This window comes from Melanotaenia boesemani, chromosome 13, assembly GCF_017639745.1.
Source record: "Melanotaenia boesemani isolate fMelBoe1 chromosome 13, fMelBoe1.pri, whole genome shotgun sequence".
Classification (NCBI taxonomy): Eukaryota; Metazoa; Chordata; class Actinopteri; order Atheriniformes; family Melanotaeniidae; genus Melanotaenia; species Melanotaenia boesemani.
In genome coordinates this window covers 33,700,649-34,233,456 of record NC_055694.1, presented here as the reverse complement: position 1 = coordinate 34,233,456, position 532,808 = coordinate 33,700,649, and the positions used below count along the sequence as shown (strand labels likewise).

Sequence of the window (532,808 nt, the reverse complement as noted above, 5' to 3'; positions counted from 1 at the left end):
GGACATATGCTGGTTATGTGGCTCTATAGCGCCCCCTATAAATATTTAATCTATCAGCTCCAACCACATGCTTTGAACGACATTGATAAAATGTGGCATATTTATAGTAACATGCCAGGACAATACAAAAAAGCTTCTTCATGTCCTGATGTTCTCAACACCATAGCCCCGCCCCCTGGGAACAGGGAGTCCCACCATTTTAACCCTTTATCCTCTGTATAACTAATTCTAACTCATTAATATCATCCTTCATGAACTCATGGTTGAAAATATCACTGACTTCTTACAGCAGCTTGATTAAAATGGCTCCTTGTGATGGTTTAAATCATTCGCCATTATACAGGAAGTGGCACTAACCCTGCTGTCAGTTGACCAATTGAGCTAATATTTTCCTGTTCTCAACAGAGTTCCAACCTGAACATGGTTCTACATTAAAACAACTTTACCACCACCTACTGGCCACGTGGAATTTTCCTCTTGATGAAATCATGCTCCAGTTTGTGGGAATTCAACACAGGTTGTAAGAAACAAGGTAATGAATGCTTCAGATGTCATGACTGGACAGGCTGAGTTGCAAGTTGATCCTCTCATGCCGAAAATCGCCTCTTGATGGAGATAAACTCTGCAAGAATGGGTTTATGGCTGTGGGCGAGAGCGGCCGCGCCGCTGGAGGGAGGCTGCTAGGTGATGGGGCGGTGCAATAGGCCGAAGCGGCGCCAGAGGTGCGAGGGCCTCCAACGCTGCTTGCAGCTTTAATTAGGCCCGAGCACCGAAGGCGGTGCGAAGGCCTGTTGTAATTGCTCCGTTTCTTCCTTATTCTTCTTCTTCTTCTTAAACATTGGAGGCATTTTTGGGGACCTGAACATGCGCGAAAACGCGCCTAATTTTGCGCACCCCCCCAAAGGAATGTGAAAAATTCGATATTTTGGGGTGCTCGGGACTGTTTGGGCAAAATTGCACGAGAGCGCCACCTATTTATGGTGCCCCGCCACTGCACATCATCGATCTTTATGGAATTTGCAACACTTATTCTAAATGTTGGGGCAAACAAAAAATTCTCTGGGAGCGACATCCTAAAACCAACAGGAAGTCGGCCATTTTGGGTCAAAGTCGCCATTTTGGCGTTTTACTGACGTTTTCAAAATCTATCTCCTCCTAGAGATTTTATCGTACCGCTACCAAAATAGCTCAGGATGTTCAGAAGGCATGTGTCTTTAAAAGTTATTGAAAGTTTTCTAATAGGAGAAAGGGCATGGAGGGGGCGGGGCCTCAAAGTTTGACATCTCGCCGTGAAGAACGAAAGTGATATAACTTCCACATAAAACAATATATCTGAACCAAAATGGTCATGTATGATGCCAGTCGGATCCTGAACACATCTACATGTCAATATTTGGGTTATGAATTGGCCACGCCCCCTGGTGACAGGAAGTCATGGTTTTTACTTGGAAACCCATTTCTCTGTCTTTTTGGACACAACCAGGTCCAAACTGGGTCAGACAGCAGAAAACAAGTTGGTGATGATATCCAGTGAAAACTGTTGCTCTACGCTGAAGGGCGAAACCGTGGCGCCATGGCGAACTTCGATAAGACGCCATGACATCATAAATCACTATAAATCCCTCAATTCTGATTCAATCCCCATCAGACTTGCAGAGATTAATCAGGGTCTGGCCCTGAACAGATCCATATGACCAATTCCAGACTAGCCCTAAGCCCCGCCCACTTCCAACAGGAAGTGTTTTTTTTCAGACGCCGGGGTCCATCTCCTCAGGAATGAAACTTACACACTTGAAAGTGCTTCACAACAGGTCAAACCCTTTCATGATACCACAATAAAAATCTCTAGTTCCTTCGCCAAACGTAACCATGGCGAATATTGGTCCAACGCCACCAAACAGGAAGTACTTGTAACTCACCCGGTGTACCCTCGATCTCCACCAAACTTGGTAGGAAGGATCGTAGTCAGATGTGGAACTGAGCCAAACTGACATATGCTGGAATAGTTGCAATATGGCTCTATAGCGCCCCCTACAATATTTTAATCAACCAGCACACCCACTATGCTGACCAACAAGCAACCTATCTACACCAAAATGGCCACATATGATGTCATTTCCATGCTGACCACATCTACATGTCCAGATGTTGTCAACGCCGTAGCCCCACCCCCTGGAAACAGGAAGTACCCCATTTTTTCCCATTGAAAACCTTAAAAACCTACTCAAACTCATCAATATCATCCATGATGAACTCATGACTCACAATATAACAAACTCTTTACACCATCATGATTAAAATGGCTGCCTGTGAGTTTTCTGTCCCTCGCCATCAACCAGGAAGTGGCTATAACTCTGGACTCGGTTGACCCAAGGACGTGATACTTGGCAGTTGTCATTGAAGTCCGAACCTCAACATGTTAGTACATGATAAAACACTATAACGCCACCTACTGGCCATGTTGATATCTGCAGATCTTAAAAGCATGATTTTGTTTGGATTTGTTTCACACTATTGGTCAGAACATGGTCATGAACACTTCTGATGTCATTATTAGGCCCATTGATGTACAAGATGATGGTCAGAGAGAGACAATGACCACACGAGGCAGAAACATGGGGACGACTGAGCGTACGGCTACCAGCCAGAGGGAGCTTGCTTGGGGAGGGAGGTTGCAGGCCGAGGGGGCGGTGCAATAGGCCGGAGCGGCGCCAGAGGTGCGAGGGCCTTCATCGCTGCTTGCAGCTTTAATTATTATTATTACTCTTACTCTTATTATTATTACTACTACTATTATTATTATTACTATTATTGTGATTATTATTATTGTTACTATTATCAACTAGTTGTGTAATGACCTACTGGCCAGGATGATCTTAGCTATATATGTTGCAAGTAGTATGGATTACATGGTCTTCTGTATGATGTTTTAAGTCCCCACCCGCACTCCCCACACCCTTTCTGTCCCTCTCTCTCCCCTCCCTCTTCTCTCTACTTTCTTTTCTATCTCTCTCTCTCTCTGTCCCCTCCGGTCGAGTCCAGCATTAAGAGTCTGATTTAATAAAGTTTTTCATGTCATCAAGAGGGACTTTATACATGTAGTATAAATCCCTGCTTGATAGAGTAAAATTGCCCAGCACCAGACAGCAGCCAGACAATCATTCTGTTTGCAACGATGCTGGACAAGACAGGTTAGAAGAAAAAAAAAAAAAAAAAAAAAACGATGGGACTGGCATCATACATGGCCATTTTGGTACAGATACATTGTTTTATGTGGAAGTTATATCACTTTCGTTCTTCACGGCGAGACGTCAAACTTTGAGGCCCCACCCCCTCCATGCCCTTTCTCCTATTAGAAAACTTTCAATAACTTTTAAAGAGACATGTCTTCTGGACATCCTGAGCTATTTTGGTAGCGGTACGAAGAAATCTCTGGGAGGAGATAGATTTTGAAAATGTCAGTAAAACGCCAAAATGGCGACTTTGACCCAAAATGCCCGACTTCCTGTTGGTTTTAGGCTGTTACTCCAAGAGGATTTTTTGTTCGCCCAAACATTTGGAATACATGTAGCGATTTTCATAAAGATTGATGAGGTGCAGTGGCGGGGCATCATAAATAGGTGGCGCTCTCATTCAATTTTGCCCGAACAGTCCCGAGCACCACAAAATGCGTAAATTTACACATTCCCTTGGGGGGGTACGCAAAATTAGGCGCGTTTTCGCGCATGTTCAGGTCCCCTAAAATGCAATTTACTTTTGACAAGAAGAAGAAGAATTAAAGCCGCAAGCGGCATCCATCGGGTCCGAGCGGCCTGGACCCCGCCACCCGATGTCGCCATGACAACAGGTGGTGTAATGCGTTAAGGACCCAACCTGTATGAATCCTGTGAAGTTTGGTACAGTTCCCATGTATTCCTATGGAGATATGAGCAAACCGTGTGTCATGGCGAGAAGGCGTTTTTCCGTCGGTTGCCACGGTAACACGCTTTCTGCTATTAGAAAGATTTGAATAGCGTTTGGTCCCCAACTTGTCAGGAAGCTTCCCACCAAGTTTGGAGTCAGTCGCACGAATCCCCTCAGACTAGTTCGTTCAAATACGATGTGTGTAATGTGCAAAAAAATGGCCGCACACGCCAAGATGGCGGGCACACCGTTGCCATGGCAACAGGTGTTTGATTGACTTTTTTGCTCGACTCGGGGTGTTACACGTGTGTGCCGAGTTTCATCTTCCTATGTCGAAGTAGACTTTTGGGACCCCATTCATTTGGGGATTTTTGGGGTGTCTAGGTGGCGCTGTTGAGCCACTTTTGCATTGAAGTGTATGCGGACCTTATAATATCCGAGTTACACCGGGCTTGAGGTCTGTGCCAAGTTTCACAACTTTTCATGGGTGTTTAGGGGGTCAAATTTGGCGTCGAAATGCTTAGAAAAATAATAAACATTTCAGGAACAATAGGGTCCTTCCATACTTCGTATGGCTCGGACCCTAATAAGGAAGAAACGGAGCAATTACAATAGGCCTTCGCACCGCCTTCGGTGCTCGGGCCTAATAAATGCTGCAGTTAGACATTTAGTCATTTTTCAAGGTTATTGTACAAAGCAGCTGAATTTGACAACAACTATGTTTATATATATATATGTGTGTGTGTGTGTGTGTGTGTGTGTGTGTGTGTGTGTGTGTTTGTGTGTGTGTATGTAATATTTTAATGATGTATTTTGTCTCTTTTTATTTGATTGTAATTAAATGAAGCGTTGGACAACATTAGCCACCTCTCACATTAGTTTTCATCACAGATGAGTATAATTTATTTCCATCTTTCTGAGCTAAAGAATAAATAAATCAGATAAACATAAAACCAGAACTATCTGAAAATGTACACGTGTTCTTTTTATAAGACTTTTAGAGAGAGTCTCTAGAGTGCTGCTGTAGTTTATTTCTGTATTACCAACCCTCATGAAGCACATCTGTGCTATCATTACATCCTACACCTGCAGGCCTTTTTAACACATTTAAAAAGTTTTCACATCTCGTTATCTTATTATTGAAATCTGGTTTTTCTACATCAATGCTGACTGTTAGAAAACATTTTACTGAGTTTATAGACCCTCTGGATAAGTAGATTAACACACTAAGACTGAAAAGAAAAGCTAGTCTCAGAGGTAAACCTGAAAGAAGCAAATACAAAATTCCCCTTAGTAACAAGCCAACTTCTTGTGGGAGGGTTTACATCAGAAGACTGAAAAGATTTGAAAAAAAAACTCTTAGAAAACTATCAGCTCACATTATGGCGTTTATTCGGTTCCAGAAGCAGCGCACTTGAAAACCGCCCGCGCACATAAAAACAATGCACGCGCACGGGGATCACCGCGCGCGAGTACGTGATATGAGGGAGTTAATTAGTACCCGCGAGTTAAAACACACTTCGCGAGGAGGCATTTCTGCATTGCGAGGGAATAACACAGTTTTTGCAAGCAGAGAATCACCCTCGTGAGAGCTCATCAATCCACTGTGTTCACACATGTGGACCTGCTCGCTCTCAGTTCTGTCACTGCACGCTCGGCTTAACAGTCCTCCCTCGCTCGATTGCTGGAGTTTGGAGACTCTGGAGGCAGAGACTTTGGTTGATATGCCTTACCTCTGATTGGTCAGTTTAAATGCTCACACATTGCCCAGTCAAGCTAGTGCATTTGGGGACTTTGTCCACCATATTGTTTACATGCTAATTTAGTGGACAGAGAAATACGGCGAAAAAGATATTGAATAAGAGTACACATAGAATGCTCATTAACCGTAAAAACAATATGGCAGAACAAGTACACTTCTAGAGACTATGTTTAAAAGTTTCAAGCTATTGTTTTTCATTGCGATACCGCTGTAAAAGTCTTCTCTCCAAAAGGCAGCCAAACATAGTTGGAACTGTGTGCGTATATCACTCAGACTTCATTTTATTGCCACTTGGCGAATCTAACTAGCTGCCCCTCAATAAAAACTCATAGTCCAATGTGATAAACTCTGAATCACCTAAAAGGAACACTGACATCTATCAGTTTGTCATTTTTCCTTCCCCAAGGTTTATTTTTATCATTTCATTATGCACACTGGAACTAATTTATTTACTTTATTGCGATGCCCTGTTGTCTTGTGTCATTAAAAAGTTTGTTTTTTGAAAGGTTTCACTTGTTTTCTTGTCCTGTGGTGCCAGTCCCACCAGTAGATCAGGTGAGTTTTTAGTTAAACCAAGTTCTTACTCAGTGAAACATTTCATTTTACATTCAAAGCAAAGCAACTTTATTTGTAAAGCACAATTCAACAACATGGTGATTCAAAGGGCTTTACAAAGACATTAAACACATAAGATTATATAAAGCATAATTTAAAAAAAAGATGAAAAGGTAAGACCATAAACTAAGCATGATCACGTTTTATTATTATTTTTTATTTTTTTATCCATCTTAAGAGAGACGGTGCAAATTTGGTCTTTTAAGTACAAACCATTGAAAAGCAGCTGAGAGACAGTCCTCTCTGAAGGGGATCTTTGGTGGTGTCTGCATTGTCTTTGACTTTAAATCCATACTGCTGGGACATTACATGCTACCACACGGCTGGCTTTAAAAGATGAAAGTAAGCCGTATCAACCTAATCATTTAACCTTATAAAAGTGAATTGTAAGGATGGTTATCAGTAAGAAATATAGAGGCTAATGAGGACCATGTCTGATCTTTAATAAATGCTAGGTGGTTGAGATGAATATTTCCCTCCAAAAAAATATGAAATTATTGTGCTGGTTTCACTTATTTAATCTATAGTCAAACATGACTTGATCATCACTTAAATCAACATTAACTTAATAATGTATTAAGTGACAAACGTGTATGTGCAGCAATAATATGTTTATTTAGTTTCCACCCTCAGTAATCAGATCGCTGCTGTCTGTTCCGTAGTAGAGTCCAGGAGCGCGGGGTTTGTTTGGGACTACTGGAGGCTCCATGACCCACGTGACCGCTCTCACAGTCCGAAAACTGACCAATCAGAGGATATAACATATCAGCCAAAGTCTCCGCCTCCAGAGTCTCCAAACTCCAGCAATCGAGCGAGGGAGAACTGTTGAGCCGAGCGTCCAGTGACAGAATTGAGAGCGAGCGGGTCGCTGCTGCGAGGACATTGGTCCACATGTGTGAACACAGTGGATTGATGAGCTCTCACGAGGGTGATTCTCTGCTTGCAAAAACTGTGTTATTCCCTCGCAATGCAGAAATGCCTCCTCGCGAAGTGTGTTTTAACTCGCGGGTACTAATACTAATACTAATACTCGCGCGCGGTGATCCCCGTGCGCGTGCATTGTTTTTATGCGCGCGGGCGGTTTTCAAGTGCGCTGCTTCTGGAACCGAATAAACACCATAATGTGAGCTGATAGTTTTCTAAGAGTCTTTTTCCAAACCTTTTCAGTCTTCTGATGTAAACCCAGCATTTTACTTATCTTCCTCCTCCAACCCCTCCCACAAGAAGTTGGCTTGTTACTAAGGGGAATTTTGTATTTGCTTCTTTCAGGTTTACCTCTGAGACTAGCTTTTCTTTTCAGTATTGTGCATCGTTGCTGTTTGTGAAGCTGAAATATCTCCCTTATCACTGGCACTTGGGTCAGTCTGATCTATGAGCAGTGAGCGAACGCTGCGTCTTTTTGACATATACGCCGGGACACCGGCACATAAGTAATGCGGCCCACTGGGAATCCTCTAGAACCTCTCCGTTAGCCGGCATTGCTCTTAAAGTGTATCCCAGCGTGAGAAATCAGAGGTTTAGCGTGAGAGCGTAAGAAGCCACTCAAATGCATGAGTCTAACGGCCGATGCGTGAGAGTAGCCCTGTAAACAAACGCAGCGTACCGGCTCGCACAGGTTATGGTTCACCACAGTCTCGTGCTGCTACATGCTGCTGTCAAACATGACATGAGAGAGATCACTCCACAAGAGCGTTCAGTCGCGATACTAAATAGTGAAACCTGTTGTCATACACAGTCTATGGTGCAGTAAGATGGGGGGCTAATGAAAACTATCGCGGCGGCAAACTTGTTGCGCTCATTTTTTCGTTACCGTGCAATATTGACTTATTGCTTATCGACAGGCATATGTGGGACGTAATGTACGAATTTTGCATGCCATTAAAATTAATCGTGTGTGCTGGTATACGCTCTTTTCTCTGTGGCTTTTTTTTTATTTATTTATTTTTTTTTGTGCGAGTGTGTGTTGTCCTGCACCTCAAGAAAGCGTGATGTGCATAGAAACACTTGCTTTCTCATATAGAACAGGAAATTTTTCATACCCCTCCGTTTCAAGTGTGCCTCTGAAAAATCTTCGTTTGAAAGGGTATATAGCCCTACTCCTTACCCTACCCCTCTGTCCTAATAGGAATTGGGACACCCCTACCCCTTCACGTGAACGCGCAAAACAAAGGGGAAGGGCTAAGGGGTGAAATGGGATTCACCCTTAGTGTTCATCTACTTAATCTACTTATCCAGGAACCGAATAAACGCCATAAATGTTCTTCCTGTGGGTGGATCGTTGGTGGACAGACTGAATTCTTTCACTTCTTCTCGTTGCCTGGATCTGGACTTATGTTGCTCGTCTGAAAAAGGTTTAAGTTATTTAGGATTTTTCTTGCAGTCCTTCATGTTTCCGAGTCGCCTTGAACGTGACGCAGAAATCTAACATGGTGGAACATCGTTTAAACTATCAGCAGTAAGTACCGACACATTTATTCTGTTTGTTCGTACATGTTCAGTTCCAGAAAGGTTAACATGATATTATGATCAAGATGAGAACTGGTTGTTTTATCAACAGCAGCTGTGTTTTTTTGGGGTTTTTTTTTTAAACATGAACGTTCAATTTTAAATGGGAAGGAAAGCGGCGGTTAAAACGTTAAAACAGAAAGTAAAAAAGAAAAGGTTAAATCCTGCGGTTGTTTAAAATTTAGACGTTACACTTACATAAAAGAATAAATAAATGAAATAATATACATATATGTTTTTAAGATAAGCCGTATTTGTTTAGTTTTAGTTTTAGTTGGAAACTGGAGAGATTATTTGCCCTGGAGCTTCCAGCTCTGGTGTTAGGAACAGTCAGCAAGACTGGTTTTCTCTAAAATGGAAAGCCCCATGAAGAACGTAAATCAATATATATATATATATATATATATATATATATATATATATATATATATAAAGCTTTAGTCTTCACATAAAATCTGTGAAGTGAAAAAAAACATGTTATTTACATTATTATGTTTGATATAAGATTTGTTCTTCATGTCTATAAGTTGGATTTCCAGTAGGTAGTCACGTAAGAACTTCACAACTTACCATTTTTAATGTTACTCAATAACAACTCAAGCCAAGGCTAATTTATTTGTACATCACATTTCATGTAGAAAACAATTCAAAGTGCTTTACATAAAACATTAATAGCATCACAGCGGGGAGCGGGAAGTAATAACAAGTAGATTAAAAACAAACTTTAAAAGACATAAATTAAATAAAAACAAAAAGAAAAAAGCTTAAATAAAATAGATAAAAAGCCAGAAATAAAGTTCCAGTGTGGAAAAATGTTCTGATAAAAGGCAGCAAATAGAAAAGTTTTTAATCCTGATGTAAAACTGCTGAGTCAGCAGACCTGCGGTTTTCTAGGAGTTTGTTCCACATGTGAGGAGCATAAAAGCTGAACGCTGCCTCTCCACGTTTAGTTCTGACTCCGGGAACAGAAAGTAGACCTGACCCTGATGACCTGAGGGATCTGGTTGTTTCATAACCAACCAGAAGATCCTGAATGGATTCTGGTCCCAAACCATTCAGGTCTTTGTAAACTAACAGCAAGAAGCCAGTGTAAAGATCTGAGGACTGGAGTTCTAGGATCTAGTCTCCTGGTCTTAAGGAGGACTGGAGTTCTAGGATCTACTTTCCTGGTCTTAGTGAGGACTGGAGTTCTAGGATCTAATTTCCTGGTCTTAGTGAGGACTGGAGTTCTAGGATCTACTTTCCTGGTCTTAGTGAGGACTGGAGCAGCAGTGTTCCGGACTAACTGCAGGTGTCTGATGGACTTTTTAGGGAGACCTGTGAGGACAGCATTACAGTAGTCCAGTCTACTAAAGATAAATGTGGACCAGTTTCTCAAAATCCTGCTGAGTCATCCGTCCTTTAATCCTCCAGATGTTCTTTAAGTGCTAACAGGCCGACTTCACAGCTGTCTTAATATGACTGCTAAAATCCAGGTCTAAGTCCAGGACTATTAGCAGGTCTGAGTCCAGGACTACTCCTAGGTTTCTTGCTTGGTTGGTAGTTTTTAACTTTGCTGTTTGAAGCTGAGAACTGACTTTTAATCTTTCTTCCTTGTTGCGAGCTGGTGTGGCTCAGTGGGTAGATCATCTTGTAGCCTGAAGGTTGCTGGTTCGATCCTCGGCCTGTCGAGATCATGTCGAGGTGTCCCTGAGCAAGACATCGAACCCCAAATTGCTTCTGATGGGTCGTGGTTAGCACCTTGCATGGCAGCTTCCACCATCAGTGTGTGAATGTGTGTGTGAATGGGTGAATGTGACGTATAATGTAAAGCGCTTTGGGTATTCAAGGATTCAAGGAACTTTATTGTCATACCAGCTCACATTTACATGTTTATGGTACGAAATTAGAACTGAGGTCCCGGTTTGAGCCATAAGAAGGAGGGCAATAAGTGAAATAAAATAAGACATGAAGAGAAAAAAAAAAAAAAAAAAAATAGAAATATAGGCTAAATATAAATAGAATATAAGCTAAATACAATAGAATATAAACAGCACAATTTTAAATAAAATAAAAATAAAAATAACAGTAAACACTAAAGAGCCCAGTTTGCATGTGCAGCCTAGATAAATATGTGCAAGTATGTATGTGCATGAGGTAGTGGTAGTCCAAAGTATAACATTTCTGATATTAATATTAATGATATTGCACTTATATGGACAGCAGGTAAACATGTAAACATGTGGACAGGAACTTCCCTGGGGGGGGGTAAAGTGTTTGCAGTGCAGGTCTGTTTGTCGGAGTGGGGGGGTGGATTCAGTTTAGGATGGGGATGGGGGCAGGGCAGCAGGGTTTGGGCTGGTGTTCAGAGGTGGGGAAGTAGGGTGGGGAAGGGTGGGGTAGGGTGGGGAGGAGTCTACAAGGCATGGCAAGAGTTCAGCAGTCTGACAGCTTCGGGGAAGAAGCTGTTCCTGAACCTGGTGGTCTTGCTCCTTATGCATCTCAGCCGCCTGCCTGAGGGGAGGGGTTGGAAAAGTCCATGTGCTGGATGGGTGGAGTCCTTCATGATGCGGAGGGCCCTCCCCCTGCATCGTGCTGTGTAGAGGTCTGAGGTGGTGGGAAGGCTGCTCCCCATAATCCTCTGTGCAGCCTTTACCACCCTCTGCAGAGCCCTCCTCTCAGCAGCGGTGCAGTTGCCGTGCCACACGGTGATGCAGGTGCAGAGGACGTTCTCCACCGCGCAGCGGTAGAAGCTCCTCAGGACAGCGCTCCCTAGTCCGGCTCGCCGCAGCTTCCTAAGGAAGTAGAGGCGCTGGTGTGCTTTCCTGACCAGCTGGGAAGTGTTGGTGTTCCAGGTGAGGTCCTTGGTTATGTGCACACCCAGGTACCTGTAGCTGGAGACCACCTCCACAGCTACTCCGCCGATGTGCAGGGGAGGAGTAGGGCGCTTATCCTTCCTGAAGTCCACCACCATCTCCTTGGTCTTCTTCACATTGATGCAGAGGTTGTTTTCTCTGCACCACTGCACCAGGTGTTCCACCTCCTCTCTGTATTCCGACTCATCGTTGTTGTTGATGCGTCCCACAACCGCTGTATCATCTGCAAACTTCACTATATGACAGCTGGGATGTCTCGCCGAGCAGTCATATGTCAGCAGAGTGAACAGGAGGGGGCTCAGCACACAGCCCTGAGGAGAGCCGGTGCTGAGGGTGATGGAGGAGGAGGTGGCATTATGGATCCTGACAGTCTGAGGTCTGTTGGTCAGAAAGTCCAGGACCCAGTTCCCCAGTGTGTTACTCAGACCAAGGGTGGAGAGCTTCTGGACCAGTGTCTGTGGGATGATGGTGTTGAAGGCAGAGGAGAAGTCCAGGAAGAGCAGGTGGGCGTATGAGTTTCTGCTCTCCAGGTGGGTGAGGGTTGTGTGGACCACTGATGAGATGGCGTCATCAGTGGAGCGGTTCTTTCTGTATGCATACTGATGTGGGTCCACTGTGACGTTGATGGAGTCTTTGATGTGGGCCATAACCAGCCTCTCAAAGCACTTCATGACTACCGGGGTCAGGGCTATGGGTCGGTAGTCATTCAGGCCTGTCACTGTGGGACACTTTGGGACGGGGACAATGGTTGCAGTCTTTAGACAGGTGGGAACGGATGCCAGTGATAGTGAGGTGTTGAAGATGTCCGTCAGCACCTCAGCCAGCTGGTGTGCGCAGTCTTTCAGTACACGCCCTGGGATGTTGTCTGGGCCAGCAGCTTTGCGGGGGTTAATTCCTTTAAGGGTCTTTCTCACATCAGCAGTGAACACACAGAGGGGCGTGTCACCAGGTGGTGGTGTTAGTCTATTGCAGGGAGGGGGGAGTCAGGGTCCTCAAAGCGAGCGTAAAACCTGTTTAGTTCGTCTGGCAGGGAGGGGTCCTTTGGACATTGTGCATCCTTGGTGTCGTAGTCTGTGATGCACTTTATGCCCATCCACATGCTCCGGGGGTCGTTGGAGGTGAGGTGACCCTGGATCTTCTGAGCGTATGTGGCTTTGGCCCTCTTGACACCCACCGTCAGATCTTTTCTCGCCGTTCTCAGTGCTGATGCCTCACCTGCCCTGAACGCAGCATCCCTGGTTTTCAGCAGAGCTCTCACCTCAGCATTCAACCAGGGTTTCTGGTTTGGATAGCAGGTAACTGTCCTGGTGGTGGTGACATCATCAGTACACTTGGAGATGAAGCCGAGGACAGAGGAGGTGTAGTCCTCCAGGTCCACCTCTCCCTCACACATAGCTGCCTCTCTGAAGACCTGCCAGTCTGTGCACTGGAAGCAGTCCTGGAGCACAGAGGCTGCATCACTGGGCCACACAGTGACAGTCTTCTTTGTTGGCCTGATCCGTCTCAGCAGGGGGCGGTAAGCTGGCGCCAGCAGGATGGAGATGTGGTCAGAGAGGCCAAGATGGGGCCGAGGAAGAGCTCTGTATGCACCACGTATGTTTGTGTACACACAGTCCAGAGTGTTGTCCCCTCGTGTGGGAATGGTGACGTGCTGGTAAAACCTGGGCAGAGTGTCCGTCAGTTTCACGTGGTTAAAGTCTTCCGCAACCACGTAAAGTGCCTCCGGGTGCGCAGTCTGCAGCGAGCTGATGGTGTCATGGAGCTCCTGTAGTGCTTCGTTAGCATTAGCACCCGGTGAGATGTAAACAATGGTGACGAACACCGCGGTGAACTCTCGAGGCAGATAGTGCGGCCGACATTTCACCGTCATAAGTTCTATCACCTCAGAGCAGTGGCTTTTTACCAGTCCACAGTTTGTACACCAACCTTCGTTTATGTACACACATAGTCCTCCTCCTCTCGACTTCCCCGACCGGTGGTCGCGGTCCGCACGGAACAGCTGCAGGCCGTCGATCTGGAAGGCTGAGTCCGGCATGTTGTGGTTCAGCCAAGTTTCCGTGAGACAGAAAACAGCACAGTTCCTCATCTCTGTGTGAACACTCAGCCTCAGACGCAACAGGTCCACTTTGTTGTCCAGGGAGCGGACGTTGGCCAGGAAGAGAGTTGGAATTGGAGGCCTCCTCGCCTTCAGCTGGGCAAGCACACCCGCCCGCGTTCCTCTCTTTTGTCTCCGGGCACAACGCTTCCTTTTGCCCGCAGCGCCCCGTACTCTGCTGCGCCACGTTGTTGTCCTCAGGAGCCCCTGTCTCCCAAGTGCGGATTTCAGCCCTGGGGTTATGGTCGTGGTAACCAAACTATCTCTGATGAGTATCATTCTAGGTACAGTAAAGCGCTATATAAATAGGGACCATTTACCATTTCCTTGGCTCCAAAAACTAATGTGTCAGTTTAGTCTTCATTTAACTAAAGGACGTTCTGGCACATCTGATCTTTAATCTGATCCATGCAGGTGATCAGAGTCTGGATCGGACTGTAGTCTCCTGGTGAGATGGTTATGTAGATGTGTGTGTCATCAGCAAAACTGTGGTTACATGTTTAGTTGTTTCCATAATGTGAGCGAGTGGCAGCATGTAGATGTTGAACAGCAGTGGCTCCAGGATGGAGCCTTGGGGAACTCCATTGGTTATTTTGGTTCACTCAGATTTATAGTTACAGACACAAAGTAATTCCTGTCTTTTAAACAGGACTCAAACCAGTTAATTACAGAGCCAGAAAGTCCAACCCAGTTTAGACATCAGAACAGTTATTTAGTGTCGGGAAGTTGTGTAGCTGCTGGAAGACAGTTTTTTCTAGAATCTGACTAAGAAAGGGGAGGTTTGATATCAGCCTGTAGCTGCTCATGAGGGACGAGTCCAGGTTTTTCTTTTTCAGTAGTGGCTTGATGACGTCTGTTTTTAGGTCTGAGGGAAGACGCCTGAAAGCAGAGACGTGTTTACAACCTGGAAGATATCTAAGGCCATGCATCCTGAAACATTCTTAAAAACCCGGTTGGCAGGGCGTCAAGACAGCAAGTGGTGGTTTTCAGATGGTCGATGATCTCATCCAGGTTTTTAGAACTGACTGGAGAAAAGTGTATCCTGGTGTTCATGTCTCTGAATGGACACAGGGACATATGTCCTATTATTAATATTTTCTGACAAGTTTAGCCTGTAAGGAAAACAATTACTGTAAATAAAACATGTAAAATGCTTAAATACAGACTTTATGTGAAAATGTTGCTCATTCAAACTATTATTTTATTAACCAAACATCACATTTGCAACTAATCATGTTACTTCGTCTTTACAGCAGTAAAAGAAAAGTTTTCTTTTTTGTTTCTGGTTTCATTTTAAACATCATTAAACATGTTCCTGTCTACACCAAAGTTAAACAGTTTTATGTTTTGTATTTGTTCCATTAAAAGTAACGTACGTTATGACGTACCTTTACAGCCCTACATACGATATAAACAGCAAATACCCAGAGCTCTGCTGTCCTGGTGTTAAATTACAACGAGTCTTTTGTTTGAGATAAAATGTCAGACGTGTGTGTGTGTGTTTGACTTGATTTAGTTTATGTGTTTTTAAAATGGGAGGGCTCTCTCAATTTCAGCCTGTTCAGCTTTGTAAAACTTTCAGTTCATGTATTTAATGACCTGGTTTTCCAGATAATTCTCCAGTCTTGTGATCTGTCGTGTTGGAACATGAAAATCTGCTCAGCAGGTTTTTTCCTCCATGATAACAAACCTGACTTGATAAGGGGTTTTCCAGAGGTCAGACTTGTTAAAATAATGTATGGTAACAAGAACTAACACAACTCAAACTCATGTCTTAGAGTTTGTTGATGATGTAGGAAACTAGAATGAAAAGAAGCAGATTGTGTGAAATGAATGTGAACTGTGAACAGGTCAGTTAGTTACAACCTTCATGGCTGAATGATTTTCTAAAGAAAGCAAGTCAAAGGTAAAAAGCTGCTGCTGCATGTTTTCACTTTAAACTGCTCTCAGAAATCTGACTGTAAACCAGATTATTTTACTTTTACTTGCAGTAATAGAACCTCTGCTGGTTTATGTAGTTTGTGTATAATTTCTAATGGTGAACAAAGTAGGGCTGCTCGAGTATGGGAAAAATGATAATCACGATTATTTAACACGATTAGAGAAAAAGAGAGTGGGGGGGGGTCATTAAGACATTTTAAGTGTTTACTGTGGTAATAAAGACTAGTTTCTTTCTACCAGGTCCCCGTTGCTATTGTTTGTCTCAGACCAGCAGCTATGTTCTGCCCGGTGTGATCTGGAAAAAAAATAGTCTGAAGACATTTCGTTTTCACGTTGAAATCCGCGTCAATAAAACGTAGCGAGACATTTCTATACGGCTTGACCACAGGTCCGTCTTTCACAACACCCTCACCACACTCATCATACAGGGCAGGAGAGACACTCCACTAAAATGGTGGTGAGATGGCAGTGATGCCGTTTGTCAAAGTGTTGATGAGTTTCTTAAATCCTAGATTGTTTGCTGTGTTAAACGAGAAAAACATTCTGTTTGTTTATAACGTTTGTCTCTCTGTGACTCTGGGAGCTGGTGGATTATTTAGTCGCGACTTACAAAAATAGAAAATTTTTCTATTTTCTTGTGTCGCATCGCAAGCTTCCGTGTGCACGTCTGCGTGCACGAGCGCAACATTTCACATGCACGACAGGTGCCTGTCGCTTGGCTGGAGGAGGGCAGCGATTTCCGCCTCATCGCGCAAGTTCGATAGAAAATGAAGGAGAAGGAGCGACGTCGCCCCCCTTGTGTCCAGCCCATAACTGGCGCGGTGTTTGCAACTGGCGCTGAATAAAACTAAAGCAGTCGGGGCTGTGGGAGGAGTCTGCAGCAGAGCGCTTCAATGCCTGCGGCACTCGATTAGCAACTGAGAACAGCACGGGAGGAAACTGTGAAGGACAAAAATAATCGGACCATTTCATTTTTATGATCGTTGAAAACCCATATCGTAATTACGATTAAAATTCGATTAATCGCCCAGCCCTAGAACAAAGTACACAAGTTCATTACTTACAACAGTAAATACAAGGCCAAAGGTTTTATTTTGTTCTGAAGACCTTTTACTTTAATGCTGGGAAAGAACAAACCAGAGAAGAAGAAGAGGAAGAGGAACGAAATAAAAAGCAGAAGAAGAATGAAGACGAGGACAACATCTGTAGAATTTACACACTTTTTAAGAAAGACTATATGTGAGTATTTAGGGCGTGTTGGGCTGTTGGAAACAACTTTACTGCCGTCAACCAGGGTCAAAACGTGGAAATGAACCCTGAACTCGACACTGCCCCCTTGTGGATGAACTGACTTATTACCCATAGAAACATAAAGACACATAGAAGTATGAGGGCGGTGACGTACGACACAACTGTCTGTCTGCTGTGTCGAGTATAAATGAGCCTTAATGCTGTTGGATAAAGAACACGGTGGTCTGAGGAAACAAGTATTTTAAAGTAGCATCAGAATCTCTCTACCAGCCACACAGGGAGTCAAATCAGGAATAAAACAAACCTCCACTCTTTCTTAGCTACGTGCACAGCAAATATTTAAAACACAACTAATCACTCTTCATTAAAAAGGCTCAAACATGGTGTTAAGATGACCACCAGTGATGGAGAACGTTATCTTTCTCTGTTATAAACATGATGCTTGTACAGCAGCTCTTCATGAACTACCTGATCTGAGAGATGTTTCCTCTGCATTCAGCCTGGTGGACATGACGTTCACGTACGACAGCATCACTGTCACATGAACCAAAACAAGCAGAAACTGCACAGAAAGACAAACACCGGCTGTTTTTGGGTTTAAAAAAGAAAAATAATCAGTAGTGATGATAAAAAACTGGCAGTCAAAAGTACTATATTGTATTTCATATGTAGTAGAGTAAAAGTACTTTCCCAAACATAACACTGAAGTGAAGTACTGGTACTGAAGTAGATTTACTGTGACCGTCTTCCTCTGATCATTTCTGTGTGTTTGCAGACATCGACCAGCAACGTTGGATTTTACATTTATCTCGTCCCAAATCTCCGTGACCTTCCAGCTGCTTTACAACATGATTTTAAGAGGAAAACTTCAGGCGGCTGCATCTGTGCTGGTAAAAGATCTGTTGTAGTAAATAAACCTCCTCACAGCAACACTCACTGACCATGTTATTAATACAAGCCGAGCTTTTCCTGCTCTGATGAGTCAAATATTTAGTATACACAAAGTTTGTATTTGGCAGACTGTGGCATTTATTTACCAAATACTTCTGATTTAATCTTCCCTCTGATTCTCTCATATATAAAAGTTTCTGTTTTCGTATAAAGATCCTTTAGTTCATGAAAAAAGAGAAATAGAAGCTACTGTCATGTTTAAAGGTCTGGCCAAAGGAAGGCAATTTTATTTCTAAACTAGTTTTATTTTACCCCAAAAGATACGAAATAAAATACAAATGAAAGAATCCAGAATGTGTCTCTAATGATTCTACATGAAGGATTTAAATTCAGGTTTTTAGGAGGGAGATGTTAGGCCCCTATCTGAGGGTGTCAAAATGACCTGGAAAATACATCCAGTATCTGACCTTGTGTAGTAAAGACAAAACACCACTGCTGTGGGTATAATAAATGATCCTGGAACACCTCCACTCCATGGTGGGACTCTCCATGGATCCTACAGTTCTCCTACCGGCCTGGCATCAGAGTGGAAGACTCGGTTATCTTCCTGCTACACTGTGCTCTGGCTCACCTGGAGAAGCCCAGCAGCACTGTGAGAGTCATGTTCATTTCCTTCAACACCATCCAGCCGGTGCTCCTGAAAGCCAAACTGGAGAGGGCTGGGGTGGACCTTCATGTGGCAGAGTGGATTCTGGACTATCTCACAAACCGGCCCCAGTTTGTGAGACCCGGGCTGGACTGCAGTGTAGGTTCCCCCAGGGGGACAGTGTTAGTCCTGTTTCTCTTCAGCCTCTACGCTGCAGACTTCAGACACAACACGGACAGCTGTGTTCTGCAGAAGTTCTCAGAGGACTCTGAGGTTGTTGGACTGATCACTGAGGACCACGACTTGGACTACAGAGGACTGATGCAGGACTGGTTACAGCAAAACCACCTCCTGATCAATGCAGGGAAAACTAAGGAGATGGTGGTAGATTTTCATAGATGCCGGTCTGCTGTCCCATCACCGGTGAACATCCAGGGAACGGACAGTAAGAACGTGGACTCTTATAAGTACCTGGGTGTTCACCTAAACAAGAAACTGGACTGGACCCACAACACGGACGCGGGTCTATCTTCTTCACAGTGGTCTTCTGGAGTGAAGGAGACTCCTGAGGACCTTCTAGGGCTCTGTGGTGGCATCAGCCATCCTGTACGGTGTGGTCTGCTGGAGCAGCAGCATCCCAGAGGGAAAAGAAGAAGCTAGACAAAGTCATCATGAAGTCCAGCTCTGTCCTGGGACCAGGGTCCTGGTAAACCTTCCCTCCATGCTGGACTATGAGTCCCCCCTGCAGGACCCCTGTCTGGTCTGGAGAGCAGCTTCAGGGACAGACTGATCCATCCTCGCTGTGTGAAGGAGATGCTGCAGGTGTTTCCTCCTGCTGCCATCACACTTTACAATAAAACATGGGAACTGTGTTTACATGTTTGTATACTGTACATACTCACCCTGTCAGACCAGATACTGGACATGTTATTTATTGTATGTTTGTTTGTGTGTGTGTGTGTGTGTGTGTTCTTGTTTAATATCACCTGTGTGCTTCTGCTTACTGCACCTGGAGTGTTACAGTAAAGCAGTTTGCCCACTGAGGGACTAATAAAGCTTTTCTTGTTCTTATTGTTAAAAGGAGAAAAACTGATGGTGTGGCCACCATCATCTCCTGACCTCAACCTTGTTGACAACCTGGAGCATCTTTAGTAGACCTCCAGACAGCCACTATTGGAGGCATAGATTAATAGATTATAATAGAAATTAACATATGAAACAACAAATAACATAACATCATAACAACATATGAAATAATTTATATACATTTTTTATTCTAGAGGGAAATTTTAATGTAGCTTTATTTCAAAGGATAATAATTCTAATTGACAGTCAGTGTCTTGTATTGAAGGGTTATGGCTGCTGGCAGGAAAGACCTCCTGTACCCATGCTTAATAATCTATATGTATTATAATCTATATGCATAATAATTTGGAGCACAGTGGAGGACTAACTACCAAATAACTGGCTCTTAGTAGAGGTCCACTCCAGAAAGTCCAGAAGACACTGACTGACATAAAAACAGACAGGAGGAAACATACATGGTGTTTTTCTGTCGTCTGTAGAATATTCTGGTTTCATTAATAGAAATTCTGTCATTTTGAGGAATTTTCTTTTCTTACTTTTACAGGTTATTGTGACGAGAGCCTTTTCTGTCCATACTCTAACCTGCTATCCATCTGAGTATAAAATAGGGAATGAATGCTGTCCCATGTGTCCCCCTGGTAAGAGTCCATTAACCAGCTCTTTCACTGTGGATGGTGCATGTATGCTCCATCTCTCACACTCCTGCTGCTGCTGCTGCTTATGTACAGCTGGGTTTTAGAAACTGTATTTGAACTTGAAATGATAAAGTTAGAAATAAACATGATTGTATGTTGGACAGTGGAGCTTGTGAACCAAGACTTTAATACTACATATTTACCTTCAGTAAAATAAGACTGTCTGGAATTAAATAGTTGTTTTTTCAACAGGAACTCGAGTTAAAAGTGACTGTGCAGAGTTCAGAAGTACGTCATGTCTGCCCTGCACAGATGGATCATATACAGACAAACCCAATGGACTTAAACAATGTTCTCCATGTCGTATCTGTGATTCAGGTACATTTTACTTGATACTTTACTTTTTCTAGTTCATTTAAATTCCCTTTTCTCACAAAAAAAAATCAAATGTAAATTTAGTGAAATACAAAAGTAAGTTTAAATCCGTCGTTGTTAAAAATGTTTAAAGTTAAATAAAATGATGTTGTTCTGCATCATATAACAGAATAAAGTGTAACCTCTGGTGCTGACAGGTGGTGGTCTGAAGGTGGAGCAGCCGTGTACAGCAGCATCAGATACTGTGTGTGAACCAGTAGAGGGATTCTTCTGTATCCACTCTACAAAGAGCAGCTGTGCAGCAGCACAGAAACACAGCAGCTGTGAACCAGGACAGTACATCAGTACAAACGGTTACGCTACTAGGACTTCTAGACAAAGTAAAGGTGGCTAAAGCATCTCACAGCAGCAGAGCAATGTAGGTTCCACAGAAAGATGGCGACCCAGTCTCCTACGGCCTTTAATGGTTCAGCAGATGTTTTGAGAACATTCACACAGTTAGAAAATGTCCCAGAGACCAGAGAGAAAAAACTACAGGCTGTAAAAACTGTTTGGTAAAAGCATGACATGCAACGTGCTCCAAGACCCAGACGGAGAGACAAAAGACCACAGACTGCTTGGTATGAAGAGAAAAGACCAACCTGGACATCAGGAGGGACACGCATTACAGCTGCATTTAAAATGATGTCGATCTGTTGACCTCTGGACATGATTCAAGCATTTAAAATAATATTTGTATAAATGTATAAAGAATTTCATGACTAAGCAGATTTTATGGACTGAATGGGATGTTTTCATGTGAGGTTTGTATGTTTTGTCTCTGACGTTGTCCCGTGTGCGTATGAAGTATGTATAGTTTGTATATCTTGCTTCCTGCAGCTCTGAGAACAACTGAACACGACCGTAGACTGGACATTTTTACAGGATGTTTTGGTTCACAATATTTTCATCAGTGGATGGTTTGTTTTATTTTAACTACCAATGAGGAGCTGATTTAAAGTCAGCAACCATCAGGAAGTTTGTTCGTTCCTGTTTCCACTGATCTGTGTGTGTGCTAGGGGATGATTTTATAATTGTTTACTGAGGTGATATGTATAATTTGTGTGTAACCTTCATTTTTGTGTAAATGTGTTACTTTTACTATAGTTTTCAAATGGCTGTGTATAGTGCTGTCATGAGCATTTTCAGGTATTGTTACAAAGATCTGACTTTTTATATTGAAAAACACTTAATGAATGTAATAAAACAAGACAAAGCCATTAGTGTTGTTACGCTCATGAACATTTAGTTCAGTATGAACTAATCTTTTATCTTGTACACTATTCTGTGTTTTCTTTTTTTCCCCATCCAGTGGTAAATGCTTTCCCCATGTCCAGCCCAGACAGGTTCAGGGCAAGTCCAGCTGATCAGGGGAGAGAGCCAGACCAACACAGGCAGCCCAAAGACTGAGAGGGAAAGGCTGTAGAGAGAATCTGTCAAATCTGTTAAAGAAAATAAAAAGCAACTGGACAAACACAGAAATCCAACAGACAGATGACATGGAAGTGGAGGCCACCCTGCCACAAAAGAGGAAGAGGATGAAGAAAGTCTTGCCTGGAGAGATGGCTCAGGATGAGACCCTGGATGATGCAGAGAAATCCTATGAGGTGAATGTCCATCACCGGATCATGGACACAGCAGTTTGAGCCATTCATAGACGCTTTTTAACATGAATGTGTGAAAGGTTTGATCAAGTTATATTAAACAAACAGAACAATAGTCAGCAACAGTAAGCATGAGGAAGAACTGACCAATTTATTATTAACCATTTACTGCTGCTGGAAGGAATTACTGAAAGAGAATCCAGTGGAACCAACTGCTTATATCTGAGATTTTTTATGCAGTCTGATATAATCTGATACTGGTTTTTTGGCAGAAGTCTGACCTATTTTCGATTTCAGGACACCCCTAGTTTGATTATGTTTATATCCTGGTTGAAGATTTTCATATTGATGATTTTAATTTCAAACATCTGCATATCTTTTAAGTTCAGCTAACAGTTACGTAGGTAGGCCTTAGGGCTGTTTTAAGACTTAAGTCAGCCTTCATGACAGATAAATCAAAACATCACAAAAAGGCTACATGGCTACATATACTTGTCAGTACACAGACACTTAAGTACAAGTTCTGTTTGCTGTTTCTTGCAGGTGATGAATTTGGTGAGGAGTGGAACTGGCTGGCTGCAGACAAGGAAGTAGGGCAATGTATGTGTGCACATACACGTATATGAGAATTCTTTCTACTCAGACTAATTCATGTCTTAGACTCTTTCACACAGCTGTAGATTTTTTTCTTCAATTCTCAGTTTATGGTTTCATAATGACTGAGTCACCGTAGAAATAAATGAGTTTCAGCTCTAATGCTGCTACTGTCTGTGATGTGTTTCTATTAAGATTATTTGTCAGGATATTTTGTTATTATTGTCTGAGTCTGGTTTTAACTAATGCTGGACTTACACCAAAAGATTTTCACAGTGACAGACTAAAACCTGAAAGGGTAGCATGACGGTTCTTCCCATTAGTCTCGTCTCACCCCATGACATAACTTCTGTTGTGATTTGACACTATAATGAATAAAGACTGATTGTCAGTCTTAGTCCTTGAGTAGTTACATGCTTTATTTGTTGACTGCTATCAAGGAATATGACTCTCCTTTGTAGTATGCATGAGAGGAGATGCTGTGAGAGTTGTGGACTTCTTTGTAGTGTCTGCTGATAATGTATTGGGCAGGTCTGGACAGAAAATGCCAGGACTGAATATTTGCCCCAGTCCACCCGATGAGAACCTCTTCTCAATGGAAGCTGTACATAAAACTGAAGTTTGTTTTCGGGAACCTTTTTTCTTTAACCCCGTCTCGGATACAGATAAAGGAGGATATTTACATCTTGCAGACCAATAAGTGCATCACTTTTTGCAGGTGTACATGCATGACTTATTTGAAAGTGTGGATGATGCAAGAAGAAATACATGCTTGATTTCTACATTTCAACATAAAAGGCCTGCCATTTAAACTCCTCTCTGAAGGTAGGTGACAAATGAGCAAACATCCCTATTTCTTTTGTTTGTTTGTTGTTTGGCATTTCTATGTAGTTTTGTGTTCCTGTTGTTGGACAGGAGCACAAACCATGGTCCAGATTTGGTGTTCTTGGCTTTAGTGCAGTCCCAGGCCTGCACTAGGTCATTTGTGCAAGTAGACCCTCAGAGAAGTCAATGCAGACCTTCTTGGTCATGGGTAGACGAACAGTGAATAACAGTCAAAGCATCGTCTGGCTTTTGCATTGAGAATAATAAAATTCTGGTAAAGCACAAAGCAAACAAAACTTTTTATCCGCTCTACAAACAGTTTTAGGCAGATTATGACTGAATGGTTTTAATTGCTAAATTATCTAAGCCTCCGTTTTGCTGGATGTGACAGCTGACCGGGCAGATCTATCTCCGCCTCCTCTATCTGCCATGTAACTGATCTGTCCCCTCACATGCAGTAAAATCCTGGAGAGCCAGCAGTACCAGAACCAGACTCTCTGCTGGGGTGAGGACATTCAAGGCGCTGTTGAGGAATTATATGTATAAGTTCTTGCAGCGCCTGGATGTCTCCACAAATGCACTTGTGGTGGCTCTCTCAGATCCCCTCCAGAGTTGTGCCCGTTACTCATCCAGTTTAAGGATGAAATGTCTGTATGTAGTTTAGGTGATCTGTGTTTTTTATGTACTTAGTTATTTACTAGTTGTGTGTTTTATATGTATTTTATTTGTGAATCATATGGACTTGAGTCTGCTAATAAACTTTACAGTTACAGTTACATGGACTCGTGGGTTTATGCGCCTAAAACAGAAGTGACTAAAGTTTAATTATCGCTGTGGCTTTAATCTTTAATGCTTATAATTTAACTTAGCACACTACACATTACCCATATTTCAGTAATGTCTGAGTACAAATCATGCTGTTTAACGACTCGAAAGTCGTCCAGGTGATACTTTCAGGTGTAGCTGTAAAATTGCTCCACTTTATGTATAAATTAAAATGTTCCAAAGGTTCCTGTTGTTTCTGTTAAAGGCTATCGTTACTTTGTCAGCGTTGTGTTTATTCGTTTATTTATTCGTTTCTTTAACTACTGATGGATTGTTAATCCGCCTTTATTCCGTACTACGCACCAACACTTGCTACCTATGCATTCTGCGCAACCGCACAACACAACAATGTCATTTCAAGGTGCATTGAGGTAAACTCAGCCATTTACTCAGCTACCTTCAACGAGGCACTGTATTCTGCTCTGATCGGGTAAACAGATGAACCTATAAATTCAGCCTGCCCTGCGGCATCGCATTTTGACAGAACACCGGTCCAACCAGCACCGGGGACAGCAAACCGACAGCCGTTCATACAGCGACCATCGGTATTACTGACTTGTGTCTTTCTGTCTCTGTGCGAGATGTTTCTGGTGGTATTTCTACGCCAAAACCATGTTCAGACGGAGCTACCCAGCACTAGAGTGTTTCATTGAGGGTGGCGACACCCAAAGAAAGTATGTGTGTCGTAGCTCTAATTTAATGGCTCTGCCCTGCGGTATTATGTATGCGCATGCGCCCTGCACGCCCCGTGCTTTTCACTTCCTATACTTAACAAGGTTGCCAGTTTTGTGCTTTATCAGTAGGTATGGGTTTGTTTTTACTGTTTTTTTGTCCACCAAACTATATTCCAATTAGGTCCATGTTTGGGGTTCAAATGTAAAATTACAAGACCAAATGCAGAGATTCACATAAAGGATGCAATTTTTTTTAAAGTCTTTTTAGTTATTTGAGTCTTATTGACTGTATAAGTTTTTCTATGTCTTTAGGAAAGTGATGGTAACATGATATTTTACTGGTAAATTAACATATAATATATCCATATATATATATATATATATATATATATATATATAAATATATATATATATATATATATCCATATATATATTATTATTATAATATATATATATATATATATATATATATATTATAATAATAATAATAATACATTGTATTTAAAGCGCCTTTCAGGGCACCCAAGGACGCTGTACAAACAAATAATAAAACATATATATTATATATATATATATATATATATATATTAAAAGTTTCTATATAACTAAAAGATTGTGTCTTGTAATCAGGAAGAAAAACAGGCACCAGCAGATCTTCATCACACTTATTTCCGGTCAAATTTAAGTTACTTAACCTAAAGTGTTGCCAGACTGGGGCTTCTGTAAATAGAGCTCATATGGGAGTTTTAGCAAATTGCAACCCTGGGATGATTTAAATCGCTATAACGGCACAGAAATATTTCCTGACCCATAACACATTAAATAAGGCATTTTAATTAAAAATACAAGCTACATTTGTGCACAAGTTGCACATGTTACATCACTGTTGCACAACAGCAGATCTCAGCTTGAAACACAAGCGGAGGTCTGCAGGTTTTATAGCAGGCAGCACGATTTCAGACAGGATGCCTGAGGTTCAGGTTGAGATGAGAAACGTGATAGAGGACAAGTGTTTGCAGACCTGCCTCTAAACTGACTGATGTGAGTCATTCAGCTAAACGCTAGCAGACTCTATCCTGTTCTGATAGGTGGGCTTTACTGTATTTTATCTACAAACTAGATGGTTAGATGGAAGTTCTGTAAATATCTGTTTGTTAGGTTAGATGTACATATAAGAGTTTTTATTTTTAGTAATACATTTAATATTTTTTAACAACTTCCTGTAAGAGACGAAGATCTGGCTTCTTGTGATAAATGAGCGTGGATTAGTTTACATCTCTGATTAAACGATGGATGTTCTGTTTTTAATGGGAAAGCAGGGAAGGAACCAACTGAGAAGATGAACAGATGGATTGTTAAGCTCCACAGTCTCTGCCTCAAACTAAGCAGCATGTTAGGAAAAGGTAAGTTGTATGAACTGGTGGAGGCTTTAGTTGGTAAGATCATGCAAACATGAGTTATGATAAGGAGGGAGGAGGACCAAAGAGCAGTCAGACCCCAGAGATAATCCTCAGCTATTTCACTGTAACTTCTTTTATTTTAAGTAAACACTGATGTCTTCTGAGGTGTTTATCTCACCTGGTTGAGTAGCTGCATTGTAGGCAGAGGTTAAAATTCCTGGGTGTAGCTGGCCCAGGTTCCTGGACCTGCTCCATGTTGCTCCCTTTCCTGATTTTTATTAGCTAAAGCAGAGGATGTGTATCTGCTTGCCGGTCAGCAACAGAACTCAAAAAGTTAGGGAGAGATTTTGATTAAATTTTCAGGAAATCTGATTGATTTGAGTGATTAGATTTTGGGATGGTCCAGATCCCTGCCTGGATCCAGGATTCTTTACTAGATGGGGATAATTTTACTGTTAGAGCTTAAGTCATTGGTAAGAAGCAGCTATGACAGCTTGGGAGCAGTCTGCACTCTCTGAGTGCTTCTAGATTTAATTGTTTTGTTTTTTAAGATTAGCTTTAGCATGAAGTTGAACCTTTTAACCCATCATGTAGCAGCTCTGTGGCAGCAGTAATTGTGGTTTTGCAAAGGAAGTTTATGTAAGAAACTGCAGACCTTCAAGATAAAAAGATGTAAAGAAAACCTGCACCCCAGTCAAGCTATGTGTAGCAATGTCTGCTTTACATCTAATTCTACTAAAACAGAAATAAATCACTTATCAAACGTTGTCCAGCAGCTTCTGTTGCTACGTTGCAGGAGTATTCTGGTGTGGTGTGTGTGTGCTGTTAGAGCGTATTTTATATAAGATGCCTTTATTAGTCCCTCTGTGGGCAAATTCCAATGCAAACATGATTGTAGGTAATAAAAATAATGTTTATAATGATCAGCATGTACAGTAATGGATTTTATCAGCCCATTATATTGGCTTCATACTGTGTGTGTGTGTGTGTGTGTGTGTGTGTGTGTGTGTGTGTGTGTGTGTGTGTGTGTGTGTGTGTGTGTGTGTGTGTGTGTGTGTTAACTACAGGGAGAAGTACTGGTTGTTCAGTCCCACGCCTGCAGGATGGAGGGACCGATGATAGCAGTACTTCTCATGGCAAAAATAAAGTGGTAAAAATATCTCAACCATAAATAAAATGAAGCAGGACCTGGATTACAATCTATTCTTTATTATTCATTAATACTACCTTACTTCACATCCTGTATTATTATTATTATTATTATTATTATTATTGTTATTATTATTATTATTATTATTATTATTATTATTATTGTTATTATTATTGTTATTATTATTATTATTATTATTATTGTTATTATTATTATTATTATTATTATTATTATTGTTATTATTATTATTATTATTATTATTATTGTTATTATTATTATTATTATTTGTAGGAGACATACACGCAGAGGTGAAATAGATAATGTGTGTGTGTGTGTTGCAGAGGTGAATCACGTGGGAGTGGGCATGTATAGGCACGGAAGTGTATAAAGGTGCACACCCACCGGTGATACGGATGGAAAGAGTCGGGGTTAGGGTAGCCGGTAATTTTTGTTGACCGCACGCCTTTTTGCATATCTTCCACACCACAAGCACTGTTCTATCATCATCTGGAGTTTGTTCGATTCTCTGGGTTTTCATTAATTAATAACTCATCTTGAATACGCTGAAATAGCTCTGTGCAGCACGAAAATAAATCATCTGAAAGCATTCTGGATCTCAGCGTATATCTCTCAGCAACTTTTAAGCGCGTCATCAATCTTACAACCCAAGGACCCAACCTCATACTCTTCGCGGCTAAGGTTTTCGTTTGGTAGCCGCAATATTATTATTGTTATTATTATTATTATTGTTATTATTATTATTATTATTATTATTATTATTGTTATTATTATTGTTATTATTATTATTATTATTATTGTTATTATTATTATTATTATTATTATTATTATTGTTATTATTATTATTATGTATAACTCCATGACAAAAATGTTTTCTTTAGGGAGAGATTGATTGTGTATACCAAGTATTGTTATTATTACTTCTGATGGTATAATACTTAGTAGTTAATGATGATTGTGATGATGACTAGAAGGGTTGTTACCGGGGTGGGATTAGATAAGTTTACGCTTTTTAAACTATCCTATTAAACTTTAGTGTTTGCTTTTTTTACTTTTCTTTTTAAATCTCTTTTTGTTTTTATGTTTGTCATTATTTAAATAAACTTTTCCAGTCAATCAATCAATACTTGGTAGTGAAGCAGTTTGTCTGCAGTTGTGTCAGGGTGTTGTGGACGGGGTTGTACTCCAACATGGATCACAGCTTCTCCATCCAGGGTACATTCTGTACAGAGATTCCTTCCTTATCAGTCTGTTCCCAGCTGATAAGCTGCCCAGCAAACAAGCCCATAAACAAAGCTGATGCCACCACAGAGGCGTAAACAGCCTTCAGAAGCTCCAAAAACCAGTTTTATCAGCATTTTCCAGTAATTATAGAGTTGTGTACGTGTACATATCCTGTTATGTGCACTGTGTTTGTGTGTTGAAGCAGTGTTTTCTAAAAAAAGACATGGCCTGCCTTCTGAGTCGGTGTAAGTAGGTCAGGTTGATTATTTTCAGATTCTTGCAGCAGCAAAACATGTGACGGTATCTAAATAATGCTGAAAATGGTGGATTTTCTCCTCAATCTGGCAACATTTTCTGCCATCTTATGACCGCGTTGATGAATAAGGCTGATAAATAAAGTTCACGTTATTAACGATTAAACAGAAAAACTATGAATACGTGATGTCTGCCAACGTCCACGTGATGCCCTGATGTCTTGATGTAAGATGGGTGGCAGGTTGCTGGTCTTCGGTAAGTGAGGAGGACGTCTGCTCAGGCTTCTCCTGAGATGGAGGCTGAGAACGGGTGGTGTCTAACGGCTGTCGTGGTGTTGTTCTGTGTGTTTCAGTGTGTGTGTTTGGTACCATCGTGGCATCAGGTTTCTGCTGCGGAGCCAAAGAGTTCACATCTAGTGACGGACAGTGCTGCCCGATGTGCAACGAAGGTACGAAGTAAACAAATAAACAAAAACATCAAAACCGAAACTAACTCCCCTCCCCCTCCCTCTTCAATGCCATGAATGTCTGTCACACGAGACACTAGAAACGCCTCATATACATTTGATGTTTTTATTTATTGACCTGTACCGCTCCCCAACCTTCCCCCCTTTCCCCCCTTTCCTTCCTCCCATCCTGTCTACTGTAAAATTGCGTTTAAGTGCCGTCGGAATTTTCTCAATCCGGTTTTCTTAGCGGTACCACAGTGGCCTGTTGTATCCTCTGGTGTCAGAAAGTAATAATAAAGTTTTTGCCCAATCTATCCTCACAGTGTTGATTTTTAAAGCTCGTATTGCTGTAATAATCAAGTTATGTTTAATTTTTCCCACACAAGTTTCCAGACTACACTGAATGCCTCGTCTAGTCTGGATTAGGTTTGCGTTTATAAGTTTTAAACTTTGGAGGAAACTGTAAAATTTCCCCTTTAGCTAAAGCATCCAGCTCTTAAACCACATTATAAACATTTAGGCCACTTTTTAAAATAACTTATGTAATAATTCCTTCATAAACTGAAACTCACCTCAAACTGTTTGGTGCTCCTTAAATGCATATATATATACATACATATATATATATATATATATATATATAAAGGGGCACATAAACATTCACAATACGTAAAAAACAAAAGAGAGTAAGTTGTGGTTGCGTCGCTGATTCTGCACACTGCAGGGTAATACTTTCGAGCTGTAACAAACACATAAAAACCAAAACTGGTTTCTTACCTCATCTTGCTTTAGGTTGCTAAATTACTCATATTGAAAACACACTTCTTGTTTAGTTTTCCACATCTCACTGTTCATAGCCCGGTACGAAATTTGCGGTTCATCATAGGCATGTGCTGAGAGCACGTGCTGCAGAGGCGAAACCCATCGAGTGTTTCTAGTAAAACAAGCTCTTTAAAAGAAAAGGTCACATGATTTTACCCAGACTTCATATATAATACAAGAAAAACGATGTTCCAGCCACCTTTGCTGAGCGATGCAGCAGCCATGTCGCTCTAATGGTAAGCTACCATGCAGCCATGGTTGCTCCACCAGCGCCATGAAGGAAAGAGGCGTGATAGTCGTCGTCTTGTGGTTACATAATGCTGGCGGTGGGGAGGAACTGGTGATGACAGGCTGGTCCTGTTAACACGTGATCTTTAATATTTTTTAAAGTTTGATCTCAAAACATAGAAAATATTAACAAAGAAAAAACCTGCAGAATAGTTTAATTGCAGTTTAATGGAGTCAAACTTTTAGCTGTGGTGGTGTTTCTTTGTGCGGGTCATGATGGGGTCCTGCACGTGTGCACGGTTAATCTGTTTCTGATCCATGGCTGCTGTTTGCAGCGTCTCGGTGTGAACTGTACTGACATGAACTTTGTGCTGTGGTGAACAGGAACGACTGTTCGCAGAGAGTGCACGATAGAGTCGGGAACGCAGTGCAGTCCCTGTGCGACAGGGACATTCATGAACCAGCCTAATGGACTGAGAGCATGTTTCCCCTGCGTCTTCTGTGACACAGGTACAGTCATGTGGAGAGTCGAGTCACGTTAAGCAAAACGTGAGCTGTAATTTCAACAGTTGTGGTTTTTCTGTTTTAGGCCAAGGCCTGTTTGCCAAGCAGGAGTGCACAGCGAAGTCAGACGCAGTTTGTGATGCTTTACGTGGATATTTCTGCAGAAGTTTGACGGCTAATGGAGGATGCAGCTGGGCAGAGAAACATTCATCCTGTGTACCCGGACAGAGCATAAAAGAGGCTGGTGAGGAAGTTAAATCAGTCTGTTCGGAGTCTGAAAACTGGGCCTGTGAAAGAATGACCCTGTTTTCCTTTTTCAGGAACGACCAGAAGTGATACAGTTTGTGAAGACTGTGAAGACGGCCATTTTTCCCCTCATGGTGTCAGCTGTACTGTCTGGACTAAGTAAGCTGTTACCTTCTGATCAATACTTCCTTTCATGTAGATATCAGGTTTCCTCCATATTTGACTCAAAATGACCTTTTCAGTCATTAAGTAAACCTTGTTTTTATTTCCATTATTTCACCTCCTGTGTGTCGGGCCTGCTCCCTTCCAGCTTACTGTTATGTTATTGTCAGTCTGTTTAACCTGAGGGGTGCACCGCGAAGCTAGATTAATGACTTCGGTAGATGCAGATGTAACCACTGCAGCAGCTGACAAGGTTTGGGCCGGGTCAGGTGGACTAGTCCCGTCTCATCCTGCCATCTGGGAGCCGGTTCCCGTCATCCATCGTTTGTTTATTCTTAGCTTTCCAAATATCAGCTTCAGGAGACCTTGGTCTGCTAGAACGCCGTAATAGTCACAACACAGATCACAGCTTCACAGGTCACAGTGGCCCTTTAAGCAGCGACAAGCAGTGTTCACCACCACAGATCCCAAAACTGGGAATTCTTTCATTTCAGCAGCAAAAAGGACTGAAAACTTTATAAAACAATAAATAAATATATAAATATAATAGAATAACCAGTTTACTAAAAAGTAAATAGATGAAAAGACAAATTACCAAGAACAACTCAACATGTACACAGTGTGGTAGGAGAGAGAGGGATGAAAGAAATAACCAAATTACAAAGAGAGAGAGAGAGTTGTATGTGGATGAGTCTGCAGGCCTGGTGAGCGGCGGTGGAAGGAGGCGTTTCCTGGAACGGGAGTGACCTCCTGTATCTGAGTCAGTCTGGTGGAGGAGGAGCTCCGCAGCCGGCTCAGGATGTGGAGGAGAGGCTGGGAAGAGTCATCCAAGATGGATACCAGCTCGAATCCTCCTCCCCACCACCACCTCTGTGGTGTTTGCACACGATGACAGAACCAGAGGGGTATTGCACGAAACCAGAATAAAGAAATCCAGGATAATTAAGCAAGCCCAGCTTGACCTAGCTTGCGCGGCCTATCCTGGCTTAATTGGTTGCACGTTTGCTGAGCCAGGATGAGAAGGTGCGGCTAGGTTAAGCCAGGTGAAGATAGTTGGGATAAGTGCGTGTGCACGGCATACTGAAGCAGACCTCGCGATCACTCACAGAATCACCGATGGGGAAATGGATAAAAGTCGCGCGTCCTACGTCACGGCCGCTGAACAACAGCTGCTGACGGAGTTCTCTGACGAAGTTAAGGATATTATAAGGAAAAAAGGCAAAACCAATGCCATAAGTAAAGAACGCGAGAGAGCCTGGCAGACAATAGCCGACCGGCTCAATGCGTAAGTGGTCAAAAACTGTACAATTAATAAACAGTGCTCCACTGGAACTGTCATAATTAGGCTACAATTAAAGGAGTTACTTTTCAAATCCACTAACTGTTGTATACTTTAAGAGTGACAAGCAGGTGCATGTTACTCAGGAAATGTAGAGTATGATTAGGTGCAAACAATCATCCACAATGTGTCATTTAATCTATTTTCCTCATGTAACGTTTTTATCTATTTTATCTTTCTGTCCTTCATAAAGGACAAACCTGTCTGGCCATAAAAGGACCTGGCAGCAAGAAAAAATTAAATATAAGAACATTTTGCAGGCTGGTAAGTGACTCCAAAGTAGATAACTGTCCGCTTCATACAAGGTACACAAAGTACTGCAATTCTACTGCACATGACATTTCCTTTACAGACTTCACAAACTGTCAGAACGCTTTATTCAGGGCACCTGGAGAGAGAGAGAGAGCTGGCAGATGTTAAAAGCTAACTCAAAAAGAGAAAGCTCCAAGGAATGGAGCTGGATCTTGAGATTAAACACCGGACACTCAGAAAACTGGACCTGGAAATCCAGAAACCGAAAATCTGTATCTCTCAATGACATAGTCATCTCCAAAGGCCAGGGGATGTGAGCTGTCCCTCAAGACTCGTTCACGTCTGAATGCTCTTCTGAGGATGCGGGCTTCCTCGTCCAGCACATCCTCCGAAAAAGGGCAAGCCATTATGAAGAGGGAACAGGTGAAGGGGAGTTGGACCTGAATATTCTACGTTGCCCTCGTCACGGATTTCTTTGAATACACCTTTGTAACCTCATCCGCTGTGTTTTGTAATCTCAATTAATGCAATAAAACATATTTATAAAACCTCTGACAGCAATTTGACGAGCAGTCTTCATTAGCATAGCAATATAACACTTGGCCTGATGAAATCATGCACTTATGACCAAGTTGATGTTGTGTGATGAAATCGTGATCCTGTATTTAAATAAAATGACTAAAAAAAAAATAAAATAAATTATATGCACTGCACTAGCACTACACGACAGCACCTGGGTCTAACTGGACTCAAAAGCGGTCTGACTAACACTTAATTATGACGTCCCATCTTGTTTGAATTCATGCTTGTGTTGTTCTTACTCTCAAATGTAAGTCGCTTTGGATAAAAGCGTCTGCTAAATGACTGTAGAATAGAATAGAATAATAATACTGCAACTGGAATCCATATAAAAACGCTGTTGCGATTACGAACAGATTTGGATTAAATGTACAGTGACTGTATATGTAATATTTTAAAGGTCCCATATTATGCAAAATTCACTTTTTAATGGTTTTGGAACAGTCATACTGGTCCCCCCGCATGTGTAGGAGACCCGTAAGTGTGAAACTCTTTCAGGCGCTCTCTCTCCCCCCTGCTCCACCTCTAGGGAAGTAAGCGCTGAAATGAGCTTGTTTGAAAGCGTGTACGTTATGACGTCATAAGGGACAATAACCACTCCCCACAGAGCGATGGACCCGTCTACCGGCTCTCAAAGCCCGCCCTCTAAAAATCACCTAGCGCCCAGTGTTTTTCCCTCTTTGGCAACCCTCGTTAGCGGACATGGCTAAGCGACAGAAGCACTGTTCTGTTTGTGGCTGCATAAATTAACACGAAAACGTTTTTTTACTTCCATCCACTGAACCCACGAGGACTGAGTGGATTAATTTTATTTTTGGAGGAAATGTACCCGGAAAACTTCCTAAGGTTTTGCATGTCTGTGGCCAGCATTTCAAAGAGGACTGTTTCCACAACATGGGGGCATGGAAAGCAGGCTTCGCCAACCGTTTGAAGCTGAAGCCAGGTTCAATACCAACTGTCCGTGACACAGCTGGAGAGGTAAGAGCTGGCAGTTATTTTATCGTTTCGGCCTTATTAGTCTGATAGCTTGAAAATATATTAACCTGTCAATCACCTCATGACGGGCGATGCGATGGGCGGAGCCAACAGCTGAGCTGCTCCACCAGGGTTCCGCCCACCATAAACGGCACATTTCTGAAGCTGCTAAAAAGAGGGAGGTGAAGAGAAGCCGCTGCACTCAAACTGAGGGTCGATTTGTCCATACCATGGCGGAAATATTTCATTTAGATATTAATGAATGGTCTCAGATTGGGAATAAAGTGTATAATATGGGACCTTTAATACTGGATGATTAAAATGACGCGCCATACTTAGGAAGACCATGGACATGCTGTAAAACACATTAATTCCTCATAGAATTGACGTTGGACATGCAGGTGACTCGCTAGGATTAATCTTAGCCTGAGCAGTTAGCCTGGTCTGGAGCAGGCTAGCTGCAGCGGATAAATCACCACAGTAACTTGGCCGGGTTTAGTTTGAGCTGCTTTCATGCAACCGACTTGGGGCTAAATTCAGCCAGGATAACCAACATATCCCGGCTTAATCCCTTATCTTGGTTTCGTGCAATACCCCTCAGATGTCTGGACCCGTTTGTGGATCCTGTTTCTGTTTAAGGATTAAAACATCTAAAAAAAAACATTTAAAAAAAAAAACAGTTTTCTTTCACTGGTTCCTCCTGATGACATCCCAGGCATCTAAATCAGGCTGAAACAACAACTAATGTATGTAGAGCTGCGTATGCTATGCTAACACATGCTCCTGATTCATGCTAGAGTTTGGAAGTCATTCATTCATTCATTCATTCATTCATTCATTCATTCATTCATTCATTCATTCATTCAGCCAGCCAGCCAGCCAGCCAGCCAGCCAGCCAGCTGTCTCTAAGATGCAGGTTTAATCTGAACACTCTGTAGCCTGCTGTTCAGTCTGCTGTTCTTCTAAATGTTCTTCTCTGTTTCCTAAATGTCCTGTAAATCTGCATCAATGAGCTGCCATTAGAACAAATGAAAGTAAAAATCTTCTTTTCCTTCGTTACCAGATGCTCTGAAACCCAAATGAAGAAGGAAGAAGGAACCTCGAGCAGCGACGTTGTCTGTGGGAGTGCACCCAGACACCATTTTACTTTGTTAGCACCTACCATTGGTTGGTGTTTTACAGTGTTTGGGATTCTTAAAAAAAGTTTGTGTTCATAGGACTGACTCATTTGTTTACCTTTAATAGTAGTCTAATGTTTGCTGCCTACATTTAATGAATCCACTGCATATATTTATAATGTTTTTTACTTGCTTTTATAATAATTCATAACAAAGAAAAACTTTGCACTTAATTAAGCAACAAAGCAAACTGGAAGTCCTGCCATGTCGTACATGGTGGTTTGCTGCCATCTAGTGTTCATTCAGGTTTATATTCTCTGAACATATAACAGATGTATTCTGGGCCTGAACCGTTCTGGGATGTAAACCATCAGAAGGTTTTTAAATCTATTCTGTGACTGACAGGAAACCAGTATAAACTGGAAACCAGTGTAGAGATTTAAAAACTGGTGTGATGTGTTCAGATCTCTTAGTCCTGGTTAAAACTCTAGCAGCAGCATCTGGATGAGCTGCAGATGTTTAATGTTCTTTTTAGGAAGTCCTGTTAAAAGACCATTACAGTAATCCAGCCTACTGGAGATGAATGCATGGATGAGTTTCTACTGGTCTTTCTGGGAGACTAGACTAAATAACTTCGGCCTTCTAAATAAGACCTGAACCAGTTAAGAACAGCTCCAGAAAGTCCAACCCAGTTTTCCAGCCTGTGTAACAGGATTCTGTGATCTACAATATCAAACACAGCACTGAGATCCAACAGAACCAGGACTGATACTAGACCAGAACCAGGACTGATACTAGACCAGAACCAGGACTGACACTAGACCAGAACCAGGACTGATACTAGACCAGAACCAGGACTGACACTAGACCAGAACCAGGACTGACAGTAGACCAGAACCAGGACTGACACTAGACCAGAACCAGAACTGATACTAGACCAGAACCAGGACTGACACTACACCAGAACCAGGACTGACACTAGACCAGAACCAGGACTGATACTAGACCAGAACCAGGACTGACAGTAGACCAGAACCAGGACTGACACTAGACCAGAACCAGAACTGATACTAGACCAGAACCAGGACTGACACTAGACCAGAACCAGGACTGATACTAGACCAGAACCAGGACTGACACTAGACCAGAACCAGAACTGATACTAGACCAGAACCAGGACTGACACTAGACCAGAACCAGGACTGACACTAGACCAGAACCAGAACTGATACTAGACCAGAACCAGGACTGACACTAGACCAGAACCAGAACTGATACTAGACCAGAACCAGGACTGATACTAGACCAGAACCAGGACTGACACTAGACCAGAACCAGGACTGACACTAGACCAGAACCAGAACTGATACTAGACCAGAACCAGGACTGACACTAGACCAGAACCAGGACTGATACTAGACCAGAACCAGGACTGACACTAGACCAGAACCAGGACTGACACTAGACCAGAACCAGGACTGATACTAGACCAGAACCAGTGTTTTACCACTGTGACCAGAGCTGGTTCAGGGCTGTGATGAGGTCGGAAGCCGGACTGAAATTTATCCAGATTTCCACTTTCATTTAAAAAGTCATGAAGCTGGTGAAATACAACTTTCTCAATAATCTTGTAAATAAAAGGTTAGAGACGGTCTATAGTTGTTCGTTATAAAGGCGTCTAAAGTCTTTTTCTTTAGGAGGCTGTAATGGAAAATTTATATACATAACCCTTGTATTCTGTAGACTATACTTTGTATTATTAAAAACCTTGACTTATGATTCACTGAGGAGGAGAACGACTTGTACCCAGATAATTTTTAGTGAGCTCTCCTCTCCCATCACACCACTGATAACATTCTTTAGAAACTGTGTACCAGGCTGTGCAGGGTCTGAAGACAGTGTACTGAGGATTTGCACCAACGACCTTGATGCCATCACGTCATGCGAGTCTATATTAACCAAGCCCATGTGTATCTCTGCGGACTCGCTCAGCCAAAGCTGTTTGACTGTGTGATTCCCATTGCTGATCAGCTCTTAATAAAAATACTTTTTTTGGTTCTCACTCAGTGTGTGATCTTTGATAATAAAATTCCACAACAATCTTGGCGTCACGAACAGGATATCTTGAGTAACTGACCAGAGGACCAGAACCCGTGATTGCTCATCCTGAAGGATTCTTCAGCCCCTGGGTCAGCCTTAACCGACAGGGGACGGCGGAGGAACTCCTTTCAGGCACCACTGATATCCAGAACAAAGTCTGCGTGTGGAGCAGCACCCAATCACACGGTGAGAATTTTTCATATCGGAGTCTCATTTACCACCCTTCTCTCACTACCTTATGAAAATAGGGTAGGATCCCACTATCTTAATACTTAATACACACAAGGACACTTTCGGGTTGTAAAAGATGGCTGTCTGTTTGGAAAGAAAAATAGAACATTTTATCCATAAGTCTATCTGAAAAACTATAGTTTTTGAGTCTTAGCTGACTTGTATTTGCATTATAAAATATTTTTATAAGAATCTCATTCTTTTCTTATGGACACCTTCATCACGATGCTTTAATTTTATTGCGTTCTTTCTACTTATTTTGTGTGTTCTTTTAAACTTGTCAAACATGAACAATTTTTACCTTAAAGGAAATGAGATCTGTCAAATCTGAACAACACTTTGCTTACAATGAAGAATGCTTTTGCTTATACATACACATACATGGGAGAATTTATTTTTAGCACTATCAAATCTCTGAGAGAACACATTTGCAGCTTCCCTCAGACACAAACACACACACTGTGTAGGATAAATATTAACCCTATTTTCCTTTTTCTTCTTTTCCTCCTCCCTCCGTCTCTGTCGGAGACACCCTCTGCTGAAGCTCACAGGCTGCATACCTGACCCGACTCAGTTCTTCCACCAGGATAAAAGTCAGCAGAGACCCACTGATATATATATATATATATATGTATATGTATATAAACTTTCTATCACCACCATGTCCTACGAACTGATACTGATGCCCACCCCTACCAGCTCCACCTGATGCTCTATATATGATTCAAGAAACAAAGGCAGAAGATACTCCAGCATTTCCTCTGCTTCGAGTTTCAAAGTGACTGAAACCAGAGGGGTATTGCACGAAACCAGAATAAAGAAATCCAGGATAATTAAGCAAGCCCAGCTTGACCTAGCTTGCGCGGCCTATCCTGGCTTAATTGGTTGCACGTTTGCTGAGCCAGGATGAGAAGGTGCGGCTAGGTAAGCCAGGTGAAGATAGTTGGGATAAGTGCGTGTGCACGGCATACTGAATCAGACCTCGCGATCGCTCACAGAATCACCGATGGGGAAATGGATAAAAGTCGCGCGTCCTACGTCAAGGCCGCTGAATAACAGCTGCTGACGGAGTTCTCTGACGAAGTTAAGGATATTATAAGGAAAAAAGGCAATACCAATGCCATAAGTAAAGAACGCGAGAGAGCCTGGCAGACAATAGCCGACCGGCTCAATGCGTAAGTAGTCAAAAACTGTACAATTAATAAACAGTGCTCCACTGGAACTGTCATAATTAGGCTACAATTAAAGGATTACTTTTCAAATCCACTAACTGTTGTATACTTTAAGAGTGACAAGCAGGTGCATGTTACTCAGGAAATGTAGAGTATGATTAGGTTCAAACAATCATCCACAATGTGTCATTTAATCTATTTTCCTCATGTAACGTTTTATCTATTTTATCTTTCTGTCCTTCATAAAGGACAAACCTGTCTGGCCATAAAAGGACCTGGCAGCAAGAAAAAATTAAATATAAGAACATTTTGCAGGCTGGTAAGTGACTCCAAAGTAGATAACTGTCCGCTTCATACAAGGTACACAAAGTACTGCAATTCTACTGCACATGACATTTCCTTTACAGACTTCACAAACTGTCAGAACGCTTTATTCAGGGCACCTGGAGAGAGAGAGAGAGCTGGCAGATGTTAAAAGCTGACTCAAAAAGAGAAAGCTCCAAGGAATGGAGCTGGATCTTGAGATTAAACGCCGGACACTCAGAAAACTGGACCTGGAAATCCAGTAACCGAAAATCCAGTAACCGAAAATCTGTATCTCTCAATGACATAGTCATCTCCAAAGGCCAGGGGATGTGAGCTGTCCCTCAAGACTCGTTCACGTCTGAATGCTCTTCTGAGGATGCGGGCTTCCTCGTCCAGCACATCCTCCGAAAAAGGGCAAGCCATTATGAAGAGGGAACAGGTGAAGGGGAGTTGGACCTGAATATTCTACGTTGCCCTCGTCACGGATTTCTTTGAATACACCTTTGTAACCTCATCCGCTGTGTTTTGTAATCTCAATTAATGCAATAAAACATATTTATAAAACCTCTGACAGCAATTTGAAGAGCAGTCTTCATTAGCATAGCAATATAACACCTGGCCTGATGAAATCATGCACTTATGACCAAGTTGATATTGTGTGATGAAATCGTGATCCTGTATTTAAATAAAATGACTAAAAAAAAAAAAAAAAAAAAAAAACTTTAAAAAAAAAAAATTTATATATATGCACTGCACTAGCACTACACGACAGAACCTGGGTCTAACTGGACTCAAAGCGGTCTGACTAACACTTAATTATGACGTCCCATCTTGTTTGAATTCATGCTTGTGTTGTTCTTACTCTCAAATGTAAGTCGCTTTGGATAAAAGCGTCTGCTAAATGACTGTAGAATAGAATAGAGTAATAATACTACAACTCGAATCCATATAAAAAGACTGTTGCGATTACGAACAGATTTGGATTAAATGTACAGTGACTGTAATATTTTAATACTGGATGATTAAAATGATGCGCCATACTTAGGAAGACCATGGACATGCTGTAAAACACATTAATTCCTCATAGAATTGACGTTGGACATGCAGGTGACTCGCTAGGATTAATCTTAGCCTGAGCAGTTAGCCTGGTCTGGAGCAGGCTAGCTGCAGCGGATAAATCACCACAGTAACTTGGCCGGGTTTAGTTTGAGCTGCTTTCATGCAACCGACTTAGGGCTAAATTCAGCCAGGATAACCAACATATCCCGGCTTAATCCCTTATCTTGGTTTCGTGCAATACCCCTCAGATGTCTGATGGACATGTAAACATCTGCCTTTGGATGGTAGAACACCATCCTCCACAACGCTCCTGATCATGTGTTTATTCAGAGGACAAACCAGGACAAGAGCTCTTCGACCAGCTCCGAGGTGGCGTGGCCGCTGGGCTCTGAGGGGCGAACAGAGAGGTGGGTGCTGGGGGCCCGAGGTTGGAAAACCATCCGGTTCTACTGACCAGAGAGAGAACATCCATGTGGTGAAAAGGGTCATTGGCCATAAAATCAAAAGGCGGTTTGCCACCTGACTGGTCCACGGCAGAGCTGACTCGGAGATGGAAGCAGTCATGTGACCAGTTAACACAATGATGGTGAGATTGTTCTTTTTTCATATCACAAATAATTAATGATTTGATTCAAAGTCTTATATTGAAGTTAAACAGATCTACATCTTTTTATGGAAAGAAAGTGCTAAAGAGTAAACAGAAGAAAGCTTCATTTCTAGACATTTCCCACACATAAGACTAGTTCACAGCTGGAACAAGACACACATACATGTATACACACATTTACATGAACAAACACACGCACGCTCACTGCAATGAAGTACCTGCTTGCTACTGACGACATGACAACATGACATGATGAGCTACTAACCCTGTCTTGTTTTGTTTTCATGATTTAGAAAGAACAGAACATGTTTAGTGAGCTGGTGGCAACAACCCTTCCTCAGTTCTCCAACACTGATCGGCTCATTGTTTTTATAAAGGAGAGAAATGAGTAAAACCAGATGAAAATAATGTTTTATTTAATCCCTTCAGACCATCCTAATTGTTACTCACTGACACATGAATTTATATTTCCTCCAGATTACCGTCTAACCGTTGACCCAGGATCTGATAAGATGGTATCTCTCTCATTCCTACAGCTGAAGTAGTGAGAGTGAGTGAAACCTTCCTGCCAGAGGTGGAAATGCCAAAATACTGATCCTTATGTGCATTTCTGTAAATACCGAACGGCAGTTTCCCTGCTTGGTTCTCTGTGGTGATGCAAACTGCAAGTCCCCTGATTTCCTGAGAACTTTAAGTGTGTGCGTGATTTGCACCAAAACTGTTCGTGTGTCTCTGGGTCCTAACTTTTTTTTTATACAAATGGCTTAAGTTAAGGTTTTAATACTCTTGGTACTGTATCTATAATTTATATTGAACAAGAACTGAGTCTGAAAGAGTTTTAAAGATACAAACTGAAGGCATAATAATTTTATTTTTCAGTCAAGCAAACTAAGAATCTGAAATCTGTCTGAAAACAGATTAATCAATAAATAAATTGCTTAGAGGGAATTTCCTAAGACCTAAAGAAAATGCTGATGTATAAATGAAATTTAAATTAAATTAAAGGAGCTCCTGTTTTAACTGTCATCACACCTAACTGTGTGCAATTACTTTTAGTAAAAGAAAGAAAACCTTAAACACTAAAACAACAAATGCTAAGGCATAAAAAATGACCTTTTAGGTCATTGTTAGCTCTGCATTAAAACAACAAAATGCACTATAAAATGACCATTGAGAACCAGAAGAAAATAAAACCTATTTCATATTGGTCTGATATCCATGGATATTTTAAACTGATTCTCGTATAAAAATAATGATAATGAAAAAAGGGTTTTGTAAAAGACTAAAAGAGAAAAGAGCTGCTCGAGCAAATTTGGCTGATGCTGGACACATTAAAAGAAATTTAAATTGGGTTCGAGTCCATACCATCTTGGAGTTGGAAGCATTAATAAACATCTCCAAAATAATTAATGTTTTCCAAACAATTTTAGAATGAACTTTAAGGATCCTCACGAATGCAGGAAAATTGACCTGCTCTGATTCGGCCTTTCTGCGCAGAACTACTGACGTGACTTTGACAAAGTTTTCTGACTCTGACCTGAAGACAGACGACTGATGGACTGATATTAAATGAACTTTTCTTCCAGCAGGATTTTATCCAGGATTGCTTCCACAAAAGGCTGATTGCTGTGTTTTATAACGCTGTTAATTCTGCTGCCATTAACAGTTACACACATTTATTTTCCTGAAAAGCAGGACTGATAATCTGTTTACAGGAAGAGGAGACGTCTACACTGAATCTCTTTTGTAAATTATGTGTATGTGCATTTTAAAATCAAACATGACTTTGACCCATATGACATTTTGGGATAAACTCTTACAGGTGGAGAAAATTATCACCATGTACACATGTACTTGTGCTGATGAAGATTGTTTTCACAGGGGGAAGCCAGAAACAGGCAACTTCAGGATTCAAGCATACAAGATGTTTAATGTTTATGAATAATTTTACTCTTTCCTGGGATAATGTCAGATATTTCAATACATAGGGAAAATATGTCCTTTTGTTGATAAATTACGTATTCCATTATGCACCTGTTGATTATAGACTTTTAAGTAAAGGGAATAAGGGAGAAATGGAGTTCATGATGAAGGAACAGGAGGATGACCTTGATCTGAACGCAGTGCTCTATCCTCCCCCAGCAGGTTCCCACGGCAGCCCAGGTTTACAGCCTCCTTCATCTGAACCTCCTCCTTTTCACAAAGTTAGCTGCCAATTTCATCCTATAGCACTGCTTAACTTTCTTTTTACAATGGTCACAAATGTCAGCAATATTGAGCCATGGGCCTCGCCATGTCTCAACAAGGGGGATGATGGATAAAATACGAAATAAATTCACTGCATATGGTTTCACAAATTATTCAAACAATTTTTGTGCAGCATGATACACGTAAGTAAAAATGAACGAAGTGCTGTTTTACCCCAGGAAATGATGCACTTAACCTTAGAGTGACAAACCTACTTCAAAGTATAACAATTAAATGGACTCGTACAATAGACTGGACTAATATAATTAAGACCACAAAAGGAGGACAGAGAGGACGGGGTGGATGGCAAAATAGCAAGAGAAAGACTGAAGAGGGAGAAAGGTGTTAAACTTGTGGAAATTTAGGACACGGATTATGATATTGTCATGGTTTAGAGCAAACATGACTACAGGAAGTGATGAAGGACTGAGGGAAGTAGAAGAAGATTTTACACTTAGAAGAGATCCTTTTTACAGCAAATAAGGACCCACAAATAACATTGTTGGTTTATCTTTGTTCACTATGCTAATGGAGACCTGCAAAAGGAGAAACTAACGCAGTCACTCCAAATAACTGACTCCTTCAGAAGCTCTCACAGGTACACTGTGGTTAAGGCAGGCCTGCCATGCCCAGCATCGGGTCCTTCCGTTCCCTGGTTCCTGGGGACTGGGTCCTGGTCAGAGAGACGAGGAGGAAGCACATGCGGTCTAAAAGGTGGCTGGGTCCCTTCCAGGTCCTGTTGGTCACTCACACAGTGGTGAAGGTTGCTGAAAGGTCCACGTGGATCCACGCATCCCACTGTAGGAGGTTCCAAGATCCACCAACCCCAGCTCCACCAGCTGACCTCTCAACCACAGGGCAGAATAATCCCTGAGGTCAGCCCCGTGTGAGGTAGTCTACCCCCATGTGGCGACATGAAGTGCACCATCTTTCTTATCACACTCCTCTTCTGGTACCTGGATCCAACCGGTCCTCGCCCAACACAACGCACCCCAGCTCCGTCCCAACCCGCCAGACGACTGCAGGGGACAGAAGCACCCTCCTTAGGGAGGCACCGCCGAGACGACCACACCCTTCAGCATCATGATCACACTGATAATCTTTGGTGGCAGGTTGCAAACATGTCAGCTCATAAATTGACAAATGACAGCTGCTATGTTAGTGGACAAGTGCCACATGCCACCCCGTATTAGACAGTTTTCATTAACAGAAAGTTCAAGTTCTATTTTCATCATTATGTTCCAGTGGATACTTCTCCATATGATGACTCAGGTGATTTGGAGTTCTTTGAGTAAATTTTTTCTTTATGTGTGATTAATATGTTTCATTTTAATCAAAGGGGTGGATTGTAATGGAAAAATTTATATACATAACCCTTGTATTCTGTAGACTATACTTTGTATTATTAAAAACCTTGACTTATGATTCACTGAGGAGGAGAACGACTTGTACCCAGATAATTTTTAGTGAGCTCTCCTCTCCCATCACACCACTGATAACATTCTTTAGAAACTGTGTACCAGGCTGTGCAGGGTCTGAAGACAGTGTACTGAGGATTTGCACCAACGACCTTGATGCCATCACGTCATGCGAGTCTATATTAACCAAGCCCATGTGTATCTCTGCAGACTTGCTCAGCCAAAGCTGTTTGACTGTGATTCCCATTGCTGATCAGCTCTTAATAAAAATACTTTGTTTGGTTCTCACTCAGTGTGTGATCTTTGATAATAAAATTCCACAACAAGGCTTAATAGCAGCTATCTTTAGGGACTTGGGAAAAATGCCTGATGCCAGTGAGCTGTTAACTATCAGTAGGAGACCACTTTCTACTGAGGTAAAAACTGGTTTTAAAAAGTCGGATGGTATCATGTCCAGAGTGCATGTTGTTGATTTCAAATGCCAAACTGTTTCTTGTAGGACTTTTAAATCAAACATTTTAAATTGCGACATAACATCAGAATTATTTCCGGGTTTTAGACACAGACTAGTTTTCTTGTTTGACTGTGTGGAATTAATATTTTGCCTGATTGTTTTAATTTTTTGGCTAAAAAAGTTGGTAAATTGGTTGCATTTCTCAGTGGAAAGGAGCTCAGGGCTTATCTGTTTAGGAGGATTAGTAAGTTTTTCAATCATAGCAAACAGAGAGAATTGTTGACGTTCTTGTTAATCATTTCAGATAAATGCAGCTCTCTGGCCTTCACAGCTCATTGTTATAGTTACACAGGCTTTGTTTGTACAGCTCAGAGTGAATTTGAAGTTTATTTTTCTGCCATTTCCGCTCAGTTTTTCTGCTTTCTCTTCCATGGTGTTTTCTGTTTGATCAAAGTGCTCTTGATTCTTATCGGTGCAACAGCATCTATTACATTCAAGACTTTCAGATTAAAATGATCCAGGAGTCCATCAACTGACTCTGCTCTGGTTGCTGATTGTTGGAACGCATCATGGTGTGTTTTCTTTGTTATTAACTCTGCTGCTGCTCTCTGAACCTCCTGCACACCCTCCTGGGCCCTGCTCTACCAGATAATCAGCAGGAGGGGGACCCCTGTATTTCTTGGTAGATGGTGGTCTCTGGGGTTCAGGCCTGAATAGAGACATCCTTTGAAGACCTTGTGTGATGTGGAGAAGAGGGTCTGTTGAGGGGGGAGAGCTGGGAGTTGATCTCCTCTCTGCTGTGTCCTTCGCTCTTATCTGTACATCATGTTTGGGTTTGTCGTCCCAACAGCATGACGCAAGTGTGCTCCAAGTAATCTGCATCCAGTTAGATTTGGATGCAGACCATCAGGTCTGAATCGCTCCTTACAGTTCAAAAAGAAGTTATCAATGAACTTCATCCCATGGGTGATACATGCGTTTGATAACCACGTGTTCAGGCCAAGAAGTCTACAGAAAAGTTCAGTTCCTTTACCCGCTGTAGGAATGGGTCCTGAGATGTAAACATGGTGCTCCAAACTGACACAGTCCAACAGCATAGAAAAGTATTTCTTCAGGATCTCTGAGACAGTTTTCCTCCTTTATATCAAAACACCCCATGTGGTGGGTCGTGTGGCAGAAAGATGGCAGCAGGCTGACGTCTTCCAAAATGACAAGAATTTATTTGTTAAGGTGCATGTTTCAACAAAAACATATATGGAAAAATGCAAAGAAACATAATGTAACTTAACAGTTAACTTAACCAACTAAACATAACTGAAATCTAACAAACCAAACTTAAATTTCCCATGCACACTGCTACCTTATCATGGACCCCCACACAGACAACAGGCCACCCTTGAGTTCCACTAACAAAATGGCTTCCCTGGGCTCCTTCCACTTAACAGGCGAGTCTTTCTACATAAAATCAACATACAATTTAAGATACTCATTCAGAGTCAGCTTAAATAAAGACTAAAGCAATTATTAATAAATGAATCCTGGTACCATGCACACAAGAAAGCAATAAAAAAAATCAAACATTTCCTAAAACAAAACATAATCACCCTCCTCACCCACTTTGTCACCCCCCGTGTGAACAATAATCTTCATACCATCTGGATGTGAAGACAGAATTGTCGACAAAGTTTCTCTTTCACTTCCCTGACTGATGTATAAAAAAGTTAGATTTCCCGTCTTTGCCATCCTCACATGCTGTTATAGAGTCTCCAATCAGACCTGAGTTCTTTTCTTTTTGTGTGGCGGCGCCGATAGCTTCTCTAGTCCTCCTGTCAGTGGGATTTTGGCCTCTCCTCCTGGTTTGATTAGCCCTGGGCTGAGTTTTATAGTTTTTATAGATAAAAAGCCCCTTCAGGATCAGGTAGGACCAGATCGTGTAGCTGTATCACTTTCTACTGTTTACTCTGACACACACATAATAATTCTGACACTTCTGTAGTAATCTACAGGTCTCAGCTTTCTTTGAAGGTTACAGGCCCCTGTAGTTGTGAAGATATACTCAGTCTGTTTGGGGTACGTCATTTTGGACAGGAGGCAGAAAAATAGGTCTCATGATGAAGAAGTTCCACAGCATCAACACCGTCCAGACAACCACACGATCCACATTAAGAACTGTATAAATCTAATTTCCCTCAGACCCTAACTCCATCATTTCACAGTGATCGAGCCAGAACACAACCAGAACGTGATAGAAGAGAATATTGTGCTCCAGCCAACGGCCTTTTACACCTGAGTTTCACTAATCTCTCCGCTCTGCGGCTGGAATGGTTGTCTAACTGAAATCTAGTAAACTGGTTTGTTGATTGATGAATGAATGGTCTGCTAGTGACCAGCAGATGGCGCTAAAAGACTGAATTACAGTGTTTGTTATGCTCAGTTAGGCATGATTTCAGGGCCTTGGGGCTCATATTTAAAGGAAGTCAGGAACACAGTGATGTGGAAGCAGATGTCTCAGAGTATGAGGACGAGATAAAAATCTATTCAGGGTGTTCTGATTATGAGTGAATTTGAAGATGGGCCTCACCACAAGGAGCGCCACGATGACTGCTGCAGCCCTGCACACATTTTTCTTTAAGAATGGATGTCGTACAGATTGGTTGCAAACATTAATCATGTGTATTTGGTTTTAAACTGAGATCAAAATAATATATATAATATATGAAGCAAAACTTTATTTACGAATAGTTTTTAAAACTTCTAATGTTTCCTCAGATTAATTGACGAAAATGAAGACAATGCAATGATTTGTTTAGGACAAGTTTTAAGCAAGAGAAGTGTTTTTATTGTTAAAAAACGACTTCTGGAGTTGCTGTTTGTGGCCAGCAGATGGCGCTGAAAGACTGAAATAAGTTCATTTCTTTACTTGTGCTTATGGAGAAATTTTCCTCTGAATTTTTGTTTTACGGGTGTTACAAAATAAAGCTTCATGGAAAAAAATTTAAAAAGCAGAAAATAAATAAACAAATAAAATTACACACACACATACACACGGAAGAATAATTATTATATATATATATATATATATATATATATATATATAGTAATTATTAGAGAGAGAGTAATTATTCTTTTAATCGTGAAAAACCTCTTGTGCTGTTGGAAAAGGAGGAAAAAGAGGAAAAAGAGGGGGACAGCCTGGAGTCGGAGTTAGAAAAAGCCTCTCTGTGAATAATTAACACTTAAACCGTAAATGATCCTACAGAGAATAATTGATTTTTTGATTAACTGCTACTTTCTCTTGTTTATCCCTGAAATTATATGAGACTTATTTCGTGTTGGGACAGTCATGGACAGAAAACGGGGACAGGTGAATTTAGATTACGGTAACCATAGTGAGCCAGAGGAAAAGTTGTCAAGTTAAATCACACTTCCTGTTAGCAGCTGAGACTGGTCCTTTCAAAACAAAAGACCGGACCGAATAAATTTTAAAGTGAGTTTTATTCTGGAATGAAACAACCGGAACCTACAATTATATGGATGAAACATTGATCACTGTTCCGTCATCGAAGCATTTAATGTTCACCAAACGAGAGAAACTTCAAACTAGACCCCACAAGTATTATTTGGGAAACTTCAGCTAAACGTTGGTCCTGGTTTTGTTATATAAAACGTGATATTTCCGCTTTAACCGGGATATCCAGCTGAGTTCGGGGCTATAAACTTTGGGCCTGTCCGGCAAACGTTGGGCTGCTAGTAGGGGAGTTTCACCAGACTGTACGATGCACATGCTAGCGTCAAACGGGTCCATCATGGACCTGGACCTGGAGCTGGTGAAGATTAAAGCGCACTACTGCGGGTAAGCCACTCTGCTGGGGATGGAGCTGAAGTTGGCATTAGTTCTCTGGATGGGGGTGTCCAGGGGAAACACCTGTGGAAGGAGCCCACCAGGTGATGGTGGGTCAGTATGTAGCCTTGTCATCTCGGGTCCAGCTAGGTGGGTCAGGGCGGCCCTTCCGCACACCTGGCCACCCTCACACACTCTGGCCTAAATGATCATTTAAGGAAAATTACATTTTAATTTTTAACTCTGAAACTCAACCTAAACTTTATTTTAAGTAGTTATTATTATTATTATTATTATTATTATTATTATTATTATACAATTTTATTATTGTTATAAAATATTTTAAGGTGTGTTCTCTATTGCCTGAGAGAGCATGATGATGGAAACGTGGCTCAAACAGTGAGGAAACTGGTGTTTGGTGGGTTAGTTCTTAGCAGTGAATCTAAATGGTGCTACAGCTGTAATGAAGATGCATTTGTGTGATGATGATGATGATGATGATGATGATGATGGTAGACTGGAGAATGGTTTGTGGTCCATGGGTGGGGTAAAAAGATGGTCTGGTACTGCTAATAATAATTGCATTATTTAACTGAAATATTTCTGGTACTGGTGTGTGGTATCAGAGAAACAGTCACTTGTTCTGACGTGTATCATGTAGATGATGATACACAGCGGTCCTTACGATCACATCAGAACTAATTTTTTAAATTATTTGGTCAGAGTGGCCTGAAAGGTTGACAGAAATGATGGAATAATTAATTTTCCTTCTGGTGTGTGGTTGTTGCTCAGTGGGTAACCGTATGAAAACTAGCTTTGACTGAAAACTTAAAATCCGATGCCCTACCTCCTGGTTTGACCCTGCCGTGTCCCAGGAATGCAGCATACATGTTGTATTGTTTTCTGGAGTTTACAAAGCAGCGGTGTTTTACACGAGGATCTCTGTGGTTTGATCACAGGAAAGTACTTTTCACTTCAGCCGCTCTGACTAAAAGACCGAGCTGCACGCTAGCTACACATCTACACATCCTAGAGAGACACTGGTTTGTTGCCATGAGTTACACAAGGATGCCAGTTTGTTATAAAAGGTCACCGTAGAAATCATAGAGGGAGGGGCTAAAATCACAGAGGGAGGGGCTAATATAATAGAGGGAGGGGCTAAAACAATAGAGGGAGGGGCTAATATAATAGAGGGAGGGGCTAAAACAATAGAGGGAGGGGCTAAAAGGGGGAAAATTTCTGGAGAGAAATGGGAAACTACAGGTTAAATCTTTTACACTTTGGTTTAAAGCAGCGGGTCTACATGGACCAGTTCCCTAGTTCAGAAACTTTCCTCTGTTCTGAGCTGCAGGATCCTCCATCACCATCATTTTTTTACTCGGTTCTCTCACAGAAGTCGACTGATGTAGAAATCTGCTCCTTATTTCTCTAATTACCACCAAGAAAACCGTTCTTCAGAACTGGAAATCTAAAAACTCGTTAGATATGAGTCTCTGGGCCTCAGAATACCCCCGACTGGAAAAATATTTGCAGCAATAATTCCTCTTCAGAGGCGTCTGGAAGACGTTCCTGCTTCATCTAAAACCACAAGCCTAGCTGGTGTAGAAAAGCAGAAAATAACCATTGTTATTATAACCACTATTATTCTTATCAGTATCGTTACTGTGTTCACTGTTTGTATCACTATTAGTAACTGTGCTCATCACCATTTAGAAGATAAAAAACAAAGTAATGGGGTGAAAATGCCTTTAAATCATTCTACGGTGGAAATGTTGTCGTATGAGGAGCAGCAAACACCGTCAGCACACTGTGGACGTGGATAAAAGTCAAGAATGACAGAATTAACTGAGGGAATGTTTCATGGCTGGAGACAGTCACAGCAAACAGATGCTCCTCTACACGTATGTGCTAGTGGTGTGTAAGGGGTGTGTGTGGTGGGTTGTGTGTTCTGTCCTGAGGTGGTGTTAGTAGGTGGAGCTCCACAGTTATTGCTTCTGCTGGGAATAACGTGAGCTTTAGATTTTAAATGAATATGATTGATGAACATGTTTCTATTTTTGAGCTTCGTGGTGTTTGGCTCACCACGGTAAATGTTTAGTGCTCTCACCTTTAAAACCTGGGCTTCAGCGCTGCTGACTGTGGACAGTCAGACTTCTTGGTGTTCTTTCTTGCAGAGATGCAGAGGGGGATGTGGATCATGTCTCTGAAGAGGGAGGCCTACAGGATGCAGGTGTCTAACGTTAAATAGACCAAACACCTGACAGAAGTGTGAGAATCCCATCATGTACGCAGAGAAATGTTTGTCCTCTTCTGTTACTGCCACTAATCTCCTGGAACACGGATTTATTATTAAACTGGAAGATGCTGAATATGTTTAATGTTTGCTTTTATCAGAGAGGTGAACTTTACTAACGTTAACGTGGTTTGAGCATTTGATCAGGAACTAATCACAGTTTTTCGATTTATTATTTTATTTCTATCTTTAATGTGAACATAACGAACCAAATGGTCCCATTCCAGCTAAACTGGGTTCTCTCAGAGAAAACAGATGGAGAGGCTGTAGGACCCTACCTGGACCAGGGAGGCTTCTTTTTGGAAACCACATTATAAAATACTTTTAAACATTTCTTTTCAGACTGGGTAACAAATGTTGAAGCACAGGGAAAAACATCCGGCCTGTTTGACACATAATTAATCCTGGAACGGTAGAAATAAATAAAGAAACAAGACTTTAAATCTGCTTCTTCTACGGGCCGAGACACTGACCTCACACACAGACACTAACAAGAACTGAGAGGTTTTTGGTTCTATGTAACGTAGCGTCGCTCGTCACGCTGCTCTGGAAGCACAGCTAGTCCAGCGGGGGGTTGAGGCCCGTCCCAGCAGCTGCACCCCGGACAGGTCGCCAGTCCACCACCGAGCTGTGGTGAAACATTTAAGGTAATTTCTCCTTTATTGTGGCTGCTTTACCGGCTGACCAGCTGTTCTCCACAACGACACCTAGATCATTTCCTTCTATGACCAAAGAAATCCCACAAGCATGACCTGATCCATTAATCTGGAGGGAAAAACTCCTCCTCTGCCAAACTTTCCCCCTGAACCAGCACACCACCTCTAACTGCAAACGAAGCAACACGAGCGTCGACACGAGCGTCGACACGAGCGGCAACACGCGATGATGTCATTCTGCTGAAACGATCCTTTCTGGAAGAGAACGATGCTGAGGGATCTTCACCATGATTAATCAGTGCGTTTGATTCCAAAATGAGCCGAAGTGACATCCCTACCTGGGAGTGTCAAACTCTGGTCCTGCAGGTTTTAGATGTTCCCCTGCTCCAACACACCTGATTCAACAGCTCCAACAACTTGTTGAATCTGTGCGGTAGATTAGTTTTCTGTGGGTTTGATCCTCTTTATAAAGTCCTGATGTCACCTTTAAAAATAACCTGGAAAATATCATTTAGACACATTTTTTTTATTCTTGACTCATGTTATTCTCTGTCTGTTAGTTAAAAGTCTTGTTAACCAGCTAGTTAACAACGCTGGCATTAGCATTAATTGTCTGGTTCCAGGTTTGGTGTTTCTGAGTTTAAAAACTTACCTCAAAGCTCACACCTTCACCTTTCTGTTCATTCTCCTTCTGGATATTCTTGCTAGTGCCCGACATAGCTGTGTGCTGTGTTACAGGGGTGTTTGTCTGTGCTGTGAGCGGATCATTTTTTATCTTATGTTATCAGTTTTTCCTAGAATTACTAACTAATCATCGTAGGACTAGCTAGATGATATTAGCATGCATGCATCAGTGAATAAATGATGATGGGCCGGATCTCATGGGTCATGTGCTTTATAGACCAAAGTAAGCTACACTTTTACTCACGCTGGCATTTTAGTATTAAGGGATCAGAAAAGGTCCAAAGGAATGAAGGCTGAAAAAGTAAAGCTAACTACTGCTATGGTTTATTAATCCACTTAGTATCTTAAAGGGCCACATAACTAAAAATAACCTTCTGGTCAGTGGTGTAATAATGATGATTGGTACAAAAGCCTTAAAATCAAAGAGTGGAAAGTTTCTGTATGAATGGAGACTTGATGAGGTGGATGATGGACACGGTGATGAGCTGGGAGAGCTGGATGGTTTATTGGTGGCTGACATGTTTCTGTGATAGTCTGAGTTAGCAGCGAACTGACCAGATGACCAGATGTGTTTCACAACGAGTACTTTTGAAGGAGAGTGTGTGTACAGGGAGGTGATGTCGCCTGGTTAGAGTTAAGTTAATCCTACCAGTTTTACACACATGCACAGCAACTCAGTGCGACTCGTACGACTGATTATGCCATGGTTAACGGGTTGGGACAAATCTTCACCACACTTATAAAGACTTTAAACTGTGTTTACTCTATAAACATGCAGGCACTTGCTTTGGCATCGTATTGATCAGCTTACACGTTTATTCTGTCGAGCTGATTAACTTTTCGCTAAGAACATGTCCGATGGCAGGACAGGTGGACCATTGTGTTAAGGTTGTCTTCAGTAGATGTAAAAGACATCTTGGAATATGCATGTACCACCAGGAAAGAAAAAACCTGTTAACTGGATAACTAGTCAGTTTAATCAGGTATTCACCTGATTTATATAATCATTGATTGTCATTCGTTCTGTCGTTTTCTAAAATCCCTGATCCCCAAACAGGTGGTTTGCTCTGTGAATTGGTTTGGGGCGCGTGGCTCAGTGGATATAGTGGTCGTCTTGTAACCTGAGGGTTGCCGGTTCGATCCTCGGCCTGTCAAGCTCATGTCGAGGTGTCCCTGAGCAAGACACCGAACCCCAAATTGCTCCTGATGGGGCGTGTTTAGCACCTTGCATGGCAGCTTCCACCATCAGTGTGTGAATGTGAAGTATGATGTAAAGCTATATAAATACAGAGCATTTAAATTGTGGGAAGTGGTAGCCTGGTGGTTACAGAGGTGGGCTTGTGTCTGGTGAACCTGGGTTTAAGTCCCTGATAGGTTCCTGTAGGCCCCAAACCACTGCTCCTAGCAACTAGGATAGTTAAATGCTGAGAAAGAACTTCCCCACAGTGTTTTATTCACAGCAGAATATTTGGATAATAGAAACTTTTTCCTCATCTTGAGTTAGATCGCAGCAACGTCCCTCCCAAACGTTGGGACTGGATCTTACGCTAGAGGTGCTTTACAGGAACAGATGGAGGAGCATGTTGCTGTTCATTAGACTGATTATTACATGACTGTTAATAAGTAGTAGTAGTAGTAGTAGTAGTAGTAGTAGTAGTAGTAGTAGTAGTAGTAAATAGATGTGACCTTAGCGAGGGAAAGTCTTTAATAAAGAAAGACTGTCAAAAAAAACGTCTGCAGGAGATGGAGTAGTTTTAGAAAATTATTCCCTAACATAAACAACTAAGGTGTCCCCAAGGCCCACTGTCCTGCAGACATTCCATGTTTCCCTGCTGCAACACACCTGACTCAGATTACTGGCTCATTAGCAGACTTGTACAGAGCTTGTCAGAGAGCCGTTTAAGTGAATCCGGTGTGTTGCAGCAGGGAGGCATCTAAGGCCTGCAGGGTAGTGGGCCTGGAGGACCAGGGTTGGGGACCACTGCTCTACAGAACTAAATCTCATGAAAAGATTGAGAGAATCTGGAAACTTCTTTCTGCATGAACGGCTGAAAACATGAACGTGAGGCCTGTGATCATACGTTAGCGGTAGACGTCCGCTTGTTTCTGAAGACAAGGTCCCACTTTTCATGGCATGGCTACATGTTTACCTTTTAGCACGGGATGTCTTTTCTATTCTCTTTGGTAAATAAAATATTTTTTATTCCAGATCATTGCATTCTGTTTCTATTTACATTTTACAGTGTGCACATTTGGATTGTTCCTCTAGATGCTACTAAGGTCCGTTTGTTTACATCCAAACCAACAAATGACGACAGCAGGATGAGATGTTCAGTGTTTTTCATGAGCACAACCCACATACCCAACTCTGCTGCTCGTCCCTCCAACGCATTTTCCTTACAAATGTGACACCATTTATGAGGAAATAAAGAGGCTTTTTACTGATTTAAGATTCATTGTTACTAAGAAATAATCCAACAAACATGAATTTCCTTCGTTTTTGGCTACAAGAAACAGTAAGCAAGTTCAGCCACAATAATAATAATAATAATAATAATAATATTAATAATAATAATAATAAAATCTAAGGTAAGTTTTTACATATTCTTTAATATTGCAAAGAGAAAAATTTAAAAGTTAGGTTCGGGTGATTGAGGGTCGCCTGGATGGAAATGAAATTAATGGTAGTCCTCCAAAGGTTTGTTCATGGTTGTTTAATAAAGAAAAATATTTGCATGTTTACACCGTGCAAAGCTGACTGGATCACAACACAGTTACTCCACCAGCGGGAGGTGGACTGGCGATCCCCACCGCTCCACCAGCGGGAGGTGGACTGGCGGACCCCACCGCTCCACCAGCGGGAGGTGGACTGGCAGATCCCACCGCTCCATGGACCTGGACCTGTGTGTGTTTGACTCTCATCGCTCCTCCTCCACTCCTGTGGGTGTTGGCTGTGTGGTGGAAGCCTGCAGAGAGGCAAGCTGTCTCTGCTCCACATTGTCAGAGTCCAGCTACACACCCAGAAACCTGTCCGACACCCGGGCCAGCTCGCAGTCCACGGTGAAACCGAACAGCCCCCCTGATTTAAGATGGTCCACAAAGATAAGGGAGGTAGTGGAGGTCAGGGCCAGTATGAAATTGTTTCCTGCCTGATGTCAGCTTTCAGCAACAGAGATAAGAAATGTTTCTATGACCTTTGATTTCAACAACGGACTGGCAGTTGTCTATTTTACAACCTCAGTATTCAGACGAGGCTAAAGTCACTTTTCCTGAGATTCTGTTAAAGGAAACCTGCTGACTGGTTGGAGTAAAAAGGTTACTGGTGTTTCTCCAGCATGTAGGCCTCCTGTGTGTAGCTTTGTAGTGGTTGATGGAGCCAGGCCTGTAAATGTGGACACAAACGGTCTCTTATTTCCTGCTGCTGAGTTCACATCTCAGCCTCAAGTAGGAGAGAGTCTGAAGTTAGCTGTGTAGATGTATAAGCTGCTCTGGCTTAGAGTCAGGAAGCTGGCCTGGAAATAAATGATGTGATCTGGGAGCTCAGTGGTAACACCTCATCAGCCCAGTTTCTCCTGTTGGGCTGAGTGAGTAATATTAGGTTTTATGTGGTGTGAAAAATGCACAACAAATTTTTATTACTACTTTACTAATGTCCCAAAAAACTGAAATATACCTTCTGAAAACTGGGAACGGTTGCTCAAGAGCACTGTAAAAGATTACTAGAAGCCCTGTTTGCCTCGAGGTAAAATAAAGATAAATGAGGAGTGGCTTAAGCTGGTGTGATAACAGATGTTTATGGTCCAGCTCTTAATAAGTAGAAACTGGGGTGTGAGTATTAGATAATGTCTTGTTTGGAAGTCTCATGTTTAATATAATGTCTGTCATCTGATGTCTGTATCAAAAGTTACCTTCAGTCCACCAGAGACAGACCTGAGCCACTAACTTTACCCGGCTTTTAGCTTCGTCCTGTCCTGTCAGACATGTTAACGTGTCCCTTCCTGTAGACACCTGTCAGATAACAGCCGGGTGAAGCAGATTTAAGCGTGTCTCATCAGCACATGAGGAAGCGTTAACGATGAATGAAACTGCTGTTTTGTTGTTGACTCCTGGGAACCGTCTCAGGGATCTGTGTCAGTGACTCAGTCTTGACATTTTTTGTGAATTTGTGTGCTTTCAGGGACATGTTGATCACTGACTTGGCTGCCACAGTAACCTTTGTGGAGCTGTGTGAGGAGGTGAAAACAATGTGCAGCGTTGCCAGGCAGCAGCCCATCACGCTGAAGTGGATCGATGATGAAGGTAAATATACCTCACGAGCAGATACTTCTTGTCCTGACAGCTCAGAGACGAAGCTGCAATGTGACCAGAGAGCTCCAGTCTGAGCTCCTGGTGAGTTCAGAAGTCTCTGCTGGGTTGAATTAGGCTGGTGAGATGAGGTTAACTCTGATGTTAGATTCTGTGACAGGTTCAGTACTGGATCCCACGAGAGCTTCGGGCCATGAGAGAGCTATGTGTGTCCTCAGGAAACTGATATTAACTTCAGTAATTAGTATTTCTACTGGTCAGTGAAGCTAGCTGACGTTACCTAAAGATGCCTGGACTCAACCAATACATGTATTTGAGGAGACACTAAAGACTGTGGAGTAAACATAACGAGGAGTTGGAATTTTTCTAATAAATACTGGAGCAGTAAGTCAGTGCTCATCAAAGAGAGACCTATAAAATAATTTTTAATGATTTTTTTTTCTTCTAAATTTCAGGTTTTCCGTTTTTCTATCCTGAATTCTGTGTTTTACCAACATCACTTTTACAGAAGGAATGTGTCTAATCGTGTGGTGCATAGAGATGGATTAAAAAAAGATCAATTAAATCAATTGAAATTTAATTAATCAAATATCATTAATAAAATTTGGAGACTGATTTTTTTTTTTTTTTTATATATATTTTCTTTTCGTGGTCACCACTGACCCTACTCTGGCAGGACTTACCGATACTCAGCTAGAACTTATGTACACAGCTGGAAGGTTTCCTGTGAATCAGCTTCTCTCTCAAAGATGTTTCTATTCACCTCTGGATTACACTCAGCTGTAAACTTTTTAGCAGCTTATTACCGCCCATATTAGCGGCTAACTCTAAGACCATGGGCTCTCACATTAGCAGCTAACGCTTAGACTGCAGGCACCCACATTAACAGTTAATGCTAAGACCACAGGCTCCCACATTAGCAGCTAACGCTTAGACCACGGGCTCCCACATTAGCAGCTAACGCTTAGACCGCAGGCACCCACATTAACAGTTAATGCTAAGACCACTGCTCCCACATTAGCAGCTAACGCTTAGACTGCAGGCACCCACATTAACAGTTAATGCTAAGACCACTGCTCCCACATTAGCAGCTAACGCTTAGACCGCAGGCACCCACATTAACAGTTAATGCTAAGACCACGGGCTCCCACATTAGCAGCTAACGCTTAGACCACGGGCTCCCACATTAGCAGCTAACGCTTAGACCACGGGCTCCCACATTAGCAGCTAACGCTTAGACCACGGGCTCCCACATTAGCAGCTAATGCTTAGACCATTTACTCCCACATTAGCAGCTAATGCTAAGACCATGGGTTCCCACTTTAGCAGCTAATGCTAAGACCATGGGCTCTCACATTAGCAACTAACGCTTAGACAGCAGGCTCTCACATTAGCAGCTAATGCTAAGACCATGGGCTCTCACATTAGCTGCTAACACTTAGACTGCAGGCTCCCACATTAGCAGCTAATGCTTAGACCGCAGGCACCCACATTAACAGCTAATGCTATGACCATGGGCTCCCACGTTAGCAGCCAACACTAAAGACAGATAAATGGTTGCACAGCGTTTGCTTCTACATAACCACCGTAAGCTTCGGCGTAGCTCCGCAGAGGCTTGACGTCCACCTCTTCCAGACCTGACGTGAACCCCTGCTTCACAGACGGTTACGCTGAGGTACTCCCTTGTGATTGGTCTGTTTAGGATCACTTGTTGCCGGATATCAGGATCTTCTCGCTGAATTTGTGTGGTAACCATCATTTTCAAAAACAATAACCAGTGGATCAAGTTGATGAGAGGCTGATCGAATCATTTTTTCATTATCTTCCACAAGCTAATAAAACACTGAACCAAACTGGACGCCATTGTTGTTTTAAAACAGGAAATACGTACCGAACTGAAGTTAACCATCAAAAGAACTCCAACCTGGTGAGTTTACCGGCCAATACCACCCCTGCTGCCACCTTCAGATTAGGAGGAGAAACTGCAACACAACACCAAAACTGCGTGTACCCCCTACGCTCGAGTGCAAAAGCAAACTCACCATCATCAGCTACACCGTAGCCGACCGCACTCAGATGTCACTCCGCGTATAAATCTGGCTAAATCTAGTGGACTAAATAATGGACTGGTAAATGTGGACAATTATCTTTCGTATATCGTATTTGAGGAGTGCATGTCATATCAGATAATTACAGTTATCTGATTACTGTCAGATATCTGAGTTGATGGTCATGTAAACATCTCAGTGTTTTATAAAAATAGTTTTCTGAGAATGTTTTTAACAGTCAAAAAAACTGGTGTTACACAAATATCTGGGAATGAACGAATGATCTTTACTTCAAACAAGTGGTTAAAATTGTGAATCAGATATAAAGACCAAACAATAGAGGCAAACATATTTAAAAAAAAAGCTCCAGGCCAGGAATCGAACCTGCAGCATGGAGGAGCTGTGGTCTTCGTATATGAGCCAGCTGCTTAACCAGTTGAGCTAAGCTCCAAAAATATCCTTTTTCAACTGCTACTTGCATAACAGTATCTCCTAGGGTAGTTTAGTTGACATGGACTGATATTTAATCCCAACAGATCTTCTCCAGAGTATCCTCCACCTCAAACATTCGGGTGGATGAGTCCGATGGAGGCTGCTCTGGTTTTCTGGCTCTTCCTTGTTTGTAATGCTTCACCAAAAATGGAGGCAGCTGATTCATATTTCTAGAGCTACTTAGGACAGCGAGTCTTTATTTCTTGGACAGCTTTGGTGTTTCTGTTGGTCGCTCAGCCGTCGCTGACTTCCTGAGGGAGGCTTGAACCCCGTCGTCGCAGGTGACGGAAGCTGCAGTGGTCAGAAACAGCAGATCACAGCCTCATGAAAGCAAATTCCACCATATTCTGCTCTTTACAACGGATTTGTTAAATTCTGTGACTCCATCTGCGTTTTCCAGGTCGCAGACATGGCAGGTTCCTAATCACATCCTTAGATTTAAACTCTCTTTGTCATAAAAAGTGACATGGTGAAGATGTGTTGTGCAGCCACACATGGCTCCTCTAGACTTCCTGACATGAAGTCGGTCATATGTGTGATGTAATGAGTAAACTGGACCCTGAGCTGATGGGTGGGCCAAGACAGGGCGCTCATGGATCAGTTTTTATGGCCATTTTTTGACTGGTTTTAAACCTGTTTTTAAAGCTGAAAACAAAAGAGACTGGAAGTTATGAAGCAGAGTTTCTACATAAACGTGCATCATAAGAGCCTCACGTTTCCTGGATGGAGACCTGTGTTTGTGTGTGCGTGTTTGCAGGGGATCCCTGTACCATCTCCTCTCAAATGGAGCTGGAGGAGGCGATCCGGATTTATAATCGAACCAAGAGTTCTGGACTGCTGCTGCATGGTGAGTCAGCTCCTCCTCCTCTAAACCGGATCTCTCACACATGATTCCTAGTCTGTATTTTTCTCTTATTGATCATAAAGTGAGATTAACATGATTTAAATGACAGACCTGTGTTAGTCTCATTTTAAAGTGCCTCATACAACCTGTTTTTGTGTGCAGGACTAATCTGTTTGGGTCTGTTAGTCTGACTTTGCACAGTTCTGTCTAGTGCAGTTTCAGTCAGACTAATATGTTTACATGTACTGTACAAGTCTAGTTCCAGCTGATGTCCTCTTTTTACCTTTTTATTTTAATCTTTTACAGTCTTCCCCAGCATCCCAGAGCGTCCTGGCATGCCCTGCCCCGGAGAAGACAGTAAGCGAATCACCTCTCCCTTCATTTTCTGAACTTCTAACTTTTCCAGAACCCTTGTATCCATGCACTAATTCAATATTCACATAGGTGCAGGTGCTTTTTGAACAGTGTGTGAACATAGCAGCTCAGTGAGTGTGCATGCTGGCGTTTTATGGTTTTCTCTGTGGGACTGTACGTCGCTTTCTGCTTACTCGTTGGTGTTGTAAATGCATTCTAATACATGTGTTATGGAGACTGACTCAAAAGTTTTAATAGAGGAGTTTTTATCGGATTGAAAGCACCAGAACCAAAACATCCTGACCTTTCAGAGCCACTACAATAACCTAAACAACTAACACAGTGTACGTTATAAATAAAATGCAGACACAGAGACTCCTTCCTAATACTGGAGAAACCTTCAGCTTTGTATTGTAGAGAACAAAAAGCGGATCAGTGCATCATCCTGGATCCCCTCTTTGACCGGTCAGATTTTCATGAAATCTGCCTGATTTTTGGGTGATCCTGCTAACACACAGACAGCAAGATGAACCCAAACACATGATCTTTGGCTAAAGTACTAAAACAACTGGGACTCGGGTTCAGAGCAGACATTCAGCTGTTATTGTAATTCCCCTCTAACACTGCACATTTAAATGACTTGGAAGAGGAAAGGACATTCTTATTAACGTAAGACGCTGGGCTCTGTGGGACATGACGGTGCTCAGCCAATTTCATGGCAGCACTCTTATCAGAGGATTTGATTCTTTTGCAAATTGGAGAATTTGCCACCAAGACCTGGTCCCACCAGCAAGGGGCTTGAGTATTAACTGGGTTCTCTGACGGGGGTGTGTGCTGTGGTGAGCTTCGATGTGGAAGAGAAAGGAAATAAAGTATTAAAGTGTGGAGTGGAGTAAATAGTTTATTGTACCAGTACCTGAATAAATGTTTTGTTTAGTCTCTTTACCGACAGAACTTGATTGTCTGCTACCTCAAATCCTACCATCTGTTCAGGTAGCATACATAAAGCTTTCACAAATTTACCAAAGTTTACTTTAAAGGTGCTTTAAATGAGCTAGAAACTAAGGCCCCGTTTTCCACAGATGTGTTTATTAAGTATCTTCTGCAGCTGGATGGGCTCCAGCCAGCTCTGCAACCCTGAAATAGATTATATACGATGGGAACTTATGCTCAATTTTCTTATGCTAGTACCTGCTAGACCAAGTACTTTGGTGTCATTCCAGGTGGTTGTACCCAGTCCTGTTCGGTGTTTGAAGAACAGGAAGAGCTGCACGAATAGTGTGCAAACAGGTCTGTGTCTGCAGGCAGGTGTATGAGCCATTATAACCCAAGATACAAGTACCATCAGTGATATAAAACATCAAATACGTCATTAAAACTTGAACAGAGAAGCTGAATTCAAACCGCTGTCTTTGTTTCTGAATAATCTGTTTCCTGTGTGACTTCTGAGCTGTTTCTCAGAGGGAAAATAAACACTGAGCATCTCTGCCAGTTCTGTACAGTTTAGGATCCCGGTTTTACACGGATGCCTCATTCACGACTTCTTCAGCTGTTTCCAGTTTATTCTTAAGCTTTAAGGACTCACTGGTAACATCGGGGCTCCTGAGATAATCTGTTGGTTCCCAAACACAAGCATGAAAAACCCATTTAACTGGCAGCTATGAGAAAAGACAGTGTGCAGTGGTCCTGCTGGCACCAGTAGCTACCAGTCACACGCAGTTCTGGCTTCAGGATCCCGGCCATCAGGTCTGCAGATTTTTGTTGCTGGACTTGCCTCCTCAAAGCCGGCCGGCCAGCTAACTTAGTTAGGTGAAGAAGACTTTGGACTCTGTCTGAAAAGGCTGGACTGTGTGCAACTTGCACAAACGCAGTGAGTCACCACGATGCAGGAACACTGTTAACATACTCATTATTTTTCCAGGAGTTTTATGTGTTATAAGTGCTTTGAAATCAAACATGAACTTTTCTAGCAAACAGTCATGAAAGTATATTTGATGAAATGCTGTTTAAACGAATGACCTGAGGATTGTCTGTTGGCTCCTGAAAATGCATCACTGAGGATTGTTTTGCTCAGAAAGTGCGGAAAAGCTCTGAAGCATGCGAACCGGGAGCACCTGCAGTAAATTTCTCCCAAGCCCGGCCTGTAAATGTTTACAGCTGTTGTGCTGACTGACGTGTCGTGTTTTTTCTTCTGCATTGTGTACATGTGAGCAGTCACTGCGGCTGCATTCCTGCCTCCTCAGACCCATGTGTGCTGCACTCCCTCACGTCTGTTTGCTGTGACAGCACCATTCAGCAGCGTGTGTGTGTGTGTGTGTGTGTGTGTGTGTGTGTGCGTTTTAACGGGAGGGCGTCCTGAGCTGGTGATATGTGTGATGAGCAGAGTTTCATTACCTACCATTTTGCAGGTAGATAATGAAAGATAAACATGTACATATTCACACGTTGGCTGTTTGTGGGTGTGTAATATGGAATATGTAGCAGCAACATGGAGGTTACTGCTGTGTGCTTCTATTTAAACCTCATTTACTCACTGCTGATAAAGGAAAGAGGAGGAGGACGGTGTACTCTTCACAGAGGAGCAAGAGGGTGGAAAGAATGAGGATGGAGGGAGGATGTTTTTCATTTTTAGGACATGTTTTCACAGTTAACTCATATCTCCTGAGAAAGTAAACAGTAGCTGATACAGTCAGGTTAAAAAGTACATTTATTTTCATTTAAAGATATTTATACCATTATATGATTAAAAATCACCTGATCATTACTAGTTCTTAAAGTTAGATGAATATTAACGTATACTGTTATGATGCTGCGTCATTATTTACTTAACTAAGCCCAAATGTAGAATCAGCGCATATTTATTATTATTATTATTATTATTATTATTATTATTGTTATTATTATTATTGTTATTGTTATTGTTATTATTATTATTATTATTATTGTTATTGTTATTATTATTATTATTATTATTATTTTGGTACTTTTACTTTGTAGGAAGTTTGTGGTTAGTTTTACTTCTCTTGCTGTTCTTCTTTCATTTCCGGTTCAAACCGTATGGTTAACGTTTCCAACCTCACGATGTGTGTCAGAGCAGGTTTACAGCTGGAGGCTGCAAGCCGCAGAGCTCAACTCATTGCTAATTTACATACTCACAGCCCTGAATACTAAATATGGTGCAGGTACAGAGTTTGATTTAAGCCTGTTTTAAGGGATTATTTTCATGGGGAAAATACAAAAAGTAAATAATTTAGGAGAATAGGGACTTTTTAAATTTAAAGTAAAGCCTGGAACTTATTAAAGGATAAAATAGTCTAATTTATCAACAGCTTTAAAATGTGAATGCTCAGGTTGGTCCTTTTAGATTAATGCCTCGTCTAAATCGTTCATTCCTTCCACTTACATGAAACATTTCACTCTGATTTTCCTCATGATGCTGCTAAAATTAGCAGAGTCACAAAATTCATTTGAATTTTTCCTGGAAACCTTGGAAACGGATGCTTCAGAGGATCCTCCAACGTGGAATCCCCTCCCTGCAAACAGTCTGGCGGTGATAGAAAGTCCGTCTCTGTCCCGGTAACCGCCGAGCAGCCTGATATCTCGGCCTGCTGGAGCAGCTCTCGCTGCTTAGTGCCAGACAGGAATCCGTCTTTGTCCTGTACTGCAGCACGAAGCCTTTTCTGTCACATCAGACCTGATCAGAGGCAGTTTTAGCTACCGATTCCTTACCTGTGGTTTAGGTATCCGCCGATACCGAGTACCGATCCGATACGGTTTAATTTTTATTAGTTTAAATAAATTATATTTATTATAGACTTTGATATGTGATACTTTTATATTGTTACTATCATTCAGTGGCCTAACTAAACAACTAGAAAACATGGATTAATGCGTGAAAACAATGATTTGCTACAGAACTTTTTAAACTATTTAGCAGAGTTTCTGTTAAAAGAAATCTTTAAATTGGACTTAACAGGGAACGTTTTCCTGACCGACTGGAACTAAATTTTAAAACTTTGTTTTTGTGGTTGTCTGGCTTTCTTTTGCAAATTTCTCACGTGTTTGTTGTTGCAATAGTTGCTTTTTTCTTTAAGGCAGCAAACTCCTCGAGCTTCCAAGGTGATGGCGACCCAGGTGCTTCGTCTGGTGGTAAACCTGCCAGCATTCGTGTCGCCTCTGGAAACATCAGCCCTGCATATGAGGCATGTCGCTGCTTAGCTAGCAGGATCTTCTGAGTAATGAGCCCAAATTGCTAACATAACGCTAATGCTACATGTTTGCACAATAGTGTCTCATGTGCAGCCGCTTCTACGCCTACCAACACAAAACAAATGTCACGCAAGATTGCGTAACTTCCTGTGTCTGTGTGGTGGTGTTGGGGGTTGGGTATCAGATGGTGTTCAGACAGAAATACCAGCCAATCAGGTCCAGAATTCTCCAGATGGGTTTGGTCATTTTCACTGTAAAAATCTCACCGAAAAACGGATGCTGACAAAGATAGAAAAGCTCTCATTGGACGCAGTTTACTTAGCTTGATGTGTGTGTGTGTGTGTGTGTGTGTGTGTGTGTGTGTGTGTGTGTGTGTGTGTGTGTGTGTGTGTGTGTGTGTGTGTGAGAGAGAGAGAGAGAACAGACCCCCCTCTATGTAGGGATAATGATGGAGGATGGGAGGAGGTGGAAATGCTAAAATCCTGGATGATGCACTTGGAGGCTGCCCTGCCTTGCACTGGATTCTCCACCAACACCAAGCCCTGCCCATCTTCCCCCACACACACAAACACATCTCCACCTTCGAAACTCCTCCTCTTCCTCCCCACTGACACCTCTTTTTCCCAGCATCCCCCTCTCCGTCGCTCAGCTGTGTGGCACCACTGTCTCTCCAGGGAGGAGCCTCCAGCTCTGCTGCATCGCACAAGAAACAGAGGTGGGCGAGCGAGATGGAGAGCGTTGCAGCGTGCACGCTCATCAGTGCGTAATAAACAAGGACGACTCTGTTTATTCCTATTTTTAACTATTCTCTGGGTTGGCCAGCCATGCCAGAAAAACCCAAACAAACCAAAAAAAACAAACAGACAACCGATCGGAGAGAGGGAGAGAAAGAGAGGGAGAGAGAGACAGAGAGGAAATAATTAAATAAATCTCAGGGAGGAGAGAGAGAGAGGGAGAGGGAGAGAGAGACAGAGAGGAAATAATTAAATAAATCCCGGGGAGGAGAGAGAGAGAGAGAGAGGGAGGGGTCACCAGAGAGAGGGAGAGGAGGGGATGTAGCGGTGTGTCTCCTCGCCGGCTCACCACACATGCACACACACATGTACACACATGCACACTTAGCCTGGATAATGTGCTAACAGAGGAGGAGAGAAAGGAGAAAGAGAAACCGGTGAGCTACCTATTCTGCATCCTTCCATCCATCCATCTTTTCATCTGTTCATCGCTCCGTCTTTGTTTGCTTCCCAAACCCAGAGACAATGGGATGAGTGTGTCCTTGGATTGTTTCTCATGTGTGCGTGGCAGAGATCTACCTTCCTCCGTGGTTAGCGTGTGTGTGATAGATTTATGGCTGATCATGCCACACACTGCTGGCAGACACTGTGTACATGCAGCTTGCTAGCAGCATTAGCATGGCTGCTGCCCGGCTTCCTTCGCTGTGTGGTAGTCCTGAAAGGATGTCTGTCTGGCAGCACACTCGCAGGCTGCACCTGCCAACCAGTCGACATGGTGGTGTGCATACGTGGGTGTAAAGGTTGCGTTGTTATTGTGATGCCTGATTGAAGGATTACCCGTCTGGCTCGTGCTAGTACATTCTGATGTGTTGCAGTGAGTGGCATCCACCTGACATAATGGCTGATTGCACATCAGAGCTCCACTAGCTGTACCCGATGCCCCTAATCTAAAGACTTTTAACAGTTTAAATCCTTTTTCTAGGGCTTATCCGTCCTGATGAGGATGCATTCCTTTAGGAGAGTGGGTTACTTTTCGTATTTATGTGGTGTAAAAATGGTTGAAAGGTTAAATAAAATGGTAATCTGAAATGTCAGTGTTAGAAATGACCTGATGAAGGTAAACTGCATCTGTGTAAATCAAGGTGTTGCTTTGTCTCTGTCAGTCACGATACAGATATGTGTCAGCGTGTGTGTGAGTGTGTGTTTATGGAAACATTCCAGAAGATTGCTCATTAGTCATGATCACAGCTACAGAGGAGACTTGTTGAAGAGATGGTTAACCCCTCATAAATATTCTCTCCCCATCATGCAGCGTGCACGTATGTATTCCATGAAAGCACCGAGGACAACAAGAGATCAAGATGAATTTCTTTTCCTCGGGTAGGATACAAACCTCCTAAAGCGACTGTCTCCAGGCCTCTAGAGGAGCCTTATCAAATCAGAGATAATAACCCTGGTGATGTCATCCGGGTTATCTCAGGCTGGACTGAGCAGAAAAACACATTTTTAATACATTTAGCAGGATTGGAAGAAATCGGCGTTTACCAGACAAACACGTTTTAAAATGCTATAAATTACATAAGAGGAAGGTTAGATTCAGTGATGGTGTAGTTTGGACCAGCACTCTTTCCTCTGGTTTCCTGCTCTAGTTTTCTATGACCATATGTTACAGGTTTTACTTTGCACTGTGGACGGTTTAAGTACAACATTTCTACAGGTGCAAACTGATCTGCAGGTGCATTTTTTACCTTTGCCAAGGCTCATGTTTTCAGCTGCGTACGTTTATCTGGACGTCTGTTAGCAACAGAACTAAAAGTTATGGGTAGTTGATTGGAGTGGTGTCCGGACCTCTGTCTGGATCAGGGATAATTTTGCCGTTACAGCCTCTAACCCACCAGATGCTGGGTGGGCTGTTGGGGTTTTTCTCAGGTGAGGGACCCTCTGGCTTGGTGGAGGTCTGCGCTGAGTGCTTCATGTTTAGGTTCAGCTGTGGGTCGTACCCTGTAGAGGTGTGGATAAGGGTTTTTCTCCTGTGAAGGCTCTGTTCTATGTGTTTCCTTTAGTCTGATGTTACTTGTCTTTGTCAACTTATAAACTTGTATGAGAAGCACTACAGCCATATATGACAACAAGTACATGTTATCCTGAACAGGATGCTAGTGAGTCACCAATACTAGTAAAAATAAGCCATTTAAAGATTGGTTTGTGTTCATTAAGGAAATCAGCTAGAAGACGAGGTAATAATAAGCTAATAAATAAACTATTAGAATCCATTACGCCTGTTATAGTGAACTTTAGTGTTGGATTGCGTCTGTTTTGGATGAATGTGTGTGGTGTATATCCAACCAAGACACATAATAAAGCTCCGTTCCAAGCTTCAGAAAAGTCTCCTGATGTCCGGTGAGGAGAGTGTGATGCTGAACGGTCGCCCTGGTGGCGATCTCTGTCTTACAGGCATGAAAAATGATTGACGTTGTGTAAAATGATTTATTTCTTTAAGCAGTGGATTTTCTGACTTGAAACCGTGGAGAGTTTTGCTGCTAGCTGGATTGAGACTGTATATTGTAGTATGTAGAGCGATCAGTCCGATGATAAGAATGAATCACCATCCATGTGTGCTGGTAGATCCTGCTCTTCAAAGGACTGTATTATGTTTTGTTTTTGGTTAAAAATAAATGTTAGATTAGTTCTAATGATAGAGATACAGAGGAAACTGTAGCTAGGAGCTGTAAGCTTAACACTTATGACTTAGATTTAGGGATGAAACAATAAGATAATACACAGAGCCTTCAGATATACCTACAGGTTTACAGAGGAATTCATTCCAAGTGAACTTTAAAGGAAAACTCAGAGGGCTGTGCCATCTGTTGTTCAGGAGAAGATGGTTTATAGTGCTCATCCATCAAGGGGGTGGGTGACATGTTTTAATAGCTGAGTTTGACTCTGATGTTAGACTGGTGCTAGCGGCTCATCCCTTTTTACTTTAATGACGGGACGCTTTGGCTGCAGTCTGTCTGACCTTGGCTTGCTCTCTGCTGTGAACATTAACTGGAGTATTACATCTCAGAGGCTTCGTCTGGTTTGGGGGTATTCGGGGCTGCTTCAAGCCGTGCAGCTCAGTGCAATCTGAGTCATCCTGTGTATTGATCCTCAACGCTGTTTCCAACTATTTGAGTCTGGGAAAACTGTGGTCGTGTGTGTGTGTGTGTGTGTGTGTGTATGGAGGGGTAGATGTTTTTCCTCCCGTATTCCATTTTTGCTGACTGGACACTGACCTGTTATTAGCCGTTAATGGATAATACTCGGTTGAGCGGCTCAGTCTGCAATGCAGTTGTTGATATGTAATGCTACAGAAAAAAAGATCTGATCCCATTTCCTCTAGTTAGCAGGTGGTGCTGTTTAACGGTGCACATAAGCTACTGCAGTTCCCATCATCCTGTAAGTAGCTGAACTAGTTAACTAGAGGCCGTCAACCTCAATGGACTGCTGGCTTCAATGCTAGCCTGACTGTAGAAGAGGAAACCTGTTTACCAGCATGAGTCACAAATTAAAGAAGCATCTGTTTTTCTATTTGGTTCTTGTACGGCTCCATAAAACCCGACATGTTATCATCTTACCTCCCTACAGCACACAGTCCTTCAGATGCAGAGAAAACGAAGTATAAGAGGATATCAAGCAGCACCAGGCTCTGTATTTGTCACTGTCAGGCTTTTCTTACTTATTACTTAACCTTGGAGCAAAGAGTTGCTCAGAATGGCCTCCCGTCATTGCTGGAGGGCTTTCTCGCCAGCAGCACCGTCCAGCCACTGAGAGGCTTTTCATCCTGATCGCATCAGATAACGCTCCAGTTTTTAAATGGGCTTGTGGACACATCAGCGCCAGCCTCCAGGGATTAATACGGACCTGACACAGTTTGTATTGTGGATAAGTGGTGAGGGTGGTTTTCCTTTTTAAGGGTGTTTGGACCACACATTGATTAGCGTGTTTCTGAGTAAACATTTAGCTTTGTTAGCTGGAGAAACCAGAGAAGGGAATGTGACGGTCTTCGTACGGGTGCTGTGCACACAGACCTTCAGCTGCCATCTTGCTTCAGCGTTTTGTTTACATCAGAACAGTGAACAGATTTGGGCTGGTTCAGTACCGGCTAACAGCAGGATTACATAAACTCATCAGCCTGGACGTAGAACCAGGGAGAGGGGGCTACTTTCTAAATCTAATTTCAGCATACTCACTGCTTGCTCTAAGTTGTAGGCAGTGATGTAATCCTCCGCTAGATTTAATCTGATTGCTTCTCCACAAGACCACAAAACCGATGAACTGCACTCACTTCCTCACGATGCAGGGTTTGGTTATCCACGGGGAAATTTCATTCAGCCAATATTTAGTCTCATTTTGGGAGTTTGATTCAAACTTGGAACCAAACTCCTGCTTTTTCAGCCGCTGCTCAGAACTGAAGCTCATCGTTTGTTAAAAATATATTTGGGTGAGAAAAAAAAATCTATTTTAGATATCCATGGAGGATAACTAGTTTAGATTCAGTACCTGAGCTGTTGTTTCAGATCGTCTGTGTGCTCCATGAAGCTGTGCTGTGCAGTAGCACCATGGTCCTAGAAGTTCAGGAATAACTCTTATTGTCATGGCAACTAAAAAATAAGTCCAGCCTTGCAGATGGTCTTAGGTCAGAGGAAGAAGGCTGATTCTGGCAGTGGAGACTGAAGTCAGTGCTTCTTTTATCAGCAGCAGTAAACACAAGAACCTTGGAGGAACAGCATAAAACACACATGCTAACGGCCCCTTCGCTCATCGACCTGAGCTCTCTGTTCAGAGAAATGGGTGGGCTTCTTTAAAAAAAACAAAGAGATTTTGATGGTTTGTGTCACACCAGCTGGATGGATTTCATCCCAGCGAGGCTGTAACCACCACAGCAGAGCTTTAGAGCTCGGAGCCAGCAGGTGTATCTCAGGTGCTTTCTGTCTCTACTTCCTCTCTCCATCCAGTGATGACCCTGTGGGCCACGGCGCAGACTTTAAAGTGTGCAGTGGGTTGTTGTCCCGTTGCTGGCGAGGCCCGTGAAGCAAACCTTGGCTAATGTGATGCTCCCGGCTCGGCTGTGAAAGCCGTGAAGTGTGCTTTCTCAGCCTTGGGACGATCCTGGAATGAACATAATGAATGAAAGCTGCCAATAAAACGAGTCAGAAACGCAGTTTTAACGTTTCATAGTGCTGCTTTAATGTGAGTAAGTGTCAACGTCCTTAAATTATTGGTCCGTGTTGATCAAACTATTCTACGTCGTGGTCAGGGCCCCTCGCATTCACCGTGATGTGTGGGAAAGTATTAATTACCACTGATGTTTATGGACGTCACATCAAATTCTTTAACATCCTATACAGTGGTTCTCGAGCACGGTACCAGCTTTAGAAAAACTTTTACCCCGTAAACCAGGCGTGTCCATTAAAAGTTTAGTTCAGGGCCACATTCAGCGCAACCTGATCTCCAGTAAAATAACAGCATTATAAGCTATAAATAAAGAAAACGCCACATTTCACCCTTTGTTTTATTTAAAGACAAGATATTTACATTTAAGAAAACATGATAAACAACCTGAAACTTCTGAAGAAAAATTCCTGAAGTTTCAACAGTAGTTTGCCTGGTACAAAAATTTAATTTAAATTACTTACATGTCTAATGTTTATCTATTTTATTTAAAATTATTATCATTATTATTTTTACTATAGATATTTTATATCTAAAATATAAAACAAACTATATGTCTGTTTTATAAAATATATATTAAAATATTATATAGATATATTTACATTTTATATTTATTCATAAAATTGATCAGGCCTATTTTTATAATAAATAAATGAACTTTTATGAAAACACTTTGCAAACAGGTCTTACTGATGAAATGTTGGTTACTTGATGGGAACTTCAGTGACACAGAAATAAGACATAACCTTAAAAAAGAAGAAGAAATAAAATTATACCTGAAGTCATTTTCATGAATCTTATAACCTCGTTCCGGCTGAAAGTTTAGGTCATGATAGAAGATGACCGTCTACCAGTAAAACCAGTCTGTAGGTAAAGTTTTCAGTGAGGGAGACGAGGTGGGTGAAGCCGGGGGAGACGAAGATTTCTAACCAGCTTCAAACGCGATGCATCAGGTTAAATCAGTGCTGTGAAAACCACCTCTCGTTGCAGTGCAATGCATTCTGGGGAATCACTGCTGCATTCAAGCAGACCAGGTGTGGTCGTTTTACACGATGTTTACTCGGTTTAACAGTGTTCGCCGTTTGAAGGAAGGAAGGAGCAAACACAAAGCGACTCATGACCCAGATGGCTTAACTTTTTATCGATGTACTTTATGTACTTTGATGTAAGTTTTCAGATATGCAACCTTTAACCATCTTAAACAGCTGGACAGTGACGCAGTGTGGCATCAGTTGAGGTTAATGGTGCATTATGGGTAATGTTGGCAGTGCAGCGTTAGATTTTTGTTGCATCAACGCATCTCCAACTATAGCATTCTGTCATGTACTCTAAGTATTAAAACCTCCTAACAACACCGCTTCTGGTCTTCTTGACGTCACTCTTCTGTTCAGCAGCTTCTTTATAAGCTGTGATGTCACAGCTAGAGACTAGTAATTCTATTGGCTGATATTAGATAATTTCATTGGGTGATATTGATCACAGACATCAGTGTAATGAGACAAACAGAAGATGTGACAGCTGAGAGAAATCTATCCTAAAATAAAACGATCACTTTTAAGAGCCTGTAAGCCCTGAGCTGCTGGGCCTATTATTTACTACTACTATTTACTGTTTACTACTTATTTCCTGGTTGTTGGACCTGAGAGTGACATCAGTGGTCAGGAGTCCTTCTGTTTGCTTGTTTGCTCAACACAACAGAAAGTACCGTAGCTGCTGGACCTAATCCCAGTTCTTCCTCCTGGTCCCTGAGGCCTGGACAAAGGTTAAAATACCACTAAATCTCCAAATAAAAACTGGGACAGGGCCGAGTGATAGGGCCAAGGGTGAAAGGGGTTGGACCTTAAACATATTCTAGAAAACAGCCTCTGATGGTGGATAGGTGGGTACCAGAGTGAAGTTGGGGACCAGAAACAGGGTGCCAGTATAATCCGGCTCTTACTGGCTGCCCAGCACCCTGTTCTGACTTTAAATGCCTTTTAATTCATGAGATTTCAACACAAGATTTGCACTGTGTAAACAGCCATCTGTGTTACTGATATTATTTTGTGGTTGAAGGTTTATCCTTGTGTTACAGACATTTACCCTGAAACACAGAAATGTTAGTATGTGTGTAGCAGAGCAGCGATCCAGAGAGAGAGCGATGGTTTAAATCCCGTGTGTGGCGCTGGTCCAGCTCAGGAAGGGTTAAACATAAGCTAGGGATTGGTCCAATTACTCCATCATAGCAGCAGCAACTTCCATTTTTTCAGTCCCTCTTAATGGCTGTTGGCCGTCTCCTGTAAATAACATTAAACAAGCCCTTAAAGTCGGTTCAGTAGCTTGCCAGCAGTGCAGCGACTGGTTAACGAGTTGGAAAGACTTTGCTCTACTTTAAGGAAACCACGCTGCACTCATGCTGACGTCTGAAAATACTCCAAGGAACATGTTCACATTCTACCATAAAGAGAAGGGAAATGAATGACCTCGTGTTGAGCCTGGTAGGTTTGTGATGATAGACGGGTAGAGCCGTGAAAATCCCATAAATGACGTGGTTGTTGCTCTGATGGTAAATGGATCCCAGAGTTCAGAGCTTCTCAGGGCAGCAGAGTTCAGGAACAGAAGGGTGATTGCGTTGCGTCACACGGGGTATGACGTCTCTTTAGATTAGGTTTGGAGCTCTGTTTAAATGTTGTAGAAATGGCTGCTCCGTCAGTATGCCTGTTCTGTTTGTGTCATCATATGTTGTTTTGTCTAGTCTTGGATGGGTTGTACTGAAAACATGAATTTCCCTGCAAAGGGATTAATAAAGTATTTTTCATTTCATTCATTTCATTTAAGCGTGAACAGACTTGTTACAGATTTGTGGTCGTATATCATGAAACAGATAGAAAACATTCTCAGTGTTGTAATGTTACGATCATTTTAAGTGAAGAAACTCCTGACGTGGGTTAACTGATGGCGGTGAGATGGCGTTTTCAAACCTTGATGGTGAGGCATGACACAGTGGAGGGAATCCTTCGGGATTCTCCATGAAAGGGAAGTCTGGGCTTCTCTGTGACCTGACCTCAGACAGGCAGCAGAAGATGGATGGATGAAGTTTAAACCAAGACCTTTGTTGTTTTTTAGTAATCGGGAGAGACATGAAAAGAAACTAGGGTAAAAGAATACATGTAGACATCGTTTCTAAATCAGTTTAATATTTATGATAAACTGATGCTTCTGGTATTAAACTAACCCAAACCCTGAAAGAAAACTAGAATCACTCAGTCAGCACAGACCTCCGCAAGCCATGGTCACTTTTTAAAAAAATGTTTTTTGCCAATGATCGCATTAGTCTTTGAGTTAGAAGCTCTGAAGGTAAAATGATCCCTACCTCCCCACAGACAGGCGCAAACCTACATCACAAGCTGGTCACGTGACCATGAACAGCCTGCGGGTGAAACCAAACCCTGCGTTATACCAGCGCACGTGGTGATATGTACAACTTGATAGTTTTAAGTTTTCTCCATCAGTTTTGATAGAAAATGATCCATGATGTCATCCGGTTCTACTGATCCTCTCAGTGTCGAGGCTGTACATGTACTCATGCATATGTCTGTTCTTTGTTGATTTTATTACCTTACTTTACTGTGTGCTGTTCAGCACTTTGTAAACCTTGTTTTTTAAAAGTGCTATTCAGTGTCGAGGCTTGAAAAAGATGGAGGTGAAGCTCATGGCCGTAGAACTGGACGGATGTCCGGATGTCTGCCCAGCGTCACGTTGAGAAGGAACATGGAGAACTTCTTAAATGAATGATGTTATTATTGCTGTAACCAGGCAGTTTCTTCATCAAAACCAACCATAAGGTTTAAACATTGATATAATAAATGTTTTACTCACCAGTCACTAGATGATCTGAACAAACAAATCGGCTTTAACACGCTAGATAGCCGCTAGCCAGTTAGCACGTCTTTCTGGGCTTTTGTCTTGCAGTCTGTGGAACTGCTACGTTTATGGCAGCCAACCACAACTTTTCAGCATATTTAAGGAAACTTTACGTCTTATTACGCCTTGGTGAAGGTAATAAAAAGGTTTAGATTTTCTGCATAACTCATACATGCATGGCTAATGGACTAGTGGATTGGTCAGAATGGTGCTCATAGGCTACTATTTGTAAGAGTTTGGGGCAGGTGGAGAACTGCTGTTTTGCTGGAGTTCAGACTGGAGCACATTCTGCAGGATGAATCTAGCTTATACGGTTCTATCAACGCTAGGCCTGTCGTTATAAGCAATAAGTCAATTAATTGCACAGTAAAAAACAAAAATGAGCGCGAAAAGCCGGCCACAATAATTTTCATCGTTGCGTCGCAGCAGTGATGAGCGGAGATATTTCAGCTTCATAAACAGCAATAATGCACAGTTTTTTCTTTTTTTTAAATACAATGGTACCAACTGGCAGTTTTACTGGTTTTCCCTGTCTGAACCCATGTTTCATTTTTGTTTTATATATTTTTTGAAGAGCAGTTTTGTTTACAGAACAGAGACTTTATTTTACTTCTTGTTTTTGGTTGTATTTGGTGTTCATTCGTTGTTAAGGAGATTGAGAGTCCGTTCTATTCATTCTTTTGTTTTGTTTAATAAAGTTTCTTCCAGTTCCAGTGTAAAATGTTCTTTAGAAATGAAAGTTTATTGATCTTTGAAAGGGTGTACTTGCATTGTTATGGCATTGTCATTATATTAGTTGAAAATGGTCTCAAAATGACAACAAGCACAATATTATCGCTTATCACGATAATTTCTGAGAAAATTTATCGCACAGCAAAATTTGTTATCGCGACAGGTCTAATCAACACGATGGGGACTACTGACCGCTACAAAAAGATAAGTAGTAAAGGTTTAGTTGGAGCTAAAGGCTCGAGTATGGTGGGATTAAGGTGAGCAGCCACCCCACAGACCGGGGCTACAGCCGACCCAGGTCTGACTCCTGGCCTGGGACCCCCCGACCCTCTTTACTGTGACCTACTGTACAGTAAAGTTCAGTAGAGCCCACACTTGATGCTTAGATGTGTGAAGGGCCACGTTAATAATGCCGTCATGACTAATCTACTAATTAGTTTTAATTGGCCTGACTAGTAGTTTATTAACCTGGTCAATGATAATAAAATAAATCTTCTCTTTGCATCACTGGAGCATTTTTTCTGTGTTTCTAATGAAAAAAAAGTTTATAAATGTGGGAAGCTGCCACCACAGGCCATTCTTTAGTTAATCTCATTTGCTCGGGTTTACCGAGATCTTCCTGTTTCAAGACTTTTTCATATTGTTTTAAACATGTGGGATTTTTTTATGTTTCAGATGTTCTGGACATCCTGAATATCAGTAGCCTTAAAAAATGCAATCGTTTGACATCAAAGCAAGTCTGTCTTCTGTATTTAATCACCTTCCAGATCTGACATGAACAGGCTTTAAAGGGATGAAAACTCAGCTGTGTGCAGCCAGGCAGATGTCCCAGTTACAGACATCTGCTTTCAGGTTACGTTTCAGTATTTCTATTTTCTGCACTTCTCTCCCAGAAAATCTCCTTCACGTGAAGCGTCTCACACACTCTGAGGGAAACAACAGCTTCTTTTCATGAAGTGTACTTGATGATTTTAGGAATTGTGTCTGCTGTTGGATTTCTTGCATTTGGTTGAGATTTTCTGATGTTTTCTGTCTTAAAACCAGCCGACTGAAGCTGAACAGGCTGGTGCACATGCAAATAAATGAAACAGAATATATGAAAGTTTGACAATAAGTGGAGCAGAGAAAAGGTGTAACAGTGACCTGTAACGGGGTTTCCACCAGCGCTGCTTGTGTGTGTGTGTGTAGCATCGCTGGTGGCTTGTAGGCCGTCAGTGTCAGTTACTGGTGGGACTCCAGCTGTCAGAGCTTAGCTCATACACAGACAAAGAGGAGGGGCAGTAAAACACAGAGAAGGGTCTTAAAAGTCATGCTCTGCTCTGCCAGTGCAACCGTCTGCAGGGATGAAAGCATCTGTCTGACCTCAGGTCAGTGGAAACGTGTCACGCCCGTCATATATGTTTATTAATGAGTTTGTGTATGTTGTTTTAACCTGATTAAACTCTTCCTGCCGAGCTGTGCTGTCTTCTAGCTTCAATGTCCAGGATGGGATTCCTGCTGGGGAGTCAGTAAGAACATATACTGGTTAAACTGGTTAGTCTATAACCATCTGCTTCTGGGCTGTAGGCAGGCAAGGCATGTTTATCTGTTTACCACATGCCATGTACAGGACATCAACAAAAAGCATTACAGCGAGGTGCAGAATAAACCTTAAATAGGAGAATTAAAACAAACTAAAAACAGAAAGAAATGAAATAGAAACAGAACAAGATAAATAATTTTAATCCATGCACTGATTTCTAAACACAGAACAAGTCGTGCTGGCTCGCTTGTGAGGATGTTTGTGTACTGTATGAATATCTCAGAGTCAAATACAGGAAAGATAAATGTAGGACTAAAAAGTCATGGATTCACAGCAAGACTTGATCAAAGTACTAAACGAGGCCAAAGTGGATTTACAGTGCTCAAAATGAGATCTCTGAACCACAAAGAAGAATGTGAGGACAGAGAGGATTTCACATCTACGAGGATTTTTTCTCCACATGCAGTTTTTTCTGACATGCAACAAGGATCATGGACTGAGACTTGAACCTGGGCTGCATACCCAGGATACCCCGAGCCCCCAATAATCATCCTTTAATCTTAATCTAGAAACAGAACATCTCTTGTCTGTGTCAACAATAACACACACGTAGATATGATTTAACATGAGCATTATAAGACCAAGAATCAATGATCAGTACTAATATTTGCAGCGTGATATCAGTATCACGGTTTGGACACGCGTGTGTGTGTGTTTAAACTTCTGACTGGTCCAGTTTGCTTCCAGCTGGCCTGCATCAGTACTGCCACGGTGTCTGTCTCTACATTCACTGTAAAACATCCTGATTATTACCCCACCACCCCTCAGGGTTCAGGTCTGCTCGGTTCTTATTTCTCATTCTGCTATAACTTTAATATTCTTTCCATAGTAATTGTCTGGTATCAGATTTATGAGCATTTCACTGTTATTTACAGTTTTTAGTCTCTCTTCTACTTCATCACACGTGTCTTCTTCCTTCTTTTTAGCTCTAGTAAGTTACACAGTGTTGTGTAAATAAAGTTGTATAAGTGTTAGTCTCTAACAGGTGTGTGTTTGCCAAGTCCACAATGTTTTAAAGCCCACGTGGTGGCTGTAAATAAGGGGTGGCCAAACTTTTTGCATCCATGGGCCAAAGAGAAAATGTACCAGTGAGCCGCGGGCCAAACACAGCGATTTTAGGGGTGAAGCACAAATAAATGTAAATCGTGGTTCTTTTAATTATTGTCAATGCATGCAAATGCATTCTTGTCCTCACTGCAAATAACACACTACAAACATCAATATGGCAAAATAACAATAAAGGCATAGTTAGAAGGACAACAAACAAAAATTGCAGACAGTAAATTGTAACCAAATATAGTGAAAAATGTCCTCAACAAAAAGAAAAACACTGCATGTACACCAAATCAAACTGCTAACAGTGACTGACAAGGTGAGTATGTCATTGAGATGTGAGCCAATCTTTCAAGTCTGACATACTCAAATAGTTTTGATATTTCGGTGGTGGGCCAGATGTAATGAGCTGGCGGGCCAAATTTGGCCCGCGGGCCCTACTTTTTGCACCACTGCTGTAAATGGTCAGGTGGACGCCTATGATACATGTTCATCACATCATTCGCATTATGGCTCAGAAGGGGAAAAGTTTTTCGGGGTGTGAGACAGAGATCCTGATGGACCATGTTGACAAACGTAGAAATGTTTAACTGGTGGGCACGGCGTGGGCATTACTGTGTCAGAGAGGCAGAATAGTGGCAGCAGGAGGAGATGCTGTCATCAGTCAGAAGGGAAGACACACCAGAGGGATCGAAACGTGGCTGGATATCTCAGTCGCTCTGGAAAAAATGACAGTAATGATGTCGGTAATTTAGTCATGTTTTAATTCATGAAATAAATATGTACAGATACATCTGAGATTAGTGTTAAATAATATTTCTTTCTAGGTGCTGGGTGTTCCAGCTGGGTGGGCGGGGCTGCAGCTGGGTGGGCGGGGCTGCAGCTGGGTGGACGGTGCAGAGCGACACCATCACCGTTATTAACCAGGTGTACAAGGAGTTGCGGGAAATAAAGACTGCTGGACAGAAATGAGGACAACAATAAAAAACATTGTGTAAGAATAAATAAGTAAAAGGAAATCCTCCTCTTGTGTGTTTCATTAGCGTAGCATCACTTCTAGACCTCCAGCCTGAACAGGTGGGTCTTTAACCTGGATTTGAATAAACTGATGTTTTCAGCAGATCTGAGGCGTTCTGGGCGATTAAGAGTCTGTACGGGGCCTCGGCCTCCTGGTGGCATTGTGATATCTGCGTAGCTATGGTAACTCATTTTGTTCTTCTTTATGACCAGCAATTAAGACCATGGCCACACAGAGACGAGTCAAGGTTTTGTTTTTTATATATATTTTTTTTATTTTGGACGTTTGTTGATACAGAACCGGCATTTTGGGCAAGTTAGGGTGGTGGTGGCATTGAGGATCCACTGGCGTCAAAATAATGTAAATCAGGGGGGCCCAAGTCCGGTCCTGGAGCTCTACCATCCTGCAACTTTTAGATGCAACCCAGCCATGCCAGGTGGAAGAATGAAAGAAAGCAGTCTGTGTGCTGCACCTGCTTCAGGACTCAGCGGTTGGAGTGTGGAAGCTGGTGTCCCAATGATAACTTACTTTGCTCTGACATGTGGACAACTAGACTAAAGGAGGGGATCACAGGGGAGGAGGACAAGATCCGACTGGATCAAACCAGTCAGGCATTCACCTTCAGGTCAATCTGAGGAAGAAGGATGTTGTTTAAAAGGAAATGGAACATATATCACATTAATTTTGGGATTGTTGCACAACCTTTTGTCCCACGAGCAGCTTTGTAGGGTGAAGCCTTGTCGTAGACGTTCATTCTGTTATTCATCGACAATTTTCACCCCAAACTTGAACTCGGATTGAGACCCAGACTACTTCCTGGCCATGCCATTCACTTAGTTCTGTCCAAAAGAAAATTTTAAAAGATTTTTGCTCTGTGACAACAGATCAAATCATCCTGGAAAATGAGCTCAGTATCACCAACCTGACCTCTGAGTGAAAGAGAAAAACGCCAGTTTACTGTGGAGGTAATGACGGTTATCTCCCCTGGTCCTTTCCCTGACATCAGCCACGTCTTCGATCGTTGTAGAAGTTTCCTTTCCCAGGAAAGACAACGCTCTCCATCTTCCCTTGGTTGACTTGTATGTTTCACTTTTACAACCTTCCCATTTTATTTGCTTCAAGTTCTAGACACAACTGACTGGAGACAACTGCAAATTAAATGACCTTCTGGAAAGTTTTCTAATCCCTTCCAGTCTGTTTGGGCCTTGTTTCCTGATAACAAGCTGGCTTTTCTTTTAATGAGCAGGTGCAACAGCTCATTAAGGTCTGAGATTACTCTCTTACTTCCACACTAATGTGAATACTCAGGCTTGTGCAGGTATTTGTTTTAGAAATAGAAATCAGAAGGTGGTTCCATTTTTTCCTCTGTTCTGAAAAAAGGGAAATTGCCTTTAATTATAGTATTTATTTTTTATATCACAGCTATGAGAGTAAAACGGCTGAATGGACCTCCAGAGGAAATATTTTTGTTAAATAGGGTTTCCTTTAAAATAAGGATTGCAATGTTCTGTCATCACCTTCATGTGTGTATGTATAAATAATTTTGGGCTGCCATTCAGCTGGTTTAAGCAAAGTGCAGCTTTTCTTCACACCTACAAGCCAATCCACCTGTTGGTATTTCCTGTGGTGGCACCATTTTAAAGTGTTTGCAGGACTCGGGTCTTAACCTGTTGGGCTGGACAGAAATTTATTTAAACATTACCTGATGAGGAAAGATGTGCTGTATGAGTCTTGCTGAAGGCCACGGTCTGTGCCAGCATCAGGAAACACGTGTAAATATTTAGCAGACATGTCCCACATCATTTTCCTCTCCTTGCCTAATTGGCTGTCCCTCTCAGCTGCTCGTCTAGAAGGAGTGAGGATGTCATATGTCAGATGTCGTTTGTGGTTACAGCTAATGAGAGCAGCTGGACATTCACCCGTAATACGCAGCACACCTCTTGACTTGGAAGCTTATGGCGGTCCAGAAATAGCAGCAGTGGTTTTGTGATGTGTCAGGCCTCCCTGCTGCAGTGCAGCACACCCACATGTTCTCACTGCTGCTGCAGCCGGGAAGCTTTTACTTCGATGTCTTTGATTTGCAGATAACTGAGGTTGTTTTCTATCACTTTGTAGCAGCGTGAACAGGTTGTAAAACATTCGTGGAAGATTCAGCTCGTCCTCACTCAGTTCTGAGTCTAAACTGGTCACGCTCTCCTCCGTCACTCGTGGCTGTAAAGTCATTTGGACTTGGAAAGGTGTGCTTTTAAAACGCGTAGCTACCATCGCAGCCTGCTGCAGCTCTGGACCTCTCAATGGCAGCCTTGTGAGGGAGTGCTGGCTGTGGCACAGCAGAGCGCCTTTGTTCTGCCGGTTACACACTGTGGTTTCTATGCTGACCAGAATGATGCATTGTGACACAGCTCTGGGTTTGTCAGACGTCTTATCGTACACTGGAGCCAGTTTCTGTCTTACCTAAAATGATAACGCAAATAATACAACATAACTGAATAAAAAGGTGCATTTGAAGCTTTTATTTATGTCTGTGAATCTCATCCATTCCTTTTAATGCCATCGTTGTTTTAGTCTAAAGTCTAAATGTGGCACATTTATATGGGCTCATGCTGTCATGTGACAGTTATGGTAAATGGTCCGTATTTATATAGCGCTTTTCTGTACCAGGATACCCAAAGCGCTTTACAGTACACAGCACATTCACCCATTCACACACACATTCACACACTGATGGCGGAAGCTGCCATGCAAGGTGCTCGACCACGACCCATCAGGAGCAACTAGGGGTTCTGTGTCTTGCCCAAGGACACCTCGACATGAACACGACTTGGCCGAGGATCGAACCGGCAACCCTCGGGTTACGAGACGACCGCTCTACCTTGCTGAGCCACGCCGCCAGTTATCAGTTATCTGATAGAAAGGGACTAAAAAGATGGAATATTCTTGATGACAAGATGACTAATGACGTTGTTGTGTTGTCCTTTAAGGTTTACTTGAACGTGGAGTTGCCGGCATGGCAGCAGATGATGTATAACCTCAGAAATGAGACACAACCGTGCACGTACGTTATGAATAAGCTCTGATGCTGGAACAGTTCAGACAGTATGTATGTATCTGCCTTTTAGGCCTTGAAAGTTGGTTTTTAACATTCATTTTTTAAGATGCACACTGTTTTTATTACTCTAAATAGTAGAATAGTTGCCAAAGCATTAAACAGTTTACTAAAAATCACGTTTAGCCACTCAGGTGTTTTTTTCATGTGGTTTATGAAGACAGAAAATGTTGAAACGTTCGTCCCTTGTTTGCTGTAAAGCTGTAAATTCATTAGTTAGCTCCAACTTTATCACCTTTTCACAGGTTTGATTTAATATTTATAGTTGGAAATGAGCTAGAAATTAAGATTTTTGTGATGACTCTTCTGTTTTTGCACATACTGTTACCCTCCGAGTCACCTTTGCTGCCAACATGCCGTCATGGATGCGTCTTTTAAACTGTGTTGATAAGAAAGGAACAAACTGTGTTCACTAACTGTGGTTTATATGCAGCGCTGCTTCGGACTGCAGGGCTTACAGCTGGTTTTCAGCATTGTACCTGGGGTCTGAGATTTTCTAGATTATCTCAATCCTTCTGACCAGCTGCAGCCTGGGTCCAGCTTGCTCTAACACTCTTTCTACCCCACCTCCCTCTGGTTTGTTTAGCAGAGACCACATTTCAGTGCCGTGCTTGAAAACTGTAGCTGTCTGCCTTTGAGTTTCTTTTTATTTCCCATCCTCATCATTCGGCCATTTCTCCTGCTAAGAATGAATTTCATGCTTTTAATAGTCAATTGACAAACCATTATTGTGGGTCAATAACTTTAAAGAGATATTTGAACCATTGATTTCTGTCATGATGGAGCTGAAGAAGCATGAATCACTGCTGATGGATACTTCTATGGGCTGAGTAGAGACTGATGAGTGTGGGGGGGGGGGGTGGATGGAGGCCTGAGATGCTGAACCTGAGGCCTGTTACCGCTTCTGTGGCTGAACTGGAGCACAATTACTCATTTCTCCTGCAGTAAGATGACTTTACAACAGGCTCAGTAATATTCTTATTAATCTGAAGACTTTATAAAATCACCTGGTAAATCCAACCTCAGATGAACAGCAGCGTGACATATCACACCGTCATTACCCATTTAATATCAGCTACACCCGAATGTAGAAGCAGTGTGTGAAAAACTTAGTAAACCTCATGATTCAGTATCTTGTAAATCACCTGAAGCATCATAGCTAAAGTAATGGTTGTCTATGTGATGTTATCAGTCTCTCACAGGGTTGTGGAGGAGTTTTGCTCCAGGATTGAGGTTTACAGGAGCTTTCTGAAGGTCCCACCACAGCCTTTCAGTTGGGTCGAGGTCTGGACTTTGACTAGACCATGTAAACACCTCGATTCTTTTCTTTTTCAGCCATTCATTTCAGCCAGCTCACATCTGACTCTAGAGTTTTCAGAGGAGTTCATAGTCCACTCAAAACAAGCCCAGATCATCGTCCCTCCACCGCCGTGCTGACAGATGTTTTTAGAAGATTATCACAGGTCCTCACAGATTTCTGATGTCTTTCCTCCTTAGCATGTTGGTAACACATCTAAATGCTCCAGACCAGCAAACTGCCCGAACTTCTGTTTTATAGAGTACAGTGTTGGTACTAACACTGATTATCATCAGTTAATCAAGTAGATCTGATTCCTGCTACATGCCCTGTTGATTCCCATGGAAGCAGTTGGTGTGTATGTACTTTTTCACACACTGCCTAATTTTCATTTTTATATAGGACGACAACAACATGTCTCATTCCAGCCTTGTGATGGGGACAGAAAGACACGTGTCTCAGTATTTAAGATTCTGTTATGCTAAGAGCTCAAGGTTGTTCATTTTGCCCTCCAGTCAGCAGCGACTGAATTTGGGGATGTTTTTTCTAGTAGAAAGAAGGGCTTCAAGCATTTCAAACAGTCAGTAGCCGGTAGCCTCTGTCCAACACATCCTGCAGTGCTGGCACAAACCTCAATAATATTAAAGTACCTTGAATAACTGGAGCTGTCCTACCTTGAAAATGTCCCTGGCAGTCGGGTAGTCTCCCGGGTCCTGGGCGGATAATGTGGTGAAAATGCACCAGTGTGTCTAATAAAAGCTTCTCTTCCTATACAAGGATGGATGGTTTTATATATATTTAGAGATTTCTTCTCAGTCAGACACGCTGTAGCTCCTACAACAATATCAGATGTTTAGCACATGACTGGATGTTCAGTCCATGTTGACATACTGCATCACTGACAGCAGCTTTGTGCTTCCCTTGTTGTACAAGCTGGTGTTAACCGTCTTGTTTGTGTTGTTGGGCACTAAGCTGAGTCCCACCTCCTCAGCCCACTCCCAGCATCTCTGATGCTGTGTTGCTTGGGTTGTTTGTGCTCAGATGATCCAGTTGCCCTGCAGATGAGTCTGATTTATTCATTCATTTATGTTTAAGCAGTTACAGTCTTGTGTAAAGACACGAAAGGGACGCGCAGGCAGTGAGACAGCGTCTGAAGTACTGACTAACCCAGTCATAAATCAGAAAAGCCTCAGTTAAGCCTGAGTCATTAGAGTACACAGATGTGGCCTGTGCAACCCAGAGAGGTAATGCAGGTTTGATTACGATGCATCACCCCTGACACCTGCTCTCTGGGCTGAGCTGACGCCACAGTTCACTGTCTCCGTGGGTTACACCAACCAGTGCTGCTGCTGGGTTTGCTAACTTCTGTGGAGAGTTTGTGTTGTATGTGCTGGCATGTCAGCTCCGATAAGATAAGATGATAATGATCTTCTTACCTTCTACCTGCAAGAGCATTATAAAGAATGGGAGAAATTAAACCATGGTTCAGCTGTTGGAGCAGCTGTCTTGCAGCCTGTAGGTCAGTTATAGATTTATTATTTATTATAGAGGCTTTAAGCAAGACAGACATCTACGTATTCCCACAAAACGCACTGTATGTGTGTACGGTTGAGAAAAGCTCCATATATAAAGGATGTGTTTAGACATAGGATATCACTGCGTGGCGTTCAATGACTGGTTTCTACTCCGGTCATGTAGGGTTCGTAGATTTAAGTTAAGTTGTATCCTTGTTAAGACAAAGGGGTTTAGTAAATGGAAAAAAGATAAACTTGTGGTATCTTTAGAAAAAACTTTAGACACCATATGCTTACCTACCAATTGGCAGTGGATGAAGCACGCAAATTGTATTTCTCAGAGTTAATCTCAAACAGCAACAACTCTAGAATATTGTTTAAAGCAATAAGCTCAGTTACTTGCTCTCCTACCCCTCCTATCGATGCTTCTGCTGCAAAATGTGAGCAGTTTCTCATTCATTTTGTTAATAAAATTGCCAACATTAGGAATAACATTCCACCTGCCCCTGGCAACTTTCCCGAACCAAACTGGGTCCTCACTGACACATTTTAAACAAATTTCTTTATCCAACTTAAAGGATCTTATTCAGCATGCAAATCCTACTACCTGCAAATTAGACATTCTGCCCACTAGATTTTTGAGGGGCATCTTCGACACCGTGGGTCCCCACATCCTCTCTATTATTAACAGTTCATTGTCGTCTGGTTGTGTCCCCCCTGGTCTCAAGAGTGCCGTAGTTCAACCGATTCTAAAAAAAACCCTCACTTAATCCTCTAGACCTGAACAATTTCAGACCTATATCAAATCTGCCTTTTTTAGCCAAACTTTTAGAAAAGACTGTTGCCACCCAGCTGACCGAGCACATGAAAAATAACAACATGTTTGAAAAGTTTCAATCCGGCTTTCGCTCACACCACAGTACCAAAACTGCACTTATAAAAGTCACCAATGACCTGCTCTTAGCCGCTGATACTGGTCTATGTTCAATTTTAATTTTACTTGATTTAAGTTCAGCATTCGATACAGTTGACCACGCCACTCTGTTAAAGCGTCTCAGAAATTTTATTGGCATTACTGACTCTGCATTATCTTGGTTTTCCTCTTACCTCTCATCTCGGTCATTCTCTGTAGTACTTGGAGAGTTTTCATCTCCCTCTGCCCCCCTATCATATGGTGTTCCACAAGGTTCCATCCTTGGACCTATTTTATTTTCCATTTACATGCTTCCCATAGGTCAAATCATTCAAAACCACAATATAAATTTCCATCTATATGCAGACGACACACAACTATATGTCCCGCTGGCTATGAACGACCCTGAATCATTCACTCGCATTTTTAACTGTCTTTCTGACATAAAGGTCTGGATGTCCCAAAATTTTTTAGAACTCAATGAATCAAAAACAGAAATAATTCTATTCGGTCCACCTCAAGTCACTCAAAATCTCTCTTCTCTTGATAGTTTATCCAATCTGGTAAAACCATCTGCCCGTAACCTGGGGGTTATTTTAGATTCACAATTTGATTTTAGCCCTCAGATTACAAAGGTTGTCCAATCTTGTTTTTATCAGATTCGTAACATAGCCAAGATCAAACATTTTATTTCCCAGTCTGACCTGGAAAAGGTGATACACGCACTAATTTCTTCCCGGTTGGACTATTGCAATGCACTATACGCAGGTATAGGTCTGAAGTTGCTCAGTCGTCTCCAGCTGGTCCAAAACTCTGCAGCAAGACTTTTAACAGGCACTAAAAAACATGAACACATCACCCCTATCTTAGCTTCCCTACACTGGTTACCAGTCAATTTTAGAATTGATTTTAAAATCTTATTAATTATTTTTAAAGCCCTCCATGGTGTAGCCCCCACCTATATTTGTGACATGCTCTCCCCCTATGTCCCGGGTCGGTGCCTGCGCTCCTCAGGTCAGAGCCTCCTGACTGTGCCCCCTTCCCGTCTCCTCACTAGAGGAGACCGGGCCTTCTCAGTCAGAGCTCCTAAACTGTGGAACTCTCTGCCTGAGGAGCTCAGGGCAGCCAAAACTGTTAGCACTTTTAAAACTAAATTAAAAACTTACTTTTATAGAATGGCTTTCTTATTGTGAATTTGTTTTTATTAATTTTATTGTCTCTTTTGAATTCATGTTTTATTGTTTTACCTTTGTGTATGTGTTCTTAAATGCTGTGAAGCACTTTGTAACTTTGTTTCGAAAAGTGCTATACAAATAAAGTTATTATTATTATTATTATTATTATTATTATTTATTGCACTCAGAAAGCAGATGGCTACTTATTACGGTTACAGCACACACACACACACACACACACACCAGATGAAAAATGACATGGCTTGATAACTGATAGGTGGCTACTTGACAGCCGTTTACACTGATAGTTTGTTTTACGTCCCTGATGAAACACGTGGTGCTAACAGCTTTATGACAACAACAAATACTTAAAAATTGAAATGCATGTGAGCTAACTTTGACCTTTAGTCTGCATCTTTTTTGCATGATGATGCACAGAAACATCCTTAAAATGTTTCCAAAGGACTAAGTCCTCCCAAAATTCCTTCACATCAAGCTTTTATCAGAAGACGTGTGAAAAATGTGGCCGTCAGGGACTGAGAAGAACTACTGGCTGGGCCTGAAGTTTTTATGCTTCTCATTTGTATAAAAACAGATAAACCATCACTTTGAGACTAGAAAGTGTTTTTTTGTCAGAGAAACTCAGATAAGTTCATATATTCTACTCACAGTGGCTACTGGGGAAGGTTGGGGGTGGGAATTTGGGGATAGGCATCATTTTAATAGAAAATCTACTTTCATGTTGACTCAACTGGTTTAGAATAGAAATACTTTATTAATCCCTTTGGAGAGTCCTCAGGGAAATTTGGGTTTCTAAACATTTTTCTGGTGTTTGCGTGTCTGAATGCAAATGTCTGCTTCAGATGAGCCGAACGGTTCTCATCAGGTCTCCAGGATTAAGTTAAATCTCTGAATGAGGCTGGATGGGGCTGGAACAGAAGAGCAGCAGGTATGAAGGTACGAGTCTGTCCCTGGTTAAAGCAGGCATCCCCTGCTTCATCTCTATGCTGTCTGCCTGCTGTTTGGTGCGACGCAGGTTCACAGTTGAGCTTTTTTTTAGAGCTGAGCTTCTGAAACATTAGTAAACTAAAATTCACCCAACTAAAAGCTTCACAGAGCTGAAATGAGTTCTGTACATCTTAGCTTCCAGATTACATGCAGCCATTTGTTCCATTTTTAATAATAGAGAATGGCTCTGGATGAGTTAATGTACCTTGAACACCTGCTTGCTAAGTCTGGCTTTTATTAAATGATAAGTCATTTAAATAATGTAGTAGTATACTGGCCTTGGGCACATGCAGCATTCCTCAGAATCCCAGTGAATATGATCAGCATACTAGAAACAGTGTTTTGGGTTATAGTAAACGGAGCATAATGTGATGTATTATCAGGACCTTGCGTGGAAACGGTGCATGTCAGAGCAGCACATAAACATACTGGGATGTAATCAAGACATCAGCTGTAGAAACTGTTGACCTCTCTACAGACTCAGTCTTTCTGTCCATCTGGTTAACAGCCTCTCTTTTGTCTTATTAGCGCTCTGATTACATAAAGTTAAAGGTTGTACGAGCAGCCAGAGGCAGCCCTAACCCTCAGCGGCAGGACATCATCTTCAGCTCTCCAAGCCTCCTGATTTCCCAGGAGTAATTGCTCTTAGCTGCCAGCTTCAGAACTCGTTAACCCTCTGGTGAGCTGTAGGTGCTCTGCAGGCCTGAGCAGCCTTGTGCCATCTTGTTTCAGACGCACTCATGTGTCTATTACTCGCGTTAGCTTGATGTTTTCACCTCTTGTTGCTAATGCAGCGTTCTTGTGTTCAGTCTCTCTCTGGGGAACACTGTGCTAAACAGCACCTGAGCTCCGTTTGATCTGAATCTAAAGCCTGGTACACACATAACGATTTTTGGGCTGTTTTTGTCCTGATTTTGCCTCTTCACTGATCATCGTGACATTTCCCTGTCCGATCATCATTTGGTCTGAGGTTACGAGCCGATTTGTCCCGATAATCCACTCTGAAACGGGTTGGAGCCGACCATTGGGAATGTTGGACATGTTCAATATTTCAGAGCCGATTTCTGAGGAACGTCGACTACTCGTGCAATGTGACTGCGTGGATGGTGATGTGGTACAGAATGTAGCCAATCAGAGAGCGAGCTGGCTGGGGAACAAGGAAGTAAATAAAGTCCGTGTTCACGCCGTCTCCAGTCTGTTATTTTTTTCATTTCTGTATTTGTCTGTTAACAATAGTCTACTATGTTTCTTCTTCTACATTTTCTGTCGGTTGTTACGATGTTTTTTCTTCTTCTTTGTTTTCCGGTTGTTGCTATGGTTCTTCTTCTACGTTTCAACGTTTGTCTCGCTCGGAGGACTAGATTGTAGATGAGTTGTGGGACAGCTTCATCATGTGTGTGTTGTTCTGCGATTACATTTTCAGAGTCACTACACACAATACGGTCAAAACGGATTATTTATCTTCACACGTGAGGTCTCGACCAGATAAAAAATCTGACAAGATAAACAGAATCGTTATGTGTACCAGGCCTAAAAGGCTGAGGAGCTGACATTGTAGTTTGAGTCCTGGAGCCGGCTGTCCCGAGAGCAACAGATTGCATCACAACATGCCACACCCACACACTCCTCATATCCCTGCTTTTAATCTGAAGGGCAGCACCAGATTTTTGCCCTTCAAATGTTTTTGTGTGTTTTTCTGGTTTGGGCTCAGCTGGACCGACGCTGACTGTTGATGTGCATCGTGGTTACTGATACGCCAGCAGGGTTGGGATGGGGTCCGCCGCCTCCACAACAATCAGAAGTATAAAGGCCATCCAGAGAGATGAAGAGTCCGTCTCTCAACACTGAGCCAAAACTATGCTGCTAATATTTTATTTTTAAAGTAATAACTGCTGTTTGTGCTGCTGTTAGTTGTAAAAACTACACCTCCTTTTTCACTGCAGTACTGATTGGCCTCCACCTCAGAGACTGGTTGGTCCAATATTTGAGGTCAGCAGATGCTTCTGTTAGTGGTGGATATCAGTGCTGGATCATATCTCTGGTGTTTAATTGTATTGATACAGTTTTACAGGAAATATTGGATAATCTATTCCTACATAGAGTTCATATCATCACTATATCACCTTGAGTTGTCCACTTGTCCTCCTTTCCTGCTCCATTCACTCCTGTGAAACATGGACCCGACGTGAGGCGAGCAGCTAAAGAAGAGCTGCTGGTTATTTGCAGCTGTTTGGATTCAGAGCTGCAGACGAGCAGCAGAATGTTTTGTGTGGAGAATATTTAGATTAAAGGTTCAAACACGACTGGTCTGTTCACCATTTATAGCAGCGTCATAAAGTTTAGCATAACGAGCTGAAACTGTGGACAGCAACCAGGCCGCGAAGCTGCCCCGCCTCTAAATAAACCACGTATAAAACTCATTTACACGTGCTAAGCCTGACGAAAGAGTGAGAGATTATGCTATATTACTGAAGCAGCAGACTACCATGTTGCTGAGGACATCATCTTTATCTCAGCCTGTAGAACAGGACGGCTTATACAGCTGCTAAAAACACTTAAACCATCAGTAACCCAGTCAGAATAACGTCAATCAGCAGATGTCTACAGATGTGAAAGAACCTTGCTGCCCGTTCGGCTGAAGGTTCGGAGGAAACGGCTCAGATTCTGTCCTATTCTTAAATAGCATGTTTGAATTGCATCACTAAAACTTTCTATAATATTTTTGGCTCATTTAACAATTGAATTATTGTAGGTAGTGTTTTATTTTCAATATATTTAGTTAAAAATGTCATCACATGAGATCAGTTGTCCATCTGATGCAGTTATAATGACATTCCTGTGTAATATTAGTTTTGTTTCGATGCAAAGTTGGAGTAGCTAGCTAAGGAACGTCCTCTGTCTCTCCAACCTCAGCCTGTAGATGAAGCAGCAGCTCTCTAGTATTTCATTTGCTGCTTCGTATCCACAACACACAACTCTCTCTGTCGGGAAGGATAGAAACCAAAACACACCCTGCTTGCTATCAGCTGCAGCCCTGGAAGCTTTGGCCAAACAACGCTGGTGCTTTCTAGTTCATGACGATAAACCTGTCTGTATCTGTCAGGGAGCATGGATGTAACAGCAGCAGCAGCTTGTGCAGAGGAGGAGAGTGGGTGCACCACACGTGTCGTCTGGGATGGAAATCCACCAGTGCTGCTGAGTTTCAGTGCATTCATCCTGCTTTCTGCAGCACCGCACGTGCCTGAACATTAATAAGTGATATCACTGGAAATGTGTCAAAGGATTTCCCCAGAAGCACTAAATCAGCTGGATACATCAGGGTGATGATGGGCGGACCAGTCAAGTGCTTTAGTAGCAATAGCTGCTAGTATCTGGTATGTTTGAGAGGAAACGCAGCCCAGATGTGGAAACACTGGGATGGAACTGGTTGGATATAAACATGAGGACAAATTTTATTCATTTCATGTTCTGCATAGTTACAGTTCAATATGTCACGTTCACAGGTCAGCTGCATTGTTTCTAATGAGTAAATCACAGATATATCTCCCACTGAGCACACACACACACACACACCCGCCCATCACAGCGGTCACTGAAATAAAACCTGTGATTTTTCACTCAAGCTATTTTGTTTAATGGTGGTTGTTATCTGAGTATATGTTGGAGTTACTGTTCAGATAATGAGCAAATGACTCGAGCCCCACCCATATGGATTTTTTAAGGCCGATGACCATTCCGATATTTGCCAGAAAAAATTAGCGATTACTGATTAATAAGCTGATTAATTAAAAAAAAATTTTTTTTAAATCCGCATTGTGAATTTTTCTGTCTATGCAGCATGCAGTAATGTATAAGCAAGCGATGGATTCTGATTCTGGCAGTCCGGTGAAGGCAGCTAGCCAAAGTGAAGACGATTATTCGGAAGCAGCGTTCTGCCTTCACCCACTTGGCTGGACTGCTGTAACGGACTGTATCTGGGAGCTTGTGGGTCTTCCACGTCTTTTAACCTGCACACGTGAACATGAACACGTTTCTCCAGTTTGAGCGTCGCTCCACTGGCTGCCTGTTTATTTTAGAATCCAGTTTCTAATCTATTTATTTTGTTTTTAAATCTCTCCCTGGTCCTGCACCACCCTACCTCGCTGAGCTCCTTCCCTTTTACACACCTATATGATGTTTAAGATCAGCTGATCAGCTGCTCCTGGTGAAGCCGAGAACAAAGCGTGAGCTCCGAGGAGGTCCGGTCTTTGCTGGTGCTGGTCCCAGATTGTGGAACGATCTGCCTCTGCATATCAGACGGTCTCTTCTTAAAACTCACATTTTCCTTTACTTTTTCTACACTCTTAAAATGCTGACATTTTGCTTGTTTTTATATTTTAACTTATTTATTTTTGTCTTTGTGCTTTTAGTCCTCTGTGATTGTTTTACAAGTGCTTTATAAATAAAGTTGGATAAGCACACTAATGAGTGAAGTTACCAGTAGAACATGATTCATGCAGCCCTCTGACACCCTTTAATTTTAAATCATATATTTTCTACTCCATTATTTTCTTGGCCATGAAGTCATGATTCATTTGAACCAAAATGAAAGTCAGAGACTGTTCTCAGATGGTAAAACACGTCGTCTTTAACAGAGCTGCATTTTCAACATTTAATGGTCCCAGATAGTCTGGAACTCATGTTCCTCCACAACATCACAGCAAGCTGCTGCTGCAGCCTGAGTCCCGTTCTAGGATTTTCTGACAAAGTAAAACTAGGCGGGACATCATGACGGTAGCTGAAGACGGAGTAATGTTCATCATTTTAACTTCCCTTCTCTCTGCTTCACATCGCTTCTCCTAAAATGTGTCTCAACACGCAGCTGATGGAGAGATGAACCTCGTTCTGGACTCTCAGATATTTTCTACACTTACCTTATTTCTGCAGTTACTTACTGGCTTTTAAGCTGTTAGCTAACGCTATGCTAGGTTGGGATAACAACAGCGATGTGATTGCTAACATAAACGGACAGGAAGTAACTTAAGCTAGGTTAGCACAACTTTAGCAATTCATTCATACCTACCTACCTACCTACCTACCTACCTGGTGATGCTAAGCTACAGTTTCCCTGGGGCAGACTGATAGAAACATGGCAGCCAATCCACGTCTACGACCAACATTCATACACCAGCGATGCCAACACTGGAGGCAAGGAGGGTGAAGTGTTTTTCGCAAGGACACAACAACAGACCAACTGGGGAAGCATGACACAGCATTTACTGTTTTATGAGAAATTAAGTATATATTGTTTAATCTGCAAAACCCCAACCGATTATGTTCATTATAAAAGGTCTATAATCAGCTGATTTAATCGGCCGGCCGATCACTCGGTCGGGCTCCACATATGACCATAAATCTTAGTCAACCTCTCTGATAATAATGGCAGTTTGAGATAAAGATAGTTAGTATGAAAAGAAAACATTTCCTGTGGTATAAACATCATTATTACAGCTGCAGGCTGGAAACTGGCATCATGATGCTGCCGCAAATCAGGCAAACATGTCCCTGCTTTCTTTACTAAAGCAGCACGACAACAGCTCGCAGTGTGTCCTCAGGTACCAGCTCATCCTCTGAACTCGAAGTTTATCTGACTTCACATGTACTCTGTTTCTACTGCAGACCTCTGCTTCTCATCTAACAAGCTGCAGAAATGGGTCAGTAAGTCCACACGTTTCCTTTTCAATCCACTGTCAATACAGGCTCATATGAGGTCCATATGTGCAGTTATCACACAGCTGCCTATTTTAAAGACAGGTATTTGTTTAATGGAGGGAGTCCGAGGTCCTAGATTTAGTTTCACTCTTCTGTGTTGTAACAATCTGCCTGCACAAAAAATGTTCTTGGGCTAAAAAGCCTCAAAGAGAGGTATGAAAGCAGGATCCACATCACAGGGTTTGATCTAAAGGTAGAAACGACTGAGTGAAAGTGAACAAGTTAAGTTCCAGTTTAGTTTGCTTTGATTCTCACAGTTGCAGAGAAATTTTTAAAAAAGTTTTTAATAAATTTTAACTCTGGTTAATTTATCTATTTTATTTTAGCTTTTTTTTTCTTTCTGTTTTTATTTATCCATCCATCCATTGTCTGTCGTTTGTCTGGAATCGGGTCGCAGGGAAACAGCAGGGAAGCAGGGAAGCAGGGAAACCCAGATTTCCTTCTGCCCGGCCACATTCGCCAGCTCATCCGAGGGGAGCACTGCTTTCCCCTCCTGAGCCGCTGGATGGTGGACCAGAACCTCCTTGAAACCGTCTGGAAGTCATTCTCCATGGCCTCTCCAAACTCCTCCCATGCCCGAGTTTTTTCCTTAGCGACCGCCGAAGCTGCGCTCCGCTTAGATCGCCGATACCCATTGGCTGCCTCTAGAGTCCCACAGGACAAAAAGGCCTGATAGGTCTTCTTCTTCAGCTTGACGGCATCCCTTACTGATGGTGTCCACCAACTAGTTCGGGGGTTACCCCCACGACAGGCACCGACGACCTTACGGCCACAGCTATGGCTGGCTGCCTCGACAATAGAGGCACGGAACACAGCCCACTCGGACTCAATGTCCCCCGCCTCACACGGGACATGGTTGAAGCTCTGCCGGAGACGGGAGTTGAAACTCTTTCTGACAGGGGACTCTGCCAGACGTTCCCAGCAGACCCTCACAACACGCTTGGGTCTGCCAGGCCTGACTGGCATCCTCCCCCACCATCTGAGCCAACTCACCACCAGGTGGTCAGTTGACAGCTCCGCCCCTCTCATTATTCGAGTGTCCAGGACATGCGACCGCAAGTCTGATGATACAACTACAAAGTCGATCATCAAACTGCAGCCTAAAGTGCACAAGTGCGCGTGTGGACACTCTTATGCCTGAACAAGGTGTTTGTTATGGACAATTAATGACAAGCACAGAAGTCCAACAACAAAACACCACTTTGATTCAGATCAGGGGGCTGTTCCTCCCAATCACGCCCCTCCAGGTCTCGCTGTCATTGTCCCTGTAAGAATTGAAGTCCCCAAGCAGAAGGAGGGAGTTCCCAGCAGGAGTGCTCTCCAACACCCCCTCCAAGGACTCCAAAAAGGGTGGGTACGCTGAACTTCTGCTTGGTGCAAAAGCACAAACAACAGTCAGCCCCTCTCGAGGACAGTGGTTCCAGATCCCAAGCCGTGTGTCGAGGTGAGTCCAACTATATCTAGCCGGAACCGCTCAACCTTGCGCACCAGCTCAGGCTCCTTCCCCACCAGATAGGTGATATTCCACATCCCTAGAGCTAGCTTCTGCAGCCGAGGATCAGACCACCACTGCACCCGACCCCTATGGCCCCTCCTGCAGGTGGTGAGCCCACTTGAGGGGAGGCCCACGATACCCTTTCGGGCTGAGCCCGACTGAGCCCCATGGGCAAAGGCCCGGCCACCAAGCACTCGCTTCTGTGCCCCACCTCCAGGCCTGGCTCCAGAGGGGGGCCCCAGTGACCGCATCAGGGGAAGGGAAACCTGGGTCCATGATTTGTCGTCATGGTTTGCCCCTAGACACGTGTTTGCCATTGGTGACCCTACCAGGCATAAAGCCCAGACAACATAGCCACTAGGGTCATCAGGACATGCAAACTCCTCCACCATGGTAAGGTGGCGGCTCAGGGAGGAATGTTTTTTATTTAATTTTATTTCTTTTAAAGTTTGTTTTTATAGCACTCGTTATTGCTGCCTGCACCCTGCTGTAATGCTTTTACTGTTTTATGTAAAGCTGTGCTATACAAATAAACTTAAACACAGTATACGTTCGGTGTAAACATGGTATAATAGTAGATGCTGTCACTTATCTACCAGCAAGTCAACTGTTAAATCTGAGCTTAAAATGACTTTAAATCTACTGATTATCTCAAACTGGAAAGGTTTCTGTGCAGAATTTAACCATGTTTGTTCAGGTGTGAGTGGCTTTGATTTTCTAGAATGCACTTACCCGACGGTGGTAGTTGGAACAGGTTTTCTGCAGCACATTTTGGGTTTCAGTCAGTACTGAAAACCAAATACCAGCATCTAAATGTCTTTAGGCAAGACATGAACAGAAGTTCACCGTTGCTGCTGTGATCTTGTGTGGTGGCTCATTACTCCTGTCTAATAACAGCATTATATAAGAACATCCACATGAGAGGACCTGGTCAAGTCACGGTTACACAGAGTGGTGTCAGCTGGCGGGATATTTATGCATTTTTCTTCTGGCCAGTGCAAGACTTATTCCATGCCAGCAGATTTGTTAGATAGTCTGAACTAAGAAGTGGCAGACTGTGTTCTGGTAGTTTCCAGCACAAATTCCCCCTGCTGTTCATGATCCTAAATGTAGATCAGAATGTAAGCTTCTGCTGCTCAGGATTTATTTTTTGTTATTATTTACAGCCTCCATTTTATTTTTTTATTTTTACTGGAAAAGCAGAGCCTCACAGTCTTCAGTGCTTTTTTTCTTCTCTTTCTGCATATTTTTACTAACTGGGTTGGAAGTAAACCTTTAAGTAACATGGCAGTTGTCTTATCCGGCTTGAATTTAGGTCATACCACCCTTCAGATAAAGAAATGTTTGACTTAAGAGCTGATGATAGCAACTCTCTTCAACCTCCATCAAATCTCTTTCTTACAAATCCTCCGGAAAGAAATGATTAGAGCTCTGAGAACTGGGGCATTTTATAAAAGTAAACCCTCTGCTTGGTTGTGGTCGGCTTTATGGATTTCATGTCATTCATATCTCGGGCCCCCCGTCATGCATCTGATAGGCTGGCTGTGCTGCAGAGGCCTCTCAGGGAAGAGTGCATGAGCTTATAGTGCGTTGGATGGTTCATATAAAACTGAACAAGAACAGTAGTTCTCATTTTCTTTTAAATGACTATGTCGTAGTATATGTATTTCTTTAAAGGGACATTGTCACATTTTCTGTTGTTTTCTGGCCAGAATCCATGTCTGTGTGTATATGTGTTATCACTGGTGAATTATGACCTCCGCTAATGATCTCACACATTCTCGTAAGCGAAGAATTTTAGATTTGTTCATACATATGACGGGTAAGCCGGTAGGGCAGCGCCATGACGGTCTGCTATCTTGAAACTACAGCTGAGGGCAAAGAACAGATAGCATCAACTCTGAAGCCAGTGCACAGTGAGACGCAGCAGGAGAAGATAAACGAGAGGATTACTACCCCGGCAAGTTGTAAAATCTGTTAAATTGTGATTCACTAAAATGCAGGACCATGCATATGCAGTAACAGCGTGGGAACTGTTTTCCCCGTTGCCAAGAAAGCAAAAAAAAAAGTGCACTTAAACGGCATCGTGACCAAACGATACAACAAGGAGGATCAGCAACGCGCTAGCCTTCACCAGGTGAAGTAGCTCAAGAAGAAGAAAGATTTTAAAAGGGATGCTGAAGCTGCAGCTTTCTCCTCAACAAGTCAACGGTGCTGGCTACGATTAACGCCGGCTTTCAGTCTTGCTAAAGCCGGAAAACCAGCTTTATAAGCTGGTTTTACTGGGACTAAAAGCCGGTAGTAAGGCTTTATAAGCTGGTTTTACTGGGCCTAAAAGCCAGTAGGAAGGCTTTATAAGCTGGTTTTACTGGGACTAAAAGCCGGTAGTAAGGCTTTATAAGCTGGTTTTACTGGGCCTAAAAGCCAGTAGGAAGGCTTTATAAGCTGGTTTTACTGGGACTAAAAGCCGGTAGGACGGCTTTATAAGCTGGTTTTACTGGGACTAAAAGCCGGTAGTAAGGCTTTATAAGCTGGTTTTACTGGGCCTAAAAGCCAGTAGGAAGGCTTTATAAGCTGGTTTTACTGGGACTAAAAGCCAGTAGTAAGGCTTTATAAGCTGGTTTTACTGGGCCTAAAAGCCAGTAGGAAGGCTTTATAAGCTGGTTTTACTGGGTCTAAAAGCCAGTAGGAAGGCTTTATAAGCTGCTTTTACTGGGCCTAAAAGCCAGTAGGACGGCTTTATAAGCTGGTTTTACTGGGACTAAAAGCCGGTAGTAAGGCTTTATAAGCTGGTTTTACTGGGCCTAAAAGCCAGTAGGAAGGCTTTATAAGCTGCTTTTACTGGGCCTAAAAGCCAGTAGGACGGCTTTATAAGCTGGTTTTACTGGGACTAAAAGCCGGTAGTAAGGCTTTATAAGCTGGTTTTACTGGGCCTAAAAGCCAGTAGGAAGGCTTTATAAGCTGGTTTTACTGGGACTAAAAGCCGGTAGGAAGGCTTTATAAGCTGGTTTTACTGGGACTAAAAGCCGGTAGTAAGGCTTTATAAGCTGGTTTTACTGGGCCTAAAAGCCAGTAGGACGGCTTTATAAGCTGGTTTTACTGGGACTAAAAGTCAGAAGAAAGGCTTTATAAGCTGGTTTTACTGGGCCTAAAAGCCAGTAGGACGGCTTTATAAGCTGGTTTTACTGGGACTAAAAGCCGGTAGTAAGGCTTTATAAGCTGGTTTTACTGGGCCTAAAAGCCAGTAGTAAGGCTTTATAAGCTGGTTTTACTGGGCCTAAAAGCCAGTAGGAAGGCTTTATAAGCTGGTTTTACTGGGACTAAAAGCCAGTAGTAAGGCTTTATAAGCTGGTTTTACTGGGCCTAAAAGTCAGTAGGAAGGCTTTATAAGCTGGTTTTACTGGGTCTAAAAGCCAGTAGGAAGGCTTTATAAGCTGGTTTTACTGGGACTAAAAGTCAGAAGAAAGGCTTTATAAGCTGGTTTTACTGGGCCTAAAAGCCAGTAGGAAGGCTTTATAAGCTGGTTTTACTGGGACTAAAAGCCGGTAGTAAGGCTTTATAAGCTGGTTTTACTGGGACTAAAAGCCAGTAGGACGGCTTTATAAGCTGGTTTTACTGGGCCTAAAAGCCGGTAGGAAGGCTTTATAAGCTGGTTTTACTGGGACTAAAAGCTGGTAGGAAGGCATTATAAGCTGGTTTTACTGGGACTAAAAGCCGGTAGGAAGGCTTTATAAGCTGGTTTTACTGGGACTAAAAGCCGGTAGTAAGGCTTTAAAAGCTGGTTTTTATGGGCCTAAAAGCTGGTAGGAAGGCTTTATAAGCTGGTTTTTCTGGGACAAGAAGCCGGTAGGACGGCTTTATAAGCTGGTTTTACTGGGCCTAAAAGCCGATAGGACGGCTTTATAAGCTGGTTTTACTGAGACTAAAAGCCGATAGGACGGCTTTATAAGCTGGTTTTACTGGGACTAAAAGCCGATAGGACGGCTTTATAAGCTGGTTTTACTGGGACTAAAAGCCGGTAGGAAGACTTTGTGCAGAGGGTTAAACCCTTTTGTGTTTTGGCCTTTAAAGACTGCTTCCTGGCTGTGCACATCAGATTGGAGCAGTTTTCCTGCAGGACTTACAGATCCTGTGATGAAATGTTTCATCTCCGTTTCTTCTTGTTGCATCAAACTGTTTCCTTCAGCAACACTGAAATAAAGTAATACTGTCCAAAACTGATCAAGACATAAGGGTCATCATCGTAGAAAGTAGTATTTTCCGTGCTAGCCATCACGTCGACTTATGATGACCATCGAGCTGTGAATGTTGAAGACGTCATGCAGCAGATCACTAGTTTACTCCTCTTTCAGTGTCCTTCTGTCGCTTCTCTACCTCTCCTCTCACTCATGATTCTTTACTTTTCTACATTGAGCTAACCCACACGCTTTGGGTTGAGAATTAAAAGTTGTGGTTTAGGTTTTTAAATCCAAGGGTTCGTGACATTTGGATGCTGTCCACATTTGCACAAATGCATTAAAGTACATGTTTTCTTGTCTGACTGGGCTGCCTCTAGGACTTAAAGGTAGGGTAGGAGATCCTGGAAAAAAATATTCGAGCAAGCTACATTTTGAAAACACACACTTCAAAAGTCCAAACCCCTTTCTTCAGACTTCCCCCAGAAGCTACACCCCACAGAAACCTGCACTGCTTGTTCACGAGGGTGGATGAGCTCTGGGTGCATCGATTTGCTCCGCTCGCTTTCTCCAAAACAGTTTTTCTTTTCCGACTCGATACAGGCACCTTTTCTGCCATAATGTCCCTCACGTTTAAGTGTTTACCAGGGGCAAAAAACCCAGGTCTCTCTTGTAAACGAGACTGCGTGTCTCAATGGGACTGCCTGAAAAAATAAAGGTTGATTTTAAATAATAATGATACACCTTTATGGCCAAATCTAACTTTCTTTGCACCTCTAATTTCCATTATAGTCCATCAGAGTAGCTTCACAAGAAATTGAAGCTCAAGATAAGTTCCAAAACTGTAAATCCCTTCTAGAATAATCCAATCACATCAAGTTACTTTTCAAAAATATGAATTTATTGTTGTCAACAAACAAAATTACAAGATATTACAACTATGCCACAAAACATGGCAACTTCAAAATGCAGCACAGCCCTAATACGTTTAAATTATAACTTGTAACTGTAGGTCTATAAATAAACGTTTTAACCATCCACTTATCTGCTGCATGCTCTCTGATCATCTGTATGTCTATCTGTGGAAAATCTGACAAGCTGGCTTGACTTTGTTTAATAAAACCATTATGAAACATTTTCATACGAACATTATTCCTTTCTTACGAACATTTTTATCACAACGCCTGGATTTTACTGGGCTCTTTCTACTTACTTTGTGTTTTGGAGCGCTACAAACTGATCTCTCATTTCTATTAAAGCCTGAACATCTGAGTCATGGTGATAAATCCTGGTCTGCAGAAATAATAAAAATCTGTCATCAAACTTAAATTTTAAAGTACTTTTATAAATTTCAAATCTGGATATCTCTCTAGCAACTAATGGTGATCTTGTTTAAATTCTTGCTTGTGTTGTTCTTACTCTCAAATGTAAGTCGCTTTGGATAAAAGCGTCTGCTAAATGACAGTAAAATAGAATAGAATAGAATAGAATAGAACGTTACGTTACTTTATTTTAAACTTCCTAACTCTTGGACTGTTTATGCAATCTGTGTAATTCCACCAGATGCTGAAAGCTGAGAAGCGCAGATTTGCGCTGATATACTAAACATTACCGTACCGTATCAATCAATCAAACTTTATTTATATAGCACCTTTCATACATAAAAATAGCAACTCAAGGTGCTTTACAGAGAGTAAAATCCCCCAGAACCCCAACCCAAGAGCAGCAGGCCCACCCCCCACCCCTTCCCATCAAACACACACACATCACAGAGGGTAAAAGCAAGTTAAAAGGACCAAGGAAACGCTGTCATAAATTCTGGGATCTTGTGGTCTGGGGAAACACTGAGATAAAACACTGTAAAACCAAATCTAAAACAATTTAAAAACCAACCCTGGGTATAAAAGTAATATTGCTAAGACCCATAAAATAAGAGAACCCGTGAAATAATAGAATACAAAATGATAAAACAAATACATAAATGATAAATAAAAAGAAGCTGAATACAGCCTGTGTGTTAAGAATAAATAAATGAATAAATACAATAGTAATAATAAAAGTAATTATTAAAATGCTAAACTAAAAAGGTGGGTCTTGAGTCTGTTTTTAAAAATATCCACACTATATGACACATTACAACACCGTAATGTGTCATACGGTACTGTAATATGCTGTACAGTAATGTTTCATACGGTACTGTAATATGCTGTACGGTAATGTTTCATACGGTACTGTAATATGCTGTACGGTAATGTGCCGTACAGTACTGTAATATGCTGTACGGTAATGTGCCGTACAGTACAGTAATGTACAGTACGTATTGGATGCAATCGGGTGTGAATGGGAATTTAAGCAATATAGTGAAGAAATATTCATTGATTTTCTCTGATCCGCCTAGTCCATTAAGGGTCGCAGTAAGCAGGAGCCTATCCCAGCAGTAAAGGTGAGAGGCAGGATGACCCTGGACAGGTCACCAGTCCATCACAGGGCCAACACATAGGGGACAAACAACCATTCACACTCGCACACACTCCTAGGGAGAATTTAGAGTCACCAGTTAACCTAACATGCATGTCTTTGGACGGTGGGAGGAAGCCAAAGAACCCGGAGAGAACCCACGCATACACGGGGAGAACATGCAAACTCCACACAGAAAGACCACCACCCTCAAGGTTCGAACCTCCCCCCAGTCGAGATTCGAACCAGCTACCTTCTTGCTCTGAGGCTGCGGTGCTAACCACCACACCGCCCTAGTAGAGAAATATGCCTGGAAAACATCTCCTACCCTACCTTTCATTTACTCAGGTGGTGGTCCCTGGAGATACAGGTGTTCATTTTAAATCTACACATCTTCAATTTATATCTAGTTTTTTCTCCAAAAGCCTCAGAAAACTCCTGACAGGAAAGTGATTTGAGGTTTTATGTTTGCAGTGGTGGAACTTTGAAGCGTTCTCCTCTGCAGCCACTCGTCTCGCTTCTACTTCTGCCTCTGACCTCATTCTGTATTGCAGCTGGATTTGGAGTGGATGGCATGTCGTACTACTGAACCCCTGCAGTGAATAGCGTTAGCCTGGAGCACATCTGTTCAGAAGGCTAATCCACAAAAGGCTGGTCTCTTGCATAATGCTCCCACTGGGCAACCACTTCAGCTGGCACAAACAAGCCATACAACAATGGCGCGGCTGCAGCTAGCCATAGCCGGCTATGTGCCGAGCAGGAAAGGAGCTAAACTGCTAAAGTGAGCCAGCTTTGAGTCCTGTTAACAGAGTTGGCCTCATTTCAGAGCCCTCCCCTGTGGCATTCCCTCTTTATCTAATTCTCCCCTCTTTCTTATGTTACACCCCATCTCCATCTTCCCAATCAAACTCAATCAAATCAAAGCAGAAGAATTAAAATCTCCTTCTTCTGTTTTTTGTTTTATTTTTAAACTCCGGTTCTGGTTTTAGTCTGCATTTCTGTGCTCAGTGACCATCATGCGTGACCAGGTCACCTTGCTGTTCTGTTTTTCATCATTTGAGGTGAAAGCATTTTAAACAAGTCCTTCCATCTTATGTGATCCAGCTGCAGAGCCAGTGCGATGACCTGTCAGGGTTTGGAGCATCAGAGATTTGAAACAAACAGCTGCTGTTATTTATTAAGGCGAGTGTGAGCTTACCTCGCTGCTCCTGTGTTGTGACCGCAGTTCAGCGTAGTTGCATAGTAGATGGTTTATGTTCACAGTTGTCTTTCCTCCCACATAAACAGACACAACTCCTAATCATTACCATGTTTTTAAAGCCAGGCTGTGATGTGATGATCATTTCCATTTTTTTCCCCATTTCTTCTGATAGTCGTGACCAGTGTGTCAGAGTTCATTCATACTTTGTCCCCTCTCACAAAATGACATCAAAAATAGAAATAAATACGATACCTCGGCATTCCAGTTGTTTTAGTGACTGAATATGACATAAATAATTTACATAGACACAGAAATCCACCCATCTATTTCAGTTTTCAGACCCAGTTTGCAACACTGGTCCTAGATCTGATACGGGAATATCGGATCTGATATGTGAGTGAAGATGCTTATTCAGGTTCCAACTCGAGCGCCTAGTCATGTTGTTATACCCTACAGCACTGGTAGCAACAGCCAGAAAAACAACTCAGTCTTTTACTTCTTTCTCCATCTTTCCCGTATAAATGAACAATTGTTTACCTTCTTCCAGAGCTACATATCATCCACCAGTTTGCTCCCATAGCTTCCACTTCAGACTTGTTATTCTGTCTCAGAAAACGGATGTTTTTAGTCTTGTTGATATAAAGACTAATGAAGTAAATGTATTCAGTGCACCTGTAGGCGGTTGTGTTCATATAAAAATGACACGTACATTACTGGTAGTGCTGCAGGTGAAGCGTTAAATCTGATCTGTATTGAAATTAAATGGGTCAACGAGATGCAGGACAAGATGCAGGACGAGATGCGGGATGCAGGATGAGATGCGAGATGAGATGCAGGGCGAGATGCAGGATGAGATGCGGGGCGAGATGCGGGGCGAGATGCAGGAAGAGATGCAGGGCGAGATGCAGGGCGAGATGCAGGAAGAGATGCAGGGAGAGATGCAGGATGAGATGCAAGAAGAGATGCAGGGCGAGATGCAGGGCGAGATGCAGGAAGAGATGCGGGAAGAGATGCAGGGCGAGATGCAGGAAGAGATGCAGGGAGAGATGCGGGAAGAGATGCAGGACGAGATGCAGGATGAGATGCAGGGAGAGATGCAAGAAGAGATGCAGGGCGAGATGCAGAAAGAGATGCAGGGAGAGATGCGGGAAGAGATGCGGGAAGAGATGCAGGGCGAGATGCAGGAAGAGATGCAGGACGAGATGCAGGAAGAGATGCAGGGCGAGATGCAGGAAGAGATGCAGGAAGAGATGCAGGGAGAGATGCAGGAAGAGATGCAGGAAGAGATGCAGGGAGAGATGCAGGACGAGATGCAGGAAGAGATGCAGGGAGAGATGCAGGACGATATGCAGAAAGAGATGCAGGGAGAGATGCAGGATGAGATGCAAGAAGAGATGCAAGATGAGATGCAGGAAGAGATGCAGGAATAGATGCAGGATGAGATGCAGGAAGAGATGCAGGAATAGATGCAGGATGAGATGCAAGAAGAGATGCAGGGCGAGATGCAGGAAGAGATGTGGGCGAGATGCAGGAAGAGATGCAGGATGAGATGCAAGAAGAGATGCAGGATGAGATGCAGGATGAGATGCAGGAAGAGTTGCAGGGAGAGATGCAGGACGAGATGCAAGAAGAGATGCAGGACGAGATGCAGGGAGAGATGCAGGAAGAGATGCAGGATGAGCTGCAGGAAGAGATGCAGGAATCGATGCAGGATGAGATGCAGGAAGAGATGCAGGAAGAGATGCAGGATGAGATGCAGGACGAGATGCAGGGAGAGATGCAGGATGAGCTGCAGGAAGAGATGCAGGAAGAGATGCAGGAATAGATGCAGGAAGAGATGCAGGATGAGATGCAGGGCGAGATGAAGGATGAGATGCAGGAATAGATGCAGGAAGAGATGCAGGATGAGATGCAGGAAGAGATGCAGGAATCGATGCAGGAAGAGATGCAGGGAGAGATGCAGGGCGAGATGCAGGAAGAGATGCAGGGAGAGATGCAGGAAGAGATGCAGGATGAGATGCAAGAAGAGATGCAGGGCGAGATGCAGGGCGAGATGCAGGAAGAGATGCGGGAAGAGATGCAGGGCGAGATGCAGGAAGAGATGCAGGGAGAGATGCGGGAAGAGATGCAGGACGAGATGCAGGATGAGATGCAGGGAGAGATGCAGGAAGAGATGCAGGACGAAATGCGGGAAGAGATGCAGGGCGAGATGCAGAAAGAGATGCAGGGAGAGATGCGGGAAGAGATGCAGGGCGAGATGCAGAAAGAGATGCAGGGAGAGATGCGGGAAGAGATGCAGGGCGAGATGCAGAAAGAGATGCAGGGAGAGATGTGGGAAGAGATGCAGGAAGAGATGCAGGAAGAGATGCAGGAAGAGCTGCAGGGCGAGATGCAGGAAGAGATGTAGGACGAGATGCAGGGCGAGATGCAGGAAGAGATGCAGGGAGAGATGCAGGACGAGATGCAGGAAGAGATGCAGGGCGAGATGCAGGAAGAGATGCAGGGAGAGATGCAGGAAGAGATGCAGGGAGAGATGCAGGACGAGATGCAGGAAGAGATGCAGGGAGAGATGCAGGACGAGATGCAGGAAGAGATGCAGGAAGAGATGCAGGAAGAGATGCAGGACGATATGCAGAAAGAGATGCAAGGAGAGATGCAGGATGAGATGCAAGAAGAGATGCAGGATGAGATGCAGGAAGAGATGCAGGGAGAGATGCAGGAAGAGATGCAGGATGAGATGCAAGAAGAGATGCAGGGCGAGATGCAGGAAGAGATGCAGGAAGAGATGCGGGCAGAGATGCAGGAAGAGATGCAGGATGAGATGCAGGAATAGATGCAGGGAGAGATGCAGGACGAGATGCAAGAAGAGATGCAGGACGAGATGCAGGGAGAGATACAGGAAGAGATGCAGGATGAGCTGCAGGAAGAGATGCAGGAAGAGATGCAGGATGAGATGCAGGAAGAGATGCAGGAAGAGATGCAGGATGAGATGCAGGACGAGATGCAGGGAGAGATACAGGAAGAGATGCAGGATGAGCTGCAGGAAGAGATGCAGGAAGAGATGCAGGATGAGATGCAGGAATAGATGCAGGAAGAGATGCAGGATGAGATGCAGGGCGAGATGAAGGATGAGATGCAGGAATAGATGCAGGAAGAGATGCAGGGAGAGATGCAGGGCGAGATGCAGGATGAGATGCAGGATGAGATGCAGGATGAGATGCAGGGCGAGATGAAGGATGAGATACAGGAATAGATGCAGGAAGAGATGCAGGATGAGATGCAGGGCGAGATGAAGGATGAGATGCAGGAAGAGATGCAGGAAGAGATGCAGGATGAGATGCAGGAATAGATTCAGAATGAGATGCAGGAAGAGATGCAGGGCGAGATGAAGGATGAGATACAGGAAGAGATGCAGGAAGAGATGCAGGATGAGATGCAGGAATAGATTCAGAATGAGATGCAGGAAGAGATGCAGGGCGAGATGAAGGATGAGATACAGGAAGAGATGCAGGGCGAGATGCAGGATGAGATGCAGGAATAGATTCAGAATGAGATGCAGGAAGAGATGCAGGGCGAGATGAAGGATGAGATACAGGAATAGATGCAGGAAGAGATGCAGGATGAGATGCAGGGCGAGATGCAGGAATAGATTCAGGAAGAGATGCAGGGATTGATGCAGGATGAGATGCAGGAATAGATTCAGGAAGAGATGCAGGATGAGATGCAGGAATAGATTCAGGAAGAGATGCAGGAAGAGATGCAGGATGAGATGCAGGAATAGATTCAGAATGAGATGCAGGAAGAGATGCAGGATGAGATGCAGGATGGGATGCAGGAAGAGATGCAGGAAGAGATGCAGGAAGGCCTGCAAACCCAGAACAACGTGGAGCCAGACGAGCAGCAACTCATTGTTCTCTGGAAAACCTGCTGCTCTGTTCACTGTGTCACCTGTTGATCTTCTGGACATTTCACTTGCTGCAGGGTCAGAAAAACTGAATCCAGAATATATGCTGCTGACATTTGCATTCTCCTGTGCCACCTCTTGACAACCTCTCTAGAACACTTACCGGACTGGGGTGCATGTGCAAACATGGCTTCACAATAAAATCCCACAAACCTTCACGATGAAGTAACTAGAAAAGCCAAACATTTCTAAGTCTGTGAAAACATGTTGCATCTGTTTAAAGCTAAGCTGGCCACGCTGTGAGTGTCACTTCCAAGGGAGAAATTAGTCTTTTCTATCTCAGCTTTCACTCCCCAGTATCATCAGAATGAGCCAGTTCCTCCACACTGATCTCCACTAACACTTTCAGACAACTGATGGCTTTTTCATCATAGCTTCACCTCAGCAGACATAACAAATTATGTCTTAGGCTCTGGATTCTGAATATACTGCAGTTGCAACGTGGTATCACAGGGAGCCTCAGATTCAGATTACAAGAGCAACTGCTGAACAGAGCCTACTCCTGGCGAGGCTGATAAAGTAAAAATGTCTTCAAGGTTGCTTTGATACCGCTGTGTCCAGCCTGGAGAGTAATCTTTTCCTTCGTCACCGTGAAAGAATGCAGAAAATGCTCACACAGTCTCCCTGCTGTTTGCAACACTGGCTGGCAAGAAAGGACGTACATGTTTCCAAGCCTGTGTTTAGCTGAAAGAGGGAGGTTTCAGTCCTAAATCAAACTGTTCATGGTGGACTTTATAGGGTTAAATCATCACGCAGACAGAGGGCTTTGCTTTTTCTTACCAAAACACTTGAGTACCAAGTAAAACTTGGTTTGGTTTCAGTGACTTGTTGGGGTGGGCTCGTTCCGGTGCGTACCATGGAGGCTTGATCAGATTGGGACTTGGGGGACTGGAGACAAGGTCTTAGGCTTTTAGTCACGTTTCTGGATAATTTCTCGAGCGGTTTGGTGACGTGATGGGAACATTGTTCTGATGGCGGGGCTGGTGTGGGGGGAGTGTTAGCATCCACACAGCAGAACGCTGCATTGGAACAGATCTGGCATTTCATCAGCCTGCACTGACTACGCTGCATAAACCGAGATTAAATATCTTTTGGTTTTTCTTTGTTTTCAGGACATTTTTAATGTATTTCACTTCAATCATGTTTTTGGTTATTTATCTTATTCTGTGGGATCTCTGTGTCTAGAAAAGCTTGTTTTAAAACATTTATTATGGACTCAGATGTTCTTTTATAGTTGGCAGATAATTGAGGTCATACAGGTGTTTGGTTTAGAAAGTTTTTCTATTGTGTGAATGAGATGTAGTTCAGGGAAGATCTGAAAAGTTTTCAGGTTTTTTAACAAGTTTATTGTGAATGATGAAACGTAACAGCTGCTCATTTACGTTAAAGTGAATAAAATCGTTCTGAGCTTCACATACTGGATGTTTGTTTGCAGCTGTGGTGAAAATGTAAAAGTTATTTCTAGTTCATGTGTTTTACTGTTTAAACACAGAAAAGACACATTTTTTATTCTTATACTAGAAGGAAATCCTAATCAGCCTCTGAAATAAAAAGCATCAGAAATCAGAGAAGGACAACAAACTTCCAGTCGATGTTCTTCTACTTTCTCTTTTTAGCCGTTTTTTCTTGCGTAGCTTTACTGCAGAGGGACCCGAGCTGGACGCCTGCTTTACTGCTTCTCCCTACTCATGTGATAATTCTTAATTATTCCTTTTACCTTCTAGTGGAGAGATGTGATTTAAACCCAATGATGTATATTGGCCAATATTCCTTTACCTGTATTTGGTACGCAGTTCTGCATGTTGGCATTATATTTAAGTGAGAATACAACAAGGCTAACTAGTTAAATTAGTTATCCCTCTCTGTACATTCCCAGTAATATCCAGCCTCAGGATGCACTACCTCAGGCTTAAATAGGGCAGCATGACAAACAGTCACATGCTGTCTTTAGGTCTGAAAAGTGCTATAAATGCATCTTTACACTTGTTTCTGGGAAAGTGAAGCTGTCATCCAGGACATGTTCCAACAGCACAGCAACCAAAAATAGTCCACGAGGTTTGTATTTGGGTTAGAAGTGAAGTGTGCAGAGGATGCAGCTGTTGCATCCTAACCACTTACGCCATCTTGTGGGCAAGAAGCTGCAACTGCAGCCTGGATGCAGACTGTAGGGACATCTTATCCTCAGTGCAGAGCAACTGATGCACAACCATTAAAGAAGTAGACAAGAAAAAATATTTTGGAATGGAAGCTTATGTAACCCTCCTTCGATGTGTTTTACTGGGCTGTGTCACAGGAAGATGGAGAAGAGCAGCCTTGAGGAGGTTAAATGCAAATAAGAAGGAAAGGGAGGGAGGAGAGAGCAGGAGGAGGAGGAGGAGGAGGAAGGCAGGATCAGCAGAAGAGTAGCAGAGGAGGATGAGTAGTTGATCCAGAGTATGAAGGAGCTGGACTTGTTTAGAAGGAGGGATGCTGCTCACGCTGCTGTTCTACTTTCGAGTCAAAGGTAGGATGTCATGATCTGAGTTTTTGGTTTGGGTTTTACAGGCTTGTCATGTTTAGTTCTGTTGTTCTTGTCTGATTTTGTAGTTCTTGTGTATTTTGTTTTGCTTTGAAGATTAGTTCTCATAAATGAAACCTCCTGTCTCGTCTGCCTGCGTTGGGGTCCTCACCTCCGCCTTGCACCCTGACAGCAGGGCTCTCCGGGTGAAGGTGGAAGATCCTGTAAATGTAGTTTCTGATGGTGTTGGGTCATCACAGGTCTGAGCAGAGCTGCACGAGGCTCCGGGGAAACGTAGCACCAGGACTGAGTTAAACTCAGTCCGTTAAACACTTCACAACTGATTAGTAAGTGGAGGGAAATATAGTGAGATTTAATGTGAAATTATTCTAAATGAATTAAAATGGCTGTCTTTGGTTGGGAGCATTTGTTCCTGTAAGACAGCGAGTCAGTGACACGCCGGCCATGCTGGAGCAGAACCAGAACCAGAGGAGCTGCTGATCCATGAAACCTCAGCCTGTCTGCATCCAGGTTACCTCGTAGATTTAGTGACATAATCATGAATAACATGTTTGAAAACTCACTTTCAGAAGCCTCTCTTAAACAAAGCATGTGCATTTTTCTTTCTTTCCAGACTTTAAACTTGTACATAAAAACCCTTTTACTACTCAGTTGAACCAAAAGTGGAGGTTCATTTTTCGACTGTAATGTTTATGAATAAAATGTAGATAATGTTTATGTTGCCAGACGATGGAGAAAGTCTGTCCTGAAACACAGAGCTGTGCATCAGCTGCTCTGAACACGTGTTGTACTTGCTGCAAACAGCTGATCAGTTAAAAACAGATTCCTCCAAAAGTCTTTGGAGGAGAAGATTTAATCCACAGCAGCTGAAATTCATGGTGAAAAACTCATTCTGCTGCTGTGATACTGGACAGGAGGTCAGGAGGTTAGAAAAAGTGTAAAAATCAAGCAAAGTATCACCATAACTAAAGGTTTAAGAAAATTTGAGATTGAAAAAAAAAATTTTTTCTTTATTCGTTCAGCGGCTGATGTTTACGAAGTTAAAATTTTCCACAAACACCTCGAAAACCATCAGAAACCATTTATTTTCTAATATTTGGCTGTAATATTTAGGATCAATACCAACCATGTTCACCAAATATATCAAATATATGATATTTAACTTTTTTGTCTGTTTTAGGTTTAATTTAAATAAAAAAATCCAAACGAAGGCATCTGTTTATAATGTGATAATCAGTCTCTGTGAGATTTTGTAGATTAAACAGCCTGTTAGTAAAGGCTTGTAACACATCTGTAATAAAACAAATATCCACAGTCTGAAGACAGAAATATGAGAGTTGTCTGTTAAACATGACGCATCACATTTGCAGCCATCATATGCAACATTTCCTCGCTTACTAGTAAACTTGATGGTAATTTAAAGCATTGGTTCCCAAACTTTCTCAGCCAGGATAACACATCATGTTCACTAGCCCCCCAGTATTATTTAGAAACATCAGAATCTTCAAAAATAAGGAGGATAAAATGTTTTTGGTGGATTCGGTTCACAGCTTTAGCAAAACACCTACATGTCCAGAATCTGCTTCTTTGGTCGAGATGATGCTAAATCCAGATTTTTCCTGTGGCCGGGGTCATTTAGTCATTCATGCTTTACTGTGTAAAAACATTAAAGTGTTAATTTCAGATTAATCTCTTTGCATTCATTGTAGCAGCCCCAGTAAAAATGTTTTTGATAAATGTCGGCTACTTTTTTCTCACAATGCTGTGGCGTCCTCCTGGAAGTATCCTGGGACCAGAGCATGTCAACTAAACAAGGACATGAGCCAGAAATGGTCCAGATTCTTCTGCAACATGGAGACATCTACCCTGCAGTTACTGCAGGATTCTGACCCTGGTCAGGATATGATCTCAGATGTTTCAGACGTGACCTCAGGTCATATTCCCAACTCGTGTAGAACAAAAATAAGATGCTGGTGTCGGGACACAGTATATGTCCCCATGCAGCATCTCGTATATCACCAGATGTGCTGCCTGGGTGCAGATGCAGCAGAAATGATTCTTCTGATGTTCGGGGAAGGTCTGTGGATTCGGGCGGGTTTAAAGCAGGACCATTTTATCACGGGACATGCGGAGGAGGACAAGCAGAAAGCAGCAACTAGTAGTTACTACGTCTGATCAGGGCACAAATCATCCTGAGACTGACTCATTTCAGGTGACTGAGCAGACTCACTCGCTCGGATGCTGAAGTCTTTCTGATTTTCAACCACAGTCACATTTAGGGATGAGGTGGGTGTGCTGAAGTGTCCTTGAGCAGGACGCTGAGGACAAGTTTCATGTCAGGGATCAGTCTGGTCAGACTGGTGCTCCAGCTGCTGGTATAATCCAGAGATGACCTGGAGGCCTCATGTTTATTTCTCCTGTTTATTTAGACTCCAGCGGCACCTGCTGTTCAACTCAAGCAAAAAACACACTTCTGTTAGTACACACCCACAAGACATTACAGGTGGACTCAAAGTGGGTAGGGAGCCTTCAGTTCTTGGCCTGGATGTGTGGAAACATTTCATTTAGTTTACTTAACTACCAAAAGCCTCATCTAAATGCATCAGTGTCCCACTTTTCAGTCTAGATTTCCATCAGGTTTCACCATGCCGAAACCAGGATTCACTACGAAACCACCGGCCTGCTCTGTTCCAGAATCCAGCTGTTTCTGTAAATAACCAAAAATCAGGTTTTAACACGGTGATCAGGAAGCTTCAGGATGAATCACTAGCTCATCAGTAATCACTCATACAGGATCTAAACAGTCGAGGCGGGTGTAAAACCTCGGGCTCCTGTTAAAAGCCGACGGTTCAGAACGTAACCGGGTGTTACACTCCTCATGTAGTTACCTCTCGTTTACTGTAGGAACTTTTAAAGCAGATGATCAGCTTGTTCATGAAGAAGTCGGCTATAGTGTTGATGTCTGAAGATGATGATGCTGCTTGTGAGGATGGATGGTCATATACAACCTGTGTGAGGTGTTACGGTTTGTTTATGATGGCTAACTGGTGTTGGCTGTGGAGTGGTACTGTGTGATGGTACAGCCCATGACGACAGGTACAGGTGCGTCTGTACCTGTCTGTAAATGATGAACTTCACGGCACATGAAGAATTTTGTAGACTTTCAGCTGCCTGATTGTGTTTGTTATGCAGACACGTCCTTGTTCTCTGTGAGACGTGATGTGGGGGTACCACGGTGATAGATCTGTTACCACGGTGATACCTGTTGGCTCTGACTAGTGATGCGCGGGCCGCCTCCTAACCCGCGGGTCCCGCGGGTTACCCGCGGGTCGGGTTGGGGCGGGTCAAAGAATTTTCGCTTCACTGCGGGGCGGGTTGGTGTGGTTTACTATTCTGAAATATCTAGTTCTATCTATTAATTTTATTTTTTGTCAAACTGAAAATAAAGACCTTAATCAGTGTCTACATTTTGTTACTATAATATGTAAGACAAAATATTTATCAGTTATTTAAACACAGGTCACGTTTTATAACGTAATGTCCACGTAGGCGCGTAGTAGGCTACGCAGGCTACGTGCAGAAAGCGCCAAGCAGACAAGCAACAAAAGATGGAAGAAGTGTTGAATAACATTCGTTCGGGAGTTTACGTCCTTAAAAAGAAGAAAGAGGGTCAAATGGCTAAATCACAGGTTTGGCATAGGTTCAATGAGGTAATCAGTGCAGACAACAGCAGCAGCATTGGCTTTATAACACTTAAACGCTTTAAAACACTTTTTTTGTTTGCCTATTTATGTTTATAGACTTAACGTTCAAAAGAAAATACATTTTGTGTTGCCAGGTTCCAGTGCCAATTTAGGAGACCATATGCACCTTTCTCAGACTAAATAAAAGCATTCGTCAATATCATAACATGTGTTTTAATGGGGCGGGGCGGGGCGGGGCGGGTTAAAAAAATAGAAGCGGAGGTGCGGGGCGGGTTGGTGCGGTCCAATTTTTTTTAAAAGAGCGGGACCCGCGGGTCGGAAAAAAACCCGACCCGCGCATCACTAGCTCTGACTCATCAGCATGGGACGCCGACTCGTCTGCAGTCCGGAGGAACCCCCCCACACATTTGGCTGCTTTCTTACAGTTTAACCCCTGACGGCCCTCACAGGCCTTCACAGAGTCCTAAATGCAGATCAGATGAGCACTTTTTTAATTAGATGTCTTTTGTAATTTCAGCCTTGTCTGTGTCCATCCTCTACATTTTTATCTGGAACATTATAATTAAAATGAATTAATGGTCAAGCATGCCTCTTATCTGGCAGGTCTGGTTGTGTCTACAACGCCTCAGGGCTGCTGCCCTGATCCTTTCAGCTTCTGAAGTGGAGGCCACTAATAACCTTTCTTTATATAATCATCCTCAATATAAAGTTACTGGAAGTAACTTTGTCAGAGTTCCTTGTATCCTGATGAGAGCGAGTCTAGATTCTTCTGACTCATGAGAACTCATGAGAACAGTGAGGTCCGTTCTCCCTCGTGAAGCTTTGTGCTTTACCTCTTGGTTTTTTGGGGGAGGGTGTTGGCAGCAGCTTGTAGCTGCTACTTTCCTGTGAGTGAGAGGAACAATGTCTGGAAGTGAGTCAAGCCCCTATAAATGTCCTGTTCTGGATAGATATGGTAGTACCACCCTGTTCTCCCACCCCAGCTCCCTACCTAACCTCCAGAACATCACGGCAGGCTGCATGCTCTTCTTTATACCGTCACCGGAGAAAATGGCAGGACTCTGCTCGCTGGCTTTTGCATCTGGAGGTGGGTCAGTGAGAAGCGCTCTGACTGTTCTGCTTTGTTCCATCACTCTGCGTCTTTTACTTATTCTCATTTCGGGAGAAAAATAGGACAATGAGTTGTGTTCTCCTGAGGGAGATGGTGTAATAGGTCAGCTCTTTGCAGCCGGTGTGTCGCAGCGTTTCTGACCTGGTTCTCCTCTTCAGGCTGGGAGGGATCCACGCTCCCAGTCTGCCCCATCAGCTAGAAACTGGTTGTAGTAGTGGATCCACTTAATAACAGAGGATGTTATCTGTCTTACATGTTATGAGCAGTATGTGTTGATGAGGCTGAGTGTTTTCACCTTCATGGTCAAGGTAATGAGCAGCAAACCAGTCGTGTGGAAGGGTAAGTTGTGCTGTTGTCTGTGGTATTCCATGGGTATAAAACATGATTTGATGCTTGTTCACATTTACAGACTGAGAAGGTTTAAACATTTTGGAACTGTCTGGACATCTCTGCAGATGCATACAGAGATCTGTGGAAGTGTAGCTGCATACGCACTGTGGGTGCCTATAGTTAAAAAGTCTGTATTTTGTCTGTAGCCTGCATAACACCAGCGTGGTAACAGAATAATGTCAAGCCTTACACCCCCACCCCTCCTTCAATAACTTATACAAATCAATCCGAGCCAGCTTGCTGCAGGATCAATTTGTGCTTATAAATAACAAGCCGGCCTCACAGAATGTGTTCAGAGGCGGCGGGTTGTTGGCTGGATGTGAGCTGTGTCCACCCACTTCTCTCAGACACCCCAGCTTGTCTGACTGGTCTGGGAGCGTAGTCCTGCTCTGAACAGGCTGTGAAAAGGTCTGTGTGGCCGTTGTTGCTGAAATTGTATTGATGCAGACTGGGAATTAATTTCATGATTATGTTGCATTTTTTAGTTGACTGAGAATTTTCTGCTGCATGAGTAGCTGGGAGTTTCAGGGTCTGGGAGGGAGCTGACAAACCTGCTCTCGTCTGTTTTTCTGACAGTCCTGTGAGCCTGAACTCAGGGTAAATTTAACCCTGTTTGTGCTCATGTGGAGCCACCATGAAAGAACGTTGACCGGGAGGACCGTCTGACTCGTAACTGATGACTATAAACCATTAATATCTGTCTTTAATAGTAAGTCCCACATCGACAGATTTAAGTTTCATTTATTTATGGATTTTTCTGTAAATCTGTCAAAGATGTGTTATTCACTGCTGATGTAATTTCCTACAGATTGATATAGAAACGCAGCTTTTTTACACATATTTCCATGTAATTCTTCATCCAGATGGAGTTCTAGTCATGAGCTCTGCTTTGTCTTCCTTTCTTCTTCATTCACACATAAAAGAAAACTCAGGCAGTCATACGATATTCATGGTCACCAGTCAGATCAAAATCTTTTTTTTTTTTTTTTTACTAAGCTGATTTTTAATAATCCCCAGCTGCAGCTGATGTTTTGATCCAAAGTTCAATCATTTGAGACACAAACTAAGTCAGACCAGGGAAAGCTTCATTAAAACCCACAAGGACTCTGGTTTTAATGAGCTAGAAATGCTCAGACCTAAAGTAACTAAGTTTAATTTACTAAATCTTTATGGCAGTGATCTTTCCCCACATGATGAGAGTACAAGTATCACCAGATATGTTATGTACTTTTACTATGTACCATTATTATAATGGCCATTCCCGTTGGGAAGGTTGCATGAGGCTGCTGGAAACTATAAAGCACTTCTTATTATTAGGAGGGGAGAAACTGAACGAAAACTCCAGTTATTCATCTGAAACTTGTTTAAGGTTTTCAGTGCAAATATAGTGTAGAAACATGTGACTAAAACCTAAACTGGACCTGGGTCACATTTTTAGACGGTGGGGTTTAAAACCTCCAGCTCCTGATAGTTCTACACTCTGCTCCAGGAACCAGCATGGTTCTGGTTTTCCTTCATGCTAGCTGTGCTTCAGTGGCAGAAACTAGTTCTAAGTTAGGTTCTGGCTCTAAACCCACACTGGAACTGATTTGGGTGGGAACCCTCCAGTACATCCAGTGTGCAGTGGGACAAGAGAGATGGGCTCAGATCCAAGGTCTAAATATCAACTGGAGAACCAACAGATTTGGCATCTTTTACAGGAATTATCCCGGCACCGTGCTGGATCTCTGGTGAAAAAGAAAAGAGGATTTATTAACTTGATGTGCTCTAATGTTGTCATGTTTATCTACCAATCGTATGAGAGGAACGCCGCTCTGCTCTCCACACTCGACTAACCAATCAGAAGCTGAGCGGGTCCTTGGTAAAGGTGTAGTTTAGATCTTCGATGGAGCAGAGAGTGAAACTGGAGCTTGAAACGTCGGTGCCTCAGTGCTGCTGCTGGGTGGAGGGAAATCTTGTGTATTTATGCCACATTTTCGACCACATGCTCTCTGTCTGTCGGCCGGTGGGAGTGGCTCACCTGCATGAGCACACACACCTGTCCGCCCATCAGGGTGGTGGACACTTGTGACACATGTAGAGTCTGAAATGACGTAATTTAAAAAAGGTAAATAACATCAGTTTTCAAACTCCATGAAGAAATGTTGGTGAAGTTAGCTTCTGATCTGTGGTGTACAAACAGAGTGAATACACTCCTGTGTGGGGACCCAGACCACATTAGCCCAGGTCCTGCTGAAAAACTACCACTTAGGATGTCCAGACCGAGACCGACTTGTGTCCAGACAACAATAGCCCCCCCGCCTGCGGTGGTCATTTGTACAGTGATCTCAGATTTGTATTTCTTGGAGGGTAAATCAGAACTTGTGGTCTGAAGGAAAAAATCCCATCCTGGAGCAGATTGTCTGTAACCTCTGTAGCTCAGACTGAAGTTTCTACTGCTCTGAATCCATCAGTGAATACCTGCTTGGTCACTGTGTTACAGCACAAGTTAATATTTATTCTATTCTACAGTCATTTAGCAGACGCTTTTATCCAAAACGACTTACATTTGAGAGTAAGAACAACACAAGCATGAATTCAAACAAGATGGGACGTCATAATTAGGTGATAGTCAGACCACTTTGAGTCCAGTTAGACCAGGTGCTGTCATGTGTATTTAGCTTTGTTCCAACCAACCAAATGTTTTTTTATCATCACTGAGCCTCCCAAACAAGTTTTTATTGTTATTAGTTCTTCAGACTTCTAAAAGGACCATTATTAATGTTCTCAATATGATTATGTTAAAAAAAATAATCATGATTATTATAATTATTATTGGTTAATTAATTTCACGACACTGTAAATGTGTAAAATCACATTTACTCTCCTTGTAGGTCTTTAAGTTTTATTTATTTCCATCTTTTGATGCAAACATAACAGAATATTAAAGAAAGTAAAGTAAATGTGGTGTCTGTAATAGTGATGCGCGGGCCGCCTCCTAACCCGCGGGTCCCGCGGGTTACCCGCGGGTCGGGTTGGGGCGGGTCAAAGAATTTTCGCTTCACTGCGGGGCGGGTTGGTGTGGTTTACTATTCTGAAATATCTAGTTCTATCTATTAATTTTATTTTTTGTCAAACTGAAAATAAAGACCTTAATCAGTGTCTACATTTTGTTACTATAATATGTAAGACAAAATATTTATCAGTTATTTAAACACAGGTCACGTTTTATAACGTAATGTCCACGTAGGCGCGTAGTAGGCTACGCAGGCTACGTGCAGAAAGCGCCAAGCAGACAAGCAACAAAAGATGGAAGAAGTGTTGAATAACATTCGTTCGGGAGTTTACGTCCTTAAAAAGAAGAAAGAGGGTCAAATGGCTAAATCACAGGTTTGGCACAGGTTCAATGAGGTAATCAGTGCAGACAACAGCAGCAGCATTGGCTTTATAACACTTAAACGCTTTAAAACACTTTTTTTGTTTGCCTATTTATGTTTATAGACTTAACGTTCAAAAGAAAATACATTTTGTGTTGCCAGGTTCCAGTGCCAATTTAGGAGACCATATGCACCTTTCTCAGACTAAATAAAAGCATTCGTCAATATCATAACATGTGTTTTAATGGGGCGGGGCGGGGCGGGGCGGGTTAAAAAAATAGAAGCGGAGGTGCGGGGCGGGTTGGTGCGGTCCAATTTTTTTTAAAAGAGCGGGACCCGCGGGTCGGAAAAAAACCCGACCCGCGCATCACTAGTCTGTAACCAGATGTGAAAGCTTGCTCTCATCACACTACTTCATAGTGGTACATGGTGTCTCCCCCAGTTCTCCCAGTCACCCACCAGCACAAGCAGGGGGAGAAATATGGGGTAACTATGGAAACACACAGCAGAGATTTTGTGAGGCAGCGACACTTTTTTCTTTAACAGGCTTGACTTAACAGGATTAGGAGGAGACATAGAGGAGAGCCTAAAATCAGGCTCTTTGTGTCTCGCTTTCACTCTGATATCAGCAGCACCAAGTCAGAAGCAGACAGAATCCAGATTCACAGGATATTCACCACAAAATCCTACAAATCCTACAGTCCTGCATGTCTGCTCTTACACTTCCATTCAGCCAAATGTCGGCTAGTGTGTTTAAATCCCCAGAGACCTGCCTTTGGCTGGGACAAGACTCAATCCGCTTTCAGTATAGCTTGCCCAAAATGATAATATTTATATAAAATCTTCAGCTTGAAAAGATTTCAGTGTTGCACTTGTAGACAAACGCTAGAGAGTGTGGCAGAGAAAGAAGAGAAAATTGTTGGCTCAGGGATGATAGGCCCCCTGATAACCCCATCTGGAGTTCACCTCGGGGTATGAACATTCAGAGGCACCCATTGCTCATGAGATAAAAACGGCGCATGTGACGCTCAGCCTGATCCTGCACCACACTGGAGCCAGTTTAACAGAAGATGAGAGCGGGGGTTTGTTAAGATGCACTTTTTACATGCAGACGGTGTCATCCTGACATCCCCACAGCAAACTAATAATAGCTGGTACAGTATATGGTGGGCTGAGGCTACCATAGCAACAGAGGCAAAAAAATGAGTGGAGGAGGAGGATATGGCTACCACACCCATCCCTGGAGCAGCCGAGCAGACAGGGAGAGGCACTGGGAAAGCAGCTGGTGGATAATTGGAGTCAGAGGGGCTGAGTCTGATGTGGTCTCTTGTTTTTGCACAAAAATGACACAACCGCTGTGGAAAAAATGGAGGTGAGCATTGTGTCCTTGAAGTTGATGTGTTGAAAGCAGGAAAAATGAATCAAGCTGGAGGATTAAAGCGAGATGTAATGGCTAGATGGTCGGGTCTCCTCTCCTGCAGGCCATGCAGCGTGGCTGAAGGGAGGGAAACTGGTGACGGGCGGTCCTACGCTGGCTTGTGTTATTATCTTTAATATGAAAGTTACTGCTGAAAAGATTGATGCAGGTCCTGATAAAAGGCGTCACAGTTAAACCTGAACTAGTGAAGCTTCAGTCGCTGCTGTGAATCCTTATCATACAGTTAGATTTAGTTGTAGTTCATATACATACTGAGAGAAGTTGCTGGTAGAGAGGATTTTCCCTTTTCTATCTTTGGAAAGCTGTGGTGTACTTTTATTTGATGAAAAGTGAATGATTTGACATCGTTTGGCTCATGAATCAGTAGCATTTGTTGAACCCAGCTGTGCTGTATGGGTGTCTGTTTGAGATGAAACAGGCAGTGTAGAGGTTTGGTGAAGAGCAGCTGGTCCAAACAAAAAGCCAGGCTGGAGCAGAGACTGGAGAGCAGTGTGCAAACCTGTCCTGACTTCTGCACATGTGGCTGATGTCAGCAGATTTTAATGGGATCCATCTCTGGTGCTGAATAAAAGCTGTAGGTCAGTAACACAAACGATGAGGAAAACAGCTGTGATCATACGACTGACTGTCCCCATCATAAGCATGAAAAGCATACAAGCATATATAATCCTCAGCATATGAAGACATTTAACATCTACACCTGGATTTAGTCTCCCCCCGTCTTCACAACCAGGAAGTTTTCTTGACTAAGAGATTAAAAGTCGTCCACTTAGCTGCCAAATCTTCTGTACTTCCAACTGGTTTGTTTCTCTTACCTTAAAGGTGTAGTGTGTAACAAAATCAAAGGTCAATGACAGAAAAAAACATTAAAACCTGTTTCCATTGGTATCTAATCACTTTAGTAAAACAACTTGTGTTTTTATTGACTTAGAAGGAGCCATTTTTATCTACTTGGGTCCACTCACATGGCAGCTGCTCACTGGTTTTACTACGGTGTCTCTGAATGGACAAACAACTCTGTGTGAAGCTGTAACGCTACATTACCGGCTTTGTTTGATAAGTGCTAGAGCACCCTAACGCCTTAAACGCACCATAGAAGAAGACAGTTACCTGTGGTGCAGTCATCAGTGCACCTGACGCCACTGGATCCACTCACACATGAAAACGTCTTTGTCTGGAAGAGGTTTGGCCACCGTGTATTTACTACATGCTATGCCCATGTTTACCACCAGATGTCTGTGATTCGTACACACTTTACCTTTAACAGAGTGTTAGAGCTAGCGGCTTGGCTTGATCCATTTTTTTTATATTTCTAATGAAATTTCTTATAAGTCAGTTTTAAATGAAGCGACTTCAAGTTGTCTTTGTAGACCAGATGCATAGCAAAGCTGATATGTTTCTGTTCCTTCTATCGTCCCCAAAAAAGCTGCTGTCCTCCCCCGATGGACTGTGTAGGCCTGCTGCATATGCACGCCTCTGCTCAGTTCTTGGTTCTCTGGACAATGTGCACCACGGTGCTTTAAGGTTTGTGACGGGCTGCAAGGCTCTCACCCACCACTGCAGCCTTTATGAGTCCAGTGGCTTCTCTATCCATACGCAGACTTTCACATTGGTATTATTTTATCTATAAATCCATTCTTGGCCTGCTTCTCTCTCAACCTTTGTGATTTTTATATATTCCACTTAAGTGGAGTAACTTTTGTCTGCACTGTGATGCTTTTTCTTTACTGAAAGTCCCCAAAGCTCACACTGAACTTAGAGCTTTAAAAATGTCTTAAAGAGCTGGGAAGCTGACTATATGTGTCTGGAGCTGCTTGTCCAGCTAACCATGCTTTCTCTATTCTTTTACCCTCTCAGATTGGTATATTTATATGTTTTATACTTATGTGTTATGTTGTTCTTTGGGTGTTTTACTGTTTGTGGTGGAATTTGGGCTGCTGCTGTCTTGTTAATCTCAGAGGGACTTTCCTGATAAAATAAAGGTTAAATAAAAAAAATCACGTCTGGTTGGATGTAGAAGGATTTTAGGGCAGAATCTGCCAGTTTAGGACACTTCTAGACTAATGTTAAAGTGCTGAAGTTCATTAATAGCTGACAATACAGATCCATTTTAGAAAGCTCTGCCTCCATAGTCTCATCTGAATAAAAAGCCTTATGAAGCGTTGATAATCTGATTCATCACACAAGGTAAGAAGGAGAGGAGGGAGGAAGTGAAGAAGCAAGAATAAAAGGAAAGAAGGGTGGAAGGGGGAGGCAGGCGCTTCGTCAGGGTGTGTGGAGCCTGTTGACAAACCCGATGGTTGAACTCTTAACACAATAGAAGAGCCTCTGGATCTTTACATCAGCCTCCATTTACTTGTGTCGCTCCACCTGAGCGTACCTCCGCCCCCTCCCCATCAGCCCTCATCATGCTGCTGCTCTACAACTGTTTGGTTTCTCTCCTAGAATCGATCTATCGTCGCGGGGCCAGAAGATGGAGGAAGCTCTACCGAGTCAACGGACACCTCTTCCAGGCCAAACGCTTTAACAGGGTGAGTGTCTCCAGATGTGACTGAGAACATGTGGTTATGGCTGAATGATGCTCTGGGATTTATCCAGAAGCAACATGAATCCACTAGATGATTCCAGATGTTTTAAAAGCAACCTTCACTTTGTTATAAAGCTTTTGAAGATGTCTTCACTCTTTGTAATTCAGTGTTTAGAGTGAACATGCAGCTAGAAACCAGGATACTACAGAGAAACATTAGTCTGCTTACGGCTGGTTAAGATGAGAAGAAGTTCTGTTTGTTTGAAGGCTTTTATTCCAGCTGATAGTGTGTACAGCTGTTCTGATCTCATCCACATGCAGAACAGATTCTGCAAGGCTGTCATTGATCCGATGACTGAGCCAAAACAAAAACAGATCTGAGTTGACTGGCTTCAGCCCAAGAGTCGGGATTCTAGAGGATTCAGAAATGGACCATGGAAGTACCACCAGAACCGCCGCCATGACAGCTATCAGCTGTTCAGGAAGACTAGTTATATAAACTGACTTCTTGAGCGGGAGGTTGACGTGGGAGCTTTGACCTTAGCGCTCTGTAACGTCACAGGTTGGGTTTTCCTTAACGCACTACAAACATCATGGACTGGCGTTTCCTTGCCAGAAGGTACATAAAACAAACCTACCACAAAGCACATGGACCTTCATGCCCCCTAATGTGCATCAAGTCTTCTGTAAAACAGCCACCTCTAGCAAAACCTTTTAGTGCTTTAGTGGAAGTCTTTTCCATTTTCCATTCACTGTTTCTCATTTAAATCGACCCAAGTCACAAAGCTGTGTGAAGTTCAAGCAGCTCGGCCGCACAACTAAAAGCACTTTTCACTGTTTAAAGCACATGTAAGAGAAAGAAATATTACATTCTGTATGTATTTATCATGATTATCAGACGAGTTCAACACAACAAAACTTGTCTCAGATTAAAAATCAAGCAATCGTTATTTTTTATTCATATTCTGAGCACAAAATCAGGTTTTAGAAAAGAAATTATTGTGGTTTCATATTTCATTTTGAAGAAAAAACTGCATGAAAAACAGTGGATTGTGTCAAAGATTAAAATGATGGGACTTACCAGCTGTTTCCATTCAAGATCAAAAATCTGAGAAGTGACTCCCCGACATCTTCCCAGCGCAAGGGATGGACCAGGGTGGATATTTTAGGCCCGATACGAGCTGCCAATATTTGGAGCTGGAACTGCTTTCCCTCAATTTACATCATAAAAATAACAAAAATGTTATGAGTCTCCTCATTTTTTCTTTTTTTTTTTTTTAAAGAAACATTTACTTAAAATGAAAGTTTTGGACATTCTTAATCCTCCCAGTTTAGGAGCTGCTGGTTATAATGGAGGAAACGGAGACTCTGCAGGTTCCGGTACCGGCTGGATTTTACATCATACGGGGCCGTGCAGGAATTAACGTCCATAGAATCAAGAAGTGCACTGAAAGCAGCTCAGTGGGGTTTCTGCAGTTGGCTGGCTGAAGAAGGTCCAGAAATATTCTTTCCTTGTCTCCGCATCGCTGTCGTACCAACCACATGCACGCTGCCGTCGTACCTGAAGCAGCACGTGGAACGAAGGCAAGAAAAATGCTGTCATGACAATTTGCACTTTTTACTCTGAGGCTAAAACAAGAATTTAGACGTCCCGGCCAGAACAGATCAGGTCTCTGCTGCAGGCTTCTGCTTATGCAGCCATTTCTAGACTTCATAGAATAAAACAAGACGGTTTAGAACTCACTGGAGTTCTTACTCTACTGAAACTCCTTTATTTGACTGTATAGATCAGTGGACGGTAACTTTTTAATAAGTTGATCACTCTGATCGATCAGCTGCTGTGTGAAGTCGTTCCGCTGTCAGAGATCTGAAAACGTTAATGGTGCACAAGATTATGTCATAACAAATATAGTTTCTTTTGTGCATGCAGTAAAGAGCATTAAGTTTAAAACTTACTGTAGTTTTGGAGCTGGAGCAGCAGGAGTTCCTCCAGCCCTCTGCTGGTGGGGGAGGGGTACTGCAGGCTCAGAGCTGCCCGTGGACGCCTGTCTGGAAATCACACCCATATCCACCGTACTAGTAAAAACACAAATATTAGCCAGTCCTTACACAGTTCCAGAAACTCCAAAGTATGAAAGTAATTCCTGAATAAGACACAATCCAGCTAGGAATCAACTCCCTCTAATTTGAGGCTGGTAAAGTTTAACCAGTACTAGTCATTTATGTATTCACTAAATACTGAGGGAAGACATTGCATCAAAGCCAGTTTAAGGCATGGAGGAGTTATTTTATGGGAGAAATATCAACAATCAAATATGCAAAAATGTGCCTGAAATAGTGAGAAAAGTTGATTTTAATCTAATCTAAGAATGGAAAGAAAGAGATTTAATAACACTGCTCTGAGCCTCATCTTCACCATATCTGTGTTTGTTCCTCTGAATCTGAGCAGAACACGAACGTCTTCCCGTCTCTGCGTTTAGGATCTAGTCAGGAACGTGCTGCAGGGAAATTATAAATGGAAGGTAATCAAGTCACATCTCCCGCTAAGCTTTCTGGATAAAGATGCATAATTCATGGCGTCCTAGTTGTGGCTTGTTTAGCCTCATCTCAGACCTGAGAGCACATGTGGGCTTTAATCACTTCCCTGCCAAGATGTTAGAGGGCTCCACCGGCCCATCCGGCTTTTATCAGGGTTTGGTGCCCGATGCAGTGGCTCTCTGACGGGCAGGAGAAGAAATGCATTAATGTGCATTAAGTAGGTAATGGGATTTCTCTGTGGGGAAGAAAGGAGCTTTTACTGCTGCCGGAACCAGACCTCACCTCTGTCTTATGAGCTTTAATGATGCTAAATGTGTTTGATTTAGCTGGAACGACGCATTCCTGCATCAAATACTTTGCCGTTTGTTTAAACTGAGACTCTATGTTCGCTTTCCATGAACATGCAAAATGTTAAGAGGAATTCAGAGCTGGAGGGTTTTGGCCCATGGGTGGCGTCGTCCTAATGTCTGAGCCTGAACCTCTACAGGCTGAGTGCGCCGCCATCACGCTGACTCAGCACCTGCCCAACATCCACAGGTTGTCGTGGTCTTTCCTGTTGATGCACGGTGGAACCGGTGGAAATCCTAAACTAAGTCAGGTCTGAGCTGCTCCTCTGTTACTTTAGACCATCAAGACGTTTGAGTTCTGTGGAATTTTTACTCTGTTACCTCTAGAATGAGTCTGAAAAGCTAATTTGCCTTGAAAACCCTGCCTTGGCTGCAGTCTTGGAATAATCGTAGTTTTCTTCTGTTTGCGTGTTTTTAGCTCTCAGAGATGTGTTAGTTGCAGAGACATGACGGTGTGAAGATTGGATTCACATGTGTGCTCGGGACATATCCCTCCATCCCTCCAAAGTGGTCTCAGGATGGAAGTCAGCTGTGTGTTAATACACGAGGGGACTGAAGACTGGCCTGTGTTATCCGATGTGTTGAAGCTGAAGCTTAAACTCCACACCAGACGACATCTTTGTTGCATTTAGTGCTGTGGAACCTCAGACCATCCTGTAGGCCGGTTTCCTCCATCACCCCTACACGCAGCAGTGGAAGGAGGAGGCCTGGTGTGATTGGTCTCTGAGGGAAGACGTGGCACCAGGATGCTGTGTGGGAAGAAGACCAGCTGGTGGGGCAGCGTGAGGTCATTCACGTTGACGCCATCCACCAAAACCTTGCAGCTTTCACAGAAATGGCCTCCTCTGCTGGCAGAGGTGTGTTCATATATTACTTTACAGGATTCATCCAGCACATGACGACTGGGACACGACACACTGATTCAGAGCATAAATCTGCTTTCTGTCATGGCTTCATGTGGACTTTACAGACATGCTGAAACTTGGACTGCACAGTGGCTGCACCAAGCTGCTGTTCTCCGCCTCACACTGAACCGGCTCTTTAACTTCACATCTAACAACAAACAGAGACTTTCTGCTTCTCCTGAACGCAGGTCTTTGTTCACAGCATCTCATCTGTGAGACATGAGATTGATTTCTGCTTCATTTTACCCCAAAAAATGAAAGAAAGAAGGTTGTTGCCTCAAACAAGATTAAAAACAAAAAGAACTTGGCGGTGGGAGCTGAGGGGAAACCAGTTAGTTGTTTTGAAGACTGGATTTCTCTGGCCGTTGTTGCTAGGCCAGCTTCCAGGCTTCTGGTTGGTTCACTAGGCTGTCCTCAGCATTTAAATAAGCCAAGGAGAAGTAGGTCAGATTCCTCACTCAATCCCTCTTCTTCCTCTCAGACTCCGCACCTTCATCATCCCTCCCCTCCACCCCTCTCCATCTCCCCCTGATGCTGCAGTTTAGAGAGCTCCTTTGTGGACGTCTCCTCTAAAACATAATGGAGTTGACAGAATTCAGTGGTCCCCCCACTCGCTGTTCCTTCCTGAGGCGCCCACTGTGGAAAACTGACAAAAGAGATGCGCCTGAAGCTGAAAATCTCTCAAACAAAAAACACAAAATGCTGCAACATAAGAGGATTGGTTAGAGATTTGTTATCAGAATAAGCTCAGATGATGATGTTACAGTGCACAACTTTAGACTTTGTTGTTTCTCTGGATCTCATGAGGCTCATGATGAGGCTGAAGGAAGCAGCTTCACCCTCTCCATCAGAGCTGGACAGTGTTCACCTTTCAGTCCTCAGCGGGAGTGCAGCCGGCAGACTGCAGGGTTCAACTACTTGATGGAAAAACCTTTATTTATTTATTTATCTATTAGATTAATTATTTATTCACCCTCCTGCTCACTGCTGCACCCACACAAGTAAAAGCTGACATGCTCCGGTCTGGACCAAAATGTCTCAACTAGGTTCTGACGGATGAAAGAAATTTAATACAAACATGAGCCTGAGGAACCAGAAGGCCTTGCTTTCTGACTAAAAATGGTACGTGTGATGAAGAAAACAGCGTTGTGTTTGTCTGGGCAACCAATGAATAAACCTCAGACTCAGAAGAAGTGATTTATATCCAAAACAGGCAGATTCACCTGCAAAAGCATCAAGTTTAATGTTTTAAAACTAGACATTTAAATTTGGTGTGAAAAGTTGTAAGTTTTATTCTTTGCCGTGTTGTCCAGGCCGGTAAGTAAATATGTTTTATAATATGTGTCAAACTTACTAAATGTTTATTTTTTTCCTGTCTGTCGCACTATGATTACACTCATATTGCGCTCATGTTTACGATGTTAGGGGCCAGAAAAGTTTACTTTGAGGAGAAAAAAGTTTCAGATCTGTTGATCAGGTATGACTGGTCATAGCAGCAGCTTAATGCTGAGGAGTTTTAGAGATGTGAAGTGTTCTGATCTCTGTTATGGATGCTGCAGTAGGGGAAGTATTAGGGGAAAAGCGTTTCTGGGACATATTTATTGTGTCCTGTCTGATGTTGTAACCTGACTTCACTGCGCTGTGGTGAGCCATGAGTTCATGCGGCCTGAGCTGAACCCGATTATTCCTCAGCATATTCGGCCCGTCGGTTTCCAGGCACTCACACGATCGTAATAATGTCTGCTGGGATGAAGGGAGGACTGTCAATCAATAAAAGCCTTTCTCATCCTTCGTTACGAAGCAGCAGGCAGCTGCAGGACTTTGGACGTCTGCAATCAATGCTTCCACATGATGACCAGCAGCTCAACCAGGGACACACTCCTCCCAGTCTGCTGGACGCCGTGTAATGGGGCTTGATGCATTACCTGAAAACATGTCGGGCGGGGGGGTAATTAGGGGACCGGACAGCACACCTGCAGAGGAAGACCACACGGTTCTGATAGTGGATTAAAGACCAGTCCCTTGTTTTCTGGGATTCAGCTGATCTGTGGCTTTAATTGGTGCTGGGAATATGAGCAGTTTCTCCTGGAAAGAAAAATGGAATTTCATTAAATATCAGTAAGACTATTTATATATTTTTTTCTTTTCTTAATTAAAAACTGCCTCATGTTCAGGTCAAGTTCGCTTCATGAGATGTGAAAAAGCAGCAGGTGAAAAACTGACCGTCTCTTAGTAATTTCTAACCCTGCTGCTTCTCTGACTCCTCTTTTATGATAACAGACTGAACAAAAGAAACAAAACTGCAGTTTGTCTTGATCTTAAACCTTTGAGCGTCTAGAACAGCACTTTGTTTCAACTGTGGTTGTTTTAAAGGGCTTTATAAATAAAGTTGAGTTGAGTCTGTCAGAGCTGAAGTTTGAGGCCAGTAAAATGCTGGTGATGCAATAATTCACAGCAAAGCTGAAAACAGCTCATTAGACTTGATTTTCCAGCACATGTAAAATTATATCTAACAGCAAACACGTTGCCAGCTTCAAACTGCCGGAACTTCTTCTGATTAGTGAGCTGGTTGAAGGAAAACACGTTTACTAATACTAACGTTTACTTCTGGCTCCAGAAAGACGGCGATGGTGACATCATCTGATGGATGCCTCATGTTCTGGGTGCCGACTGGTAAATGGTGGCAGGTTAACTGGTTAAACATAGAAATCAACGTGCTAACCTTTACCAGCTAAAAAGTGCTGTTCTAAGGACTTTGCACATCAAATCTGTATTTTTCATGAGTCTCTTCGATCCACAGTTCAGTTCAGTTTAATTTGTACTAAACAAATTCGCAAAGTCATCTATTATTAAAGAAAAAACCCAGTTCAGTCCAGTTTGATCCCATAATCCAATTAAACCACATGAATTTTAATCCTAATTAGTCCAGCTGGTTGTAATTGTGTGTACAGAACCAGTTCATGAGAAGATGTGTGTGTAATGAAAGCAACAAACAATCTGTGTTCAGGAAGTTTTTCCAGAGTCTGATGAAGACTGGATGAAGATCCTGTCCAACAGAGCGGTGTCGATGGTTCTGTAGGACAGGAGAAAGTTAACAAGTCAGCAAAGGAAGCAGGGACAGTTTTCCGGGTCGGGATGAGACCTGAGGAAAATTCAGGAGTGTTTCAGTGTGACGTGCTGCAGTTTAACCCTAACCCTGCTGGAAGTGCTGGACGCACTCATCAAGACGAGGACCAGCAGTTTCAGGATGCTGAGAATCAGGATCAGTCCAGATGAAGATGTCTGCATCTACGGTGGCTCAGAGTGGCTAAACATCTCTCAAACGCATCGGATTGATGCAAAAGATGTAGGAAGTGAAACTTGGTCCAGAACCTAACCGACAGATAGAATCAGAGTTGGTTTGTAAAGATGTTTCACATTATTTAACATTAATATTGTTATTAATTAATATTGCAGACGTGGTGTTTGAGGCCTCAGGCGACGCTTTTTAAGCAGGTTTGCTTCCTGATGTTTGCTTGTGTGGTAAAAATTCTCTATTGACGTCACGTCTGTGATGAATTCTGATCATATTCCGACTCTAAGGTGTGATGTTTCTAAAAGGCTGAAAAGACAAAGACATGATTGATTTTCTAGTTGTTTTTTATGAACAGATGATAAAGGAGTATCCATAGTTCCCCATGTTTGTTTTTTTTATGTTGTCTTATGTCTGTTTTAATACTTAGGGAAGCCTTGTTGTCATGTATTAGTATAAATGATCACATTTCTCACAAAGTTTCTTTTTATGTAATAGATGTGAATTTCGTATGCAGAATGACTTTATGTAGCTCAGGACCACACATGCACCTGAAGAACCTGAAGGCCGTAGACCTTCTCCTTCCAGCTCCCTGGCGGGACACGGTGATGACCACTCTTCCTCCCACTGCTGATTACCGTCAGGTTATTGGTGCTGAGTATTAAAGGAAACAGGACTGATGTAGAAGTTTGGAATTAGCTCATACATTTGTGCCTTAACCTCTGTGTTGGCTTTGAAGACTGAAAGGAACGTTTGAAGTCTAGCTGAGGCATTTCCATAGCAACGGAGCGCTGGCTGGGACTCGTTGTTCTTTAAACAGTCGGCGCACACACCATGAGCGCCGCTGAAACAGCCCGGTACGCACATGGCATCTTAAGTGCTGGGTCTCCTGGGAGGCGTTTTGGTGACAGGTTTACTGATGTACGCTGAGCAGCAGACGTAACATCCTGTGGTACAAATATAGCACAAGCTAAAAAAGTAAGCAGATAAAAGAGCAAACCCTCCGGGGACCAGGTTATGTAACAGAGAGTGAACTTGTTTTAGCTTTGCAGCAGTGTGAGAGCCTGATCCCTGCACCGGACACAACAAACTGCACACAAGACAAAGGCAGAGACGGGATAAGGCTGAAGGAGTGCGAGCCAGGCAGAGGACTTCAATGTTTGCATGTAAAAGTGTATATTTTAGGTTTGGTGTGGCCTGTCATGACTGCTGTAGCTTTTTTTTAACTGAAAACTCCTACCTGAAATAAATCAGCTGATAAAATCTCTGCAGCTCTTTGATAGTCATCGTCTCATTGTCTACATCACCAAGCCACACTGAAACATAAAAATCCCAAAGTCTCTTTTATAAGCATGGCCGAGGCGTGGCCCAGGGTTAGCGTTAGCTACCTTCATGGGACAGGTTGGGTGGATTAGACACTAGACATGACGGTCTGTTAAAGTTAAGTTAAAGATTCAGCCAATGGCAGGCTGAATAGAGATGGTCATGCCCTCCAAACGCCCTCACGGTTTCCCCACAGCACAACAAAACAGCCTGAGGAGTATTTTATAAATGAAACTTACTGGAAAGGTGAACAAATGAAACTATTTGAGGCTGAACTAAATATTCAGTAAAACAGGCAGTTAATCATCTGCTGTTAATGATTAATAATAATTATAAAAAATATGGGATCTAAATCATGAATAACCAAAGACATCCTGAAAGAGGAAAGTTTGAGGGAGTGATTTGGAAGTAGTTTGAGACGTAGTGTGTCTGAGTTCAGTGGGTAGTTTTCCATAAGGTGGGGGCTCTAATGGAAAAAGGTCTGATCATCCGTCCGTCCGTCCGTCCGTCCGTCCGTCCATCCAGCTTCCACTTACCAGCAGCTCCAGCAGAGAAGCCCAGCTCTCCCTCATCCCGGCAACCATTTCCAGCTCCTCCTGGGGAATCCTGAGGCGTTCCCAGGCCAGCTGAGAGACACAGTAGTCCCTCCACCGTGTCCTGGGTCTACCCCGGGGCCTCCTCCTGGTAGAATGTACCTAGAAGGCACCTTAACCAGAGCCAGCTCATCTAGCAGCTCTGAGCTTCTCTCGTCCCTCCCAGATGTCCTGGGGAAGAAACTCATTTCAGCCACTGTATCCACAATCTCCTTCTTTTAGTCACTACCTACCTTGAGGCCGTAGGTGAGGGCAGGAACGTAGATCGATCGGTTAGTTTTCACCATGACAAATTGATGCCGAATCCACATCACTGACTCCTGCTCCATCCTTCCCTCACCGGTGACCTCAGGATACTGGAACTCCTCCACTTCCCGACCCGGAGAGGACACCTTCTCTGGCTGAGGACCATGGTCTCTGATCCTCATCCCTGCCACCTCAAGCCCATGTGTGAACACCCCCAATGACATTATTTACACTTTAATCCTGGAACAAATCATTAAACAGTCCAAACAAACCAAAAAAAGCCTGTTTTAATCTGCTGACAAACCAGGACAGGGTCTGCAGTAAACTGGAGTAAACCTGATGCGTTATCTGGTCTGGGACGGGACTCTTCCACCATCATATTGTTTCCCTTGTTGCTTGTTGTGAATGAATTCCTGTTAAGAGCCGTCATGTTGGTTCTGTTCTGTCCGTCTTTCAGAAAGCCTACTGTGGCCGCTGTAGTGAAAGGATATGGGGGCTGGGCCGGCAGGGCTACAAGTGTGTCAACTGCAAACTGCTGGTCCATAAGCGCTGTCACAGACTCATTCCTCAGACCTGCCAAAGGCTTATGGTGAGTACTTCATCATGTCCCAAGCAGCAGACGGCTCCTTGCCAGCCTGGCATAGCCAGCACCGCCACGTTAGCTTAGCGTTGTGCTGACGTCTGACATGCTGTCCACACGAATGCTGAAGATTACATCCCCTCTGCAGGAAAGCGTGTTACGACTAACACGCTTAAAGACAACTTTCTGTTAAAATCAGAAGCACAAATAGATAGAAGATAAAAGAAGTAGAGATGTTGTTTTATTATTCTGTCTACAAGGAATAACCTGTGTATCATCACATGCTCGGTTTGCATGTGCTTCTTGCTCGACCCCCACCCCCGTTTTAGTTTGCTTGTATTAATCAATGTGACGCGTGTTGTACAGAACAAGTACTTTGGACTGTAAAAATGTAGAAATGTTTCCTTTAAACGCTGAGAAGCTTTCAGTCTTTCTGGAGCTGCTCTTCCTTCCCATTCTTATAAAGTGAGCCATCAGGTTAAGTGACAACAGAACAGTGTTTTCCACGTTATCAATCCCTTTGACCACAGAGCAAAACACAACAAACCTAAATTCAGCCCCTGAAAACACAGTCCTGATTAGAAAATCCATAAAACCAACGACGCAGTGTGTGCTCCAGTACTGAGCTCCTTTCTGCTGTCAGCTGATCGATCACGGCTTCAGCCGGCTATCTCCAGCAGCAGATAAGAGACTTGTGGTCCCAGTAGATTAAATGCTTTTCTAGTGAAACCCCCACATTATCATCCCGTCTCTGAGCGACAGCGTTTCTGCACATTCGCTGGAAGCAACTCTCCAAATGCAGTTTTCTACCAGCGTCCTTGCAAACATGGTTCATCACAGACTCTGTGAGGAGTGTAGAAGCATGAGCGGATACCTGGGCGTGTATTTGGGAGACTGCGTTGAGGAATATTTAGGTGAAGTTTTGAAACTATTGTTCCAGGATCCAGTCATGCCGTCACAGGAACCCCCTTCAGATGCCCAGAGTGAGGAGGTGGACCTTCCACCAGAGGACCCGGATGAGAGTAAGAGACTCTTTATTCTCTGTGATCAGCTGATTATTTACCTTCCAGCTTCAGACGGAGGTGAAGAGAAACTCCTTTAAGCTGGAAAACTGCTAAAATAAGCTAATCATTTAGTTCTTTTGTAAAAATAAATAAACATTTGCTGTTTATTTAATGAATTTCTCTGGATTTTGGCCTTTTTTTCAGACTTTGACAAAACCTCGAGTTGTGAGTTTTTCCTCATGTTTATTACAATTTTCTGAGTTAATTGCAGATTAATCAGTTAAGTTATAAGAACATTATCAATAATTCCCACAGCTGTAAGTTCTAAATTTAATTCTGGTTAATCACAGTTACAGCAGCGCAGATTTAAACTGTTGGCATCAGAAAAGGTTCGAGTTAAGAAAACTTCATGCTCCGTATGTTTTAGATTTATGAAGTAAAGAAGCAAGTAATTGTTTTTACTGTTGCGTCGTATCCTGTCCACCTGCAAGACTGATCAATTAGCTCATCTAACTCCAGCTGGGTTGTTCATGCATGAAGACATCTGGCTTTAAACCACATAAATGTGAGTGAACAGAGTAAAACCTGCAGGAAAATGAATGTATGTGTTGATAAAGCAGTAAAGTCCAGCCAGTAAAAACTCACTTGTCTTCATTCAGTATGAACTATTGGAGAATTGCTCAACCCTCTCTGTGTAAACGCTCATTTGCTTCCTGTGAGTTGATTTGTGATGACAAACAAATGAAGACTGCAAAGTTAAAAACAAGAATAATTCTTCCAAATAGCTCAAAGAAATCCAAACATTTAACTTCCACACTCGTTTCCACAGAGGGATGCTGCTGACTCCTGAGGAGAACTGCTAAATCCTTAACCGAGGACAATAATCTCTGTCCAGCAGGAAATGTTGTCCCTCTGTGGGAGTTGAATGATTTAATGTTAATAGTTGTTTTAACTCCTCTATAAGTCCTGAATGTACGCTGTGTTAGTAATGAACCTAAGAAGCTGGATCCTCTGGGCTGAACTTCTCTTTCATCGTGATTCTACAAACGTTATGAAACTGACCTCTGGTGATGATAATGTTTATTATCCTGCTGAATCCACCTCCTCCTCCCTCTGGAGTGAGAACACAGGAGCAAAACACTGACAGCTCCCAGTGACAGATTTCTCCTTTTCTTCCAACCCAAGACTTTATTTGTACTTTCTATAAAGCTAGAAATAAGTTATGTAAGTGAGTAGGATAAAGGGATCCTCTAGATGTAAGTCCAGGAGTCCCTTAACAAATCACCAGTAACAGAACATGAATGCTTTGTTAGAAAGGCTGCTCTCGACCGTGGTCCCTTCATCTCCCATCACCACTTACATAACTCTCCTCTTATCTAACCACAATCCTGCCCTGTGATGGAACCCGCTCCACAGACTCTTTAATCCTGTTGAAAGGAGACTGGTGGGCTGTCACGGACTATTTGGGGGTCGTGTGATGCTCTGGGGCCCCTCACGGATTAACTCGGCTTGACTTTTCCTACACTTCACTGTATAAAGGCCTCGGTCAAACTTCTTTTACTCGGTTTCTTCCCAGCAGCCAGACTTTGTTCTGGTCTTTTAAAGTGGTCCTGAGTGATACCTCTCCAGGCTTTCTGGATGTTAGTTTGGACATTTTTCTTTCTCACATTTTTAGTCCACTCCTCATACCCGACCATTTTTAGAAGAAACTTGTTTTTGTTTGTTAAGCCACATAATACTGAGCTATAAAAAAACGTCTAACTCAAGGGATGAACCAGCTGTGGCTCTTTGTTTCCAGAAGCCAGTCACAACTTTTGTCCAGTTTCTTTAGTTTAATCTCTGAAAAGCAGCGAAGATCAGATAGTCTGACAGACAGAAACCAGGATTTTAGCAGCAACAAGGTGATTCCCAAACATCTGGTAGCTGGAAACTTGGCTTATCTCAGTATGGAGGCAGAAACTGGACACGTAGAGGACAAAAGAAGAAGAGTCTGGACTAAAACCTCTACAGCACATGAACAGGATCTGAAAGGGATGTCCTGGACTGTAGATCAGTGGAAAAGGTCTGATGGAGGGATGGATCTTCTCCAGAACCTGGACCTCAACATTAGCGAAGCAGTGTGGGATCATCTGGACAGAGAACAGAACAAAAGGCAGAAACTCTGGAAAGTCCTTCAAGGATCCTGGAAAACTGTTCCTGAAGACTAAAAGAAAACTGTGACGAAGAAGCTGTTCAGTTTTTTTTATATTTACATTTATGTTTAATCAGATTTTAACAGATTGCTGCATCTGTTTTCTAGATTTCCTGGAAATGTTTAAAGACATAATGAGCGGACCAAAACGTGTCCTCAGTGATGTAGACTGTAGATTATTGTTTGTACTCTGTCTCCCTCTGCTGGACCAAAACAGAACAACATGTCAAATTCAATGCACATTCACGTCTGTCCCATTGCATCTGTTTCTGTTGCAGTACCGTTGCTGCCGCACAACTGTGCAGTGGATAAAACCGAAGATGCAGATCCAGAGGTGAGAGGTTCGTTCTTCTGCCTGACGCCAACGCTTTTACATGCATCGTCTCACTAACAGCTCTCTCATCAATCCCCGGCAGGACATCAAAGCAGTCGTTGACGGCATCGATGGCATTAAGTTGTCTCAGGAACTGACTCTTGGGCTGAGTGACTTCGACCTGGTCCGAGTGATCGGGCGTGGGAGCTACGCCAAGGTCCTGCTGGTTCGGCTAAAGAAGAACGAGCAGGTGTACGCCATGAAAGTGGTGAAGAAGGAGCTGGTTCACGATGACGAGGTGAGAGATGAAGAGCATGTGGGATGTCAGAGATGAGGGATAGTCTCAGTCTTCTAGCTAATCATGACAAACTATTTAAGATGTGATTAATGAAACAGTGATGCAGCTGCAAACCTCTGCCTGCTCTTTGTTCATTAAGTTTTAAGGATAACTCTGTTGGACCATACTCTCTCAACTTCGAGGTTTACAAAAAAGCTTGGGACGGTGGACATTAACCCAACCACCGAAACTTCTTTACTTCTTTACCTGGAAATAAACCTGCAGGTTGATCTGTGCCCCAGCATAGAAAAAACACCAAACATTAAATGTTGTAACTTAAATCTTCAACTAAAAAGAGATGTTTCCAAATAAAGAGAGTGTTTTTGTTTAGACGCCTTTAATTCTGCACATCCACAACAATCTGCTGCAGAGCCCTCCACCGTGACGAAGCTTTCCGGATTTCTGCAACTTTTTTAGAAAAACTTTGGGAAGGTAAAGAAAATGCCCAACAGAAAAAGAGCAGTGAAGCATACATTTTTACATTACATCTGTATTTAACTGCAAACAGAATGAAGTGAAGATAAGTAATGTTTCTATCTTCGGCACCTCTTTGCTCCTGAAAGTTTGAACCCTTTCATGGAGGCTGCTGACGGGACCAGGCAAGTAACTTTGCATTTTCCACACTTTCTTTCTGATTGTCTGTAAGGTTTCTACATGTTCTAGAGAGGAGGCGTTTCATTTCAAATATTTCTTGCATGACATCCTCAGATGTTCTCACGATACTCTTGAGGGCTTCGGGTTTTGTGAGGAAATAGATCCCCAGAGCCCTGAGTCCTGATGAGGTGGGGAGTAAAAACTGCTGAAATATGCTTCAGATCCAACAGCAGCAACCAGTGAGGAGAGCAGGATTAAATGTAGATGCTGTTGGATCGCTCACGTATGTGTGGGATTAGATGTATGGAGCTTCTGAGAGGAAGGAAGGAAACAGGAGAGATGAAGTGAGGGTGTAAATGGAGTGGAAGAAAGGAGGACGGAGGAGTCAGGAGGTGGGCGGCTTACAGGGAAAAAAATCAGGGAGCTTTCTTCATCAGAAACTGCCTAATTCATAAGACCCAAGACAAGGCAGTTTATTTGTACAACACATTTCATGTACAGGACAATTCAAAGTGCTTTACATAAAACAAAAGTATTACAGATATTAAGAAATAGAAAAAAGCAGCAACAAATAATCACAGTAAAATAATAAATTACATTAAAATGATTAAAAGCAAGATAAGTTAAAAATGTTAACATGCAGATTTCATGCATAGACATGCGAAAAGAAATGTTTTTAACCTGGATCTAAAAATGTCTACATTTGGTAAAAGTTTAATCTCCACTGGAAGTTTGTTCCACTTGTTTGCAGCATAACAGCTTAATGCTGCTTCTCCATGTTTAGTCTGGACTCTGGTCTGGACTCTAGTCCGGACTCTGGTCTAGACCCTGGTCTGGACTCTGGTCTGGACTCTGGTCTGGCCTCTGGTCTGGCCTCTGGTCTGGACTCTGGTCTGGACTCTGACCTGGACTCTGGTCTGGACTCTGGTTTGGACTAGTTGACCAGAGTCTTTGGATCTAAGAGCTCTGCTTTATATTCTCTGAACATATAACAGATGGATTCTGGGCCTGAACCGTTCTGGGATGTAAACAATCAGAAGGGTTTAAATCTATTCTGTGACTGACTGGAAACCAGTATAAACTGGAAACCAGTGTAAAGATTTAAAAACTGGTGTGATGTGTTCAGATCTCTTCGTCCTGGTTAAAACTCTAGCAGCAGCATCTGGATGAGCTGCAGATGTTTAATGGTCTTTTTAGGAAGTCCTGTTAAAAGACCATTACAGTAATCCAGCCTACTGGAGATGAATGCATGGATGAGTTTCTCTTGGTCTTTCTGGGAGACTAAACTTTTAATTCTGTTGATGTTTCTGAGCTGATAAAAAGCTTCTTAGTGAAGCTTTGATGTGGCTGCTGAAAGTCAGGACTGAGTCTATCAACACTCCAAGGTTACTGGTTTTATACATGACGAGTCTGCACAAGCAGGAAACGAACTTCCTGAACACAATAGACCATTTCTGATGAAGGTCCAGATGCATCTCCCAGGTCCTGGTCCTGGTATTTGCTGGATTTGTTCAGATCCTGTTCATCTGCTATAGATCTGCTGACTCTTCGTTTTTTATCCTCCATGTGTCCAGTTTCCTCATTTTTTGTGAAACCTCGTCCTTGCAGAGGTTTGCTAGTTTCCAGCTCTTTGTGGAGAAGTACTGCCCAGCTGATCTGGGATACTTCATCTACTCATAGGTTTGTATTAATTAGCCCAACAAACCAAACAAGAAGAAAATGAAAGAAACAAACTACAAAACCTCCAGAAAACCTGGAGAACTGCAGATAAAAACCAGTTTAAAAGATTACAGGAATGTTTTGCTGCTCAGAAACATATTAGAAGGTGAGACTGGATTCAACCTGTTCTCTGTAAATCTTTCTGAGCTTTTTGTTTAGTTTTTTTCTCCTTAGAGGTTCTGCTGGATCACTAATGTTATGTTTCTATGGCGTCTTAACAGCTGTGCATGTTAAGTTGGGGAATATTTGTGATATGAGAGCACAAGACGGTGTCCACGAGCACCAAAGTGTTCCTGTGGGGAGGAGTTCTGCTCCACAACAACTAAACAAACACAGCTTCACTCGACCCTGCAAACACACTCAGCTACACATCACTCGCTCGCTGGACAGGTGGAGGTGGAGACAGCGTCCAACTGCTTTTCACTCTGAATAATCAGTCCTGGTTCTGGTCCTTTATCAGTCCAGGTTCTGGACCTGTATCAGTCCTGGTTCTGGTCCTGTATCAGTCCTGGTTCTGCATGGTTTCAGCATGGGGTGGGGCAGGTGGGCCGTGGCTTTTTAGTACATGGATGAAGGGGGTCCCCGATGAAAGTAGGTTGGGAGCCACTGCTGTAGATCACAGAATCCTGCTGCAGAGACTGGAAAACTGGGTTGGACTTTCTGTGGCGGTTCTTAACTGGTTCAGGTCTTATTTAGAAGGCCAGAGTTATTTAGTTCCGATCGGCAGCTATGAATCCGAGCGAGTGGCCATGACTTGTGGAGTCCCCCAGGAGTCAGTCCTTGGACCTCCTCTGTTCAACTTGTATCTGCTCCCTTTGGGTCAAATATTACAGAACTATAGCATTAGTTATCAAAGTTATGCTGATGATACACAACTTTATGTCTCTGTCACCAGACAACTGCAGCCCAGCAGACTTACTGTGTCAGAGTCTGGAGCAAATAAACACCTGGATGAAGGAGAATTTTCTACAATTACATGAAGACAAAACTGAGATTATTCTGTTTGGTAGCAAAGAGAAGAGGGTCAGCGTTGGTAAACACCTGGAGACTCGGGCTCTTAAAACCACCGACCAAGTTCGTAACCTTGGAGTGTTGTAGAGATGTGATGTTAATGAACGAATCGATTCTTTTTAAAGATTCTTTTAAATGAACGATGGGAACTGATTCACAGCTGTGAGCCATTCATTTGTGAGCCATTCTTTTCATATACAAATTTTTGACACTGCCTTCATCAAATCAAATAAAACTTTATTTATAAAGCGCTTTTCATGCCATAGGCAACACAGTTCTTTACATTATTAAAAACATAAGAATAAAAACACTCAATGAAATCTTTCATACAGTCACACACACACACGTACACACACACACACGCCAAGCCCAATCCCCCCCACCCCCTTTCCAGCTAAAAATGACTGAATGAATAAAAAAATTAATAAATAAGTAAATACGAAGTAGTACAGTTGAGTAAAATGAAAATAAAATAATTAACATGTGACATCATAGAAGTCTGATGTCCAACACACTCCATTCATGTGAAGCATCTATGGGCAGAGATTATTGTTTGGAAACAAATACTGTGAGTTATATCCAAAACATTTACTAAAATTTGCACAGACTGCTCAGCTTTATCTTTTTTATCTATATTTGTCCTATAATTATTTAATCTTGTATAGTAGATTTTATATAGGTACATGTTTTGATTGTTTGTCATTCTTACATATTGTGAAATTTTTTAAGATATTGTGAGAACGAGTCAGTCTTTTGAATGGCTCTTTGAAAGGAACGGGTCCTCAAGATCCGGCTCCCTTCAAAGAGCCATAAATCCCATCTCTAGAGTGTTGATAGACTCAGATCTGACTTTCAGCAGCCACATCAAAGCTTAAGAAGCTTTTTACCAGCTCAGAAACATCAGCAGAATTCAAAGTTTAGTCTCCCAGTAAGACCAGGAGAAACTCCTCCATGCATCTATCTCCAGTAGGCTGGATTACTGTAATGGTCTTTAACAGCCTAATTTATCAGTCGGGATTAATAAAGTAAAAACTGATCATTTGTCTAAATAAACTTGCCTTACATGAGGAAAATAATAGGAGCTGCAGTTAAGGAAATATTTAAAAGATGTCTGTAGAAGCAGCAGTGATGCTGTAACTACTATTAATTTTAGTAGTGTTTACAGTAACAATGGAGTGAAAATGAAAAGAAACATGAGTAATTCTGGTTGTAGTAAAGTTTAAAATACGATATTTTTGCTGCGTCAGCAACACAGCCAAACCACTTCCTGTTTTTTATCAGCCATGTTAATAACAAACATCAGAAATTCTTCCACGTGGTGGGAGGATTGAACTGGTTTCAGTTCTGCCCTCGTCAGACCACGTTTCTGCCACAGAGCAGTCACGATCCCACATCATCTGCTTCTCAGCTCATGGATGCTGCCCTGCGTGCTCGTGTCATATGCCCTGTGTGTGGTTAGCCCAGTGGTTCGAAGCCAAGCAGGGGAGAATCACACCAACTTCAGACTTCCTGAGTCCTGCATGACTAACCATCCATCACACATGATCCTAAACTGTTCTTTAAGGTTTTAAAATGAGCAGAAACAACTAAAAATCTCTGGTTAATAAAATTAGAAATGTCTTGAAATGTAATCTCTCAGGTCTCCGTTTGTGTTTTCATTCTGGTTCCTTGTGTTTAAGGTGTTTATGGCGTTTAACTAACTAACCCTGAACTTAAAAAGAAAGAGTGCAGCATCCACCAGATGGCAGTGTTTACCAGCCAGACTACACATCAGGGTCCAGATGCTCTGCACCATCTTCACAGCTTCAAGCCTCTGAAAAGCTGTAAAACAAAACTAATTTGACTCCATGCTAGAATTTCTGTTTTTAAAAAGGATTTAAGGAAATCATCAAGTCCTTCCATTGTTTTGGCTGGACGTCCACTTTCCATTTGCTTTACTGGTCTACAACAGTTTAATAATTCTTTTCAACATCAGTGTAACGTCTGTCCTCAAAGGAAACACGAAGAGCTTTCCACCAACTCACTGAAAACTACTGAAATCACTAATATGAGATGCTTTGTGATCGCATATTCTGCATAATTATAAATTCTTTAAGTAAAAACGAGCTGACCAGAGGGAATTTTGTATCATGTGCACAGTATGTGGTCTCTATTGTGACTTTATGAATTAACCATTTACCATATCAGAGCACAGCATGGGAAGCTCAAAATGTAGACGCACTCTATTGTAGCTCACATAAAACATTAACTATCATCCATTTAATGACACTTGAAGTCAACATAAAACACCCGCGCCTCAGGCTAAACACTCACAGCTCTCTATTACTGAAGTAGGAACGATTAAAACCCCATTTGACTGATAACAGGATTAAACTCCGACCAGTCCAGACAACTGATTTAGTAGGTTTTAGTTGTCCGTTTCAGTTATTACTGTTAGTCTTTTATAACAGCGTGGCTCAGTGGGTAGAGCGGTCATCTTCTAGCCTGAGGGTTGTCGGTTCGATCCTCGGCCTGTCGAGGTGTCCCTGAGCCAGACACCGAACCCCAAATTGCTCCTGATGGGTCGTGGTTAGCGCCTTGCATGGCAGCTTCCACCATCTGTGTGTGAATGTGTGGATGTGATGTGTGATATAAAGCGCTTTGGGTAAAAGTGCTATATAAATACAGACCATTTACCATAATGAAGTCGCAACAACATATCAGCACAAACAGCTCATAGCAACTGTCAAGCATGGTGGTGGAGGGATGGTGATCTGGGCCAGTAGATACAGGACCTGGACATCTTGCAGTCAAATTCTAGAGTCAAGTGTGAGGACTTCATCTGACAACTAAAGCTCGTCTCATGCAACAGGACGATGATCCCAAACACAGCAGATCTACAACAGGACCAAGATGTTGACCTGGTCCAGCCAAAGTCCAGACCTGAGCCTGATTGAGATGCTGTGGTGGGACCTTCAGAAACCTGCAGAAACCAAAGCTGAAAACCTCAAAGCACTGAAGCAACGTTGGGAAGAAGAGAGGCCCTAAATTCCTCCACAACCACTGAGAACGTCGTTCAGGAAATCATTACGTCACGTTACTGCTGCTGAAGCTACTCAGTCATGTGGAGGAGACAGTTTTACTTAGTGTTTCTACATTGTGGCTTCATTTTTATTTTATAATAAATACTGACCCAGAGTAACATGTCAGGCATTGTTGTTCATCTGGTGAGGAAGAGTTGTTACGAGTCTCTGCTATGTAAAACCTTCGCTAACTTACCTTCTGTGCCAACAGGTGGAAAGTTTCATCTTTTTATTCACTTTTATCCTCCTATGCACTTAGAACGCCTGTCAGAGGACAGTTCCTGTCAAAATGTCGTCATCAAAAGGTTGTTTGACCTGTGGTTTATGTAAATAAGTAGCTGATGGGTTTTCCATACATGTTTGGTATTTATATTGACCCGTTTTACCTCGCCGTGCCAGGTCCAGAACTTTAACTGGGGCAGCTCAAAGAACCAAATGGTCTCTGAACGAGTGTGGGGATTGTTTCTGAAAAAACTATTGATCAGACATATTGACTGTAGTTATATTATCTTCCCTTCATGCCATCTCTTCGTGTCTGTCTCCCCTCATCCCTGCAGGATATCGACTGGGTGCAAACGGAGAAGCATGTGTTTGAGCAGGCGTCCACAAATCCTTTCTTAGTCGGCCTTCACTCCTGTTTCCAGACAGAAAGTCGGTAAGAGCTCGATGAGGCCGACGCTCTGAACAACATTAGCAACATGAAATTTACATGCTGATGGAGATCTTCGCTGAAGGATGACAGTCGTACCCTTTATTTCCTACAAAAGCAGAACATTTTCTGCTCTGTGTTGTTGAACTCAGCTGTAACAGAAAGGTGTTTGTAATCATAGTTTGTTCTTTTTTTAAGTTTTCCTGACAGCTGTGCTTCATTCCAAGTCCTTTACTTGTCTGTCAGATGTTTGTGCAGAGCATCCCCCTCCATATTAGATCTTTTATGGTTCCACATTAATGGAGGCTTGTCTGTCCATCTGCTCAGTTTTCCTCAGATCCAGTCATGTTGGAGTGCACATGTGGGCCTATCTGGAGGAGGTCATTGCTTTTAGTACACAACATCATGCTCAACGCAGCTAAAACAGCTGGTGATGAATAGATTTTAAACTAATCAGATGCTCTGCTTTTAGTTTACTCTCTCTTGTTGCTGTCCTCTTATGTGTTTTACTTCCAGGTCAAAGTTTGAAAGGACTGTTGAGCAGGTTAAGAGTGTCCAGGCCATTTTTAATCTTATTTAACATGCAGGGAGAATGTGACTTTAACTTGGTGTTGTCAAACTTAAACTATATATTTGGGTTTTTTAATGTCATGTAAACACTCGGATTATAGGCACACTAACATGTTAAGGGTTTTAACATTTTGGGTGATTTAGTGGCAGAAATGCAAACTAACACTGATAACTTGTTATCACCGTAGGTTCTTTGAAAGATGAATATGTTTTAATTACCTTTAAACCTTGGACACTCAGCAGCAGCACAACATGGCCGCCCTCCTGAGCCGGGTTCTGCAGCTCAGGGTGGGGGACTGGGTCGGAGTCAGGATTCGATGCAGTCTGTTGGTTTTCCTTAACTAGGCTGTTATTTATTATATATCTGCTCCAACTGATTTGTCTGCAGAGCGCTGTGAGATGACGTTGTGAGATGGTGCAACTTTTAGAAATATCAGTTATTTTCATTCAAGTGAAACTAAAGGTTCATGTGGCCACAAAGACCATGTTTGTTAAAAGAAAACTGTTTATTTTTGTCTTTTTAATGACAGGTAACTAGAAAATGCAAGTGGTTTGTAATTTGCCACATATGTTAATACTCTGCAGTCTCAACCAGTGTGATGAATTTTCCCTCCATGTCTTCCAGGTTATTTCTGGTGATTGAATATGTGAATGGTGGGGACTTGATGTTTCATATGCAAAGACAGAGGAAGCTCCCTGAAGAACATGCGAGGTAAACATCCAGATGTACAACATCTGTTGCAACACATGACTCCAGTCCAGAGTTTAACTATCTATACACACAGTGACGGTACACAGTCTGTACAGAGAGGTTGTTATTAAAAGGTGCTGCATGTTTTCGTAGCATTTTTTCTTCATTGACCTTTTTTAAACGCTGTAATGAAGATGTTTCTGAAGCAGGGTGAGTTTGCACAGCCAGACATCCAGAAATAGGCTGCCTGATCAGAGGATGACAGAGAAATTGATGCATTCGTGATTAGATTTTGGTTAAGCTGACATGGCACAGCTGCACGTGGCAGAACTGACTAACACTGTATTTCACATGACTGTATATTATGGGACACAGTGTGTGTGTGTGTGGTTGTTTTCTATTGTTTGGACTGAAAATCTTTGGTTTCATGAACAGATCTGGAGTGTTGCGGTTCAGGGCAGCTGTAGTGGAAGAGCCTGCTTGAAGATGCTTTTTTAAATGTTCCTGATCAGCATGCATTGCTCTCCAAACATATGCTGAAAGGGATGCTTTAACAGCTCTTCATGGATGCAGCATCTCCGCCAAAACCCAACTTAACACTTTTTCCATCCCAGAGAAATATAATGAGCACCCATAATTCATTGTGCCTGTCTGCTCGCGGGGCACTCCAACTGCGGCTCTGATAAATGCTGGATCAAAGGCTGGGTAATTTAGAAAGGCACCGTTGGGCCCCTATCGGCCTCTACAATCTGGATCCTGCAGACAGTGGCTGTACATATGCAAAGCAGCATGTTAATCACTCATAATGATTGTACATATTCATGAGTAGCGCTCTTAGAAGGAGCCCTGCTGCATTCCCCCGCGCGGTGGGGGAGGAGGGCTGGTGGGCGATGGATGGTGCTGCTGATAGGACTTGTCTTCCAGCAGTCTGATGGCAGCCATGAAACAACGGTGTACAATGGAGGCTGTCAGAGCGAAGACATGGGGGAGCAGTGTGGGATTTGTGATTCTTCTGTCAAACATCGCTGCGATGCAGTCTCTCCCCTCACTGTTTGACAATCAGCGGTCTTCAGCAGGCAGACAGAGAGGGCCTCGTCAGTTTTAATGAAAGCTTATCTCCTGGAGACAGAAAATACACTACCTACACATGGAGAGAAAACATGCCTCTGACTCACTGAAGAAGCACACAGTACATCTAATTATGACCAAAACTATAAAGGGTTTAAAGGGTCTCAGCATGAAAAAGTCTGACTCACAGTGCCAGACTTGGGGATTTGTCGCTGACGTCTGCAGTGCTGTGCACAGCTTTAGTCACTCCGAGTGCTAGGCTCATCCTCCATTAAGATTAGCTCCCAGAGTCTTTCTGACATGTGGCATTGAGTGCAAATTTCCAGTCAATCAGAAGCTACACTCCCCATCCAAAAACAAAGTCACCACCTGGATTTAACTACACAAATAGGTAACAGCCTCTCGTTGGATGATTCCTGCAGGGTGATCATCTTTCATCTTTCAAAGAGTTATTTAACTCCAACTGATGCAATGAGCAGCTTCTCATTTCTGAAACAACCATGTGGAAAGACACATCTGTGGTCGTAGAACAGATGTTAGTCTGGCTAAGAAGGGTCAGATCATCGGCTTAAAGCATAGAAAACATCTCAGAAGAAGCAGAAACTACTAGAACTGGGTTAGAGCTGTCCAACACATTATTAAAAACTGGAAGGATGGCGGGAAACCATCGTCTTCCAGGAAGAAATGTGTTCAGAAAAATATCCTGAATGTTGGTGATCGGTGATCACTTAAACGTTTGGTGGAACCAGATGGAAGAAAAACAGCAGTAGAACTCAGGACCATGTTTAATAGTTAAAGTTAGAACATTTCCACATGAACAATGTGAAGGAACTCCAGGGACCGAACAGCTGTGGAGCCAAAAGAAAACCATTATTCAGTGAGGCTAACCGGAGAAAAAGACTTCAGGTTGCTTGGGAGCATAAAGACTGGACTCTGATACCTGGATATCCTGAATGAGCAGGTTATTCCATCTTTCCTGATGGCTCAGTGCAGGATTCATGGGGCTCAGACTGTGAAAGAGTGGTTCAGGGAACAGGAGACATCATGTTCACACATGGATCGGCCACCACAGAGTCTAGACCTGAACCCCATGGAGGATCTTTGGGATGTTCTGGAGAAGACTTTGTGCAGTGGTCGGACTCTCCATCATCAAGATCTTTGTGAAAAATTAATGCAACCCTAGATGGAAATAAATCTTGTGACGTTGTAGAAGCTTCTAGAGACGACACAGAAAAGTTGCTGGAATCAGAGAGAAAGGAGGTCCAACCAAATATTAGCGTTACTTTCGTTAGTGTCTCCTAAACCACAGGAAGAACAATCAGTCCTGCAGCAGATGCTCCGTTTTCAGCATCAGTTTGAGATTTCAGAAAGAGTGGGATAAAAAAAAAAAGTACTACTAAACAAAGTACCTTAAAAAAACTAAGTTTTTGTACCTGGAAATGGGAACTTTTCCATCAAAGTGGTTCCAGTTCCAGTTTGGAGCCAGTCAGGAGCCCTGCTGTGGCTGGGAGACCAGGACTGACGGTTTTGTGGCAAAAAGCTTTCACAATAACAATAATACTGTAATATCAATAAAGAACAACTTGATTTTTGGAGGTTTTCGTCTCTTTCTTTTATTTTTTTTACAAAATCACACTAACAGTGTGATGTAAGAGACTTAAATAAAGACCTACATTCAATTATATATATTTTTTAAATTTATTAGCTAAAATCATCCCCACCTTAAGCCATCAAACTGTTAATATCATGATTAAACCCCTTCCACCCTTTCTTCTGCCCGACCCTGGACTGTCTCATCTCCGCTGGATTATCATCTCATTGTTAGCATACTGTGCAGTACACATACTGTATGCGCAGTACTGTTATTTAAAATATATACACATTATACATTGTAGGGCTGTGACCAAAATATGATATTATACCAAATCAGTGGATAACAAAAGTGGATAACAAATGAATTCTCCCACTCTAGGAATAAATCTATATTTGTTGCCCCTCTTTCACCCTCTGGACTTCACATAAAACCAGACTTTTGTGTACAGGTGGAAATCTTTAACCTGCTGCTGGTCAAACACATCCTGTTATTCTGCTTCCTCATTTTCAGATTTTATGCTGCTGAAATCTGTATCGCTCTGAACTTCCTTCATGAAAAGGGTATCATCTATCGTGATTTGAAGCTGGACAACGTACTCTTGGACCACGAGGGACACATCAAGCTCACAGACTATGGAATGTGCAAGGTACCGCACTTACTGATTATTTTATTCATGTTTTTAGTTGGGCTGTCAAATGATTACAGTTTTTATCAGATTAATCACAACTTACAAATGAATTAATCGTGATTAATCACTGTTCTAAAATATGCCAGTTTTTAATGTGTTGCATCAACAGACTCAAAAGAGCCGATGCTACAAATATTTACTGTTAACTTCCCTTCTCTTGGGTAAACATCAGATATCCAAGGGTCAGTAAATGCAGCCTGTACTGTACTTTTATACGTTGTTCTGCATCATCTCTACCATGTTCTAGATCAGGGATACTCAATTCGGTCCTACGAGGGCCGCAATCCAGCAGGTTTTCCATGTATCCCTGCACCAACACACCTGAGTCAAATTAGGTGGCTCTAACAGCCAATCAGGTTCTACACAATGACTCATTAATTTGACTTAGGTGTGTTGGTGCAGGGATACATGGAAAACCTGCTGGATTGCGGCCCTCGTAGGACCGAATTGAGTAGCCCTGTTCTAGATCATAATTCAATGTCATTTATTCTTAAATCCATCCTAAGAGCCGACCGGCTCATCTTGCTCCATCTTGCCTCTCCACGTCGTAACGGAGAAATGATGGATGTATGGGCTTGTCATGCCGTGCATGCATTAATTGCAATAAAAATATTATGAAATTAATTATATAAATTAGTTACCGCCGTTAACACGCTATTTTTGACAGCCTTAGTTTTTAGTGGTCTGTATGGATGATCAGTAATCCAGCAAACCTGGACCGAGTGGAAACCATAACTGGGCCTGTGTTCTATTTTTTCTTCTTCTCTTCCACCACTCAGGAGGGAATCAGACCAGGAGACACCACCAGTACTTTCTGTGGAACTCCCAACTACATTGCACCTGAGATCCTGAGAGGAGAGGACTACGGTGAGTCCAGAGACGTTAAGCAGTAAAACGTTACTGTAAGGGTCCGGCTATATCCAGGGGTGAAAGTAAGCCGGTACGGCCTGGTATGGTCCAGTACGGTCTGGTATGGTCTGGTACGGCCCGGTATGGTCTGGTACTGAGTAGCACAAAGATCCAGTGGTGGTACACAGTAGCAGGAAGCAGGAAGGAAAGGAGAGCTTCTGCGTGCTATAAAACCCGCATTCAGAACCATTCACGACCACTTTCAGGGTCAGAAAATAGATCTGCTTGCAATACGCAGTCTTGAAAACTACTTTGTCTGTTTGAAAATTCATTTTAAGTTTGATTGTTTCTGAACTGTCTGTGCTGTGTGTAGTCCATGCTGGACAGAGCCTTGGCATCTCCATCTCTTCCTCAAGGCTCTTGCCCTGCTTCTCTCCTCCTCCTCGGGGAGAGCCCGGTGGTCTCCTCTGTGCCCAGCCTTCGAAACGTGTACCACACGTTTAATGTCTTTATGTTCGCTGCAACATGCCCCAGTTAAAATCAGTAGGAGAGTAAGCAGATGTGTTTTGTGGTATTCTTTTTCAATTTTAACGAAAACAGCTCGGAGAAGAAGCTGCTGAAAAGCTAACGATGCATGAAGTGAGAGAGAAATAAAGGTTTTGGCAATAGTACCGGCGAGAATTTGAAACCACTTTCACCCCTGGCTATATGTGACGAGTGTAAGAGAAAATGGTCTGGTGGTATGGGCTCAATACAGTCATAAAGATTTTGTGGATGTAAATGAATGAATGTAGATAGTTTCTGTTAATGTTTACATCCACGGAGTAAAGTTCTTCAGCTTTGGTTCTGGTTAAACTGGTTTGAATGCAGGCCAGGTCCCCAGATGGTACCAAGTTTCTGAGACCCCACAACGGAGGCTGAGCCAGAACCAGAACTGTGTGAAAACAGAGACATGGTTCTAGTTACTCCTCTTTAAGAACCTTCAGCAGTGCTGGAGGACAGGAAGCCATCTGCTCTCTGATTGGACAGTTTGATTTGTCACCATCCAGTCAGATGGTGGTGTAAAGACAGGGACAAAAATCTGCAACTTCAGAGTCTTCCATCCATGAACAAATGTTTGTAAAAGAACTTTCACAAGCTTGAATTTCTCAGGCAGATTTTGTTCAGAAGGTGGCAAAGCTTGATTTAGAAACATTCATTTATAACCACTGTGTATTGAGCCCATATGCTGGCTGCTTGATAAACAAACTATAGTGTCCACACGTTGAATACAGCATGTGGGAGGAGAGTTTTTTAAAGAGTCCTTTGGCTGAGCTGACTGAGCTTAAGATGTTAATCAGTGCTGTATAATGATGAGATTTCTCAGTTTGTGATTTATTGATTTGATGCATCTTTTCTTGTCACACTCACATCTGAATCATCGTCTGTTGTTCTGTCAGGCTTCAGTGTGGACTGGTGGGCTCTGGGCGTGCTGATGTTTGAGATGATGGCTGGGAGGTCTCCATTTGACATCATCACCGACAATCCTGACATGAACACAGAGGAATACCTCTTTCAAGGTGAGATAGAGGAACTTCTAAAGTAAGTAAGGGTTAAACCGTCCTGTGAAACAGTCCTCATTTCTTTACATACTGTCTGTAAAGCAGGAAATAAGTGCAGTGATTTATTTAAACAAGCAAAAATAAGTTACATTACCTTAAAGGGTAATGTAACTGGGCAGCAGTGGCTCAGGTGGTAGAGCAGGTCGTCCACTCTCCCCAGTCATCTGTCATTGTGTCCTTGGGCAAGACTCTTCACCCTGCTTGCCTCCAGTGTTGGCATCACTGGTGTAAGGAGTCAGTCTTCTCCAGGGCAGCTGTGGGTGCACGCAGCTTACCATCACCAGGTATGAGTGAATGAATAATGGATTCAGTGTAAGCGCTTTGAGTTCCCTGAAAAGCGCTACATAAATCTAATCCATTATCATTATTAAAGGCAGAAACAAAAATGTCTTTCTTCTTCTTTCCCTTCCTTAAGAACGGCTTCTTGCCAACCACGTTTCTATGGAGACCATTTCTGATGAGGCTTCAGCCAACAATCAGCTGAAGGTCCAAATGCATCTCTCAGGTCCTGGTTCAGGTCTTTGCTGGACTTCAGGTCCTGTTGATCTGCTGTAGATAGTTTTTAGTCCTGATTCTTCTTCTTCTGTCCTCCATGTGTCCAGTTTCCGCCTCCATGCTGAGATAAGCCAAGTTTCCAGCTAACAGCTGTTTGGGAATCACCTCGTCTTACAGAGATTTTCACCTCAACTCGGACTGACTTCTGTCTCATAATGCCACATCTGGCTCTTCAACCTTTTCCCCCATAAAAATAAATTATGTTTCATGGTTCTTGTACAATATGTCTTGAGCTCTGTTTAAAGTCTCTGTTTAACCGTTTTTCAGCTAAATTGAATTAGTTGAAAAACACATTGTATTGAGGCTTATCAAGAGTTTGTTTTGATGTTTGGCTGCGCAGCTCCATCACATGCTCTGCAACCCTCATGAACAGAGGAATATTTGGCTGTGCTTCATGGCCTCTGTTACAGATGAGATCGTGTTGCAGCTGTGGGACAGTCAAGTGTTTTCTTCATTAGTTTGCTTCATTTGGTTGTTGATGACATTTTTATTTGAAGAAAAATGGTGCCAAATAATCACGCTGAGGCACCTTAACACAGCTCTGTTCTTTTAACGTGTTGGACTCGGCGGTGTGGTGAGCAGGCAGACAGGTTCCAGTTGAGGCAGCTTTGGATCCCATGCAGGGAAACTTAGTGACAGAACATGAATTTACTTGAAGCCGGTGTACCACATATATGTAGCAACGATCCAGCGTTGAATGGCAGTCAGCCTGGGGTGTATAAGCAGGTGAGCTGCAATAAGCCTGATTCCACTCAGCTGTGCTGATTAACCACCAGACACACCTCCTGTACACACCAGCAGAAGACAGTACAATCCACACAGGGGAAAGGTTAAGACAACACAAGGGGAAAAACACATCAGAGCCAGACCCCATTTACTGGGGAATGTGCACCAGTATAAATGCTACGATTCATTTTCAACAATATTTATCATACATTAATTCAGATAATTCAGGAGAGAGAAGATTTATATTTCAACTCAAACCCGTAGCAAGAGCGTTAACTCCAAATAGAGGAAACATCTCAGGGGCTCATTCTGTCCCTGCACATCACCGTGCACGAGCAGCAGGTGGACCACATACATGTCACGCATCTCTTTGTGTGTCGGGTGAGCGCACGGCGCAGTTTGAGGTCTCGTAATGTCACAAAAAGTCAACTTTATATTATTTTTATAAATGAAACCAGATGAGATGAGAAAGAGGGAGTTAAGACCGCGGTGAAATCAGTTTTAGGTTTTTCACCAGGAGCACAGCAGCCCCTATCTTAACTTTTTAGGAGCGCCGGCAGAACATTTAGGGGCGCACACTGAAATCGCCTTGCATAGCAAATATTCACATTTCCTCTCATTTTCACTGTATTAGTGAAACAATAAATTCAGAAATTACAATGTTTATATTCACATCTTATTTGTGCAGCAGTTGACATAACATTAAAAAATGATCAGTAATTAGCATAACCAGCCTGGTACATATAGTTATACAGTGTGTGCAGGATTATTAGGCAAGTTGTATTTTTGAGGATTAATTTTATTGTAAAACAACAACTATGTTCGCAATGAACACAAAAGACTCATAAATATCAAAGCTGAATATTTTTGGAAGTTGGAGTGGGGATTTTTTAGTTTTAGTATCTTAGGAGGATATCTGTGTGTACAGGTGACTATTACTGTGCATAATTATTAGGCAACTTAACAAAAACCAAATATAAACCCATTTCACTTATTTATTTTCACCAGGGAAACCAATATAACAACTCAAAATTTACAAATATACATTTCTGGCATTCAAAAACAAAACAAAAACAAATCAGTGACCAATATAACCACCTTTCTTTGTGAGGACACTCAAAAGCCTGCCATCCATAGATTCTGTCAGTGTCTTGATCTGTTCACGATCAACATTTCGTGCAGCAGCAACCACAGCCTCCCAGACCCTGTTCAGAGAGGTGTACTGTTTTCCCTCCCTGTAGATCTCACATTTGATGAGGGACCACAGGTTCTCTATGGGGTTAAGATCAGGTGAACAAGGAGGCCATGTCATTATTTTTTCTTCTTTTAGACCTTTTCTGGCCAGCCACGCAGTGGAGTACTTGGATGCGTGTGATGGAGCATTGTCCTGCATGAAAATCATGTTTTTCTTGAACGATGCTGACTTCTTCCTGTACCACTGCTTGAAGAAGGTGTCTTCCAGAAACTGGCAGTAGGACTGGGAGTTGAGCTTGACTCCATCCTCAACCCGAAAAGGTCCCACAAGCTCATCTTTGATGATACCAGCCCATACCAGTATCCCACCTCCACCTTGCTGGCGTCTGAGTCGGAGTGGAGCTCTCTGCCCTGTACTGATCCAGCCACGGGCCCATCCATCTGGCCCATCAAGACTCACTCTCATTTCATCAGTCCATAAAACCTTAGAAAAATCAGTCTTATGATATTTCTTGGCCCAGTCTTGACGTTTTATCTTGTGTGTCTTGTTCAGTGGTGGTCGTTTTTCAGTCTTCCTTACCTTGGCCATGTCCCTGAGTATTGCACACCTTGTGCTTCTTGGCACTCCAGTGATGTTGCAGCTCTGAAATATGGCAAAACTGGTGGCCAATGGCATCTTGGCAGCTTCACGCTTGATTTTCCTCAGTTCATGGGCAGTTATTTTGCGCCTTGTTTTTTCAACACGCTTCTTGCGACCCTGTTGACTATTTTGAATGAAACGCTTGATTGTTCGATGATCACGCCTCAAAAGCTTGGCAATTTTAAGAGTGCTGCATCCCTCTGCAAGACATCTCACTATTTTTTACTTTTCAGAGTCCGTCAAATCTCTCTTCTGACCCATTTTACCAAAGGAATGGAAGCTGCCTAATAATTATGCACACCTGATATAGGGTGTTGATGTCATTAGACCACACCCCTTCTCATTACAGAGATGCACATCACCTGATATGCTTAATTGGTAGTAGGCTTTCAAGCCTGTACCGGTTGGAGTAGAACAACATGCATAAAGAGGATGATGTGGTCAAAATACTCATTTGCCTAATAATTCTGCACACACTGTAATGGATGCTGCCATAAAGAGGGATGTCGTAACGGCATGAATTTATAAAAACACAAACTAAAAATGTTTAGAACAGCAAAAAATAAATTAATTAAATAATTAATTAAATTAAATAATTCTGTCAATATTTTCTTTTTCGTTTTTTTTAAGAGTAATTTGTTTTTTAATTAGGAGTCTGGAACATGTCACAACACTTTTAACTTTTTAAATATTTTGTCCACACTCTTCATTAACAGACATGACTCTGACGGTAAGCCAGCGCAGGATCCTCCAGCAGCAGCTTTTACGTTTCATTTCCAGCCTGGTCATGAAACAAAGTCGCTAAGTTGGCAACACAACTAGCTGCCGACTGCAAAAGGTGTGCATCCTTGTTATTTAGGCAGCTTAATGAAGCCTTGGCCTCGAGTTCGCCCCCTGGTGGTTGGCAGACTGGTTGAGAATGGCGTGATCAGAGATGCAGCAGAGATGCATTTTAAATGTAAATATTGTTGACGATCAGCTTCATTTAATTGTGGCCACCAATCTTGATCGTGATCACGATCAAAATCCGATTAATTGTGCAGCCCTAGCTGTAACCCATCAGACTTCACACCCTGCGTTGTCCAGTTTAAGCACATAAAAGTCACAACATCATCACGATGACATTCAGCCTTAACGCTCACTGAGACGAGCTACAAAGCATGTCCCACTAACCTGCATCACTTGCACTGAAACTTTTCTCGTCGGTCTTTCAAAGCAGCAAAGTGATCAGTAACTGTCTCATTGAAGTTTGGCTGCTCCTGAATTGTTCCCTCTCCATGAAGAGCATGGATAGAGAGCATGGATAGAGAGCATGGATGGAGAGCATGAATGGAGAGCATGGATGGAGAGCATGAATGGAGAGCATGGATGGAGAGCATGGATGGAGAAGATGGATGGAGAGCATGGATACAGAGCATGGATGGAGAGCGGATAGAGAGCATGGATAGAGAGCATGGATGGAGAGCATGGATGGAGAGCATGGATAGAGAGCATGGATGGAGAGCATGGCCGGTGCATTTAGACTCTCCGGGCCCGTTGCAGAAACAATTTTAGCTTCAGCTGTTGTCAGCCTGGTTCAGTGCCCTAGCCCTACCCCACAGCAGCCTCTACACCCAGGGTTCTCATAAAGAAGAGACAGTTGGCTAGTCTCGCTTGAGCTTTGGCTTGTTGAACATGGGGAATGTCCTGGTAGCTGCAGCCTCACCGGGACTGTGCAGCAATCGGTGCTTCCAGCAGCGCGACGCTTACACGGTGGTTGGTGAAGGAGATGCTCTCTCTGGTCTGACTCAGGATTGTGTCCCAGACTTTTTTACAGTCTCTGCTTCTCCTGGTCTCCCAAGACTCTCCTTGGTCTCCCCTGTAGCTTCCTGCTGATGTTGAGATGAGTCTCTGAGAGCAGACCAAAAATTTCTGTTAGTACATCTAAATATCAAAGTGCTGGTATCAGAAATAGAAACGTGGCTGTTTTTTTTTCTAATAAAGTTATTTTTCAACAAGACTATTATAGCTGTACAACTTATATGATCTGATCTCACCTTATTGCCTCACTCTGCTGGTGAAGCTCTGGAGGCCATATTTGATAAAGACTGCATCATTGTCCTTCTGCAGGTTCTGGTACAGCTTGTCAACATGAGGCATGATTTTGTGAAACAGCTGCAGAAAAATCTGGAAATCTTGATCCGTGATTAGTGTGTTGCTGTCGAAAGAATCAGATGTCCTGATGGTCTCACATGGTCTCTACACAGTGTGCTCTGGTCTGCTGCTGAAGGTCCATCTTGTGGCTGAAGCTCTTGCTAACCTTTGTGCAACAGCCTGGCCAAGAATGCTGGTGCATTTGAGTGGTCGGGTAAAAAATTGGTAATACTGTCAGATCAGAAAAACAACTCACTGCTGGGATGTGAGAAGCAGCTTGCTGCAGCTGATGTGCATAACAGCTGCACATACAAACGCACCTTCTGCTGCACACCAGCCTGCTCTCCTCTCATCACACCATCATATGCTTGTTCTGAGTTTCTCCTTCACCACCGGAGAACAGTCCCGTCAGTCTGTCCAGCAGTCAACTGTAATCGTAGTAGATGCTGCACATCGACTACGTCACCACGAGCACCAGCTGTGTCTGTGTGGAAACGTTGGTGGTTTCATCAGCTTGGATGGCTACAAACTTGGCAGACTTCACCTCCTCTGTAATGCAACTCCTGGTGACAGCTAGCATGCTCGGTCTGGAGCTCGGTCTGCAGGGTCTTTGACGTTCCTTTGAAAACAGTCACGGATTTCTGGTGCTCCTCGAACACCACATCCAACGATGCCACCAAGTCGACTAATCCACGGTTAATGCCAGGGTTGTTTCAGCCCTCACTGTCATCTTTACCCTACACGGCTAACTCAAACACTCAGCAAAACTTCAGTCAGTGAGTCGAACCAGGATGTGTCGTTTTCTGCTCACCTCAGCGTTGTGACGGCGAACTGCTACCGGTAGCTCTCGTTCAGTTCAGTAGCCATGTTCACACGGCTAAAGATTGAAAAATTTAAACAACTGTCCACATGAATTGTGGATGACTCACGTTTCTTTACAGTTCAGACAGCTGGTGCATGTCAGTAACTCCTGTAGTTGTCCATGAGATGGAGGCCACCGTACCGCCTTCAGGGTGGAACAGAACACAGGCAAAAGAACGCACCAGCTAGCTCACAGCCCGCTAGCTCACAGCCCGCTAGCCAGTTTTTCTGTTCATACCACCGCCATGAAAATCCTCCATTATAAGAGTCCCCACCTTAAATTTCCTTATGGAAATTTGCTTCATGTTCAGATTGGTCTTTTTTTTTTTTTAGTTAGCCATCTTTGTCCTTGGATGCAGCTAGCTTCGCCCACGCAGTTGGGCAGGCAGTTTCTACAAGTGCTAATGTAAACCAGTGGAAAGCTCAGATTATCGGTGTGAAGTTGTTTTTCTTTTCTCAGGATGAGCGTCTCTACGACGTTTGCTCCTCTCTTCCAGGCCCAAACTTCATTGTTATAGACACCGACCCACAGTGAGTCTTTTTCACTCGGACTCAATGGGAATCATAATTCCAGTTTTTAGTTCCCAGAACCCGGCTATGTGGGTCATGAGGATAAACAAACTGTGAAGTCAACACAACAGATACAAAAGCAGCAAGGACAGGAGGCTGAAGGAGTCAACTCAGGACAAGCTTCCCAGAAAATACTCCGTCGTACCAGCAGCATTAATTTAATTTAGAATTTAAACCAGTTTTAATATTTGCAGAGTTAATCAGAGAGTACGAGTACAGCTTCACAGCTTGGTGCAGCATTTTCTGCTCCAGCACTGGATTTTCACAATAATACAGCTAATAAATGAATTAATGACAAATAAAAAACACACATCATCCAGGGCAACTGATCACTCAAACCATCAACTAAGCAGGTTTAACTTCACCAACTAAGCACACATTTGAAGACGAGAAAAAATAGTTTGACTAACTTTTGTTAATATGTACATTTTTCTGTATAAAAAGTAAAGTAAAGACAACTGCAGGCTAATCTGGGAAACATGTTCAAACCTACCAGCAGCGAGATGCGTCATCATCCGGCGATGCTCTCAACCAGCCAGTCTGATTCCTGACACAAACATCGCTGGCAGAGTTCGGGCAGAGATTCATTAATTTGCTTTTCCTGGTGTGTGTCAGGATGAAAGATGGAGGAAGACCTCAGTCCTTGTATTATTGTGAATCTGAACGGTCTGGATCTGTTTCTCTAATTGGACTGCTTCAGGGATTGTAAAATATAATGAAATCACCATGTTGCTGTAAACAATTTGATTCTTCAGTCCCCAGTTTGTCCTTCTTTGAAAGCAAAAAATGCTTCAGTGTGAGAGGAACAGTCGTACAAGCTGTCCATGTAGAGCCTGTTCCAGCCGTGACGAGGGGAAACTGCACCAAAACACACCAGAGATGTTTGATTATGTTAAGATTAGTTGATTTGGGGGAAAAACCAAGTTTTACATTTGCTGTGCTCCTGGTGCCAGTTTCAGCTACTTGAGATGTTTGAATTTGCACATTGTCGTCATGGAAGATGGAATCATCACAGGAAACAGTTACTCATCCAAAATGGACCAAAAGTATTAGAAGCAACCTGAAAGCAGCCTGTCAGACCAGAACAGAGCCGCCTTCGTGCTTCGTGGTGAAATTCTAGTAAACTGCACTCATTTCAGTAGCTGCAATTCTGCAACTTCTACATATCTGCATCTACGTTTTCACATTGAATCAATATATCGCTGTGGATCAGTGTGTTGTTACACACCTAATAAACACAGACATAAACACAGATGATGAATAAAAAATGTCTTGGCTGTGATCTGTAATGCATATATGTGATGTATGTACCTCTGGGATTCATATTCATGGTAAAACCTCTGCAGAAGCACACACTCGCTCACACACCCCGTGCAGGTTTAGTGTGAACATTGTACAGCGAGCATCTAGCGCTCGTTTGAAGAACTAAGCACACTGACAGCAGTCAAAACAACCACTGTGAATTACTCAAGGATAGATGCATACATTTCTATTTATGCTTTCAGGTTGTCAGAGAAATCCCGCTAGCTAAGCAATCCTCAGTCCTCTGTGTGACATTTGTTTCTTGGATTTTCTGCAGCTTCTTTTTTGATTGTGTTTCCTGTTTCTGAATGATGCATTACAGGTGTGAAATGATGAGGACGTACCATGAATAAACTTTGTGCAGCTTTTCAGTGTGTTGCTTTTAAAATGATGGCACCCATGAATTACAGTAAGCTATCTGCAGCTCTCAAATTGTTCACACCAGAAATCACACCCTCTACATAGAGGATCCTCAAATACTTCTCTCCTATTTGCATTTTGTGTTTCCCTGAGCCATATGGTTGCTTACATAGCACACCTCCTCCCTCCCTCACACAGTCATCTTCAACAGAAATTCCTTCGTACTCCAGTGTGACGCATTTCGTCTCAGCTGTGAATGTCAGGAGCATATAGCGCGACACCACGGCTAGCATCTGCCACCAGTACCATCCTCCTGGCGGTCTTACCGGTAGACCAGCAGGTTTCTGGATGAACGCCTGCCAACGGAAACCAACCCTTTCACTATATGAGCCACCCAGCCATATGCCACGATGCTAGACCCGGTGCCAGGGTCCTTCTGGGGTGTTGGTGCACCACATGTCATCCCCAGAGCTTTAGACAGACACCCGGAGACTGGCAAACATTTGATTCACCTGGAAAATCAGCCACAAGGAGGCATGTGCATAAAAGCACATAGAAGAGCTGAAATATAAAGAGAGAAACTTAAACTGCACTGGAAAGTAAGTTAATGCCATAATATAAATAATAAAACCCTTTACAGAGCAGCTACTGCTGTTTGTTTTTGTAGTTTATGCCTTCATATTGAATCACAGTTACAGCAGCCCTCATTTATCACACACACGTACGATGGAAATCTGCACACGACCATTTCCACACAAGGTTTAGCATTTACTAATCTGGACATGAGCGCAGGATACGATCAAATCTCACGACACGCCTGGGATCGTGTGGATCAGCGTTGCAGCAGCAGACCCTGGAAATAATTATTAAATGTCAAACCGTCATATTAGCATAAGCAGCCACATGTTCAGGTAGAATCAACCCATTTTCAGAAAGAAAAGCAGATTTAAATGAATTCTCAAAACGAATAAAGTAAAATCTCTTAATGATGTGCTTGGAGTGCACACCGACGCGCTTTAAATGATAAATAATAAATATGATAAACAGCCTAAGCCCACACATGACAATTAAACAGCTCAGATTTAATAGACCCACAAATAATTAAACACAACAACAACGATACAAACTGAGATCTGTTTGCAAACAAACTCATACCTAAATACAGCGTCCCATCACCCCGCATCAAACCCTGCCACAGAGCAGCAGCTTCAACAGTACGCACATGTGCACGGTGGAGGCTGCTTCGGGTTGCTGGAGGGAGGGTAGATGGACGTGTCTCTGACCAGCGAGGGGACGCTGCTGTAGTCTCCGGAGAAAGTCTGCCACATAATCCTGTCCTGTGCAGGCCTGCACACCATGCAGGCTGACGGAGCCTGTTGATGCCCCGGCGCAGCCAGAGGACGATGTCCAGGGTGTCCAGGGGGCCGAGCCCAGCCAGAGGAGGGTGTCCAAGGTGTCCAGGGGACCGAGCCCAGCCAGAGGAGGATGTCCAGCATGTCCCAGGGACCGAGCCCAGCCAGAGGAGGGTGTCCAGCATGTCCAGTGGACCAAGCCCAGCCAGAGGAGGGTGTCCAGGGGACCGAGCCCAGCCAGAGGAGGGTGTCCAGGGTGTCCAGGGGACCGAGCCCAGCCAGAGGAGGGTGTCCAGGGGACCGAGCCCAGCCAGAGGAGGGTGTCCAGGGGGCCGAGCCCAGCCAGAGGAGGGTGTTCAGGGGACTGAGCCCAGCCAGAGGAGGGTGTCCAAGATGTCCAGGGGACCGAGCCCAGCCAGAGGAGGGTGTCCACCATGTCCCGGGGACCGAGCCCAGCCAGAGGAGGGTGTCCAGGGGACCGAGCCCAGCCAAAGGAGGGTGTCTAGGGTGTCCAGGGGACCGAACCCAGCCAGAGGAGGGTGTCTAGCATGTCCAGGGGACAGAGCCCAGCCAGAGGAGGGTGTCCAGCATGTCCAGGGGACCGAGCCCAGCCAGAGGAGGGTGTCCAGCGGACCGAGCCCAGCACGGCCTCTACTGGGGCTATATGGAGGAGACAGGAGCCGATCCGTCTTTTCGAACAAGTAAAGTAGTCTAGACCTTTAGTTGTAGAACTCCTCTATTTGATCAGTAGGTTACTGTCTCCCATGCTGTGCACTAAAACGTGCCGTTCTCTACTGAACAGGTGGAAAACTGGAGGCCACCAGTTTTCTCCTCTGGAGGCTGTAAAAAGTGGCTCCATATAACAGAACCTTGAACACAGCCGTGCTAAGCTAATGCAGGCAAACACAGACGTTCAGCGGTTTGAAACAGTTTTATTCTGTTTTTTATCTTTTCATTGATTTCTTTGCATCGTTCATATTTTTTATCTCCGCAAAGTAAAGAATCGTGACTTTCAGTGACCATATTATCCAAATTAAAAACCAATAAAAGGTTGATCATGGACATATCTGCTACTTATTGAGAATTTTATTTATTCCTCAGCTGGAGTCGGATCAGCAACAATGAGGTTATTAACGGCCTCCATGATCCTCTTCCACGTAGCGTTTATGTTTCCGCCTTTGACTCTGGTTTTTAAGCTGCCAAACAGCTCCTCTTTATTCTGTTCCACCTCACAAGGGAGGCTTTCCATCTTCTCTCCATGGTTTGACCTCACTGGCCGTGACCTCTGGACTACGAATAATTAGGGCGTAACATGTAGATGGATTTCAGCCGCCGCATCAATCAGGACCCGATCCTTCCCACGCTGGATCGGTCAGATACCAGCGTTTCGTGGATCCAGTCTTAAGATCACATGCGCTCGTTTCCACGTTCGTGTTGAGGTGAAAATTGTCTTTGCTGATAAATTTTATTTTTCAGTCCAACTTTAAATGACATGATTTTAAATAAATTTGATATCATTTTGTAAATCTAATGTAAATGAAAAAAAACATGATTCATTTTTTATTTTTCTCTAATATTTCTCAGGATTTAGCTAAAACTGGCCTGTCATGTACTAGTGTTGCTACCAGATTCAGGGCGCCAATGCTCAGCCCTTTTTCTCTAAATAAATGTATTCATTTATATTTGATTATTAGTGTGTTCTCATTTCAACTTGAATATTCATGTATTAATTAAATATACCATTTAACATTATATAACTATTTTTATTATGAATTTAATTTTATTCTAGTTTCCCTCACTGATGGTGTCATGTCTTTAATCTTACGTTTGCTGGTGTCTGTTGTTGTTTTCTTTGCTTCATCATAATAAACCAACTAAAGTAAACACTGATAATTCAGATGTGAAATTTTGACCATTCTGTTTCCTTTTCTTAGTTTCCCAGAAGTCAGTTTTAATTTTCAGCTGCTGTTAACAGATTTTTTCTCTGAAACATTTCATCTTGAATAACTAAGTCTGTGGAAGAACACAAACTGGTCACATGACCTTGATCGGTAATTGGAAAAAAAAAATCTAATAAAAATTTCAGTGCAAACTCCTTGTACATCCTTGGATTGGGTTTTTAGGGAGAAAAAAAGAGTTTAGTGCATTTTTCTTTTCACTTGTAAGACCTTGTTTAGTAGTGGGAGTTTCAAGGCTTTTAGTAGACCAGGAAACGTGAGAAGGAACAGCGCGGTGTCCTTTATATCTCCTCCCTCTACACAGCAGACATGGTCACCCACGGCCAGGTTGGCCTGTGAATCATCCGCCTCCCTACTCACGATTGCCCTTTTATTGTCTCTCCCTCTCTTTCTTTTCTCTTTCTTTCTTTTGTTGCTGTCCTCCTCTTTTTTTGTCAACAGTTATTCTGGAGAAGCCTATTCGCATCCCAAGGTCTCTATCGGTGAAAGCTGCCAGCGTGCTCAAGGGCTTTCTAAACAAGGTGAGAGCAGTCCACTCCCATCAGCCCTTTATCTGTCTCGGTGTGTATCTGCACACTCTGCTGCACACTCAGATCACCATGAGTGGGAACATGGCCAAGAGCTCGGGCAGGGAAGACCTCGGTGTATTTCTGTTCCAGTGTTTTAGCTAGAAAGAAAGCAAAAATAAGAAATGTAACCTGCAGTACATGCTGCTCTTTCGATTGAGTTTTTACTCCTGAAAATTTGAAGATAAACAACTATTTTGATGACAAGATTGTCGCTCATTGGTTCTAAAAATAAAATACGTACTAACAGCTTAGTTTTGGTCAAGCAACGAGCTTTAGATTTAAACTGATGAGGAGATTTAACTCGAACACAAAACAACAGTGATCCAGTGTCAACACAGACGTGTTTGTCTTTTACTGTCAGTTCTTTCTCAACATGCTTTAAAAAGTGACAGGAAAACATAACAAAATTAATGATAAAAGAATCATGAAATGGGTAGAGATGAGAGCAGGAAACTGGTAGCAGTAAACACTGAGGACAGGGACTTAAGATTTTCAAACACCTGTAAGACATGAAGCTCCTAAATCAAACAACATGCAGTCAGGAAAATTAAACAGCACTGTTCCTAGTTGATAAAAACTGTTTCCATGGAAACCATAGAAAGCCATCATCATCAAATATGCTGTTAATGTCTTAACTTTGCTTAACTAAGGAAAACTTTTAAGAGACTTTGTGTTCGACCCTTTAGTGATGAGCTGGGGAGCAAAGGGAAAAATTAACAGCAGATATCCTGCAAATATTTATTTGTGTATTTAATGTAGATTATTGAAGAAACAACAAACTGTGTTTGTGTGGTGATTAGACGACATGACCCTTTAAAAATGATTCTTCTTAAATGTTTGTGTGTTAAAAGCTTTTTCTTTTTTTTACCAAACTGAATATTTATGCATTTCATTCCCTGGTGTCATGTTTTTTGCAACAAGGTTTTGTGTGTGTGTGTGTGTGTGTTTATGCAAACAGCTGTAAAGCTCTTCACTTGTACTTTTCCACAATGAGCCACCACTATAATTGTTCAGGTCAAGCAGTTACTGGGAGTTTGTACCCGTGTCTGCGATGCATGATGAGACCTGAAGGGCCAGGATGGTTTTAATGAGGAAATGTTTCACTCTCATGCATAATTAGTGAATTATAATCAGACAAATGCTACTGACATGTTGCCCCTGGACTTTATTAGTGTAAGTGTAAAGTAGAATGAATTTGACACAGACCTTTTTTTTAGAATATTGTTATGTTTGAATGAAATGCAGCCCTCTCGTTTACACCCCTGACCAGCTGTCTGATCCCTGCAGGATCCTAAGGAGCGGCTGGGTTGCCAGGTCCAGACAGGCTTCACCGACATCAAGTCCCACACATTTTTCCGCAGTATAGACTGGGACCAGGTAAGAAGTGGCTGAATGAGGACTGGAGAGAATCATGTCCAGCTCTGTGTTTATGGGAGCAGGGAGAGAAACGAGCTGTGTGATAGAAACTATGAAGCACAACTTTACTCTCTCATCCTAGACTGAACCTTCCTGCTTGACTTTTGGTGATGTTTATAGCTGATGTCTTTTCCCGGCCAGTAGAGCTATCCTCATTCACTGACTCAACCTTTTAGAGTAGAAGATGTGTTGTATGATAAGAGGAATAAACTTATCTCCATGGCTCCTGTTAAATAGATGAACTGTGAGGAGGAAGGCAACACACTACAGATTCCAGTCATCATCATCATCATGAGGAATCCGTCTGTGTGCTGCCTCCTGACAGACAGCTGATCTGGGGTTTGACTGAACAACCTGTCAGTTTACTCAGAGCTGGTGTAAAAACAACAAAGAGTAAACGCTGCACGCCCACATTTAATGTTTGTCAGCTCAGACAGGGAGAGCAGGGCACAGCTGCCATCATGCATTCTGCAGAGCCTTCATCACAGGCTCAGTGTGTGTTTACTGTATGAGCCTAAACAACACACAGGACACACCCCCCTACTTCTGATCTGAGCAGGCACAGCAGTGAGGTGGGGCCTGTTGTTTGAGCATGTATTAAAAATGAATGATGCAGTTCTAAACACTGTGTGTAGACTCCTGCTGCAAACCTCCCCGTGTGTGGCAGGGCAAGGCAAATAAAAGTGAATTCCTAATCGCTGTCATATTTACACTATCTGAATCACGCAGGACGTGTGTTGAAGTGGTATGATTGATGGTGTAGATGCACAAACTTTGCTTTAAATGGGTATAGAAGACGGGTGGAAGTCACCCCCAACCCACAACGGATGTCTGCAGCGTTGATCAGAGCTGGTGAGTACGGAGATAGTTTTGACTTTTACTTTGTGACTGGATGATTTTCTGGATCCTGCCGACATGCAGGTGCAAAATTTTCCCAACAAGTCACTGATGCTCCATCTGATTATTTTTATTTGAAATAAATTAGCCTGGTGTTGGACCCCCTCTTTAATCCTGGTGTGATAGATGAAGCAGGTGGTGGAAACCTTCCTCAGAGGTTTTCTCCATGTTGACATGACAGCATCACACAGTTGCTGCAGGTTTGTCGGCTGCATCCATGATGAGAATTCCACCACATCCCAAAGCTGCTCTACTGGACTGAGATCTGGTGGCTGTGGAGGCCGTTGGAGTCCAGTGAACTCATCGTCATGTTCTAGAAAGCAGGTGGAGATGATCTGAGCTTTGTGACATGGTGCATTATCCTGCTGGAAGTAGCATCAGAAGATGCTCCACTGTGCTCATAAAGGGATGGACATGGTCAGCAACAATACTCAGGTAGGCTGTGCTGGTTAAACCAGGTCACGTTGGTACTAAGGGGCCCAAAGTGGACCAAGAAAACCTCCCCCCCCATTACACCAGCAGCAGCCTGAAGCATTGATCCAAGGCAGGATGGATCCATGTTTTCATGATGTTTCCAGCAGATTCTGAGCCGAGCATCTGAATGTGGAGCTGAAATGGAGACTCATCAGACCAGCAACGTTTCTCCATCTTCTATTGTCCAGTGTTGGTGAGATGCACTGAATTGCTGCCACGTGATTGGCTGTTCGACAAACAGTTGACCAGGTGGACCTAATAAAGTGGCCAGTCAGTGTTTTTTTTTCTGTTATATTGAAGATTGAGCAGAACACCAGTGGTGGATGAACGCAGCTGGAAATATGACTTTTCTACATGTGTGACCTCATTCAGCAGTTCATTGACTAATTAACATCTGATTCATGAGGGTTTGCCTTCACAAGAAAGAGCCTGACTATCAGCAGCTCTACAAAACCATCTTTTTCTCACTTTGAAATACAACAAACCGTAGTAAAGTTCAGTTTCTATATTTTAGCTCAGGGTCTGGAGAAACAGCAGAGAGCTGTTTTAGTTATTTACTGTCCAATCCCTCCGATGCACACAGCTGCCTTCAGTGGCTATGTCCATACATTCATCCTGTCCATGTAAACCTCATCATATAACACAACGGACCTTGATTGTGCATTATGGGTGATACTCAACTCGGTTCGTTGGCACGCTGCCCGTCACGAAGCATAATCTGTAGAATGTGTAAATCATATCACAGGGCTGCTGGTCTTTTAAACGACCGTTTACATTTATCCTAACTTAGAAATTTTACCTGAACAGAGCAGCTGTTTGCGCCTGTCGTCTCTTTCAGGAGATGCTTGGTTGATATTTCTCTGATGATTTCTGACTTAATGGTTTTTGTCTCTGAAATTAAAATTTTTTTTCCCCTCTTGGGTGACATTTTAGTGAATGAAAATGAGTAAAATAAAGCAGAACATTTAAATTTATTTGATCCTGAACCACTGAAGGCTAGCGTCAACCAACCCGGCTCTGCCATGAACACAGCAGGCGTACGATACCTCATCAGACAACAGCACAAACGCTCATTTAAGATGAATTAAGACCATTTTCTACCCTCATTGTTACAGCGTCTCTCAAGGGACAGTTAAGTGGGGTGCCAGGTAGTGTGGTGCATACAAGATGGTCGGTGTGTTAATGAGCGCTGCCTCAGAGCCTGTGAAGTACACACCAAAGGGAAGCTCGGGAGAGAAATCAAAGCGGCTTGAACTCCTCGTTCTGGCGACGAAGCTCCCACGTAGTGCAGAAACAACAAGCTGACAGAGCTGTGAGAGGTGGAGGAGTGACGCTCTCTGCCCTCAAACTAGCAACCTGTCTCCAGTCCTGACAGGCCTGGCACGCCGCTACTGTTGTTACCACATTTTAATATTCATCAGACATCTCCTGAGAGAGCGCCAAGCTTTCTCTCTGAAAAGATGACACTTTGAATATCATTTACCTGCCGCCCTCCTTCATTCCCCTCCAGATGCACCACGTACTGCCAGAGAACCGCCAGACTGGTGAGTGCTGGGAAGAAACCGCTCATTTGGATTTTTTTAATGGCACTGAGATTAAATGTGAGCAGGAAACATGCTATCCTTCCCTCATGCTGCATGTTGTATAACTCAGTCTACCTTGTAGAGCAGTTCTACCCCAAAACGTTCGAAGTAAACAAAAATCTGCATTTCATCGAAGGTTTGAGCCCAAAAATAACTGTAGCATTCATCTTTGATAGTGTTTACAGACTTTAGCATCCCTAAAACACACACCTGGGTTTGTCATGTGACCAGTTTGATCTTTGTTTTTCTTCCTTTCATTGTAGTACTTAGACCAGTCCCAGATGTGGCCCCCTGCGTACCAGTCACATGTAAAGCCAAAACATCTTACTTTGGTTCTTCTTTTCATCATGCTACAGCCATCCAGCGCGGCAGTTGTATCGTGACTATAAACTAGGGCTGTCAAAAATATCTAATACATGTAATTAATTTCACAGCATAACAAGCCCCATACATCATCATTTCTGACGACGAGGAGGCGTCTAGAGGCGAGATGGAAAAGATGAGCTGGCTGGCTCTGTGGATGGATTTGAACATAAAAACATTGATGGAACAACACATGGGCGTCGCCCCCGTGGAGGATGATGGTGTTCAACACTTTTCATGTTGAGAGGGTTCCACACCCACACTTCTTTTCCTGTACTGTGCACCAACATGGCCGGTCTAGAGACCTTCTTCTAGAGGTCTTCTCTGTGTCTGCTCCTCCTTTCTGTCTTCTGTTGATCCATGAGTCATGGCGACAGATCATCAGTTTTATCTGCTGGTTTTATGACAGAAATCATCACCATGTGATCATGTGTAGACGGTTGGTGAGATGATGCTGGATGAATTCTGCTTTATGATCTAGAACATGGTAGAGATGATGCAGAACAACATTTAGAAGTACATTACATGCTGCATTTACTGACCCTTGGATATCTGACATTTACCCAAGGGAAGGTCAGTAAATATTTGTAGCATCAGTTTGCAGTAAAAACGGGAAAATTTCAGGCATAGTCAAGAATGGTGATTAATCATGATTAATTCATTTGTAAGCTGTGATTAATCTCTAACTTAAAGCCCCGCTACTGAACTTTGTTCTCATTGTGCCAACCCTAACGACGGCTAATCTGGCATCATCTTCATCCCATCTGTTATCTGAGATCTCTCCAGACAGTAAAAGTCAGTCCAGTATTGACTATTGTCTTTTCTATTGCTCTGTCCCTTTCTTTCTTTCTTGTCCTCTCGTCCTCCAATGATGTCCTCTTGCGTTTCTTTTCTGAATCAGCCATGATGTGCGTTGCACAGCCAGTGTGTGTTGATATCCAGTTGCTGGTGTGTGATGCGGTGTCGTAAAGCAAAACGTAGCTGTAAGGTAATGCTCCAAGCTGGAAAAAGGACGTTTTGAGGTCCAGCATCTCAGCCTCACGACGCTGCAGGGCATCAATCAAAAACACGGGTTATTTAGTGTTAATTTAACACCTTAACTTAACTATCTAGATTCCACATATTAGCAGTTGGTAGCCACAACATAGCAACACATGGCCAGGGATTTTTAGATGACCAGATAACAGGTCTAACACAGCAACTTTGTGTTATATGTACAATCTGAACTAGCTGCTAACATTCAATAACATCTTCAAATAGGCCTAAACAGCTACTAAACGTCTTTTGGCCCAAACTTAGTTCAGTTTTAACTAAAACATCTAAAAAGCATTATTTAGACATCTTTCTAACCGAATACTGCTCAGTGAGTACCATTTAGTTTACAACACTGAGTTGGCTCCATTAACTGCTGTTCATTAACCTGAAGTTGCCAGAAAGTTGGGGTTTTATAAACTGAAGTGTTAGAAATCTGGGACGGGTTTGCACAGCAGCAGCGAAGCGACGGGTCTCGGCCTCTCTGATGTTAATCTCCTTGTTGGTGTGGAGATGTGCTTGTAGACTGCAGGAGCACCACTCAGTGTTTGATCAAGTGGCGCTGTGTTTGTGTGTGTGTGTGTGTTGAGGGGTGATTGACTGTAGTATAAACTGTCAGATCAGCCTGTTGCATCGATGCTACTGGAATAAACACACACTGAGGCAGGTGCTAACATCTGAGAGTCCATGGCTTCACCATATAGCCTGGCGCTTTCGTACCTCTTTCATGTGCATCTCTGGCTTCAGGGACGCTGTCCGTCTGCTTGTGTGGAGGTGCTGTGCTTGTTCCAGGCCATCAGTGTGCTTCATTACCACCACACAGCTCCTGCCTGCCCGACAACACATCAGAGAGACCGGGGAGAGTAGGAGGAGAGAGGAGAGGGATGTGGAAAGATAAAAGAATTAAAAATGAGTAGGACAGACAGAGAGGAGAAAGATGGAGACGGATGTGAGGGGGTGAAACTGACTGGAGTGTAGGTACGTGCGGAAAAGCTGAAAAAGAAATTAGCAAATCAATGGGAAGACGGAGAAACTGAGGGAAGATGGGGCAATTTGTTCGAGGGAAGAAGGAGATGCAAAGAGAGGAAAGAGCTGGTTTATTTTGTTTGTTGAAGCTGTTCTCAGAAAGTACTTTGAACCAATAACACTAATGAAGCACAGAAACCACAGCCAGAAGCTTTTTTACAAACTAAACACATAGACTACACACTCAGGAAATAAAAGGTTCCTGCACAGCAGTGATCCAAACACCATATGATTCTGTTCGTAGCTTCCAAACTCACCCAAATGGGCATAACAACAGTCATTTAGAGGCTTTGCTTCAAGTTAAGACAACAAAACCTGGTTAGAGAGCTCCAGGTTCACGCACCGAAGGGAAATATGATTGGGAATAACTTTACTCGCTGCCCTGCTTCTGCTTCCATCAAGGTTTGTTCATGCACTTTCTTAAATCAGAAAATATTAACAGAGAGAACGAAACTTTAATAAGGTCTTTGCAGCTTCTTGAGGTGGGTTGTGCTTGAACCATCAGTTCTGTTTCCGGAGAAGGAACATCACTAACATTTATTCTTTATGAGGGATAATGAGAGTACCAGCAACCACTGCTTTTTCATGACATTTGCACTTTATTGGCTTATTTAACTAGGTTTAAAAAGACAGTTCCAGTTTGAGAACTGGATAAAAACACAGCTGGACTCCTCTGAATATTCTTGGACCAGTTGTTCTTGCACATTTCACATGAAGGAACAGAGATGCTCTGCTGACTAAGTTTACTTTGCTTGTATTAAACTGTACTGGAGACATGTTTTCTTGTTTAAGTGTTTTGTTTTGAACATGACAAGTCTTTGTGCCCCTACATTATCTGTCCTCACTTCTTTTAAATGTCAGTACAATCGGCCTCGTAGCACAACTGCTGTCAGTAAGAGCAAAATAAAGCCGCTTTGTCTGCAGCTGTCCAGCATCAGAAACTATAATAAGTTGGTCTTCATTCAAACAAGAAGTTGGATTTTAAACTATTATTTACACATGCTAAAGATTGGATGCCAATGATGCTAACACGCTAACAGATGTTTACAACGAGCCGTCAGCAGATAATCAGGAAACATGAGGAGATAAAAACTATCTGCACAAATGTGGGCTGGAAAACAAGAAGTTTGCTTCTCTGGATGTTTCCTGAATCGGGTCAGATTCTGGGACTCTGTTCCAGCTCATGTGGAAATATGGGTCACTGAGTATAAAACTAAAGGATCTAATTTTCCTGTTCTTCACACAGTACATCATTGAATTCACTGATAACATCTCAATAATGCATTTTTCTCCACCTGTTAATCATTTCGCATCAGCTTCTTCTGCTCTGTGTTGTAGTGCAGCCTCCTCACTCTCACTGGTTTTCTTTTTAATGAAGCTCATTCTGTTTTAACTGTTACGTCTCTGTTGGAAATGTATATTTAAAACATGAACAACTCCTCCTCTGCTCTAAGCTTACTTCCAGCCAGGTTTTCTGTAGATTTTGCTCGATTCCTCCATCAAACGTGCGTACCTGTGGTGCTTCATTGTGTTCTCAGAAAATGTCCTCAGCGCACATTTTACCAGGATGAGGGGCTGATGTGAAACCATGGAAACGCACCAGACAAAAACTCTCCTGGCTGAATCACTCAGGCACAATTATTCTGCTGCCTCAACATCCACCATTCTGTTTTCTCTCCTTTCTACAAATCTGAAAAGTGTGGACACAAGTAGCCACCTTTCCCCGCAGCACACCCGACCGTACGGAAAAAAGCTGCAGTGATAAAACCAGATGGACTGCGTCAATATTTCTTCCTTTTTCACCTGTGTTGTTACAGGATCTTCTGTAGGGAAGTGGTCTGTGCTCACACATCCAGACCAGTGATGTTAGTCCTTCTCGCTGTAAAAGACCACACTGGAAATCTGTCCAGACGAGGAAAAAAAGCAAAAATATTTCACATCAGGAGGTAAATTAGTGCAACTTTTCTACAGAAGCTCAGATTTCCTCTAGTTTTATCCAAGCCCTGTTCGATCTTTGGATGCTTATATTAAATCACTGGTTCGTTCTTGTTTTTATTATTTAAAATATATTACAGAGCTGAGTCCACTTGTGTCCTGATCTGAGATGGAAATGAACATTCGAGCCTTCATTTTTTCATATCTTGGCTGTTTAACGATTTTCACGTTTAAGTAAAAACCCTCTCAAACCCCTTCAGGTCGTCCAGAACGCTGCTGCCCCGTTCATTACAGGGAGCTGCAACACAGCTGGCTGGGTAATAAGAAGACTTGTGCAGAGCTTAAAGTCAAAGAGAGCAAACGTTGACAACTTGAAGCTTTGTTTAGATATAGGAACTGTATTTCTTCCCAGCTTGGTACGGGTGTTGGAAACACCATTTTCTGGCAGCATATTAATTCAGTGCAGAAACTCCTGAGGCTGTTTTGATTCCTTATATATTTCAAAAGCTCTTTATCACATCTCGACTGGTAAATATGCCGTCTGTAAATCTCACAGGTGCAGTTATGCTGACAAGCAGCATTGCTTTAGAAGTTTCGAAGTTCCTTCAACAAAATTTATCCCAAACAAGTGCTCCAGCTGGGCTGTGACTTCACCTTTAAGTCTTTTATCAGGCACCAGATGGTTTGATAGTCACTTCTCTGTAAGTGAAACAAGCCAAACACTAGCAGTTTGCTTTTTACTGATGGATTCAAGTACCTGTACTTCTAACTGTAAAGGTTTTTTTGTGATGCTCAGAAGTTGGGTTTCTCTTTGTGCCATTTTTTTCATGCGCTGCTGTTTTGGGGCTAAAACTTAATAAATTTAGATTTATTGGATAAAACTTAAAAGTTGCATGTAAGGAAACAGAGAACAGAGAAAAAAAACCACAGAGTCAAACCCATGATGAGAATATGCAGGAGAATATTCCCGAACATGCCAAGAGCTGTGAAGGAGTGCAAACTGTCCTGAACTTATCTCCAAATAACACAAACCATGTAAACTTTTTACTTTTACTTTGCTGTTTGAGTCAAAAATGACTTTTAAGTTCATTACATGATGTTTACTTCATTTTAATCATTAAAAACTTTTCAGTTTGATCTATTTAGCACATCTGCTACAGCCCCAGTTGCCTCAAGTGTTGTACAATTAATAAAAAACATACACGTTACACATGGTGACGCATCTTGGTTTGTTTGTTTCTCCTCAGCTGGAAAAGAAGGAGATGACGCCACCTTTCAAACCTCAAATCTCTGATGAGTACGGTCTGGAAAACTTCGACACGCAGTTTACTAACGAACCAGTGCAGCTAACGCCAGACGATGAGTAAGTACTGCTATATGTGAAGCATCAGAGTTCCTTTTACAGGTTCATTTAGCCGACCCACAACAGTAGCCATCATATCAGCGCTTCTTTCACTGACATCGAGTCATCTTTTCATTTCCGGGGCCTGTTTTCGGCAGTTTTGCTCCATACGCAGGTGCTGCTGATAGGTAGGTGCACATGCCACATATGAGCCATCATCCAATCAGATAGAGGTGTCAAAAAATCTGCATCTGCAACTTCAGAGCTGCACAGCAAGTTGCCCTCATGGGATGGTAAAGAGTCCTTGAACCTTCAGTGATGTTTTGTTACTTTGCATCTGTGAACAGAAGAACTTCTATTTTTCTTTCACCCATGTCCACAGAGGCCGCCGCCATGGCAACCACCCAGATCAGGGCAGGCTGGGGTCTACACCACAGCCATAAGGCTGCAGTGCAGGAGCCCAGCCACCCAGAAAAGGGCGATCACCGCGGCAACAACCCCCAGGCCGAGCAGGCAAATCCTGCTCCTGTCATTTAATGGTTATGAAAATAGCTGTTTTTCAACATTTACGATTGTAACTGAATCGGAGCATGCTGCGTCGCCATGAATCGGCCCGCCCCTAGGCAGCACACCGAGTGCAGGTGGTCTACTAACAGCTTGTCACTTTTCTAATATTTCAATCTAACAAAGTCAAAAATTGAACACTAGCTTTTGTAAAGGTAATTATTGTTGGTACATAGTCATAGTTTAGGTTTAGGCTTCAGCTGTTTGATTCTTTCAATAAGAAGTTAATTCAGCAAGACTTAAGGGTGAATTCACACCAGCCTTTTTGATTCGACTCCTTATACAGGAAGCGGACTACAAAACAAACTACTTTGTGGGTTTAGCACACGGCCCCATGGGTAAACACAACCAAAACAATAGGCGACCCTGGACGGCAGAAATGTCTCGCGGTCAGACGTGGAAAACCTGATACAGCTCAATCTGTATCTGCTATGTTCTAGAAACCAGAGTTGTCCTGCATCAACCAAAGCGAGTTTTCTTTTTTCTGTGTCCCGTCTACTTCTTGAGTAATTCTTGGTGCAGCGCCATCTCTGGCAGGGAGTGGAACATGTTGTGTAAAACGTCCGATGTAGCATGAACACAATCTCGGCCCTGAAGAATGTTGCACCCACTGACTGAACCGAGCCCCCAATCGGACCAAGTCTAGTATACTATACTGGTGTGAATGCAGCCTAAAACTCAGCTTCATAACTTTAACCCAACATGTGAAAGGCTGAAGGCGGATTTATGGTCGCGCGGCGTCTGCGTAACCACCGTAGGCGCTGCGTAGGTCCGCAGAGGCTTGATGCACACCTCTTCCAGACCTAATGCACGAGCATAAATCCGCCTTGAGGTCATAGATGAGGATAACAACACACTAAACCAGTCATAGAAAAGCAGCGAACAACGAACAAAAATGAATCCCAGGTTTTCTTTTACTGCAGACTAATGTAGATACTGATGTATTAAAGCTGCATCTGATTTCAGGGGGTCGTCCTCTGACAGATTTACTTGTTTTTCCTGTGTTGCTTTTATTTTCCAACTTGAAAATGACATCATGTGAACTGTCACTGTGGTGAAACCTGTGGCGTTTCATATGACACACATCACAGTTAAACGTCGACCTGACAGGTGTGCATCTGCAGAGCTGTAAAGATGAAGTCATTTAAAAAGAAGACTCTATCCAGTCAAACAGAGGTAGAAAAACAGCCTCTTCCTAAATGTGTTTCCTCACAAACACTGCACGCTGCGCCATCTACCCAGAGGACTTTCTCATCAAATAAAGCAAAACATCCCCCCTGCAAGTTCCCAGTGTTGACGTCTTTATCCATCAGGGACTTTGTCTTGATTAATGCCAACATGTAGCCTTCAGGATCTGACAGAAGCCCTTGTTTGAAATTTACTTTTGGAGAGAAAAGGCTGAAAATATCTGGCACAACAACAGACACGACGCTGAAGATTGTCTGCAGACGCAGCATGAAGACACAAGCATGGCTTGTTTTGCTCTGTGCCATCAGAAAATAGATTCCATAAGGCTTTGGTGAGCTTTGCCCATAGATATTACCAGGCTTTTGTTAGACAACATTTTGATTTAAATCCATGCTGGATTGATTGTTCAGGCTCCAACATTTATATTTCTCCTGCAAAGCATTTATTGGACGGGCTTAAGCCAAACGTTTCTAAACAAAGCTGAAAAACAGACGTTGAAAATGAAATATAACATGCATCTAACCCGTTTTAAAAAAACTGGCTCCTCATTAGCATGAATGAATGACAACATGCATTAAGAGGCTTGTGGAAAAACAACTGCATGTTAAACAGCAGTACGACTCACATACAGCAGAAATATCTGACTGAATGTGATGTTACACACTGAGGAGTCCGGGTGCTTCCAGCAGCTCCAGAATGTAAAAACTGCAGATGAAATTTAAGCCCAAATCATTTAAGGTGCAACTGGTGCCCTAAATGTCATGGTCTGGTAGTCTTACTATCTGCTTAGTATATGAGTAAGAGCTGATATTTGCATCATGTATTCCACTTTAACCCGGTTCACTGCAGACCTTAAAGCATCAAGTGTCTCAGGAGCCTTATATATTAAAAAGTCATGATTTTCTTTTCTTAATGATGACCTGTGTCAATAAATTTAAACAATGTGAATCTCAGTCAGGGATTTTTCTGATGGCCGATTGTACTGCTGGAAGCTGCTGCAAAACTGTTAATATACAGAGGAAAATATCAACAATGTAGATAAATAAAAGACTGGCACCTTATCTGGTCCCTTTGGATCCTGTTTTATTTGTTAAAGGGGATTGAATTACCTCCTAAATGTAGTTCATCCACCCAGTGGCTATACTTACTTTATCCAATGCAGGTTTACCAGGAGGCTGGAGCCTGTCCCAGCTGTTATCAGGTGGGAAACAGGGTTCACCTGGACAGGTTGCCAGTCCTCTGCAGGGCCAACACAGACACCACGCATACCCACATGTACTCCAGGGGAGAATTTAGAAACAGTTAACCTAACATGCAAGTTTTTGGACTGTGGGAGTCAAAGTGCCCGGAGAGAAGGTCTATTTTCAGTTTATAATAAGAAGAATCTGTAACAGACTTTTTGGCAGCAGTTACAGTGTAAAAAAGAAAAAAAGAAAACTGGTCAAAACCCCTGAATTCAGCAAGCTCTGCAAGATTCCACCTAATGTTTTAGCACCAGTGATGTGAGTAGAGAGCTCCAAATCAGTGCAAGTTGCACCCTCATTTGAATAAATGAACATGGAGACACAATTCTAGTTTGTAAACATACACATTGTCCAGCTGCTGTCAAACTGATGGACATCTGTCTGTCAGCACTTGTAGGAGACCAAAACCTTGAACACCCTCAACTTCTCTGAAAGCAGAATTCAGATTCCCTCTGCCGAATAAACATGCCATGGAAGCTGTCAGTAATTGGTATCATCACCAGCTGACTCCCCCGTTCTCGGTGGCCTTATTAAATGCCCATCATGTTCTGCAGCCATGACAGATGTCTTTGGGTAGCAACCATATTTCTCCCCGAGTCTGAGGAGCTGTACGCCTCTGCTGCTCAGCAAACGTTGAACTTCAAACCAGCCCCGCAGCTCATTAAGGGGGCTGCAGTGGGACGACTCCCGAGCTCTTCCTTTCTTATTTGAGACTAGGTTTGATGACGGGAGACTGTGACAGACTTCTGGAGGTGGGGAGACTGTTGTAAAGGAAGCTGAGATGGTGGGAGGAGTGAGATGAGAAGGAGAGGGGGGTGGGGAGTAGTGGAGTTATCATCGTGACATCAAACACCTTGGCACATCAGAAGATGTTGTACACCAGAGTAACCTGTCAGCACAGTCGAGGGGAAAGCTGATGGACGGGAGTCCTCTACCTGATTCCCATCCAGCTGGACCTTCCTGCAGGTCACCGTTCCCCCGTCTTTACTGCCTGTCTCTGCTGTTCCTACCTAATAAAAGCAAATTACCAAAAGAAAAAAAACTCATGCCTTCTGCTTTCATCTCACACTTTTGTCTCCACATCCTTTTCTCTTTCCTCTGTTACCAAGGAGAGGGGTTGACGTCGCCCACTCCTGCTAGGAGGGGGTGATGCAAAAAGCTCTCCAGTCTCCCCTCTCTCCCACTCATGATGGGCTTGGCACAAGAAGAAAGAGAAGTGAAAGCAGTGTAGGGAGAGAGAAGGGTAAACCCTCCATGTTTGAGATTTACATTACAGCATTAGAAGCCAGGATTGCTGGGGGCTCTTGCCAGCATGGTGATGGGAGGAAGAAGGAGGCTCGAGGTTTTCTATGCCAGTTCTCAGTCTTAGAAAACGGCAGCTCCAGCCAGGGACAAGTGAAGCACACTTTTATGTCCTCTGGCCTTGAAGGTTGAATATAGTCATTTTTTTTTCGAGCCACAATACCTGTTGCTTCTACTCATACAGAGGAGGTTGTATCTGTTCATCAGCCATTAATGTGAGAGATTTGTATTTACAAGTTAAAAAAATTAAGCCTTTCAATCAAACATGTTAAGTTTTCTGTTGTGTAAGCATAGGGTACGACTCAGGCATTGACCTGTGCAGCAGCTTGCAGTGGTTGGAAATCTGATCCAACATCAGGACTCCAGACTTTTTTACCAGGACCACAGCGGCCCCTAACTTAAATCTTTAGGAGAGCGAGCAGAACATTTAGGGGTGCACACTGAAATCACCTTGCATAGCAAACATTCACATTTCCTCTCATTGTCACTGTATTAGTGATACAATAAATTCAGAAATTACAATGTTTACAATTCACTTTTTTTTTGGTTGACATACCATAAAAAACATCTTACTGGCTGCACTAGTACAAAACAAATAGACATAGAACTAATTTTCACTGTCTAGTCGAAGCAGAACGGCAACTTTGTCCCCATCATCCCCCACAGGACATGGTACGACTCATAGATATATATAGAACGCTAGATGCCTCGTCCGCGTTGCCAGCCAACAAAGTCGAACGTCCGTGCCTGGCGGCCATCTTACCACAGGTAGCTCTCTCACCCATAACGCTGTTGGTAGTGTAAAAGTACTTTTCAGAGGACCATAACTTGATCAAATTTCAACAGATTTTCAAACGGTTTGGTTTGTTATAAACATGGGTGGATGTAATAATTATACTCAATTGTTATTAATGATTATGTTGTCCTAAAAATAATGTTATGAAACAGGTAGATTAATATTTCCTATTACAAATAGGCTATAAGAAAGGCTCTATGTTGAAATCCTTTAATGATTATGTTGTCCTAAAAATAATTTTCTGAAACAGGTAGATTAATATTTCCTATTACAAATAGGCTATAAGAAAGGCTCTATGTTGAAATCCCCACCCTGTACACAGATGTATATACTGTAGACACTGCATACTTGAATAATTGAGGCCTTGAGACCATACATGTAGGGGATAAACTTAACTGAACATTTTACCCACCTCTGACAATACTTCATCCGCCTCTCAATATAATGCATGCTCATAATGTACCATAATCACAGAATACACAATATAAATTTACCCCTTTCATGCGTAGCATCCACTACGGTGGACACCTATTTGACAGCTGTTTTCTAGTATATTCTTGGGTGGATATTTGTAATTTTGCCACTTCAGGGGACATCAGTGAGTCATGCAATACACTGTCACTTACTCTAGAATGAATATTTATATATGTAAATTCATACATTGTAATAACCAAACTTTCTTTAGTGATAAACAGGAAAATAAAAATGATAGCCATATTTTTATAGAATAGCCAGATAATATAAATATGAAAAGCTTATCTAATTAATAATTTTGAATAAACTGTCAAAATACATTTAAAAAATAAGGTAAAATATGATCAAGAAATAAAAAAGCATCACTGTATGTGTCTCTGGAAGTAAAATACTGTATGCAAAAAACATGTGGCACTGTTTCTTATAATTCATGCTTGAAAGGGTTAATACCACTAATATTGGTATAAACAGTAAACGGTAACCTTCAGCATTATCAAATGTCCTCAGTGTACAGTATAATTTACATTTACATATATGAAATCATAGAAAACCAGTCTGAAACACATTGTTTAGAAATATTTAATTAGGAGCTGAAACTCGGTGTCCGAAGACCCAACATCCACATTGCGCTAATGCCCTTTGAAAAGCACCGTTTTGTTGAGCTTCTGTCTCATACTGTTGCTCTGTAGGGTTATTGTCGTCATCCTAGCGACGTGGTGTAGCCTCAACTTAAAAAACAGGGACACAACTAATGTCAGCAGTGCATGGTGGTGGCTGTCTATGCCATACTGTGTATCATTGATGTGCTCCCCAAGCTCAAACACATCCTCTGACCCAATCCTCTTCTGTACAATGTAAATGACCTCCAGCAGTTTGATGGGCCTTGATTGTCTGCAACCAGCTGAGGCCTGGCGAATGACACATTCTGCTGCCCTGACGACCTTTACTGTTCCCTGTGATGGAATCACCAGGCCTCCATTGTTTTTTAGAGAGAGTAGGTGGTAGCTCTGGTCCTTGATGGCAGATGCAGGATCTGTCACCAGGCTGGCACGGCAGACATCACAGGCCAGCTTCTTCAGAGCCCGTCGCACAACAAATCCTAAAAAAGGGTTAGTATAACAATAGCATGACTAGAAGTAATGATAATAAATAAATAAAGATGGGAAACCGTGAGACAGTTCTCCTTTTTTGACAATCATCATATCGTTTTCCCATGGATTTGAATACTGGCACTATTGGTTACCGGCAAAATCGGCTTTCAGTCAGCCTTTACCTGAAATGTACACAAATAAGAATGGAAGATGTTTTAAACAAACCAAACCCAAATTGAAAATCATGTGCAACTTTAGTTATATTGAAAAGAAACACCAATTCTGCCTCTGACTTCGACGTAAAATTACTAGGTGCTAGCTAGCAGCCTAGCCATACACAACGTTGACTAAACCGTTTTCTGAAGAGAAAATCTGCGATTTCAACATGTTCAAGCATCCAGGATTATAACCACGTTAATACTGTTTCTAATAAATCCAACCATTTGTAAATCCATCAAAATTTCATCGAGATAAGAATAATAATGTTTCAGCATATCACTGACCTTACCTTGGTTTACCTCAGGTTCGACAGATTCTGCCAGGAAGCGAACCTGTGGTAAGATGGCCGACCTGTGATGCCGTTTAAGACTCCGCCATATGGCATCTAGCGTTCTATATATATCTATGGTACGACTGGTCCATGTAGTTCCTGGTGATAAACAGCTTCTTCAGCCACTGTTCCCACTCCTCAGTAAGAACAGCAGCTATTGGCTGTCCTACAAGTCGCTAGTTAGCATCATCAGCCTGGTACATATAGTTGTAATGGATGCTGCCATAAAGAGGGAAGGGCAAAAATTTAATTAAAAAAAAAGGACAACCTAAAATGTTTAGAACAGCATAAATAAATAAATAAAATAAAGTAATTTTTAAATTTTTTTCCTTATTTTTAGTTTAGTTTTTTAAGTGTATTTTGTTTTTTTAATTGGGAATCTGGAATATGTCACAACACTTTTAACTTTTTAAATATTTTGTCCACACTCTTGATTAACAGACGTTACTGTGACGGTAAACTAGCGCAGGATCCTCCAGCAGCAGCTTTTACGTTTAGTTTCCAGCCTGGTCATGAAACAGAGGTGAACGTCGTCTGAATGCAGCTGCTGCTGCTGCGAGAAGACCAAGCCTCGTATGAGAGGGTCTGCACAGCACCGCTCCTCGTTGACAAGATAAACTACCTTCATTCATGTCAGTTTTAAAAGTCTCCAAAAATACCAGAAAAAAAGTAGCTAGATTTGTTGGTAGTCGCTTTAAAAAAAAGGAAAGCCGCTAGAGGGTCTGAAAAAAAAGCTAAATACAGCCACAAAGTCGCTAAGTTGGCAGCACTGAGGAATAATAAATTTGCTCGAAGACCCGCCTCTTTTTTTTTTTTTTAACCTGTTTTGTCCAGCATCGTTGCAAACAGAATGATTGTCTGGCTGCCGTCTGGTGCTGGGCAATTTTACTCTATCAAGCAGGGATTTATACTACATGTATAAAGTCCCTCTTGATGAAAAACTTTATTAAATCAGACTCTTAATGCTGGACTCGACCGGAGGGGACAGAGAGAGAGAGAGAGAAAAGAAAGTAGAGAGAAGAGGGAGGGGAGAGAGAGGGACAGAAAGGGTGTGGGGAGTGCGGGTGGGGACTTGAAACATCATACAGAAGACCATGTAATCCATACTACTTACAACATATATAGCTAAGATAATAATAATAATAATAATGGATTAGATTTATATAGCGCTTTTCAAGGCACCCAAAGCGCTTTACATTGTGTGAATCCATTATTCATCCACTCCTCACTCATACCTGGTGATGGTAAGCTACGTGTGTAGCCACAGCTGCCCTGGGGCAAGCTGACGGAAACGTGGCTGCCAGTCTGCGCCTACGGCCTCTCCGACCATCACCAAACATTCGTCCTAGCCAGTAGGTCATTACACAACTAGTTGATAATAGTAACAATAATAATAATAAGAGTAAGAGTAATAATAATAATAATAATAAGAACAGAAATAATAAAATAAAAAAAAAAGAAAAAAAATATGATAATAGATATAAGTGAAACTGCTGTATTCAAGAACACACGCAGAGAAACCTGTGTGGATGTGTTAGAGAACTCGGCCACACGGCGACGCAAAGACTGTGTGGAGACGTTCAGGAAGGAGTGACCATGCAGAGTGATCATGCAGATGCCACCTCACTTGAACAGAGGCCAGAGTCAGGCCAGCGGTCCCGAGACCCAGGCCACCAGCCCCCCCGCAGGCAACAGATCCCGACCGGTCCACAGAGACGACCACTCGCCCGCCCAGGAAGGCAGCAGCAGGAGACCCCAGCAGGAGCCGCTGGCCGAGGCCAGCAGTCCCCGACCCCCCCGGGCACCGGCCGCCCGGGACAGACGGGGCAGAGGGCCCGGGCCCAGGAGCGCAGGGACACTCCCCTGAGTGGGAGGGGGGCGAGGCAAAGGAAGGGAACCCCAGGCCCACGCCCCCAACACCCGGCCAGGGCGCCCCCCAGAGGACACGTCCTAACCCCCTGCACACACACTTTTTTTTTTTTTTTTTTTTTTTTTTCCCCCCAGCCACTCACACACCCTCTCACACACCTCTATACACCAACACCTCAATACGTGCACATACCTCCACACACACACTTCACGCACATACCTATAAACACACACACCGGTGCCCACATACACACACACTCTCATACCCCTCCATACACATACACCACTACACACGCACTCACATACATACCTGCATATACACACAAGCACCTCCATACATACTCACGCCTCCACCCACTCCTTCACTCCTCCACACACACCTCGACCTCCACGTGCACACACTCATATATACACACCTTCACACACACCCACACACACATCCCACATAGACCTCCACACACACACCCGCACACCACTCACACACACATACACGCACACACCTAGACCTTCATACACACCCACACACACATACAGCACACACATCCCTCTACACCCACCCACACACCAGCATACCTACAGACACACACACACACACACCCACCTATATACAAACACACCCCCACCCAGGTTCCGGGGCTGCGACCAAGCACCAGGGCACGGACCAACCCCCGGCACGGCACATCCGGACGGGCCCAGCCCCCCCCAGCAGCGGCAGACCCCCCACCCCCAGGAGCGGGGGGAGACCCGACACCCCAGAGCCCGGGGCCCCCACCCGGCCCACCCCGGGCCCGACCGGCCACCCGGCCAGGGGCCGACGGACACCGACCCAGGCACCCCGGCAGCCCCACCCCGGGGCCCACCCAATGCCGCCCGCCCAGACCGGAACCCCCAGCCGACCCAGCAGCGGAGCAGCCGAGATCCCCACCCAGGAGACAACCGGAGACCCGAAGCCACCAGGGACCCCCCACCCATATCCACCCCCATCCCAGCGAAGCCGCAATCCTCCACCTACATTAGGTGATGTAGCCAGTCACAGGGGACCAGAGGGAATGAAAGTCATCTGATTGGTTCCTGGAGGAGGCAGACATTGTCTCAATGCTGATGTGATCTAACAGGAGATTTCTAAACTGCTGGATAGACAAATTATTCTTATTTTTCCAGTTCACAAGAATAGTTTTCTTTGCGATGCATAAGACTGCGAGGACCAAGTTTATGGAGTGTATTCCTATGTTAGTGTCACCCAGGTCGCCCAGTAGGCAAAGTGTGGGGTTTGCAGAAAAACTGGTTTTAAACCATTTTGAGAGATCTTCACACACCTTAATCCAGAACCTTTGGACAGGTGTGCAGGACCACAGCGCATGGATGTAGCTATCAGAAGTGTTCTCAGAGCAGTGTGGGCAGATATCTGATGGTGAAAGGCCCATCCTGAACATCCTGTGTCCTGTATAATGAGTTCTATGGAGAATTTTGAATTGTATTAGTTGTATATTTGAATTCTGAGTCATTTTAAACGTGTTTAAACATATTTGTGACCATCTTTTCTGATCAAAGTTATTAGATAAATCATCTTCCCATTTTGAAGTTGGGAGAGATATCCTGTCTTCTAGCTTTGCAAGTAATCTATATATTTTTGATAATAATTTTGGAGTATTAAGATTCAAGAATTCTGCTATTCTGACAGGAAGCTGCAAGTCTAACTGTACAGGGGTATACTTCTTATATATAATTGATTTTAGTTGGTGGTACTCTAAGAATTTATTGCTGTTGATTCCATACTGTGAGACAATTGTGTTGAAAGATACAAAGTTTCCATTTTCTATTATCTGTCCTAACTGTTGTATTCCTTTAGTCTTCCATTGAGTGAAGTTTATCATCTTTTTGTTCTGCAGGGTGTCAGGGTTGTTCCAGATGGGTGTAAGTCTACATGGAAAGAGGGAAGATCTGGTTATCTTACAGAATTCCCACCAAGCCATTAAGGAAAAACGGATGTTAAGGCTTTTAAAGCACTTATATGGTTTAATGGTTGAGCTGATGAATGAATGAATGAATGAAAAATACTTTATTAATCCCAAAGGGAAATTCAATCGGCAGGTCAGAGATGACTAAGTCCTCACACAAAGCCTGCTCCACATCTAGCCACGGCTCATCCAGATAACTGGGTTTGAGCCACTTGGAGATGTACTGCAGCCTGTTAGCTATAAAGTAGTGATTAAAGTTTGGTAGGTCCAGTCCTCCTCTATCTTTAGTCTGCTGTAAGGTTTTAAGACTGATACGTGACAGCTTGTTTTTCCAAAGAAACTTGGATATGAAAGAGTCCAGAGATTTAAACCAACTGGTGGAGGGTTTAGTGGGTATCAATGAAAATAAATAATTAACTTTAGGTAGAATCATCATCTTAATGGTGGCAACTCTCCCCATTAGTGAGATGGGTAAGCGCCTCCACCGTAAGAGATCATCTTCTATTGTTTTTAGTAGCTGAACATAGTTTAATTTTGTTAAATCTGATAATCTGGGGGAAATATTTATACCTAAATATCTAATGTTTCCTGTCTGTATTTTGATATTAGGGATGTTTTGTAGGTCACAGTTGATGGACATGGCTGTAGTCTTAGACCAGTTAATAGAATAATCAGATATTGATGAGAACTTATTAATAACTGTGATTGTCTCAGAGAGTGATGTTTGTGAGTTCTGAAGGAAGAGTAATACATCATCTGCATAAAGACTTATTTTATGTTCTATATTTTTGCCCTGGATTCCTTTAATTTCTATATTTTGTCTAATAGCAGCTGCTAACGGCTCTATGAAAATGGCAAAAAGTGAGGGGGAGAGTGGACAGCCCTGTCTGGTGCCTCTCTGTAAGCGGAAGCTTGGAGAAGTTTGATCGTTGGTTTTCACACATGCATTTGGGTTATTATATAATATTTTAATCCACTCTATGAAAGCAGGTCCAAACCCAAATTTGTCTAGTGTTGCAAATAGAAACTTCCAGTTTACCCTGTCGAAGGCTTTTTCTGCATCTAGAGAAATGATTGTGGATTCTAGATTATGTAAAGTAGAGTAATCTATGAGGTTAATTAGTCTACGCGTGTTAGTAGATGAATGTCGACCTTTTATAAAACCTGTCTGGTCCGGATGTATTATAAGAGGGGTTATTTTTTCTATCCTTCTGGCAAGAGCTTTACTAATTATTTTCAGGTCTACATTTATTAAAGATATGGGACGGTAACTGGATGGAAGTGTGGGGTCTTTGCCTGGTTTCAGCAATAGTGTTATATTAGCTAAGTTCATATTTTGCGGTGTCTTTTGTTTTTCCTGTATTTCTAACAACATATTATAAAATGTAGGAGCTAGCGTTGTCCAGAATTCCTTGTAAAATTCTGCTGAGTAACCATCTGGACCCGGGGCTTTATTGTTGGGCATATGTTGGAGAGCTTCGTGGAGTTCATCTACAGTAATAGGTGCATCTAAATTTATTTTATTTTCATTTTTTAGTTTTGGTAGATTAATGTTGTTTAAAAATTGTTCAATATGTTCATCTGTTGGATTAATCTGTGATTCATATAATGTTTTATAGAAGCTTCTAAACGTGTCATTTATCTTGTCTGGGTCATGGCTGATGTTTCCGTCTTGATCTTTAACAGAGGAGATTGTTGTTTTCTCCTTGTTTGTTTTTAGTTGATTTGCTAAAAACTTTCCAGATTTGTTACTATGTTCAAAGTTCTCCAAGCGAAGTCTTTGCACTAAAAACTGTGTTTTTTTTATCTATAATTTCTTTAAGCTGCAATTTAGTTTTCCTTATATTATTCATTGTGTGCTCTTCAGGGGAAATGCGGTAAGCCTCCTCCAATGATTTAATCCTGAGTTCTAATTCTAAAACTCTTGCTGTTTCCTTCTTCTTCTTATGTGAGGAGAAGGAAATTATTTTCCCTCGCATTACTGCTTTTCCTGCTTCCCAAAGGAGACACGCTGAAGTTTCAGGCATGTCATTTTTTTCTATATAAATTGACCATTCTTTTTTAAAATAATCAATAAACTCAGGATCTTTCAATAAAGAGGTGTTAAATCTCCAGCTTTGACCAATCGGTTTATTATTTTTGATTCTCAGACTGAATGAAACTGGTGCGTGATCGCTGATGCTGATTGGATGTATCTGAGTCTCTGAAATGTCGCCCATTAGTGAGTTACTATTTAAAATATAATCTATTCTAGAGAAGGAGTGGTGAACTGAAGAGAAGAAGGTGTATTCTCTTAGTTTAGGATGGTGAGAGCGCCAAGCATCGCAAAGACCAAAATCCTTCATGTACTGTTTGATAGTTTCTGACGACTGCCAGACTCGATGACTACCTGATGTGCTGCAGCGATCTTGTTCAGTCAAGACTACATTAAAATCACCAGCTAGCACTATTCTGTTATCTGAATAATTCTGGAGTGTAGTAAACAGGGAGTGGAAAAAGGAGGGATCATCTGCATTGGGGCCGTACACATTGGTAATACATAATTTGATATTACAAATAGATAATAAAGTTATCAGAAATCTGCCTTCCGGATCCACTACTGTGCTATCTATGTCAAAATTTAGTCTCTTATTAATAAGAGTAGCTACTCCTCTCTGCCTAGAATTGTAACAAGCTGAGTAAACATGAGGAAACTGAGCTGTTTGAAGAAGATCTATGGTTGAGTTTGTTAAATGAGTCTCTTGTAGTAAGACAATGTCAGCCTGCAGCTCCTGTAATTTATTAAAGATCTTCAACCTCTTCTCCCTGGAACCGGCTCCATGTACATTCCAACAGACGATTTTTAACATGGTTATTGTGAACGGTTTAATGCTTCATGCGTGTTACTGACGCGTGTGTCTTTGTGCACCCCTCTGCGTGTTCGCGCGTGTTTGCATGCAGCCTGATTGCGCGCGTTTGTCCGTATGTTAAATGTCCGTATATGTACCTTAATGCGTGTTCTCTCATACATAAAACGCGAGTGTTTATATGTATCATGTATGGTGCGGCTGTGCGTCCTGACGGTGTTGCGTGCGCTGCTGATATTACGAGCTGGATTACAATTAACAGTGAAGACGTGAAATAGAAAGATAGTGAAAAGTGAAAAGTGAGAAGAGTGGTGAAACAGAAAAAAATACATCGATCTAGGTGTAGAGGCTGTGGTGAGATGAGCAGTGTGTTCTACTGTCAGTGATCTATAATGGCGAGTTAAGAGTGATCATTTGGAGAGATTGACTTACAGTACCTGGGATCAGAAGAGCCACGGAGTGATGTCCGGGTCGCGGTACAGTTGTCCATTAATAAACAGTTTATCCACCGCGATGACAGCGCGAGCGCCATCGGCGATCGATTTCCTCCTGATGGGAAACAGGACTCTCCGTTGGTCCAGAATCTCTCTCGGATATTGGTCGTTTACTCCGAAGTTGGTCCCCTTCAGTTCGCGGCCCTGGTTCTTCACCTGCTCCTTCTGTTTGAAGCTGACGAACTTCGCTACTATGGGTCTTGGTCTGCTGGACCCGGGTTTCCTCCCGCCGAGCCGATGGACTCTGTGAAAGGAGATGTTTTTCACCGTTTCCTCCGGGAGCTTCAGGTGGGTTTTGATGAAGTTTTTCACCGTGGTCTCGGGGTCCTCCTCCGTCTGCTCTGGAATCCCTGCAAATACCAGGTTCTCGCTCATGCTCCGCGCCTGCAGATCGATCACCGTTTCCTTAATCTTCTTATTTTCATCTGAGAGACGGGTCAAGCCCTCGGTGAGGGATTTTACCGTCTCTCTGAGACCGGCATTTTCTGCAGCCAGACTTTCCACCTGCTTCTGGCTGAATTCTAATGATTCACGTAGCGCCTGGTACTCCTTTTGGAGAATTTCTACCAGACTCAAACGCGCATCAAAACTACTGAGTTTCTTATGGAGATCAGAACATCTGTTGAGTCGTTCCCCGTTGGTGAAATAGCTCCAGGTGAATCCTCATTTCGCTGTCTCTTGGACTTGGATGAGGTGGAGGGGGTGGAGGTGTAGCTTGGTTTCCCCATGACGATTCTGTCGTAACAACGATCTATAAAATCTGTCAGGCTGGCCAAATCCTCCCCGCTGTGCTCCAGAGTGTACCTTTTAAAGACACTATAGTCCTACTTTAAAGAATATTTTGATTAAGTTGGCACAAAATACAATCGAATGAAAGTATAAATGTTTGGGCGCGCCTAGTTTGAATCTGCCGTCTCCCCCGGAACTACGTCACCTACAGCATTAGCGTCAGACCCGCCTCTTTTCACACATAAGCCAATCACAGAGCTCGTTCGTCCCCGCTCACACACACACACATTGGCTGTCGTCTTATTCGTTGGTGTTCGTCTCCTTTTCTCGTACTGAAGTTAGTTTGAGTCGGCAAACCAGCAGCTAATGTACATTACTGTGAACTACTGGGCTGAAGAGGGGAGCAGAAGTTTGTTAGCGACAAAATAAATTTAGTTATAACTACTACAAGAAAAAGACCTGAAAATGTATCGGTCGCCGTTGTAGAGAAGATGAAAAATTCACTCGCACTGTCTCACAGTTTAGTCCTAAAATGCGACCAGTCTGGAGCCCTGAACATGACACTTTCAGGTTCGATCTTTATCATCAGAGTAAAATAATCCAGCTTACTGAATCTCTTAGCTTTTTTGTTGTTAGTTGTTTTCCTTAGTGAAAAGTTCACTTGAGAAAGAAATGAGAAGATGACGCTCCATCAGGTCTCTGTTTTATAAACTAATGAGGAAATCTTTGTTTATTTTTGCTCAGGAAATTCAGCTTTTTCATTTTGTTCCATCAGTGGCTCCATGGTTACTGAGAAAATGGCTTCTTTTTCTTAAAAGTGATCCATATTAGCAACAGATTCTAACAGGAGAGCACTTTTTTCCATTGACAACAACTGAAACATCAAAGATTGTGGTTCATGTTATGCCCAGAAAGTCTGAGTTAGTGTCGTAGCTTTCTTCTGCCACATGGGGGCAGCACTCAACATCTGGAACAGCTTGAACCGTTGGTTCTTCTTGGTTTTGCTGGTCATTAGCTTTTCTGGAGAAAGTTCAAATTGGATAACAAAGTACTTAAAAGTATGAATCGCCGTCAGTCGGTGTTGTTACAGCTGGTACTTTGTCCCGAAGAGTCTCATTTCTGGTTGTTTATTCTGTTTATCTCAGCATTGTTAGCTTTTTGGAGGACTGCGTTAAAAAGTTTCCCAAAATCTTTCAATCTATGGGCGCTAAGAGCTGCGCAGATTAATACATATTGTAGGGTGAAAACCTGTGTTGCGACATGGTATTCCTGCTCAGACTGGACCCCGACAGATCAGATATTTTGCAGATGACAGAGTCAGTCATAAGCTCACTGATGCAGAACTGACGTTTGTAAGTTAGCTTGTCTGTCAGGCACATTCACAGCAGGATAGTCTGGGGGATTCGGTCCGATTGGGGGGAAGAATTATGAAAGTTTTATTTGGTTTCGTTTACAAAACTGCCTGGACGACATCATGAAGTTACAGCTGCTCGCTAGGAGGCAGTATTCTCCGAACAGCTGACCATAAGGAAGAAGAAAATGGGCTCAAATGGCCAGGACTGAACGCGTCTCGTTAGTAAACAATGCAGCGACAATACATTCATTCAGTCCTGATGTTTCTGGCTTTACTTTGGTTTTCAAACCTGATCTGGTTTTTACAAGAATCTTTCCAGCATGAGTAGCAGCCAGATATCCAGCATGTTCCTGTTCCTCCAGGTTCCCTGGATGCTCCGTTCACACTGCAAGCGAACCAGACCAGAGTTCACTTGCAACTGACCCGAAACCCTGGTTTGGTCTGAGGGTGAATGTACTTCACACTGCTCCAAACGAGGTTTGGTTTAATGTGAACCAAACAGTGTGAATGTGCCCAAAGAGCACAACCCATAACTACTGCACACACCCCCAGAGCCACTCTGAAAAGGGTCGTAGCCGACAGTCGGAAATATTGAACATGTTCAATATTAGTGACGCATAGTGACTGCGTGGATGGTGATGTGGTACAGAATGTAACCAATCAGAGAGCGAGCTGGCCGGGGAACAAGGAAATAAATAAAGTCCGTATTCTCGCCGTCTCCAGTCTGGTATTTTTTTCAGTTCTGGCTTTTTCTGTTAACAATAGTCCCAAGACCACCACGATTCCCTGGTCCTATATATCCTCTTCCATGCTGGGTGTTGTGTTTTCCAGTTGTTACTAAATTTCTTCTTCTGCGTTTTTGTTAAATCACGTTTGATAGAGATATCGTCCTCAGAGGACTAGATTGTGGATGATTTGTGGGACAGCATCGCCGTGTGTGTGTGTTCTGTGATTACATTTTCGGAGTCACCACACACAGTATGATCAAAACTGACTTTTTATCTTCACGTGTGAGGTCTCCACCAGATAAAAAATCTCACAGGATTAAAAGAATCGTTATGTGTGTACCAGGCTTTAGACAAATCAGACTTTCAGTTTTGCCTCACCAGGACTTAATACATCGTTAGTTATCCAACCAATCATGTGGACCCTTGTGTGTCCTGTAGGAGGCTCTTCGATGCAGCCTCTTTGGTTCCTTTACAGCCAAAGTGACATCTTGCTTTTAGCTGAGGCAAGCTAGCAGTCTAATCTGTTCTAACTTTTCCCTTAACCCTAGCTGAAATGTTTCCAGCTCCTGACCTCACTTCACACCTCCAAACCCAGCTCTGGGTCGTCATATCTGTGCTGCCACTGTCAGAAGCTTTAATACCAAAACCCAGAAGAGTTGCTCCTGCGGTTTTTCTTCCTTACCCTTGTTTCATCTCACGTACTTCACTCTCTTCTCTGTCCTTTCCTTGTTCTCTTCTCTCTGCATCTGGTAATACTTTCAAATCATCCAAGCCTGGAAAAAAGGCACCATTACATCGGCTGAACACGCTGTTTGTTTTGGTCATCTCCCAACGCCTCTCCCCTCCGTTTGGCGTGTTCCTCCATGCAGTCTTTCTTCCTGCTTCCCTGAAACTCCAAAATAGAAAAACTCCATTTTCTAAATCTAATTGTTGTCTTCTTGGTTGACCTCCTCCTACAGCAGGAGAACTTCCCATGAGATCAGAGGGAAGGAAAATATTTGCTTCATCAATATTCCAGTCAGCTCTCTCAAAGCAAGAATTGTAGCATTTCATTCACTTTTCCTGGTGCTCTGTGTGGGTGGGATCAACAACCTGTTCCACACCACGATGGCCCTTAAAGTGAGACTCCCACCCACCTGGTAGACCACCTTTTGTTTTAACTTCAAAGCCCCTCGCTCAGCGCCTGCAGGGAGAAAGTCTCTCGGCCTTTCCCAGTGAGAGGCCTCTTTCTTGGACTTCATCTCACCATCACCACACAAAAACACACGCACACACACACAGATGAGTAAACAGCCTGTTGCTGCAGGAGAAGAAAGCAGCAGTGTTGCTAAGGGAGTCCATTATTTATGGAGTTCCACTCCATTTACCTGTGATTATGCTTTTGTTAGCAAAAGAAAAACATGCTCAGAAAAACAAAACAAAACAATCAGGACACGTTTTTCCACTGATTACCCCAAACCTTGTTTTTCTGTCTCATCTGACACTGCATTTCTACACAGTTTTACTCAGAGGAGAGAAAGACGCGTCAGCTCATCAAGTAGCTTCCAGCAGCAGATAGAAACTACAACGATTTCATTATTAAACGTGCTGCAGCTTTTAACCACATACGGTTTAGTTGAGGCTACGAAGAAAAGGCAGCAAGCAGTTTAAATATGGAGCCGCAGTGAGTACAAGCAACTCATTAACCAGTCAGGGATGGACATGGTCAGCAGCAACACTCAGGTAGGCTGTGCTGGTTAAACCAGACCACGTTGGTACTAAGGGGTCGAAAGTGGACCAAGAAAATCTCCCCCCACCATTACACCAGCAGCAGCCTGAAGCGTTGATCCAAGGCAGGATGGATCCATGTTTTATATTTCTTTTTTTATATATATTTATTGTTTTTACTTTTACAAAACATTTTTAAGGAATAAACACAACATGAACTTGTGGTGTTTTCTGTCATAGTTTTACAGGGAATTAACCAGGCAATCCAATTTGGATCCATGTTTTCATGATGTTTCCAGCAGATTCTGAGCCGAGCATCTGAATGTGGAGCACTTTTACATCATACATCACATTCACACACACACTCACACACTGATGGCGGACGGTGCCATGCAAGGCGCTCAACCATGACCCATCAGGAGCAATCTGGGGTTCGGTGTCTTGCTCAGGGACACTTCGGCATGAGCTCGACGGACCGAGGATTGAACCAGCAACCCTCAGGCTACAAGATGCCCAAAGATGGTTGTGTGTGAACATCCCAGTACATGCCACGTTCAAAGTCACTTAAATCCCTTTTCCCTCATTCTGATGGTCAGTTTGAACTTCAGCAAGTCGTCTTCACCACGTCTACATGAGTACATGCTGCCGTGTGATTGGCTGGTTGGATATTTGCAGTTGAACAGCTGTCCTGCATGTATATAAATTAATATTATTTATTTATTTATGTATTTATATTTTAGGAGTGGGACTTTAATCATTAATAACAATTCAACAATAATTTTGAATAATTATAGAAAAAAATGCTAAAATAAAATGAACATATTTAATCTGTTTGTGTTTCAAACAACGCAGAACGTTAATCAGCGCACGGTATGATTACAGCGACACACACGTCACAGCGTGGGCGCTATATTTAGCCAGTTTTCACACCCCTCTACGATTCTATTCTTAAAAAAGCGGCTAGCAAGAAATCTAGACTTTTCCGGTGATGTTGGAGACCGATGTGAAAGCCTGCAACATGTACTGTTTTCATGGAGCAGCGGTGCAGACTCAGGCCCCGCCCCCACCATGAAGATTCAACAGCCTTCAGCATCAGTCCCAGCTTCCAGCTCCAGATCAGGGTGTTCAGCTCTGCTCCAGGACCAGACTGGAAGCTGCTGCTGCTGATCTCGTCCTGGATTACCGGCACATATTTATGAAGCATGTGGATGAAAACATGTAGAAAGCTAAAGTTCTGTAACATGTTGTAGACTCTTAATCAGAGAACAGCTGGAGATGCTGGTTAAAGGACTTAAACTGACACTTGAACTTTAGTTCTGTTCATTTAGTGTCGGGGACGTTTTCTATTTCTTTTCTACTATTTTCAATTGAAATTAAACGGATTTTTCGAGACATTACTGGAGTTTATAATAATGTCTGTGTCTGTTAAAATATTGCTTTCTTGGTCAAATACTCTTATATTAAAATGTGATTATTCAAGATTTATTAATAACAAACCCTCTAATTACTCCTAAAATATATATATGTATATATATGTATATATATATATATATATATATATCCAGTTTTTACACATTTTTTTTTTTTACCTCCATCGTTTCCATCTGTCAGATTTGTGTGTGTGTGTGTATATATATATATATATAAATATTACACTTTTTTTTTTAAGCCTAACCTAACAGGATGCCAACATGTTCCTTCCAAGATGGCGGCATTATCAAAGTTTAGGTTGTGGGTTCAATTTGTGCGTGTCAGAACTCTTCGAGCTTCAACTCTGTGCAACTTTACCTGCTTTGTTCTTTTTTCAGCCAGAACCCAGATTGTTCCAGGTTTGCTCTCCAGTGATGTGCTGTAGGGTTTTATAAGCAACACCTCTAATTCTTCTTTTCATCTCCTTCTCAGGGACGTCATCAAAAGAATAGACCAGTCAGAGTTTGAAGGATTTGAATACATCAACCCCCTGCTGCTATCCACAGAGGAGTCTGTATGAAGGAGACCAGCTTCCTTCTTTGCCCACCTACTGTCTGTCCAGGCTGCCGTCTCAGCCAAATAAAGACTACTTTACAAGCCAACTCTGGAAGGCGAGGAGGAGGAAGAGCAGAGGGCGACGAGGAGGACAAACTCCCCCTCTGGACTGGTCATCAAGACAAGGCAACAGAGGAGTGGGAGACATTTCCTTCCTGAACGATTACCAGACTCTTTCCTGGATGTTAGGGGGGGGACAAGGGAGACACTGGACTACAGGAACATTCCCCGTCTTCATGTTGTCTTCTCCTTTTCTTTTCTTTTTTGCATTTTACCTTCAGAATGTCCATCCTGGTGTCAAAGCACGGTCGGCTTTGTAATTTCAGAGATAGAAATGTTTCATTCTGTGCCTGCCATCATGAAGACATGTCCGCCCGTCTCACGTCCCTGGACGAACAGGACAGTTCTGCTGAGGAGCAGATTTTATGTGCACTTTTTTTTGTTCTTCTATCTGGTCGGGGGGCGAAGCCTCACATGGAACAGGAATGTACAATGACGAAGGAAAACATAAGTTATTGTGTGTAATAATGTAGGTAGAATCCAGAATTCGATGCCTTTTTCTTGATGCAAGCAGCACATTTTCATTAGTCGACACAAACATTTTTATTATCTTTTATGGTTTTCACAAACCAAAGGGGGGGCTAACTGGGTTACGGCTTTTTATTTAAGAAGTGCCTCAAAGATCAAAATGATTAATTACGTCTCTGAATGCACTTATTGGACATTCTTCACCCATCACGGCTTCAGTAGTTAAAGGTGCTGAAATGAAGAATAGACTAAACTAGTCCGGTCTGTGGGGAATCTGTGTGTCTGCACACAACTCCTAGTTTTCACTGAATTGATTAAAATATTTACGATGATGTAGAAATTCACAAGAGCATCAAAACACCATGAGACATGTGACTAAGAGGTGACGAGCTGCGCGGTGAAGATGGCGTCTGATGCCAGATGGGAGCCGTACTTTCCAGCCTTCTGTAATCTGAAGGCCACAGCGGACTTACTGCCAGTCTCAGCCGGGCGGCTTTAGAAACAGACATTAGGCTGAAAACGAAGCGTTCCTTTGGCTCCAGCATCCACAGCGTGTACAGGCGTGCTGGCCGAGATCAGGTTCTTCCACTGCGTGACCATCTGCAGCCCCTCCAAGGTGCCATGTGACCTGATGGTCGTGCTGCCTCCGTCTCTCAAACGCAGCCTGGCTTCGCCTGATGCAGCTGAGATTCAGCTTGAAGTGGACTGGACTGCAGCAGGACCGGGGCTGGCTAACGAAGCCCAGAACCGTTTGAGTCCCAGCTGAAATAAATCAGGATGTCTGACTGTTAAAAACATCAAAATCTCACACTGATGCTGCATTTTGACCAAAAGTATCAGGTACTTCTAGTTCTGGGGACGTTTCAGGCAAATTTATCCACAGACACTCATTTCAACAGCTGGACAGCGTTCCTGGTCCCACAGGCCGTGAGGGAATAGATGTATTGACTCTACGACTCTGGGTGCTGATCTTCCTCCTTTACTGTCAGACTTTCTCTGGTTGACGTGTCGCATTAGAGCAACAACTGGCAGCACGTTGAGCTGAACAGCTGGACATTCAGGAGGGCTGTACGCTCCACGTTTTAAAATAATAATCCTGTTACTTCTGGGTCAAAGCCTGGGACTGACGCTGGAGACAGTCTTTAAGCCAGTTTCTTTCCAGCTGAACATGGACACGAAGGAAATTCAACTCCCAGCTGCATCATGTGCTCGTTAGTTTGACTCATTTGATTCAGTTTCAGTCAAACTAACACATTCATGTGTTTTAAAAGTCCAGCTTTAGCGGGACTAACACGATAATTTCAGTTTTTTTTCTAATGTCATGTAAACATACGGCTGAGCTGCAGCCACAGAAATCAGCAACGTGGCACCTTCCTTCAGCCTCATGCAAAACTACTTCAACTTAACTTGATTTTCCATCTTCCTGGTTTCGGTTTGTTTTTCCTTTTTTACCGTCTGGACTTCACACTCGACTTGCTCCTGATTTCAGCATTTAATGCTAAATATGAGTCCAGTTTTAGCATCAGAAATACTGATCCAGTTATGGATGTTGTGATACTGAATGCAGTCCAACACGCCGGGTCACTGCATCGGTGGTGTGGAGGCCGAGTTTCTACAGCTGCTACGCTGCTCATTTCTCCATCATTTCACCAACACAAAGTGAAGTTTTTAGCTGGTTTGACTTCATCTACTGCCATCTTTACAACAAAGCAGCATATCGGTAAGCACACAAAGGGTAAAGCCGGGATCAAAACGCTAACACATTCACAAAAAAATCAGCTCTTATCAGGATTGAAGTCTCTGACTGAGGTCCGTCGCGTCTGAAACGAGCCAAGTCGATCTTTTTGTGTGCTTCCGGGGAGAAGAGAGCTCTCTATTGGCTGAGAATTATTAGATGAAATCTGACCCGTGCTAATTTCATAACTACATAATAGGATTAATTAGCTGATCCTGAGTCCAAGGGTGTCAATTAGCTGCAGGGTCTTCAGAGGCAGGGAAGAAAAGATAATGAAGCAGCTTTACAGTCACGGTATCGTCCACCACAATGAACACACACACACACACACACACAAGAAGCTAAAAATCGCTTCAACATTCAAGGAACTTTCCCAAACTTCATCTGGTTTGCTTTCATGTTTTGTCGACATCTTTGCACAGCAGACGATATGTTAGTGGCATCTTTTTGTAGAGGGACCAACGGATGAACTGAGTCCTTGAATCCACACTGCAGAACACCGAAGAAAAGAATGATCTGAAAAGAACGACATGAGACCGTGCATTTTTTAAACATAATGCTGGTTAGATCTGCTTATTTTGCTTCACCGCATCTTTGTAAATATGTGTAATTATTAAAAATGATACTGGTTTTCCGTGAACAGTCCTTCTCTTTTTTTTTTTTCAGCATTTCTTCCATCGAATGTCCATCCTCTCATTTTCTCTCCTTATCTAATAATGAGAAAATAAACATCTCAGTAGAATATTAATAAATCTGCATCTTGCATCACCTCCGTCAGTGGGTGATGGAATTACATCTGGAGGAAATGTTTAAAGAGGCTTCACCAAACTTAGAATGAGCAGCTTTTATATAGAAACAGCAGGGGTCATCCTCTCTGCTCTGTAACTACAGTAGCTCAGATGGGGCAGATGTTTCTACGTCCTACAAACTGGACCTTTAAGTAGTTTTTCTCTTAAACATCTGCAGCTTTTCTTCATTCTGTTTGGAAACATCATGACTTCATGGACAGACGTTAAGACGCTGGTCAGTTGGGAAGCAACGACTGCGATGCGACAACAAACCCACCACATTTGGGTCTTTAGTTACAGCGAAGAAAAAGCAATAAAATGGAAATTCTGTTGTTTTTTTTTTTTTTTGTTTCTGCTAAAAACCAGAAAGGGAAAACCTGGAAAAACTAGAAATCCATGCATCATTGTTCATTTCCCTTTTCATGAGACGAAGTTCTCTCCAGGTAGACGACGCATCCAAAGCTGGCTATTTCTGGCTCGTTTAATTCATTTATCAAATTTCTTCCATAGAAAAAGAAGCTTCGACTGGAACCCAGCAGCCAGATGCATGAAACAGCTTTTTCATTTACAAAGCCCTGCACATCTATGCTTCTTTTTAGAAACAGGTCTGTCACTGTGAAGCTACACTTCCCTAAGAGTCACTTACATCAAATCGCTGTGGCAGAAAAGCCAAAGATTATGATGGAAAACAGGAACGCACAGCTTTGTGTGCAGATGATGAGGAAAGCTGCAGAGATAAATGCTGAATTTCTTAAACAAACTTTGGAATCCTAAAGCTGGGTTTGAGCTCGCTAAAGAAAAATTTTAAATATCTTCTTCTGCTTAGCTGGGGTCGGACAGCAGGGAACCCCAAACCTCCTTCCCATCCACTTCATCCAGCTCATCCGAATGGGATCCTGAGGCATTCAAACGCCAGATGGAAGACATAGTCTCTCCCTCCGGCATGTCCTGGGTCTTTCCCGGGATCTCCTCTCGGTGGGACGTGCCTGGAACACTTCACCAGAGAGGCGTCCAGGAGGCATCCTGACCAGCTCATCTGGCTCCTCTGGATGTGGAGGAGCAGCAACTCTACTCTGATGTCCTCTGGGATATCAGCCAGAACATCCAGAGCTTTTCCGTTCAGCTCAGCTCTTTCTTCCCCATCTGAACAGACCGATGCAGTCCGCATCACTGCAGACGCTGCACCGATCCTCCTGTAGCTCTCCATCCTTCCCTCACTCCTGAATCCTGATCCTGAACTCTTCCACCTGAGGCAGGACCTCATTCCTGACCTATTAAAAAACACTCCACCCTTTTCTGGCTGAGGACCATGGTGTCGGATTAGGAGGTGCTGATTCTCATCCCAGCCGCTTCACACTCGACTGCGAATCGCTCCAGTGAGAGCTGAAGATCACGGCCCGATCAAGCCAACAGAACCACATCATCCGCAAAGAACAGAGACCCAATCCTGAGGCTACCGAACCGGATCCCCTCAACACCTCGGCTGGTCCATAAAAGTTCTGAACAGAATCGATGACTAATTTAATCTTTAATTAGAATGATATCATGTGACTTCCACTGAACCAAACGGCTGTCAAACAAACCGAAAAGTTCTAATATTTTGCAAAGATGTGAGATGATGTCATAGTGATGTCAAGTTTACACACTAGACACCTTAAAAACAGTTGAGCTATGTGATGGCATTCATCTTTATTATCAAAGAAAGATTTGAACTGGAGAAATTCTAGAACTGCTGCTTCAGTCAGCTTCTACACGCTGAAGCAGAGGAAACCCTGCAACATCTTGAAGTCTACATCTTCTTCATGCGTGGATGGTGAAAGCAGTCAGGATTTAGAATCCTGATGAGAAATCCTGCATCATTTCTGCTCCAGTGAGTACGCATTTCACGCCGTTTCACTCTATCGCAGCGCTCCATCCCTGCTGTCATCATCAGAAATACATCCCGAAGAATGAAGCTAAAACTTTGGCTCAAGTTAAAAAAAGCTCAACTCCCATGTCGTCGTTGACTTCTGTTTCAGCAGCGATGACTTTTATCACCTCGTGAGCTTTAATTTAGCCACAGCGCTAACAAAAGGATCCTTTTAAAACTTTTAAAAATGAGATTATTAGGGGTGGGACTCAGATACTTCAGATTACAAGACTTTTCTTATCGTCTTTTCACAAAATTGTGGACTGCCTCTCTTTTTTATATGTTTACAAGGCACCCTGAAGTAAACAGCTGGAGCCAAAAACAAGACAAATGTCTGATAATGTGCGTTATTCTATATCCTCCATCGTCGTCATGTCGGTTGTGGTCTGATATGGTCTATTTGTATTGCTTTACATAATACTCCCATGCATCCTTTACAGTGGCATGGTTGTTAGACAACACATCCACTAGAGGGCAGTGGAGAGTCCCAACATCAGTTTCAGACCTGGTGCCAGCGGAGGACATCATGATGATGCACATTTGCAGAAAGAGCCGTAAAACGACGAAGTGGTCTGTGAAATCATCACTGCTGGTTGCACAGGAGCTACACCGTGCAGCACTGCAGCAGTGTGTATCCGCAAGTTCTCTGAAACACACACATGAACGTAAAGGACGGACAAAAGGCTTCGATTTAACCTGGAGCATAAATAAGCTCTTAGATTGCTTCAAGAAGACGTTCAAACGTAGTGAAAATGTTTCAGATTTTCGTTAAGTTAATAAGCTCAGCTTATTAACTTAAGTAGCAGGAAACGGGTTTTTCTTCAAACCCAGCAGAGCTTCTTACTTTTACTACGGGAACTCCAGAGGATGAGTTGATTAAAATTTGGTCTTGCTGCTTAAATTAGCATATTAGAGAATCTCAACATGTTTCTGGTGAAACATCAGTTTCTGTTGATGACAAACTACTTCTAATATCAGCATGCCGGCTCCTTTGTGATGGCAGATTCCTTCGCTGCTCAACATGATGAAGAAACATTTTAAAAAAGGGTCCAAGAGGGAAAAAGAGGACAGTGCAGAATTCACCTCCGAGTTCCCACGTTTTACTTCTGAGTTTTAGACGACAGCAAACGTGGTTACGATGGAGGAGATCATGACGATGCAGCCATTAAATGCTCCACAGCTGCTTCTTCTTCGTTCCTTTCACTGGTCATGTGAGCTATACTGCCCCCCATGGTTTCTAGTGGTACTACTGTTTTTGGTGTGTCAGGCTACGTATCCACAAGTTCTTTAAAAAAAAAAAAAAAAACGCATAAATGAGCCTTTAGACAAGCATTCTGTCATTTCTTTAAGTAGCATTCAGGAACAGTTCTCCTGGATGCTGGAAGGACTTTTCAAAACTCTTCTTCAGATGTTTCTGCCGTTTGTTCTGTTCTCTGTCCAGATGATCCTACGCTGCTTTGCACTGTTCTGAGGAGGATCCATCCATCCATCAGACTCGTTGAGGTCTGGGTTCTGAGGAGGATCCATCTGTCCATCAGACTCGTTGAGGTCTGGGTTCTGAGGAGGATCCATCCGTCCATGAGACTCGTTGAGGTCTGGGTTCTGAGGAGGATCCATCCCTCCATCAGACTCAATGAGGTCTGGGTTCTGAGGAGGATCCATCCGTCCATCAGACTCGTTGAGGTCTGGGTTCTGAGGAGGATCCATCCCTCCATCAGACTCAATGAGGTCTGGGTTCTGAGGAGGACTTGTCCCTCCATCAGACCTGTATCCACTGATCTTCGTCTTGCATCATATCTCAGCGTTTTCTCCCTGTTTCCCTTTGTTAAGAACGGCTTGTGGCAGCTACGTTTCCATGGAGACCATTTTTGATGAGGCTTCGGCCAACAGTAGACGGATCAGCAGAAGCTCCAGATGCATCTCCCTGGTTCAGGTGTTTGCTGGATTTCAGATCATCTGTTGTTTTTAGTCCTGACTCTTCTTCTGTTCACGTGTCCAGATTCTGCCTCCATGCTGAAATAACCAGGTTTCCAGCTACCAGCTGTTTGGGAATCACCTCGTTGCTGCTGAAATCCCGTTTTCTGTTTGTCAGACTGTCGGGTCTTTGCTGGTTTTTGTAGACGTGACTAAACAAATAAGAAATTACATGTGACATGCTGCTGGTAGCAAAGAGCCTAAAGATCCTGTTTAAATGTCTTTGCTAAGTTTTCTGTTGTGTTGACAAAACACTGGTTCACTCCTTGAGTTAGGAGCCTCTTTATTGCTTGAATGAGATTCATTCAGTTAAATAACTTAAACTAAATTCCTCTGATCGTGTTCAGGTTCAAGGACTGAAAAGTGAAAAAGCAAACAATGACTGAAGGAAAAACTCCTGCTTAACACCACTTTAAAAGATTACAGCAAAGTCTGGGAAATATAAAGAAATGAGGAGTGTAAGTAATACTAGTAACTACTAACCAATACTTAAACTGTCTGTTAGACACAACACCGTCTGGTTAGGAACCTCTTTAAACTGCAGGAAGGATTCGTAGGTCAGCGTTAAGCAGCCGAGTTCCTTTTCTTGTTTTTTATCAAGAAAAGTCAGAGTGGTCTCACTCATCCACTTGTACCTGCTCTCTGATTCCTGCCTCTGACCCAGAAATGAGTCTCGTCCTGGAGGAGGTGTCCATGCAGCGTCCTCATCTCTTCTCCTCCCATCTCTGGTGAGGGTGAGGGAGGAGAGGAGTGAGGGAAGGATAGAGGAGGGGATGCTGCAGAGTGGTTCCAGAGAAATGCTGTACTGGGTTCTTCAGAATGGAACCAAAGCTAGAAGATAAAAATAAGCTGGTTTTTCAAAGCTAGAAAGACTAGAGCATCAGCAGCTCAGGGTCCAGACTGATCCTGCTGACCAGCTGGAATAAGAGGACGATGTTATTTCCCTGAGGAGGTGAGCATCCTGGTGGACTGTCCCTCTGGTTTAACTCAATGTGCATGAAGAGTGTCAGTAAATACTGAGAGGTCTTCTGCCGTGTCCTCCTCCGTCTGATGGGAAGCCGGAGGGTGGGGGCGTCTGGACGGCTGCCAGCATCCTGCCGGCTCACCAGGTCATGTCCACATTCATGTCGGACAGACACTGGGCCAGGTGGCCGTCACAGTCCATCTGGGTGAACCTGGAGAGACGGAAACAAGGTGCAGACAAGGAACACACTCAGTGTGTGAGCAGAACATACTGATGCATGCAGTCTGTCAAAGCGCTCACTGCACCGCCCGGCCCCACCTTGTCTTTCTAGGGTGGTGGTTAGAAGGCCCCCTCCCCCTTGTTAATTAACCCCCAAACTCCCAGACACTTTTTGCCATTTTTGATCTGCCTGTTTTTGGGGGGGTTTATGTAAAAATGCATGTAGAAGTTTTTTTTTCAGGACAGACTCAGTTGTCAGATTATGAGGCTAAAATGATGTAAAGTGAAGGTGTCAGTAGAATAAAGGCTGACCAGAATCGTCTTACCCAGCTGGAAAGACAACGTGCACCCTCCCCGCCATGTCTGCTTGTATTTACTTTTGTTCTTGTTTCGTCTTTTTGGTTTGACCTCTTTCGCTCCCTCACATATTTAATGCAGGATTATAGTTTTTATTTTTTATGTTACTTTTTAGTTACTGATTCTTCTGTTTTGTTTGCAATAAAAATAAAAAAGACAGGAAGTGGCTTCATCTTCATGTCCAGGTCTAAATAGAGGTCTCTTAGCAACATAGTAGTGATGGTGATGTTTTTATGGTGAAATGTGATAAATAATGCTGTTATCATGGATCATGGTGGATTTACCAGATAGAGTCTCTGAATAAAACTACATTTAGTGGCTGGATTGTAAACCTGCTGGATGGGATAGAAATGCCTGGAAAACTTGTGTAGAACTAAAGGGTAGCTATCCATCACATTTACCCCACAGAGCTGCACACCACCGCCGCTGAGATGCTGGTGATGATAGCTCTCCAGCAGAAAATCCCCCACGTGCACATACCAACAGCATCTGTGGAAAACAGCCAGAGCGAATCGTTCTCTGAACATCTCTGCTGCTGATGAGTGAGAACAGCTCCAGTCTGCCGTCTTACAGGCCGTAAAACCTTTTTATGAGGCTTCTGCGATGAAAGCGGCAGTTTGCCAGTAGAGCGGAAACTACCTATAACACCGGGCGAGGAACAGGACTAATCAGGTTATTTCCATACACGGAAGCAAACAGCTCCCAGACTGCAGACACCTCCTCTGCGCCGGGAAACAAGCCTTCATTTCCACAGGAGATCTGCTGACAGTCGGGTTTCCTGCTGGAGGCTATAAAAAGTTTGTATGTCATCATGATTGACAGCTGTGACTGACAGCTGCTCTCTGGGCACAGAACAGGATGTAAATACGGTGCAGTCAAAGGGACAAAATTAAGGTGATGGACAAGCCGATGGAGGTTATATCCCTGCTGAATCTGGCCAATGACAAGCCAGCGTGAGTGAGTCAGAGGTGGGTGGTGGAAATGAGCTGGAGTATCATACATCCAGTCTTTCTGAAGAACATCTTAGAAATAATTACTATATCCATGTTTGATTGATATTTTCTATTTGGATCGATGCTAACGGCTCATTGACGAGTGAACAGATGTAGATGTTGCTTTGTTCCAACCCTACAAACAGCAGTAGGAGTTTCTGTAGCAGCTGATGCTGCTGAGTGCAGGAATCAATAAAAAGGTCCAGGTCAGCTGATGACTGAAGCTTTAGCCTGCACGGTGTCGTTTACCGGCTGCCTGAACAAGGTGCCGCAGAATGAGGAGAAAGAGACGTCCTCATTCTCCCATCCATCCTGTGTGTATTACCATTAATTTACTGTGGCATTAAATATGGTGATGAATTGTGAAATTAAATAATCATGACATCCCTAGCCCCCCGGACATCAGGTTTTACTGAACTAAAACAAGTTCCTGAACTAAACTGAGACCTTTTTTAGGTCTTATTTTATGAAATACTGAACTAATTATTTGAACTGAAGTGATCGTCTGACGTAAAAAGTGAAGAAAAACCAGTAAAACAAGCAGCCAATGATGTGTTTTATCAGCAGGTGTTTACTTTGGGTGAAGCTGCTGTAGGACAAACACTCTTCAATGATAAAAAGAAAAAGCTGTTTTTATCCACATCATCAGTTTTATCAGAGTTTCTTCATCAGTGTCGGCTGTTTAGCTTCAGTCGTCACATCTGCTGTTTTTAGGACAGAAATTATCACCATGGAGACGGTTGGTGAGGTGATGATATATGAATTCTGAATTATGATCTAGAACGTGGTAGAGATGGTTTAGAACAACATTACATGCTGCATTCACTGACCATTGGACGTCTGACATTTACCGAAGAGAAGGTCAGTTAAAAGTAAATATTTGTGGCATCGACTCGTTCTGGTGATACATGAACAGTAAAAACGGGGAATTTCAGGCTTAGTCGCAAATGTGATTAATCTGATTAAAATTCAGATAAAAAAGAAATAATCTCAGTAATTATCTTGTTTAAGTTGTTTGACATGTTAAAATCGTTCAGATTTGCACGTCCCCTGAAGGAACCTGGATTTATTTTGGGGTGTTGAACAGATGAGCTGTAGCTTGTGTTTTGCTGACAGAGGAGGTTTGACAGATTTCTTTGCAGTCCTATCACGTGCACACAGTGATTAAAACACCTCTGCAGATCTTGCAGGCCAGTTTTAAATCTTTGGCCCAGTGATTCCCCCTCATGAGACACCAAATCCATCCAGAACCAGCAGCACATGGATGGAGACGGGCTGCTGCCACTCGGGATGTTGTTACCAAATCCTTCTGGTCCAGAGTCTTTTCATCTATATTTCCAATTAAAAGTGTAACCCCACATTTATATAATCGAAATTTATTATTAAATCTGCATCTGAAATACTTCATTTTATCCACATATTAAAGGTCCGGACTAATAAGCTTTAATTATTGACTTGATGGGCTGCAGAGAGGACGTCCCTCTCACGGTAACAGGGTTACACAGCGTCCTCATCACTAAAACACTTTGGCCCAGTGGAGATGCAGTCAGCTCCACAGAAACAGCTGCATGAAAACAGAAAACCCAAATATCACAGAAGTTTTTATGCCTGGGAGAGGTATAAATGTGTCATGAACACAGATGGAAGCTTCATCATCTGCGTCACGCTGAAGGTCCACCGGGCTGAAACAAGTCTTCCTTTCTTCATTTAAAGCTGCGACACACCGAGAACCGAACAGCAGCTTCGTCGGGGCAGCTGCAGATGTGATGAGGAAAGTTCCCTGGTTACAGGATTTTATATTAGTTTGGAGTTTTCTGCTCTGATACAGACGATATGCAGACTTTTCACATCCCTGGCAAAATACCATTTTTTTGTGATGTTGCGACCACAATAAATTAGTCCAGAACTCCCCCACCTCCCGAACCCGTTGAGGGTGAAGTCATCGACGGCGTTTGAAGCCTCGCTGCATCAGGAAGTGTTTGTTTGTTTGTTTGTTTTTAAATCAAATAGAAAAATTGCTTAAACTTGGCGAAGTTTCTGCTTCAGGAACAAAGAGGGAAACACAGCGGCGTTGCGTGAAGACGAAGGAAACGTGGCGACACAACGAACATCAGCTCGAAACACATGAATGTGACTGAAAATGGAAAAGACAGAAACAGAAGAATCCACCAAATTATGATGTGCAGATCTTACCCAGCAGGGAACACCTGTAAACACATGGGACATCTCTGCAGCCCAGCTCCTCCATCTCCTCCAGCTCCTCCAGCTCCTCCAGCTCCTCCATCTCCTCCATCTCCTCCATCTCCTCCAGCTCTCCTCGGCCCTTTTTCCTCTCCAGGAGGACCGGAGCACTCGGGCCTGAGCTGCCTGCTCACTGCTGCTGTTTCCTCCTTTTGTTTTCCTCCGACACAAGTTTGTCCTGCTGCTGCTGCCTCCTCCTCCTTCTCCTCCTCCGTCTGTTGTGTTTTGCTGAGGACATGTTGAGGAGCTGCTGTCTGGTGATCAGGACTCGGCCGGCTGTGGGTAGCTGAACGTCTGTCAGCTGGTTTTGGAGCAGGTCTGGTTCGTACCAGGAGGTCCTGCTGGGAGCAGCTGAGGCTGGGAGGCTCTGGAGTCCTCGGGGACGGTGGAGAGGGAGGAGACGTGTCTGGAAAAGGATCAACGTCACTGCAGGGGTCACACCACCGATCATCCTCCAACTTTAAAGATGTGGATTTCTACAGTTACAGAAAAACAAAGACAAGCTTTGAGCTTTTCAGCATTCATGGGTTAATTAGACCTGCCTCGTGGAGAAGCTCTGCCATGTTTCCACCAAGGGGTCCAGGTCGGGAGGATTGGTTTGGTAAATCCTGATCTATGCTGCTCACCCGTAGCCAGCTGTACCTTTACCTGATAGGCAGTGAATCGGCTTCAGCTACAGATGTGGATAAAATTGTTGGTACCCTTTAATAAATGAAAGAAAAATTCACAATGTTCACAAAAATAACTTCAGTCTGACAAAAGTAATACTAAATAAAAATTTTATTAAATTTAACCAATGAAAGTCAGACATTGCTTTTTAACCATGCTTTAACAGAAATATTTTAAAAAATAAACTCATGAAACAGGCCTGGACAAAAATGATGGTACCTTTAACTTAATATTTTGTTGCACAACCTTTTGAGGCAACCACTGCAATCAAACGATTCCTGTAACTGTCACTGAGACTTCTGCACCTCTCAGCAGGTATTTTGATCCACTCCTCATAAGCAAACTGCTCCAGTTGTCGCAGGTTTGAAGGAGACTTTTCCAGACGGCATGTTTCAGCTCCTTCCAAAGATGCTCAATAGGATTTAGGTCACAGCTTAAAGAAGACCACTTTAGAATAGTCCAGTGTTTTCCTCTTAGCCATTCTTGGGTGTTTTTAGTTGTGTTTTGGGTCATTGTCCTGTTGCAAGACACATGACCTGCAACTGAGACCAAGCTTTCTGACACTGGCCAGCACATTTCTCTCTAGAATCCTTGATAGTCTTGAGATTTCATTGTACCTGCACAGATTCAAGGCACCCTGTACCAGATGCAGCAAAGCAGCCCAGAACATAACAGAACCTCCTCCATGTTCCACAGTAGGGACGGTGTTCTTTTCTTCATATGCTTCATTTTTCCATCTGGAAACATAGAGCTGATGTGTCTTGGTAAAAAGTTCCATTTTTGTCTCATCTGTCCATAGGACATTCTCCCAGAAGCTTTGTGGCTTGTCAGCATGTAGTTTGTCTTTGTTATGGTTTGTTTTTAACAATGGTTCCTTCTTGGTCGTCTCCCATTAAGTCCACTTTGGCTCAAACAAGGACGGATGGTGCGATCTGACACTGATGTTCCTTTAGCTTGAAGTTCACCTTTAATCTCTTTAGAAGTTTTTCTGGGCTCTTTTGTTACCTTTCGTATTATCCGTCTCTTTGGTTTGTCATCAGTTTTCCTCCTGCGGCCACGTCCAGGGAGGTTGGCTACAGTCCCATGGATCTTACATTTCTGAATAATATGTGCAACTGTAGTCTCAGGAACATGAAGTTGCTTGGAAATGTTCTTATAGCCTTTACCTTTAACATGCTGGTCTATAATTTTCTTTCTAATCTCCTGAGACAACTCTTTCCTTTGCTTCCTCTGGTCCATATTGAGTGTGGTACACACCATGTCACCAAACAGCACAGTGACTACCTGTAGCTTATATATAGGCCCACTGACTGGTTACAAGATTGTAGACACCTGTGATGCTTATTAGTGGACACACCTTGAGTTAACACGTCCCTTTGGTCACATTATTTTCAGTCTTTTCTAGGGGTACCATCATTTTTGTCCAGGCCTGTTTCATGAATTTATTTTTTTAAATAATTCTGTTGAAGCATGGGTGAAAAGCAATGTCTGACTTTCACTGGTTAAATTTCATAGAATTTTTATTTATTATTACTTTTGTTAGATTCAAGTTATTTCTGTGACCATTGTGAATTTTTCTTTCATTAACCGAAGGGTACCAGCAATTTTGTCCATGTCTGTACGTAATAACGTGATGTCCTTGATTGAATCCTAAGGAAGAAGAAGAGGAAATAATCCCACCTGTTTCTCCTCCTGCAGGATGACCAGCAGTAACGCTACGCTAACGTTTACCTGATGCAGCATTAAGACGACGGGGTTATCGTGTTGTTTGTAATTACGTACGGCTGTAACTGGACTTAGAGCAACGTGACGAGTTCAGCAGCGTTTGCCGAGCGTTACATCATACGGAGAAAAACCAGAATATGTTGTTTTCTGTAAATTTCTGTTCCAACATAACCCACTCAGCATCAGGAGGATGTCCTCCAGTCCTCAGTGGTCTGCAGAACTAGTTGCATTTCCTTCCAGAGATGTGGTTTCTTCATTTCCTCTGTTCCAGTTTTATTTCTGAGTCAAACAGCAGCGACTGAAGGAAGCTGAAGTCAGAGGTAGACACGTTTTCCTGCTTCCAAAGATTTGTTCAAAATGTTCATTTTTATTGTGCAGTTTTCAGAAAGAAGCCTCAAGAGTCCAGGTACAGGTCCTGGTCCGGGTACAGGTCCTGGTCCAGGTCCAGGTAGAGGTCCAGGTACAGGTCCTGGTCCAGGTACAGGTCCTGGTCCAGGTACAGGTAGAGGTCCAGGTACAGGTAGAGGTCCCGGTACAGGTCCTGGTCGGGGTACAGGTCCCGGTCCAGGTAGAAGTCCAGGTACAGGTCCTGGTCCGGGTACAGGTCCTGGTCCAGGTAGAGGTCCTGGTACAGGTAGAGGTTCTGGTCCAGGTCCCGGTCCAGGTAGAGGTCCTGGTCCGGGTCCAGGTACAGGTAGAGGTCCCGGTACAGGTCCTGGTCCGGGTACAGGTCCCGGTCCAGGTAGAGGTCCTGGTACAGGTAGAGGTCCTGGTCCAGGTCCCGGTCCAGGTAGAGGTCCTGGTCCGGGTCCAGGTACAGGCAGAGGTCCAGTAGCCTTTCCATGTGTTTTCTCTGAGAAAAATCTACAGAATTTCTTTCTTCTAGTTGTGGAGGAGAAAACTTAAAGACCTACACGGAGGATTGATGTGATTTTAAACATTTATTGTGTTGGGAAATTAACACAAAATAATCATGATAATTGTAAAATTCTTATTATTTCTTTAACAATAATCATAATAAGAAAAAAAATAAAGTGGTGTCATCCCTCCTCCCATCCTGGTCCTCCTGGGTGACCTGCTGCTTTAGACCAGGAGTGCTGGAGCTGGAAACATCTAAAACATGCAGGACAGGGTCCCTGAGGACCAGGACTGACAACTACTGCATTAGCTCACCTGTCCCCACTCGCTGAGCAGACTAAGTGTACTGGTGGTTTTCAAGTCAGAGTGCAGTGTATCTGAGGGACCACCAAGTCCGGTCCTTGAGGACCGGAGTCCTGCAGGTATTGGATGTTTCTCTGCAGCAACAGCTGATTCAAATGAACGGGTCGTTAACAGACGTGTGCAGAACTTGACAACAAGCAGCTGGAGATCCATTTATTTGAATCAGGTGCTGCAGTAGAGAAACATCCAACACCTGCAGGACACCGGAGTTGGTGATCCCTGGTGGGCTGCAGGTTTTTGTTGTTCCCACTCTTTGATATGTTGTTTTTCCATTAACAGCTATTAAATGTCAATCATTAAAAAAGAAAAGAAAAAAAGGCATCTTTTCAGTCTCCAAACACAAAGGTTTGGACCAATCAGGCTCTAGTATGGGTGGAGTAAGATGTGAGTAAGCTGGCAGTCGTTAGCATTGTCGCTAATCTCAGCTGGACTCTGCATGTTGGGTTGATGGGGATGAACGTGCATGGATGTTTGTGTCTGTGACGGCAGCTGGGAAGACCCACCAGTTTATAGATGGGAAACCGGTAAAACCGTAAAACCTGACCTCGTCCCTTCTCACGGTTTGATCAGTCAAAGACACAACAAGTGTCCGGAGTCGCTCAGTTAAGACGAACACACGGCCTGTTTCACTCAGCAGCTTAACTTTCTGCCCTCCAACAACCGTAGTTTTACGTTTATTATGGAAAACAAAACGTTGTTTTACTCTTTCTGAGGCGACCAGAACATGTCTTTTCATTAAGATCTTAGAAAACTGAGTCATCTACTAAAAAAAGAAACAAACATGGCCGACCGTCTCCTTAAAGAAAAAAGTAGAACAGCCCAGAAACTAGCAAACAGCCTTTCTCTGTGTTTGAACTTTAGAAACTGTGTGCTGGTGTCACGTTTTTCTGATGCAAGTCGTGTCTGTAGTTAACTTCTCCACAGGGCCAAGGTAAGGTACCGTACCGCTGCAGATGGGAGGGGGAGATCAGGAACCGGGTCCCAGAGCTGGCTCTCCGGGTGCGGCAGAGCAGACTTCAGCGTGAACGCCCACAGGCTCTCCACAGCGGGGGGCTCGAGTCTGCGCCACCATGCTGCTGCAGACCTGGAAAACACATCACACACACCGCTGAAGCAACTCCCGCAACACATCACAGAATCTGCTGCAACTCAACACATTTTAGAGTTCATCAAAAAGATTCTAATTTTATAAGTTGCTGTTCTTTTAAAATGATTTCAATCCCGTTTTAATCTAACGGTGAAAATATTCATGTGGTGCAGACTAACGTAGATTTTATCCTGCGTACATTAAAACAGAGAAAGCTTTAATCTGTGACACACAGCAACACATTCGTCATCAGACCGGCTTTTCTGACTTCTCCTACACTTTTATTAGGACTAAGACTCTTTTCCAGCTCAGATTTAGTCCTAAACTCTTAAACTCAGCCAGAAACGTATAAAAGTGATCCTGCAGGATGTAACTGAAATGCATCTTTATTCTGTTTAATAATGTTATAACTGTCTCAGTTGGGTGGATTAAAACTGGTTTGTGAGGACTCGTTATCATAATTTACTGCATTCATCTAAAAAAAACTTTTTCTGAAACATGATAATTGTATGCGATGCAAGTATCTGCATGATGGAGGCTGCTGCTTCAGGACCGCAGGACCCTCATCCCCTGAATAACCCTGGGTTTGACTGACTCCCAATGAAGAGTCAGAGGTGATGCTGAAGTCAAGAACCCTGACACCATGCTGACTTGTCTGTCTACTGTAAAAGGATTAGAAGTCCAATGGTTCCCAAACCTGGGATCCCTGACTCCCTAAGGTGGGTCCCCAAAGAGCACAGAGGGTGTGCAAGGATTTGACTATATAGGTCCCGTCCACAGAGACACGAGTTTAGGTGTCGCCACTTCAGCTTTTATCATTTGGATATTTCGTTCACACAAAGCTGCCATTTTAGGAACCAGTAAACAAGATTTTAAAACATATATCCTTAGTCAGAAATAAAGAAAAGGTGCCTTGTAGTTGAGTTGTGGAGTTCTTCATGTCTATCCTGGTAACCTGAATTCTTCCTGGAACATTTTATTAATGAAACATGTCTGAGAAACATCACAGAGAAGATGATTAAAATTAAAAACTATGGTTATATATTAACAGTTTTATTAAAAGAACAGGACTCAGCCAGAAAGAATCATGTGTAGCGAGAAGATGGTTAATGAAGCATAAAGCCAAGAAAGGCTGCAGCACGGGGTGCAGGACGGGGTGCAGGACGGGTCCTCGGCTCTTCTGTAGCTGCATTAAAGGGTCCTCAAGGAAAATCAGCTAAATGATCATCCTGTATATCCCTTCCATTAAGAATTCTGTCTTTACTTCCTGCAGGTGAGAGGATGGTTGCAGAACCTAGAAATATCTTGTAAATTTAGAACAGAGAAGTTTTTATTATTTGTTTTTATAATTCTCATAGTGAGTGAAATACTCTCCTGCAAATATTTTCTCCTTAACTTTCCTCTTAAACCTAAACTAGCTCCACTTACAACTTGGCTGACAGCAACTACAGCTGTGTTTGTTATGCTCATACAGCAGCATCACGCAACACCACCACCGATGCAGCGTCACCACCGATGCAGCGTCACCACCGATGCAGCGTCACCACCGATGCAGCGTCACCACCGATGCAGCGTCACCACCGATGCAGCATCACCACCGATGCAGCATCACCACAGATGCCGCATCACCACCGATGCTGCGTCACCACAGATGCAGCGTCACCACCGATGCTGCGTCACCACCGATGCAGCGTCACCACCGATGCAGCGTCACCACCGATGCAGCGTCACCACCGATGCAGCGTCACCACAGATGCAGCGTCACCACCGATGCAGCGTCACCACCGATGCAGCGTCACCACCGATGCAGCGTCACCACCGATGTGCATCGTCACCACCGATGCAGCGTCACCACCGATGTGCATCGTCACCACCGATGTGCAGCGTCACCACCGATGCAGCGTCACCACCGATGTGCAGCGTCACCACCGATGTGGAGCGTCACCACCGATGTGCATCGTCACCACCGATGTGCAGCGTCACCACCGATGTGCAGCGTCACCACCGATGTGGAGCGTCACCACCGATGTGCATCGTCACCACCGATGTGCAGCGTCACCACCGATGTGCAGCGTCACCACCGATGTGCAGCGTCACCACCGATGTGCAGCGTCACCACCTCCACGCTGAGTTTTTTCTTTTAACTTAAAGTTCTGTCACACATCCACAGTTTACATTTACTGAGCAGCAAAAGTTAAAGATAAAAAAACTATAGAAGCTAAACAAGAAAAAAGCAAAAACAAAGAAAAAAGAACAGAAAAGCAAGGAGGTTATTCACAGCTTTACACTGGAATAATATCTTCTAAAAAATAAGTAGTTTGTTCAAAAAAGCTTTTAAATGGGAATAAATCTACAACATGTACAAAGAATTCAGTCAAGAGAATCAAATTATTGTTTCCAAATGAATATTTTTTCAGTCTCTTTTGGTCCTGCTAACGGTGTCGTGTGTAACAGCTGGATCATCTTTCATCAGGAAATCCAACGCTGGAAAAGGTCAGTCGTCGGCTGGATGACAGAAAAGACGAGCTGACCTGATGTTCCAGCTTTAGAGTCACAAAATGTACAAATGCTGCAATCAATACTAAATCTTTGATATTAAAAAATCTTTGCGAGGATCAATTTCATTTAAGATATTAAAGCAAACCTCATTTACTTCAGGAAGAGTGGAGAAATTTCACTTCCTAAATTTACCTGAAACCTTCAATAGATTACTTCTTTTTGATAGAGATGGAAAATATATTCTGGCCAGAGTGTACTTCATCAAATCAATGCTCCATTTTATTTTATCCATAAAATCTCAGCTGTTGATGAGTAGAGATGATTGTTGTAGAATAATTCTATGTTATCATACATCTTAATAGCAGGATAATTGACAGAGGAACTGCCTTTAATTCTGTATTTAATTGTATTTTAGTGCACTTCAGCTTTTATCTGTCAACAAAAGTATTCAACCAACCTCTAGAAATTTATTCTTTTTTATTAAAATCATCTTTTATTTTAAACTGGAAGAATGTGAGAATAGAAACTGTGTTTAAAGATAACTTCCCTGTACTGTAGAACCTGTTTGTGAAAATTAGATAATTTTACAGGCAGTTTGGAGACCAAACTATCTGTCCATAAAACAAAAAGCTCGGTTAAACTTTGTTGATTTTTATCCCAACTCACCCACCGGTGTTTCCGGTCCCGGACAACGGCGTCGGCTCGCTCCTCTTCGCTGTTCCCCTGCTCCAGGTGTCTCCCTGGACCTCTTCTACACAACATTTCCTACGTTTAAGTTTAGATTTGGGGTACTTTTCAGCCATATCGCTTCACCCTTTTCGGTTTCCGCGCCAGCAAGAGAGACTGGAACTTCCGGTATCATTAAGCGTAACGTCACTGTAGAGTATCCAATCAAAACATTCTTCAGATTGTCATCACTGGAACCGACCAATCGGATGACAGCATCAAACTGAATGACAGAGCAAACAGAAACAAGAATATATGTACTTTCATGACCTTACTATTAATATTAATTAAAAAATAAATAATTTTTTAACTTATATTAGGTTGGCATGACATCAGAAAATCCCCAAACTATCCTACAAATAATTCTTAAATGTCATGTTTTGAATTTTGGCTTTTTTTTTCTTTTTTGACCATTTATAATTTTTTTTATTTCTAAATCTGTTCTGAACATCCATATAACAAGTATATTTGCAAGTAGCCGCTTCAAAATGTTGTGTAACATAGTAAATTAATGTTTGGGATTATTTTCTCTCCAAACAAACCATTTCTAATTTTCAAAAATGAATAACTCCACTTTCTTGCAGACATAGCTGAGATAAACTGCTGCTGTCAGCAAAAAAGGGAATTCTTATTTACTACTTAAAGATCACGTAGTGGCAGATCTAGAAAAGCTTACATGAGACGTCAAGGCAGGGTGGTGTTGCATGTGCTCAGTGCAGAATGTCAAAATCCCCTTTATGTAAATGAATTTAAAAAACCTTCTCTTCTCCATCATCCCTCACGCCGCCATCTGTTTCCTCATCTTCACTTCTTCATGTGCTGCTCTCTCAGAAGACTTCTCTAACTCTCTCTCTACTGTTCTTTCTTCTTTTCTCTGCACATTTTCCTGCTTATTCCTTCCATTTTCCTCAGAAAACGAGAATTGTCGTTTTTGTATTTTCTCATCACTGTGGCAACTTACAAGCATCAAGATGTGAAAATTAACCATAAGAAGCCAGTTATGATATAAAAGCAGAACTTATTCATCACGTGCACACAAGCGGTTCTATCTGCTTTTCCCCTCTTTGTAGCCTGTTAGACGTGGAGAGAAAACCTCCTTCAGCTCAACCAGGACAGAACAGAAGCTTCAGTCATCGGTCCTGAACCACACAGAGACGTTTGTTAAACTAGAATCAGTTTCTTTTCACCTTTCTGAAGAAGTAAAGAACCTCAGAGTTGTTTTTATTCTAAAATAATTTTTAATCTCACGTTAAAAATCTAAAGAAGACGGTGTTCTTCCATCTCAGGAATATTTCCAGAGCTACAGTTTCTCTCAGGCCAACACTGATCCTGTTACACCTGCAAAGCGCAGAGATGGAGCTCATATTACCCACATTTTAACATCTTTGTTTTGGTTTCCTGTGAGCCTCCAAATGGATTGTCAAATTCTTTCACAGGTTTTTAAAGCTCGTAAGGATTTTAGTCCTGAGAATGTATCTAGCTTGCTTTTGGTTTCTGCTCTCCCAGAGCCAGGTCTCTTCTTTATTCCTGGAGTGGGAATAAAACCGTATGGAGAGGCATCTTTTCTGTGGTCCTCGCCTGTGGATCGATCTTCCAGACGACCTGAGAGCAGCTGGGAATGTTGATATTTTAAAAAGGAAACTCCAGACCGACTTTTTAATTAAAGCATTTAACTGAAATCATTTGTGTTCATATTTGGTGTTTTACTTACTTGTTTCTCTCAAAGTCTCTTATGTTAAATCTGCTTTTTATTATTACTCTGTGATTGTGTTTTTACCAGTTTACAAAGTATTTACTTTTTCAACACATTCAGACTTTTCACATTTTTAATGAATTAGTTTTGAAGAGCCTTTTATTCCACTTTTGATGGTCTTTGTTTTATACTGATCTATCTTTCTATTCTACTAGTGTTTTATTATTTATTCTATTTTATTTTACTTATTTTATATTATTTTAATCTTTATTTATTATTCATCTTTATTTTTTATCTATTTTATTTCATTTAATTGTTCTGGTCAGTCTAACCTCTGTTATTTAAATTCCAGTGTTTTATTTTCCTAGTGCTGTTAGTGAGGGACAGCGCTGGTAAAGGACGTTACTTTATGTATTTGTGTGTTATTGCATGTATGCGTGGCTGTATGGCTGTGTGTGTGTGACTATATTTATTTATTACCTTATTTATTGTGGTCCTGGGGAATCTTAGGGAAAAGGTTTGGTTGTTTTTAATGTAAAGCACGTTGTCAGGCAATTTCTTTGTACGAAAAAGTTTGACTGATTGAAAATGCTGGTGTAAACTGGTTTAATTGATCAGCCTCGCTGCTGCAATGTTGATCACTGAAACTTCAGCCCAGGCAACACATTCAGACCTGAGCCCTGTAGCAATAAACCTGCTTTGTTCATCTTTTTACCACCCACGAACGTCGCTGACGTTCAAGTCACGTGATCAGTGGTGAAACGTGAGAAGGTCCATGAAGCTTTCTCTACCAGTCAAAAGTTTGAATCCAGTGGGAAAGTGTTCCCAAACTTTTGACTGGTAGTGTGGTTTTGGTGCAGTTCTGCTGCTCAGTCTCCTCACAAACGGCAGCGCAGCTTGTGGCTGACCACAGACGGACCTGATGGACCCTCAAGACCTGGTTCTGTTTGTATACTCATGTCACAAAGATTTAAGTAGACGCTGTAACCGTGAATTTGGCTTTACACATTCAATAATTATTTAAAATCTGCCACAACCTCAGCTGTCGACTGAGAAATATGATGAGTTTGGCTTACCTGTGACATGGATGTCCGTTTCCAGTCCTGGAGAGTCGCTGTCCAGCAGGTTTTAGAGGTTTCCCTGCTTCAACACACCTGAGTGTCGTTAGCAGCTTGTGCAGAACTCAGCAACAAGCTGCTTTTCCATTTGGGTCTAGTTATGGGAATCCACACTTCAGTTGATTTAATAACTGAATTATTTGATCTGTTTCTCTATAACCAACTGTGTTGGTACCATCGTCCATCCGATGGTAGTCTTTGTATGGTGTAATGACAGAACTGAGATCAAACACACAGTAAGCTGTTTCATTTTCATCTCTCCTTCCCCAAACCTTTTGTTGTGATTTGTCACCAGATTTTTTACCATAAAACCACAAGTCAATTTTAAAATGGGGGGACGTGATGCTGAAAAACAACAGAAATGTCTGAGATGTAAACACAGAAAAGGCTTTTAATACTCTGACAGTATTGTGTCGGTCTTACACAAGGATTTCTACTTAGTAAGGAGGTTACATCATACAAGAATGCTAACTGTTGTTCCCTCTGCTAGAACACACATAAAGTGGAAAGCTGAAGTCATAATATTGGTGGGACTTTCTGAGCCTTTTAAGCTTTTGGCCAGAAGAGATGGACCAACGGAGAGCGGCTGCAATTATGCAATGGAAAAAGACAAGGGAGATCTGGACTGAAAGGAAAGAAAGGAAAAGAGGAGAGCATTATTTACATTAATAGAAAACAGCACTTTGGGAAAACCTGCTATGAAATCCCTTGATTTTTTTCCTTCTTGTGCCCAATAAGATGAGTGTTGCAGAACTGTTGTTTAATTGTTTAAATTATGAAAACTTTTTTTTATTTCTACTTCAAACTCAGATGGGAAGAATCACAAAAGCAGAGCAGTGGGCCAAGCGTGTGGTCTGTAACGCTACTCTGGGAAAAACCAGCCCAGACGCTGGAAAGAAACACATGATGCTGTGTTGTCTGTGCTACCATGGTAACGAAGAAGATGCCTCAACGACAGCGTTAACTGTGCAGGTTTTCCAAAGCTGCAACACTAGTTATTTGTTTGGCGATGTGAGCATTAGTGAGATTCAGGTGTCCTGGCTGAATGAAGCTAATCAGGATCACTTATTGATGGAGGAGATTCTCTTCATCCGATGTTGGACGTGTTGCTAAAATGTGTTCCTTCCATAGTTTTCCACCCTTGGCAACAAGCTGAGCCTTACTGCTGCTTTCGGCTCCATGTGCAGACTCAAAGCAAAGCAGCCCGCTCTGTCTGATTTCACTGATGTCATTCTGGCTTTTCTGCATCATTTAAAGGAAGGAAGTTTTATATATAAGGGGGTTTTACCCTTTGGATTTTACCTTTGGGCCCAACCTTTCCAGTAAAAGTGGCCCTGGGCTGACAGTATTGGTTAAATTGATCTCACCCGTGGTTTCATTGGAATTCAATAACTAAACCAAACCCACTTAAACAAGCTAAAACCTTGTCGTATATACATGGCATGTAAAATGGGATTATGACAAAGACATTAATTTATCGTGTGTATGGGAACCTGCACATACACAAAATGAACTAGACTAAAAGTTCATGGAATAAAATCAGGCAGCAAAAAATGTAAAATTTAAAGTCACGCTTATTAACACAAAATCCAGAAATTATTAGAATTTACTACAGAAACAAAGGAAAGACAGTGATGAAATAAATACATTCAAAATAATAAAAAGTCCAAATTAGATAAACTGTAAATAAAATATCTTATTTAAATTAAAACATGTTTATTTGAATTGTTCATTTAGATAGACTTGTCTTAAAGTTTTTTAAGATTTGCCAGTGACACAACGTTTTCTGCGTCTGTAGCTCATTTTCTTTACTTCTTTTTTCCAGGAAAACTTTCACCAGCTTTCCCACCAGTGTTGAAAGTTTGGTTTCTAAATTTAGCTTTAGTTTTGAAGTGCTGGACAGCGTTAGCTCACACGCTCCGTCTCATTACCGTTTATAAAAGCATACTCCATCAATTGTCTTGTACTTGTGCAAAGGTTTTGCATTTTGGGGAATGTTGGAACCGCGTTTGTCTTCAGTTTTTGACTTTAAACACTTTTCCATAACTAAACTTGCTACAGGCTAGCAGCTAGCTGAATGGAGCTTGTTAAATGACTGACTCATTACTGCCACCAGGTGATGGGAAGCTGCATTGCAACAGAGCGTCTCATGGATCAGTGGTTCTCAACCTGGGGTCCCGCACACTCCAAGGGGCCCGAGCGAGTTTCACTGCCTGTGTGATCAATAACACTAAAGAACTAAGGTCATGTCCCCATGAGACAAGTTGTGGTGTGTCTGCTTTTTTGTTTTGTTTTTATCATTTGCACATTTCACTGAAACTTTGGGAGCCTGAAGCAGGCTCCTCTTTCCACCGCCAACACCCTCACAAATACACACCTGTTAACAAACTCTGTTCATTCCCGACCCGACCAAACCCGACCAAACCCGACCCGACCAAACCCGACCCGACCCACGCCTGCTGGTGGAAACAAGGCTTTAGAATGAAAGAGTCATGGCCAACCAGCCACTACATCGGTGAGCAACACGTTTGCATCACATATGTGAGCTGTGGAGTAGAGACGAGCGGTGAATTTACTGTTTGTGAGTTAGAATTTAATTAAAATGATCTTTTATGGCAGTTTTATGCAGTGCCATTGTATCATGAGATTAAAGGGAAATGAAGGCACATACAGCACCTGAGCTCTGCAGAGCCATGGACCGGTGTGACATCCACACAACACCAGAACCCACTCAGATTTTTGAAGCACCAGTAAAAACTTTGTTTCCAGACTCCCGCTGATGAAAACCTAAAATGCAGGCTTGAAATGATCAGAATCTGTTTGCTGGGACAAAGCACCTGCTCCGTTTCTTTCACCAGCGTGGACAGCAGCATTGTTTGTTTGCTGCACCGTGAGCCATCCAATCAGCAGCTGTTTTATTTGCTGCTTTTTGTGGTTGTTGAAAGAACATTCTGTCCCTATGTGAGATTTCTCTGATTGTATCAACTGTGTATGATAGTTTAAAGAAAATTGCCCAAATGTGCTTGAACATGAAGCTGAGAAAACATTTTGCCAGTTATTTCTTCAAACTAAGAGCCTCACATGCTCACCTGCCTCCATGATTTGCAAGGTTCCTCCAGAACCACCTGTTGGCTCATTCAAGCTGCCTTTTATTTTTCCCTTCATGAGCACAATGTCTCTTCTGAGACATGGTGGTTCGAAGGCCTTCCTTGGCTGCCTGCAGAATGTGAAGTGCTCAATGTAAAAAGAAAAAGGGGCAAATAAAGAAATGTGTTGCTAAATGACTGGACTCAGATCCCTGGATTAATAGTTTCATAATCAATGGCCGTGGATGAGGGAGCGTGTGCATCTGCAGCAGCTGCAGCAGTCTGTGAGCTTTGGTTTAGTTTTGGTTTGTTTCTCTTTCAAGTCTTGCAGTTTTTATTTCTGGTTTTCAGTTGAAGATTCTTGAGTTCAGGTTGGATTTCTGTGTTATGATTTATACTCACTGGCCACTCTATCAGGACCACTTTCTAGTACCGGGTCGGACCCCTCTTTAATTCTTCTTGTGATAGATGGAAGCAGAGCTTTGTGACATGGTGCATTATCCTGCTGGAAGTAGCATCAGAAGATGCTCCACTGTGGTCATAAAGGGATGGGCATGGTCAGCAACAATACTCAGGTAGGCTGTGCTGGTTAAACCAGGCCACGTTGGTACTAAGGGGGCCAAAGTGGACCAAGAAAATCTCCCCCCACCATGACACCAGCAGCAGCCTGAAGCGTTGATCCAAGGCAGGATGGATCCATGTTTTCATGATGTTTCCAGCAGATTCTGAGCCGAGCATCTGAATGTGGAGCTGAAATGGAGACTCATCAGACCAGCAACGTTTCTCCATCTTCTATTGTCCAGTGTTGGTGAGTGTGTGTGAATTGTAGCCTCAGTTTCCTGTTCTTAGCTGGCAGGAGACACCCGGTGTGTCTTCTGCTGCATCCTGGTCCAGACAACTGCTGCTCTGGATATTTTCTCTTCTTCAGACCATCTCTGGAAACCCTGGAGATGGTTGTGAGTGAAAATCCCAGTAAATGCTCAGACCAACAACAATGGGACAGCAACCTCTTTAGCTGCTTTTGTAATTTTCTACTGAATAAATGTGAAAACTGACCATGTGTTTGGAGGAGTGAGCGTACCCTTATTTATTCAGTGCAGTGTTAATGGTGAGAGCAAGGGAGGTGAAGAGCATGAGTCATGGTCATCACATTCCTCAGAACCCATGTGTTCACTACGAGGAGTCGATTGTGTGCATCAATTTCTGCTGGACTCCAGAAAAGCACAACAATTTAGAATGCACAAGGAGAAAGACCAATAAAGGAAATGTTAATCGTGAGCTTAAATGAGGAAAATGAACAGGAGGACGAGCTCTGCATGTACTACTCCACACAATCTAACAGTTTTAACCTTGACAGGTTGAGATGGCTGAACCATCAACCATCAACCACTCCCCCTTCCTCCCCTCCCTTCACCTCCCTCCCTCCTCCCTCCCAACCACCCCTTGCTTCTACCTACATACCCACAAACACTTGTTCTCACATGCCCACATCACATTAAACCCTCCCACCATTACCCTAAGGGAAATCCCCCAGCACCCCCATCAGTGCAGTTAACCTGGACACAGGCTAATGGTGCAACCGCCTCCCTCTGCCCTCCCCCGGTGGCGCTCAGGAAACAGGGGTGTGAGAGGACTCCATTGCACTCACCCCCCAACTCATGACTATTTTTGAAGTGTGTGTTGTTTGCAGTTAAAATTGCAATTAAAATTAAAATCCTTGCCCACTCCTACTCATAGCACACACACCCACACATACACACACAAACCTCTCAGTCTCACCACTACACACAACCCAGCACCTCCCCCGACAGTCACCCCCCGGCCATACCCTGGATCCTGGGGCTGCAACCCGACACCAGGACATGCACCAACCCACCCTGGCCCAGACCCCCCAGTATCAACCAACCCCTCCACCCCCAAGAGATGCAGCAACCCCCGGGCACCAGAGCCCAGATCCCCGGACTACCTGCCCCAAAACAGCTGGCCACCCAGCCCAAGGCCGACTCCCACCAACCCAGGCCACGCCCCACCGACACAAGACGTCGCCAACCGCAGAGCCCCCCACAGCCAGGATACAGAGCCGTCCCCACGGCAGAGCAGCCCACATCCCCACCGTGGGAAATCAGTAGGGACTCGTAACCATCAAGGACCCCCAGACAACATCCAACCCCCAAAATGATGAGGTCACAATCCTCCACCTACATCAGGGGTGCCCAAAGTCGGTCCTCGAAGGGCCGCTGTCCTGCAGATTTTCCAATGTTTCCTGCTTCATCACATCTGACTCAAATGAAATAGATCCAACAGCCTGTTCGGTTTTGCACAATGACTCATCAATTTGAGTCAAAAACCTGCAGGATTGTGGCCCTTGAGGACTGGATTTGGGCACCCCTGACCTACATTAAACAATGGATCTAATCACAGGGGACCAGAGGGAATGAAATTCAGCTAACTGATTCTTTGAGGAGGCAGACATTGTCTCAGTAATGATGTGGTCTTGTAAGAGGTTCATAAACTGCTGAATAGACAGATTATTTTTGTTTTTTACAATTCAAAAGGCCAGTTTTCTTTGTGATGCATAAGACCGCAAGGATCATGTGTGCAGAGCTAATTACCACGTTAATTTTACCCAAGTCACCTAGAAGGCACAGTGTGGGTTTTGCCGGAATATCACATTTAAGCCATGCTAACATGTCTTCACAAACCTGAAGAAAGAACCTGCGGACAGGTGTGCAGGACCACAAGGCATAAAGATATAAAGTCCGGGTTCATGCTGTCTCCAGTTGGTTGTTTTTTCAGTTCTGGTTTTTCTGTTAATGATACTCACAAGACCATCATCACTAGATTCTAGATCGGTTGTGTGTTGATCTGTGTTGAGATTATCGGAGTCACCACAAACAGTGGGATCAACACTGTTAAATGCCTGATTTTTGTGTTACTGTCTCTTACCGCTTGATGTACACACAGAAAGAAAGTGTAGTGCTGCCGGCTCACGGCCATGAAACAGCTCAGTGCTGAATGAACTTATCTTCTACTGACCTGATGAGATTCTGCTTTTATTTACATTCAGCCAGAGTCCCAACGTTTGTGGATCTGAGGTTATAAAATTAATTGAATATCAAATGTGTGCTTGCTACATGTTGTGGATGTCTGACTTTGTATCTGTTCAGATCATCTCTATAACAAGTCAGGAGGCCATAGTTCATGATGAATAAACAAACAAACAAACAAATAAATAAATGACCAGGAAATGTATCTTACAAAAAGGTGTTTTTTGAAGATGAAGAAGGTGGGTTATTTCAAGTACATCTGAGAGGCAATATGAGATAAATAAAGAAGCATCATCCAGTAGAACCCACGGATGAAAGAAAGAGAGCTGGAAATGAGCATAATAGGTCCCATTAGGTACTCATTAGGAAACTACATGATAGAACCTGTTGTAGGAGCTCCAGCTTTGAGAATAAAATGTCAGCATTAACACAGTCTTCTACTGCTGGCAAGAGAGCTGTTCTGAGAATGAACGAAAAAATTTCTCTTTACTTTTCATTTATTTTCTGCATTTCCAAAGCTTCAGGGTCTTCCAGACCTCAGTTAAAGGAGGGCAAGGCTGGACCACCAGTATCTGACCTGGAGATCTAGCTTTGCTGAACATCATTTAAATTGGGATTTAAAATCAGCCATGTGTTTCTCATCCTCCATGAGGCTCTGGGGAGGATCCATCCCTTCACTGGACCCGTCAAGGTCTGGGTTCTGGGGAGAATCCATCTCTCTATCAGACCTGTTTCCACTGATCTTCAGTCCAGTTCTTGTGACATACCTCAGCATTTTCTTCCTGTTTCCATTCCTTAAGAACAACTTCTTGACAGCTACATTTCCATGGAGACCATTTCTGATGAGGCTTCAGCCAACAGTAGCTGGATCAGCTGAAGGTCCAGATGCATCTCTTAGATCCTGGTCCAGGTCTTTGCTGGATTTCAGATCCTGATCCTCTGCTGTAGACGGTTTTTAGTCCTGACTCTTCTTTTTCTGTCCTCCACGTGTCCAGTTTTTCTGACAAGCCCTGCAGAGGGACTCTGCTTGAAAGAGAAATACAGAGGAATGAGGTCTGGACCTGGGTTTTCGTGTCTCACTGAGCCATTTCCTTCATTTACAAACACAATTCTGCAGGAAATTTTTCAGCAATCAGCAGATTTTTATCTGTTCAGTTAAGATAAATCACTCAATAGCTCTTTAATAAAAACTACTTTACTGTGTTTCCAAGAAATCAATATATTCCAACTAGAAATTAAGTTTAAAAAATCCCGTATTGGAGGTGACTTTACATCAGGAGGCATGAAACCTTCTCAGCACCGGCTGCTTTCTTACTGATTCTTATTCATTTTGAATATGCAACTTTTCCATATGTGTATTTACATCTTCCGGCTCAGATCTGTCCCTCAGCCTGTCTGCTGACCTGCAGAGGAGGACGGCTCCAGGTCATTGACCCCCTCTGCTGCAGTTACAGCACACTTAAGGTAGGGGGCGCTACAGGAATGGCAAACTACTCCATCAGTCCTGGAGTTGAACTTGCTCTGGACACATGACCCTCAGGTTTAGTAATCAAGAATTTATTTCCTCCTCTTTGCTCTTACTTCTTTATTACTGATAATAAACTAGTGATACATAAAATTTTAACCCTTTTTATTTTTCTTACTTATAATATTCACAGATTTGAAAGATTACAGCTTCTATGGGTACAATATAATCAGTTTTAATATCTATCTCTTACTAATAGCTGTCCGATGGGGAATGATGTAATTTCATTAACACCAATGTTTCACACCGTCGCCATCACATGAAACTTGTTTATTCGCAACTTCTTGCCAAACATTTTTAACACGCTGAGCAGAAGGAAAACATATAAACCGCAGTCAGACGTGCAATTTTGCGCTTCCTCTTCCAAAGCTAAATCTGTCTTGTCTCGCAAAACACCACCCATCCTCTTTCAACTTTCTTTTTTTCTCTGCACAGCCGTGAACTGACTGATTCACATAAAAGCTCTGTCCAGACACGTTCAAAGACCCTGGGAAAAGTAGGGCATCTGAGCTCTGGACAGTGGAAACCATATTCTCTGATTCAGCCGGCGAATGACCACAAATCTGGCTCTCAAACACAGCTGCACACTAATCTGGAATATATAGCAGGAGTGGGGAAACCAAACTACATCTGCTATTCAAATTTAACAGCAGCGGTTAAACATAACACGGTTTTTCTTTCTAAAAGTTGGTGGAAGTTCTCAGTTCAGTGTGAATTAAGTCCATTTGTTTCGCAAACAGTTGTTTGAGTTGTTAACAACTTTATACACCACATGAAAGTTATAGTAGGCTACTTAATAACTCTGTGGGTCTGTGCAATTTTTAGAAACCATCTCTTGATATTTCACCCCATTTAGAGAGCTCAAATTAACCAGTTAGCTGTTCCACATTCTCTGTCTTATTTGAGAAAGTGACAGCTGAAACCGTAACTGTAGTAATAAAAACTTAAACACACTTTCAACACTTTTGATCAGTTAGTTGAGTGAATAATCCATAAACATTACTTGATAATTATTCCGAACATCGTCTTATTTATAAAACTAAACATTACGTTCTGGACATGAATCCAGTTATAAAGTCATGAAGCTTTGTTTCACCTCTCATAATAGTTTTTATGGCTTCATTAGTTTGGATTAGGAGATGATGAAAATGGAGGTCATCACTCAAACTCACCTTAATGTTATTTTTGATAAAACCGTCAAAGCCGTACACTCTACTTCCGGTGAACTCAAAGTACTGATAGTACCTGACTGTCTTTAAACGCAGCTCAGTGGATGATAATCTATTGTTTTATCATTTTTTTAGAAAGGAGCGAAAAGTCAAGAACTTTTCCCCACATGACTTGAACGCAGCAAGTCTTCCCTTTGCTCTCTTCACTCTCTGCAGGGCAGAGCGCGTGCGCGTGTGTGCGCATGTGTGTGTGTGTTGGGGAGGAGAGAGGGGGTGACGGCTTGTTCCTGGAAGAGCCCAGCCTGCCTGCAGAGTCACTCACATTCCTGGCCGGGATTCAATGACTGAGCCAGACACACAAACACTGAGGGGGGAGGGCGCGTGAGAGAGACCTAGACGGAGCGCGAGGCAGAGAGAGAGGGAGGGAGCGCGCGCAGGCTGCCTGGCTCTCAGACTTCTCATCTCCGTACAGTCAGAGTGAACTGCGGGGGCAGACGGGCTGGATCGCTGCGGTCCTCGACAGCAGAAACAAGCTGAAATCAGGATTCTTCTCGAGCCGTTTTCACTCGCGACTCCCGCTTTTCTTCCATTTTTATCTCCTACTTTGTTTTGAAAGTCGTAAAACGGAACTTTTGTCTTCTCTGGAGTTTGGAAAGCCGTCTTCTCGGACATGGACAGTCTGCGACCTGCCACAGGGAGCGACTGGCCGGGCTTCACTCACTAGGCGAAGGAGGAAAACTGGAAACTCGCATCTGGGACTTTTCTTTTCCCTTTTTTTACAACTGGATGTTTGATGAAGCGCTTCGCATTTTCACTCAGTTCTGGGACACCGTGGATTTACCAGGTTGATAGCTGTGATTCCCAGTCGACAACAAGGATTTACGCTTCCAAAGTTGCAGGAAAAACATGGAGACTGTAAGTCGGCAGAGCTTCCAGCCTCATCCGGGACTGCAACAAACTCTCAAGCAGTTTCACCTCAGCTCTATGAGCTCTCTGGGGGGGCCGGCGGCTTTCTCTGCCCGGTGGCAACATGAGCTCCTCTTCAAGAAGGACGGCAAGGAGCCCGAGCCGGTTCTGCAGCATCTGCCGCCGCCCGTGATGCCCGGCCCGCTCTTCATCCCCTCGGACCGCTCCACGGAGAGATGCGAGACGGTGCTGGAAAGTGAGACCATCTCGTGCTTCGTGGTCGGCGGAGAGAAGCGGCTGTGCCTTCCGCAGATCCTCAACACGGTGCTCCGGGACTTCACCCTCCAGCAGATCAACTCTGTGTGCGACCAGCTGCACATCTACTGCTCCCGGTGCACGGCGGACCAGCTGGAGATCCTCAAAGTCATGGGGATCCTGCCCTTTTCTGCGCCGTCCTGCGGCCTCATCACCAAGACCGACGCGGAGCGGCTCTGCAACGCCCTGATATACGGAGGCGCCTACCCGCCGCGCTGCAAGAAGGACCTGAGCGGTGGGTCGCTGGAGCTGCAGCTCACCGACAGGAGCTTTAAAGTCTACCACGAGTGCTTCGGCAAGTGCAAGGGCTTGTTCGTGCCGGAGCTGTACAGCAGCCCCAACGCAGCGTGCATCCAGTGCATGGACTGCAGACTCATGTACCCGACCCACAAGTTCGTGGTGCACAGTCACAAGGCGCAGGAGAACAGGACTTGCCACTGGGGCTTCGACTCGGCAAACTGGAGGGCGTACATCCTCCTCGGCCAGGATTACACGGGGAAGGAGGAGAAAGCCCGTCTGGAGCAGCTCCTGGACGAGATCAAAGAGAAATTTGACTTCGCCAACAAGTACAAAAGGAAAGCGTCATCCAGGGTGAGTTGCTGATGTTCCTGCAGACATTTTTTACTTTTCATCACAGTTAAACTGCCTAAAATTCAACTTGTAGCAGAAGATTTTAGTGTCCTGTGTGGCATGGTCCTCCTCCTCTTCCTCCCAGCTTGAGGATGCTCCCAGTCTTTGGTCATCATTGTCATAGTGGTACTAATTGGGCCTCATCCAGTAGTAACAACAAAACGCCTCTGGTGGTCATAAAGCCATTATTTGCCCCATGAAGCACCTCTTAGGCTCCCATTTATTGGCCGGTACAGTAAATACAATCATCCACCGACAAAAGGCTCAGTGGAAAAGTGTAAACAACTTTTAAGTGGGGCAGTAAACCTCTTTTTTCTCATCAGTGGCTGTTTGTTCACACTGAAGAGTGGATCAGTGTGGGAATTGTTGTTATTTAGCCAGTTTCTGCTGTGGGGTATCATGTGTCATATTAAATAATGCTCGTCTGGCTGTCACGAGTCTGACTTCCTGTGGCTTTAATCGGTGCTGCTATCAGAGTCCGAGGCTTCTCTGCTTTTCCTCTTTCTGCCTCCACACCATCAGATCGGAATAAACCCAATGCATGCAGGTTCTTGTGGTTTGCAGGAATTCCCACCAAAGTGATGCAGTGCTGTAAATGTGTATGAAGGGATTATAATCTGTGCTTTGGTGTGTGAGGAGGGTAAAGAATCCCACCCCCACACACCACCCTAGGAGAAAAAAAAAGGCTAGTGTGGCCATTTGCACCAACTGTTACACATCAATGGAGCTGATGAAGCAGGGTTTAGAAGTATTGTGGTGGAAACATAATATGATCCCAACAAAGGGGAGCATTCACTAAACATCAGACCAGCCCCCCCCCCCCCCCATCTCCACCTCTGACACCCTCACCCTCTTCTGAGGGCAGCAGACTTGTTGATGAGGCTCAGAAAGCAGCAGCAGAAGTGTTTACAAGCAGCTTCCCTCCACTCCTCCATGGAGGTTTCTTTCAGAAGAACCCGCCACAGAAAGAGAGACCAGGGAGACCTTTGAAACCACCAAGAGTGCCAGAGTCCTGCCATGCATGGTGAATACCCACTACTGGCACACACTTTCATTCAGACTCGAGTGGGCACACCTCAAGGACCTCCACTTTCAGAAGCCTCTTCTCTGTTAATAAGTGCCGACTGGGCACCCGAGTGTTAAGCCCAAGACTTTTTCTCCCCTCAAGCAGCCCTGTTTCAGGAATCACTAATAATGAGGAAAAACACCCTGCATGGGTGGGAACCTGATGAATATGGCTAAACTTAGGATGATGGAGGTCCCTTTTGTCACAATATTTGAATGCAGAGGGTGGAGGCAGGCGACATCCAAAATATAAATATAACCATGTCACAGATTATATTAATTCCTTGGTCACACAAGACGTCACATGATAAGATGCACAGTGAAATAAAGCACAAACACACACACACACACACACACACACACACACACACACATTATATATATATAAATTAAGCACTCCTGTTGAAGGGTGTATATCATGGCTGGGGTACTTATTTCAACACCACACCAGCCTGTGGTAATGCTGCTTCTCTTTGGTCAGAATAAGAACAATACGTATTTTCACGCCAGTCCTAAATAAGTCACAAAAAGTCGTTGGATTTGTTGCTACTCATTTTTTTGAAAAGGAAATGTATCACAACATTGCATTTTCTACTGGTATCATCGTGAATGATATTGCTCACCCCTACCAGGTGGCATCTGGACAGATGAGAAAGGCATCACTGCGCGGTGCAGGAAGCGGGCAGCTCTGTGAATATTAATCAGGCTGTTACTGAAGCATGAGCAGCAGTCTCACATACAGACAGACACAGGAAGTGATATTGCCACACTTCCCTTCTTGCAGACATATTTTGAAAGCTCCACTCTTGCTTAGTGAATCACAGAGCATTTGAGTGAGAACATGTCTTGACTTTTGAGTGTGAGTTTTGTTCTTTTGTTATCTTGGAGGATGCAAGCAGCTGTAAACAGCAGAGTAAACGCAGCCGGTGATTCAATTGTTGAAATGAGTGTGTGTGCTGGGTGTGGAACACATGCCAGGCCCTGGTTGTAAGTCTTTTGGTTTCTGGCTGGTGAACATGTGGGTGGCACACATAATCAGTGGCTTTCCACATCAGGATGTTTAGATAAGAATTGTGGCTGCAGATTTGGTTTGTTGCTAACTTTGTAATTCAGCCTCAAGATGAGGCGATTTCTACATTGTCTGTCTGTTTAAAGTAGATATGAGAGCAGAGATGCAGGGTGGAGGCAGGGGGAAGCAGGGTGGAGGCAGGGGGTGCAGGGTGGAGGCAGGGGGAAGCAGTGGGGTTCAAGGTTGAAGCAGGGTGGAGGCAGGGGGAAGCAGGGTGGAGGGGGTGCTAAGCTTGTGCTTGGTTCAGCACCAGCTAGTTTACATCAGAATTTTTCTTTTGATTTAGTGGCTTTCTGAAAGGATCCAGCAGAGGCGGGTTGGATGAGTGGATGGATGGATGGATGGATGGATAGATGGATGATGGATGGATGAATGGATGGATGGATGGATAGATGGATGATGGATGGATGGATGGATGGATAGATGGATGATGGATGGATGGATGGATGGATGATGGGTGGATGGATGGATGGATGGATAGATGGATGATGGATGGATGATGGATGGATGGATGGATGGATGGATAGATGGATGATGGATGGATGGATGGATGGATAGATGGATGGATAGATGGATGATGGGTGGATGATGGATGGATGGATGGATGATGGATGGATGATGGATGGATGGATGGATGGATGATGGATGGATGATGGATGGATGATGGATGGATGGATGGATGGATGGATGGATGGATGATGGATGGATGGATGGATGGATGGATGGATGGATGATGGGTGGATGAATGGATGGATGGATAGATGGATGATGGATGGATGATGGATGGATGGATGGATGGATGGATGGATAGATGGATGATGGATGGATGATGGATGGATGGATGGATGGATAGATGGATGATGGATGGATGATGGATGGATGGATGGATAGATGGATGGATGGATGGATGATGGATGGATAGATGGATGATGGATGGATGGATGGTGGATGGATAGATTGATGATGGATGGATGGATGGATGATGGGTGGATGGATGGATAGATGGATGATGGATGGATGAATGGATGGATGGATGGATGGATAGATGGATGATGGATGGATGGATGGATGGATGGATAGATGGATGATGGATGGATGGATGGATGGATAGATGGATGGATAGATGGATGATGGGTGGATGATGGATGGATGGATGGATGATGGATGGATGATGGATGGATGGATGGATGGATGATGGATGGATGATGGATGGATGGATGGATGGATGGATGGATGGATGATGGATGGATGGATGGATGGATGGATGGATGGATGGATGGATGGATGATGGGTGGATGAATGGATGGATGGATAGATGGATGATGGATGGATGATGGATGGATGGATGGATGGATGGATGGATAGATGGATGATGGATGGATGATGGATGGATGGATGGATGGATAGATGGATGATGGATGGATGATGGATGGATGGATGGATAGATGGATGGATGGATGGATGATGGATGGATAGATGGATGATGGATGGATGGATGGTGGATGGATAGATTGATGATGGATGGATGGATGGATGATGGGTGGATGGATGGATAGATGGATGATGGATGGATGAATGGATGGATGGATGGATGGATAGATGGATGATGGATGGATGGATGGATAGGTGGATGATTCCTTTGCATCTGGTCAAATGTTTGGCATCCCATTAAATACATCCACAAATTTTCTTCCGTTTCAGATTATCCGGTGTTTCAGCCCTCGGTGATAGAAGCGCGCCTGACCCATGTCACGTCCAAATGGGCTCGTCTGGGTGGTTTTTGACAGGTGCTGATCTTGTGATAGCAACACATTGTTGATATATTATACAGCTCTGTTGTTGATGCAAGTGACTCATCAAGGTATGGAGTATGTGCAGCAGTTTCAGTGGACAGATGCGTTCCCATGCACATAAAACCCATGAAGCTTGTAGCTGTGATTGCAAACTATCATATCTGATCTTTACTGCATCTGAACGGAGCGGTGTGGTTGGTAATGTAAACGGGCTCAGATGGCTTTACAGATTACAGCTCATGCATTAGAGGCGCCCGGTCTCTGCTTACATTCCTAACCTGCCACTCCCTGTGAGTGCTGAGGTTTTACATGTCTGCCATATGAAGACACTCCTGATGGGCTTGGAAGGTGCATGTCTCTATGCATGCATGTCTGTACAGTCAAGCCTGACTTTAAAGGAAACTTTGAGGGAAGTCATATTTCCTCCTTATGCAATGGTTCGTTTTCTTTCTGAGGTGGGGAAAAGTGTTTTTCTTTCAGTTAAACATGGATAAAAAGTCCAGTGAGAAGAATAATTCTGGGCTGGAGCCATTTTGTGTTTATGCTCTGCATATGCTGCGTTGCTGTGCTGACACCCAGCTCATTCCTGCAGGCGGCTGCCATGTGTTGTCCTGTTGTAGAAAACTACAGAGCATTTCTGCTGAAGATAGAACCTTTAGTCCCTACACATAGATGCTGTTTGGGGGGTTGTCACATTTTGTTCCACAGTGCTGTGGTGAAAAACTTCCCCTTTTACTTCCACAACCACTCCCCCCCTTAAAGCCCCTGCTGCTGCTTGGGATTTCTGGCCTCCAGCTGAAGGGGCTGCTTGTTTGAGGAGGGGAGGTGGAGCTGTGCTGGTTGGGGCTCAGAGGAAGTGAACTCCCAGAGGAGATATAGGGCCATGTCCTGTTTCGTATGCAAGGCGCAGCACTGGCTAAGCCCTGTGACTGTCAACCATGTCCACACGGTGGACAGGACAACAGCTGGTAGCTGTGCATTTCAGTGGCTGCTTCAGGAATATTTCCACTCGCTCTTTAAGGCTGTCTGGCAAAACGTGACCATTGCAAAAGTCTGCAGCAGAGCCTGGTTTTGTTCTGGCTGCGTGGGTTTTAGAGAGGAGTGTTTTTAGTCGATTCCTTGCTGTTTTCTGTTTTCATGCTGCTCCTCTTTACCCATCAAATGCAGAACTTTGTCCTGGATCTGGAGTTGCGTTGCCTTAGTGTGCTGCCAGTCTGGGTTTGTAGCGGCAGCATGACTGAGGGATCAATGCTGTATTGACATTCACGAGTCTTTATGTTAAGCGTGATTGAAAACTCCATCCCTGTTTGAGCTCAGAGTGACACACTGACACAGAAAGCCTCTCCATCAACCACCCGCAGCCGCTTGGCTCTGAAATCCATTCATTCCTTGTTGAGCTGAAGGAATAGCATGCATTCCAAGGAAAGGTGCGTTGTTCACCTTTTATCCGGCCACCAGGCTGTCAGATAGCTTCCACAGATCATTGCTGAGCAGTCAGATGTTAGCGGATGTTCCTGCAACACATCGAAACCTGAGATTCTTATTTGCTCTTCACCTCCAACTTCTAACGTACTTTGCCAACAGAGCTTTGCTGTTTTCCGGACCTTCATTCGGTAACATGAAATCTGTCCACACACTTTGTACCAGAGACCTCGCAACAGCGAAACTTTCTCTGTTGTTTTTTCTTGGCGGGTGACAAACACCTTGTGGTGGTAAAGCCCTCCCCCACAGTTTCAAAGAAATCCTGGAGGAACCCGTGTCATGGCTACAGGCTTCAACAGCCAATGAGACGCCATGTTGCTTAAAGTGCACGCCTCTTTTCTGTCCAGTGAAAGTCCAGCTCTTCTTTACTTTAAACATTTAGAAAAGTTGTGTGCTAGCTTTCAAAAGATATAAAATTCCAGCCCTTTAGTCCACGTGGTTTGAGAACAGCTCTTATCTAACGCTTGGCATGTCATGAGTAGGAACATTTGAGCAGAATGGGATGTGGTTCATCATCTGGACCTTTAGTTAAATTTGTGTAATCACAGTTTTCATAATTACTTTCCACACATGCTGCTATTTTTTTTCCAAATCCCTTTCAACTTTCTTCCTCTATGTCAGAAACTAGCTGCTAAAATAAATTAATTTTCCTTTTTTTTCTCCCATTGTGGAAAAATCAAACCTCAGAGAGGAGGAACTCTGCTCAGGCTTCGCGGTGAAAACTTTGAGGAACAATTGCTACATGAGATGAATATTCTGTGCAGCGGTTTTGATGTGCCTTTTAACGTCTGTCTCGGTCTGTGTTTCCACCGCGACCGCTGACAGGAAAGAGAGAGAGAGAGAGAGAGAGAGTCACAGGTTACTGTTGTGTTTGTCTGGAAAATCTTTCAGAAGGCTGCCGTAGAAGTAGCAGCGGAAAATGAATTAAGAACGGATTCTTTTCTTTCTGTCTTCCTGCAGAAAATCTTTATTTCATAAGCCTTTAAAGTTGTAAGAACAGAAGGGGATTTCCTCAGCCATTCTAGATAACGCTCGAGCGATTAAAAACATCGGTGTGAGTTTCTTTGGATGCTTATATTACAGGTCAAATCACACCAGCGTTGGTCAGATTGTCTTACATTAAATTTCCACACCAGACCAGTGGTTAAGTTTCAATAAACTCACTGGATTTATGATTAGAATAAGTTTTTCTTGCTAATTCTTTGACATTAAAGTTGTTAGTTGTTTTGTTGTAAAGGACAACGTGTTTGCGATGTTCCAGGCCAGATAATATGTGCTAACCCCGGCTACATTGTGAGCCAAAATTTTCTCTTTTAGGGAGTAAAATATCTGTCAGAGAGAAAATTTGTGATTTAGCAGCAAATTATTGTGTAAAAAGGTTTTTTAAAGCATTTAATGTGACTTGGTGAACCCTGAAGAACAATCGGAAAGCCCTAACAGCTATCTAGAACAAACAGCAGAGGTCTGATTAAAGAGGAGTGAGTGGCTGAGGAGATCAAGAAAAGAAGTTCAAGCCCTCACTGTCGGCCCTGCTGAGCTCCCTTCCCCCGCTCCCCCCGGCTTCTCCTGCCTCTGCTTCCATCAGAGGCTTCATCATGTGATAAATGGATGGAGCGGACCTCCGAGCGCTTTATGGAGCCCAGGCAGGGATGGTTGCATTAATACACTAGCACCTGGGACCACCAGCACTGAGTCAGTCTGAGAGCGTCGGGGGGAGAAGACTCTCAGTATCTACCCCCCATCCATTCAGAATAGAAAGAGCCACCAATAAGTGACCCACATTGCTGTTTTTGTATCCGACCATGCATGTAGGGTGTCTGGGAAAGTAGTGCATGCATAACTTAGGAGTATATCCGTCTGAAGCACCGGGAGCCTGAGAGAGAAAGTATTTTCCTGTCACGCTTTGCAACCCTTGGCAGACAGAAGCACACCCGGCTCGCTGTGGCTCTTCTCAGTCTTCACCAGGAGCGCGTGAGGAAGGACCCCCGCGCCCTCCTCCAGGTGCTACATGGAAAAGCAGCCCCTCTGGCTTAGCATGCAAACAACACTGTCCGTTTTTGTGGCCATTCAATATTAATGTTAGGTTACCGTTGGCGGCGAGGTCCGGCGTGTTTATTTAATGAGGGGGTCTTTGAAACATTCATCAACACACATGGCACTGTAAGACCCAGCTTACAGCCATAACAACACATTCCCAAGCTTACAGGAGTGGGGTTGGCTGAAAGGCTGCTTTTAACCCTTAAAACTCCACCAGATCCCCCCCGAGCACCATCACCAGCGTCTCAGGAGCGGTAGTGCATAGCTCTGCGGGGTAAACTGTGATGGATAGCTACCCTTTAGGTGATCTACGGAAGTTTTCCAGGCATTTCTGATGCACGGTGGTGCCTTAAAGCAGCTGAGTTAGAGCTGGTTTTGTGAGGATAGCAGGTAAATAGTAGCATAAATATATCTATTGATACATTAATTTTACATACTTTTAGTCTCAAACATCATGTCTGCATGCTGACTGGGATTAAAAGCTTCAGACTGGTTTATATATAAAAACAAACTAACAGGTAGAGCTTAAGTAGCAGAAATGGCTGGAGTTTTAAGGGTTAAACAGGGTGCAGACTCTACATACCTGGCGTGGGACCTCTGCAGCCCTACCCTTTAAGCTTACGCTGATATTGATGTGGAAATCTCAGTCTGACTTTGCAGTAAAACCACATTCTGTTGGATTAACGGCAGAGTTTAACACACCAACCATGATGGTGTTGAAGGGCTTTTAGTTATAAAATCAACACGTTACTGGAAACCACAACTACTGAGTTGTTGTGCTGAATGAGGTGGCCTCATGCCCAGCATCCATTCTGTGTTTGTTTGTGAGGATCAAGCTTCTCCTCATAAAACCCGTTTCCATCATTGTTTCCTCCAGCTCTAATAGGGAAAGATGTAGTTACATAATCTGTTTCAGAGCCTGGAAATGCTACCGGGGCAGTTTACCTTGTGAGGCTGAAGGGTCCTCAGCACATGAGCCCCCCCAACCCCCCATGTGGTTGCAAGAGCAGCCAGCAGCACATGACCTTTAACTCCTCAAATAAAGATGTGACCCACCTCACCCCTCTCGCCTCTTGAAGTGGTGTTGGCCAATCGTGAGCGGCACAGAAACTCCCATGGGGCAGATGGCTGTCTGACAAAGGCAGTTAAGACTCATCTACACACACAAACTCACACACACACCCACACCTATTAGGTAAATTAACATCCCCACTGATCATGTTTACATGTTGTTTTATAATTCTGAATTAATTATTCAGAATTCAATCATTCAGAATTAAAGTATTCTCCTTCGTATTTACATAATAATAGTAATTCCGAGCTGAGGTTTACATGGAAACCACGTTTAATCGGCTTTAGATCTGGGAGGTGGGAAGGGCTCTGATTGGACAGGAGGCGGACGTGACGTATTTATGTACAGAAGAAAACAAACTCCGCTTCCTGCTTCTTTCCTTCCTGCGTCTACAACATGGAAGACACATAATAAGAACCATTTTCACTCTGATGGTGATTCTAGTTTTGAAGCAGCAGCTCGACACCAGCAGACTGCTTCACGTTGGTCAGCTGAGGAGGAGAAGGGAGCTAGAGGACCGTATCGTCATGGCGACAGGACGAGGGAACGAGCATGCTCAGAACGACCGGAGTTCATTTAAAGCAGAACAAACGTTTACATGATCGAGGAATTATTCGAACTCACATTTATAATCAGAATAAAGCCGCCACTTACTGTGGTTTAAGTTTAATTGGGACTGGCCGTTTTCGTTGGGAGGCAGGTGTTCACGAGGTCATTTTAAAGAGGATTTAAGTTCTATTCTGAATTAACGGGGAAATAAAACTCTTGTGTCACTGAAATGAAATGGATGTTCGTTTGCTTGTTTCAGATTTTGTAGACAAACTTTTGCTCTACGGAGCCGACAAAACGTCGTGTGCTTCATCAGGAGTGTGTGCGTGCACACACACGCTTGTTCTGTGCTTGGATCAGCTGTAGGGGGAGATTAGCATGAGCTCACTGCCTACTCATTTCCATCCCCATCTGCCTGTCTCCCACGGTGATGCTGCCCCGTCCCCATCACACACACTACACAAATACATGAGCGCCGACATCCACCTAGACCCCACCCCCGCCAAGCATCCCCCCACATCCGCCAAGCACCTGGGTAGACGGTGGTCCATCACAGGAGGGTTTCCTTTGGTGAACTGTCTCAGAGACCGGGCTCGGGACGGGCTGAACGCTCTTCTTCTGCTGCTGAAATGACGACATGCCAACTCTCTTGGCGGCCGGTCCAAAGCCGGACTTGGAGAGGAGCGAATGAAAGTGCTGGAAGTGTGTGTTCTGTTGTTGTGAGAGAAGTCTGTCTCCTTAAAAACCTCTTTGTTGTGTCTTTATAAAAACAGTGATGGCGGGGGATGGGTCACACTAGCTTGACCTCAGCCATGTGGAAGGGCAGCTCCCAGGAGTTTGGCCATGTATTGTTGGGAGAGCACAGAACGATGATGATGATGGTAGTGGTGTGTGTGTTAGAGAAAGAGGAACGGGGGGTAGGGACTGGCTTACCATTGTCACCATCTTTTGTGGTGGTATCTGATGTGGATCTGTGATTGTGGAACAGATAGAGGTGATACCCCACCCCCACTTCCCCTTCACTGCTGGATGATCAGTGCTCCCAAAGAGCCCTGAGTCATGGACCTGTGCTGTGCTTATTGTGTGCATCCCCCTCCTCCATCCTCCACCTCCCTCATCCATCCTCCATCCTGTTGAGGCTTCTGCTGCCCAGAAAAAAGATGAGGCAACCAGGAAGGTTGTCTGGTTTTCAAACTTGATCCAACTCTGAAGTGGGAACTAAGAAAAGAGCCATCAAATGAGACTAATAATTGTTGATGTTTTATATATGAATGAATGAATTGCAGGAGGTTAAATGCTACCTAGATAAATTCATCAAGTCATGAATGAGCCTTTCACAGACACCGTCTCATGCACGCCTTTTCTTGGAAATGGTGCATCATCCTGGAAGCCTGATGTAGAAACACCTCTGATCTTTGCTTTTGTTTAGTCTGCTGTGACTCACTGTTATGTCTAGGCACTTTTGGTTAGCTAAAGGTTGGGTTAGTTAATCTTAAACTGGATTAATCAGGAGGAGAACCCAACAAGGAAACTTTGTCCTGGACCTTTTTGCTTGTGTGACGCCAGAGGTTGTAAGTTAAAGGTGTGCCGTGGTGAAGCTGTGGAGGATTCGCTGTCAGAAATGGAAAGTTTGAAGGGAAATGGGCAAGTTGAGGCCGCTTCCATTTGCAGCGCGCAGACTGAACCTCTTTCATTCAAACTGCCTGAGCAGACAGAAACTAAATCTGAGCTTCCAACCACACCTCAGCTTCAGTTTGTCAGGAAGTGGAGGTGGAAGATGTGTGTGCGAATGAGGGCCTTGAAGGGCCCTGAAGGCTCGCTTTACTCCTCAGGAATGAAGTGCTGGAAACAAAGCCTTATAATGTGGCAAACATCCTCCAGACAGGCCATTCCTCTTCCTCTTCCCAATCTACTAAATGAATCCATCCCAGCTTCACTCTGGCAAATGAATCAGCCATGCAGATACTAAATAAAACAATAAGCTGAAAGGGGATCCCTCCTCCTTGCACAGAAACCTGCTTCTCAGGTTCAGGAAGCTTCACCAGGCCCAGACTTGCTCCTCTGTTTTACGCCATTGATTTCACATCCTACACCCCCACAAACCCGTCCTGCTCATTTCTTATCGTAAAGCCCACATTCATGACTGTCCAGGCATCTTCTTTCTCTTCACACACTCACTCTGTTTCCACAGAGCAGATAATAGACCTCTTGAGGCCCTCGGCTTATAATTATTGTAATTGTAGATCTCTAAGACAAGGTAATGTGCGGAGTTTGTAACCGCCTCCGAGCACAAAGACGGCATTCTCCACGTCTGGCTTGAAAGAAGCGCTGCCGCAGCAGGACGTCTGTTTATACCAAAGCTTTCTATCATTTATTTATGTCTGCCTCCGCTGTTTGTACGTGTGCTGATGGCGGCGGGGGCGTCGGGCGAGCTGACTTATCCCATGTGACCTCTAGTTTTCTCGCTGGGCTCATCTGTCTGCCCTTTTTAATTATCTCCTCACACACATGTGTGTGTGCACACACAGAGGTCAGGGCTGCTGCTGAACCTTGCTACGCCATTTCCCCCTCACCCTCTGTAATCACCCCCCCACCCGTTCCCTTGCTCCCGTGCACGGCCTGGCAGAGGGTTTAACCAGATGTGTGTGTGTGTGTGTTTTGTGCCAGCAGCTGTGGTTTGCATTGCAGTCACACTTTTCCCACCGGCGTTATCGCGACGGAGACCTCATGTCTGACACGCAGGAGTACTTTGGAGGAGTGGAAGCGTCTCCGTCCTCTGACCTGCAGGATGAAGACAGTCACATCTCAGACTTGGTTTTCCCCGATGTTTGGTTTTTCCAAGTGTTTTGCATCTGGTCTTCTGCTCTTTGTGGCATCACCTTTGGTGTTTTTGTCCTTTGAGCAAGGATGGCTGGTGAAAACACACATTAAAAGTTCAGTTCAGTTGCATCAAGTCTTCCAAACATACTTGACCAAATCTGGAAATCTGGGCCAAATTGCCCCGATCCTTATTTCAGTCCAATGCCGTCTTTCTCTAGCTACATCGATGAGTGTAAATGTGCATTTTTCCTCTTTTAAAGTTGTTGCATTCATGAAGATATAAAAAACCTGAGCGAGGTGGTTTGATCAAACTAGAAAGTAGAAATAGTGATTGCTGCTGGTGCTTTGAGGCAAGTCAAGTTTATTTATACAGCACCTTTCACACATAAAAGCAGATCAGTGTTGCTTTACATAACAGAACATATAAAGAGAAATAGAAATAATTCAAATAATGTTAAACATTTAAAATGGTGTGCAAAACTCATAATACATTATATGAAAGCATGTAAATAACAAAGCAAAAAAAGCTTTACATTAAATTATGGAGTGAAAACGACAGAAAAGTTGAGACCTCACAATAATATGCTGTATTTGTTCTGTGAAAAGATGGCTGCTGCTTTTGCGGGTCCAGCCTTTTCAGGGTCCTTTCCTCAGAGCTCTCAACTCACCTGAATGTCCCTGTTCCTTTGTTTCTATTCTGAAGCTTTAGTTCAAGAACTGATACCAGGATATTTCACACATTTCCTTTTCTCTACTTCTGCGATGAGTATCTGAACGTCACATCTTATGAAAACATACTTCTTCTTCTCTGCCTCTGTCACTGCCGTGTCTGACAACGTTTTGTGCAAGCTGAATTTTTTAAATGGAAATGACAGGAGTGGAAATGAAGGGAACGAGGGTGGAACGAGGGGATGTGCATACACTGGTTTGCAGCCCTGCACAGAGCTGAATGCATCAGCTCTTTGTCTGAGACGAAGGATTGATTTTCTGCAGAGGTCCGAGCTGGGAGGAGAAGCACAGCCAGGAGGCGGTGTTTAGTCTCAGCTCAAGGACACAGCTGAAGTGTTATGTCTGTCTTTTCACTCCTTCCTCTCTTCCTCTCTGCCTTTTTTTGAGCTGGTTACTTCCCCCATGTCAGGGCCTCCTCCTCCGCCCACCCAGACCCCCGCCGCTCACTGCTCTCACTGTCGGTGGTGCAGCCATCCGACTCAGGAAGCGCTATGAAACATCAGATCCCACTTCCTGCCTCGATCAATACATCTCAGGTCCAGCAGACGCACACACCCACAGCTGAGATGCACATGCACTACATGCACACACTTTTTTTACTTTCTTTTAGAATAACTTCCAAAACTGGGAACATATTTGGTTTCCAGGCCACGAGATGAAGGAAGCAGGCTGTAAAAACCTGGATGTCCTTCATCAGTGTGTCTAATGAACGGCGTTCAGTCATCACCAGAGCCGGCAGTAATCGCCGTTAGCATCCTCTCCTGATCGCTCAGGCATCCTTACACGGTAAAAACACTCTTATCGTGTCCAGTGTTTGTTCGTTTGTCTCGTGTAGTTTGCTTTGATGCTGACAAGAAGCAGCCGTGAAACTGATAGATGGCCGAGCCAAGGAAGGGATACTTCCAACACCGATGGCTTGGCCGCTCCCCTCCTCCTCCTCCTCCTCCTCCTCCTCCTCCCTGACGGCACTAATGAAATGATGGATCCCTGATGTGGATGGGAGCTGAAGTGAAGGAATGACCTCACGGCCACCTAATCGTCGCAGAGGGAACAGCCGGCAGCTAATGTGTCCATTAGCCGCCTTTCCTCCCAACCTGGGCTTGGAGTGAGGCGGGAGGAAAGAAAAACGGGGATGAGCTGGAGGACAGGAAATAACACAAGTTCTGCTCTCTTTTCCGCCAGCTGCCTCGACTCAGTTCAGTTTTGTCTCCTTTCACCACAACAAAAACTTGGTTATTTTTCAGATAACTGCATGGCAACATGACAGCTATGAAGCACTATTTTCTGCATCAACAAGCCTTGTCGCAACTTTTGAACTCAAAAACCTTCCACTGACGTCCAGAATTAAACCTCTGTTGACTCAATGTATTGGAGTAACTCTTGCACAAACATCAAGCTCTGTAAGGGACATTCTCTGTGGTTGTGCAAATGTTGTCTACTGGGTGTTCCTGTTGTTCCTCGCCTGGTTGTACAGTTCGTCAGCGGGGTCACAGAGGTTGCTGATACCAGAGTTTGCTCCCATGAAAGCCCCACCTCATCATGTGACCCCGTGTGGGGTGACTTGTCAGTGGACAACAGCCAGAAACACAGAGATGAACCCTTTTTTTTGTTCAAAGTGAAAACACAGCACATGTGCACACATATGCATCACATGACCCTCTGAAAGCGCTGAAATCCCTCCCACTTCCCTTTTTCTGTGTAAAGCTGGGGTGAGCCGAGTGTCGGCTGTCGGCCACAACAACCCAGCAGACTGTCGGTGTGAATGTGCACCGCAAGCAGCAAGACGTGCGCTTCTGGTTTCGACACTGCACTGCCTTCGTTTCGCGACTCCGCCCTGCTGTCGGAAGCGTCTTCAGCACTGATGCAAGAGTCGCACACACACTTGCATGTCCTGAAAGGTTCAGGCTTCCTTCTTATTATCAGCAGATTCTGGTTTATCTTCCGGATCGCTCTAAAGTCTGGAAGACTTTGTAGAGTTGGAATTCATTTGTAAGAAAAGTCAAGAAGCCACTAAGAAGTCAGAGGGGACAACTCAGGGAGATTTTAAAGACACATCATCTATATTTCCGAGTTTTATTTTGCCAAAGAGATTTTTATAATGCAATGACAAACACAGGCATGTAATCCTGATCTGACTCCAGCTTCTGTCTACAGCATCCGGCTTCTGAAACCTAAACTCCAGACCTTCTCCCTTCCCCACTGGAAACCATGTGATCTGGCTCCAGAGCCGGGCTTCTCCCAGAGTTCAACAGAGGAACAAAGTGTCCGACTCTGGAGTGGAAAACACCAGCATGTACTGGCCACTCGACTGGATTTTGAGGCTGCCCAGTGCCCTGCGCTGAACCAAAGGGCCTCTTTGTGCTCTGGCCTCAAAAAGATATACCCCAGCAGCGAAAAACACCTCTAAAAACAAAACCAACAGCAGCGTCCCGTCGGAGGCAAGCCTGCAGCCCTGTGCGCAGGATCCAAGAGAAGGAGCTGCCAGAATCTGAGGTTACATAAAAAATCTGGCCAATAAACTAAAGAAAACAGAGGAAGGAAGTTTCCCAGTTGACCTGGAAAAAAAACCCACGTGGTCAACTTCCCGTTCTTCCTTCTCTTTATGCACAAAGTCACGATTGCTGGGCAGATGCTCAGACATGAAAAACTCGATGAGCAGCCAAAGATTCATCTGCATGACCGAACACATGCAGAAAATTCATCGTTTCAGGCATCGATTTTCATCGTAAGCCTAACTGAGCCAAATGATAAAGAATGCTAGTGTTAACCTCTGATAATACCTGAGCTAGTATTATCGGAGGTTTAAAGCCTTTAATAAAGCTTGTCTTGCCTCTCCAGTCTTCTAAATAAAAAACTTTTTAAGTCCAAACCATAAAGATAATTTTATTTACAGCGATATTAAAGAGGGAAAGACGAGCTGGGATGGTTGATGAGTGGTCCCAGAAGTGGTAGTTTACAAATGATTCATTATCTTTTTAGCCCCATTGGTGACACACTGAGAGGCTCAGATTTGGCCTGCTGTTTGTTTCAGATTCAAATGAGGAATTATTACAGTTTTTCTTCACAAAGAAAAAAAAAGAAAAGAAAGAAAAGAGATAACAGGAAAACTTGAGTTTTTATTACAGTTTTGATGGCATCTTGCTAGCATATTAGATGTAGATTAACATTAGAAATGATTAGATATTAATAGAAATTAAATGTGTTTTATGTTTAAAAAAAATCTGATCCAATGCAACTTCTCGTGTTTTGGACCTGCTAAACCATCCTGCAGGAGACTTTGGTAGAATTCCTGCAAGATGCTTTGACATCAAAAGACCTGTTCGATATTTCTATCCCGTCCACACCGGTGTGGATTCCTAATGTACATCAGTCCTTAATGTTCCCTGTACATATTGTTAATATGCACAGGGAAGGGTAGAAACAAAAAGATAAAAAAAGTTTATTTCTGTGAAAAACTTAAGTTAAAAAACAAGAAAAAACAAACAAACAAAAAAAAAAAAAAAACAGGCATGCGTCACTGCTGCTTGGTAACCCTGTTTTCTGGTTCTTTAATGACATCGAACATGACTCATCAATCAGACTTCATACATTTATCCCTTTTTTATGCTAAACTGGATGCAGCATAGTGTTTACCAGAATGCAAATCCAAAAAGTTAATAAAGAACAATAAAAAACAACAAATTCCAGCCCAACACTAAATGGGTTCAGTTGTATTCAGAGGATGGTGAAAAACTGAAAAACTATTTTTAATGAAAGAAAGAAATTCTCCATGTATAACCCTATTATTATTACTTCAGTTCTCTTTCAAAGACCTCTCCCAGACAACCTGAGAGGGTTCCCAAACCAGATCTATTAGATCTGCAGGACCGAGGTCATGAAGAGTTTTAAAAGCCAAAAACTAAACTTTATAATTGGACGTAAAACACACATGCAGCCGGTCATAAGGCCCATTTCTGCTCCCTTAGGAACGTAAGTAGTGACGTCCGTTTCTAGCGTTGTCATGTGTTGCCGTCTGTCATCCGCAACACGAATACAAAAGCTGCAATGGAAGTTAGACTTTTTTTTTTACACAGCACAACTTGAGCACCGACGGACATTACGAGACAGGAAGTGCCGCCATATTGGATGGGTCTCTGTATTCCAGGCTAGCTTCAGAACCAACCGGAGTCAAGACAGCATCGGCAACTATGCCCATATTTTGATCAGCCTACGGTTGCATTACCTGGCAATATAATACTTACTTTTTATAGCCTGCCTGTGGGGACAAATTGGTATACAGTTTCCTTACGTCCTTACGTAAAAGATACATGACTCACCGTCCCCATCAAACAGCTCTCAAAGTGTGTTAATGTTTTTGATAATTAGTGTTGCGGCTTTTGTATTCGTGTTGTGACTTTGTATTGCTGTGACACTTCAGGGCCACCGTAGGAATTAGACTACAGAGCATAAATGAGCAGGCTTTGGTCTGAAATCTGAGTAAAAATAGAGACGTTTCCTCTGAGCGAGTGTGTAGTGAAATTCCTCTGTCACATGAGGCTCCTACAATTTCAGTCCAGAGTAAATGAGGGTTAAAGGAGCTGCTGACAAACAGGGATAGTATTTTAAAAGAAATAACAAGCTCATGACTGTGGGTGCCTTTGGCAGTCATAAACAGATATGCAGACATAGCCTGCAGGCCGTTGTTAACCCTGCAGTGGCTGACTTGTCGGCTATGTGTGTGTTTCTGTACAGTAGGTCTTCTAAAGGCCATCTGTGATAGTAAAAACAGCAATGAATGTTGTTTTCTGCCCTCCATGATGCAGCTGAGCCTGCCACCCTGAACTCTCAGCTTTACAGCCCGCCCCCCCACACACACGGCGTGGGCGTCATTAGCTGGCGTTGCTCTGGGTGTGTCGTACAAAGTCCCACATTCAGAGTGTTAATTCGTCTCCACCTGAAGTTCAGCGACCGGCAGTTCCTTCCAGAAATAGCTGCAAGGTCCTGGAGAGGATGCCTCCGAGTGTGTTTGTTTGTGTGTGCGTTGGTGCAACAGAGCGCAGCCAGCACCCGCAGCGGCTAACACGGAAATTTCTATTTCAGTCCATTTGTCTGAAAGGAGGGGGGAGGCAGACAGGCAGACACCTCCGCGGCGTACAGAGGGAGGGGGAAGCGATAATGGGTTTACTTTAGTGTGTTTCAAGGTGCCAGACAACGTTTCTCTCCCTTCCTCTTCCTCTCTCTGTAAGTGGGCTAGGCGAGGCACTCCTGAGTGCAAAAAATACTCTTCCTCTTCCTTTCATGCTTGCAGAGAGCAGCAGCATTAACGGAGGCAGTCATCGGGAGTGTGTGCGTGAGGCTAATGCACCGCCTCCACACACAGCACAGCGCTCTGGCCCTACATTATCCCAAATGCTGCTGCTGTGATTGGAGCACTAATGTGGTTGCTAAGCAAATGCAGTCTTCCTGGACTAAATTGGAATGGACAAGACTGCTTCCTGGCTGGCTGGTGGGCCGGGCTGTGGCTGCTGCTGCTAACGAGACTCACAAGTCCGTCTGGTCTGTGGCGACGTTTTCATTTAGAACTGATCTCGCTGCTCATTATCAAAGCTGTATTTATGCGTCCCAGACGTCATCCATTTAAACTGCAAGTTCAGCTGAAGGTACGCGGCTCTTTCAGACCCGGGAACTTAAAGATGTCTTCAAACTGAGGTTGTTTGCTTTTCCACTGCGGTTTTAATGTACCAGAAAGATTAGACAAATGAGTTAAATCACATCTGGTTTAGGAGACGGAGTTCAAAAATCAGCATCACGGCGCCTTCAGACAGGGCTGTGCTTATATAAAGAATGAAACAGTTCGGCTCAAAATGTCCTTAAATGAGTTTGAAGCATTAAATTCAGTTCAATGCGTCTGTACCATTAAAAAAAACAAAGGCATAATATTTTAATACATCAATTTAATGATCAATAATCCATCAACATCAATTCAAACTGGAAATGTCTGTAATCATTTGAAAGATCTGTATTTATTTATGTTTGATGAATTGGCTTATTTGAACACAGTTGTTATAAACGGGACTAGATCAATTTAACTCTCTGAACCTGAAACTGCCCAACATAATGAAATGTTTCTCTGCAACCACAGGGCCTGTGTGAATACTTTTAGAGTCATGGTAAAGATCAGTATATGTGCTCCTGGTGAGGACTAAATGAAGATGACACAGGGCATGAATGAAAAACATTCTGGGGACCTTTAAAAGGGTTAATGAATTTGTTTTAACTGGTTTGAATATCATATGGCATCTTTGAAAGTGTGTTAAGGTGACTTTGTGGTAAAACTGGTGCTATACACATGAAGCTGAACATTCCTGCATGGTGGGGTGGTGGTTGGCACCCTCACCTCACAGCAAGAAGGTTCCTGGTTTGAGCCTCAGCTGGGGCCCCTACAACCCTGCACTGGTATAGATGGATGGATGGATGGATGGATGGATGGGATTTGTTTGGTACAGTTGGACTTTACTAATTCAATAGTTCTATAAATATTTGGTTTGATTCTTGAGAGCGACTGTCCTGAAGGTTTTTACTGTTTACCTTCTCCAACACACCTGGCTGAAAGTAAATGGATCCAACAGCCTATGAAGTTCTGCACAATGACTCATTCATTTGAATATAATGTGTTGGAGCAGGGACGCATGGAAAACCTGCAGGATCATGGCCCTTGAGGAGTAAGGTTTACGTTATATCCTGCTTTAATGTCTACAAACAGAAATGTCTTAGATCAGGTTTCTTTTACAGTCTGCAGCAGATCTGGAGGGTAAAATATCTGCAGGGATTGATGGAAATGAGCGTCTGTAAGTCTTGGAGGAGTTTCTTTGGTCACACCTTCACGGATCATAGCGAGTGGATGATGACTAATGATGAGATTGATGAATCATGCAGCAATGGCAGGCTCCAACAAAAGGTTTCAAATGATTCAAAGCAGCCAACTGTTGCAGGTCTTTAGTCATTTTACTGCAACTGAATTATGAAACTGTTATTTTAAATAGTCGCCCAAGAATTCACGTTTTATAATATAAAACTTGCTGCATATTAAGGCGACTCATAAAACATGACCCACATAGTAAGTTTTTCAGTGTCATGTTGATGAGTCTGGTCCACTACGCGTCTCCGGTTGCTGATCGGCCCGCCAGCCGCCGGCTCATGTTTCCAGTAAGGTGAGACGGCCAGCTCTCGGTCATCTGTCTGTCAGAAGAGTGAGATGGGAGGCGTGTCCCTCCTCCAAGGCAGCTTTAATTAACGCAACAGCCCGTTAGCATCAGCGGTTTAGCATGGAAAATTCTCGGGGGCTACAAGCTAGCTGTCCAATGAGTGAAGAGGTGGTGATGTGGAGGCTCTGAGGTGCACACAAGGGTCCCATTTCAGGCATGTTCGGGGGCTGCAGCCCCGCTTGTACGTGTGACTATGTTTGTGCATGAGAAAAGTGTGTCGTCTACTTTTAGCTGCACACTCTGAGTGTCACGTTTCTTTACTTTACGTCTGACTGCTGAGCTATGCTTCATGGAATAAGAGCCTTTAACCATGAGACCACATGAACTCAGTCAGGATGCAGAACATTTACCTGAGGACAATTTGAGGATGTTATATCAGACTCACCTCCTCCCCGCCACCCATCAACCCATCAGCTGTGCTAAATCTGTCCTCAGGCTGCTGTAAAGTGAGAGGCGGGACACTCTAAGACTTTCTCCCTCTCAGACTCACACCCACAGCCAGTTCAGAATTGCCACTAAACCCACTGTGAAGTGTGGGCTGAACACAGGAGGTGTGGTCAAATGCTTGAAAAGCAAACTTCCTAACAGCTTTCCTTTTATCTCTTTTGGATTTCTGTTGTGAAATGGAAAATACTTACAAGCTTATCACTGTGGAATTATTAGAATGCGCATTATGATGCATTAAGGGAAATTTTGGCCACATTTCTGACCAGAATGTGTCATTTTTCATCTCTTTTGCTCTGGAGGTGTTCAGCCTAGCTTGTTGGCACAAACACAGGAAGCCTGCAGCCAGTTCTAGCTGGAAAAGATACTAAAACTGCATATTTAGAAACAGAATATGACCAAAAACGTTGCACTGTTCCTTTAAATGGTTCTTTACAACCCTGCACAAGTGTCCTCTGCTGCACAGAACCTTTTTGTTGAGAGTGTGTGCGAGGGAGGCCTTGTGTGGGCCTGACCTGATTCCAGCCCAGCATCGCGTGCCTGACCAGAGCGTCTCTGTTATTTCTATCTTCCTCTTTCCCATCCATCCATCCACCTCGCTCACTCTGCCCCTCTTTTCCTCCCTCTCTCCCCATTCTTCTCTTGCTCTCTTTTTCTTTCCTTCGCATTAGAGTGTGCCTCACCACCCATGCTGCACAGCTCACGTCCACACACTCGCTCCCACATGCAGCCGTGCACACCTCGCTGCAACCGAACTGAATTTCACGCCAGCTTTACGGGAAGAAACTGCCACCGTGGCGAAGCCACAATTTACATGGTTGGAATTGAAAACATCCATCAGGAATTTTTACATATAAACAGACATTTCTAAAACAGGAAAATGTTGTAAAATGTTAACTTTTTCATTTAGTGCCCGCTGGATGCAGAAATATTATTATAGCTGATTTAGTTGTCATGTTATCAGACCCTTAGTTTTTATCATAAGCTTACCTGAATTATTATTCAGGGAGGCAGAATTATTATTATTATGAGCTGCAGCTGGAAGTGTGCCAGCTTTGAGGAGGCGTTGTTTCACTGGTCAGAAAGAAGGCGGAGACAACAGGAGCAGCTTGATGATGAAATACAGAGATGTTAGACACAGGAAACTAGCATGCAACAAAAAATCCTGTTGCATCGCACACAGAAACATGCATGTTCTGCTTTGACAACGATGAGTTTTATGGCCGAGAATCTTTAAGCAAACACACAAGATGAAGCAGGGCTGGACGAATGGCATGAAACTCAAATCCGCATTTTTTTGCCTTATCCTGATACACAACATATATTTTGGTGTTTTAAACCTCCTCAAAAACACTGTAAATGATTATCAGCATAGAAAGACACCAGTAGGATTTAAGTAAACTCTGTTAAATTTAACTTCATTGTGATTTTTCCCTGTTAACAAACTTTTTACCAGCTCTTACACACGTAATAAAACCCAGTGTTTCCCTGACCCCCCAATATCAACCCCCACCAAGAAATTCATTTTATATTTTCTATAATTACTCAATCTATATTTTTTATTCATGTTTTTGTATAAAATATCCTATTTTATTATTTAGGTCATTTTAATCTAGCACCACATCCCAACAGCAGTGATCTAAGGTCCTTTCTTCTAGAACAGCTTTATATTCTGTCCTTTAATATAAAAAGTAAACAGCCTGGTTTTATTTATCTTACTCTCATGTTGGCGTGTAATTACATAATGTGTGCACCCTCTACGTGCAAACAGGTGAGCTGCGCTCACACCTGCAGACAGCCTCCATCTTTGAGTGAACATAAACTAGCCTGCTAGCTAGCTAGCTAGCTGCAGCCTCCATCTCTTAGCGAGTGTAAACAAGCCTGCTAGCTAGTTAGCTAGCTGCAGCCTCCATCTCATAGCGAGCGTAAACAAGCCTGCTAGCTAGCTAGCTGCAGCCTCCATCTCTTAGCGAGCGTAAACAAGCCTGCTAGCTAGCTAGCTGCAGCCTCCATCTCTTAGCGAGCGTAAACAAGCCTGCTAGCTAGCTAGCTGCAGCCTCCATGCTTCATTGCGTTTCACCTGAAACAACAACATGTGCAGGAGAGTTTTCTGGAAGAGGGGGCTGTCTGTCTGCTTGGAGTGAGAGAAGCTAAACTATGGAGAAAATCACACGAAGATGCTATAAAGATTGCCGTGTCAGTTTGTACTCAACGTCATCGTGTGACGAAGCCGTCTCGTCACTGACAGCTGTCCCTACTGAGTCCATAAACGCGCACACAGACACACACACACACACACACACACATACTCGCCTAGTCAGTTCCCCGGGGACAAACTCCCGCCAAAGTCCGACAGTCATATGACAACAGTAAACCACACAGGAATACAGTCTGCCTCACGTAGCGACTTATTAAGGGTGCACACTTAATATTTTGCAAGGCTGATTGATTATATGGCGTTTGCTGGTTACTTACCGTCCTCTTCCTGTCACTGCTGTGGCTTTGGTCAAACCCGAGGCCATATCCAACCCACTGTTAAGTAGCCGACCTGGCCGACATCCGGAAGTGACGTCACGACCACGTGAGCACCCCGGTTTGCGCCAAACATTTTTATTTTTAAAAACCATTTATTATTTTGCTGTTTCTACTACTGTGATTAATGTGAATCTTCGAAACGAATGTGTAGAATTTGTGTTATTTTTGTAATTATTTTATTTATGTGGAAACATAATAAGAACTTAACTAAAGTGATTTATTTGTAGAAATTAAGGATTATTAAGCATAAGGGGCGGGGCTTAGAGTATTTAAAGGGAAGCCTGAGGAGAGTCATTGATTGAGTTGCATTGCTGGCAACTGGAAGGATTGAGCGGAGACAAAAGGTTGGATTATTTTTGGCTGGTCTAGAGAGAGACAAAAGTTGTATGTTTGTTATTTTTCTTATTTTTTCTTTTTGTAAATATGTAAATATAATTGGCACTGGAGTTTTTGGACATTTCTTGCACTGCTGAGCACCGTTTGGGAGCCACGGGCACAATAAATCCACCACAAACTGACAAGCGACTTGCCTGTTTTATTGGTTGGCGAAGAACCCCGCTGTGCATCTGTGCCACATGGAGAAACGCCCACTGAGACATATCACCGCTTAAAAGGACTCTACCGCCGTTGGATTCAGCCGGAGCAACGGACCAAAGAGCAGATCGGGGAGGCCATCATCCTGGAGCAACTTCTTCGCGTCCTGTCGCCAGAGGTGAGAACCTGGGTGAAGGAGCATGAACCAGCAGATGGATTGACAGCAGCAAAACTGGCTCTACAGTACCTCAATGCACGCAGAGGAGGACCATCTACACGTACCACCACCTTGGCTCGACCCACCACCAACGTACGGCCTCCAGCCCTTCCGATATCGCAGGTCTGGACACAACGGGGAGCAACAGTACGACATCCTCCAGGTATCACCAGCACAGGGACTGAACAACCAGCAACCGGTAAGACACTGATTTGCTATTATTGTCAGCAGCCTGGACACAAAGCTTCAGTTTGTCCACTGAAAAAAAACAAAAGTCACTGGTGCATGTTATGTACCCAGAAATGAGCTGGAACCAACTGAAAATGACAAAATGAGGAAGAGCGCATATAAAACTGTGACAGTGAATGGTGAATCTGTAACAGCACTAATTGACAGTGGTAGCTTTACATCACTCATCAACAGACGTCTTGTTCCAGTTGGTAGGATGGACTACAGTAATACCACAGACATTGTGTGTGTTCATGGAGATAATCATGCTTACCCTCAGACTGAAATAACTGTGTTAATCGATGAGCAGCCTTATTTTCTGACTGTTGGGGTGGTAGATAATCTGCCTGTGGACCTTCTTTTGGGGAGGGACTTGCCAGTGTTGATGTGTTTGCTACAGAAAGGGGAGATTGATGAAATTGCTGGGACTGATAATGTTGATGCTAACACCAATAATACTGCTAATGCTAATGACCAGGAGTGTGTTTCTTGTCCGGTTATTACTAGAGCCCAGGCAAAGGCTGGGGTCATGCCTCTCCCAGACTTGGATGGTAGTCTGTGTGAGGGGGGCATAAAAGGGCCTAAAAAGTCTAGACGGCAACGTCGTTTTGAAAAACAGCTTGGTATAACTGAACACAATGTACAAGGTTTAAACACAGACAAAATATGGGAGATACCTGAAAATATTGTGGAATTACAGAAGCAAGATAGCACATTGGAGCCCCTGTTTGCCAAGGTGATGGATGTTGGGAATGTTAATCCTGTGGGGAATGATTTCTTTATTGTTGAAAATGGTATATTATATATAAGCAGTGACAACCACAAACGCCTTGTAATCCCAATTAGCTGCAGACCCTTGGTAATGCATTTAGCTCATACTGTTCCATGGGCTGGGCACCTTGGACGACATAAAACTTACATACGCGTTAGCTCACGGTTTTATTGGCCTGGTATGTACACAGACATTCAGTCATACTGCATGACATGCCCAACCTGTCAGAAAACATGTACTCCTCGCAGGTCAGATCGCGCTTGCCTTCAACCACTTCCAGTTATCTCCACACCATTTCGAAGGATTGCCATGGACATTGTTGGACCACTGGTAAAGAGCAGCCAGGGACATCAATACATCCTGGTCATCTGCGACTACGCTACCCGGTACCCTGAAGCCTTTCCCCTGCGCACCATCACTTCTTCAGCCATTGTCCATGCTTTGGTTGAACTGTTTTCCAGAATGGGGATCCCTGATGAGATACTGACAGACCAGGGTACCAATTTCTGCTCCAGACTGATGCAGCAATTCCACAAACAGCTAGGCATCCATGCTATTAACACCACACCCTACCATCCGCAGACTGATGGACTGGTCGAGAGATTCAACCAGACTTTGAAGCGAATGCTGCAGAAATTTGTGGCTGACACGGGTAAGGACTGGCATCGCTGGTTACCTTTCCTCCTCTTTGCCTATCGTGAGGTTCCTCAAGCATCCACCGGTTTTGCCCCGTTTGAACTCCTGTACGGCTGGGACGTCCAGGGACCCCTGGATCTACTCCGCAAAAGCTGGGAAGGTCCTGCTAGCAACACAGAAGAGAGAGGTGTGGTGCAGTTCATCCTGGAGATGAGAGAACGTTTGGCCAAATACAAAGAAGAAGCAGAAAGTAATTTACAAGAGGCACAACGGACACAAAAGAGATGGTACGACCAGCAGGCACGACAGCGGGACTTCAAACCAGGTCAGAAGGTGCTCCTACTCCTTCCTTCCTCCAACAGTAAACTGTTGTCAAAGTGGCAAGGACCGTACACCATTACCCGGAAAATGGGCCCTGTGACATATGAAGTGCATCATCCTGAGAAGAAGAAGCCGAAACAGACTTACCATGTCAACCTACTAAAGAGATGGAAAGAACCTCAGAATCAGGTGGCGACGGTGGGCCTAGTGGTGAGAGAGGAAGAGTTTGAGAAGGAAAACCCAGGTTGGGACACCTTAACCCAGACTGCAACACCAGTGATTTCCCATCTCACACCAGACCAAGCATCAGACCTTCTACAAGTGTTCCAGGAGGCACCGTCCCTGTTTGGAGCAACACCAGGCAGAACCTCAGTCACGCAACATGTCATCCGGTTAAAGGACAACCAACCCATCAGACAACGTCCATACCGTGTTCCTCAGCAGCTGGTTGGGAAACTGAAGGAGGAGATCACAACCATGCTGGAGATGGGGGTGATCGAGCCATCAGAATCAGAGTGGTGTAGCCCAATGGTCCTCCTAACCAAAAAGGATGGCTCACTACGGCCCTGCATCGATTTCCGAAAGCTGAACGCCATTTCAGAGTTTGACGCCTATCCCATGCCGAGAATTGATGACCTGCTGGAGAGAATTGGATCTGCCACGTACATCACCACACTGGATATGTGCAAAGGATACTGGCAAGTACCTTTGGAGCCCTCCTGCCGACCCTATACAGCTTTTCGCACACCTGCTGGCCTCTTTCAGTTCACAGTCATGCCGTTTGGCCTCCATGGAGCCCCCGCAACCTTCCAGAGACTGATGGACAGGGTCCTCCAGGGGTATGAAGACTTCAGTGCTGCCTATTTGGATGATGTGGTCATCTTTAGCAACACCTGGGAAGAGCACATCAAACATCTGAGGAGAGTCCTGGGAGCCATTCAGCAGGCCGGGCTGACTTTAAATATTGCCAAGTGTGAGTGGGCTAAACAAGAGGTTCAATACTTGGGATACCAGCTGGGACGAGGAGAGGTACGGCCACAGGTGGACAAAGTGGAGGCCATCCTTAACTGCCCGCAACCACGGACCAAAAAGGAGGTTCGTTCCTTCCTGGGTTTGGCTGGCTGGTATCGCCGTTTTGTACCGCAGTTCGCAACCATCGCTGCCCCACTTACAGCACTTACCACCAAAGACCAGAAGAACCCTGTGGCCTGGAATGAGGAATGTGAGGAAGCCTTCAGAGCCCTTAAGGGACAGCTGTGTTCATCTCCGGTCCTGCGCAGCCCCGACTTTAACAAGAAGTTCCTGGTGCAAGTGGATGCATCAGCCGTGGGAATCGGAGCAGTCCTGGCCCAGGGTGAGGAAGGAGCTGAACAACCCATCCTGTATCTGAGCAGGAAGCTACTTCCCCGTGAGACCAGATACTCTGTCATTGAAAAAGAAGGACTGGCAATAAAATGGGCATTAGAAAGTCTGCGCTATTACCTGTTGGGCAGAGAATTTGATCTAGAGACTGATCATCGTGCTCTTACCTGGATTAGTTCAATGAAGGACAATAATAGCCGGCTTACACGGTGGTACCTCTCACTGCAGCCTTTCAAGTTCCACATCCGCCATCGATCTGGAAAATCCAATGTCGTAGCAGACTATCTGTCACGGTTGCCGAACATTGCCAACCTTGGGGAAGAGAGGGATAATGTGACGAAGCCGTCTCGTCACTGACAGCTGTCCCTACTGAGTCCATAAACGCGCACACAGACACACACACACACACACACACACATACTCGCCTAGTCAGTTCCCCGGGGACAAACTCCCGCCAAAGTCCGACAGTCATATGACAACAGTAAACCACACAGGAATACAGTCTGCCTCACGTAGCGACTTATTAAGGGTGCACACTTAATATTTTGCAAGGCTGATTGATTATATGGCGTTTGCTGGTTACTTACCGTCCTCTTCCTGTCACTGCTGTGGCTTTGGTCAAACCCGAGGCCATATCCAACCCACTGTTAAGTAGCCGACCTGGCCGACATCCGGAAGTGACGTCACGACCACGTGAGCACCCCGGTTTGCGCCAAACATTTTTATTTTTAAAAACCATTTATTATTTTGCTGTTTCTACTACTGTGATTAATGTGAATCTTCGAAACGAATGTGTAGAATTTGTGTTATTTTTGTAATTATTTTATTTATGTGGAAACATAATAAGAACTTAACTAAAGTGATTTATTTGTAGAAATTAAGGATTATTAAGCATAAGGGGCGGGGCTTAGAGTATTTAAAGGGAAGCCTGAGGAGAGTCATTGATTGAGTTGCATTGCTGGCAACTGGAAGGATTGAGCGGAGACAAAAGGTTGGATTATTTTTGGCTGGTCTAGAGAGAGACAAAAGTTGTATGTTTGTTATTTTTCTTATTTTTTCTTTTTGTAAATATGTAAATATAATTGGCACTGGAGTTTTTGGACATTTCTTGCACTGCTGAGCACCGTTTGGGAGCCACGGGCACAATAAATCCACCACAAACTGACAAGCGACTTGCCTGTTTTATTGGTTGGCGAAGAACCCCGCCACACATCGATATCAACGTTTTATATATCGCACATAAAAGTTCCTGGTATACATCGAGTATTCCGATATATTGCCCAGCCCTACAACAAGGTATTAATTTCATTACCAAAGCACTTCTGTTGTGTGCAAAGAAAGCAGAAGTAATCTTGAAAGCTACATGCATATGAAGTTTAATAAACTATTATACAGTCTTCTCCTTTCTTTATTTTTCTCTTCCTTTCAGCCAGATTGAAGAGTGTCAGGATGTGTATATAGTTAAAGTCACTAAACACCGACCTTTGGATCATTCAAGCAGAATAAAAAGCTCCTAAATTGAGGGATGAACCAGTTTTGTGTTGACACATAACCGACAGCTTAGTTACCAGCAGCCTGTCACAAAGACACATTTGTTCTGATTTCTTTAGTTTAATTTGTAAAAGCAGCAAAGATCAGACAGTCTGACAGACAGAAAGAGGATTTCAGCAGCAACGAGGTGATTCCCAGCTGTTAGCTGGAAACCTGGCTTATCTCAGCATGGAGGGAGGCAGAAACTGGACACGTGGAGGACAAAAGAAGAGTCAGGACTAAAAACTGTCTACAGAACATGGACAGAATCTGAGATCCAGCAAAGACCTGAACCAGGACCGGAGAGATGCATCTGGACCTTCAGCTGATCCATCTACTGTTGACCGAAGCCTCATCAGAAATGGTCTCCATGGAAACGTGGCTGTCAAGAAGCCAAATGACACAAGAACTGGACTAAGAATCAGAGACAACAGCTCTGATGGAGTCATAGATCCTCCCCAGAGTCCTGGTGGAATACATGGACCAGGAATCACTGACTCTGGACCTCTTGAGCCAGTCTCCTGCAGGTTTTCCATGTCACACCTGACTCTAATTATGACTCATTAAGAGGCTTGTGCAGAACTTAACAACAAACAATGAGAGAACCATTTTATTTGAACCAGGTGTGTTGCAGCAGGGAAACATGGAAAAAACTGGCACAAGAGGTCCAGAGTTGGGATCCCTGGACAGGGAACGGTCCATGTTTCAGTAAGTTGCTGCAGCTACTTCCTGTTAAACCGCTCTGACCCACGAAACACACACACTGCCACCATGTTTAGGAGCTGTTGTTGCGAAGGATGATCCAGGACCTGTCATTCCCAATTATCCAGATGTAGGCCTCAACCATACCCTCCCTCTAGTCCTCCTCCCCTCCGCGGAAGTTTTCATGATGGTGGCTGAATTATTAGAGTGGTGTTTTCCTGTCAGCTATGATATGAAGCAGCTGCCAAGGAGAAAAGAAATGTAATTCAGTGCATGCAGCTTTTATAATATCTTCATGCAGTGATCCAATAGTGATGATTTTGGTTAGAAATATTCTGAAAAGCTAGCCATGCAGCTGCTTCACATACATGCAGGCGTTCCTATCACTCTGCTAACCTCTCCTGTCGGCTTCAGCGCATGCAGCAATCACTGTAGTCTGAAGCTTTTCTGCTCTCTCTCCTGGTCGTCCATTTCATCTTGCATAGATTCAGATGTGGTTTTGTCTCTGTTCTCATGGAGAGAAGAGGCTGGGAAACAAAGCGGCACCTGCTCGGAGCAGTGATCTTCTGCAGCCTGCAGTGTTGGAATCCACACAAAAACAGCTGCCAACAACTCAAATAGCTCATTTATTTCATCCTCTGATTGAGATATTCAGTCTGTCAACAACATGTGAGCACCACTAATGCATCTTTGTAAAAAGCCATTATGGGTGCAGCAGTTTGGTTGGGATGGCCTACTTCTACTTCTACTTTGGGTAAATTCTGTGTTGTTTTTATTTAACACGTCTGTGGTTTTTGTTGGCAGCCTTGTGAGGCCGGCCAGCCCTCGCCGGTCAGGGGGGAGAGAGGACAGGCTGCCACCGCTGCTGCGTCTTTAAAAAACTCTCTCCAAGCTGCTTTTCAGATTACCGGCAATGCAAACGAGGTAATCGCCCCTCAGCACGAAAGGGCTTATATACCAACTGCAAAGTACGCACAATTCATTTTCCAGCGTCGCCGCGCTCTGCTCACTACTTTAATCCGATTCGTCTTGTTGTTGTTTTCTTCTCACCGTACGGTGGGTGGTTGTTGTTTACTGCTGCTCGAGCTCCCTCGGCTCCTACCTGGTGGCAGGTGTGCACCAGGTGGAAACCAAAAACACAAACAAAAGAATGAAACAAGGAACAGGAAAGCGTTAAAAAGGAGAATTTATTTTCTAGGTTAGAGCTTGTAATGAAGAATAATCACTAACAGATCAGGTGCAACTTTTGCCAACAGCCTCCTCCCACATCCCCTCATGTAGAGCACATCCAGTCCAATTTTCTTCTTTCCTACGTGGAACCATTTTGGCTGCTGGAGAAGTGATGGCTGTGGCAGGGGTAAATACCCAAACAGAGAGGGGGTTTGCTTTGGCTCGGATATCGGTGCAGCTATGGGGAGATTGCGCCAGTGAACAGCGGGGGGTTCAGGCAGCACATCGTCCTGCAGGAGCCAAGGCGAGTTCTTCAACATCCCCCTCCCAGCTTTGTTTTCCAAATAAATTTGGAGCAAAGTTTTGCATTCAAAGCCAAAGATTGCTGCCTTTAGGATGCACCGACTGGTATAAGCTTCAGACTTGGACAGACGTGGAGAGGAGCAGATGTTGAGTTCCTTATTTAAACTGACAGAAGAAACTCTTAATTGGTTTAGAGGCTGAGATTAGTCTGCGGCCAAGCGAAGAGCCCAGTGTCCAGTCGTCTGAAAGCAGGCGCAGCTTGTACGTCAAAGAGAAAAAGTAATGGAAGAAGTGAGTTGTAGTGGATTTCTGGCTGATAGCTTCTCTGTTCTGTGGCAACACCTCCTTCCTCCAGTGTTCCTTTCTCAGCTCATATGCTTCCCATCAGGCAGAGCGATCTGTATGACGTCAGTTCGTCTGTGTGTGTGTGTGTGTGTTGCGCATGCTTCGGGAATGGCAAGGAAACCAGTCCTGCTTTCCAGATGTGAGAGGACAGGAGGGAAATTGAGATGGTTGCTGCTGCTCCGCAGGTTGGGGGTGAATCACTTTCTCTCAATTAGCCGGATCACATATAAGCCAACAAACCACAGTTTCCTCATTTGCACGCTCAGCCTGCTTTTAAAACCGCAACTTCTTTCTACGCTCTTCAGTCTTAACCTCAGAGCTCCTTGCCGTGTTGGTTGAACTGGATGAAGCCACAACTGTCCGTGGGCCTGTTACTCAACCTGACCCCTCCCTGATGACCCCGTCAACAACCGTTACAACTGAAGACGTGGAGGGGGGCTACGGCTTCTGGCCATTAGAGGACATTTGGAGCTATTAAGTCCTTTAAGTGTCCCTCCACTGATTACTTCTCAAGATAGTGTTTTCAGAGTGAGACTGTATCTGTAAAAGCCAGACGCCCCAGACTCTCCACCCCCTTAGATACTCTGCCCCCCCTTTTGTTTTTTTTTGTTTTTTTCTGACTGTTTCTACAGTGATTCAGACCATAAAGTTAGTCAGGAGGTCGCTTTGGCCATTTCTTCGGGGGTTTGCAAAGGGTCACGAACCTTCTGTGACACCCAGAAAAGATCCTTCAGATGCAAGTCTTCGTCCAGTATGCGTCTCTATCAGCTGTGGCTGGACTGGGAGCTCCTGGTGATGCGGTCACAGGATACCAGCTTCATCAGCTTTTATGAACTTACGTTTCAAGATGTCCCATCAGACGCTGAAGACTTTGTGACTGAGCACTGGTGATTAGGACTCTTCAGGTGGCTCGACCAGCACGAGGTGGTTGGAGCCTCGTTGTCGTAGACGTCAGGTTTATACGGTTCCAGGGTCAACTGGTCAGTGTTTTACAGCGGTAGAGGCTAGTTCACAGGCAGCCCAAGCCCCTCTTGTTCCATCTGGCAGCCATAAAGTCGGCCCAGTAAGCCTGACTTTTGTACTGGTTAATGGTTCTCTCTGGGGGTGAGCGGCAGGTAGGAGAAATATAGGACTCCTGTTTTGCCCCTTGCTCTTCACCTTTTAGCCAAGAGTGCACTTTAATTCTTTTTATTTTTTCCTCTGCAATTACAGAAGGGCAAAAGTTCATCTTTGGCATCTTGTTTCAAACATTTCATTCAGCAAACATGAGCTATGAAGAAAAAACACACAGCTGGAGAAGATTCAGAGTATAAGTCCTTACGAAGTCAGACAAGTGAGAAATATCTTAACAAGTTGAGAAAACCCATTTCAAGTCCCTTCTTAAGTATAAAACCCTTAAAACCATCCTGTCCACGCTTCTTTCAGTGTTTCTTTCTGCTGTTGAGAGAACAGACCTAAAAACAAGATGATCTTCATAAATTGAAGAACATCTAATAATAGTTTTTCTTAAACACGAGACAAATAAACTAGATTAGATTTATACAGCACTTTTTTAAAAACTTTTTTTTTTACTTTTTTTGCCGCCCAGCGTGTTTTTCCTTGAATTCATTAACTCCACATTACCACAGTGGTGGTGGGAAGCTACCAGGATCGACCGTGCCAACCACCAGCTGATTGCGGTCAGGATGACGCGGGAATCAAACTGCCAACCTTTCCATTACCGTGCTGCCTAGTTTCTTAAAGTGAGAAAGGAACAACAGTGGAAGAAGCATTGGCAGGCTTAACTAACAAAAAGGGCTTAGAATAAGTGTTGTAAGATGTTTCTCACAGTCTAGATTTTATTCTGTTTCAGGAAATCTTGTTTTTCAGCGTCGGTGTGAGTTGGTTCTGGTTCTGTTTTCACAGCTAAAATCAGGTGTAAAAGATACAAAATGATCTCAATCAGAGTCTCAGTAAGATGATTTACCTTAATATGCATGTAAAATAACCAGTCCTAGGTATTAGTAGCTACATAAGAAATAAAAGATGTGGTCTTCCACATTCTGCTCTTGCCTCGTATTTAACTCTAAACAAAGATGAAAAAGCGGTTTTGGCTGGATACAAGGTGGAAAGACTCGGTCTGTTCAGCCGACTAAAAATCCATAAACGTCACTGCTGCAAAGACATGAATCACCTCTTCTGGTCAAAACTTTGGGAACAAAATGAAAGGGAAGTTTTAGGCTTTGTATCCAGCCAACCGCATCCATAGATGATCATGTGATCATACGAGTTTCATGGGAGGTGATTTAGATCGTGGACCCCCCAAAGACAAAAGATTATCATATGATCTTTTAGCCTGTCTGCACGCCCCGAGTCTGCAGGATAAGATCCCTGCAGAGAAGCTGACTGTATTTAGCGGCCTGCTAAAGATGGAGGCCCCGGGGGCGAAAAGAGGTTGAGGACTGCGCTTTTGTCCCAATTACAGCTAATCCCTTTAGTTGCAGAGAAAGTGGGGACCCCTGCCAGCTCGCTCTGAATACACAGAAGAAGCTATGCAGCGAGGAAAGCCGGCCACCCCCCCAACCGAAAGAAGGAGGGAAAGTCATGACCCATCATCTGTCTTTTGTCTTAGCGCCTCATCTGTCTTTTCAGATGAAAACGTGCCACTTTGCAGCCAGGGTTTGAAATATGTTAAGCGGGGGAGACATTAGCCAGACCAATCCTGTTATGAGCATCAGCGCCTGGGAAGGGAGGGGGCCGATGCCGGCGGGGTGGGTGGCACAATCTTCTTAAGTGATTAATCACCATGTGAAAGTGAAACCCACTGAGGGATTTCTCCACCTCAAAGTTTCAACTGTAATATTTTTCCCCCAAACTCAAACTCATCCACTCCAGAGAGCAATTCTTCAAATTTAGCCGACATGCCGATGTCATTGCCGGAATCATCATTAGCACGGGAAGAGCGGCTTGCTAACTGGCATCATTACACAAGCTGTGGGGTTGCAGGAGAAGGCAATTAACAGGTGAAAAACAAATATATCTGGGAAAGTTTCATCCTTGTTAGCTCATTAGGTGGTGCAATGAAGGCCTGCCTACAAGCTTCTGGTTAAGTGCATAAAGATCGATGCCAGCAGGGCTCTGTGAGACAAAAAAGTATAGATATCAAAGAAAAAAATTGGGCATACAGCTCTGGGGGGTCACAACCTCTCTGCAGAAAACATAAAGTCATGGCCGATTTAGCTCTTTGTGTTGAAATGTTAGTAGATAATCTGTGTGGGTGCCTGCACTCTGTATGCATGATTAATCATTCCTGCACATGTACGTGTGTGTGTGTGTGTGTGTGTGTGTGTGTGTGTGTGTGTGTGTGTGTGTGTGTGTGTGTGTGTGTGTGTGTGTGTGTATATGTGAATGTGTGGGGGGTATGTGTGGGTACTAGCCAGTTTAAAATGGTGTTTAGGCAGCTGAAACCACAAACTGGAGGCAAACTTCTGCAGCGAAGCTCCACGCAGGTGCTGATCAATAAGAAACAAAAACTGATGAGAAACTGGAGTTAAATGATGGAAGTATGTGGTGTGTCCAAACACCCACCTTACCCCCTGCTTTCCTCTCTGCCTCCCCCCGCACTTCCCTTTATGCCTTTTAGAAAGAGCTGGGGCTGTGGGCCCTGTTTATGAGCTGCTGTTCAAAAAGCAATTACTGCTCTTTAATGAGACAGTCTGGAATTTCACAGGCCCACTCTGCCTCGTCACTTAAGCCAAGCACAGGTAAAGCATAAAACCAGCACCGAGACAGAGACTCGTCCATCTGCTGCTGGGAGACTGGATGTAGACATTTAGATAAAACTCATGTTAAAAATGACGTTCTGAACGCTTCTCGAAACAACCTTCTATGCTAATATGTCCATTTTTAATCAACTTCAACCATGTTCTGCTGATGCAGTGACGTTTCGATGCTGGTTTAACTTTAGCTGGTTTGTCTCTGTGAGTGTCTGCAGGTAGGAGCTCGTTCTGGTGTAGGACCACGGTGCAGGGAGATGGTTTATGTTCACAGACATACACCCTTTGGTAGATAAAAGCTAACTAGCATGATTTAACTAGTAGCTAGCAGAAGATATGAGTAGAATAATGACCTGGATGATACCGCTGCTTCAGCCTCACGTCCACATTCAAACTTGCTATTTGATCTCTTGGATTAGGACTAAAAGCCACGCTGAGGTTTTATTAGAAACATTCCCCTGTCTTTTTGGCACTTTTGAGACAGTTTTAATGGTCAGAAGTTTTACTGTATTTTTAGCATATAAATAAATAAATAGCATAGAATAAAAAAATAAAATAAAAAACAAAGAATGAAATGAAATGAAGTGAACCAGCTCTGAACCAGCTCTGGATCCGACTAAAGTCGACACTTTCCGAAGAGAAATAAAGACGAGCCGTGAAACCACTGATGAGAGCACTAACTCTTACACGTGTCTAATGAGGATCATTTCAATTAAAGTTAAATGAAGCTATTTTTCATGTTGCTGCAAACCCTCTAAACGTCCACTTTGGGAGCCGAGGCTTCACGCTGCAGTTGAATATCTCTTATGTTGTGCTCAGTTTGACTGACTGTGCTTTTTTCTCTTTTCCATGGCTCTGTGATGTGCTCCTGCCTCCGTTGGTCATCTGTAGGTGAGTGTCATTTTGTACCTCCTATACTTTCCTCTCTTCCCTCTTCCTCTCATCCATGGCTGTAGCCATGACTTTGCATTAGACGAAGCAGGGGCTTTCACACGATGATACCTTGCAGTAAAACTCCTGGGCTCATCCGGTCGGTCTGTTTACGGCACCATCAGCGAACCTGCAGGCAGACATGCGCCTTGTATTCAGATGCTGTGAAATGGGATTTGTCTGGTAGTTTTAGGAGGGAGGGGGTTGCAGTACAGAGAGAGGAAGGGTGTGGTAGTGAAACCCTCAGCTCAGACCGACATGGGTTTTACCAAAATGGCCGCCTACCACAGCCCTGTGTGAGATGGAGCTGGGTGTAACCACATGCTTATGCTGCTCTGTGTTGCTGCAGTGCATGCTGTAGCCCACAAGCCGTTGGGAGTGCACACACCCGGGCTTGGCTTCTTTTTTATTTTTTTTCACAACCATGCCTGACGCTGGCTTTCATTCTGTGTCACTCTGCTCCGCAAGGCGCTTACAGACAGCCCATAATAACTTCACCCATCTTCAGCTTAGCAACCAGTGACTATCACCGCTAAAGACACATCTATGACGAAAGTTCATCTGGATACAAAGTCAGTAATTAGACAGTGAGGTCTTAAGATTCTTGTCTGTTACAAGTCTGATGTGAATAATCTCACCAAAGAGGGGGAGCAGCACAGACTCCATTGCTATTGGTTGTAGTTCAGTAGAAGAAGTAGTTACGCCAACAGGAATAAACCCCAAAGGAGTAAAAAAAAACAACTGTGGTGGACATCCACATGAACCTTTACAGGACATGCTTTATTGCTTTGAGCCTTTTTTTTGTCTCTGCTCAAAAATTGCAAACCTGTAATGAGATTAGTATACTCTGCAACCACAAGGTGCATTTACTTTGGGAGATCTGTTAAGATGTGCAAACACCAGTATGCATTTTACCGGTGAAGAATGAATGAAGATGGCACATAGCACAAACAAAAAAACGTTTCAGACTTGCCTTAAAGAAAAACAAACGCCTTCAGGATAAATGAAAATGTATCTCTGAAATGATGCAGCTGCAGCTCTGAACCTCTATCAGGTCATAGAACAATGTGTGAACATCGTCCCTGCAAAGGTCAGCTCTGTTAAAGTCAAGCAGAACAGAGTCAGAGGTTTTAGTGCAGGCAGTTCAGGAGACGTCTATTCCTAATGTCTCTTTATTGGGGGACCTCGTGTTTTTAAAGTCTTATCTCTGGGAATATCTGGGATTTTAAATCTGGGAAGACACAGTGTTTACTGTTTGCTGGTTTTTCACATCATTTTAACCTCTGCCAGGCTCAGTCCCAGTCCCTTCCCGCAGCTTCACCCTCTGTTTTGCAGATATAAAGTGTCTGTTTAACAAGAGGAAATGCTCCATCGTTTTACCTTCAAAACCTGCAGAAACCACCTCAGTGGAGCGTGATCTTTGTCTTTATGTGAAGGTTAAGATTTTTTCTTTTCTTCCAACATTTAAACTCACTTCCTCAAGACTTCTTCAACTTGTTCTGCAACCACAAAAAAGTAGACGTCCTTGTCTATGTGGACGGCCGCCTTCCTGCCGAACAAAGCCCCACCCCTGGGGAATGCATCAGCCCAGCTCATCTGTAGGATGAGGGGAGACCTGGGGCCAGGGAGGGGGCCACCGGGTCAAGGGTCAGTGGTGGATTCTGTTTGTTTGTGGCGTGGTATGGCCTACATCCTGCTCTGCAGAATGCAAATGAGCTCTGATGGTGACGCCGCTGCGCCTCGAGGGCTTCCAGTTTGTGTGTGTGTTTTGGAGGTGGGAGGGGTTAGTCCAGGACAGGGTTAGGGGGTCATGTCCTCACTGAAGGTCCCGAGAGACAGAGCTGAGATTGAGCTGAGAATTTAAACGCAACCAGCTGCTCATCATCAGCAAGCATCCAAACGAACAGCCATCCATCAGCAACCTGCTTTTCTAACAATAAAAATAAAAAATAAAACGTTTTTTTTGCACATAATTTGAAATTCATGTGCATCATTGTTTTAGGTATTTTTCTTTCTGTCCTTGTGCTTTCTGGCACTTAGAGGACAGAAAGAAAAATGCACTGTAAATAAGATTTGTTCTTAATGTTTTGCCTGGTAAAATAAAGGTTAAAAAAAATCCCAGAACAGCTAATTAGTTCAGCCTCGCTTGTCTGGATTTAATCATCAAGAGAATTTGAAAAGTAAAGGTCATTATGTTTTGGCTAAAATCAATAGATTTTCTTCATACTGTTTTGTTTTTCCAAAAAAAAAAGATAATAAATAAATAAATATCCAAAAGACTTTTTTTTATTCGAACTTTCTGCTATAGCAGTGAAAGAGGATAAATGGTGTGGATGTGTGGTATGGATCAGATGCTGATGATAAACCTTTGTTTATCAGATCATCTGGTTTTCTTTGTTTGTTTGTGTGATTTTTATACACCACTGAGCTGCTGTGGTCACAGACTGATTACAGATCCCCTCTTCTTGTATTTATTTGCCAAAAGACATCGTTGTAGATGCTGGTTTGTTTCCCCCGAAGACTTTTTGAAAATGTTAAGTCAACTTGATTCATCAAATAAAACCAAATTTGCTCCCTAACGTCTGTGTCTGACCGTCCCGCTGCCGGGCCACGGCTCATCTAAGCCTTAGATACGGTACCGCTCGCCTACCAGCAGCATGTCTGGTGTTTAGGCTGCTCATGGCTGCACAAATCAAATTTTAGTTGCTGATGCTGCTTACTCTCAGCGACTCAGCAATCTCTGCGTTATCTCAGGAATGTCCTCTGGTACCGTCCCGACACATAAAGGAGTCTCGGTCCAGACTGGCCTCGGTTTTAGTTCCAAAGTAAATCAACAACCTACTGAATGCCATCAGAGCAGCAATATCCCTCCCGTCCTTTAAGAACTCCTCTCATGAGACACTCAAAGATGTTCCTCAGTTAATACCTTTGCATGTGCTGTAAATTGAACTAAACACACTGAGATATATGCTAATCTTTGTGGTTATTCTCTGCTGTTAATGGCTTTTTCTTCCACTTCTGGGTCAAAGGAGAAAAGAAGTTACAAGGTCGTAAAGTTAAGAAGTCATTTAACTCCCAACACATTGTCTGGGTGTGTTAGTCCTCCTTTAAAGCCACACTACTGAACCTTGGCAGATTTTCTCACTGTGGTGCCCTCTAACAAAGGTTAGCTCAGCATCCGCCTTACATCCCATCTCTTCTCTGAGATCTCTCCAGCCAGTAAAAATCAGCCTGATGGTTTCTTGTCTCTTGCTCTGTTCTTTTTTTTTGTTTGTTTGTTTTGTTGCCGAATCGGCCATGGTATGTGTCCAAAACTGCCAGCATTGATATCCAGTTGCTAGCAAGTTCTTCCAGGCTGGGAAAAAAAGTTTGGGATGTTCAAGGGCAATGACACCTCCAGGAATGTACAAACTAAAAATCACTGTCTCATTAAAATGAGTCAGAAGCACATTTAAAGGTAAGAAAGTTAGATGGAGCTACTTATAAAGACTTGTTTACTTGTCTACTTGTTTACATTTATACTAGAAGTCAGTAACTCAATTTGTTACTGAACACCACGTAAACATACTAAAGGTTGCCCGGCTAACCTGCAAATCTGGAATTTTGTTTGCTCTCCTGTTTTGTAGAAAACCCAGTGATAAAAATCATCTGGGGGGGGGATTACGCCATGATGCCATTATAAAACCATTACTGATGCATCTTTTCTTCCCCGTGTGACGACTGGATGACTACTACTTTCCTGGTGGAAACATGTACCATGGTTTCTCATATTTGCCATGACAAACAACAAAGAAGAAAACTGGTTCATTTACTGGTTGACGCAGGACGACTTGAGTTTCCGTCAGAGTAAAACATGGAGCTGCATCGGGTCCTCGCGGTCTTGGTTTGATCATATTTCCATCAGAACTTTAGCAGCTTTCTTCCACGTCTGACCGTGAGACATTTCTCCCAGCTTACACTTGTGTATGTTTTGGCTGTATTTACCCACAATTCCCTTTGATTTGTAATCTCCTAACTGTATTTGGTTCAGTTAAAGCTAACCGAGAGCCACGTTTGTAGGTTTGTAGGTGGACCAGAGTTTGGACATCAGAGTTTGAGTATTCACACCTTCCTAAATGAACCTGACTTTCTGAGCAAACAAAGCTGCAGAAGCCGAAGTACTTACCGAAGCGATGGAGCCGGTCGGGTTCCCCTTCAGCCATCATGTCCGTTACGTGCACGCCACAGACGGTTCGGGGGCCACACTTGCACAATTTAAAATTCTGCGTTTTGCGTTCCTGACTATTAGTATTGATTTACAGTTAAAAGAATACATTTTCTAACATTCAGAATTGTCCACGTCGATAATGCGATGCATCTAAAAACCTCTATCGTCCATGTCTACAGACTGCAGGCCAACTCTGGACTAGATCAAAGTCCGACAAACTCTGCATGACTACTCGTCTTAGTTCAGCCGGGAACTCGGACATAAAATCAGTGTCATCACGTTACGTCGTCCCGTCGGATGTCCCGACAGAGACATCACAGCTGAGCAAGATGGAGGGAGCAGAGGACAGGAAATGCAGACATGCATGTGTGGCGGGCGGCACGCCCTTCAGGTTTCTCTATCATTCAGCTTCCATTAATTTTTAATTGCTTCCTCCGCCTGGCACACAGCTCCACTTTTCACTCAGTGAGCAGGAAGGAGGAAGAGGAGGAGGAGGGCGACGACTCCCCGGCAGAGGAGACGGGGAGCAGGAGGCAAGATAAGGGGAGAGAGGAAATGGTAGCAAAAACTGCTTCCATGAGCCAGAATTGGCTCAAACCTCCATCAGGACCTCCTTTTATTAAACTCATTTCACTTTCCCAGCTTTTTCCTGCTCTTCCTACATCCTCCTCTTCCTCTTCCCAAAGTCTTTTCCCTCAGCTACCGCATTCTAGCCCCAATTCCCCCTTTATCACTGTCGGTGAATAAATGAAAAGGAGAGGAAACCCTCAGCCTTTGATGGAAAACAGTGGAGTTTCAGCAGACTCGACAGTTCCAGCCTCCATCCCCTCCACCGCCCCTCCAGCCGGTCCCCCCTCCTCCCTCTAAATTAAACATCAAAGCCAGAGCCCTCCACTAGGTGCCCGCTGCACCAGTGATGCCATGCCTCTCTTTCCCTGTTTGAAAGTGGTGGAGTGTATTTCACACCCAATCTAACCCTCTTCTGCTGCTGCTGCTGCTGCTCCTGATGGAGTGCTCTCCAGCTTTTCCAGAGTGGGAGTGGGGGCGAGTGGGGAGGGAGGATGAAGTACCTGAGGCGAGTGAAAGAACGCATCAGGACTCCAGTGAAAGCGGTGATTAATATTTTGAATATTTAAAGTGTTGCGTCACTCTGATTTTCACTCATTTTCCTAATTGGGTTAGAAAGACCCCCCACCCACCCCCACCACTCGCACCCACAGCCCACGAGACTATGATCACACACAGAAAAACACATTTGATGCACTGATCTTTCAGTGTAAATTCATGCTAGCATTGATCAGACTGTGTCATATTCATGGAAGCTGTAATTAAAGCTCATTTCTTGGCCTGGAATATGTGCCAAGCAGACACCCCTGTTTCCAGTTTGTGGGCTGCACTAATTAAACTGGTGTGAGATGGAGAAGTGGTGCCACTTGGAGAGGGAGATGCTGCAGAATACATTAGTACCAGCATGGAGGGGTGTGGAGGAACAGCTGCAGTCTGGGCCTCCAGCCTCCTGGCTAGACAGCTAAAAGTTTTTATTCAGCTCCTGATCAGAGGATCCGTCCGTCGGTCCTTCGATCCATGAGGGAGAGCTAAACCCAGCTGTAACCCAGAGTTTGCACCTCAACGGTCCACTCAGTTCCTACTCTCCAACAACAGTCCCTGACAAATTCTATTTAGGTTAATTGGATCAGATTTTTGCCCAGAGCTCCTCTGTGTCTAATTATCCCCGAGTCCCTTCCCGAGCAAGACACCCTTTCATTTGACCATCAGTTTGTATTAGATGAGTTTGTGTAGGTCTTCAGATCCTGAACGGAGCAGTTTCCATCCGGTTGTTAAGAGAAAATCATGTTTTTTATTGCTTTGGTTTACATTTTTGGTCACATGCATTTAGCACATGGAGATGAAAACCAGCGTTTCCATGAAAAAGTGACCACTCTCCTCCTCCTGAGCTGCTGCTGCTCTGGTTGGTTTACATTCAGGAAACGTGGATAAAAATGGCACCCTGGGGCAGGGTTATTTCTGCAATGCAGAAAACTCCAACAGAATCTCTGAACTTTACAGTGAAGCTGGAATCAACTGTACAACATGGAATATAATGGTGTGACCTGCTTTCCCTACCTCATCTGAAAAGAACAAGAAAAGTCAAAAGAGATTTTGACCACTGCAGCCCCTCGTCTGCATGACATGACCTCCACTGGTGGGGCTTAAGTCCTCCCCCGAAGGTCAGCGATGACTAAGATGCCGACAAAAACACCCAAGTTTGATGCTTAGACACCTTTAGAAAAATTGAAAAAGCTGTCTGGTAAATCGGAGGAGCGATACCATAATAAAAAAAATGGGAATATAAAGAAAATAGGCGAGAGCAGCCTCTGTAGGTACGTCATGTTAATTTATATAGCACTTTTCGCAGATAAATCCACAAAGTGCTTTACAATAAAAAGACCAAAGAAGATAGGCCATCAGACTTATTCGCCTCGTGGGTCTGAGCTGAACATGGAGGCCGTCCTGCAGGACTTCCATGAGAGAAAAAAATGAATCAATTCCTGTTGAATTGCTGAAAATTTCTACACCCACCTCATGGTTAGACACATCCAGCTGGAAGAAAATGAGGTCACATATCAAAACACAAAGTTATGGGGATACAAAAGGGAAGTATAAGAGATGTAATTGGACCCTGACTAACACACATATGCTGAGGTTGGTTTTTGTCTGTTTGGAAACTTGTGACCTGGCAAAGACTGAAACTCTCTTTGCATCCTGTCATATGTGATTTAACATCCCAATATTCCCAGATATGAAAATAACTCATTTTTATTTGTGGATGTCCACCACAGTTATTCTTTAACCCTTACAGTTTGCTTCTTCTATTGAATTATAACTGCCCCCTGACGACACCACTCAGCCCAGTTTATCTGCTTCAGAGCTGTTCATGGAATCGTATTTGAGGTTTACTTTGTTGAAACCCGGCTTAACAAGAATGTTCTTTTCTGGGACTGCTGGTTTAAAAATGCTTTGAATGAAGCTACATCCAGTGGAAGCCATGTTGATGGATGTAATAGAAGAAAAAGAAAAAGCATGATTCAGACATGCTGAAGCTGCTGCAAAATATCCAGAAGGTCCGGCTTCAGTCCCAGAAGAAGAGTGTTGGTGTTAGTATTCAGAGTTGCTGGGGGAGAGGCAGAGTGGAGTGGATGAAGGGAAGACAAGGAGGAAGAGGAGGAGAGATTGCTGGCTCCTTGCCATGCTCTCTCAGTATGACCTTCCTCGTAAATAGCTCATACGACTTTTTCCCCCCACTCTCGTTCCGATGGGAGGAAGATGGAGAAATCCGAGACGGATTAAAGCTCTGCTACGAGCCCCCGTTTTATTCCTGCCAGCCTCCTTTTTTAATAAGAAAAAAGCCAGGTGTAGCAGACGCTCATAAACATGAGCCTCCAGCAGACGGCATCCTGACGCCCTCCACTATCCTCCTCTTCATCCAGCAAGCTGAAAAGCTGCAGAAAGCAAAGAAAAAAATGCCAAATTCAAGCGAAAATCGAATTTGCTCACAGAGGACAGTGAACTTGTGCTGAAGCGAGTCTCCAGCTCTGATTAAAATATGTGACATTTCTGAGGTCACAAGACCGAGGACATCTTCCAGAGCTCATTTGACTGTTAAATAGAGCAGTGTTGCAATTAACTATTCCATAAATTAGTTTGCCAAATTAAATTGGTGGAGTGTGACATGGAGTCTCCACGGAGACGGGACCAACCCCTCCACTTTACCCCGAGCAGCAAAACAGATGAAGGTTTGTTTGAGTCGAAACTGAAGAGCTGGGCTGGAATCTGCCAGGTTTACGCTCGCTGCTGCAGCCAAGCTTCAGAGCTGCTTCAGCAACCGAACAGAGGGACGCTGGTGGAGACCAGAAACATCGCAGCACAGCTCCTCCACCTTCCTCCATCCTCTCTGACAGCGTCCCGGCCGAGGCAGATGGCACGTAGATCGTGAAAGGGCAGCGCTCACCAGTCCTCAGCCACCCACTCCTGTGCCACCTGCTCCTCATGTCTGTTTGACCCTCATGCCAGCAACCCCCCCACCAGCCCTCACACACGGTTTAACGTGTGTGGAGAATGTCGTTGATTTAAACTCCTCGGCTTTTCTTTTGGGCTCCACCACCACCCTTGTTGTCGCTTTTCTGGAAGTGAGTTGAGTTTAAATGAAAAGCTCAATGTCATCTAATAACAGAATATTCACATTATTAAAGGTTATCCTTTAATATATGATTAAGGATGATAAAAGATGACCGAGATAGTAAATCATGAATGTAGATGGCTCATTTTGGCCATTTGGATCGTTTCCATCCAGGTTTTTAGAAACATGACATTAACTGTTAAATTCCTAAAAATTGTCAAAGCTTTTATTTTTAGGGGGAACATGAAATGAATAGATTAATAATAATAATAAAAAAGATTAGCCATTCCAGTCTCTTTTAATCCCAACAAGAGGAAGCTCATTTGCTGCAGCCAGGTCCAGATCCATAACCCTCCAAAACGTCCAGAGCAACATCGCCTTCGGCCAAAAAACTGAGTTAAAATATAATTCAAGGTTGTTGGCATTAAATAGTCTCTTAACTACTTTACAAATCACCCGATTCTCCCAGAAAAAGAGGGAATAACCAAATAACCAAACAATGCTGTTAAGACTCTTCTCGCCCTTCACGAAACAGCAATTAAAGAAAAACATTAACATTATTTCTCTATTTTTTTCACAAAATCTGTCATTTAAAACTGTCTTTCTATTGTTATTTAATCACTTTACTAAAATAACATATTATTATTCTCTTAGCTTGCCACATACATGGCAGCTGCCACATTTGCACCACCATTTTTACTACAGTGAAAGGAAAAATAATTCCTAATTCTTACACACTGTACCTTTAAATCTTTGTTGGATAAAACATGAGGATCCCTGGTCCGTGAGGGACCTGTCCAGAGTGTCCCTGCCTCTCACCTGGTAGGTGCTGGGCAAGGTTGCTGCTCCCCACAACCCTGCATAGGAATTAGCAGTTAGAGACTTATCTTATTTTTATTTTAATTATGTAACGATAGGCACCAGGCATGTTTAAGTACATTTTCACATAAATATGCAAGCTTACAGCCAATGGCTAATTTCCATCTTTGGTCCCTAGGCAGGTAGGTAGACGTATCTACAACATATGGACAACATACAATAACAGTACAGGGACAGAATGAAAACAGAAGACATGGACAACAACATATATTTACACCAATGGTTGCAAATTAAAAAGACATCTAGTAAAGAATGTGTCTATATGTCTCCAATAATAACACACAACACTTCCAAAAATAATCGGGCACAATGGGAAACAACAACCTTCGGTGAAATATGTAGCGGGAATGTTGTTAGTGTGTGTTTAACCATTGCGTAAGACTATTTTTAAATGATGAATACGACTGATTTCCTTGATAGTTACTGGTAGTTCAGGCCAGGATGTGTGCCTCTGAATCAAGCAACTATTTTACTGGATAGATGGATGGATGGATGGTTGGATGGATGGATGGATGGGATGATGGATGGTTGGATGGATGGATGGATGGATGGATGGATGGATGGATGGATGGATGGATGGATGGATGGGATGATGGATGGATGGTTGAATGGTTGGATGGATGGATGGATGGATGGATGGGATGATGGATGGTTGGATGGATGGTTGGATGGATGGATGGATGGGATGATGGATGGATGGGATGATGGATGGTTGGATGGATGGATGGATGGTTGGATGGATGGATGGATGGATGGATGGATGGATATTTTAGGGCCTCCATCCTGTAGGTTTTATATGTTTCTCTGCTTGCACCCACATGGCTCATGCACATGCTTGTGTTGAGGTGAGACTTCATTAGAACTAAACCTGCAGTGACTTCAGGGACCAGAGTTGATAAACCCTGATCGATGTTATCACATAGCTCAACTTCTAAAAGTTACGTAGTCACTGAATTCACATCTGACCTGCAAAACTACAGGGACATCGTCTTATAGCTTCCTTGCACAACATTTGGGGGGGATTACCTCAGTGTGGGGCTTGAATAAGACTTGCTTGTTCCGAAACAGATGTGGTGTGTTGCACGATGGTGCTCGAGCAGAGAGAATGAGCTCATTGTTTACAGTCGAACCTGGTGCTAATCTTTTCTGAAACGTTAACAGCTGCCTAACTGCATCCTCCAACCCCCCCTTTTTCTGTTGGAGTTTTAACTCAAGCAGACTTAAAACACCACCTAGGCACCTGATGATTGCCAACCCTCCCACTCAAAGCACTATCAGCTCCAGCCCACTGTGACCCCCAAATCTAATCTGTGCAATGAAATCGATCAGCATCACCGCTCCGCCACGGCCAGCTCAGCCTCGCCCGGGTTGGGTTGCCTACTCAAGTCCCCCTCGCCTCCGCCCCTGAGTCCTATGCAGGGATTGGGTCGTGTTGGTGGACTGACTGTCCAGCTGTGGTTGCACAGATCTAGATTTAGCGTGTAAAGCAGGGCAGTTTTGTTCTGTGATGGCAGCGATATCCCTCTGACACAGCTGCTTTCATGCTCACCGTTTATCACAGAGGCTCAGACCTACACAAGTCCTGCAAGTCATTTCTTATGACTGGTGAAGTTAAATAATGAGCTCTGAAGGGAGTGGACTGAAAAGAGCGGAGCCAGTCGAGGGAAGATATTTGTCCTCTTTAACTGACCTAAGTGACCTTATTAGTCTTGGTCTGTTTGCGCTTTACTTCCATCTAATTGGCTGCAAGCGTCTGCGGTGGAGACGCCAGCCTGATCCGTCCTCCAGCTTTGGCCTTTTACAAGTGTATTCTGTGTGAAGTTTAGACCTTTGCGTGAGTTCACCTTGACAGCAGCAGTGAGACCTGCGAGTTTCCTCTGCTTGAAATGAATATTTAATAGGCTGTATAGACACCAGGGAGGCGCAGGTTCCTTGTTTGTGGCGAGCAGCAGTTTGATGTTAATTTCTCTGCACTTCCTGCCTGCATCAGCCGTTGATGCATTTTTTATTTTTCTTGTGCTGCTGCTTTTTATCATTCTGTTATATTTTCTGCCTCTTTTTTTGTCTCCCTACTTTCTTCTGTCTGGCATGGAGCTGTAATCTCCTTCCCACATGATGGGAGGAAAAGGAGGAAATGGCAGTTTCCTCTTTTTTGCTGCATTATTGACCTCATACATCCCATTCTGTTATTCCTCCCTCTCCATACTCTGTGTCAATGTGTACACTGTCTGCAAGGCTTATCATCTCCTGTTGTCTTTTGAAAGATAAAAATTATCATAGAGGCGCCCATAGCAAGAGGTCTCAGCTAGTGGAAAATGTCCTGCGCTCTTATTTCCACTCTCCTCAAAGAGAAAGACAGATGTTCTATCTTTCAGCTCTCCAGTTTAATCCCCCAGCCCCCTCACAACCTTTCCAGCTGTCCCAGTAGGCAAATTAGATCCCAAACGCTGGATTTATTGGCACCAACGCTGCAGCTTCCAGGCCTTGTGTCACGCTGAACAAAAGAGGTCAGGAAGAGGACTGTTTGCCAGGGGCGGACTTGGCTCAGGAGTCAGAGGCTGGTGGTTCGAGGTCCGGCCTCGCCAGCCCACGTGTTGAGGTGTCCTTGGCCAGGATCCTGAACCCCTGATATGTTCAACAATGTGTGATTGTGTTGATCACAATGATGTGTACACACCTAAAATCTTTTTCTACCACTCTGCTTGTCCAGGCAAACACATTTACACACGTGTAGACGGACTTACAGCCCAGCGTGGGCACAAGTTCAGACCTCTGCATGCGAAGATTTACATACATTATTCAGACATGGAAGCCATGCAGGCTCTCATGGTGATACGAGTGTAGAGCAACAACTGTAGAGAAATAAAATGCAGCATATACATCTTCAGGAATAGTTTTCCTGGAAGGACTTTCCAAAGCTCTTCTTTGGATGTTGGCTGCCTTTTGTTCCATTCATGTCAATAATCAGTACAGTTCCATGTGCAGTTGAGTCTCTGTAGCCTGACCTGACCCATCTGGACACCATCCTGGTCTCAGTATGCACCGGTTTTAAGTTATGGACCAAAGTATCATCGTACAAGTAAGTAAAGCCACGTTCGCTGCACAGAAGTGGTCTTAAGATTTTGTTAGATGCTGCTTTGGTTATAAAATCAGGTCTTGAAAGGTTTTAAGTGACCAACGTTCTGCTTTTCAGTCATTATTCCGGATGTTTTCAGCTTGACGGCTTTGTTTGGAATATGGCTGCATTAATACATGTTTATGCTTTTAAAATATAATATAAATTAAAGTCTTAGTCCATTTTTTGTACAATTTTAGTCAGACTGATACGTTTGTATGTATTTCAAAAGTCCAGCTTTGGTCAAACTGCCACATATTCTGCACACGGTGCTGACATATACCAAGTTCTCAGCTAACGGCTCTTTAGAAATCACCTTGTGTTTTCTGTCAGACTGTGTTATCTTTGGTGTTTTTCATAGATGCAACTAAAGAAATGGAAACAACTTCTTTCGACAGAACCTCAGGAGCCTTTTTTACGCTTGAATGAATCATAGGTCAGTGTTAAATGAAACTGGTCAGATACTAGGACTGGGCTGAGAAAGCAGCCAGATGTCTAAAGGAAAACCTTAAAGACCTTCAGGAAGCTGGAGAACTATTGATCAAAACCACTTTCAAAGATCCAGGACTGTCTGCGAAGCGGCATGTTGTTTGACCAGAATGAGCCTTTACCCACAGCAGCAGGCCAGCTGAGCCCCCCCCCAGATAGAGCCTAAAAACAGTGACCTCACTGAGGGGAAACTGTACACGTCCATAAGAGCTGCTACAGAAGTGCAGTGTTGTGTTAACTGGTAAAAGTGAGATTACAGCCGAGCAACTTTGGAATTTCTCAGTATTGAAACACCGGCCTGCAAAATTCAGTCCTGCAATTCTGGTTGAAAGAATTTATTCGTTTTTTCTGGTGCAGGAACAGATGAAAGTAACTGTGCAATCCATAGCACAGTTACAAAACAGACTGTGATAAGTCTGTCTGGGAGTCTTGTCTCCTCGGCCTCAGACATAACAGATGAGTGCGATGTGAGAATGGAGGGAGGAGGAGGAGGAGGAGAAGGAGGAGAGGGTGTCGCATAGTTTGCAAATTTGGTTATGTAACGGTGTCATGGCTCCAGAGGATGTGGAGATGAACATGATGTGAGGAGTCTGGTCAAGACTTGATGCACAGAACAGTGTGCAGTCTGGTTTGTACAGGAAATAATTTGTCCACAGATTCTGTGTCTGTTTCTCATGTTTATACCGTGGTTTTCATGGTAATCGTATTTTCAGGATCTGTGTCATAGCATGTCGTATTACCCTGACAGGGACGGACAGGACGGAGAGACGGCGCTGCAGGTTAAAGGACGTGTAAAGACAGAGGAGGGAGATGCTGACAGACAGCTGACAGTGTCCAGAGACAGCTGATAGAGGGTCTGTGACGTCCTCTGCTCCAGCCTGTCTCTCTGGCTCTTGTCCGTGTGTCACGTACACTTTTCCCACAGCCTCCATCAGCGCTCACCCTCCCTCCCTTTTCCCTTCTTCTTCCCTCCCAGCCCAGATATCCCAGAGGGCCGCGGGGTTGGCTTGGGGCAGCGGGGCTGATTGTCCGCTGCGACAGACGGCTGGCCGATTGGCCTGGCGCTGGCCAGCATCAGCTGACAGTAGCTGTGCACGTCTGTGTGCACGAAGGATGTCCTCCCAGATGAATCTCTGAGAAAGAAAAGCACATTATTTACCAGACCTGGTACAGGGTTGCAGTAAAAACTACACATTCCTGCTTGTCCACAGTCTTTTAGTTTCTTTAATGAAAATATTCTTTAACCATTTATGTGTGGGCAGGATGCTTTTGGCTGGCAGTGATTGTACTGTGTGGCTTGCGTCACAATTTGCACTTTAACTCCTCCTGACAGCTCCTGACCAGCATTTCATTTGTCTTTGACTATATTTACACTACAGACAAATCTGACTTGTTTCGCCCATATCTGACCCATGTTTAGCATCCACATTTACCTTTATAAACACAGCATGATGCATGTGGCACATGCGGGTCACCCCAGGACTGTAGACACTGGAGTCTGATGACAACCATATTTAGATTAAAAATCAGATCTCAGCAAAAAATTTGAATTGTGCATTAAGACCTGCAGTGTGAACGTAGCTTGTATGTCTTTGTGTGGACGGAGAAGGCGGGACGTGCAAACCCATATTGGTGTAAACGTGACTTCTTTCTGCTTGGTTGCAGCTTGGAAATCCATTTATAGACACAAAGCATCCTGATAAACATTAAAAACATCCACCTGCACATACATTACCAGAAAGCCACTCAACATACTTATTTCATGTGTATTTCACACGGTCCACCTCTACACCAGAAGAACAGAACATGTAAAATTGACGTCCTTAAGAAAAAGGAACAAATCCAGCAAAGACCAATAGCTCACTGCACCTCTTTCCCATTTTCCTGGCAAGTTATTTTGACAGTGGGGCGGCTGAAGGGTTTTGTTTGTTACCATCTTAAAACATTTTACACTTGGCTTTGAGGAACCTGCAGATGACAAGAAATCTGTGGTAAGTTTATGGTTTCGTTGGTTTTTCTGCACAAACATTTACCACGAGACAGAAACTCAGGCAGAAACAGACGGCTGCATTGCCTCTTTTATCAGCTCGTGTTTTCTCTAAAATCAGACGCTCTCTGACATGCGTGGGCTTCATTGAAGAGTTTTCACATAAAGGGAATGACTTGGAAGTCAGCTCTTGCTTCTCCGGCCAGGAAACGCCAAACGTCTGAGATTCGTCATTTGTTCCATCTGGCAGAAGCGGTGGAGGGTTTGGAGGGGCCGAGAGCTTACATAACTCAAACAAATATCCAACATTTTACAGGATAACATCATAGGAAAGGATCAAATTTGTAGGCTTTAGTTGTGTGTTGGTGCTGGGAAGCCGAGAGTTGCAGTTTTAAATGAGTTGGAGTCGCAGTGGATGCTTTGGTGATGATGGGAGTCGTCATTAATACAGCAGATTGTAAAATCATCTCTGACCAGGTGATTTACCGTGACTTCTAGTATTAATAGCAGAGAAATATTATAGAAATTCTCCATTTGCAGAAGCCTTAAGTGGTTTCTTCATGCACTGGTCTTTGGGCATATTAGCTTCAGCAGGCAGCCCACCAAATTATGTCCATGTTCAATACTTTACTCACCCCCCCACACCCTCTATCCTGCTGGAGCTGCTCTAAAATAGGGCGTGAACGCCTCGTGAAGATGGAAGGGAAAGGGAAAAAAAATGCTTTTGCGCACACCGACTAAATGATGGATTTTATTTGGTCTCTGTTTGCTGAGCCTAAGCTTGGCTGTGCTGGACTGTTATGTCGGTTTCTATGGTGAAAAACAGAGACCATGCCAGACTGACTTGTACAGGAATAAAAAAACAGAAAGGAAGAAAAGCATGTGCAGGGATGGAGTGGTGAAGGAATGGGGGGTGGAGCGGGGTGGAAATTTGACACCAGGAATTCGGAGGGTGTGGATTCACAGGGAGCAAGACACGACAGACAGAAAGTGTGCAGCAGACCGAACAGCTTCTTCGTGCCGCCAGACAGAAATAAAATGGCAGCCGAGAACAAACCAGGAATCCTGAATGCTTTCACACAAACAGGCTCAGATATCTGATATCAGCCGCGTAGCAGAAGTGTTGTTAGTGTCACTTCAAGCTGGAGGAAATTCCACTTGCCGCTAGCTCGCACTCAGTAGTATGTGGAGGATGAATCGGCTGAATTCAAATATTTTCTTGGCCTCATTTTTGCTGCTCAGCAAGTGTGAAAACAAAGAGTGTCAATGAAAGTAGACTCAACAGTTTCACACAAATGGATTCCCAGAAAGTCTGTTGCTGTGTTTTTATGTGGGTTCATCATGATACCATATTATATGGATTCAGTGGATATTGATTCAGCATTTGCTGAGATCACACATTCCGCTTCAATACGATTTAATTGGATTTAGGACGATGTTACAAACCGTTTCCTGTCCGGCTGCCGTAGCATACCGAACACGTGTTCTTTGCTGAGGGGGAGCTTCATGGACACAAAGGATATGAAGCTTCAGTCGAAACTCAAGTATTATTCGTTATGTTTAAATGTTTATTGATGAATTGTCTTTCAACGCTGGACCGGACAGGAAAAAGAACAAAAGAGAAAAAGAGACAAATGATGGAAAACAGCTGCAATAACTTTTCAGCCAAAACCAGGAAATCAGCAGCTGCACCTGTCAAGTTTAACAAAGCGGAGAACCATCAAGAGCACCTACAGGAAAACAACTGGAGGAAGACACACCAGCAGCAAGTTTATGCAAACAAACCACAAAAAACAATGAAAATATCTAAATATCATTTTCTTCCTGAGCTCAATCAGACATTTAAAGAAACAGAATTCCACATTTTATCCCACTTTTCCTTCCAGGTTCTGTCCTCTTGACTTCACCCGGTTTAACTGTTAAAAGCATGTTGCATAAAGTTCTTGATTACACCTCAAATCTTACATGAATGAAGAGTAGTGAATTATTTTCAGACCACTTGATGAATAAAAAATATTTTCATGGCAAAAGATAAAATTTGGGGTAAAAATGACCCAAGGACAAAACGAGGGGTTATTTTAAACTGGATCAACGTGTCATAGCTGTTTTAAATTTGGATCTATGCTACTGGTTAAAATGATTGGATAGGCGAATTGATGTAGGTTGATTTTTGAATATTTTTGTGATTTGTTATGAATGGAAGTGATCAGTGTGTGATGTTTTACAGCCACTGTGTTGCTCTGTTGCTTTAATTACCACCAGTTCATTTCCCAGTTTCTCTTCCTCTTGGTGCTCTCGATGGTTCTCTGCTTTTTTCTTACAGAGGTGTTATCTTCTCATTTCAATCCTGTATTGTGGCAGAATCTGTGAAATCATAATAAAACATCATCGGATGATTGAACTTGGGATTTTCACTCCTTTGAAGACGTGCGGTGAGAGATGGAGATGGCGGTGTTATTCCTTCACTTTCCTCCCCGACGCCAGCTGCGATGTTCAGAGCTAATCCCACATTTCAGCTGGAGCTCAAACTCACCGTTTCCTCGGCATGAATGAAAGATGAGATGCATTAGCACACACTGGCATGTGACTGATTGTGTGTGTGTGTGTGTGTAAGAAGAAGACATGAGGTGTGTTAGCAGTCTCAGAGGTGGATTGATGGAGTGTATTTTATTTAACAGATTGAATTGAGTGAAAGGTCAGCGGTGAGTGCGGGGCTGCTGCTGCCATTTCCCTGATTGGTGTGTGTGTGTGTGTGTGTGTGTGTATGTTTGTCAGTCAGCAGGTGTGTGAAAGCAAATGTTTAGACTGAATCAAAGCACTCTTGATTTTGTCGTTTTTGTAAGTCTGCCATGTTTCTGTATCAGATTTCTTTGCTCATGTTTCCACATCTGTGTGTGTGTGTGTGTGTGTGTGTGTGTGTGTGTGTGTGTGTGTGTGTGTGTGTGTGTGTGTGTGTGTGTGTGTGTGTGTGTGTGTTTCATGCCTGTACCTGCTCGTCTGTTATCAGTTCATCTCTCTACACCTCATACAGTTGTGGTATGCAGAAAAAGCACTCCCACAGTCAAACTGTGCCAACACGCATGTTTGTGTGTCTGTGTGAGTGTGCACACAGTTAGTGTGTGCAGAGGTGTGTCAGTCCGCACTAACTGGCACACGGAGGCAGTGACATGCACGGCAATGTGCACACACACGTCTTTACACTTCTCACGGCGAGCGTTGGCTGCCTGCAAACAGGCGGTAGAGCCACTCGTAGTCACCCTGCCCTTCCTCTCATGGCATCGGCGTGCACGTGCTGTCAGCACTCTCCCCCCCACACACACACACACACACACACACACAGTCACTGAACATCTAGCCAAGTGCACGAGCAGACAGATGTCACTCTGACCGGAAAGAAACACGAGCATGCAGCTTGCTTCTGGCAGGTCACAGCGATCCCTGCTCTGAGCTGTGTGCACGTGCACGTGTGTGCACATACACGCTCGTGTGTGTGCATCTACACACGCATTTGTGTGCACATACACGCGCACGTGTGTGTGGTGACACAGGTTATGGAGAATCGGCTGTACCAGAGCTGCTTTAAGTCATTTTCAACAGTTTAGTCTACAATTCTCAAAAGAAGCCATGGGTTTGGTAGTTACCATGGTGATGTCTCTGGTTCTGCCCCCCCCCCCGGAAATGTCCCCCCACAGATGGCTTTCTTCACTCTGGTGGCACAGCAGGACTGGTTTTTAGAAAGAAGCTGGTTTCTACAATTTAAGATTTATGTCCTGGATCTGTGGAACATAATCTTTAGAGATGATCAGATTACAAGATGCACACACATTAAAGTTACCAAAACACACACACACACACACACACACACACACACACACACACACACACACACATATATATGTATGTGTGTGTGTGTATATTTCATTAATTCATTCATTAGATTTCAATGGAAAAGTGTGTCCAAACTTTTGACTGGTACATCCCAGAGATAGAAATCTTCACCAAAACTATTTAAATGAAACTGAAATACGTGTATGATCAGCAGATGAAACTAAACACACTTTTCTATGCTGATGATATTTAAAGCTAGTAATACTGGTTTGCTGTGGTTTTTCATGCAAGAAAATGTCCCATATTTGAGACTGGATCAAAGCATCACGTATAAACTATGTACCTGTGACTGTGCAGCATTTGACTGATGGTTTCTTGGATGATCAGTCAGGAAGGTATCAAGACTCTACATACAGGACAGATCATGCACAGAAACCAGTAAATAATATAAACAAGCTACAAACAAACAAAAAGAACGTCCAGTCAACTGATTGTGTCAACTCCACCAGCAGCAGGCTGACTGGAAGCAGCTTCAAAGCAAACAAAACTTCACTGGCGTCCTGTAGTTGCCAGACAGAAATAAAAACTTCTCCATTGTCAATCCTTCTGAAATGAGTCGTGAACGTTGAGATCACGTCCAGTCGGCTGAGATGTTATAAACCCACCGCCCTGTGATTCTGGAAGAGATTCAGCGTGAGGTAACAAGCTAACTAGCTTGTGGCTCTAACGGAGGGAAACGACTAACGGTGGGTAATGACTTGTCTCTGTGTGCAGATGCCTGGTTTTAAGCAGTACCTGGTGTGTCGTGTGTTACTGCATCAATTCACAGGGAAAAAATAAACTTCTCTAAACTGTTCCAAATTCATCAATAAGAATCAGCCTGACAAATCCTGATTGGAGCCTCCCTAATATCATTATGTATTAGGGTTGTAACAATCCATCAATACACCGATGCAACGATGAGTAATCCGACAGTTTCGATCCAACTTAAAAATGTTGATCAAACTTCTTCACATCTTTACGTTTGTAAAGGAAGAAATTGTTTTCATTAGTTCTAACAGAATGAAGCAGCCTTGTAGCCGAACTGGCGGCGTAATCAGCGACGGGTCGCCAATCACTTCCTGTAAATCTGTGATAAACAGATTGTGACTCCGCCTATAAAATGACCCCACTTGCTGTAATAGTTTTATCTACCAACCTTAGAGAGCTGACGACGCTGTCTCTGTTAATTAATGACTTAGACATGATCACACTCGTTAAGGCACATCCTGGAGGCAGATGGTCAGAGGTGTAGTATTTCCAGACCTGAGACAATCCTGGGGCGCTCTGAAACTAATCGACTTCAGAGCTGTCTGCTGGTCAGGAGGGCATGGCTGCCGTCCCAGATGTGTCTGTGTGGAGCTTCCCAGGAAGGCACGGCAGTAACACATCCCACCAAACAGACCCTGATTGATGACATGATGCTCCGCCCCCTTTTAGAGAGAAGCTGGAAGCAGGCCCAGCGTGTACACACATGCACAAGCTTGTGCTCATGCACGTGGGCTTTTCTTGTTTGCTGTGGCAACAACGCCAACCAGCAACTTATTTCAAGAGTTATTAATGTGTTTTCATGCTGAAGCTTCAAACCGCTGCTCGTTTAGCTTTCATCACCTGTTAATAAGGCATCACCGCCGGTTAAAAACAGGATGACTCAGTCTGAAGATGCAAATCACGCCTGGAGCGAAGGAATGTCCAGATTCTCTATCAGGTCTCTGCAAAGTTTAAGGACTCCTTTGTAGCTCGCATGTTCAAGAAGCCGCTTGTGGTATTACAGAGAACTCTTTCTCTGGAGGGTGTGTAATGAAAGCGTCCAACCCCGCCTCGCTGCCCTCGTGGGCCGTCTCCTTTCTGAACATGTTTGCTGCAGCCGGCTCCCCTCAGGCTCGCTTACTGCATAACCAGTTATTTTAATTAAGACAGATTCCAGTGAGGAAAGAAGTGCAACACGCACACAACATGGAACCGCAACGCGTTGTTTTCCTTTGCTGTCCCAACTCTTCCTCCTCTCTTTTTGTGAAGTTGGAGTTGTTCCTCTGCAGCGTATGTTCGTCATGACCCAGCCTGCAGCCAGAGGAAGAGCAGCGACCTGCAGAGCTCGACCCAAAGCTGCTCTCCGAATGACCCCAGAGTTTTCTGACCTCCCTGTGAGCCACATGTTTTTTTTTCTTTTTCCTAAACCTTTCTTTGTTTTTTACGATGTCGTCACTTGGCTTGTCTGTTGTGTCTTTACCCCCACCCCCAACCTCCCAGAATGCAGCAGAACAACAAACCCAAATAGTGGCTATAAACTTCAGACTTGTTTATGGCCGGGGTCTGTTCGCTCACCTTCTGGTGAACTCCTCTAACAGACACAACTGTCCTCTCGTGTTGGAGCATAAAACAACACAACCCCAACTTCACCCTGCTCAACCTGCCCTGTGGATGACTTCAGCAGAGCACCACCCCTTATGTGTTTACCTTGCCCTCCGTTTACCCCGGTTTACCACCTCTTTTAATTTAGCTTATTTAACTGTCAAAGACCCATTATCTGTAAGTTTAGTCAACTTAATATTTGTTTACATGAAAATAATCAGGCTAGCTCAGGGGGCAGAGAAGGAGCTTGAAGCTGATTTGACTGTAACTAAAATAAATGTAGTTGCATCGAGTTGTTGCAGTCAGTTTCAGAGCAACCTTTTGAGATGCTGTCGCCATGACTACAGCATCCTCAGTGAAAATCACACCTGGATGTGGACGTCGTGTCGAGTTGGAGCCGATTAAAACGTCATTAGATGCGTTGATCAAACACCTTTAAAAAGCACTTTCAGGAGTGACGGATTTAGTCCTGTTTTATCATTTTTCTTTCTTTTATACAAAACCTGACTAATATAGCAGATTAACCTTTTTACTTTCTGATAGAAAATAAACAGAGTTTGCCAAAATCTGATGTAGTTTCTTCTTCACCCAGATCTGGTTTGGACCTGTACAGTAATCGTCCCGTTCCTCTTCCTCCTCTTCCTCCTCTCCCTCGCTGTGTCTGTTTGGGTTGGAGCGAGGCTGGTTTATTGAGATTTTAATCTACTCACCAGCCATCTGCCGCTGCCAATGGGCCTTGTAGCTCTGGGATTAAGTCCGCAGCAGTGCTGCACGTGAGACGTTCATCATGCACAGCGACACACACACGTCCATCCAAACACAACGAAAACAAGCGACACTTCCCACCCAGCAAACACTTCCATAACATGCACATGAATAGGTACAGACATGATGAGCGAAGCAAGAGTTGAGAACGATGGCCGAGCGACTCTCCACTGCCTGCAGCTAAAGGCTGTGATTACCATTTTATTACAGCATGTCATTATTCTGATGCTATCAATGGAAAGTAATTGGCCAACAATTGATTTACAACAACGCTCCCTCCAATGTGCCGGGCCTCAGGGAGCCTGTGGTGCTCATTGATTCGTCCATTCTGTCTGACTGGCTCTAACAAGGCTTTTACCTATCACACGCTGCACTACTGACCAAATCTGTGTGTATATATATATATATATATATATATATATATATATATATATATATATGTATATGTATATATGTGTATATATATATGTGTGTGTGTGTGTATTACAAGTAAATGTCTGTGAAAGTTAAGATATCATTACTCAGCCCTAATTTCTAGCCTAGCTAGGACTGAATCAAACCAAATCCGACCTGTTAGACCCACTTATGAATGAAAATGAACTATTTTTTGCTGCATTACTATTTTACCTTTTTAACCCAAGCAGCGTTCTACTGAGCTGGCATGTTTCCACAGGTTTGTGTCGCTGCCGGTAAATTCTTCTACAGACTGACTGGAGGAAGACTCCCATCTGGCTACAGGGCATGCAGAACATCATTAGTGCCAAGTGTCTGAAAGCTGTCGAAAACATTCCCATCACATCACAACTGGAGTGCTCACTAACAACCCAGACCATTATGCCTCCACTCCCTGAGTAGGCCAGCAGACAGAGTGCCCTGCAGACATGTGACCAGCCATTTTCTCTCACCTTCGTCATGTCTGTCATGAGTCTCTCACCTCCGGTCCATGTGACAGTTTCAGGACTTTTCCTGCTTCTCTCCCTGTAACACCTTTATCGATACAGCAGCAGATGGAGATCGCCATGCTGTCCACGTTGTGGGTTCAATCGTTCAAGTGTTAGCTGGAACTCCAGGCTGCTGGTTAATGACTTGTAATAGCTACAGTTTCCTGTTGCAGCATTACAGGAACATGGCTGCTGCCTCCTGTGTCAGACATCCCCAAGCTGCACCACTTAGGCTTGGGATGGCATGACCTAATGTCTCTCGCTGAAACACTTTTTCACCTTCCTGTCTGGCTGCTTCCATTTCCATATATGTCAGTTAATGTCTGTCTTTTTAGTGGTTTGGAATGAAATGTGAAATGCAGACATTTTACTACAAGCAGACCAGTGGAGGTAATATTAAAACAGCATTACATGCAGGGAGTGAAAGGAAAGCATCATACAAGACAGGTGCTGTAAATGGGAGAGCTTTTAGCCGTTCCTGTTTGCTCTGATGATACTCCTGCAGTATTCATTGTTTGGTAGCAGGTTACCACCGGCAGGTCAGGGCTGGCATCAGCTGCTCTGACAGCTGCATAGTGCTCTAAATGTGAAAAGAGGTGGAAGGACTATCTGAGCTAAAGTAGTTCTGCAGCCTCTATAAACAGGATGTGCTTTTTTTCTCTCCCCTGTTTGTGTTTGATTTGCTGTTAAGAGAGGAAGATATTTACCAGCAATTAGATGCTTTTGTAAAAGCATCCACCCATCATAAAATGTTTGGAAAAAGGTTCAAATACATATGTAAGCTGGTGAAATCCAGGTCTTCTTTGGCCCAGTCTTGGATTAAACTATGTTGAGAAAACAGATATTTAATAATTTAAATGACCCTTCCCATTCAAATTTAATGGGAAGGTGTTTTCAAACTTATGACTGGAACTGCATTTTTCCGTTGACTGAAGCCAACGGAATCACCAGAGTTTGGCGGTACAGCCTGTGGTCGTAACTCAATAGAAGAATTTTTCTAATAAACCTTGAGGAAGACAAAACAATTGCAGTGGACATCCACAAGAAGAAAACTTGGAATCCTCCTCTTCAGGAATTATTTGGGATAGTTAGAGTATTATATCTGGGAAGATGCTGGTTAGTGACTGGAGCTTATTAGAGTTAGCTGGCTCAGACCATACACACCTGGGTCATTTGAACCATTCCCCGCAATGTGCATCAAGCCAAGTCTACACTGCCTGGTCTGAAGCTAATAGGTTGCATGGTATCATCAGAGGCTGGTGATGTGGGCTATGTTTCAGATGATTTTAAGTCAGCAGAAGGAGCTGTCCTAACCCCAAACAAACAAACAAATAAATAAAAAACCTGCAGTGGATATCCACAAGAGGAAAATTGGGAAAGCTCTTCTTCAGGAATTGTTTTGAATGTCTGGGATATTGTATATCTGTTAATAGACCTATCAGCATGGAGACAGGGGTTTCCTCCCCCCCTGATGTGCACCAGTTCTTCTCAAAAACAAGAAAAAAAACACCACAAGCAAGTATATAAACTTTTTTGTGCATTTTTTTCCCACACATCTTCTAAGTGTACATTAAAGTGCGATGGAAAGCGTGTCCTGTAGAACATTTCAGCATGCTGCAGCTTCATATTTATAGCTCGGATCTAGACAGTTAACGCTCTCTGTCTCCCCACATAATGACACTTGAAGACCACAGCTTGCATCTCGGCGGGAATGAATGTGTAAGAGCTTGTTTCACCCATGTCAGATGATGGGCTCAGAGTGGTGCTGGTATTGACCCTGCATGTCTGCAAGTGCATTAATACAGCCATGCTTGGCCCACTTAACGCACAACTATAACAAACATGGCCGTCAATAGATACAGCCGCCTTTTTATGCAGCACAGGGAGCTGCTGTGTTGCTTGTGAGGGCCCAGTGTGTTCAGCGGTTTGTGTGAAAGGCAGGCAGGGCTTGTCAGACGATGGCCTGGTTAGGAGAGCGGTGGTGGCTAGTCGTGGTGTCTGAAACAGCTGACGGCCTGACCTAATCCTACCACACAGACAGGAAGGAAAAATAGTTCAGCCTCTGGCCAGCTTTCAAAGACTAGTTGGTTTGTGTAACGCGAGGGGTTGATGATTGGACAAGCTGCCAGATTTTCTGCAGAACAACACGGCTGAAGGGGAGTTTTATTATCTGCAACTGATGCTATCAGCCCTGATAATTTTCGAATCTGGTCAGAAATTAGATTTAGCGTTGATGTAATTTCAGATATTCTTAAAAGATTCAGAATTTCTTCTAGAACTTTATTATCTTAAAATTGAACAGAAAATATGGACCACTTAAGCAACATTTATATGCCGGGAAAATCTTTTAAGGCTGGTTTTGGATTGATAATCTAGGCAGCTAGGAACAATCACCCACATTGATGCTCAGCATTTGTAACTTACATTTTTAATGCAGGGGATTGTGCAGGTAGTGACCTGTCAACCCATTCTGGCGTCAGTCTGTTGATCCCACCACACCAGGCTTAAAGCAAGAGGAACCAGAGTCAGGATGCTTTGTCTGTCCTCGTGCAGCAGTTTGGGTAGAGCTCCAACAAAGTTTCACATGCTAAATTATAAATATTACTGTTCCCCCATGCAGCCATCCTCTGCCAACCTGAGCTGTAAACACATGGCTGAACTGGATAATCACACATATACTTATTCATATATTCTGAGCCAATGGCCTCCCTCGGCTCATTGTGTGGCTCATCCCTCCCCGAGGTGCTCCTGTTGAATGTGGTTCCAACAGGACCCCCTCCAGACTCGCCCCTTCCTTTATCCTCTAAAGCACCGCATCACCTTTGCTGTCTGGAGCGCTGCAGGCTTGTTTATGTGATGAACAACTCATTTGCAGCTGCTGAGTCACAACACACCACTGCATCTGCAAATTAGCATCCCATGGGTCTTTTTATTTATATAAGTTGCTGCATATTGGAAGCATCAAGTCGGCTGTAAAATTTATCTTACAAGTCCAGACTGCATCTCGGAAACCCTACGAATATTTTCACTTTATCTGAGCAGCTTTATATTTAATTAGCTTATACTCAGTATGCAGCATTTGTTATGAGCCACAGTCCATGTTCAGATGGAACATTTCTATGCAGCAGGTCATTAATATATATAGTTTTTAAAGGTGTAGTATTTAGCTATCCTAGAAATGGCTTCTGGGCAGCTTTCATCAATTTAGGGATTAATCTTATTGGTCTCGACATGGGGGCTGATTCTCCTGCTGCTCATGCTGGACAGGTCCTTGAGAAAAACAGAAACACCAAGACTGCGTGAACCTGGTGTTGGTCCATTGTGTACCTGTGGTACAAGACTGAAATACCAGACCAGATAAGTCCAAGCAATTCTGATATTCCAGGAGTTGAGGCCAAATGAGGGTTTATTTGGACCAACAGGTTTTATTATTTGTTGTTACTACAGCTGTAAGAAAAGTTATGTGGATTTGGTTTAAACTTCACCAAGCCCTAAACTGGACTTTAGTCAAAGACAGAGTAACACAAAAGTAAAAGAAGCCCTTTTTTCGTCTTGTCAGGCTGCGTTTCACCACAATATCCATGATGGTCCCGTGTGCAGCCTTATATAAGGCTTAGCCTGTCATAGTGGGACAAATGTAACCAGGACGAAACACTGTTGACAGTAACTCGCAGATGGCTTGGTGTACCATGTCTTACTCCGGCTCAGCTGATATTATCTGTAACGGAGGCAGATGTCAATGTCGTCCATGAGGTAGCATCTTTATCAGCCTCTGCCGTCCTCCTGCTTTAGGTGTCAGTGAGATAAAGAGGGCAAGAGAGAGCTTAGGACTGTAATTGGTGGTCTGTCCCAGTCACTGGTATCTCTAGGGACGAGGTTTTAGTCGGCATAATGATGCCTGTAAGATGAGAGGGGATTTGACTGCAAGCCCCCACCCTCTCCTAAATCCTCCTCATCCTCCTCTCTGACAGGACGATGCTTTCACGTCAGACCACAAGCTCAAGGACACATGACGTACTAAGACTTTGGCAAACCAATTATTAGTCGTGCTCCTGTCTCGTATAAAGAAGTCCATCCAGTTTAATCCATTAAATTAATAAAGTTGATGGAAAAACACATTTCAGATTGCAGAATGGCATAATTCCAGAGAATGTAAACCTGTGCCAGTCCGTTCGGATGGAAACCTCCTGCAGGAAGACGGCGGGTCAGGGAGGGCGTCTGGGTGCAGGCAGGCATCTGTCTGTAGCAGGCGGGTTTCCGGGACGGGCGCCTCTTTGCAGCTTCTGCTGCAGATTTGTGCCGTTTTTGTTGGTCTGTTAGCATTTGTGTGTGTGTAACGTAGTGCTGCTGAAACGAGCGTGTGCTTGCACAGCGCTCTTGGTGGGGTTGTCACATTTTAAGGCATGTGCTGCAGTCTGGACGTTGGTACCCAAAAATGCCTGCTGGTGTTCCAGTGCCCCGTAAGTAATACTTGGAAATCAAACTGTCGGTGTGTGTTTGTGTGTGTGCGTACACTTTCTTCCTTCACGCCAGCTGGCAGCAGTGTCCATGCCCTCACACACACACACACACCCTCCAGTGCTATTTATGTATTTGCTCAGCCATGTGACTTAACCCTTTCACAAACATCTCCAACCTTCGGGCAGCTTGCACGGTGAGCAGAAAAATGCCCTGCGCCCCACATTCCCCGAGCCGGCATGAACTCACAGCCGCACTTCTCCCCTCATTAACCATAATTCACATCTGGCCTCCTTTAAAACGGGGCAGCTTTTTTTGCATGGATGCAAGAAAAGATCCATCAGCAGATTCCTTCTGGCTCAGCGCGCCTCTCTGCAGCCGACCAACCAGGAAGCAGCACGTTTAAAAGGCCTTAAAAAAAACTCAGGACCTTTTCCCACAGGATCCACAGGATTCACCAGTCAGTCAGACTTCTGGAAATAGTTGCAAGCAGCTAGGAAGCTTTAAGGTTTCTTCATATTCTGAACTGTACATATCAACAAATACTCAATCCTCAAAAATCTTTCAGCATTTCTTGACCCTTTAAACCCTCTCATACTTATATCTGCAAATAACTAGAGTGTGCACATCTGTTTTATTTCTGTAAATATTTTATACCTTAGATCTTTTATTTATTATTTATTTCTATACTGCTCTCTCTGCACTGACACTGGGGATGGCTTAATCTCGTTGTACATGTGTATAATGACAATAAAAGGCATTCTATTCTATTCTATTCTATTCTATTTACTGGATTCTTCTTTATAAATGAGTCTAACGCTAACGGCTGCACAGCGTGTTCATCTTATCACTTGATATCAACATAATGTGCAAAACCACCACAATGATATGGAAAATGAAAAGCTATGGAAACATCCAGCTGTATTTACTTACCCTCCTCCTTCTCCTCTCCCTTCCCACCCCCATCTCCATCTCCAGTTTTCCATCTCTCCAACCGTCCAATCCCCGGTTTGCTCCGGCCGAGGAGAACTGGTCTCTCCTCATTCCCACGGAAAGAGTTGCCAAAGCAAATTTGGCGAGAGGAAGTGGAGACCCAGCTCCCTTCCCAAACCTCCCCAATCGCTTCCTTTTCCTTTACTTTCTCTCTCCGTGTGTGTGTGTGTGTGTGTGTGTGTATGTGTGTGCGTGTTTTTGTGTGCAAAGCTTTTGCACGGTCTCCGGGCAGCAGTCAGGAGGTCTGTGGTACAACTGGTTATTCCTACCCTCTGGTTTTCCATGCATGTCCCAGCTGGATGATTTTTATGTTCCTCTGTGTACAAAGCTCACAGCAGGTTGCAGAAAATGGCTTTTTAAGACCCATCAAACAGACTTTTGGTGGTCTAGCTGCAAACAAAGCTGCTGGTCTCTGCAGCCTTTTGGATTAACTGAGTTTATCTCAGAAATCATCAGTTTATTGTGGCTCTTTCTGTTTCCCCCCTTATTGCCTTTTTTCTGGCATCCTTGTGTGTTTTTGTGATGAGTTTTGGTATGTTTGTCCTTCTTTCCAGCTAAGCCTCTTTTCCACACGAGTCACGGTCTGCAGGTTGTTGAAGTTTAGCTCTCTGTGAGGATTTGAGTATTGTCAACCTATCATTTACCTTTTGCTGCTAATCTCACTAATTTTAACTCTGCATTCGGACTTTGGGTAATTTTGGTCCTAACAACTCACCATTCAGGCCAACTGTAAAGTCAAATCTATGGTCCAGGGGCCACAACTGGCCCACCAGAGGGTCTAATCCGGCCAGCAGTCTGAGTTTGGTAAATGTGAAAATGACATAGAAGATACAGTTCCTAACGTATCCATGTGAATTTGAGTTTCTGTCAGGAGGATGACTTGTTCTATCTTTTCTATCTTAATAGATCTGACCTCAGTTTGTATGAGGTGGGTCAGTTCAGGTGGTCAGGATCACTACACACACATGGAAATGAACACATTTGGTGGTTTATTAAATGTATTTTGTTTTTTTGTCGTTTGCTACAAACATTTGACGTTTAGCCGAGCTGGTTGCAGCAGCTCTGTGAGGGCCGTCTCTCTGGACTCTTCCTGGAAACAGAGACAACTGCAGAATTGCTGCCTTTAAGCAAAGAAAAAAAAAGAAAAAGAAAACAACCTCCAGTAAATGTTGCAAAGAGAATTGAAATGTCAGATTTGTTGTATGAGGCTGGTCTAGTGGGAAAACACTGGGAGATGCCAGGAGTGTAGGGAAGCTGCTCGGGGATAAATGATGGGTTATGTAAGGAGAGGTGGTACAGGCAGGTACTGCTGGGGCCTCCTTGCTATACACAACCACCTGATATAAGGTCTAAACATCTGCCTACCATCATGCATTTTTTGGCTGTGCAAACTCAACAAGTTGACACTTGTTCTTAATAATTCCAAAGTTTTTGGATAAACAGAGTTACTTATGTGCTGAGCACAGGAGAAACGATTCCATGCTACATCAAAGCGAATATTAGATGAGGTCATTTCAAGTCTAGTCAGCAAACGAGTTTATCCTGAAGACGAAGCTGCGCCTCAGCAAGTCTGCGAAGTCGTGAATAATAAGGATTTGATGCTTTGCAGTGCAGCTCTGCAGCAGCCTGACTGCGGGATGTAAAGTGTTTTTGCTATTTGCTTCGTTGAAGACAGAGGCTCTATTGTTCCGTGTGACTCCTCAGCCAAGGAGACGATGGTGGGATGAACTAGTTGCCAAAACTGGAGTTTTTCTATGTGTGTGTGTGTGTGTGTGTGTAGGCCACAAACACACAGTCGAGGAATCTCGCTCGAGCGAGCAGCGATGGTGCTTTTTATGTTCTCATCCAGCATGTTTGTCTGGGTGTTGGGCAGCACACACACACACACACAGACACGCTGAGTTAGACGGAGTAAATTACAGCTTGACTTCCTGATTAACATAAACAGGTGGTGAGAATTCATCTCTCCACCTTCCCAACGCAGCAGACAGGAAAACTCCTCCAGCCTCACGGTGTTTGAGGGGGGTCGAAAGCACCGCATGCGTCATGTTTGATTTAAGCTAATAAATTCAGCCCTGAACCTGAGCTGCACTTCAGATACTTGGCATGCGACATGTTGTCTGACACCTGTTTGTTTCCCGGTTTTTGTGGCCAGTGCTGTTTGAGGTGAGCCGAGCTCTCGTTTGGTCCCTCCCTCCTCTTGCAGGGCTCTGGGGGCCTCTCAGCAAGACATACAGGGAGGCCAAAGTCAGGTCACGGGCTGGGTGCGGCTCCATTCACCCGCCCGAGAGAAGAAAGAGCAAAGAAAACAGGTTGTTTGCCCTTTCATCTCCGGCCTAGTCTGGGTGGATGTGCACTTCTATAACCTGTTTAGCAACCAGACCTCTACAGGCTGATTTTTTCTGTGTGCCTGTGTGTGTGTTTCTTTTGCAGTGAAGAACATTTTAACGACACAGCGTGGCCGCTCAGTCATTCTGAAACACTTTAAAGATTACATCTCGACTGCGGTTGGACTTCTGGAGCTTTAACCACATTAGAAAAGTGGAGATCAGTTGAAATGCAGGTTTCAAGTAATGATACTTGAACAACCTTCATCCACCTGTGCAGCAGATTATAAGATGTGTTAAAAAGCAAGTTCCAAACACCTCTACCACTGCTTTTATTTTGCAGCCCACGAGGCTCGTGCTTCTAGAAGATGCTGTTATTTCATTGCGTTTTCTTCTCTGCAGCTGGAATCGTGCTTGTTTGCAGAGGACATCCTGTAATCTATGACACAGGAAATGCTCTCAGACAGATAGACAAAAAGAGCAGGGTGGATGGGTGGGTGAGGGTTTGGGGGAGGACAGCGAGAGGAGGGAGTGGTGGCAAAAAGAAACAAGGTGGTGGCGGAGTAGCAGAGGAAAATGACAGATTGCATCTAGAAGGAGACTGAGCGCTGCCCTGGTAAAGGCTCTCTGTCATCAGAGCAGCTTGTGGGATTTGGTGGACCTCCTCGTGTCACCACTGCAGGGTGTCTTCTTGTTTTTTCTCCCATCAGAAATTGCCTAATGTTCATATTCACCTTAGCTTCAGCTTATTTTCCCAGGACCAGTTTTTTCAGAAGGCAGTGACACCGGAAACCTGTCAGAGTTCAGCTACAACAGGGGAGCCCAAGTCCAGTCCTCAAGATCTACTATCCTGCAGCTTTTAGATGCATCCCTTCCCCAACACACTTGAATCAAATGACTAGCTCGTTACCAGCCTCTGCTGAGCTGAATGACATGTGGAGGGAGGTGTGTGGGAGAAGGGTTGCATCTAAAAGTTCCAGGATGATGTCAAGGACTGGACTGGGCTCCCCTGAGCTAGAATAAGCCTTCAGCTTTAACTCCAGTAGATCTTCATCTCACTGCTGCTGTCAGTGACATTTTACTCCTGACCATTGTGCCCACTCCCTCATACTTTTATCACAGTTAATAAATAAGTAGCAGCAATGTGAGATAATCATGGCTGAATAATGAAAATAAAAGCATTAATTCCATCTCTTTACACCCTTTTCTTTTTATCATCTTTTCTGTTTAGAAAGCTTTAAAAGCAAACTCACAAATATTTTCTAATGCTCATTTAGTCCATAAAGTTACTTTTCTCCATAAAAATGTGTAACAAAATCAAAGGTCAGTGACAGAAAAATTAAAAACTGTTTCTACTGGTATCACTTTACTAAAATCATTTTTCTCTGAATGAACCATTTATTTTACTGCTTTTAAAACTGCAGAAGTGGCTTTGTTTGATGCAGTGTTTCTCAATCCTGGTCCTCAGGGACCACTGCCCTGCATGTTTTACTTCTTTCCAACTCCACTATACCTGATTCAGATTAATTGAACTGCTTATAAATTTCTTTGCAAGCCTGATAACGAGCTATTCATTTGGGTCAGGTGCGTTAAAGATGGACACCTCTAAAACATGCATAGCAGTGACCAGGATTGAGAAACACTGCACTAGACCACTGATTAGGATAAGTAACGGAAGAAGAACCATAGAAGAAGACAGTACACATGTAGTTACCAGCAGTGAGGTCATCACTGGACCTGAGGCGGCGACGCATGAAGCGGACGTACGTATTACATACGAAAGGGACACTTCTGAGCCAGTTTCCCTAATGAATGAGTCTACCACAGGTCTAAGTGGTTTCCAGTCTTTCTCCTGGAAGCCCTCCACTGTCATCTACGTTGAAGGCTGGCTCCAACGGCTGCGTAGTCCAGAATGATCAAGCATCTACAAACTGCACATTTGGCCCATCCGGCTACATTTTCATTTGAGTTGTATCAAGCTCATCATCACACTTATTATGCTCCACATCCTCGAGGCTGAAATGTATCATGATTCTTCCTTTCATTGATACGCCTCATCAATGAAACAAAACTTATATCTCTCTGTAGCTTGTTGAGTAAACGCTCCCTCAGACTGGAAACTGTTGGGACTTCTGCACCTTTGCAGTTCTGTTTGGATTTCCTGCAATCCTATAACACACACATCCTACGTGTCTGTGTGCGGACCTGCGATAATCCAGAATACATTATGTGCTATTACTTTGCACACATACAAGTATGATTTTCACACCCACAGGGATCTTTGGCACCCCCCCTTGGTCGGGCAGGGATCACTTGAAGGTCAGCACAGTGAAAGTGGTAGTTTCGCTTCCCCAGTTTTAAGCCTCCTCATGAGGCAGGTCAGGTGGAAGTGCACCACATTGTGGTCTAATGCACACTCATTTGAATTCAAGACTTAAGGGAAATGTTTTGAAATAAAGCATTTTTCTTCCACAAATGTCAAAAACCACCTTCATTTTCAGCAGCTAGAAGGTATTTTATCCACAAACTTCCTTTTTTGTCTTCATGTGACAAACAGCAGTGGTTTGCAGGCACAGGAACCTGAAGTTGTGAAGGTTTTCAAAAGGTAAAGACAGACTCCAACCGAGAATTACCCCACCCATCCTGTTCTGCAACAGACAGCCTTTCTAACAGACATGTACACCCGGACACGTGCTCACTCATGAGCCCTGCACAGGGGCCCCCGACAGCAGCTGAGATGTGCCTGAATCTCGCCCTGTTCCCACATATGCTGCCCCATGACTTCATGCTTTGTGAGTTTCTCATACAGGGGATATTCCTGACTGCCATGTGTGAAGCAAGGCGATGTAAATTAGCATCTGACACATTCAGAGATTCACTACCGATATGTGGTGCCATTGTTTGACTGATGTGATGCCAACAAACAGAGCAGCTCTCAGACCACAGGGTGTTGCTCCGAGGATTGAACCATATCTGAGTTTTAATAAAAAGGCCGACATGGTAACAGAGAGAAGATGGTGGGAGGTGTGATGTTCTCTGTGTGAGGTGTTGGAGACTATGTCCACGGTGCAGTCTGGACTTGTCCAACGCACCTCGGCTAATCATAAAGCCTTATCTTAGAAGTGTGACATCCTGTCTATGCTATGTAATCCACACCGGATGGTAAAGGGATGGGCTGCAAGGTGCATGAGTATGTGTGTTAGCCCAGGTGTTTCATTTGCAGAAGGCTTGTTGTTAGCCAGAGTCCTATCAGGAGAGTGCTGTCAAGTCCGCAATAAAAGTCTCTCGCTCGCCTCTCGGTCATGGTCTTGGTCTGTGCACGTGTCTTATCGCAGGAGGATTTCTCAGGTTTGCATGTCACAGACCCCCATTTGATAATGTTTAATCCCAGGAACCTTTGCAGAAAGATATCATGCCCTGTAATCGGATCATTTAGTCAAATTACGCCACTTCCCCTGAAACCAGGCCTCAGGCCCCAGAGAACCAGTTCCACTGACACTGTTTAATGGGAATTCCCAAGCCGGCTGTTTGCCTCACGTCTCACAGTCCCACTGCTCAGTAATCTAGACATGCAGATTTCTCTCTCCCTGAGGCCCCCCGACGCTGAGCGCCGCATGCTCAGCTGCCAGTTTCGCCCTGGCGCTCTCCTCCAACCAACATCACTGGGACCGGATCTGGTGGAGAGCCGCAGCGTTGGCAACTAGTAATCCACGAGACGAGGACTGGCACGTGGCTCGGAGACTCAGCCCAGAGCCAGCGTGCTCTGTGTGTGTGTGTGTGTGTGTGATCAGCTACACTATGGGCTAGCCACTTGCTTCCAGCCCTCCAGCACAGAGATATGTAGGGCAAATCCCATCATCACTAGATAACCCACAAACATCTCCCTTTGGTACTTTCTACTTGTGATAAACATCAGTTACACATGATGCAATGAAAAGGAAGAAATTCTTAAATCTTAAAAATTATTTAATCAAATAATATTTTTGCTCCTTTTCCCGCTTTGTTTGGGGTTGTTGGTGTTTAGTTGGCATTTTGATGAATTCTTTAGAGCATGGAGATCAAACTAAAGTTGGGAAAATGCTTGTTTTGTGGGGGTGGAGTTTTTTCGTAAGCCAGATCTTAAAGCTCCAGTGTAAACAGCCACCCGGTGGCAGAAATGCAACACAACACCCTCGTCTATCAGTTTAATAGTGTAAGTTTTTGTGAATGTAAGAATAACGTTTTCTTAGAAGAAGAAAAAGTGAAGGCAAATGGTTAATAAAATATATATTAAAAAACTCCACTCATGTTTTGAAGACTGATTAAGACATCAGGAAAAATGGAAAGATTAAAATGAGGTGACTGACTAGTTTTTTTCCTACATCTGATATAATATGTCAGATATTCCCAGAAGTAATTCCTGATAATCTCCATTTACTCTTCTGGATATCCCAGCAGTTGTTTTTTCTTTTCTTTTGGGGTTTGTTATCAGTTAGAGAATTAGCAACCTCGCCGCTACTGCCACCTTCTGGAGGCAATACAGTTGAGTTTATTCCCCTAAATTCAGGTTGATATTTTTTATTCACATCATTGCTGTTAGGTTGTTGATCATTGAATCCTTGTGAATCGATGTATTGTTACACCCCTGATAGTTAGGTAGCAACTGGAGATCAACACTGGCTGCATTAGAGGCGCACTATGGCCGATTAATCAAAGATACACAAGGAGATCATTGGAGGAAGGGAGGAAAAGGGACAGAGCAGGAGATAAGACAAGAGTCAACACTATGCTGACTTTTACTGACTGGAGAGATTTTAGAGGAGAGACAGGATGCAAGACGGATGCCAAGTCTGCCTTTAATAGGACGTAACCCACAGAGAAAACTGGACAAAGTTCGGTAGTGTGTCTCATTTCAAGCAACAGTTAAATTTGGTCCTTGTTGGAAAAGGAACATTGAGAGGATTTTGTTATTTGGCATTTTCATGAAGCATGTATGAATAAATACAGTAATCTGAACTAGTAATCTGGATTATTTCCCCCAAAAATTTTGACTAGTGGAAATTTTATTTTTCTGGTAACCAAAAAAGATCTACCAGTAAATCAAATCAAATTTGGGCTCCTGGTTTTATTAATGAAACTCAGAATAAAAATGTTTTCAAGTTACAAGCCAATAAGGATTCGTTTTAATCTACTTTTTAAAAAAAGGAAAATAACAAGTCAGTACTTCCAGAAACAGGTTTATCCATGTTAATTTGTTCCCACATGACTTGAATGCACCACCAGTCGCCCACTTGGCAGCTGGCTAAGGGTCGTCTCACTAAATTGTCAATGAACTGAAAATGCACTCAGTAGTGTCAGACAGACCAATAACCGCCTGAGTGTGTGTGTGTGTGTGTGTGTGTGTGCCAGTGGACGTGTCTGGTAGCTGGTCGTGCTGGCTTGTTTAAATTTAGGCGTGCTGTTGACTTTGTGTGTTATGTATGTGTCTTTCTATTTCTGGGGAAGTTACTGAGTTCACACACACACACACACACACACACACACACACACACACAAACAACCCCAGCTATGTGTCACACACTTGTCACACACAGGATCCAGTGCAGATAGGTGTGTTTGCTCATGGGCAGCCAAGAGAAGAGGCAAGAGGTGATTGGGCCAGTGTGTGTGCCAATGTGTGTGTCAGTCTGTCACACACTGATACACCCATACAGACAGACAAGCTGGGGTTTGTTTCCGTCCCCCCACCTCCTCCACCATCATCCTCCCGCCCTGTTAGGCTAGCTTTGTGGTGATGACATCAGCCTCTCCAAGCTGTGTCTGTCACAAACTGCCGTACACACCAGAAAGAGAAACTTTTAAAGGATACAAGCTAGGGCTGCTCGATTATGGAAAAATGAAAAAAATGACGATTGTTTTGATTGAAATTGAGATCTCGATTATTTAACACAATTAGAGAAAGAGAGAGTGTGTGTTCTGGGGCCGGGGGGGGGGGGGGGGGGGGGGTAATACAGACTAGTTTCTTTCCACCACGTCCCCATAGCTATAGTTTGTCTCAGACCAGCAGCTACGTTCTGCCCAGTGTGATCTGGAAAGAAATAGTCTGGAGACATTTTGTTTTCACATTGAAAACCACATCAATAAAATGTAGCGTGACATTTCTATACGGTGCGGCTTGACCACAGGTCCGTGGCGATGGCGAAACATTGGACTGTAGCCACGTCCTTCACACCACCCTCACCACCCTCATTATACAGGACAGGAGAGACACTCCACTAACATGGTGTCAACATGGCAGTGATGCCGTGATGTTGATGAGTTTCTTAAATCCCAGGTTGTTCACTGTGTTAACTGAGGAAAAAAGTTCTCTTTGTTTATAACATATAACATAACATATAGCAGTGGGAGGAGTCTGCAGCAGTGGGAGGAGTCTGCAGTTGTGGGAGGAGTCTGCAGCAGTGGGAGGAGTCTGCAGTTGTGGGAGGAGTCTGCAGCAGAGCGCTGCAATGCCAGTGCCGCTCGATTTGCAACTGAAAACAGCACAAGAGGAAACTGCTAATGACAAAAAAAATTGGATCATTTCATTTTTATGATCGTTGAAAAACAAGATCGTAATTGTGATTAAAATTCAGCCCTAATGCAAAACCCAATAAAGTGTTAAAAAATGTGACTTTTTCTCAGAACCAGATGGATTTTAGCTTCTGTTAAGCAGGACCAAAGCTTGAGGAAACGCATGGTTACTGCTGTTTGATGTGTTTCATGCGTTCCGGGTCATGTGCTGGGATGGAGGTCACATGTTGTGTTGATGTTGACTGAAGTTGATTTCTACCCTGTGGGGCTCTCTTGCTCTTGTTTTGTCTCTTGAGGATCTTCCTCAGGAATCATCATGCTGCTGCAGCGTGCAGGCTGAAACACAGTCGGACGAGCCTCCCGTTGCAGGTGCTGATTTGTAGCGGGGTTAGATGCTTCTCTCTGCGGAGCATTTTGGTGGCGCGTCACGCTTTGCCGCATGTCTGTGTAATCAGAGCCACTTCTGCAGGGAAGCGGCGTGGCTAGACGACAGCAGCTGTCCTCGCCCTGCTCACAGCTCCGTGGCTTTCAATGACTTTTGTGTCCTTCTTTGACCGACTGTTAAATGAGTCTGTGATGCAGGAGAATGCTGCTGCCTTTACATACTGGTGGCCTTTAAGTGAAAATAGATGATTGACAGTATATACACCCCTGATAACTATCCTCCATTTTCTGCTGCTATTCGGGACTGGGTCATGAGCAGGGGTCCTTACACCTTCTTGTCCTTAGCTACCTCCTCCAGTTCCTCTGGAGATACCTGTACTCAGACCATCTCAGCCGTCTCCTCTTAATGTGCAGTCTCTGTTCTGAGCTCCTTCTAGATGATCGCTAACTCCTGACCTCTTGTTTGGCAAGTTTTAGATGTTTCCTGCTGCAGCACACCTGATTCAAATCAAATGGACCCAACAGCTTATTGTCACATTCTCCAACCACCCGAGTCAGGTGTGCTGCAGCAGGGAAACATCTACAACCTGCCGGACACTGGTCCAGGAGGTCCAGAGGTGGTGCCCCCTGATTTAGCTTCCCAATTCCCTTAGGTTGAGTCCAGACACCCTTCAGGTGAAACATTATTTACGTCAATCTCCACTTTACCTACCTCCATGAACAAAATCTTGAGATACATAATCTTACTTCCAGCCTAGAGAGAACAATTCATCCTTCCATTAAAAAACAGGTCTTACACTCATTTACAGGCTCAGATTTTTATTTTCAGGGTCTATGTCTTTCAATGTTCACAAAAGACATTATTTTCTCCTACTGGACATAAATGCAGCACATCATATCTATCTTTATAAGGCCCCATCCAAGTGCCCCCTTCTCTTATTGGTCAGCCTGACTTTGCTCCTTGTTCTCTGCTCTTTGTTAACACAACAAGGTGCTAATGTCCGTGGGTTTTATGATCGTGTCATCAAGTCAAGAAAAAGCTGTAAAAAAACAAACTCAAATTTATCTTAAGTTTTAACATTATCGCTTTAAATGAAACCATCTACTTTTCTTTCAGGGGTCTGATCCAATCCCAATGAAAAGGTCCAAACATGAAGACGTCCCATCACAATCCCCCCTGGCTGACAAAGAGAAGCAGCATGACTGGTTACAGTCCCTCTCCGCCTCCAGCAAGGTTGGTGTTGCTAAGCTTTGTCATCTTAATTCTTGAAGATCTTCTCAGAACCAAAAGAAATGCCTTCTGTTGGGACTGAGCTCAGGAAGAAGATGCATGTGATGATGATGATTTAGATGCAATGTCATGTGATGCTGTATGAAAGATTTCAGATGACAACACTTAAGTTACGGAGAACGTAACTGTAGATGCCACGAGCCTGGCAAGGGGGCGAAACCATATACACTCCTAATAAAATGATAAATAAAAATCCATTCCCCTAAAAAAATCTAGTGTCTTCTACAATTACTTTTTATACTCAAACACTACGACTACTGAGTGCATTGAATGAAATTTCTTTACCTGTAAGTCATTGTGAGAAATATTGTCTTCTTTCAGGGGATTAACTGCATCCAGCCCAGACAGAGACCCTCAGCTTTTAGACCTTGGTCCCCTCACATCTCTGCTAGTGATAAGGAGCCCTCCAGTCATCCCCTGGCCCTGCTGAGAGACAGGTGAGCCAAGGAAGACCAGTCAAATCCACCAGCACAGATGATAGCTGCTTTGTTCTGCTGAATATGCCAGCTCCCAGCCTGCACTCTCTCACTTGTCTGGGTGGGCTGGTGTCACATGGGTCAGTTCTGACTGTACCACAGCCTCCCACACTCCACCATTCACACACATTTGACACACTCATGCTGTGGGCACCCACTTGGCATGGTAATGTCAGTGCAGGCTGTTCCATATCACTACTGATCTGGCCCAGTTTCTCCTGAAGTGGGAGGAAAGAGCTGCAGGCAGCTTTATTTCAGGGTTTCTATACCCTGATTGGCACAAGTTGTCCAGATCATTGTGCATTGTGGGAGTGTCTGTCTGCGTTAACTGCACACGCAGGATTCAGGATTCAGGATTCAACCTGCATCAGATAAGCACGACACACACAGATTAACCATCTACTTTCTTTTTTAGCTTCTACAGTTATAAGAGTCTGGAGAATGCAGTGGCCCCCAATGTCGCCCTCACACCACTGCCAGTGGGGAAGGTGGGTCCCATGTCCCCATCGGTGCCTGGTACCTCCCACCCAAGTGGAGGTGAACCCCCAGCTGAGGGCACCAACCCTCATTCAAGGCCTCGCAAGAGAAGAGCTACAGAGGAGCTCCCGCCCCTGGCACCAGAGGTCCCCTGTCCTCCGTCCGCCACAGCCAGCAAGCTGCCGCCACCTCCTCAGGACGACAAGGACTCTGAGGTGGAGATCGAAGTGGAGAGCCGCGACGAATGTAAGTGCACACCTTCATACCTCTATCAGTGAATTTATAGCCCTTCATGTAATTTCTCACACGCCTGCTCCCTCCTTCCAGTCACTTCGTCCCTGTCCTCCCTGTCGTCACCATCCTTCACCTCGTCCAGCAGCTCAGCCAAGGATTTGAGCTCACCGGGCATCCAGGGGCCCGTCTGTACCGTCACGTCAGCCGAATGCCCTACCCCCGCTGCTGCACCTGTCACAGCCACCGTCACCCCACCAGAGCTGGGCCTGGAGTCGGAGCTGGAGAGCCTGAGGCAGGCGCTGGACAGTGGACTGGACTCTAAAGAATCCAAGGAGAAGTTTCTGCATGAGATCGTTAAAATGAGAGTGAAGCAAGAAGAGAAGCTGGGATCAGCTCTGCAGGCCAAACGCAGCCTCCAGCAGGTAGGCTCCCATTCAGATCACCTACCAACAGGATCAGCTGGTTAAGCAGAGTTAAGTGTGTTTTCTGTTTCAGAGGCTTTACCAATCAGTCTAGTACGAGTGGTGGAAGCTAAGCTAAGCGTTTACGCCCATAAGATTTCACGGTTTGTAAGGAAACCTAAGCCACATAAGATTTTACCAACTGGAAGCTAACCTATGGATTTACGTACAAGAGATTTTACAATCTAGAAGCTAAACTAAGGGTTAACACACAAACACACACACACACACACACACACACACACACACACACACACACACAAGATTTTTACCATTGTAAGATAAATGGGGTGAATTGTTTGTCTGTAATTGCACAGAAAACATACATGCATATAAATACATGTTTAATTCAGCTGGACACAAAAGTATGAACCTCAAACTGAAGTCAGACTGTAGCATTGCACCAGTAGACAAGGCATACTCATTATATTTGCATAGTTTACGTAGTAGTTACACTTTGATTTGAGCCACTATTGACTCAAAGAGTGGAAACCCCAGATAAAAACAAACGTTTCTCTTTCACTCTTCAAATGATGACGGGGACATTTAGCAAAGTTGGCAAACTGAGACAACAGCTTGAACTTTGGCTGAAGTGTATTTTAGGTCCTCCTCGCTGTCCACGCATGAGCTGGCCAGTGATGACAATGAGAGCGGATGTTGCTACAAAGGGAAAGGACAGACTTCCATTTTTATTTTTGGAATTGGACTGAAGATGAGAAAACGCCCATGAAGGAGTCGGTGAAGAAAAGGAGCTTCCACTTTCACGTTCTAGCAGAGCAGATGCACTTTAAAATAAATGCTATACTTCTGCCTGTTTTAGCTGAATGAGCCCCAGCTGACAGGGCTGAGAGGGGAATGTGTAGCGGGTGTGATGAGGCTTGTTTCTTTTCAGTCTTTCTGTGGAACCAACAAAGCCTGATGACAGACAATTTAGTCCCAACCACGAGGTTCCCATGAGAAGTGATGGGCGTGTTACCACAACACATAACATGTTCGCACTCACTCAGTGATTCGGAGGAAGGAAGCGTAACTTCTGTCAGCCCACACACTGACCTCAGCCCTGACTTGGCTCAGTAGAAACACTCACACGGACACTGTTGCAACAGGTCTCTGCTCCCAGGTGTCAACAGCCCAGAAACAAAGCCCAACAGAAGGATCTGCAGCTGTTACATAATCATGGAACCGCATAGTGGTTCTGCAACTTTTCAGTGTGTTAATCAGTGAAATAAGTAGCACCTTCAGATATTTCACCTGTAACTTCTGAAATCTTCTCTTTAAAGGAGTTGGAGTTCCTGCGGGTGGCGAAGAAAGAGAAGCTGCGGGAGGCCACAGAGGCAAAGCGCAACCTGAGGAAGGAGATCGAGCGTCTGCGAGCCGAGAGCGAGAAGAAGATGAAGGAGGCAAACGAGTCACGGATCCGTCTGAAGAGGGAACTGGAGCACGCCCGACAGCTGAGGGTCTGCGATAAAGGCTGCGAGGCTGGACGTCTCCGTGCAAAGTACTCCGCACAGGTTAGTTATCTGGGTCTAACGTGATGAATAATCTGCCCTCACTTCTCTTCCTAGCAGCCAGACTTTGTTGTAATCTTTTAAAATTGTCTTTAGCAATCGTCCTGCGGCTTTTTTAAGGTCTTTCAGAAGGTTTTGTACCAGACCATTTTCATTTAACACTCATCTATAAATCTCTTAAGCAAAAAAATAAAGAAAAAGAGGCTCCTAACTCAAGGGATGAACCAGTGTTTTGTCGACACATAACAGGCAACTTGGTAACGAACCAGTTTTAAACTGGATTTTTAGTTTAATCTTTGAAAACCAGCCAAGGTCAGACAGAAAACAGGATTTCAGCAGCAGCGAGGTGACTGCCAAACAGCTGTTAGCTGGAAACTTGGCTTATCTCAACATGAAAAATATCTATAGCAGATGAACAGGACCTGAAATCCAGCAAAACTCTGAACCAGGACTTGAGAGATGCATATGGACCTTCTGCTGATCCATCTACTGTTGGCCAAAACCTCATCAAATATTGTCTCCATGGAAACGTGGCTGTCAAGAAGCTGTTCAGGGAAACCGGGAGACAAGGCTGAAGTATGTCACATGAGAACTGGACTGAAGATCAGTGGGAACAGGTCTGATGGATGGACGGATCCTCTCCAGAACCTGGACATCAACTGAAGCGGTGTGGGATCATCTGGACAGAGAACGAAACAAAAGGCAGAAACATCCAAGCTTTGGGAAGTCTGGAGAACGGTTCCTGAAGACTACTTAGGACATCTTGTCTAATAGGGCTCAGACTGTGTTGCTGAGCTCTGTATAGAGAATAAATCTGAGCATGAATGAACCCAAACGGACAAACTTGCACATCATCAACTTGGTCAAATGTGATGAGATCGTAGACGACTGTATCGACTCTTTCAGTGAATGCTGTTTCACTGTCTCAGACACTCTCAGGGAAAGCAGAGAAGGCAATAAGGAAAAACACATTTCCTCTTCTCCAGTCAGAAGTAAATGGGTGTAGCCCTGAGTGCAGAGAGTAAGATAACCGCCCTCCCCCCCTTCAAGAAGAAACAGGAAGAGACGTCAGCTTCCCTGAGGCACCATGGGAAATGCAGATTAGACTAAACAAGAGGGAGGTTGTGCTCTCCAGCTGCATCTGCGTCCCTCCCTGCAGAGGCTGCAGCCGTCTGAGGAAGGCTGGCATTAAGATGAGACGTTTTCCGTGCAGACAGGAGGAAAAACTGTTGGCTCAGTGATCTCATTATGCTAACAAGGCCAGCTGCTTTAAGACATGAGCTGGCTGCTACCAGAGAGTAAAATGAAATCTAGAAAGATCCTTTTTGGACCGTGACAGAATACAGATCATAATCCAGATCTTTCCCCTGAAATACACGTGAGGACTGAAAAAACAATGCTGTCTAATATTGGCACAGTTTGGCCTTCAGTTATAATATCTGACAAATCGGAGGCACACATGTTAGTATTTTTGTATACATCTGTACCATATAGTCAGAACTGATTTTCTGAAAAATGAAGCTTATTATCAGCCGTATAATAACATGGCATCAGTGATGGGACGGGACAGGTGGGTGCTGTGCTCCATATTACCATTCATACGTTTTTTGCTGTTTAGTTGAATTATTTGTATAACTCCAAATCTTAACCAGCCATCCCAATCCACTGTTAACGATGCCGTCCGATTAAATCAAATGCGTTAAAATTCTCATTAGTCTGATTCATTGTGTTCATATAAAGGCAACACATAGAAAGTTGCCTGACTAAACAAACCATCATCTTGCAGTAATTCCCCATCCTGAGCTGCATGAGGCGACAGTGGAGCGGAAAGGTCCTTTTTAACAGGAAGAAACTTCCACCAGAACCAGAAACAGCCAGATCAGCCATCTGCTTCGATTGGTTGGAGGTGGAGAAGACAGGAAGCAGAGGTCAGCAAGGGCTGCAGCTCTGAGCCAGGTGCTGGTTCATCCCTTTAGTCAGACGCCTTCTTAAGCCTGAAGGATTCAGAGATCAGTGTTAAGGGGTTTAACAGACAAACAAACACATTCCTCTGACAATGTTCTGGTACAGGGCTCAGGTAGAAGGACCGGGCTGGAAAGGAGTGAAAAAGCAGCTGAAGTCCAAAGAAAGTGGAGCTGATTAGAAGTAAAACATGCGCTGAAGCTCGAGACTTTGGTTCAGTTCTGTGAGTTGATGTAAACAGCTGATTCCTGCTGCGTGTTTTCTAGATCGAAGACCTTCAGATGAAGCTGCAGCACGCAGAGGCCGACCGCGAGCAGCTGAGAGCCGACCTGCTGCAGGAGCGGGAGGCCAGGGAGCACCTGGAGAAGGTGGTGAGGGAGCTTCAGCAGCAGCTCTGGCCCAAATCTGCCAGCAAAGATTGTGCTGACAACTAGACCAGCAGCACAACCACCCCCTCCTCCTTATCAGCATCATCCCACAGGACATCTTATGCCAATTTCAGACCATTAAACACGCCCAGGAGTCCCTTACACCTACCCCCAGAACACACTTACAAAGAAAAAACTCTCCTTCCCACCAGAGACAGAGATATTACAAGGAGCTGCCTCCTCCAGGCCCAGTAAGAGTCTAGTGAGTGGTTCCCTTGGAGAAGGACCGGAAATGTGCTGCTAAATCCAGCACCGGCTCCTTCCTCATTCCCAGAACTGAAAACTGGATCACAACAGAACAAGATGTGGAACACAGAGTGCAGCTGTTTCCCTCACCGGGAAATTAGGCGAGACTTTTCAGACTCCTTATATTAGCCGTAGAGCTGGTGGGAGGAGTTATCAGCGGTGCGACCAGGAGGGCGGGGCTTACACAGGGCATCACCCCCCCCCCCCCCCCCCCCCCACATGTGTCATGCCACGGCATAGACGCAGGGTTCTGGACACATTATAAGCTATTTAAGAGCCTACATAGCGATATGTTAAAAAAAAAAAAAAAAAGGTTTCTTTGTTCTTCTGTGCTGTTGAAGTTAAAAAAAAACAAAACAAAAAAAAAAAACAGAAATAAATAAGATTAATAAAAAATGCAAATGGACTTCCCATAATACCACCGGGGTTTGTTGTGTTTTCCAGGGGTCCATCGCAGTCCACCAAAGGAGTCAAACATCTTTTCCTCATAATTTTATTTTCTAAAAATCATTGAAATTTGAGGTTTTTAACAGGGATGGAAGTTAAAGGCACCTTTTTTAGCGAGCACTTGTTTTGGATGATCAGTAATCGTGTCCATCAGTTTCTCACACACTGTATTTTCTTATTTTTAAAACATTTTGGGTCAAAACCCAGAAGTTTCTAATCTTCAAAAAAAAAAAAAAAAGAGTGAATTCTCCAGATGTGAGCTTGTTCTTGTGTTTTTTATCTTAATTTTTGAGCAACGGATAGCTTGTTTTTTCTCCAACGGACATCATCTGTGAAGAGGAAGTGGGCTGGATGGGCACTCTTGTCAATAAACACAAAAATGTTCATTTTAATTAAATTAAGGTATGTAAATATGAACATGGGTTTTCTCTTTTTGTACTTTACAATAATGAATCGCACTTTGTCATAACAAAATACTGTTGTAATGCATTGTACTCCCACTATTATGTTTAAATCCTTCTTTATTACCATCTTATACACAACGGCTGCCATATAAACCCTGTAGGCATTTTGTTGATTATACGCCAATAAATACTGTTGTTCTGTTTTTCTTATGGCAAATTATTGTAAATAAACAGAAAGAAGATGATCTAGATATTGCTTGCTGATGCAGTTTGGGGGGTTTTGTTTGGAGAAAAAAGTGTTGAGCTGTTAGGGGAAAACGAACAAAAAGTCCGAGCGGAGGCCGTGAATCTGCCGCCGCACAGTGGGTACAATGCAGTCAGAATGTATATTGTGTTAATGCTTTTTTTTTTTAGCTTTGGTTGATGTTTTAAATGTGGAGATATTTGATTGCTTGCTTATGTTCACTTTCTTTCCCAAATAGAAAAACTCATATTTTTCATTGTGCATGAATTTTGAGAAAGTTTGCCAGACCTATAGTCAGTTATCGGGCATTGATTGAGACTGTACATGTAAGGGTTTTTATGTGTTATGCAATATAAAGCAACACTTCTTATTTAGCAGAGGAAACTGATTTAAAAAAAATAGCAAAAAGCTGTATTTTGTTTTTAATAAAAAAAAAAAAAAGGAAAAAGGAAAAAAAAAAGAAAAAAAATTCAGGTCTGCATAAAAAACTAAAAAATCTATATGTGATGCTGGACAACCTCAAGTGCCTGGATGTGGGCGAAAGGTTTCCAGAGTAGGAAAACTATTGATGAAGCTGTCAGGGCCGGGGGTGGGCCAAGGGGGGCTTCTGAACAGTTCCCTGTTTGCAGGCCCGTCTCTGCAGCTCTTTTAATCAGTATTCATAAAACTAACCAGTTTACAAATATTTTTTCTTCTTCAATGCAGAGAACAATTGAACATAGCAAAGATGCTTTTTTTTCTTTATTTGGAAATCAATGATATGCATGTTCAGACAATTTTTATAGAATAATTGTTACTATTAGTTGTATATAAACTGTTTATGCCCAGTTTGCTGACTTGACGGGAGGCAGACAGGATGAAGACGGCATCGCGCCTAATGCCCGTTTTTTCTTATCCGAAATTACCGACTTGGCCCGCTGAACGACCTTCGCGCCTGTCGCGTCTGCAGACCTAAATTGGTACATTTTCTAGTCGTTTTTATCCTCAGAAGAAGTAATAACATGTGTAGTTTATGTTACTCACAGTTTTCTATAAAAGATGGGAGGCGGCAACAACATTTGGCTCTTTGTGCCCCCCGTGCAAAAAGAAAAAAAGCTGTTTAAACGATGTCTTGTTTTCTAAAGGAAAATCATTTTGCTAAATAATGGGCGATAAAGCAGCAATAACAGTCCATATTAATACACAAAATACTAGCCAGTGTGAAGATTTGAATAAGAATTTACAAATGTAAATATGTTTGTTTTTTCATTTACAATATTGTATAATTTATGTACATGGTGTTTTCCTTTTCAAAAATATCTTTTCTTACATTAGCAGTTTTTTTTTAAGTTTGTGTTTTGACTAAAATGCTTCAGAGACAGTTGATGCAGTACGTAAGAGAATATTCCCAACATAAACATGTTAGCCTATTTCCTCTCTTTCTTTCTTTTTTTTTTACTGTGCATTCTTCAAATGACTTATGTTTGTCACAAGTTCATACATATGTTATTGTATACCAGACCTGCAGCATGGATCACACACACATACATGACTATGCCATGTTGCGGATTGTTTCCCCGTCATACTCCTGTCTCATTTTAGCCCTCTGCTGCTGCTAATACTATATACGGTAATAGAATATTTTTTATGTAAGAGGCAAGCTTTCCCATTTATTATTGCTACATATACAGTATTGGAAAACCGCTCCGCTTATTCATCTATTTCCCCATTTTCCTTCATCTTTACGCATTTGTCCTCCTCAAATGACACCGTTCCCTTCTCTGACACGGACTATATTGTAAAGTAAAGGACTTTATGAGATTATGTTTGAAAATAGCTATGCTTATATACTGCAGTGACTGAATGTACAGTGTATAGATGCATTACCAGAAATAAAGTTGTTTGTCCAGACTGAATGGCCCAGATTCCTCATTTTGCTGTCTGTTCTGCAAAAACTACACTATGGGAGGGTATGGAAGTGTTGAATTAATTTTTCACCAAGATCTTATATTGCTGATGGAGAGTCCGACCACTGCACAATTCCTTCTCCTGCACATCCCAAAGATCCTCCATGGGGTTCAGGTCTGGACTCTGTGGTGGCCAATCCATGTGTGGACATGATGTCTCCTGTTCCCTGAACCACTCTTTCACAGTCTGAGCCCCATAAAACCTCACACTGAGCCATCAGGGAAGATGGAATAACCTGCTCATTCAGTAGATTCAGGTATCAGCTGACCTTATTCTTTGGACACATAATGTTGCTAAACCTAGACCTGAACGGAGATCTGAACCTAGACCTGAACCTAGACCTAGACCTGTACAGTAACACTAGACATGATGGCTGCATCCCTTCATCCTCCTCTCTTCTTACCCTGATGCCCTCTGGAACAGGGTAGACCTGGACTCATCAGGCCACATGACCTTCTTCCATGGCTCCCTAGCAACCTGAAGCCTTTTTCTCTGGTTAGCCTCACTGATTAGTGGTTTTCTTACGGCTACACAGCTGTTCAGTCCCTTGAGTTCTTTCACATTGTTCATGTGGAAATACTTTCACTGTTAAACATAGTCCTGAGTTCTACTGCTGTTTTTCTTCCATCTGGTTCCACCAAATGTTGAAGTGATCACCGATAAACATCATTCAGGATGTTTTTTTAACCAATGGGCACGTTGGAACTACGAGCATTGCGAGGTGACTGACATGCAGGGGCGGGGAAAGACCTTGACTGTGAGCATTGAGCACAAAAATAGTAACACTGGTCGGAGCAGGCTAAGCTGAGGGTACCTCAAATGGAAGCGTGCACTGCCACCCCGTGTTGTTTTGTTGTGTTTTGAAAGTTGATCTCTGTTTGTTGTGTGGTAAATTAAGTTAAATAAAGAGAAATAAAATTAATCCATTTTCTGTACCGCTTAATCCCATTAAGGGTTGCAAGGAAGCTGGAGCCTATTCCAGCAATTAACAGGCGAGAGGCAGGTAAACTCTGGACAGGTCGCCAGTCCATTGAGGTATAGAGAGAGAGAGAGAGAGAGAGAGAAAATGCGAGATTATGATCAGGTGTGTGTTTTAAAAAAATTGTTAGTTGTGTGTTTTTATGTTGAGCACTTTCGGCTACTTTTTGTATGAAAAGTGCTTTTTGAAATCTAATATTATTTCATTTCATTAAAGACATTATTAAAATAGAAGTAAATGGGCTTGTACTCATACAGCTCTTTTCCAGTCAGCTTGACCACTCAAAGCACTTTATATGTCATATTCACCCATCCACACACACACACTCATATCCCGATAGGCACATCAGGAGGAAACGTGGGGTTAAGTGGTTTTAAAAAAGGAGACTTTGACATGTAGTCAGGGAAAGGCTGGAAAAAATCCACCGACCTTACGGATGGAAGACGACTACTCTTCCTCCTGAGCCACAACTACCTTTTTAAAGTACTTAAGTTCTTATCAGGTAAAAAAAAAAAAAGGTGAGCGGCCTCAATGCAGGGCCAATTTTTGAAAGTACCAACACAACACATTTTTCTGATTCAACCATCATTAGATATGGTTTAAGGGTAGCTGCTGCAGGAAACTCCATAATTACAGTTAAAACCTTGAAAAAGAAAAGATGAAAAGCGTCCAGTTAACGCCCACTCAGCCTGACAGCATTTGATGTTAACATTCATTAGTGTGTACCATAGAGCTTCATAGCTGTGTGTGAGCACTTCAGTTACCTTTAGGCTCCTGAATATACACTGAATGTTTAGGTTAGTTTAGTTCAGTGCCAACCAGCAGCTCATTTATTGGGAAATTGCCTTTTAAGCAAACTAAAAACTTCAAATGTTACTTTAAATTGAATTATACACAGCATAAAGGCTAAACAGCAAGTATAGACTATGCCAGTTTAAACATTTAGGCCATCTATCAAAGAAGAGCATGCTAGAATTTCTCAAAGAATTTTCTGAATCACAGATTCAGAACATGTCTCAACAGTTTAATTAGTTTTAACCTTTTTTTAAAAGAATAGATTGTCTGTATCTATACAGACCAGTGTCTTTGTATTTAGCAAACCTAAACTGATGTGGAATTTGATGCAGCAATTCATGGAAGAATTGGGTTCAAATAAAGGAAAGACAAATATCTTATCAACCAATCACATGCCAGCATGTAGTCATGTAGACATGGTGAAGAAACCTTGCTGAAGTTTAAACTGAGCATCAGAATGAGGAAGAAAGGGGATTTAAGTGACTTTGAACGTGGCATGGTTTTTGGTCTAAGTCTGGGGTGCCCAAGTCCAGTCCTAGAGATCTACTATCCTGCAACTTTTAGATGCAACCCTTCCCCAACACCTGAATCAAATGAATGGCTCTTTACCAGGCAGCTGCAGAGCTGAATGACGTGTGGATGAGGGAATTGAGCCATTTGATTCAGGCCAGTGACTTGCGGTAAAGTTTATGGTTGGTGAGACACTGATTTACAATTGTAAGAACTGAAAAGAGCATCTTATTTCAATATTCATTCAACAGCATGCAACTGGTAATGCTTTATATCCTATCAGCATTCCTCTTTCAATTACACTCACACACCCACTGTTACTAACTCTTCAGTGAGAAAAGTAGCTACTGGCGTCCTAAAAGTCGCTAGAAATCGCTAAATGACATCATCTAATGTGCATAATAACCTGGTACATGGAGGCTGCTGTGGAGAGGAATGTCATGGGAAAGGCAAAAATGGACAAAAAGACAAGCTAAAAATTTTTAAAAAGGCCAAACTAATAAAAATAAAACAAATTTTTTGGTTAATATTTTCTTTCATTCTGCTTTAATTTCATTAAGTGTAGGTTGTTTTCTTATTAGGAGGCTGCAACATTTCACAACACTTGTTTTCCTCCACACTCTTCATTAATAGACATTAATATCTGACGGTAAGCCAGCTGAGATCCTCCTGCAGCAGCTTTGAACGTTTCATTTTCAGCCTGGTCATGAAACAGGTGATCATGTCCTGCTCTGAATGCAGCTGCTGCTGCTGCCAGAAGCCTCTTCTGGTTGCTTTTGAACAGGAGAGGCCTGAGCAGCAGCCCCCCCTCCTCACTGAGAAGAATAAACTACTTTCATATACGTCCGTCTACAAAAGTGTCCAATACTGAAAAAATCGCTATATTTGTAGCTAGTCGCTTAAAAAAAACAAACAAAAAAAAGGTCACTAAGTTGGCAACACACACCGTGTTGTGTGTGAGTGCACCCCCTTGAGGTGAGGCAGAGTACTGTTTGCCTCACCTGCTGACTTTTCTCTGCACTTTATTGTACGATAAACGGGAATATTTCTCTCACAAATACATTAAAAACATTACACAGACTGTAGAGAGTCATGGTGTATAAAAATATTTCTGTAAAGTTCATGTTGGCGACATGCTGAGGAACAGAAAACGACACGTGTCATGCAACCCAGTTTGTATGAGATGGTCCAGTCAGAGCTGGGGTTTCTGCACTGGGAAATACTCAAATTTGGCAATTTGTACTTAATAAACTGTCAAAATTGCGTTAGAGTCATACTGAAAATGCATATTTAACACAGACCAGTGGCAAATATTAATATTTATTGTATGTTTTTTTTTCTTTATCATGACCATGAGGTCTACCCCCTCCCCTGACCGCACGTTACTAATTCAGGCGTATTGGAGAAGGGTTGCATCTAAAAGTTCCAGGATAGTAGAGCTCGAGGACTGAACTTGGACAGCTCTGGTCTAAGTATTCCATTTCCAGGGTTTCCAGAGAATGGTCTGAAGAAGAGAAAATATCCAGTGAGCAGCAGTTTTCTGGACCAGAATGTCTGGTTGATGTCAGAGGTCAGGGGAGAATGGACAGACTGGTTGGAGATAATAAAAAGACAACAGGGAGTCCAATCAGCACTGGTTCCAACCAAGGTCTGCAGAACAGTATCTCTGAACACAACACGACCAGCCTTGAAGCAGATGGGCTCCAGCAGCAGAAGACACACCGGGTGCCTCCTGCCAGCTAAGAACAGGAAACTGAGGCTACAATTCACACACACTCACCAACACTGGACAATAGCAGATGGAGAAACGTTGCTGGTCTGATGAGTTTCCCTTGGTCTCCCTGTGTTCAAACATTAGCCTACTATTGGGCAGCAAATGCCAGTGCTCTCTCTTTTTACCCAGTGGGGCTCCCCTGATGACTCGATACCCCCCCAAAAAAAAACAATCACGGCAAACTACATTGGTCTGCAGAAACGGGCACCCGCCCACCAATAAAATGATTAGTGTTCGTCAGTTTTCACATTCACCAACTGGTGATTGATTAAAAACACCAGTCGTCAAGTTTTATTTTCATCACGAGAACTAATCAATAGGAGAGCGCTGGAGGCGGAACAACAGAGGCAGAGGAACGTGGTGCTGGTAGATGCTGGTGGACTAATGGAAAAAAAGAGGAAAGGGGGAGCAGAAAGAGAACTTATAAAAAACAGAAGGCGCTTGAAGAGGAGGCGGGAAATGCTGGAAAATTTCTGATATTTTCAAATCCTCCACCAGCAGTGGTGTCCAGTCACCCGCGATGTCACGTGAGTTCACGTTTAATAAATGACAGATGGGGGGGCAGCGTGTTGTTGGGGGCAAACTTTTATCTGAAGATAACATGAAGATCACTGGTTGAGATTCTCCATGAGCCTTTTATGTAGCTGTAATAATGAGCTGGTAGGCTACCACCTCCTGTCTGAACTTCATTCTACTGGAAATGTTGCACTGATTTGTTGTTTTATTATCAAACCACATCAGCCCAAACACACAACTACACACCGTTCATATACACTACCTCATATTTGTGATTTCCTGGTATAACCTGGATAAAATAAAATAATTTGTCAATTATTTGTGTTGTAAGCCTATTAAACTTACAGGTGGATATTTTAATACTTGGCTGCTTGGCTATAACAGTCTGTCCACATATACTACTTATGTAAGTTTGGTAAAGCTGCTTTCATTTAATTGAAAATACAGATTTTTATTTTCTGTTTTATTCGTGGCATGTATATTTATATAGCTGAAATGCAACACCTTCTTGACCTCCTGAACTAGAGATCCAAGTTTAGTTAAGCTATGTATATTTTATTTTACATACAAAGTACTTTATTTTCAATATTACCAGATGCTTGTTTATTTCCGTACCTGAAATACGTCATCTGTTAACCTTCTAAGTCACAAATATGTGTGACTGTGTGGAAATTATTTTTTTATTTCATTGTTTAAAATCTCACTAAACTTTGCATGAGGTTAAGTGGCATTGACTCGTCTCATTTGATCATTAAATTGTATATTTAAAGAACTTAAAAGGCGTACGGGGATGATCACAAACAAATATTCACATTACTCTTCACACTGTTATGAAATTGCTTGTTTTACGTCATGAAATATTTGGTGGGTTCTGCTGAAGCAAACATGGCTCTATAGGTGGGCTGAAAAGTTTGGGAACCCTTGATAAGGTTGGACAGTGTCTTATCTTTTTAAGTTGAGTCAACTTTTTTATTTTCTATGAAATCTATTGTAGTAATCTGGCCTAGAAAGAATGAACAGAAAAATAAAAGTTATGTTAAGCTCATCAGGAATCCTGCTGTGCTGTTGTACTGAACCTTGGGATGAGTGGGGGAGTGAAAAGCACTGAACTGGTGGCTTTTAGTTTTGTGTTCAAGGCTGTTAAATATAAATTTGATTTGAACTGGAAAAATGGGCTTTTGATGATTACTCACCCAAATGTGGGTGCATGGATTTGTGGTTGTGCACACAAAGGTGTGAGCATGTGTGTGCAGTATGTGAGTAGGGGTGGACTGAGTGAGTGAATGTCTCCCGGTCTGACGTTTTGTCCCAGTCCGGCCCTGAAAGGGGCTAATCATTACTTGGGAAATCTTGCTTTAACATGTGGCACTGTTAGCTTGTTGACATGTGTTGGCTAAAGTTACCCCGAAAGGCAGGCGTGAGATAAACGAAACACATTGACGAGTCAGGAAGCAAACTAAATTAATCATATAACGTTGACATACATACAAGGCAATATTTAACAACGAATACAGATGATGTGTCCCAGTTCAGGGTCTGCACACTTCAAAGTGTGGATTCGTCACGTCATCGTGGTGTGCCAAGCACTGTCCCAATTTGGAGAAATCAAAGGACCTTCTGAATCCATCTTCAAATCTTCAAATCCTCACTTCGTTTGAATTCAAATGAAGGCTGCTGGTGAGACATCCTTCGCGTTTTTTTTTCTCCCAGAATTCATTGCACACAAGACGGTGGCGAATCAGCAATCGAGCTCAGAAAAGTACATTTTAGGTTTCAGTAAAGTTTTGTTAAAAAAAAAAAAAGTATTCTTTTTATCTTTAACTAGACTTTAGTAGAAATGTTAGAAAACCAAGTACATTAAAAACATGTTTGTTAAATGGTGGCATTAAAATTCTGTAATATTTCATATTCGTGGAATTTTAAGGGGTTAATGAAGTGTGTACCGGCTGGAAAACAACAGAGCCTCGACTGTTTGTTTTTTTTTAAACATTATTACCTGGTCGGTCTTAAAGTTCGTTCTTGAAGTTCGTCCTATGATATGCAAACAGTACTTTCAGTGGTTTAAGTGATTCAGTGTCCTGTATTGTTGCTGTGGGAAATTGGCTAGGTAGGCTGTCCCATTTCAAGAACTTTAAGCAGACTTCAAAGTGTGTAGACTACGTAGGACACTCTGTAGCCTACGTAGCCTACTACGGAACAGACAGCAGCGATCGGAATAATGAGGGTGAAAACTAAACATATTATTGCTGCACAGACAGGTTTGTCACTGAATGCATTATTATGTTAATGTTGATTTATTTATTTATTTATTTTTATTGATTTAACCAGGTAAAAATGTTTGAGAACCAGTTCTCATTTGCAAACATGACCTGGCCAAGAGGCCCCAGCAGGAATAAATAATGTATATACATACAAACATACAACTGTACATACACAAGAACCACAATACAACAATACAAAAAATACAACTAACAACGCAGAGCAAATACAAATATATAAAAATGAAAGGGGGAAGGGAGTAGGTTTCAGTATATGGGACAGATCTATGTGAAAAGATAAGCATAAGTGAGAGTCAGCATCGTCAGCAGGAACAAGTGTCGACAATAATCTGTTGAAGTCTTTGTCTAAACAAAGAAACAGATATCAGAGATGGAAGTTTAAGAGTGTTCTGCTGTGTGTTCCAGTCATTTGCAGCGGAAAAGTGGAAGGTGTTACGACTGAAAACAATGGAAGTTTTGGGAGTAATGAGCTTAATAAATTCGGATGACCTTGTGTGATGAGTGCTGTGAGCGAAGTGGAGAAGAGATGACAGACAGAAAGGTGTCTTGTACAAGATTGACTTGTAAATAAAAAGAAACCAATGTTGGAGTCGCCGGGTGTGAAGGGAGGGCCAGCCCACCAATTTATAGAGATCACAGTGGTGGGTGTGGAAAGGGGCGTTTGTGGCAAAGCGTATAGCTGAGTGGTAGAGAGTGTCTAATTTTTCAAGGGCTGTGCTTGTTGCCATTTTATAAATGATGTCACCATAGTCAAGAATTGGAAGTAAAGTCAGTTTGACTAAAGTGCATTTGGTTGCGTGGGTGAAAGAGGCTTTATTATGGAAAAGAAAGGCTAGTCTGGCTTTTATTTTGGCTTGAAGATTATTGATGTGGGTGATGAATGACAGAGATGAATCCAGCCAGATGCCCTGGTATTTATAGGAATTGACATATTCCAAAGTCGTGCCATCTAAACAGGTGAGTATTGGTAGGGTGTCGGCACCAGTTTTCTGACTAAAAAGGATGCACTTTGTTTTACTGGAGTTGAGGCGAAGGTGGAGGTTGTGGAAGGACTGCTCTACTGAAGTGAGGCTGAGTTGAAGAACAGCTGCTGCAGCTTGTGGAGAGGGGCCGACTGAATACAAAATGGTGTCATCGGCGTACAGGTGGATCCGGGAGCTGCCAGCAGCTTTATCTATGTCGTTGATGTAAATGGAGAAAAGGGTGGGGCCCAAAATAGACCCTTGAGGCACACCTTTGGAAATAATGAGTGGTTCTGACATGATATTTTCTGCTTTCACCAACTGGGCACGGTCAGAAAGGAAGCTGGAGAACCAGTCACAGCAGGAGATGGACAGACCAATATTGGAGAGCCTTCATAGAAGGATCTTATGGTCAACTGAATCAAAGGCCTTGGCAAGGACGATAAAGGTGGCTAAGCAGACCTGCTTAGAGTCTAGCGCTGTGATGACGTCATCCAGGACCTTCACAGTGGCTGTTATACATCCATGGCCAGGCCGAAAGCCAGACTGCAGATCAGAGTCAAGGGAGCAGTTTAGTTGTTTGAGCACTAGCTTCTCCAGGACCTTGGCTAAACACGGAAGTATTGAGATGGGTCGGTAGCAGCTTGGATCAGTGCCAGAGCCACCTTTGAAGAGTGGAAAAACCATGGCTGATTTCCAGTCAGAGGGGAGGATAGAGTACTGTGAGGACCTATTAAACAGACTTGTGACAGGGGCTGCAATAATGTGAGCAGCTGCTTTCAGGAACATGGGATGAAGACCATCAAGGCCAGCAGATTTATTTGGATCCAGCTTAGTGAGCTCATCCTGCACTTCTGACATGGAGAGAGGTGTGAAGGAGAAAGATGTGTTGCTCAATGGAGAAGGCTGAAAATCTAATGAGGCTGAGTTGGCCTCACTTGCTGAAGCCAAGTCTGGACCTGAGACAGGGGAAATTTGGGTCGCATTGACAAAGTGATGGTTGAGAAGTGAAGCCATACGAGTCTTATCAGTAATAACAATGTCATTGAATATCATAGAGATTGGTAGCTGAGGAGAGGCAAGTTTATTCTCCATAATCTTGACGGTTTTCCAGAACTTCCTCGCATCAGAACCGCAGGTGGAAAATTTCTCCTTAAAATGGGAGATTTTAGCGTTCCTGATGGCCTGTGTTGTTTTATTCCTGAATTGCCGAAAGGCAAGCCAGTCAGCCGGAGATTGTGTGGAGCAGGCTTTCCGCGTTTTCCATGTTCTTATGATGGATAAGCTCAGCCAAGTCATGGGAAAACCAGGGGCTATAACAATTCTTGATTCTTTTTTTTTTTTTTTTTTTTTTTGATCAACTTTTTATTGCATATTAGTATAACACACAAATGAAAACACTTTACATGTAACACGGTCATACTTTAAATTTCCCCCATACTTAATATGTGTGTAACTACAAGGCGTAACTTTGCAAAAGTTGAAATGTCTGCCAACAAACAGAATAACACACATAGTGGAGAAAAAAAAAAAAACAAAAAAAAAAAAAAAAAAAACTAACTCCCCCACCCCTCCACATTGGCGACAACCCCTCCCCCCCACCCCACCCCACCTCACCTTGGATCTCATACTCATACCCCTAAAGTAGAGAAAGGGTTAATGTTTGACACGCTGCACCATCTCCTTAACTAAATTATAGGCCTCCTCCCACATTTTAAGTGTCTTAAGGCTTGCCCCATGTAATCGAGCTACTGACCACTCCATCAATACGAGTTCAAAAAATGAGTTGGCCCACTGCCGCCAAGCTAAGTCATGCGGTGGTTGCCATCTCAGAGCCAACATTTTCTTGGCTGCTGTGAGGCCAGCAAATAGAAGGCGTTTCTGTTGCAAGGACAAATTCAGGGAAGAATCATCATTGAGTAGAAACACATGGGCTAATAATGGAATTGTTGTTCCAAGCATTTCATTCAAGGTTAAAGATATCTTTTTCTAAAATCTACCCACCTCAGGGCAGTCCCAAAATACATGTTTAAATGTTCCTTGGACATTGAGAGAGCAAAGATCGCAATTAGGAGAGTCAATGATCTTCATCAAGTGACGCTTTCTAGGGGTGAGGTACATTCTATGAACAAATTTATAATGTATTAGGTGATGGTTGGGATTCTTAGAAGTATTGAATAGATTTGTCCACACCGTGTCCCAGCAAATCACTTCAGCATTCGCATCCGTTAGGTCCTTTTGCCATATGGCTTCTAACGGTAAAGTATTTTGAGGTATGGAAATAATCTTATATAACTTAGACACAATCCCTTGTAAGGATCCAGGTGGGGCCAGCACTTTGTGAAGCGGATGCATAGGAAGTGCAGATCCCCATGGCACACCATAGGCCTTCATGGCTGATCTTAATTGTAAATAGAAAAAATATGAAGAACCAGGTAAGCCATAATTAATTTTTAAATCATTAAAGGATCGCAGGCCATCACGATCATACAAGTCTTCCAGAATGTTAATTCCTTTACTCTTCCAACTTGGGAATGAGAAAGGTAGGTTGCCAGTTAGGAGTAAGAAGTTGTTAAATATCGGTGAATGATTGTGCCATTTGAGAGCTACATGCATGTATTTCAACACCGTATGAAAAGTTGTAAGAAGGTGTGTGATAAGAGGGCCGAGGCGCAACTTAGCATTCTTTAAGGGAATGTTAGAATATACCAGGTCTTGCAATCTATGAGGCTGCGAGAGATTCTCCTCTATCGGTCTCCAAGCGACTGAAGCGTCAGGGTTGAACCAGATAGCAAGGGGACGTAGCACATAGGACCAAAAGTACACCTTATAATTTGGTAGGGCCAGGCCTCCCTGTGATCTATCACGTTGCAAAGTTGCAAGTCTCAAACGTGGTCTTTTCCCTTGCCAAATGAATCTAGAAGTTAATGAGTGAAGTTTTTCCCAGTATCCTAAAGGGGGGGCAAGAGGAATCATTGATGAATAAAAATTGATACGGGGAAGTACATCCATTTTAACTATTGATACACGGGCTTGGAAGGAGAGAAGCAGTTTTGACCAACGTTCAAAATCTGCCTCTATCCGGTCATAAATACCTTTAAAATTTCTAATAGCAATTGAAGGTGTAGAAGGAAAAATATAGACGCCGAGATACTTAAAAGTCTTAACGACAGGTATGTGTGTGGGCAGAGGAACTTGCGAGACAACTGAGTTTAAGTGCATTAATGAAGATTTTGACCAGTTAATTTTATATCCAGATATTGAGCCGAATGAATCAAATGTGGCCAGCAGGTGTGGTACTGAGGAGCCAGGGTTAGCTAAATAAAGAAGGATATCGTCAGCATATAAGGAAATTCGGTGTTCTGTATTACAGAACGTGATAGGATGCACCAAGGGATGTTGTCTGACTTTTTGTGCAAGAGGTTCAAGGGAGAGTGCAAATAGGAGAGGAGAAAGAGGACATCCTTGGCGGGTGCCTCTGCATATTGGAAATCGGGCTGAGCAGACATTGCCAGTGTAGACCATTGCAGATGGACCTGCATATAAGACTTTGACCATATTAATAAATTGTTTACCTAAATTGAATTTATCCAAAGTAGACCAAAGATAAGCCCATTCCAGCCGGTCAAAGGCTTTTTCGGCATCCAAAGAAAGAACTGAGCAAGGGGGGTCAATACTGCTAGCTGCATGAATGACATGTAATAGACGGCGCATGTTATCTGATGCTTGACGAGTCTTAATAAACCCAGTCTGATCATTATGAATCAAGTAAGTGAGATTTACTTCCAGCCGGGTTGCAAGTACTTTAGCATATAATTTAACATCACTATTCAAGAGAGAGAGGGGTCTATAATTACCACATAGAGACAGGTCTTTATTAGGTTTAGGGAGTACTGAGATTATGGCTGTATTGACATCCGCGTTGAATGCACCCTTCTCAATTGCCGTATTTATCATTTCCAGGAGTGGTTTTCCTAATACATCCCAGAAGGCGAGATATAGTTCTGGGGGGATCCCGTCCAGGCCTGGAGACTTTCCTTTCTTCATATTAACAAGAGCCACCCTTAGCTCCTCTAAGGAAATAGGGGAATTGAGTGACTCAGCTAAATCATTAGATAAGGTGGGTAGATCTAGCCCTTGAAAGAAACAGGTATACATGTCAGGGACAGGTGGAATTTCAGATGTATACAAAGTGGAATAGAAAGTCTTAAATTCAGAGTTAATTTCATGAGCATTGGTCAGAGTACCAGTTGGAGTCTTTATGGCCACAATATTTGAATACTTCTCATTAGTCTTTAATCGCAAGGATAAAAGGTGGCTAGGCCTGGCCCCATTGAAATAATATGTTCTTCTGGTTCTATGCACCAAAAACTCCGCCCTCCGTCTTAAAAGGGAATTCAAATCAGTCCTCGTTGTGGCTATTTTTTGTTGTCGCACCTCAGAGCGTGACACTTGTTGCTGGGCTTCCAGTTGGGCGAGGACCGTCTCCAATTCAGTGATTTTTTTAAGTCTGCTTTTATTTAAATAAGAAGAATAAGAGATAGAGGAGTCTCTGATACAGCCCTTAATCGCATCCCACACATTTCTGGGATCATCCACAGACCCTACATTAAGGTTTATAAAAATGTATAGCTTCTCTCTCAGAGAATTCATGAAGACTTCGTTCTTCAAAAGAGAGGTATTGAACCGCCACCGTGGCGCTGTGGAAGGCGTGCCCTGAAGTGTAAAGCATGCTATAACAACGCTATGGTCAGATAGAGAGCAGGGTATGACTAAAGCATCATGTATCTCCAAGAAAGATGTAGGTGAAGCCAGTATATAATCGATTCTAGAGTAATTCCGATGTCTTGCAGAATAAAAAGTAAACTGTTTAGATGTGGGATTGACAGCACGGTATAAGTCTACTAAACCCAGCGCAGATAAAAAATTCCGGAAATCTGTGGATGCACGTGATTGGTTGTGTGTAAGACGTTGCACCGATTTATCCAGGGACATATTTGCAAAGCAATTCATATCTGCACCAAGGATCAGAGAAAAATCCTGTAGTTGTAATAGTGTTGCAGTTAGTTTGGGAAAAAACTCTGGTTCATACTGAGACGGTGCATAAACAGAAATAAAAGCAAAATTGCGCCCAGCAATATTAGTCTTAATATAGGAGATCCTGCCATCAACGCTACCAAACTTTTCCAAAACAGTGATGGAGAGGTTGCGTTTCATGACCACTAATGAGCCCCTGGTTTTTGTGTCCAGCGATGCAGATGCAGCCACACAGTAATGCTTATTTGCAAAGCGGTTAACATCTACTGGTCTTAAGTGAGATTCCTGAATGAAAGCGACATCTACACGCTGTCTGTGTAAAAAGTCTAAACAAGCTGTGCGTTTAAATTGACCGTTCAGCCCATTAACATTCCAGCTAATAACACGTATACTACACATTCTGGCTGACAGTAGATAATCTGTATGCCTCTGGACTTAGGTAAGGAGACATAATATGTAATTTAGTGCAGCTGAGTGACAACAGTAAGTAATTAGAGTACAGAGAGAGATCCGTCCCTACCCAGTGAACCCCAGTCGCCATACACCACTCTCCAAAGAACGGGAGAGGGTAGAACCAAATAATCCCACACATGAACAGAAAAAATAAAACAACAAGCATTGAGAAGCTCCTCCCAGGGAAGTCTAAATTCCCTCCACACATCGGTCTCGTGCTCCCCGAGTAGCATGTCCCACCCTCACAGCGTACAGCCCCCCCCCATCCTCAAATACAGTTATGAGATGCCAAACTTTGCTGACATTTTATTTATTTATTTCATTTTAGTTGTTCAGGGATCAGTTGGGTCTAATTTGGATCTTTTTTTTCCTTCATGTTGTAGCCAATAATTTCTAGTTAGTATGTTTTTAGGTTGAGTTTGGTACTGATCCTTGTACTTCTGTTTAGGACACCACAGTTATGAAGTGGGAAGTAGCTTCTCTCCATGATGTCAGTTCTTGTATCACACACATGTACACAAACTGTGATGGACTGCTTTTAAACACATGCACATGCCCTGTAATAGCTGCTGTTTAGAAGGTTGAAGCTGATGAAGAAAAGCACGTTCTGAGTGAAAAGGCCAAATACAGTATTTGGCCTCCGACTCCGCCCTCTCAGCCCGAGCGTGGCTCCACCTGTACACCAAGTGAGCAGATGCTGAGCTGGTTGGAGGCAACTCTTTGGCTGCTGTGGCCTCAGCAGCGTGGTGTGGGCTGAGCTGTCAGACAGCGCTCTAAAGCAGCAGCACCACCACCATGCAGGGAACTGACTGACCCAATTACAGCCGTCACATGAGGAAGAGCGCCCTGCAGTTAGCTCATTAGTCTCTGGAGTCTCTCTGCAGCTCTCTCAGTCTCGCTATGCCCCGTGTCTCCTGCTGTTTAATACTGTTCACTCAGTCACTACAGTCATGTTAGATCCTTGTAGTAAATTTCTCAGATTTTATACATCCACAGATGAGACAGTTTTACATGAAATCTGTATCAGATTTGTTTTTAATCTGCAAATGTTCATGCTTATCAGAAAAATCCACAGTGAAATGTACAAAAATACAGTGACACATAATGGAGTAAAACAAATGTTTCACAATGGAACTGAATCAATATCGATGCAGGAAAAGTTGTTTCTTCTACAAAATCCTGCGTTTTGTTGGAAAATGTGGGGTTGAGGCTGCTTTTGTGTCATTCTTAAACTGCATTTACTGACTCGCTGTAACTGTGCTGATCACTCTGCCCAGAGGTTTATCACTTTTAGGATGGTGAAAATTTGTCATCTGAAACAGTCAGACATCACAAACTCACAGAAGCTCATATTTGTTGTGCTGTCAGCAGAAACATCCACTCAGAAGATATTTCTTTTTGTGTCAGTTTTCTAAATTCCTTGCAATAAAAATGGAATATAACTGAGAAATGTCAGTATTTTATTTGAACTTTTGCTTCAAAATAAGAAAGATATCCTGTACTTTATGCCACATTTGGTGTTGATGTTACATCCATTCTAATTTCTAAGGAAAAATAAAACCCTCAAAACTTGTAATTGTTATCTGTGGACTGTGAGGCTGTCTGACTTTTAAATAATGTATAATGCACAGGTTAACCGGTTTGTAATAGATTCATAATCCATATCAACATGACAGCATCACACAGTTGCTGCAGGTTTGTCGGCTGCATCCATGATGAGAATCTCCCGTTCCACCACATCCCAAAGCTGCTCTACTGGACTGAGATCTGGTGGCTGTGGAGGCCGTTGGAGTCCAGTGAACTCATCGTCATGTTCTAGAAAGCAGGTGGAGATGATCTGAGCTTTGTGACATGGTGCATTATCCTGCTGGAAGTAGCATCAGAAGATGCTCCACTGTGCTCATAAAGGGATGGACATGGTCAGCAACAATACTCAGGTAGGCTGTGCTGGTTAAACCAGGCCACGTTGGTACTAAGGGGCCCAAAGTGGACCAAGAAAATCTCCCCCCACCATTACACCAGCAGCAGCCTGAAGCGTTGATCCAAGGCAGGATGGATCCATGTTTCCATGATGTTTCCAGCAGATTCTGCGCCGAGCATCTGAATGCGGAGCTGAAATGGAGACTCATCAGACCAGCAACGTTTCTCCATCTTCTATTGTCCAGTGTTGGTGAGTGTGTGTGAATTGTAGCCTCAGTTTCCTGTTCTTAGCTGGCAGGAGGCACCCGGTGTGTCTTCTGCTGCTGGAGCCCATCTGCTTCAAGGCTGGACGTGTTGTGTGTTCAGAGATGCTGTTCTGCAGACTTTGGTTGGAACCAGTGCTGATTGGACTTCCTGTTGTCTTTCTATCATCTCCAACCAGTCTGTCCATTCTCCTCTGACCTCTGACATCAACCAGACATCTTGGTCCAGAAAACTGCTGCTCACTGGATATTTTCTCTTCTTCAGACCATTCTCTGGAAACCCTGGAAATGCTTGTGTGTGAAATTCCTAGTAAATACTCAGACCAACAACCATTCCACGTTCAAATTAACTTAAATCTCTTTCAAAGCCTTTTTAAAGGTAGGGTAGGAGATGCTTTTCAGGAGCACGTTTGCTTAAAATCTCCTTTACACTCCGAATACAGCCAATTAATTGAATGTTCAAACACAAAAATTAAAACGTTGTATGGACAGAACTGAAAAAACAACATCCAATCATCTTAATCGGCCCCTCTAAACGACTGGTTGATGTCTATGAAACTCAACTGCTATTCGTCCGTCCCCCCTCAACCCTCTTTGTGCACAGATCACATTCTCAGAAGATTGAAGCACTTGCAGAGGCAACGAAGCGAGAGACGGAGCTTGGCTAGTTTATTACATCAAATAAACATGAGGGACATTTTAGCAGAAAAGGTGTCTATATCAAGTCTGAAAACTGATTTAGAGAAGGCTACTACCAAGAAAAAAAGTTAAAGCAAAGCAAAAGCTCTACTATTTGATAAATATGAAAACATGTCTTTATGATTTCAGGAAAATAATTATTGGTTTCTGGCATTATGTTGTCATTTCAACAAGTATCCAGTCAGAGGATAAAAGGAACTGGACGAACTGCAATGTTAGTAATACTGTACCGTTTGTTTTTACTGGGCTAAGTTTGCTGAGTGAAAACAGCTGGGGACACACTGCAAGGCTTTTTGCCAGATTTTCCCCTCGATTTTACAGTTGTGCGTAGTCGGCAGTAGTTGGCGCTAGTTGCAGGCTGTTGGGTTGACAAGTTGGCTCAGATATCTGTTAGAGTGTGATGGGGTTCGGACTCAAACTGGTGAATGTGTGAGGCGAACAGACCGCGCCCGACTGCAGTCGCAGTATTTCAAACGTGTTTGAATTTTTCAAGGTGAGCCTGGTAGTGTGTGTGGTTTACGGACTCAATTAAAATACACACATCCCCATGTAGAAAATGTTAGCGAAGGTTAGTGAATCGATGCTGCCCAGCGTCGTGAACCCTCGGGAACAAGCATGGCGTGTTTCTGTGCTTTGGAGGCTTTTGGAGGGCTTCAGGGGAAGTCTGAAGGAAAAGGGTTTGGACTTTTCAATTGTGTAATTTCAAAATGTAGCTTGCTCAAACCGTTTTTCCAAGATCTCCTACCCTACCTTTAAATGTTCTTTCTTCCTCATTCTGATGCTCAGTTTGAAGTTTATTGTCTTTACCATGTCTACATGACAACATGCTGCCATGTGATTGGCTGGTCAGATATTTAGTCTAACAAGCAGTTGAACATTAGAAAGTGGCAGGTGAGTATTTAGTATCATCTTGTGACATTATTATCAGGAACAATCTTTTAATGTATGTTGTCCATGTAAAGTTAGAAATAAAAGAACATTTTTTAAACATTCAATTTTATATAAAAGCTATTCCAAACTTGTTTTCTACGCAGTAATCTAAACTTTTCCTGCACCTTGTAAAGGTTGGAGCATTTTAAGTCAATCTGAAAATGACATGTTTCTGATGATCAGCCTGCGATGGTCACTGATTGCTGAGAACATTGTGTTATGCGTAGTGTTTTGGCATCTAATAAATTCACAAGGAGAATGTAAAGAGAGAGAGTTTATTCTGTTTATCCTGTAACATTATTCCACCTACTGTGGGCAGCATCTCCACAAATGCAACAGACTTGACCTTTACCCCCTCCTTCCCTTTGGACCGGCACTCCCCTGCAGCTTAGTGGACTTATCTCTATACACACATACATCCAACTTCCTTCCAGAAGACCAACATCATCAGGTGCAGGTCACTGGCTTCTAGGCAGGTTCAATATTTATGGGTCGCTGCAGTGTTTTACCATCTCAGCTTGACAAAAATGATAAGCATCTCAGGCACTCTGCCTGTCAATCCAGCAGCTCTGCACATCACATCAGCTGCCATCGCAGTCAGCCCTGCAGGGTGTCGCTGTGTGATGAGCTGCCAACATGTCACAGAGAAATGGCCAATGAGCCGAGTTTCCCCAGCCGAGGATTGATCAGTCTGGATCCAGACACACAGATGATGTTTAAATCGTCTACATTTTATCACAGTCTTAGTTTTTCCTAAAGTTAAATTCAGAGAGCACAGCCTACATCACTCTGCATACTTCCAAACTCATCAGTGTCACCACACATTTCTGCATTTGCAGGAATGACATTCTCAGTCATTTATAAACGTTTCTGGCTACACCACTTATTAAAAACGTAGCAGCTCAGCGCTCCACCGTGTTCACCAGCCCATCCAACTTGATCACATTCTCACAACTCTGTGTTTCAGAGACTTTCTGCTCCCTTCAACTCATTATATCATCATATCTCTGGGCTTAAAGCAACAATGATGACGGGTTAATATACCAGAAGCCAAAACATTGTCTGCAGAATATGTCCAGATGTTTTCTAACCGCTATGTGGGAAAGTTTCAGTTCAGCATGAACCAAAACTCGTAGGGAGCAAGCTCTATTGGATTATAATTTTCCTTTAGAGCACTTCACTCTCAGACTGCAGGTTTACTTGAGGTTTCTCGAGATTCTAAAAGGCTTCACTCACTGCAGGTCTTAATGTTCAAATCCGATTATTTCGGTGGTCGTTCACTTTACCATTTCAACGCGACCTTCATCACACTTCAGTGTGAATGGTACGTGGCCGCAAAGTGACACGCATGAGGAAAACATGTCACGCAGTGCGTCTTGTTAACGGAAATAAATATGGAGGCTTCATATGCTTGTGTATCTGTTTGGAAGTACTTGCACAGTCAATGCCCAGTTGATGGATTAATTGATTCCATATTTCTGTGTTCTCTTTCTACCGGTGCAGAATTAAGCCATTTGTCTGACTTCTGTGATGTCAAAGTCGGATGAAATGTGGCATGCCCATTTAGACTGAGGTTCGATGCAGCGAAGCAGCCAATCAAGATGACTTTGTCCGAGCCTGTGATTGGTTGGAATTGTGGCACATCTATAGGCACTGATCGAGTGTGTTGACAGAACTGATCACAGTTCACTTCGAGCGTGGCAGCATGTGCTTAGGTATGTGGCAGCGTGTAGGAGAGAACAATGAGGTGAATAAAACCGAGGGAAGTTTTATCCTCGTACATCTACACAGTTGGCAGCAAACATGGAAATTCAGTTTGCGTGTGTGGAATTAAACTTTGTTTTTCTTTGCTCAAAAATATTTTCTGCTGTAAACGTGACTGATGTGCAAAAATCATTTGGCTGCACTCAGAATGTCCCTCTGCTCTCTCAGGAATGAGGCACCATAATAACACCATACCTTCCATCTTATGGCTTCATTTCCTGCATGTATGTACAGTATGTGTGTATGTACGTACAGTATGTATGTATGTACGTACAGTATGTATGTATGTATGTATGTATGTACAAATAGTATGTTCATTTTGTTCATTTCTGTTTTCAGAGAGCTTTCTTAATTTACTCATTTCCTAGCTTGGTCAGCCTACTAACAGCTGACAGATGTCTCTCACACTCTTGCCAAGCATATGTGGTATAAAACTAATTCCTAACTTATAGCATTGCAGCACTAAAAATGAGACAGGAGAAAGTTGAGTAGAGAAGGAAAGAGGGAATAGAAACACGTCATTCCTACATAAAGGTTGAAGCATCTTCTAGTTTCTTGGGGAAAGAGCTGATGAAAGTGGGAGTTGATGCTGTCTTGTCTAGAATGACTAGACAGCACCCAGAAAAGGAGAAAGTAGGTTACTGCCCCTGCTGGGTTCCACGCTGGCGAAGCGTGGGGGTGGTATTGACACTGGTTTAGAGGGTGCTGGGACGTCTGCGTCATTCTGATGAAGCTGAGCTTGACTGATATGCCCGTCAGCAGCGCTCTGCACAGCGGGGCCATCGTCACATGTTTATACAGTTTATACAGTACATGCACGGTGCATGTGTGTGTTTGGCTTCAGCTAAAGCTTGTTCATAATATTACAGCACCATGTTTTAGAGCTGGTAAAACATAGTGTTACATTAACTGATCAACTTAGTGTGATTAGCTTATAAACGAGACGTAAAAAATAAAAGGAATTAAGAATAACACATTTGTTCTCACAAAGCACAAAGTCTACAGATACACAGCTCATAAAGATAAAAAAAAACCCACTGAAATCTGAATAATCTCTAATCTCTTCTTTACATTGCATTAGTAAGGTCTTCCAACAATACTAGAGCAGCTATAAAGGATTAATAGCTATTTAAAATACAGAGAATTGCTCCTTTTTTTAATCCCTCGACCTTTGCAGGCTGAAAGTAAAAGAAGGATGTGAGAAGTTGTCTTGAGTATTTTTAAGTTTAGATGCGAGTTCAGCACTAAAAACCTGAAAATGGCTCGGCTACGTGATGGCATCGATCCTTGTACATTACCCAATAACGATAACATCTCAAACTTGCTCATGCTTCAGCAGATGAGAACATGGAAAACGTGGAACAGAAAATGTATATATATATATATGTGTGTGTGTGTGTGTGTCTGTGTGTTATGTACAGGGTGTGCAGAATTATTAGGCAAGTTGTACTTTTGAGGATTAATTTTATTATTGAACAACAACTATGTTCGCAATGAACACAAAAGACTCATAAATATCAAAGCTGAATATTTCTGGAAGTTGGAGTGGGGCTTTTTTAGTTTTAGTATCTTAGGAAGATATCTGTGTGCAGGTGACTATTACTGTGCATAATTATTAGGCAACTTAACAAAAACCAAATACATACCCATTTCACTTATTTATTTTCACCAGGGAAACCAATATAACAACTCAAAATTTACAAATATACATTTCTGGCTTTCAAAAACAAAACAAAAACATATCAGTGACCAATATAACCACCTTTCTTTGCGAGGACACTCAAAAGCCTGCCATCCATAGATTCTGTCAGTGTCTTGATCTGTTCACGATCAGCATTGCGTGCAGCAGCAACCACAGCCTCCCAGACCCTGTTCAGAGAGGTGTACTGTTTTCCCTCCCTGTAGATCTCACATTTGATGAGGGACCACAGGTTCTCTATGGGGTTAAGATCAGGTGAACAAGGAGGCCATGTCATTATTTTTTCTTCTTTTAGACCTTTTCTGGCCAGCCACGCAGTGGAGTACTTGGATGCGTGTGATGGAGCATTGTCCTGCATGAAAATCATGTTTTTCTTGAACGATGCTGACTTCTTCCTGTACCACTGCTTGAAGAAGGTGTCTTCCAGAAACTGGCAGTAGGACTGGGAGTTGAGCTTGACTCCATCCTCAACCCGAAAAGGTCCCACAAGCTCATCTTTGATGATACCAGCCCATACCAGTACCCCACCTCCACCTTGCTGGCGTCTGAGTCGGAGTGGAGCTCTCTGCCCTGTACTGATCCAGCCACGGGCCCATCCATCTGGCCCATCAAGACTCACTCTCATTTCATCAGTCCATAAAACCTTAGAAAAATCAGTCTTATGATATTTCTTGGCCCAGTCTTGACGTTTTATCTTGTGTGTCTTGTTCAGTGGTGGTCGTTTTTCAGCCTTCCTTACCTTGGCCATGTCCCTGAGTATTGCACACCTTGTGCTCCTTGGCACTCCAGTGATGTTGCAGCTCTGAAATATGACAAAACTGGTGGCCAATGGCATCTTGGCAGCTTCACGCTTGATTTTCCTCAGTTCATGGGCAGTTATTTTGCGCCTTGTTTTTTCAACACGCTTCTTGCGACCCTGTTGACTATTTTGAATGAAACGCTTGATTGTTCGATGATCACGCCTCAAAAGCTTGGCAATTTTAAGAGTGCTGCATCCCTCTGCAAGACATCTCACTATTTTTGACTTTTCACAGTCTGTCAAATCTCTCTTCTGACCCATTTTTCCAAAGGAATGGAAGTTGCCTAATAATTATGCACACCTGATATAGGGTGTTGATGTCATTAGACCACACCCCTTCTCATTACAGAGATGCACATCACCTGATATGCTTAATTGGTAGTAGGCTTTCAAGCCTGTACCGGTTGGAGTAGAACAACATGCATAAAGAGGATGATGTGATCAAAATACTCATTTGCCTAATAATTCTGCACACACTGTATAAAAAAAAAGTTTGGAGACACTTTCACATTTAATCTAATGGGAAAATGTCTCCAAACTTTTGAGTGTTACTGTAAATATTTTATAGATCCAGTTTCCTGTTAACATTGGAGTCCTTTGATATCACCGTAACAGTTCTCTTCTCCATTGAAGTTAGAAGTCAATCGATTGTTTCTACCTAGACGGAAAATGAATTTGATGTTTGGAGGTCTGCTTCTCCCCAGCCTCATAGATCTTCCTTTTAATCATGATATGATGGTGGCTACACCATTAGCTCTTCTCCCTTCATACCCACAGCAGCCAAAGATTCAAAGATATTTCTTTGGCGTGCGATGGAGCGTTGCCTTCAGGTCAGCTAGAAACCGAACCGACTAGCAGAGGCCAGACTAAAGGGTTCCACCATCTCACACCTCATTATTCCAGCTCAGACCATCACTCCACCACCACCACCTTCCTGATGTTCCAGCCATCATACATGATGGTCGTCCACCAAACATCCTTTGGGTGCCTTGAAAAGTGCAAGAAAAATCTAATCCATTATTGTTATCTGGACCATCCAGAGCAGAACTGCATTCATAATTTTTTTTCTTTATGAGCATTGATGAAGGGAGACCTAAAAACAGCTTGATGTGTAACTGCAGCCTCTGGAGTATCCTGCATGGAGGGAGGTTCACCAGCAGCTTCAGACAGCTGATGTCTTTATACGATGCGTTTTCCTGATGGAGATTTTCCCTGATCTGCCTTTATCTGAACAAACCTGTTCTGTCAGGAATCTTATTTCTGGTTGGCTTTTATTTTATGTCTCTTTCTTTTGCTCCCTTCGTGGCCTGGACTTCCTGCTGGGCGTGGTGGTGCTAATAGGAGACTCAACTGACCTGAGTCCCAAGTCTTCAGCAGTACGATAAACTTATTAAAATTTTTCTGAAAAGTTTAACGTTTTCATTCCTTTCTCAAGGCATTGAACCATTTCAAGCTTTTTATTTGCAGAAAGATCCTTAATTTTCACCAGACTGTTGTTATCAGTGATCATGAGATAAATATAACAGAAAAACTAAAACCCAAATATTTTATTAACTTAAATCCTACATGCAGAATCCTCTGGAACAGGATTTAGTGATGAAAAGCCATTTAAAAAATCAAACTCCACAGGTCAATTTGGCTTAATTCTCAGTCTTTTAGAGCTTTTGGAGCGAGTCATGCCGGATCGTAACCTGCACTGGCCAGTCAAAGTCAAAGTGTGGGGTTGATTAATGAGCTGCGGAAGGTTGTTGCCACTCATCCTTAGTTTTCAAGGCAATTAATGAATGGTGGGATGGAGTGGGGGGTGTTTCTTATTCACAGTGACACACTCCGGCTGCAGACAGGTATCTGTGAGACAAAATAAATCAATTTTATGGTGAACTCATCAAACCGGAGAGTGTGCAAAGTCAACACAAGCATGAGACACTGGGAGGAAAAACACAGGGATGGGGGAAGGGAGTAAAGAAAAGAGAAGTAGGACTAGTGGGATGAGCGGGCTGCTTCCTTCCTCCCACTCAATCTCCAGCATCCCAGGGGAGATGGAGGAGTAGCAGTGCAGGCCGGGGCCTTCGTCTCACCCACAAACGAAGCCGTCGCGGCACCAGAGCAGCTCCTGCCAATACTGGTCATTTACATACTTCGTCTCCTGCAGGCTGCAAACACACGGCGAGACTTCAGAGGGCCGCGTTGGAAATCAGCACTTCACACGTGGTCGCTGGGTTTGAACGAGGAAGAGGAGAAAGAAGCGGTCGATGTATTGACTTAGAGAAAGCTTCAGCAGGGAGAGGCAGAAAACCAGAATAAGAACATCAGGCAGCCTGGTGCCCGAGCTGCAGGGGCCTATTAAAAAATGGATCAAAGGCATGCTGGATTTCCCTGTGAAAGACACAATCTTATTTTCAGCTCGCCGAGTGAGGTGGAGAAATACTTCTAAAGCTTTAGTCAGCTGCTGGATGTTTGTGAGGAATACTGATCCTCTCATTTAACTGCCACTGAACCTGAACCCTAAAACCAACCATCAAACAGATCCATGTAGTTTAATGTGCCAAAAAGTAAGAATTAATCAAAATGGCCACAGTTACATAATGTTTTTTTATTTGGAATTAATTATTATGAGTGAAATAATCGAGAATTGAAGTATTCTCCTTCGTGTTTACATGGAAATAGTAATTCCTGGTTGAGGTTTACATGGAGAACCTTTATTAAAATCCAGTAAAGATTTGGGGGTTGTGAAGGGTTCTGATTGGACATAGTACGTAATATGTACTAGTAGTATTTTTAGGCTGCTAGGACTTGTGATAATCCCTGAGAATACTTGTCTAGGAACGACTAAGAAAAGCAACAAGATGATTTAAAGTACTTAAGCCTAGGATTTGATTCAGTCACTAAGAATAATCAGCACTTTCCTGGTGTTTTAATCTTGCGTAGACAAATGATTCCTTCAATAGTACTAGCTAGTACTAAATAAAACACTGGGCTAATAACAGTAGTAGCTGTTTTACTTGGTGCAGTTGTACTAGATGTAGTAGTGATCGTAGTTAAGATAGGTAATGTTTAAAGTGAAGTTTGAATAAAAAACAAGGGTTAGCTAATCGATGTGCAGGATTCTTCAAAGCCCATTTCGATCTCGTGGTTGGCATTCGCCAACAGCCGTCCACCGAGGATTCAGCCTGTCGACCTCCTCATAAAATAGTTTGAGGGGCCCGAGCTGCTTTTGTTGTTCTGTGCCTTTGCTTTGTTGTACTCCTGCTTCAACAATTTCAACAATTAATTAAAAGTGGAATAAACGTACAAGAGCAAGAAAATTATTCAACTGGGATTTATAAGCAGAATAAACCAGACATTTACTACGGATTTAGTTTAGTTTGGAATGATCATTTTCATTCAGAATTAGGAATTTCAAATCTTTTTAAAGAGGATTTAAATTTTATTCTGAAATAAAGAAGATAAGATAAGATATGATGCGATAAGCTTTATTCATGGCTTAAAAGGGGAAATTTCTTTGCCACCACACATCTCATACATACACAATGACGAAAAACATGAAGTAGACCTTAAATATGTAAATATACTAAAAACATTTAAAAAAAAACTACAGGTGGCCGTTAAAAAATCTGCCAGCTACAGGAACAAAAGACCTTCTGAAGCGTTGAGTAGAACACTGAGGTATAACAAGACGGTCATTAAAAGAGCTTTTGAGATGATTAAAAACATCATGTAATCGGTTGTTTTCAAGGAATAAACTGTTTTCTATTTGGACCCAGTTCTTTTTGCCAGGGGGAGGTCCAGAGAGTCAGGGGTGATGCCAATCACAGCCCCAGCTTTTTTAATCAACTTGTTAATCCTGTTTTTGTCATCTACACAAATGCTGCTTCCCCAACACAACACAGCATAGAAAACAACACTGGCTAAAATTCCCTGATAAAACACAGAAAGAAGGTTTCTGCTCACATTAAAAGATCTGAGCTTCCTCAGAAAGAAGAATCTTGTCTGAGCCTTTTTGAAGACCACCTCCATGTTCTTTTTAAAATTTTAATTTAGAAATTGCAGAACAACACCAAGGTATGTGTAGGATTCAACCACCTCTATTTCATGACCCTTAATAAAAGTTAATGAGGGCTCCTCCTTCTTCCTCCTAAAACTTTCATGTAAACGTGTGTGTTGCTCTGACTGAATATAAAGTTTCTAAATATCCTAAAACCATCAGAAAAGCCTGGAAACATTTCAGTTCACACTACCAGGAGGGAGAACTCATATTTATTAGCTTATCTGGATAGAAAAATGTTTGTCAGTTTGTAGCATTTTATCTTGTTTTTATTATTGTAAAAAAGATGACATCATGACGTCTCGCTGCACAGAGACGCCGGCATCACCCCAGGCTCCGACAAGTCAAAATCTGCACAGCTCTGTTCTGCAGGGTGTCAGCAAAACGAGAGCAGATGTCAGGATCCTCGCTGAGATAGTCCAAGACACAGAGGAAAATGTATCTCTGATTATAATTCCACACTCACATCTTCTCTTTTCAAGTGGAATGAAATATGTAGCAGATAACACGTGTTCAGCCCGATGGGACAGATTTGTGTGTGGGAGGAAATTAATATAAAACCTGGGACAGGAAACTGTGACGTACTCCAAGGAGAACAATAGAAAGAAGTGTATCTGGATGAGATCCGTCACGATCACAAAGCAGGTTTTTAATCAAGTGGTTTGTTCTGCGTATGCTACAATCAATGAAGTAACAGTAACACCGTCAGCAGCGTGTGGACGAGATGAAAAACTAAAACACGGCTGGTCCAGATGTTTTCCGATGAGCTGTCCGTCTCGGAGATCATCAGTTTCTACAGGTAGGTATGAAAAACTTCACCAATTTTCTTCCTGCAAGATTCCGCCGAGAGGTGAGCGCCTTCATTAGTGTGATGTTACACTTCCAGGCCAAATTAAATCAGACTTTATTCATAAAGCACTGTTCACGTACAACAGCTTTACAGAATAAAACAACAGATTTTGCATCTTAAAAACACACAATCACACACCTAAGTTCATCACAAACACTAATCAAAGCACACACACACCTAATCTGCTCTCACACACGCACGCTAAATGGACATAGAGCCACACCCCCCACCTCCTGACCCCACTCTAAAACAAATTGTCTCTAAGTAAAATAACAGTATAAGCAGCATATGTTTTGACACCAATGAACCAGGTGAGGAAATTATAACCTCGGGGGTCCATCCGCATCAAAACCCCCCCACCTATGACCAAAGAGGTCGTCACCATGGGAACCACCCAGATCAGGGCAGACCGGTGTTCTGTTGGTTTGGCATACCTTATCAGAAACCGGAAGTTAGAATAGCAAACCAGGTGAGTTACTGTGATAGAATGAACAATAATCACAAACATAAACAACATATAATTTATTGTTTACAGAATGGCTGCTTATAGTGGTATTTTGTTTGAGTGACAATAATATCCTGATATTACACAGAAATATAACATATTAGGTATTAAACACACACTCTACCTATCCCAAACTGGGAAATAAGGGGTACACAAACAAAAAAATACAAAAGAAAATATACAAATCAATACAAAAAAGAAGAATAAGTACAATAAAATAATAAATATGTATAATAAAAATAAGACATGGAAGTATCAAAGTGTAGAGGTTTAAAATAAAGTGCAGGCTGATGTAACAAAACAGAGAAAAGTCAATAATGTCCAAAAGTTAAAAAACAATGAAACTGCAAGAGATGCTAAAGAAACAAGAAATGTACTTGTATACACAAATAAAATTAGACAGACTGGACTGGATCTTTGTTAAAATGCAACAAGAGCCAAACTGAACCCAGTGCAGCTGGCTTGGCTCCACCTACGATGAAAACCTGTGGAAATTCTGTGGAGATGCTCACCGGTGTGTCTCCTGTTCGGTGCTGCAATGCTGGAAGTTTAGAATTTGTTGTGTTCCACATAAACATTGGCCAAGAGACAGCTGTTAGCATGCCGACCAGGATCCCAGCCAGTAAGTAAGTAAGTAAATAAACAAATACATTTCTTTTCCATGCAGATAAAGCAATATGAAATCAGTAGCTGTGCTAAACCAAAATCAAAGACAATGTATACAAATAAATGGTAAATGGTCTGTATTTATATAGCTCTTTTCTGTACCTGGAATGATACCCAAAGCGCTTTACATCACACATCACATTCACCCTTTCACACACACATTCACACACTGTACCTTGGAAATGGAAAACCTGCACATTTTGGGGCAAATTCTCACCAACAGTTATAAATTTTAGATGAGAAATAAGAAATAAACCGACCATGTTGTACTTTGTTAAATGTTTTGTTACATCAAGAATATCAGGTGAAAGACCTTTTCTTTACTTGGAGAACGGACCAAAAATATTGAAGTCAGGGCTGATAAACGTTACCCGATTTGCAGATTAGAAAATCTAACCTCTTACTGGTGTTTTCTTTTATTTTTTCCCAGGTGGAAGTTGAGAATGAACCCATTTCTTTTTGAATGAAGCATCAACATCAGCATAAAAGCAGCAGCTCCCATTAAACCTAATACGAAAGTGTTTATAAGTAGACCAAGTCCCCAAACTCAACTACTGCTGCAGGTTTTGTTGCAACTCAGGAGATAGTAAGGCCGCTCATGGATGGAGAATTCATTAAAGAATCGCTTATTATAACATCGGAGCATCTATCCTCAGACTTGAGTGAACTACGAGACATGTCTCTCTCTGCAAAGACCCATTCAAATGGCAAAAAGGAAAGTGATTCAGAAAGCAGATTCAGCTCCTGCAGACTCTCATACTCCCCTACAAAAAAGAGAACACACACATTTTCAAAATAGGATACAGTTATTGATCCTTTTAACAGCTGATAGACACAAATAACACAACCTAATCCCCACATGTGAAGACAAACCAAATGTTTGGAGGTTCCTCACAGGATTGTTGTTGGAACCAGACACCGCTGTTGACCTTTCAAAATGTCCAGTTATAAATAGTAGGAAGCAGCGTTCTGCAAGCCTCAGCAGATCCACATGTCTGCATCAATACCGACAATAGTGTTTCAATATATTATGTAAATATGTGTGAACTGGCCCTTTGAGTGTGGGATGTGTGCTCATTTACTGTCTAATTTTGTGTTAGATGAGGCACTCAATAAGAGTCAAGCTGTAGTTCACCTTGTGTTGAATAAATACTGGAAGCAGAGGGAATATGACCAAAAGAAATGCCTGAATATGTGCTTTTTAGAGCAATGTATTTAAAAAAAATGGTCAAATGTTGGTGGCAAACATATTCCAATGCCAGTGACACCGTTACTTTATTGTGTCCACATGTTAATTTGCTTAAAACAAATGTCTAACCAGCCAATCACATGAGAGCAGCTGAATACAAGTAGTCATGAAGACATGGTTCAAACTGAGCATCAGAATGAGGAAGACAAGGGATTTAAGTGACTTTGAACGTGGCATGTTGAATGTGTAGTATTTACTGGGATTTTCACACATAACCATCTCCAAGGTTTCCAGAAAATGTTCTGAAGAAGAGAAAATATCCAGCAAACAGCAGTCGTCTGGACCAGAATGTCTGGTTGATGTCAGAGGTCAGAGGAGAATGGACAAACTGAGATGATAGGCAACAGTAAGTCCAATGATCACTGCTTAGAGCAGCTTTGGGATGTGGTGGAACGGGAGATTCTCATCATGGATGCAGCCGACAAACCTGCAGCAACTGTGTGATGCTGTCAGGTCAACATGGAGAAAACCTCTGAGGAAGGTTCCACCACCTGCTTCCATCTATCACACCGAGAATTAAGGTGGTTCTGAAGACAAAAAGGTCTCCAACTTGGTAGTAGCAAGATGGACCTGATGAGGTGGCGGGGAAGTATATTTTGAAGCTTTTTATTCACACTCCAAATAAACAAAGCATAAATAAAACATGGGTTATGACTCTTCAACATTACAGTTTATGTACATGTATGAATATGCTAAGTCGCCACTGCCTGTATCTTCAGCTCTACAAACTGCTGTGGCTGGACAAGAAGCTCTGCTACGTTCATACTGTAAGGCTACACAGTAACACAGTAAGAGTCAATGCTGCTGAGTCTAACTCACAGACAGTGAGATTCATTGACTTTTTATATCAGCACTCACTTACACTCATTTAATTTTCAATGAGACACAGCTGCCTCAGTCTCATTGACTGGGGCAAAAGGGACAGAGCGGTCTCTAAGCACAGAGTCAATGAAAGCAAGGGCAATGAGCCCTTAGCCAGCAGAAAGATTGCTTCTGGCCAGTTTCAGACTGCTTCTGGCCAGTTTCAGACTGCTTCTGGCCAATTTCGAACTGCTTCTGGCCGATTTCGGAATGCTTCTGGTCAGTTTCTGAATGCTTCTGTCCAGTTTCAGACTGCTTCTGGTCAGTTTCAGACTGCTTCTGGCCAATTGAAGGGTGCTTCTGGCCAGTTTCTGACTGCTTCTGGACAATTTCGGAATGCTTCTGGTCTGTTGAAGGCTGCTTCTGACCAGTTTCAGACTAATTCTGGTCAGTTTTGGACTTTTTCTGGCCAGTTGAGGGCTGCTTCACAGATAAACAGTTCATTATTCTTTATGATTAGTCTATCCAAATCGGAAACCTTGGATGTCTCTGGAGGTCTAGTGGCTGCTCAGAAAAAGAGACACCGCCTTCAGGTCAGGTGATCGGGCTCACTACAGCATGACCCGAGCCAGCCTGAGGAGAGGCATCAGGAAGGCCAAACAGGACTATAAGAGGAGGATTGAGGACCACCCGGACAACAACAGCAGGCAGGTGTGGCAGTGAGTCCAGCAGCTCAGTGTTGTCCCGGGATGGGTGCTGAAGGACTGTGGGGATCAACTGGCTGGAATCTTCACCAGGATTTTCAACCAGTCCCTGGCCCAGGCCACAGTCCCTTCATGTCTGAAATCCTCCACTATAGTCCCCCTGCCAAAGAAACCTCACACTTCCAGCCTGAGTGACTACCGGCCAGTATCACTCACACCAGTAGTGATGAAGTGATTGGAGAAACTGGTTCGTAGTCACATCACATCACTCCTGCCTCCGAGCTTCGACTCCCACCAGTTTGCCTGCAGGGGGAACAGATCCACAGAGGACGCTGTGGCCACAGCCCTGCATGCCGCTCTGTCCCATCAGGAGCAGAAAGGAAGCTATGTCCGGATGCTCTTCGTGGATTATAGTTCGGCGTTTAACACCATCCTCCCCTGCAGACAGGTGGACAAACTCCGGGACTTGGAGCTTCCGGACTCCACCTGTATGTGGATAAACAGTTTTCTCCAAGGCCGCAACCAGGGGGTCAGACTAGGTCAACACACATCTACAGCCCTTAGTCTCAGTACCGGCTCCCCACAGCTGTGTGCTGAGCCTCCTACTCTACACCCTCTACACCTATGACTGCACCCCCTCTCACCACAACAACACCATAGTGAAGTTTGCGGATGACACCACAGTGGTGGGGCTCATCTCTGGAGGGGATGAGTAGTTGTATAGGGACGAGGTGGAGCAGCTGTTGGTGTGGTGTAAGGAAAATAACCAGAGACTGCTGCTGTCGTTCTACCGGTGCACCATAGAAAGCATCTTAACACACTGCATGGGTGTTTGGTTCTCCAGCTGCACTGTGGCTCAGAGGACAGCGCTCCAGAGGGTCATAAACACGGCCCAGAACATCACTGGATGCCCTCTCCTCACATTGGAAGAGCTACACAGTTCCTGCTGCATTAGGAAAGCACAACATATCCTAAAGGACACATTACACCCTGGACACTCCCTGTTACCATCAGGAAGAAGGTACAGATGTATCAGAGCGAGAGCAAACAGACTGAAAAACAGTTTTTATCCTGTGGCTGTAACCACACTAAACAACCGTAAATAATTTGCCATCTACTACCTCTGTTTTACTTACAATATGTGCAATATAAATGAGTATAAGGTCGACTGCGTGGAAGATTATTATTATTATTATTATTATTTTGACTGCTTTTATTCAGGTTCTTATGGTTATATGTTAAATGTATGTGGCTGCATTTCACTGACTGACTGTTGGGCACTTTTTTAATTTCGTTCACATGTTACAGTGACAATAAACATCTATTCTATTCTATTCTATTCTATTCTATTCTATTCTATTCTATTCCATGTAGCAAAGCCAAACTTTAATTTTCATCCTTAAAAATGACTCCTGCAGACTGTGTCCTCTCTGTTAGTTTTAAACTCAACGCTGTGTCTCCATAAAACTTGATGCACTTCTAACATCTTTTACTCAAACATAAAAACTTACAGAATCTGATTTCATGCTGTCAAGTCTGTAAAATGATTAAATCAGGTGTGCTATCATCACAATAGCACAGCACACTAAGCAGCTTCTCAAGCTTGCTTCTCATGTGTAGGACATTAGCTGTAGTTTTGCCTAAAAAATAGTCAGGATTGTTTTTTTCCTCTGCTGTTCATGAAGCATACAGGATGTCTGACCTCAACTTCCTGATGCTGGAGGTGTTGCTTTGCAGATTTACAGTGGAAATATGCACCCACAGAGCTGAATTTGCTCATATGTCCTCTAAGATATACAGTATATATATATATATATATATATATATATATATATATATATATATAATTTCCAATGCAACAAGCAACAAGTAAAAAATATTTCTCTGAGCCTCACTAATGTATTAATAATTTTAAGTATATTTACTGTACAGAAAAGCTACGTTTGTCTCTACAGGATGATATTTCTGTTTGGAGGTTAAACCCTAACCCTTACAAATGCAGCTTATTTGAATCCACCAAGCTAACTTTACTGGACCTTTAATGCATGCATTTACTTTTGTATGTCCTTTGGCAAACCGACTGCTGTTCAACAAAGCCGGGGTCAAATGTTATTTTTTATTTTAGAGGAATGTAAATTGGTAGAGAGATTGTTGAAACAAATCTCAAACCTAAAGGGATATATTTCACATGTCTCCACCTGGTAAAACAAAAGAAAGAGCCGCGATACAGTAGCTGTGTTTCTGACTGCTAATGCTCCTGTGGATGTGTGTGTGTGGGCAGAAGCCATCCACTGCAGGCTGATGGTTGGACTGAAACTGGATGTTGGCAGTGCTCCAGGTGGATGGAGGCTGAGCGACGCCTTAGTGCACTGAAATATTGATTCAGAAAGCTGAAGACACCCGCAGGCCATGGGCTGCGTTTGGACAATACATGAAGAAGAGTGTGAAAGTTCAATGCCTGCATGTGTGCACAGCGTGCACAGCCATACCGTCTGCATGCAAGAGTGTTTGACTGTTTGGATACAACCTGTTTTTACATAAACCTTACTTTACATTTTCTATTAAGGTCAGGTCAGATTTATGCACATTTCGTTCACACAGTTTAACTCAACCCTTTTTCTTGATATGCTAATTTCTAACATATTACAGAAACAGTTCAGACTGTGTTTAAAAGGTTTTTAATGACTTGTTTTAATACTTTAAATGAACTTATACTGCTATACTGAACTGTGCAGTCGTATTGGAACAATGGCCACTCTATCAGGTCCACCTTCTAGTACTGGGTTGGGCCTCTTTTTTCTCCATAACTGTTTTAATCTCAGTGTGATAGATGAAGCAGGTGGTGGAAACCTTCCTCAGAGGTTTTCTCCATGTTGACCTGACAGCATCACACAGTTGCTGCAGGTTTGTCGGCTGCATCCATGATGAGAATCTCCCGTTCCACCACATCCCAAAGCTGCTCTACTGGACTGAGATCTGGTGGCTGTGGAGGCCGTTGGAGTCCAGTGAACTCATCGTCATGTTCTAGAAAGCAGGTGGAGATGATCTGAGCTTTGTGACATGTTTATGGTTTTGCATACAAAAAGTTAAACCAGATCACTGTTTCTTCACCTTTTTATGTGACACCATCACATTTTGGACATGTGGAGAAACATTCCTTTTACAAGTTTTCTTTTGCGACTGGGCTGATGGTGCATACGGGTGGAAGATGAGGTGGAGCTTCAGAGATAATGACAGCAGCAGATGGTGTGTGGTCTGATTATTGTACCTCATTCCTGAGCGAGCAGAGGAGCATTCTGAACATAGACCAGAGATGGGGACTCGAGTCTGAGACTCTCTTAGTTGCATTTTCCAATGACTTGAGACTCGACTTGGATTAGCGTTTTGAGACTTGTCAACTATCCTTTTTTTTATGATCTCTCTGTCTGATTTCTTGTCTGCTGTCATTTCCCCAGATGTAACACTAATGTAGCGTTACACAAACACAGACGTGTCCGCATTCAAGCAACGTCTGGGATACAAAAATCCAGTATGTTGGATCCACCACACTCTCCTTCATCCACATCAAAACACACCTGTAGAGGTTAGTCAGTGTAATATGAAACTAATGTTAGCATCTCTGTTAGCAACAAGCTTAGAACCACAGCAGCGTAAACGTTAGCTTGTTGCTACTATTGAACTAGAATAGTGTTAACTAAATAAGATTGGCTCCACCGGATGTGTTCAAAAGAATGAGACATTTACTGTGACTGTGACTTTGCCATGATCGTGTTAAACTGTGACCAAACTGGGATCAGACCCACTGTAAAAAGGTTTTACTGGGTCTGTGTATTAGAAAAGTCTAGCAGTTGCTGATTTAGGAATGTAAGGAATCATTTTTTGACCTGTAAATATTGGTTCTAAATTAACCAAATTATTGATTTTTTTTTAATTGGGATGTAGATCAGATGTGATTTGGATCAGATGTGATATAGATCACGTGTGATGTAGATCAGGTGTGATTTGGATCAGATGTGATATAGATCAGGTGTGATGTAGATCAGATGTGATATAGATCAGGTGTGATGTAGATCGGGTGTGATATAGATCAGGTGTGATGTAGATCAGATGTGATATAGATCAGGTGTGATATAGATCAGATGTGATATAGATCAGGTGTGATGTAGATCAGGTGTGATATAGATCAGGTGTGATGTAGATCAGATGTGATATAGATCAGGTGTGATGTAGATCAGATGTGATGTAGATCAGGTGTGATATGGATCTGGTGTGATATAGATCAGGCGTGATGTAGATCAGACGTGATGTAGATCAGGTATGATGTGGATCAGATGTGATATAGATCAGGTGTTATGTGGATCAGGTGTGATATGGATCAAATGTGATATAGATCAGGTGTGATGTAGATCAGGTGTGATGTGGATCACATGTCATATAGATCAGATGTGATATAGATCAGATGTGATATAGATCAGGTGTGATATAGATCAGGTGTGATATGGATCAAATGTGATATAGATCAGGTGTGATGTAGATCAGGTGTGATGTGGATCAGATGTGATATAGATCAGGTGTGATGTAGATCAGGTGTGATGTGGATCAGATGTGATATAGATCAGGTGTGATATGGATCAAATGTGATATAGATCAGGTGTGATGTAGATCAGGTGTGATGTGGATCAGATGTGATATAGATCAGATGTGATATAGATCAGTTGTGATGTAGATCAGATGTGATATAGATCAGGTGTGATATGGATCAAATGTGATATAGATCAGGTGTGATGTAGATCAGGTGTGATGTGGATCAGATGTGATATAGATCAGGTGTGATGTAGATCAGGTGTGATGTAGATCAGTTGTGATGTAGATCAGGTGTGATATGGATCAAATGTGATATAGATCAGGTGTGATGTAGATCAGGTGTGATGTGGATCAGATGTGATATAGATCAGATGTGATATAGATCAGGTGTGATGTAGATCAGATGTGATATAGATCAGGTGTGATATAGATCAGGTGTGATATGGATCAAATGTGATATAGATCAGGTGTGATGTAGATCAGGTGTGATGTGGATCAGATGTGATATAGAGCAGGTGTGATGTAGATCAGGTGTGATGTGGATCAGATGTGATATAGATCAGGTGTGATGTAGATCAGGTGTGATATGGATCAGGTGTGATATGGATCAGATGTAATATAGATCAGGTGTGATGTAGATCAGGTGTGATGTAGATCAGGTGTGATATGGATCAGATGTGATATAGATCAGGTGTGATATGGATCAGGTGTGATATGGATCAGATGTGATATAAATCAGGTGTGATGTAGATCTGGTGTGATGTAGATCAGGTGTGATGTGGATCAGATGTGATATAGATCAGGTGTGATGTAGATCAGGTGTGATATGGATCAGATGTGATATAAATCAGGTGTGATGTAGATCAGGTGTGATGTAGATCAGATGTGATATAGATCAGGTGTGATGTGGATCAGGTGTGATGTAGATCAGGTGTGATGTAGATCAGATGTGATATAGATCAGGTGTGATATAGATCAGATGTGATATAGATCAGGTGTGATGTAGATCAGGTGTGATATAGATCAGGTGTGATGTAGATCAGATGTGATATAGATCAGTTGTGATGTAGATCAGATGTGATGTAGATCAGGTGTGATATGGATCTGGTGTGATATAGATCAGGCGTGATGTAGATCAAATGTGATATAGATCAGGTGTGATGTAGATCAGGTGTGATGTGGATCAGATGTGATATAGATCAGGTGTGATGTGGATCAGGTGTGATGTGGATCAGTTGTGATGTAGATCAGGTGTGATGTAGATCAGGTGTGATGTGGATCAGATGTGATATAGATCAGGTGTGATATGGATCAAATGTGATATAGATCAGGTGTGATGTAGATCAGGTGTGATGTGGATCAAATGTGATATAGATCAGATGTGATATAGATCAGGTGTGATGTAGATCAGATGTGATATAGATCAGGTGTGATATAGATCAGGTGTGATATGGATCAAATGTGATATAGATCAGGTGTGATGTAGATCAGGTGTGATGTAGATCAGGTGTGATGTGGATCAGTTGTGATGTAGAGCAGGTGTGATATGGATCAAATGTGATATAGATCAGGTGTGATGTAGATCAGGTGTGATGTGGATCAGATGTGATATAGATCAGATGTGATATAGATCAGGTGTGATGTAGATCAGATGTGATATAGATCAGGTGTGATATGGATCAAACGTGATATAGATCAGGTGTGATGTAGATCAGGTGTGATGTGGATCAGATGTGATATAGATCAGGTGTGATGTAGATCAGGTGTGATGTGGATCAGATGTGATATAGATCAGGTGTGATATAGATCAGGTGTGATATGGATCAGATGTGATATAGATCAGGTGTGATGTGGATCAAATGTGATATAGATCAGGTGTGATGTCGATCAGGTGTGATATGGATCAGGTGTGATATGGATCAAATGTGATATAGATCAGGTGTGATGTAGATCAGGTGTGATGTGGATCAGATGGGATATAGATCAGGTGTGATGTAGATCAGGTGTGATGTGGATCAGATGGGATATAGATCAGGTGTGATATGGATCAGATGTGATATAAATCAGGTGTGATGTAGATCAGGTGTGATGTGGATCAGATGTGATATAGATCAGGTGTGATGTAGATCAGGTGTGATATAGATCAGGTGTGATATGGATCAGATGTTATATAGATCAGGTGTGATGTAGATCAGGTGTGATGTAGATCAGGTGTGATATGGATCAGATGTGATATAGATCAGGTGTGATATGGATCAGATGTGATATAAATCAGGTGTGATGTAGATCTGGTGTGATGTAGATCAGGTGTGATGTGGATCAGATGTGATATAGATCAGGTGTGATGTAGATCAGGTGTGATATGGATCAGATGTGATATAAATCAGGTGTGATGTAGATCTGGTGTGATGTAGATCAGGTGTGATGTGGATCAGATGTGATATAGATCAGGTGTGATGTAGATCAGGTGTGATATGGATCAGATGTGATATAAATCAGGTGTGATGTAGATCAGGTGTGATGTAGATCAGGTGTGATATGGATCAGATGTGATATAAATCAGGTGTGATGTAGACCAGGTGTGATGTAGATCTGGTGTGATGTAGATCAGGTGTGATGTGGATCAGGTGTGATGTCGATCAGGTGTGATGTAGATCAGGTGTGATGTAGATCAGGTGTGATGTAGATCTGGTGTGATGTAGATCAGGTGTGATGTGGATCAGGTGTGATATAGATCAGGTGTGATGTAGATCAGGTGTGATATAGATCAGGTGTGATATGGATCAGGTGTGATGTAGATCAGGTGTGATGTAGATCAGGTGTGATATGGATCAGATGTGATATAGATCAGGTGTGATGTGGATCAAATGTGATATAGATCAGGTGTGATGTCGATCAGGTGTGATATGGATCAGGTGTGATATGGATCAAATGTGATATAGATCAGGTGTGATGTAGATCAGGTGTGATGTGGATCATATGGGATATAGATCAGGTGTGATGTAGATCAGGTGTGATGTGGATCAGATGGGATATAGATCAGGTGTGATATGGATCAGATGTGATATAAATCAGGTGTGATGTAGATCAGGTGTGATGTGGATCAGATGTGATATAGATCAGGTGTGATGTAGATCAGGTGTGATATAGATCAGGTGTGATATGGATCAGATGTGATATAGATCAGGTGCGATGTCGATCAGGTGTTATGTAGATCAGGTGTGATATGGATCAGATGTGATATAGATCAGGTGTGATATGGATCAGATGTGATATAAATCAGGTGTGATGTAGATTAGGTGTGATGTAGATCTGGTGTGATGTAGATTAGGTGTGATGTGGATCAGATGTGATATAGATCAGGTGTGATGTAGATCAGGTGTGATATGCATCAGATGTGATATAAATCAGGTGTGATGTAGATCAGGTGTGATGTAGATCTGGTGTGATGTAGATCAGGTGTGATGTGGATCAGATGTGATATAGATCAGGTGTGATGTTGATCAGGTGTGATATGGATCTGGTGTGATGTAGATCAGGTGTGATGTGGATCAGGTGTGATATAGATCAGGTGTGATGTAGATCAGGTGTGATATAGATCAGGTGTGATGTAGATCTGGTGTGATGTAGATCAGGTGTGATGTGGATCAGGTGTGATATAGATCAGGTGTGATATGGATCAAATGTGATATAGATCAGATGTGATATAAATCAGGTGTGATGTAGATCAGGTGTGATGTGGATCAGATGTGATATAGATCAGGTGTGATGTAGATCAGGTGTGATATGGATCAGGTGTGATATGGATCAGATGTGATATAGATCAGGTGTGATGTAGATAAGGTGTGATGTAGATCAGGTGTGATATGGATCAGATGTGATATAGATCAGGTGTGATATGGATCAGATGTGATATAAATCAGGTGTGATGTAGATCAGGTGTGATGTAGATGTGGTGTGATGTAGATCAGGTGTGATGTGGATCAGATGTGATGTAGATCAGGTGTGATGTGGATCAAATGTGATATAAATCAGGTGTGATGTAGATCAGGTGTGATATAGATCAGGTGTGATATGGATCAGATGTGATATAAATCAGGTGTGATGTGGATCAGATGTGATATAAATCAGGTGTGATGTAGATCAGGTGTGATATAGATCAGGTGTGATATGGATCAGATGTGATGTAGATCAGGTGTGATGTAGATCTGGTGTGATGTGGATCAGATGTGACATAGATCAGGTGTGATGTAGATCAGGTGTGATTTAGATCAGGTGTGATATAGATCAGGTGTGATGTAGATCAGGTGTGATGTAGATCTGATGTGATATAGATCAGGTGTGATATGGATCAGGTGTGATGTGGATCAGGTGTGATATAGATCAGGTGTGATATAGATCAGGTGTGATGTAGATCAGGTGTGATGTAGATCAGATGTGATATAGATCAGGTCTGATGTAGATCAGGTGTGATGTAGATCTGGTGTGATGTAGATCTGGTGTGATGTAGATCAGGTGTGATATGGAGCAGGTATGATATGGATCAGGTGTGATGTGGATCAGGTGTGATATGGATCAGGTGTGATGTGGATCAGGTGTGATATGCATCAGGTGTGATATGGATCAGGTGTGATGTGGATCAGGTGTGATATGGATCAGGTGTGATGTGGATCAGGTGTGATATGCATCAGGTGTGATATGGATCAGATGTGATGTGGATCAGGTGTGATATGCATCAGGTGTGATATGTATCAGATGTGATGTGGATCAGGTGTGACATGCATCAGGTGTGATATGGATCAGATGTGATGTGGATCAGGCGTGTTGCAGCAGACAAACATGTAAAACCTGCAGGACAGGTGGTGATCCTGCAATAAGGTGCAGGTTATTGACCCTCCTCTCTACATTTAGAAAAAAACTGCCATGAACTGAATATTACAATTGAAAATTTCTCTGTCGGTCCAGATGAACTTTGGTTCATATTAAAAATTCTTGGATAAGTTATGTTAATAACATATTTACTAATCTGAATAAATTTCCATGCTCATCTACAGGTTTTCTAAACCAGTAAAGCAAAGAAATTGTCCAGAGTAGAGGGACAGAGCATAGGGTAAGTACGGATTTCCTTGGATATTATAATGCGGTTTTCTAAACAGACCAGACTCCAGATTACTCATTACAGCTGAAAGTGACTTGGATTTAAGGCCACTTGAAGTCTGCAACTGGTAGCTTGCAGGCCAAAATTTATATGCGACCAATGATACTTGGGAGGTGGCACTGGTCTTGGCGACACTCAGCGGCAGTGTGAGCAGCAGTGTGTGAGACGTGCTAGTGTGGCTGTGGCTGTATTTGTGCATTTTTCTCATTTTAAGTTACTTTTTTTAAAGCTTGTGGGAAATGGTGACTCACCTTAGTTTGGTGGGCATCCTCTTCATTTTTATTCTTCTTATTCCACTTTTGGGAAAACAGAAACCCCTTCAGTACAGCCGTGACTTCCTACATCTGCTCCGTGACTCTGGAATTGGCATTGTGGATTCCTTGGCAGTGGTGCCTCTGGAGATCTACCAGCTGGATCCTTCCATGGGAAACCGGGGATGGTCGCTTGGATCGAGTCGTACAAGGAAGAGGGGGCGACGTGGTGGACTGCGCCAGAGTCCACCACGTTGGATGCCCCTGCCAACTGTCATCCTAGCAAATGTTCAGTCACTCCGGAATAAAGTGGGCAAACTTTAGGGCAACATCAAGTATCTGGCTGAGTATAGGGACGCCTGTCTTTTGACCTTGACGGGACCTGGCTTAAAGAGCAGGATCCCCAGTGGGATCTGGAAATAGATGGATTTGGAGCTCCCTATCACCTTGACGAACATATTGCAGGGGATTATAAGACTATGTTGCAGGGATCTCCCTGAATGACTTCTCAGCCCTGTACCACACCAGAGTCCAAATCGAGGCCCTTTCAATCTCTGCTGATCAGAGGTCCCTTTGGCTCATGAGTTCCTGCTACTTCCATTAGGGTGCAGGTACAACCTACCACGAGACAGGACTAACAGATAATGCTCTTTTGTCCCTGCAGCCATCGCCCTGTGTAATAAGCTGAATAAGTATTTTCATTTTCTTTTTAAATCTATATATCAGAGTCTTTTAGACATTTATAGTTGTGTGATTTTGCACTGACTGATGGTTTTTACTGGTTGCTGTACAACAAATTACCCTCACAGGATAATTCCTTGATCCACATGGCGCTACAGATTACATAGATAAAAACTGTAAGAACCTTGTTGCAGATGAGAAAGACTGACTTGGGATTTATGAAATCAGGTAGGATGAACGAATACTTTTCCTTGTTTGTCCTCCCTTCACTGTCAACTTCACTCTTCATTGCTTTGGACTATGTCTCGCTAGCTAGAGATCTCTTGCTGAAACAAAACAAAAAAAAACAACAGCATCAGGATGTCACATGAGAATCGGCCTGTGTTACTAATGGATAGCCAAATCATTACAATAAATATACTTAAAATGATTAATACATTAGTGAGGCTCAGAGAAATATTTATTATTTAAAATGGTAATTATTTAACCATTATGTCCTAAAAGACAGAGTGTGAGAGAGTAATTAAAGACAGCAGCCTTCCTATCAGCAGGTTACTGTTTCATAACGCAGACACAGTGTGGAGCCAAAGCAGTAACACAGTAATAACAGTCTGGAGCTAATTCAATCGATTTAAAATAAATAAAACTATTAAATTATGTTTTTGTAGCCGACAAGATATAATAGTAGAGAAAAACGGTAGGAAAAACAGTTTTTGCCTGATATAGATGTAAATTTTGCCATGATTCAGTTGGTCAGAAAAAATGTGGCTGCAGGCCAATCTTAGGTCCTGACCCCTGGCTTAAAGCTTACAAGGCTCTGCAGAAGCAGTTGGAATAAAAGGTTTTATCTCCACATTGACAACTGCACATTTTACCTTAAAATAATCCCACCCTGAGGGCCATCACAGTGTGCCATCATGTAAAAAAGACTAATGCATGTACAAAACAAAAAAAGAAAGAAAAAAAAGGAAAAATGTCAATAGTTCTGTAAACATTTCCTCACATGTGCAGAGATACTGCAACCCATTTTCTTTTTGCGTTAGCTGTGGCAGAGAAACAGGAACTAGTTCAAACATCAGTCCAACCATTCTTTGCCTTTCCAGTGTGGTGTGTGCACCACCTCTTGATACGTATCAGCTGAGATTAGCTTCTAGCTCTCTTGTAGCTTTGAGCTTTTTTCCCAGCTAGTTTGCTGTAACAGTTGCCTCCTTCTATCTGGATGCATGGCCGTTCCCGAGGTGGGCGGTCTCAGTTCTGGTCTCTGTGGTGGCTGCTAGTTGCCCGGGGATTGGGCCCCTCATGATCTGCCTCTGATACTCGGAGAAGGCGCGGTTGCATTTGCGCAACACACCCCTGAAGCTTAGTACACACACCTACACACACACCCACACCCCTACACACAGACACACACACACACACACACACACACACACACACACACACACACACACACACACACACACACACACACACAAATGAACATACACTAGTAGCTGTTCATGGTTTTTACAGTTTTTCTTCTCACAGGGGCACCTGTAGATGGTCTGCTGTATTCTCTAGAAGCCTTTAGGATGTTTCCTGGTTCTTTCCAGGTGTAGCAGCTGTTTCTCTGTTTAGCTTTGATTACAGTTGCTGTGGTTGTTTTTATACCTTTTGTTTTGTTCTCTCTTTTTCCATCCTTTTTCTTCCTATTTTTCCTCTATCCCCCTTTTTCCCTTCTGCTGTTTCTTCAGTCCGGTCCAGCGGTTATAAGCAGAATTGGCTAAAACATATTTTGGCAGAGTAAATTTGTTCAACTAGGCCATCATTCTGCTGTCATGATGGTAAAAAGGTAAATGGACTTTTAATTATACAGCACTTTTCCAGTCACTCCTCCCTGAGCCGCCACCTTATGGTGGAGGAGTTTGTGCGTCCTGACGATCCTATGTTGTCGGGGGCTCATGCCCCTGGTAGGGTCACCCATGGCAAACAGGTGTCTAGGGGAGGGACCACACAAAGTGCGGCTCAAATCACCCCTATGATGATGAGAAAGCAAGGACCAAGGTTTCCCTTGCCCGGACGTGGGTCACCGGGGCCCCCCTCTGGAGCCAGGCCTGGAGGCGGGGCATGGAGGTGAGCGCTTGGTGGCTGGGCCTTTGCCCATGGGGCCCGGTCAGGCTCAGCCTGAAAGGGTGACATGGACCTCTCCTCACAACCAGCAGGAGGTGCACTGTGAGCTGGGCGACTGCCAGAGGCGGGGACCTTGGCGGTCTGAACCGGGGCTGCAAAAGCTAGCTCTAGGGACAAGGAATGTCACCTCTCTGGAGGGGAAGGAGCCTGAGCTGGTGCGCGAGGTTGAGCGGTTCCGGCTAGATATAGTTGGACTCACCTCGACACCCGGCTTGGGCTCTGGAACCACTGACCTTGAGAGGGGCTCTTCCATTCTGGAGATGCTCCCGGTGAGAGGCGCCGAGCAGGTGTGGGCATGCTCATTGCCCCCCGACTTGGTGCTGGTCCTGGCTCTCCTATCTCTGGGGCTGAGGTCGCTGAGGTGGTTAAAAAGCTCCTCGGTGGCAAGGCCCTGGGGGTGGATGAGGTCCGCCCAGAGGTCCTTAAGTCTCTGGATGCTGTACGGCTGTCTTGGTTGACACGCCTCTGCAGCATCGCGTGGACATCGGGGACAGTTCCCCTGGACTGGCAGACTGGGGTGGTGGTCCCCCTCTTCAAAAAGGGAGACTGGAGGGTGTGCTCCAACTACAGGGGGATCACACTCCTCAGCCTCCCCGGTAAGGTCTATTCAGGGGTGCTTGAGAGGATGGTCCGTCGGATAGTCGAACCTCGGATTGAGGAGGAGCAGTGTGGTTTTCGTCCCGGTTGTGGAACAGTGGACCAGCTCTACACCCTCTTTGGGGCTCTTTGAGGGGGCATGGGAATTTGCCCAACCAATCTGCATTTATTTTGTTGACTTGGAGAAGGCATTCGACCGTGTTCCCCGGGGACTCCTGGTGGGGTACTCCGGGAGTATGGAGTGCCAGACTCACTTGTAAGAGCTGTCCGGTCCCTGTACGACCGGTGTCAGAGCTTGGTCCGTTGAGGGGATCCGATTCGGTGGCCTCAGGATTGGGTCTCTGCTCTTTGTGGATGATGTGGTTCTGTTGGCTTCATCAGGCCGTGATCTTTAGCTCTCACTGGAGCGATTCGCAGCCGAGTGTGAAGCTGCTGGGATGCGAACCAGCACATCCAAGTCCAAGACCATGGTCCTCAGCCCGGAAAAGGGTGGAGAGCTCTCTCCGGGTCTGCAATAGGGTCCTGCCCCAAGTGGAGGAGTTCACGTATCTCGGGGCCTTGTTCATGAGTGAAGGAAGGATGGAGCGGGAGATCGACAGGCGGATCGGTGCGGTCGTGGTGAAGAGGGAGCTGAGCCACAAGGCAAAGCTCTCGATTTACTGGTCGATATACGTTCCTACTCTCACCTATGGTCATGAGCTGTGGGTAGTGACCGAAAGAACGAGATTGCGAATACAAGCAGCCGAAATGAGTTTTCTCTGCAGGGTGGTCGGGCTCTCCCTTAGAGATAGGGTGAGAAGCTTGGTGATCCGGGAGGGGCTCAGAGTAGAGCCGCTGTTCCTCCACATCGAGAGGAGCCAGATGAGGTGGCTCGGGCATCTGGTTAGGATGCCTCCTGGATGCCTCCATGGTGAGGTGTTCCGGGCACGTCCCACCGGAAAGAGGCCCCGGGGAAGACCTAGGACACTCTGGACAGACTACGTCTCTTGGCTGGCCTGGGAACGCCTCAGGATCCCTCCGGATGAGCTGGTGAATGTGGCCAGGGAGAAGGAAGTCTGGGTTTCCCTGCTTAGGCAGCTGTCCCCGCGACCCGACTCCGGATAAGCGGCAGAAAATGGATGGATGGATGGACTTTTCCAGTCAGCTTTACACTGCATGTCACATTCATTCATTCACACACAGTCACAGCCCGATAGACACATCCGTAGGTAATGCATGGTTCAGTGTCTTGCTCAAAGACACCTAGGCATGCAGTCAGGGGAGGCCTGGAATCAATCTACCAACCATCTGCTAGCTCCTGAGCTACAGCAACTCCGAGGTGCATATGCATAGAATTGTGTACCAATATCCTGCAACTACGGAGTTGTCCCTAACATTTTCTGTTGCACAAACAGCTGAGAGATCCGTTCTCTCTCTCTCTGTAACATCACTGCTAGAGTCCCACTTATAACCCATTTCAACTGTTATGATTGGCTCTGCTCATTTGTTTTTTGCTAATGTGATTGGCTGTCACTCACTGTGTTGAAAGTGCTAACGCTTCTAGCTGTGCTAGCTAGTACATGAAAGAAGTGCTAACTTTAGGATCAAAGTAAAGAAAGGAGGACATCAGGAATTATTTTAGACTGAGTCAACGTAAAGTTGAAGTCCCAAATAATTTTTTTTTCTAGCTGCCATTGAGTCATTAATCATGGTGATAATTACAGCCACTAATTAAAACAACTTGTTTCTTTGCACGAATAAATGTGTTTTTTTGTCAGGTGACAGAATCAAAGATGCCAGAAAGTTTGGACAGAGGAGGAGATGCTGATGAAGGAAGCTTTAGTTCTCAGAGTTGTGACTTGGTCTACATCAGGCGTGTCCAAAGTTGGTCCTTGAGGGCCGCTGGCCTGCTGGTTTTAAATGTTTACCTGCTCCAACGCACCTTATGTATGTATGTAACATATATATGAGTAATTCCATTGAGGACTGATAGGTAACTGATAAATTATTTACTGGTGTATTGTGTTTTAAAAAGGGGCAGGCATTATTTCTTCTTCCTGCTCCTTTTCAAGCATGGTTGTGCCTTAAGATGTGCTTTTGATTTGTTTTTGTAAAATTTTGTGTTGCTTGTGCATAGCCATGTGAGAAATAAATAAAATAATGAAATGAATGAAAATGACCTGACTCAAATACAGCCTATGAATTTCTGTGCAATAACTCATTCAGGTGAATCAGGTGTGTTGGAGCAGGAAACATTGAAAACCTGCAGGGTTGTGGACCTCAAGTACTGGAGCTGGACATCCATGGTCCCCATGAAATCTTTTTAAAGTACTAATAGGTCATACTGAAGTGTTTACCTGACCTTAATATTGTACAGACTAGAAACAGCATAGATGCAGATTCCTGCAATATTAATTTTAACATCTTTTAAATGTAAATGAAAATAATAATGATGTAAACATGAACATTTCCTTTATTATCACAAATTCTATGCAGCTGCAGTCAAAGTAATCACATACAGATTACAACAATAAGGATGATGAAATGAAATGAAATGAAATGAAAAATACTTTATTAATCCCTTTGCAGGGAAATTCATGATGATGTACTTTATAGAAATGGTTTATCACTGTATTAATAGTTCTGTTAATGGTAATATTTTCCTTCAGTGTTTGAATAAGTTGATGGATTTCTGTACATTTCTGTGGTGTTGATGGTTTCACCATAGTGCAAAGTGCCTTCTTGTCTAGACGATATTGATGTGAAATAAATATGCTAACAGATGTATCCAGCTTGTAAGATGACAGAAATCATTAAGTTAAATACTCCTATATTCAGTTTAGCCAAGAAACAAAACAAATAAAAAAATCTGAGTTATCCCCGAGCAAAATATTTAGCATTATAAACTGCTGCTTGTTAAGATGTTCTATCCACTGTCTGTCATCACTTGGTGGGACACTTTGTCCCTACTGATCCTTAAATTAAACCTGCACCCTTGCAGAGGAATGCCTTCTAATTTGCAACCCAGATCTCACAGTCCTGCATTTTGGATCATCTTGAATGATCCACTGGACTAGTTTTTCCTGCTTCATATCAGCAAACCATCAAATCTGCATGGATTTATCTGCAGACTGATTTGTCGTGAATATAATATGCATCCTCTTGTTTGGACTCAAAGCAGATGCTGAAACAAAAATGCATCTACTTTGTCCCCAGTTTACTTCGTGTACAACTGAAAGTGATCCAATGTTAACCAGCATGTCAAACTAACCATAAACATGACTGGTTACTTTTCCAGTGGTTGTGTTTTTGTTTTTTCTGTGCAGGCCTCCAACTGTAAACCATGAAGGCTCTCAGAGACGGAATGAATCACTGAATGAATGGCTGCGTAATCAAAACGACAGGAGAATTCGTCAGACTGTCCCTTGGTAACAGCAGGCCACTCCGGGCTGCAGAGCGGCCTCAGCCTACTGAGGAGCATTTGAAGGACGGAGTCCAGCAGCTTCTGGGGCATTGTGGGAGAAATTGATGAGTCTCAGTGAGTCATTAGCTGTTACTGCTGGGATGGAGAACTGAGTCTGATGACTATAGTCAAGTCTGACCAGAATCACATACCAGCTGGTCGCATGGTCACATTTATTGAGATAACTGTCTTTTATTTTATTTTATTTTATTTTATTTTATTTTATTGACTAGTTTTTATAACACTTTGTGGTGTAAAAAATTGAATATTATTTTGGTTTTCAGGGTTGTAATCATTCAATTTTAGCATTAACTAACAAGATAACCCCATGGCTGATTGGTATAGTAATTAGTTAAAACCATATCCATTTTATTTAATAAATAATAGTTAAAATATACAGTACCTGCTTATTTTGAATAGGAAGTTGTTTTTCCTGTGCTGATTTCCACACGCTTATCAACCATTAAGTAAGTCCTCACAGGATCAGTAACAGCTCATATGCCTCACTGACTAATTGATTCAATAATTCAGAGATGCACATGCAATCAGATCATCTTTCGTCATAATGGAAATTCATGCAAATGGTGGAGAGAGGCAAACATACAAGTCTCAGTCCATTAAGGTAAAATGAACAGATGAATAGATGGCACACACTTTCTTGCTGTATTTTTGCACTGATAATTTGTGCTGAAGCGGATAGGATTAAATTGAAATTGTAGATCTGTGCCTTGAGTCTGCTCACATAAGCTCCACTCTCATTACATAGACAGTAGCTTTTAAAGCACACAGGATGAAGCTAATTTGAAGATTGCATTGATCTGGCTTTCTGTTTGAGAAAGCACCCTCCTGGAGAGCAGCAGCAGCAGCCTCGGTCCACCTGCACGGCAAACTGCAGCACCATTTCCTCTGTAATGATCACTTACAGAAATAATATGTTAACAACTCAGCAGATGAGTGGCATGAATGGGAGGCTGGAAGCCATCTTCTGCAGCTTCAGCAGTCATACCAGAAATATGTGCATTTGCCTTCATGTTTACTACTGTAGTAGCATCACAATCCATAGCTGTAAATTATGAGATGGTAACATATAAAAAGGCTAGTTGTGCTAGGCTAGTATTATATTGCTAAGCTAGGTTAGCATTGCTTAGCTAGCTTTGCTAATATAACTAGTATTATATTAGTAGACTTGTTGTGCTATACTAAACTAGTATTGCTGGGCTAGGCTAGTTTTGCTAGTATTCTACTCTTAGGCCAGTATTGCTAAGCTAGATGTGTTAGAGTGGGTTAGTGTCACTAGTATTGTATCACTAGGTTCACTTAGTATTCCTAGGCTAGTTGGGTAGGCTGGGCTACTATTGTATTGCTAAACAAGGTTAGCATTCCCAATCTAGCTGTACTAGTATTGTATTGCTAGGCTAGGCTAGTAAAACTAGTATTATATTACTAGGCTTGTTGTGCTATGCCCAACTGGTGTTGCTAGGCTAGTCTTCTATGGTTAGACCAATATGGCTAAGCTAGATGTATTCGACTGGACTAGTGTCACTAGAATTGTATCACTAGAGTAGATTAGTATTCCTAGGCTAGTTGTTTAGGTTAGGCCAAGGGTCTGCAACCTGCGGCTCCGGAGCGGCAAGTAGCTCTCTGGATCTTCCACAATGGTTCTTAATACATGACTAAAAATGCTGAAGAACTAACTACTGTTTTTAAATATAGATATATTAACAAATGCATGTTTTTATCAATTTTTCAGTTTACTTTTTTCTTTTGTTTTCTTTTGATTTCTTTCTTACTTTTTTTTTTTTTTTAACATAATTTTCTATAAATATTTATATCCCATAGAAGGGATATAGATAGAAGAGAAGTCTGTCTATCCTCTTCTTGACTTATTAAGAATGTGACATATAAGAACAGTTATAAAGACACTGAAAGTTGACAAATATAAACTTAAGCTGTATCTGTGAAGGGTGCAAATTCTCTATTTCCTGTGGAACCCTCTATATTTAACATAAATCTTTGGGAATTTACACAAAGCTTACCTAAAACACAGACAACTTATCTTAGTTCTTAATCCATCCTGACAGAACAGGTTGAGGAATAGAATTACAAATGTGAAGTTGTTCTAGACTTGAAATGCAATACAGAAGCCATTTATACAGGGCAGAGCAGCCTCCTCTCCTCAAGAAAGTTGAGATCCTTCCATGTCTGCACCAAGATGCTGCATATCTTCTGTAAGTCTGTTATAGAAAGATCAGCTTGCTTTTTAGCATCTGCTGAAACAGCAACATCTGGTTCTGTGCTGGGCATGACTCTGGTTCTGTGATGAGGATAACTTTGGCTCTGGTTCTGTGATGGGGATAACTCTAGTTCTGTGCTGGGGATGACTCTGGTTCTGTGCTGGGGATAACTCTAGTTCTGTGCTGGGGATAACTCTGGTTCTGTGCTGGGGATAACTCTAGTTCTGTGCTGGGGATAACTCTGGTTCTGTGCTGGGGATGACTCTGGTTCTGTGATGAGGATAACTTTGGCTCTGGTTCTGTGATGGGGATAACTCTGGTTCTGTGATGGGGATAACTCTGGTTCTGTGATGGGGATAACTTTGGCTCTGGTTCTGTGATGGGGATAACTCTGGTTCTGTGATGGGGATAACTCTGGTTCTGTGATGGGGATAACTCTGGTTCTGTGATGGGGATAACTCTAGTTCTGTGCTGGGGATAACTCTGGTTCTGTGCTGGGGATGACTCTGGTTCTGTGCTGGGGATGACTCTGGTTCTGTGCTGGGGATAACGCTGGTTCTGTGATGGGGATAACTTTGGCTCTGTGATGGGTATAACTCTAGTTCTGTGCTGGGGATAACTCTGGTTCTGTGCTGGGGATGACTCTGGTTCTGTGCTGGGGATAACTCTGGTTCTGTGATGGGGATAACTCTGGTTCTGTGATGGGGATAACTCTGGTTCTGTGATGGGGATAACTCTAGTTCTGTGCTGGGGATAACTCTGGTTCTGTGCTGGGGATGACTCTGGTTCTGTGCTGGGGATGACTCTGGTTCTGTGATGGGGATAACGCTGGTTCTGTGATGGGGATAACTTTGGCTCTGGTTCTGTGATGGGGATAACTTTGGCTCTGGTTCTGTGATGGGGATAACTCTGGTTCTGTGATGGGGATAACTCTAGTTCTGTGCTGGGGATGACTCTGGTTCTGTGCTGGGGATGACTCTGGTTCTGTGCTGGGGATAACGCTGGTTCTGTGATGGGGATAACTCTGGAGCTTATATCATTGTACATCGCTGTAATACACCAACGTGTTGTTGAATATTTTGGGGATACTGTACAGTCTGCAGACTGTTGCCTGTTTTTGGGGGATTTATAGTTTTTGGGTAAGGGTAAAGCAGTGGAACCTTTGATGTATGGAGTTGTCTCAGTTTGTTTTGCAGTAAACTATCCTTTAAGATCATGTAACATAATTATAATTCAGACAAAGATTAAATTATATATTTTTTCTTTTTCGCAGCTTAGCTACACTCAAACTAGGAGCCGAGGAACTTCACAAATTATGCAATTTAGCTTATGTGAGATAAAACTATATTTAATATGGATTATAAACACACTATTTTATTCTTAAATATTTAAACTATATCAGTGCCAGTATCTTCTAATATTAATATCATAATAATAAAATCATATTTCAGTTCATGTTGTATTCCACACTCATCTGAGACTTGCTTAAGTAAATAAACCAAGATGACATAAACTCCACTGTTTTGCATCCTGCAGCTCAACTTAGCTTGCTTATTATAAGCCCCCACCCCTAAAAAAAAACAAGAAAAGCAATATAATGGATGCTTTCTCTCTACTTCTTTGTTACACAGTCCAGCTATTTTCTTTATGCTGTCAAACAGATTGAGGATGATTGTTGGAGCCTAACCCGGCTAACATCAGGTAAGAGGTGGGTACACCCTTAATAGGTTGCCAGTCTGTCACAAGGCAAAGATCTTATTATTAAACAGAACAAAATATGTATGTATTTAATGAAAATTACAATCTTCTATGCAAACAAATGGTAAATATTGATTTGGGTCCTTGATTATTTAAATCTATAATTTACTATTAATTGTGTACAACCAATTAATCTAGATTTAGTTGCTCTTCAGTGAACAGAGACAAACTTATTCAGACTGTTTAATCACAGAATTATACAGTGAAACAAGAAACGGTGTAAATTGTGACTTATTTTCTTCATTTATGGTGAAAAATTTGGTTCAGGTCAAACTGGTAATCATGTCTTTTTACTAGTGATTAACTCACATGTCAGGTCGAAGTGCTGCAGATACAGACACTGCATGACTGGGATTGATCATGTAGTACATGTAGCATGGAGCAAATGCTCGCCTGAACACACACACACACACACACACACACACACACACACACATACAAACGCAAACACACACACACTGGACTCTGACCTCGGGGTGTGTTTTTTAAAGACCTCTTTCTTTGTGCTGTGCAGAATTATTTATGCAGAGTGGTGTGGTCTCCTAGTTATCTGGTTATTGATGTGCTGTGTTGCCCGGCTCTACTGCCCCCACCCCCTTCATTCTTTATGGACGATGCCTGTGTTTTAAAGGGTGTAGAATGTAAAACTGTGTGTTTGCTGAATCTAGCATGAGTCGGTTTTTCTCTGTGCGCCTGTGTGTAGGCGATATAATGCAGTATCAGTGCTGGAGAGCATGAACAGTAGGTAGGCTTAGAGAGTGGCTCTGGCAAGTTGACCGGCTTTAACAGTGGTGGACACGTGTTGGCTCACCCACTCACTGCTCCTCTGAGTCTTTTCAACAGACACTTGACAAGTGAATGAGGAAGGTTACGGACAGGAGGACAGTCTCAGTACACCCACACAGAGACACTGAGGCTAACTCAAGGGCGTTGGAATCAAATGTTCTTCACTCTGTCAGGGACATGAGGACATCAACCACGCCACAAATCTGCAGGACATCATGCTCTTCCTTCTGACACTAACACATTCTACACAAGCAATCAGGGTTAAAGTTAATGTTCTCTAAATACACTGAAAAAACACTGCAGTTGTCGTTATTCATCTATGAGTGAATACATGGTGAATAGAATAATACATGTGTTCTGGGAGCAGTGGCATTTTAGCATTTTAGCCTCTTTTCACTCATTGTTTTGTTTTACTTTTTTTGTAAAAGCTTTGCAGTAGGGATGGAGAATTATTTTATAAGATTAGATGACAAACCCAGGGAAAAAAGGCAACATAACACTTCACTATGGATATGCTACAAGGTGTGGCACTGTGAGATTTCCATGATAGTTTCCTACAAATACACTCACTAATCACTTCATTAGATCCACTTTGCTCATTAGTACTGGGCTAGACCCTCTTTTCCCATCAGAATTGCCTTAAAGATAAACTACAGAACTTTTGCAGTGATGCTTCCCATATCAACTGCTAATTCGGCATCCATCTTCATCCTACCTGAGTTCTCCCCATGCAATAAAAGGAAATCTGTTACAGCCCCAGGATTGCCATTGTGAATGCATGTAAATTACTGTGTTTGGTTGCAACCAGGTGATTGGCCTGAAAAATGCATGGATTTCCTCAGCATGTACCTGGCTGTGCCATCAGCCGTCCACGATTGGCTGGCTTTGTGATCACCTGCCTGTGATTGGCCCAGTCGTCTGATGTTCACCTGGAGCTCCACTATTTAAACAGGCTGCTGACAGTCACTCAGGGCAGCTGTGATCGCTCAGAGCAGCTTGCCATGTCAAGCCTTTGGACTTGGGGTTGGGTGTGTTTTTCTGAAGTGTGTACTAGGTTGACCTGTCTTGTGAAGGCTTTGAAAAAGCTTTAGGTGGACTAATTTGGGTATTTGTTGTTATCTAGTTTTGTGAACAGTCTTAGGCATTGGAATTGTGTGTTCAAAATCAAGCACTATTATAGCCTTTTGTTGGGCTTGTTTGGATTTGAGTTTCTTTGTCTTTTGTTGTCAGATTGTGTTCTCTTACTTCTAGTCCTTTTCTTGTTGTTTAATAAACCCCTTTTACCTTTACAATTTCATTTGGTGTCTGTAATGTTGCCGCCCCTTTTCTCCTAGCAGACCCGGGGTTATAACACAGTCTTATCTCTTATTTCTTTTTTCTTTTCCTCTCTTCCTCCAATATTGTGTTGCGATTCTATGCTGAATCAGTCCTGATGTGCATTCAAAATGGCCAGTGCATTTATATCCATTACTTCATTGCAGGGCCAACACACAGACAAACCGCCATCAACACTAACTACTAAAGTCAATGTCAATGTCAAGTTTTTTTTTTCTAAAGCACATTTATACTGCTTTGCACAAACCAATAAAATATGAAAATACAGGGAGATAAAAATTTAAATAGGGTGCCTGTACTCAGCCAAAGGCCAAGGTAAAGAAGTTGTCTTAAGCAAAGATTTAAAGGTGGAGAGACTGTTTGCAGACCACAAAGTTAAAGGCAAAGTTTCCACAGAGTGGGGGCCACAACTGAAAAGGCTTGGTCCCCTGTAGTTTTTAAATTAGATCAAGGAACCTCCAAGACCATCTGACTGGCTGAATGAAGGGCTTTGGAGGGTCAGTGCAATACAGTGAGAGACAGGGATTCTGGGGCCCACTTAAAAACAAATAAAATAATCTTAAAAACAATCATGTACTTGACTGGAAACCAATGGAGTGAAGAGTGCACTGGAGATGTGCTCACATCTCTTTGTCCTAGTGAGGAGACAGGCGGCTGCATTTTGAACAAGCTGCAGGCGGTGAAGCTCCGACTGTTCAATTCCCACATACAGGGAGTTACAACAGTTTAAGCAAGCAGAAATAAAAACATGGATGACTTTTTCAAGGTCTCTTTTATGGCAGATACACCTGCACATTGTCAGCAAAGCAATAGAAGGCAATACCATGCTTGCTAAATATCGAACCTGGGGTAGCATATAAAGACAGAACAGCAGCAAACACAAAACCGACTCCTGGGGGACCCCACAGGTCAGAGGGGTCTCTGAAGAAGGTAGTGCCTTTTAAGCTGACTCAGTGCTCTGGGTGCCAAAAAAGAATGGTATGGTTGACGGTATCAAATGCCGCTGTCAAGTCCAGGAGAATTAAAATGGCACAATTTACAGAATCAAGGTTCAGTAAAAGATCATTAAAAACTTTTACAAGAGCAGTTTTAGTGCTATAGAAAAGCCTGAGACCAGACTGGCCGGTTTTAAAAATGGGTTAAAATGGGTTAAAAACCACCCTCTGAAACCTTGGACATTTAAGGGAGTTTGGAAATTGGCCTAAAATGAACTAAAACTGATCAAAACTTTTTTTCTTTAAAAGAGGCTGCACCGTGGCATGCTCAAAGGAGCGTGGTACAGATCCAGAGCTAGGACACAGGTTTATAAATTTCAAAATAAAAGACTAAACTGAATAGAAGCCCTCTTTAAACAGACGGGAAGGGATGCAGTTAGCGGAGCATGCATAGCTAATTCTGCTGAAGAAACTTGTTAAAAATCAAGAAAGAGAAAACCTGTTCCTATTCTCTCTGTCCTCTTCTTTCCTTCTGTAAAATACAAGTTGACTTCTACAGTTAATTTTGGAAGAAACAAAACTGCAGTAAACCTAAAGAAATGTAGGGCTCCTGGGCCCCAGCACCATACGAGTGTCCCCAGCCTTTTACTCATTCATTCTTCATCATGGAAGGTCATCAGGCTAGTTAGTGGTTGTATAGCTGCAGGCTAGTGTGACTGGTTTGAACTTGGAAGGTCGGTCAGGCTGACTAGCAGACAACCCAGAGCGCTGACTCATCTCTTCTGGCATCCTCCCTCTTTTCCCCTCCGACATTCTTACAGAGTTTGAACCACTTTCCACCCGCAGCAGTACAGGTGTGATCTGGCTGATACAAAGTGAGACCCCACTGTCACAGGCTGTTTTTAGGGGCCAAAATGCCGGGGGAGGGGCAGAACTATCACATTGCACATGATTAATGCAAGACCCTTGTCTGGAGGAAGGAGTGGTGAAGGAGACTGTACGCCTCAGGGCATCAACAGACCTGCTTCACAACCTGGGCCCTGGCCCCTCTCTGCATGCTTGACCGGAGGAGTCGTGGGTGTTTGGAACTCATGCAAATCTCCTGCAATGGTTCAATACAGACATTAAAGGAGCTAACCTTGAGAAGTTTGAAGGCAGAGTTTCCCTCCCTGTCTACCCCCAACCATTTTTCCTCATCTTTTTCCCCTGCCTGTCAGCCTCTCCTTATCTTTCACCTGATTTCCCCACCCCTTCTCCAAGCTTCTTTCTTAGTTACCATCTTTCACACCAGCCTTCATGGAAAATGTGTCTTGTTTTCTCCAGTTGTCAGTCTTGCTTTCTACTGCAGGTTGGTTCCAGGTCAATCGGTTCGACACCACTGGAAGATAAAAATCTCAGATTGAGTCACAAGGCTTGCTCTTTCCTTCACATACTTTCATCATGTGGACTTCATTGTCAAAAACGTTGAGAGAAAATCATGTCTTTTGAGTGCTGTATGTGTCTGCTGTTGATTTTATGGGTTTTGTAGGCTGACGAGAAGAACAGAAAAACTTACCATAATAACACTGAACTTTAAGAAGATGATGTTGTCCAGGGCCGGTTCTAGGAATGCATACATGAGGGGGCAGGCATAAATTTGAAGGGGGCATTATGAGTACATACTTCAGCATTTTCTTGTTGTTGTTTTTTAAGTGTTTCTTTAACGGAACTGTGCTGTTAGTGGAGTCCAACTTCAAAGAAATGGATTGCACTTTGTCAGGCCTCTACTCTAAGACCTGTCCAGCTTGGGTGTCCCACCTGAAACCAAAGCTCCTGCTGGTATAGCTCTTAGAGTCACTGAGGCACGCAAACCCCCTGACCACAATAAGGTGGCAATCCCTCAGGGGGGGAACAGAAAATATCAATAACAAAATAAAGTAAGAAAAAAGAAAAGAATGATCCATTATCAAAGCTTTAACAACCAACAAAATAACAATTGCCCTATTGGACAGCCATTAGATGTCTAAGCATTTTGAATAAATTTGAAACTAATAACAATAAACTCAACTATCTGTGTGTTTGTTTCTGTCTGTATATAGACCATAATGATTAAAGAATCATAACTATCAAGCACAACAATAACAGAGCAAAAAATTAAACCCCCTACCAAAATGAGGCAGTGAACCTTCAGGGGGAAATAATGATAATAATAAATGAAAATGAGTAAAAACTAAATGATCCTTCATCAAAATTTTAAGAACCAACAAGGCATACATGAAGCTCTGAGCTGAACTGCTGAAAGCAGCGGGAATGTAGAGTGAAACTTTCTGTTATTTTTTTCTTCAAACTAGCATGCTGAACTAAAGGCTGGGCGGAGCTTGAGGGGTCTCATATGCGCAGCTCGTTTTCCCTCAGTCTAGTACCGAGGAGGCAGTCACATCTATGGCCCGTGCGTGATTGATCACTGCTCCTACTAACAGGCGTAGACACGTTTAAATAGAACAGAAACAAACCCCAGTTGACAGAATAGATGCAATAAATACGTCTGTTATTATAAGTATTTATTCAGTATCGCTACAACACATTTAACAGAGCTTTACTCTATAAGTTTTACCGCTGGAGCTCAGCAGCCGCTCTCTCTACGAGGGGGAGAAATATGACACCGCAAGATCAGGCTGTATGTCAACTCATTTGCATACTAAACACTGATTGGTTGTTTTCTGTGGTGGTGGGAAGGACTTGTTGAAGACAGTACAATGGATCCTGTGAAGCTCCGACACACAGAGTTCAGTACAGAGGGGAGAGAGCGTTTGGAGAGATTTGCCCATTTCGGCGCATTTGATTGAGGGGGCAGAATGTTTGTTTGAGGGGGCACTGCCCCCTCTTGCCCCTGCGTAAAGCCGGCCTTGATGTTGTCTATGGCATAACGTGCTGGTCAGTCACATCCCGACCAAAGGAAGTCCTTCCTGCCTGTAGCCACTCGTGTGTGCATTTTGTTTCTTTCACTTAGGTGCAACGACAGCTCAATATACACCACCATGCCTGTGCAAGTGTTATTGATTGCTGGGTAATTTAAAAGTTTAAACGTTTGCATTGTTTTTGGTTGTTCCAGCTGTTCCAGTCATGAACCTGATTGAGATTGCTTCAAGAATTTTGTGACACCATACAAAAAATAGAGCAACAGCAGTGCAACCAAAGCAAAAAGTTAATCTGGAACTCAGCTATTCCTTCAGATCAAAGCTTAAATCTTTCTTGGACAACATATAAGGGTGTGCAACATTAAAAAGAGGGTAAAATATCTAGTGCATGAAGTTGCATCTAATCTTTGAAGAACTGCAGAAACATCTTGATTTGTTTGACCACTGATTTGTTCAGAAGAAGTATTTGAACCTGCAAAGGTCACATCACTAAACACAAGAACTATTAGGCAAGTATTAGGTGGTTTCAGCATTAAAATCTGAATGTATGCACTAGTTTCAGTTTAATAATGATGTATATTTATTATGCTGTCTTCCAGGATAACGTCCCATCACTTTAGTACAAGTTAATCTATTGGAAGAGAAAGAAGAAATTCCACCTTTAGGAATGAATCAGTTCTACAAAGACGGTCAATATTCCTTCACAAATACCAGGTTGTTGCTTCCAAAGGATGCTTTACTAGTTATTAATTACAAGGGTTCATTTACCTTTTGTCCATCAAAATTCTTCTTCAGAGTGTACTCTCTAATCTCCCATCTTAGTCAGACATGTGTTGATAAAATCAGAAAAGATTGGGAGGAAGAACTTGGCAGGGTTATTGAAGATACTGACTCCAGTAGTTCATCTTGCTCCACACTCAGTTTGATACGATTTAAAGTTGTTCATCGTCTTTATTTTACCAATTCTAAACTCTCCAAAATGTATTCCAATATTGCAGATACATGTAATAAATGTCACATGATGACAGCAAACACGTGTTTTGGTCCTGGACAGCTATCTTCAAACATCTTGAAGAGGCACTAAATATAAAGCTGACGCTATGTGTAGTATTATCAGATCCTCTAATAATTAGGAGGAAGAATAAATCAAATCAAATCAAATCAAATCAAATTTTATTTATAAAGCGCTTTTCATGCAAAGGCAACACAAAGTGCTTTACATAGTATAAATGCATATTAAAATGAAAAAAAAAGAAAATCACAGAACAAAAACAATAAGCCCTTTACACACCCAGTTATGTGACAGATTAAACACCCCCCCCCCCCCCCCCCCCCCCCCCTCACCCATCCACACACACACACACACACACAAACTCTTAATATCTGTCTTTGGCTTGGCGCTGCTGTGAGGAAACGGCATTTTTGGGGACCCATTTACACCAGGAGCCAGTCAAGCCATGTTTGCAGAGGGCAGACGAAGCAGGCTTGACTCCCAGAGTTTAGGATCCCCATAAAGAATAAAGATAGTATTGTCTTTGCATCCCTATTAGCACAACAATTTTGCTGGGGTGGAAGTCTCCATTTAACCCCAAAGCTTCCTTGTGGCTCAAAAACTCATGCTGTACTAGCGCTGGAGAAAATGAAGTAAATCTGAGGGGTACACCTGGAAAATGTGATTCTGTTTGGGGCTGTATGATTACTTACATATCTAAACTAAAGACGTTACAAGACAAACGAGATGCTTACCTGAGCTGTCAACCATATTTCATCTCCCTTTCTACCTCATTTCATCTCATTGACAAGCCGACCTCCCTGCATGCTATGCTCTGCTGGGTAATCTGTTTATGTGCTTACAGGAAGGAGGAAGGATGTGTGTTTTTGTTCATTTTTACTGTTCTGTAATAAGACCGGGGGTGGGGGGCAAGTAGTTGTTGTCTTTGAAAAAGGAAAAAGTCTACATTTCTTATTGCTTTTACATTTGTTTGTCAAATTAAAAATAATAAAAAAGCTAAAAACAAAACAAAACAAAACAAAATAAAAACAAAACTAAACAAAAAAACAAAAAAAAACAAAAAAAACAAAACAAAAAACCCAACCCAACTCAAGCTCTCTCTCTATACATATTTATATAGAAGCATATGAAGTATGTTTCCCTACCGAATGTTAACTATTGGCTAAAAACACTTTTGGCTGATTGGTCTCTGTCATTTTTGAGCTGTGTGATGTTCAGTGGTTTATTTTTCTTCTTAAAATTCATCACATTATTATGTGCCTCTGTTGCATTTATTCACCGCTCGTCTTGGCTTGAATTGATGTGCACTTGGGTGCAGCAGTGTAATTAGATGGAGGACTGTGGCATATGGACTCACCCCCTGCTTTGTGATGAGTGCACTTTCCAGTGAGTGCTATTCATTTCTATTTTCTTAGAAAAAAAAGATTAGGTCAAACATATGGGGTCAGCTAAAAAGAGGAATTTAATTTGATTTTCCCTAATATGATTATTTTTGAGCGTCTTTCCTTTGCTGCCTCTTCAAACTGCCACTGGTTCACAGATCTGACACTTCCTCCTCGCTAAATGTTTGTGGATTAGAATATTATTTCCTAAAAGTGAGAAATCTCTCAATGCAGGGCGGACAAGGATCCACTGCTCATGATCCCCAGTACTTTTCCAGTTGTTATGTATGGTTGCACTCTTCCTTTGAACCAGTTGAAGTGACACACTGACATAAAAAAGCTGAGTGAAAACATCATAAATACAAGCTGTACCCAAAGCATTGTCTTCAAGCATTGTTCTTGTATGTAGGTTAGAGACCTGATACCCCAGACATACAGATTCTAACATTTTGTGGCTGTTTTGAACCTATAAAATATCACACCTGTTGGCTGGGGCTTTTGTCTGTAGGTCTGCAGCGCACAAACAATATCCTAAAGCCTAATTCTTGAACAGTCTTCCCAGAGTTAAATGGCTAAACCAGAAGCAGTGTTCTAATGTGACCTATTCAGGACTCCACGTCGAAGAAAACCCTGAGGGTGCTGCAGCTTTAACACACCTTACAAGTGCAACACACTGGCAATGCAATCAGTTGTTGAACACGCTACTCATCCTAAAAACATTGAAGTATTTGTACTTTAGTTTCTAAGAACTTATTTTTCTGTTAGGAGTCTGCAGACAGTGACGGTACATATAAAAAAGTAGGATATAAATGGATCAGTACAAATGTTCAGCATACCTACTTACATCAAGTGCTTAGTGTTAGCAGGACAGTCTGTTTTTAACCTTGCAACAATTCATGAGGAGAATCAGTCATCAATGATACAGCTGGGATTTCTGCTCTGAATCTGCTGAGCACAACCGTCAGTCTTTACAAGGTGAGACCAGACGGTCTGAATATTCAACATGCAGCAGAGATCTCAATCTCCGGTCCATGTGAGCTGCTGTCCTGCAGGCTCTAGATGTTTCCCTGCTTCAGCACACCTGACTCAAATTAATGGGTTGTTGTGTAGAACTTTTACAACAAGTTGTTGGATCCATTAGGTTGAAATCAGGTGTGATGGAGCAGGGAAACACCTACAACCTGCAGGATAGTGACCCTCGAGGACTGGAGTTTGAGATTTCTGATAAGGAGGATCAGGGAAGCTATTTAACATGGTCTGTGAGGAACTAATGAGGTGAGAAGCCAATGCAAGCTAGGAGGGAAAAAGAGCAAGCAGGGACAACAGGTGCTTGTTAGGCCCAGCATATAGGCACTGACAACAAACTGCATGGACTGGACCATGCCAAGGTACTGGGTACTAGATGCTAGCTGCTAGCTACTCAGACTTGAACAACCTGATGAACTGAGCTAACCACAGCTGGAGGCCAGATATATACACAAGGATAGATTAGCATATTTACTGATCTCAATTTAGATGTTCAATTCTGGGAAAAACTTATGAAAATGATGTTCACCAATAGTTGCCGTGCAAAGATGTTGCATAAATAAATTATTCTTAAAGCCCCACTGAAGAAGTAGCCTCTGCTGTACAGTAGATAGACAGGAAAGAGGGTGTCATACAGCAAAAGGTCCCCGGCCGAGGTTCCAGCCTGGGCTGACTGCATTGAGGAGCGGTAGCCTCTGTCTATGGGGTGGCTGCTCTGATATGTGAGCTATAAAGCACCTACACACAAGCATTTAGCTACAACAAAACCTTTTTTGTTGTCTTTCCATCTGGTCTTTTTTCTTCTGAGCAACATTTTTATGACAGTTTAGTAATTGACTCCTCATTGTGCTGGCAGAGCCGTGGTAAGCTAGCTTCATCTTGACTTGTACATCTAAATTTGGTCATAACACCTATGTAATGCTAAAAGGGAAGATACAATAATACCATGTAATGGGCTGGTTGTCGATACTGATTCAGATAATAGGGTTGTCAAAATTTATGAGTTAATGCAAAGAGATTAATCTGTGGAATTAATGCATTCACTTTTTTCAAAGCAGGAACAAGTTGTTACTCTGTAAAAATCAGAATTTGACATCATCTTGGCTTTGTCATAGAGGTGAACCAAATCCACCAAAAACCACCGTATCCTCCTTATTTATGAAGATTCTGATAGCAGCCTTACACTAAAGTATTGATGTTACCACACTAGTTTATCAATCAATATGTTGGTATTGATATTTGGATCGATGCCCCACCACTAGTCTCTGCGTTGTGAAGTATCTGTCCTCTTGCAACTCTTAAAAATAGATGAGATAAATTTTTTTATCCCCTGGAGGGAAATTTCTTCGCCACCAAACATCACATACATTCACAAAAAAACTAAAAAAAGAAACCAAACAAAAAAACAAACAAAATAAAAACAAACAAACTTACAGAAACAAATATACTAAAACATGGTTCAATACAAAAAACTGCAGGTGTTAATTTAAAAAATCTGACAGCTGCAGGAACAAAAGACCCGAAACATTCAGAAGAAAACTGAGGCATGACGTTGACTTAAAGAGCTTTAAGACTCTTACAAACAGCATGTAGAGGACGTTGTCAAGGAGTAGAACTGTTCATAACTCGTTCTTTTAGCCAGAGTGAAGTCCAGAGAGTCAGGGGTGATGCCAACCACAGCTCCAGCTTTTTGTTGAGTTTGTTTTTGTCATCTACACAAATGCTGCTCCCCCAGCACAGCACAGAACAGCTAAAATTCCCTGGTAAAACACGAACAGCAGGCTTCTGCTCACATTAAACGAGTTTCCTCAGAATGAAGAGCCTTGTCTGAGCCTTCTTGAAAACCACCTCCATGTTCTTTTCCAAGTTTTATTTATCATCTCAAACTCCGGTCCTCGAGGTCCGGTATCCTGCAGGTTTTCATTGTTTCCCTGATCCAACACATCTATTCTAATCTATTCTACAGTCATTTAGCAGCACTTTTATCCAAAGCGACTTACATTTGAGAGTAAGAACGAGGACCGGAGTTTGACACCTGTGATCAAGAAGAACACCAAGGTACGTGTAGGGTTCAACCACCTCAATTTGATGATCTTTAATGAAAATTAAAGAAGGGTCCTCTTTCTTTCTTTCTTTCTTTCTTCTAAAATCAATAATACACTCTTTTGTCTTCTCAACATTAAATTTTTAACGATAGTGTTTGCCAATCTGACTAATCAGCTGATCAGTTAGTCACACACATCCCTAGTTGACATCGGGTTGCGTGTGAAATGCAGCTGTCGTGTCATATGATGCTTCGGGCCAGAGAACAACGTTAAAGTTGACTTTGTCGGCCTGGAGATGCTCCAGGGCAATGATGGCTCCAGGGATGGACATCCTGAGTGTCAGTGGGCCATCAAAATGATCCAGAGTTGTTGTAAAACTCTGGTATTATAATACTGATTGTTTAATCACATAGTTTAGCCTGTATTTTAGTCTGGGAATTCTTCTCTTCTGGTGAAACAGAATCTATGACTAAATAAATGATCAGACATTTAAAATTACACATTTTTACTGCTCTTCTATGACTTGTTCAGAGTTGCTTTGTAAGCCTTATTATGTGCTTTGGCTACAACAGCTGTAGAGCTAATCAGAAAGAACATCTTCTCAATCTATGTTCAAACATAAATTTTTATCTAAATAATTTTTCTTTCCTTTTAGGACTCCGTACACATCCTCAGCATGTTGATGTTCCCGAGGGTGAAAGATGCTCCTGTAGGAGAGAACCCAAGATTGTGAGGCTAGACGGCTTGTCTATGAAAGATGAGTTGGTAAGTAACACTTAGCTAGGCTAAAGTTTGCTCTCCATTGACTTTACAACCAGCTCCAACATACAAGATGGTATGGAAAATTTAATCTAATGTTCTCTGGTCTTGGATGTTATGGAGAGTAAAGGTGAAGCAGTAATGGACGGAGTAGCTCAGATTCATCATAAATGACATGTGGTCAGTAACATCAGGTGCTGAGAGTTTCTCACTGTAAGATTTAGTGAACTTACATCCTTGACGAAGACCTGGATCTGACAGCTGGGTGATGTGTGTGCCGTTTTTCTCCAGGTATCCGTATATGTCAGCAGAAGTTAATTTATGGCTCTATCTACCTGAAGCTCTCTTTCCATTCATTTTATCTAACTCCCCTTTTTATGTCCCCTGTGGGTGTGTGTTGTGTTTAAGTCTTCTTTTACATCTGTAAGATCGCTTTCTGTCTTTGATGAAAACATAACCCTTTCTACCCATCCTCCATTTCCACTCCTTCTCTTTTCTGCCTCCACTTCCTCACCCCCAGCAGCCCTCAGCACCTTCTGTGAGAGTCTGATAGACGCTGTCCAATATCCAGTTGCTATAAATCTTCCCCCAAGTTAGCCACAAATATCTCAGAGATGCTGATTTATAGGTGCTAGCCTCGGCGTCTGTCTCAAAGAGAGGCTGCTGTGGAGCTTGTAAGATGCATGAAGATGGGATTGATTTCTTAATAGCAGGTCTCCTAAAATAAGAGGGCACCTTTACAAGGCGCTTGTAAAGAGAGAGAGGGAGATTATTGAGAGTGGCTGAGCTACACAGATGGAGGGCAAAAAGGAAAAACCTGCAAAAGAGGTCAGTGAGACAGTAAACTGGCAGACGAGTACAGGATGAGTGGAAAGGTGGAGGAGATAAAGACTGTGCAGAGCATGGGTATGTAGCTGGTGAATAATGTCATGTGGTACGCGCATGCTGCTGCCTTTGTGTGTGTTTGCCTGGGCACGTTGCCATAGAGATCGATTTGCGTGACATAGCTGATTGTGCGCCAACTAAAAAGAAAGAAAAATGAAGCTGGAGAGTCGGAGACACGGGCTTTTGGTCAGTGGCGATATTCACATTATTTTCAGTCCAGTTTTAGTCCAAACTTGTAGTAAAAGATCCTGCTCGCCGATCAGTGGAAGGAGTCCTTCAGCAGCCGACCCGCCTAAACAAACAGCTAACCCGCCTAAGCAAGCAGCCGACCCGCCTAAACAAGCAGCCGACCCGCCTAAACAAGCAGCCCGCCTAAACAAGCAGCCAACCCGCCTAAACAAGCAGCCCGCCTAAACAAGCAGCCAACCCGCCTAAACAAGCAGCCGACTCGCCTAAACAAGCAGCCAACCTGCCTAAACAAGCAGCCGACCTGCCTAAACAAGCAGCCGACTCGCCTAAACAAGCAGCCAACCCGCCTAAACAAGCAGCCGACTCGCCTAAACAAGCAGCCAACCCGCCTAAACAAGCAGCCGACTCGCCTAAACAAGCAGCCGACTCGCCTAAACAAGCAGCTAACCCGCCTAAACAAGCAGCGACCCACCTAAACAAGCAGCCAACCTGCCCAAACAAGCAGGAGAGCAGCAGCCGGTAAAACAAAAATTAACAAGCTGGTTGCAGGTTCATTGTAGGAGACATGCTCCCCCTGTTGACTATTGAATGACTCAGGTTTAGAAAAATACTAGATAAAATGATGATGAGACAAGCGTGACCATTTCTTCCCACAGACAGGGATGTTGTTTTTGTGGATTTAAAGCCATTTTGTTTACAATAAACAGTAAACACTCTGCAGACAGGCAGTGATGTTTGTCCATGTCTACACGGTGAATTAAGAAATGGTAAAATAATAAGTAGTAGTGTTACTTTTCAAACGCAGTAACAAGTATAATAATTTCATACAATTTCCAGAAGTAATCAGTAACCAGTAACTAATTACTTTTTTAGAGTAACTATATATATATATATATATATATATATATATATATATAAATAAATAAATATATGTATATATATATATACATATATAAATATATAAATATATATAAAGCTCTTGTGTGTGACTAACCATTCTTTGTGCATTCAGTTTCAATTTTTTTCTATCCTTGTTGACTGATGTTTATTATAAATATTTAAGATGCACTAATTGATAATTAGATTTAATATGTTTCTGAAATAAATGAAGCTATAATTGTTGTTTTATAGCATTTTAGTTTACTAAGAAGTTATGTCTTTAAGATTTTGTTTTAGGAAAAAAAACCTAATCCACAACTAAAATTTAAATATGGTCTATTTTGGAGTTATTTTGTAAGGTAAAAAATTATTTAGCTCATTGAATGAAACCTTAGCTTTATACATACAAAGGAAATTATTAGAAGTTTAAATAGTCTCTTCGGCCATCTTTACTAGAATAACACAGGACAGTTTCTTTTGCGACAGCAAACTTACGTTCTTCACCACCAGAGGAAAAAAGACACCACTGATGAGAATATTCAATACTTTGACAGTTTGCCTTTTGGCTTTCTACAGAATGACTTGGAAATGAAGGAAAGGTGAAAGAAGGCCCATTTTCAGCGTTCTGTAGAATACCAGATTTCATACTGTAACAAGTAAACTAAAGTTTATCGTTGATCATTTCATGTTCAGAGCAAAAGTTACTTTGTTGTTTTTGTTGTTTGTTTTCATGAAACAAACAAAATAAAAGCACTTTAAAGAAACATGAATGGTTAAATGCATTCAGTAAAATTTGCTTATGGCTAGTGGAAATTCTGACTGCCTTCTAACTTCAGGAATACATGTTTGCTTCTTATTGTCTCTAATGGAGTGCCGCTACAAAAGATTTGTCAATCTGAATCTCAGTGACTGTTATTCTTGCAAAAACTGAGACACATTAATTTAGTTAACTGATTGTAATTTGGCTTTTTGTAGAAACAATAGTGAACCCACTGACTTGTATAATATGTGCAACTCGTTTGGTAGTCACTTGGGATGCATGTGAAGACGTATCTTAACTCTTTAAAGCCTGACCCAAGAAAAAAAAACTTGTTTTATCTGAATTCTTCATTTGGCCTTTTAACAAAATGTAAAAAATAAATAAAAAAAACGAACTTTTGTATATTTATTGTTTATTACTGTGGAATATGGCAAAATTATTGCAGTGCAAAAGGTGTCCACCAGGGGGCAGAAGACATGAATCAGATTGCGTACAAAAGGGTTTTGAGCAAAGTTTTTACCATAAAGTGATGCAAAAGGTCTCAGAAACTGTGTGTATCAATGACACATACGGCGTTAAAGGGTTAAGGCACTTTGATCCACACAGCAGCATGATGGTGTTTGTTTTTCACATGAAAGACTTCCACTGTGTATTTACAATCAGAGAAGATGCAAACAGTATTAGAATTCTTCTCAGATTTACTGGATCAGTCAAAAGTTTGGACACATCGGTATCACCCTCACATTACAATCCAAGGGTCAGAAAGGTTTTTCAGCCTAATAAAATCTGATGTTGATAACCTATCTGTGTAAAACTGGCTGCGTTTAGCAGTTTGTTTGATTTGTGTCAAGCTGTCAGAGTCCTTCATGTTAACACTGCGGTGGAGATAAGCGCTTTGGTCTCCTCAGCCTGCTGCAGCAGATAGAGCTCAGGCTGCTCTGATAAAAGACCCTCTTGGTGTTTTATCTGAGCTGCAACAACGCCTAGCTGGACCGGGGAGAGTCCACACCGAGGCAGAGGTAGATAGGGAAGCGAGGGACGACGGAGGGTCAGCAAGCTGTAAGATGTGTTCTTAGAAAGGAAACCTCTTCTTCTGTATTACTCTGGTTGTGCAACATTACTGTCGTTTTCCTTATAACTCATTCATATACATTTAATCCAGGTACAAAGAAGAACTTTAAAGGTCCAATTTACAACTTTAAGTGAGAACAATGAAAATGAATTCCTGAGGACACGTCTTTATGAGTGAGGGGGAGATTTCTTTTAATAAAAGCTGACGTGTGTTTGCTTCCTGTGGCCTCCACATGGTTCTCAAAGTCCAGTTACTTCTCAGCTTGATCTTCTCTCTCATAAACACACAAAGCATTACAAGCTTTTCTAAACACCCCTGAACAGTTCTCATCGCCATCTTCATTTTAGAAGTTGTAATATTAACGTGCTGCTTGACCACATGTTTGGTTTTTGCTGTGACCTCTTCACCTATCTTACACCACTTGCCTTTGAAAGTGTGTGTGAAGATACCAACCAGAAACACACACCTGCAGCTCTGAGATAAAGGTGACAGCTGTGTAATCACTAAGTTTTTATCTTCTTCACACCCTGAGCACTGTTAATGGCTGGCTCCTCCAAACCCACTGACCAAAGGTTGAAGCTCAACAACCTCCTATTAACAGTAAAATAACAAGAATTTAGACAAAAACATGGGGAGAGCATCATCCCTGTAGATAAACACACCACCTCTCACAGAGGAGTTTTCTTTCACACTGAGTATGTTTACGTGATACTAGAAAAAAACATAGTCCAAGCAAATCTGGACTTTAAAAATGCATGTAAGCGTGTTAGTCTGACTGAAATGGTACCAGGGAAGACAGTGGTATCTCACAGGAAGGCAGTGCAGCTGGAATCCCTCCTACGCTCTTTTTTCATCTTGGCATGAGTACCTGTGTTTTTATTTTAGACGTAGAGATGACTCTAAAGGCTACACTGGTGCATATATGGAAGTTTTTAAATTTTTTATTATCTTGTCTTTGAGCCTTCCACGCATTGATTGTGGTTGAAAATTTGTAAGTGGTCTTGCGTCATCAGTTTACATACCCACTGTACTTTTTGCTTTTTATTTATTTATTTTTTATGTAGGTTATTGACAATTTAAGGCTTATGGAGCCTGGAAATGATACGGGAGGCAATGCAGGGTGGATAAGCTGAAATACATGCTAAGCTACGCTAACACTATCCAGCTTGCTTGTTTTTAAACATCCAGATTTTAGCCAGAGGCTAATGTACTTTCCACAAACACTGTTGAGAAGCTCTGCTCCCTGGACACTGAAACGAAGACCTTTTCGCTTGCCAAGAGACTTTACAGCAGTGTTATTGAGCATCATAGGTTTGCTCCAAACAATGTGTTATTAAAGCTGTGTACAAAAGATAATATCCTCCCCCAGAATATGAGCCAGTGGGCTGCATACGAGTGCAAAATGACCTAGAATTACCTTTAAAGGAAATTTGATCTAGTGGACACAAGAGCATCTGCTTGTGAAATTATAAAAATAGCATCCATGAGGGTATCGTTTTCTAATCCTGTCAGGTACCTTGCTTAAACTTAACCAGGTTGTTGTAAAATGTTTGTTTACGTGCAGCCATGGCAACCAGTAAAATGGCGTCCATGAAGTCATCTATGAGGGTGGTCATGGTCATGATGTAGACAGAATGTATTTTAGTCCTAAACATGATTTTTTTCAAACCTAACCAAGAAAAAAATTAGCCAAAAGCCAACCAGATAGTGACAGTAGTTTTGTCACGGTTTCTGGGTTTTGGTGGGTGTTTTGATTGTTTAGGATTTTGGTTTTTGTTATGATTAGTTTGGTCATGTTCTTGGTTTGTAGTTCTTATGTTCATGCTTTAGTTTTCAGTTTTGTCATGCTTGGTTTTCCCTCTTGTGTTCCTGTGGTTTTCTGTTCCTGCCTCGTTAGTTCACCTGGTCTGATTAGTCATCCACTTCACCTGTGTCTTGTTACTCCCTCTGTGTATAAGTACTCCCGGTTTTCAGTCATTCATTGTCAGATCCTCATTGTGTCATGTTTGGGTTTTGTTCTCTGGAGTTTATCCCCGTCGTCTGTGGTTCCCTGTCGTGAGTTCCTGGGTAATAAACCTTTTTACCTGCACCAGTTCTGCCTCCTGCCTGCATTTGAGTCCTCACCTCCACCGCCATTCATGACAAGTTTAGAGGTGTTCTCAAGAAATGAAAACCAGTTTTTATGTGCATGGGAGTTTCTGCCATAATTGCATGAATTACTGAAAGCACTGCACGTTTATCAATGCCTCCTTATGAGGATCCCGTAGCTTATTAGAGGAATTATGTCTGCTCTGATGTGGAGATTATCATTTTATGTCCTTCTTGCAGCTTGTAGGGCTGGTACCTTGCAGGATGCATTTATAGGTCATCTTTAAGGGTATGAAAGAACAACCAATAATGATCCCTTCAGCTGGAGGATTTGTTAGAAAAAAAAAGACACTAAAGTAAATTCTTTCAGTCTGAATATTCAGTGATTTAACCTGCAGTGTGTCTTGTGAAACCATGAAACTCTTAGTGGATAGTTTCTTTGTAGGAAATATCAGTATAAAATTTATCATGAATAAACACTAAAGGAAGATGTATACATTTACACCTTCACTGATTACTTCAAGTACCCCTTGCTTCACTACTGGGTAAATCTCCATTTCTACACATTATAATACCTAGAAAATAGAAAGAACTGACCTAAAGATGTGGAGAAGCGTCTTGTTTGCATCAGACAAAGAACAGAACGGCGTGCACATCCTACCGTGCTGAAGCTGCAGTGAAATTATTTGTTTAAGGTTTTCATGTATGAAATCCTAACAAAGGTTGAGTATGTGTGTGCAAAAACATGTCAGTTTGCATAACTGTCCAAGCAATTGCCTGCCTGCATGTGTGTCTTCAGGTATTTTAGCAGGTTGTGTAAACAGCTGTCACACACTGCATCAGGAGATGCTTTGATATCAAGCTAATATTGCAGGTTGATTATTCTACTAAAGCAAGAAAAGATTTTCAAGCAATCACCGCATCTGTTTTGGATTTGATGGGTAATACCAACCAGTTTTTCTTTCAATCTTATGAGTCAAATAATTTAAACTTAAAAGGATAAAAAACAATTGGTGTTAACCAGAAACTATGGTTTTGTGGTGCGTTTTTATGTTTTTTTTAATGAGGACATCTCTCAGAGGATTTCAGCTGAGCCACAGAAAGCCTGACGGTCTCCTGCGACATGAAGGAAAGGGAACTGGGGAGAAGGAGAGAAAACAGAGAAGAGGACACAAGAACTCAAGGCTGGGAAAACACAGGCTAATTAGACAATACTGTGCCGTACAATAAAGAAAAATTTTCATACAGATAAAGAGAACACAGAGGAAAAAAGCAGCAACCTCTGCTTCCTGATGGGCAATGTTTAAATAAAACAAGCTAGGTCTACTCCTGAGGGAACTTTTTACTGTTTTAGACTGACTGGATAGTCTGATGATCTCTGAGCATTGCATTTATGAGTTTTCAAATAAACAAAGGATCAAAACAGTTATTTTCTGAAGTTAGATTATCATAGTACAAAATGAGCCTTGTATTACTCATGTACACAACAACAGCTTGCAGGTTATAGTGATGTCCAGGAATTTATAAATTACAACCAGAAAAATAATATTATTGTATATTTTATATATATATATATATATATATATATATATATATATATATATATTAATATTATTATCACTTCTACTCTCAGGAATTAAAAGAAAAGTGGCAGTTTTTGCCAAAATGCAAAACATCTATTGATCGGTCCTTTCTGGAGTCAAAAACATACTGATGCATCATGGTGAAGGGGTTAAATATAAACAGTTCCTTCTAAGGCAGCAATGTCCGTTGGCGGTCCTCGTGGGTCACCATCCTGTACGTTTCAGATGTTACCCTGCTCAAACACCCTTGATTTAAAAAAAAAAAAAAAAAAAGATATTTTGAACAGCTTTTTGTCAAGTTCTGCTCAAACCTGAATCTGAGTCCGGTTTGTTGAAGCAAGAAACATCTAAAACCTGCAGGACAGTGGGGCTCCCAGGCCACCAGGGGGTCAGATATGTCAAAATATTTTCATTGAGAAAACATAACAGGTAAAAGTTTCAAAAATATATTTGAACAACACAAATGCTCAATTTATACTATAAATAATACAAATTCAATAAATTCCTTCTGCATGACACAAGTTCAGTGTGCCACTCAGACAGCACTCTGATCATTTCACTCATGAGGTTAAAAACCGCTGATGATGGCAGGACAGGCTGCCATAACAAATTCAGCTGTGAAAACTAGATGAAACACTGCCAGGTGCAAAGTGAGACGAGTGTTGGTGATGATCCTCAACTCTTTATGACTGTGGCTCCAGTGAATGAAGATGTGAATGAAACTTTGCTTCCCTCAGTACTTGTGTGGCTCTTAAATTCAATACTATAGTTATGTCTCTTCACAAAATGAATCTAGTTTTTCTTCATCTCAATATTCCTCTGCAGCAGATGACCAAAGTTCTACAGATTCAGCAAATCATAAGATTTTCAGGGGGCGGAGAGTGGGCGGGGCGGGATCCACAGGCAGAAATGATTGACAGACAGCAGCTCAGCTCACTGGCAAGATGCAAAGCCAGATTCACAAAGCAGCTACACCACAGAGCGTCTTTGAGGTGGAAGACTTTCCCTCCTGAATCTCCTCAGCTCCACATGAACCAGGTGGTCCTGAACGTACCAGTCTGAGCCGTTAGCGCTGTTAGCTGCCTGTCAGCAGCTCTGGAAAGCTGTGGAGACTCGCGGCAGGTTGTGGCAGCTGCTGGAAGTTGCTGCTGCTACGATTTGAGCTGCTGTCTGTCGCCAGATGAGGATCAGCAGGTAAAGAATAAAGTCCGGTGTTACTTTTACACCCTCAGAAGCACAAATCCGTCCCAATGCAGGAGTATTTCATCAAAAACTCTGTGAAAGAATAGAAGTCTGTTATGAGCCATTTTTACCCACAAAATCCCGTTAAAAAAAACAAACAAACAAACAAAAAAAACAAAAAAACAAAACAAAACAAAAAAACTAATTTTATCAACAGTTAATGTGATTTTCATCACAATTAAGTAATACTGTGTTGTTTACAGCTCAAAAAAAAAAAAAACAACACATTTTTGGATGCACTACACCTTTAGCTACCTATTGTATAACACATATTACATGTTTGCATGCACATTTGTTTATTATTAGCTTTAACTTTACTTATTTAGTAAATGGAAATCAAAGTAAGTGCATACACTTGGATTTAATGGGAAAGTGTGTCCAAACCGTTGACTGGTACTGTAATTCACCAACATGGTCGATGGATGAATGAACACTTCCTTCACCACTGGAGATAATCAGAAAATGATTCCTTCCTGGAGTTTACAGGAACATTAGTGGTCCACAGAGGAGCTTTCAGACTGTAAGTGGCTGCTGCCACCCTTTACTCCCTTGCTTTTTTCCATCCCACCAGCCTGTACACCAAGTGCTGCTGCTCGTGTTGCTAAATAGAACAAGATGTAGCTTGAAACTATTGAAATTATTTGTAATATAACACAATTAACCCAGGATGTTTTACTTATAACTTTCATCCATGTTGTTGTCTCTGACTGGATAATGTGACTTTGAAGCTGATTATTCCCCTCCACCTACCTTTGTCCTGCTTTGGTTTGCATTAATAATTCAGAAATCTGTGCTATATGCACATTAAAGACTAATTAAGCTTCTACTTGTGACTTCTTGATGTGAAAATATCTGGATGCTCGAATTGTAAATTCAACAGATACTGATCAAGTGGCTAGGATGCCTCCTGGATGCTTTGCTGGTGAGGTGTCCTCAGCACATCCCACAGGAAGGCCCTGGGGAAGACCCAGGACTATACGTGCATTCCCACAGACCCTCTGAATCGAATCCTAGTTCATCTACTTGGAAGTCTGGTTCTTTTGGGGAAGTGTGAATGCACAAGCAAACTTGATGCCTAAGGGAAGACAAAGTCAATACCTGATCTTATTGTACTGCACCAACCCTGCAGAGCACTTCGTTCAGCCAGTCAGACGGTCCTGGAGGTCCCTCGATCTAACTTAAAAACTAGAGGAGACCGAGCCTTTGCAGACGCGGCTGCCACTCTTTGCCTAAAATGTGCGGTCTGCAAACAGTGTCTGCTTTTAAATCTATGCTTAAGATGAACTGGATTGTCTTGACCTTTGGCTGACTTCAGGAGTTTTTATGTTGTACCTCTGTGTGTTGTCCTTGATTTTTGGTTTTTGGTTTGCTTCAGATGCAGCAAGCAGACTTCAGCTCACGTGATGGAAATTAAAGTTGTCCTGCAGTAAACATAACTCAAATTTTCTTCTTCATTGTCTGTCTTGTCCTCTCCTCCAGTAACTGTTGATGCAGCATTGCCTCTGATAAACTTTCCAGTGTAAAAGTCTTTAAGAGGAGCATCTTAGAGAAGAAGTTACAGGTCTGTGAGAGCCAGAAATCTTGCTTGTTTGTAGGCGACCAAATACTTTTTTTACACCATAATTTGCAAATAAATTTATTAAGAATCAGACAATGTGATTTTCTGGATTTTTTTTTCTCATTTTGTCTCATAGTTGAGGTATACCTATGATGAAAATTACAGGTCTCTCATTTCTTTTTAAGTGGGAGAACTTGCACAATTGATGGCTAACTAAATACTTTTTTGCCCCACTGTACACAGCAGTAGTGAGAGTGAGCTGACAGGTAAAAATCAATCAGTCTCATCTCTGTCTGTCCACAAGTTGCTGGTGTCAATGTCAGAGTGAAACATTACAGTTGGTAAACTGTAAAGCTCCCTATTCTTACATTTGTTACCCAGAATGTATTTATCGTGCTCTGAGGGTATTTTTTGCTTTAAGATGCTGTTTTTATGCTCAGACTTAAGGAGTCCCTAAAATATTAGCTCAATCCATTTCTAATCTTCATAATTAATGTTAAATAGATCTCATTATAGAATGAGTGTCAATGTTTTAAACTCATCTTTAACATCAGTATAGTGATGCATAAATTCCACCATATGTGACTTCATAGCATAAACATATCAACATAATGTAGATGGAAGTATTATAATTAGTTTACTCTAATAAATGAGCTATTAGCTTTGCATGTATGCAAAAGAGTGGGTGGGTAACATGTGCAGACCTGCCTTTGAGCTAAGCTGAATTTTCCATTGAGTGCAATGGATTAAGGACAAGAGTAGATTAATGAAGAGTGAGGAAATGAGCTGGATTTGAGGATGAAGAGACAGAAAGTCAATACACCGTCAGCTGTAAACACTAAACAAATCTTGTAGTAGGTGCAAACATTGACATCCTTTTCTTCTTGTGAAGTATAACTTAACCAATATGGCTAACATATCTAGAGGCAAAGGATCTTTAAAACAACAACAACAACAACAACAAAACTTTATTGTGCAGTTATGAAGGAAACAAACTCACCACCAGAGAAAAGGGAAGGGCTCAGTGAGGCGCAGATAAGAGGGTATCAACAGACGGCGTGATGGGCAGACAGACCGGGGGACGGAAACAGATGTTATGACTCAGTGATATACAGCTGGTCAGCTCACAGGGGGGCTGGTGGTCGGTCTGCACGGCATGCACTCAGGCTGGGTCTGCTGCCACCTCACCCACAGTAAACAGCTGTTATCTGACAAACTACACGGCAGCATCGCCCATGTTGTAACAATACTTTTTACAATCTCAATTCCACAAAACTGGGACACTGTGTAAAATGTAAACAAAGACATTTGAAAATCGCATTAACGGATGATGAAACTCAGATAGTAAAAATTGAATGATGGTGATCTTGGGGTTCTCAGGCAGCTCTGACCTGATTCTCTATTGAAAATGACTGCATGGACTCAGGAGGACTTTCAGAAACCCACAAATGCAGGTTAAAGCTCCATCATGCAAAGAAGAAGCCAGATGTAAACAGGATCCAGAACCAACTTCTTCCATCTTCTCTGGACCAAAGCTCATTTAAAATGGTCTGAGGCAAAGTGGAAACCTGGATGAAGATGTGAACTAGTTTGTGGAAAGCATGGACGGCGTGTCCTGCAGACTAAAGAAGAGAGGGAGCATCCAGCTTGTTATCAGTGGACAGGTGAAAAGCTGCATCTCTGATGGGATGGGGCTGCATTAGTACCTATGGCGCGGGCAGCTTCCACATCTGTGAAGCTCCATCAATGCTGAAAAGTACATGGAGGTTTTAGAGCAACATCTGCTCCCATCCAGACAACGTCTCTTTCAGGGAAGGCCTTGCAGATTTCAGCAAGACGATGCTGAACCACATCCTGCATCCATCACAGCAGCATGGCTTTACAGGAGAAGAGTCTGGCTGCTGAACTGGCCTGCCTGCAGTCCAGACCTTTCACTAATAGAATAGCTGCGTAATAGCATGATGTCAAAGTGATGCAACACCTTAATAGAATTATACGGAAGAAGAAAGTCGATTCCGATACCTATGGCTTTGCGTCAGATGGTTCACACATCCATATCGTCCATTAACTTCTGATAATGGACACCTTGAAGGGCATTATCCTGCTTATACCATTGTCACTTACGAAATAAATAAATATTAAATCAATTATTACATTAATATTGTATTTTACCGTTAAAATCACAAGAAGCAGCTGAGTGGACTGCTTTGTTGTGACGCGTTGCCAAGGTAACTGGCTCTGACACAGAACCTGCAGCTCGGTCGGTCAGCTCGGTTAGACCTGATTAGTGGAGGGAAGGGAAATGATTGCTTAACGTTAGGTTACGTGACACAAATAATCATCTCAGAGGGCAGGTTCAGCTCTTACAGCTTGTGTGTGTCCAGAGGATGATGCAACATTTTGTTTCAAACAGTCAAAGTCCACAGATCATTTCCTACATCGCTTTTATTGCAAGAAATGTTATCCACCATTCACTCTGTATCAAGTATGTAAGTAAGGTAATCAAGACAGAAAGACAGGCAACGACATATTTAAAATCAAATGTAACATTGCCGTTGACTGTGAAATTTCATAAAGATACTGGCATGTCCATAGTGGCGTTTGAGGGATGGAGATTTAACGTTTGTGGACCCTGACCACTGCTGGTTTAACGTTTGTGGACCCTGACCGCTGCTGGTTTAACGTTTGTGGACTCTGACCGCTGCTGGTTTAACGTTTGTGGACCCTGACCACTGCTGGTTTAACGTTTGTGGACCCTGACCGCTGCTGGTTTAACGTTTGTGGACTCTGACCGCTGCTGGTTTAACGTTTGTGGACCCTGACCGCTGCTGGTTTAACGTTTGTGGACCCTGACCGCTGCTGGTTTAACGTTTGTGGACTCTGACCGCTGCTGGTTTAACGTTTGTGGACCCTGACCGCTGCTGGTTTAACGTTTGTGGACTCTGACCGCTGCTGGTTTAATGCTTGTGGACCCTGACCGCTGCTGGTTTAACGTTTGTGGACCCTGACCGCTGCTGGTTTAACGTTTGTGGACCCTGACCGCTGCTGGTTTAACGTTTGTGGACCCTGACCGCTGCTGGTTTAAAGTTTGTGGACTCTGACCGCTGCTGGTTTAACGTTTGTGGACCCTGACCGCTGCTGGTTTAACATTTGTGGACCCTGACAGCTGCTGGTTTAAAGTCTGTGGACCCTGACCGCTGCTGGTTTAACGTTTGTGGACCCTGACCGCTGCTGGTTTAATGTTTGTGGACCCTGACCGCTGCTGGTTTAATGTTTGTGGACCCTGACCGCTGCTGGTTTAACGTTTGTGGACCCTGACCGCTGCTGGTTTAACGTTTGTGGACTCTGACCGCTGCTGGTTTAACGTTTGTGGACCCTGACCGCTGCTGGTTTAACGTTTGTGGACCCTGACCGCTGCTGGTTTAACGTTTGTGGACTCTGACCGCTGCTGGTTTAACGTCTGTGGACTCTGACCGCTGCTGGTTTAACGTCTGTGGACCCTGACCGCTGCTGGTTTAACGTTTGTGGGCCCTGACCGCTGCTGGTTTAACGTTTGTGGACCCTGACCGCTGCTGGTTTAACGTCTGTGGACCCTGACCGCTGCTGGTTGGGACGTTGTAGGACGACAAAATGTTGCTCCATTTTTGTCTCTCCTGGACCGACAATAAGCCTGCAAACTGCCTTCACAACAATGCGCCGTCACATACATGATCTGGTGTGTCTGCAGCCCAGCGTCTGAGTTTCTGTTGCCATGGTTACCAACTATCGTTTAGTCAGCGCAATAATTTACAACAATAAGTCTATTTGGCCAGAACTTCTTTTTTATGTGTCCATTATCACTTTTTAATGGACACCCTACAACCAATCAAATCGAATATTCATCCAGACCATGGTATAAATCAGATTAATCAGTTTACTTATGAATTAATCATGATTAATCACCAGTCGTGACTATACCTGAAATGTGCCCGTTTTTTCTTTATTGTATCAACAGAAAGATCCAATGCTTACAACTAACCATTGCTTGGGTTTTCTTCACTTTTTCTACATTACATTATCACTTTAGCAGTAATAACAAATTCAATAATTGATATAGTTTAGAACATAAAAAGGTCTAATTTGGGCCCCCATTATCCTGGTCAGTGCCCCTGCCTGGCCCCCCATCATATGTTTTCTAGACCCACCTTTCCATTGCTAAAGTATAAACCCTGTCTACCACCAGCCAGCTGCTTTGTTAGAGAAGGTCCTGCTCTGAATTATATCTTTGAATTTGTTCATAATGTGTCACTAACAAACCTCATTAATAATGAAAATTTATATGAAATAAAGGAAAACAATGTCTAACTGAAATAGGCCTTTATTAATATTTTTCATTCTTTAGCTTCATCTGACAGTGACGTGGATCTGACTAACATGAGGCTAGTGCATTCGCTAACAATACTTTGGGTTAAAAATTAAATAAACCATGAACCACTAGTTTCCTCCTTCTCAGATGAACCATAAAAAACCGGAACAAGAGAGGGTGCTAGCCACAGAAAAGCCGATCATCTGATCACCGATAGCCTATCACAAAACACTAGTAGAGGGAGGAGGAAGAGGAGGCATATTAGTACAGAACTACGGTAAAAGTTTTTTCTTTTTTTTTTTTCTTTAAATGAAGGAGTGTGAGTGTTGAACCCTCTCACCTGGAAAAGTGTGGGGGATGAGGGAGTGTTAGTTTAATTTAAAAAATTAATTCTTGACAGCCTTCATGTTTTATTAACACATGAAAACCATGATTGCCACAAAACTGTTTTTTTAATTATTAAGGATATAAACTCACGTCAAAGAATTTTTATTGTAAACTATCTTGAAACTGGAGTTATAGTGAATGTTTATCATGAAGGTCAAGGCCTCATAATCCAGGACGATAAATTTTAAAACGTCTGTTATTGTGGTGGCTTTCTTCTGCAAATTCCTCATGTTTTTTAAAAGGATTTGCTAGCATTGGTTTTTTCTGCGTTTCGTTGCTCCTTTCCTTTGGAGGTAACAAACTCCTCATGCTCTTTCATGGATGACAACTCAAATACTTTATAAAATCGCTGGTAGTAAATTTGGCAGCAGGAAACAAAGAATTTTGATTCCGTTTCCATGTTTAGACAGAAATACTCGTAGATACCCTAAATCTTGGCAGAATTGGTGAGTATTTCCGATGCTAGTATCGGTATCAGCCCAACCCTAAATGCAACACACAGACAAAGGAGGACAATGGTGGACATCCAGATGTTTGACTTTTTCTTGGCATGGGGGTTTAAACAACAAAACACCCATCATATATTTAAACATGGAGCTGTTCCAGCTTTGTTCTTACTGCCATGTCACTTAGGAAGTGATGATTGTTTTGACCAATCACCCAACTGCAGTATGTCAAGCTCCTCCTTTTTGGATCAGATCGGTAAGATGGGAACCTCAACAGAAGGGTCCCAGAACTGTAGTAGAGATTGGATCCTACTTTGGCATTCGTCCCATTTTTTTGCCTGTGGAAACACAAAAGAACCTCTACCACCCGGACCAATTAGTGAAAAAGGGGCTTTATAATTGGCTCTTCACTTAGTATCACGCAGAGCTTCTATTTGAACCTAATTTAGCATTAATTAATGGTTTGTATGTTGGTAAGCAGTATATTATTCACTGTTTTCATAAAAGTCTTACTTTTTGTCATTCTCCATACCTGGCCTGTATCACCTGAGACATATATTCTAGGGATGGCCACGACTAGTCGGCTAATCGATTAGTCAAAATGGTGCGAATTTTTTAAAAAGTTGATGTTTTGTTTGTTGCAGAGACATGGTGGTAATAACAGTGCTGTGTTAACAGAACAATGTGGCCCCTTTAAGCGCTAGAGAGGAGGAGAGAAGCAGAGTGCAGGGGACAGGAGAGGGAAACATCAGAGCACAGGAAGTCGCTGTGAGAAACTTCCTGTTTAGTGGTGAATTTTATGCTTCCAGCTTTGGCAATAAACACCAGAAAGCTCTACTAGTTCCAGCACAGGCTTGTGTCTGTTTCACCACTGTTGGGTAAAGTTAAGGGAGCTAAGCCTGAAGCTAGCTGCTGCTAACTGCTGGGTAAAGTTAAGGGAGCTAAGCCTGAAGCTAGCTGCTGGGTAAGTGAAGGATGCTAAGCCTAAAGCTAGCTGCTGCCGGCTGCTGGGTAAAATGAAGGGAACTAAGCTTGAAACTAGCTGCTGTTAGTTGCTGGGTAAAATGAAGGGAAACTAAGCCTGAAGCTAGCTGCAGGGTAAAGTGAAGGAAGCTAAGCCTGAAGCTAGCTGCTGCTAGCTGTTGGGTAAAATGAAGGGAAGCTAAGCCTGAAGCTAGCTGCTGGGTAAAGTGAAGGGAGTTAAGCCTGAAGGTAACTGCTGGGTAAAGTAAAGGAAGCTAAGTCTGAAGCTATATGCTGCTAGCTGCTAGTTAAATTGAAGGGAGCTAAGTCTGAAGCTAGCTGCTGTGTAAAGTGAAGGGAGCTAAGCCTGAAGCTAGCTGCTGTGTAAAGTGAAGGAAGCTAAGCCTGAAGCTAGCTGCTGCTAGCTGCTGGGTAAAGTGAGGGGAGATAAACCTAAAGCTAACTGCTAGGTAAAGTGAAGGAACCTATGTCTGAACCTAGCTGCTGCTAGCTGCTGGGTAAAGTGAAGGAAGCTAAGCCTAAAGCTAGCTAGCTGCTGTTAGCTGGCTGGGTAAAGTGAAGGGAGTTAAGCCTGAAGCTATATGCTGCTAGCTGCTGGTTAAATTGAAGGGAGCTAAGTCTGAAGCTATATGCTGCTAGCTGCTGGTTAAATTGAAGGGAGCTAAGTCTGAAGCTAGCTGCTGTGTAAAGTGAAGGGAGCTAAGTCGGAAGCTATCTGCTGCTATCTGCTGCTATCTGCTGCGTAAATCGAAGGCAGCTAAGCATGAACCTAGCTGCTGCTAGCTGCTTGGTAAAGTGAAGGGAGCTAAGCCTGAAGCTAGCTTCTGGGTAAAGTGAAGGGAACTAAGCCTAAAGCTAGCTGCTGTGTAATGTGAAGGAAGCTAAGCCTGAAGCTAGCTGCTGCTAGCTGCTGGGTAAAGTGAAGGGAGCTAAGTCTGAAGCTAGCTGCTGCTAGCTGCTGGGTAAAGTGAAAAGAAGCTAAGCCTGAAGCTAGCTGCTGCTTCACCCAGCAGGAATCACCTCTCCTCTACTTCCTGATGTCAGTGTGGAAGCAGAAAGTTTAGCAGATGGTTCTTTTGGAGTTTTCACAGATAGTAGAGGCAACAGACCAGAACAGCATGGTTACTAAACCCTCACTGAAATGTTGCTTCGGGAGCAAAAAGACCAGACTGGAAGACAAGGAAAATAACTGATTTGTTGTAGCTGAACAATCAAGTTTTGTTTGATTTTATAACATGATTTATTGTTTTCATGCTCAAATGTAATGTTGCTCTCTGTGTAAACTCTGCTCTCAAACTTTAAAAGTCCCTTCTTGCTCTCAAATATATCGTCCTTCCTTTTTTCAAGTTTAGGGTTGCAAGTTCAAATCTCCTGCGCTCCAGCTTGGTCTCTTTCCCTCACACTCACATTCTCTGCTCTTACATATTCTGCTCTTGGATATTTTTCCTCTCTCTTGGGTTGCTGAATGAGCTGTCTGTCAAACATCCTCCAGCAAATAGAATTCTAGATAAATGATGACCAAGGAAATAGTCCCCACCTTCTTCAGTGTGTGCTTGTATTATTTGACACAGTCCACTCAGAAAATCAGTACTTAACTGGGATCATCAGTAAACACGTATGAATACTATCCGGGATATCATCAGCTGGTAAGGATATGCCACAACACGCTGGATGATGTTTACCTGAAGAAGTTCCAGTAAAATTACAACTCCTTAAAATCTCCTTCTCCGATGAAAAGAATTCTTACAACTACATATTTGATTTATGGTCAAAAAAAGTTTGAAACTTTAACATTAGTCAATAATCACTGATAGATTAATAGACTTTTGATTGCGATTAAAGTAAGTTTAATACATAATGGGTGGGGAAAATATTGTGAATAGGAAGATATAACCAGGTGTTTGTCAGGAATAGATGTGGTAGATTGTTTCCTGTTTAACCCAACAAATGTTATTTATATATTAATCCTCTGGTGTAAAAGGCTTCTCTATATAAAATAGTAAAACCCAATTTGCTGCACAATAATGCATCCCTACGTAAATGTAATTTATCATGATATTGTTAAATAGTTAAATGGCACAGAATGTTCAATTTGTTGTGTTTCCTTTCATTTTTAGATGCAAATAGAAAAATCAGCTCTGCATGAAGCTGCATGCAGAGACACTATAGAGAGAATTTTATAGGTTTGCATCCACATATAAAATCTTTGGATTTGAGTGTCATCTATGTCAGATGTGATTTATAATTTGGAAATAATAGTTTTAGCTTAAGCTGTATTTAGGATTGTACCAGCTTTAGTTTTTCTGTCTTTGGTTTCCAGGTTGTGAAAGTGAAAGATGACTTTAAATCTCACCTACAACCTCCAGGTGGGATCTCCTGCTGGTGAGCCAACCACAGAAAGTAGAAGCTGAATAAACTGAAGACGTGTGCAACGATTCTGATGTCTGGGACACAAACTGATGCTGATGTGAGAAAAAATGAAGACAAAATGTGATTCTAGTTCAGTAATGAGCAGCAGCAGTGTGGTATCCTTCAGTCAGCTGTAAGCATCATTAAGACATTTATGTGGAGCTTAGTTTCTAACAAGCCTGCAGCTACACATCCTCCATCTTTCTGCATACCGTCAAAATGAAGTGAAAGAACAAGGTTTTTCCTCAGGGGGCCAGCAATGTTTGAAATGTACAAGGGATGAGTGAGTGGAGGCTGTAACTGCTGTCTGGAAAAGGTCTGTATTTCTCTTTGGTTAGGACAATATTTCAGAACACATTTGCAGCATTTTTTCTCTTTTATTTTACATTTCATATTGCTATTTGTCCTCCATGTCTGCTTTATGTAGCACACATGATGTAATGTTTTTTTCATGCTGTCTGGCAGGGATATTCAGAGCCTCTAGAGCCCATCCCGGCAAATTGTGGGTCAGACAAAGCAGGACTAGGCCACTTCTGTTACAAAGCCCTGCGAGGCAAAGCTCACCGCCATCTGATGTCTGGACAGTTTGGCTTGCAGCACTCAGAGGGGACAGTTTCAGTAAAATAATGGTATTAAATTAATTGCAGTAATTTTATAACATGTTTGCATCATAAACTTTTGTCATTTCTGCAAATTCTTCTGTGCCTGTTTCTACATACTTGTATCCGGAAACGTGGTTCCAAGGCTAAAATGATAAATATTTTAAGGGATGGGGGATATCATTGCCACTGATGATATTGTTGAGGACAAATTAATATTGATATTCATTTGAATTCTAAAATGAATCAGATCTTATGGGAGATAAGGCTCAAGGCTCTTTGAACATCCTCAGGCAAATGTACAGTCATAGAATCTATTGAAATTTAAAAATAGTAAAACTTTTAGTTTTCAGTATTTTAGTTTTCTAAAAATGTTATTTTATTTTTTCTTTCTTTTTTTTTTTTTTTTTTTAGTTTTTGGGAGAGTCGTGATGTGCAGGATATGGGTTTAGATACCAGGAAAAAACAAAACAAAACAAAACAAAAAACTAAACAAGAATTACGGCCTGATCGGGGTGGTGTGTAGTTCATCTGGTTGAGCAGCCGCCCTGTGTACCAGGACCACAGCTCCTTGGAGCAGCCAGCCCAGGTTCAAGTCCCGACCCGGGACCCTTTGCTCCTCGTCACTCCCTACTCTCTCTGACTGCTGTCAAGCTACTGTTGAATAAAGGCTACCCTACTGCCTCGTGGCGGTGGGGGGTGGCTGCCGGGGTGCCTGGGTCGGTGTCCGTCGGCCCCTGGCCGGGTGGCCGGTCGGGCCCGGGGTTGGCCGGGTGGGGGCCCCGGGCTCTGGGGTGTCGGGTCTCCCCCCTCTCCTGGGGGTGGGGGGTCTGCCGCTGCTGGGGGGGGCTGGGCCCGTCCCGATGTGCCGTGCCGGGGGTTGGTCCGTGCCCTGGTGCTTGGTCGCAGCCCCGGAACCTGGGTGGGGGTGTGTTTGTATATAGGTGGGGGTGTGTGTGTGTGTGTGTGTGTCTGTAGGTATGCGGGTGTGTGGGTGGGTGTAGAGGGATGTGTGTGCTGTATGTGTGTGTGGGTGTGTATGAAGGTCTAGGTGTGTGCGTGTATGTGTGTGTGAGTGGTGTGCGGGTGTGTGTGTGGAGGTCTATGTGGGATGTGTGTGTGGGTGTGTGTGAAGGTGTGTATATATGAGTGTGTGCACGTGGAGGTCGAGGTGTGTGTGGAGGAGTGAAGGAGTGGGTGGAGGCGTGAGTATGTATGGAGGTGCTTGTGTGTATATGCAGGTATGTATGTGAGTGCGTGTGTAGTGGTGTATGTGTATGGAGGGGTATGACAGTGTGTGTGTATGTGGGCACCGGTGTGTGTGTCTATAGGTATGTGCGTGAAGTGTGTGTGTGGAGGTATGTGCACGTATTGAGGTGTTGGTGTATAGAGGTGTGTGAGAGGGTGTGTGAGTGGCTGGGGTAAAAAAAAAAAAAAAAAAAAAAGTGTGTGCGTTTGCAGGGGGTTAGGACGTGTCCTCTGGGGGGCGCCCTGGCCGGGTGTTGGGGGCGTGGGCCTGGGGTTCCCTTCCTTTGCCTCGCCCCCCTCCCACTCAGAAAGAGGAAAGTGGCCCCTTGGGCTGGTGGCTGGCCCCTGGGGGAGTTCATGGCGTGCCTGGGTTGGGGTGCCTGCTCCGGGCCTGTGACGCCCTTCGGGGCCGGCGAAGGACGGGGGCGCCCTAAGCCACTGGCGGGTCGTCTTCCAGGGGGGAGGCTTACTCCCCTCTGGACCTACATCTCCTGACCCCTCCCCTCCCCCACTCTTCACTACATACGCAGGTAGGGCTGTGGGAGGTGTGCTTGTTGCGCTGGGCGGGGCAGGGGGGTCATCATAGTGGCCCTGTTGCTTCGCCGAGCGGCAGCATGCCTCCCAGCTTTTAATTCCACTTAGTCACTGAGCACAAATAACATTTGCAACATACAAACACGTTTTGGGGGGTGGAACATGCGAGGTCAGGTGGGTGGGACTGCTCAGGTGGCCCCACCCCCTCCTCAATGCAGTTACTGCCCCCCAATTTTAACCCTCTTTTTTTTAATTGCAAACAGCACATAATATATTCCATCACTAGTGGGGGAGGGAGGGGGGATGGGGTCTTCAAGCGCCCCTGTCTCCATGGATGGCCCGGGGGCGGGGCGGGCCGGGTGGCCTGTCGCGTTGGCCCGGGGCGTAGGCGGGCTGTCCCGGGGGGTTTTGGCTGCTGGCCCTGGGGGGAAGGTGCTGTTTTGGGGGTGGGAAGTGGGGGGCGGGGGCGGGGTGGGGGGTTGGGGGCCTGGCTCGTGTCTCCTCGCCTCCTGGCTGGGGCTGTCCCCCCGTGGCGTGGGGTGGCGGGAGGATGGTGGTGGGGGGATGGTGTTTGTGTGTGTGTGTGTTGGGGGGGGGGGGGGGGGGGGTGTGGGTGGGAGAGTGGTGTGGGTGTGGGGGGATGGGTGGTGGAGGGATGGTGTGTGGGAGGGTGGGGTGTGTGGAGGTGGATGCGTGGTGTGTGGGAGGGGGGGTGGTGTGGGTGTGGGAGGATGAATGGTGGAGGGATGATGTATGTGTGGGAGGATGGGGTATGTGTGGGAGAATGTATGGTGCAGGGATGGGGGAGTGTGTGGGAGGATGGATGGTGGAAGGATGGTGTGTGTGCGGGAGGATGGATGGTGTATGGGAGGGAGGATGGTGTGTGTGTGGGGGAGTGGTGTATGTTTGGGAGAGTGGGTGATGGAGGGGTGGTGTGTGTGTGTGGGAGGATGGGGTACGTGAAGGTGGATGTTTGGTGTAGGAGAATGATGTATGTGTGGGAGGATGGGTAGTGGAAGGAAGGTGTGTGTGTGTGTGTGTATGGGAGGTGTGAAGGTGGATGAATGGTGTGTGAGAGGGAGGATGGTGTATGTGTGGGAGGATGAGTGGTGGAGGGATGATGTGTGTGTGGGAGGATGGGATAGGTGTGGGAGAGTGTATGGTGGAAGGATGGTGAGTGTGTGGGAGGAAGGATGGTGTGTGTGTGGAAGGATGGATGGTGGAAGGATGGTGTGTGTGTGTGTGGGAGGACAGAGTATGTGAGGGTTGAATGGTGTATGCGTGGGAGGATAAATGGAGGAGTGGAAGGAGAGTGTGTGTGTTTGTGTGTGTGTGTGTTGGTCTGGGGGGGGGGGGCAGGACTGGTTCTCGGGGTGTGCGGCTGGGCGCTGGGGTGTGGGGCTGGCCTCTGGTGGTGGCCGTCTGGGCGGGCCGGGTCCCCCCGGGTGGCGTGCTGGCCCTCGGCCTGTGGGGGAGGGGGGTGTCCCTGCGCTCCTGGGCCCGGGCCCTCTGCCCCGTCTGTCCCGGGCGGCCGGTGCCTGGGGGGGTCGGGGACTGCTGGCCTCGGCCCGCCGGGGCCGGTGCCCTGGGTCCGCGGGGCAGCTCCTGCTGGGGTCTCCTGCTGCTGCCTTCCTGGGCGGGCGAGTGGTCGTCTCTGTGGACCGGTCGGGGTCTGTTGCCTGCGGGGGGGCTGGTGGCCTGGGTCTCGGGACCGCTGGCCTGACTCTGGCCTCTGTTCAAGTGAGGTGGCATCTGCATGATCACTCTGCATGGTCACTCCTTCCTGAACGTCTCCACACAGTCTTTGCGTCGCCGTGTGGCCGAGTTCTCCAACACATCCACACAGGTTTCTCTGCGCGTGTTCTTGAATACAGCAGTTTCACTTATATCTATTATCATATTTTGTTTCTTTTTTTTAATTATTTCTGTTCTTATTATTATTATTACTCTTACTCTTATTATTATTATTGTTACTATTATCAACTAGTTGTGTAATGGCCTACTGGCTAGGATGATCGTAGCTATATATGTTGTAAGTAGTATGGATTACATGGTCTTCTGTATGATGTTTCAAGTCCCCACCCGCACTCCCCACACCCTTTCTGTCCCTCTCTCTCCCCTCCCTCTTCTCTCTACTTTCTTTTCTCTCTCTCTCTCTCTCTGTCCCCTCCGGTCGAGTCCAGCATTAAGAGTCTGATTTAATAAAGTTTTTCATCAAGAGGGACTTTATACATGTAGTATAAATCCCTGCTTGATAGAGTAAAATTGCCCAGCACCAGACAGCAGCCAGACAATCATTCTGTTTGCAACGATGCTGGACAAGACAGGTTTAAAAAAAAAAAAAAAAAAAAAAAGAATAAAGGCTACCCCCCCCCCCCCCCCCCCCCCCCCCTAAAAAAAAACAGTTTAAAGCGTGAAGATTTAATTCCAATGCACATAGGCTACTAGACAACAAAATGAAGCCACAAGCCTGTTTTTTTTACACTGACAACTATATAGCTCCAGATCTGAGGATATTATAGAGCTAATTCAGAAAAAAATATGTTAGTTAAATAAATTACAATTATGCTAGTTCGTTAAATCGAAAAACAAGACAAAAAACTACATTTAGCAAAAAGTCAAATGATCTTAAAGTTTATTAACATCTCAAAACGTTTTGATACAAGAAAATAAATTGAATTCAACAACAAATAGAATAATAATGATTTATTATTATTGGTGCTAAGCTACGATTAAAAATTTTAATCATGATTAATCACATAAAATGTTGTGAATAATTAAGATTAATCACATTGTTACTTGCAAAATGTCATTTTCCTTTAAAAAAAAAAGCCTACAGCTATATGAAGAAAATGCAGTAAATTGTGGTTTACAAACACTAAATCAGGGTTCTCCAACCTGCGGCTCCGGAGCTGCAAGTGGCCTTCTGGACCTTCCACAATGGCTCTAAATACACGGCTAAACATGCTAAAGAGCTAACTCATGTTTTTAAATTTAGATATAATAAACAAATGCAGGTGTTTAATAATTTTGCTGTTTTTTTCATGGAATAATTACAATTATTTTCCACAATGACACTAAAAGTATCAGTATTTTTTTCCCTTGTCATTAGATTGGAAACTATGGGCATTTTTTTTTTTTTTTTTTAAACATAATTTTCCACAAATATCTACATCCCATAGATGAATGTCAGTCTTCTGCAAAAGTTTTATGTTTTTCTTTATTTCAAAACCTAAAAATAGACATAGAAATGTGGTTCTTGAAAAATAACAACAAATGTCCTGTAGTAGATGTTAATCATAATTTATAAGTTGTCTTTTTTCTAAAGGTCTGGTAACATCTGCATCTCTAAAGGAGTTTTATTTAGCTGGCTGAGGGAAAAATGTCTCTTTGGATTGGAAAGGCTGCAGAAACCTGCACTAAACACATAAACAGGTTTAACAGCAGTTTTCTCTTTAAACAGCAACAGTTAAAATATTTCTTCATATATATTTATAAAATCAAATATTTATGAGAAAGAAGGAAGAAATGTTCAGGATTTACTAACTAAAAGGTAAAAAGTCAGCAGGATGAATTTAAAGCTGTGAAGCTGCTTCCTTCTAAACACAGAAGGAACAACATGTGATGAATATCAGCATCAGGTGAACAGACAGAAAGCAGGATTAGAATCTCACAGCTTCTAGATGGTGAGGAGAGAGAAATATTCACAATATGCAAAATAACTTCCATCCATGCACCTTCACTGCTTCATTATCCACATTTCTGGATATAAATTCTCTAAACTTTCATTCTTAGCTTGACTGTTTAGCTTCACCTCTGCACCTGCAGCCTCCGCTACCGGGAGTTAAGGCATCTTGTTTCCGGGTTTAGCGTCAGGTCTGTAGATGTAACTATAAACATGTGTGGTATCCACAGAAAGTCCAGAATCTCAGCTACCAGCTCAGCAAAACCATTTCTATCACCAACAAACACAGTTAAGACAACAATAATTCAAAGACCAGATACACAAAGGTTTCTGTGATTTTAAAACCTTCATTCAACCTTCATCACTTGGCAGAGCCTGGCAGCATGCAGGAAGCTCTGCCTGCACTAATAGCTGTAACCGGCTCAGCCTTGATCGACCAATAGGCAAGGATCTGTCCCAAGACACGCCTAGAAAGGCTGCCCCCCTCTTTTACATAATAAATAAATAAATTGAACTGAAAATGACATGGAAAAGTAAATCAATAGGACTATTAACATAAAGTTAATTTAAAATGAAAAAAAAAAGCTGAAAATAACAGACGAAATACACATTTGTGTCATGTTTTATAGGTGTCTGAATAGAAAAACTATTTTTCACATTTTGTTGTATAATTTATTGGTACATCAATTTGTTTATTGAGCCATTTTTATATTTCTGTATTTATTGTTTTATTTTGACAGTTTCAGTCCTCCACAGAGTTGACTCGAGGTGGCATTTTTGTGTTGACCTCCTTTTCTTGTTCATTTATAATAAAAAAAAAAAGAATTTGAGAGGAAACATATGCAAGAGAAGACTTGCAGGCTTTTTTTGTTTGTTTGTTTGCAGTGCATGCAGTATTGGCAGTTAATTTCCTCTCCCTCCCTTTGGGGTTTGCTGATGGCCATCTTAGAAGATATGTCAACTTACTCTTTGCAGCATCTGTGTCTGGACCGAAACATCCGCGAGCCAAACACCTTCAGGCTTTAGATTGGCTGTGGGTCATTATTCTGCCCTGAGATGCTCAGAGCTTCTGCTCTGCTCTGTCACAAGCGACGACCCTTTCCTTCCCTCCCTGCTGCTTCCTGGAGCGCTTCCAGCCTCGAGGCAAGAAGCCTGTGATGAGAGCAGGAAATGGTGGGGGAGGTGGATGAGGGGGTTGGACAGATATACTGGCTCTGGTTCATATGTTGGCAATTCTGGTTGGAAAAACAGAAGAACTGTTTTCATTTTTTGAGTTCTGTTTAAGTTCTATTCAGGAAAAAGACAGTGTCATGTGGTGGGGTCCATCACCTACCCTACTCTCGCGTGACTTAACTAGGCTCGGTGAGATCTTAGCATTCATACACACAACTGGTTTCCTGTGTGTGCCTCTGTCCAAAATCAGCTTTGGCGAGATGATGTCAAGTTCAGACGCTTTGTTTCACCAGTGTAGATTACACCTATAAAGTCTTTTGCAGCGTGTAATTGCTCACATTAGCAGCAATAGATATGCTCCAGCCAATCTGCTCGACCACCTGTTGAGCATGTGACACTAGAGTGTTGCGAACACTGTTCCTGAACATTAATTCAGCATGCAAAAAGTCACGTGATAGACCAACCGAGGCCTCGTTATTTTTTTTTTTTTTACCCTGTCCTGTCCAGCATCCTAACATACAGAACGGTGGTCTGTGTGCCATATTTTGCTTGACAGATTTGCTCTACCAAGGGAGACATGTTATATACATGGCTGCCCTTGATATTTTTATTATTTTTATTGTAATCTTATTTTCTTTAGTCTTATATGTCAGTGCCAAATCTGACAGGGAGATAGAGGAAGAGAGGAAAAAAAAGGGAGAAAAAGACAGGATTAAAATGTGGAAATAACAGTTGTCTATGCTGCCCAGAACATATCACAAAAAAAACAACAATATAAACTACCACAGTACTACATGATACCAAAAGAAAAATAGGATGATGATGATATGAAAAATTACAATAGTCATCAAAAGTACCTGCAGACAAACGTACCAACACACAAACATCAGCTACATCTAGTGAGAAGCGGATGGAGAGACGAGCACATTTGTGAGCATGCACGTGTTAACATGCATGTGTGGCCATGCAACTAGGAGGAAATGTGTACCCGCAAGGGGGCCGCGATCTTGCCGCACCCCGAAGCATCAGCGGGGGACGGGGGGAGCCCGAGGCCCCAAAGGCCAAGCAGGTCCACAGAGTACCAAGCCCGGGACAGCCAAAGCAGACAGAGCAGCGGCCCACCCGAACCAGAGCAGAGGGGCCCCCAGACCGGAACCCCCGGTGCGACGGGGCAGGGGCACCGGGCAGCCCAGGGCGATGGCGAGCAGGTCCAGCAGGCGCCGGGCGCTGCGGTGCAGGCCGCACAGAGGGCAGGCGCCCCACAGGCCCAAGGGCCACCCATTCCCCCCAGCAGAGCCCCACCCAGGAACCCGACGGGGCCCGACCGCCCCAGGCAAAACCGCCGTGGGCCACGCCAACCCAACACCAAGGCTAGGCACCCCAGGGACAAGAACATGTCCGCAGGTCCCCCCCCCCTCCCAAAAAAAAAAAAAAAAACCCTATTTACACCAACCCTTACCCATTCATCCCCCACCCCCTCCCACCCCCACCAGGGGCAGCCCAGGGAGTCTAGGGCCTGGTGGGCCCCAGACCTGACCCTCTCCACATACACACACCCACACAACCACATACATTCTCCCTGGGGTCTCACTAGCCCCCCGATGCGGCACCGAGGGCAGCCCCCAGGGCAGACGGTGCCCAGTAGCACCCCGCACAGGACTCCAGGCAGGCACCGAACCTCCACCCCCCGCAGCCCCGAGTGCATCCCGGGACACGAGGGCGTAGGAAGACCCCGGTTACCCTGCCCCTAGCCTGAGTTGTGTGTGCATGAGTATGGGCTATTTATAATGCAATTAAAAACTGGAAGGAGCCATGAGATGGTGGTAGGTCCCACTGCTGCCAGGTAGCAGGACCCCCTCAGGACTCCCTCAGTGTGTGTGAGTGTGTGTTATGTGTGTAGTGCAGTACTGTTAAATGTGGTAGTGTTTAACATGTAAATAAAATCGGGGGGAGAGAGGTCACAAAGGGAGGGGATGGAGGAAGGGCCACCTCGGTGGCTCCTGTCCGCCCACCCACAGCCCATGTGCCCATCCCCCCGAGGCCCTAAATGTACATTGATGTGTAGGTTGTGATTAAAATCTAGTGGGGCTGGCAGTCGCAGGGGTCCACCGGGGGATCCCGCAATGGGGACCCCTCAGCCAAACCCACCGCCTCCACCCGCCCCACAGTGCCCTATGTGTAGTGTGTATGATGTGTGGTGGCGGGGGAGGAGAGGGGCTCGGGGAGGGGCACAACTGGGAGAGAGATCCCTGTCCCAGCCGGGCCCGGGGAGGGGCACAACTGGGAGAGAGATCCCCGTCCCAGGCAGCCAACTCCTCAGCTGGCCGCTGTAGGCGCCCCCACCTCCCCAAGACCACCCGAGGGAAGAGGGGCAAAGGCCCGGCCCAGCTAAGAGCCCAACGCATGAGCGCCCCGGACACCCACCCACCCCCGGCAGCCCACGCCACCACACCAGGGGACCAGAGAGCCCCAGGTTGCACACACGTATCCTGGTCGGGTCCAAGGCACAGCGCCCCCATCCTCCCCGAAGGAGCCCCCAGCGGGAGGGGAGAGAGCGAGAAGGAGAGCAGACTCCACCCCCATGAGCCCTAATCCCCCCCACTACCCACCAGGACCCCCGCCGCCCCCCTTCCCCCTACCCCTCCCTTAGACCCAACAGACACATTGTAATCCCAGGGCGACCAAGCCCCCCCGAGGCCCAGGAAGGGCCCACCGAGCTGGAGGGAGGCAGCCCCCAGACCCCCCACCACAGCAACCCGGCCGCCCAGCCCCAGGCCAGCCCCCCAACCGCCCCGGACCCCCGGTCACCCCCGGGCCCGCCCCCAGTGAGCACCAGCCCCCAGGGCCCCAAGGCCCCGGATCCAGTCAGCCACACCGTCCCCTACCTAATGGCCCTCCCGACCACCGACCCAGAGAAATGGCCAGGGCCGATGGACCCCCAAGGCCCCCCAGCCAGCCCCACCCCCGACCCCCACAGAACGACTAGACCCCAGCACCCCTTCCCACTACGTGATGTGACTAATCAGTGGGGTCCAGGAAGACTGAGAGTTAACTGATTGGTGTTTAATGGATGCCGATACAGTCTCTAGACTGATGTGATCCAACAGGAGATTTCTGTACTGGTTAATATTTAGATTGTTTTTAGACTTCCAGTTCACTAGACCATATGTGCTGTGTTAGTGTCTATATTAATGTCACTTAGGTCACCCAGTAAACAAAGTTTTGGACATACAGGAATGTTACATCTAACCCATGTTGATAAATCCTCACAGACCTTATTCCAGAACCTCTGGACAGGTGCACAAAGCCATAAAGCGTGTAAGTAATCATCTGCTGTGTTACCTGTGCACTGTGTGCAGATATCGGAGTGATTAAGACCCATCTTGAACATCCTTTGTCCTGTATAATGCGTTCTATGGAGGACTTTGTATTGTATGAGTTGTAAATTTGGGCTGTCTGTCATATTAAAGGCATTAAGACATATTTGTAGCCAAAATGGTTGACTAGGATTGATGGATAAATCTATCTCCCATTTTCAAGTAGGTAGGGAATTTGAGTCATCTAATTTTAACATTAATCTGTATATTTTTTAAAATAATTTGGGGGTACAGAGGTCCATAAAATCTGCTAAAAACATTAGCAGCAATAGATATGCTCCAGCCAATCTGCTCGACCACCTGTTGAGCATGTGACACTAGAGTATTGCTATTGTTAGCGATTGTGCGACTGGATTCTTCTGGTACTTCAGAAATGAATGCAGATGTGTCAGATCTGAGATAGTCCTAAATAACTGACTTTGATTGTCAAGTAAATGCACTCAGTATTTTATAAAAGAAATATTTATCTGAGAACATCTTTAATATTTAAGAAAATAGGTGGTGTTACATAATTAGCTGTAAATGAATCAATATCGAATCGGATTTAATAGAAATCGAATCGAATCAAATCAATTCAGGATATTAATGAAAATACCCATCCCTAGTAAAGTGGATTTGTTTTGATACGACCTTGCACCGCTTCTCATGCAACTTAAAGTTTTTCTGTATGTAAAACCAGGATTCTTAACATAAGTGGAAGCTTTCTGTACAGACACACAGTTTTCTAAAGGGCCTGACTATGAATCATGAGAAGAACTTCTACTAAATTAAATAAGATTCTCAGCTGCAGCAGGTGCTTGAGAAGGAGAAGCAACAAAAACATCTCTTAAAAGGAGAGTTAGTCAAAGTGATGGTGAAATGGCTGAGCTACATTTGATTTTCACAATAAATGTTGAGTGGGGTGGATGTCTGTCCTTAAAGAAGACACTCAAAGACAGGCTGGTTATTCTCACAGATGTTTCGAGATGGAGAGCAAATTCAGATATTGATTGAGGTCCGGTGTGTAGGTGCTCCCCCAGAGAGAGGGACATAGCGAGAGAGAGAGAGAGAGAGAGAGAGAGAGAGAGAGAGAGGAACAGAAAAAAAAAAACTAATTCAAAAACCTTTTACATTACTGGAAACGTCTGGATTCATTTAATTGAGATTGCAATAAAAACCAGAAATGCTTAAAAAAAAACACTAAATAAAGGCAGAATGGAACCTAAAATATTTTATTTTAAGTGCTGGTTTAGTTTCAACTGGCAGTGCAGATTTTATTTATTTTTTTGGCTGATAGCCTGCCAACCCTTTATATAATAGAGAACTAAGGGTTCTCAAGGAGAAATGTTTTATATATATATATATATATATATATATATATATATATATATATATATATATATATATATCCATTTGGTGGAATGAATTTTTACCATTTAGATCAACCTTTAGCCAAACTAAAGCTAACAAGACTATAAAGGTGACAGATAAGGGGGGAGGCATTCCTGTGCCAACAGACAGCCCAGGGCATTTGCATTAGTCTCCAACATGTTTCAATCTAGCTTTTCAAGCTAACCCCTCAAACAGTAAAATAACAGTTTTACTGTATTTGGCCAGAATGTTTTGCTGTAATAAATAGATTACATAAAGAAGAGGAGGAAAAATAGGGAAAACCCCATTCAAATGACTCATTCTTAAAATGGAAAAACATATACAGCCCAACAGCATGAACCTCGTTATTTTGAAAGAAAAGTTTTTTGCCTCCTGTCGGTTAAAGGATGTCAGTTTGTTCTCCTCTCAGAATTTAATAGATAAAACAGAAACCTCACAGGGAAAAGAGCTGGAATGAAAATGTTCCAACTACAGTGTACAGTTGAAGTGATACTGAAGTAGTACAATAAAATAATATTTTGAAATAAGTCAATAAAACATGAAGACCTGGCGGCCAAACAGCCTTGTCCAATTGTAGCAATCATCTTTAATGCTACCAGACTCCTTTAATGAAAATCACAGCTTTACTTTACAGAACACAGGAGCTACTGGTCTGCCTTGGTCTCCGTGGATCATAATGGATCATAATGATCTGTTTAGTCCTGCAGTGACCCAAGTTGTGGGCATTTAAGGACTCCAGGTTGGATTTAAAATGATGGAAACATGCCACCTGGTTGTAATGCTATTTCTTGCTGAGTGTATGCTGCGCTCAGATCAGCTAGAGTGAGCAGAGGCTTAAAATAAGCTTGCCAGCCTAGCATCTCACATGAAGGCTCCATAACTGACAAGAGTACCAGCTGGCAAATAATAGTGATGCTGTAAATCCGTTTTATCAGTCTTGCATGTGCCTTGCAGCTCCTTCTCTCCCCCTGAGGTGAAGCTGGCTCCCAGGTGTACCTCAGCGCTTACTGGGAATATAGATCCAGAAACAGCATGTAAGCAGCCGAACACCATCCATTCTTGTTGTGGTGGCTTGCAGGGCTCTCTTTGAGCAATAACTGGAATGAGTGGTCCTACACTGCTCCTGGCAATGGGGCACAAGCCAATCAAATTGCTTTCAGCAGTTAGTAAAACTACGCATGCATTGAAATTAAAAGGTGTAAAGATCGAGGGCCGCTATGTTAAACTCCAATGTGGGGCAAACACTGACAGAATTATGGATAAACAACCTCAATGAGAGTGTACGTGATGTGCTTGAAAGGTATTTGAGGTCTCAACTGCAGCTAATTTGGGCAGCACAAGGTCATTATGCTGTGCGCTACAGCAGCAACAGGCAGGATATTTACACATCACTGTGCCATATGGTGGCAGAAGCTCTGATTAAAGCCACACACTGGCACCAGTTCCTTTCCTGTGGCACAGCCCTTGTCTGCCTGAGTGTCATTTGTTGTCACTAGCAACCCCACTCCCCTCACTACACTTGTGTAGACCACTAACTCCCAAGCATGTAGGAAAATTTTCTACTTTGCACTCCACAAATTTTTGTAATATGGTGTTTGAAAGGTGTGCAGAAATAAAATGATTTTACTGTTTTCAAGTTTAGTACCAAGAAGAATTCAGATTTAAATGAAAATGAATGAAAACCTGATAATTAATGTGACATAAAATTAAACTAATTATCACCATCAGATCATTCAGAATCTTTCAACATAATCACAATTGACTCCACGAATGTGAATTATTTATTCCTTGTCAGCTAAACCGCTGGGTGTTGACAGTTAAGTTTTTGTTTTATGCATATTATGTACATATGATCATTAGTTGTATCTGTAAACATGTTAAACCAGGAAGTGAACTGGTATACCATTTAAAACGGAAGAAGGGGTAGGATTAGATAAACTTACCCTTCTTCCTACTCCTTTTTGAATGTGTTGGTTAGCAATGTTCCATGAAATGTGTAATAATTCCATGTAATATAATAACATATTCGAAATAATCATTCATTCATTCATTCATTCATTCATTTCTTGGCCTGGCCTTGACCTGTACGATGGTGGGTAATAAAGTAAAAGACATTATTGTGGTTGGAGGAAAGGGGACCCAGAGTGTTGGGGAACCACTGAATCCTGTACTACCAGTACCAAAAGAAGTGCTTTAAGTGACAGTATGGCTCCTGTAGCAAGCAGCCAGAAATGATCTTTATTGTAAAATAAAATGTCTGCTTCTTGCTGTATAGAAAATGAGGACTTGAAAATTTTTTAACAGCTGTAGTTTTCTGAATCTGGTACCATGGATGTGTCAAATAGAAAGTAAATGAAGCAATAACTATGTCAAAGCCAGGAATTGATTTGGTTACAAACTAGCTTGTGGTGAAAACTGAGAGGACAACGAGATCTCTTCCTTCTCGCTCTACATGACGTGTCACCAGTGTGATTTACCTGCAGAGGAATGCAGCTTTCGAGCCAAGTCCATTACATACCCAATAGTTTGCAGAGGCAGACTTTAATTATTTCAGTTGTGAAGAAAAAAAAAGAGAAAAGAATAAAAAAAAAAAAAAAAAAAAGAAAGAAAAAAAGAAAAGCTGGACTCTATGAGTGGGTGTTTTTTCTTGTGAAGTGATGTGAAAAGATCTTTCCGGCTGGTATAAGAGTGAAGTGTGACTTTTTAACCCATCTCGTGCTGAAGAGCATTAGGAGCTTTTCTGTTGATACGTCTGAATGTGACGTAACCAACGTTGAAATGTTTCACACTGCAACATCAAATCTAACATCTGGAAATACTTTGGATTTTCAAGGGTCTTTGCTTCATATTATCTGGTATAAAACAATAACCGTAAATGCAACCAAAAAAAGTGGTATTTTCCAATCAGATCCAAGACAATTTATCTACAAACCATTCTCAGCTTTCGTCACTGATCATGTGACCTGCACATTGGCGACATTCGTGGGTGACAAAAAAGATAAAGAAAGAAGGCGTACTGCTATCCGGCTCAGCTGATATAGCTAGCTTTTGCTGTTAAAAACGAACGGTATATTCGTGTTGTGCCTTCGGATGTTCCACTTGACATCCTAAGGACGGGATTTTATTTTCCAGACTGCTGCTGAACCTGAACGACGGCTAAGTGTGTTGCTGGCCAGGTAACTGGAAACTGTCAGAGACTCTCAACTCTTAGCAGCACTTTGTCGGTGGGAAGTTTATCAAAAATTTAGTTTTGTATGCTTTCCAGGTCTATTTATGGCTGCTCTAATTTGGAATATATTTATTAATAAAAAATTAAGGCAACGCGTAACTAAAATGCAGCAAACTGCTGGGGTTTAATATTATTGCGCCCCAGGACCAGGCACTTCATGTTAGCCTGTTGCTAACGAACATGTAACTGAGGCTAATTGTGTCTTCCCCTGGGTAAAACACAAGCCACTGTCCGCAGCATATATGCTGTCCATCTTCCTGTTTGTCTGCACTCCTGAGAAAAGAAGCTAAAGGAGGATCTGGAAAAGTTAGAAAGACGACAGCAAGCAGAAAAGAGAACAAATTACATTAAAATTGATAAAAATAGTGTCGTTCGTTTAATTCTTGAACATTCTGGTTCATTCCACCAGAAACACAGAAACATGTGGACCCGGGAGGACGGTCAGTTAATAAGTTTATACGTAAGTCATGTTTTATGTGAAGCAGCAAATGAACCAAACATTCTCCAGTTTCTCCCAGTGGAAACACGACCGCGGTGAAATTGGCGGAAGTTCCACCAATCCCGTCTTTACCGCGGATCACCATGGTAACTAAGGCTGCACGATATTGGAAAAACATGCGATATGCGATATGGGTGTTGAATATTGCGATTTCGATATTATTGCGATATTTAACTAATTTAAAAGAAATCCATGATCTAATCAAAGAAATACATTTTTATGTGGCAAAATAAGCAGGCTATATCTATTTATAGCTAATTAATTATAATTCAAGTTAAACTATTATGTAGTGCAAACATTTAAACTTCACAATTGTTATCATGCTGACAAATTAAAAGGCATTACTCTTAATCAATCATTTTATTCACATGTAACCATGTGTATAAGTAACAATGACGTAATTGCATCTAAGAGCATCTTGAACCAAGAGCTTTAACATACTGCTCTTTGAAACAAAACACTGCCTTACTTGCCTGGTTTTCTGTGCATATTAAATAATAAATAAATAGGATAATAAAAAAAATCTTAGAAAACATAAAGTGCCCAGGCTGTAACAAAATCTTTTCAACATTAATGTAATAGCATGTAAACAGTAACAGGTAAACTTGCATTCACCACAATTTGTGCTTAACACTGAAAGCAATTACTTTAGGTTTTTTGCCAGAAAGACAAGCATGTTGACTTTGATAGGTTTTAAACAAGTGCGTTGGCATGTAACAACATTTCCTGATGCACTAAAAAGTCTCTCAGAAGGTGAGCTGCTTGCAGGTATACAGAGGTATTTTCTAGCTAGTTTGCTCAGGTGTGGGAAGTTGACCTGATGAAGTTGCCACCAAGTGAGAGGGTTCTCCTCAGTGTCTACGGTGGGAGACACCAGGTGGTTGTTGAGTTCAGCCTCTACAGAGTGTGATGATACCACAGATGCAGGAGCTGGAGATGTTTTGAAGAAACTGCCCAAGGATTTTTTGGCCTTCTTTTGGATGACTTCTGATGGATCCACGCTGTCATCTTGTCTGCCTGGGTTTTGCTCCTAGAATAGTAAAATAGAAAAAATATGTAAATAAAATGTAGTTCAGGTTTTCAGTGATTTTTTTTACTTGATAACAAATTAACATTTACCTTTGGCACAAGTGCTTCAATTTCAGACATCACTCTGGCTTTGATGTTGAGCACCTTGTCACTTTTGATGTAGCCAGCTTTGAATCTGGGGTCCACGAAGGAGGCCATGTCCAGGAGTTCTTGAGTTGCTGGGTTGTCGTACTTTGTGTTCATGTAGTCCAGGATCTTTTTTTTCATGCTCTTTGTTAAGTCACTGTCTTCATCCTTGGCAGCAAGAAGAGAGGTGTTCATCACGTGAAGTACAGGTTTCACATATGAAACAGTTGCATATCTTTCAGCAGAGAGGGCGTCTGTGAACTCTTGCAGTGGTTGCAGTGCCTGGTTAATAGACTCCAGGACTTCTAGGTCCTGCCAAGAGGGAACTAAATGCCTTGACTTTCTGTCTGCTGATAGAACATCACATATGGCCTTCTGTTGCTCAAGAACTCTCTGAATCATGTTTTGTCTGGATCCCCATCTTGTAGGACATTCTGTGATGAGTGCGTGTTCTGGGAGGTGGTATTCTTGCTGTGCCTTTTTCAGTGCCATCTTCTCCTTCCAGCTGTGGGAAAAATGGCCTACTAATCTCTTGCAAAGACCTACGGCTCGAGTAATGCGCTCATCACCTTTAACAGCATTCTCTGTAAAGGAAGAAAACAAAAGACAGACAATTGGAGATTTAATTTAGGCTGAAAAAACACTCCATTATTAATTTAAATCACTACTACTAACTCAACTGACAGTCAAATGAAACAAAACATTATAGTTAAAAAGCACATGTTAAATATACAAATGTAATGTTAAAAATGTGTGTCTTTAAACAAAATAAACAATTAACACTCACCGATGGCCAGATGCAAGCGGTGGCCAAAGCACTGTAGTCTGATCCACTTGTTGAGTTCGGTAGCTTTTACTACATTAGCGCCGTTGTCAGTTGTAATAGACACCTGGTTCTCTTCTTCCAAGCCCCAGTTTGCTAAAACATCCCTTAGAGCACTGGCTATGTTTTCACTTGTGTGGGATTCAGGGAAATATGCAACTTCCAGACAGCGTGTTGTTAGTTCAAAGTCTTTGTTGAGAAAGTGAACAGTAAAGCTCATATACGGTTCAGTGGTACAACTGGACCATAGGTCCGTGGTGCTGGCGAAAAAGTCCACTTGGTGCAGCTCAGCGTTTACAGTCGCAACACATGCCTCGTACATCTGTGGAATGGCGACTTGGGAGAAGTAGTTTCGTGACGGCACCTGGTATCTCCGGTCCACTTCCTTCATTAGATCTAAAAAGCCCTCTTTGTCCACGGTATTAGGGGTATCATACATTTTGCTACATAACGTGTAACAGCTGCGGTAATAGCTTTGTGGCGCTTCGAACATTTCTCGTAAGGAGTGACACTCGCAAAACTGTCATTAATGGTTGACTGCGGATCTGTTTTTTTGTAACTTGCCTTCACGTTAGTAGTTTTGGACTTTAAGACATCATATAGCTTCTTGTGGTGGCGCTCCATGTGACTGTGTAGATTGGTTGTGTTTCCTCTCGACGTAGCTACTATTTTCCGACATGACTTGCACACTACCTGCGTCTGTGATACGTCTTCTCTTCTGAAGCCAAAGCCATTCTTTTTGGCACGAGTTGTTCGTTGTTTTCGTCTTCGCTCAATTCGTCCACTCCCGCCATTGCTGCTCCCTCTGCTGCTGCCTGCTGAGTCAGCGCCTGTGAGTCGGCTCTAGCCAATAGGAGAACAGTATCTAGGGGGGTGATGGCTGGGTGCGCTTTTAAGGTCGTGTCTGATTGGTCAAACTCACATAAACACCAAACGCATGCATCAAACGCACAAAGTACTATATAAAGGTATTAATTTATCGCACGTCTTTGCGATACGCATATCGCACATGCCATTATCTCGATAGCAATATTTTTTCGATATATCGTGCAGCCTTAATGGTAACAGCAGGTTTTAGTGTTAATGAAAAGCTGGACATGGATTTTCCATTATGGTCTCAATAAACCAAACAGTCACAAACACCTACACTCCTCCCAGTAATGTTAGTAACTTCAACTCCTAAATATCTCACCAGGACGTCCTTAATCTTTACATCTCGGTAACGTTACAGACATAGGCTAGTTTCCACTCAGCTTTGACATGAAGAGGAAAAACTTTGTTTGGAACTTTCCACAGGTCTGATTCCCAACCTGCCACGAAACATATATATGTATATATATATATATATATATATATATATGTATATATATATATATATATGACTTGTATGCTTTTAATTCTGCCTCTGTGAAATGCTACTGTTGAGTGACTAGGTTACTGTGTGCAACAATTATGATCACGGGTCATAGTATATTTTCTAAGTACTTCTGAGATATATGATGAATTCTTTAGTTGTACTTTTATGCCCATGTGTTGGTAAAATACACTGCTGTTGAGTTTCGCTAGCGAACTGCCCCAGGCTGTCTTTTATAGTGTGCTGCATGTGAAGCACCTGTGAGTCAACCGTGTCTGATCAGCATGTTTGTTTTGATCAGAAAAAACTGTCCTGAACTACGACTTTCAGTTTTAAATTAATTTATTTCCAGTGCAGATTTTTTTCAGTTTTAGTAGAAATTTTAAATACTCATGATTCAATAACAATGTTTTTGTTTGAATGTTCAAGTTTTATTTTTTAAAGCTAAATCTTGTTTTTAGCATCAGTGCGTACTGTCATTGCTTGAGACCCATTTGAAGCCACCAGTAATAAGATATCATTCCAAACCTGGACAGAAAATACTAAATATAATGTAGGAATACGGGACAAACAAGAACTTAGAAAACATGGAAAGTCTATACTGAAAGACCCCTGCCAGAACCTCCTTACTGTGATTACTGTGTTTCCCTATTTAACATAATTTAAAATTCAATAAATGTCAACAGAAAATTCATAGTTAACTAATATGTGCGTAACTTGCAAATGTATGTTCAAATGCACACACAAATATCTAGAAATTACACATTTGCACAAATGATAAAAATTACAACATTAATATTTTACACACATATTTTTCACCTTTAACCTCATAAATCTAAAAGTTTTGTTTAAAAAGGCCTTAACGCAAACAAAATGGTTAAATACGTGTGCATGGACTGCCTGGTATGCACAGACAAAACTGCATTTACGCACAGATCAGTTCATAAGTACCCTGAGTTTTGCACAAAATGACTTATATGGTTTACATCCCATGTAATACTCTACAACTGCCCAAAGTCACACAGAAATTAGTTTGCAAAAATTACATGCACACTATGATATTGAGTCAATTTTCTCTCTGTAAATGAGAAGGTCTAACTTTCTGAAACCTGAGAATTCCCTGAACTCCCAAGATTAAAGTGCATAACTGAATTTTAATATCACTACTATCACACTTACACTCTTATCTTTCTTCAGGGTATGTTATATGGAAGCTTCCAAATGAACAATAAACAACGATCAAGCCTCACAGAGAATGCAGATGCCTGTGTATATGGCTGAAAACCTGTGAGAAGCTCTGTTTCTGAATTATGTGCCCCATCTTACATGGAGAACAAAGTGTACTCACTGGTCTCGTGGGCAAACAGACTGAACACAAGTAACAAAAGGAAACTCCAGCGTACTGGAAAAAGAGGCGTGAAAACAAGCAAGCTGGCTAGCTGAGTGGAGAGTTACATGCATTGCTCTCAGGTTCAGCCCACCTTGGCGTATTATAAAAGGCTTCCTCTGAGACATCCGCTTGGAGGATATCAAAGGCCCTCTGTAGTGGAGATCCAACTTGAGGGAGATCAAATGGAAATAAAGAACCTTCACCTTCCATCAGTCTTTCAGCGTTTGGCAAACGGAGTATGGATGACAAATTGTACAGTACACTGTTGGAAAAAGAAGCCCTTTTCCCATGAAAGGGGAAGAGAGACTGGGAGAGTGGTTTCTCTAAAGCTATTTTTTCCACTACACAATTCCCAACCTACAGCCCCAACATTTCTGTAAAGGAGAACCTCATCTAACCTGTCAACGTTCACATCCGCTGAAATTTCTGCTCACTTTTTTTTTTTTTTTGTAAATACACATTGTTATACTTTTATATTTAATCCTATTTAACTGTCATGTGTGAGACAGTGCAACAGAAAAAAAAACTGAAAGGCATGCGGTTGCAGAGTTGCTGCCACAGAATTCCTTTTTGTCCAGCAGTATCCTTTGTACAAGGCAAAAGTTTGGACACACTTTCCCATTAGTGTGTCCAAACTTCTGACTGGTACTGTAGAACAAGAGGCCATTATGCAAAGAAAAACATATGACAGTGCTAAGACAAGTAGCCGAGCCATGGCCTGGTAGGAGCCATGTGGGGATTGTGTATGCGTCCCTCAGCCTAACAAGAGGAGGACTGAAGCAGCATATGGTGGGAATCTGTACCGAATCCTTGCCGGACTTTTCTTGCAGGAGCACATTTTGTTGCCTCAGCCTTCCCTTTAATTTTATTTTCCCTTTGTTGATGTGGACCAAGCAGCAGCATGTGGACATGCAGGCATACACAAGGGACAGGAAGCGTACAACACACACACACACAAATGCTTTGATTTTCCAAACTGAAACACATAATTAGAGTTCTGCTCTATGTTAAGATGCACATTCTAGAGACACATTTGGATGCAGATACTGTAATTCACATATGTAGTCTGGCATGCGTGTGCTGAGTTGAGCTACAACATATACTGACACCGAACATGGACCTACAGACGTGCGACCCCCCCAAAAGAACCAAACATCCACTCACAAACAGCCAACCACAGATTATGAGATATGAATGTGTTTTATTTAGAGCAGAGGAGAGGAACATGTGATGCTGCTTCTCACTTATTGCATATTGCAAATGACTCAAATGTCTTCAAACACTTGTAGTGCCTACTACAAAACATCCAGCCTGGATTTTTGCTCAGAAAACGAGCCCACAAAGCAGCCCTATGCATAATTCCACTAAGTGACTATATAGCATCATCCTGCTTCAAATCCAGTCACAGCATGTACTCAAAGACAAGTTTCCTTCACTGACATTTTGATTTCCTTCTCATAGAATCTGTCATAAACGATGTGTGTTTGACTTGGCAGGTGGGTTATTAGGAGATTACAGTCACAGTTTACTTGGTCAGATATGCTCCACCTGACCTGAAGGGTAAGATGAGATGAGATGAGATGAGATGAGATGAGATGAGATGAGATGAGATGAGCTGAGATGAGATGAGCTGAGATGAGATGATGCATTGGGACATTCATTAGGTCCCAGTTTGAAACACTCATTAAAACAATAACAGTAACGTAGCAGCAGTGCAAAATGGACGTTATCCATCTCAATGATACCTGTGACAACATAATGAGTTGATTTTTGAGCCATTAAATAATTAAATAAATAAAAACTATAAAATAACCCAAAGCCTGCGGATTAATGACAACCATAAAAAGGTGGAGGGGCTGCGGCTGTTTGCAAGCTATATGGATAAGAGACACTGTTTAACACTTTTCAAGGCACCAGAAGCACTTTACAGTGAATCTGTTGCTTCTTCCCACTTGGTGATGGGAAGCTACATGTATAGCCACAGCTACCCTGGAGCAGAATGGAGGAAAAATGGCAGCCAACCACAGCAACAGCCTTGCTGACCACGCCCAAACTATCATACACACATACCATCGACGCCGAGGGTGAAACGTCTTTCCAAGGACACAACGGCAGACTGACTGGGATGAAGTGGGACTCAAAAGCCAACATTCTGGTTATTGGATAACCTGCGCTACCACCTGAACCACCGCCTTCCCCTAACATATATGGTCCATAAAGAATTCAACACCTAGTGGTGGTATCAAATGGGAGAAATAGTCGACCAAACACAAATTTCCTTACTTTTTGTGCAAAGATTGATTTTATTTTTCCCACGAGGCGAACTGTTCTATCACAACAAACAAACAATGATAATACTGAATGAAATTAAATGAAAAATACTTTATTAATCCCAGAGGGAACATTGTGAACTGTCATAAAAATATAATTTTTCATTTTGCATGTTGCAATATAAGAAGTTAAAATTAAATCAAAATGAAAAAGGACGGTATTTCAGGGTATCTAAGGTGAGTAAAATCTTTTTTTCCTTTATTTCCATAAAACCCAGAGCTAATGTCCATGTGTGCAACAGCAGTGTCTGACGCGCTTTATCTTCAAGATTTTAAAAATGTGCACGTCTAATTCTGACAGCCTCTCTGGAGCAAAGACCTCGTACACCTCCTGTGATCTTTGGCTCCCCCTCATGTGGGGCCCAGGTTTGGAAACCACTGGTTTAGGAGAGATAAGCCCACATGCTAGCATGTCTTCTTTTACAAAAATCTGTTTGGCACATAGTGTATTGGGGAGAGCTAGGACTGTATGTTGTTTTAGGGGGTTTCGCTGGTGCACCTCATCCACATAGACACTCCGATTAGAGAGCGAGGCCAGACACAGTAGGACAGTTAACGCGGCTTTAATGATGAAGCACACTTCAATTTGCATACAGCTGGTTGTTCATTCACTTTGGCTTGTGTTACATTGATGAGCCACTGTATAATTCTGATGTCTGATATACACTGATATGCGCTGCTGGTATCTGAAATAAACAAAATACAATAAAATGAAAGGGCGCGCTAGCTTATCAGCATATTAACTTGAACTTTAGCATTGACTTAAAATAGTCCGTATAGCAAGTCCATGAAACAACAGCAAATAACTGGAATTAACGTTAGCTTATAGCGCCGAAATAATCACTGCCTCATTTGCATATGAAAGGGGATAATTAGCGATTGTTAGCGCATCATTACAACATACCTTTATCACGAACGCAGACAGACTTCAATGCAAAAGGAACTAGAAATGCCGCAAACGGCTCTATATACATTTTCAAGGACCCCTTAGCTGCCCAACAAATTGCCTGACTATAAAACACAAAATTCAGCACTGAACAGTCCCTGCACAAACACAGCAATAATAGGGAATTTACAACAGCCGCCCCCAGAATAGCCTAGCTCAGGGGTAGCCAACGTTGGTCCTCGAGGGCACCAATCCGGCAGGTTTTCCAGATTTCCCTGCTCCAGCACACCTGACTCAAATTAAATGGATCCAACAGCCTATAAGGATCTCCACAATGACTCGTTAGTTTAAGTCAAGTGTGTTGGAGCACAGAAATCTGGAAAACCTGCCGGATTAGGGCCCTCGAGGACCGACGTTGGCTACCCCTGGCCTAGCTATTATGTAAAGACTACGAAATTCCCGAAGGTGCTGCTGGAGTGCCTGGACTAGTTCTGTCATCCTCTGGAATGGCAGGCAGCTGGACCAGACGTGCTACCGGCCGCAGATAGGTCTTCTCCCCGACTCGAACCTCAGCCGACCGAACATGGCCATCTGCACTCTCGACCACCTTGACGACCTTCCCGATAGGCCACTGTGCTCTCGGAAGCTGGGGATCGACGATCATGGCCACCGTGCTCTAGACAAGATCATCAGCAGGCCGCCACCACTTTTGCCGGACCTGTTGGGAAGGAAGGTAATGTCTGAGGAACTGCGCCCAGAAGTGGTCCAGCAACATCTGACAGTGGCGCCAGCATCTTCTTGTGAGGGTGTCAGGACCGTAGGACAGTTGGGGTAAGGAGGCGTCCCGCCGCCCCATCAGCAGCATGTTGGGCGTCACGGGATCCGGGTCAGCTATGTCTGACGAAACATAGCCTAAGGGCTTGGCATTGAGGATGCCCTCGACTTTGATCAGGAGGGTGAGAAGGACATCTTCATTGAGGGTCTGCGTGCCAACAACCACTTGGAGAGCTTTCTTGACTGACTGTATTTCGCGCTCCCAGGCTCCACCAAAGTGAGGCGCTGCCGGTGGGTTGAACTGGAACTTTATCTGGTTCTTGGCAAGCCTCTCTTGTAGTTCTGGGACCATTGTGGCGAATACCTCTTTCAGTTCTCTCTCAGCCCCTCGGAAATTGGTCCCTTGGTCTGAGAGTATCTCTGCAGGGGTTCCTCTTCGTGCCACGAATCTCCTCAGCACCAGGAGGAAAGAGTCAGCGTCGAGGCCTGCCAGCAGGTCTAGGTGGACACAGCGTGTTGTGAGGCACTTGAAGATTACTCCCCATTGTTTCTCGTTCCGGCGTCTAACTTTGATCACATATGGACCGAAACAATCCACTCCTGTGGAGTAGAATGGGGGCTTTAGGAGTCCCAGGCGAGCTGGAGGAAGGTCTGCCATGATGGGGACTGAAGGCTTCCCTCTCCATTTGGTGCACTCTGGGCATGTCCTTTGATACTTCTTCACTGCCTGTCTTCCCCGTAGAATCCAATACTGCCGTCTGAGTTCAATGAAGACTCTGTCAGCGCCTGGGTGGAGCAGACGTGCGTCCGTGTCTCTGATGAGGAGTCTCGTGACAGCATGGCTGGGATCAAGCACGACCAGGTGAATGTCCATAAGTCGACCTCCAACTCGAATAAGGCCTGTCTCTGGATCAATCTCAGGAGCAAGTGAACTCAGTTTGCTGCTACAGGACACAGGCTTACCAGCTTTGAGGCACTTGACTTCGTCAGGGAAGCTTTCGGCTTGACTGGACTTGAGCAGGTGGACCTTGGATAGCTGGAGGTCAGGAGGAGACGCGGGTGGATGGGTGTCCACCCTGTGAAGCAACTGCTGTGTGGCTTTTACCAGGTCTGCCCAGTTACTAAACTGCGGGATGTCAGGCAGTGAATCTGGAGGGTGTGTTTGTGTGGGGCCACAGAAGATGGTCTGCTTGAGCTCGGAGGGGTCTCCCGGGTTGACCGAGTCTGGAGTGGAAGGCCATTCATGTGGTGGAGAGCAGAGGAAGGCTGGACCTTGGATCCACCGGTTTGGAACGGCTAACTCAGCTAGGGTCTTACCCCTTGTTAGGTCATCAGCCGGATTGTTTGTTGTGTCTACATACCGCCAGGTGTGTGAAGCAGTTAGTTCTTAAATCTCTGAGACCCTGGTCCCGACAAAGACCTTGAACCTGCAGGACTCGGATGTCAGCCAGGTCAGGACTGTAGTAGAGTCTGTCCATAGATAGGTCTCTGTGATGTTGACAGTGAGCTCTCGATGAATGAGGGAGGACAGCTGAGCTCCTGTAGGTGCTGCGCAGAGCTCCAAATGTGGCATTGACTGTTGGCGCTTTGGGGCTACTCTTGACCTGGCCATGACAAATGAGACGTGGACTGCAGTGTCCGCTGCTGTGGCAAGATAGGCTACCGAGCCATATGCCTGTTCCGAGGCGTCACAGAAGACGTGAAGAGTGTACTCTGTAGCTTCAGTGGCAGCTTCTAATGGAGCATACGTTCGAGGAATAGACACACTTGCCAGCTCTGGAAGCTCTTTCTCCCAGCTGGACCAGGCTTCGACGATCTCGAGGATGGAGGAAGGTTGGGGCCATCCCAGCTCCTCTTCTTTGCTCATAGCCTTTGCACGAGGACTTTAGCTCTTGTCGTGTAGGGGATGATGATTCCAAGCGGGTCGTACTGCCGGGCGAGCACTTTGTAGACATGGCTCATGGTGAGTGTTTGACTCTCAGAAGGCTTAGCTCGGAAGCCAAGTTGGTCAGTTGGACAATGCCACCGCAGGCCTAGTGCTGGCTCTTGTGGGTCAGAGCTCTTCTCCGCCAGCCATTGCTCTGCACTCTCGGAGCGTGCAGTAGGTGGTAGATGGGCGACAATGGCTGGGACATTGCTTGCCCATTGCCAGATCTCAAAACCACCTGAGGCTAGGAACTGCCTTAGCTTATCGATGAGAAGCTTTGCTGATTCAGGTGTTGAGAGGCTCTGCAGGCAGTTGTCCACGTAAAAACACTGTTCAATGGACTGCAGGATGTCTTCATTGCCATCAACGTGATCTTTGGCATGTCTTTGCAGTGCGAACGTGGCAAAGCAAGGGCTGCTGGTCATCCCAAATGGCAGGACGCACCACTGGTAGACCACAGGTTGCTGTTCTTGTTGCAGGTTTCTCCAGACAAATCTCAGTAGTGGCTGGTCATCAGGCAGGAGACGAACCTGGTGGAACATTGCTCGGATATCCCCACTGATGGCCACTGCATACTGACAAAAGTGCAGGAGGACACCGATGAGCGATGGACCGAGGGTGGGACCTGCGAGGAGCTGTTCATTGAGTGAGAAGCCGTTGTGGACAAAGGAGCAGTCCCACACGAGACGGGCCTTGTTGTTATGGTGAACGAGGTGATGGGGTATGAACCATGACTCGTTGGATGTCTTTACCTCATCTTCACTGAGCCTGACCACACAACCTCCACTGATGAGCTTCTGGATCTCTGCCTCATATTGTTTGGACAGCACTGGATCTCTCTGTAGTCGCCTCTCTGTGCTACGAAGTAGGGGCAAGACTGCTTCAGGTGTGACTTTGAGTGGAGGTGCGCCTTTGATACGGAGCAGTGGTGTGGCATAGCAGAGTGTATCACCCACCTTGACTCTTTCCGTGCATGTCTCAAGGATGTTGATGGCTTCTTGGTCTAGACGAGATCGTACTGCTAGCTTTTCATTTCGAATTAGGAGGATATCTAGCTACCAGAGACATTCGACATGTTGGTAGAGATCATCTGGTGCCGGTGTGAGGGCAGTAAAGTAGCAGGAAGCAGCAGTGGATACCGTGCTATCTGGACCTTGGAGTGCCCAACCGAGACTTGTATGGATAGCTGTTGGGCTGCCTTTTGGACCGACTCTCACTGGCTCTTTAGCTGTGATTAAGTGTGTGCAATCTGTGCCAATTAGAAGTAATGGTTGCACTTCACTGAAGTCTGGGAGTGGGAGGCCCTGTAGGTGGCGGTAACGTTTCTGCAGTTCCTCCATGGGGTAAGATTGCTCTGCTAAAGCTAGTTGGCATGCTGTATAGGCGTCTTTAATGTGGTGGCGCTCTTTGGAGTGTGCTAGCGGGGCAACATAGAAGGAAACAGACTCACCAGCAAGATGGGCGACATCCTGGCAGATGGTGCGTAGAGTGAGGATCTCTGCTTTACCTTTGAGGCCTAGACGTTGGGCAGCAGCTGGTAGTATTATTGTTCGTTCAGCCTCATCGTCCAGGATGGCATAGGTTTTCAGTGACTTGCGGCCATGACTTATTATGATGGGCACCACCTTGAGATACACTTTTCCTCCTCGCTTGGAGTTGCTGAGTGTGGCTTGGTCACGTGGAGTGATGAGGTAGACTCATGAGTCTGACTTAGCAACATTGTGCAGAACTCTCAGATGAATCTCTTGACACTCGCTGCATGGTTTCTTTAAGGTGCAGGCTTCAGGCTGGTGGCTGGTTCTACCACAGTTACAACAGCGCTTACTACGTTCAAACCATTTCCTGGTGTCATCTGGAGAACGCTGAACAATGTCAGTGCACTGTGACAGATAGTGCTCTGTGCTTTTACAGAAGAGACATAACTTCTTGGACTTTGGTGACTTGGGCTCGGAGCGGGCTGCCTCTGCAGGAGGACTGTTATCAGCTTTGGGTTTGTCAGAGCCGTGATATACAGATACAGACTGCACTCGTGACTTGGAAGCTGGAGTGGGTCTTTCTCTCCTGGAGACATGGGGCTCTTCAGGACGGTGGCGCTGTGCCATTTTTGCAGAGAGTCTTTGAGCTTCTGCCTTTACCTTGAGCCAGTCAGCGAGGTCTCTGAGGTTGTAGGGGTTGAGTCGACTTGTGTTAAGACGGCCTTGTATTTGGAGGTGCTCTACAAAACTGTCCCTTGTGTGCTTTGGCAACTTACTAAGCAGTCTGTCAACATGGCCAGTTGACATTATTTCTGTCCCATGGGGTCCCTCTAATGAAGTAAGCATTCCTACTAGCAGATCGACATTGAGGGCGAAGCTCTGAAAACCTTTAGTGTCTCCGGACCTGACATCAGGGGCATTTAGGATTGCCGCAATCTTACTTTGTGCGAGCTGATGTGGTTGTCCATACTGGCACTGTAACGCCGCCATAGCAGCTGTGTAAGGCTCAGCATAATTTCTGCAAGACTGGGCAATTAGCTTAGCGTCATCCAGGACTAAGTGATCCATGAGTACCACTGGTACTTGAAGTGTTCTGTCAGCTCAGTGCGGGGGCCAAGCAGGTGATCTAGCACCATCTTGAGATCAGTGAATTCTCTCTCGCTGTCACGGATCAGCTTGGGCAGTTCAGGTACAGGGACAGGTTGCTTCGGCAGCTGGAAACTGTATGGAGACTGCAGCATGGTGTACTGTGGCAGGAGAGTATTGTATACCTGAGGGCTGGACTTGCATTATTGGCGATGGCTGGTAGGACAGGCTGCACGGTGGAGGGATGCTGAGGCTGAGATAACAGGCTTTGAAGGCGGGATCTAGCTGGTAGCTTTGCAGGGGAACACTAGCTGTGCTGTAATAGCAGATGAAGGCTGGTACACAGGCTGTGCTAGTAATAGCTGGGGATGGCTGGTACACAGGCTGTGGGACTGCAGCAGGTGTGTTTGACTGGTAGTATAATGCAACATTACTTGATGGAGTTGTAGGTTGGAACACAGGCATGGTGCTGATGGAGCCAGGGGTTGGCACGTTGGTGTTATCACAGTTGGAGATGGATGTTATATTGGATAGGCTGGAGCTGTAGAACTAGGCTGGTATTGGACTGGCATAGATGTAGCTGGGCCACTATGCTGGACGTTTACAGCTGTAGTCACAGGATGCATTATTTGATAGGCTGGTTGGTATATTGTAGATGTTAGTGGCTGCAGCGGTCTTATTGCAGTGGGGAATGGTTGCTTTGGAACTGCTCCAAACTGTGATGTAGATGTTAATGTTGCTGGAAAGGACTGGGTTAGAATGTCTCTTTGGCCATGGCTGTGGCTTGGGGTACTGGATGTTATAACTTGGGACAGTAATACTGTGCTTGTGATACTTTTTGTAAATGCAGCTGGCAGCATGCTGACTGCTTGTGTGCTTACCCAGGTGGTATCTGGTTGGAAGCTTGGGTTAACTTGTACTGATCGCTAAGATGCTGGAGAACTGGGCTCACTGAGGCAGTAGTCTGTGAAGGCGTGGCTTTGTAGGCTGCATTCACTTACACATGCTGTTGGTAAGCTTGTATATGAATGGGCTTGTGGTGCTGTGTTCCACTGGCTCACCTTATCGACTGCTGCTGCTGGGGATGTACAGGTTTGGAGCCCAAGTGCTGGGAGAAGCTGGCCACCTTGAGTAGCAGACCCGGTCTGTAGGTTGAGTGACTGCAGCTGCTGTGCACTGGCACTTAAGTTGTCATCCTGATGAGGGGCAGTATAAGGCATGAGGGACTGTGGGAGGCTGACCTGGTAGCCCTGGAGGTGAGCTGGTAGCTGCCGTGGCCGTCCTGTTGCATCACTTGCAATCATTGATGTTCCTAATGTGTCCATTATGCTAATATGGGTGAAGTAATCCGGCTCGAAGGACCAGTATTGCGGAGAGCTAGAACTGTATTTTGTTTTAGGGGGTTTCGCTGGTGCACCTCATCCACATAGACACTCCGATTAGAGAGCGAGGCCAGACACAGTAGCACAGTTAACGCGGCTTTAATGATGAAGCACACTTCAATTTGCATACAGCTGATTGTTCATTCACTTTGGCTTGTGTTACATTGATGAGCCACTGTATAATTCTGATGTCTGATATACACTGATATGCGCTGCTGGTATCTGAAATAAACAAAATACAATAAATGAAAGGGCGCGCTAGCTTATCAGCATATTAACTTGAACTTTAGCATTGACTTAAAATAGTCCGTATAGCAAGTCCATGAAACAACAGCAAATAACTGGAATTAACGTTAGCTTATAGCGCCGAAATAATCGCTGCCTCATTTGCATATGAAAGGGGATAATTAGCGATTGTTAGCGCATCATTACAACATACCTTTATCACGAACGCAGACAGGCTTCAATGCAAAAGGAACTAGAAATGCCGCGAACGGCTCTATATACATTTTCAAGGACCCCTTAGCTGCCCAACAAAGTGCCTGACTATAAAACACAAAATTCAGCACTGAACAGTCCCTGCACAAACACAGCAATAATAGGGAATTTACAACATAATGTGAAGTGTGCCAAAAAAACATTAAAAGATTTTATTTGTTCGCTTTGCTCATCCTTAGTCTGTGTGTGCTGCGCTGAAGTTGCTAAGTGTGTTGCCTCACAGGGACCTGACTGGCATTTAGACAGAAGATTCCCACAAGCCAGTGTGTAATTAATTAGCCTGCTGTTCACAGCTGCAGCAGCTCATCACCACCCTGCTTCCTGCCCGACCCACCCCCCTGTCTCATAAGTTAAAATGAGGATAATCAATTCCACTGGGAACTTCACCACCAGCAACAAACCTTCCCCCCCGACTCCCTAACATGATCACACACACACACACACGTTCACACACACACACACACGCTACGACAGGTTCACCATACCTCTGCTTGTCAACATTTGGACAAAGAGAACAGTAAGCTGAGTTCTCACGTCGTCCTGTTGGAACATCAAAAACATTCAGCGGGCTGCTCGTCTCGGGAGTTACTCCAAGTAAAGAGGATGGAGCAGTGCAGGCAGCCGACTCCCTTTCTTCTCTCATTAACCTTATCATGTACTGCAGCTCAGGGAGGCCTGGGAGTTGGCTCTTTTTTTCTCAAGGTGATGTTAGAGGATTGCTGACTACAAATCCCAGTTGCCTGGAAAGGAATTAGTCCTGGTCTCATAGGAAGTGTTTCTGACCCGGGCTTGTACTGCAGACAGATTAAAGTGAAGGAGCGCTGAGACTACAAGAGGATAAAGGCCGGGGCTTTTTGCACAAACTGACAGCTCTATGCTGCTGCACCACAGGGGAGCCATGCATGCTCAGCAGGTTCACAGGACAGCCCTCTGGCTTTTTTTTTTTTTTTTGATATTTCACCTAAATGCCGTTTGGATAGGGGTGTAAAAGACCAGGGTTGGAGTTCAAAGTTCAGGAGTTCAAAGGGAGAGTTAGTGTTGGCTGCTGGTTGGGTATACTATTTTGCATGAGTTTAAAAAAATCTGGCTTTGATGGTGGCATTGCCAATTTATCATTCAGAATCATCATGTTCAGGTATGTGCAGCTAATTGTACCGGTGCTGTCATGATCTAAGGTACTGGTTCCCAACCTACCCCCAAGGGAGTTCCCAAAGACCGCAGAGGCACCGTGAGCTGAACTGAACAGAGCCTGTGTGATTAAAATTAGGCCACATAGAGACAAGTTGAGGTTTTTCAACATTTGGATCTCTGGATTTTTGGAGCCTGAAAACACAAATTTTTGAAACCAAGTTTGAAAGTGAATAAATAGGATAATTTATCCCATAGCTCTGGCTAAATCCCGCACGACTTCCATATTTAATGTATGATAATGTGCATTGTCCCTTTAAATCAATTAATCAATCAATTAATCAATCAATATATACATACGTCCAAAAAATCTGCAAAACAGCAATCTTTTAAAATATATATCCTTGATAAAAATAAAACAACGGCCTTCCAGGTTTCAGCTTGGTTCAGGAGGTCGGTGATCAGGTGGAGCTGCGGTGGTGGAGCAGTTCGTATCTCTCCTGCTAACCTTGATTTTTTCCTGCTACATTTCATTAATGTAACATGTCTGAGAAACTCCACAGTGAAGGCCACAGTAGAAGGCTGCAGGTGTTTGGAAGTAGCATGCAGGGAGACCTCAAGGAAAATAGGCTGGGGACCACTGGTGAAGGGGTTTTGGTGTTCTTTCTTTGTCTGTCCCTTAGTTGATTTCCATTACCTTCCTAGTTCCGGTTTCTTCTTGTTTCTTTGCCCATTTTGTCATTTTTGATATCTACCTACCTATTTCCTGTTAAAGCAGCAAACTTCATTTTGTTAAAAACCATCTTGCCATCCTGCATTTTTGGGTCCTGTCTCTGGACCTATAGGTTAGATAGCGAGCTGTCTCTGATGCCCTGATGCAGACCACAGAACAGCCTTCACATGTTCATTCACAATATCTTGCTTAACTGGAAGTTCATGATTCACACAGAGCAGCTTTTTATCGTTTTGAGTGACTTCCTGAATCGCACGTTTAAAAGAGGAGAGCGTATGTGCTGAGACAGCATGAACCTGCTGAGACACAACAGCCATGTAAATGGGAATTATGAGAAAGTGGAAAACTGCAATAGACGAATCAAAAGGTGGCAAATAGTCTCACAGACACAGAGACAAAAAAACATTTACAGTGGCCTATAAAATGCTCGCTGGGAATATCACAGATACAAAGCAGGTCAAAACGTTAATGTCATAATACTTGTAAGCTTTTTAAAACAAAATATATATTTATCATTTTTAGATGCCTGTTTTCAGGAGTTCTCAGTCCTTTTTCTGCCTGCACATTAACAAAAAGAGGCTCTCATGATGCGTCTTGACATTATCGTACTTAATCTTTTGAAAAGCCTGGATTCAAGAGCAGAAACCTTGTAATACATTTTAACTCTATATTTAATTTTAGCCTTTTATGTTTATGTTTCTGCTGTGCTGCTTTACACAGCCTGCTGTTACTTCTCAGAATGACTGGACAGATGAAACATGTTCCTTCTTTTCACAGAATAAATGACACAAAACTTAACTGTCATTATCTGCAGCTTTAGGTGCATTATTCTCTGGCTCATTATGAGACTGGAAATACTTCACTTTAACCTGTGTATGAAGCCAACAATTGCTGGAGATATGGTTTGTTTTCAGCTTTATTGGGGTGAGAACAGGATTTAGGATTTTTACATGTTAGAATGAGCCCTGGAGCAGATTTAGGCAAATAAATCAACACAAACCTATTTAGTACCAGTTGTTCATATCCGTTAAATAGCTAATATATGCTGTAGGTAGATGGAGAGCCACAGTCACTTTACTGTCTGAACAAACATCTATGACCTGCTTCTACGCTGGCTTTACACTAAAACCAAACAGAGGAACACCTCCGCAGACTTAGCAAACAAACTTTCCACGTCCCTGAACTCCATTTCCTGTTGAACTCTGCATTACCTGGCCTGGCTGGAGGCCCGAGCTGAGGCCCTGCTTCTGCCTCGCCTCTGCTCTGCTTCAGTCCAGATGCTGCAAAAACAGAGGCGGCCTCTGTTCTTCCTGCAAAGTCATCCCAGTTTGCGTCTTTTCCACAAAATGAGGCGTGTAAAACTGCACACCTGGACCGCCTAATTACAGACCCATGTCTCAAACCCCAGCGCAGTCTAGTGGTTTTCTGCCTCTCAACCAAACATAAACAGCACAGTCTGGGTTACACAGACCTCTGACTGTACTCAGGAGAAAAGAGGACCCCCAGCCCCATTCATTCCGAGAGCAGCTCCAGCGATGTGTGTAATTTAACTTGAATTCTTCCCAATTACCAACCGTTTAGGATGATTCATCAACCGACTGCGGCTGAAAGGACTGTCCTCCTGCTGTGCTGAGAGCTGCACATATAGCATATCAAAGGAAGTACAGATGGCTTGAGGAGCAGGTCGGCCTTCAGTGTCTCACTTAACATTCCCCTTCATTTGCCGACCTTGAGTCACTCAGTATTAGTAACATGAAATAGTGCAGGGCCTTGAGGTTGAAAACACTCCAAATTGCAGCCTTTGAAAAGTGACCCTATGTGAGCACCCACAGGGCAAAGGGGGCCTGATGCGTGTGCATGTATGTGCACACGCTCTCATATGTTCCCTCCCCCCTTGACTGATGCTGCTACAATTTTAAATTCCCATCCAGAGACTTTTTAAGAGCAAGACAGCCCCAGCAGGCGAGATGAAAGTACTGATTTTTCCCTCCCTCCATAATTCTAGCCTTTTTTTGTCCACTATATGTCATTACAGAGAGCTGCATCTAGTTATTTGTGTCCTGTGGCCGGAAACATGTGCACAGAGGGAACCAATTTGTGTGGGAGGCGTGTCAGGACAAAGAAGGCGACTTTAGATCAGTGAGTCTGAAGATGTCTGGAGGAGCTTCGCCTGTTGGGAGCGTTGCTGAGAACTAACCATGTTCAGCTCAGAGGCGTGACAGCGCAGCTGATGTTTAGGAAACATTTGGGCTTAAAGCTGCTCAACGATTTGATGGAGAACTTTATTTTTAACAACAGCATTACAAGACAAAGCTTAGTTGAGTCCTTCATAACTCAAATCACATTTCCCTCCCTCCCTGCGTTATTTTTTCCTCTCCTGTAAAAATCTATATTACTGCATGAAATTAAATTTTCTGTGTGAGATGTGTGATGTCTCAGTCAGCAGCTATTGACTCAAACCAGTACCACAGAAAAACTCTCAAGAACTTTAGCTTTTTTTTTTAAATAAAGTGCAAAGTGATGTTTCTTAATGTTTGTGGATGCTACTGCAAATTAAAATAACTGTAACTGCAGAGTCTGCTTCAAGAGGGATGAAGGAACACAAAAATATGAGTGTGAATATCCGCTAAGGGTGTAATGATGTGTTGATACATTGGCTCAATGAGCAATGAGCCAATAGCAAATAATGAGTCAGTAAGTAGATTGATCAGACAATCAATCTACTTACGATCAACGGGTGCAGGTCGGGCGGGGCGGGACGTATATCACGCGAAACCTGGGAAGGATACCCTAAAATCTGACCCGTCCTACATTGTTGGGACCCTTCCGTGGAGTACCAATCTAACCGACCCGACCTGAAAGGGTGGAGTTTGACACACTGCGATCTGTTGGGAAAAAAGTCACTTCGTCGTTTCAGTTTTCTGTGCAGTTTTTATCACATTTGGACATGGACTTGGTAAGACGTCAGGCTGAGGTCTGATCCTGTTTTCCAGCGAGGAGCTCGTGGCGGTAGTTTTACAGAACCAGTTCAGGCTGGACTGTACCCCAGTTTTAAAACGTTAAGAAACCCTCGGCTCTGGTAAACATGTAAAGATGGCCGACGTTTTAAGCTGTGTGGATGCAACAACTCATCATTTCCATTCCATGGTGCAATTGCATGAGGCTATATTTAGCGGTGTATTGATTTTACTATGCCTCTTCATAGATACTGACCTGTTTCTAGCTCTTTGTGGATCAAAGTGTGGGTGTTTTTCTAATGCACGTTCTGACTGGAAAGGTTGAGATGTTCTGTGCTCTTTTATAATCTTCACTTCTTAATGCAACTAATTCTGGGACTAATGTTCAAATCTTTTTCTTAAAATAAATTCATGTTTATATAAATCTGCCAACTGCATAAGTTTGATGCCCCTCCCAAAATAAGCAAATAGACATGGACAATAGCTGCTGACATGAAAGAATCTGTTTAAAGTCTTCAGCATTTAACAATCAGTGCTCCATTTATTGAGAACTATCAGTTACATAATTTGTACCACATTTCATAAAAACTATAGAACAGGTTTTTGGACAAAAGTCTTGCTCAGTTCTGTTTTCTAAATCAGGTAAAAATCTTTCAAATCACTGAAATGAGTCAGTCATTTCAAAAATGTACAGTTCACATTAGTAGAAATTTCATTTCAATTCATGTCAGGAGATTGTTTTTCTGTTTGAAAGAAGTTAAGATTCTGTACATTTTATAAATATATTTACTGCTCTTTAAACTAGGCTACTTAAACAGTCAAAAGGTATTTGACAATTTGTAATTACTCGTTAATAATTATTGCTTTTACTTTGATATAGTGACTAGTACTGACCTACATTTTTCAGTTTAAAACAGACTCCAAGTTATATTTGTACATAATGTTCCTTGAGATTTCAACTGATGTGGGACATTAGTACTGCGACAGACATTACAGGTCCACTTAGGGCTGCACAGTGTTGGTCAAAATGATAATCACAATGATTTTAACCAGTATTGTGATCTTGTTATTACATTTATTAAATAACACTATATCAAAAGATGTCACTGAGGTTACTCTGGCCAGACCGCTCATCATAAATAATCTTTACCAGACCCGTTACTTTGATTGAGGGTAGGCCAAAACTGCAGCCCTGGGTCCTCTAAACCAAGTAAACACAACCAGATTAGAACTAAACTGTTGGATAAAGCACCTTTACCTTGCCTGTATAACTAGTTAAGAAATTCAAAATAAAATTAAAATAAATTTTGCCAGTATACTGACATTTTCTTCAGTTCAGATTTAAAAAAATAATGTTAGTAATTTTTGCAGGATTTGATAGCACTGTTGTAAAAAGCAAAGCACTTCTCTGTTTTTTAACCAGTGCCACGAATAATTCAGGACCAAGAGCTTGGTGTTCTGCAACCAAAAGCCCCAAGTTATCCTATTACGTTACACATCTAAATGTTTAGGAAGATTCAACCTGCTTTCTGAAACAAAACGTGAATAAACAAATAAAAAACAAAGCAATGCCGTATTTTTGATTAGCCATCACAAGTAATCATCTTTCTGTTGTACATATTGAAAAAATTAAATGTGCTGATTTTTTTAAAGCCTCTGTTTTCCCCTTTTTACTCTGACTTCACTATTTGGAGTGCTGGGTTGTGCATGATGTAAGAAGATTTTAAATAACTTACAGGTCTTCAGCTCTAGTTAAGGTGGCTGCTTTGACCATGAAGTGCTGTGTGAAACACTGTTAGTAATCAGTATTTTCAATGCTTCTTCCTGTGCAGGATGAACTTGACGCAGTTGTCAACACATGAAATGCACACAGGATCAGACCAAGAAGTGGTGCTGCTGCGTCAGGGCCGCCCAAGTGTGATGCACTCTCTCCCAGAGCTCCATGATGCTGAGGCTCTACTAAAACCTATATTGTGGAGGAAGTCACTTTGTGCGCTTGAAAAGCCTTAACTAAAATAAATCTGGCCTCAAAGAGAAAATGGAAGAATTGACAATCCAACAACTGGCCCAGATAATGACGAACATGGCTGGATGTGGTGGTTCTGCTGATCCTGGCAGTGGTGTGTGGGCGCGTCTCCTTCTTTGCAGGTGGAGCTTCTGTTTTCCAGCAGCAGGTTTCCTGCATCTTATTCCTGCCTCAGCAGATCTACCCTTGTCTGATCACGAGCCTCTCCTGCCGACCCGCTGCTGACTGGAGCCGTTTCCCTGCCTGCTCGCCTGCCAGCCCGCCCTGCCGCCTCTCCTTGTTGCCATCCTCAGTAAATAGATTTTTTTCTACTGCAAGGTTGCTCGTCTGCTCGTGGGTCCTCTTAACTTCCTGTATGACACAAGTGGTGTCACACAGAATCATTGAACATCGTAAAACTGTTTCACAAGATGTGGATTTAAAGGGATAGTTTGGAATTGTGACCCAATCATGAGGGGACACAAAAACCAACAATTTCATGCTCCCTTCATGATGGGATCATACCAAGTTCTGCTCTACAAAGAAGCAAGCCAACGGTTCAGGGCTCTAATTTATCTGCCAACAGATTCAAGTCAGTGCATGGATGCAGGATTTGCTACACTTTTAGGTAACATAGTGGTAATTTGGAACAACTTTCCAGATGGTTGCTGCACATTTTTGCAAATTAGAAACATTCACAAAGGTTGCTTTTGTGCAGCTGGATAAGTAGAATCTATAGAATGTATTCCTTAACATCCTCTACAATTCTGCTAAATGATTTCCTGTGCAACTGTGAAAGATTGTTGTGGTTTGGGTTGTGGTTCTCTAAACAATGTCCATGACCCAGACATTACTTTTAAGGAAAGGCAGAGCAAGTTTCTAGCCAACAAACAGGTCGGCCGCTCGTTGGGTTAGTGTTACATTCACTAATTTTTAGCTTATGGATAGCATGCAAGCTAGCCTAATCAGACATCGCTTCACACGTTTTAATGTACAAAAATCATAACTGAACCAGTAATATCTTTTTATCCTCTGTCTCAAAGAAAATCATTAATATCCAACATTTTCATTTCTCTCTTGCACTTCTACAGTGACACACTGACACCAGTGTCGGTTCCTTGTTAGCAGCAGACACAGACTTAAAATATATACTGTATATATTTTTTCACGTTTTGGAAAAAAGTCAGAATTCTGAGATTAAAGTCAGAATTTTGAGCGAAAAGTCAGAATTCTGACTTTTCTCAGAGTTTTATTTATTTCCCTATTTTCCTTTTCCTTTACTTTATGACATAAAGAGATCAAATAAAAAAAGACGTGTCCTAGCAACCAACCGGACCAGTGCTGGTTCAAAAGGCTGTTTCCTGCCACAGGCTGAAGCCATTCCTAAACGCAGGGTTTAACTCCAGACGACAGAGCTGCTGAGCCAGGCGGGGTTGCTGGTTTTTTCCTGCTGATGAGATTTGATTGGCGGTGAGGAGGAGCCACGTATGAACTGACCTTATATGAGCTGGCATCACTTTCTGTTGATGCTTGGCTGTTCATGTAAATCAATACAACTTTTCTTTTTTTTTTTTGGCACACAGAAAATACCAAAACTTTTGGAACAGTATTTATTGTATACCAAAACTATCACATGAATCTGATGATTGTCGCATATCTGGCAACACTGTACGGGCCAAACAGTGAAAGGACACACAGGCACGGGTCAAATTAAAGAAATGGGTTTTCATTTAGCTGAAAATCAAAGGCAAAATTATGCAGAAACTAACTACAGTAAATGTGTTCTACTCAAAATAACGAAAAACAAAACAAGACCCTAACTCAACAAAATGACTTTCTCTGGCTCTACTTGATTGCAGGAGAAGCCTCAGGTGTGAAGTGGGTGGGCCGCTTGTTCATCATCACTTCCCTCGGATGTAAAGACCGGCTTCAGTGAGTCTCTGGTGTGGCACACGGTGGATTATCCAGCTGGCGTGGAACAACTGTAATACACCCAGTGCCTGAAAGTTTTTTCTGTCATTGACCAACAAATCTGATCCTAGTGGAGCAAAAATAACACCTCAAATATTTTAAGTTGTTTACCAGGCCCACCCAATAATAGCTGCAGTGTGAAGGAAATCTCGACCCCTTCATAATCAGAAAACCATGCTTCGTAACAGTTCCCAAAATATCCTCCACTCTCTCTTTGTGAATCAGACCCCTAAAGGTAGGTCCATTGTTAGCAGCAGCTGAGTAATCAAGCGATGCCAGCTGTATTTGGCATATCCTGTCCTGTTTCCCTGCTGCATGGAGCTTTCTGTTGCCCTCTCTCTCTGAATAGATGCCGACATTGGCCCTGAGACACCGGAGCATCCTGCCTGCACAGCAAGAATGTAAACAGGCCTGCATGTTATGTCTGCCCAGACCGGCCTGGTTTCATAATCTCAGCTATTCTTCAGCTGCATGTGTTAACCTATGTTGAACATTGTGGGAAAACTGCTTTGTGACTGCATTTAAAACATGAGCTGCAGTTTTCTTTCTAAAGTGATATAACTTGTGTTTCATAGTAGGACCGAAATGATGTGCAAACAGTGCAGCTACGTCTTTATGAGATACAGAAACTGATGATAGAATATAATTAAAGTGTTCATTCTCTTATTTTGTTTGTAACTTTTCCAAACAACCCTTACATGGTTCAAACTTATTTATTTAGGATGGCTTTTAACACCAAGTAGTTAACACGTCTATTTTAATTTTTCTCTTTTTTCTTTCTATGTTTTGTGCTTTTATTATTTATCTTACTGGAGTGTTTTAAAATGTTGTTTTAATCTTTTGTTATGCACTTTGGTTAACCAGTAGGTCATTGTAAAGTGCTATATAAATAAAGTACATCTATTACCAGAAGAAAAATGATAGACTGGAGAAAAAGATGTGTGACAGGACTCAACCAGTAAAGTCCCTGAACTAAAATTTTGGACCATCCCACCTTCCTCTTTCCTTGGATAAATCAGCAGTATCAAACGTACATTTTCTTGTAGCTTCCTGTAGTGAAACACTGACTTCGTGACAGCAGGAAAATGTGAGATGCTGAATCTCTGGGTTTAGAAAAGGAAGTGAGGAAAGTCATTGTAGAGTTTTTGACACCAGACAGCTGTAGTTATCACATGTTCTGCTGCGAGACAACGGAAGGGAAGAACTGAAACTCAACATTTTCATTGCTGAACCGGTTCAGCTGTAATGTGATATTTTTTTGCTGTCAAATCAGAAGTGTGAATAAATGAACTAGAAGCTCTCAGGGCAGACCTCCACTAAACCAGACGGTCACTGAGAAAAACCCCAAAAGGTCCAACAGGCCACTCAGTACCCCCTATATTTTGAACTTCTGGATCAAAACCAGATCCAGAATTTCAACATGATCTGGGTCATGAAATGTTGGATTATAACATCTACCATGACATCATCTTTTGTTTTGACAATGATTCCCGGCATTATTTGATGAGATAGAATCTCTAATTGCAACATGATCCCAATCTCCCTAAAGTAAAGAATCCTTAAAAAATTCCTGGATGCAGACGGTGATCCGGATCACCCCCAAAATCTAATCAGTTGTTCCTTTATTCCATTTATTTCCTGAATATTTAATCAAAATCTGTCCATTAGAATCCAACAGACAGACGGACAGATGGACAAATGTACGCCGCCGAAAACACAACCTCCACCCTGGTTGCATTTAGTAACCTTTAACTTAGGTTTTTAGAGTCAGCCTTTGTTGAGAAAATGTTCACGTATTGTACAGTTATCTGATCGAGGTTTAAAGCTACAGCTGCATCATTCCAGAGAGATATCCATATTAACCCTGAAGGCACTTTTTTAGGCAAGCCTAGACCTTTTTCTTTTGTGCATTGTGCCATCTTCATTTCTCCTTCACCAGTACTAGATACCACCCATCTTAAATCATCTCAAGAGAGGCCCAAAAGTTTTCAAATTCATCTTTTGGTTACAATGATGTAACAATTTAATTAAGGGTATGCAATATTCAAGCAGAGGCCTAAAAAACAGGCAAAGGGCTCAAAAGGATTTTTTGTTTTGCAGAGAGACAAAAAAAAAAGTTCTTCCACTCAGCTAGGCCACTGTAAGCCGACTGGGTCAGATGGCTAATTTCTTGTGAGAATATAATTGTGTATCCACCCAGACTTTTCTGAGGTTAAATTGTACTCTTGACTTATAAGCAAAGTTTTCTGCCGTAGCTCAGGTACTTCATCACTGCCAGCTCTGCTCAGATTCATCCACCAATGTCCTGCAGAAACTTCTCTTTCACAGTAGTTGTTGTTCTTTTCATTGTCAGCTTTATCTGTTAGAGATACTTGCTCTTAATCCAAAGTGGAAAAACAAATTAAGGGAAATGGTAAAAAAAAAAAAATTGCCACCCACATTACATCTCATATACTGATAATTAGTAACTAAGAAAAAACAGAACAGGTTAAAGAAGCAGCAGGTGTGATATCGTGGATTTCTAAGTAAACCTTTTCAAGCCTGAAACATTTGTTTTTTGTTTATTTTTTAAAAAGTGCAAAAACAAAGTCAGCGGTTTGTTGGTGACAACTTGTAAAGTAAGTAAATGTTTATTTCTATAGCACCTTTAAAGATAAAAATCACAATGTGCTTAACAATAAAACAGAACAAAAAATAACAATAACACAGAGAACAAAAACAAATAAAACTAAGTAAAAGCAATTTTAAAAATGTGTTTTCAGCTACTTTTAAAAAGAGATCATGGAGTCCACAGATCTCAGGCTGAGAGGACGGAGTTCTAGAGGGAAGGAGCCTCTGCTGCGACGGCTTGGTCACCTTTAGTTTTCAGCCATGTTGGCTTAACAATCAGCAGACCTTGATCACTTGATCTCAGGGACCTGAGGGCACGTAGGGCTGTAGAAGGTCTTTGATATAATCAGGTGCTTGGTCATGAAGGGCTCGATAAGTTAAAACCCGAATTTTAAAATGCACTCTGTAATAAATGTGAAGCCAGTGCAGCTGGATCAGTAATGGAGCAACATGAGTGAATTTGGAGGATTTTGTCATCAGCCTTGCTGCAGTGTTCTGAACAGCTTGGAGACAGTCAAGAGATTTTGTGCTTAAGTATGTGAAGAGGGAATTACAATAATCTAGTCTGGATGAGATAAAGGCATGGATGATCATCTCCATCTCAGATGGTGAAACAACTGGACTCAGCTTGGCAACGTTTTTGAGATGATAAAAACAAGAGCGAACAAGTGATTTTATATGAGCATTTAAAAAGACAGTGCAGGGTCAAGGGTTACACCAAGGTTCCTAACTGAGGGCTTAAAACATGAGGCAAGTGGACAAAGACTCTCAGCTATCTACGGGAAAAATATGTCAGGGGCACAAACAAGGACCTCAGTTTTTACATCATTAAGTTGAAGAAAGTTATCATTCATCCAACTCCTGACAGCATCCAAGCACCAAAGCAAGATCTGAATCTTAAAAACATCCTGAGGTTTAAAAGAAATAAAAAGCTAACAGTGTTGCAGACAATTTGTGGTCTGCAGTGTCGCCTCAGAGGTCCTGTTTCTACAGAAGAGGACTTCTGATCATAGAAGCTGCTGTCTGGCATCGTCATGTAGCTGAAATTCAATAACTTTTACATTTATTTTTAAGATACTATAAATGGGACTGAGCTTGTTTTGAACGTTTAAAATGATCAGCAGGTTTACGTGCATCAAGAAAGCGCAGCTAATGTTTAAAATGCTCCGCAGGTTTATGTGCATCATGAAGGCGCGGCTAACTTTTAAAATGCTCCGCAGGTTTACGTGCATCATGAAAGCGCGGCAAATGTTTAAAATGTTCTGCAGGTTTACATGCATCATGAAGGTGAGGTTAATGTTTAAAATGCTCGGCAGGTTTATGTGCTTCATGACAGCGCGGCAAATGTTTAAAATGCTCCGCAGGTTTATGTGCATCATGAAGGTTAGGCTAACGTTTAAAATGTTTTGCAGGTTTACATGAATCACGAAAGCGCGGCTAACATTTAAAATGCTCTGAAGGTTCATGTGCATCATCAAAGTGCGGCTAACGTTTAAAATGCTCTGAAGGTTTACGTGCATCAGTGTAAGCGCGGCTAACGTTTAAAATGCACAGCATGGCTGTGCAGAATGATGAATTGGAGCGACTTTTCTGTGGACTAATCGCTTCAGCTTTAATCTTGTCTGATCGGGTAATTCAGTCCAATATTCGATTAATGAGTCGAGTTAATATTGGAGCCTGATACCAATATTGGATCAAACCTTCCCCAATTCTAATTATAAATATTTATTACAAATCATTATGTATGGGTATTGCTTTGGGAAGGACCTCCTGGACCAGCTGTTAGTCCAGACGCCTCTGCAACACACCCTGTTGTGTAAAAGCGTTTCCAATATATTTTCCTTGGGGATCCCCTTTATCCAAATACTAAAAAGGTGTGGACCCCCTGCCCCACTTCATGCTGAAGCCATGCTTGATTTTATGCTTTCAAAAGGGAGATCACCATAATCCCTAAGGCTTGTCTTGTGGAGATGTTGTAGACCCGTAGAAAACTTAATGGCAACCCACCTGAGACTGGTGGAGCCATTTCATTAACATGAAATAATACAAGTTTTGATTTTCTTTATTTTTCTTTCTTTATTTATTTCTACATGTTTTTAACCACAAGGAATGCATCATCACTGACATTTGGGACCACGACCGTCTTTGAGATTAAGACGGTTTTTCTTCACTTATGCAAAGCTTTGATATTTTATCTTAAACTGCCTTCCTTGTCTTTTTTGCCTATGGAGGTAATTACTATTATTGTCACGGCATTGTGACTCATTAATGAAGCTTTCATCCCTAGCTTTCAGCCAGTGTTGAGGTCCATGCCATCTTCACCAGCTTAATTAGTCCTAGCAACATTTGCTCACTTTTAAGGCCCTTAGTCAGAAAGTGATCTAAGGGGGAGGATAAAGAGAACAGACAGAAGCACCGGTCCTGCGAGTCTGACAGATCCCTCTCGTCCACCCCTTCCCCCTCATCATGTTAATTCAGACTGACCTGAGAGGCACAGGCATGCTACTAGTATCTACAGTGCCTCGGATGATCACCGATGATGAATGAGGAGTCTTTTGCCCAAACATGCAGAGAACAAAGTTACTCTGTTCTTGTCTAGTTTCAGTTGCTCTCTCCTGCGGGCTATCTGTGGGAATATGGGAGTTATCACTTGAGAACTCTAATGTTCTTCATTGATTAATAAATGATATGTAGGTCTGAGTTTCCAGTACAAGTCTGCATTGCCTCTTGAGGTGCTTCGATCTGTATGAGTCATGTATGTTATCTGATGCTGTGCATTAATTAAAGCCTCAATTAATTTGGTTTATTACAGTTTTAATCCATCTTTATCATTCTGATCATTTACAAGATACTTACCTTTCTTTCTTTATTGTATATTTAATAAGTTTTATACGGTCCTCCAGATCTCCCCCCTTGTCATACAATTGTACAATATGTAATCGTAGCCAAAGATGTGGGTGAACTGTGCACTTAGCATTCGTCTTCAGCCATTTTTGCTTCCATTTAGGCAAAATGAGACAGTAAGCAGTTACTGGTATCTACCGAATCTGTGGCCACACCTGCAACCATTCATTTTGATGTTGTTATCTCGAGATCAGGAGCAAAATATTCTGTTACTTTGAGATCAAAAAGCTGGTTTTCATGTAAGTTAATTAATCCTATCTTTTACTAACTTATTATCTTATCTATTTTTTATTGAACTTATCTGAAGAAAATGGCGTTTTGTTTTCTCCAGTTAAACACTTGCTGCACATTATTCCATGATTACAAGCATCATTTTACTATTAATGTTGCCAGTGGTCAGAATCTGTAAATGTGACCTAAAAGTAGCAATATGTAGTTTACAACACCAAAATTCTGCTTTTCCAGCTGGTCTGATGGCACAATAGCATTATGTACATTCCTGGAACCGTTGTTGCACAGCAGTGTCCAACGTTTGCTTCTGGGACGCTGCATCATGTTACAGCTGATCTCCACTTCATACACCACATCACACGCTAGCAACCTGATATCAATACACTGGCTGCTTTCAATGCCCACCAAGGCCGACTCATCAAATAAACACAAGAGGGCGTTACTGGAGGAAGAGAAGAAAAAAAGAGAGAAGGGAACAGAGAAAGAGACAAGAGTCAACATTGGAGTGACATTTTTTTTTACTTGTCCTGTCCAGCATGGTGGCGGCAGAATAATGGTCTGGCTGCTGTGTTGCACCGAACAAATCTGCTTTGCCAAGAGAAGGTTTATGGGAGTTAGGCTCCTCTTGATAACCTGATTTATTTGAAATAAAAAAAGAAAATCACTGGACTGACTTTTGTTTGTTGGAAAGAGCCCAGACTACAGGTATGATGCAAGCTGGATGCTGAATTAGCTGTTGTTACAGACACATCACTGAGAAAACCTGCCAGTTCCGTAGTGCTTCTTTAATGCATGCATGAAGGCAGTTACATACTCTTCAAGAGCAGAAAAATGTTTGTTTTCATGAGGTGGCAAGAACAACAAAGGTGTTTGTGTGGGGTGGTGTCCATGTCTTTATGACATTACATCAGTGCTCTTCAGCTCAAGTCCTGGAGGACCCCTGTCCAACAGGTTTTAAACGCTTTCCTGCTCCAGCGCACCTGGTTCTAAATAAATGGATTGTCAAGTTATGCACAATGACCCATTAATTTGAATCAGGTGTGCTGAAGAAGGGAAACGTCAAAAATCTTCATGACAGTAGCCCTTAAGGCTGAAAACTGAAGAGCCCTTCCTTATATGGTGTATAGAGTTTCACACTTCCTTACTGCCTTGTCCAGCTGTTCCTAAAAACTATCTATTCAACCTTGTCGAATCCTTTGCACTAGTGAGAAAGCAGAATCTTCAACTTTCCACTTCAGGCTTTTCCATATTAACAATGGCCACTTCAAATTTCTGACCAATCAATCACACAATAGTTATTGGACACCGCATGATGTGCCCAGATGATGTGTTGAGAAAAAGCTGTGAGAACTCCCAAACCAGAACTGCAAGAAAAAGAATTATGCCAATCTTTTGCAAATCCCTGAAAAAGACAAACAATTAGGGCATATTCACTATTGGGTCCACGTTGCTAAAACCAGGTTGGATCTTCTTTTGCCTTTAAAACTGCCTTGGAAATTCATGTCATAGATTCAACAAGGCGGTGGAAACCTTCCTCAGAGGTTTTCTCCATATTAACATGACAGCAATACACAGTTGCTCTGGGTTTGTCGGCTGCATCCATGATGAGAATCTCCTGTTCCACCACATCCCAAAAATGCAGTAAACAGTTTTTTATTGGACTTCCTGTTGTCTTTCTATCATCTCCAACCAGTCTGCCCATTCTCCTCTGACCTCTGACATCAACCAGACATCCTGGTCCAGATAACTGCTGGATATTTTCTCTTCTTCAGGTCATTCTCTGGAAACCCTAAAGATGGTTGTGAATAAAAATCCCAGTAAATACTCAGACCAACAACCATGCCAAGTTCAAAGTCACTTAAATCCCCTTTCGTCCTCATTCTGATGCTCAGTTTGTCTACATGACTAAAGCATTGAGCTGCTGCCACGTGATTGGCTGATTATTTGTGTTAACAAGCAGCTCAACAGATGGACCTGTGAAGAAAATATTGGTTTATGAGACATGCACATTATTTCATTCAGTTTTTTATCTACGTAATTCTACAGCATTCCAACTTTTTTGGAACAGGGGGTGTATAAAAAGTATGCGTCTCTTTCAACCGCTTGTCCAACAGCAGTAAAATGTTATTGTTTTTGTTTAAATGGTTATGATTTGGAAAATCACAGGAGTGGCCTGACATGAAACTCTGAATGAAATTGATCAGGAATCAGAAGGCTTCAGCTAAGTCTGTCTGAACTCCTCTCATCTCAGTATGTAAGTCAGGCCAAGTCCATCACCCGGGAGTGTCCCACCCACTGAGCTGCAGCTGCTTCCATCTCACAGGACTTTTCAAAGAATGCGAAGCAGAACCCAAAAATTCGTTGATGTTTTTACGTTTGGTCCAAGTTCCCACTCATACTCATATAATACAACCCTGCCTCTGGAGTATAAATTATGTTTAAAGTTTTCAAATTAGAGCTGTTTTGCCAAATTGGTTTTCTAAGAAATGTAGTTGCCTTTTGTTCAGAGAAGTTTTATGGAGGTTGTTGGGATGAATGGTGGCTGTGCTTAAGTCAGTATGTTACAGATTCCAGAGTTTTCATCCATCTTCATGTATTCATCAGCTTAGACTGGAGAGAATAAAACTTCATGGCTCAAACAGGTTATTGGTCCTACTGCTGTGGGTTGTATTTAAGACACAAGATCAATATTTGAACCATCTGTAAACGGCTGCACCTCCGGTGAGTAAGTGAAGACAACAATGTGAGTGCAGTAGATTAGAGCATTATCTGGTCCTTCATTTGGCAAGCCTAACCTTCAAACCTTCATCAAACAGCTCTACCTTCCATCTTTTTGTTGTGAGTCACTCACATTTCAGTGGTAACGATTTGGCCAAGGATTTAAATCCCTACTACTGAACTTTGGCACATTTTCTCAGTCAGGCGCACCCTAATGTTGACAAATTCGACATCCATTTTGCAATCTTACCTGTTCTTTGAGCTCTCTCAGCCAGAAAAATTCAGTCTGACATTGACTCTTGTCTTATCCCTTGCTCTGTCACTTCCGCGCTCGCTCTTTTACTCCAATAATGTCCCCTTGGATTCGCTGATGATTCAGCCATGGGTGCACGTTCAGAACAGTGGGTGTGTTGGTAGCCATTTCTTGGCTTGTGATGCGGTGCCATAAAGCGAAATGCAGCGGTAAAGCGATGCAGCATCCCTGGAAAAATCGTAAAGTGTGGTTTCTCCCTCCGGGGACTCTGCTGGACAACAATGGCTTCAGGAATGTGCAAAATATACGTCACTGTGCCTTCAAAACAAGTCAGAAACACTCCTTTTTTATGTCAGAAAGTAATAATGCTACTTTAAGGTTCTTTTGTAATCTGTTGTGGCTGTTTCATTTAACCACACAAATACAATACTTGTCATGCTATGGTAGGTCTGCCACTTTTTTATTCAGACTGTGAACAAGGAGAAGCTTCAATAGTTAGGGTTTATTGGGTCAGACAATTAGCAAGTATTTATGTCATGATCCATCACATGGTGGTTTAGTATTAATTTTGATCTAATGGATGTACTGAAGACATAAAAAACATCTAAAAAGTGACATTTGTTATTCCATGATAAAACTGAAAAATTGCTAAAAACCTGCATGTTCTTTAGCATTTTTAGCCATGGGTGGCTGTTTGCTCAGGAGGAAGAGTAGCCATCTTCTAACCTGGAAGTTTAGTGGATTGATTCCAGGTTTTCCCTGACTAACATATTTTTGCTTCCTGCTTCTGTCCCCTACTGACGCTTTGCTGCTTCGCTCTCCCCCTCTGCCTGCATTTTTCTGCCAATATTCTTATTTTTCTACTCAAGAAACTCATGAGCAACGGCTCCCTGGATACTCATTAATCACTGGGACTGTATTTTGTGGTAGATTTGGTTGGATTAGTGCTATTTTTTTTAAGACTTACAATCTTGTCAGTGTCACGTCAGCGCGGCCTACAAATAGCAGAAGCCTTATCTACAGTTACTCAGGAGCTAAAGCTAACTAGCTGCAAGATGCCACCCTTCTCTACAGATGACTATCACACACTTCTACAGAGGATCAACATGCTGGAAACAAGATTCAACAGCTTGAGGTGAATGTGGAAGTGAATGGATTGTGTGGAAATGAAGCAACCTTGCCTTTAATAGAAAACAGCGGACAAGACTGTGCTAATACACAGCTGATTAGCACAAACTTAGCTGGAAAGAAAAAGGAGGACAATTGTACAAGGTAATAACTCCTTTCACTGATAGTCCTCCCTGGAATTCTCCTGATGCAAAACCAAAGAGTAAATCATCTCACAGGGAAATGGGAGGACGAGGTAACAGGCAAGAGCCCACGTTTGCTGAGATTAGCGATGCGACTGGCTGGCCTGTTCTGCCAGCACTATCCTCAACCCCTCTCATTAGCAAGACACAGTCGTGGCCAGTTATCAGAAGGAAAACTAATAAATCCTCTCCACAACAACCGGACATGCAACTACAGAACAGGCTTGCTCCACTGCTGCAGGATTCTGGATCTACATCCGATGACCAAAATGAAATCTCCCTACACACCAGGGTAAGACCAAAGGACAAGTCAGAAAGTAAAAGGCGACAAGCTGGGCCTCAGACTCTGATTGTTGATGACTTCAGTGTGAAAGACGTGAGAAATGTGTGGTGGAAAAACGTACAAAAGTACTGTGCTTTCCCAAGGATATGGGATCAGATGTGAGAGGCAAGATTACGCAAATGGTGGCGGCTCACCCAACTGTGGGAAAACCCCATCCTGCATGTGGGGTTTGAATGATGTTGTGAAACAACAATCTGAGGTGATGAAGCAGGATTTTACTGAACTGCTGGATACGATCAGCTGTCTGAATGCCCGGATATTCATCAGTAGCCCTCTCCCTCCCACCAGAGGAGGAGTGGAGAGATCAGTAGGCTTTTAGTCTGAATGCATGACTGTCGACTGTATGTTCCACACATCCAGTTAATTTTTTTGCCAGATTTTTATGGAAAAAATCCAAACATCAGACAAGTAGTTGGTTTATTAACAGCAGGTTCAACAGCATAATGTGTCCATTGAAAACGACTTTAAGCACCATGACACAGTTTAATCCCATTAACAGCAAAGATTCTGGACGACATCCTTATATCAGCTGAACTTTCTCCTCTTGCTGCTTGGACATCCTGCCCACAGGTTTCTTCAAAAAGGTCTCAAAGACTCCTGGAGCCAGATCTGTCACAGATTGTGAACTTGTCTTTAATTTCAGCGTCTTCCAGAATGCTTTGTTAAAACAGCTGTTATCAAACCCCTGTTAAAAAGGGACAACTAGACAAGACACAATCATGAGCAACTACAGGCCGATCTCAAATCTTCCTTTTCTAAGTAAGATAATTGTAAAAAGCCATTTTTCATCAGTTAAATGACTTTTTTAACACAAAACAACTGACTACGATTGTCTTTCAGGCAGGTTTTAGACAGCACTGAGATGCTCAGACCCAAAGTATTAATGACATATGTTTGAATACAATATGATGGAACAATGTCAGTGATAGTCTTACTGGACCTCAGTGCTGCATTTGATAACAGTGACCACAATATATTGCTAAACGACTGGAGAACTGGGTGGGCCTCTCTGGCACTGCGCCACACTGGTTTAAATCTTATTTAGAGATAGAAAGTACTTGTGTCAATAGGTAACTTTACATCTGAGCAGGCAAAAATTACATGTGGAGTCCCCATCTTCCATCCTGGGGCCTCTTCTGTTTAAACATCTACATGCTTCTACTGGCACAGGTCATGAGGAAAAACAAAATTAGTTACCATAGCTACACAGATGACACACAGATATATATTAACAATGTCACCTGGATGACCGAGGCCCCGTACAGGCTCTTGGTAAATGCATTGAGGAGATTAATGACTGGATGTGTCTAAACCTTTCTTCAGTTAAACAAAACAAAACTGAGGTTATTGTCTTTGGTGTGAAAGAGAAACGATAAAGGTCACCACAGAGCTTCAGTCTATACACATAAAACCACCAACCAGGCCCAGAAATCTTGGTGTACTGATGTACTCAGACCTTAACTTTGAAAAACACATTAAGGGAATTACAAAATCAGCCCTACTATCACCTTAAGAATTATATCAAGGGTAAAAGATCTGAGTCTCTACGCAGGACCTGGAAAAACTACTCCATGCTTCATCTTTAGTCGACTTAATTATTGTAAAAGTATTTTTACAGGTTCTACCTAAAAAATCCAATTAGACACCTGCAGCTGATTCAGAACTCTGCTGCTCGAGACCTGCCAGAACCCTCAGGTCATCTGGTTCCAGTGTCTTATCAGTTCCAGAGTCCGAACCAGACATGGAGAAGCTGCATTCAGCTTCTATGCTCCACATGTCTGGAACAAACTCCCAGAAAGCCTCAGATCAGCTGAAACACTCAGTTTATTTAAATCAAGGTTAAAGACCCACCTGTTCTCTGCTGCATTTCAATAGTTTTTATTTAAAAGTCAAAATCTACATCTCGTTCTTTTAAGCTGGAATTATGTTTTAATATTGTCTTAAACTTTATTTCTTGCATTTTATCTATTTTATTTTAGCATGTTCCTTCTGCTTTTATTTCATTAATTGCATTTCTTTTAATCTTTATTTATTTATTTATTTATTAATTTTTTTTGCACTTGTCTGCACCCTGCTGTAATGATTTATGTAAAGCACTTTGTATTGTGTTGTACATGAAATGTGCTGTACAAATAAATTTGCCTTTGCCTTTACATGGCGAAGTGTCCTTGGTCAAGACATTTAACCTCATGCTGCCTGTACATTTTAGAGCTTCTGCTAATGTCTCCACTTCAAGCAAACTACACAAACAAGAGTCACATGAAAGCAGAGACTCTCCTGGGTACAAAGATGTCTGTCTCATCACAGTGGGACAGAAACTCTGGAGCTAGCAGCCGTAACCAGAAATCATGTCTTACTGTTGCTGTTTGTGGTGAAAAGTTTGATTCCAGCTCTAAAACTCCGCTAACATGTTCTCCTATAACTCTGCATTTGTTTGACATGAATCATAAAGGTCCTGCTGGTTTCCATGGAGATGAAGGAGGTTTTATAGTGAAGGTTTCACTCATCCTATCAGAGACTATGCTGGGCTTCACTTCTTTCTGGAACCTCATGGTGTTTCTGAGGTCCTAGGACTCACTTACTCATTCCTGGTATTACTTTACCCATTCCTAGTATTATTTCACTTATTCCTAGGACTGCTTCACTCATTCCTAGTGGTATTTTACGTATTCCTATGACTACTTTACTCATTCCTAGTATTATTTCAATTATTCCCAGAACTAATTTTCTCATTGCCAGGAATACTTTATTCATTCCTAGTAATACTTGACTCATTCATAGGACTACTTTACTCATTCCTAGTATTACTTTACTCTTTCCTAGAATTAGTTTACTCATTCCTATTATTATTTACTCATTCCCAGAACTATTTTTCTCATAGGACCAGTTTACTCATTGCTAGGTTACTTTAGTTATTCCTAGGACTACTTTACTCATTCCTATGACTACTTTTTTCATTCCTATTATTACTTTACTAATTCCTAGGACTACTTTACTCATACCATAGGACTACTTTACTCATTCCTTTGTATTAATTTACTCATTCCCAGACCTACTTTTCTCATAGGACCAGTTTACTCATTGCTAGGTTACGTTAGTCATTCCTAGGACTACTTTACCCATTTCTATGACTACTTTTTTCATTCCTATTATTATTTACTCATTCCCAGAACTATTTTTCTCATAGGACCAGTTTAGTCATTCCTGGTGTTACTTTACTCATTCCTAGGATTACTTTACTCATTCCTAGGACTACTTTACTCATTCCTAGGACTACTTTACTCATTCCTATGACTACTATTTTCATTCCTAGTATTACTTTACTCATTCCTAGGATTACTTTACTCATTCCTATTATTACTTTACTCATTCCTAGGACTACTTTACTAATTCCTAAGACTACTTTTTTCATTCCTAGTATTACTTTACTCATACCATAGGACTACTTTACTCATTCCTAGGACTACTTTACTCATTCCTAGGACTACTTTTTTCATTCCTAGTATTACTTTACTCATTCCTAGGATTACTTTACTCATTCTTTTTATTAATTTACTCATTCCTAGGACTACTTTACTCATTCCTATTATTACTTTACTCATTCCTAGGACTACTTTACTCATTCCTATGACTACTTTTTTAATTCCTAGGATTACTTTACACATTCCTATTATTACATTACTTATTCCTAGGACTACTTTACTCATACCATAGGACTACTTTACTCATTGCTAGGACTACTTTTTTCAGTCCTAGTATTACTTGACTCATTCCTAGGACTACTTTACTCATTCCTTTGTATTAATTTACTCATTCCCAGACCTACTTGTCTCATATGACCAGTTTACTCATTTGCTAGGTTACGTTAGTCATTCCTAGGACTACTTTACCCATTTCTATGACTCTTCTTTCATTCCTAGTATTACTTTACTCATTCTTAGGACTACTTTACTCATTCCTAGGATTTACTTTACTCATAGCCTAGGACTACTTTACTCATTCCCAGAACTGCTTTTCTCATAGGACTAGTTTAGTCATTCCTGGTATTACTTTACGCATTCCTTAGGACTACTTTACTCATTCCTAGGACTACTTTGTTCATTCCTAGTATTACTTTACTCATTCCTAGGATTACTTTACTCACCTTTTCATTAATTACTCATGCCTAGGACTATTTACTCATTCCTATTATTACTTTACCTCATTCCTAGGACTACTTTTTTCATTCCTAGTATTACTTGACTCATTCCTAGGATTACTTTCACTCATTCCTATTATTACTTTATCTCATTCCTAGGACTACTTTACTCATTCCCTATTATTACTTTACTGATTCCTAGGACTATTTTACTCATTCCTATGACTACTTTTTTCATTCCTAGTATTACTTTACTCATTCCTAGGATTACTTTACTCATTCCTATTATTAATTTACTCATTCCCAGAACACTTTTTCTCATAGGACCAGTTTACTCATTGCTGGGTTACTTTACTTATTCCTAGGACTACTTCACTCATTCCTATAACTACTTTTTTCATTCCTATTATTACTTTACTAATTCCTAGGACTACTTTACTCATACACTAGGACTACTTTACTCATTCCTAGGACTACTTTACTCATTCCTATTATTATTACTCATTCCCAGAACTATTTTTCTCATAGGACCAGTTTTACTCATTGCTGGGTTACTTTACTCATTCCTAGGACTACTTTACTCATTCTATGACTACTTTATTCATTCCTATTATTCCTTTACTAATTCCTAGGACTACTTTACTCATTCCTATGACTACTTTTTCATTCCTAGTATTACTTTACTCATTCCTAGATTATTTACTCATTCCTATTATTAATTACTCATTCCCAGAACTATTTTTCTCATAGGACCAGTTTGACTCATTGCTGGGTTACTTTACTAATTCCTAGGACTACTTTACTCATTTCTATGACTACTTTTGTCATTCCTAGTATTACTTTACTCATTCCTATGACAACTTTACTCATTCCTAGGATTACTTTACGCATACCCTAGGACTTCTTTACTCATTCCTAGGACTACTTTTTTCATTCCTAGGATTACTTTATTACTCATTCCCTATTATTACTTTACATTATTCCTAGGACTACTTTACTCATACCAATAGGACTACTTTACTCATTCCTAGGGACTACTTTTTTCATTGCTAGTATTACTTTACTCATTCCTAGGATTACTTTACTCATTCCTATTATTAATTTACTCATTCCCAGAACTAATTTTCTAATTCCCAGGACTACTTTACTCATTCCTATGACTGCTTTATTCATTACTATTATTACTTACTCATTCCTAGGACTACTTTACTCATACCATAGGACTACTTTACTCATTCCTAGGACTACTTTACTCATTCCTATTGTAGCCCGGATACATAATCTTGTATTTGGTGTAAATAATAGTAAAAAGTTTAAAAGAAATGTTGTAAAAGTGACAGAGTCATATTTAAAGTTCATGTAATGTTGATGTGTAGTTCATATAAAATATGTTCAAGGTTAAAAATCAGCACTAATAGCTCATTCTGTTTATAACCGAGCCATGTGTGACACAATCTACTTGTTTTGTTTTGAGACTGGATGTTTTTCCATCTTTGAAATATGATTGGTTATCAGTGAGCTGTCAGACCACTGCAACTGTGTGAGGGGCGGATTAGACAGCATGATTATTGCACTGTAGTGGGACAGCACGTGAAGCAGACGTAGCGTGCATTAGAAGATAGCAGAGAACATGTTCAAGCCTGATCGCAGTGGATGCCGAGTTTGCCGTTTGGTGTAGGACATTGTACCTCTGGCAGGTAATGCTGTCTCTTTGTTTTACTTGAAGTTGGGCCAGAACGGGACAAAAATTGTAAAACAATGTGTGTATGCTAATCGCGATTAGCCTATTAGCTGTTAGCACATAATACCACATTATGCTCTATTGTTGGTGCATTTCTGTGAGCTACTTTAACTAGTTTGATGAACTTGGATAAACAATATGAGACTCCTAGACAAGCAGATTGATTAGAGAGTATTTGCATGCCCACAAAGGAGGGAGAGGCCTAGGAGACTTTCCTTGGACTTTGTGTGGAGCATCAGGATCCGGGTTCCGGCTGGACAGCGCATGCCACGTGGAGGGCCGCAGCTACAGACGTCTATCCGCAGCATACCATTCTGCCTACCGTTTTCCATCCCTCAACATGCAGTTACAACTCCTCCTGGTTCAACAGACTGATAAGCCAAGGTTGTGAGTAACAAAACTAATCGTACTGGCCATTTTTTTTTACGCTTGTTTGCAAGTGAAAGGGTCATCAAGTTTCAGACCACACCGTTCCAAGCTTCGATTCAGGTCCTGCAACTTTTGGTTATTTTTGAGGACTGAATTAAAACAGCTCCAAAGGGGTGCTGTTTGTCGTTTGTGTGTTTGAACGAGTCAGACTGAGTAAACACAAAGTGTTGGATATTGTGTTTAAATTTCTGTTTAACTTTATATGAGTGTAAAGAACACCTGAATATAACTTTATTTTACTAAAACACTTGCTACACTCTGCCAGTGAGTCTTTTATATTATATTTCATACTAAGTACCTGATCTATTTTGAATGTTTACATTTATTAGTTTTAGGTTATTTGGAGGCACCGGAATTATTTGGGATTAAAACAGGTAAATATTAAAAAAAGCCCAGGGCCCCGCCCATAGTAATCATAATATTAGTAAATTTCAGAGTTACATGGGACGGGTGCTACATAAAATGGAGGCACTGCTGGGATGTTTGGAATAAATTCCTTTGAATGTATGTTGAATCGTCGGTAATTGCATGTTGCAACTTAAGGAAACGATGCAAACACAAGTAGTCCTATACATCTGGAATTGAAAAACTGGTGCAGGGGTGAGGGACTAGATGTAAGCCATGCCCTCATGGTTCACAGGGTTCCTGAAGATACAGATGTATCTGATATTGAGACCGTGCTGGAAACCGTAAAATCCTTAGGCCAAAGTTAGAGTAAGAGGGAAAATGTTTGATGCCACAACGAAACTGTGAAAGTTTTGTGTGAATGTCGTGAAGTTGTAGATCACTCCAGAGTTCCACCTGAAATACCATCACTAACAGAAGGTGAAATTTGGGGAATCATTGTAGCTCAGCCAGACGAAGCTAGTTCAGATGGGTTTGCACAGAAATTAGCCCAATTTCTTCAAGAGGAAGGAAAACAGTTGATGATGTCCACCAAATGTGGAATCCCGGTAACTTACTGGAATAACAACCAGAATCTATCATACGAGCAGTAGGTGATGTGCTGCACAAGGCAGCAAAACTACAGAGAGTCCCTAAACTATCGCCGATTAAGGACCTTCTCAGGTGTTAATCCAACCCCACAGGGAGAAGAGTGTTTAGACAGCTGGCTTGAACAAGCTAAGTTCATGACAGAACAGTACGAGTGCACAGAAAAGGAAAAGAGACGCAGGTTAATTGAGAGCCTCAAAGGTCCTGCTTTAGAGATTTATTCAAGCAGTCCGCTTGTCCAACCCCAATGCCAGTCATATAGAATATATACAGGCAATAGAAAGCACCTTTGGCACCTCAGAGTCAGGAGAAGATCTATATCTGCATTTCAGAATCCCTTCATCAGAGATCTGGCGAGCGGTTGTCTGATTTTCTGCGCCGTCTCGAAAGATCCCTTTCCAAAGTGAAGCTAGTGAGCGAAGCTAACAAAGTCAGGCTAGGAACAGCTTATTAAAGGTGCCACTGAGTCAGATATTATGTTACTTCAGCTTAACTTGAGAGAGAGGAGAAGCAATCCTCCTCATTTCTAGCTTTACTGAAAGAGATTCGTGAGGAAGAAGAGCATGAAGCGGCTAGGCAAAATCTTAGGAAGCCGGCGCGGCGTCAGTATGTCAATGCTGTCCAAGTAGACAGAGAAACTGAGATAGACCCATGTTTGCACACTAACCTTAAAGCTGAGGCCCAAGGTTTACGAGCAAAACCAGGTGATCAGACAAGTCCACCCCCAGTCCCCAAGAACAGAGTGCCATACAGCAAAGTCCAAGGAAAGAAAAAACAACAAAAATGAACCTAGCCAAGAAATGCGATCACTAAGAAAGGAAGTGGATGCTCTTAAAGAGCAGATCAGTGTTATGACTGTGAAGTCAAAGCCAAGTCAGAGAGATGCAACTGGCTACCGTAGAAAACAGTACTGCACAAGACCATAAACCTGTTCAAAACCAAATATCATTACACAGATGAGCCTGGTGAGTTCTTCTGCTATAAGTGTGGTGAAAATGGGCACATTGCCACCAAATGCACAGCACCTGAAAATGCACAAAAGGTTATCAAAAAGCTTATACGCCAAGTTCGTGGAACAACAGCTGGACAAAAAGATAGCAGTAAGCGTCCAGAGGATGTCATTGCCAAAGTAAACAAAATGGAGACTTCTAAATCCAACGCTGACTTACCTCAAGGCCTTGTAGGTCCTTCTTCAGTTGTTAAAGTTAGGGTAAATGAACTGGATTGTGATGCCCTCATTGACTCTGGATCTACGGTAACTATCATTTTTTGAGGACTGGTACAACAAACACCTGTCTCATGTTCCCATACACCCTATTACTCGTCTAGCCATTTGGGGTCTAGCTGACTCCGAATATCCTTATAGGGGTTATGTGGTGATTGACATGGAGTTCCCAGAGGAAAATGGCGGGAGTGAAAGGACCCGTCACTGTGCTAGCTCTTGTATGTCCCGAGCCCCAACATTGTCAGCAGGTACCTGTTATTGGTGGGACAAATGCATTTCTTATTCCGCAGATTGTTGGGAACTTTCAAAAGAGGGAGGTAGCCAACACAAAGTGCACTCAATGAGGATACAGGCAGTGTATGAACAGTTGCAGTCACAGGCTCAGACCCAACCAATCTGACACAGAGGATGAGCACGTGGGCAAGTTAAATGGCAAGGCCCTGGTCCACTGTGCATTGCCGCAGGAGAGAGGTGCTACGCCACCTGTAAAAATAGAGGAAAGAGTCATACACACACCGAGACATTGTGCTGGTTGAAGCAGCAAGCACACAGCAGCTTCCTGCTGGTGTATTTGTACAACAGGAGTAATGCCTAATGCTGACATAGACACCAACAGTTTTGTAGTGTTGTTGCACAATGAGTCTCAAAAACCTACTACTATTCAGGCTGGAACAGTTTGTAGCAGAGTTGTATACAGTAGATACTGTTGTGTTGCCCCCACGTTCTGACTCAGCCACAGAAAGTCTTGACCCAGAGCTGTTTGACTTCGGAGATTCACCAGTTCCTGAGCACTGGAAACAACGTCTACGAGATCATTTAGCAAAAAGACGAGAGGTTTTCTCGTTGGATGAATGGGATGTGGGGCTGGCAACTGGGGTAGAACACAGGATACGACTGAGTGACCAACTCCTTTAGAGAGAGATCTCGACGACTAGCACCAGCCGATATTGATGATGTGAGACGTCCCTTGCAGCAACCTGATGGCCACAGGTATTGTGAAGGAGTCCAGAAGCCCATATGCTTCCCCCATTGTAGTAGTTCGGAAGAAAAACGGGTCCATCAGGATCTGTATCGATTATCGAACCCTGAACAGCCGAACTATACCGGATCAATATACCATGCCTCGTATTGACGATGCTCTGGACTGTCTTACAGGCAGCTGTTGGTTTTCGGTGCTCGACCTTCGAAGCGGTTACTATCAGATTGCCATGGCTGAGGAAGACAAAGAAAAAACAGCCTTATATGCCCCCTCGGGTTTTACCAGTTCGAACGAATGCCCCAGGGAATCACGGAGCCTCCTGCCACGTTTCAGCGGCTTATGGAGAAAGCCGTTGGAGACATGCACCTTCTCCAGGTTCTGGTGTACCTGGACGATATCATTGTTTTCGGGAAAACTCTGAAGAGCACGAGCAACGTCTCTTGAAGGTTCTTGATCGTCTACAAGAAGCTGGCCTCAAGGTGTCTATTGACAAATGCCAGTTTTGCCAACCCCGAGTCAAGTATGTTGGACATATTGTCTCAGAGGCTGGTATTGCCACAGATCCAGAGAAAGTAAAAGTGGTGAAGACTGGCCAGAACCCAAAGACCTCAAGTCTTTGAAGTCATTTCTGGGTTTCTGTGGCTATTACCGGCGGTTCATTGCCAATTACTCTAGCATTGTTCGTCCCCTGACTGAGCTCACTAAAGGCTACCCCCCAACTCAAAAGGGTAGGAAAGCCCAAATAGCTTGGCTCTGACAAGCTGTACCTCAAACCTACAGAACCATTTGGTGAAAGGTGGGACGAGTCCTGTCGGAAGCTTTCAGAAAAATCGTTGAGTGTCTCATAAATGCCCCTGTGTTAGCATTTGCTGACCCATCTAAGCCCTACATATTGCATGTTGATGCCAGCATGAGCGGGTTAGGTGCAGTTCTAAATCAGGAGCACCCGGAAGGACTCAGGCCCGTTGCATTTGCAAGTCGGAAGCTTAGTAACTCTGAACAGCGTTACCCTGTCCACCAGCTGGAATTTTTAGCTTTGAAATGGGCAGTGGTTGACAAATTCCACGACTACCTGTACGGAGCTAAGTTTACCGTAAGGACAGACAACAACCCCCTTACGTATGTCCTCACAACCGCCCGACTAAATGCTACAGGACATCGTTGGTTAGCTACTCTTGCTACTTACGACTTTAGCCTTCAGTATAGGCCTGGTCGTCACAATGTAGATGCTGATCTGCTTTCACGACAGTATGCCATTGAGGAAACTGATGAATGGGCAAATATTCCATCATCAGGCATCAAGGCGATCTGCAGAAGGGCATGTGCTCTTGAAATAGCTAACACTCCTCCTCGTTTCGCTGACCAGCTTGGGGTCCCTGCCTCAGCAATCCCCGAAGCCTATGCGTGTCCCGTGAATTTGAACTTGAGCAATATGATCAGTTAAGCCACAAGAGATAAAAGTGGCTCAAGAACTTGATCCTGTCATTGGTCCTGTGAAATCAGTCTCTTGAAAAAGGCAGGTACCAGTGCACTCCAGACATGACTCACCGGATGTTGCTCTTCTCTGCAGGGAAAGCACAAAGTTGGAGATTAAAGATGGAATACTTTTCAGAACCAAGAACAAACAGCAAGGCCAAGAAATCAAACAACTAGTGTTGCCTGAGCGATATCGAGCTGTAGCTTTGAAGTTCTTACATGATGAGTGTGGCCATTTAGGGATTGATAAAACCTGTGAGTTACTCAAAGACAGATTCTTTTGGCACGTATGTCAACTGATGTGGAGCAATACATAAAAACCTGTGGAAGATGTGTTTGCCAGAAAGACACTCCCACAGCGTGCCGCTCCTTTGAACCAGATTACGAGCAGCGGTCCCTTTAGATCTAGTCTGCATCGACTTTCTGCAGATTGAGCCTGATAGTAAGGGGCTAGCTAATGTCTTAGTAGTGACTGACCATTTCACACGGTATGCGCAGGCTTTTCCTACCAAGGATCAAAAAGCAGTTACTGTAGCAAAAGTGTTTGTGGGAAAAATACTTTGTACATTATGGTTTCCCAGCCAGAATCCATTCAGATCAAGGCAGAGACTTTGAGAGCCGTTTAATAAAAGAACTTCTTTCAATGCTCGGGATTAGAAAATCCCACACCTCTCCTTATCATCCCCAGGGTGATGCGCAGCCTGAGCGATTCAACAGAACACTTCTGTCTATGCTTGGTACTTTGGAGGCGTCCCGAAACAGAACTGGAAGCCAACATATCAGTCAGCTTGTGCATGCATACAACTGCACTAAGAATGATGCCTACAGGTTTCTCGTCCATATTGTTTATGTTCGGACGAGAGGCCAGATTGCAGTCGACATCTGTTTTTGGTACTACTTTCAATAAGGAGACACAGTCGTCTCATATTCAGTATGTGGAAAAAGGTGAAACAAGATCTTCAAAAAGCCTATAAGCCTTGCATCAGAAGCAGCCACAAAAATCACCTGAGAATTAAAACTCGTACAATCATCGTGTGTTAGAGATCAACCACTGGCTGAAGGGACAGAGTGTACTGAGAAACGTTGGTCTTACAGGAAAGCACAAGCTTCAAGATCGCTGGAGGTCCACTCCTTACGTTGTCATAAGAAGTTGCCAACTTACCGGTATATCGGGTGAAACCTGAACATGGCCCCTGAAGTTGTTAAAACTCTTCATCGTGACCATCTGTTACCTATTGGTTATCTGGTCCGATTGCCTGCGTGGTCTCAGAACACAGAAAAAGTCCCAAAGCCACGAGTCACACGCGTGCAGCAAGCACAAAGCGACAAAGAAAAGTGCGTCACCCATCATCTCCTGATTAATGACAGATAGCATGTCAGGGTCAGAAAGTGAGGATCCATGTGGGATCCGGAGTTTTGATATGGATGAAGTGAAGAAGCATCTTTCTGTTCCCAACCATGCAATAGACAATAATGAGAGCTCAGGTGAAGCAAACTCGGGATTGTCTGTCGATGAGCAGAGTGAAGGAGACGATGCAACACCTGAAAATAGTTGTCTGACTCTGATTCTCCAGAGTCTGTGGGTGATGAAAGTCTAGACCCGAGACACTGAAACTGACATTGAGCCAGGAGACCCTCTCCCTCGAGATCTGCAAAGACAAAAGGTCTCCCAAAAATCAGAAAGTCACAGCGAGACATTAAACCAGTCATTCGCTTGACTTATGATGAACCTGGACACCCTACTGAGAACCATGTGACTATTGTTGCATCATGGAATGTTATCCAGGTGAACCTCAGTTCCAAACGAAAATATAGTGACACAGCAGGTTATACACCTACACAGTCTAACAGAGAGAGAAAGTATGTAATGACCCCAGACAAAGAGCATGGGTTAGATGAGGACAACTACCTTTTAAGAAAGGGTGAGGATGTAGCCCGGATACAATAATCTTGTATTTGGTGTAAATAATAGTAGAAAGTTTAAAAGAAATGTTGTAAAGGGACAGAGTATATTTAAGTTCATGTAATGTATGTGTAGTTCATATAAATATGTTCAAGGTTAAAATCAGCACTAATAGCTCATTCGTTTATACCGAGCCATGTGTGACCACAATCTAACTTGTTTGTTTTGAGACTGGATGTTTTTCCCATCTTTGAAATATGATTGGTTATCAGTGAGCTGTCAGACCAATGCAACTGTGTGAGGGGCGGGATTAGACAGCATGATTATGTGCACTGTAGTGGGACAGCACGTGAAGCAGACGTAGCGTGCATTAGGAAGATAGCAGAGAAACATGTTCAAGCCTGATCGCGGTGGATGCCGAGTTTGCCGTTTGGTGTAGGACATTGTAACTCTGGCAGGTAAATGCTGTCTCTTTGTTTTACTTGAAGTTGGGCCAGAACGGGACAAAAAATTGTAAAACAATGTGTGTATGCTAATCGCGATTAGCCTATTAGCTTGTTAGCACATAATACCACATTATGCTCTATTGTTGGTGCATTTCTGTGAGCTACTTTGACAGTTTGATGAACTTGGATAAAACAATATGAGACTCTTAGACAAGCAGATTGATTAAGAGAGTGTTTGCATGCCCACAAAGGGAGAGGCCTAGGAGACTTTCCTTGGACTTTGTGTGGAGCATCAGGATCCGGGTTCCGGGCTGGACAGCGCATGGCCACGGGAGGGCCGCAGCTACAGACGTCTATCCGCAGGCATACCATTCTGCCCTACCGTTTTCCGATCCTCAACATGCAGTTACAACTCCTCCTGGTTCAACAGACTGATAAGCCAAGGTTGTGAGTAACAAAACTAATCGTACTGGCCATTTTTTTTTTAGCTTGTTTGCAAGTGAAAGGGGTCATCCAGTTTCAGACCACACCGTTCCCAAGCTTCGATTCAGGCCTGCAACTTTTGGTTATTTTGAGGACTGAATTAAAACAGCTCCACAAGGGGTGCTGTTTGTTCGTTTGTGTGGTTTGCAAGAGTCAGACTGAGTAAACACAAAGTGTTGGATATTGTGTTAAATTTCTGTTTAACTTTATATGAGTGTAAAGAACCCTGAATATAACTTTATTTTACTAAAACACTTGCTTACACTCTGCCAGTGAGTCTTTTATATTATATTTCATACTTAAGTACCTGAATCTATTTTGAATGTTTACATTTATTAGTTTTAGGTTATTTGGAGGCACCGGAATTATTTGGGATTAAAACAGGTAAATATTAAAAAAAGCCCAGGGCCCCGCCCATAGTATCATAATATTAGTAAAATTTCAGAGTTTACATGGGACGGGTGCTACATAAAATGGAGGCACTGCTGGGATGTTTGGAATAAATTCCTTTGAATGTATTGTTGAATCGTCGGTAATTGCATGTTGCAACTTAAGGAAACGATGGCAAACACAAGTAGTCATATACATCTGGAATTGAAAAACTGGTGCAGGGGTGAGGGACTAGATGTAAGCCATGCCCTCAGGTTCACGAGGGTTCCTGAAGATACCGATGTATCTGATATTGAGACCGTGCTGGAAACCGTAAAATCCTTAGGCAAAGTTAGAGTAAGAGGGAAAATGTTGATGCACAAACGAAACTGTGAAAGTTTTGTGTGAATGTCGTGAAGTTGTAGATCACTCCAGAGTTCCACCTGAAATACCATCACTAACAGAAGGTGAAATTTGGGGAATCATTGTAGCTCAGCCAGACGAAGCTAGTTCAGATGGGTTTGCACAGAAATTAGCCCAATTTCTTCAAGAGGAAGGAAAAAACAGTTGATGATGTCCACCAAATGTGGAATCCGGAACTTACTGGAATAACAACCCAGAATCTATCATACGAGCAGTAGGTGATGTGCTGCACAAGGCAGCAAAACCTACAGAGAGTCATAACTATCGCCGATTAAGGACCTTCTCAGGTGTTAATCCAACCCCACAGGGAGAAGAAGTGTTTAGACAGCTGGCTTGAACAAGCTAAGTTCATGACAGAACAGTACGAGTGCTCAGAAAAGGAAAAGAGACGCAGGTTAATTGAGAGCCTCAAAGGTCCTGCTTTAGAGATTATTCAAGCAGTCCGCTTGTCCAACCCCAATGCCAGTCATATAGAATATATACAGGCAATAGAAAGCACCTTTGGACACCTCAGAGTCAGGAGAAGATCTATATCTGCATTTCAGATCCCTTCATCAGAGATCTGGCGAGCGGTTGTCTGATTTTTCTGCGCCGTCTCGAAAGATCCCTTTCCAAAGTGAAGCTAGTGAGCGAAGCTAACAAAGTCAGGCTAGAACAGCTTATTAAAGGTGCCACTTGAGTCAGATATTATGTTACTTCAGCTAACTTGAGAGAGAGGAGAAGCAATCCTCCCTCATTTCTAGCTTTACTGAAAGAGATTCGTGAGGAAGAAGAGCATGAAGCGGCTAGGCAAAATCTTAGGAAGCCGGCGCGGCGTCAGTATGTCAATGCTGTCCAAGTAGACAGAGAAACTGAGATAGACCCATGTTTGCACACTAACCTTAAAGCTGAGGCCCAAGGTTTACGAGCAAAAACCAGGTGATCAGACAAGTCCACCCCAGTCCCCAAGAACAGAGTGCCATACAGCAAAGTCCAAGGAAAGAAAAAACAACAAAAATGAACCTAGCCAAGAAATGCGATCACTAAGAAAGGAAGTGGATGCCTCTTAAAGAGCAGATCAGTGTTATGACTGTGAAGTCAAAGCCAAGTCAGAGAGATGCAACTGGCTAACCGTAGAAACAGTACTGCACAAGACCATAAACCTGTTCAAACCAAATATCATTACACAGATGAGCCTGGTGAGTTCTTCTGCTATAAGTGTGGTGAAAATGGGCACATTGCCACCAAATGCACAGCACCTGAAAAATGCACAAAAGGTTATCAAAAAGCTTATACGCCAAGTTTCGTGGAACAACAGCTGGACAAAAAGATAGCAGTAAGCGTCCAGAGGATGTCATTTGCCAAAGTAAACAAAATGGAGACTTCTAAATCCAACGCTGACTATACCTCAAGGCCTTGTAGGTCCTTCTTCAGTTGTTAAAGTTAGGGTAAATGAACTGGATTGTGATGCCCTCATTGACTCTGGATCTACGGTAACTATCATTTTTGAGGACTGGTACAACAAACACCTGTCTCATGTTCCCATACACCCTATTACTCGTCTAGCCATTTGGGGTCTAGCTGACTCCGAATATCCTTATAGGGGTTATGTGGTGATTGACATGGAGTTTCCCAGAGGAAATGGCGGGAGTGAAAGGACCCGTCACTGTGCTAGCTCTTGTATGTCCCCGAGCCCCAACATTGTCAGCAGGTACCTGTTTATTGTTGGGACAAATGCATTCTTATTCCGCAGATTGTGGGAACTTTCAAAAGAGGGAGGTAGCCAACACAAAGTGCACTCAATGAGGATACAGGCAGTGTATGAACAGTTGCAGTCACAGCTCAGGACCCACCAATCTGACAACAGAGGATGAAGCACGTGGGCAAGTTAAATGGCAAGGCCCTGGTCCACTGTGCATTGCAGCAGGAGAGAGGTGCTACGCCACCTGTAAAATAGAGAAAGAGTCATACACACACCGAGACATTGTGCTGGTTGAAGCAGCAAGCACACAGCAGCTTCCTGCTGGTGTATTTGTACAACCAGGAGTAATGCCTAATGCTGACATAGACACCAACAGTTTTGTAGTGTTGTTGCACAATGAGTCTCAAAAACCTACTACTATTCAGGGCTGGAACAGTTGTAGCAGAGTTGTATACAGTATATAATGTTGTGTTGCCCCCACGTTCTGACTCAGCCACAGAAGTCTTGACCCAGAGCTGTTTGACTTCGGAGATTCACCAGTTCCTGAGCACTGGAAACAACGTCTACGAGATCATTTAGCAAAAAGACGAGAGGTTTTCTCGTTGGATGAATGGGATGTGGGGCTGGCAACTGGGTAGAACACAGGATACGACTGAGTGACCCAACTCCTTTTAGAGAGAGATCTCGACGACTAGCCACCAGCCGATATTGAGATGTGAGACGTCACTTGCAGCAACTGATGGCCACAGGTATTGTGAAGGAGTCCAGAAGCCCATATGACTTCCCCCCATTGTAGTAGTTCGGAAGACAAAACGGGTCCCATCAGGATCTGTATCGATTATCGAACCCTGAACAGACCGAACTATACCGGATCAATATACCATGCCTCGTATTGACGATGCTCTGGACTGTCTTACAGGCAGCTGTTGGTTTTCGGTGCTCGACCTTCGAAGCGGTTTACTATCAGATTGCCATGGCTGAGGAAGACAAAGAAAAAACAGCCTTTTATATGCCCCCTCGGGTTTACCAGTTCGAACGAATGCCCCAGGGAATCACGGGAGCTCCTGCCACGTTTCAGCGGCTTATGGAGAAAGCCGTTGGAGACATGCACCTTCTCCAGGTTCTGGTGTAACCTGGACGATATCATTGTTTTCGGGAAAACTCTTGAAGAGCTACGAGCAACGTCCTCTTGAAGGTTCTTGATCGTCTACAAGAAGCTGGCCTCAAGGTGTCTATTGGACAAATGCCAGTTTTGCCAACCCCGTAGTCAAGTATGTTGGACATATTGTCTCAGAGGCTGGTATTGCCACAGATCCAGAGAAAGTAAAAGTGGTGAAAGACTGGCCAGAACCCAAAGACCTCAAGTCTTTGAGTCATTTCTGGGTTTCTGTGGCTATTACCGGCGGTTCATTGCAATTACTCTAGCATTGTTCGTCCCCTGACTGAGCTCACTAAAGGCTACCCCCCAACTCAAAAGGGTAGGAAAGCCAAATAGCTGGCTCTGACAAGCTGTACCTCAAACCTACAGAACCATTTGGTGAAAAGGTGGGACGAGTCCTGTCGGGAAGCTTTCAGAAAATCGTTGAGTGTCTCATAAATGCCCCTGTGTTAGCATTTGCTGACCCATCTAAGCCCTACATATTGCATGTTGATGCCAGCATGAGCGGGTTAGGTGCAGTTCTAAATCAGGAGCACCCGGAAGGACTCAGGCCCGTTGCATTTGCAAGTCGGAAGCTTAGTAACTCTGAACAGCGTTACCCTGTCCACCAGCTGGAATTTATAGAACTTTGAAATGGCAGTGGTTGACAATTCCACGACTACCTGTACGGAGCTAAGTTTACCGTAAGGACAGACAACAACCCCCTTACGTATGTCCTCACAACCGCCCCGACTAAATGCTACAGGACATCGTTGTTAGCTACTCTTGCTACTTACGACTTTTAGCCTTCAGTATAGGCCATGGTCGTCACAATGTAGATGCTGATCTGCTTTCACGACAGTATGCCATTGAGGAAACTGATGAATGGGCAATATTCATCATCAGGCATCAAGGGCATCTGCAGAAGGGCATGTGCTCTGTGAAATAGCTAACACTCCTCCTCGTTTCGCTGACCAGCTTGGGGTCCCTGCCTCAGCAATCCCCGAAGACTATGCGTGTCCCGTGAATTTGAACTTGAGCAATATTTGATCAGTTAAGCCCACAAGAGATAAAGTGGCTCAAGAACTTGATCCGTGTCATTGGTCCTGTGAAAATCCTCTTGAAAAAGGCCAGGTACCAGTGCACTCCAGACATGACTCACCGGATGTTGCTCTTCTCTGCAGGGAAAGCACAAAGTTGGAGATTAAGATGAATACTTTTCAGAACCAAGAACAAACAGCAAGGCCAAGAAATCAAACAACTAGTGTTGCCTGAGCGATATCGAGCTGTAGCTTTGAAGTTCTTACATGATGAGTGTGGCCATTTAGGGATTGATAAAACCTGTGAGTTACTCAAGACAGATTCTTTGGCCACGTATGTCAACTGATGTGGAGCAATACATAAAAACCTGTGGAAGATGTGTTGCCAGAAAGGACACTCCCACAGCGTGCCGCTCCTTTGAACCAGATTACGAGCAGCGGTCCTTTAGATCTAGTCTGCATCGACTTTCTGCAGATTGAGCCTGATAGTAAGGGGCTAGCTAATGTCTTAGTAGTGACTGACCATTTCACACGGTATGCGCAAGCTTTTCCTACCAAGGATCAAAAAGCAGTTACTGTAGCAAAAGTGTTGTGGAAAAAATACTTGTACATTATGGTTTCCCAGCCAGAATCCATTCAGATCAAGGCAGAGACTTTGAGAGCCGTTTAATAAAAGAACTTCTTTCAATGCTCGGGATTAGAAAATCCCACACCATTCTCCTTATCATCCCCAGGGTGATGCGCAGCCTGAAGCGATTCAACAGAACACTTCTGTCTATGCTTGGTACTTTGGAGGCGTCCCGAAAACAGAACTGGAGCCAACATATCAGTCAGCTGGTGCATGCATACAACTGCACTAAGAATGATGCTACAGGTTTCTCTCCATATTGTTTAATGTTCGGACGAGAGGCCAGATTGCCAGTCGACATCTGTTTTGGTATCTACTTTCAATAAGGAGACACAGTCGTCTCATATTCAGTATGTGGAAAAGGTGAAACAAGGATCTTCAAAAAGCCTATAAGCTTGCATCAGAAGCAGCCACAAAAAATCACCTGAGGAATAAACTCTGTACAATCATCGTGTTAGAGATCAACCACTGTGCTGAAGGGGGACAGAGTGTTACTGAGAAACGTTGGTCTTACAGGAAGCCAAGCTTCAAGATCGCTGGAGGTCCACTCCTTACGTTGTCATTAAGAAGTTGCCCAACTTACCGGTATATCGGGTGAAACCTGACATGGCCCCTGAAGTTGTTTAAAACTCTTCATCGTGACCATCTGTTACCTATTGGTTTATCTGGTCCGATTGCCTGCGTGGTCCTCAGAACACAGAAAAAGTCCCAAAGCCACGAGTCACACGGCTGCAGCAAGCACAAAAGCGACAAAGAAAAGTGCGTCACCCATCATCTCCTGATTTAATGACAGATAGCATGTCAGGGTCAGAAAGTGAGGATCCATGTGGGATCCGGAGTTTTGATATGGATGAAGTGAAGAAGCATCTTTCTGTTCCCAACCATGCAATAGACAATAATGAGAGCTCAGGTGAAGCAAACTCGGGATTGTCTGTCGATGAGCAGAGTGAAGGAGACGATTGCAACACCTGAAAATAAGTTGTCTGACTCTGATTCTCCAGAGTCTGTGGGTGATGAAAGTCTGACCCGAGACACTGAAACTGACATTGAGCCAGAGAGACCCTCTCCCTCGAGATCTGCAAAGACAAAAGGTCTCCCAAAAATCAGAAAGTCACAGCGAGACATAAACCAGGTCATTCGCTTGACTTATGATGAACCTGGACACCCTACTGAGGAACCAGTGACTATTGTGCATCATGGAATGGTTATCCAGGTGAACCTCAGTTCCAAAACGAAAATATAGTGACACAGCAGGTTATACACCTAAACAGTCCTAACAGAGAGAGAAAGTATGTAATGACCCCAGACAAAAGAGCATGGGTTAGATGAGGACATCTACCTTTTAAGAAAGGGGAGGATGTAGCCCGGATACAATAATCTTGTATTTGGTGTAAATAATAGTAAAAAGTTTAAAAGAATGTTGTAAAAGTGACAGAGTCATATTTAAAGTTCATGTAATGTTATGTGTAGTTCATATAAAATATGTTCAAGGTTAAAATCAGCACTAATAGCTCATTCTGTTTATAACCGAGCCATGTGTGACCACAATCTACTTGTTTGTTTTGAGACTGGGATGTTTTTCCATCTTTGAAATATGATTGGTTATCAGTGAGCTGTCAGACCAATGCAACTGTGTGAGGGGCGGGATTAGACAGCATGATTATTGTGCACTGTAGTGGGACAGCACGTGAAGCAGACGTAGCGTGCATTAGGAAGATAGCAGAGAAACATGTTTCAAGCCTGATCGCGGTGGATGCCGAGTTTGCCGTTTGGTGTAGGACATTGTAACTCTGCAGGTAAATGCTGTCTCTTTGTTTTACTTGAAGTTGGGCCAGAACGGGACAAAAAAATTGTAAAAACATGTGTGTATGCTAATCGCGATTAGCCTATTAGCTTGTTAGCACATAATACCACATTATGCTCTATTGTTGGTGCATTTCTGTGAGCTACTTTGACAGTTTGATGAACTTGGATAAAACAATATGAGACTCTTAGACAAGCAGATTGATTAAGAGAGTGTTTGCATGCCCACAAAGGGAGAGGCCTAGGAGACTTTCCTTGGACTTGTGTGGAGCATCAGGATCCGGGTTCCGGCTGGACAGCGCATGCCACGTGGAGGGCCGCAGCTACAGACGTCTATCCGCAGCATACCATTCTGCCTACCGTTTTCCATCCCTCAACATGCAGTTACAACTCCTCCTGGTTCAACAGACTGATAAGCCAAGGTTGTGAGTAACAAAACTAATCGTACTGGCCATTTTTTTTTTAGCTTGTTTGCAAGTGAAAGGGTCATCCAGTTTCAGACCACACCGTTCCCAAGCTTCGATTCAGGCCTGCAACTTTTGGTTTATTTTGAGGACTGAATTAAAACAGCTCCAAAGGGGTGCTGTTTGTTCGTTTGTGTGTTGCAAGAGTCAGACTGAGTAAACACAAAGTGTTGGATAATTGTGTTTAAATTTCTGTTTAACTTTATATGAGTGTAAAGAACACCTGAATATACTTTATTTTACTAAAACACTTGCTTACACTCTGCCAGTGAGTCTTTATATTATATTTCATACTTAAGTACCTGATCTATTTTGAATGTTTACATTTATTAGTTTTAGGTTATTTGGAGGCACCGGAATTATTTGGGATTAAAACAGGTAAATATTAAAAAAAAGCCCAGGGCCCCGCCCATAGTATCATAATATTAGTAAAATTTCAGAGTTACATGGGACGGGTGCTACACTATTATTATTTACTCATTCCCAGAACTATTTTTTCTCATAGGACCAGTTTACTCATTGCTGGGTTACTTTAGTTATTCCTAGGACTACTTTACTCATTCCTATGACTACTTTTTTCATTCCTATTATTACTTTACTAATTCCTAGGACTACTTTACTCATTCCCAGGATTACTTTACTCATAACCTAGGACTACTTTACTCATTCCCAGAACTGCTTTTCTCATAGGACTAGTTTAGTCATTCCTAGTATTACTTTACTCATTCCTAGAATTACTTTACTCATTCCTATGACTACTTTTTTCATTCCTAGGATTACTTTACTCATTCCTATGACTACTTTTTTCATTCCTAGTATTACTTTACTCATTCCTAGAACTACTTTACTCATTCCTATGACTACTTTTTTCATTCATAGGATTACTTTACTCATTCCTATTATTACTTTACTCATTCCTAGGACTACTTTACTCATACCATAGGACTACTTTAGTCATTCCTAGGACTACTTTACTCATACCATAGGACTACTTTACTCATTCCTAGGACTACTTTACTCATTCCTTTTATTAATTTACTCATTCCCAGAACTAATTTTCTCATTGCCAGGACTACTTTACTCTTTCCTCGTATTACTTTACACATTCCCAGGACTACTTTACTCATTCCTATGACTGCTTTATTCATTACTATTATTACTTTACTCATTCCTATGACTACTTTACTCATACCATAGGACTACTTTACTCATTCCTAGGACTACTTTACTCATTCCTATTATTCATTTACTCATTCCCAGAACTATTTTTCTCATAGGACCAGTTTACTCATTGCTGGGTTACTTTAGTTATTCCTAGGACTACTTTACTCATTCCTATGACTACTTTTTTCATTCATAGGATTACTTTACTCATTCCTATTATTACTTTACTCATTCCTAGGACTACTTTACTCATACCATAGGACTACTTTACTCATTCCTAGGACTACTTTACTCATACCATAGGACTACTTTACTCATTCCTAGGACTACTTTTTTCATTGCTAGTATTACTTTACTCATTCCTGGGATTACTTTACTCATAACCTAGGACTACTTTACTCATTCCCAGAACTGCTTTTCTCATAGGACTAGTTTAGTCATTCCTAGTATTACTTTACTCATTCCTAGGATTACTTTACTCATACCATAGGACTACTTTACTCATTCCTAGGACTACTTTACTCATTCCTATTATTACATTACTCATTCCTAGGACTACTGTACTCATTCCTATTATTACTTTACTCATTCCTAGGACTACTTTACTCATCCTATTATTAATTTACTCATTCCCAGAACTATTTTTCTCATAGGACCAGTTTACTCATTGCTGGGTTACTTTACTAATTCCTAGGACTACTTTACTCATTCCTTTTATTACATTACTCATTCCTAGGACTACTTTACTCATTCCTATTATTACTTTACTCATTCCTAGGACTACTTTACTCATATCATAGGACTACTTTACTCATTCCTATTATTACTTTACTCATTCCTAGAACTACTTTACTCATTCCTATGACTACTTTTTTCATTCGTAGGATTACTTTACTCATTCCTGTTATTACTTTACTCATTCCTAGGACTACTTTACTCATACCATAGGACTACTTTACTCATTCCTAGGACTACTTTACTCATTCCTATTAGTACATTACTCATTCCTAGGACTACTGTACTCATTCCTATTATTACTTTACTCATTCCTAGGACTACTTTACTCATATCATAGGACTACTTCACTCATTCCTATTATTACTTACTCATTCCCAGGACTACTTACTCATACCATAGGACTACTTTACTCATTCCCAGGACTACTTTACTCATACCATAGGACTACTTTACTCATTCCTAGGACTACTTTACTCATTCCTATGACTACTTTTTTCATTCCTAGGATTACTTTACTCATTCCTAGGATTACTTTACTCATTCCTATTTTTACTCTACTCATTCCTAGGACTACTTTTTTCATTCCTAGTATTACTTCACTCATTCCTAGAACTACTTTACTCATTCCTATGACTACTTTTTTCAATTCTAGTATTACTTTTCTCATAGGACTAGTTTAATCATTCCTGGTATTACTTCACTCATTGCTAGGATTAATTTAGTCATTGCTAGGACTACTTTGTTCATTCCTATGACTACTTTACTCATTCCTAATATTACTTTACACATTCCTAAGACTACTTCACTAATTGCTATGACTACTTTACTCATTCCTAGTATTACTTCACTCATTCTTAGCACTACTTTACAATGAGTAAAGTAGTGCTAAGAATGAGTAAAATAATACTAGGTAATACCTAGTATTAGTTTAGGAAGTACTAAAACTACTTTAGTCATTCCTATGGCTACTTTACTCATTCCTAGTATTATTTTACTTATTCCTATGACTACTTTACTCATTCCTAGTATTATTTTACTTATTCTTATGACTACGTTAATCATTCCTAGTATTACTTTACACATTCCTAAGACTACTTCACTAATTGCTAGGACTACTTTACTTATTCCTACTATTATTTCACTTATTCCCAGAACTAATTTTCTCATTGCCAGGACTACTTTACTCTTTCCTGGTATTACTTTACTCATTCCTAGTATTACTTTATTAATTCCTAGGACCATTAAAAACAGACATTTCAGTTCTTTCCAACAGACTGCCTGTGATTTGGCACAATCAGTTACAGCAGCTTCATCTAGTGAGTTGTAATACAGTAAGATAGCATAAAGCAGACATTTGGCCCATTAGCATAATTTCAGAAGAAGATTCTTAGGAATTTATAATGGAACAGGTGTCAGAATATAAAATTCTAAGTTGCACTACAATCAATCCCTGCTGCAGGACACCACGTGGGAAAATATTAAGATGAATGTAAAGGATAAGATGTTATAACCAGGGATGCTTATCGTACAGTCACAGCCAACAGCATTTCAGACTTACTTTGATATGTTAAGCTTTGGAAAGGATCAGTAACATGCCAAATTGAATTCTTCACCTCCCTTGAAGCTCATCATCTCCCATGAAGTTGTAGCTGTTGCAATGAACGATGTGAGTTCAGAGTAGTCTGTCTGTCAATCTGTGTGTGGAGGAGTTAAATGTAGGGGATGATTCAAATAATTGCATGTTTGTTTAATGCACACTTTGAGCATACTATGTAAAAATGCAGTGCATGGCTGCACACCTTCCTCTGCATGTGTTTCCAGCCTGCTGTGTTTCTTTGTGCTGTGCTACTCGGTGACTTCACCTCTGCAGTGTGTACTGCCAGCAGTTGAAACACAACCCAGCACGTACAGAAGGGAAAAATTAATCCCATATTTTCCATTCTGCCAGCACACTGTGTCCACCTCTCCCCCACTGTGTCACATTTAGATAAATATGATGCCCACTTGCCAAAAATGCACTGCCAGAAACACAACCTGGGTCATTTAAAGTCAGGAGCAGAACAAGTCTTGCTTCTGCCTTTCAGCTGGAAGCTTTTATAGCAGGACATTGTGTGTTTGTTTACTACAGTATAGAAGTGATAGACCATGGAGAAAGGTGTGGCACAGCCATAAATTCCTCTCAGATTAATAACAAAAATTAAATAACTCAAAGGAAAGATGTTGGTGGCTAAGATGTTGTTACCCTGGTTTAGAAAATGTTTCACTCCTCATCTGAACAGACAAGATGTTTTATAATGTTATATATGTTTGAGCTGATGTTGCCGATGACAGTCTGAGTGGGATTTTCTTCCGTTTGTATCTTAGGAAGTCTGTAGATGGATGACATTGCTTCTCCAGGGTGAAGTCCGAGGTCGGACGAACAATTAGTTCATTTTTATAGTTTCAAATTTTTTAGGTAGGTAGGTACATGCACATATAACCGATATGTCATAATGGCGCAAATTAATAACTAATGTTGTCGAGAGTTAATTAAATTATTTTTAGGAGCAGGAAGAGAGTTATGTTTCACTACACAGAGATGTAGAACTAATGTTTACAAATGTTAATGAATGAAAAATTTATCAGTGCAGACAGGACTGATGACACAAGAAGCAGCTTTTGAGTTAAAGGTACAATGTGTGAGAATTACTTACATCTGGTGGTAAAGATGGGCATAGAAAAGACTTCAAATGCCAAGCACAGTGCTGGCTGTTAGTGGCCAAAATTCTTGTAGACATGAAGATGTTTCCATGTGTGAGTGGATCCAGAGACCTCAGGTGCAGCGATGACTGCACTACAGGTAACTACTTCTACCTCCCTCCCTGACAACCTTCCTATCTACCTACCTACTAATCTTAAAAAAAATGCTTGTGTAGGTGGAGGGCATGCGTTAATGATGATGTCAGTGATCCATTTTAATTGGCCTGATAAGTTGACTTGGCCCATGATGGATTTGCAACCTGCTCAGTATATTCCCTTCCTTCCTGCTAGTAGCTGTTGGGAGACGCTCCAGCCCCCTTTCAACCCTGCATTGAACTAACCTGGTGTAAGTAATGAACGGATGATGAGTCGACTTTCAAAATCTCATAAATGCCCATCCCTAATAGGTGGCTTGTGACTTTTGTCTTCTGGCTGTTTGTTGGGGTTGTTTTGTCTTATCGGTTGTGTCCTCACTCAGTAATGTCATTATTGTCATGTGGTATTTCAGCTGTGTTCACAACTGCTTTTCATCTTCCTTTATCTGTTGGTAAAATGGTGAACGTATGATCGTCATTTTCTGACCTTAAAAATATGTTTCTGACTGGTTTTGATGTCACAGTGCCATTTATCATGCACATTCCTGGAGCCTTCAATGCACAGCAGTATCCAAAAGCCGAAAAAACGCTCTTCAGAATTTTTTTTCTGGGATTTCTGGGATCTGGGATTTTACAGCAGCATTTCACTCTACAGCAATGTGTCACGCGCTAGCGACTGGATATCAACACAGTAGTCACCGTTGCAGAGGATGTTATTGGAGTAGGAAAAGAAAAGAAAGAAAATGACAGAACAAGAAATATGATGAGTCAACATCAGACTGACTTTTATTGGTTGGAGAGAGCACAGAGTAAAGGTAGGCTGCAAGATGGATGCAAAATGAACCATTAAGGGATGCCTCACTGACCAAAAAAGTTCAGTAGTGCACCTTTAATAAAGACATTTTAACAATAAAGCTGATTCTTTCAAACACTTTTTAGATAAATTTGTCAACAGCACTCTTTTGATTTTCTTAGTCAGGCAACTTTGTTTGGCCGAATGTAAACATGATTAAAATGAACTGGACTGAATTTAATCTAAAATATGTGTAGAAGCTGATGTGAAAACAGATGTGTAGAACTTTTTTATTATTGATCAGACAATTGAAAATACATACAATATTTTCCTTTTTTTCATTTTTATGAATGGTACATTACAATATCCAAATCAGACCTATGCTCATACTTAAAACTTTAAGCATGACCTCAAGGAGCCAAATGGCAGTGTGCATTATGGTTGAGTCTAGCCTGTTCTTTTGAGCATCATGCATTTGTTTTTAGCAACCCGTCCATTTTATGTGTTACAGTTTATCGACCACCAAAGCCTCCATCCTGTTTTATTCAAGAATTCTCTGACTTTTTAACATTTATACACTCAAGTCATGACAAAATTTTAATAACTGGTGATTTTAATCTACATATTTTTAACAGCTCTGATCCTTATGGAAGAGAGTTTTTAAACCTTTTAGACAGCATGGATTTCAAACAACTCGTCACACAGCCGACTCATAACAGAGGACGCACCCTGGACTTGGTCATTACGTATGGCCTGTCCACGGGTGTGTCCTCTGTTGTTGACCTGGCTGTGTCTGACCACTACTGTGTGTTTTTTAACATCACCAGTTTTAGGCAGCGGGAGGCCCCAGTGAGAACTGTGAGGAAGCGATATATTACTTCTGAAGTGGCTGCAAATTTTATTAACATTTTACATCATACCTCTGCTCAGTTTTTACCTGCATCCAGTGATTTTATTGTTGATCATTTTAACTGCAAACTTAAATCCGCTATTGATGCTGCTGCTCCACTAAAAACAAAATCTATAAAAGGTAAACCCAAATCACCATGGATAAATGAGAGCATCAAAGAAATAAAAAGGAAATGCAGGAGAGCCGAACGAAAATGGAGAAAAACTAAATTAAACATCCACTTTGAGATTTTTCATGAACAACAGTACATCTATAATAATGCAGTAAAACAAGCAAGAACCCTCCATTTTTCAGACCTTATTGCACAAAATAAAAATAACCCCAGATTCCTTTTTAGAACAATAGATAATTTAATAAACACAGATTTTAATAAGTCCTCCATGCCAGCATCAGAGGCTGCATGTGAGGACTTTTCAGACCACTTCAGAGGTAAAATCAGTGCTATCAGATTGAATCTTTTATCTCAACAATATGTTGATTTTAACATATCTGAAGCATTTTTACCGGAGGAAACACTGGAGAGTTTTGTCCTGGTTGATGCAAAGATGCTTGGTCGGGTTTTCTCCCAGCTAAAGCCAACTACCTGCCTTTTAGACCCAATTCCCACATCTCTTTTAAAAAGGTTTTATGGTTTCTTTGAGCCTGAGCTTTTAAACATAGTAAATTACTCTCTTCAGACGGGTGTCTTCCCATCTGCCTATAAAACAGCGGTGGTCAGGCCCCTTCTGAAGAAGAGTAATTTAGACCCTAACATTCTTGATAACTACAGACCTGTATCCAACTTACCGTTTTTAAGTAAAATGATTGAAAAAGTTGTTTTTAGCCAATTAAATGAGTTTTTAAATGAACAAAGTATTTCAGAAAGATATCAATCTGGTTTTAGGATGAACCACAGTACTGAGACGGCCCTCTTAAAGATTGTTAATGACCTTAGGTGTAACTTAGATGCACAGAAACTTTCTGTTCTGGTGCTGCTGGATCTTAGTGCCGCCTTCGACACAGTGGATCACCACATTTTAATACACAGACTCAGAAGTATGGTGGGCCTCTCAGGCACTGTTCTTAAATGGTTTTACTCCTATCTCACGGATCGTAAATTTTTCGTAAGTATGGATACATGCTCCTCAGGAATCCATGAAATGCAGTGTGGGGGTTCCCCAAGGATCAATTTTAGGCCCAATACTTTTTAACCTGTACATGTTGCCACTTGGGGACGTGATCAGGAGACATGGCGTTGCTTTTCACAGCTATGCTGATGATACGCAGCTTTACATCGCTGTGTCTCCTGATGACCTAGAACCAGTTAACACCCTTTTTAAACTGTATTTTAGATATCAAGTCATGGATGGCAGAGAACTTCTTACAGCTCAACCAGGACAAGACTGAGGTTTTAATTATCGGTCCTGAAGACAAGAGAGGGAGCATCTCATGCAAACTACAAGACTTTAAACTTTCTCAGTGTGTGAGAAATCTGGGTGTTCTTTTTGACTCTGAGCTGAACTTTACTCCACACATTAGAAATGTCACAAAGACAGGCTTTTATCATCTTAAAAACATCGCCAGAGTCCGCCCGTTTCTCTCTCTTGCCAGCACGGAGGTGCTGATGCATGCTTTTATTTTTAGTAAATTAGATTACTGTAATGCCCTGCTCTCTGGTCTTCCCAAAAAGAGTACTTCTAGCTTGCAGTTACTCCAGAACTCAGCGGCACGAGTTCTGACGAGGACCAGGGGGCGGGAACACATTACACCAGTTTTAAAATCGCTGCATTGGCTCCCCGTGCGTTTCAGGATTGATTTTAAGGTTCTCTTACTTGTTTATAAATGTCTTAATGGTCTTGGGCCTTCTTATTTATCTGACCTGCTTTTAGACTATAAACCCTCGCGGACCCTGAGGTCCTCTGGTACCGGCCTTTTGGTCATTCCTAAGGCGAGGACCAAAACACATGGCGAGGCCACATTCCAATATCGTGGCCCTCGCCTGTGGAACGGCCTGCCAGAGGGCCTCAGGTCTGCAGAGACTGTAGATGCTTTTAAAAAGAGGCTCAAGACACATCTTTTTAGTTTAGCTTTTACTTGAACTTCTTAATCATTTAGTTATTTGACTAACAATATTATTAGTTTATTTATTCAGTTATTTTAATTAATCTATTTATCCATTTTGTCTATTTTTATCACTTATCATTTGTATCTTGGTCTTAAATTGACTTTTTAATATATATTAATTTTCTTTTATTGTTCTTATTACGTTGATTTATTTATGCTCTTTTAAGTATCTTATACTGTGTTTTATTTTCAGCTTTTATCTTTTTTATCTTTTATCCTCTAGCTCCGGTGTTCCCTCATGGGGATCCTCCACATCGTGGGCTGTCTCTCCGGCCTGCAGGGTTGTCGCTGCGGGGGTCGACATGGACGGGATGGCTGACGGGCCCTGCATTGCAGTCCTGTGGCTGTGGTGGGGGCCCCCGCCTGCCCCGATCCTGTCGGCTCCTGTGGCGATGGCCTCTGTGGTTGCTGGTGGGGCGCTCATGGTGTGGATGGGTCCCCAAGGTATTGCTTCCTCACAGTGGTGTCAAGCCAATCGTCTTTTATCTTGTCTTTTAGATCTCTCTCTCAAACTTTGTTCTTAAACCGTTTCAGTTAAAGAGACAGGAACTAGAAGGAATAGTTTTAATTCTCTGAAAGAAGAGTTGCATCATCTGTTTGTGTTGTGTGTTTGCGCGCTTGGGTGTGTGTGTGTGTGTGTGTGTGTGTGTGTGTGCGTGTGTGAATGTGTGTGATTCAAAATGTAAAGTAGATAGCATTTGTGTTATTCTACTCTTACATTTTTAATATATGTTTTTTACATTGTAAAGCACTTTGTATTGCATGATAATGTATGAAAAGGGCTATACAAATAAAGTTTGAATTGAATTGAATTGAATTGTCAATATCTGCCTTTTTGCATAGTTTTTATGCTCTCATGTTTTCCTCTAGCAGTTCGCCGTTGCGAAACAAGGCGCCCAGTGTAACAGAGTGGCTGATACACAAACATGCCGGCAGGCAGCATTCCCTTTCAACTTCACCGACCTCGGCGCAGAGGAATCTCACTCTGTGCTGATATCCTCTCTATGTGCATGCTCACCCTCTTGTCTCTGAGCGCTCACCCCCCGAACGCTGCGTTTCTTACAGTCAGAACTGTAAGGAAATTGACTACAAGGTCGAGCTCTTCTTTGGAAATAAAAGGTGTTGTAATAATGAACACAAAGTCCCCAACAACACCCACATCTGCAGCTTTCTTCTTTCTTTAAGCTTACATACAGCTTTTTCTTATTTAGTGGAAGAGGCCTGATAAAGACAGACTCATTATCATGTTTGGAGGTTCCCTTCTAAAAAGAGGAAAGCTTTCTGGTGCAAGACGCACTCTGCTCTCAGCTTATATACTGAACATTTACTCACACATTCATTTAGCTATAAATTTGTTGCTCAAGAGTACCTATTTACAAAAATGAGCTTTCAGCGTAATTTCAATCATTTTCAACATGACCAGAAAGACCTCGCTGGGCACAGTTTTCTGGATGGGTGAATGAGCCCCAGCAGTGTACAATCACAGGAAAGCCAGCACAGCGTAGTCTTGAGTGATTGATGAGTATTTGCCTCACAGCAACCGGATGTGGTAAAACCCTCCCAGCTGCTACTTCAAGCAGGTTAAATCAAATTAAAAAAATTATCTCCCTCTGGCCAGCAAGGGACTCCACTGCTTTCACAACACAGCGAGGAAACCGCTGGAAATTAAAAACTGCTGTTTAGAAGGACTACTTAAAGTCTTGTAGGTGATTATGAGTCTTAAAGCTTTTGGTTCAGATCTTCAGAGACCACATTCATATTGATAATGGACAGGCCTTGAAAAACACATTGTTTTCTTCATCTTTATTTCCAGATATGACTACGGTATGTTCGGGAGGGATACTGGCTCTGTGGCAGGAGTTCAGAGAGCCAGTATCAGAGCTGACTCCTGACAATCAGACATGAAAAACCTTGAAATGCATGTAATTAAAATAAGTAGCACTGACACCTAGTGTTTCAAATCAGAACTGCAGTCGAAAGACAAAAACACGGAGAGCGTCCTCCCCCCCCCTACCTTGAAGAGTTTCACGTAGGTTGCCGGTTTGTATGAGGACGGTTCTTTTATACAGTCTATGAAGGACGGAGAACATAGCGCCAGCAAACATCATGATGAGGAGAGAAGATGATTCACACACATAGTAAGTTACTATGCTTTGCAATGCTAGCGCTAATTTCACTCACTAATTTACGTTAGCATAAAATAGAGTGTAAACAAACGCTACATTAATCAACAAATGCCACGCAGCGATTTCCCTTAGCCTCAGTTAATAAATTAATTTGATAGTAATTTCATGAGTTTATAAGACAAAACACACATTCACTCGGCCCAAAGATCATTACATTTGTTGTAAACTAACAGGCCACCAATTTACTCCACTAATACATCCATACAGTCACACACATTCATTTAAAAAGAGCAGAGAAATAAATTAGACTAAAATCTTTGTAACTCAAGATAAACTTTTCGGTTAATTTAAGCAAAATTCCGGTGCTTACCTGTCGAGGAGAAACTTTGCCAGCTCAGACTTCTCCACCTTTCAAAAGATTCTCCAACACTGATCCTTGTTTTATCCTTTTGTAACGTGAGGGTTCGATACGTGGTGTGTAATTCACTCTGTAGAGGGATAAGTAACAGGATGAAGATGAATTTCGTATTGCGCAGCCTCTTACACTTCTCCACGTCAACCACTCTACAAAAAATGGACCACTTCCTTGGCCCCCCCCCCCATGTGACAGCACTAGCCAATCAGAAGCTAGGAGGGGCTAACCGAAAGGTAAAATAGAGTAGAAACACAGAGGCAGATTCAACAAGCTATCACTCTTGTTTTGAAATGCAACTAAGGAGAGCTAAACCTATGAAGATTACTCTTTAACACAAATAAGTAACTTGTCAATGCCATAACATATATTCAGCACCTTAAAACAAATTAACTCCAATGCAAGAATTAGTATATGAATCTTACACTTTCTTTGGTTGTTTGCTTTTTTACCAGGATGCCGAGGCTTTTTAGGTTTTTTTAAAACTATTTCTGGTCCGCTTCTTTTACTAGCTTCCATACCTGCTCGCTGCTGCTCTTTTGCCGACATAAAATACCAAACGCTGGCTTTTGTTTGGCAACCGTAGGGAGTCGCATATGATTGGTTAAGGAACCAGGAAGTTGGAAAGAGCAACACGGTGCACCCAAGTTATTTCGGCACGGAACTCTTATTTTGAAGGAGAAAAACTTGACAAAGTCATTGCTGATGTAGGAGACAGATTGTTTAGAGGGAAGCTTCCTTTTATCCCTCGCAACAAATGAGATAATTTTAAATTATTTTTTAAAGAAAAAATCCTAATTATTCAGCCTTTAAAAGTGTTTCCTTTAGTAAATGCACAATATGAATGTAAAGGAAAAGTAACCAGAACGGTGCTCATGAGCAGGAAAATATGCTTGCATGTGTACACAATGCATGCGATCTGTAATTTAAGACTATTTTTAAATGAATACAATAAATAAGTGGCAAATATTCCAAATATGGATAAATAGCAACGCTATAAAAACACTAAAAGGCAATTCTGCTTACAAACATCTCTTTAAATAACTTGATAAATTCTGTAGAGGTTTCCATCAGCTCAGATATGCAGTCACACATGCATGTGCTGTTTGAGAAATCATGTGCACATTTAATGAAAACAGCAGTTTTCCACACTACACGCCTGCACACAGACAGACACACGTTTGCAGAGGCAGCCATGCAGAACAGCACAGGGCTGTTTAGACAGCTGGCCCAGGTGTATCCCAGACCGAGCAGCTGGATGGGGGTTCACGCTCCGTCCCACTCCTCTTCACACACAGACATCCTCCAAAGCACTTTCAAACTCCCCTATCCCTTCATCAAACAGCATTCCCACTCATACCATCATCATCATCATCATCATGTGTGCCAGCTGTCAGACAACTGTTGACTTGATCCATTGTGTACAACCTAACTCAAAGCCCAAATTTAACCTGTGCCAGTTTACACAACCCAAATTTACACCTTACCCCAAACCTTAGCAAGGATCTCAAAAGTGAAGCTATGACTCATTAAAACCAGACTTTAGTCTCCACATTGTTCAGTAATTTTATAAGAAAAGTTCGTAACAAAGTAAAAAAAAAAAAAAACAAGACACACACACATAGACCTAAAATGTGAATATGAGAATGGACGTGTGTGTGTATCTGCAAAAAAATGTCAAAATTATTTTCTCACTTAGAGGCAATATTTTTAAAAACAGGTTCAAATCAGTACCAGCAGATAACTAATGAGGACATTTTTCCAGTTAATTAGCTTCTTTTATTAAATAATAAAACAAAAACAAACAAAACAACAACAACAAAACAAACAATATACTTACACTTTAGTGCTTAAAAACTGGTCCCAAAGTTTTAGACGTGTTGCTGCCATCAGCTCATATTTTCCATTAAATGTAAAATGTCTCAGTTTAAACATACATTGTTATGCTCTACTCGGAATAAAATGTGTATTCTTTTATTTGCAAATCATTGTATTCTTTTATTACAACTTTTTGGGAATTATATAATCGTTTATTAACTAGTGTCTATATATGTTTTATGCTGCAACTTCAGATAATTTTAATTTTCTCCTGTACGTGTCAAACACAGCTTAATTTAAGTGCTGAATTATATTTCCTTCAAATAATGTAAATCTGACACACACACACACACATATCATTAATTCATTCTCTGTACTTCTTGGTCCATCACGGGTCGCGGGTAGGCTGAAGCTAATCCCAGCATTTATCAGGTGAGAGGCAGGTACACCTGGACAGGTCACCAGTCCGTCGCAGGGCCAACACAGATAGAGACAAACAACCACTCACACTCACACACACTCGTAGGGAGAATTTAGAGTAACCAGCATGTCATGAAGTTTAAAGTATTTTAACATTTAAGTAAAAAAACAAAACAACAAACCTGTACTTTAGTGGAGTAACTGAGTTAATGTTACTTTACATTCTCCTACTGAAGTTTAGAAATATTGTGCTTCTTGCTGATGCAAAATGAATAAAACACAATATTTCAAACCTTAGGTGCTTGAAGTGTTCTAAATTTAATTTAACTTTGGGCCTTTTGTATTAGACTTTGGCTGTAGTGTCACACCCTGATGTTTATTAAGACTTAGAATTTGTGATTCCTGCTGTATTTTCATTTTCATTCATGGAATATATAATTTGTAAACTAGAAGCACTGATAGGGTGCAGACCTCTGCAAACCTTGCCAGTGATCGTATGCATTAGTCTTTGAGTTAGAAGCTCTGAAGGTAAAATGATCCCTACCTCCCCACGGACAGGCGCAAACCTACATCACAAGCTGGTCACGTGACCATGAACAGCCTGCGGGTGAAACCAAACCCTGCGTTATACCAGCGCCCGTGGTGATATGTACAACTTGATAGTTTTAAGTTTTCTCCATCAGTTTTTCATAGAAAATTATCCATGATGTCATCCGGTTATATAATAAGGTTTAAACATTGATATAATAAATGTTTTACTCACCAATCTGAACAAACAAATCAGCTTTAACACGCTGGATAGCCGCTAGCCAGTTAACACGTCTTTCTGGGCTTTTGTGTCTTTTCGGTCGTTGGAAGAACGATGTCTTGCAGTCTGTGGAACTGCTACGTTTATGGCAGCCAACCACAACTTTTCAGCATTTTTAAGGAAACTCTACAAAAATCAAAGAAAAATCCGAGTATCGAAGGTGAAAATCCAAAGATTTTACATTAGCAACCTTTTGTTTTTACTGGTGAAAGACCCGGATGTGACACCCATGTTCCCGGATGTTTGCGCCTGCCCTGTAAAATGTAACATTTAATAGAATTTATTGAGCTGATATGACTGAATTTTATTCTAGTTGTTGGTTATACTAATTTTAAATAAGTTATATGAACTTTGGAGGAGTGGTGAAGGTTGGTGAGTAGGTTTCCCACAATGCAGTTCACCTCTATTACCAACAAATTAGAGATAATTCACTGTAAGAAACTTTGCACTTTGGTAAATTAGTGACCCGACCCGCACATTAACACATGCTAATATAAATACACCCCGTCCCGCCTTTGTTGCATTACTTTGCTTAGTTGGTTCGTATACTCAAAGTGATGCTGGTGTCTAGTCGTTGTTTTAATTTACAACAAAAAAAAGGAAAACCAACACAACACCAGAATTATGATGATGATGTTTGTCTGACTTCTGTGGCGTCAAAGTCGGATGAAATGCTGGACTACCGTTCAGACTGATGTCGCTTCCACACAGATCGGATATCTGATTTAGAGCCACATATGAAAGTAGCCTGGGTCAGATTTGAAAAAAAAAAAAACTGGCTTTGCGCCATTCAGACTGTCATTAAAAAATCTGAAATGAGCCACATATGGCCAAAAAACAATGGAGTTGCAGTGTGAACGAAGCCCAAGGTCAAGCTGCAAAGCAAGAACCTTTTTGAGTCCAGTTACATTCAGTAAGGTGGACTCATCATGTAAAAAATAAATCCAACATCCAGTAGTAGAAGTAGTTGTCCCAACTGTACACAAACCTCAGAAAGGAAAGAACAACCGTGCTGATCATCCACAGGAAGAAAGTAGTTTTTCTTTCATCTCTGGAAATTTCTGGGATGTTAAATCTTGGTGAGTCACATGAGGTTGCTGGTTCAGACCAGACACAGCTGGTGATTCATGTTATTTTTTTTCAGTCAGATGTGATTTAAATAGTTGTTTCTGTCTTCTGCATGTGCATGAAGTCTTCTTCCAGACAAAAACCACCTCAAGGAGCAAATACATTTTTTTAGTCAAGTTTTACCACTTCCTCTCCCCATTTCCTATCCATATGTTCTAAATGCAAATCACAATAAATACAACAAAAAGTGTCTTTCGGAAAAAAAACTCTATACATGTTAAGTCTGAAATTTTAGAACCACATTAATATGCATTTTGTTATCTTGTTATGGCAGCCAGCAAACTCAGATTATTCCAGCAATTTTAGCTGACTAGTCATAAAGAGACTTCCTGTCTTACACAGCCTGCTGGTCCATTCACAGAATCTCTAATGCCAACCAACAGCGAAAAAAAAAAAAAAAAAAAGACTGGTGAACTAATTGGCTTTAGTGGTGGACACCCTGGACTTAAAAAGATTTTGAGAGATACTATAGGGATTAATCTGCTTAAAATGCAGCTCTCATGCTGGTTGTCTAAAGAGATCAAGGCTGATGTGTAAAATGAAGCCAGTATCTGCAGTTTTTCTTGGGCGGGGCTGCAGAGAGAAGGTGAGGAGGAGAGGGAAGAGGTGAAACACCAAGCATGCAAGAACAGTTGGGTCCCTCGAGGGCCGAAGAGGCATTTTCTAACTAGGGCCGCACAGAAAAGTTTTCACGCTGCGTGTCTTTTACATCCACAGCCACTCCTCTCTTTTTCCTTTTCTCCTTCCTCCACTTCTCCTCATCCATGACTTCAAAGTGCTATTTATGCAGAAACTAGGGGAGCTTTTCTGTCTTCCCTGGAGGCATGGCTTTCTTTTAGGAAAACATCTACAGCTTTTTTTTTTCCAAAAGAATTAATATATTTTAAGAGTTTTTTTTTTTTTAATGATTACCAGTTCATCCCATCTCTGCCCCATGTTTGACCTCTGACATGCACTTATTGTTTTCTGTATTCCCTAGATTTTGTTAAACCTACCAAAAGAACATCACTGAGCATTTCTCTGTCTGCTTAGAAGAACACTATATAAAAGGTCAGCGAGGTCAGTGAGCTAGTGGAGCGACAGAAGTTGGGAAGTTGATCTTTCCCGTACCATTTCATTAATGAAACATGTCTGAGAAACTCCAGAGTGCAGAGTATTTGTCAAAAGACAGGACTGCATCATTTGTGGTGAGAAGCTAGCTAATGAAAGCATGAAGCCAAGCACGGTTTCCGCACAGCTTTTTAGTAGTTGCATGAAGGCGGTCCTCAAGTGGTTGGGAGCCACTGGTGCATATTATGGACATTAGTCCTAACTTTCAGCACTTCACTCCGGTTGAGAGTGCAGTAGCAAAATAAAGAATAACTAGTGGGAGGGAAGAAGGATTTGTTTCAAATCAGCAGTCACTTGAATGGAGGCGTTAAAAGTGTCACACAAGGTATAGATTAGCGCTTTCTGTGTATTAGCCACCATCTCCTCTTTCCTCCTTATATGCACTTGTGGCTAACAATTGGAAAAAGGAAAGGCCTCTTCAGAGTTCATCTGGTAAAAGGATGAAGAACAAGGATAAAAATGATGCACGAGCTTCTCTAAAAGGACTGATTAGAGAAGTACGTTTTCAAATGAGTTCAGTTGTACCCCAACTTGAACAAAATGTCTTGTTTCTCCATGATATCTCACTGTTATTGCTGAACAGTGAGACCGGGAGCAGAAGGAAACAGGTTCCTGATGTGTAAAGAAAAGTGTTTCTATAGCAATAAATTATTAAATATTTCATTAACAAACAATGACTTGAGAGGCTCACCAGGCTGACATCAGTTACCGTCACACCAGCTCAGAGGTAGATGTGCTCGGTGGGAGGTTTTTTAGGTTTGATGGCGGCGAAAAACATGTGAAAACAAAAATCATATCTCATTAAGAAATAAATGCAGATGCAGTTACAGCAGTGGTTCCCAAACTGGGAGGTGGGCCCCTAGTAATGTTGGGGGTGTGGGGTGGTCAGCAAGGCTAAATAAAACTTACTGTTTTTGCACTGCTAGCAAAATATAAGCGGCAATGAGCCAAGGTATTGGTTATACTAATCTTAAATAAGTTATATGAACTTTGGAGGGCAAAATGTTGAAAAAATGAACATACTAAAGTTGGATCAAATTGACAACAAACATCTAAACTACCTTTAAAAAGGACATGAAGATATATTGAGGCACATCTTGCCCCAGGCTTGACCAGGTAATGGTCAAGTAACGGTAACGATCAATGGTGGGAAATGACGAGTGACCACAGTGTGTTGTTATAACGACACTTGTGGACGTCTCATCCCAAACACAAAAGAAGTCCGATGATTACTTTGGAAAAAAGTGGCTTAACTGTTGTAAATAGCAGAGATGTTTTAGTAAAGCAGCATCTGTCTCGTCCAAAGCTCACCTGAGGTAGTTTCCTGGTTTAAAACGCCTCACACTGTAGCAGAGGAACTGATAACTCCTTCTGCCACCAACCTGATGAAGTAACAATAAATTACTGACTATTTCATGGCACATTTCTTCATGCATTCCTTTGTAACACTGGGGTGCATGTGATAGTGGGATCATGGGGTTGATGAAAAGGGGGCCCTGCAGAAAAAGTTTGGGGACCACTAAGTTGCAGGAACAATTATATCAAAACTGAAAGCATTTCAGGGTAAACAATGTTTTTTTCTCTCGTTTGGTTTTTGGCAAAGCTTTGACTGACTGAAACGATTCCAGATCATGACAGATGCTCTTATCATCTGCCAAGTATTTTTGTGGGAAGTGCTCACCCTTTCAAAAAAAAGAAAAAAAAGAAAGACATTACTCTGTCTGAAAGACTCGTTTTTTCAACATGGCTACAAATAGCCTGGAAGTGAGATTTGAAGGCTTTGGTGGGTGAAATACGAAGAACTCAAGATCTCTGGACAGACTGCTGCCGTGATCTCCTTCCACCGTTCCACCGTGTATCCATCATACAGGAAACATAGTAAACATCATTACCTTGATGTAGGTGGTCGATCTTGTTCAGCTCACACAGAGCAGCATTTCTCACTGTGGTCTGGACATTGCTGAATTCCAGCCATGAGCAACTTCGATACTTTGCTGTATCTGTTAGTGCAATCAGACAGGCACCATTCTGGTTCTGGTTCTGACTGCGTTCTGCAGAGGTGATCCAGCCCATACTGAAGTAAGAGGACTTTACTTCGTAGAAGTAAACTTAAACAGCTTGGCGATTTGGTCCTTAGTGTTGATGGGTAAGTTGTCAGGCTCCATTATAACTGATTAGAATTTCCCAAAATAAACAATATATTTAGATAATGAGAGAATTTGTTAGTCTAGTCTTTTTTATTATATCTGGTTTGAAAACCATTTTAATTTATTTAATGATTATTTTACAGTAGTACTAAATAATCATAATTAGAATCAGTTCCTGTTTGTGCTCTTTCTGCTCTGAGAAAACTTGTCTCGTGATATTTGCAAGTTGTATATGTATGTGTGTGTCTGTGTACTACCTGTATATATACATATATCCCACTGTTCATCCCTGACAGTTTTGCACATTTTAAATCTCACTTATCTCAGGCAGTTTTGCACATGCTGATATTCCTTCCTCTGACAGCTTGCACAATAACCCAGATGTTGCACATGTACATACAGTATATACATACATATATATATATATATATATATATATATATATATGCATATCACAGAAAAAATACCATAGTGTGCCTTTAAAGAGAAAAAAAAAATCCAGATTTTTATATAAATAAATGGTCATGAACTGCAAATTTGATCGATTAGTTTATTTATTATATATATATATATATTTATATATATTTTATTTAATTTATCACCCAGCCCTAACCCAAATATTAGAATTCTTTTTCCTAAAAAAAAAAAAAAAAAAAAAAAAATCAAAAACAAATATGCGTTTTTCTGTACTTGTTCAGCTTAGAGATACATAAAATATAAACACAATTAAAGAAAAGAGCTCAGAGCGAACGTGTGACATGTGATGACGGTGAGAAACCTGCAGCACAAAACCAAACAGACGTGCCATCTTCCGAAAATATGATTACATTTCTTTGTCTTTTAGTGGTTTGCATTATGGTGATGAAGGAGTGGAGGTCATGCTGCTCACCATCCTTGTTATTCAGCACTTCCAGTCTTTTATCTCTCTGAGTCCTGTCCCTCCCTCTGCTCTCTTTCTGTCTGTGCAGCTGCAAACCTCACAGCTCTACTCCCATCCTCTCTTCCCTGTGTGCTGGAACGCCATCCAACTATTTAACCACAGCCCTGAAACAAACCAACATCTGTTTGGCTGCCGGCCCAGACCCCACCACTGCTTTCCTGCTGCCGCCGGCTTAACCCCTCCCTGCCCGGACCAGACCCGACAAGACGCCACACTAGCGACGCTTCCAGCTGCCAGGCGAACTGCATGTTCGTTTGCAGTTTCAAGCTGGAGCTGCGTCCAAGTACTTCTTTTTAGGACTTGGTGTCTGTGGTTTACAAGTGGTAATTTAAGAAATCTGAGTTTTTTTTGTATTTGATCCTCATATTTATTGCTGGGCCTTTTCTGTTGTCTGCTCCCAAGATAGCTCCTGTCAGTCAAACTGTGCTGGCAGTATGTGGCATCTGATTTCATGTGAGTTTCCGTAAGTATTCCTTTTACCCTTCACTGTCAAGCTTTAGGGGTATTTACCAAATATCCACTTCTTCTAATATAACATTCTCGGATTGTAAGTCACATCTTTGGTTGCAGCAAACATTTTAACCTGGCTGCTATTCCTGTTGTAATCTAAACATGTTTTTATACTTGCATGCTTTATTTTCACTATGATTAAGAGAGGAGCTGATTTAGGGTCTTGATTAATTGATAAATCAGCCAAAAATAAACCGTTTTGATTACTGCAAATGAAACACACTTCCAGGCTCTGAAATGCAAATAAGGGTGATAAATGAATCCATGAGGTTTTCAGCAGAAACACTGATACTTAATATTTGTATTAGGATTTAAAAGAAGTGCTTTTGGAGGTTAAAACTCTTGCTGTTCTTCTTGATGAGCTTCCACTTTTTAAATACTTGTTTATCTCTTATCTGGTCAAACATAATTCCTTCTTGAATGAGCCTTAGCTCCTCTGCAGAAATACTTTCATACATCGAAGTGTTTTTATTTTTGACCTCTTTTTAAGAGTCTGCCTGCGGGAAATAAATCTGCATCCTCAGTTTGTCACATCACAGGGCCAGTTTGCTTTTTATCCACTCAGCCAAACATGAATGACTGAATGGTGGTTTAGCTAGCGGTTTGTCGAGATACGTATTAAATCGGCCTCAGTGATAGGGATTCACATCCTTAAGGCCTGGTACACACATAAGGATTTTTTTAATCTCATGAGATTTTTTAACTGGTCGAGACCTCACGCATGAAGATAAAAAAAAAAAAAAAAATCAGTTTTGATCGTACTGTGTGTGGTGTGCGAAAAATGTAAAATGTAATCACAGAACAACACACACATGACGATGCTGTGCAGCAGATCATCTACAATCTAGTCCTCCAAGCCGGACAAACGTTGAAATGTAGAAGTAGAACCATAGCAACAACCAGCAAAAAAAGTAGAAGAAGAACCATAGCAACAACCGGCAAAAAACCTAGAAGAACCATAGCAACAACCGGCAAAAAATGTAGAAGAACCATAGCAACAACCGGCAAAAAAACGCAGAAGAACCATAGCAACAACCGGCAAAAAACCTAGAAGAACCATAGCAACAACCGGCAAAAAATGTAGAAGAACCATAGCAACAACCGGCAAAAAACCTAGAAGAACCATAGCAACAACCGACATAAAATGTAGAAGAAGAACCATAGCAACAACCGGCAAAAATTGTAGAAGAACCATAGGAACAACTGGAAAAATACGAAGAAGAACCATAGCAACAACCGGCAAAAAAACGCAGAAGAACCATAGCAACAACCGGCAAAAAATGCAGAAGAACCATAGCAACAACCGGCAAAAAACCTAGAAGAACCATAGCAACAACCGGCAAAAAATGCAGAAGAACCATAGCAACAACCGGCAAAAAACCTAGAAGAACCATAGCAACAACCGGCAAAAAACATAGAAGAACCATAGCAACAACTGGCAAAAAACCTAGAAGAACAATAGCAACAACCGGCAAAAAAATGTAGAAGAACCATAGCAACAACCGGCAAAAAATGCAGAAGAACCATAGCAACAACCCCCAAAAAACCTAGAACAACCATAGCAACAACCGGCAAAAAACCTAGAACAACCATAGCAACAACCGGCAAAAAACCTAGAAGAACCATAGCAACAACCGGCAAAAAAACGCAGAAGAACCATAGCAACAACCGGCAAAAAACCTAGAACAACCATAGCAACAACTGGCAAAAAATGTAGAAGAACCATAGCAACAACCAGCAAAAAATGCAAAAGAACCATAGCAACAACCGGCAAAAAACGTAGAAGAAGAACCATAGCAACAACCAGCAAAAAACCAGAAGAACCATAGCAAGAACAAGATGATAAATTCTACACTTTAAATGTTAAAATGTTGTTATGCACAAAAACAACAACAAAAAAGCACAAATTTGTTTTTATAATTCTAAAATTTCTTTTAACTTATATCTTTCTTGCAATAACACTGCTCTTCTGGAATCACTTATGCCCTCCATTGTTTAGTTTTTTTTTTTTTTTTTTTCTAGAAAAGTTGCATGAAACCAAAGTCATTAAATGGTGAAATGCAATTAAAAATTATTTTAAATTTAAAATTTTAAAATCCATGTTGAATGGAAAAAACATGATGTAGATGGAAATAATGTTGGTTTGTGTGAAATGATGTGTTTAAAAGTGAAGATGAAAAAAAGAAGTAGGACACACTTTCTCTTGTTCATTTGTAAAAGCATCCAGTTTAAAGGCTCTGCAGCCGACACCTGGAGGCTACAACCTGCTCACACCTACTGTTTCCACACACACGCTAACATGCAGACGAAGATGTGAAGTTGTTTATGATTCCTTGCATATACACTCTTGCAGTTGCAAACATCAGAGATGGGGACTCAAGTCTGGGACTTGGAGTTACATTTCCAATGACTTGAGACTCGACTTGGACCTAAAAGACTTGAGACCTGACTCGACCCTAACTCGTCATTTGAAACTCATGAACAATCTTTTTATTATTTATGTCTTTTTTTTTTCACGATCTCTGATCTGCTAAATGTGTTGTCTGCTGTCATTTCTCTAGATGTAACACTGACATAACACACAAACACAGACGCATCCATACGAGCAATCAATCAGAACAACGGCAGCGCCGATGAATAGGTATTAACCTAAAAATAAAAACCAGTATAAAATTAGCAAACTACAATGTCTGCAGTATAAAAGTCCAAGGTGTTAGATCCACTACATCCAGCTTCATCCACCTTAAAACACACCTGGTGAGATTAGTCACTGTAAAATAAAGCTAATGTTAGCATCTCTGTTAAATGGTAAATGGTCTGTATTTATACAGCGCTTTTACTCTACATGGGATGTTACCCAAAGCGCTTGTCACATTCACACACTGATGGCGGAAGGTGCCATGCAAGGCGCTAACCACGACCCATCAGGAACAATTTGGGGTTCAGTAACATTATGTTAAGAGCATATTTACTAATCTGAATGAATTCCAATGGTTATCTCCAGGTTTTCCAAATTCAGTAAAGCAAAGAAATCATCCAGGAGAGAGGGACAGAGTATTTGTTAGTTTAAGGCAAAGATCAGAGGTGTTACTAAATGCTGGTAGAGAATAGAAATACTTTATTAATCCCTTTGGAGAGTACTCAGGGAAATTTGGGAAAGGCTGAGTACGGATTTTAAATTCCATGGATATTATAATGCACCTTCTAAGCAGACCGGACAGCAAGTATTTAATTTGAAATGACTTATTACAACTAAAGGTGACTCAAGTCTTGACTAGGACTTGCAAAAAAGAACTTGAACATCTCTGGCACACACATACTGAACTGTCCAACCAGTTTGTGAATGGCCCTCATGTTCGCAGGTAAAGAGACACAGAGTAGTTAAAGAGGTATGTGCCTTGAGGTATGAGTCCTCTATTCTTGACAGACTGGCTTCAAATCAGGGTCAGCTGGGGGACGAGACAGGGGCCCCGACTCCCCGTCACTGCAGCACCTGCAGGACCGGCTCAGGACTCAAGGTGATGAATCTTCCACTCACTCTGTCAGTGACAGGCGGAGGAAGTCTTTCCACACTTATTCATGTTTTTCACTTGTGGTACCTGTTGACTGCATTTAAAGTGAGAGCTAGGAAGTCAGTTATTAAAGGTACAATCCATTGTTTTGGAAAGTACATTTAAAACTCTTGGATAAGTTATGTTATGAAATCAGAGCAGGACCTTCTCCAACCAGGTGACTGACAGGTGAAAGGAAGTATTTAGGTGCAGGGGTGGGTCTATAAAAGTTTTGATGAGGGGGCTGGGCAGGGGCACTGACCAGGAAAAGGGGGCACAAATGAGAATTTATTTTAAGGCCTAGATATCAATAAATAATTATTTGCCTATTAGAACTAAAGTGGCCATCAGAACTAAAAATTTGCATTTTCCAACATCTTTGCAGCCTGTGATGCCTCTTCTTCATTACCACAGTTCAGTTTATCACAAGGCCAACTCAGCCACTACCAAAGGTGGATTGGTTTGGGTCACAGTTTCCATACAGGTGCACATAAATACTGCTGTCAAGTTTCCTTATAGATCTCATCTTGTGCATGGGAAATGGAGCATGTGCTTGCATAAAAATATTTTAGGTAATGCTGCAGGACATTTTTTTAGACTGAACATTAAATCTGAAAGGAGTGAGACACGTGATGCAGGTTTTGCTCTGTCAGCTGAATAAACCTGTCAAACTAAGGTAGTTTCACTTTCTGTCACCACAGGTATAAGTACGGAACTAGTTAGCACCTTGAACTTCAAAGCCATTCTTCTGAAGTAACTCCTCATGCGATCTATGAAATATTTAGCAAAATATAAAATATTTAAAGCAAAGATCAAAGTTTCATTTTCTGCGGTGGAAGCTATAAGATAAAGCCTCCCTCAGCAGAAGTTGCACCAATTCAGAGCTGAATTAATGTGCTAATCCGTGCTGGAATACTTTTAATGATATGATATAATTTTCTTAGAAGTTATTTTCAGGACAGATTTTCAGGAACAAGTGTGTATTTTGAGGGGATATGAGGGGAAATGGCATGTATGAAGGTTTTATATTACAATTCCCCTGAGATATGTGGTACCAGTCCAAATGCATCGTTTTATAGATAAGGTTGTAACAGATGCGAGCAAGTGTGTTTTGTGAGGAATTCTGGTTTGTGAGAATGTTCTGACAGCCGACTAAATTGTTACACATACAGTATCTGCACAGCTACACAAGTAAGAGTGTGTGTGAGCAGTGAGGAATGTTAATAGAGTCCAGATGTGGGGATGTGAGAGGGAGATGCACACCGTTTAACGATGACTCAGTGGAATTTGACTGAGATGCACTATTTCCATTCACTGTTCTGCCATCTCTGTTCAAAGTGTCAGCTGCTGCCGAGTGAGTCAGAGCTCAGAACACAAAACACAGCCTGCTGAAGTCCCAGAGCACGTCTAAACAAACAGAACGGGCTCTGAGCGCACAGAGCTCCAGCTGGCATCACACAGGTGCGCACATCGGCTAACAGGTAATGTGCAGGTGTTGCTACAGTGGATATTTTTCCTGAGGAGGTAGCTACAAGCCTGTCAGCTTTCTTTTTCAGAGGACACTCCAAGGATGGCTTTATAAAAAGTACCTAGGAACTGAGAACTCCAGTAAAACATGATCCCATTATTCCAAAAGCAAATAGGTGTGGAGCCAAATGTTTGAAGAAAAACAAACATTTCAATCCTTAAATTCACTTTCTTCTGCTCATCCGAGGTTGGGTTGAGAACTCAATGAGTCCAGGACTGAAGGCTGGTACACATATAACGATTTTTGAATCTTGTGAGATTTTTTATCTGGTCGAGACCTCACACGTGAAGATAAAAAAATCAGTTATGATCGTACTGTGTGTGGTGTGCTCTGAAAATGTAATCACGAAACAACACACACATGACGATGCTGTCCAGTAACTCAAATACAATCTAGTCCTCCAAGCTGGACAAACGTTAAAAAGTAGAAGAAGAACCATAGCAACAACCGGCAAAAAACTGTCATGATCAGTCTGAGAGTTTGGATTTCCTGCAGCCCTGAATGCACCTCCTCTCCACGCTCACTGATTGCTGATGCGCTCCACCTGCGCCGAGCCCTTTATATACCTGCCAGTGACAACTCACCCCTGCCAGCTCGTCTTGGTTTTTTTCCTTGTATGCTTCCAGCCTTGAGATTCTGCCTGCCTACCTGTTCCTGACCCTCGACCCATTTTGACCTGGATTACTGATTCTGCCGTCCCCCTTTCTGGTAACGTCTTTTGTTATTTGGATTCTGGATACTGGATTGTTTATTGGATTCTGGATTTTGGATTCTGGATATTGGATAACGGACTTGACCCTTTTTTCCCTAAAGGAGAATTATGGAAGCACCGCCCGCTGCTTTCCATACCCGGCACCCTTGCTCCTTGTTTGTGACTCCCACACTAACTGTTCTTTGTTCAGCAGTTCTCCCTCATCAGCCAGTGGTCATCCTTCGGTCTCCCCCCCCCTTATCTGGTCCCGGAGTTTTCATAGAGTCAGACACAGACTACTGCGGCTGGTACGTTAACTTCATTCAATCTATTACGTCACCTCAACCTACCTGGTTCCTAACTCTTGTTCTCGTATATCCCACAGACTTCTGACAGAGACTGGATTGTTTATCTCACATTTTCACTTTGTACAATAAGCATCCTCATACCTATCCCTGGGTATCTGATTATTATTGAGTCCAACTGCCTAAGTCATGACAAAAAACGTAGAAGAACCATAGTAACAATCGCAAAACACAACACACAGCATGGAAGGGGATACATAGAACGAGGGAATGATGGTGGTCTTGGGACTATTGTTAACAGAAAAAGCCAGAACTGAAAAAAGTAACAGACTGGAGACGGCGTGAACACGGACTTTGTTTACTTCTTTGTTCCCCAGTCAGCTTGCTCTCTGATTGGCTACATTCCGCACCACTTCACCATCCACGCAGCCAGAATGTACGTGTTGTCGGCGTTCCTCAGAAATCAGATGAGATATTTAATACCTCCAGCGAGTCCTGGGTTAGCCTCAGGGTCTCCTCCCACTAGGACGTGTCTGGAAAACCTCCAACAAGATGTGACCATGAGGTATTCTAGCCAGATGCCCTAACTCAGCTGTCTCTTTCAGTTCAGAGAAGCAGCAACTCTACTTCCAGTTCCCCCCAGATCAAGCTCTTTCTCCTGTCTCTAAGGTTGAGTCCTGCCATCCTGAGAAGGAAACTCATTTCAGCCGCTACTCAAAGAGTTGGAACAGAGGTCATAGACCAGTAAATCTAAAGCTTTGCCTTTCAGCTAAGCTCCATCTTCATCACAATGGACAAGTTGCTGCGTCCTCAGTCCATTACTCTTGGAGGATCCCGAGACATTTAAAATTCTCTGCTTGATGACTCATTCCCAAGTTCGAGGAAGCACCAGGTTGGGAGCCACAGCTCTTTTTTTAGACATCATCATTTTATCACAGATATTTACAGACACAGAAAATGTGCATTTGTGTCAGGTGTAGAGGAGGGAGGGCTTTTGTCCTTGTGCTCCCATCACTAGCTGTATGTTTATCTATGAGGCGATGCATGACGCTGCGTTTTGGATCGTTTGCACTGGCCGAAACAAGTAAAATGCGAGCTGCTGGATTCAAATCAAATTTAATTTATAAAGCACCCTTCATACAAAAGGCAGCAAAAATGCTTTCCATGACACAATTTAGGAAACACAGTGTGTTCAATCCAGTTTGACACATCCTCTGTTCCCCAGTGGATTTCATGATTTTCTGCAGTTCAAAACAGTCCCAATGGAGTCATTTTCAAGAAAAAAAGTTGGATTTTGCTTGTGATTTTTAGTCCGGCTTTACAGGAACTTACAATGTGTTTATAAAATTCAGTGAATGAAATTACACGCGTATAAAAAAAAAATACTATATTAATACTTCAATAAACCCAAAGAGAATAAAAGGAAAAAAAAGGAAAGATAAAAAGAAATACACATGCCATCTATCAATAATTCAGTTGAATTCAACCTTTATTTATTTAGCACCAATTCACAACAAAGTCATCCCTTTCTTTTTTTTACAGACACAGTCCAGTCCTATTCAGTCCTCCATACTGAGCATGCCCACTAGCGGGCGACAGTGGAGAGGAATATCTCCCCTTGAACAGGGAGGAAACACCTGCAGGCAAACCAACAGGAAGGCCGGTCGTCTGCCTCCACCAGCTGGGGATGTAGCTTTGCTCCAATAAAGATGTCCTCATTGGCAAATTTTTTTTCTGTTTCCTTTCTCAGATGGACAAACAAGTCTGAACCATTACAACAACCTGTGGTCACCATTTCAGCCCATCCATCCATCCATCCACCCACCCACCCATCCATCCATCCATCTTCTGCAGCTTATCCGGAGTCAGGTTGCGGGGGCAGCTGCCTAAGCAGGGACACCCAGACTTCTCTCTCCCCGTCCACATTCACCAGCTCATCCGGAGGGATCGTGAGGCGCTCCCAGGCCAGCCGCAAGATGTAGTTCATCCAGCTAGTCCTAGGTCTTCCCCGGGGCCTCTTTCCGGTGGGATGTGCCCGGAACACCTCACCAGTGAGGCGTCCAGGAGGCATCCTAACCAGATGCCGGAGCCACCTCATCTGGCTCCTCTCGATGTGGAGGAGCAGCAACTCTATTTTTAGCCCCTCCCGGATCACCAAGCTTCTCACCCTGTCTCTAAGGGAGAGCCACCCCATGGAGAAAACTAATTTTGGCCGCTTGTATTCGCGATCTTGTTTTTTTGGTCACTACCCACAGCTCCTGATCATAGGTGAGGGTAGGAACGTAGATCGATCGGTAAATCGAGAGCTTTGCCTTTTGGCTCAGCTCCTTCTTCACCACTACAGACCGATGCAGAGTCTGCATCACTGCAGACACTGCACCGATCCACCTGTCAAGACCCTGAGATACATGAACTCCTCCACTTGGGGCACGACCTTATTGCAGACCTGGAGAGAGCACTCCACCCTTTTCCTGCTGAGGACCATGGTCTCGGATTTGGAGGTGCTGATTCTCATCCCAGCCGCTTCACACTCAGCTGCAAATTGCTCCAGTGAGAGCTGAAGATCATGGCCCGATGAAACCAACAGAACCACATCATCCGCAAAGAGCAGAGACCCAATCCTGAGGTCAACGAACCGGATCCCCTCAACACCTCAGCTTCGCCTAGAAATTCTGTCCATAAAAGTTATGAACAGAATTGGTGACAAAGGGCAGCCTTGGCGGTGTCCAACCCTCACTGGAAACGATTCTGATTTACTGCCGGCAATGCGGACCAAGCTCTGACATTGGTCGTACAGGGACCGGACAGCTCGTACAAGTGGCTCCGGCACTCCATACTCCCAGAGTACCCCCTACAGGAGTCCCCAGGGGATACTGTTGAATGCCTTCTCCAAGTCCACAAAGTAAATGTAGATTGGTTGAGCAAACTCCCATTCCCCCTCAAAGACCCTGAAAAGGGTGTAGAGCTGGTCCACTGTTCCACGACCGGGACGAAAACGACACTGCTCCTCCTCAATCCGAGGTTTGATTATCTGACGGACCCTCCTCACCAGCACCCCTGAATAGACCTTTACTGGGGAGGCTGAGGAGTGTGATCCCCCTGTAGTTGGAGCACACCCTTCGGTCCCCCTTTTGGGAGAGGGGGGCCACCAACCCAGTCTACCGGTCCAGGGGAACTGTCCTCGATGTCCATGCGATGCTGCAGAGGCGTGTCGGCCAAGACAGTCTCTGCAGCATCAAGAGCCTTAAGGAACTCTGGGCGGACCTCATTCACCCCTGGGGCCTTGCCAACGAGGACCTTTTTAACCACCTCAGTGACCTCAGCCCCAGAAATGGGAGCGCCAGCACCAGCTACCCCAGACTCTGCTTCCTCATCGGAAGACGTGTTGGTGGGATTGAGGAGGCGTTCGAAGTATTCCCTCCACCGTCTCACAATGTTCCGAATCGAGGTCAGCAGCCCCCCATCCCCACTGTACACAGTGTTGATGGAGCACTGCTTTCCGCTGGATGGTGGACCAGAATCTCCTTGAAGCCGTCCCGAAGTCATTTTCCATGGCCTCTTCAAACTCCTCCTATGCCCGAGATTTTGCCTTAGCGACCGCCATTTCAGCAATCTCGTGAAATTCTGATGCATCTGTGCAGCTGTAATTCAGGAGGTTGTGGGATTGTTTTTTAATCTGTAGCTCACTGGTTTGATTTCCAATGTTCCAATCTTTATATTAATATAATAGTTTGAGGAAGATGCTGCAGGTGAAGCCAAGCTGCACAGTGATGCTGCATCCCTAACGGCCAGCTTTCACTCACTACAGCTGCCGGTCAGGAAAATTAATAAACATGTTCCTGGTTATATCAGGGATCAATTTTTTCCAATATCATCTCTAGATTCACTTCTTTCACCCTTAGATTGTTAAAACAATCTGTACAACTTGTGCTTGTGTATATAGCGAGCTCCTAGTACATGAGTTGATACTTATTTTAAAACATTTATTTATTTAACATAAAAATGTATTAAAAAAGATTCTTAGAAAATCTTAGAGTAAGGTATAATCCTGTAATCTAATTAGCTATTTTAAAATCAGCCAACAGGAGCCCATAAAAGAAATGTTCTAAAAAACCATGTTTGATGAGATGTAGGAATGTTGGAGAGTCCACTGAGGTTCTTACTTGATAATGTTTGTCAGTCTGCCTCATTTTTCATGCTCACAAAAACACCTCTAATCCTACAGTCGGCACTCGTGGCTGTTGTGGAGCGTAAATATTTTCTTAGGGCATTAATTAAACCCATAAGAACTAATCTCTGTTTAATTAATTTGACATATTTAGACATGTTTTTTCTGTGTGAATAATCCATTTATGCCTTACAATGTCTTAAAAGAAACTCTACTTTTAACCCATATAGCAGTTTGAGCTCTGTGAATGCGCCCACCAGCCCGTCTCCCCCGTTTGGGATGTGCTGTTGCTTGTTTCTCACGTTGAAATTCAGTTTCATTGGTCAGTTGTAGCGACATCTAGTGGCACAAACATGAAACTACAGACAACTGAACATAACCCACATAACATCATATCATATATGTTGATCAATCATGGCAGAAGGATCAGGAGGGACAGCTGCAGCTTTTCCGGAAAAACTGCTTTTTCTAGAGTAACAAAAACAATTCTTAGAATCACAATTTACACCAAACACAGTTTGGAAAAATATGTTTGCATGTCAGTGGATGATTCAATTCAATTCAATTCAATTTAACTTTATTTTTATAGTGTCAGTTCACAACAAATGCACTTTGACAAACACAGTTCCATTTGATCCATTTTAATTAAGTCCCATTATAAGTCCAATTAATAAAAATGAAGGAAAACCTCCATCAGAACAAAAGCCAAACTGGGAGCTGGTTCCACAGAGAGGGATTCTGGAGCGAGTTGGATAGAGACTCTCACTGTTCATGCACTGTTGTCATTTTAATTGTTTAATTTTCAAAGCGGCTTGATTGGTTCCGGAGCCAGATCTTGTACCTGTGCTGGTCTTATATGCCTGGACCAAATCAGCTCCAGAGCAGGTTAAGCTTCCAATAAACTTCCAGGGTGATACACAGAAAAAAAAACAACTAACTTCATGATATGAAAAACCCTGAACTAAACCGGACGTTTCCTGGACATACTAATCCTGCATGGTGGAACAGGCCTCTAACCTTCAGTATTCTGTGTTAGCTACACATTATACTTAAACATCAAAGACAAAATTATTGTTTGTCTTGTCTGTCGACAAAATAACAAAATGCTTTGAGGAATTCAGGAAGATGTGAATTTCTCTGGATGAGGTGTAACAGACACAACCTGAATGGGTACCGGATAATTCAGATGATGGATTGTTTTGTTTAGTGAGACATGACGACTGTTCTTCCACCCGGTCTTCCACCCGGTCTTATCTGAGAAAGGAACCATTCTCCTTTTGTGGATAAGATTTCTGAATCAGTGGGATGGAAAACCAAACGGAATGACCAGCTCCAACAACACTGAACATGGTTACAGACTGACCACAGCGCTGCTCTGCTGCTGGTGACTCACACTCATTAGATGTTTTGCACAAGTCAAACTCAGTTTAACTTTGTGTGGTGACGTTTTGTGGTCCTACACGCCATCTCTGTCTCAAGAGGAAAATCCCCCTGAAAATCCCTCCATCTTCACTGGCTGCAGAGACAATACCCAGTCTGACTATGCAAGAACACGAGTGCTTTTTTGTGGTTGCTGCTTTAAAAAAGCTCAGACTTGAAACAAGGTCCAGTGCAATTTCCAAATGCATGGTGAAGTCAGCCTTTTTGCTAGAACACAAGGGTCTGGCACATTTACCAAGTCTGATTTACCAAGTCTGAAAAATGATTAATGTCTTTGCAGATGTTTCAGTCTGTGGTTTGACCAATCAGATGTACTTCTTTTTTTTTTTTTTTTTTTTTTTTTTAACTTGTCTTGTCCAGCATCGTTGCAAACAGAATGATTGTCTGGCTGCTGTCTGGTGCTGGGCAATTTTACTCTATCAAGCAGGGATTTATACTACATGTATAAAGTCCCTCTTGATGACATGAAAAACTTTATTAAATCAGACTCTTAATGCTGGACTCGACCGGAGGGGACAGAGAGAGAGAGAGAGAGAGGGACAGAAAGGGTGTGGGGAGTGCGGGTGGGGACTTAAAACATTATACAGAAAACCATGTAATCCATACTACTTGCAACATATATAGCTAAGATCATCCTGGCCAGTAGGTCATTACACAACTAGTTGATAATAGTAACAATAATAATAATCACAATACTAGTAATAATAATAATAGTAGTAGTAATAATAATAAGAGTAAGAGTAATAATAATAATAAGAACAGAAATAATAAAAAAAAAAGAAAAAAAAATATGATAATAGATATAAGTGAAACTGCTGTATTCAAGAACACGCGCAGAGAAACCTGTGTGGATATGCTGGAGAACTCGGCCACATGGCGACGCAAAGACTGTGTGGAGACGTTCAGGAAGGAGTGACCATGCAGAGTGATCATGCAGATGCCACCTCACTTGAACAGAGGCCAGAGTCAGGCCAGCGGTCCCGAGACCCAGGCCACCAGCCCCCCCGTAGGCTACAGATCCCGACCGGTCCACAGAGACGACCACTCGCCCGCCCAGGAAGGCAGCAGCAGGAGACCCCAGCAGGAGCCGCCCCGCGGACACAGGGCACCGGCCCCGGCAGGCCGAGGCCAGCAGTCCCCGACCCCCCCGGGCACCGGCCGCCCGGGACAGACGGGGCAGAGGGCCCGGGCCCAGGAGCGCAGGGACACCCAATCAGATGTACTTCACTGACAGTCTGGATTAGGCTGGCTAGAGAGGGCTGGACTGAAGGACAAGACAGAGGCGCTAATCGTGGCAAGGCTTGAGTACCAGGGCCATCAGAACCAGAACCAGGCCCCTAAAACAATCCAGTACCTAACAGCAGGGTGTAAGATGCTGGCAGAAAAAAGAATACATGGAATGCCACGATCACGAAGCCAGCATAGTGTACATAAAGTTTGAGAACCAGTGCCCCGCCTCTCTCTTCCATTCCTTCTTCCCTCCCTCCTTTATTTATCAAGTCATAGGCTCCGTTCACACTGCAGCTTAATTCATATTTTTTTGCCCATATGTTACTCATAATGGATTTTTTAATGACAGTTACAATTAGCATGTGTTAACGTGCAGGTCGGGTTGGGTCCAGATTCCTCTGGAAGATTTCCACGGGTCAGGTTTGGTGGTCATCCTAACGGGTGCAGGTTGGTAAAATTGGACCCTTGCAGGACTCCGCAGACGAACTCGGCTGCATCGTCTGTACATGCCTCTGAACAGAAGTAGGAGCCACCGCTCTACAAAGGCCATGGTTAACATTCGTCCTCTCCTTTTTCTCTGTCTTCTTCTTTCATTCATCAGTTGTGCATCATTTTATCGAGTGGGAAGAACTTCCACATGGATAAACAGATGTGAAGCATTAATCCTTAAATACTACGTACTGCGTGACGATGTGTTATCCTCTGTACATGCGTGTCCTTCAGGGCCACGTACCGTTCACTCTTTGGTGGGATGAAGGTTGCAGTGAAATGATCATGTGAACGACCATACAAAAACATCGGATTTCATTAAAAACATCCTCCTCTCCCTCATCCATTCATCCATCCTTCCCTCCCTCATCTAGCCTTCCATCATTATCCTCATCATTTCATCATCTCATCACCCTTTTGTACTTTTTCTTTCCTCTCTTCATATAATTTATTTCTTTTTTCCAGTTACCTTCTGGGGGCTCAAAAGGCTTTACGCAAAAGACGGATGTAAAGCCTTTTGTCCATCTTCTGCGTCCTTTATGTGCATAATGAGTTCATAAGTGTACACTAATGGAGAAAACAGAGTAAGAGTATCGGAAACTGTGGGGGCAGTGTTGCACAGTATAGCTGATGTTTGACCAGCAAAAGGAACAAAAGAGAAGAAGCCAAAATATTTTCAATAGCTGAACAGACCACCACCATCTACTGTGCTGCCTCTGTTAATGTGTCTTTCTGCACCCTCACCATGTTTGCTAATGTCAGAAACTGATGTTGGAACTGTGAGGTGAACTCTGCACTGCCCTCTGGTGGATGCATTGCCCAACAGCCATGCCAACATAAGGGACGCATAAAAGTATGGAGGCAGAGACTTTTGAAATGGACGTACCTATTTACGCACATGAAGTGAGCATAAATGGGCCTTAAGCTGGCTTGGGTCACTGACCTCCTGACACAGAACCCCGACCCGGAGTCTCCTCCTTCCATTCACCATTAGTCGCTTTCTTCCAGCCCTGAAACACGAGACATCACAGATGAACCAATCAGAGAACGTCTCTATAACTTAATCCATGTCTTTCATTAAACCAGTAAAGCCACATCGTTGAGGCTCCCTGCTAGTGAGAGCTGAAATATCTACATTACTTTCCACCAGTGACTGTGAACAAGTCATACACCTTAGGCCAGAAATATGCCTGATTTTTTCCCACGCGTTCATGTAGGCAGTCAGTTCTGTCACAGCGGTAATTTTTCAGACACTTTTCTGTGTACTAAGCTTGTTGTTTTACCTTCATATAAGTGTCTAGTTCTCTGTACTCAAACACTGAAGGATTCTTGCATGCAGTCTTCCAAAATGTAAAAGCCTTAATTGCAGTTTTAAGAGGGTTTCAGTATTTACTTTGAATTGTTTCATTAGAGGAAAATTTTCAATTGTGCATATAAACTTAATGTGTACAAAGTTTTCAGGGGTGCGTATGTAAGCTAATTCTGAGTAAGGTCCCTAACTCTCATACATTATCATGGAATATTCAAAACAGGGTTTTATTCTGTAAATCCATTAAAGATGTTTCAAGAATCAAACTAGAGAGGGGAAAAGAAAAAGTGTCAGACTTTAAAAATCTTTGTTGTGAAAGCAGCGCTGCAGAAGAATGTGTCTGCTGGTCCAGCTGTCAGGCAGCAGTGCCAACTATTTACAGCCAAAGATTGAGGAATAATCTCAGTGGCCCAAGGGGCGGTGGGATGCCACTGAGGACACGAGCAGAAACAGCTTTTATGACCTCAGTCATCAGATTTATACTCAACAGACTGGAGAGGATTTGCTCACAGACCCACATCTGGAAGCTGGTTGTACCTTTACCACCCTCCCTCCCTCCACTCGCCTCCCATCCCGACTGCTACATTTGGAGCGAATTCCTCTGTTGTTCAACTGCAGCAAACTGAATATTATTTCTAGCCAGCCTGAAAATGTGGAGTGGGGGTTGAGTGGAGAAAAACCTGTTTTGTGTCTAAATGCTGAACCGCTTCACAGGTCAGTAGGACTGTTCTAGAAAGACGTGTCTGAATCTAAGCAGCACCTACACTGCTGCTCAAAATTCTGCATTATGGTAATCCTCAGTGAATGCCTTTAAACTGCATTCATGCTGCTTTTTAAACAAGGTTAATCTGCTGCTAGTGGGATTTTACAGGATATTAATCTGTCAGCACTGGCCCACACATACACCCATACTTCTGCTGTTGGAGCGGTTTTATCACCTGCTGCTGAGCACAGTTACTGTGGTTTCTAAGTAGTGTTATTGAAAGAGTGTTGATGAAAGAATGATGAAATCCTTCAGCTCCATTTGAATTTGTGAGAAAGCAATGGGTGGATCAGGAAGCTGTTTTAGGCAAAGAACAGCAGAGATAATAAAACAATATTCAAATAATGCTATTGTTAAAAAGTCACCGTAGAACTCCCACACTGGCTTATCCCGACCAGTTCTGCTGCTATAAGCTGCTTTTCAGTTTTAATATTGCTTTATAGAGAAAAAATTCATTTAGTTTCTCTTTTTAGCCATTTTTTAAGAATTATCACTGAGATATATAATTACTACAATCAAGCCCTCCAAAAGTCTTCCATTATATAAATCATAGAAATCACTCAAAAAATAAAATAAAATAAAATTAATAAATAATAAATAAAATGAACGGAGCATCGTTCATCATTAACAGTGCAGGTTAAAGCTCGATCATGCAGTAGTTATATTTGAACATGGTCTGCAGCTGCTGTCTTCCCACGGGACAACGTTTATTTAAAATTAACTGAGGCAAACTGCAAAACTGCTCCACGGTCAGAATTTGAAATTCTGTTTGGAAATGATGGAGACTATCCTCCTATCATCCTCCTGATGAGAGAAGAGAGTCCAGCTTGTCATCAGGCCTGCATCGCTGACGGTGTGGAGCTGCTTCCACATCCTGATGCTTAAAGGTGCAAACTAGAGCAACATATGTTTGGTTTTGTCAGATTCTTTTAAAAGTAAATTTAGGTAATTTACAAACATTTTGTTATGTAAAATAAATAAATAAAAGTTATTACAAAGTTATGTATCTAAACATTATAACTTCCCTCAGGGGAAAATAATTTTCATTCATTTAAGAACACGTCAGAGTTGAGACAGATTTCATTTTATTGCTGGTGTTTGTAAAGACGACACGCATTAAAACACCTTCACCAGCACCGCCCCCCAGCCTCTCTTTAGACGTTCAAGTCATCCGAGGCGTCCAGATCCAGTCACTGAATGTGGTCTCCGTAGCCTTACAGAGCCGCTCCATTTAATCAGTCAGTCAGCTCGGGTCTGGAATTGGTTTCAAAGGATGGCACGGTCCACGCTGAGGTCCAGCAGGACAAGAACTGATAGGGAGATTCTTGTCCAGCTAGCTCTGATGTCACTTACCACTTTGACCAGTGCTGACTCTGTACTGTGCTTTGTCCCGAACACAGACTGGTAGTCCTCAAAGATACCACTGTCTTTTATAAAATCAGTCAGTTAGAGAGAGAATAATTCAGAATATTTATAATATCAGCCTCCAAAAAGGTACACACTGACTTAGAAGGAGGAGCGGGGATGGTATCTAAAAGACAACTTGTAGTTTTTGCCTATTAGATAACTTTATTAACTATCTCTGCATGAATCAGGACAAAACTGTCCAGTGTTTTCTCCAGTACAGATACTGCTACAGTACCAATAAAATCCACAGTCAGAGTTATTAAAACCAGATCTAATAATTTCAGTCTTACTCATAAAAGGGCTGCAAATTCACCATGTTTAATGTTTGTTGCAGTCACACTTACATCTTTAGAATGGCTAGTTTAAAGGTGGATAACTTTTTAAAGGGTCTTTGGGTCATTGTGGCTTCCTGTAGACTTGGAGAAATATGTTTGCTTGTTTATTGCTTTATACGGCAAGTTCTTTCAAAATTTCCTTGTAGATGGTTAGTTTGTTTCTTTCAGCTCTTCTACAGCTTCTTTTTAGTCTCCTTAGTTCTTCTTTTTTAAATGGTGGTCTTTGTTTTGTGAAAATGTTTTTGGTTCTGAGTGGAGCAATGGAATCCAGGCTGGACCTGAGTGTACGGTTAAAAACCGGTAATCAGGTCAGATGTGAGTAAAATGTCCAGCTACGTCAGGGTTTAGACCAAGCTTCTGAGTAGTCCTTGTGTTTCTGAGTATTTGCAGGAATAAAATCATTTAGGGTAAAAAAAAAATATGCATGAGTGGTATGAAAAACCTACATCAATAACAGAAGAGACACAGATATCAAGGCCATGGGGGCTTAAAACGTCCAAAGTGTGGCTTCTCTTAGTCAGTAATAAGGAGCCAGTTGGTCAAAAAATTTAATCGAGATTTGGGAATTCCATTTTTCAGGATGGAGGATCATGTAATCCAGCTCACTTTTCAACTGGTTGTTAAAAGCAAAATAGGATTGGATCACCCTGATCCAGAATCCCGTTTTTCAGGATCACCAATTCCGAATTTCCAGCATTTAAATCAACGCGGGCTTCCGGGTATGTGAAGAACAACAGGTAGAAGAGCTGGGATGAGGTTGCTTTAAGTACGTTTTACTGGCAACAACACACAGCAACCATAAACATCCACTTCTATGTATGATTTTATGACTTCTCATTGAAGCCACAACAAATATAAAACTAATGCGTTAACAACTACACTCTGGTTATTCTGGAAACGTCTTCATGAAGGCACCATGTCCCTCTCTGTGATGACGTTAATGACGCACCTGAGCCCCATGTGGAGGAACCGGACCAACCTCTGGCCTTCCGTCAGAAAGAGGAATGCAGTCGTTAGACGTTATTCCTGACAGGTTCTTCCCTGAATATGCAGCGATGAACGAAGGAACATGGATTCTTTTTTTTTTTTTTGTTGTTGACGTTTGCTTCGAGGTTTATTTTTTTGTTTTATTGTTGCTGTACTATGACAGTTTTAAAAGGAGCCTCTGCTACTTTATCTACTTTATCCCTGTAACGGTGTATTTTTATTTATTTGTTTATTTGATGAGGACAATGCACATTAATGAACACTTTGTACATTTTCATGACACTGTGTAAATATGCCAGAATTAGCTAGAAGCTACTTTCCATTCGTAGTCCTCAAACATTTAAAAACATGACAAACAATAACAAAGAGCATTTAAATCCGCCTTGTAATCCTGCTCTCTGTGAGGAAATAAAGTTATCCGGATCCTGAGGAAACTGAGGGTTTTATCTGGATAACAACCAGGATTGGATTACATGATCAAATCCACTTTTAGAATCCGGCTTTCCTTTTTGAACAACCCATTTTCAAGATTTGATCCAATCGGAAACCTGAAATCCGATCGGATTATGTTTAAACAAATGGCCTGTGCTGTTTAAAACTCACATCATTTAGGACCCTCTGGCAGCAGTGTCTGATTGATTGTTAATATGTAAATTAAAACTTTTATCTATTAAAACTTGTAACCTCCAGCTCTTCTACCAGTATGTGTAGATAAAATTGGGTCGCATGGCTTCATTTAATGTAGCTGGAGCTTCAGTGCTGAGCCATGTGACGCATAGATCATCATTACACTTTTCTTTATAATAAACATTGTCAGGAACAGTGGCTTTTTATTATATTGATTAGTTTCATTAGTAGATGGAGATAATGACCTGACTCCGCTGACCAAGCTTCAGTCACCTGCAGGTTTCATTACATCAGACGCACCGCTCACCACCACATCTTAAAAGGATGTTGGATTAAACACAGCAGGTAGCAATTTGCTTTACAAACTGTAGAAGGAAGGGAAGAATACCTGTACCCAGTAAACTTACATCATGAACTTAACTTCATGAAAGAAACGTGTTGCATTTTCTGCCTAAAATCATAGAAAAATGGTGCATGTCACTTTCCTCGTGTTCAGCGTGAAAGTGGACGTGTACAAGTTTGTTCTGCGTGCGATGTTTTGGTGAAAAAAACACAAACAAACTTTATTTCTACTACAAAACACCAAGAGAGGAAGTCGGAAGTGTGAAGACTGAAGTCTGAAGATGACACATATTACTATGACGGAGTTTATATCATCCCGTGCCAGGGGTCCTGCAGCGGGTCGCCTCTGTTCCCAGATGTTAACAGCTGTTAATCTTGAGATGTGCTGCTGCTGTAACATTCAAGGTAAGTTCTGTTTTCCAACAAATTGAAATCAAACCATGGTGAATAAAATATTGGCTTTTAACTGCTGCGTTTGGTTTTTGTGTACATGTTAACAGCAGCTTGCAGCATCCCAGCTTTTATATTTTGGGTTAAGGAGCAGGTTGGATCATGATATAAATGCCACATTGCATGCAAGTAGGATTTTGTGTTGTGTTGCTGATAAGGGATAATCAGTGGCAGAATGAAGCTCAAAAGGCCAGCAAACTCCACGAGCACTGGCTGTCAGGTGGGTGCTTTGTTTTCCCTCCCACATTAACTGACTGTGTGGAGGAGGTTTGCAAGCATTTCTGCAACTTTTCAGAGCCAATGTTCAAACCTTGATTTGTATTTTCTGATCCATCCAGAGGTGATACAAATAAAGCATTTCTTTATTCATTTCAACTCTGAGAATGCGGTGTGGTGTCTCTAACAGGCTTTGCTTTTCATCTTTTAACTAAGGCCACTTCAACAACTACAAACAAATCTGATTTCAAATTAGGTAAGAGAGAAAGACTTCAGATATGCTTTCACTGGTAATCCTTCAGCAAAACACTTGCCACTCTGACACTTACCCACACATCACGTCCTGCCAAAGTAGCTTCATGCTCTCCAAAAATTAAATCACTGTCAGGTGGCAGAATGCATGAAAATTGTTTGTGGCTCGTGCCCATGCACTCGCAAAAAGATAGTGACTTTGCATGGCTACAGAGAAGTCTCAGTGTGTTACCACAAAGAAATGGCATGAAGTAGAACAGCCATACCAGGACCTGCATAAATCAGAAACAAAACAAGTGGGTGGGTCCACTAAATATAACCCTGAGAAGCACAGCAAGGTCTTAAAGGCAGGGATTTGGTTCCTGTAAAGGCACAAACAAGTGGAAATGAGCCTCAGGCCTGTAACGGTGACATCCTTCTCTGCTCAAAATAAATGTATAAAGCTGCAGATTCCCAGTCTTCTCCAGAGGGGTGGCAAACTGCTTCCACATGTGCTTTTTCCATATCCCGCTGCTGCTCTGGAATTTCGTTTATGTACATTGTCAAACTTCTCACACTGTGAGAATAAAGGCATAAAAGCAATTAGGGGCCAGAAAGGAAAGCAGAGAAGAGGGGGGGGACAGTGGAGGGCTGGGGGGGGCTGGGTGTGTGGTGCCAGGGTCTGGTGGGGTTTAGGGATGTGGTCATGTGTGTGTGTGTGTTTTGTTGTGTGGGAGTGTTGGTGTGAGCGTACGTGAGGGGGATCCCCAGGACAGAGCCTGAACTTGGGTTTCCATTCACACGGGAAGCAGGATGATGGTGGGGCCGCATCCTGCTTCTGGCAAATTCTCTGAGCTTACAGCTTTATGCTTGAATCCATCAGACACCCCCTATTCCCCGAGCTTCATCTCCAACCACCATGCCCCCCAACATCACACAGGGTCCTGAGAACATGCAAACCTCAGGAAAGAGGCCTCTCACACCAGTGTCTATTCCATGTGTTACTTTGGGTACCTACAGGCCTCCACAACCTTATTTTATGGTTTTTGAAACACTACTTATGAAGAGCCTATTTATGTTTTTTTGGGGGGGAAAGTGGAAACAGAGAGGATTGGAAAATTCATTAATAAAACCAATAACTTTCAAAGTCTACAACCTTTAAAGTCTTTTGACGCCACCCTGTGATGTTTTTTGGGATGCTAAACCAAATTAAACCAAATAAAACAGGCACACAACATATACATGGCTGCATATAGCTGTTGAAGAGCAATATAACTTTAATGTACTTAAACTTCTCTATGTGCGACATGTTTTTATTATCATCATGATTAATCCTCTCAGCTTCACTCAGCATAAAGAATGAAAGCAGAGGCCAAGTTAGTTGCATGAAGCCAAGCTAGCTGGCTCCATGCAGAGCTCTCTTATTCTATTAAAGGGATTTTTATTTAAGTGGGGTTGTGTGAAGTACTTAGGAGAATGTTTTACCTGCAGCTGACAGCAGAGCACTCTTCGGTTCCAGACAGACACCGTTTTGGTTTTGAATTCGCTCTTGGTGCTTTCTGGCGAAGCAGTCTGTGTTCATACCTGTTTAATTGGAATCAAAGTGGAAGATATTGACTCGGCCTGGAAATGTGCTGATGGTTGAGTTGTGAGGCTCCATTAAAGCCTATGATTTCCCAAAAATAAGCAGTACCTGCAGAAGACCGAGCGAATTTCATAAAATGTTAGGATGTTAGCAGATGCTTACATTATAAATTAGAGCAACCAATTAACACGCATATCTCTGACTGTGGGAGGAAGCCAGTGAGAACATTCAAACCCCACACAGAAAGGCCCCTGGCCAGCCTTCGTGGTTGCCTTCTTCTTTGGTTCTGGCAGCTGCAGTGGTTGAATTCTGGTTACGTGGGTTGCTGGTCAATAACTCATCATGCTATCTAGCAGCTTGAAAATGGAGACGTAATAACACATCCACCTCTTTTTTGCTGACGCAGTATTCCTCGTCCGCTTTGCTAAGCTTATTGATTATTTGGCTTGGCATCCATTTTTTTATGTTATGTTTTTTTTATATATATATATTAACCTTGTGTGTAAATTAGCACTTGTGTGAACATGGACAGCCAGAATATTGGTCTGGCGTTAAGGTGAATCCAGCCTTCGCCCACTGATGTTGTCACGGTTTGTGAAAAAGAACCACTATCGTCTGGTTTCAGTTGAGAATCAACTTTGTTTTGTCAGAATGCACCAGTTCAAAATACGACCTGGGAACCAACAAGCCATGCTGCTGTCAGAGAAGAACTATAGCAGGGTGCTAAGCTAACAGTTACATGAATGTTCTCTGTGTAAAACATCAACCCTGTTCAAGCAACCTTTACAATGAAGGAAATCTACGGTACAGTTTAGCATCAGAAAGTAATATATTTTGTCACCAGTTTCTCAACAAACCAACAGCCATGTTGCACTACATCACTGGATTCACAGTGGTAGGAATGTAACTCAAAAACCCGACGCATCGTTCTTCATTTGTTATTAATTAGATTTTATGAACACAGTTATTATGAATTAAACTAACACGGATAATTTAATGGACTAATTGTATTAATTGGATTATAACTGAACCACAGTGAATTTGATTGAACTGGGCCATATCTTTGGAAAGTGCCTTGAGATGGCTCCAGCTAAATGGAAAATAAAGCTCACAGGTGAATTGAAAATGTAATGTAAACATACCAATTTAACAGATTTAATCTTTAATACAAAATCTAAATCAGATTAATCTGATTAATATAAAAAATAAAATTTACAATGAATTCACAGCAACAATATATCCAATAAATCTGACTCAACTCCTAAAGACCTCAGATAATCAGTAGCTGGATCAGCTACAATGCAGGCAATGGTAAATGGACTTATGTACTTATAAAGAACTTTTCCAGTCAGCTTGACCACTCAAAGTGCTTTGCACTACCTGTCACATTCACCCATTCACACACACACCCTGATAGGCACATCAGAGGCACATCACTCTGACATGTAGTCAGGGAACGCCTGAAATCAATCCATGACCTTCCGGTTGGAAGACGACTGCTCTTCCTCCTGAGCTACAGCCGCCCATTGATGCAGAGCAGACAACATTAATCATAATCTGAGGGGATTTTTAAATAGTTTGTTTTTGTTGCAAGCATAACTATTTGATTTTCTTTGTTAGAAAACTTTTCTTTTTAGCTTTACTTCGGTTTGTTTTAATTTATAATACAAATATCTCAAGTGCTACTTAGAGCTTGTGGTAAATGTGGTTTAAATTGATCAAAATTTTAAAAATATTTGTGAAAGTCAAAGAAGGTGTGAGATAATTGCTCCTGGACAAGGTGCAGTGCAGGCAACGAAGTGATTTGATCTGCCTTAACAAGAGTAAAGACAAGGGGCTGCATCACACGTAAGCAAACACACTGCAGATGCAACTGAAGCTTTAAAGCCATACCAGTAAGACACTGGATTAACAAGCTCCATGTCAGGTATTTGAACAGGAGGTGGGCTATTGGAATAGACACACTTGGACAAGGATGGACAACTCGGATGTAATGGGGTGCCAGAGTCCCATGAAATTGGTTCTTTTCCACGCTTATGGGGGCTGTGGAGTTGTAGGAGACCAACATAAACACTGACCAATTAACTCACAAATACCTTTAGGCAGGAGAGCAAAACGAGAAGTTGTCCAGAATATTCTACAGATCAACAAAAGCAATGGTGGGAATATGAGGACATCATCCACAGCTCAATACATTTACATGTAATTGCTATAAAGCCCAGATTCTTCTCAGTGTTGGATCTTCTCAAAGTCTAACATCCTGAGAATTCCAACAGTGGCTAAAAATCTGGGGCTCTGATCATAAGAGCAAAATAAAAATCCCTAAGCTCCAAAGTCTACCAGACCACACCCAAGAGGCTGACTGTGCACACCGTAGCAGGATCTAAAATGCTGCCTGGGATAGCGTCCACTCAGAGGGATGACCAAGTGGGTGGAAAAGTGTGCAGGCACTTCTGTGACAAGTATGGGTGAGATGTGCCCAGGTCCCAATAGAAGCCATCAATCACATTTTCTGAGAAAAACCAGGCATAGATCATTTGGGACTTCCAAGTTCCAGACAGACAAGCAGGTGTTGGGTCACCAACCAGAAATAGTGTTGGTAGAAGTCAGAGGATGTGATGGATGCAGCAATCCCAGCTGACAGTACCACCAGGAAGAAGGAGCATGAGAAAACTGTGATGTAAGAAACAACTGAAGCACATGTGGAAAGTGATGCTACAAGTGGTCCCAGTGGAGAAAAGCAGCATCAACAGCTGCGACACCAAGCTGGGAGCACTACCCAAAGGATTTCCTTCTGTTAATGCAGACTAAATATCAACAAGGAAAAAATGACACAGCTACACAACTCCTACAAAATTATTACAGCGAGAGGGGGGTGGCAACTTCCCTTGTACTTAATTTCTGACAAGCAACAGAAAACAATCATGATTTATGGCTGTATCCTAAGCCGGGCATTGCTCACTCCTCAAATGAGTTGACAAATCCTTTGGTCCAGAGCTTTTCGGAGACCACAAAATGAAGTCTTTTTCACAATAACATGTCAGCCCAAACCACAGAGGAAAAGCCAGTGGAGGCTGGCCTAGGCAGAAGAAAAATACCTGGCAAATCCGGCCAAACATTTCTGTGCATTACTAAAACTAGGACCTTCCCTCCCAGCTACATAGCAACTGTTTACTGGGATCAACATCTTTACCTTGTTAGTCTACGTTCTGAGCTTTTCATTTTTTTCATAGCACCAATTCCAGTATGGCTGAATTGAGAACAGTAGCTGCCAATTAAATGATGTCTGTCTCACCAAACACATTCAAACAATGCTGTCTCTGCAAAGGCCAGCGCAGAGGAAGCACTGCCGTGTTTCGCAACAGACCAAACTTCACCTCTTTGCTCATGCTTGGTTTCCATGATCATGATTGCAGACATGCTAGTGATTCCATCTGATCACACAGACCTTTTTGGTGGATCCTGGATTGAGGACCATGGACCAGCTGGAGGAGCTGTTTATATTCTAGCTAAAACCCAGTTTTGTCTTGTTTAAATCATCTGTGATAAGAAAGAAAAATACTGGGAAGGGCTGATTCAGGAACCCTGTGAGCCACTAGACAAAATATCTTTAAAATCTAAAAGATACATTGAAGAGGTGGGGAGTCCACATCTTTTAAAGTGGTATGCTCAAACCTTTCTTAATGTAAAACTCTGGAAGCCACATCTCTGTATGCTGAGGGACAATAAGCAGCCTTTTATCCACAGGACAGAAAGATGTTATAGGCAATTGAAAGCAGGCTATGAAAGCAAATCTTTATGCTGTAGAACCAAAAAGAAAGAAAATATATGCAGTGGAAAGAGGACGATCTTTGCGGGTGGAGGCTCTTGAAGAGGTCCAGATGCAGGGAGCATGCACAGTGGTGGAAGAGGACAGGCCGGATGCCTGGAGAAAGAAGCTGCCGCCCACCTCTCATCCCCCTACCAGCAGTGTCTTTCCAATGAGAGCTGATGATGAGCAAAAAGGAAAACTTTCCCCAGGCTATAATTAGCAACCCTCAATTTGACTCATCGTAGTCTTTGCACTGTGTTTTTGTGTGTCTGTGTGTGTGTTTAATCCTGAAGGAGATATCGAGTCTCTAGGAGCCTTGGGAGGAAATCAACCTCTGCATAACAGATGTGACTTGGAGACATGGAGTGTCTCCCGTTAAAACAAGCTGCATATTAACAAAGTACGCGTCTGTGTTATCAGGGATGCAGTTACGACAAATTTAATTCTGCCTGCCTTTGCTCTGGGTAGTGGGTCATAAAATCTTGATTTCTACAAGCAAAATGTTTACATACAGATTATACTGTATGGCTGGTTTTGCAGACTTCTGCTTTGCAACAGTTCAGCAAAGTGTTTTTTTGTTTTTGGTTTTTCTTGCAAATTTGAACAGGACCCCTTCTGGTCCAGCCACAGATCCCTCTTCCCTCCATGCAACTGATGCAGAACATAATGCACTCACTTCCTGTCTGTGTTAAATATAAATACAGTCATATCTTTGGGTCAACTTCTGGAGAATGCAAGAGGGGATTTAATGATCTAAAACCATAATGTTGATGAAAAATAAAAGAAAGACAATTAAACACTCACATTTTCAGACATACTGGGGTGAAATAGAAGTATAGATGTTGGAGGAAAGAAAAAAGAAATATATATTTATTTTTAATGGCACGGTTTTAATCTTTTGCAGGCTAACGTACTTCTGGCAAATAAAGTGGTCGCCAAACTAACAAATATACATATACATACATATATGAATGTATATATTTATGCATGTGTGTGCATGTGTGTGTGTATGCAGGGTTTGAATTACACTAAAGCTTTCGTGGATGCCTTATTTTCACGGGTCACATGCACACACATACATATTAGCGCACGTAGCGCAGTCAAAAATATGGTTACTACCAAAAAACTGCTCTGCTACTACTGCATGCAGCTTGTTCAATCAGAAAGAGGGACAAAGCGTGTTGATGTGTTTGTTGTTTGGACGCTCAGCACACAACAAATCCACGGTGCTGTATTTTGGAAGATTCAATTAATTAAATTAAATAAATTAATAAACACACAAAGCTGACAAATTAATGCTATTCTTTTCAAGAAACATTTGTAACCTTATTGAATGAATCCTGAAAGTGGACTATTCTCAGGGCTCCCTCTTAAAGTATCAGGGGAATGTCTTTAGGGGAGCCGAGCGTCCCTTAGGTTCTTTTGAATTTATTCAGACACAGGAAACTTTCTCATTTTCTCCTTTTATAATCTTTAACCCACAAAGCAAAAAATAAATAAATAAATAAAAATAATAATAATAATACTTTAATTCTTAAAAAACAGAGGACTGAGTATTTTTTTCTTTCTGCAGAAGAAAACTGACACCATGCTCAGGCTTGCAAATTGCAGTCATGGTGAGCTCTGTGGGGATGTTTCAAGTAACTGTCTCACTCATCGCTCAGTTTGTTCTTAAAACATCAAGTTGGAGAATATGAACCAGCTCTTCCCAGAATGTTGATGTTTTGCTCAGTCTTACTTCCCAGAAGTGAGATGGGGCTGAATGTCTCAGCGCTGTGTGTTTATGTTTATCTGAAACTGACATTAATCTCCTCTTTTTGCATTAATAATGTCAGACTATCAAAACACTTTCTACATACACCAACCACTTTATCAGGTCCACCTTGCTGGTATCGTTTTCATCCCCTTTTCCCTCCAGATCTGCTTTAATTCACAGTGTCATAGATCCAATAAGGTGTCGTGTTAGTGCTTCATATTAACATGACAGCATCACACAGTTGCTGCAGGTTTGTCGGCTGCATCCATGATGAGAATCTCCCGTTCCACCACATCCCAAAGCTGCTCTACTGGACTGAGATCTGGTGGCTGTGGAGGCCGTTGGAGTCCAGTGAACTCATCGTCATGTTCTAGAAAGCAGGTGGAGATGATCTGAGCTTTGTGACATGGTGCATTATCCTGCTGGAAGTAGCATCAGAAGATGCTCCACTGTGGTCATAAAGGGATGGACATGGTCAGCAACAATACTCAGGTAGGCTGTGCTGGTTAAACAAGGCCACGTTGGTACTAAGGGGCCCAACGTGGGCCAAGAAAATCTCCCCCCACCATTACACCAGCAGCAGCCTGAAGCGTTGATCCAAGGCAGGATGGATCCATGTTTTCATGATGTTTCCAGCAGATTCTGAGCCGAGCATCTGAATGTGGAGTTAAACTCATCAGACCAGCAACGTTTCTCCATCTTCTATTGTCCAGTGTTGGTGAGGGTGTGTGAATTGTAGCCTCAGTTTCCTGTTCTTAGCTGGCAGGAGGCACCCGGTGTGTCTTCTGCTGCTGTAGCCCATCTGCTTCAAGGCTGGACGTGTTGTGTGTTCAGAGATGCTGTTCTGCAGATCTTGGTTGGAACCAGTGCTGGTTGGACTTCCTGTTGTCTTTCTATCATCTCCAACCAGTCTGTCCATTCTCCTCTGACCTCTGACATCAACCAGACATCCTGGTCCAGAAAACTGCTGCTCACTGGATATTTTCTCTTCTTCAGACCATTTTCTGGAAACCCTGGAGATGGTTGTGGGTGAAAATCCCAGTAAATACTCAGACCAGCAACCACGTTCAAAGTCACTTAAATCCACTTTCTTCCTCATTCTGATGCTCAGTTTGAACTTCAGCAAGTCGTCTTCACCGCGTCTACATGCTGCCATGTGATGGTTGATTAGATATTCGTGTAAACAAGCAGGTGGAGCTGATAAAATAATAAAATGTAAATTGATATGATAAAAAAGCAGGAACATTTTTTTTTAATTTCCTTTTTTCTTTTTAAGCCTTTGTTTGTTTAAAAGGTCAGCTATATTATCAATAGTACATTTAAATGAAAAGCGATTTTTACTGCAGTAAGACAGCTTAACTGGATTCCAATTCAAATTTTCAGTCAAATATGATTACAGGTCATCCAAGTTCAACCAGGACTTTTAAATCCAGTACTAAAGTCCATACTTAAAGGGGTTAAACACACATTTAAAATTTATTACTTGCTATTATTCATACAAGAAAAATACAACTATTTAAGCTCTTTCCACAATATAATTAAACATATGAAAAGATGTTTTTAGATTTGAGCTACCTGTTCAGTCACCACCAGGTGAAACCTTTGTCTCACTTGGGTTTTAAATAATGTCAACCTGATTTCATAGAAATATGCTAAATCTTACAGATAATAATGTTGATGGCAAATAATATGTTGGCTTCAGTGTTTACACTTTTAAAGCTTACACCTAACAAGAAGTACAAAATCCATCCATCCATCCATTCTGTAGCCTGCCTTCCTCTTCCTCCTCATCCTCTATACAACTTGACTTTTTTGTATACCAATAAAAGAAATTTAGCCAGCATGAGACCCATGACAAATGTTTCAGTGGTGCAAACAGCATCACACTAACAGAGGCTAATCTTCAGTCTAGTAGTTGTATAAATAGGGTACTTACAGTGGATATAAACAGTCTACACACCCCTGTCCAAAGGCCAGGTTTTCGTTATGTAAAAAAATGACAGCAAGACAAATAATTTCTCAACTTTTTCCACCTTTCATGTGACCTAATGTAACCGAATGTAACCTGTACAATGCAATTGAAAAACAAACTGAAACCTTTAAAGGGGAAAATATAAAACAAAAACTTAAAATAACCTGGTTGCATAAGCATGCACACCTTTTATTACAGCACTCAGTCTTTTTGGGTAGGAGCTTATCAGCGTGGCTCATCTCTTCTTTGCACAACCGCTCCAAATCTGACAGATCGCGAGGGCATCTCCTGTGCACAGCCTTCTTCAGATCACCCCACAGATGTTCGATGGGATTCAGGTCTGGACTCTGGCTGGGCCATTCCAAAGCCTCAATCTTATTCTGGTGAAGCCATTCTGTTGTTGATTTAGATGTGAGCTTTGGGCCATTGTCGTGCTGAAAGATGAAGTTCCTCTTCATCTTCAGCTTTCTAACAGAAGGCCGAAGGTTTTGTGCCAACACTCACTGGTATTTGGAACTGGTCATAATTCCCTCCACCCTGACTAAGGCCCCAGTTCCAGCTGCAGAAAAACAGCCCCAGAGCACGATGCTGCCACCACCATACTTTACTGTAGGTATGGTGTTATTTTGGTGATGTGCAGTGGGGTTTTTTGCGGCAAATATACCTTTTGAAATTATGTCCAAAAAGTTCAACCTTGGTTTCATCAGACCATAACACATTTCCCCAGATTTGGGATATTTCAGATGTCTTTTTGCAAAATTAAGCCGGGCTGGGATATTTCTCTTTGTAAGATAAGGCTTCCGTCTTGACACCCTACCCCATAACCCAGACATACGAAGAAGACGGGAGATTGTTGTCACATGTACTACACAGCCAGTACTTGCCAGAAATTCCTGCAGCTCTTTCGGTGTTGCTGTTGGCCTCTTGGTAGCCTCCCTGACTAGTTTTCTTCTCATCAATTTTGGACGGATGTCCTGTTCTTGGTAATGTCACTATTGTGCCATATTTTCTCCACTGAATGATGACGGTCTTCAGAGTGTTCCATGGTATATTTAAGTGCTTGGAAATTCTTTTGTAGCCTTCTCCTGACTGGTATCTTTAAATAATGAGATTCCTCTGATGCTTTGGAGGCTCTCTGCGGACCATGGCTTGTGCTGGAAGATGTGGCAACAAAAATGTTGAACAGCTGAACTTTATTTGTGGTTGATCAGAGGCACTTTAAGTGGTGACAGGTGTGTGCTGACTCCAGTTTAACATGAGTTTGGTTCAATCTGAACACAGCCACATCCCCAGTTATGAAAGGATGTGCACACTTATGCAACCACATTATCTCAGTTTATTTTTATTTCACTTCCCTGAAAGATTTCTGTTTGTTTTTGAATTGCGTTGTACAGGTTACAGGTCACAGGAAAGTTGGAAAAAGTTGCTAAATTATTTGTCTTGATGTCATTTTTTACATCACGAAAACCTGGCATTTGGACAGGGGTGTGTAGACTTTTTATATCCTCTGTATGTCTGTGACTGGTGGCAAAATCTGGTTTCATGACAGAAATCATCTGGCAGAAATTCAAGTAAAATAGATACAAGATGGTTTGATTCTTAAGTGGATTAGTTGCTTTGCTGATTATTTGGTGTCTTCCAGTCAAGTACAGGCAGTGTTGCCAACTTGGCGACTTCGTCGCTATATTTAGCGAGTTTTCAGAGTCATCTAGCGACTTCTTTTTAAAAAAGCAGCTACCAACAAATCCAGCGACTTTTTCTGGTATTATTGGAGACTTTTAAAACTGACATGAATGAAGGTAGTTTATCTTGCCAACGAGGAGCGGTGCTGTGCAGACCCTCTCATACGAGGCTTGGTCTTCTCGCAGGCTTACCGTCAGATAGTAACGTCTTTTAATAAAGAGTGTGGACAAAAATATTTAAAATGTTAAGTGTTGTGAAATGTTTATTTTATTTACTTACTTATTCATTTATTTTATTTTATTTATTTATTTTTTGCAGTTCTAAACATTTTTAGATTGTCTTTTTATCAATTTTTGCTTTTCTCACTACATCCCTCTTTATGGCAGCATCAATTACAACCATATGTACCAGGCTGATGATGCTAATTAGTGACTTATAGCAACTTCTAGAACAGGCAATAGCTACTGTTCTTACTGAGGAGTTGGGAACAGTGGTACATCATTGATTTTAAGATTCTTTTATTTGTTTTTAAGTGTCTGGACAGGCCCCACAATCCCTGTCTGATCTCATTGTACTACACTGGCCCTCCAGAGCGCTTCATTCAGCCAGTCAGCTGGTCTTGGAGGTTCCTCGATCTAACTTAAAAACTAGAGGAGACCAAGCCTTTGCAGTTACGGCCCCCACTCTGTTGAACTGTCTGTCTGCTTTTAAATCTTTGCTTTGGATGCACTTTTTTGCCTTGGCCTTTGACTGAGTACAGGCTCCCCACTGGAGTTTTTATGTGTTGTCCTTGTGTTTTTATATTTTATTGGTTTGTGTAAAGCACATTGGAGGCTTTGGCTGTATAAATGTGCTATATAAATAAACGTCATATTGACATCATAATTAGAGTCTATTCCTGTTTGTGCACTTTAGGCTCTGAAAAAACTGATCTATCGGGATATTTGCAAGTTGTGTGCGTGTCTGTACAGTAAATCTATGTGTGTATATATTGAACAAATCTCGCATTATTTGCTGTAAGTTATTGCGATATTTGGCGTGAAGTTTTTGGCTAGCTTTAATGAAGCAGTAGTAGACCGATACTGTTAGACAACGGACATCACAATAACATGAAGAGAGGAACATGTGTGACGTCCAGCAGCTTGGATGATTCCAGAAATGTGACAAGACCTAGCAAGATAGTAACCATAGCAACCACAAGCGTGTGTCCCTCCTCGTCCTCTTCCTGATCATGTGCAGCTGGATTTAACTCAGTCCGACTCGTCCTTACTACTTTCACTAAGTCACAATTACATTTTACTGACAGCATGTTGGGTTTTTGTCTGCTGCAGATGTTTCCTTGATGTTTTACAGAGCTGAAGTTGCACAAAATTAAACAGTTTGCGTGAGCTCTAGTAGCCACTGTACAGGTGAGTTACTGAACGTTCCCACACGGTTTTTTGACTGGAAGTAGAAGAAGAAGTAGAAGAGCCTGGTGAAAACATCTGCACTGAGCACCTTTGTTCTGTTTGAAATGTGATCCGTGGTGCCGATTCTAATTAAATGGATCTCTGACAAGCTCTGCACAAGTCATTAACTTGAGTCAGGTGTGTTGCAGCAGGGAAACATGGAAAGTCTGCAGGACAGTGGGCTTTGAGGACTGAAGTTGGGGAATTTGTGGAACTTTCATTACTGGATCTTGGCCTCAGTCATTTAATTATAAAGTCTGAATATTGACTGAGACTACTAGACTGACGTTGGTATTCATGAATGAAGTCTGTTGGTTGCAGCTGAAATCAGCCGGATCCGACGTGTTGGCAAAAAGATTTTTTTAAATATTAGACGAAAATACTTTAATGATATTCTTTACCTTACCCGCTTTGATATGGGTCAGATATTGAATTATTAATCTAGAATTTGGCATATTTAAATTCAGACTTCACTTGACACTGAATTTAATTGACCGCCCACAGCGATCAATTCCCCGACCTGTTACTGGGTCCTGGTGCTGGGACTGTTGTTACTGTTTCTCTGTTTTGGATCTGGATTGTTCAGCTCTTAAGTTTTAATACTGATGTGCCTTCTTGTAAACAAAAACACAAATCATGAAAAGCTTAATAGCTGTTTATTTATGATCCTAAACATCATCAGGTAAAGTCCCACAATAAACACTGTTGTACCTGTAACTCTACATGTATGCTATCTAACCTCATATTAGACTACAACAAATAGAAAAATAGAATCTCATAGGCCTGGCAAATGGAAATGGAGTAGAGTTGAACGTACAGGGGGTTTCTGGAAAGCCCTGCAGGAGGACCTTAACAAAAGGAGACACTTTATGTGGTTTTACAGAAAACAGCTGCCTTTGGAAAATGTTTAAAAGTATCCATTATAATCCCACGCTTCACCCCACATCTCAGAGTGTAGAGGTTTATACATAAACAGTGAATCAACAGCACAAACAGCCTGTTCCCATATGCTTTCTTATGACTACAATGTCTAAAACTTTCACGTCTGATCTGTTTGAGGACCAGGGCCGTCCATGCAGTTTATAAAAAGACTTCATTTAACTATAGCAACCATTATCCTCTCTTTGCCTTGACATCTTTTAACTTGAAATGGAGCCCTTCTCATCAGCAAAGTTCAACCGAATTAGACATTCAACAAGCCAAAAACTAATGCAGTCTTAGTCTTGAGCCCTGAAGTCATTCTTTTTCAAATTGCACCATTATTTTAATAAAGAGCTTTCCCATGCTCCATTTGTCTGTTTAATACAGCACATCTGGTTAATCCATTCTCCTCTCGAGCTTTTCTCGTGAAAAACAATCTGTCGTCATTGCAGCGATGGAGGTGGGGGCGAGAGGATGGAGACCTGCAGCCTCTCTGGTGAGAGGCATTACAGCTTTATGAGTGATGGACTGACTTGGTGCTGGACGGGCCAGGTCGAGCTGGAAGCCAGCGGAACACATTGTTATGGCAACATCACAGTGAGTGTGTTTAGACTAGGCTCTGCTGTGCAGTGAGGTAATGCCTGTGATGTAACATCAAGGAGGCACACGGGAGAGAGGGAAATAGAAACTGTAGCGGTAAATGGTGGAACTGGCACTAATGTTTGCCAGACCACAGCACACATTGCACTGTAGGAAAAATGAGCTGAGGGGGGTAAGGAAACTAAAGCAGTGACAGACATGTTCTTAGAAAAGTTTTACTTGCATTTGTGTAAAGCTCCAGATCACAGATTGAGCAGTGAAAACACTCCAGTTTTAATGCACTGACTTCAAGTAACCTGCAAGGATGACTTAATGCATGTCATCTGTTAAAGTGACTATGTGTAGTTTTTAAAAATATCCAACTTTGGCTCCCCCTAGTGGTACAGCTATGTTTTTTTTCTCTGTCTAGTCAAGTATATATATTGCACATGTTTACACATGCTACATAAATTTTGCCTTCTGCTATCATAAGAAATGTATTGGCATACACGACTAGAACAAAGAGAAGCAGATACCCGAACCATTTTATTAGACCATACACCAGATCCTGCTATGTAGAGGAAGCGAGGAGGAGGTTCATCTTAGGTAGGGACGCACCGATTGAGGCCTGTGATGAGCAATATGATCCAGTTACAAAAGATTCAGTTTACTCCTGCAGCTGCATCTGATTATCTTAGTTTCCAAGTGTCAGTAGCTTGACAAGATGGTCATGCTTATTAGTGAGGACTTCACTCAAGCTCATGGTTTGCACCCTGGTTTTGGAAATCAAGTTGCTATTCTCAATGTAATATTTGGGGTATTTAATAGGGACTGAATTTACTTTGCTAGAGGAAATTAACAATGACCTGGGCCCTCTACGTAAAGCAACACCTCCTCATAGCCTTTTTTTTTTTTTTTAAGTTCAACACATTTTTTAAATGTTGGATAACTGGTTTAAAAGAAAGCATTCCCAGTTTAATGAGTACAGCTGGAGGTTTGCTAATGAGAAACACAAGATGTTTAACCATTTCAAAATAATATTTATTGGGTAGCTTGGTTGGTTAAATTGGTGACATATAAAGAGGCTGAAGCTTGCACACACTGGGCAAAATACTCTACCATCCAGATGGTGTCTTTTCGGGGACAGTCTCGGTTATTTGAGCTATACAAACTCAAACCACATTCATCATGAAGGCTAAATGGACTGTCTCCAGTCCAGACCTGTCACCCATAAAAGCAACACGGCACAGTGACGTTTATTATGTATATTTCTGGAACCGTTGTTGCCCTGCAGCATCCTGAGGCTGAGAAACTGTACTTCATAACAATTTTTTACAGGTTGGAGCATCATGTGGCACCTACATTCTGTTTTACAGCACACTGGCCATTTTGAACATGCAGAGTGGTTGATTCAAGCTCGCTAGAATCCGATGTGGCTCCACCTTTAACTGTTAGAAACTCAAGCTGTTCTGCATGAACCAATAGTTCAACCAGTTTTCTTTTTTGCTGTGTGTCTCATCTTCTCCTTCAGTAAGTCTTGATGCAGAGTGCCTCTGGTGGAGAGTATTTAAAAGGTACGATTTGTTTGAACAGTGCAGCATGTTTGCAGTCTCGATCCGGAAGAATGTTGCACCCCCTAACTAAACCGAGTCCCCAGTCGGACCGAGTCTAGTTATTATCCTAGTGTGAATCCGGCACCAAGTGATTAAATGGTTTGCAAATCAGTGCATCATTGACATTTTTGGTGACAGTGTGTGTTTTGTATATTTCAGGTTTTTGGAAACTTGCAAATAAATCATTTTTCTCCTATATTTATATCTCAGGGAGGTTTCTGAAATCAGGAGTTTGAGGTGGGTGAAAACAGTGAGTCTTTGTACTTAACTGGACCCCCACATGTATACGTATACAGTATACTATATACTGCATAGTAACTCCATGTCTGTCCGTTGAGGCTCTCCAGATGAAGTTCAGCTGCAAAACATGTGAACCGAATCTTCCCCTCTGAGGCATTTGCTGCCTGCTAATTTACCGTTCACCAAAACCCAGACAGCAGGAAAATTACTGTGATGCCTTCGCAAAAAATAAACTAGTTTTGTAACCATCTCATGTTAAACATAGGAATTCAGCTGGTGTTGTTTTCATGGCAGCTATTTACAATAAGCTTTGCTTCTTTTCTGCTGCTTGCTGGTTTTCGTGCTCAGCCGTTTTCCTCCCCCCTCACTGTGCTGGTGGGAGCAAGTGGCCAACTCCAGAAACTGAACTGCCCCAGAGAGCTTTTGCTATTTTGTATGAGGAACCCAGAGATTTTGGTGTGGGTGTGTCCTCTCTATTTTGCTCCACTTGAGGACTCGGCTGTAATTGCTTGTTTAAGGATAATGACAAGGGAAGACTCTCTGAGGAGCCCACCGCAATCGTCAGCCTTGAGGCGAGAACCGCAACCGCAGTGCAGTGCGACGGAGAAGTGGAGGATGAGGGGGAGGGAGAGGAACAGAGGAAAAGAGAGACAGACTGGGTGGTAATTAAAGGTTTATTTTTCCTGCTGAATGAAGAGCATCTGCACAGCTCTCACCTGCTCACACACTCACAGCAGCCTGCTTCATTTCTGGAAAGCTGGCCTTCTCTGCCTGAACATTTCCCCAATGGATCCCTGGCAGAGTGTGCCAAAGTGTGCATTTATAATGGAATACAGCATCAGCAGCCCTGTTAGACACAGGGAGGTAATTAAATTAAGGATGGCACTCTGGCAACCTGGAGGCTGAGCGAGGCGTGGGGATTGCAGCTTGATCCCCGGGACTCATTGTTTCCCCTCTCTCAGTAACTCAGAGTAAGCCTGTTTTACCCATCAGGATTAGGACTTATCACAGCAGCTCTGCAAGGAAAGACAGACCTTCATAAGTACACATGATCACTATCACAGTGGAATTCATACACAAACCCCATCTGCCTAGTATTGGAATTACAGACATTTTCGGTAGTGGCTTCCAGTGGCCCAGACATTATAACACGACTGTGTCTCTGCAGCTCAGATGAAGGCAACAAAAGAAATGTTGCTGCCTTTCTTGGCCAGGTCACTCTTGAAAAAGAGATTTATAATCTCAATGGGATTCTTATCTGGTTAAATAATAAGGAGGAAAACTAAATTTAAAGCTTACTTACACAAGCATTAAAAAGCTCTGAGCACCGCCAGTAGAAATGCAAAATAAAAGGATGAACTGTTTTACAAAAAGAATAAAAAGATCAAATGAAAACTTTCTTAAATATCCCTTTTAAAAAGATCATTTTATTCATATTTTACAAACATCCCTCAAACAAACATTCAGGACAGTGACACAATGACTGATTGAGTTTTATTTGAACAAAAGACAAATAAAGGAAAAGAGGAAAACATGGTTGCAATTCATCATTCATCCCAAAGAAAAACAGTGAGTCTCGCCGTGCAGACTCGCAGTGAGAGGTGAAGCCATGCAGTGAGCATCATCACATTCACTCTCACACACAGCAGAGGCAGGGAGCAGCTAACACTGCGTGATTTGTCAAGTCTAAAATCTCTACAGGTTTTAGACATCTGGTCTTAGCTGCTTCAGTTGCACGTAATGAATCAACAGCATCAGGGCTTATTTGTTTGATATTTTCTAGAGATATGGCAGAGATGGAATCTGATTGCATCAGTCCTGCAACAAATCTTCCACCAGAGACTTTTTGGTTGATTTTTGCTTCAGGATTGTTAGGGTGGGTATGCAATCAAGGCTCCATGAAGCAGCAGAAAAACACTGAATGCAAGCAAAAGCTAATCCTGCTCCTAACATTATAATGTCCCAGTATGATTAAACAGACTACAGTTGATTTAAATTAAATTCACTTGACGTTAGCTTTATGTGTGTTGGACCAATTCACAACAAAGCCATCTCATGCCAGGGGCGTTTCCCAGCCTTGGGAACACTGGGGGCTGAGCCCACACCCTTGTAGAGGAATCTTGGTGAACCAACGCAGTAAAAACGGCTTTTTATTTAAGCTTTCTTGAGCATTGTGTCACCTTGTTTAAAGCCAAATACTGCAATATGTGCTTCAACATGTATTTATTTTCAAGCTTAAACGTGACCATGTAAACATGAGCTCTAAAATGAATATTAATTTTTCCCTGACAAGCACAAAAGTCAGTTCTGTGTCGAGTTGCATGGTGTACCTCTGTGTCTGCTGCTCTTTTCTCTCCATTATCTGCTCACTCCTTCCACCTTCTGCTGCCTGAAAAACAATTAAATGTGCACTTCATTGACAAAATTAGAAAATATTTAACAAACTATTTAGAAAATTTACAATTTTTAGGTTTTTTTTCTTTCACTCAATTTACAGATAAATGCCACCTTTTACTTTCCAATACAGCTGCTGTCTATGGCCACAACCTGCTCTTTAGTGCACATCTTCTGCAACAAAAGGATGAACGTGAACTGTTTTCAGTCACTTGCAATTTTCAGAATAAAGATCATGAAACAGCAGTTTTCTCTTTAAACAGCAACAGTTAAAATATTTCTTCATATATATTTATAAAATCAAATATTTATAAGAAAGAAGGATGAAATGTTCAGGATTTACTAACTAAAAGGTAAAAAGTCAGCAGGATGAATTTAAAGCTGTGAAGCTGCTTCCTTCTAAACACAGAAGGAACAATATGTAATGAATATCAGCATCAGGTGAACAGACAGAAAGCAGGATGAGAATCTCACAGCTTCTAGATGGTGAGGAGAGAGAAATATTCACAATATGCACAATAACTTCCATCCATGCACCTTCACTGCTTCATTATCCACATTTCTGGATATAAATTCTCTAAACTTTCATTCTTAGCTTGACTGTTTAGCTTCACCTCTGCACCTGCAGCCTCCGCTACCGGGAGTTAAGGGTTAACATCTCGTTTCCGGGTGTAGCGTCAGGTCTGTAGATGTAACTATAAACATGTGTGGTATCCACAGAAAGTCCAGAATCTCAGCAAAATCATTTCTATCACCAACAAACACAGTTAAATACCAGGTACACAAAGTCTGAAAACATATGTAAACACAGACGATGTCTTCTCATGTCCACCGACGGCATGAACACGGACAAACGATTATTATTTCCATTTTTTCTTTTTTTGTGCTTGAGTAATTAAATTTCAACAATCAGAGTAGAAGTTTTGATTCTTTTTGCTGCTACTGCAAAACATTTAAAGGAGGAGTTTCTGTCATTTGCTACACCGCCTTGGACCAATAATGTAAAGGGGCTTTTGCAGAATTGTGCCTTAGAGGTCTACACTGTGGCCTGTAATAGGTAAAAAATTCAAAACATCACAGCTCTAACTTGAAGTTTTCCGCTTGTCTGTGAAGATTCTTATTGAACCTGCCCAGCTCCTGCCTGCTTTTTGAAGCACTGGTTCAGTTTCTTGTGCACCAGTATAAGTGCTGGATTTGAGCATTAACAGTGAACAGATGTGATTGTGAAGAACGAGCACAGATGGGGTTCAGTTTATACTGTACCACTGAGGGTGAGGGGTGTATTCTGCTCTGACAGCTGGCCTTGGAGAAGTTCCTTCCCTTTAACAATGGTCAAGCTTAAAAAGGCTTCACAGCTCGTCTTTGATAGTAAGCTGTCTTCATATCAGAATTTTAATGCCTCCAAAGAAAAAGGAATGTTATATTGATGGAGGACTCAGGAATTTTTCCTTTGCATTTTTACTTTATTATCAAGGTTTGTGAAATTAAAAACATTTTTGTTTAGGAGTTAAAAAAAAGAATGACACTCCCTTTATAAATACTGATCATGTTTTTTAGATGCTATAAAGTCTACATTTCTTAATGTCATAGTCAGGTCCGGCCCGAGCCTTCATGAGGCCCCAAGAAGAATTGGATTTTGAAACAGATACAAAAGTGGGTGAAAATTAAATCTTTCAGTACAAAATAGCTGCTGTACAAAAATCTATACATGCACCACACAACACAGAAAAAACTAGACATGCACCAAACAACAAGTTTGTGTGTGTTACCAATTTTATTTGAATTGCACTTGTGTTTGTTATAGTTGTGTTTGTTTCTTAATAATTTATTCTTTCTTTTTTTTTTTTAAATCAACATATCTTGACATTTCAAGCACACTTGGAAGGCCCCTGGTGGCACAGTGGCCCCAAGCGGCCGTTTAGTTCACTTGTGATTTTGTCTGGCTCTGGTTGGGGTCCCAGAACCAGAATAAGATTGCAAAGTCAAAGTTATCGTCATGTAAATGTTTGTTTTGTTCATCGACATGCAAATTGTAAAGAGTACATTCATTGTTGAATAAAATATGAAAAAGTTATTCTCACAAAGTGGATCTGCGTTTTGTTTGTAAGTTTGTTTGTACATTAAATGTGGTTTACAAAAGCTAACAGACTTGATCCAGCATTGTTTACCATCTGCCAGACTGTGGGCCATCTGACAGGCTTCCAAGGAGACATGCAGTACAAGCATGCCTACAAGTCCTTTATGGTAAATAAACAAGATATACAATTTGGTCCAAACGTCAGTGCATACTTTTAGCCCTCCCCCTCTCCCAAACCCTCTCCATCTATAACCAACCAAGGCCCTGTTATGAAAACCCTTCATCATGGACGATGAGATGTTACATCCAGCTACTTCTGTCCCTGGACTGCCAAGCAGGTGTATTCTTGACTCACCCTGCATTGATCTATATTCCCCCATGCTATGCCCCCCCCCCCCCCCCCCCCCCCCTGCTCACCCGACACTGCTGAATACACACAGAGGTCCTATTAATCCCATTATGCAAATAGGACTTATAAATCGTGCAGGATTTTCTCTGTTTTCCCCGCCGTCTCCTCTTATTCGTTTCTCTCTGTGCCACCAGGGCTCAGGGCGCCTGCTACTTAATTAAGTGCCAGCAGCAGAGTTCTGTACAGCAAACAGAAAGAATCCATGCCAAATGCATTTATTTCAGAGGGAAAAATAGGTGTGGTTGTTTCTGGTGGCAGTGACAGATTGGCATCCAGCATGGTGCTGACCTGAACAAGGACAATTGGCAGAAAGGCTTTGGGGCCAGACCACCCTGTAAAAGCCTGAGGAGATCGATGGATGGATATGGATGTGAATAATAGTGAGCATCAGAGTTTGAATAGTGTTCACAAACCCCTCTGTTACTAATGTCTCCATATTAGTCACACCTTGGTTGTATGAAAGGGGGTTTGGCCATCGTACATCACATTACTTTCTGTCCTTGTTAGATTCTGTTTTTTTGGTGAACTGAACCAACATCTGCTGATTGCTGTGTGATTTTCACATAACCAATAATTTACAACAACAATTTATAAATAATTTTTGATTTGTGATTTTTCTTTGGGGATAAATAAATTATTGACAGAAAAAGCACGTGAATTGCACATAGATAACAACTCCTGGAGAGTTGACCCTAATGATTTTAGAAGGTACGATTTGAGGTGGGACATGTGACCCAGAGGCAGAGGTGGGGACTCGAGTCTGGGACTCGGACTCCTCCCATCTAGTGGTGCGCTAATATAATGCAAGCAACCGAGTAGTGCTTTACTGGAACCTCACCATTTAAGTACGTTATTACAACTACGGAAGCCGCGGAGTCATAAATGTGAAAATGTCAAATTCTTGCAGATGTTTGAGTGTCCTGTCAGGTGATGAGGTACAGAGCGATACATAATTCTGTTTTTTTTTTTTATGCCGATAAGTTACAAGCATGCCCTCCCTGTATTTGGTACCAAGCTACTGCTAATAGCTCATGTTACTGTCACGCCCGCACCAGTTTCTGCCACGTCCACACTCTGTTCAGCCAGGCACCACAGCAATCAATCCCCAGATTGCTGATTGTCCACACCTGTTCCAGCCAGTCACTCTCTGGACTCCTAACCAGCTGCACCTGTATTCAATCACCTCACCTGGTTACAAATACTCCAGCTCCAAACTCACTCCCTGTCAGACCTTGCAACATACATGGACACCTCCTCTGTTCCTTCCCTGCGCCGTGGCTTCTGGATGATCTGTCCACTCCGCCTGCCTGTCAAAAGACCATTCCTCCTGCGTTTAAATAAAGTCTGTTATAACCTTCTCCTGAGGGGTTCATACATAACAGTTATAGTGTGAAATCGTTTTTCATGACTTGCAGACTCAGAGATCATCCGATGAAGGTGCTGCAAGAGGAAGATCTGTGCTGTAACATTACTCTGTGTTTAATAACATGTATTTCAGCTGATTTATCAAGGGAGGTGGGCAACATATTGATACGAAATAATTATCTGAGAGATATTTTTGCGTTAGATTGCTTGCAGTTCTAGTGATTAAATCACGACGAGAAACTGGTATTACTTTGTTCTATTTTGTCTGCCTGAAAGGAGGACAACTACCCCCATCCCCATTGACAAATCAGCTGAAATAAATTATGAAACAAGAGGGAACGCTCTCAGAAAATACGTCTGAAAGAAGGCCACGGTCGCCTGCTGGTATGACTTCTGGGAGGAGCACTGTACTGTAGGCTAACTAACAAATTAGCCGTTTCTGCCATTTTATACAGCAAGTAACAGTAAATTATCCAATTTAAACGGGAGGATAAAATAGTTGCTGGACTACCCTTCCCTGTTTCTAACATAACGGCAAATTGCCTCCATCTGGTAAATGCTCCACTGATGTACACTCTCATTTTCTCCCGATTATTTTTTCTTTTTCTTTTCTTGGTTATTTTTGCTCCATCTTGCGCAGCAAAGAGTATGGATGATCTTCCATTTCAATGTAAACTGGCAAGCTGAATGATCCACGGTCATCTTTGCTAACCCCCATCCCCTCCCCCCTTGGAAACACGCAGGGATTTGCAGTTTAAACGTGTAAGGCTAAAAAGTTTGTCCCCTTTCAGCTACTATATTCAAAGATGGCGATGCAGCATGGCAGCCTCCAGTTGGTTGCGCCACCACCCATGTATTTATAAACAACTCATTCTAAGCTACGAGAACTCTTTCAATTAGATGTGATTGTGATTAGACTTTGGTAAAATATGTATTTATGAAAGCAATACTTGATCTTTGCTAACAAAAAGGCAAATAAGCTACACACTGTACCTTTAGCCGAAAGGAAGTTCTGGCACATCCAGTCTTTAAGATTGGATGGTTATGTAGATTTGTGTGTCATCAGCATAACTGTGGTTATTTAGTTGTTTTTCATAATTTGAGTGAGTAGCAGCATGTAGATGTTGAACAGCAGTGGCTCCAGGATGGAGCCTTGGGGAACTCCACAGGTTATTTTGGTTCGCTCAGATTTATAGTTACCTAGACACAAAGTAGTCCCTGTCTTTTAAACAGGACACAAAACCAATTTATTGCAGTGCCAGAAAGTCCAACCCAGTTTTTCAGCCAGTCTAGTGGGATGTTCTGGTTGACCACGTCAAATGCAGCACTGAGATCCAGCAGTACCAGGACTGAAATGTTTCTGCTATCTGTGCTCAAGCAGATGTCATTAAAGACCTTAACTAGACCATCTCAGTGCTGTGGTGTGGCCGAAAACCCAACAGGTTATTTAGTATCAGGAAGTTGTGTATGGATCCTTTATCCTCCTTATATATGGAGATTCTGACAGTTTTTCAGTCTTAAGTTCAGAGGATGGCTGCAAGATGACCCATTAGATAAATGAAACAGTTAATCGCTAAGTCCTTGTGTTGGGTCTTATCTTTGGGGTCATGGCTCAAAAAGTTTGAAAACCACTGCTCTACAGTATGACTGACAACCAATCGATATCTGGATCCCTGATTGTTTATGAAAGTAATAAGTTGTGACTTATTACTTGTCTTATGTCTGTTTCTTTTAGTGAACATTGGAAAAATAATTTAATTATTAATTTTCCCAACTGGCACAGTTTTTCCTCAATTCTTTTTTAATTCCTCATCATTCTTGAATGTTGTTTTGTTGGCTTTTATTTTTTTTTTTGTTTGTTTGTTTTTATGTTTGTCTTTTTTTAACTTTGCAAAGTTTGTGTTACTTTGAGCCTTTTATTAAAATTGGATACAAATAAATTCTGACTGATTTGAAGAGCTAGGTAGAAAGAGAAGTGAAGACTGGAGGTTGAGACACGGCAAGGCAGTTTATTTGTACAGCACATTTCACGTACAGGACAATTCAAAGTGCTTTACATGAAACAAAAGTATTACAGATATTTAGAAATAGTAAAAGGCAGCAACACATAATCACAAGAAAATAATAAATTAAGTTTCCCTGCAGATTTCATGCATAGACATGTGAAAAGAAATGTTTTTAACCTGGATTTAAAAATGTCTACATTTGGTGAAAGTTTGATCTCCACTGGCAGTTTGTTCCACTTGTTTGCAGCATAACAGCTAAATGCTGCTTCTCCATGTTTAGTCTGGACTCTGGTCTTGACTCTGATCTAGACTCTGGCCTGGACTCTGGCCTGGACTCTGGTTTGGACTAGTTGACCAGAGTCTTTGGATCTAAGAGCTCTGCTAGGTTTATATTCTCTGAACATATAACAGATGGATTCTGGGCCTGAACCGTTCTGGGATGTAAACGATCAGAAGGGTTTAAAATCTATTCTGTGACTGAATGGAAACCAGTATAAACTGGAAACCAGTGTAAAGATGTTAAAACTGGTGTGATGTGTTCAGATCTCTTAGTTCTGGTTAAAACTCTAGCAGCAGCGTTCTGGATGAGCTGCAGATGTTTAATGTTCTTTTTAGGAAGTCCTGTTAAAGACCATTACAGTAATCCAGCCTACTGGAGATGAATGCATGGATGAGTTTCTCTTGACTAAACTTTTAATTCTGTTGATGTTTCTGAGCTGGTAAAAAGCTTCTTAGTGAAGCTTTGATGTGTCTGCTGAAAGTCAGGTCTGAGTCTATCAACACTCCAAGGTTACCAACTTGGTTGGTGATTTTAAAAGCCCCAGTCTCCAGGTGTTTACCAACGCTGACCCTCTTCTCTTTGCTGTCCAACAGAATCATCTCAGTTTTGTCTTCATGTAATTGTAGAAAATTCTCCTTCATCCAGGTGTTTATTTGCTCCACTGGCACAATAAGTCTGCTGGGCTGCAGTCCAGAACCAGGACTGATACTAGACCAGAACCAGGACTGACACTAGACCAGAACCAGGACTGATACTAGACCAGAACCAGTGTTTTACCACTGTGACCAGAGCTGTTTCAGGGCTGTGATGAGGTCGGAAGCCGGACTGAAATTTATCCAGATTTCCATTTTCATTTAAAAAGTCATGAAGCTGGTGAAATACAACTTTTTCAATAATCTTGGAAATAAAAGAGGTTAGAGACAGGTCTATAGTTGTTCATTATAGAGGCGTCTAGAGTCCTTTTCTTTAGGAGTGGCTTAATAGCAGCTATCTTTAGTGACTTGGGAAACATGCCTGATGCCAGTGAGCTGTTAACTATCAGTAGGAGACCACTTTCTACTGAGGTAAAAACTGTTTTTAAAAAGTTGGACGGTATCATGTCCAGAGTGCATGTTGTTGATTTCAAATGCCAAACTGTTTCCTGTAGGACTTTTAAATTCACCATTTTAAATTGCGACATAACATCAGAATTATTTCCGGGTTTTAGACACAGACTAATTTTCTTGTTTGACTGTGTGGAATTAATATTTTGCCTAATTGTTTTAATTTTTTGGCTAAAAAAGTTGGTAAATTGGTTGCATTTCTCAGTGGAAAGGAGCTCAGGGCTTATCTGTTTAGGAGGATTTGTAAGTTTTTCAATCATAGCAAACAGAGAGAATTGTTGACGTTCTTGTTAATCATTCCAGATAAATGCAGCTCTCTGGCCTTCACAGCTCATTGTTATAGTTACACAGGCTTTGTTTCTACAGCTCAGAGTGAATTTGAAGTTTATTTTTCCACCATTTCCGCTCAGTTTTTCTGCTTTCTCTTTTTAGGCTGGTGACCACAGTGGTGTTTCTCCATGGTGTTTTCTGTTTGATCAAGTTACTCTTGATTCTTATCAACAGCATCCATTACATTCAAGACTTTCAGATTGAAATGATCCAGGAGTCCATCAACGGACTCTGTACTGGTTGTTGGTAACATAGCTATGGCATCCACAAACTTAGCACTTGTTCTTTCATTAATGTACCTCTTCCTAACCGAGGAGCAGGTTGGTTGGACATTCTGAGTGATCAGTAAATCAAACAAAATACAAAAATGGTCAGACAAGGCCAAGTCAGTGACCACAACAGAAGAAATATCAACACCCTGAAATAACCAGGTCCAGAATGTGACCTCAAATGTGGAATGAATGAATCTTTAAATAAGAAAGCTTCTCCTCGCTCTTTCCTCCCGTTTCTACATTTATTCATAAAACTAAAATGAGGGGGTGCTGTTTCATTAAGAACTGTAGCACTTGTGTCTTCTGTTAACCATGTTTCTGTCAGAAAAAGAAAATCTAAACTGTGAGAAATGATGAAGTCATTAACTAACAGTGATTGTTGGACAGAGATCTAACATTAAGTACAGCAGCTTTATGAAGTTTACTCTGGTCTCTGTTGTATTCTGAGTTATACAAGGTACAGTTAACAGATTAGATCGATTCACCCCACAAACTGACCGTATTCGATTCCTTATTTTACTAAAACAGGAATCCTTTTTGAGATGAATAGGTCAACAAAGTTGTCAAATGGCTGTTTAATTACTCTTTTATACTACTCTGAAAGTTGATTTTTTTTGCTTAAATAAAAGTTGAAAAATATATTTTTACCTTCATGTGGGCTCATGTAGTTCAAAGCTCAATGTGGGTTTAATCAGCCAATCATGTGGCAGCATTTAGTCACGTAGACATGATGGAGACGATTGGTTGAAGTTCAAACTGAGCATCAGAATGAGGAAGAAAGGAAATTTAAGTGACTTTGAACGTGGCATGGTTGTTGGTCTGAGTATTTACTGGGATTTTCACCCACAACCATCTCCAGGGTTTCCAGAGAATGTTCTGAAGAAGAGAAAACATCCAGAGCAGCAGTTTTCTGGACCAGGATGTCTGGTTGAGGTCAGAGGTCAGAGGAGAATGGACAGACTGGTTGGAGATGATAGAAAAGCAACAGGAAGTCCAATCAGCACTGGTTCCTACCAAGATCTGCAGAACAGCATCTCTGAACACACAACACGTCCAACCTTAAAGCAGATTAACTACAGCAGCAGAAGACACACCGGGTTCCTCCTGCCAGCTAAGAACAGGAAACTGAGGCTACAATTCACACACACTCACCATCACTGGACAATAGAAGATGGAGAAACGTTGCTGGTCTGATGAGTCTCCATTTCAGCTCCACATTCAGATGCTCGGCTCAGAATCTGCTGGAAACATCATGAAAACATGGATCCATCCTGCCTTGGATCAACGCTTCAGGCTGCTGCTGGTGGGGGGAGATTTTCTTGGCCCACTTTGGTCCCTTAGTACCAACGTGGCCTGGTTTAACCAGCACAGCCTACCTGAGTATTGTTGCTGACCATGTCCATCCCTTTATGAGCACAGTGGAGCATCTTCTGATGCTACTTCCAGCAGGATAATGCACCATGTCACAAAGCTCAGATCATCTCCACCTGCTTTCTAGAACATGACGATGAGTTCACTGGACTCCAACGGCATTTACATTAACAAACCATCATAACACGTGTCATATCAGGCCAAGTTAAACAGGTGCAACTTGTGTAATCCCTAAAAATGGCTGCAGAGGTTTTTATCAAAACTGAGGCAGTAAAACTCAACATGAGCTATGAAAATAAGACATTCCTCATGTTGAGGTTCGGTTACAAAGTGGAAGTGTGAAGTCTGAGACTTCCATAAAGTCTCAGACTTCACACATCAACAAACAGTGTGTTTGTTGATGCATATGAGAATGAAAGCACATGGTGGTTGTGGTGGGTGAGAACAGCTGCCATCAAGCAGCAGTTGTGAGGCTGGGAGACACACCAGGGACGATACGAAACCTTGGATGCCAACAGTTATGTCTGCAGCAGGCATGAATCACATTGCACACACACTCAGGAGCTTGCACAACAACAGCTTGCTTGGCATACGCTCTCTTACACAACACTCACGCTCTGTGACCACCCACCCTCTGCTTACAGTATGTGGTTGAATTTTAGATGTTAGGCTTCTACGTGTTGTCTTGTGAGTGTAGCAGAGGTCACAGAGTGGAAAGTCAACCAACAGGTACCCAAATATATATCTTTTAAACTACATAGTTTGTATTAACACTGTACTAAGATCTGGGAACAGTAATGCTTGTATATGTAAATGAAAGACAGCAGGTTCAGCTGCTTTCCCAGTATTGGGATAAATTCATGAGCTGTCATTTATTTCTAATGCATTGCATAGAATTTAAAAGACAACAGATAGGTGCAGTGGTTTATTTAAACTTGTGGAAACATACAGTCAGCAGGTACTCTGTCAGATCCCCCTTGCTAAAACCAGGTTGGACCCCTTTTTCCTCCTGAACTGTTTTAATTCCTGGTGTGATAGATGGAACCAGGAGGTAGAAACCTTCCTCAGAGGTTTTGCTCCATTTTGAAATGACAGCATCACACAGCTGCTGCAGGTTTGTTGGTTGCATCCATGATGAGAATCTCCCAGTCTGCCCGTTCTCCTCTGTCCTCTGACATCAACAAGACGTTTTGGTCCAGACACCTGCTGCTCACTGGATGTTTTCGTCTTTTTTAAATCTTCTAGGATGAGCTATAAGAATAAACTTGACTAACGAGCTTGAAAGTGAATATTTGGTCTGAGCAGCTTTATTCTTTAGTCTGAACCCTCTTAGTTAAGCATTTTTTAAGTAATCTTCAGGAAGAGTTCTCCTGGCTTTTTAGAGGATTTTTCAAAGGTCTTCTTTGGAGGAGAGAAGGACTTTTTACCTCTGGAAAATGTGTATACTACTATAATCATTTGCACATAAAATCCTTTCTCACATACACACAAGCAACATCTAAACTAATGAAAATTTACACACACATAATACTAAAACCCACACACACATAAAAGACACCTTATACCCTGTTGACTGTAGGTTATATGTTTACAGCACCAGTTTACCAGTCAAAAGTTTGGACACACTTTCCCAGTGGATTTAATGGGAAAGTGTGTTCAAATATTCGACTGGTACTGTATGTGTGTAAGTGAAACGTTAACTTTGAGCTCTATGTACTATGAGCTCACACATACACATGTACAACCTCTCACCTATTCTATTCTATTCTATTCTATTCTACAGTCATTTAGCAGATGCTTTTATCCAAAGCGACTTACATTTGAGAGTAAGAACAACACAAGCATGAATTCAAACAAGATGGACGTCATAATTAAGTGATAGTCAGACTGCTTTGAGTCCAGTTGGACTCAGGTGCTGTCATGTAGTGCTAGAGGCAGTGCATATAATTTTTTTTTTTTTTTTTTTTTTTAGTCATTTCATTTAAATACAAGATCACGATTTCATCACACAATATCATCTTGGGCATAAGTGCACACAGCTTCTTCAGTACTTGGTTGAGCCAAAAAGCTGGACAAATCTTTCTAACTCATTTAGTTAAGCTAAATGTGGAAATGCTCCTTAAACAACTGAGTCTTTAGCTTGCTTTTAAAAGTGGATACGGACTCTGTGGATCGGACGGAGTTTGGTAGATGGTTCCACCACCGGGGAACAACAGAGGAGAAGAGTCTAGCTACTGATTTTGTGCCACGTTGTGGTGGGAGCACTAGAGAGAGGGAGCATAGCTCTGGATTAAGGAGTGGAGGTAGACTGGAGCCGT

The 532,808-nt window shown here is 42.7% G+C and overlaps 5 protein-coding genes and 1 long non-coding RNA gene across 14 annotated transcripts; 4 read left to right on the top strand and 2 right to left on the bottom strand.

Annotated features, from left to right (window-relative positions):
- Positions 1-8,587: 8,587 nt before the first annotated feature.
- On the top strand, positions 8,588-22,036 carry LOC121652121 (tumor necrosis factor receptor superfamily member 14-like). The gene is made up of 6 exons (XM_042004710.1): positions 8,588-8,735; positions 17,703-17,817; positions 20,095-20,188; positions 20,438-20,563; positions 20,758-20,978; positions 21,937-22,036. The coding sequence occupies exons 1-5, from the start codon at positions 8,707-8,709 to the stop codon at positions 20,952-20,954; spliced, it is 561 nt and encodes a 186-aa protein (XP_041860644.1). The 5' UTR covers positions 8,588-8,706; the 3' UTR covers positions 20,955-20,978; positions 21,937-22,036.
- A 2,818-nt stretch (positions 22,037-24,854) lies between these two features.
- Positions 24,855-36,272, top strand: LOC121652120 (tumor necrosis factor receptor superfamily member 14-like). 4 transcript variants are annotated; one of them, XM_042004709.1, is made up of 9 exons: positions 24,855-24,992; positions 26,441-26,524; positions 27,589-27,671; positions 28,013-29,423; positions 29,521-29,616; positions 31,051-31,176; positions 31,256-31,414; positions 31,491-31,575; positions 35,787-36,272. In XM_042004709.1, the coding sequence occupies exons 4-9, from the start codon at positions 29,399-29,401 to the stop codon at positions 35,938-35,940; spliced, it is 645 nt and encodes a 214-aa protein (XP_041860643.1). In that variant the 5' UTR covers positions 24,855-24,992; positions 26,441-26,524; positions 27,589-27,671; positions 28,013-29,398; the 3' UTR covers positions 35,941-36,272. The 4 variants fall into 4 exon arrangements, with proteins under 4 accessions (XP_041860643.1, XP_041860642.1, XP_041860641.1 ...); XM_042004708.1 differs by having other exon boundaries at positions 24,855-25,246; XM_042004707.1 differs by lacking the exon at positions 24,855-24,992 and adding an exon at positions 26,109-26,209.
- Positions 36,273-49,001: 12,729 nt separating this feature from the next.
- prkcz (protein kinase C, zeta) lies at positions 49,002-196,061 on the top strand. Of its 4 annotated transcripts, XM_042004701.1 has the most exons (18): positions 49,002-49,288; positions 57,087-57,208; positions 60,512-60,601; positions 60,905-60,955; positions 122,416-122,501; positions 132,199-132,330; positions 133,262-133,343; positions 135,795-135,850; positions 135,933-136,127; positions 143,110-143,207; positions 144,397-144,483; positions 147,635-147,770; positions 148,592-148,679; positions 150,101-150,220; positions 162,355-162,434; positions 163,770-163,859; positions 172,456-172,571; positions 193,347-196,061. In XM_042004701.1, the coding sequence occupies exons 1-18, from the start codon at positions 49,212-49,214 to the stop codon at positions 193,432-193,434; spliced, it is 1,794 nt and encodes a 597-aa protein (XP_041860635.1). In that variant the 5' UTR covers positions 49,002-49,211; the 3' UTR covers positions 193,435-196,061. The 4 variants fall into 4 exon arrangements, with proteins under 4 accessions (XP_041860635.1, XP_041860638.1, XP_041860639.1 ...); XM_042004704.1 differs by lacking the exon at positions 57,087-57,208 and having other exon boundaries at positions 49,253-49,288; XM_042004705.1 differs by lacking the exons at positions 49,002-49,288; positions 57,087-57,208; positions 60,512-60,601; positions 60,905-60,955 and adding an exon at positions 109,063-109,956.
- A 4,622-nt stretch (positions 196,062-200,683) lies between these two features.
- si:ch73-70k4.1 (translation initiation factor IF-2) lies at positions 200,684-213,213 on the bottom strand. 2 transcript variants are annotated; one of them, XM_042002987.1, is made up of 4 exons: positions 213,044-213,213; positions 209,737-209,875; positions 205,129-205,652; positions 200,684-201,578 (listed from the first exon to the last, which is right to left on the bottom strand). In XM_042002987.1, the coding sequence occupies exons 1-4, from the start codon at positions 213,178-213,180 to the stop codon at positions 201,506-201,508; spliced, it is 873 nt and encodes a 290-aa protein (XP_041858921.1). In that variant the 5' UTR covers positions 213,181-213,213; the 3' UTR covers positions 200,684-201,505. The 2 variants fall into 2 exon arrangements, with proteins under 2 accessions (XP_041858921.1, XP_041858922.1); XM_042002988.1 differs by having other exon boundaries at positions 213,048-213,213.
- An 11,863-nt stretch (positions 213,214-225,076) lies between these two features.
- skia (v-ski avian sarcoma viral oncogene homolog a) lies at positions 225,077-309,794 on the top strand. Its single transcript, XM_042003442.1, has 7 exons — positions 225,077-226,553; positions 300,844-300,960; positions 301,339-301,454; positions 301,909-302,216; positions 302,298-302,626; positions 303,946-304,176; positions 306,402-309,794. The coding sequence occupies exons 1-7, from the start codon at positions 225,648-225,650 to the stop codon at positions 306,567-306,569; spliced, it is 2,175 nt and encodes a 724-aa protein (XP_041859376.1). The 5' UTR covers positions 225,077-225,647; the 3' UTR covers positions 306,570-309,794.
- Positions 249,992-252,412, bottom strand: LOC121651333. Of its 2 annotated transcripts, XR_006012427.1 has the most exons (6): positions 252,287-252,412; positions 251,088-251,171; positions 250,685-250,804; positions 250,479-250,499; positions 250,248-250,363; positions 249,992-250,151 (listed from the first exon to the last, which is right to left on the bottom strand). It is a non-coding gene; the product is annotated as an uncharacterized LOC121651333 (long non-coding RNA). The 2 variants fall into 2 exon arrangements; XR_006012426.1 differs by lacking the exons at positions 251,088-251,171; positions 252,287-252,412 and having other exon boundaries at positions 250,685-250,931.
- Positions 309,795-532,808: the final 223,014 nt, after the last annotated feature.

What these genes read in the sequence shown, in the direction of transcription:
- LOC121652121 (XM_042004710.1), top strand. Translation starts at nt 8,707, where the DNA reads ATGGTGGAACATCGTTTAAACTATCAGCA. An exon ending in CATCGTTTAAACTATCAGCA is followed by an intron (nt 8,736 to 17,702) that starts GTAAGTACCGAC and finishes GTGTGTTTGCAG; the next exon opens with ACATCGACCAGCAACGTTGG. An exon ending in AGGCGGCTGCATCTGTGCTG is followed by an intron (nt 17,818 to 20,094) that starts GTAAAAGATCTG and finishes TTACTTTTACAG; the next exon opens with GTTATTGTGACGAGAGCCTT.
- LOC121652120 (XM_042004709.1), top strand. Translation starts at nt 29,399, where the DNA reads ATGGGTGGCAGGTTGCTGGTCTTCG. An exon ending in TGGCAGGTTGCTGGTCTTCG is followed by an intron (nt 29,424 to 29,520) that starts GTAAGTGAGGAG and finishes TGTGTGTTTCAG; the next exon opens with TGTGTGTGTTTGGTACCATC. An exon ending in CTGCCCGATGTGCAACGAAG is followed by an intron (nt 29,617 to 31,050) that starts GTACGAAGTAAA and finishes TGTGGTGAACAG; the next exon opens with GAACGACTGTTCGCAGAGAG.
- prkcz (XM_042004701.1), top strand. Translation starts at nt 49,212, where the DNA reads ATGCACATGCTAGCGTCAAACGGGTCCATCATGGACCTGGACCTGGAG. An exon ending in ATTAAAGCGCACTACTGCGG is followed by an intron (nt 49,289 to 57,086) that starts GTAAGCCACTCT and finishes GTGTGCTTTCAG; the next exon opens with GGACATGTTGATCACTGACT. An exon ending in AGGCCAAACGCTTTAACAGG is followed by an intron (nt 122,502 to 132,198) that starts GTGAGTGTCTCC and finishes TCCGTCTTTCAG; the next exon opens with AAAGCCTACTGTGGCCGCTG.
- si:ch73-70k4.1 (XM_042002987.1), bottom strand. Translation starts at nt 213,180, where the DNA reads ATGGCTGAAAAGTACCCCAAATCTAAACTTAAACGTAGGAAATGTTGT. An exon ending in GGGACCGGAAACACCGGTGG is followed by an intron (nt 209,876 to 213,043) that starts GTGAGTTGGGAT and finishes TGTGTTTTCCAG; the next exon opens with GTCTGCAGCAGCATGGTGGC. An exon ending in TCCCCCTCCCATCTGCAGCG is followed by an intron (nt 205,653 to 209,736) that starts GTACGGTACCTT and finishes CTGTAACTGTAG; the next exon opens with AAATCCACATCTTTAAAGTT.
- skia (XM_042003442.1), top strand. Translation starts at nt 225,648, where the DNA reads ATGGAGACTGTAAGTCGGCAGAGCTTCCAGCCTCATCCGGGACTGCAA. An exon ending in CCAAACGCAGCCTCCAGCAG is followed by an intron (nt 302,627 to 303,945) that starts GTAGGCTCCCAT and finishes TTCTCTTTAAAG; the next exon opens with GAGTTGGAGTTCCTGCGGGT. An exon ending in GTGCAAAGTACTCCGCACAG is followed by an intron (nt 304,177 to 306,401) that starts GTTAGTTATCTG and finishes CGTGTTTTCTAG; the next exon opens with ATCGAAGACCTTCAGATGAA.